At 42.9% G+C, this 497,260-nt stretch overlaps 8 protein-coding genes across 12 annotated transcripts; 4 read left to right on the forward strand and 4 right to left on the reverse strand.

Annotated features, from left to right (window-relative positions):
• Positions 1 to 49,041: 49,041 nt before the first annotated feature.
• Positions 49,042 to 77,461, forward strand: CDK4 (cyclin dependent kinase 4). Its single transcript, XM_069970328.1, has 8 exons — positions 49,042 to 49,146; positions 53,555 to 53,808; positions 64,769 to 64,904; positions 68,524 to 68,691; positions 73,517 to 73,626; positions 73,924 to 73,974; positions 74,698 to 74,833; positions 76,492 to 77,461. The coding sequence occupies exons 2-8, from the start codon at positions 53,579 to 53,581 to the stop codon at positions 76,630 to 76,632; spliced, it is 972 nt and encodes a 323-aa protein (XP_069826429.1). The 5' UTR covers positions 49,042 to 49,146; positions 53,555 to 53,578; the 3' UTR covers positions 76,633 to 77,461.
• Positions 77,462 to 87,219: 9,758 nt separating this feature from the next.
• On the reverse strand, positions 87,220 to 109,632 carry TSPAN31 (tetraspanin 31). The gene is made up of 6 exons (XM_069970329.1): positions 109,445 to 109,632; positions 99,046 to 99,213; positions 97,062 to 97,142; positions 96,641 to 96,781; positions 93,019 to 93,132; positions 87,220 to 87,533 (listed from the first exon to the last, which is right to left on the reverse strand). The coding sequence occupies exons 1-6, from the start codon at positions 109,505 to 109,507 to the stop codon at positions 87,459 to 87,461; spliced, it is 642 nt and encodes a 213-aa protein (XP_069826430.1). The 5' UTR covers positions 109,508 to 109,632; the 3' UTR covers positions 87,220 to 87,458.
• Positions 109,633 to 143,950: 34,318 nt separating this feature from the next.
• On the forward strand, positions 143,951 to 159,398 carry LOC138793609 (uridylate-specific endoribonuclease D-like). Its single transcript, XM_069972256.1, has 7 exons — positions 143,951 to 144,062; positions 147,640 to 147,805; positions 150,086 to 150,288; positions 151,076 to 151,189; positions 156,195 to 156,301; positions 159,008 to 159,150; positions 159,249 to 159,398. Exons 1-7 carry the CDS (start codon positions 143,993 to 143,995, stop codon positions 159,358 to 159,360), a joined length of 915 nt encoding a protein of 304 aa, XP_069828357.1. The 5' UTR covers positions 143,951 to 143,992; the 3' UTR covers positions 159,361 to 159,398.
• Positions 159,399 to 165,669: 6,271 nt separating this feature from the next.
• LOC138793611 (uridylate-specific endoribonuclease D-like) lies at positions 165,670 to 177,093 on the forward strand. Its single transcript, XM_069972257.1, has 7 exons — positions 165,670 to 165,744; positions 168,305 to 168,476; positions 169,773 to 169,975; positions 171,145 to 171,258; positions 171,501 to 171,607; positions 173,897 to 174,039; positions 176,705 to 177,093. Exons 1-7 carry the CDS (start codon positions 165,675 to 165,677, stop codon positions 176,814 to 176,816), a joined length of 921 nt encoding a protein of 306 aa, XP_069828358.1. The 5' UTR covers positions 165,670 to 165,674; the 3' UTR covers positions 176,817 to 177,093.
• A 17,611-nt stretch (positions 177,094 to 194,704) lies between these two features.
• AGAP2 (ArfGAP with GTPase domain, ankyrin repeat and PH domain 2) lies at positions 194,705 to 423,022 on the forward strand. Of its 4 annotated transcripts, none has more exons than XM_069970330.1 (18): positions 194,705 to 195,106; positions 354,873 to 354,931; positions 363,477 to 363,564; positions 384,914 to 384,999; positions 387,148 to 387,289; positions 387,645 to 387,779; positions 388,534 to 388,640; positions 390,090 to 390,242; positions 391,560 to 391,646; positions 400,467 to 400,571; positions 402,850 to 403,033; positions 407,734 to 407,877; positions 409,267 to 409,326; positions 410,445 to 410,593; positions 411,935 to 412,025; positions 414,277 to 414,499; positions 419,200 to 419,455; positions 420,205 to 423,022. In XM_069970330.1, exons 1-18 carry the CDS (start codon positions 194,896 to 194,898, stop codon positions 420,409 to 420,411), a joined length of 2,487 nt encoding a protein of 828 aa, XP_069826431.1. In that variant the 5' UTR covers positions 194,705 to 194,895; the 3' UTR covers positions 420,412 to 423,022. The 4 variants fall into 4 exon arrangements, with proteins under 4 accessions (XP_069826431.1, XP_069826432.1, XP_069826433.1 ...); XM_069970332.1 differs by lacking the exon at positions 194,705 to 195,106 and adding an exon at positions 271,343 to 271,686; XM_069970331.1 differs by lacking the exon at positions 409,267 to 409,326.
• LOC138793305 (uncharacterized) lies at positions 327,402 to 328,959 on the reverse strand. Its single transcript, XM_069971828.1, has 3 exons — positions 328,954 to 328,959; positions 328,001 to 328,645; positions 327,402 to 327,932 (listed from the first exon to the last, which is right to left on the reverse strand). Exons 1-3 carry the CDS (start codon positions 328,957 to 328,959, stop codon positions 327,402 to 327,404), a joined length of 1,182 nt encoding a protein of 393 aa, XP_069827929.1.
• Positions 423,023 to 428,890: 5,868 nt separating the features above from the next.
• LOC138793612 (glycoprotein-N-acetylgalactosamine 3-beta-galactosyltransferase 1-like) lies at positions 428,891 to 430,813 on the reverse strand. Its single transcript, XM_069972258.1, has 3 exons — positions 430,800 to 430,813; positions 429,935 to 430,590; positions 428,891 to 429,152 (listed from the first exon to the last, which is right to left on the reverse strand). The coding sequence occupies exons 1-3, from the start codon at positions 430,810 to 430,812 to the stop codon at positions 428,895 to 428,897; spliced, it is 927 nt and encodes a 308-aa protein (XP_069828359.1). The 5' UTR covers position 430,813; the 3' UTR covers positions 428,891 to 428,894.
• A 47,406-nt stretch (positions 430,814 to 478,219) lies between these two features.
• On the reverse strand, positions 478,220 to 491,805 carry LOC138793613 (glycoprotein-N-acetylgalactosamine 3-beta-galactosyltransferase 1-A-like). 2 transcript variants are annotated; one of them, XM_069972259.1, is made up of 3 exons: positions 491,642 to 491,805; positions 488,276 to 488,934; positions 478,220 to 478,662 (listed from the first exon to the last, which is right to left on the reverse strand). In XM_069972259.1, the coding sequence occupies exons 1-3, from the start codon at positions 491,754 to 491,756 to the stop codon at positions 478,510 to 478,512; spliced, it is 927 nt and encodes a 308-aa protein (XP_069828360.1). In that variant the 5' UTR covers positions 491,757 to 491,805; the 3' UTR covers positions 478,220 to 478,509. The 2 variants fall into 2 exon arrangements, with proteins under 2 accessions (XP_069828360.1, XP_069828362.1); XM_069972261.1 differs by lacking the exon at positions 491,642 to 491,805 and adding an exon at positions 491,073 to 491,162.
• Positions 491,806 to 497,260: the final 5,455 nt, after the last annotated feature.

The following is a 497,260-nucleotide window of genomic DNA, read 5'->3' on the forward strand; positions in this document are numbered from 1 at the left end:
CATAGCTGTAACCCCTCTCTCCCCGGACAGAGAGTGCTGCATGTATGTACCCACATCTGTCCTGCTCATTCCTTCCTGCTCCCTGCAGTCTCTGTCAGCCCTTGTGTTTCCCATCCTCTCCATTACTGTACAGTACAGAATAATAAATATATTTGGGGTGCGGAACCAATTGTCTGCATTTACATGATTTCTTATAGGAAAATTTGCTTTGGTTTAAGAGTGGATTTGGATTACAAGCACGGTCCTGGAACGAATTATGCTCATAATCCAAGGCACCACTGTGTGTGTATATATATATATATATATACACAAACACACACAACAATAGCATCACTTGGTCGTGAAAGGAGGGGGGGGGGGGGCCCAAGTTGGCCTCTCGCACCAGGGCCCAGGAGACATTAGCTACGCCCCTGGCTAGAGCTACACTCTCAGCAAATACAGCAATTGTTCGACATGGTTGACGACGCAGAAAATCGTAACCGTTGGAACAATATCCGAGTCAGGGGGATTCCAGAGGCGGTGAAAGAACTGGACTTAGATCTTTAACATCCTACTGCAAAAACCACCTACAGAACATATTGCAATAGACCGGGCACACAGGACACTAGGACTGGCAAGCACTGACCCAGCTCGTCCTAGGGACGTAGTGTGTAGGATCCATTCCTTTGTCATTAAAGAGGACATCATGAGGTGGGCAAGAGGCACTGGAACCATTGATTTTGATGGCACACATATCCAATTGCTATCCGATCTATCACGCACGACGCTCGCCAAGAGGAGGGCCTTGCGTCCGCTACTAACTGTTCTCAGAGAAAAGAACATTCTATACTCATGGGGCTACCCCTTCTAGCTGCAGATCCGCCATGATAACAGAGTTTATTTCCTGCGCACCCCAGATGATCTGCCTGACCTGCTTACAGCATTGGATCTACCTCCTGTCACCCTAGATGAATAGCCGGCTTTGCCATTAGCACAACCACGGAATGCTCGAGCGGCTCCAATGGCTCCACACACGCAACCTCGCAGGCGCTGTAGACGTACGTCACTACCCTCTCTACCACACAAGCCGAAATGTAAAAGTGGCCTCTACATAACAGACCTGAAGATGCCTAGATAAAGGACCCCTTCGCTGTTGACCCCTGCTTTTCCAGAACGGACTCTCTGTGCCTCAATGTGGTTTAGTTTACGATGCTTCCCCTGTTCCCTGACTTTGGGTTGTTTGTTTATTGTGTTGGGGAGAGAGGTTCACAAGGGTCCAAATCCAGTCAAAGATTTGGGGGTCAGAGGGAAGGCCTCATTTCCCGGGTTCTCCACCTCACCTGATCTATACTACGTCGGCCCATGAGGTGCCGCCCTATGGTCTAGGGCTGGCTCCAGCATGTCATATACACCTGTTGGTGGGAACTTTGGAAATGTACGCAGTACCATTTGCAGTAACATGTCTCCTGCCCTGACCGGTGACCCCTAACAAATGGTATGTTTGCAGAATGTCACTAGCGATGTGTATTCATCTATCACTCACCTCTTTTCTCTCTTAGGAGATCTCCCCTCTCACCATTGATGCCAGCATATGGCTCCCAGTTTGGCTGTTTATCTGTCTATTGGTATTTAAGTACCTGTTTAGTAAGGACAAAGTGCTGGCGAAAAATGTATAATTTTCTGTTCATTTCCAGTCACGACCCATATAGTTCATTTTAGCGTATGGTGTAGTACACGCTTAACTGGAGTTTTTCTCCCCTCCATCCTTAGTAGATTGAGGAGGACAGTTCCTCTATAGAACTGTCCAACGTGATCAGTAGTGTCTGATCTCCTTTCCTTCTCTCCTCCACCTCTGCTGTTGTCAAGTACTTCTGTTCCTCCTTGTTTCTCGTCTCCTTTTCTGTAGCCCCATGCTGACTGGCTCCTCTTTCTTATTCTCCTTTCTTTTCTTTTTCTCATTTCTAATTCGCTTTTTTCTGTTTATTCTTTACTTTATTCCTTTTTAATCATCGGTTGACCTACAATGTCTTTTGGAGTGGGCTCTGAGATGGCCTCCCTAAAGTTAACCTCCCTAAACATTTGAGGCTTTAATAAGCCTGAACAGTGATCCCAACTCCTGTATTGTTTGCATAAACAACGCACACACATATTACTATTGCGGGAGACTCATTTTAAGACTGGACATGTCCCCTCCATGCCCACCAGGTATTACACACAATGGCACCATAGCACTAATCCCGAGGCAAAAACGAAGGGTGTAAGTATTGCACTCCATAAATCCCTGTGCGCAACGGTTCTAAATAAGTTAATAGACCCAGGGGGTGACTATGTGTTTCTGAAATTGCAAATTGCTGCTAAAATATACACAGTGGCTAATGTATATTTACCTAATTATAACCAGGTCCGTGCAGGGACACAATATCTGAGGGCTCTGAAGAAGTTCGCTGAAGGCTTCATTATCACAGCAGGAGACTTCAACCTGGTGCTAGATAAGACCCTGGACTCTTCTTTGGGCAGGCCTTCCCAGTCGTCACGCTCTCTCAAGAAACTTCTATTCGAGCACAAACTGGTCGACGTCTTCGGTGCACAACACTTACAGCAGGATTGATCTGTTCCTGATCAGTCACCACTTTTTGTCCTGGCACCCCCGGACCACCATAGACCCCATGACGTGGGCAGACCACGCCCCTATTACCCTCTCATTGACTCTCCCGGATCCGGCCCCTAAGGAATGGAACTGGAGACTCAATCCAACTCTCCTGAAAGACGTGGCATGCCAGGCCGACATTAAAAAAACCATATCTGACTTCCTCACTACACATTCAGGGGATCACACCTCCCTTCCAATACAGTGGGAGGCACTCAAATGTGTCCTTAGAGGGGTGCTGATTCAACATGGGGCGCGCCTGAAGAAAGACCACGCGGCCAAGATGACACGATACATGAGGCAGAGACATCTCACAAACAGACGCAAGACCCACAGTTATTAGCCACTCTAATAGACCCGAGAGGCCAGTTGCAAAAACTTGTAGATGTTAGGTTTGCCAGGTTTCGTGAAAAACCTCTAATAAATGTGACACAGACATTTGTGCCCTCCATTGTATCCCCTCATAAAGGGACATGTCATACGCCCGCAGATATTGTGAGCAAATTCCGACAATTCTATCACACCTTATACAATTTGAAGGGCCCAATGGCGGATATGGCCCCAGAGGCTTTCCAGGCTAAAGTAGACCAATATATCCGAGCCACACCACTACCGACCGTGCCGACAGAGGCTATCTCAGAGCTAGAGGCTCCATTCACAGATAGGGAACTATCCTTAGTTATTAAAAATAGGCCTACTGGAAAGAGTCCGAGACCCGATGGGTTCACGGCGCAATTTTACAAACTATTTTCCCCACAACTAGCTCAACGGCACTCTATCACAATCCCATGGCCAGAGTAAAAGTCAATGGGGTACACTCTACGCCCTTTATCATTGGGACTCGCCAGGGATGCCCGCTATAACCGATGCTTTATATACTTGTGATGGAGCACCTGGCGGTGGCCCTGAGGTCCTCACCAGATGTATCTGGAATTAAGTTGCCCCATTCACATTACAAACTGGCGTTATATGCAGATGATCTGCTATTGTACATGGCAAACCCGCTGATCTCGTTCCCGACCATCCTGAGAGAATTTGACCTGTTTTGAAGGGTGAGCAATTTCAAAGCCAATTACTCCAAGACAGAGGTCCTCAACATCTCCATGTCCGACACCTTAACCGCACATCTACAGAGCTCCTTTCCCTTCCGCTGGCAAAAAATTGCTATTAAGTATCTGGGTGTCTGGGTACCAACGGACCTGTCCACCCTGGTCAACTAAACTACCTTCCCTTACTGGCTCGCACTAAATCAGACCTCTCCTCATATGATAAATCACAGCTCTCCTGGTTTGGAAGGATTAATGTCATCAAGATGGACATCCTGCCGAGGTTCCTATATCTTTTTCAGGCGCTCCCCATACCTGTCCCTGTTGCCTTCTTCCAACAACTGAAAGGTGTGCTGGGGAAGTTCGTGTGGGGTCTCATTTGGCCGCACATGAAATACAAGACACTCACTCGGAACAGGCTTGCTTGGGGTGCGGGGTTGCCGGACTTTTCCGTATACCATAAAGCTTTTGTCCTGCTGAGGGTGCTGGATTGGTTTCACAACACTGCCAGTAAGCAGTGGGTTACAATCAAAGGTGAATTGTCGCCTATTGCCTTGAAATCTTTACCATGGATTTTTCCAGTCCACCACCCTCGGCTGGATACTTTTGCCTATCTAACCAGAGGTTTTCTGCAACTGTGGGATAGGTTAATACTCTCCCTCACCATCTCACATCGGGTGGGGATTATGAGCCCCCTGTTCGATAACCAGGCGTTCTGGCCAGCATGTGGGAGAGAGCATTTTCTGGGGTGGTCTAGGTCCGGGGGGGATGTCAGGATGTGCCAAGTTCTCGGTGCGGAACAATACTTGCTCCGTTGACTAAGCTACAAGAGACCTGCCCGGAAAAGACCTTATTATGGCTGGAATATGGTCAGCTTAAAAGCCTTTTTGGTGGACAGCTTCCCACAAGGTATTCCCGACAGCTCACCTACAGAGCTAGAATCGCTCCTCTTGGAGTCCTCCCCCCCAACACAAGTGTTATCCCAATTGTATTGCATTCTTTTAGAAGCTGACGCGGACCCGAAGCCTTCATATATTGCTGCCTGCGAAAATTAGCTAAATGTTACGTTCTCAGACCTGGACAAGCAAAAAATTTTATGCTGACACATAAGATGCCGGCAGCTTGTTTAGCACAAGAGAAGAATTTTAAAATCCTCTCTCGGTGGTACAGATACCCACAATATATGCATCAGTGCTACCCTGAAGTTCCTGACATCTGTTGGAGGTGCGAAAGAGAAGTGGGTTCTATGGTGCACATCTGGTGGAGTTGTTCAGTCTTGACACTGTTCTGGGATGCCATCTTTGAAATCTACACCCAAGTGACAGGGAAGACTGTTGCACCCACACCTAGCCTACTAGCCTAGCCTTATTATCCTTGATTCCAGGCCTTTCCTCTGTCGCCAGGAAGGCATTGCTTTGCCATTTTCTCACGGCAGCTCGTATGGCCATACCCAGGCATTGGAAATTGACCTCTCCGCCCCGCAATTCGGAGTGGGTAACCGAGATGGATTTTCTTCATCGTATGGAGACCCTGACGGCAGAATAACATGCTCGAGCAACCAAGGTGGACCAACTTTGGCTACCTTGGACTTCTTATAAAGAGGTTCCCCACTTTGCCCGCTGGTTGGCTGTGTAGACATGACCACCCCCCCCCCAACCTGATGTTCCAACCTAGAAGTCTACTCTAACTCAGATACAGAAGCCCTCACGGGCCTTTCTTCCTGTTCTTCTGTTCTTCTCCTTTTCCTTTTAGTTTTCTTTTTCTACTGTTTTTACTTCTTCTTGATCTTCTAATCCTCTTCTTCACCCGTCAGCACGAGGATGTTTGTCCCTTTTTGTTGTTCTGGCGCCTGACAGATGCCTTAGTTACATTTTCGATTATAGTTATTGTTTTAAGAATAACATCAGATATTTCTCATGATGGAGAGGCCTAGCGAACTATTGGATAGGAAAGCCTGATTACGGTATATTGTGCATACATGCTTTATTCTTGGCCTCTTAAAATGTTAAGCCTCACCTTCTAGAGGGCTGTACCCAATGGACAATGTTGCTAGCACAGTTATTATGACACAAGGCTACTGTTCATTTGTTACTGCATAAGTGTTGTAACTTATTTGTGTGTTCTCATCGTTATGCCGATACTTTTGTGTTATCTCTTTTGTTAAAATTGCAAAACTTAATAAACATAGATTTACAAAAAAAAAAAGAAAAAAACGGACGCTGATTACAATTAAATCAGCGTCCATTCTTTTTTGCAGTGGTGGCATTGCATTGAATTCAATACAATGCCGCCCGCTGTGTTCCCACTTTGTTATTTCAACGTCCATTCTTTAGAACTGACGTTAAAATAGTGAACATGCCTATAAATATCTAATATGCCTTACAATAGCTGTTCACACAATTTAAAGCAAAAAGATAATGTTCCTGCAGCCGATACAGCGGTAACGCCGCCCGGCAGTATAACACCGTCCGTTGCTATGCAACAGACAGTGTTATACATAGTGGGAACATAGCCGAATACTGAAACACCACAAGTAACAGTACTTCCAGCTTAGAATGGAGCAGACCAGCAGAGCTCACCTATCCTAAGGCTGATTGTGGGCTATGTTCGCACAATGTCAAAAAAAGAAAAAAAAGGAATCTGCTTTTTCTATTTAAAAAGATGTCCGTTATTGCCACAGTGTAATTGACTTCAATAGAGTAAAGTTAATGGAATGATGGATGTCCAATGCACAAAGTGTATAAAATGACCAACGTCTGTGCGAACGCCAAAATAATGAACATGACAATTATTTCTGGACATCTTTAGCAAACAGCGGACATTATTTTTTATGCACATGTAGAGGGCAGTGGCACTACAGGTGTGTACTGTGGGTATAGCTACGTTCTGGTCTCAGTCGGGGTGTAGCTATTGACCGGTGGTGCTAACTGAAAAAGTGCATCAACATATGTTAATGAAGTAAACAGACAGTTGCACTCACCAATGTAGCCTTCTCAACCTTTATTCTTGTTATAAAAACATGGACATAGTGCGGACATAGAGTGAGCAGATGCTACGTGAAAGGAGTGGTGACAGTCTGTTTCACACCCACGGCGCTTCTACGGACCTCCTCACTGTTTTTACTATTAAATTCAATGGACTTTTCAATTAAAGACATACCCAAAGGCCAATTAGTTTACCTAAACTAGAATAATGTACTAACAGCCGTCATTGCACTGATGGGCAGCCAAACAGCGAAATGACGGACGTAATTTTAAACTCAAAATGAAGGATGTAATTTTTTTCTTTTCAAAAACACAAAGGAAAAAATGTGTGAACAAAGCCATTGGGAGGAGTAAGAGGAGAAAATACAGGAGATGGCTAGGGAGGAATCTAGTATTCTGCACATTATATCACAAAATATTTGTCTGCAGTGCTTTTTCCCACTCTTTTGCCAGTCACTTGTCATGTGCACCTGTGTCAAATTTATGAAAATGTTACGCGTTCTTGATAAATAGTGTAGATGTAAGTTTTAGGCTATGTTCACAAAATGGTTTTTTTTACAGCTGTTATTTGATACTTAAAATAGCAGCTGTTGTCTTGAGTACCAAACAACGGCCGTTGTTTAGCATGTTCCAACAGCCATCATTACAATAACGGCCATTGGCACATTATTCTAATTGAAAGTCAAAGATGGCCCTTTTGGGTGTGTCTTTAATTAAAAGGTCCATTAATTTTAATACAAAGGAAGGTGAAAGGACAGTGAAAAAAAGTTCTATGTGTGAACAACTTAAAATAATGGCCGTTATTTTATACAGTGTGTGAACCAACAGCCGGTATTTCTATCGACTTCAATAGAAATCATTGAAGAATAAAAGCAATCGTCATTATTTTAAATTGAAATGGCCGTTATTTACCAGCATGTGAACATGGCCTTAAAGTGCGGTCTGGGCTGGAGTGAATTAAAAGTTGTTGCATCCCATAAATTGTTGCATTTGATAAATCACCTACCACTGTAAAAGTGAAAGCAAATTTGAGTTTCATAAAACAACTCAAGTAACTCAAAATTACTGTACAGAAGAAAATGTATAAATATCGTAAATTTTTCCATAGATTTTTTTTCTTTACATTAACATATCAACAATTATATCCAAAGTGGCAAGTCAGCTCGATGTAGAGCAGATTTTCAGGTAAGGATATTCATGTAGGTACACTGTGTTTTTTTCTTGGAAAATGGCAGCAGACTTGTCCTGTGTGAATGCATCCTTACATCCTTATTGTTACATAGAAAAAGCAATAAAAGTATGAAGAAGCTGAAAAACTTGCGCACTGACCGTGTTCATGAATCATTCACAGCCAGCAGATGGCAGCACAGCATGGAAATTATAATGTTCAAGACATATTTCACATGGGATAAAAACAAAACACTTCAAACTCCTAGAAGGAGGATGACCTTTAACCCTTAGAGGACCCTGCCAATTTCAATTTTTGCATTTTCGTTTTTTCCCTCCTTGTGCTTAAAAGGCCATAGCACTTGCATTTTTTCACCTAGAAAACCACATGAGCCTTATTTTTTGCGCCACTAATTGTACTTTGCAATGACAGGCTGAATTTTTTCATAAAGTACACTGCAAAACCAGAAAAAAAAATGTGGTGAAATTGAAAAAAAAAAACCACATTTCTTTGGTTTTTTTTTTTTGGTTTTTACGCCGTTCGCCCTGGGGTAAAAATGACTTGTTACGATTCTTTACAAGTTGTTACAATTGCAACTATATGTAACATGTATAAATTTTATTGTATCTGATGGCCTGTAAAAAATTCAAACCATTGTTAACAAATTTATGTTCCTAAAAATCGCTCCATTCCCAGGCTTATAGCGCTTTTATCCTTTGGTCTATGGGGCTGTGTGAGGTGTCATTTTTTGCGCCATGATATGTTCTTTCTATTGGTACCTTGATTGCGTATATGCGACTTTTTGATCGCTTTTTATTACAATTTTTCGGGATTTGATGCAACCAAAAATGCGCAATTTTGCACTTTGGGATTTTTTGGCGCTTACACCATTTACCGTGCGAGATCAGGAATGTGATTAACCCCTTAAGGACAAAGCCAATTTTCGTTTTTGCACTTTTGCTTTTTCCACTTTATGTTTAAAAGGCCATAGCACTTGCATTTTTTCACCTAGAGACCCACATGAGCCCTTATTTTTTGCGAAACCAATTGTACTTTGCAATGACAGGCATTATTTTCCCATAACATATGCTGCGAAACTGGAAAAAAATCATTTGCGCTGTCAAATTGAAAAAAAAAAGGAATTCATTTTGATTTCGGGGAGTTTTGCATTTACGCCGTTCGCCCTATGGTAAAACTGACTTGTTATGCATGTTCCTCAAGTCGTTACGATTACAACAATATGTAACATGTATAACTTTTGTTTTATCTGATGACTTGTAAAAAATTCAAACCATTGTTAACAAATATATGTTCCTCCAGGCTGGGTTCACACTATGTATATTTCAGTCAGTATTGTGGTCCTCATATTGCAGGAATGTGATTAATAAATAGTTAGGGCGATTACGCACGCGGCGATACTAAATATGTTTACTTATTTGTTTATTTATTTATATTTATAAAATGGGAAAAGGGGGGTGATTTGGACTTTTAATGGGAGAGGGGATTTTTTTTTAATAAAAAAAACATTTTTACTTTTATTTTTACTTTAACTGGAAGTCCCCCTAGAAGTCCCCCTTTAACTAGAGATTAATGCTGTGTATATACACAGCAAAGATCCATCAGATCGTTCATAGATTGCTATGGCCTGCTGCAGGCCATAGCAATCTATTGCTGAGATGCGATCAGCATCATTCCGACGCTGAGGCCCGGCACGGGCAGAAGAACGGATCTCCCCCCCGCGATCACATCGCGGGGGGAGATCCGTCCCACTAGACACCAGGGACAGGGAGAGCACAGCATCTAAGTGCAGCTGTCAGGTTTGTGCAGCTGTCCCGTTGCCGCGCCGGCTAATAGAGGCACTGCACGTCAGCCGGGATCAGCGCAAAACACCCCCCGCGGCACCATGACATATCAGATACGTCATGGGTCGCTAAGGGGTTAATTAATAGTTAGGGCGATTACGCACACAGCGATAGCAAACATCTTTTTTTATTTATTTATTTGTTTATTTTTATTTATAACCTGGGAAAAGGGGGGTGATTCTGACTTTTATTAGGGGAGGGGGCTTTTTACTAATTACCACACTTTTATTTTAACTTTTACACTTATACTAAAAGCCCCCCTGGGGGACTTCTAGTATAAGTGCACTGATCTCTCATTGAGATCTGTGCTGCATAGATATGCAGCACAGATCCATGAGATAGGCACATTGATTGCTTCTGGCTGCTGCACCTGGAAGCAATCGAGTGCCGAGCCGGGATCAGAAACAGCGCTGGCTATTCACAAGGCTGTGCACCTTTTATGTACCAGTCTTTAGTAAAATCCCGCAGCCATAGGATTCGGACAATTCATTGTCACTGCAGCATCTGCCTGTGCGTCCTGTTCAATTTGCAATCTACAGGGAACAAAGCACAAAGTGCCTGTCACCAAATGCTAAAGGGATTTCCAGGATTATGAATTATTATTCCTATGAATCATGTGTACAAGTGTTGTCATGTATCCATGAACTTGTAGTTCTAGAAATCCTGTCCTAATGAACAGTGTCGGACTGAGGTACCTTGGGACCACCAGGGAATTTGATTCTAGGGGCCCACCCTACATACACCAGATATAACCATTGTCAAACCTTTCAGCGCTGTGTATGTGACCGGCAATGCTAGCTTACTGCTAGTAACTTGTCAGTCACTCTATGCTAACAGCATAGCGTGCCACTTAATTTCCTTTAAAGTAGAAGTGTCATGACACTAACAAATCTCAGGCAAATATCTCAGGTGGCACCGATGCCAGCCCTGCAGGGGGCAGCATGAATGGGTAAATAGATTAATTAATTACCCATCCAGATTACGCCCCCTGTTATTGATGAAATCCCTGATTTTTTTATTTCCCTGCAACATATATATGATGCATATTTATGGTGGTGTCCATGTTGCTATGATATGCTATGATTGGTGTGACCCTGTCACTTTTGATAAACCTTGCAGATGTCGGTATAAACCTTGCAATGCATGATTGTGTCCCTTTTAATTTAGGGATACGCACATATATGCAGGAGTTCTACTGTCCACTGCTCCATCCTACTTGCGCTCATTGTGTGTGGTACTCGACCAGTGACGTGCTAAGGTGTTGTGACGCCAGTGCTAGTCCAGCACACAGGTATGGTGGTGGTACCTGCTTTTTATTGGTAGATGGCTGTACTCCCCAAAATAGTAGGTGACCTGCCGAGCTGTAGTGGGTCCCTTGGGCTCTTGTCACGGTAGTCCTGAGTGGCAATTGACCCACCTGGGCTATCTGTACCGCTGTTGTGGAGGAAAAGATGACCCAGTGATGGGAAAATAGAACAGCTTTACTGTACAGTCTCTTGAAAATACAGAACACTTTTGCAGAAAAAGATAATCTTTGTACAGACATTGGTGCTTGTTTGTGCTGATGAGATACTTAAAACGTAGAGTAGAGGTAGTTGCAGCAGTGCTTGAAGAGTTTAGAGAAGAGTAGAGTAGCGTAGAGGAGTTTGTCAAGGAAGTCCTAACCCAATGTAGTACTGTGCTCTGCCGGAACTTGAGAGGATACTTGAGAAATACTTGTGAGTGAGAAGTTTACTTGTGTTTAGACCACCTTACTTGAGTCTGACCACCTTTTGCCCTACAGTGTCGAGGTACTCGTCCTAATAGGGTGATACAAGCCCCAGTCTTGGTTACCTGGGTGAAGCTAAGTGTCCAAGGTTTTCATGTTTCATCTGCACTGTGAGATAGAATATGTCGACCTTCTGGTAGCTTTGTTCTATCCAGGCTAGTTCCTCTTGTGTATCAGAATACTGCCCTGCACTTTGTAGACTGATTCTCAGTGTGGGCTAGGATCATCCCCGACTCTTCTTCCTTGGTAGTGTCTAGCACTGTATAGTAGGTATAGGATAAGTACTGAAAGAACTGAGTGTCTCTGAGTGTACTGAAAGAACTGAGTGTTGCTTCTGCCTACACTTGACCAACTGAACTGGACTTGTCCCGGACAAGGTGTAGCTTTATTCACCAAGCCATGCAACGTTTCGGCTGTATATCAGCCTTTCTCAAGCATAAGTGATTAGTGCCAAAGGCAGTCTTTATATACACACGTGACGTACATACAGTGTAATTGTGTAATCAATCAATAATAAACATGATAGAAATATCCACAGCAATCAGATAACATCATAAGGGATATGCAATCCATAACTCATTAGCAGCGTGATCATCATACAAAATAAACATAATTCATGTGTCATAATGTGAGCATATAACACCAATGGTGAGATATAACATAACGCTGCTAATGAGTTATGGATTGCATATCCCTTATGATGTTATCTGATTGCTGTGAATATTTCTATCATGTTTATTATTGATTGATTACACAATTACACTGTATGTACTTCACGTGTGTATATAAAGACTGCCTTTGGCACTAATCACTTATGCTTGAGAAAGGCTGATATACAGCCGAAACGTTGCATGGCTTGGTGAATAAAGCTACACTTTTTTTCACTATTTTTGGATGCTGTCTCTACACTTATTGAGTATTGCTGTTGGACTTGATCCAGTCTGGTGAGGCGTGCATCTGTTACTTTTTAGTCATATTGATTGACTTATCTACTGAGTGCTGTTGGACCCTTCTTGTTGTTGTCCCGGACAAGGGTCCTGGCAGAGCCAGGCCCTGGCTTGGCTACAGCAGGGACGTCTGCTTTGTGTGTCCTCTCTCTGTTAAAATCTGGATAAGACTGAAGCTACACCTCCTCCCACCAAGTAACTTCTTACAGGGACTATGTAAAGAAAGTGATAGGCTAGAAAGAAAGAGTATCTCCATTGGACAATAAAAGTACATAATACATAAGAAACAGTAACCCTCTGTTAGCTTCAGCTGTGCCATACCTAAGAGCATACATATAAAACACTGACATCTACTGGTGAAACTATAAAATACCTTCATCACCACTCAACTTTGAGTGAGGGGCTTTTGCGACAGGTGTGGAAACACGAAACACCCGTGGTGGGATACCACATGTGAAGGTGATAGATCTGTGTAGCAGGCAGATGTCCAACTTTATGACTCTGCAATATGTGATGTATCCCCAACTCCTAAGCATAATAAGTTAAACCTAAGAATGCAAAATAAAGACACAACACATTGTAATCAGGTGTCAAAGGGTCCCAATTTTATTTAAATTACATGACACTGAAAATGGCAGACCCCCGACTCACGAAGAGTCACCCTCCAGCACTCAGGCGAGGAAAAAAACCCTGTGGGGGAAACCTCAAGGGAGCCATGGCTGGAGAGTTGCCCCTCCCCTGGGCTTAGAGGGTAATAACATTCTATAAATATAATAAACTGGATGTGAGAGAGATCTGGCTGCAACATCTGTCACCTTATTGATGGCTAGGCGAATGTATCTCTTCTCTCTCACAGATCCAGGTCCACTTCTCAAGAAGGTGGAGACTTGATGAAGGGGTAGTCTAAAGCAGACCATCCCTTTTGCTCTGCTAGAACCTCCAAATTATATCAAGGGTGGGGAAGAAGTCAAGCTCAAGGTCCTCTGGCGCATTCAAGATGGCACTGATCAGGGCGCGGTGCATTGCTTTATGTAACCCTCTTCATGACATAAGTGCTTGTCATCACAGTGCAAGGTTGCCACGGTTACTGCAAGTAAACACATCTAAAGCATTAACCCATTAATGACTGGCAATGCGCTTTACTGCAGAGGTCACTCAACACACTTGTGACCAAGCAAACAGCTTATGGTTAGGCCACACTAAGAACACTAAATAATATGGTTTGATGAGGCCCATAGCAACCAATCACAGCTCAGCTTTCGTTTCTCAAATTACTCTAGTAAAATAAATGCTGAACTGTGATTGGTTGCCATGTGCAACTTAGACAGTCTATCTTGCCCATAGCAACCAATCAAAATATGAGAGCTGAGCTGTAATTGGTTGCTATAGGCGAATCAGACCGTGTTTTGTCTCTGGCAGATTGATAAATCTGCTCCATTGCTGTAAAGCTTATAATGATGATGATGACTGAAAACACATGACATCAAGCTCCCCCATAATGCTTTGCAGTCAGCCCTTCCTCCATACCTCCCACCTTTTTGGAGGGACACTTGTGGTTCACAGACATTTCTATACACTACAATTCCCAGCATTTCCAGTCACTCTGTTATACAGTTATATGCATGGATTTGTTAACATGAAGGAGACTGCTCACAATCTGATGTAATTGTATGTTGAAAGGGCGGCCAAAGAGTGTTATTAATGAATCTATTGAAATGAATAGACAAGGAGGGGATCCCTACCTGGAAATATATGATGCAATTTGGTTGGTGAACTCCCAAGTCTCTCAATAAGTTCACCAATCAAAATGCATGTTAAAAACACAACATATACTGTATCCGCATTTTGTGAACAGATCCTTCTCCCAGAAACGGCTCTATTCCTGTCTATAGGGTAGCTCTTCCTTAATTATATCCAATAGCCACCGGCCTCCTGCAGCTCTTCCAGCTGCAACGTCACATACTCGGCTGATGGATCGCCCGCTCAGCCAATCACTGACTGGGGATGGACACCGCTGTAGTCATTGACTGGCTGAGCAAGCAGTCCATCAGCCGAGTATGTGACATACATACACAGAACCCGGTCAAAAACGACTGAAAATGACTTCCAGCAGCTGTGGAAGAGAGAGCAATGCAGGGGCACTGGGACTGGTGTTTATTATTTTCCCGCACTCCCCTGCCTTTCTGTCATTTGTTAGTTTCATGAGACTTCTCCTTTAGGGTGCGTTGACACGTACAGGATCCGCAGCAGATCTGCAGCAGATTCACAGCAGATGGTGCAGATTTGATGCCGTGTTCAGTTATTTAGATGAAATCTGCTGCGGAAAATCCGCTGCGGATCCGGTACGTATGAACGTACCTTAAGGGTACAAACACACACACCGTATACGCAGCAGATCTGCAGCAGATTTGATGGTGCAGATTTGATGCTGTGTTCAGTTATTTAGATCTAATCTGCTGCGTATCTGCTGGGTATAATGCGTGTTCCCAACTGCTGACACTGTTAGGTCAAGAAGACACATGGTACCTTAAATATATTTGTCTGTGCTTCTATAGTATAGAAAATGTTTTTATTCTCTGGTACAAAGAGTCGAAAAGGCTTCTCCATGCTCCTGAATAGCTCCAAGCTAGAAAGTCTCCTCTCTCCTCCCTTCCTGCTTAATTGACACCTGGAAGCTGAGTCCACAGCAGGTTTAGGTGTTGGGGGGGAGTTACAAGTGAGTGCACATTACATGTACAAACATTATATACAAATATGCCAAATACATACACAGATATAAAAAAAAGCCTATACTTATATCCATAAATAGTACACAAAATATGCATACTTTATGACAACACACACAAATTTACCTCCATTACAGGAAAGCACCAGGTACAGCTCACATGCTGTCAGATTTTCAGTCCCAGGGCCACACCGGGCAGGCTGCAGCCCCTCTCTCTCCTCTCCTCCTGTGTCCCAACTGCCAGCAGCAGCACATAGAGCAGATGTAGGCAGCCTAAGAGGAGAAGGTGGCAGAGGGTCCCAGTGGAGAGGGGCTGCCCTAAATCTGCACACTACATGCTGCAACTTTTCACCCCTGTCACTCCTTGCCTCTATATAATATGATAAAACCCCAGGTTACTAGATAGAGGCAGTAAAAAATAATAATAGTAATAATATTTATTTGTATAGCGCCAACAGATGAAAGGCATGTGAAGCAGTGTTGGGGATTATATATCATCCTGGAGCTGCTAGACAGAGAGGCCCACCTACTGTTTAGGGGCCCACCAAAGGGTAGGGCCCACTGGGGGATTCCCCTGCTCCCTTGTGGGCCAGTCTGAGCCTGCTAAGGAATAGGGTTATACTGAAATTACTGACTATGCTATAGCTAGTGCTTATACTCAAACACAAGGCTCCTACATTTAATCACAGAAAATTACATGTAAAATCTCATGGTGTCAGCTAGCGCAGGAGCAGCTATTTGCTGACTATGGAGGTTTTGGGCAAGGTACCAGGCTCTTTGACAGGCTCCTTATCCAAATGAGAATGCACAGTACATATCTGGTCTTAAACACAGCAAAGAGTAGCCGACACTACAGCCTGGAGCTAAAACCTCAAAGGCAGCCAGGTGATAACTGGGGGTACGGCGGTGCTAGTTATTTGTACAGTCTCTGTAGCACACAATAGATCATGAAGAAATGAGAAAACTGCACTCACCGACGTTAGTGCTTTCATCTACCCCCTCCCCAGCCATAGTGAAAAAGGGCCCCCTTCCTGGAGTACCCCTTTAATAGTGCAAAGTGTAAAGAACACACCAGGGGTTAAAGGGTCAATTCACTTTAAAGATTACTAAGACCACCAAAGTGGCCCTTTTTTCCCCAACACCCAGCATAGAAGTTAATTTATTAAGTGTATAGAAACACACTAAATTAAAGACTAGCAAAGTTAGAGATTATTGTGAGTTCAAATGCTAGTAGTAAGAATTGTGTCTTAGGGGGACATTTATCAAACTAATTGCACCTGTTTTTAGTCTAATATATCTAGTTTGCGCTCAAAATAAATCTAATTTGAATTTATGGGGGGGCGTGGCCTGGCAATGGCGGAGTAGAGACGCACACAGGCAGAGCTCCCGCCACGAGGCAGCATTAGCAGCACAGATCCCGGTCCCCCTGCGTGCACACCCGGCCATATGCACGGGAGAAGGAAGCAGACGCAGCCCAGCACTCGTTGCCTCCATTCCGCCCCGCGACAGGGTCGGCTGGACGGATATCTGTGCCCCGTCACGAAACGCCGCACCACACCACAGGAGACAGGCCAGGGCCCGGCAACACTCACCCCAGCAAGCTCCGACTCCTCTGTCGCGCCCTCTGATCCTCACATCGTGCCGACAGTCAGCGGAGTGGCATCAGAGCGTCCTGTCACCCCATCTCAGCAGCGGGTGCCGGAAGGTGAGAGCAGACAATCGGCGCCATTAAGCCCGGAGGAGGCTCCTCCCTGTACCCTGTCAGCACTAGCGTCGCCATTTCTCCCTGCTCACATGGCTGCTAAAGGCACTCCCCGCTCCATGCTCCCTGTGCAAGCACCCTCACCACCTCCTGCAGCCCAAAATTGGGACTGGCAGGAACATATGAAACTGTTACCAACCAGGGCTGAAATGGAGCAATTTGTACAAAGGCTAGAAAATTCATACAAACAGGAGCTGCAGTCTCTTAAAGAGACAGTACAAGCCACAGAAGCTAAAGTGGAGGAAGTAGCAGCTGAACAGGGGGCCTTGTCTGCACAAGTAGAGACAGTCACAGCCACAGTAAAGTCTCATGAATACCACATTACCCAATTGTACAGATTACATGATGACAATAAAAATCGCAGTAGGCGAAATAACATACGAATTAGGGGCCTTCCAGAGGCTACCCAGGCAGCCGACCTAATCCCCACGCTACAGGGGATCTTAAGCTCACTCTTGCAATGCCCTATATCCAAAGACTTGGACATAGACAGAGCGCATAGGGCACTGGGCCCCCGCAATCTTGACCCCAACAAATCGCGGGATGTCATCTGCAGGATGCATTATTATGCAACCAAGGAGGACATTATGAGAAGATGTCATTGACTTTGATGGTGCCTCCATTGTCCTGCTACAAGACCTGTCCCGCCACACATTGGCGCAACGCCGAGCTATGCGACCTTTGCTCTCCTTGTTGCGTGAGAGGGAGATTCCTTACTCTTGGGGGTTCCCCTTCCACCTAGTTGTCCGTCAAGGGGGCAGGCGCCATGCCCTGCGAGACCCAGCTGAATTGCCTGAATTTCTTCGAGCACTGGATCTTCCAGTGGTATCCCTTCCGGAGTGGTCTATGCTCCCGTCATTTCTAGACCAGGGACCCTCTACTTCTGCTCGTCCTGGGGCTGCAGCGGGAACTAATTGATAAATACGCCTCTGTTTTCTTGTGATATGGGCAACGAAGACTATGTTATGTATCTCTTGTCTTTTTATTCACTGGTTTGCCTTGTACTTTTCTTTTGCAGTCCACTCCTTTTGGACCCCGAACTCATCCATGTATACTAGCTAAGTCACTGATTAGAAAACTAGATGTAGTTGTGAAGTTGATGCTACCAACTCTTTATGTGAGCCTGATTGTTCAAAGGTGTGAGTGTGCTCGATCCCACCTATAGTCCGAGCTCACATGGAGCGGCGAGTCTTAGGGTGTGAGATGCTGTTATTTGTATTCAAGGCCGCGCACGTTATGGCCGGGATAAGTGTTACCCAGTTTTCCTATGCAACTCTCATTTTACCTCGTGGGGGAGACTGCTACCGCTATTGGTAGACAAGCTCCCTTATAGTGTCAGAGCGCCTGGAGCGCTCACTTATAATTGGTACTTTTCTGCAGAGTTTAGTTCTCTGTAGTCCCGGAGCCCCCTTGGGTGCTCTTGGTTAGTTGTCTTGGCGTCTGTTGTCCTGTTCCTGTCTGATAGCATTAAATACTTGGGTATACAGATCCCTGCACGCCTAGAACTTCTCTTCCCTTTGAACTATCTCCCACTGCAGCGGAGGACTTTGGACATGCTTCAGGCGTATCACCGAAGATTCCTTTCTTGGTTTGGACGCATGAATGTGCTGAAAATGGATGTCCTGCCACGCTTCTTGTACATCTTTCAAACGATTCCGATAGCTGTCCCTGCCTTCTTCTTTAAGGAGGATTCTCTAAGTACGTGTGGGGAACTGGTAGGGCGAGGACCCGTGCTCATGTCCTTACTCAGCCAAAGTCAAAAGGGGGGACAGGTCTGCCCGACCTGAAACTCTATCATGAAGCAGCAGCACTGACACGGATCATTGACTGGACACGGAGGGGTAGCGATAAACGGTGGGTGGAAGTGGAGACGCTATTGACAAATAATGACCTACGAACTGCACCATGGCTCCTCAGAGAGGATAGAGAATCTATACCTAAATGGGCGTATCTGACTAAACACACACTTAGCATATGGGATAAATGGGTGTCACGCTTTCCTATCTCACATAGACCGGGCCCTATGACACAACTATTTTCCAATCCTGCCTTTGAGCCGGGCCTTACCCAACAACCGTTCCTGATATGGAACAATCTGGACAGTCCCAGACTTTATTACTTGGGTGTAACTATTGCAATCCCTCCACTACATTCCTTGCAAGAGCAGAGCCCAGATCGAGTTCTGTCGTGGTTCACCTATAATCAATTTTGCTCTTTCATACGCGCTTCTCGGATGGGGTCCACCTCGAGTCCTGACCTTACAGAATTTGACCACTGGGTCTTGTCTGACGAGAGGAGTACAGGGACATTGTCACGAATGTATTCACTGCTCATGTCATTGAGCAATACCACTCGAGTTCCCTTTCTCGGTGCCTGGGAAAGGGACCTGGCAGTCACGTTCTCGCCCGAAGATGAGCTCAAAATCTGTACTTTCTCACATGGCTTGTCCCTGGACTCCTACTCAAAAGAGAAGAGCTACAAAATCCTCTCTAGGTGGTATCGATGCCCCACTCTACTCCACCGCATCTACCCTGAGATTTCTGATAGGTGTTGGAGACGTGGAACCGAGGAGGGCACCATTCTACACATTTGGTGGGGATGGATTAAACTGAAGCCATTTTGGGAAGGCGTCCTGAAGGTTTATGAGGCCTATTCAGGAAAGAAAAAGGCAAACACGCCTCAGATTGTATTGCTATCCTTGCTGCCCGGATCCCTGGCGGCACAGAAGAGGGGCATGCTGAGGCACCTGTTGGGAGCAGCGCGTGCGGTGATACCGCGCCACTGGAAGACAGAGCATACTCCTACTTTGCTTGAATGGTACAGGGAGCTTCAAAACATCCAAAGGTTTGAAGAGCTGGTGGCCGAGGCACATGACAGATCGGATAAATTTCTGAAAATCTGGTCACCTTGGATCCTGTTTGTGGAATCTGATAACTTCACTGCTCTGGTACACTGATATGCCCTCGGTGATAACTACGGGGTGGACTGCCCTTTCCAGTGCATCCCGTTTACATGGTTTAGATGAGTCGAAGGTCCTGCTGTCACATTGGTTAAAACCCCAAAGAGCTCTTTTTCTCTCCTACCTGACCCCCCCCCCCTTTTTCTTTCTTTCTTTCTTTCTCTTGCCCTCCCCTTCTCCCCTCCCTATGTTTCGTGTTTCTATATATACACGTGTAAAGTTATCTTATTGTTAGAGCCAGCACTAGATACCAGGCTCGTGTTTACTACTTTTTTGCCTGTTTCATGAACAAATTTCAAGGGACAGGTGGGCTGTGCTAATTTTTCCTCAACATGTTTGGCGCTCACGCGCCTGGCCGTGAGAATTCACATTGATTTGAGGCTATCTGTATACTACTTGTGTACCACATATGCTCTTGCGCACAGAATGTATAATCCGGTTTGTGTTTTTCTTGTCTTCTGTAATAACTTGGAAAAAAAGTTAATAAACTCAGAGTAAACATAATTTGAATTTATGAAGCTTTTTTGGACAAAACTATCCAAATTAGATGCGACTTTTTGAATTAGATTTTTTTTTGTTAATTAGATCAAAAGTGCGCCAGAATTCTTTTTTAGCTAAATTTATTAACTGCGCAATTTTAGAAAAAGTCGCATATATTGGCGCATCGCTACGTCTGCTCCAAACCAGGTGAATTTATTTGACATTACGTGAGCATCCAGCCGCTCCGTGACCCCGTCTCAGCCGGGATCATCCCGGCCGGTACTCAAGTACCAGCCGGGTGATCTTTCCGGCCGTGGAGCTCTGATGCGGGCTCATCAGCGCGCGCCCGCATCAGAGCTTCCTATAGCCCACAGTGAAGCAAGCTGCCGGAGCCGTTTGCTTCACTGTGTGAACTGACAGGTCTTTCTGCGGGTGGAATTCACTGAATTCCGGCCGCAGAAAACTGACCTGTCAGTTTTTTCCAGCGTGGCATGGGATCCCGGCCGGAGCATATTCGATGTGTGTACGCTCCGGCCGGGATCCCATTGAAAATAAGGCTATGTTCCACCCCGCAAAACTACGGCCGTAGTTCTGCGGCGAGAACTACGGCCGTAGTTTTACCTAGTGTGAACATAGCCTTAGACAGTTTACATAAATTTGACTAAACACATTAGATTGGAAATTATGCCAAAACATCTTTGACAAAATCGTGTTTTTAGATTTGTTAGTAAATATCCCCCTTAGTGTTTTCTTTTAGCCTAATGTCCTTTAAGGGTTTATTCACTCAGAATTTTTACATAGATTCAATGTGGATTTTTATGGGATTACACGTTTTATGGCATGTCTAACTTAGACCCTACAACTGACTCCTAGAAATATTTCTAGTGGTTCACAAAAACAATTACTGATTCTAGTGGACGTTGTCTCCATCAGTCTCAGACCTTTGTGTTCTGTTCAGTCATTTGCTCACACTATGGGGGAAATTTATTAAAAAAATAAAATGCCTTTTTGAGGCGCAGATGGGCCGGATCGGCGTAAAAATATTTGCAATTGGTATATTTGTAATTATTTTATTTTATTTAAGGCCGAACTGCGCCTTAATAGTGAAACCTACAGCAGATGGCGTAAGTTTCATTTTATTCGCACCGACAGGCTGTGTGTGCTTGGGATTTCCCGGAGCTGCGGGAACATTTGTAGGAAAATGTCAGACTTAATAAGTGAATTCAGTGAATTGCGGCCGCAGAAAGACCTGTCAGTTCACACAGTCAAGCGAGTGGCTGCGGGAGCGGCTGCATCAGCGCGCACCCGCATCAGAGCTTCCCATAGCACATAGTGAAGAGCTCCGCGTCCGGAAAGATCATCCGGCCGGTACTTAAGGGGTCACGGAACGGCCGGTCTCTTAGGTTGTGTGAACATAGACTAAAACTAGATTTGCATTTCCAGGGAAATACATAGTGCTTGAAAAGAGCGCCCCTTTAACAGGGACTTCCTTTTAAAAAGAACTCTAACCCTGGCAACTGTCCCTTTAAGAGCGGATTGGGTTCCATCCCTTTAAGAGCGACTTGGCTCCTGTCCCTTTAAGAGCGGCATAGGTCCCGTCCCTTTAAGAGTAACTTAGGTCCCTTTAAGAGCTACTTGGGTCCCTTTAAGAGTGACTTGGGTACCTTTAACAGCGACTTGGGTCCCTTTAAGAGCGACATGGGTCCTGTCCTTTAAAGAGCGACTTGGGTCCCTTTAAGAGCGACATGGGTCCTGTCCTTTTAAGAGCGACTTGGGTCCCTTTAAGAGCGACTTGGGTGCTGTCCCTTTAAGAGCGACATGGATCCTGTCCCTTTAAGAGCGACTTGGGTCCCTTTAAGAGCGACTTGGATCCCTTTAAGAGCAACTTGGGTCCCTTTAAGAGCGATTTGGGTCTCTTTAAGAGCGACTTGGGTCCCTTTAAGAGTGACTTGTATCCCTTTAAGAGCGACTTGGGTCCCTTTAAGAATGACTTGGGTGCCTTTAAGAGTGACTTGGGTCCCTTTAAGAACGACATGGGTCATTTCCTTTTAAGAGCAACTTGGGTCCCTTTAAGAGCAACATGGGTCCTGTCCTTTTAAGAGGGACTTGGGTCCCTTTAAGAGCGACATGGGTCCTGTCCCTTTAAGAGCGACTTGGGTCCCTTTAAGAGTGACTTGGGTCTCTTTAAGAGCGACTTAGGTCTCTTTAAGAGCGACTTGGGTCCCTTGAAGAGCGACTTGGATCCCTTTAAGAGCGACTTGGGTCCCTTTAAGAGCGACTTAAGTCCCTTTAAGAGCGACTTGGGTCCCTTATGAGTGACATGGGTTCCTTTAAGAGCGACTTGGGTCCCTTTAAGAGCGACTTGGGTCCCTTTAAGAGCAACTTGGGTCCCTTTAAGAGCAGCTTGGGTCCATTTAAGAGCGGCTTGGGTCCCTTTAAGAGCGACTTGGGTCCCTTTAAGAGCGACTTGGGTCCCGTCCCTTTAAGATCGACATGAGTCCCGTCTAGAGATGAGCGAACCTCGAGTATGCTTGAGTCCATCCGAACCCGATCGTTTGCCATTTGATTAGCGATGGCTGGATAAAGCTCTAAGGTTGTCTGGAAAACATGGATACAGCCAATGACTATATCCATGTTTTCCACATAGCCTTAGGGCTTTATCCAACTTCAGCAGCCACCGCTAATCAAATGCCGAACGATCGGGCTCAGATGGACTCCCTTTGGGCTCAGATGGACTCCCTTTAAGAGCGACATGGGTCCCATAATATGTGTCAAAAAACAGAATTGTGAACTGTCCAAAAGGTAAATTAATAGAATTTATTTGATTACTATTCCATCGCTGGGGTAGTGTATGGCACTACTACTGAAACATGTTCTAAAAAAGATCTTTCTCCGCTTAGTACACATCTTTAGAAGTAAAATACAAACAGTAAATGTAAAATTTTAACTTTTACAGTAAAGGAATCGCGTGTAAACTCTGAGTGATCACCTAATGCAGTTGTAGGGGCCAGCATTAGTAATGTTTGGCCTCCTTTACTGGCAGGGTTAAGATGCAGTGCCTAATGCTCAGTGCATAACTCACTTTAGAAAGAATCTAACCTGTTGCTGCTCCCCGTGGAGCTGTCATTTATCAGCATGCTCACTTCAGTACTCCAAGCTTTAGAGTCTGTCCTATTAAGATGTTTTATGTAGCCCTGGGGCCATTAGGAAAAAGACTGCAATTATTGATGACCTTATAAAACTTCCAATATGGCAAGCATGGTCAAAATCTGCCGTATAAAACTGCAGTGACAATCAGTTATATTCAGTTCTTCACCAATTACAACAGATTTAAGGGAGAGAAGATGTAGAAGTGTGTGGTGAGAGCAAAATATGGATTATGTGTACATCTTGTCAAAGTAGCATACTTAAATTGGGGTATAGATTATTTTAAAGGAGAAGTGCGGCATAAATATTTATTAAAGTATAGTATTGCCCCCCAAAAGTTATACAAATCACCAATATACACTTATCACGGGTAATGCACATAAAGTGCCTTTTTCCTGCACTTACTACTGCATCAAGGCTTCACTTCCTGGATAAAATGGTGATGTCACAACCTGACTCCCAGAGCTGTGCAGGCTGTGGCTGCTCGAGAGGATGATGGCAGAGGGACACTGAGGGACACAGGGCGACACCGTATGGGGCGACCACAAAAAAAAGAAAAAACATTTAACTCACCTAGGGCCTGTTCCCCGCCTCCGGTACCGTTCCTGGCGCAGGCAGTGTGACGTACACTACCTGCACTGGAGATCGCCGAACCTCTCCCCAGCAGCCGAGCATCTCATCGGAGACGCTCGGCTGCCGGGAGAGCTTTAGGAGAATGAGAGAGGCTTCGGGAACTTCCGGCGCCTCTCTCATTCTCCCGAAGCTCTCCTGGCAGCCGAGCGTCTCTGAGCCTCTCCGATGAGACGCTCAGCTGCCGGGGAGAGGTTCAGCAATCTCCGTCTCTGGTGCAGGTAGTGTACGTCACGCGGTACCGGAGGCCGGGAAGGGGCCCTAGGTGAGTTAAATGTTTTTTTTTTATTTAGCTGCAGTTAACCCCTGCCTGACCACAGCAGGGCTGCGGTCAGGCAGGGGTTAACATTTTCCTGCGTAAGGCGAACCCCTGACAATCTGCTTGAATCTGCTTATGGTAAATAAAAAATTTTGCCGCACTTCTTCTTTAAATGTTATCTATTATCTATCTCCTATCTATCTATCCATCCAAAACATAGGCAACACTTAAAAGCAGCTTCATACATCGGGAGAACTGAGAACAATGCAAGTAATACTTCTGTTTAGTGTGTCTGTCATTAGTTTATGGTCCCCTCAGACAGGACAGCATAAACCTAGTGACAAATTCCCTTTAAGGTTTGGACACAATATAACATGCATTCTAATAAAAAGAAATAGATAAAAATATTTTTGAAAGCTATCCCTGGAATGTAGTTTTCCATCTAAAGACTGTACAATGACATTGTGGTTTGTGCAAAAAAATAAATATAATTATTAATTTCCTCAATGGAACATTTCTGTAACACATACAAAAAGAACAATCTATACTATTGTATATAATCTACATAGTATGAGAGCATGCTGACCATTTCCTAAAGAATGTGTGGATGAGATTAGTGTCTGCTTGTCTGTGTGTGCATGAGGTATGCTGGTGTCAGTGGTTGACAGAAGCATGTGAGGAATGTCAGGCCTCTGTTCTGGGAAAGTAGAGAACTGAAAGGCAATAGCCCAGATTTAATAAACCTAAGACCCTGCTATGGCTGCTGACTTGCTGAGCGGGCCTGACATATTACAACCTGGGTAAGGGGTCGGGAACCACAGAGGAGGACAGGAGACCCCAGCACTGGAGCCGGGGAGGTAGGTGCATGTTGTTTTGTTCAGCCACCTTATCCCCGGCCATTTTGAAAAAAAAAATTTGAGCACCACCACCTTGTCCTCATGTTGTGTTTGGTATTACAATTCAGTTCCACTTACTTCAAAGGAACTGAGCTGCAAAACCACACCCAACCTGAGGACAAGAGGTGTGCTGTTTCTGGAGGAAAGCAGCCAAGTTTTGCTAAGCCTGAATAACCCCCTTAAAGCGAATGTACCATCAGGTACATTGCTGTGCCTTTTGCACCTTAATGAATCAGCACCTGTGACGCGGGGATGCAGGTGGCGCGGTCCTTTTTTTTATGTGCCCCCCAGTTCCCGCACTCAGCGCTGGTCTTTTTGGGAGCACCAGAGGCAGGCCCGCCGGCCCCCAGTGTGACGATATACCGTCCCCTCTCTGACGCAGTTCCATTGATTCTAATGGAGCCGCATCACAGAGGGGAGGGAGTTTCGTTAGACAAGAGGCCTGCCCCCTTTGCTCCAGACAAGACAGACGCTGTGCTGATACAAGACGCTTTAATGTTTCCAGGCACTGATGACAAACAATATATAATAGCAGTGTACCTGCAAGGGGTGCAGAGGTAGCAGTCGCACTCTAGGAAGGGAAAATAATGTCTGTGTATGCAGAAAAAATAAGTTTCTTTTTTAAATCTTGCAGGTCTGAATGGTTTTCTGGCCATGTATGTTCTTCTCCTAATCTTGGAATTGGGAAGATGGGTGAAAGTGGGATTCCAGAGAAAAGGCCAGTCAAGAACCACCACTCATATCTTACCCTCTAGAAGCAGAAAAATGGCAGTACTCAAAAGAGGGAAGCCAGAAGAAAATTGAAGTCCAGGTATCTAGGGCTCAAAACACAAGCCTTTTCTTCACACAGGTTCCAGGAAGAGAGTATCTCTCAGCTAGAGGTGGCTCAGGTACTAAAACGAATACTGAGGAAGGGAGCAGGAATTCATTGTGAGGCAGTGGTCCCTAAATCCCTATCGATATGTGCTTTGAGAGAAACCTGGTATACATCCCTGGAGAGTAGTTAAGCAGGGGAGTTGCAGCATTACACTCTACATAATACTGGCACACATCGCCTTGCAGCCTGATGCCACAGCAGTAGCATTGCATATGTCCTGATAGGTACATCAGGTGACCAATAAATTTCTAGTTCTAAACCAGAACCAAACAAGGCTCTTCTGGAGCCCATAATAAACACTTGCCAAGCCGGGACCAGCACCATATGACACTGAGGCCTGACCCAGACAGAATCATGGATTGCACCTCCACGATCGCATCGGAGGGGGGGGGGGGCAATCCGACCACTCATTAGCCAGACGCAACGATCAGCCCATGCAAGCTAATAGCCGCGGTCCCCGGCTGCTGTAGCCAAGAGCAGCGCAGTTTGGAGCAGGTTCACGAGGTAACTCTTCTCTGAACCCCCAGGACATATGGGTACGTTAAGGGACGTGAAGGGAGAATGTATGCAGGGGGAAGGGGCAAAAGAATGAAGAAAAAACATTAATGGGGGCTGTTGTCTCAGCTGTGAGACCTTATGTAGACAAGAGTGTGTCTTTGCAAATCTTGTCCAATCAACTGAGGTAAATATAAGATATAGAAACATCTTAAAGCGACTCTTTACCCACAATCTGGACTCCCCCCCCCCCCCCCCAAACCGATTGTACCGTCGGATAGCTGCTTTTAATCCAAGATCTGTCCTGGGATCCATTTGGCAGGTGATGCAGTTATTGTCCTAAAAAATTAATTTTAAACTTGCAGCCTTGTGTCAAATCGGCGTGGCCTAGAGTGTCTGTGCCCTGCAACTCCTCTCCTTCCCTCCACCCTGCCCTTTTCACCATTAGGAATGCCCCAGGCAAGATTTCTCCTATTTATCACTTCATATGTGTTGGAATATTACGCCACATGTGTGATGTTTAGACAAGTGATGAACAGGAGAAATCCTGCCTGGGGCATTCCTAAAAGTGAAGAGGGCGAGAAGGAGGGACATAGGGGCATTGCAGGCCGAGGGTACGGGTACTCTAGGCCATGCCAATCTGACACAGGGCTGCAAGTTTAAAAGTTGTTTTTAAGGACAATAACTGCATCACCTGCTGAACGGACCCCAGGACAGATCTTTGATTAAAATCTTAGAAAAATATTGCATTAGAAACTTGACTGTACACGCTCAAATGCATAAGTGGATAAGTGGAGGTCAATTTTATTGCATAACAAAATAATTTACTTAAAACATACTGTATATTGGCACACAATGTTATTCTATAATTTCACATTATATATATGAGAGGTACATTTAGACAATGCATTGGTAAATACTTTGTAGCCTTGTAGATATTATCTATTGTTGTAGCTTTCCTTCCTTTTTCCAACGCCCTGTAGAAAGCCTTGATGATCTGAAAGCTTTATAATAAGTAATTACGGTATGAAGTTCTGCACATACACACTGCAGAGGGAGAAGCATGACCTGTAAATCTGATTGTTTTAGACCTAGAAGTTTATTTTTTTACAAATTATTTTGGGAGTTGCAACATATTACAATCACTCTTAACAAAACTGTTGCTAATTATATTCCAGAGTGGAAGAAAAAGTAGGTTCCGATGATGTTTATGGTTTGACTTACAAACTGTGCAATCGGGGGCTCGGTTCAGACGTTGTAACTGTGCGGCTGTATTTGCGGCTGTAATTGTGCGGCGGTATTTTTGGTGGTTCATGCATATGCTGGAAAGTATAGGATATACGACTGCACAGTGCACACTATGTATGAATCTACGGCCCTATCGTAAACGGACCCGTAAAAAATGAACAAGACCATTGTTTGCGGCTGGACATGCGGCCGAGGATTGACAGGCGGTCCGTACGGAGTACTTCAAAAATAGCCGGCAATGATGCCGAATGCCGATGCCTCTAATAGTTAATATATTAAATTACTAAAACACATTTTCTTTGTAATCAAGACACTTTCGTTGTTCAATAATTTATTTCTAACGAATCCATCATTTTGCAATTAAATATACTGTTAAAATAAATAGATATATAAATAAATGTATATTTATCTATATATTTATTTTTTGACAGTATATTTAATTGCACAATGATGGATTCGTTAGAATTAAATTATTGAACACCGAAACTGAATTTATTTCCACGAAAATGTGTTTTATTAATTAAATATTAATTAGTACAGGAAGCTCCATAAGCCGGTAATTCATATGCCGGCAATAGAGCATTCTGTACTAATCATCACTTTACTTTAATGAAAACATCAAATGTTTCTTCTAATTATGTTATGACAATAGCATTATTAGAAGAAACATTTAGAATTATATGTGCGCTCAGCTGATTGGCTGTTCGGCTGAGCGCACATATAATGAGCCGGTCCGCAGTACAGTCACTTCATTGTGCTGCGGACCAGCGAAGAGACAACATCGGGGTGAGTATAGAGCTCTCCCCACCCCCTCCCCAGCACTGCACCCCTCCCAGCAAGGAAGGGGGGGTCACTTAACCCCTTCCTTGCTGGGATGGGTGCAGTCTGACATCAGTCTGGCCCCCAGGGGGTTAAGGGGGATGCAATACATCCTCCCTTAACCCCTTGGGGGTCAGACTGTAAGCAGCGATCTGTAAAGATGCTGCATACTGTAAGGAGCACAACACCGCTCACAATGATGGGTGTTGTGCTCCTGTTTGTGTTTTTTTTGTGTGTTTCTCCCTTTTTGTTTTTCAGATATCGGTATCCTGGGGATTACGTCGGATTCCATGGACTACGTCGATGACCAGCGGTTGTTGTTTTAATTTTTTTAATAAAATGGTCAATGAGGGGTGTGGGGGTGTTTTTATTTGAATAAAAAAAATTTTTTAACTTGTGTGTTGTCTTTATTTCTTTACTTTATAGACTTAGTAGTGGAAGCCGTCTAATAGACGGAATCCATTACTAAATTGGGGCCTAGTGTTAGCCGGTATAAAATGGCTAACACTAACCCCCTATTATTACCCCAGTACCCAATGCCACCAGGGGTACTGGGAAGAGCCGGGTGCCAGTGGTCCCGGAGCATCAAAACTGGCGCTCCTGGACCGGGCGGCAGCAGGCTGGTAAGATTTAGGCTGGGGAGGGCCTAAACCAATGGCTCTTCCCACCCTGGTGTTACCAGGCTGCTGTCGTTTGGTTTTTAACCCGGCTGGTTATAAAAATAGGGGGGACCCTATGCGTGTTTTTTTTTTTTTAAATAAATAAATAATTTAAAAAAAACGCATAGGGTCCCCCCTATTTTTATAACCAGCCGGGTTAAAAACCAAACGACAGCAGCCTGGTAACACCAGGGTGGGAAGAGCCATTGGTTTAGGCCCTCCCCAGCCTAAATCTTACCAGCCTGCTGCCGCCCGGTCCAGGAGCGCCAATATTGACGCTCCAGGACCACTGGCACCTGGCTCTTCCCAGTACCCCTGGTGGCATTGGGTACTGGGGTAATAATGGGGGGTTAGTGTTAGCCATTTTATACCGGCTAACACTAGGCCCCAACTTAGTAATGGATTCCGTCTATTGGACGGCTTCCACTACTAAGTCTATAAAGTAAAGAAATAAAGACAAGACACAAGTTTAAAATTTTTTTTATTCAAATAAAAACACCCCCACACCCCTCATTGACCATTTTATTAAAAAAATTAAAACAACAACCGCTGGTCATCGACGTAGTCCATGGAATCCGACGTAATCCCCAGGATACCGATATCTGAAAAACAAAAAGGGAGAAACACACAAAAAAAACACAAACAGGAGCACAACACCCATCATTGTGAGCGGTGTTGTGCTCCTTACAGTATGCAGCATCTTTACAGATCGCTGCTTACAGTCTGACCCCCAAGGGGTTAAGGGAGGATGTATTGCCAGACTGATGTCAGACTGCACCCATCCCAGCAAGGAAGGGGTTAAGTGACCCCCCTTCCTTGCTGGGAGGGGTGCAGTGCCGGGGAGGGGGTGGGGAGAGCTCTATACTCACCATCCGATGTCCCGATGTTGTCTCTTCGCTGTCCGCAGCACCATGAAGTCACTGTACTGCGGACCGGCTCATTATACGTGCGCTCAGCCGAACAGCCAATCAGCTGAGCGCACATATAATTCTAAATGTTTCTTCTAATAATGCTATTGTCATAACATAATTAGAAGAAACAATTGATGTTTTAATTAAAGTAAAGTGATGATTAGTACAGAATGCTCTATTGCCGGGAATATGAATTAACGGCTTATGGAGCTTCCTGTACTAATTAATATTTAATTAATAAAACACATTTTCGTTGAAATAAATACAGTTTCTTTGTTCAATAATTTAATTCTAATGAATCCATCATTGTGCAATTAAATATACTGTCAAAAAATTATTATATATATAAATATACATTTATTTATATATATATTTATTTTAACAGTATATTTAATTGCAAAATGATGGAATCATTTACATTTAATTACTGAACAATAAAAGGGACTTTATTAGAAAGAAAATGTGTTTTATTAATTCAATATATTAACCATGAGAGACATCGGCTATAGTGCAGAGGATCGCAAACCCCGGTAATAGCAATTCATGTAAACTGTGTTCCCTGCTTTCCCAGATGCATCCAGAGGTGTTTGCATCACTTTCTTAACATTTTATTTGTTATTTTTAGTTGAACCAGATTTCCAAGTAAATGACCGTATGTTTTGAGCCGCATGTCTATTTTTTCCCACGGCCGGAGTTTCACCTGCACATTTACAGCCGCATAAAAAATACAGCCGCACAGTTACATCGTGTGAACCCAGCCCAAAACTGCAACCAAAGTACTGGACTTAATGCTGCGTTTACACGAAACGATAATTGGCCCGATCGTACGATTAACGATGTTGGAGCAACGATTTTTTTTTTCATAACGGTCAGCGTTTAGACGGTACGATATATCGTACGGAAATTCGTTTTGCGATTGCTTAAGCCTATCTCACACATTGGTTAAATCGGTGAACGACAGTTCACACGGAACAATCTGCGAAATTTTTTTGAACGATGATTTTAGAACATGTTGTAAGATCAAAATGAACGATTTCTCGTTCGTCGTTGGATCGTTCGCTGCGTTTACATGTACGATTATCGTTAAAATTCTATCGTTATCGTGCGAATTCCCACTATAATCGTTCCGTGTAAACACAGCATTAGAAAGACAAATTTGAGAAAATGGGGGAGTATTTAAAAAATTAATTAAAAGGGTGGGATAAAACATTAGAAGTGAGCGCTCATTGTCTACTCTCTGGTTGGTAGACGATGAGGACCAATTCCTAGAACTGTTAAGCTTGAGATTCTTAATTAATAATATTTAGAGTTCATTCTAGATTAAATCATTGGGCACGTTCTGTTCAACATACTTACCTGGATGAGACATGACCTTCAGATAGGTTTATTCATTTGAATAAATGATAGCTGATGATCAATATATATCTTGTCCTTAAAGGGGTAGTGCGGCGGTAAACCATTATTCACAGAATAACACACATTACAAAGTTATACAACTTTGTAATGTATGTTATGTCTGTGAATGGCCCCCTTCACGTGTCCCACCACCCCCACCCGTGTACCCGGAAGTGTGGTGCGCTATACATACCTGTCACGTGCTGACTCGTCTCCGATCTTCAGTCTGCGATGTCGTCTTCGGACGGCCCGGCTGAATCCCTCCGAGCGTCCTGAGTGCCGGCCGCCCTCTTCAGCGTCATCAGATGCTCAGCCGCGATTGGCTGAGCACAGTTCGGCACAGTTTGGCCCACAGACGTGTTCAGTTTGGGTGACGATTATGGGTGACAGCCATTGATAAGTTTTATTGCTCTAATTATTGTATTAATGATATATTATTATTATATATAATAATAAGTATATTATAACTATATATTATTATATTTATATGGATTGCACTGTGTGCTGTGTATTACTGTGTAGCAACATGTTATCAGATTTCTGGCAAGAAAAACACCTGCAATGACGCCTGGTAACCACATGGCAAACCCTAGATAGCCAGTTTAAACAAAATTGCAGATCTCACATAATTAATCAGATTATTATTATGCCTATATAAAAAAACTGGAACAAAATGTGGAACACAGCTTCAGTGCAAACTGGGTCAGTAGCTGAAAGGACACAGAGATAGAAAAGCCTGATCCTGTGAATGCTTTTCTATTTGTTAGCTACAGGTAAAGAGACCTGTTGTTCTCTGTAATTTGCGCTAAGTTAGGGCCCTTTTACACGGGCGAATTGTCGCAATGAGCATTCCTAGTATACGCTCTGGCCAGGATCCCATGCGGAACCGCAAACATGTCAGTTTTCTGCGGATGCAATTCAGTGAAAGCTCTGTCGGTGCACACAAAGAGCGGCTCCGGCCGCATGCTTCATTGTGTGCTGCGGAGTGTTCTGATGCTGGCGCGCGCCAATGCGCCCGCATCAGAACACTGCGGCCAGAAAGGTCATCTGGGCGGTACTGTAGTACCAGCCGGGATGATCTTGCCAGAGACGGCCGGTCCAATACGTTGTGTGAACATAGACTAAATGAAGCAAAGCGCTTTGTTAGCTCGGCAGTCGGCTTATCAGCCTGCTGCCTTTGATCTCCGTGCAGCTCCGCTCCAGGTGCCTGGAAAAGCTGTATCCAGTCCTGGGAAACTGGGAGAAGTTTCCCAGGACTGGATACAGCTTTTCCAGGCACCCAAAGTGGAGCAGCATGGAGCGGCACAGAGGCAGCAGGCTGATAAGCCGACTGACGAGCTGATAAAGCGCTTTTCTTCATTTATACTGTAAATTCGCTCATCTCTAGTTCCAGCATTCAGCCGACCAGCAGGCGTTTTGGATCTTTTGTGCAGTGATAAAATTTATCATAACGGTTCTGTGTAAACAGAAGATGTGCAGCCGATAACAATGAATGTTAATGGCCGCACAGAAGATACAGCATTCATTCATGCAACCCAGCTGCTCATTTCTGCTCAATTGCAGCAAGGCATTGTATTTCATTTTATTTAATATGTTAGAAGAATCTAACCTGCTTATATGTCCCTATGGAGCATGGTTCACTGAGCATGAAGGTACATTTCTTGCCTACATCCTCGGTGCCATTTATGTAATATTAGCAGTTTAATTCATATGCTAATTAGCTGTTTTGGTGCATTGTGGGTGAAGCTACTGCCCCAGTGCACCAACCTGCCTTCGACTGGCTCGCTCCTTCAAATCAGCAGACCAGGTCGGCAGAGAGTGGGGAAGATTGGTGCACTGGGGCAGTAGCCCTACCCTAAGTGCCCCAAAACGCCTAATTAGCAAAGGGAATAAACTGCCGATTGCTGGGAAACTGCGCCGAGGATGAAGGTAAGAAACGTACCCGCTGATAGTTTCCCTTTAACATTATTTATTGGTAACGACAGTGCCCATTTAAACCTTTCTAGACAATAGCTTACACATATTTGGTCCTGTCTGGTAAACATAGTGCTGGAAAGCTTTGCGATTGCAGGGATTACACTTTAAATAATAGCTTTTAAATTATGTTGAACAAATTAAAACAATATTCAAATATTTTTCAAACTTCTGAAGGGTTAACACATATTTTGCAGCACATCCTGCTCAGCCCTAGTCCAGCCACTTCCTCATGTCAAGAAAAAACTTTTGTAGTTTGCTCCATCTATTAGTAACACATATGTTACTGCTTCTTTCATGATGTATCACATGTAATGTTATTTTATATTCTTTTTGTTGTACACCTGTTTACCCTATGGTGCTGAAGCAGGTGGGACAGTTTTTTGGTGCTGCCACCAGGCCCAGCGTGCTTAAGGTTAGCTCACTTCTAATTCATCTCACATTCATCCTACTTCCCACACCCTCCCTGTCTTGAGTGAGTTTCCAGCCCTATATGTCAATTAGTCAAAGAAGAGAGAGGTGGGGGAGGAGGTGTGCATGTTGTGGCTCAGCATCACTTCTGTGGCACTTCAGTTTCCAAGAAAAAAATGCAATTCTTTAGCTCTGAAAATGGCCACCAGCAAAGACAAAGGCATCATTTGTTTTATCCCATCTCCCATCATCTATCTGCCTTTGACTGCAGCTCTGTACCTGCTACGGACCTGACAGAGTCCCTTAAATTCCTCCCCCCCCCCTCCTTAGAGAACACGGGAATGCTTGGCTGTGCTGAATGTTCCTGTGCTGCATGGGGAGTGAAGGTAATTGCATCATTGATAAAATGGTAGGGCTGAGGAGACTCAAGACCAGGGATTGAGAGACAGTGAAAGATTAAGGATTGAATACTCATTGACCATTCAACTTCAAGAGACTGGCTGAGTGTTATCATAAAATGACATTATTTAAATAGTATCTTTATTGTAAACATAGTTTTAAAGAATTTTTGGTGATTTTTCTTTTTCCAAGTTTTCCATTTTACAAATTTTTATTGTATTATAAGATAATCCTGAAATCTTGCAATTTTCATTCCCACCACTGGGGCAAAAACTAAACTGAGACTTCCTGTTCTGTCTGTGGTGATAAGAGAAGGCTGTAAAGTGATCTGTGCAGCATTGCAGTGTATTTTAATGTGTGTGTATTAAAGAAGACCTGTCAGCAATAGTGTTGATCTCAAGTGTTCGACTCCATTAAAAACTCCATTAAAATCAATGGAAGACTTGAGCATTTAACCAGGTTCCCCTGCCTGTCACCTCGGCTTCTCTCTCCTTGAAGGGATGTGAACAAAAGTTAGAATGAAAAAATGCAATACGTTCTAAAGTGACTTGTGTCTTTTTCATTCTAATTTTTGTATGTTTAATTTACACATCCCTTTAAGGGATGAAATATACAAAACTTGGAACGAAAAAATTCAATAGGTTACTTGAAGGTGAACCAGACACCCTTGTTGTTTATCCCTTCAAGTACAAAAATTAGAATGAAAGCAGGTGCAGCAGGTGGGAGATATAACTGACGGCCAAACAATCATTCGGCCATCAGTTATTAAAAGTGTATGGCCACCTTTACCCAAGCACAACTATGCAACTCAAGCATACTCGCTTAACATTAGTCAGCAGCTTTTTGTTGACTAAAGTAAAGGCAATGTACAATAGGTCTCCTTACCCTGTATCAGGAGATATGATTCTTATTTTAATGGTGCGTTTACACAGACAGATTTATCTGACAGATCTTTGAAGCCAAAACCAGGAGCAGACTATAAACAGGGATCAGGTCATAAAGGAAAGACTGGGATCTATCCTCTTTTTAAATCCATTTCTGGCTTTGGCTTCCAAAATCTGTCAGATAAATCTTTCTGTGTAAACGCACCCTAAAGCGACTCTGTACCGACAATCTGTCCAACAAAACCACTTGCACCTTTGGAAAGCTGCTTTTAATCCAAGATCTGTCCTGGGGTCCGTTCGGCAGGTGATGCAGTTATTGTCCTAAGAAACAACTTTTAAACTTGCAGCCCCGTGTCCAATGGCCATGGCTTGGAGTATCTGTGCCCTAACTTTGCATCCCCCCCCCCATTTTAGGACAATAACTGCATCACCTGCCGAACGGACCTCAGGACAGATCTTGGATTAAAAACAGCTATCTGATGGTACAAGCAGTTTGGGGGAGTCAGATTGTGGGTACAAAGTCACTTTAATTTTTCGATCCAGTGTTGAGATATAAGCTTGAGTAGTTTTATGCATATTAGGAGTTAAAGCCCACGGGACATTCCTGGGGCTGCACTTTGCTTTTAGAATCAAAGGGGCACACTATTAAATGTGTCCCTGGAGTACACAACAGAAACTACCCAGTTTATGCAAAAATCTGCACAGTTTCTGTAGTGTAAGCACTGCTTGCCTGATGGGCGGGCAGAGGGGTGCGGAGAGTCAGGGAGGAGGCATGGCATCTTCTTGCCCCTGATTTCTCATGGAAAACAGGCATAAACCATGGCTGAAATCTACATGGGCTTCAGAGCTGGTGTAAATGCTGCTGCACAACAGGCACTGGTCCTGCGGGCCTCTTAGTAAATCCAGAAGACTGCCTGGGGACGGCGCTTCAAGACCGGCATACTGGAACATAATAGGCCGGTGTAAAATCTTGATCCCATGAAAGTTACTTCACGACTCCCTTTAGTAATCTGTTTGCAGCAATGCTACCAGTGCTCAGGAGCTAAATCTAGGTAGTTTTCCCATTTATCCATGAAAAGAAGTTTAGTCAGTTAGGGTAGGTTCACAGGACGGATTCCGTAGCTCGTACCTGTTCATGGCTGCGCGCCTTTCCTCCGGCTCCATAGAGGCCATTCTATGGGCAGCCCGATTCCGCTATCCGACAAAAGAATTGACATGTCAATTCTTTCGGCAGAATGCGGAATCCACCCGTGCATAGAATCGTATCTATGGCACAGGTGGAGAAGCGCGCGGCACGAGTACGGAACGGGTGCGAGCTACAAAATCCGTCGGAAATTGTGAACCTACCCTACGGGAGGGGAGATGAATGTGGGTTAGAGCCCAGAAATAATTGGGTCAGAGTAACAGATGAGCTCAAATGGGAAGAAGGTTCTAGTAGTGCGTTGCCAAGGGAATGATTTGAGAAGGTGGTAGATTTGGCAGAGCCTAAAGAGTTCTGAGGGGGTAAAGGATGGTTCAGATGAAATCTGTCAAGGGGCAATCAGGGTAGAGAATCATGTGACTTTCCTGAGGGTAGTCAGGTGGTTTTCTATCCACCAACAGAATTTAGAGAAAAAGAGGCCTGGGGGAACGTGGGGTTGTGGAATAGCTTCACCATCAGGGATAGGTTAAGCTGTAGCTTATATTGGAAGTGTTGGGTTCTCCAAAGAAGTAAGGAATAGTGGGTTGGGGGGGGGGGGGAGATGAGTTTACAGCTCAGAGAGGACCTGTGGTCTACATGATGCCACTAGGGGTGTAGGGTTCTAGCAGCACAGATTTGAGGAACACTTGGCGTGAAGCATTGTGGTGGGTGGAGACAACTGTGAGTTGGGTTATGTGAGCTGCTTGTAGTACCTATAGAGGTGAGGGACAGAGAGGACCCTGTGGAGTTGAGGGTCTATTTTATATGTGTTATTGGGGAGTTGAGAGTCTATTTTATATCTGTTCCTCCATTTTATAGTCTTAAAATGTGTACATGCTGTGTGTAATGCTGTGTAAGCAGCTATGGCGAAAGAGGCCCCCGCTCTGTCTATTTACTATGTTTTATTACTAGGAGAATTTGTTCTTCCACCGCCTTAAAATGGCGGAAGAACTGAATGTGTTGTGAACAAAAAAAATAAAATAAATAAATAACAATTTGTGCAGTGTTTAAACTCATCCGCTTAATTCCCTTCTCTCCCCCCTTTTAACCCCTTAACGACAAAGGGCGTATAGGCACGCCCTATTGCCGGTAAGGGCGTTCAGAGCGGGGCCGCACGGCGACCCCGCTCTGAACCGCGGTGGTCCCGGGTGCCGCTTGTAGCCCGGGACTGTAGGTATTAGCGGGCACGGTCTGATCGCCGTGCCCGCTAATACAGTAATCAGATGCAGCTGTCAAACATGACAGCTGCATCCGATTACCGGATCCAGCGTCTCCCTGGTGTCTAGTGGCGGAGATCGCTCCTCCGGGATGTTATCCCGGAGGAGCGATGTCCGTTTCTGAAGCCGGCCGGGGACCGCTCCTAGATGGCGCCGTCCCTGGCTCGGCACTCATTTACTTCCGGCTGTAGCAGCCGGAAGTAAACGAGTGCCTATCTCATGGATCTCTGCAGCATATCTATGCTGCAGAGATCTCAATGAGAGATCAAAGTGTATATACTAGAAGTCCCCTAGGGGGGCTTCTAGTATATGTGTAAAAAAAAATAATATATAGTGTTGTTGTTAATAAAAAGCCCCCTCCCCTAATAAAAGTCTGAATCACCCCCCTTTTCCCAGGTTATAAATAAAAGTAAACAAATAAATAAATAAATAAACAAACATATTTAGTATCGCCGCACACGTAATGGCCCGAACTATTAATTAATCACATTCCTGATCTCGTACGGTGAACGGCGTAAGCGCCAAAAAATCCCAAAGTGCAAAATTGCGCATTTTTGGTCGCATCAAATCCAGAAAAATTGTAATAAAAAGTGATCAAAAAGTCGTATATGCGCAATCAAGGTACCGATAGAAAGAACACATCATGGCGCAAAAAATTACACCTGACACAGCCCCATAGACCAAAGGATAAAAGCGCTATAAGCATGGGAATGGAGCGGTTTTAAGTGACGTATATTTGTTGACAATGGTTTGAATTTTTTACAGGCCATCCGATACAATATAAGTTATACATGTTATATATTGTTTTAATCGTAACGACTTGAGGAACGTGCATAACAAGTCAATTTTACCCCAGGGCATATGGCGTAAAAACACATTTCCCCCAAATAAACAAAATGCGTTTTTTTTTTTCAATTTCACCACACTTTGAATTTTTTTCTGCTTTTGCAGTGTACTTTATGCATACATTCAGCCTGTCATTGCAAAGTACAATTAGTGACGCAAAAAATAAGGGCTCATGTGGGTTTCTAGGTGGAAAAATGCAAGTGCTATGGCCTTTGATGCACAAGGAGGAAAAAACGAAAACGCAAAAATCGAAATTGGCTCTGTCCTTAAGGGGTTAAACTTGGCCAATAGGGATATAATACCATAGCCAAGTATAACACTATACACCTCTGGGCGTTGTCCAGGATATAGGGGCCATCTTTAACAATCGAATATACAAAATTGTCTTTATTTCCACAACAACCCCAAGTCTTTTATGATAGTACATGATTGGCTTGGCTATTCTGGCTTCTTTCTTGTTCCATATTAACATGAACAGTTTGGATAGAAACTGATGGAGGTCCATGACAATTATAGGTATTGGAAGAGTTCGGAATAAGTACAATTATCAGGTAAGAGATACCATCTGGTAGCATAGATCCCACAATAAGGAGGGGGTGAACCAAAGGGTTAGATTGCTAGCTAACCTGGAATAGAGGAGGCATTATTGCATTTGTAGATTGAGGCAATTGTTGTTGGCATATTTACATCCAGCTATTGATCTCTGAATTTGAAGTCGAATGTGGAAGCAAGATGGTGGCTATCATATTCTCATGCTCCATAATCTATGGCGCTTACAGAGCATATAGCTGTGCAGTGGACTTGTGCAGATGTATTAGTAAAGTCCTGCAACGATTTAAACACTTTAAGCTCTCCTGGCATCATACTGATATATGACACAGGAAGGGCTGCAGGGTCACTGCACAGCTTCATGCTCTGTAAGCTCCATGCGAGTATTGATATGGGGGGCCTCTGATTTGTCCACATTGACTGAGAAGTGCCACCATAATAAAAAAGTCAGGAAGCCAGGGGAGGTGTGGGAAAACAATAAACAAACTATACTTACCTATCCTCGTGCCCCCTTGCTCTCCTAGCTGCCATCTCATGTACCAGGCTAAGCGACTGCCTGCTTAGCCAATCAGCGGCTTGGGCTGGACACCACCCTAATCACTGACTGGCTGAGTGGGCAATCTCCGGGAAGTGACGTTGCAGCTGGCAAAGCTGGGTAATTACATATCCAGCTGAAAACGACTTCCGGCGGCAGTCAGCGGGACCTAGGAGGCACAGGGACAGGTAAGTTTAGGTTATTATTTATTAAATTTTATTATTTTTTGTAAAATACTAAGGAAATCCTCAAAATATGACCTATTGGCAGGCCCGTATCTGCCATGAGGCGAGGTCAGGCCCGCTTCTGCCATGAGGCGGAATGAGCCTTCCGCCTCAGGCGGCAGATTTTGCGGTCCGGCAGGAGGCGGCATTATGTTCCCCCTGCTGTCATTTTTGTTAAGTATCACTTAACAAAAATGACAGCGGCCGCTCACCTGTCCCGTCGCCCGCGCTCTCCACATCCCGTCAGGTCCCGCGATGTCACCCTGCAGCTGTCACGGACCTCCAGGCTGTGGTGAGTGCCCGGGATCGGTGGGGGACGCGCTGGGGTGAGCGGGTCGCGGGGGCCCGCCCCGCGCGACCCGATCACCCCACTCACTCACCACAGCCTGGAGGTCCGTGACAGCTGCAGGGTGACATCACGGGACCTGACGGGATGTGGAGACAGCAGAGATCGCGGGCCGGCTGCGGTGTGGGACAGGTGAGTAGATGGCTGCTGCAGCGGCGGCGGCGGGGGGGGGGTGATGAGGTCCGGGGGGATGCCGGCTATCACTCGGGGCGGCCGCCTGAGGCAAACCCTTGAATCGGCCCTGGGCGAGGTGAAGTGTTTGCCTCAGGCGGCAGATAACACAGCCCTTGAGGGGGGCAGCATCAGCCTCCTGTGTCCTTATCATTACAACTAGTTACGGCTCAGTGCCCAGCCGTGTTTCCTGTCAGTTGCCTCATGAGAAGCGCTGCGGAGACACATGAAGCCTTGTATTCGCAGGTATTCACATCACATAAGACATAGATATAGTGTCTCCTGCTGTTAACCCTTTCAATAATGCAGTTATTATACTCTGCATCACTTACACACTGTAGAAAAGAAAAAGTTAACAGCAGCGGGGACGCTATATTATGTCTTCTCTGCACTGCCGACCTCCGAGCTGACCTCAGCATAGTGCAAGAGCAGGAGAAGAGGCATAAAAGTCATGTTCTGCTCTGCTGTTAACTCTTTCTGTATAGCAGAATGTAAGTGATGCACAGTAATACTCTACATTCTGCAGTACTGAAAGAGTTAACAGAGCAGCCCGTTTTATGGCTCTTCTCCGGCTCCTGAGGTCAGAGGTCAGCAGTTGTAGATTGTAGTTTGTTTTGAAGCTCCCAGGGGGCCCATAGTGGCTCAAACAGTTAAAAAATCTGGTCACCGCACAGAGCACACTGTTATCTATAGTGCTGTCCCATACACACTGCGATGCTGCACTGTGCCTGTCCTGGATCTTCTCTCCCTGACGCTTTGTCAGTTTTCGCCTCAGGCGGCAAAAAAGCTAGAATCGGCCCTGCCTATTGGTGACCATAAGGACTGGAATTGAGAAGCACCTCTCTAGGCCATCCCTCACTCAGGGCCGCTTTAACCAGAGGGCAAAAGGTGCACGTGCATAGGGCCCACTGGTTAAAAGGCCCCCCCGAGCAGGCCGGCCGCACAGGGCTCCGACCACCAGCCTGTCAGGGGGGAGCGCCATAGATGGGTAATCTACTTACCCATCCATGACGCCCCCTGCAGAGCCTCCCCCCCCCCCCCCGCCTCATAACGAGCGCTCATAGCTACCTTCAGCAGCAGCGGTACTGACAGAGAGACATTGGCTCCCTCCCTGTCAGTCACTCTTGTGGCTGCACTTCCTGCGGTCAAAAGAGGCTGTGGTGTCGGCGCTAGGGTAAGGGGAGTGTGGCCTCTTGTGACCGCTGCAGTGCGGTCACAAGAGGAGGAGCACACGGGGTGGGTTATATACTATTGGGGGGGAGCACAGGTGGTCTATATACTATTGGGGGGGGAGCACAGGTGGTCTATATACTATTGAGGGAGCGCACAGGGGGGCTATATACTATTGGGGGCACACAGGGGGTCTATATACTATTGAAGAAGCGCAAAGGGGGTCTATATACTATTGAGGGAGCGCACAGGGGGTCTATATACGATTGGGGGAGAGCACAGGGGGTCTATATACTATTGAGGGAGCACAGTGGGGCTATTTACTATTGGAGGAGCACACAGTTGGGCGCACAGGGGGTCTATATACTATTGAGGGATCGCACAGGGGGTCTATATACTATTGAAGGAGCGCACAGGGGGTCTATATACTATTGAGGGAGCACACAGGGGGTCTATATACTATTGAGTGAGCACACAGGGGGTCTATATACTATTGAGGGAGCACACAGGGGGTCTATATACTATTGAGGGAGCACACAGGGGGTCTATATACTATTAAGGGAGCGCGAAGGGGGGTCTATATTTCTGGCTTTGGCTTCCAAAATCTGTCAGATAAATCTTTCTGTGTAAACGCACCCTAAAGCGACTCTGTACCGACAATCTGTCCAACAAAACCACTTGCACCTTTGGAAAGCTGCTTTTAATCCAAGATCTGTCCTGGGGTCCGTTCGGCAGGTGATGCAGTTATTGTCCTAAGAAACAACTTTTAAACTTGCAGCCCCGTGTCCAATGGCCATGGCTTGGAGTATCTGTGCCCTAACTTTGCATCCCCCCCCCCCATTTTAGGACAATAACTGCATCACCTGCCGAACGGACCTCAGGACAGATCTTGGATTAAAAACAGCTATCTGATGGTACAAGCAGTTTGGGGGAGTCAGATTGTGGGTACAAAGTCACTTTAATTTTTCGATCCAGTGTTGAGATATAAGCTTGAGTAGTTTTATGCATATTAGGAGTTAAAGCCCACGGGACATTCCTGGGGCTGCACTTTGCTTTTAGAATCAAAGGGGCACACTATTAAATGTGTCCCTGGAGTACACAACAGAAACTACCCAGTTTATGCAAAAATCTGCACAGTTTCTGTAGTGTAAGCACTGCTTGCCTGATGGGCGGGCAGAGGGGTGCGGAGAGTCAGGGAGGAGGCATGGCATCTTCTTGCCCCTGATTTCTCATGGAAAACAGGCATAAACCATGGCTGAAATCTACATGGGCTTCAGAGCTGGTGTAAATGCTGCTGCACAACAGGCACTGGTCCTGCGGGCCTCTTAGTAAATCCAGCAGACTGCCTGGGGACGGCGCTTCAAGACCGGCATACTGGAACATAATAGGCCGGTGTAAAATCTTGATCCCATGAAAGTTACTTCACGACTCCCTTTAGTAATCTGTTTGCAGCAATGCTACCAGTGCTCAGGAGCTAAATCTAGGTAGTTTTCCCATTTATCCATGAAAAGAAGTTTAGTCAGTTAGGGTAGGTTCACAGGACGGATTCCGTAGCTCGTACCTGTTCATGGCTGCGCGCCTTTCCTCCGGCTCCATAGAGGCCATTCTATGGGCAGCCCGATTCCGCTATCCGACAAAAGAATTGACATGTCAATTCTTTCGGCAGAATGCGGAATCCACCCGTGCATAGAATCGTATCTATGGCACAGGTGGAGAAGCGCGCGGCACGAGTACGGAACGGGTGCGAGCTACAAAATCCGTCGGAAATTGTGAACCTACCCTACGGGAGGGGAGATGAATGTGGGTTAGAGCCCAGAAATAATTGGGTCAGAGTAACAGATGAGCTCAAATGGGAAGAAGGTTCTAGTAGTGCGTTGCCAAGGGAATGATTTGAGAAGGTGGTAGATTTGGCAGAGCCTAAAGAGTTCTGAGGGGGTAAAGGATGGTTCAGATGAAATCTGTCAAGGGGCAATCAGGGTAGAGAATCATGTGACTTTCCTGAGGGTAGTCAGGTGGTTTTCTATCCACCAACAGAATTTAGAGAAAAAGAGGCCTGGGGGAACGTGGGGTTGTGGAATAGCTTCACCATCAGGGATAGGTTAAGCTGTAGCTTATATTGGAAGTGTTGGGTTCTCCAAAGAAGTAAGGAATAGTGGGTTGGGGGGGGGGGGGGAGATGAGTTTACAGCTCAGAGAGGACCTGTGGTCTACATGATGCCACTAGGGGTGTAGGGTTCTAGCAGCACAGATTTGAGGAACACTTGGCGTGAAGCATTGTGGTGGGTGGAGACAACTGTGAGTTGGGTTATGTGAGCTGCTTGTAGTACCTATAGAGGTGAGGGACAGAGAGGACCCTGTGGAGTTGAGGGTCTATTTTATATGTGTTATTGGGGAGTTGAGAGTCTATTTTATATCTGTTCCTCCATTTTATAGTCTTAAAATGTGTACATGCTGTGTGTAATGCTGTGTAAGCAGCTATGGCGAAAGAGGCCCCCGCTCTGTCTATTTACTATGTTTTATTACTAGGAGAATTTGTTCTTCCACCGCCTTAAAATGGCGGAAGAACTGAATGTGTTGTGAACAAAAAAAATAAAATAAATAAATAACAATGTGTGCAGTGTTTAAACTCATCCGCTTAATTCCCTTCTCTCCCCCCTTTTAACCCCTTAACGACAAAGGGCGTATAGGCACGCCCTATTGCCGGTAAGGGCGTTCAGAGCGGGGCCGCACGGCGACCCCGCTCTGAACCGCGGTGGTCCCGGGTGCCGCTTGTAGCCCGGGACTGTAGGTATTAGCGGGCACGGTCTGATCGCCGTGCCCGCTAATACAGTAATCAGATGCAGCTGTCAAACATGACAGCTGCATCCGATTACCGGATCCAGCGTCTCCCTGGTGTCTAGTGGCGGAGATCGCTCCTCCGGGATGTTATCCCGGAGGAGCGATGTCCGTTTCTGAAGCCGGCCGGGGACCGCTCCTAGATGGCGCCGTCCCTGGCTCGGCACTCATTTACTTCCGGCTGTAGCAGCCGGAAGTAAACGAGTGCCTATCTCATGGATCTCTGCAGCATATCTATGCTGCAGAGATCTCAATGAGAGATCAAAGTGTATATACTAGAAGTCCCCTAGGGGGGCTTCTAGTATATGTGTAAAAAAAAATAATATATAGTGTTGTTGTTAATAAAAAGCCCCCTCCCCTAATAAAAGTCTGAATCACCCCCCTTTTCCCAGGTTATAAATAAAAGTAAACAAATAAATAAATAAACAAACATATTTAGTATCGCCGCACACGTAATGGCCCGAACTATAATTAATCACATTCCTGATCTCGTACGGTGAACGGCGTAAGCGCCAAAAAATCCCAAAGTGCAAAATTGCGCATTTTTGGTCGCATCAAATCCAGAAAAATTGTAATAAAAAGTGATCAAAAAGTCGTATATGCGCAATCAAGGTACCGATAGAAAGAACACATCATGGCGCAAAAAATTACACCTGACACAGCCCCATAGACCAAAGGATAAAAGCGCTATAAGCATGGGAATGGAGCGGTTTTAAGTGACGTATATTTGTTGACAATGGTTTGAATTTTTTACAGGCCATCCGATACAATATAAGTTATACATGTTATATATTGTTTTAATCGTAACGACTTGAGGAACGTGCATAACAAGTCAATTTTACCCCAGGGCATATGGCGTAAAAACACATTTCCCCCAAATAAACAAAATGCGTTTTTTTTTTCAATTTCACCACACTTTGAATTTTTTTCTGCTTTTGCAGTGTACTTTATGCATACATTCAGCCTGTCATTGCAAAGTACAATTAGTGACGCAAAAAATAAGGGCTCATGTGGGTTTCTAGGTGGAAAAATGCAAGTGCTATGGCCTTTGATGCACAAGGAGGAAAAAACGAAAACGCAAAAATCGAAATTGGCTCTGTCCTTAAGGGGTTAAACTTGGCCAATAGGGATATAATACCATAGCCAAGTATAACACTATACACCTCTGGGCGTTGTCCAGGATATAGGGGCCATCTTTAACAATCGAATATACAAAATTGTCTTTATTTCCACAACAACCCCAAGTCTTTTATGATAGTACATGATTGGCTTGGCTATTCTGGCTTCTTTCTTGTTCCATATTAACATGAACAGTTTGGATAGAAACTGATGGAGGTCCATGACAATTATAGGTATTGGAAGAGTTCGGAATAAGTACAATTATCAGGTAAGAGATACCATCTGGTAGCATAGATCCCACAATAAGGAGGGGGTGAACCAAAGGGTTAGATTGCTAGCTAACCTGGAATAGAGGAGGCATTATTGCATTTGTAGATTGAGGCAATTGTTGTTGGCATATTTACATCCAGCTATTGATCTCTGAATTTGAAGTCGAATGTGGAAGCAAGATGGTGGCTATCATATTCTCATGCTCCATAATCTATGGCGCTTACAGAGCATATAGCTGTGCAGTGGACTTGTGCAGATGTATTAGTAAAGTCCTGCAACGATTTAAACACTTTAAGCTCTCCTGGCATCATACTGATATATGACACAGGAAGGGCTGCAGGGTCACTGCACAGCTTCATGCTCTGTAAGCTCCATGCGAGTATTGATATGGGGGGCCTCTGATTTGTCCACATTGACTGAGAAGTGCCACCATAATAAAAAAGTCAGGAAGCCAGGGGAGGTGTGGGAAAACAATAAACAAACTATACTTACCTATCCTCGTGCCCCCTTGCTCTCCTAGCTGCCATCTCATGTACCAGGCTAAGCGACTGCCTGCTTAGCCAATCAGCGGCTTGGGCTGGACACCACCCTAATCACTGACTGGCTGAGTGGGCAATCTCCGGGAAGTGACGTTGCAGCTGGCAAAGCTGGGTAATTACATATCCAGTTACCAGCTGAAAACGACTTCCGGCGGCAGTCAGCGGGACCTAGGAGGCACAGGGACAGGTAAGTTTAGGTTATTATTTATTAAATTTTATTATTTTTTGTAAAATACTAAGGAAATCCTCAAAATATGACCTATTGGCAGGCCCGTATCTGCCATGAGGCGAGGTCAGGCCCGCTTCTGCCATGAGGCGGAATGAGCCTTCCGCCTCAGGCGGCAGATTTTGCGGTCCGGCAGGAGGCGGCATTATGTTCCCCCTGCTGTCATTTTTGTTAAGTATCACTTAACAAAAATGACAGCGGCCGCTCACCTGTCCCGTCGCCCGCGCTCTCCACATCCCGTCAGGTCCCGCGATGTCACCCTGCAGCTGTCACGGACCTCCAGGCTGTGGTGAGTGCCCGGGATCGGTGGGGGACGCGCTGGGGTGATCGGGTCGCGCGGGACCGCCCCGCGCGACCCGATCACCCCACTCACTCACCACAGCCTGGAGGTCCGTGACAGCTGCAGGGTGACATCACGGGACCTGACGGGATGTGGAGACAGCAGAGATCGCGGGCCGGCTGCGGTGTGGGACAGGTGAGTAGATGGCTGCTGCAGCGGCGGCGGCGGGGGGGGGGGTGATGAGGTCCGGGGGGATGCCGGCTATCACTCGGGGCGGCCGCCTGAGGCAAACCCTTGAATCGGCCCTGGGCGAGGTGAAGTGTTTGCCTCAGGCGGCAGATAACACAGCCCTTGAGGGGGGCAGCATCAGCCTCCTGTGTCCTTATCATTACAACTAGTTACGGCTCAGTGCCCAGCCGTGTTTCCTGTCAGTTGCCTCATGAGAAGCGCTGCGGAGACACATGAAGCCTTGTATTCGCAGGTATTCACATCACATAAGACATAGATATAGTGTCTCCTGCTGTTAACCCTTTCAATAATGCAGTTATTATACTCTGCATCACTTACACACTGTAGAAAAGAAAAAGTTAACAGCAGCGGGGACGCTATATTATGTCTTCTCTGCACTGCCGACCTCCGAGCTGACCTCAGCATAGTGCAAGAGCAGGAGAAGAGGCATAAAAGTCATGTTCTGCTCTGCTGTTAACTCTTTCTGTATAGCAGAATGTAAGTGATGCACAGTAATACTCTACATTCTGCAGTACTGAAAGAGTTAACAGAGCAGCCCGTTTTATGGCTCTTCTCCGGCTCCTGAGGTCAGAGGTCAGCAGTTGTAGATTGTAGTTTGTTTTGAAGCTCCCAGGGGGCCCATAGTGGCTCAAACAGTTAAAAAATCTGGTCACCGCACAGAGCACACTGTTATCTATAGTGCTGTCCCATACACACTGCGATGCTGCACTGTGCCTGTCCTGGATCTTCTCTCCCTGACGCTTTGTCAGTTTTCGCCTCAGGCGGCAAAAAAGCTAGAATCGGCCCTGCCTATTGGTGACCATAAGGACTGGAATTGAGAAGCACCTCTCTAGGCCATCCCTCACTCAGGGCCGCTTTAACCAGAGGGCAAAAGGTGCACGTGCATAGGGCCCACTGGTTAAAAGGCCCCCCCGAGCAGGCCGGCCGCACAGGGCTCCGACCACCAGCCTGTCAGGGGGGAGCGCCATAGATGGGCAATCTACTTACCCATCCATGACGCCCCCTGCAGAGCCTCCCCCCCCCCCCCCGCCTCATAACGAGCGCTCATAGCTACCTTCAGCAGCAGCGGTACTGACAGAGAGACATTGGCTCCCTCCCTGTCAGTCACTCTTGTGGCTGCACTTCCTGCGGTCAAAAGAGGCTGTGGTGTCGGCGCTAGGGTAAGGGGAGTGTGGCCTCTTGTGACCGCTGCAGTGCGGTCACAAGAGGAGGAGCACACGGGGTGGGTTATATACTATTGGGGGGGAGCACAGGTGGTCTATATACTATTGGGGGGGAGCACAGGTGGTCTATATACTATTGAGGGAGCGCACAGGGGGGCTATATACTATTGGGGGCACACAGGGGGTCTATATACTATTGAAGAAGCGCAAAGGGGGTCTATATACTATTGAGGGAGCGCACAGGGGGTCTATATACTATTGGGGGAGAGCACAGGGGGTCTATATACTATTGAGGGAGCACAGTGGGGCTATTTACTATTGGAGGAGCACACAGTTGGGCGCACAGGGGGTCTATATACTATTGAGGGATCGCACAGGGGGTCTATATACTATTGAAGGAGCGCACAGGGGGTCTATATACTATTGAGGGAGCACACAGGGGGTCTATATACTATTGAGTGAGCACACAGGGGGTCTATATACTATTGAGGGAGCACACAGGGGGTCTATATACTATTGAGGGAGCACACAGGGGGTCTATATACTATTAAGGGAGCGCGAAGGGGGGTCTATATACTATGGAGGGAGCGCACAGGAGTTGTAGTTTTGCAGCAGGTTGGAGTAGAGCAATGTATAGTATAGTAATGGAATATACAGGAATATAATAGATTATGCTGGTATAGGGGAGTGCAGAGTGTCCAGTGCGGTGCTGGAGGACGGGTGACATGGCCGGTGGGCGGGGAGGTGGCGGGGGAGCCCCGGCCCACGAGTGGGTGTAGTTTGGGGCAGGAAGTGATGCTGATGTGTGGGGACTGAATGGTGAGAGCATGTGAAGGTGCTGCGGATGAGGAGACCCTCGCCATGACTGACCAGCGCTGCTGACGGTACAAGAGCCGGGTAAGGCTTCCTGAGGGGGGCGCTCTCGCTGCCGGCCGCCTTACCGTAGGGACTGTGACCACGTGGTACTAGGTGCGGGGCTGAGGGGACACGCTGGGAGTTGTAGTGCCACCCAGGGTGCAGGTACAGGTGCCCCTCACCGTCCTATGAGGGACCAGTCAGGTTCTCAGAGACGCGAGTTGTAATGGGACAGATGGGACGCCGCACACTCTGACGGAGATTTTGTCAAACTTTGACCTAATAAGAAAGGAAAAAAAGTTATGGCAGGAAGAGGAGGGGAGAGTAACATGGAGGTGGCCGAGCTGCAGAGAGAAGAGGAGGGGAGAGTAACATGGAGGTGGCCGAGCTGCAGAGAGAAGAGGAGGGGAGAGTAACATGGAGGTGGCCGAGCTGCAGAGAGAAGAGGAGGGGAGAGTAACATGGAGGTGGCCGAGCTGCAGAGAGAAGAGGAGGGGAGAGTAACATGGAGGTGGCCGAGCTGCAGAGAGAAGAGGAGGGGAGAGTAACATGGAGGTGGCCGAGCTGCAGAGAGAAGAGGAGGGGAGGGGGCCCTGTGCTGGCCGGCCGCGATAAGAGCCCATGTGCCGGGCACAAAAGAGCCGCACCACGTGGGGACAGGAGCAAGGCACGCCGAGCGGCTCATCAGCTGGGACTGCAGGCTGCTGCTCTCTGGTGTCAGCCGCTTATAGGCTGCTGCTGCTCTCTGGTGTCAGCCGCATATAGGCTGCTGCTGCTCTCTGGTGTCAGCCGCATATAGACTGACTGCTGGTGAGTGCAGGGTTCTGTCATCAGCTGTGAGTGCAGTTTGCTGCTCTCTGTTACTATAGGCTGTTACTTATAGGCTGACTGCAGCTCAATCATCAGCTGGTAAGTGCAGGCTGCTATTCTCTGGTATCAGCCACTTACAGGCTGACCGCAGTTCGCTACTTTATTTGTACTGTGGAAATATTCTTGTCCAGTTGAAAGAATAGATCATGTGATTGTCACTTGCAGGCAGGGTTGTAGGGCACCTGGTCACATGATCCTTTTTGTCCAAATTAAATGTCTTTTACTTTTAGCAGCATCTGTTCAATGTTTATATTTTTATCCCTTTCAGCAGTATAAATCTTCTACATTAGTGACTGTACCACCAGGCCCAGGCTGAAGCACTGGAGGCGGGCCGACCCACCCTTAGGGCCCTATTCCACAGTAACAATAATCCGCCGGATCGGCCCGATTCGGCCGATCGTTCATTTAGGGCCAGACCTAAAATCATCGTTCCCCCACCGCACATCCCTACGGTTGAATAGCGGTGCGTGGCGGGCGACCGACGATTTGACAAGCAGCAGCACCATACATTACCTGTCCAGGCTTCTCCGCGCTGTGTTCATCCTCGGGTCCCGCACGCTCTATCTTCAGGATGGCCGGTCAGCTGACAGGCCACACTCAGCCAATCACAGGCCGGGACCTCCGCGGCCTGTGATTGGCTGAGTGTGGCCTGTCAGCTGACCGGCCATTCTGAAGATAGAGCGCGCGGGACCCGGGGATGAAGACAGCGCAGAGAAGAAGCCTAGACAGGTAATGTATGAGGCTGCAAGAACATCGGTAACGATGTCCTTGCAGCGCTCGCTCAACAATCATAGGCCCAGTAAACGAGCGTCGATCTAGCAGATCGCCGCTCGTTTACATTGTTGATCGGGCCCTCCTCGGCCCGTGGAATAGGACCCTTAGTGGAAGGAAACCCTAGCCCCTCTATGATAGGGTTCCATTGATTCTAATGGAGTCATGTCATGGAGGGGCTGGAGTTTCTTCCCACTAAGGGTGGGTCGGCCACCTCCAGTGCTTCAGCCTGGAGGATGTGTCAGTACAGTAGCGCAATCATTCAAACTGTTTTGAAGCTCCCGGCATCATAATGATACATGATGCGCAGGGCCGTGATTCCCGTCCTTAGCTTATCCTCCGTGTATGGGCCGTTATCAGGGAACATGTGAATGCGCTGTAACTTTAAAATAGTCATTGTGTACTTACTAGACTAGAGTGCTAGGTCAGCACTCGGGTCCAGCCTGGGTCTACCCATCTAAAAGAACCCTAGGACATCCATGAGGGACGGTGCTATGTTCTGGAGCAGCGGTCTTTGATGTATGTGCTTGAGGGGGGTACCTATCTACCAATTCCCCAGATACCCTTTTAGGATACGTCAAAACATGGTATAAATATATGGGGTAAATCCTCTGACTTTCCTGCAGTATTTCAGCTTCTTACATAGAGATGACTGAACTCAGTATATTTTATGGACCACAATGTTTTTTACATGGTCTTACCCACTTTGCTGGTATGTAAATGATTCAGTTAATCTGCACCATTTCTACCACATTTCTGAACATACCCTTAGGACCAGTTCATATGGAGTAAATATCGTCGGAACCCCACCTGCCTCAGTGTGACACTGGTTCTCTATGGGAGGGCACGTGCGCCTCTGCTCTCTGCGGCTGTCCGCTCAAAGAAATGACATGTCATGCGGAGAGTGATGAAAGCAGAGGTGCGTGAGCCCTTCCATAGAGAAGCAGTGTCGCACTGAGGCAGGCGGGGTTCAGCCGATTTTTACTCCATATGAACTGGCCCTGTAGGTTGCCTTCACATTTACAGTATCGCAGTGGATTTTACACTGCGAGTTCCGCAGCTAAATCCAGTGCGATACTCTGTAGTGTCATTGCCTATGGCTCTTCAATTGAAAATCCGCTGCGAGAATGTAGCCCCTGCTCATTTAACCCATCAGCCCCTGGGCTAATACATACGTGTGAAGGCACCCTAAGATCAGTTTTGTCCAGTAGAAGATATTTATACTCATTTATGGGTGCACACATAGCGGCCTGACTGACATGTATGACTTCATATTCTGGTATGTAGGTTCCTGTGGGGCTTTATAGGTTTTCTTCTTCCGAGTGTTTCTTCTGTCTTAGATACGAGCACAGAGATGGGTTTTATATAGTTTATAGAGGGCATTTTTTCTGTTCTAATTTTACTTCCCTTCTTTTATTTCAGTCTAAACAGCATCATTGTGCTTGGGATAACATTTATGCAACAAGTTCTCCTAAGAGGACAGTTCTGTAACAAATCAGCTATGTGGAACTATAACCTAATGGTGTCTCCTGGTATAAAATAGGAAGCACTTAATATTTCGGAGGTGAACATCTGTCTAGTCTCTGGACTCTCCTATAGATATCAGTAAACATATTTTGCCGCCATTGTGAATATGTGGTGATCACTCACTCTCAATTCACTGGTAAAATCTGTCTTGAGAGAGGTGGTGATGAAGAAAGATTCACTGAGAGACCAGGTTACAGGTGAAGAGGAGGGAGAGCAGCTGCACCAAGACAAGCAGAGACAGAGTTTGCCCCAAATATTAGTAGCATGCCACTTATTTCTGTGGATTTTGCACAGAAAAGCCAAGGATTAGCCCCATTTTATAAGTGTGACAAACCCTTGTATTCAACCTGCACATTTGTTATGTGTGAACAAGAGGAACAGGATGTGTGAGCGGCAGTACTGCTGTATAATCTCCTCCTTGTCTGTGTGAGAAACAGAGAAGCAGGATCCCCTCTTCTCTATATTAAAGTGACTCTACCTACAATCTGTCCCCCCTCCAAACCGCTTGTACCTTCGCATAGCTGCTTTTAATCCAAGATCTGTCCTGGGGTCATTTCGACAGGTGATGCAGTTTTTTAATAAAAAAAAAAACACCTTTTAAACTTGCAGCACTGTGTCATATTTGCATGGCCTAGAGTGTGTATGCCCTAGGCTTGCACCGCCTCCCGTTCCCACCCCCTCCCCGCCCTCTTCATCATTAGGAATGCCCCTAGAACAATTTCTCCTATTCATCACCTGTGTGAACACTGCACATGAGCTGGATCATTAAGGCACCTGTGCAGTATTCTGGTGATGAATAGGAAAAATCCTGCCTGGGGGTATTCCTAGTGATGAGGAGGGACGAAGAGGCGGTGCAATCCTAGGGCATACACACTCTAGGCCACGCCAATTTGACACAGGGCTGCAAGTTTAAAAGTTGTTTTTTTAGGACTGCATCTCCTGCCGAAAGGACCCAGGACAGATCTTTGATTAATAGCAGCTATCTGGCGGTACAAGAGGTTGGGGGGGGGGGGTCAGATTGTGGGTGCACAAATTCTGTATGGGAGACATCATAGCCTCTCAGAGAAAACTGCTGATAAATGCATGTGTAAGTCACATATTCCTTATGTACACATATACTCTGAAAACCACCCTTAGACTACAGTTCCATTTTACTGCCTTTTATTCATGTATTCACTAGAGGGTTGTTAAACCCTAAAATATGGTTATTGGAGTGTAATTCAATTGGCAACATAAGTAACTTGTCTGATAAACCATGTGTATGTTATTTTTTTTTCCCCAGGAGGAGAACTAGAGAATAAGTCACATGCTTGGGAATATGGCTAAAGAGATCCGAGGCCAGTATGAACCTGTTGCAGAAATTGGCGTTGGAGCCTATGGAACTGTGTATAAGGCGCGGGATTTACAGAGCGGGAAATTTGTAGCTCTTAAGAATGTGCGGGTGCAGACCAATGAAAATGGGCTGCCTCTTTCTACAGTCAGGGAAGTGGCCCTGCTGAAACGCCTCGAACACTTTGACCATCCAAATATTGTAAAGTGAGTAAACTATATGAAAGAGTTAGCTGTATGAGAAGGCAATGTGTCATCTTCACACCCTCCTGAAAATAGCTGTTTACTTGCAAGGGTGTGCTGAAAAGTAGACTGGATGATTAATGGCAGGTTAAAGGACAATTCCACCCAAACTAATTTATTCTCTATTATTTTCAGTATACAGCGTCTAAACCCCCTAATATGAGCTGTGCTGTAGTTTGCATCTCACATTTCCACCTTACTTAGTTTACAAAATTGAGAATTTTGCACACCATTTTTCTTTTTTTTTTTTTTTTTGTGCCTTGACCGTTTGTCACTTTGTTTCCCATGAACATGGAGATTTTCTGGTCTGGGAGGAGCACCTTGAGCTTTTGCTGAAAAAGCTCAACTTTTTTGCACAAATAAGATGGCCTTATGGGAACTGACTGAATCACTTCTGGGGTGGCATCAAATAATGTCAGACACCTGTTGGAAACCAAAGAGGTAATTCTAGGCAACACTTAAAAGGCCCCACAGTGATTTATGTTCTGCGGAGTTTAGGAGATCAGGAGATGTGAAAATTCAAGGTGTTGTGACACCTCATTGATTTTGTTGGCTGCAGGTTCAGCAGAGTGGTAATGAGCTGAGAGGTTTCCATCAATCCTGCTTACTGTGATAGATGTTGGGATAAATAAAGGGTCTTTGGAGAGAGCTGTTCACCTAGAAATTGCAGAAAGAGGAAACTCCAGGGGGAGATTTATTTAATCTGCCTTAAATTTAGACAGCATAAAACTCGATGAGACTGGCAGAAGCGGTGCCAAATTTATCACAGTGGTGCATGCTGGGTAATATATTTGGATCACAAAGTTAGAGATGTTACACATGTTCTCCTTAGGACAACTCTTGGTTAGCTTACTTTCTGTGGCAAAATAAGGGTGTGTGCCATTAAAGGGGTATTTCCATCAGGATAAGGCTATGCCGATGGAAAAATGAAAGTTACACAGATTGACTGAGTCGACCATGAATAAACTAAAAAAAAAAATAACAAAAAATAGGCATTGAGACCCACAATGTATGCCGGGGAAAGGGGTTAAATAACCACATGAGAAAAAAAACCCATAGCTTACTGACCAGCGTGTACTAGGAAGAAAACAGAAAACTCTGCCTGGTTATTACTGGGAGGAAATGGCCCAGTCTTGAACCGGGTGAAGGGTTTGGTCTGGGTTCCTGTATTATTGAATATTGCTACAGACAGCACTATTCTTGCTATTAAAATACCAGAACACTAGAATGAAATGTAGAGGTGGATTGAGCATGTTCTCCACCCTCCCAGAATCATTTTCTTTGCACAAAAAAGTGCTGTGACAAGTGATCTGAATCTTGCAGAACTTGTTGTTTTTGTCATAGGAAGGTTGATGTTGTATGCAGGGGAGTTCATGAATGACGGTACATGTTGTGAGCTGGCTTTGTGGGTAAAAGGGGCAAATTATAAAAGTTGCAGAAAGTGTTGATTATTTGTTTTAAGGCCAAGATTGATGGTATTTTCTGAAATTGTGTAGTTTGTGATTAGCTCACGTGTTGCTGAGGTGAACGTGTATTGTAAGTGGTCACATGGCTCTGTTGCGAATAAGAAATTAAAAAATTGCAGAGCACCCTGTGCCTTTTGAGATTGAATGGGAATCGAGCAGCTCACTGCCAGAATGACCCAGATATGTGTCTAAAACAATTCAGCAAACCCTCCTGCCTATGGGGCTCCGAAGCAGATGGATGGTCTCACTGCATCTCTGCTGACAAAGTTGCATTGGGAAAAAAAGATGCAAATTTTCAACGCAGTATCGGAATCTGACCTGTACTGATTGCAGAGGGTGCCTTCTCCTATTAGTCAAGATTTCTGCTTCATCATGGATCGGATGGACATTGATGTTTCAGGCGAGAAACCTAAGAGGACAAACACCCTGTAGCTATTGCTGGAAGAACACAAGCTGGTGGTGGCAGTGCTATGGTCTGGGCAATGTCTTCATGGCATTCTCTGGGCTCACTCCATATTGGAGGCATTCTCAGCCGATTTGTGTGTGAATCCATTTAAAAAGATCCACCCAAGATGCACCAAAACATGCAGAATGCTTTCTCTAGGGCAGATGGGATCTTCCAGCAACACAATGCGATGTCATATGGCTAAAAATGTCCAACATTGGTTGGAAAGGCATGATAAGGACTTAGGGCATGATAAGGACTTGACCCCAATTGAGCATCTGTTGGACCACCTTGATCATCACCCCCACGCACCCTCCAGCAGCTGTGTGGTGCACTGCAGTCATTGTGGCTCCACATACCTGTGATTGTAATGGCCCAGAACGGTATTTATTGTCAGGCATCTGGAGATGTATTGTTGCTATTGGCAACCGTAGACAGTCTGTATTAGGGTCTATGTATTTGCTGCTCTTCCTTAGCTCTCTTGTAGTGATATTGTTTTCTGCTATGTATTTATTCAATATGTTGTTGTGTATTAATTGCTAATAATACAAGTGTTGAGCTTGATCAGTGCTCCTCCCCTGCAACCTATCACACTAGTGATTGGCCAGGGGAAAGCTAGCTCCGCCCACCTTTTAACCAGAAGGGCTGTGCGGTCTTGTCAGTGACAGTTGGTAGTCTGGCATTGCCAGAGTCACATCTAACCTCCCTACGTCACCTTAGTAATCCTGTCAGACTCCATCTTCAACCCCCTAATCTGTTTCCAGTCAGCCATAAGGACTAATACGTGTTTTCTAAGTCTGAGCAGGACATCTCTGTATTTATTAGTGCCTGCTGTTGGATTGGTGAAGTGATAGAGGGTCTCCCCTTCACTGTCCACATCTTCCTGGCTTCCAAGTCAGTGTGTCTATGCGTCTTCCTCCTACATGATAGTGAGCGCCGACAGCGTCCAGTCTCTTTACTAACTTCAAGTACCTATTCACACGTACCTTATAAAGGTGGAAAGCTATAAAGTCTCTGGAACAGGTCTGTCTCTTTGAAATCCTATTTATCCACCAAGTCTAAGCTATAGTAACCAAGGTAACCCTCCCCCTGAAGCAAAGGACTCTGATCAAGCCAACAGTTTGCCATCATCAGATGCCCCTGTGTTGGATTGTATATAGTTATCCTTCAAGTAAAATCTTGATATACTTTCACCGCTATTGTGTGAAGACTTTTATTAAAAATGATATGTCCCTGCGTGTATGCTGAAGAAAAGGGCCCAGCACCCTCAGACCCCACCGTGACAGGAAGGTTTCAGAAGGTGAGCCCTAAGGTTGCAATACACCACCCAGCAACACAATACCCTCAGCATATTACCATCAAAGGGACATGATATTTTTTTTGGCGTCACGCATAGGACATTATAATTTTTCTTGGCTTCACGCATAGGACACTATAATTTTTCTAGAAAAATTATAGTGTCCTATGCGTGACGCCAAAAAAAAATTATCATGTGCCATGGTGGTGTTATGGTAATATGCTGAGGGTATTGTGTTGCTGGGTGGTGTATTGCAACCTTAGTGCTCACCTTTTGAAACCTTCCTGTCGCGGTGGGGTCCGAGGGTGCTGGGGCCCTTGTCTTCAGAATACACGCAGGGACATATAATTTTTAATAAAAGTCTTCACACAATAGCGGTGGAAGTATATCAAGATTTTACTTGAAGGATAACTATATACAATCCAATACAGGGGCATCTGATGATGGCAAATAGAGATGAGCAAATTGGGTTCGAGTCGATCCTAACCCGAACGTTCGGTATTTGATTAGCTGGGGCTGCTGAACTTGGATAAAGCTCTAAGGTTGTCTGGAAAACATGAATACAGCCAATGACTATATCCGTTATTTCCACATAGCCTTAGGGCTTTATCCAACTTCAGCAGCCACCACTAATCAAATGCCGAAAGTTCGGGATCGGATCGACTCGAGCATGCTCGAGGTTCGCTCATCTTTAATGGCAAACTGTTAGCTTGATCAGAGTCCTTTGCTTCAGGGGGAGGGTTACCTTGGTTACTATACCTTAGACTTGGTGGATAAATAGGATTTCAAAGAGACAGACCTGTTCCAGAGACTTTATAGCTTTCCACCTTTTATAAGGTACGTGTGAATAGGTGCTTGAAGTTACTGAAGAGACTTGACGCTGTCGACGCTCACTATTATGTAGGAGGAAGACACATGGACACACTGACTTGGAAGCCAGGAAGATGTGGATGGTGAATGGGAGACCCTCTATCACTTCACCAATCCGACAGCAGGCACTAATAAATACAGAGGATGTCCTGCTGAGACTTTGAAGACACGTATTAGTCCTTATGGCTGACTGGAAACAGGTCAGATGGAGTCTGACAGGATTACTGAGGTGACGTAGGGAGGTTAGATGTGACTCTGGCAATGCCAGACTACCAACTGTCACTGACAAGACCGCACAGCCCTTTTGGGTAAAAGGTGGGTGGAGCTAGCTTTCCCCTGGCCAATCACTAGAGTGTGATAGGTTGCAGGGGAGGAGCACTGATCAAGCTCAACACTTGTATTATTACCAATTAATACACAACAACATATTGAATAAATACATAGCAGAAAACAATACCATTACAAGAGAGCTAAGGAAGAGCAGCAAATACATAGGCCATAATAAAGACTGTCTACGGTTGCCAATAGCAACAATACATCTCCAGACGCCTGACAATAAATACTGTTCTGGGCCATTACATGACCACCTAGCAGGACCTTATTGAGTAACTCCCAGCCCATCTAGCTGCTGTCTGTCCAGCACACGATGGTTACACTGGATATTAGTTGCTGGTCATAATAATGTGGCTCGACTATCATTTATGATCATTTTTCTTTTTTACAAGCCATTTTTAGGCCATACTTTAAGAATCTTCAGTATTCTGGCTGTAATTGAAAACAATGACCTTCATACATGACGTGAATTTGTGGTCAGTTTGCTGGTTGAACACTCCTGACTCTGCACAAATCACCAACATAGGGCAGAATTTTACATACTGACTCACTCAGTGAGCGGTCTACAGAACTCGCATAACCGAATAAAAATTTCCAGGCATATTTGCAATGGGCTATGAAGTGGAAAGGCCACAATGGAGCAGAGTTATGCCTGGGTGACCAAAACTATGTATTTTGTGTTATTTCCCACACTCAGTCCTATTTGAGGATGCCAGAATGTCATGTCTCTGCGGTGTGATGAGTACATATAACCAGAATACAGGAGGTAGTCTATGCATTTCTATTTAGACTACCTATGTTCAAAAAAGGCCAAGCTACCACAATTTAAGCAATTGCACAATTACTTTATTGAATCATAAAAACAAAACAAATAAAACCGGAAGAATCAGCACTGAAAACGTGACTTTCAGGGTATCATAATGGATGCTGAATTGCCACACGTGGCGACACGCGTTTCATCATTCACCTTTGTCAAGAGACCACTCCTTGACAAAGGCGAATTCTGAAACGTGGGTCCTGCATGTGGTAATTCCGGGGTCCAATGTGGAACTACTCCTTGGGTAATATATGCACGGCATAGCACTTTATTATCTGTTAGTTATGTTGCACAATGCACTTGGCACTTTATTGCTATAACATATCATTGCCCCATGTGATATGAGTTATGTATGTTTACAGTCATATTATCTTTTATTGAAATATATTATCATATCATAATTTATACCCGGAAAGCCACGTTTTAAATGTATTGTTTTATCAAACGGCATATCAAAAGAACGGCGCTGGCGCTGGGAAACCGGTGCCGCAGTCCTTTTTTTTTTAAATGCAGTTTAGTCCCTGCGCACAACACCAGTCTTATTACCGGGGCTGAAGCACTGGAGGTGGGCTGGCCTGCCCCCAGTAGGGGGAAACCCCCTTCCCTCTATGATGTAGCTCCATTGATTTTAATGGAGCTGCGTTGATGCCTTATGAAGAGGAGGGTGGCCTCCTTGAAATGCGTAGCTGAATCCAAATAAAGAACTTTTTTCACCAATATGGGATCAGGGTCCGGTAACATTGAGGAAACCCAGTGATCCAGACATTAGACTCCTGGTCCAAACGGACTGGGCCAGGAAAGCCACCGTTTTTGTAACTTTTTCTTTATGCTAATCTTGGTGACGGAATTGCTGGCCAAGTTACCGGAAGGTGGCGGGCTGCAATTTCGAGTTTTGAATAGTGTCATGCCTAATTCAGTACGGCCCCATCAGTTGAGTGTGCATACTGTGTACTCATTTTTGTGGCTCCCTCAGAGTTAGTCTTCCAGCACATGCAGTATTGCTTTTTTTCTTTCATATATTTATCAGCCTTTACATGTTACTGTAATAAACAACAGAGGGAACTAAGAATCCTGAAATCTGTGACTTCTCTTTTAAAGTTCTCTTATTCTAGGCATGCCTTTCACCCAGACAGGAGAACTGCATGCCTCTTTTCCGTTGTCCACGGAAACATGTTGTAATGCTGCCTGAGCAAGTGTTGCAGTGTAGCCCTAAGAGTGTTGAACCACCAATGATCCTCAGGTTCTGCTTTACTGATTTAATCTATTGGGGCCTAAAGATGACAGCTGTGAAACACTTCTGCAGCTTCCATGAGTTATGAGGGTATTAGGGAACATTTCCTTATAGGAGTAATACATACCAAGCAGTGATGACACTAGTACGGCACGTAATAGCCAAGACCACTGCACGTCCACACTTTGACTTGGGGATTGGCTTAGTGGGCAATTCCTGTGGGGTTGATGTGTCGGAAGAAGCAGTGGGGACCAAGAGATATCGGATCGGCAGCTGTGGGGGATCAGGCATTGGAGAATTCATTATTTTCTTGTTTTTTTTTATTGCTGTGGGCTAACCTCTTCTTTTTTTTTCTTTTTTTTTTTTATCTGGGGCTGAGCAAGAAGCGCCAAAAACTTTAGGAAACCCCTCAGTATATGTGTCAGGAAATCTGAATAAAAAACAACAAAGGTTACTCCCATCTTGGATTTTTGAGCGGCTTTGTTTGAGAAAAACCTGACGTAAACCCATAAATCTGTCAGAAAAATTTAAAACATGGTAAAAACGTTACAAAAAGTGTTGGATTTCTGGGCCATTGTATTAGTAAGTGTTGGATTTCTAGTAAATCTGGGCCATTGTATTAGTAACCCTTGTTTTTCAAGTGCTATAAAGATGTCTGTGAGCAAAACACTAGGAAAGAATGCCATGCCTAGAGTATACTGCATCATACTGAAAGCAAAAAAAGCACAAATGCCAGCAGGTACACCTGCTTTATTTGCATACAGTCAGAAACTTTTACACAAGCCCCAGTTTGTGCTAACATTTTGTGACTTCTACACTGTTTGAGCCACAATTCAAAATGTAGAGGGGCACAACCTGCCGCACAAGGCAACAACTGGTGCAAGAAGTCCAAAACCACTCTGTGTCACTGTTATGGGCAGTTCCTGTGTCACAGTAGGTGAGTGACTTTTTTTTATGTCACTCTATTTGAGCCTATTTAAATTTTTCTTTTTCAGTGGCTGGACAACCCTTTAATTCCTCCTTCCCCCATTTGTGATGTTTCATATTTCCCCATAAACTTCTTTAATATAAAAACATGTGTAGACACCACTAACTGTACTGCATGATATAAAGATACCAGAAAACATTAGCACTGGCCATTGCTTTTCCCAGTACTGTACCGTACAGTCCTTTTTAAGCTTCGAACACAGTGATTATCACTTCGTCTGTTCAATCATAAAAACAGATCTGTTTGCTCAAATGCCCCTCGTGTAGTAGATTACAGAAATCTTTCTGTTTGTAGTCTCTCTGTGTTGGTTCAATTCCTGCTTTTGTCAAAACGTAGTGACCAAAATAATGTGTGGATCCTGACTCATAAATACACAATAGATGTGATTTTGATGGTACTAGAGTGTATTTATCAGCGTCTCCCGTTTCATGATGGCTACAGGATTACTAGCACCTACGTGATCTGCCTCGCAGTATTACAGATGAAGGTGATCAGGATTGTCTGCACACCCTAGAGTCAGAAAGACCTGAATGATGAAGGTGATATGTTAGCCACTGGCATATAATGATCCATCCTCCATTAACAGAATCCGAGTGTCCAGTATGTTGCTGCTGGATACAGCTTTGTTCTGTTCCCTGGCTTGCTATAAATAATAGCTCCCATAGATATGTGTTGCACCCCAGTCTTACCTCCAGTGCAGCCATTAGGATACAGTCAGTACCATATACAAGCCTTTGCCCCTTTACCCTATTCAGGGAGTTGTTCCTGTGGCAGAGCTTCATTGCATGCGGGGTAGTGCAGTACTCCCCTGTAATTCAAGAATCTTATGGTAATAAATGGCTTCTGTACAGTGTGTAAGTGTGGTCTTTTTGAAGTTCTATACAAAGGATAAGCTTTGCACCCAAGCGTGAAGCAGCCACTATAGATCACATTCATTCTGACTTTCTAAAAGGAAATAAAATCAGGTAGATTTATTTTTGAAACCAGAGGCTGATATATTTCCCTTTGTGTCCTTTTCACATAAGGACTGCTGCACTTTTTTTTTTTTTTTTTTTTTTTTTAAATAATGCCTCTTTGCAATGTTATATGACATTATTTTTCCACTTTCAATGTAATTACACTGTGTAAATGAGGTCAGATGGAAAAGGAAGCGGCTGATCTTATTTCACTGCGTCTTGTATGGTCTCGGTGACATGCTGTTCTTGACGTCTTACTTATGAGACTCCCTACAGTAGTAGTCTACTACCTGTAACCCTTCAGCTGTTTTGCAGCCGCTGGAAGACCACAGGTTGGACTCTACAGTCAGGTTAAAGGGAACCCTGTTCAGACTGCTGCGTCTTTAGAGACTCTTCAAGGGATAATACAAACCATGCAGGCTGGCACCATGCAAAAAATATATAAAGGGGAGTGCAAGTCCTAACAATCTGAACCACATATAGACAAGAAAAAGAGTTTGAAAAAGAATGGACTGCACCTCACTGGTAATCACTGGAAGATCAAAATAATTGAGAATTTTTATTTACATAAATGCAAGGAACAAACAAGGAAGATTAAAAACCATTAAAATACAACATCTTCACCGGCCAGAATATGGCCCAGTGAACCAAAGCCCACCAATATAGTATCTCAAGTGTTCGCCGTGTCACATAAATAATAATGACAAAATAAATAACATATTATGCAAAAATAAATAATGTAAATACCAAGGTAGTAAATAATAGGTTACTAATTCCTACAACTCAATCCCAAAAAGTAAGTGTGGTGCAACAAATACAAAGTCAAGTTTAAAGTGCTAGTGCAAAGGTATTGTGCAAAGAGAAAAGGGTATTAGACGATATGGCGTTCACATGGTGGGCCAGGACAGAACATCCCACGCGTTCCGTCAACCAGACTTCATCAGGGATTCCCTGTTGACGGAACGCATGGGATTCCTTATTTTTGCATAATATGTTATTTATTTTGTCATTATTATTTATGTGACCTGGCAAACACTTGAGATACTATATTGGTGGGCTTTGGTTCACTACGCCATATTCTGGCTGGTGAAGATGTTGTATTTTAATTGTTTTTAATCTTCCTTGTTTGTTCCTTGCATTTATGTAAAGAAAAATTATCAAGTATTTTGATCTTCTGATTACCAGTGAGGTGCAGTCCATTCTTTTTCAATCTTTTTTTTTTTTTTTTTCTTGTCTTCAAAGGATAAAGCATTCCATTCACATGGATGGTGCGTCTTCTGACTTCATAGGAATCTCTGGATCCTTCCTCTTTGCAGTGGCTTCCTAACACCGCTTATAGAGGGTTCCCATTCCCCTCTACACGACAACCAGCGTCTGCAGAAGCGATCTATGGCTATCCTCAATTTCCTCTGCCATTATTTGGATGCTAGGCTGCCGTCATTATAAGGATACAACCATAATGCATTGCAGCAACGTTTATCTATTTGTAGTTTCCATGTATTTTAGCAGCCTCATATGTCAGGTGTTTTCTTCTCCAGTAGATCAGTGATGTGTGTTCCCTTGTGTGAAGCTTGCCGAAATGTCATCTTTTTAAAATGCCGAATTGACATTTTCATTACATAGTCATGTGAGGGAGGATTTTGGGCTGGTTCAGCACACTTTTACTGAAAGAGTTAAACCGAGATAACGCAACCAGAGTAGCTGAGTCTATTTATCTTGTTCATGATGCAGTTACTGCCTGGTGATCCTATCTCATGTGCTTGTGCCTTGTTGAGCTGTAAGCAGATCCCATATTATGGTAATTGTGGCTTTATCTCTGAAGCGCAGTCTGCTGCTTTCCTTTATCTTGAGTGAGGACAAAAATACTAAAAAAAAACAAAACACAAAATGAACAAAAGTAGGTAGAAGCATGATCTGCTTATTTAATGGCCTATAGAAATAGCAGAAATGTGCTGAATTTCTACATTTGCCTCCTTGTGTTACATTTTTTCCCTCCTAAGTTATTGTCACTTGCTTTTGGAAGCAGCAGCCTATGCTGCAGTTGTTATGAAAGGGCCCAATGTGAAGCAGTGTAGATCTGCGCTATGTGAAACGCCCAAATGTACTGCTATATACTCATGTCTCTGAACATCACCCAAGTCCAAGCCTACTAACACTGGTCCGACCATATGAACATCTGTAGTGGGTGGTCAGTAGAGATGAGCGAACCTCAAGCAAGCTCGAGTCGATCCGATCCCGAACTTTCGGCATTTGATTAGTGGTGGCTGCTGAAGTTGGATAAAGCCCTATGGCTATGTGGAAAACATGGATATAGTCATTGGCTGTATCCATGTTTTCCAGACAACCTTAGAGCTTTATCCAAGTTCAGCAGCCCCAGCTAATCAAACACCGAACGTTCGGGTTCGGATCGACTCGAACCCAAACCTGGTTCGCTCATCTCTAGTGGTCAGTGTAACGGGACTGATTACAATAATTTACTATTGTCTGTTTTTTTTTTTTTTTCCCTTTTTTTCTTTTTTAGGCTGATGGATGTTTGCGCTTCTGCACGGACAGACAGAGAAACAAAAGTTACCCTAGTTTTTGAGCATGTGGATCAAGACCTCAAGACTTATTTGAATAAAGTTCCTCCTCCTGGCTTACCACTCGATACCATTAAGGTACACCATGTTATGTCCACCAACATTGAGTTAAAGGGGTTATCCACCTAAGAGCTAGAAAGGAAATGCTAGCTGGTCTTTTTTACAAAGCACCCCTGAGTATTTTGAGTTGTTTCCTATCTTTCTAGCTGCTGCCATTCTTAAGTTACAAGTTTTTCTAAAAGCCGTTTTATGTCCAGGATGGCTCGGGCCAGGAAGCTACATTTTCCATCATGAATCTCCCTGATTGGTCCGTTTGCGTACTTGCACCCTTAGCTTTCTTTCCTGCCCACTGCGGTCATTACTAATGCACAGTAAATACAGGACAGTTTTTTTTTTTTTTTTCCCCCCCTGCTGATCACCCCAGTATGTATTCCATACTAGCTGATGATGTAGCAGAGCTGATGCGTTGCTGTAACTATATGCTGCATAATTGGCATCTTTTTTCAGGGGGGTGTAGTGTAGGTTTAGATCTCTGCTTGCTGACTGTGAATGAAAACATTCTAGTTCCACACAGACTCTAAAAACATACATAACACAGACAGGTACATATGGCTGCATTCACTGACGGCAAGCAGAGTTAGCACTATAACTCTACATATTACAGAAACCTAGGCTCAGGGACACATGTAAGTCTATGGAAGCAGGGGAAAGTCTATGGCGCTGGAAAGCCAGTGCGGTCCATTTTTTTGAACCGCGGCCCAGTTCCTGTGTACAGCGCCATTCTATCCACAGGTACCGGGTCGGGGCCAAAGCACTGGAGGTGGGCCGCGCCGCCCCCCCAGTGGGAGGAATCCCCCGTTCCTCTATGATGCGGCTATATTGATTTTACCGTGCGGCCCGGCCTGCCTCCAGTGCTTCAGCCCCTGCCCGGTACCCGTGGAACCATAGAACGGCGCCATACAAGGGAACCGGGTCACGGTTCAAAAAATGGTCCGCGGCATCACCTTCCCCGCGCCGGCGCCAGTCTATCCGTGGGTCATGCTAAAGCGAATGTACCTGATGGTACATTCACTTTAAAGGTTTTGTCTGGCATTAGCAAATTTTTCCTATGTAGCTTTGGTCATATATAAAATAATAATAAACATCCTATGCTTACCTGTCAGAACTCCTCTGGTGTCCTGCAGGCAATGTCTCCGGAACTCGGTTTTTCAGATTTTTGGATAACCCCCTTTTAGGCACATATGTGCAACCAAATGAGGGTCTGGATCTGTCTGTTATATTTTGGACATCAGGTTCAAGAAGTAGCATCCTCCATACCCCCAAAAGTAGGGAGAGTTGTTACTATGTGAATAGTGCAGCCCAAGAAGATATATATTTTTTTTCTTTAATAAATTTAATGTAAAGTAACAAAGTTTTTTATCCTTCCCCATGAAGACCTCACCCAAGAAAATGTTATAGTTAGAAAGAAATCTGGAATAAGTGATCAGACTAGTCAATGCTGCTTTTGTTGGTATTAAATGTGCGCCCTGAGAATGCGGCTTTGTGTGGCTGTATGTGCGGATGCTGGGATGTGCTCTGTGTGGATGCCTCGGATGATGAGCTTTGATTTCTAAATGAGCGTACACATTCCTTGGACTAGTTGACCTGGAAGTTGTGGAGAAGGTTTAATACACAAGGATCCTGCCTCCTTCCCCTTGATTGAGTTTTCATTAGAACAATGAGCGTGAGTCATGGGCAGATGAGGCCGAGCAGCTGCAGCCACACTGAATGGTGTTTGTTTTACAGTTGACTTGATATTCAGTAACCTCCTATTGCATTTGTCGATGTTCTGCTCCGGAGAAGCCTCCAGGAAAATACTGTAAATGATGTGCACTACAGTTTACCAGTGCTTGTACAAATTGCCAAGTATTTCCTCATTGTAGCATTTGCTTAACACTTGTATGTTTTCCTCTACGTCCGTTTCTTGAAAAAGCCAGTTTAACCAGCAGATGACCAGACACCCTGTAGCATCTATATACACTCGCTGACAAAAACTAAGCCCCCAGATAAAATATTGGATTGCTGCAATACTTGGTTGCAGTTATATCTCAGATGTGTAAATGATGACAGGTGTGGTCTGATCAGACATGAGGTCTTACCAGAAAATGACACAGAATTGCTTTCCTAGCGCTCAGGTGCTACTTTTGGTTAGTGTATGTATTGGTGAGGAGTGGTGACCGCTAGATATGCTTCTATTATGCACTCCAAGAAACTTTGCCCAATTGACAGACTTTTAGGTGACGGGGTGCTTTATTGGACTGAGAAGGTAGGTGGTTACGTGATTGCACACAGGCTTTAGACTGCCCAGACATGCCACCAGTAAAGAGGAAAGCTTGATCTGTCAAGAAGCAGTGTTCACAGTTTCTTTGTCCGACACAGGTGACACCTTTATTATACACCCCTGTGTCTGTCCAGATCATTTTCAGAAGAAGGACTCTGTGTTTTTTTTTTTTTTTTTTTTTTTCGCATGTCCTTCATTTGCAATGTTGTGATGCGCTTGAAAAATGCATTGCAATGGACTAGAACCATATGATTTTTTGTGACATATTCAGGGCCTGTTTGGGATCCAACAACAGCCTCAGGGTGAGTGAGAATTCCCCAGAAATGTCTTGGCCAGATTGCAGCATTTGGCTACGCAGTTGCCAGATTTATTTCTAAAGAAGCATTTCTTGTGAGCCAGTTTTGGCAAACTGAGTGTGAAGCATCTGCAGGGTCAACAGAAACATCTGTGGGCAAATGTGCTGCAAAATGCCATGCAGAACCCATATCCATGCCCAACTGGATGTCATCTCAATGAAGGTGCCCAACTGGGTACCAGAGCCCTTTTTCAGTACAGGTTCGGTTTAGTTCAGTACAATTTTTATTTGATTCTTTGCTTAAAACTTTTTTTGGGTGTGTCAGTCACTCATGAGGGCAGTAGGAGGTGGCACACAGATGTGTTTGGGGTGACTGTATATCTAGTGTATTCTAATATGCTGCCTATTTAGACAACATGTCTACTTAAAATTTTTATTGTATGAAATTATTCTCCATAACTAGTATCGCCATATGCCTAACAATCTGCACAATAAAGTTATTGTTTCAATAACAACATTGTTTTTCCACTATTGTAAAATGATTCATATAACTTAAATGTTACCTGCATGTTCTCAAAACAAACACATCATCTGACATATCAGAAACTTGTATTCGTGGGGGTCTGGGTGCTGAGACCCCCGCCAATTGTTAGCATGAAGGGACAGACGCACCCAGCAGCTCACACTCTGCCCCTTTATCTCCACTCTTAACTGCTATAGCGATCAGTTTATTGTAAGTCTGTGGGACTTCTGGCAAGTCCGTATACTGGGAGTCCCGTAGTCTTACATTATGGCTATACACCACTCACAGTAGCTGTTTAGAGCGGAGATAAAGGGGGACAGTGTACGCTATTGAGTCCTTCTGATCAGCACCCGGTCTGCCACCAATACAAACTTCTAAAATTCGCTGTGACATGTGACATGTTAGTGATGGTTACACTTTATGGGTCCAAAAATTGTTGGTAATTGTAAACTTATTTTGCCTGTATTTTTCCCAGAAATGTTTTTAGTTGAAAACATAATTTCTCAAGGATAAGACTAATATATTAATGTATATATGTTACTTTCTGTGTCTTCTGCAGAACCTGATGAGGCAGTTCCTCTCTGGCTTAGAGTTCCTCCATTTGAACTGCATTGTGCACCGTGACCTGAAGCCTGAAAACATCCTGGTTACCAGCTGTGGACAAGTTAAACTAGCCGACTTTGGCCTTGCACGGATTTACAGCTGTCAGATGGCCCTAACCCCTGTGGTAATTTAAAAATATTAGTTCTTGTGTTCCCTATATGTGAAGGAGTAAACTGGAGCCATACAGATCTGCCGCAAGCTTATGCCTCCAACAACAAAAAGGGGGGGGGGAGGTCTCGCATAAAAAATCCATCATCTGCCCACATTATTTGGTGGAGAGGAGTCCCCCATATGTCATATACTCTTGGTGGAAGCTGGTGGCAGGTTTGGATGACTTTACGTTACTTTGTATAATGTGTTTGGGCACCTTAACTCTACTATGGAAATAAACCCAAACAGCAGTAATTATTTTGCTGGTGGTGGTGGGGTAGCAGTGTCTGTTATCACTACAACCATAATAGTGCCATAAAAACAATGCGCAGACAGTACCTGGGCTTGTGGGGTTAACCGGTGTTGCGAAGGACTTCACTCGAAGGCAGTGATAGGAAAATTATCAAAAGGACACCAAGGTCCGGTAAAATTTCAACTTTATTGATGCAAAAATCTTGTTAAAAATTGATACGTACGCTAACCGTCAATTATCGACTGTGCTATATGTATGTCATATCGGTGTGTGCCGTGGTGTGTGCCGAATTTGACAAATTTTACAGCTGCGTCTCACCAACAAATAGGGGGCGCCTCATTGTGTAAAGTCCAACTGTGTGGAGAGGCCATATGTAGTAATAGTTTTTTCTGCAGTGAGAACAAGGCGGTGAAGTGTCACCATTTACACAGCTGTGAAGGCCTCCTTCTACCTATAATATGATATATAGTATATATTGTTGTTTAGTTACATCACCCAAGTATGGTGTCTGCTCATTCCCTTGTATGACTCTTACAGCTAGTTCTGCAGTTGCTGGGGAATTTTCAGCCAAGTTTGCATGATTTGACATGTTCCACAGAAGCTTTCTAAATGACTTGTGTGTGTGTTCTAATGCCCATCTGTATATTTCCCCTAACCCTTGCTTTAAATGGTTATTGTTGCTGCTTTCTGTTGTGACTACAGAGGCGGGGGTGAGGATGACTCATTTTTAATATTTGAGGTTTGTATCGGTCATTTTGAGGCTGCGGTTGATTCCTTGTGTGCATATTTTACTGAATATATCATGACCCCGGATGTGACAGGCCGGCCTTGTATTCCTATTCATATATGTGTGTGCACATTATGTAATACTTATGTGTGAAATGTTACTTTATTACACTGTACAGGAATATACATTGCCACAAGAGAAATTACATAATGTAGTGTTAATGCTGGAAAATGAAAGCTCAGCCTTTTTATCACCCTCTCGGACCCCTAACAAAGTAAGAAATGGGAGGGGTGGGGGGGTTGTAATATTCACGACTTTACCTGGTGTGAAAAAGTTAACAACATTTGTGCTAAGCACAGATTTGCCAAGACTTCATTGTAGAAAACTGTTCCCATAATGTGGAAATGGGCAACCGTGAACACTTTCTTCCCAAAACAGTGCTACACCTGTCGATAGGTTGTTTATGGTATTGCGGCTTGGCCCTATTAAAAATGAATTGGGGAGTGCTTCATTAGCAAACATAACTGATGGATTGGTGAGAAAAAAAGCGGTCATGCTTGTCTAAAATGGTTCTAGGCATGTCTACACCAAGGGAGGGATTTATCATCAGCATTGTAATGTATCTTATATGTGCGCTCTGTTTGTTGTAGCCTATGTAGGATTGTACATGCACTGAATTTACAGAAACAACACACTTGTTGGTAGGTTTTGCGAGGCTGCTGTGCTGCAGAGAAATTTTTGTTAGTGAGAACTTCCTTATTTAAATTTTCTGCAGTTGTGCAGTTCTTATGATCCATGGGGATCGTTGCTGTTGCACCCTCACCGATCAGACCCTGTGGATAGGTCATAAGTAATAATCTTGAAGATGGCTGTAGCCTAGATGATTTGCCTCCATCCTTAACAACTACACTTATAGGCCAATAGAACAAATGTTAGAGGGGGGAGGATTATATTTTTTGATAACTGTAGATAATATATTTCATAATACATTGATTTTATAAGAAAAAATATAAATAAAAGCTTGTCCAGGGGGATTTTCCTGCAGGCTGTAATGGGGTGTTTTCACACAGTAAGGTTGGATTAACATATTGTTCCCTTATTATTTAGTCATGTCATTCCTAAATCCACCAGACAGGCTAAATCCATGTGTTGCCAGAACTGTCAGATACCTTACCTTTCTATGTTACGCTTATTGGTGTAATACATTGAGAAAATCCTATAGTGTATATTGTGAGCACCAGTCCATACTTGTTTCTTGTCTCACATATTTCCTGTGTAGCTTTCTCCCCTTGAATCCAGTTAGTTTTCTCCCTTCTGGAGCCTCTTGCTGTGTAAATCACTTCTCCCTGACGGTGCCTCTGCCTGCACATACCAGCCACTTGTCCGCTTGTGATATAAAGGCACTTCTGCACTGGGGATGTAGTCGTTCCCATAATACATTATAGACTTCTTAACAAATAATACATATGGCCATTTGAACCTTTCAAGTGCTGGCTGCCCTGAAGCCTGGACAAATGAGTGTAATCTTACTGTGTCTCTGCATTTCTTCTATTCTGCATAGGATCCAGTCTGTCATTTTGTTCCTTCTCTATATCGGAACCATTTCATATCTTTAGTGTTGCAGTGTATTAGGGTCTCTGGGACACTTTTATAACTTTCCTTTTCTTGGGTGGACTCCTCTTCACACTATGTGTCTATATAAATGCTGTATTAGACGGCCTGTCCCGCCATGGAAACTTGCTTACAGCGCCTATTACACTGCTTAATAATCATGTAGCCAGGGCTGCCACAACATCACTACTTGACAGCAGATCAGCAGACAAGCAAGCAGTTGCATATGCTATTAGATGGGGAGATGCCAGCCTGATTTGGCACCTAATCCTTCCATAGAACCTTAAGAGTAGATTGGTGTGGATATCTTAAAGGGGTACTCCGGCCCGGACGTATTTTTCAGATATGGCCGGGGAAGGGGTGGTTATGGATGGCGGAGGTCACTTACCTCCCCGGTTCCAGCTTCGGGTCCTGGATCGCGGCGCCCCATCCCACGGCCGCTTCCTGGTCTGAGTTGCAGCATGAGACGTGACGTCTCAAGGCGGCTCAGCCATTCAGAAGCCGAGGTGGGACCCCGCTACGGCCGCCGAATGGCTGAGCTGCCTTGAGACGTCACGTCTCATGCAGCAGCTCAGACCAGGAAGCGGCCGCGGGACAGGGGTACGGGGCGCCGCGATCCGGGACCCGCCGCTGGAACCGGGGAGGAAAGTGACCTCGGCCATATCTGAAAAATACGGCCAGGCCGGAGTACCCCTCTAATCTATCCAGTCTGTAGTGTTACGATTATTGGCCGTACTAAGCGATTTAACGGCTGTTCCGGTCGATAATTGTTTGGTATAATAGGTCATGTTAAAAGGCAACAATCGTTCAACGTTCACGACAGCAACAGTTTGCTGCCCATCACTCCATGTAATAGGAGCGGTGGCAGAAGACTGCCACATTCTTTTAATGGGCAGCCCGGACAGTTTAAGCCCCTCCGCAGGAGTGACAGCCCACTCAGCCAATCACTGACTGAGACAGGACAGCGCCGCGGCCAGTGATTGGCTGGTCAGGCTGTCACGCCTGAGACGAGCTCATCATGGAAGTAACAGCGGCTATAGACAGCGGGGGAGCACAGAGAGTTAAGCATAACATATTTGTTATGTCTACTAATATGGCAGCCACATGTTAAACATTTTTGAGTGCAGGATAACCCCTTTAAAAGCGATCTATCATCCCTGTCATGTTAAGAATTGCTGACATAGCAGATAGCTCATAAAAGATAGATACAAACGAATGATACTTTAGCTGATAGATGTTTGCAGAGTTATAAAATCATGTTTTACTTCCAAGTTCAATTGTGAAGCAGGCTGTGCTGAGCTGCAGCATGCATGCCTCCTCCCTGACCTGCATGGTTGTACAAGGCTCAGTGCCAGAAGTCAGACCCTGTCTATTAATCAAGCAGGAAAGGGGAGGGGGAAGGCACACGTGCTGCAGCTCAGCATAGCCACCTCGACTCTTAAGCTTATTAGAGAAATATGTTGTTGTTTTTTTGTTTTTTACTTTGTATACAGCCATAATTTAAGAGAAGGTTATCATTTGTTTCATTACCCTGTCAGCTATCTAGCCAATACTAGAAGGGCAGGGGAGGGGAGATCTTGTGGCTGGGCGCTACTCATTCCTGCTCTGTGCACGTGGTGGAAGATGGTCGTTTAGACCGTCAGTAACTGTCATTATAAACCTTTTCATAGGTCACAGAGACATGTCAAAAGTATTGATCGCTCCAGGTCTGAGTGTTCAGCTCGCCAACAATCAGAAGAACAAGCCAGGAGAAGTGCTCACTTACTGTGTTTACTCTCTGCTTTGTGTCAAGTGTGTGTGTGTGTGTGTGGGGGGGGGGGGGGGTTAGGGAGGTGTATGGAGGATATACTTACGAGGTGGGCTAACAAAAGTGGGGGTGGGGCTAACTTCAATGGATGCACACAGGGGGCTAACAGAGAACACCACCTATACTATATGGGGGCACAGAGAACTGCCTGAAAACTATTTTTTTGCCCATATTGCCCAGCCCTCCTTTCAGTAAACCATTTACCTGTATAAGGATATATTATATGTGCTGGTTGTATAATAACTGCCTATTAATCATTGTCCTATACCAAGATAAATCCAGCTGCTTTCTATTGTTTTGTTGCACATATTATACCATATACCACCACTGTAAATAAATGTTTGAGGTTAGGTAGACTGACACTATTCTACTAACTCTTTTTTTTCTGTTTTGGTCTGCAGGTGGTGACTCTGTGGTATCGAGCTCCTGAGGTGTTACTTCAGTCAACATACGCTACACCAGTAGATATTTGGAGTGTAGGATGCATATTTGCAGAGATGTTCAGGAGGAAGTGAGTAGTCTATGGAGTGATATGTAGTGGATATTGAAAGGCACATAGGTGCATATATCAGCCATTGCCTGACATAATGGCCATATTGCCCAGTGTTGCCTTAACACTCCACAATTTTCAAAAAGTGAAAAGCCCTTTAGCACCCAAAGAAAATTTTTTTCTCCTTGCTGGAGCAAGACTGTCAGCACCATCTAGTCATCTAGCCGTCTATAAATGACACACATTGTACCATACTGTAAAATATCCAAAAACATGTTATGTACACCTAAGATGAAAACCCAATTTTTATTCTTTCAGGCCTCTCTTTTGTGGGAATTCAGAAGCTGACCAGCTGTGCAAGATATTTGAGTAAGTTGTGTTATTCAGACTTTATAATTCACAAAGAACATTTTCCATGTTGCATCATTGTGAATTATATACTTGTATCGTATGTATCATGGACCCTCGTGTTTATAAATTGCTCTTGCTCTTAGATGCGTGCACTTAAAGGGTTTTTTAGTGGGAAAAAATGTCTATTTTCCTACATTTTTTTAATTAAGTTATATAATGTAATATAACTTTTATTAAAGGAATTGTTTGTGTGTGTAGTTATGATATATAATGGGGTGGCAGCAGTAAGTGGTGACACGGCTGCCACCAATAGCTGTGTTGTGAACTGCAGGGCTTCTGAAGCCCTGGTCACAGTACATGTTGCTAGCTCTGCTGTATTGCAACGCTAGTGATACAGAGTATCCCTGTTGTCTGTTCTAGTGCATGTTTGCATTAGAATAGACATTACACTTGGGGAAGCGGTCTGTTCTAGTAGCGCTGCCGCCATTGCACCTTGTAGCAGATAATAATCATCACAATGATTACAATCATATTTTTGCAACAGGGTGCCACGGCTACAGCACTACTACCATAGACCGCTTCTCCAAGTGAAATGTCTATTCTGATGTTAACATTGTATTAAATTAAACAGTAAGGAAGGCTCTCTACACTGTCGCCACCAATGGTGTGTCTGAGAGGGCAGTCCGTTTAAGGACTTACAGCTATAGGTACATCCGTCATGTGCTATCTTTTCTTTTACAGTATGATTGGTCTCCCCTCTGAAGAGGAGTGGCCAGAAGACGTCACTTTGCCACGATCAGCCTTCTCACCAAGATGTCAGCAGCCAGTAGAGAAGTTTGTTCCAGAAATTGATGCCACAGGGGCTCAGCTTCTGCTGGTAAGTTTTAATGGATGAACTGCACACAATGTTGCCAGTAATACTGGTGCACTCTGCCATGTATTATCTCATTTTAACTTTTTTACTTTGAAATAAAATGCATCCAATGTTAGAGGTTGGCCACTTTCTTAGGCTGGGTTCACACTGCGTTTATTCTGTCTTTTGATGTACAGTATATATTAAAAGGAAGAAAAAATAATGGGAAAAATGGGTGCTGCGCTATCCGATACTGCAGAATCTGTTTATCACTCATATAATGAAAAAAGGGATTGAAACTGATTCTTTTTTAGGTACGCAAAAATATGGTTGACCACATTTTTTGTACTTTTAAATTAACTGTATGTGAATCTGGCCTTACTGATATACATCAATGCATGTTACTAATATTGACATGCTACTAAATGGGTGTTCCCTGCAGCAGAAAGAGAGGCAGGAGTGGGCGGCTGTTTAAAGTGAATGTGTACTATCGGGCCCGGGCTGAAGCACTGGAGGCGGGCTGACCCATCGCCAGTGGGAGGAAACACCCGATTCTCTATGATACGGCTCCATTGATTCTAATGAAGTCGTGTCATAGAGGGTCTGGGGAAACCCCTCCGCTGCCGGCCCATCACTTGGCAGCCACTGGCGACACCTCCGCAGGCCTGTAGCAGCTCCCGCCACCCTTCTCTACGCCACAGGAGCTGCTGCAAGGAGAGCCAGGAACCGCCGTTGGGAGAGGGAGCGAACGGCTGGCAGGTGAGGGATGCAGGTGGTCATTATGAATTAGGAATCTCCGCTCTGTGTTCCCCGCAGCAGAGAGAGGCAGGTTCAGGCAGCTTTCCTTTCATTTAGCCCTGCATTCTGGCCTGCTTCTGTTCCTGTGCTAGTTTTGTGTGCAGTGTGCCATTATGGAGGAGGCCAGGCGACTTGTATGGTCTCATGTCCCTCCATGGATGGGAGCATGGCTGCCAGGACTTTACAAATATGCATAATGCAGCACAACTCCAGTGTAGTATGTATTAGTAAGTGGCATGTCATCACCAATATCATGATGAGGCGCGACCAAATGTAATTTCTAACAACACCCTTAACTTTAGCATGCATTATATTTTTAAAAAAAATGGATGTAAAAGGCAATTTGAACCCAGTTCTAATTTTTTGAAACACGGAATTAATTTTTTCATCATAATCTGTAGTCCCTACTATGTTCGTGTAGATCTGTCTTTTTCATCAATTTTTATTCTATTTTTTTGTGAAATATGATGGAACCAGAGTCTACACCATGAGGTTTTAATAACCCTATATTTTAATTGTTTGGACATTTCTGCATGGCAATACCAAGTATGTATGTATGTATGTATATATGTTTTTGTTCTTTTTACTGTTTCATTTTATTTGAAAAATTTATACCACAAGACACTTTGAGGAGTCTTGTAGGGCTGTTTTTGTAGCATGAAGAGAGTTTTGTTATGGCTGATCTTGTATACTGTATGAAAAAGTATTTACTTAAAAATAAATTTAGCATTTTCCCAAATAAAGAGTCTCTCCCCTGTTAGCGGAAGCTGATGTAATGGTTTTTTTTTTTTCTTTTTCGTTGTTTTACAATCCGTAACTGTGGACACAAAAAAGCGGAAAGCATACAGAATAGCAAATACTAACAAGGTCTTTTTTGTTTCTAGGAAATGTTAACATTTAACCCCCTGAGACGCATATCTGCATCACAGGCTCTACACCACGCCTTCTTCTCGGAGGAAATAGAGGCCTGCTCCACACCAGAACCATTCCCACACGCACGAGCCACAGCAGATGAAGTGAAATGAATACTGGACATGTCGTTTTTAGATTATGAATAGAAAATTGTTGATTATAATCATGACACTAAGCTAGCCTTGTTCTGTGTAAAACATCTGCCATTGAAAGATTTTTTTTTTTTTTTTATTTCCAAGCAAAAGCTTGTTCACAGAGCCGAGCTAGTGTTGACGGACATTGTTCAATGCAAGGAAAACTGCTTAGAAGACGTGACTTTTCTATTTATCAGGTTTTTTTTACGTCATATGCTGTTTTTTATGGCACCGATGCCATATATTTTCCAAATCCAGTTAGGACATGACAATGTGCCCAGTTTTGAGCCACAGATAGGAAAAAACAAAAACTTTTATACATACTGAAGACATTTTATATAGTCTTTTTTTCCAGACATTTTCTAGATTTTTCATCTTTTTAAATGTTAGTTTTCTTAAATGAATTTCAGCAGCTGTGTGGTAACAGAGGGACCAGATGGGAGATTGGATCAGTTATTGCTGCTCTCTCTAGGTGTCGTACAAATTGCCTGCCGGAGCAGGCTGGGACTTGTAGTGTCACACAGATGAAGTGTACACATTGCCTACTACTTTAGCTCATGTTCTACAATTAAAGACTTGTATTGTTCACATATTTCTATAAACTGTGTAAAGCTATCATGTTTCTATCCGTATGTGTCTAGGACATGCCTGATGTGGATTTTACCTGTGGCATATTTTAATAGTCATTTGATGCATTGTTTGTGAACAGGTATTGTTTTAATAGTGATAGTAGCAGAACTTGTTAGCACTGCAATATCACAGTGTAAATGTGATGGTGAAGGCAAAATAAACAATACAGATAGGTTAACCATTTCAACTGCAGGTATAAGGTAAGGCATGTATTGATGATACAGGGGTGATTTCTACAAATCCAGGCACTCATGTATAGGAATTTAGCTGCATTTGGGTTCTCTGTCATGATTCTGTCTGGATCTGTACATTGCTGGCTTCTGAAATGAACAGCTGTGGATCTGCAATGTAGTGAAACTAAACTCCACTATGGGGATGATAGATTTTGATGAAAGTGCCTGACTAACCATCATTCTATATGAGATGAAAATGGGAGTGGACAGAACCTCTTCCCAACCCAGTGGCGCATTTCAAATATACAGATTAGGCTCTCTGCAGTCCTGTTCTACTTGGTTGGAGCGGCTCCTCAGTTCTTGACATGGTATGTGATGAAGCATGCTACCCCACCCAACCCCAATTCTTTTCTAGCATCTATTAAAAATACATAAACTTGATGTGTTTCTCTGTTAAAACTGAAGGTACCACAAGGACCTGTAAAATGTAGGCTGCATATTCAGGATCACAAATGTATTTGTGCAGATTTTTTTTTTTTTTTTTCCCCCTTCTCTAGAACAGTACATGTTTTATTGTGCAAGTGGGAGACTTTCCTTGCTTCCTCCTCTTGTAATAAAACAAGAGGAGCCCATACTTACCCCTCTCATTCCCCATCTTCTAGTCCTGCATAATTGATTCCTCCTTCTGGAATCCTAGAAGTCAATGGGAAATTGCCTAGCAGTGCACACAGTATAGAATAATGGCTGTAAGTGATTGTTTGTCTAAATAATGAACCAATTTTGTCCAAAATCAATGTAAAGCTGTTAAACGTTGCAAACAATTGCACACACTACCTAAACATTCCCTGTTCCTGCCTGCTGTTCCCCAAAAACATACTATTGTGCACTGTATAAAAAATAAGGGCAAACTAGTCAGAGTCATTGGCATGTCTAGCTTTATAATCTTGCCTCTATGGCCGTGATTATGACAATGTATACTTACTGCTTTGGAGAGGAAGGCCTGGCCACTTGCTCCCACGTCTGTATTTCAGTGGACATGTGCAGTACAGTGTCATCCTATCCCTGCTGTACTGTGCATATCAGAAAATATACAGACGTTGAATCGGTTACCAGCAGCCAGGCCGACCTCCCTCTGATGAAGCATGCATACAGCCCTGTAATCACGCCCAGAGAGGCATGTTTACAGAGCTGGACAAGCCCGGCGACAGTGACTAGTTACGAGAGACTGACTGCCCAAATGACTAGTTTGCCCTAATTTACATGAAGTGCAGGGTATTATTAAAGTATGTCTTCAGGGCACAGCGGACAGGGGGAATAAATATATATTTGAGTAGTATGTGCAATCATGTATTTGCAATGTTACACAGCTTTACTACAGCGATTTTGGATGGGGTTAGTTTCCTTTAAAGTGCAATTTTTTTTTTTTTCTTAACACTTTATTTTAAATTTTTGGGATAGTACAAAAAAAGACACACCAAAGTAACATAGCTCAAACAAGGATGCAGCCTTGCAGTATGTACAGCATATACAAAAAGGTAACTTTTTGCATCATACACTTTACATAATGCTCGAACTTTGGTGCTTTTAGGTAAGGAGTTAAAAGAACCAAACACAATAGGGGGAGGCAAGGGGGAGCAGGAAGTAGGTTAGGGTATGGAAATAGAAAAGGAATTGAAAGTGGGGAAAGGAATCAAAGTACATACAAGTTGTATGTATGAGAATAAACTAACGAGAACAGTCCAGACAAATCTCTGAGCTTTTTCCACAAAACCTAGAGTAAACTTTCCAGTACATCAAGTGAGTTGGGTATTTTGTAGCTCTAAGCAGAACAGGGTTTAGGATGGGAGTGTCGAGCAGTCCGCCCATTTTCTCATAAATTGCTTATAAGAGTTCTGGAGCCTAGCTTTGAGTTCCTCCAAGGTATGGTTCGTTTGTACTGTATTAGGAATTTGTGTTACTGACAGTATGTGTTATGGAGACAAATCACTAGCATTCTTGGCTACCATCCCTTGGGGCTCAGAAGTTGACTTATTGTCATTGAGGTTGGAGAACTTGCCTCTACATCATTTAACTCCGGTTTTCTCTATTCTTACCATCACGCGTATAGCCGTAGCAAATTTTTTGAGACAAAATTGTGGTATGGTATACTGGATGTTTTAACAGAGATATTTTTGCATTACCATATTTGCTATTTATGGAGACATACAGAGGTACATTTGCCCCACTGAACCCCAGGTTACCATGTCTGTAAGACGCAATAAATGCACTAGCAAGATAAGCTTTTTCTATATACTATATTTTCACATTGTTTTTACAGTACATGGCAGTCCTTTTGTACATGATTTCCTGCAAAACTGAATCTCTGTATTTAGAGGATGATCACTTGGCTTTTACTTGTGTAGCAAATACACATCACATATATAATGCAAATCCATGTCTAATATCTGATACCTCCAGGAAATATACTGTGAATTACTGTAATTATTTGCAGGTGTTTTTCCAGATCAAGTGGATTAAAAGGAAATGATGGAATTATAAAAATGTATAACTTTTTCTATGGATATTATGACATCCAGAATGGAGACATGGACTTGACTAATAAGAAATATTCTATTCTGCCTCCATCCCTTTTTTCTTTATATATCTATAATCTGAAAGATCAGCTGTGCAGGATGGATTCTTATCATAAAGAAACTATAAATTACATTTGCATTTCCAGGGAAATACATGCTTGAAAAGAGCGCCCCTTTACCAGTGACTTCCTTTTAAGAGAAACTTTAACCCTGCGTGCCATCCCTTTAAGAACTAAATAGGTTCCTTTAAGAGCGACTTGGGTCCCTTTAGGTGTTAAACGCTCTTAAAGGGACCCAAGTCGCTCTTAAAGGGACTAATTTTGCTCTTAAGATCGACTTTGTTCACTTTAAGAGCGACTTGGGTCCCGTCCTTTTAAGAGCAACTTGGGTGCCTTTAAGAATGACCTGGATCCCTTTAAGAGCGACACGGCACGGGTCCCTTTAAGAGCTGCTTGGGTATCGTCCCTGCTACATGGCTGCCTCAGCTCTGCTATTTTACTGACTGAACTCTGCTACTTATAATGGTAAAGATCATTACTCGGTTACCATGACAATGTTACTCATGTCAGGGAGACAAAATTGTTTAGGACCTTCCATCTTCTACATCTTCTATTGGCCAATAGTGGACATGTGACTGTGTGGATGTTGTGATACATTGCCTGACAAGACCTTAGAATTTCTATTGGCTGCTATATTTCAGTTATTTGCATATGTGCTGTGATTGGCTGTTAGTGTTTAGAGTGTGGCTATTATTTCCAATGGGCCATTATTTTCTGTGGGAAATTCAGGGTCTTTAAACGTAAATTTCTTAAAAACTTCAAATCCGATCGAAACGAAAAATAGATAGCACACCTCCGAAGGCTTCGAAGCGCAGTTTGAACCGAGTCTGTGCACAAAGCGGTTCGGCTGTATTAAAAATGCTGAAAAATGGCTGGAAGAAAAAGAAGAAGAAACGGAAGGAGAAGAATACGGATTACAATATAGTGATTTTTCAAGCACTATAATAAACTGACAGGTAACATTGTATAAAGGCATAAGGAAGCAATATTATTCACCTGTCATGTGGTGCAATATATTAAAGGGGTTATCCAGCGCTACAAAAACATGGCCACTTTTTCCCCTACTCTTGTCTCCAGTTAAGGTGTGGTTTGCAATTAAGCTCCATTTACTTCAATGGAACTGAGTTTGGAACCCCACCCAATCTGGAGACGAGAGGATGAAAGTGGCCATGTTTTTGTAGCGCTGGATAACCCCTTAAAGCTGCAAGCAAGCAGTTCTTGAAGATGATGTGTTGCTCTTGTGTAAAGGTCCCCATGCACTTTATACTTGTCAACAATCCACACCATAAAACACTAAAGATGCCCATATACCTTAGGCAAACATTGCCTTAGGCAGGTTTGATTGACTGTCTAAAGGTCCCCATAGTAACCACCAGTGTAAGGGGGTCTCCCGAGACTACAATGACTCATTACGTCGGTAGAGATAGGAAATGTCCATGATGGAAAATCACCACCCCAACACCTTTGTTCTCCGAGAGAGAGACCACTGCTCGAGCAGTCCCGCTTACCCCTCCCCATAGAGAGCATAGAAGTGCTTTTATGCCAAACGTTTCTGTGTATGGGGAGGACGGGAGAGATAACAGGCAAATTATCTTTCACATGACCAACAGTTATTCAAAGTGTAGGGCCACCTCAAGTGACATTGACAATGGTCAATTTGTGATGGTTAAAGAAGTAGGCCACAGCATCTCCAAAACCAGGCATGTTGAGTATTTCTGATATGCAGTGACTTGTACCTACAAAAAATGGTCTAAGAAAGAACAGCAATAGTGATAGAGACCTGGATACTCAAGACACATTGCTTCAGGTGGGGAGTAAACGCCTGCCCATCCCCACAAAAGAGCTACTCTAACATAGCCAGAATGTTAATAATGGCTACGAAAGAAAGGTGTCGGAACTAGGGATGGTCCGAACAGAGTTTGGTTTGAGTTCGTACGAACCCAAACTCTCGGTAATGATTCCGGCTGTCCGCCCGCTCCGTGCAGCGGGCGGATCCAGCAGGAGGACCGCCTGGAAAACTGGGATAAAGCCACAGCCATAGGCTGTATCCCAGTTTTCCAGCCGGTCCTCCCACTGTATCCACCCGCTCCACGGAGCGGGTAGACAGCGGGAATCTGATGCCGAGCGTTCGGGTTCATACAAACCCGAACCTCAGAGGGTTCGGACCATCCCTAGTCGGAACCCATTATACATTGCAGCTTACTACAGGCAAGTCAGGGTGGACACGCTGAGTATTGTTCACTGCTAAGGTCCAGACTGCCACACATATTTGTTCAAAATATACTGATCGACACTGTACCACACAGTGAGCAGAGTTAGTCTCTGATCACTGTATAGAGGTGACAATGTGTAACTGCAGCTCATGTTCAAGTGAGCAGCAGTTGATGTGGTTACACATCACCACTGCTACACAACAGAGACAATGTTTTATTAGAGCAGCACCAGCCAAAAGTTCTATCATCATCTCCTTTGTCAATGCAGATTATGAAGGAACATAGTTTTTCTCCAATTCTCTACACTCCCAGATTGTTGCTTTTTATCCCCCTACCATTAGTGCACAAGACACTTTTTTCCCAGCACAGTAGTTTTGCTGTGTATTTTCTATTTTTAAAGCATATTGCTTTGAGCTATCTTGATTAGGGATAAGCAAATTTACAGTAGAAAACGAAACAAAGGGCTTCATTAGTATTGGCCTGCAGCTTGTCAGGCTGCTGGCTTTGAAGTCCATGCCACTCCTCCCTGGGTGCCAGAAAAAGCTGGGTCCAGTCTGGGGGCTTTCGCCAGCACCCGTAGCAGCACAGACTTCAAGGTCTGCTGCCTGACAAGCTGCCAGCCAACCCTAAGAAAGCCCTTCTTTCCTCATCCCTTGTCTTGCTTTGACACTAAATGGTTTGTAAAATTAGTGTGAAGCAAAACACTGACCAAAATAAGCATAAACAATGCAAACGTGTGGTATATGTCGGCACACCAGTATACTGATATATACTGCCGTCTACCCACACTAGGTCCATGAAAGTCAGGTGATCAATACTAGTCAGGACATTCAATTTCTAATAGTATTATTTTGTGGGACACAGCCCATTAGCAAATGTGAACACTGTCTTACTTCCATAAAGATTTACAAATCAATTGCATGTTGTGCTTGGCTTTGGCTCATCTGGAACAAGCTCATTTCAGATATCTTTTCTGCCAGTAAATATATTTTAGTACCACTGCCATGTAGCCACAATAAAGAGCCCTAAGTAGTAGTTGGGGTTGTGCTAACCATTGACAATAAAACTGAATCAGCAAGTTATTTGATGATACCATGCAAGTACATCTGAGCCAAACACTAGGCTTGTTACATGCCCAGGCTGAGGTTTTCCATTTTGTATCCATGCTGTGTAAAATAAAAGTAATGATTCATCCATACAGTCATAAGAATGAGTAAGAACATGACTGCATTTCCTATAAAAGTGTACTTTATATCATCCATTTTTATTTTTTTTTTTAGGGAAAAAACACGAACATTAAGGGAAACTAGCAGCGGATTAGAACCTGCTGCTACGTCCCAACAATAAGGATGAAGGTAGTTTCTTTACCTTGATCCTCTGTGAAGTTTTTGTTTAAGTGTACCTGTAGTTATAACTTTCAAAATCTAAATCAACAGTAGATGTGATATAAAGCAAGTTTGCAATATACATGCATTATTTTTTTTGTTGTTATCATGTTGTAAAACAAAGCTGAACTTACCAGAAATCCAGGTCCAGTCTCCTGAAGGCAGATTTTCTGACTTGTGCTGAATTAAACAGACAGACTAAACACAGGAATTCCGGCCAGCACAGAGTCACGGCTCAATGTGTCCATCAATCACATGACTGCCTTCTCTCTGTGAGCGCTCAGATGGCCTGGGATACACAGGACTTCCTGTTTTTAACCTGTCAGAAAACAGGAAGTGCCGTGTTTTCAATGACAACTAAAAAGAAAATAATGAATGTAAATTGCAAATTTACTTTATATCACATCTACTGTTGATTTAGATTTTGAAAGTTATAACAGTGAACAATTAAATTTGTAGTTAAAGGGGTACTCCATACTTACCATCCCTCCGGTGACAATCGCCACTTGAATATCCGCCATCCTCGGATCTCCTTCACTTCCGGGTGGTAGAGCAGTGAATGGGAGAGAAAAGGCTGTTGGTACGCATCACATGGCTTCCAGCTAGCTCAGCCAAATCATATCATATATAACTCTGTAATGTGTGTTAAATAAGCTTAAAAAACAAATCGCCGGAGTACCCCTTTAAGTCCTTATGGAAATGATGCTTCCCTGCACACAGGGACTTACCCTGGCATGCATATCTGATGAACACCTAAAGTAGTGGTGGCATTGTACAACTACAGCTCCGGTCCTGTTCAAGTACATAGAAGCTGAGCTGTAGTTACAGGTTACCAGTGCTATACAGTGAACAGAAAAACTCTATTCAGTGTACTGTGGACTTGGCGTTAACACCCCACCAATCAGTGCAGTTGCACTTGTGCAATTTTGCTTGGAAACTCCTTTAATAAAATATAAAAAGTCTACTGAACAGGCTGTGCCTATAAAAGTCATACTAAATACATGACTAAATGCAACAATAGTGAACAACCTGTGCACCCCTAGCTGTTGCAAAACTATTCCCGTCATGCTCAGATAACCAAAGGCACTCATTGGCATGCAAGGATGGTGGGGGATTGTCCGCAGGTTATCCACTACTGAATTACACACAAACCACCACTGACTTAGGCTACATTCACACGTTCCGTGTTCCTCATGAAACACGGACATGGAATGCTAGTACCAGAGTTTCCCCTGCCCGGGCAGGATCTGTGATTAGATGCTGGAAGCAGGGAAACTATACAGATATGTGCTGCGCTGTAATGAAGCAGCCGCGCAGTGCTGTCATTACAGCGTGGCGCATATCTATACAGTTCCCCCATTCCCAGCATCTAATCACAGGTGCTGCCCGGGCGAGGGAGAGTCCATTACAGGCATTCCATGTCCGTGTGGAACACGGAACGTGTGAATGCAGCCTTAGCATTGCAGTTACTGCTTTTAGGTTGTCCAGTTATTTTAAGAGAAGCTGTCAGAACAAAATAGTGGTAGTGCTGCCTGCAAAATAGAATTTGAAGAAAAACTTTCAATCTGGAGAAAATTAATGTTAACTAGTTATTTTTGGGCATGCACTTTACCACAACTAGTTAACTTTTCATAAATTGAATCACACCTCAGTTGATATGACTGACAAGTCAGACTGTGCCCATGTCACCCATCTCTCACAAAATCTTAAGCATGCCCTGAAGTATCTTCTGTGTCATTGTTCTACAGAAGCCACTGCCAGGACTCTCAGGACTATTGCACATGTCTGAGGAAATGTATGAAATATGGTGAAAGGGGTGGATAAGGGCTTACTACGCCTATTGAGGCATGGTAACAGCCATGATAAGGTGACCGCTTGTAGTGAAGTGCTTGCCCCATGACTAATTCGCCATCATTTACAAACAACACCCACCAAAATTATAGTCTGTCTTCTGCACATGTATGAATCGCATGGCATTTACCAAACATACAGTAGTCATTGTGTGTTACAGGTAGTTCTAGCACAAAGACTTTGATTTTCGATAGCTGTTCACGCAGTGAAATCAGTTCAAGAAAACAAACGTATCAAAGGGGAAATTATACCTTTATTGTATCTTTAAGCAGTTATTTGAATAAATAACCCACATTTTGTACTTTGCTAGGGCTTTACAGGTCCTGCTATGCCAATTTTAGGGAACATTCAACCCTAGTGACAACAGGATTTCTGTTTTCTAAATGCATGAGAAAGAAAATGGAGGAATCATCAGGCAGGGTCCAAGATATTGTTTATACCCAGAGACACTTTGGCTTGACTCAGCATACAATGAAATCAGATCCCATCATCAGAGATTACGGTGCAAGGTTCAACAGTCTGTCTGCCCTTATGCCTTAATACAGCTATACAAAGCATTCTACCTGGCTTTTATAGATATATTGTAAAAGTGATTGTTGTACTGGTGAACTCCTTAGTAAATACAATGTAAGTGTCCTTATGTTTGTTTCAGCAACCTGAGACCGGCTCCTGCAGATTAATACTGTATAAAAATTGTAATGAATAAAAGCTGAATACTGGCTTCCTGAGCCCTACGCTCAATGTAAACTCCAGCATTGTGCCATACTTTTAACACACTTGTCACATAGCAGTTTTAGCACAGGTCCTTGGCCACTAACATGTCCTGTAAATTGTGACCAGTCAGGATTATATAGTTATTAGATCCATACAAAAGTGCCAGAAATAATCTCCAGTTGAATGAACCATCACACTATATATGTGGGGTGTCCACCTCCATAAACACATCCAGTCTACATTAAACTACTTGGCTCATTTATGGAGGGGATATGCAGGGGGATGCATAGAATAGATAAGAAATATAATACCTAAGCTATTCTTATTGAGACCAATGACTCTTGGTGCCATAGCCTAAGCAACAACTGATCACCTTTAACTATAGTTACCGGAACTGTGAAGTGTAGCTATAAACCAGAGAGGGAGGCATGCCTATTCCTTGTATACTACTCCTGTGCGCTATCACGAATTTGCCTTTTTTTTTATTAAACAGACAATAACTAAATGTTTTTATAAGTTACATAAAAAAAAAAAAGATACTTGTCAAAGTATCTGCTTTCTTGACTACCTTCAGGTACAGTCCATGGTTGCTCTCCTGTATCAGAATATCCACATCACTATGTAAAAGATTGCCATTGAATGCTTCAGTGCTTTTATATATATATATATATATATATATATATATATATATATATATATATATATATATATATATATATATATATACATACTTTGCCATGAATATAGGAAAAGCATCATTTCAGGGATGATTGGCATGTATCTTTACATATATGTACACATCAACATACCCTTCATCCAATCCGCTCTGTACAAACATGGCAAGTACAGTATTACCTTTTTTTTTCAAGCAATGTGAGACCTAAGGATACTGTTAAGGTTAAACTGAATTATGCACTGTCTAGAATACAAATATCCATGGATGCTCAGTAGCCCAAAACACACACACAAACATAAGAACCTCTTTATTTGTTACATAAAGCATCTGCTAAAAGTGTGGTCTGATTGCATTCTTGAAAAAAGTCTCCATATCGGGAAGCTTGGTCTGACTTTTGCCTCTGCCACATGGCCCTTTCTCCTAGCTACGTGGAACATGGTGTTGTAGGGTTAGAAATTACCAGCTGAGAGACGGGACTGAAACTGAAATTAAATACATGATTGAAGGGTTGCGACTGGAGCTTCAATAATACTATAGAAAAGCACTGGGATTTGCTCGAGGGTCTTTCTGGTTCCTGTATCGGAAGGCAAGCCATACACCAAGAATCTGAAAAGCAATGAAAAGAACAAAGATGATCACACAGTAAAACAAATTCAGGGTAAGAGGAGTTCAGTCCTTTGCTATAGTCACCCAAGCCCATAGTGTTGATTGGTGCGATAACATGTATATCTAACTGCTGCTCCAATCAAACATGGAGACATTGGACCCCCATGCTCATCCCCAGCATCTCTTGCCAATAGGCAATGGGTGCTCTTTATGGGGGAAAAAACTATAGGATCAAGTATCTCTATTATCCAGCATGTTTTCCATCACACTTGCAGTGTTTTTGAATCTGGTGACACCATGACGGATGCTCCATTTTAGCCTATGGGGCAACGGATAGGATACAAAAAAAAAAAAAAAAAGGGATAAATGAGGTCCCCAATTATTCCCATTAGGGATAGTATCAAATTGCCAGACAAATGTGAACCCAGCTTTTCACTCATCATGGCTGAAATAGAGTACAACTCGAACATGCTGGAGTCCGATCGTTTGGCATTTGAATACCAGTGGCTGAGGCTGTATGCAGCCCTAGGGAGTCCTAAAAAAAAACCTCTCTAGGGCTGTATCCAACTTCTTCAGCCACTGAAAAAAAAAAAAAAAAAATGCGGAGCCATCAGTCTTGTGCATGCTCAAGTTGCGCTCATCTCTAGTCAGAAAAGTTAGGTGCCTATGCCCTGTGACTCCAAACGATCTCTAAACTAAGGCTACATTCACACGTCCGTTGTTCTGTCTGCAATCGCAGGACACAATTGCGGGACAGGACATAGGATCAATGTTATTCAATGGCCCCGTTCACACATCCATTCGTAGTGCACATGTATAGTGCGGTCTGCAGTTGCCTTAAGAAGCTGTAGCTTTCCACTATTCACTATTCCACTATCCACTAACAGCACAATCCCTTTCCTGTGATAACTACCAACATTTTTTTATTACATTTTGAGTCACTAAATGGGGCAATTTCTAGTGGTAAAGACATCCATAGTCACACTATATGAGAGCAGACAATGTTCAGGGTCAGCTGGCTCTGGGTAGTAAGTAAGGATTATGCAAGAGTCATGAGCTATCAATTTGTTCTTGTTACAGAAAATAAGCAAAGAAAATCAAACAGCACTGTGCACATCTGACATGGTAACAGGGACTGCTGAATGGATCTAGTTAGAGCAATCATGTCAGCCAAAAAAAACTAAAGTGATCCATTTACCCACAAAGACACAAAAGTAACATGAGTGCTGACTAAGAAGAACTGAACTATTCTTATAGTTGGACTGTCATTTCAGCCAAGTACAGGATACAGCGACCTTTCTGTAATCTAAAAAGGCACATTCATATATTTGGGCTGTGCCTGCTGAGCAGGGCAGTTTCTAGGCCATTTTGGCAACAGGGCGACTCTGAGAAAAGCTCCCCCCCCACCTCCTATTAATGGGGGGGCCGCTATCAATCACTGCTGAGTGAGGTGCGAGGTCTGGGTGGGACACACACTGCAGAGCGCCCCTATATGGAACATGTGTCCTGGACTCCTGGGAGGGCTGATACTGGGGACACCTACAGAAGGAACCAGTGAGAAGAGACACCACAGCTTCATTAAACAACAACTACAACTCTCAGAATGCCTTACACTTATGAAGCTCTCAGGGTATGCTGGAAGTTATAGCTTGTGAGATGACAACACCTTGAGGTGTCTGTTCATTTTTACTTCAACTTCCAGTATATTCTGAGGGCTGTGGACTGTCAGTACATGCTGGGAGTTGTAGTGTTTGCAGCTGTTGTAGTTGGAGGCGCATTTGTTCCGGAGCAGGCCCCTCTGAATTTACTAAGGCTGGGTTCACACTACTTTTTTGCGATGTTTTTCCAAAAAACGGATAAAAAGTGTATGGAAAAATGGATGCTAGTGTGCATTCGTTCTGATCTATTTTTCCATTGACGTCTGTTTTTTTAACATACACAAAAACACAGTAGACTGAATTTTTGTGTACGTTAAAAAAAAAAGGATGCGTTCTGATATGACCGACAGGAAAAGAGGCTTCTAACCAACCTATTTCCCTGTTAGTCATCCTGCAGAGCTCACGGACAGGCAGAGAGCCATGACTAGTCACAGCCCAGGTGACTAGTTCCTGGCTCTCTGCTTGTTTCATGCGCCAAAATATTAGACCGTTTCAGCACCTAAATTTCTACAGAAGACATAGAACACAGGGTAAGGAAGCATTTTGGCATCTTCCGGGCACCGCTAGTAGCATTACCGGGAAAATCTAAGTTAATGATTTGCTTTATCTTTTACAAGTCTATGGCACTATACATTCTTCCAGAGGAATGAAAATCCGCCTCAGGAATGGAAGAAGGGAAGAATGGAGCGCCATAGACTGTAATAGAAATCAGTATAGCAGCAGATTTCACTGTGATACTCCCAGCGTGAAATTTACTGCAAATGCGGTATGTGTGGATGTGCCCTTATAAACCCATAGTAAGTTTGAACCTGAACCAGAATCGGATGCTGTAGCTGTATCTTTTTTCTTTTCCAGGCTGCGTTATCAACAGCTGCACCATGCGGGTCTGGTTCTGGACCTTACTGTAAGGGTAGCTTCACACTTACCGGATTTCATGCTGCGAGTTGTGGGTATGTAACCCCATTGCAAATCCCACTTCCAAACTCGCAGCATGAGATCTGCTGCGAATCCAGTACGTGTGAAGCTACCCTAAGTTGTCTCATCTCTAGTGTATATACAGACAGATCAATAGATATGTATTTACATACAATTATATATACACACACACACACAAATACATACACACGCTATACTTGTATACTACACAGTATGGACATCACACATACATAGAACACAAACGGCATACTATACATAACATAGGCTATCCCACACAGCACACTATACATTACATAGGATATCACACATACCTTTGTACATTGAACTCTTTACACACACACAAATATAGTGGAGTAGCTTTTTGTAGCTGGGTGCAGTCTAGGAAGGGTTAAATCACCAGGCACAGGTCCTATGCTAATAACCCTCCCCCACCCCCTCCTCCCGACTGAAGCTGCAGAGTCTTGAGAGCTATGGGGAAAGGATGAAAGTTAGAGGGAAGATGAGAAAGTATAGACTGTGGGGTATGAAGCTGCCCCCCCCCACCCAACAATAACATTCACCCCAACACTGCTGATCCCCCACAGTGACCTCCCCTCTCCCCCTCCAGACAGACAGCAGCACTTACATAGATGCTGTGTTCAGGCCGGGTCGGGGGAGGAGACGTTCTCAGACTGGAGCTGCTGCCTGTGCTGGATGCTCTGCAGAGCCACAGGGGGAAACGTGGGGGGAGTCCCTGCTGCCTCCTCTATCCTCTTCCCTCTGGTCAAAGGCCACAAAGGAGCCCCCAGGAGCCAGGTACTGTGTGTGTGGGCGCTCCAAAGTCAGAGCCTGCTGCCCTGTGCAGAACATCACTGATGCTGTGTGGTGAGGGAGGGCGCCCCCTAGCTGTCAGCGCCCAGTGCAGTGGCCCGGCCTGCACGGTGCTAGAAATGGCTCTGCTGCTGAGTATGCTTCTTGGCAAAAACTGGGGCAGATCTCAGAGTAGAGAAGAAAAACCAAGAGTTGTTTTTCTTCATTTCTTACTCCAATTTTTAGGTATACAGGAAAACTATTAAACACCCAAAAAAGGGTTTTATGGACTACAAAACTATTTGCTATGAATTGCTGAAGGGGGAGGGGGGCTATATCCAGCACCACCTAGCAGTTCAGCAAGGATGCCGCAGCCAGATCTGCAATGAGAGGGGCTGGGGGAGGTTAGCTCCATTCCCTGCGTAGTAGCCATGTCTGGTTACTGCAGCTCAGTTCCTTTTTAGACAAACTGCAGACCTGCTGTAGTCTTTATAGCATGGCAGCTCTGTGATTTCCATGAAATGGGTTACCTAGGAGTAGATGAAGCACATCTACTTTCTTTCACCCCTGTCCCCAGGCTGTGTGCGGTATTATACTTCAACTACATTCATTTCAAAGAAATTAAGCTGCACAACCGCACAAACCGAGGACAGGAGGTGTGCTGTTTCTGGGAAAAGCAGAAATGTTCTTGTAAGCCTTGATAACCCATTTAATGAAAGGAGCTGTCTGCATTAATATATATATATATATATATATATATATATATATATATATATATATATATATATATATATATATATATATATAAAATATATATTACAGCCAGGTTTTGGGATAAAATAAATATGCTATACTTGCATTTTATCCTTGTGGTGTCCATTTAGGTCTTCCCTGCCACTTTGGCTTACTTCTCTTCATTTGAGCAGTACCCTAATGACATACCCAGGGATCCTGCAACAGATGACTGACTGGCCTCAGAGTTAGTAGCAAAGGTAGCACTAGACTACGGAAGCCAGTGGGTGGCTGCTGGGTATATGGGTATGTAGCCTGTACATGGAAGTAAACAAAAATGGGAGGAGAAGCAGAGTTGCAGGGAGTATGTTATAAATGGAAACCACAAAGCAGATGACAGAGCCAAATAAGTCTCTGTTAACTGGAAATTGTTCCATGTGAAATAGCAAAAAGGCAAAACAATTCTTATTTTCACAGTTAGTAACATAACTCTTTACAGTAACAACGCGAATCGCTTTATCATCTTGGAAATCTGCTTAGAAGGAAGCAGGCTGATAACTCACTGCCGCTCTGTGCCGCTTCTCCCAGTTTCCTAGGACTGGACCCAGCTTTTCCCAGCACCCGGGGTGGAACGGCACGGAGCAGCAGTGAGTTAGAAGGCAGCCGGCTGATGAGCGGATTGTAGAGATAACGAAGCAATTCGCTTTGTTAATACTGTTAATTTGTTAATCTCTAATCACAAAAGCTTGTGGTGTGGTATGTATTCTACACTAGAGTACTATACACTGCATAATAAGGCCTACCTTTTAGTGTGTACGAGTCCAGGCAAGTATTTTACTACTAATCCAAATGTTAAGGTTTTTTTTTCTGCTGTTTGTGAATTAAATTAAAATTTCCCTTTCACTTGCATTAGCTGCAGAATGTCAGCATATAAATACAGGATCCGCATCAAAGTCTGGACAGGATTCTACAGCAATTGTTTGTATTCCTATTTGCAGCAGTCTGTTAAAGGCAAGTCTCAATTCTGGGACCCGCACCTATGCCAAGATTGAATGCACCACAGCTCTATAGAAGCTTCCGGAGGCGGTCAGAAAGCAAACAGGTGATCTAGGTTGTTTTATGCAACTCCTAAACCATATGGCTTCCATGACTCAGGGGTTTTCTAAACAGCATTGTAGGGAATGTATCACTGCTTAAGTGCATTTTATTCACCAGCTGTCTCTGCTTGCACTTGTTTTTCTTGTTCCACTTATAAAGTAAAATTTACACACACAAGCAAGAAGAGGGGGGAACTTGATCTTCTACTAGTTGCTTATACCATACAGTAATATTCTGTCGGTACTTTACCATTTAGGGAACTAGACTATTACCTCTGTAAAGCTGAAGAAGAGTCCTACTCCCCCAAGGATTTTCAGGGCTTCACCAGCATGGATCAACATTTTGTTGCCACACGTTTCACATTTCTCACTTTTAGTTTTACATTCCTAGAAGTCAATGAAAGAAACAAGGTTGTTAGCAAACATCGACAAAAATATCAGTAACCACTTCAGTGCCAGGACATATGCAATATATCACAGCTTAAAAAAGGGACACAGTTTCCAAAACAAGACTCAAAGCAAAAAAAGAAAAGAAAAAAAACAAACAAAAAACAACCTTTAAGTATCCTACAGACAAGTCGGAAGTTTTGATTGGTCAGGGTCTGGGCGCTCACATCCTGACTGTTCCTAGAACTAGCCGAGAGAAGCCCTCAGCAAGTGCTTTCCCTCCTGGCTCTCATATTTCTATGGGATCCATCTTGCATCACATGCACAGAAAGCAGTAGCACTTAGACATGCGCTTTTTCCTGCTGGTTGTAGCAGTCAGTCAGACCCTGACCAATCAAAACCTTTGACACTCTGTGCTCAGAACATAAAAACTAGAGGTTAGATTATGGAGTCATATCACATTCCACATCAAGGTGGATATGCAATAGGACAAAATGTTTCACCTCCAGGCTGTGTGTAAGGGAGGGGTAAACCTGTAGGTGAAAACAGGAATTTAGTCTTGTCAACTGACTAGTGACTCACAAGCTTACCAGCATGTAGACAGATAAATGACATATGAACTCACACCATGAACAAGTTTTATTAATTTTTTTTTTTTAAAGAAGGTGTACGGTTTGGCTTGGAGTATATATAATTTTTTTCTTCAACTAGCAAGCTTTGGTGCAAAATGGAGAGGCATTTTTAATGTTTCAGGTGTATACTAAAAATATATAAATTAAATGGATAGTGTATTTATTTATATTTAAAGGGGTATTCCGGGGAAAATCAATAAATTGGCAGTGTAAAGGGTTAACCAAGGTTAACCCTTTCCTAATATACTTACCTGTCCTGTATTGGCCCCCCAAGAAGATCTCAGGTCCAGTCACGTGAGCGTCCAGCCTGCGACTCGCGGATCCTCTGTCCTTCCGGTTCGGTGACGTCACCCGGCCGGCGTCTGCTCTCCTTCATTAGCAGCAGAGCACTGAACCCTGACTGGCTGGCTAGCGTGTAGCCAATCAGGGTTTAGTGCTCTGCGTCCCCTGAGGCTCTCGTCCAGGTCCCCTGAAGCTGCTGTACCAGGGGTTGTGGGGGCTCAGTGCCGGTCACCAGTTACATGCACTGCACTATGTGAGGGGTCTCTGCGGCATCCAACAACACCGCCCCCAAAGCGATGCCGACCGTGTCCCGGGAAGGGATGCGGCGGGCGGCATTACTTCATTCCTAACTACCAGACACACGGAGCGGAGCTATGAATGAACTAAGGCCGCCCGCCGCATCCCTTCCCCTCCCGGGACTCATGGTCAGCAACGCTGACACCCGGGAGGGAAGTCCTACAGAGTGGTGCTGTTTCCCCCCCCTCCCCTCCCTGTGTGAACTCAAAGATCGCTCACCCCCACCCCCCAGAGGGTGCTGCCGCGCTGGTCCGGTCTCTGCACCTTTTTCAAGCAGCCGGCCGTACTCATCTGACAGGCGCTGTGCATGTGCAGGAGAGATTTCTTATCGATAAAACAGGCGCTGTGTACGGAGCAAGGAAGAAATCTCTCCTGCACATGCACAGCGCCTGTCAGATGAGTACGGCCGGCTGCTTGAAAAAGGTGCAGAGACCGGACCAGCGCGGCAGCACCCTCCGGGGTGTGGGGGTGAGCGATCTTTGAGTTCACACAGAGGGGGAGGGGGGGCGGCGGAGGAGAAACAGCACTACTCTGCAGGACTTCCCTCCCGGGTGTCAGCGTTGCTGACCATGAGTCCCGGGAGGGGAAGGGATGCGGCGGGCGGCCTTAGTTCATTCATAGCTCCGCTCCGTGTGTCTGGTAGTTAGGAATGAAGTAATGCCACCCGCCGCATCCCTTCCCGGGACACGGTCGGCATCGCTTTGGGGGCGGAGGTGATGTTGGATGCCACAGGGATCCCTCACATAGTGCAGTGCCGGCCCATGGTACAGCAGCCTCAGGGGCCTGGAGCGTGAGCCTCAGGGGACGCAGAGCACTAAACCCCGATTGGCTACACGCTAGCCAGCCACTCAGGGTTCAGACCTCTGCTGCTAATGAAGAAGAGCGGACGCTGGCCGGGTGACGTCACCGAACCGGAAGGACAGAGGATCCGCGAGTCGCAGGCTGGACGCTCACGTGACTGGACCGGAGATCTCCTTGGGGGGTCAATTCAGGACAGGTAAGTATATTAGGAAAGTGTTAACCTTGGTTAACCCTTTCCACTACCAATTTTTTGATTTTCCCCAGAATACCCATTTAAATAAAATTGTCTAGACAGAGAAAAGGTTAAGAATAAAAGGCTTTTTTTTTTCCCCTTGAGCCAAGACCAAAAGGGGATCCAACAGGAAGGAGTTTAACCCACTTTTGGCTTTGACTGAAACAAACAAAAAAAAACCCAAGCCTAAAAACACGGGAGCAAAAACTAAAAAAAAAAAAACCCATTGAATCTATCCACTAATCCATCCATTATAGACTTTTAGGAGCCTGACACGTGACACAGCATCTGGAGAGGATCGCGCTTAGCGTGGTCTTCTCCTGTGGTGGTTTTAGCGATGAGTGTTCAGACCCGAACTGATCAAAACTTTTGACATGTCTGTATAACCACAGTTACACTTTAAAAGGAGTACAAAAACGAGGCCCAAATACTATGTGTGAACCCAGTCTTAATGGGGTTGTCTGAAGAGCAGAAGATGGCTAAAGCCCTCTGCTCCCCCATGCTTCCATGCTTACTACCTGTGAATCCACAGCTCGTAAAATAAGCTATTTTGTGCTGGGGAAACCACACCAATGCCCACCAGCTGCACAATGTCGCCAATGTATAAAATGTTTCTCGGAGTGTTCCTTTAACTTATTGACTTCTAAGTTCTTACAATGAGTTGTCATGCATTATTTACTCCTTAGAACAACAGTGCTGCTCCCTCTGCCAACATATATAGCTGCCTTCACTGAATGCAACCAACTACAGATATCCTCTTTTATTGTACTGTGAGAGATCCCCAGTGACAGAATAATGTCCTGAAAACCCCAGTCACACACAGCAGATTCTATGTAGAATTTAGGGCATATTCATATACACATATTCCTTCTTTTGCATAACCGCTGCACACTTTAACAGCAGACCTTTGCTGGAGCAATGCATAGGGGGAAATCCACTGTAAATTCTCTACGGAACAGACATCTGAACTAACCTTTGGATACACTTAATCCAAAAAAGCTGCAGGCCGCAGGCCCAGGAGAAAGTAATACGCTCAAGACAAAAAGCAGATAAACTGGAAAATTGTGGGCTGCACTCTTTATATAAAAGATATGGGAACTTCCATGATATTTATAGGTCCCATAAAAATAGCAAAGATTAGCCAGGACCTCATCCTAAATAGCCAAATTTCATGGCAACTATGTGAGAGTGCCATTACAGCTGCACTCCAAGTTATACCCCAACACTCCTAATATGAGAAATGGAAACAAATGGGAGGGCTCACCGCAGGGCACTGTGAGTACTCCTCTCTGAAGTGTGCACTTTTCTCTGTAGTGTTCAACCAACCACAACAGTTCAGGTTCTTCTCCATGTCTCTCCTGGTCCCGTTTCCCATACTGTTCCATGCTTCACTCAGAAAACGCTCCTGTGAAAAGAAAATTGTAGTGCTGGAGACTGAGGGCACATAAAATGCATGGTCTCCAACAGACAGCATCAATTGTTATCCTGCAAGGTCACAACAGTTCACACAATTCAATATTATCTATCTCCACACACACAGCAGATGGTGGAGGGGCTCACCATTAAAAAAAAAAATGTCTGCCCCCACCATCAGGACTATCTCCTATTGGCAATTCAGGTCATCTTAAATTTGCACTTGCTTAAGCTGCTCCTTTAGGGAAGGGGAGTTAAGATGTGTCCTTTACCTGTTGGGAGCTATTCATAGCCAAGCAGGAGCAGGAGACCACCAGTTGAAAAATAAAGATGAGTATTAAGACCACCATGTACTAACATACAAGTTAAGGATACTTTAAACTGGTATTTATTATAAAACATGTTTTTTTCACTAGGAATTTCCCACAGCGCACACATGCTATATAAATTCACTTTAAGGGTTGGGTCACATGTAACGGATCCACAGCGGATTTCACAGCAAAATCCACTGTGGATCCTTTCACTTTCAATTAGATAACATACACGCAGCAGGATTGTCATCCAGCTGAGTGTATGTAAAAGTCAGCCCCCATAAACCCCCCTGGCCCGGTACATACATTACCGGGTCCGGCTTGCTTTGGGGTTCCCCACGTCTGGATGTCCCGCTTAGCTAATCAGTATGCTGCGGCGGGGCAGTGCACCGATTGGCTAAGAGGGATGTCCCTTATGATGACCATTAAAGGGTTTTTTAATGAAAACAACCCATGTCTTTATGGTTGGTAACTTTAATTATATTTTAAACAAGTTATAAAGATATATTTGAATATTTTTTTTACACGTTTTTTGATAATGTTTTGAGTTTTGACCAGATGGAAAGTTTTCCCATTAATATTATATCTGTTGATATAAAACAATTTAACTGAATTTAATAGTTCAGAAAAATTCTTTACAAATCTCTGGCACCAGTTGATTTCAATTTACTTTTGTTAAAAAATCTCAAGTCTTCCAGTACTTATCAGCGGCTGTATGTTCTGCAGGAAGTGGTGTTTCCTTTCCAGTCCGACACAGTGCTCTCTGCTGCCACCTCTGACCGTGACAGGAACTGTCCAGAGCAGCAGGAAATCCCTATAGAAAACCTCTCCTGCTCTACAGTCTAGAAATACACCACTTCCTGTTGGACATACAGCAGCTGATAAGTACTGGAAGTTTTTTTTTTTTTTTTTTTACAAATTACAAATCTCTGGCACTTTCTGCCACCATTTGATTTTTTTATGCTAAACTACCCCTTTAAATCGGCATTTGCATTGCTAATCTGTAGTCCAGTATTGCATTCCTTAGAAAAGAAGGAGGGAGTCATCTGCTTACAGACAAGCCCAATGTACACTAGTATGTCCACTGATTATTAAGCGCTGTCACTTTAAAAAACAAACAAACTTTTGATATCTCACAGACATCGGTCAGGGTCTCAGTGCTCAGACTGCTTGATGCGACTTGCAGGAGATGCTGCACAAATTTACAATTCATAACATCTCTTTGCAGCATCTAGCAATTGATGGGGGGGGGGGGGTGCTCTGAGATCCAACAGATCAAAGCTTTTCATATCGCTTTGTGATTTTATAATTTTTTTTTTTTTTAGATGACAGTATATTTATTATATAATTAACTCACAGATGGACAAGCCACTACCGAAATGTCCACAAAAATAATGAGGGTTACCATTTGCAAACAGTGTAAACCACCCCACCACGATAAGGTAGCCTTATGCTCAGGACGGACCCTACACTGTACTATGGCCTCTCCATGGTATGTAATACGCCTATGCTCTGGGCATGCAGGATCCATCTTATACTGGTAAAAATAATTACACCACCTGGGTGGGATGGGTGGATTGCACGACCAAGTAGAGGCAGCCACTCCCCCAACTGGAACGCAGAAAAAAAGAGATTTGGTCAGCTCTCCTAGAACACCATTCACACTAGGCAGGAGCATGTTGCTATGGCTGAAATTGCAAACACACATAAACACAATTTCAGCCATAGCAGCGTGTCCCTGCTTAGTGTGAATGGTGTTCTAGGAGAGCTAACAAATCGATCTTTTTTTCTGTGTTGCAGATGGGAGGGGTAGTTTTGGTCTGTATTTTTGTTCAATCATTTAGTTACATTGATTTGTACAGCAAACACAGTACTTCTGAATGTACCCTCAAAGTGTAGAAATTATAATCCACCTATCTGGATATCAACACAGCTCAAAGGATACGATAAACAGCATCACTTGGTGGTGACTAACTGCTCCGATCAATCCAATGATGGCGATCAGCAGAAGGAAGACTCCGATGGCTATGACTCCCCCGATGATGTGGAGGCTGGAAACTATTCCAAAGCCCTTGCCCCATGCTGCCACACCAATCAACAAGAGGCCCACTAGCTGAAAGAAAAAAGAACAGTATAAAGACCATCGATAGATATACAATAAATATATTAAAGCGACTCTGTACCCACAATCTGCCCCCCCCCCAAACCACTCGTACCTTTGGATAGCTGCTTTTAATCAGAGATCTGTCCTGGGGTCCGTTTGGCAGGTGATGCAGTTATTGTCCTAAAAAACAACTTTAAACTTGCAGCCCCGTGCCCAACGGGCGTGGCTTAGAATATCTGTGTCCTAACTTTGCACCACCCCTCCATCCTCGTTAGGAATGCCACTGGAACATTTTCTCCATGCTGAACATTGCACAGGTCCTTAACGATCCAGCCCATGTGCAGTGCTGACACAGGTGGGGAATAGGAGACAATCTGCCTGGAGCATTCCTAATGATGAAGAGAGCGGGGAGGAGGGACAGAGAGGGTGTGCCAGCCTAATGCATACACAATCTAGGCCACGCCCGTTGGGCACGGGGCTGCAAGTTTAAAAGTTGTTTTTTAGGACAATAACTGCATCACCTGCCGAATGGACTGTAGGACAGATCTTGGATTAAAAGCAGCTATCTGAAGGTACAAGCTGTTTGGGGGGGGGGGCAGATTGTGGGTACAGAGTCGCTTTAAACATTCACATTTCACTATGTAATGCAAAAGAAAGGCAAACTAAAAGTGGGTGTCAGAGTATAATAAATGAAAGTGCCTGCAGGAAGTGGTATAAAATAACAAGTCTATAATTCTCGTGCAGTAATGACGTGCCATCCATCCATGTGACCACCAGAGCCGACATGCTATCTTATATGACGCTTGACAGCTGATACTAGTAATTGGCTGCATCGGTCACAAGGATGTACAGGACATTACATCATTGCTACAGGACAAGGAAACAAAGAATTGCAACAACCACAGAGTATCGGCACTGGATCTGACAGGCAAATAGGAGCTCTTATTTTATGACACTTCCTAAAGGTACTTTACATTTTTATACTCTTGGACAAACTCTTTAATTTTAGGCTGTGTGTCAGACACTCAAAGAAGCATTCCTTTTTTTTTTTTTTGGTATTGTTCCCCTGGCTGCAGGCTGTCACATATACTTACAAATGTTGATTGGCGTCCCACAGCGCAGCTCCTATCACGCTGGCAGTGACGTCACTGCTCTTCTGACCCTCTTCTTTCTACAGGTCTATTAAAGGCCGCAGTCAGGGTCTCGAATGCATCTCTATGAGAGCACTCCAATAGAGATGCAATTTGGCCCTGAGCTGAAGAGGTGAAGAGGTCACGTGGGTGCCAGCGGGATCTGAGCAGAACCGTAGGACTGGAACGAGGCCGCACTGCGGGACACCGATCATGATTGGTAAGTATATGTGACAGCCTGCAGCTGGGGAACAATAAAAAACAAACAAAACAAAACAGAAAAAAAAACACTTAATGCTTCTTTAATATATACAGTGGTGCCATGGATTACGAGCATCATTCGTTCCGGGACCGTGCTTGTAATCCAAATCCACTCTTAAACCAGAGCAAATTTTACCATAAGAAATCATAGAAATGCAAACAATTGGTTCCACACCCCAAAAATAATTTTTTATCATTCTGAACAACATGTAAAACTAATAAAACAAACACTCAGAAACAGCTGAATATGTGATATTATAAGTTACAGTGCAGTAATAGAGAAGATAGGAAACACAAGGGCTGACAGAGACTGCAGGGAGCATGAAGGAATGAGCAGGGCAGATGTGGGCACAGTATAGCAGCACTCTCTGTCCAGGGAGAGAGGGGTTACAGTTATGGAGAGATTACTTCCACAGTCCTGTCCCCTGATGTAAGCCCCAGCCTGAAGTGGATGTGCTATGATTTGGTAGGTGAGGGAGACTTCCTGTGTCAGTGTACAGGGCTGTAGACCCCGCTATGCAGATCATGCCCCTCCTCAACTCGCACTCCCACCCAGTACAGAGAGCTCTTAAACCAAAGCAATGCTCTTAAACCAAGTCACCATTTTGAAAAACTGATCTCTTAAACCAAAACGCTCCTAATCCAAGTTACTCTTAAACCAAGGTACCACTGTAGTTCCATCTGGCAGCATGTGTTATAACATGCCAAAATCAAACTTTTAAACATGTTTTGGGAGTTTTTGGTGATGTATTATCAAATTTTCCACTTGTACTAAATATTTAAAGATAATCCTGTAATCTTGCAGTTTTCACTGAACCTAAAAAGCTGACACTTCATGTTCTGTAAAGATCACTTATCAGCAGTCTTATCACAGGCAAGAATACAGCAAAGCTCACACCAGTATATGGACACAACAGAGTAAGACTATTGATAAGTGATGGTCAGTGCTCAGTCTTCCCCCAGCCTGCACATGCCTAGAAAACTCTCCTAAAAAGTCAACAGGGTTTCCTATTATTATAAGTCCAACAGGTTGCTGTAAAGCATATATCTAACAGCTGTGAAGACGTTCAAGTAAAGGCTTTCTCCAAAATAATAATACAAAAAAAAGGAATAATTACAATCAGGCTCTAAAAACAGTAAAACAGAATGCAGCCAATAGCGAGCATAAACACAAACCCAGGAAATATGAAGTGAATATGCTACCTCAACCAGGGGATGCAACACAATGAACCGGAGTGCCTCACCAACCATACAATGCCAGAACGTTCTTATAAACAGCTGCGGTTTTAATATATTTATTATAAATAATAGTAATGATGATCAGGAATGTTGAAAATTCAAGTGATCCTGTTATTTAGAAATATTTTGACATGTGACCAGACCATGTCAAAAGATTTGATTGGTCAGGGTCCCAGAGCTGAGACTCCCACCGATCATTACAATGAGCAAGAAGAAGCACACTTTTCTTCCCGCTTTGAGGCAATCTCCATGCTCAAGCATCTGGATTAAAACTTTTGACATGTCCGTTTGCCATGTAAAAAGTATTTCTGCATTTCTAAATTACAGGGACACTTAAAGACCCACCCTATCACTTTTGACATTTCATAAGACAGGTCAAGAGTTATTTTTTATGACAGTGGCTATTTAACTTCAGATAAGGCTATGTTCACATCAGCGTTTTTTTTTCTTCTAACGGATCCGTCTATATTAAACTGATGAGCATAAACAGATGAGCAGACTGAAGCAAACTGATTGCAAAATATTCGTTTTTTTTAATGGTCCATTTGTATTCTGACTTTAAAAAACTAACTTTTGTACATCCATTTGCATCAGTCAGCATCCGTTTTTCTATCCGTTTATTTTTCTTCTTTGGTTTCTTGCTGCTTCTGCGCATGCTCAGTGCATAAACGCATGAAACCGGATGTGAACGGAAATACCTTCCGTTTTAGATCCGATGAATTTTCACTTACAGGAAATCTGTCAGCTGTAATTCATGTTCCAAACTGCTGGGACTGTTAGATAGCAAGAAGACATATGGTACCTTTCATATGTCCATCTGTGCTTCCAGAATGCAGAAAAAAAGGTTTTATTCTCTGGTACAAGGTGTCAAGGAGTGCCGAACTTGTGTCCTTGCACTGCCCACATCAGGCCGTGTAAAAGGACCCTTAGTCTAGTGGTTTAAATAAAGCCAGGAACTAGTATTGTTATTTCTTCGGCCTGTAATACAATCCACATGAATATAAGACAAAACCAAGTTTCAAGGAAGGCGCTGTGGCTACCAGACTCCGGGGATAAGTCAGTAGAAAGCTGCCAATCATCCTGCATAGGTGTGGTGACCGCTGCTCTCGCCATCTCACCTAGGAGGCCGATCAGGATTGACGCTGCTTATTATTAGCGCTGCAGAATCTGTTGGCGCTATACAAATATTATTATTATTTAGAACTCCTACTCCAAATGATATTAATCAACATATCACAGAGCACCTCTCCTGTTGTGGCAGCTGGCCATACATATAACAGCTGCCACCCAAATGCTCATTTAGTGGATGGCCATCTTTCCCAATCCCCTTTATATATACACACAACGAAAAATAGTATTCAGCTTCACAGTAAATAAACCCCCCAAAATTATTCACAGATAATTTCTGAAAGGAAAAGATCCACCAAGCTATAACTAAACTATGCTTTTATATTATGTGTAGAGCCAGTATGACACACTGTGCCATGTTTGGGGTGTCTGGAAGGTAGGAGACCTTATAAAGCCACTAAATACAACTGAACTTAAAGTAGGTGGGAAGAAATAAATAAAGTCTAGGTGAGACATTTATTAAGTCCGGCGTTTTCTGTGCCGGACTTAAAAATGTCCTCGCAGCTCCGACAGTACCGAGATTTATGTAGAGGCGCGCAGGAGGAAAATGGCCAGATGCGAATATTTATTCGCAAAATGGCCATTTGCGAATAAATTTATTTGCATCTGGCCATTTTCCAACAAAAAAATATGCATTTTATCAATGATAAATGTCCCCCTATATCTAGATAGCATAGGATCTCACCACTTTCTGGCACAGGAAACATGTGGTGTATGTACTTTGTCTATTGCAAAAAATGGGAAAACAAAATCCAGGGTCACATTCTAGCAGCTGCCAGTTCAGCCGATGCAAAAGAGCCAGCACAAAGGACAAAAGTCACACAAAACAGAAAGCCAGATTAAAGGAAATGTGCACATACTCCTATCTTCAGACCGGTCACAGAAAGCCGTCAGGGAGCGTCTGAACTGAAGACTGGAGATCTGCCCCTTTTTAGTTGCAAACAATCACAACAATGAATGAATGTCAGTCATCTGAGTGACTGGGGCAGCAGCCATGTTTGCTTGACCAGCTTTCTGTTTATTCTCTATGGGACTTCTATGGTACTTGGTTCCTGTTACTAGCAGAAAATGTAAAGTAGTCATTGTCATTTTAAACAATCTACCAAAGGACAGTAAAGGGAAACAGTGTCTGGTAAAATCGCTAGTCCATGTACAGTTTCCATACAGCAAGAACACTGCAATACAGCACAACCATCCCACTACACTCACTTTTTCACTCCAAAATACAACAAAAGATTGGATTATGGTCAATGACCGACTACACGCTATTTTACATGATAAGGAGGAGAACGTCCAAAGGTCTGGCGTCCCTGGATTTCATATTTATCTGATAACCCTTAGGGGTGGTAGTGGTGGTGTGAGACTGTATTATGTATAGGGCATGCTGTGAGGAGGAGCAGGGGACTACATGAGTCTCCCCTTCTCCATTTCCCTCCCTTCCCTTCTTTTCTGGCTGGCTCTCCTTTCTCAACCCTCTTTCCTTCCTTCTTTTTCTTCACTCTTTTCTTTGTTACCTCTGGTCCCACTCAGGTGATGGAACCAGGGGTTTGTTTTGGCTATGTTTGGGCGGAAGTTCTAAACATCCGTAGAGGCCCCAGTTTGGCATTGCGGAGAGTTTTGTGAATTGCATTGTTATGAAGAGTGCCATATGAGTGTTTGTTTTAATTTACCTGAGTTATGTTACATTTACTGTACAGTTATTCTGGGCTATTGTTGTCTGCCTGATTCATTTGCTTATTTGTTGTTCTTTATTTCGAAAATTAATAAAATTTTATGGAAATACAACAAAAGGATCCATACACAATGCAAGGAGTTCTGGTTTCAGAACCAGAAAATTTGCACATTTTTGGGGTGCACAAAAATATGTGACTTTCTATAACTTATTGCTGCGCTCACTAATGGTGTGTTTACACAGAGATTTATCTGACAGATTTTTGAAGCCAAAGCCAGGAACAGACTATAAACAGGGAACAGGTCATAAAGGAAAGACTAAGAGTACTCTTACACGGAATGATAATCGGCCCTATCCGGGCGATTATCGCTCCGTGTAATAAAGACAACGATCGGTTCAGATCTATAATCGCCGGGCGCCGACTGCACACTGCTATTACACGCCGATGCTGACGATATGAAAAGAGGAATACATTACCTATCCAGGCTGCAGGGCTTCTCTTCCTCTGTGCTTCTCCCCGGGTCCCACGCGCTCCAGCTTCACAGCGGCTTGTCTCAGCTGACAGGCCGCTCGGCCAATCACAGGCCAGGACCACCGCGGCCAGCGATTGGCTGAACGGCCTGTCAGCTGAGACAAGCCGCTGTGAAGCTGGAGCGCGCGGGACCCGGGGAGAAGCGAAGAGGAAGAGGAGCCCTGCAGCCTGGATAGGTATGCGTACAGTTTAAACAAGGGCTGCAAGGACAACGGTAACGATGTCCCTGCAGCCCTTGTTAAACGATTATAATAGTCCCAGATCGGCGCTCGTTTACAGGTATTATCGGGCCCTCATCGGCTCGTGTAATACAACCCTAAGATTTCTCCTAATTTCAAATCCATTCCTGAAGGGTTCTATGAAAGCCTTCAAAGTCCTTTATACAGACGGAAATGTAGAATTCTCTAGAAGGGAGATGAGAATCAGCCACACACAAGGTCACTATACCCATTAGTGTGTCCCAGGATACTACTACTCTATAGACATAATGGTGTGTGCATGTTGAAAATGCCAGCACCTGAAGTGGCGTTTATCTTTCTTCTCCATTCTGTCCACATCTGTCACAGGCTTGCAGAGCATTCACCAATACCAGGTATATAGATAAAGGAAAACATGTGATTTATGTGTTATAAATAGAGCAACTTTTCTATCTATACCACCCTCTGGCAGTGGTTTCCTACCTGTGGTCTCCAGCTGTTTCCTACAGGTGTCTGGACATGCTGTAAGCTGGGGGGGGGGGGGGGGGGTCACAGGCTGAGATTTTACTGCATTAATATATTCAGGTGGCTGAATACATTAACTCAGTACAGCAAGAATCTATTCTCTTTAGCAGCTTGTGGTAACATGTAGAGACATAGGAGTGTATGATACCGACACTCATCTAACACAAACAGGGCTCCAGACTAAAAAATTTACCTAGGAGCCATTGGCTCCTAACCTAAAAAATTTAGGCACCAAATAGAATATTTGGTCGCCAACATTTTAAAATATGTAAAATTAATGTTATGTTAAATGGGACTTACTGTGTGCAGAGGCCACGGCAGCCTCCTCCTCCTTTAGATCCTTTCTTTTCTTAGTTTGAAAACGTTCAACATGGAAACTTGCAACTTGACAACCATATACAGTCTGACTCAGTACTTCAGCTTCACTTGGCTAGCCTTTTAATGAGGCTTACTCTTCTGAACTTGAACTTAAAAGCTTGCAACTTGACAACAATATACAGTCCACTAGAATGTGTGAGGTGGTCTACAAGTCAGGTTCTGAGTCAGTGTATACATACACACACACTGAGGGAAGTGGTACTGTGCAGTGTATACATACAGACACTGAGGGAAGTGGTACTGTGCAGTGTATACATACACACACACTGAGGGAAGTGGTACTGTGCAGTGTATACATACACACACACTGAGGGAAGTGGTACTGTGCAGTGTATACATACACACACACTGAGGGAAGTGGTACTGTGCAGTGTATACATACACACACACTGAGGGAAGTGGTACTGTGCAGTGTATACATACACACACACTGAGGGAAGTGGTACTGTGCAGTGTATACATACACACACACTGAGGGAAGTGGTACTGTGCAGTGTATACATACACACACACTGAGGGAAGTGGTACTGTGCAGTGTATACATACACACACACTGAGGGAAGTGGTACTGTGCAGTGTATACATACACACACACTGAGGGAAGTGGTACTGTGCAGTGTATACATACACACACACTGAGGGAAGTGGTACTGTGCAGTGTATACATACACACACACTGAGGGAAGTGGTACTGTGCAGTGTATACATACACACACTGAGGGAAGTGGTACTGTGCAGTGTATACATACACACACACTGAGGGAAGTGGTACTGTGCAGTGTATACATACACACACACTGAGGGAAGTGGTACTGTGCAGTGTATACATACAGACACTAAGGGAAGTGGTACTGTGCAGTGTATACATACAGACACTGAGGGAAGTGGAACTGTGCAGTGTATACATACAGACACTGAGGGAAGTGGTACTGTGCAGTGTATACATACAGACACTGAGGGAAGTGGTACTGTGCAGTGTATACATACAGACACTGAGGGAAGTGGTACTGTGCAGTATATACATACACACACACTGAGGGAAGTGGTACTGTGCAGTGTATACATACACACACACACTGAGGGAAGTGGTACTGTGCAGTGTATACATACACACACACTGAGGGAAGTGGTACTGTGCAGTGTATACATACACACTGAGGGAAGTGGTACTGTGCAGTTTATACATACAGACACTGAGGGAAGTGGTACTGTGCAGTGTATATACATACAGACACTGAGGGAAGTGGTACTGTGCAGTGTATATACAGACACTGAGGGAAGTGGTACTGTGCAGTGTATATACATACACTGAGGGAAGTGGTACTGTGCAGTGTATATACATACACTGAGGGAAGTGGTACTGTGCAGTGTATATACACACACACACACTGAGGGAAGTGGTACTGTGCAGTGTATATACACACACACACACTGAGGGAAGTGGTACTGTGCAGTCTATACATACTGACACTGAGGGAAGTGGTACTGTGCAGTCTATACATACCCCCCCCCCCCCTCAGGCTGCGGCCCCCCCACACAGATTAGTGGCCAGCCGCCACCCCTGCCGTCCCTCCGGTTGTACTCACACTATCCACAAATTGGTGCCGCTGGGGTGCACTTGAAGAACCGCCGGGTGAGGAGAGGCGGGAGAGAGGCGCTGGAGGAGTGTGGCGCCTCTGCGGCCGTCCGTCCAATGAATAACGGACGTGCTGGATGACGTCACTGGAGAAGCGTGTCCCCGCACACGTCATCCAGCACGTCCGTCATTCATTGGACGGACGGCCGCAGAGGCGCCACGTGCTTCGGTGCAGCGTGCGGAAGTCCTTAAAGAGACAGCCGCCGCCGGGGCCAGTCGTAAATGGCCATTTGCAAGATATCAGTCGCATTGGCGACCATTTTGGTCACCATCTGGAGCCCTGACAAAGCGTGTAGATGCAAGCTCCCATACTAGGAATAGTGTCTACAACATAGGAAAGAAAAGTCTATAGAGAATTCACAGCAAAATTCGCTGCGGATCCCTTGCCTGTCATTTTTGAATGATAACCTTAAAGTGTGACCGTCGTTTGTTAAAACTTTTGACATATCATCAGTCCAAGTCTGAATGGGAGAAGACCACACTTAGCATGATTCTCTCCCGGCTCTGTGTCACATGATCGGCCAGGCTCTGTCTGATTGCCTATGTAAGGCGGCTGATATTATGTGACACAGGTCTGAACACTCAGACCAATCAAAACTTTTGACAAGTCAAAAGTTTTACAAACGACAGTGACATTTTAAAGAGAACCTGTCACTCCATGAATGGCTCCTGGTCCCTAGCGATGTGTATGCTGCTGAGAGTTAAAGGGATCTTTCAAGAACTGGAGGATGATGGGCTAACCTAATGCTGCATTTACAAGGAGCGATAATTCGCCCGATTAACCATTTCGAAAGTACAATGTGTTTTTTAGACCGATCAGCGTTTAGACGGAACAATTTATCATATAGAAAAATCGCATTGCGATCATTTTCCGATCGCTTAAGCCTATCTCGCACGTAGGGTGAATCGGTGAAGGACTGTTTACACGGAACGATCTGCGAATTTTTTGTGAACGACGATTTAAGAATATGTTGTAAGATCAAAATGAACGATTTCTCACTCGTCACCTGACCGTTCGCTGCGTTTACACGGAACGTTTATCGCTCAAATGCGATCGTTATCATGCAAATTCGCACGATAATCGTTCCGTGTAAACGCAGCACTAGAATAGGGCATGAATATTATGCCACCCCCCCCAGATCCTCTGACACATGGGGCACAGTAATCCAGTGAGCCCCACCTCCCCGATCTGTCCATTGTGCATATGTGCCATTGCAGCTGCATTACCTGGCACCACCACTACACACGACATAGAGGGCGCTGTGCCTGCTAAACAATAACGGGCCCACGTCCGCACAGCGCCCCCCTCTCAGTCAGGTGATTGATGGGGGTGGCAGGACACGATCTCCACATCTGCTTGCTGTCAGTGAATTGCTGAGGCATTGCACAGGGATCATAGATGTGACAGCTTGTATAGATAGTCCTCTCTGTGGGGGCATTACCCAGCTCCTCACTGCGGGCCGCCCAGGGCACAGCCTCCTCCGCCAGGTAACAGACCCGGTACAGCTGAGAGATCCCGGGCACATAGAGCCTCGTACTCACCATGTAAACCACGTTGAGCGCACATAGCGCGTTCTTCGAGCAGGTAAAGCCGCCGCACACCATCCTCCTCCTCACACCGGCAGATAGCGGGGACCCAGCCAATAACGGGGATGTCTCTTTAAGAGGGAAGACTTCTCTTTCGCCTCTACGCACCGCTAGCCGGTGACGTCAGGACCCGCCCACCGGAAGGCCAGCGTCTGGCGCTTATTGGCGGCATAGTACGCCCCGCCCACTTCCCGGCTTATAGGCATGTCTGGCAAACTATGTGCCTCCGGCGCAGAGATGACGTCAGCGGAAGTCTGTCTAGTGGCGGCCATGTTCCTACACCTGCCACTCCTGTTCACAGAGACAGGAGACAACGACTCCTAAATACGCATAAATAATTACACGAAACCAAAGCCTCTCAGATACCTAAAGGGGAAAAAACTGGATGCTGACCTATAGTGTACAAATCAGAAACTGGCTTTGTTACCCATAGCAACCAGTCACAACTCTGCTTTCATATTACCAGAGTAATTATTTTAGATGCTTTTGACAAATCTGTTTTGAGACGTTTTGAAAAATTAAAAAAAAAAAGGCTTTTGTTGCCCATTGCACCCAAACACAGGTCAGTCTTTACTTTGCCAGTGCATTAAGGGCAACCTACAGGGTTTGGTCACATGGACATAAAACACACTTTTGGGCAAGAGACTGTGCTGAGCTCTGTACACACCGTACTGTTTCACTTAAAGGGAACCTGTCACCCCCCGTCAGCCCGACAGGCTCCCGACCCCCCGCTACAGCCCCCTATACTCACCGGATTCCGCCGGGTCCCGCTTCTGGATCCGGTCGGGTCACTGAGATCTCAGCCGCTGCAGCCCAGCGTGCGCGCTGAGAGATGAGTCCAATGCTCATAGAGAATGATGGGAGAGTCCAGCGCTCCGTCATTCTCTATGAGCGTTGGACTCATCTCTCAGCGCGCGCCGGGCTGCAGCGGCTGAGATCTCCGTGACCCGACCTGATCCAGAAGCGGGACCCTGGCGGGATCAGGTGAGTATAGGGGGCTGTAGCGTGGGGTCGGGAGGCTGTCACCCCGGCACGGGGGGTGACGGGTTCCCTTTAAATAGGAGTGGGGAAAACACTGACATGCCACTTCTTTTGCCGGATAGTGGAATACGCCAGCCCATAGAATGGTGTCTATGGAGCCAGCGGAAAGGTGCGCGGACAGCCAACGGAATTCCGCGGAGTTTATCCGCGAGAATTCCGTAGTGCTAACCCACCCTTAGGGGGTAGTCAGGAACAACTACATTAGGGGTTGGCTTTTATTTTAGAGACTGTTGGGGAGGGCTGGCTACTATATAAGACTACTGGAGAGGGCTGACTACTATAAAAAAAACTATTGGGGAGGGCTGGCTACTATATGAGAGACTATTTTAGGGACTGGCTTCTATATAAGAGACTTGGGGAGGACTGGCTTCTATATAAGAGACTATTGGGGAGGACTAGCTTCTATATAAGAGACTATGGGGGAGGGCTGGCTGCTATATGAGAGACTATTTTAGGGACTGGCTTCTATATAAGACACTATCGGGAGGGCTGGCTACTATATGGGTCACTATTGGGAAGGCTGGCTACTATGTAGGTCTCTAATAGTAGGCCTGGCTAGTATGTGGGGCACTATTTAGGGGGGGCTACTACATGGGGCATAATTATGGGATTACCTACTGCTTGAGGGATATAATGGGTAACTTTCATGTCGGGAAAATTACTTTAGGTTAGGCAGTGCCAGGGATGCCGAACGCTGCATGCAATCTTCATTAAATATCATGGTTGACCCGCAACTTTCTCCAATTTTTTAATTTTGGCCCACTGTGTATTTGAGTTTGACACCGCTGGTCCAGATGATTTGTATAGTTTCTTGCACATGCAGCCTTTTTCAGAGAAGGGAAATGCATGAAGTCGAGTTGTAATAGGAACACACTAGAGTTTCATAGCTGTTAGTGCTTACATTAATACAGATACTGTATGCAGAAGTGTGAAGCATATCTCAATATAATACAAGACAATACACTGTATAAAGCTGAATGCTTTAAATAGTCTACAGATTGCCCCCTTGTGGCTGTAGTGGTAACACACATGTGTTTCAGCCTCTGTAGGTAGTAGGACTAGACCTTTGATTTTTGTGCATATATACTTCGGTTATTCATTGTCAGGTATTTTGCTTGTGCGGCCTCTTCAGCTTGCTGTATAAATCCTATTCTCTTTTTACACTTGTACACAGCCTATAGTATTCTCTCCCGCCGACTGCCTTGTAGCTGCCCTTCTCTGTTTCTTCAGCCTCTCCCCATCTACTGCCTAAACTGCTGCATAACCAATCCCCTGCTTTTATCCCTTAAATCAAGTGAGCAGCAAAATGGTAGGAAATTTCTAATGAAGACTGTTTAGATTGAGCTCTCTCTGCAGTGTGCGGTCTTCGGTTGCTATGTGCAGCTGGGGACCGCATGTATTAGCTGGTGCGGCCGATTGGTGCTCCCGGCTAATTAACTATTTAAATGCAGCTATCAAAGCTGACAGCTGCATTTAAATAGCCTGTGTCCCCTTGTTCCTGGTGTCTACTGATCTCCCCCCCCCTCCCCCCTCCCTCCCCCCTTAATGTGATTACAGAAGGGAGATCCCTTCTACTGACCTGGCCGGGGCTCAGCGTCGGAATTCGGTGTAAATGGTCTGCTGCAGACCAGAATAATAGAGCACTGATCTGATAGATCAGTGCTCTATTACATACACAGCATTGATCTCTATCCCCTTAAGGACAGAGCCTGAAATGGCCTTAATGACAGAGACAAATTTTATGAATATGACCAGTGTCACTTTAGTCATTAATAACTTCGGGATGCTTTTACCTATCCGGCTGATTCTGAGATTGTTTTCTCGTGACATATTGTACTTTACATTTCTGGTAAATTGGAGTCGATACTCATAACAAATCTTTATGAAAAAAACCCAAATAATGTGAAAAAATGTGAAAAAATGCATTTTTCCAACTTTGAAACTTCTTTGCGTATACAGAAAGTGGTTATACCACATAAATTATATATTAAATAGCATTAGCAACATGTCTACTTTATGTTGGCGGCATTTATTAAACTATCTTTCATTTTTTTTAGACGATAGGAAGCTTAAAACATTAGCAGCAAATTTCCAAATTTTCAGTAAAATTTCAAAATCAGATATTTTTAGGGACCTGTTCAGGTTTAAAGTGTATTTGAGGAGCCTGTATGTTAGAAAGCCCCACAAAGCACCCCATTTCAGAAACTTCACCCCCCAAACTCTGCAAAAGCATATCCAGAAAGTGTTTTAACCCTTTAGGGGAGTCACAGAAATAAAAGCTAAGTGTGTAAGGAATTTGAAAATTTTAATTTTCTGTGCAGAGATTTTATTGTAATCCAATATTTTTCATAATTATAAACCTATTACCAGAGAAATGCACCCCAATAATTATTGCCCCGTTTCTGCAGTTTATAGAAATACCCCATATGTGGCCGTATTGCGCTATTTGACGCAACCACAAGCCTCAGATATAAGGGAGCGCCTAGTGAATTTCAACGCCTCCGTTATATTTGGTCATTTTTGACTGTACCACTTCAGGTTGGCAGAGGCTCTGGGGTGCCAAAACCTAAAAAACACCCCTAAAGGGACACCATTTAGAAAACTACACCCCTCAAGGAATGTAACAAGGGGTGCGGTGAGCATTTGGACCCCTAAGGTGCTTCACAGATTTTCTGAACAATATGGCGTGAAAAAAGAAAAATTTATTTTTTACACTAAAACGTTGTTCTAGCCTTCAATTTTTCATTTTCTTAAAGGGATAAGAGGCAAAAAAAGACAAAAAATGTGTAGCGCAGTTTCTCCCGAGTACAGAAATACCCCACATGTGGCGATAGAGTGCCAAGGGGGCGCAGGACGAGCCTCCAAAGGGAAGGAGCGCCAATTGGCTTTTGGAAGCCGAATTTTACTGAAAAGGATTTCAAGGGCCATGTCGCATTTACAGAGCTCTCGTGCTGCCAAGACACTGGAAACCCCCCACAAGTGATTCCATTCTGGAAACTACACCCCTCAAGGAATCTAACAAGGGGTGCAGTGAGCATATGGACCCCACTGGTGACGGGCACAAATGTGGAACAATGTGACGTGAAAGGGAAAATTTTCATTTTTTCACTTTCATGGCACAAATGTGCCCATCATCAAGGGGTCCATATCCTCACTGCACCCCTTGTTAGATTCCTTGAGGGGTGCAGTTTCCAGAATGGGGTCACTTGTGGGGGGTTTCCAGTGTTTTGGCAGCACGAGGGCTCTGTAAATGCAACATGGCGTTCATCATCCATTCTAGCCAAATCCAACCTCCAAAATCCAAATGGTGCTCCTTCCCTTCGAAGGCTTGCCCTGCGCCCACATGGCGCTTTATGTCCACATGTGGGGTATTTACGGACTCGGGGGAAATTGCTCTACACATATTGTGTGTTTTTTTCTCTTTTAACCCCTTGTGAAAATGATAAATTCAAGGCTAAACCAACATTATAGTGTAAAAAATGTAATATTTCATTTTCACGCCACATTGTTCCACATTTGTGCCCGTCACCAGTGGGGTCCATATGCTCACTACACCCCTTGTTACATTCCCTGAGGGGTGTAGTTTCCATAATGGGGTCACTTGTGGGGGGTTTCAACTGTCTTGGCAACACAGAGGCCTTTTGAATGCAACATGGCCCCTCAAAATCCATTCCATCCAAATCCAGCCTTCAAAAACGAAATGGTGCTCCTTCCCTTCGGAGGCTTGCCCTGCGCCCACATGGCGCTTTATGTCCACATGTGGGGTATTTACGGACTCGGGGGAAATTGCGCTACACATTTTGTTTTTTTTCTCCTCTTTTAACCCCTTGTGAAAATGATATATTCAAGGCTAAACCAACATTATAGTGTAAAAAATGTAATATTTCATTTTCACGCCACATTGTTCCACATTTGTGTCCGTCACCAGTGGGGTCCATATGCTCACTACACCCCTTGTTACATTCCTTGAGGGGTGCAGTTTCCATAATGGGGTCACTTGTGGGGGGTTTCAACTGTCTTGGCAACACAGGGGCCTTTTGAATGCAACATGGCCCCTCGAAATCCATTCCATCCAAATCCAGCCTTCAAAAACCAAATGGCGCTTCTTCCCTTCGGAGGCTTACCCTGCACCCGCATGGCGCTTTATGTCCACATGTGGGGTATTTCCGTACTCAGGGGAAATTGCTCTACACATTAAATGTTTTTTTTATCTTTTAACCCCTTGTGAAAATGAAAAAACATGACAAGATTAATGATTTAGAGTAAAAATTTTACAAAAATTACACTAAATGTTGGTCTAGCCTTGATTTTTTTCCATTTCCACAAGGGGTTAAAAAAGAAAATGAACACAAAACGTGTAGGGTAGTGTCCCCTGAGTACGAAAATACCCCACATGTGGGCATAATGTGCCATATGGGCACAGGGCAAGTCACCAAAGGGACAGAGCGCCATTTAGAGGCTGGAATGGAGGATGGAGGCCATGTCGCAATTACAAAGCTCCTGTGCTGCCAGGACAGTAGAAACCCCCGACAAGTGACCCCATTCTGGAAACTACACCCCATAAGGAATCTAACAAGGGGTGCAGTGAGCATATGGACCCCACTGGTGACGGGCACTTACGTAGAACATGTGCCGAGAAAATAAAAAATACAATTTTTTTCATTTTCACGTCCCAAATGTGGCCGTCACCAGGGGGCCATATCCCCGCTGCCCCCCTTCTTAGATTCCTTATGGGGTGTAGTTTCCAGAATGGGGTCACTTGTGGGGGGTTTCTACTGTCCTGGCCGCACAGAGGCTTTGTAATTGCATCATGGCATCCTCTAATGGGAATGGCAGCCATACCTACTTAGCTGGGGAAAAGGGACAATTCTAATTTATTTGGGGGTATTAGGCCAATTATTAGTTTATAAGGTTGAAAATGACAGGAGTCCATCAAATTCAACCTGTGTTGATCCAGAGGAAGGCAAAAAACCCTCGTGAGGCAGACGACAGTAGCCTCATCACAGGGGAAAATTCCTTCCCGACTCCATATTGGCGATCAGAATAATCCCTGGATCAACGTGACCCCTGAAATAGGAATAAGGGACAGAATTTAGATAATGTAGAACCCCAGTGACGTGTAGTGCGCCTTGGAGCGATCCAGTATGCAGAGGCCGGGGTGATCAGGACGGGTGTCACACGGGAAAATGGTGTCCTTCCTGATCCCCCTGTTACGCCACACTCTGCACTTCTTCTGGGGTCTCCTGTTCTCCAGTGTGGGGGACGTCACCTGGAAAATGTTGTCCTGGTGTGATACGGGGTCCTTCATATCCAGAAGTGCTGGGTCCGCTCCATGGCTGCTAAATATTAGGGCTCTATTACTGCTTCTGATATGTTCGGATCGTGCCGCAAGCTACAGGGCAGCGAGGGACCGGAAGAGGGGGTGCTGATATAAAAGTTATCCCCGTACAGGTGGTGACCTTTATCCAGCAGTGGGAAGATCAGTTCCCGGACGATCTTCCCACTATCTCCGAGGATGGGGGGGGGGAGGGGGCATCTGGGGGCTGGATTCGGGTGTCCCTTCCTACATACACTCTAAGGGTACGTGCACACTGCGGAATCGCGACAGATAACCCTTTGTGCATTCCACAGCTGGCACCCACCGGCGGACTGATGCAGGCGCACGTCTCCGTCCGTGTCATAGACTCCATTCTATGCACGGGCGGATTCCGCTCTCCGTCCAACGTATTCATTCTTTGGATGGACGATGGAATCCGCCCGTGCATAGAATGGAGTCTATGACACGGGTAGAGACATGCGCCCGCATCAGTCCGCCGGCGGGTGCCAGCTGCGGAATGCACAAAGGGGTATTCTTCGCCATTCCGCAGTGTGCACGTACCCTAAATCTGTAAGTGTACCCAGAGGTACGCTCACAGAGTTTCTAGAATTTCACTCCATACCGTCATCTCTTATTGGGACGGTACTGGCGGAAAAGACGTGTCTGGGGGGCAGCGTACGCTACGCTACCCCCCAGACATGTCATTGGAGGATGAGGATGAATGGAGGAAAGAACGATCCCCCATTCATCCTCACTGGCTGTTTCGGTGTCGGAGGTAATAATAACGTATCCCTCTGACGCCGAAAACACCCTGGGGGCCATCTTTATACGGGGATTGGTATATGGGGTATGTAGTGGTGTAGTGTAAAACTTTATTCAATGTAATGTAGTGTGGTGTAATGTAGTGTTTTTTACGTGTTTTTTTACAGTAAGTATAAAAAAAAAACCTACGCCAACAAAGGAGTTGGTGATATATTCTACTGCCACGGTCTGCACTTATAAGCAGACCGTGGCAGTAGAATATAGAAAAAAAACACCCTACGCCAAAAAGGAGGAGTTGCTGATTAGCAGCGCACTTTCGTGCGATGCTGATCAACACTCAGCGGCGATAGGGTGCGGAAAATAGAAAAAAAAAAATTTGAAAAAAAAATAAATAAAAATTTCTACATTCTGAACATCCCTATAGTGGCTGATACGTGTATTACACATTATCAGCCGCTAGAGGGCAGCAGAGCGCAAAATACGGAAACAGCCGACGCTGGAGCCGAAAATAGCCGAGAGAAGCCGAACGTGACGTCACGGAAGAAGCCGAAGACCCGAACGAAGACGAGGATGCCGCGAACCCGGAAGACGCCGATCAGGAGCCCGGGACAGGTGAGTAATGTACAAATACCTGCTCTGGACCCCTCGGCTGCCTAGCTGAGGGGTCCAGGGCAGGTATTTACTATTTTGTGGGACTCTGATCGCCGTGCCACCGGCCCGATCGCCGTGAACGGCCGGCCGGCCGTTCACGGCGATCGGGCCGGTGGCACGGCGATCACCATTACTTTTTACAGTAATGGCGGTCGGTGCCGTCCTCGGACAGCACCGACCGCCATTTTTTTCCGGGTCATCGGGTCGCCGATGACCCGGAAAGGTTCCGATCGCCGCTATTGGCTGATCTGAATTGATCAGCCTATAGCGGCGATCGTAAGCACGGGGGGTGTTAACCACCCCCCGTGCCGTGAAGCTAAGATGGCCTGCTATGATTTATAGCAGGCCATCTTCCCCGACCGCTGTGTGTGAACACGCAGCGATCGGGGAAACATCGGGCGTAAATTTACGCCCTGATGCGCCAAGTACCAGGGCGCGAGGGCGTAAGTTTACGCCCGATGTCGTTAAGGGGCTATGCAATATTAGTGCTGTGTATATAGTGTTCTTTGCAAGATCAGTGCTGTGTAATTAAAGTATGAGGGAAAAAAAAGTTTTTTTATTAATAAAAAAAATCCCCTCCCCTAATAAAAGTTTAAATCACCCCCCTTTTACCATTTTATAAATAAAAATAAATAAATAAATTTACATATTTGGTATTGCCACGTGCATAGTCACCCAGACTACTAAATTATCACATTCCTGATCTTGCATGGTAAATGGCGCAAACGTAAAAAACAGCCCAAAAAACAGCCAAAATTGCGCATTTTTGTTTACATCGATCCAGAAAAAAATGTAATAAAAAGTGATCAAAAAGTCGCATATACGCAAACAAGGTGTAAAATACGCATACCCAAAAAGTTGCATATACGCAAACAAGGTGCAAAATACGCATACGCAAAAAGTCGCATATACGCAAACAGATCGTGGTGCAAAAATGACACCTCACACAGCCCCATAGACCAAACAATAAAAGCATTATAAGGATGGGAGTAGAGCAATTTTAAACACATTTTTTTTATTTTTTTTAAAGGTTTACATTTTTTAAAAGCCATCAAATAAAATAAAAGTTATACAAGTTAGATATTGTTGTTATCATACTGACTTGAGAAACATAGATAACATGTTTTACCATAGGGCGAATGGCGTATACACGAATAAAAAGAATTGCACCTTTTTTCTAATTTCGCTGCACATGGCACGCTGGTTTTGCAGCATATTTTGTGGAAAAATTTAGTCTGTAGTTGCAGAGAGTTGTTCCCAGAGGCTGGATGGGTGTGGTAGTGTTGTGCAAATGTCACATGACGAAGTGGTACGGCCAACCCGAAAGCCTTTGTAGGCCCAGCAACATTTTTGATGATGGTCTGCCCTGTTAACAATGTCCTTGGCTGGTGGTATGGGGACACTCCTGATGTTGTGCATGCAAAGTAGACCAAGACTCCAGGACTCAAAGCTAATTGCAGCATAATGGTTAACTTTTATCAAACACCTTTCATACAGTGGAGGTAGAGATCTTAATGGGATTTGACACTTTATAGTAAAATTGTTTAGTGTACAGTTTTAGTAAGTGTACTCACTATGTGCCTCATGGCTGTACTGTCCTGCTCTTATGCTAAGTGTTGATTCTGTACATTAGATGGCCAACATGGAGGAGCATGTGATCATGCCCGGCCCCCAGTGTCCTTCACTGAGAGTTTATATGCCTATAGAGAGCACAGAGGGCGGGGATGGTTAAATGCTCCCACAGAATCACCAAAGAGCAGGGCAGCACAGCCTAGAGGAGGGGAGTCTGATTTTAGCTCTGTGAGAGACACAGGGAGCTTCTGTCAGTAAGGGCCCTATTCCACAGCCCCATTTGGCCCGATTCGGCCGATTATCGTTCGGTGAAATAGAGAGAACGATCAGCCGATGATCGTGTCATCGGCTGATCGTTCATTTAGGGCCAGACCTAAAATCATCGTTCCCCCACCGCGCATCGCTTCGATTGAATAGCGGTGCGCGGCGGGCGACCGACCATTTGACAAACAGCAGCATCATACATTACCTGTCCAGGCTTCTTCTCCGCGCTGTCTTCACCCCCGGGTCCCGCACGGGACAGAGCGCTCAGCCAATCACAGGCCGGGACCCCCGCGGCCTGTGATTGGCTGAGTGTGGCCTGTCAGCTGACCGGTCATTCTAAAGATAGAGCGCGCGGGACCCGGGGATGAAGACAGCGCGGAGAAGAAGCCTGGACAGGTAATGTATGATGCTGCAAGGGCTGCAAGGACATCAGTAACAATGTCCTTGCAGCCCTTGCTCAACGATCATCAGGCCGCTCGTTTACATCGTTGATCGGGCCTTCCTCGACCCGTGGAATAGGACCCTTAGTGCAGTGAGTACACTTACTAATGCTGTAAACTGAATATTTTCAGTGGCCAACCCCTTTAATAATAAATAAGTCCCTAAGGGTCCATTTACACAGAAAGATTATCTGACAGATTATCTGCCAAAGATTTAAAGCCAAAGCCAGGAATGGATTTGAAAAGAGGAGAAATCTCAGGCTTTCCTTTATGACCTGATCTCTGTTTATAGTTTGTTTCTGGCTTTGGCTTCAAATCTTTGGCAGATAATCTGTCAGATAATCTTTCTGTGTAAATGGACCCTTATGCTGGGTTTACACGGAGCGATAATTCGCCCAATCGTACGATTAACGATTTCTAAGTAACGATTTTTCTTTTATAACGATCAGCGTTTAGATGGAACGATATATTTAGATGGAACGATATATACAGAAAATTTTGCGATCGCTTAAGCCTATCTCGCACATAGGAAAAATCAGTGAACGACTGTTTACACGGAACGATCGGCGAATTTTTTGCGAACGATGAACGATGATTTAAGAACCTGTTAAAAGATCAAAATGAACGATTTCTCGCTCGTCGTTCGATCGTTCGCTGCGTTTACTCGTACGATTATCGTTCGAATTTGATCGTTATCGTGTAAATTCGCACGATAATCGTTCCGTGTAAACCCAGCATTACATGGCTCATTGATTGTGCAGCTATGGCCACATGAACAATTGCTGGATCGTTGGTGTGAGTTTTCACTTGCATGATTGTTGGTTGCTAGAGATGAGCGAACCGGGTTCGAGTTGATCCGAATCCGAACGTTCGGTATTTGATTAGCGGGGGCTGCTGAACTTGGATAAAGCTCTAAGGTCTAAGGAAAACATGGATACAGCCAATGACTATATCCATGTCTTCCACATAGCCTTAGGGCTTTATCCAAGTTCAGCAGCCACCGCTATTCAAATGCTGAACGTTCGGGTTCGGATGGACTCGAGCATGCTCAAGGTTCGCTCATCTCTATTGATTGCACATTCTTTGTTTACACGGGGAGATGTGTAGTAAAACTAATAATGTTCTTTTGGTGGTTGATCACTGGGTCTTTTACTAAAATAATGCTAATTATAATTGCCCTATGTAAAAAGCCATAATTCTTGCTGCCTTTGTGCTAGATTGGTATTACAATTCACCATGAGTGCAGGAAGTTTACATTCACCATAGGAAAGGTAATAGAAGTTATTGTGGAAAATAGATTACGGCATGTGATTCAAGGCTTTGTTTGTCAAGGAGATAAGTCTCTATTTTTATATAGTCAATAAGTTCCAGACAGCAATTCTGTCTATACAACTTATCTTGATGGAGCATTAAAGGCTATCTGTCCCATAAAACTGAGATGTTAAAGAGTGCATCTCCACACACCAAATCACAACATAATCCAGTGGTAGACATTCTCGCTGCATGGCATGAAGGTTTTTTTCCCACAAACAACATGTATCAGCCACATGTAGGACCACTGGGAGTCCCAACATTAGGACCGCAAGAGGACTAGGCCCATATATCTATCGCTATACTTGATTCATTGCACAAGCTCAGTAAAGAGTAGTTTGAATGGCTTTGCAATTGAAGGGGTATTTCTATCTCTACTTGTTATCCCTTTTCCATAGGATATAGGATAACAAGCTGATTAAAGGGAGTCTGACTGGCGGGACCCTGCCAAGAATAGGGACTTAATCACCCACAATGAATGGAGAGCTAACTGCACCTGCAGTATGGAGAAAGTAATTGCTTCTGAGTGTTAAAGTAATTTGTCTTTAACCCCTTAACGACATCGGGCGTAAACTTACGCCCTCGCGCCCTGGTACTTGGCGCATCAGGGCGTAAATTTACGCCCGATGTTTCCCCGATCGCTGCGTGTTCACACACAGCGGTCGGGGAAGATGGCCTGCTATAAATCATAGCAGGCCATCTTAGCTTCACGGCACGGGGGGTGGTTAACACCCCCCGTGCTTACGATCGCCGCTATAGGCTGATCAATTCAGATCAGCCAATAGCGGCGATCGGAACCTTTCCGGGTCATCGGCGACCCGATGACCCGGAAAAAAATGGCGGTCGGTGCTGTCCGAGGACGGCACCGACCGCCATTACTGTAAAAAGTAATGGTGATCGCCGTGCCACCAGCCCGATCGCCGTGAACGGCTGGCCGGCCGTTCACGGCGATCGGGCCGGTGGCACGGCGATCAGAGTCCCACAAAATAGTAAATACCTGCCCTGGACCCCTCAGCTAGGTAGCCAAGGGGTCCAGAGCAGGTATTTGTACATTACTCACCTGTCCCGGGCTCCTGATCGGCGTCTTCCGGGTTCGCGGCATCCTCGTCTTCGTTCGGGTCTTCGGCTTCTTCCGTGACGTCACGTTCGGCTTCTCTCGGCTATTTTCGGCTCCAGCGTCGGCTCTTTCCGTATTTTGCGCTCTGCTGCCCTCTAGCGGCTGATATGTGTAATACACTTATCAGCAGCTACAGGGATGTTCAGAGTTTTTTTTTTTCAAATTTTTTTTTTCTATTTTCCGCACCCTATTGCCGCTGAGTGTTGATCAGCATCGCACGAAAGTGCGCTGCTAATCAGCAAGTCCTCCTTTTTGGCGTAGGGTGTTTTTTTTCTATATTCTACTGCCACAGTCTGCTAATAAGTGCCGAACATAAGTGCGGCATTTATCAGCAACTCCTTTGTTGGCGTAGGTTTTTTTTTTTATACTTACTGTAAAAAAACACGTAAAAAACACTACATTACACCACACTACATTGAATAAAGTTTGACACTACACCACTACATACCCCATATACCAATCCCCATATAAAGATGGCCCCCAGGGTGTTTTCGGTGTCGGACGCATACGTTATTATTACCTCCGACACCGAAACAGCCAGTGAGGATGAATGGGGGGATCCTTCTTTCCTCCATTCATCCTCATCATGCAGTGACGTGTCTGGGGGTAGCGTAGCGCACGCTGCCCCCCAGACACGTCTTTTCCGCCAGTACCGTCCCAATAAGAGATGACGGTATGGTGTGAAATTCTACACACTCTGTGAGAGTACCTCATGGTACACTTACAGATTTAGGGTACGTGCACACTGCGGAATGGAGAAGGATAACCCTTTGTGCATTCCGCAGCTGGCACCCACCGGCGGACTGATGGAGGCGCGTGTCTCCACCCGTGTCATAGACTCCATTCTATGCACGGGCGGATTCCATCGTCCATCCAAAGAATGAACACGTTGGACGGAGAGCGGAATCCGCCCGTGCATAGAATGGAGTCTATGACACGTGTGGAGACGCGCGCCTGCATCAGTCCGCCGGAGGGTGCCAACTGCGGAATGCATGAAGGGTTATCTGTCGCGATCTGCCGCAGTGTGCACGTACCCTTAGAGTGTATGTAGGAAGGGACACCCGAATGCAGCCCCCAGATGCCCCCTCCCCCCCCATCCTCGGAGTTAGTGGGGAGATCGTTTGGGAACTGATCTTCCCACTGCTGGATAAAGGTCACCACCTGTACGGGGATAACTTTTATACCAGCACCCCCTCTTCTGGTCCCTCGCTGCCTGAGCTACTGTAGCTTGTGGCACGATCCGTAAATATCAGAAGCAGTAATAGCGCCCTAATATTTAGCAGCCATGGAGCGGACCCAGCGCTTCTGGATATGAAGGACCCCGTTTCGCACCAGGGCAACATTTTCCAGGTGACGTCCCCCACACTGGAGAAAGGGAGACCCCAGAAGAAGTGCAGAGTGTGGCGTAACAGGGGGATCAGGAAGGACACCATTTTCCAGTGTGACACCTGTCCTGATCGCCCCGGCCTCTGCATACTGGATCGCTCCAAGGCGTACCACACGTCACTGGGGTTCTACATTATCTAAATTCTATCCCTTATTCCTATTTCAGGGGTCACGTTGATCCAGGGATTATTCTGATTGCCATTATGGAGTCGGGAAGGAATTTTTTCCCTGTGATGAGGCTACTGTCGTCTGCCTTACGAGGGTTTTTTGCCTTCCTCTGGATCAACACAGGTTGAGTTTGATGGACACCTGTCATTTCCAACCTTATAAACTAATAATTGGCCTAATACCCCCAAATAAATTAGAATTGTCCCTTTTCCCCAGCTAAATAGGTATGGCCGCCATTCCCATTAGAGGATGCCATGATGCAATTACAAAGCCTCTGTGCGGCCAGGACAGTAGAAACCCCCCACAAGTGACCCCATTCTGGAAACTACACCCCAAAAGGAATCTAAGAAGGGGGGCAGCGGGGATATGGCCCCCTGGTGACGGCCACATTTGGGACGTGAAAATGAAAAAAATTGTATTTTTTATTTTCTCGGCACATGTTCTACTTAAGTGCCCATCACCAGTGGGGTCCATATGCTCACTGCACCCCTTGTTAGATTCCTTATGGGGTGTAGTTTCCAGAATGGGGTCACTTGTCGGGGGTTTCTACTGTCCTGGCAGCACAGGAGCTTTGTAATTGCGACATGGCCTCCATCCTCCATTCCAGCCTCTAAATGGCGCTCTGTCCCTTTGGTGACTTGCCCTGTGCCCATATGGCACATTATGCCCACATGTGGGGTATCTTCGTACTCAGGGGACACTACCCTACACGTTTTGTGTTCATTTTCTTTTTTAACCCCTTGTGGAAATGGAAAAAAATCAAGGCTAGACCAACATTTAGTGTAATTTTTGTAAAATTTTTACTCTAAATCATTAATCTTGTCATGTTTTTTCATTTTCACAAGGGGTTAAAAGATAAAAAAAACATTTAATGTGTAGAGCAATTTCCCCTGAGTACGGAAATACCCCACATGTGGACATAAAGCACCATGCGGGTGCAGGGTAAGCCTCCGAAGGGAAGGAGCACCATTTCGTTTTTGAAGGCTGGATTTGGATGGAATGGATTTTGAGGGGCCATGTTGCATTCAAAAGGCCCCTGTGTTGCCAAGACAGTTGAAACCCCCCACAAGTGACCCCATTATGGAAACTACACCCCTCAGGGAATGTAACAAGGGGTGTAGTGAGCATATGGACCCCACTGGTGACGGGCACAAATGTGGAACAATGTGGCGTGAAAATGAAATATTACATTTTTTACACTATAATGTTGGTTTAGCCTTGAATTTATCATTTTCACAAGGGGTTAAAAGAGAAAAAAACACACAATATGTGTAGAGCAATTTCCCCCGAGTCCGTAAATACCCCACATGTGGACATAAAGCGCCATGTGGGCGCAGGACAAGCCTCCAAAGGGAAGGAGCGCCATTTGGATTTTGGAGGTTGGATTTGGCTAGAATGGATGATGAACGCCATGTCGCATTTACAGAGCCCTCGTGCTGCCAAAACACTGGAAACCCCCCACAAGTGACCCCATTCTGGAAACTGCACCCCTCAAGGAATCTAACAAGGGGTGCAATGAGGATATGGACCCCTTGATGACGGGCACATTTGTGCCATGAAAGTGAAAAAATGAAATTTTTCCCTTTCACGTCACATTGTTCCACATTTGTGCCCGTCACCAGTGGGGTCCATATGCTCACTGCACCCCTTGTTAGATTCCTTGAGGGGTGTAGTTTCCAGAATGGGGTCACTTGTGGGGGGTTTCCAGTGTCTTGGCAGCACGAGGGCTCTGTAAATGCGACATGGCCCTTGAAATCCTTTTCAGTGAAATTCAGCTTCCAAAAGCCAATTGGCGCTCCTTCCCTTTGGAGGCTCGTCCTGCGCCCCCTTGGCACTTTATGTCCACATGTGGGGTATTTCCGTACTCGGGAGAAACTGCGCTACACATTTTTTGTCTTTTTTTGCCTCTTATCCCTTTAAGAAAATGAAAAATTGAAGGCTAGAACAACGTTTTAGTGTAAAAAATAAATTTTTCTTTTTTCACGCCATATTGTTCGGAAAATCTGTGAAGCACCTGTGGGGTCCAGATGCTCACCGCACCCCTTGTTACATTCCTTGAGGGGTGTAGTTTTCTAAATGGTGTCCCTTTAGGGGTGTTTTTTAGGTTTTGACACCCCAGAGCCTCTGCAAACCTGAAGTGGTACAGTCAAAAATGACCAAATATAACGGAGGCGTTGAAATTCACTAGGCGCTCCCTTATATCTGAGGCTTGTGGTTGCGTCAAATAGCGCAATAGGGCCACATATGGGGTATTTCTATAAACTGCAGAAACGGGGCAATAATTATTGGGGTGCATTTCTCTGGTAATAGGTTTATAATTATGAAAAATATTGGATTACAATAAAATCTCTGCACAGAAAATTAAAATTTTCAAATTCCTTACACACTTAGCTTTTATTTCTGTGACTCCCCTAAAGGGTTAAAACACTTTCTGGATGTGCTTTTGCAGAGTTTGGGGGGTGCAGTTTCTGAAATGGGGTGCTTTGTGGGGCTTTCTAACATACAGGCCCCTCAAATACACTTTAAATCTGAACAGGTCCCTAAAAATATCTGATTTTGAAATTTTACTGAAAATTTGGAAATTTGCTGCTAATGTTTTAAGCTTCCTATCGTCTAAAAAAAATGAAAGATCGTTTAATAAATGCCGCCAACATAAAGTAGACATGTTGCTAATGCTATTTAATATATAATTTATGTGGTATAACCACTTTCTGTATACGCAAAGAAGTTTCAAAGTTGGAAAAATGCATTTTTTCACATTTTTTCACATTATTTGGTTTTTTTCATAAAGATTTGTTATGAGTATCGACTCCAATTTACCAGAAATGTAAAGTACAATATGTCACGAGAAAACAATCTCAGAATCAGCCGGATAGGTAAAAGCATCCCGAAGTTATTAATGACTAAAGTGACACTGGTCATATTCATAAAATTTGTCTCTGTCATTAAGGCCATTTCAGGCTCTGTCCTTAAGGGGTTAAAGGGGTACTCCAGCGCTACAAAAACATGCCCACTTGCTTCCAGAGACAACACAACTCTTGTCTCCAGGTCAGGTGTGGTTTGCAATTAAGCTCCATTAACTTCAATGGAACTAAGTGGCAAACCCCACCCAAACTGGAGACAAGAGCAGTGCTGTCTCTGGAAGAAAGTAGCCATGTTTTTGTAGCATAAACCCTGCTGCTTTATTCAACGTCAAGAAGACTGATGGACTTCTTGATTATCAGTGGCACTTTTATTGGAGAAACTGACTCTAGTCCTCTGTTAAGGAGGAATGAGGATTTTAGTGGTTGGTGGGGGGTTCACTGGTGAGTCTCTAGCTATCTTACATTCATGACCTGTCCTGTGGATAGCTAATAAATGTCATATGTGGTATAAGCAAATTATAGTATTACTTTACACAGCCAGGAGTAGATGACAGGGCGTTGGCCATAAAGAGAAAGAGAGTGCTAAGTTTCCTGTTGTAGGAGAACACTTTTTAGTATAGGGACTTATCTGAATGAAGTTGCATTGTTGTGGCAGGTAGACTCACACAATTTGATTAAAATGTGCACCGCCCAATTATCTCATTTTTTAGAAGGTGCTGACTAATGGTGCGTTTACACGTAACGATTATCGTGCGAATTTGCGCGATAACGATCGAATTCGAACGTTAATCGTACGTGTAAACACAGCGAACGATCAAACGACAAACAAGAAATTGTTCATTTTGATCTTTCAACATGTTATCAAATCGTCGCTCGCAAAAAATTCGCAGATCGTTCCATGTGAACAGTCGTTTGCCGATTTACCCAATGTGTGAGATAGGCTTAAGGATCGCAAAACAAATTTTCCGTAGGATATATCGTACCGTATAAACGCTGATCGTTATGAAAAAAAAAAATCGTTACTCCGACATCGTTAATCGTACGATCGGGCCAATTATTGTTTCGTGTAAACGCACCATAACTTTTTTCTGTGCATTGTACATGTGGGGGAGTTGAGTAAGGTTGAAAAAAGACAAGACTCCGTTAAGTTTAACCTACAGAAACCCGCTTTGTTCATCCAGAGGAAGGCAAAAATTCTTATGAGGAAGATACCAATTGCCCGTCACAGGGACTAATATTATAGGCTGGGAATATACTATAGAGAATTGTATAGACTAGGCCATATTTGCCACTAAGCCCCAGTGGTCGATGCCTTATGTGGCACCTTGCGGGGGCAGTGCTTGATAACTGGGGGACAGTAGGAAATTATCTGTATACAGTGTCGGACTGGGGTATCTGGGGCCCACCAGGGGAAATGATCCTGGGGGCCCACCAATGAAGAACCAATGAGAAACGACATGTCAGTCAGTGTTAGTGCAGGTTTTAAAGCTGGGGGCCCACCGGAGGATCCTCCGGTCTTCTGGTGGGCCAGTCCAACACTGTATAGATGGTTGCTTGCTGTAGAGGGAGTCTGCACCTAATACTCCCCATTCCTAGTTGTTTCTTCAGCTGTACTGCAGCAACTAGTGAAAGTCACATGATCACTAGAGGATGCAGTGCAGGGGAAGATAAAATACAGTCAGGAGTGGGAAGGAGAAATTATTAGGCTGTGTTCCCACATTGCATTAATGTCATTGTTAAAAATGCAATGTGCAGCCTGAGGCTGGGTTCACACTACGTATATTCCAGTCAGTATTGTGGTCCTCATATTGAAACCAAAACCAGGAGTGGATTAAAAACACAGAAAGGATCTGTTCACACAATGTTGAAATTGAGTGGATGGCCACCATATAATGGCAAATATTTGCTGTTATTTTAAAACAACGGCTGTTATATTGAAATAATGGCAGTTATTTACTGTTATATGGCGGCCATCCACTCAATTTCACCATTGTGTGATCAGAGCCTTTATGTGTTTTTAATCCACTCCTGGTTTTGGTTGCAATATGAGGACCACAATACTGACTGAAATATACGTAGTGTGAACCCAGCCTTACAGTGTATTGTGGGTGCCCTTTCCTACTGCGCTAGCCATGGCTGGTAGCATATTTATCTTTGTACCTTACAAGTCCAGGTACCTGCAGCTTCTGGCACAACAAGGACAAGTGCCCTCCATTTAAAAACATTTCTTGCTCGTTTTGTTCTTTAGGGACTGGTATGCTAAGAACTACAATGGATTTGCTGGATTACGTTGTTTTTTTTTTGTTTTTGTTTCTTTAATAAAATGATCAATTAGATGCATGGGAGTGTTTCTATTTCAGTAAAAACATCTCTGTGGTATGTGTTTTTTTACTTTACAAGCTTACTATTCAAAGCTGTTTGGTTGACAGCATCCATTACTAAGCTGCAGCATAGTGTTTAGCCTGTAAAATGCCTAACACTTACCCCTAACATCATTACCCCAGTACCCACCACCACTGGGGTACTGGGAAGAGTACTGTCCGTCTGGGAACCAGGGCCGTATTTGCCACTAGGCACCCGTGGTCCGGTGCCTAGGGCGGCGCCCTTCGGGGGGCGGCACCCGCAGGAAACAAAAAAATTTTTTTATAAAAAAAAAAAAAAAAAAATCTCCCCTGCCGCCGTAGGCACCGGACCACGGGTGCCTAGTCCGCCACCCGGGGGGGGAGGGGGGATGTTGCTGTGCAGCTTCCAGTGAGCTTCCGGCGGGCACACACTGCCTCTATCACAGGCCGGAAGCTCACAGCTGCAGCCCTGCGGTCCTTCTCTCCCGGTCGGCAGCGACGCACGTGACGTCATCGCGCCGAACAGGAGAGAAGTTCGTACACCGCGGGGCTGCAGCTGTGAGCTTCCGGCCTGTGATAAAGCAGTGTGTGCCCGCCGGAAGCTCACTGGACCCGGCCCCGGCCTACCTCACCTGCCTCTGCTCCCCGGCCGCTCCCTCTTCCCCAGCCTCTCTCCCAGCATCCCCACAGCCTCTCTCCCAGCACCCCCCCAGCCTCTCCCCAGCACCCCCCCAGCCTCTCACCAGCACCCCCCCAGCCTCTCACCAGCACCCCCCCAGCCTCTCTCCCAGCATCCCCACAGCCTCTCACCAGCACCCCCCCAGCCTCTCACCAGCACCCCCCCAGCCTCTCACCAGCACCCCCCCAGCCTCTCTCCCAGCATCCCCACAGCCTCTCTCCCAGCACCCCCCCAGCCTCTCACCAGCACCCCCCCAGCCTCTCACCAGCACCCCCCCAGCCTCTCACCAGCACCCCCCCAGCCTCTCACCAGCACCCCCCCAGCCTCTCTCCCAGCATCCCCACAGCCTCTCACCAGCACCCCCCCAGCCTCTCACCAGCACCCCCCCAGCCTCTCACCAGCACCCCCCCAGCCTCTCACCAGCACCCCCCCAGCCTCTCTCCCAGCATCCCCACAGCCTCTCTCCCAGCACCCCCCCAGCCTCTCACCAGCACCCCCCCAGCCTCTCACCAGCACCCCCCCCAGCCTCTCTCCCAGCACCCCCCCAGCCTCTCTCCCAGCACCCCCCAGTCTCTCACCAGCACCCCCCCAGCCTCTCTCCCAGCACCCCCCAGCCTCTCACCAGCACCCCCCCAGCCTCTCACCAGCACCCCCCCAGCCTCTCACCAGCACCCCCCAGCCTCTCCCTCTGCACCCCCAGCCTCTCCTCTAGCACCCCCCCAGCCTGCCTCTCCCTCTGCACCCCCCAGTCTCTCCCCCAGCACCCCCAGCCTCTTCCTCTGCACCCCCAGCCTCTCCTCCAGCACCCCCCCAGTCTCTCCTCCTACACCCCCCAGCCTCTCCTCCTGCACCCTCAGCACCCCCCAGCGTCTCCCCTAGCAACCCCCAGCACCCCCACAGCCTCTCCCCCAGCACCCCCCCCGCCCTTCCTCCAGCACCCCCCAGCCTGTCCTTCTGCACCCCCTAGCTTCTCCTCCTGCACCCCCCAGCATCTCCCTCTGCACCCCCATCTGCTCTCCCTGCCCCCCAGCTTCTCCCCCTGCCCCCATCTGCTCCTCCGCCTGTTCCACTGCTTCTCCCTTGCCCCCCAGCTGCTGTCCCTTCCCCCCAGCTTCTTGCCCTGCCTATCACCCCATCTTCTCCTGCCCCCTTCTCCTCCGCCTGTCCCCACTTCTGCTCCCCCTGCCACCCCAGCTACTCCCCCTGCCCCCCATCTTCTCCCCCTGCCACCCCAGCTGCCCCATCTTCTCCCAGCCACCCTAGCTTCTCCCTCTGCCTCCCTAGACTCTCCCCCTGCCACCCCTAGCTGCTCCCCCTCACTGTCACCCCAGCTGCCCGCCTGCAGACGAGTTTTGGTCGGAGAAGTCTTCATGATGCTGCGCCAGATGGAGAAGAAAGCAAAAAAGTGAGCGACGCCAATCGGAGAAGACGTCACCTGTGAGTCATTAGTAACTGCACTGTAATCACTTCTATCGTGTGCAGAGCCTGTGTACCATTGGGTCAGTGTATTGTTTGCGGTAGTGTACTGACACAGCCCTGCAGTCACTACAGTACACTAGCGCAAACTTTTAAGCTAGGACCCAACTACAACAGCTGCAGGCACTACAACTCCCAGCATATGCTGAGGGCTGCAGACTGTCAGTACATGCTGGGAGTTGTAGTGCCTGCAGCTGTTGTAGTTGGATCCTAGGTGAATTATACACTGGATGCTTTGTGGGAGATCAGAATACATAGATCTGTGGGGGCTCAGTGCAGGGACGTGACCCCAGAACATCACTAATAGGGGATAGAACAAAAAGTGATGTTCTGGGGTCACTTCCCTGCACTGAGCCCCCACAGATCTATATATTCTTATATGCCACAAAGCATCCAGTGTATAGGACCCAACTACAACTGCTGCAGACACTACAACTCCCAGCATGTACTGACAGTCTGCAGCCCTCAGGATATGCTGGGAGTTGTAGTACAGTGTAGACAGATGTATTGCTGGACCTTCAGGGCTGATGGTTGTCACCCACAGATTGCAGCCACCAGAAGACTCTGCACACAGTGATTTATTACAGGGTTGTCTTCTCAGAGACTAAAACTCCCAGCATACCCTGAGAGCTGTATAAATAGAGGGGGTTCTGAGAGTTTTAGTTCGACCGAAAAAGGGATATGTCACAGATACAGATGAATCCAGGAAAGGACGGGGTCAGCGTGTCGTGTCTCACTGGTTCTATATTGATGGGCCCCAAGGATTATTTCCTCTGGTGGGCCCCAGGTACCCCAGTCCCACACTGGACAGAAGCGGTCCACAAACTAAGACGTCCCCAGCCTCCTTCCTTCCTCCATCACGTCTGTTTGATGAGAATAGCGGGCATCAAGCAGAGCGGCAAAGGGTATATATCATGCATGTAACCAGCCAGTGCCGGGGGGGGGGGGGGGGGGGGGGCGCCTCGGCGTGCAAAGTGCCTAGGGCAGCATGAACTCTAAATACAGGCCTGCTGGGAACATAAAAAAATGGCACTCCTAGTCAGGGGGTGGTGGTAGCAGGCTATTAATAGACTTACCCTGGTGTTTCTAGGCTGTTGCTCTTTGCTTTTTACCTGGCGGCTTACAGAAAAGTTACTTTTTGTTTGTCTTTTTTAATGATAGAAAAATGTTTTTTTTTTGTGACTTGCCATATGGAATAAATAATGTCATTTTTTAAGTATCAGGGAAATACTAGGGAAATTAGGGCCCTATTACACCAACAGATTTTCTGACAGATTTTTTTAAGCAAAAGCCAGGAATGGATTTGAAAAGAGGAGAAATCTTTATTACTTGTTCTCTGTTTATAGTCTGTTCCTGGCTTTGGCAAAAAAATTTTTTTTTCAAATATCTGTTAGTGTAATAGGGCCCTTAAACAAATGATTGTGGCCCAGATTTTCTGACAGATAGATAATATGAAAAGACATAGGGGGCAACTGAAACAATTCTACTTTACACCAGTTTGATAAATCTCCACCATTATGTATACACCATAACAGGGAACATTTAGCATTTGGGAGTCCTGAAAAGCTTGGTGCCAAAAGCTGCAACACTGTGAGGGTACAAACCCACCTGACGTATTTGCTGCGTGAATCAGTCTTAAAAATAAGCAGGCAAAACGCAGGTTGGCTTTATACAATTGTTCTGTGTTAAAATACGCATTTGCGTATTTTTGAAGCATGAAGCTACATGCGTTTTTCGCACAGGTTGTTAACAACTGATGCTTTGCTAACAACAAGCTTCACGCTTCAAAAATACGCAATTGCGTATTTTAACGCAGAACAATCGTATAAAGCCAACCTGCTTTTTGCCTGCTTATTTTTAAGACTGATTCACGCAGCAATTACGTCAAGTGGGTTTGTACCCTCATCCTGTCACTGCCACTTTGCTATAATATCAGAACAATTGAATTTGAGATTTTGGTAAAAAATTTAAGCATTTTGCATAAGATGGACGATTAATAAATAACTTGGTTAACTGCCCAGATCTAATGACATATAACTCTAAAGAATCTAAATAATTTCCAGAACAAAGAGACAGAGGCACTCTGTATTTACCAATCATGAAATTTGACATTTACTATTTCAAGGCTATGTTCACACAGCGTAAATTAACGGCCGTTGTTTTCACCCGGCCGGACACGTACGCCTGAAACTACAGCAGAAAAAATACGAGCATACGGGCTAGTCGTGAAACTACGGCCGTTGTTTAACCCCTTAACGACGTCGGGCGTAAGTATACGCCCGTTTGGGTTAAAGCCCACCCTGCGGGGGCGTATAGTTACGTCCGATGTTTCCCCGATCGCTGTGTGTTCACACATATCGGTCGGGGAAGATGGCCTGCTATAATGTATAGCAGGCCATCTCTTCTCGTCGGCACAGGGGGTGATTAACCCCTCACGTGCCGACGATCGCTGCTATATGCTGATCAATACAGATCAACATATAGCAGCTAAAAACAGCTTTCCGGGTCATCGGTGACCCGGAAAGCAATGGCGATTGGTGCTGTCCGAGATAGCACCAATCGCCATTAGTGTCCTGGGGAAAGATGGCGCCGATGCGACCCCCACGATCGCCGGGATAAGCCTGGCCAGTACCGGCCGGCCCATCACAGCGATCATACTGTAAAAAAACAGTTTTGCTGGGTTCTGCACCCCTCAGCTAGGTAGCTGAGGGGTGCAGAACAGGTGTGTGGGGTGCAGGTGTACCATACTCACCTGATCTGGGCGTCCGGAGCGAAGATCTGCGGTCCGCGCCGTCCTCACGTCTTCGTCGGGTCACTTCCGGGTTTGGTCGTCCAGCGTCGGAAATCTTCGGAAACACTCGGGTTCGGCGGGTCTCGGCAATCTCCGGCAGCGTCGCTCTACTGCCTCCTAGCGGCTGATCAGTGAATATCATTCACTGATCAGTTGCTTTGGGTTAAAAAGATATTTTTTTTTTCCAATTTTTTTTTTCTTTTTTTGCGCCCTAAAGCCGCTGAGTGCTGTTCAGCATCACACGTAAGTGCGCCGCTGATCAGCAACTCCTCCTTTTTGGCGTCGGGGCGTTTCCCCCCCCCCCCCCCTATATCCCACCGCCACTGGCTGCTGATAAGTGCCGCACATAAGTGCGGCATTTATCAGCAGCTCCTTTCTTGGCGTAGGGATATTTTTTCTTACTGTCAAAAAAACACGTAAAAAACACTACACTACACTACATGGAATAAAGTTTTACACTACACCACTACACATTTACATACCCCATATACCAATCCCCGTATAAAGATGTTCCCCAGGGTGTACGTGTACGATAGGCGTACGATGTACAATAGGCATACGTTATTATTGCCTCCGACACCAAAACAGCCAGTGAGGATGAATGGGGGGATCCTTTTTTCCTCCATTCATCCTCATCATCCAGTAATGTGTCTGGAGCGTATGCTGCCCCCCAGACACGTCTTTTCCGCCAGTACCGTCCCAATAAGAGATGACGGTATGGCGTGAAATTCTCCAAACTCTGTGAGAGTACTCAGGGTACCCTTACAGATTTAAGGTACGTGCACACTGCGGAATGGCGAAGGATAACCCTTTGTGCATTCCGCAGCTGGCACCCGCCGGCGGACTGATGGAGGCGCGCGTCTCCGCCCTTGTCATAGAATGGACAACTGAATCCGCCCGTGCATAGAATGGAGTGTGACACGAGAGGAGACGTGCGCCTCCATCAGTCCGCCGGTGGGTGCTAGCTGTGGAATGCACAAAGGGTTATCCTTCGCCATTCCGCAGTGTGCACGTACCCTTAGAGTGTATGAAGGAAGGGACAGCCGAATCCAGCCCCCAGATGCCCCCTCCCCCCCCATCCTCGGAGTTAGTGGGAAGATCGTTTGGGAATTGATCTTCCCACTGCTGGATAAAGGTTACCACCCGTACAGGGATACCTTTATACCAGCACCCCCTCTTCTGGTCCCTCACTGCCTGAGCTACTGTAGCTTGCGGCACGATCCGAAAATATCAGAAGCCGTAATAAAGCCCTAATATTTAGCAGCCATGGAGCGGACCCAGCGCTTCTGGATATGAAGGACCCCGTATCGCACCAGGACAACATTTTCAAGGTGACGTCCCCCACACTGGAAAACAGGAGACCCCAGAAGAAGTGCAGAGTGTGGGGTAATAGGGGAATCAGGAATCAGTGTGCCACCTGTCCTAAACATCCCGGCCTCTGCATACAGGATCGCTTCAAGGCGTACCATACGTCATTGGAGTTCTACATTTTCTAAATTCTGTCCCTTATTCCTATTTCAGGGGTCACGTTGATCCAGGGATTATTCTGATTGCCATTATGGAGTCGGGAAGGAGTTTTTCCCCTGTGATAAGGCTACTGTCGTTTGCCTCAAGAGGGTTTTTTGCCTTCCTCTGGATCAACACAGGTTGAATTTGATGGACACCTGTCATTTTCAACCTTATAAACTAATAATTGGCCTAATACCCCAAATAAATTAGAATTGTCCCTTTTCCCCAGCTAAATAGATATGGCCGCCATTCCCATTAGAGGATACCATTATGCAATTACAAAGCCTCTGTGCGGCCAGGACAGTAGAAACCCCCCACAAGTGACCCCATTCTGGAAACTACACCCCATAAGGAATCTAACGAGGCGAGCAGCGGGGATATGGCCCCCTGGTGACGGGCACATTTGTGGCGTGAAAATGAAAAAATAGTATTTCTTATTTTCACGGCACATGTTCCACATATGTGCCCGTCACCAGTGGGGTTCATAGGCTCACTGCACCCCTTGTTGGTTTCCTTATGGGGTGTAGTTTCCAGAATGGGGTCACTTGTGGGGGGTTTCTACTGTCCTGGCAGCACAGGAGCTTTTTAATTGCGACATGGCCTCCATCCTCCATTCCAGCCTCTAAATGGCGCTCTGTCCCTTTGGTGGCTTGCCCTGTGCCCATATGGCACATTATATCCACATGTGGGGTATTTTCGTACTCAGGGGAAATTACCCTACACGTTTTGTGTTCACTTTCTTTTTTAACCCCTTGTGGAAAAGGAAAAAATCAAGACCAACATTTAGTGTAAAAAATGTTTAATTTTTACACTAAATCATTGATCTTGTCTTGATTTTTTCATTTTCATTTTTAAAAGATAAAAAAAACACTAAATGTGTAGAGCAATTTCCCCTGAGTACGGAAATACCCCACATGTGGACATAAAGCGCCATGCGGGTGCAGGGTAAGCCTCCAAAAGGAAGGAGCGCCATTTGGCTTTTGGAGGCTGGATTTGGCTGGAATAGATTTCGAGGGCCATGTTGCATTTAAAAGGCCCCTGTGTTGCCAAGACAGTTGAACCCCCCCACAAGTGACCCCATTATGGAAACTACACCCCTCAGGGAATGTAACAAGGGGTGTAGTGAGCATATGGACTCCACTGGTGACGGGCACAAATGTGGAACAATATGGCGTGAAAATGAAATATTAAATTTTTTACACTATAAGGCTATGTTCACACTTGAGGCTGTATAGCAACCAAAACAAGCAGCGGATTGAAAACACAGAAAGGCTCTGTTCACATAATGTTGTAATTAAGAGGATGGCCGTCATTTAATGGCAAATATGTGCTGTAATTTTAAAACAACGGCTGTTATATTGAAATAATGGAAGTTATTTACCGTTATATGGCGGCCATCCACTCAATTTCAACATTGTGTGGACAGATCCTTTCTGTGTTTTCAATCCACTCCTGGTTTTGGTTGCTATGAGGACCTGACATGAGGACCAAATACAGCCTCAAATATACATAGTGTGAACCCAGCCTTATGTTGGTTTAGCCTTAAATTTTTCATTTTCACAAGAGGTTAAAAGAGAAACAAACACACAAAATGTGTAGAGCAATTTCCCCCGAGTCCGTAAATACCCCACATGTGGACATAAAGCGCCATGTGGGTGCAGGGCAAGCCTCCGAAGGGAAGGAGCGCCATTTGGATTTTGGAGGCTGGATGTGGCCAGAATGGATGATGAACGCCATGTCGCATTTACAGAGCCCTCGTGCTGCCAAAACACTGGAAACCCCCCACAAGTGACCCCATTCTGGAAACTACACCCCTCAAGGAATCTAACAAGGCGTGCAATGAGGATATGGACCCCTTGATGACGGGCACATTTGTGCCGTGAAAGAGAAAAAATGAAAATTTTCCCTTTCACGTCACATTGTTCCACATTTGTGCCCATCACCAGTGGGGTCCATATGCTCACTGAACCCCTTGTTAGATTCCTTGAGGGGTGTAGTTTCCAGAATGGGGTCACTTGTGGGGGGTTTCCAGTGTCTTGGCAGCACGAGGGCTCTGTAAATGCGACATGGCCCTTGAAATCCATTCCAGTAAAATCCAGCTTGCAAAGGCCATTTGGCGCTCCTTCCCTTTGGAGGCTCGTGCTGCGCCCGCTTGGCACTTTATCGCCACATGTGGGGTATTTCTGTACTCGGGAGAAACTGCGCTACATGTTTTGTGTTTTTTTTTCTTTTATCCCCTTGTAAAAATGAAGGCTAGAACAACATTTTAGTGTAAAAAATAGATTTTTTTCTTTTTTACACCACATTGTTCGGAAAATCTGTGAAGCACCTGTGGGGTCCAAATGCTCACCGCACCCCTTGTTACATTCCTTGAGGGGTGTAGTTTTCTAAATGGTGTCCCTTTAGGGGTGTTTTTTAGATTTTGGCACCCCAGAGCCTCTGCCAACCTGAAGTGGTACAGTCAAAAATGACCAAATATAACGGAGGCGTTGAAATTCACTAGGCGCTCCCTTATATCTGAGGCTTGTGGTTGCGTCAAATAGCGCAATAGGGCCACATATGGGATATTTCTATAAACTACAGAAACTGGGCAATCAATATTGGGGTGCATTTCTCTGCTAATAGGTTTATCATTATGAAAGATATTGGATTACAATAAAATCTCTGCACAGAAAATAAAAATCTTCAAATTTCTTACACACTTAGCTTTTATTTCTGTGATTCCCCTAAAGGGTTAAAAAACTTTCTGGATGTGCTTTTGGAGAGTTTGGGGGATGCAGTTTCTGAAATGGGATGCTTTGTGGGGCTTTCTAACATACAGTTCCCTCAAATACACTTTGGCAAACCTGAACAGGTCCCTAAAAATATATGATTTTGAAATTTTACTTAAAATTTGGAAAATTGCTGCTAATGTTTTAAGCTTCCTATTGTCTAAAAAAAAATGAAATATAGTTTAATAAAAGCTTTCAACATAAAGTAGACATGTTGCTAATGCTATTTAATATATAATTTATGTGGCATAACCATTTTCTGTATAAGCAGAAAGGTTTCAAAGTTGGAAAAATGCATTTTTTCACAATTTTTCATGTTATTTTGGTGTTTTTCATAAAGATTCGTTATAATTATCGACATTTTACCAGAAATGTAAAGTACAATATGTCACGAGAAAACAGTCTCAGAATCGGACGGATAGGTAAAAGCATCCCGAAGTTATTAATGAATAAAGTGACACTGGTCATATTCATAAAATTTGTCTCTGTCCTTAAGGTCATTTCAGGCTCTGTCCTTAAGGGGTTAAATTTGCTTCCTAGCATGTTTCTAAGCCCAGCCCCGAGAAACCACTCAGAACATTTTTTACATTAAAATCAAGTTTAATTCAGCAGATATAAGTTTTACGTTCGCGGCCAGATTGAAATCCACGGCCGTTGTTGGAGCATTACCGGCCGAAAATAATTGACATGTTCATTTTTCATGGGGCCGTATAAACAACGTCCGTTGTCTGATACGTATATACGACCGTAGTTCGTATATATTGTAGTCAAGTTTATAAACCTCAAAACAACGGCCGTAGTTTTGCGGCAACGACTATGGCTGTTGTTTTACGTAGTGTGAACATAGCCCAAAATTGTAATGCCCTACTGTGATCAGGAGATATAGCCAGGGAGATCCAGTCCCAGTGAATGCATATACTAGCAATATTCTTTTTCCATATGACAAAGGAATATGCCTTTGATGATGTTATACATTTATATAGACCAGTCATAGATTTTTATAGACAACGTTTACAGCCATTAATAGAAAGATTTTAAGCTTGTATCACTTACGTCTTCTTTACATTCTGTATGAATATTTGGAGTGAATACAGGTGCCTGTGACACTGTTATCATATAGATTAACAAATGTGACCTATAAATAGCTAAGTACACTGGGATATGTGTAGACATATTCACAAATACCAGACAACAACTTGTTTTACTACATACACCGCTCAGACAGAATAATAAAGCCAATGACATGTGAAGTGAATAACATTGATTATTTTGTGACAATAGAAGCTACCAACTGGTGTAATGTGGTAGTGTGCAAGACCTTTATCCTATGTAAGTGTTTTAGGGTTAGTGCTACCCCCCCCCCCCCCCCCATAGAATAGCACTAACATACTAATTAATGGTCTCCTTTATGTGGACATCTTACCTTTTATATCAGTAATGTTGCTGGATTTTGAAAACACCTTTAGCAGCTTTGGGCTCTGATTCTCATGGAAGTTGGTGTCATGGTTCAGATGGGATTATGTAAAAGTATGTAGCCCGGTGCTAAAAACATTTTTGTTCTGTCCCCTATAGGCTGCTGTCACACACTGGAGTTTTTTTTTCTTTTGGAAAACTGCCTCTGCATATTTTAAAGCCAGAAGTGCATCCATCAGGTTTCAGAGGTCATCCAAACCACCCAGCTTCAGCACCCAGACAAGTGCCGGAGCCCCTGGCTCTTTAATTGTATGCGATCATAATTGACAAAGTGAGCAGCCATATGCTGGAAACGCTACAACATCCCAGAATTTACTGACATGCTGGAGCCCTGACCGCTGGGAGCTGTAGTACATATGAATAGACAATCCTCTGATAACTGCTGGCACTTTAGAGAGAATTATTGACTTGGGTTGATGGTTGTCAACTCAGAGCGTCAAAATTATTGTAGGAAAAGCTTGTTTATTCTTGGAGTTGTGGACACAAATCAATGCAGGATTGAAAAAGTTCATCATGTCGCTTCTCACTGTTTGGTCCTAAGAATCAGATCAAATGGTAGGCCCCAGGTACCCCAGACAGACACTAGATGTATGAAACACAATGTATAGACAGTTGGCACTACAGTCTCTCATATCAATTGTCCCTGCTGGGAGAATAGTCCGGGGGTGCAGGCTTTCAAAAAAGTCTTAGGTAAGCCAATACAGTATATATAAGATAAAAGAAGAACAAGCCACACTCACCATCTGACATTTTTTAGCTCTATATGTCAGACACAGTAAGGACAGTGGGCAGACGACAAGCAGGTAAAGGTAACAGCCATGCTACCTTTGTTTGGCTATGTGCTGCCATGTCAAGCGTGACAAAGGAGGGAGTGGCCTCCGGAACGTTGCGTGGTTACGTCCACAGCTGGCCTCCCGTCTGTAATACACGTCTCTGCCAACTAAGGACACTAGGACTTCAACAGCATCCATGCTGGGCGTGAAGACGGTGCCCCTGTAAAGTGTTCACACTCGTGGGTGTCGGTCTGTTGGACTTTTAAGGTTTGATGGAATGTGTAAAGTGATATTACAAAATAAGAAATTAAATACAACTTAAGAATTATTATTTTATATTTAAGTATATTTATTTAAATTGTGGATATTCAGGATAAGGCGACTCAAGTGATTGACACGCGGCACCCCAAGTACTTACGGTGTGTTCACTAATATTCATTTGTTAATTATTTTTGCCAGTATTAGATGGATCTTGAATGCCCAGAGCATAGGCTTATTATATCCAATGGAGAGGCTAAAGTACAGTGTAGATCTGTCCCGGCATGAGGCCACCTTTTCGTGGTGGGATGGTTTACACTATTATTAAATGGTAACTAAGAGCCTTATTATTTTTATGGAGACATGTCATTGACATGGCGCTCCCATAGACACCATGTATCTGGCGGGATTCTGTGGCGTAGAGTTCCTCTTTTACTCTGTGTGAACTGGCCCTAATAGGACCAGTGACCAGCTGCTCATGGATGTTATGGTCAATTAGAAAATATTCAAACTATGCATATTACATGTTTTTTTTTTTCTCTACTAGATTGTTGGCACCAGAGGATTCCTATTAGGGATGGTCCGAATCTGCCGAGGTTCGGGTTCGTATGAACCCGAAAGCTCGGCATCAGATTCCCGCTGTCTGCCCGCTCCGTGCAGCGGGTGGATACAGCGGGAGGACCGCCTGGAAAACTGAGATACAGCCTATGGTTATGGCTGTATCCCAGTTTTCCAGGCGGTCCTCCCGCTGTATCGACCCTCTCCACGGAGCGGGCAGACAGCGGGAATCATTTTCAAGGGTTCGGGTTCGTACGAACCCGAACCGAACCAGGTTCGGACATCCCTAATTCCTATGCATCCCTGCAATATAGCTTTTGTATATCAAAGAGTATGATATCTGTAAATGTGAAAGAAACATGTCAGGTACTCTGGGAAATTCTTCAGCCGCAATTCCTGCCACAGCCAAACAATCTGATATAGTATCAAGTGTCAGAAAAAATGTATGCCACAGCTCCAAACTGCATCGGTGCCATGGATGGCAAACGTGAGGATTCAAAAACCTCCCTGTACTGGGTCTGTGTTTTACAGTTATATATTAAAAAAATATCATGCTGATGGCAATTTCAGATGCCAATTATAAATTCATTAGCGTTGACATTGGTGGCTATGACTGAAATAATGAGTCCGGACTGTTTAGAGAGTCAGCAATAGGCCAAAGAATTTTTAAAAATAATTTTAACTTACCAAACCCAAGACTATTGCCAGGCACAGAGGGCCCAACATCACCATTTGTTTTGGTTGGCAGTAAAGCCTTTGACCATATGTGAAAATCTCCCAAAGCCCTATTCCAAAAGAAGTTTTTTTAAAAAAAAGGTTCAAAAGGGAGCAGCGCCTTGTAGAATGTGCTTTTGGAATTTTAACTAGAAAACGGCTGGTCCTGACAAAGGCCATTCAACTAGATGTGAAACTATCGTTATAACGTATAACGTCATTAGGGTAAAGTAACATCAGGGTGTGCCAGAGGAGTACATAGCTTCTTATTTAGGAAATGCATCCACACTAGCCTTCTGCACATATTTTATGCTCTGTCAGAGACAGTTTTGCGGAATATTTTGTCGAATACACAGGTAGGTATATCTAGGTAGGCAAGACAGCATGATTTCATTTTCAATTTTCTATCTGATTATCTTGCAACAAAACAATGTTAAGTTCTATGACCAAACCTCCCAACAAATTTTAATAATTTACTAATAATACATATATTTTTTTAAATAAAATACTTTTTAAAAATGCTTACTTTTTGTTTTAAATAAACATGTTTTTTGTATTAAGACAAGTTAACTTTAATGTCCTGAAAAAACTAAAAAATGTTATTATGCAGCCAACCGTCCAGCCCCACGTCCCAACGCATGCCGCTGCATGTCCCGATGCACAACTCTGCATGCCGCCACCTGTTTCACCGGCATGTCCTGATGCACACTGACGCCTGTCTCACCGGCATGTCCCGCTGCACGCCACCACCCGTCCCACAAGGATGTGAGTATTCTGGGGAGGTCCGGGTGGGATGTCTTATTTCTCTCCCCCCAGCCAGGGGAGGGGGGGGGGGAAATAAGACATACCCTGAAAATAAGACATAGTGCCTGTTTTTGAGTAAAAATTAATTAAAGGCACTGTCTTATTGAGTACAGCCAACAGGAAAAAGCCATTGGCCCCACCTTGCCCTGTGGCGTTCAGAGTTAGGTCACATGATATTCATGTGAACATAGCCAAAACGTTTTACCTGTATGAGAGCACTGAACATACTTAGATCAACCAAATGAGATTTGCTCAAACATATAAAAATACAAAATGTTTCCCAAAAAATACACAGTATTCAGATAATTCATATATTTTATTTAGACAAAAACCAATAACCCCATAAAAACATATACACTACAGACAAATTAAAAGTACAGCAGGAGGAGTCAGGACAATGATAATATCTATGGGATGCAGCTGGATCACGTGGGATGTAAATATATCACTAAATACTGTCCACCATGTAAATAAATGACAAATAGTCAATAACCAGCTAAATTAATACATATGCATGAGGTATACAGTATAACTGGTCTAGCAGCACAACAAATATTGCACATATGTAAGATACAGTACCACAACACACAGCAAAGTATATATAACTTCTAAAATGTAAAAATCTTAGTTTATCTGCCATCTGCCTTCTCTTCTCTTATTCTTGGAACAGCAGAGGTACAGTGCATATGTTTGTACACGGCAATGCCTCCGGTGCACTATAGCCTTTAATGGATCCAGCGCCGGATCATCAGGCAGACCATACGGCAGAACTCAACAAGATACGTTCTGACGTCTGGCCATTCCACTGATCCACCAGCACTATTACAACACCAGATGCTTTGAACTGTCTCATCGAAACCAATGGGATCAGTTCAAAGATGCCTTTTCTACTGAATCAGAGGAAAACACAGCTGGATCGCTGGATTAATGTAAACCCGACCTTAGTCTATCTTTCATATTTTCCATTGCTTTTGAATCTACTCTTAGTTTTGGTTCAAAAACTACCATGTGTGATGGCAGCCTTACCCAAGATTAGTGGTGATAATACTACTATATGACTACTTATTACCACCATACGGTGACTAACCAATACCAATATACACTGACCAGTAATCACCACAATAACTAAAAAAAAATCCTACCATACTGAGTTTAAATTTTCAACCTTTCATTTACCTTGCAGCAGCATATGTACGGTATGTATTATATTAATATATACAATTCACAGACTATTCCGAATTTCGTACTTCCATATGTACATATACAACATTAAGTGTGATGACATCATTAAAAGTTCACTTATTTCTTGGATGTGGCACAATTCCCAAAAGACTGTGAGACATACAAGGTTAGCCATGTATATCTGCCGGCCCTGAGAAGTCACTGATAGCACATGCCTATAAAAACACTGGAAGCTACAGTGAAACTTGCAGGATCCAGACTGGATATACTGTACTTAACAATGAAGCACATAGTTGTTCTTCTACTGCTCCTACCATGTGTGATCTATGGAGCCAGCCTGCCAGAACCACGTAAGAATTCTTCCTATATTTCTAATGTGATACTATTATTTTAAATAGGCAGTTATATAATGAGATAAAGGATATGGTACTGTAATACTTTTCTGTATCTATATTTTCTAGTATTATATTTGCTTATTAGTACCCTATGTACCTGATAGTCAATGAAGCTTAATATTGGTATAAGATCTCTGCCAGTAGATGGATTATCCAAGAACCTGTATTATATCCAGAAGCTGAAAATCTGTATATATCTATATATACTGTATAATTTACAGTTCTGTAGATAATATAATTGCATCAAATCTAGACATTCCTCTATAGATGGGAAACACAGGCTGAACTCCGGAATAGTATATTACCTGTGAATAGTTAGAAAATTGTGTAGGGGATGGGAATGGCATAAAATAAAAGTTATACCATAAGGTAGAAGAAAAATCAAGAGGCACTCATCATTCTGCCTTGTGCATTTTCTGGAGAATCGGTATTTAGCATAAAACAGCTGTCACTGGAACATGTGCTATATTTTCTCCATTCACAATAAAGAAAATGGACACAACAGAATGGTGAGTGCCTTATGATTTTCCTTCTACTTTATATTATAACTTTTATGGACTGTGTATCTATGCAAGAGCACCAGTAATTAACCATTGCCTGACAAGTGAAGGTTCCTGTGATACCAGTGTGAACAATGATGATTTCTCTCATGTATTCTGAAAGGAAAAGGGGAGCGTCCCACCACTAATAACTAAGTGTAAAAACCGAGTGCCTCTCAGGTGTGTCACCCTATTCACACTACGTACATTACACAAGAAAAAAAAGGGTATGGGAGTCCTCAAGGAAAATACAAACTGTATCCAATCTTGCTGATTTAATATTGTGAAGAAAATATGACTAAAAAGCATATAAAAATTCACATAAAAATTCATATAAATAGTCAATTAAACAGCAACTGAAACAAAGTCCGCAGGCAATTGAAATAGCTGACACAACTGGTGCTTAATGGTATCTTACCAGTCCGATGTGCATAGATTCACAGTCAGTCCAATGTGTATAGGCTCATGAGCAGTCTACTGTGCATAGATGGAGACGGGATAGATAGATGCAGACAGGATGGCTAAAGACTCGTAGTGCAGGACTGTAGAGGTAACTGTAGAGTTATTCACTCGGGTAGCCGTACAGTGTAACAATGTAGATGTAAAAATGTTACCATCATTAAAATGCTATACGCGATTCAGAACGCACTCTTTCCCTCATTATTTCCCTCATAGTAGCAATTTGCTACTGATGAGGGAAAGAGTGTGTTCCGAATCGCCTATAGCATTTTAATATAAGAATTATTACTATATCCATTATCGTCTGCATCTGGACAACTATGACCTATCATCTCTGCAAACAGACCTTCCGCACTTCTGGATCCCAATGCCATTCACCACTGTCTGTGCGTGCTGGGGCCAGGGTGCGCTATCCTGCTAACAATCCTGCTACTTACAGACTAAGTAATGGTAACATTTTTACATCTACATTGTTACACTGTACGGCTACAAGAGTGAATAACTCTACAGTTACCTCTACAGTCCTGCACCTCAAATCCTCAGCGTTCCAGTCTGCGAATCTATGCACAGTAGACTGCTCATGAGCCTATACACATTGGACTGACTGTGAATCTATGCACATTGGACTGGTAAGATACCATTAAGCACCAGTTGTGTCAGCTATTTCAGTTGCCCGCGGACTTTGTTTCAGTGACTGTTTCATTGACTATCTATGTGAATTTTTATGTGAATTTTTATATGCTTTTTAGTTATACAGTTTTATCCTACTATTAATTTGACAAGATTGGATACAGTTTGTATTTTCCTTGAGAAGTCTCATACCCTCTTTTTCTCTCTTGTATTCATTTGCTTATAAAACAAAAAAAAATTACTTAACGTACTCTTAAGGTGGCAATACACCTTCAATAGCTGATCATTTGCTGTCAATGATCATTTGGCTGTCAGTTATCTCTCCTGACCGGCTTCCCTCCTCCCTGAACAGAGAAACGTTTGGCATGTTCCTGTGTTCTCTATGGGAGCGGCGGGTACGAACAATCAAAATCTAGGGTGTATGGGGACCTTTTTTGTCACGGCTCCAGCCTCCGCAGGGAACACTGGGGGGACAGTGAATTTAAGGGTGCAGAAGTAAGTAACAGCAGCTAAAGAGTTTTCAATACAAATGTGAAAAAGTCCACATGGGCCATCTAGTCTGCCGTTTTAGTATTTACTTTCTTTTTATCTTAGGATAGATAAAATGTTTATACCAGGCATGTTTACATTTACTTACTGTAGATTTACCTACCACATCTGCTGGAAGTTTCTTCCAAGCATCTACTACTCTTTCAGTAAAGTAATATTTTCTTATGTTGCTTTTGATCTTTCCCCCAACTAACCTCAGATTGTGTCCCCTTATTCTTATAGAAATGTTTCCTACACACAAGAATACTTGCATTTTTTTCACACCTACTTGAAAATGCTGGTACTTACTTCTTTATCCAGTTGGGTTCTTTGTCCAGTTGGGTTCTGAGGAACTTTATACAGTGTACAGTGATAGAGACACAGCTGGCTAGCACAAACCAATTAGTGGACTGAGGTAGGAGAGGCTCTAGATATCCCAACAGGAGTAATAAACAATGCTAGTGGTGCTCTGACACAAGAGAGGAAGGCATGCATGGTAGTATGAAAGAAAAAGTACAGAACTCACCAGTAGATACAGCTTGAAATGTCTTTATTCATGTAACATCTTATTGTGCAGGGAGGGGAGGGATTGGGGTGCCGTCTCCTGATGCAAAGGCCGTTTCAGGCAAATTGCCTTTCTTCCAGTCAGGAGCTCCTTGCTGGAAGAAAGGCAATCCACCTGAAACGGCCGGTGGCACCTCAAAATCAAATGTTTATGGACAATCCTGAAGATAGGTCATTAGTTAAAAACTCCCTTTAATGAAATTTAAAAGAGATATCCAGGGTCTGACTTTCTTTGAAAACAGCCAGGGAGGAGGTGGCACTTACCTCCCTGGCTCCAGCGCAAGGGTCCGCTTTCCCCTGCTCCGGCGTGCCCGGGTGCTTCCTGGTCTGAGTGGGGACCTGGGACATGACGTGTCAGGCTTGCTCAGCCAGTCCTGCTTTGGCTGCTGACTGGCTCCGTGGGCCTGATGGACACAGTAAGCTTTTGTAGGCTGTCATGCCCTTTAAAAAATACTAATTATTGACCAAAATATAGAGTCAAAACCTACCACACACATTTAATTAACCCAGACTCACACCTAATGCTTCATATGAAACTTCATAGAGCAATAGACAATGCATCTCATTTTGGTTTATCCTTGTAGACTTATTGCAGTATGTGCAAGTTTCTTCAATTCTTATATGGGAAAACACAACTAAATGCACCTACTAATTCTAATACTAACTAATTAAGGAGTTACTAATACTAATTAAGGAAACAATTAAGGAAACAATAAATTACATTTTTGTAGTGATCTCGATAGCAATGGAAGAATGTTTGTTTTATTAGTTTATATGCCATTACAATTTTTCTTTTTTCTTTTTGACACCAGGCCAAGTGGTTTTTGCTTCTGCCACCAATGCCGAGATTGTAAGTGTAGCTGAACAGTTATATTCTGGAGATGCAAACAAAGCTGCAAATAGTGACGTCACACTGAACCTCCAGTACAAGGCAACCAGTAGCCAGACCAGCTCAGGAACAGACTATGCTAGCCAAAAGTAAGCTGATGATGGTTTCACAAATGTTCTGTCAATCACATATCATACTTATATAAAGATAAATTTATTGTTATTTTTCTAACTAGACACTCGGGTCCCTGTTTTCTAGATTACAGCAGGCCCCAGTGGTCTGAACCCCTGCAATTTAAAAGTTTTCCCCTAATACCAGTTGGGACAACTCCTTTAATTCAGTGACAGTGATCTGGTTATGTAGAGGTGGCTTGCTGTTTTTTTTTTTTTGTTCTTTATTAAGCACGCCACAATGTAATCCTACGGACTTTGTAATCATACTGACTTTAACATAGATAGCATGCCAGTTTTACCATAGAGTGAATGGTCCAAGCACTATGGTCTTTAAAATATAAGGAGAAAAAAACAGAAGTGATTGGTCCTTAAGGAGTTAAACCTCATACACATACATACAGTGACCTTGTAGTGGTCAGATACCAGTTCCATACAATTATGCTGCAGAATATTAACATAATGAAGACAAAACAATTCAGTATTGAGCAGAAAAACCCGCCAGCAAAATACAGATGTACATCCTGTAATTCACAAGTGAAGTTGTCTTTCATCAGAGTTACTTCATTTCCTTTTCTTCTCCATCCAGTCAAAACTGCCATGACCGTATCTCCTCATACCTGCAGGTTTGGCAGCCCAGACATCTTTGGCATCTTCCTGCAACCTATCCTCACTCTGTATTGCAGTGTAAATTCTGACCCAGATCAGATCCTAAATTCAAACCTCATACCAGACCCTTAAAGGAGAAGTCTGGTGGAAATTTTTATTAAAGTATTGTATTGCCCCCCAGAAGTTATACTAATCACCAATAAACACTTATTACAGAAAATGCTTATAAAGTGCTTTTTTTCCCCTGCACTTACTACTGCATCAAGGCTTCACTTCCTGGAAAAAATGGTGATGTCACGACCCGACTCCCAGAGCTGTGCGGGCTGTGGCTGCTGGAGAGGATGATGACAGGGGGACACTGAGGGACACAGGGCACTGGAGGGACACTGAGCATCCCTCTGCCATCATCCTCTCCAGCAGCCACAGCCCGCACAGCTCTGGGAGTCAGGTCGTGACATTTAAGTAATAAGTGTATATTGCTGATTTGTATAACTTTTGGGGGGGCAATACAATACTTTAATAAAAATTTTTGCTGGACTTCTCCTTTAAGTTACCACACTAAAACCTTAAAAAATTAAAGGGTACCAGTCAAGTCACCAGTGTTTTGTAAACTGCCCTCCTTTCCTTGTAACTCTCCAGAGCTAGCTGCAGGGTATGCGGCAGGGTGTCTCTTTTAAAATACATGGGAATTTAATGCAGAGCCTAGCACTTAGGATGCCAATCAAACGTGAGGAGGCTAGAAGGAGAGCGGAGGTGCATATTTACCGGGCGCCAGAAGGAAGGATTAAAGAGCTACATGTCAAAAAACCCAACTAGCCATATACTGCTGTGCACAGCTTCAACAAGGTGCACTGCCAATGTGACCAGTTTCCTTTAAGATCTCAGAACAGACTCCCTAAATTCATTCAGTCCCTAGACTAGAATCCTCATTTCAGACCCTAGCCCACCCCACAAAATTAATCCAATCTCAGACCAGACCCCCAAAAAACACAGGCACCAGATCCTCTAAATTCATTCTGACCCAGACCAGCCTAAATTAGTTGGGCCTCAGACCTTAAACACCAATCAGACCTTAGTCCACTTTACATAGTCTGACCCCAGAACAGACAACTAATTAGACCCTAAATGAGATTCTCTAACTTGTCAGCCTGTAGTTATGGTGAAATGTGATTTGGGAGAGATATGTACATTCTGCGGTGTCTTTAAACTAGATCATATAGAAAAAAAAATCTGACGCCCTGTAGTTGCTAACTCCGTGGTTTCAGCTCTTCAATAACAATGCAGAATTTCTGCTTACCAAAGAATAACTGTGGATTGGAATTAGGATTGTGGATGGGGATCAGGATCAAACCTTAGCTGGGGGTACCCCAGCAGCATGAGCTGCCTTTATGGTAGGGTACAAAAAGACAAAATCAGAACATTTCGAACAATTGACCGCATGGAAAATACATTGCCCCCCGAACCCCCTCAGCCAATGACTGGCATCACTTCTGAAACACCTTCTTTTGGGCGAGGACTAATTAAACACCCTTTATGTAGCTTAGTTCCTAGAAATCATCACTGCTGGCAAATATTCTTTGAGTATGTTTACTTAGGAGTAAATATATTATATAGGGATAGTACTTACTCTTGTCTATTTCTTCCTATCAGGCTTTTCAGCTATGTGAATGAGGCAAAAGTGTTTGCTCGTCCAACCTTTTCCCGCTTGATCTCTCTGCTTGACAATTATGAGAAGACTACAGGGACAGCGGAAACAGTGACCAGCGCAGAAATCACAGAACAAAATACTTTCGTAGATGAGATCTTCAAGACCACCGTGTTCAGCAGACTCTCAAGCTTCTTAATTTCCAAAGGTCCATTTGGCATTGACCTGCACCCGCCGTTCATGCATAGTATTAAAAACACCAATACAACCAGTTATTACTGAGAAATGACAGTAAACCTACAGGGTTGTCTGGTGTTCTAAACAAGGCCATACACTTTCAATAACAGTTGGATGAAAGTTATCACTCCTGACCTCCCCATACACAGAAGGCTCAGCATGTTTCTTCTACGGGAAGATGATGAGGTGTCCAGGGGGCATTTTTTTATGGCATCCAGTCCATGTGCTCTTTATCATCCCTTCTAGGCCTGCTATTTTCCACCTACTCTGCCTGACAGTAATTTGATAAAGAGGACATTGGCTGGGCTTACCTGGGCTCTTCCGGTTTCTTTTGCATAAAAAAGGCTTATATTTGAGTGATAGAGGGAATTATGGAAATAGAAAAGGTATGTCCATAATCATGATAGCCAGCACTATCTAGCAATAGGCTTACTTACACTACTGTTTTCCTGCTGACAGGTTCACTGGTTCACTAGGCCTTCAGGGAGTCCAGTTATTTCATTTAGAGTATAGACACTAAAATGTGGTCATAACATTATTATCAAATGTCCCAAGAAGTGTAAAATAGTTTGCAATGCTCTGCTAAGGTTGCAGAATAACAATAGTGTCATAGATAGGAGCCGAGAGAGTGCACTGTGCTATGCTGTATTCATAACAATATAATTTCCTGCTAGTAGTGTTGCAGATGAAGTAGCAGTAGTTGAAATTATGTCTAGAATAGTTTGGAAAGTGACACCCATCTATGCTGTCATCTGCAGGTTATTACACTTCTACTGACAGCTTTAAGTCTGACTTCAAGGAGATGTGGTTTGGACTGTACACCCGCACAAAAGGACCAATGGATTCATCAGGCTTTGAGCACATTTTCCAGGGTAAGAAAGATATATAATAATATTTATACTAAACCAGGGAGAATTCTCACTGGATAATCATGCAGTAAATAGTAACTACAGTGGTGTGCCATAGGTGCTGCTATGACTATACTGGTATGACTGACGTTGTCTGGCTTTAGGACCATACTTGCTGCTTGACAATGGTATCTTGGTGAGTGTATAGTATGACCCAGTATAACATATTCAACCATACTTCCTAAAACATTTTACAGACAGTTCACACTGTGTTTTAGGAGCCGTAATTTTACAGCTCAAAAAATGTTGGCAGCTATTTTCACTTGGGACGTATTTTGTGCAATTTACATCCATAATAATTATGGCCATCTCATAAGTGGAGGCAGGATCGTTCAGCTAAGAACCCAAAGATGACTTAAGAGGACAACGGGGTAGTATGGAAAGATAAGACTGTGATGTTTGTTATGTTCTCATCAAGGGCAGGAACATATTAAAACTTTAATTTGAGTGGAATACCCCTTTAACCCTTTAAAGACGGAGCAAGTTTTCATTTTTTGCGCTTTCGTTTTTTCCTCCTCATGTTTAAAAGGCCACTGCGCTTGCATATTGTCCCCTACAGACCCACATAAGCCCTTATTTTTTGCAACACCAATTATACTTTGCAAATACAGACTTAATTTTTCTATAAAATATGCTGAAAAAAGATTAAAAATGTATATGTGCAGTGAAATTTGAAAAAAAGTGCAATTCCTTTTATTTCAAGGGGTTTCGTATTTACACCGTTCGCCCTATGGTAAGACTGACATGTTATATATGTTCCTCAAGTCAGTACGATTACAATGATATGTAACTTGTATAACTTTTATATTATTTGATGGCTTTTAAAAAATTAAAACCTTTTAAAAAAATAAATGTGTTTAAAATTGTTCTATTCCCATCCTTATAACGCTTTTATTGTTTGGTCTATGGGGCTGTGTGAGGTGTCATTTTTTTGCGCCACAATCAGTTTTTTCTTTCAGTACCTTGTTTACCGATATGCGACTTTTTGATCACTTTTTAATTAATTTTTTTCTGGATTTAATGTAAACAAAAATGTGCAATTTTGCACTTTGGCGGGTTTATGCACTTACGCCGTTTACCGTGAGAGATCAGGAATGTAATCATTTAATAGTTTAGGCGATTACGCATGCCGCGATACCAAATATGTTTATTTATTTATTTATTTATATTTACAAAATGAGAAAAGGGGGGGGGGGATTTAAACTTTTATTAGGGGAGGGGATTTTTTATTAATAAAAACACTTTTTTTTCACATACAGTAATTAGAAGCTTCCCTGGGGGACTTCTATATACACAGCACTGATCTCCCATTGAGATCAATGCTGTGTATATAATAGAGCAGTGATCGTTAAGGGGTTAAGGACTGATTCATTATTGTGTTTAACACTCAAAATTATGGTCGTATTTAGCTTTAATTTTACTGTGTGTGAACCTAGCCTAAGGGTCCATTACACAGAAAGATTATCTGACAAATTATCTGCTAAAGATTTTAAGCCAAAGCCAGAAATGGATTTGAAAAGAGGAGAAATCTCAGGCTTTCCTTTATGACCTGATCTCTGTTTATAGTCTGTTCCTGGCTTTGGCTTCAAATCTTTGGCAGATAATCTGTCAGATAATCTTTCTGTGTAAATGGACCCTTACTTTGTCTTTCTTTAGTGCACCTGCCATGCAGGACTGTAAAACAACAGGCCACACAAGGGAAGCTTTACCCGTTTCACTCCTATTTACCCAAGTATAACTACTGTATGTGCATCACAGTACAAGATGACTGCAGAAAAATAAACCTACTGTGATTCTCAGTGGTCAGTGTGAAAACTACAAATGTAATATAGATAGGTACTATCTTCTACAAAGATCCCAGCTGCTGTAATAACACAATGTTCACATGAGCCGGTGCATCAAGGTTACAGTGTTTCATCGTGTTATCGTGTATTTGGAGAAGGTAATATTTCCAACCTTGAAAAAAGATGTTTGGTCCTTGGACTCTATTGTGGAAAAATCAGGTTGATGGACATATTTATTCAGTTGTTTTGTTCTCCTCTTTATAATTATGGTTTATTTATTAGTGTGTTGCCATGTTATATTCCATATAGACACATGATGTGAACTAATAACTTACAGTATATGGTTGTCAAGATTTTTCACCTAATCACCTTATTGTTTTACCCGAGCTCGACAGGCAGAATTAAGGCTTTAATACACTCAGTATTATAAAAAATAAAGTTGTTAAAAAAGTATAAAAAAAAAATAAGAAAAAATAATAAAATATATAAAAAGAGTAAAGAAAACACACATATTTGGCATGACCGTGTTTGTAATGACTCCAATATAGTAAAATAATAATCAAATTGCACCTTTAGAAATGCTATTAGAAAAAAAAAAATTGCTCTTTTTCATTCCCATCCTTCCCCCTCATCCCACAAAAAAAGCAAACCATTACAAAGCTATTTTTAAGAAGAAAAAAATACAGTGACACAATATTTTTCCATAGAAATACTGAAAGATATACTAAAATATAAAAAGCCTATACATATCTGATGTCACTGCATTCTTCCCAACCCACAGAATGGCTATGTTCACACAACGTTTTTTTTTTTTTAGCTCCGTTTAAAATGACATCCGTTATTTTGAGTCTAAAATAACGGACATTATTTAGCAACCTGGCCTCCCCTTAGTGCAATGATGGCTGTTTGTACATTATTCTAGTTTGGGATTACTAATTGCCCTTTGGGTGTGTCTTAATTGAAAAGTCCATTGAATTTATAGTAAAAACGGAGAAAGAACGGTGATTAAAGGAAAACTGTGTGTGCACTACTAATAAAAAACGTCCGCTGTTTGGAAAAGATGTCCGAAAATAATGATTATGTTCATTATTTTGACGTCCGCAGCAAAAACATCCGTTATTCAATGCATTGTGTGCATTGGATGTCCTTTTTCCCATTGACTTCAATGCATTGCCATTGCAGTCAGTTAAATCGCGGCAAAAACGGGCGTTATTTTAAATATTAAAATCGTCCGCCTTTTTAATATTTTTGATGTGTGAACATAGCCAATAAGTAGAATTTTATTTTTACTGCATGGTAAAAATTAGTCCTGTCACCAAGAGGTGAAAAATAGACTTAAAGGACAACTCCCACAAAAATTTTTTTTAGCTTATTTAACACACATTACAAAGTTATATAACTTTGTAATGTGGTTAAATACCCGGTCTGGCCCCCTTCCCCCACTTTCGGACCCCCGACCCCCCCGCCCGGAAGTTAAAGAATATATACATTACCTATTACGATCGTCACGGTCCTCTTCTCCCGGGCGGCATCTGGTGACGACGACGTCAGAGCCGGGGGGCGGTCCGGGTCTTCTTCCTCCTCGGCGTCTTCATAGAGAGTGAATGGGACGGAAAAGGCTGCTGGTGCACATGTGCACCAGCAGCCTTTTCATTGGCTGGAGCGCATCACATGGCTTCCAGCTTCGTCAGCCCTGATTGGCTGAGGTTGCTGGAAGCCATGTGATGCGCTCCAGCCAATGAAAAGGCTGCCGGTGCGCAAGCGCACTGGCAGCCTTTTCCATCCCCAGGACCCGGAAATCAGAGACATCGCTGGACGGCAGACGGCGGTGACGGCGAGGCGGACGGCAGGCGAATGGAGTGGCGATCGTCACCGGAGGGATGGTGAGTATGGTGTCTGTGTGTGTCTGTGTTTTTTTTTTTTTGGGGGGGTCCCGCGGGAGTTGTCCTTTAATTCACCTGCTATGTTGTTAGACCACGGAGACAAACGGTACCTTTCATATATTCATCTGTGCTTTCATAATGTAATAAAAAAAATGCTTTCCTAAGTTGCTGAAATGCTGTTCCTTGCCCCCCTCCCATTGCTATCTGTTTCTTGCTGTCGCCAAGGTTCTGGTTGATTTCTGCCCTCCCTGCACTCATAGACTGATGTATTCATTTGAATAAATGAAGTTTGACAGCATAACAGTGAGTGCCGCCACTCTTGTTCTCTTGGATAAATGCCTGTATTTTCTATATATATAGTGTTGTACCACCTAGCTCAGTGCTTCTCAGACTGTGAGGCGGGCCTCACCAGTGAGGCGCCCCCTAGTTGTTGTTGAGGCCCAGCTGAGGGGCCAGTTTTTACAAAGCAACTATGATCTGCACAGTCCTTTTTCTGTTTGCAAAAATCTCCATTTTAGCAACATTATTTATTTATTTAGTATTTACTTTATTAGTAGATAGAGCTTGGGAGATGGGTGAAAGCCAGCCCTGGCATTATTTTCAGCTTTTAAATGGACTTTCACCACAGATAGTGAGGCCCAGGCACCCTCTTGGTCAGTCTGGTGAGGCCCAGGCATTGCCTTGGTGTGTTGGGTGAGGCTCCAGTTGAAAAAGTTTGAGAAGCGCTGACCTAGCTGATGGTGAGCCGGCTCACATTGTCCACAATCAAGCTTGTCTGCGGTGAGTGATTAGGCGTAGTGGCAGTGGTTTTCTCTATTGCCTATGTACTATATTTGATTAATACTGGGGCAAGCACCAAATGGCTCAGTGTATTAAGATCATGGCCCACAAGGCATGTTGGGAATTCTGGTGACCTCTGATGTATAATGTACTAAGGGGCCATGATTACAAAGTGGCATATAGCAAAAGTGGTTATCGGAATTCAGGTATTCCCTTCAGTTGTTCAGTTCAAATAACTAATTTATTTATAATTCTACACAAGTTCCAGTTCTCCACTCTGGTGGCATGTCCTATGGTATATATCCACCATATACCTTGCTAGTAGTGTCACGTACTTACCTGGCAGCACACCAGCGGAGGCAGGCTGACAGCCCCGTACCTGCCTGGCTGATGCTGCAGACAAGCGAGTTGCCAGGCGCACAATGCAGGGTTGGAAGATTTAAATGAGCAGATGATTCTCTATAGCTGCCAGTAATAGTCTTACTTTTGCCTGACTACACCAGTGTTTATTCTGTTTATCAGGTGAAATCCACAGTGGGAAAATATCTGGATTCCACAGCTGGGTACAATTTTACCTGCTTGAAAAAAAAGGAGAGATCAACTATCTGAGTTACAGCGCAGACGGCCCAGTAAGTACTTGATATCTGTTGATATTCATAATCCACATAGTTTTTTTTACTGTATATTTTGGTAAATGCCCTTAAAAAACATGCAAATAGATTTAAAAAAAATACTTTATATCAAAGTGACTATGGCTTTTTTAAAAGCAGCACTTCTCTTGATCATGCACCGCATTATAAATTGCATTGCAACCGTATTGAAGTGAATTGCTTGACTTTACAATTCAGAAGAAAAAAAAAACTATAAGCAGCAGTGCTCTCAGCTTCTAGGTTAAGATCTACACAAATCTGAAGAGCATATTATGATAAAGTTCCCGAAATTAAAATCAAGCAAAATAGTAAAGAAGCTAATTCTTAATGGAGAATTTCGTCCACAGGAGAAATATCTTAAACAGGAGGGGCATGGTGGAAACATACAAAACTATACTAACTCATCTTTCCCCGTGCCTCTTCAGTGATTGATCTCTGCTGGGCTCTAAGATCTGAACCATAGCTGACGTCACTACCCAGCTGATGGACTGGCTGGTCAGCCAGTCAGTGACTGGGTCTGAAAGCCACTCCAGTCACTGATTGGCTGACTGGTCTTTCCATCAGCCGGGACGGGCATTCTCCCTCGAGTCATGATGTCATCACAACTTTGGGGAAAATACCTCCCGGTGGGGGTCCCCAGGCCAGTTTTATACTCTCCCTTACTGGAGAGTCTGTCACCATTCAAAATTGAGGAATATCAACTACACATCAATTGCCATCAATTTTTATGTTTTTATTTATGCACCTAAAAGATTTTTTTAGTTTCAAACACAGGTAGCAAGGATTTAACATAAATTATGGTGTACCATATCACTGGACGTTTCGGTCATTTACAACCTTTGTAAACATGGTATCTGTAGATGATAACAACACTGAATGAGTATTAGTAAATCACACAATTAGTAAAATTGTACTAATTGTGGGATTTACTGTATTCATGATAAACGCTTCAACTGGCACCCCCTACTTTGAGTGTGCAGACATAGCATCAACTACCATCCGAAATTCGTCCATCGTAGGACCCTGCCGCGCGCCGGTCACCATCTTCTGTTCTTCTTCACTTCCTGGTTTGGCGGTTTATCTCCTGCCCCTCCGTTCAGCGGCTTACATGGCTTACAGCTTGCTCAGCTAATCGGAGCTGAGCAAGCTGTCAGCCATCAGGTGACATAACAGATGACCTCATTGACACAAGATGGTGGCGGCCCGAAGAATCTGTGGTTGACACGTAAGTATACGTTTTAACGCTCCCAAGTGGGGGGGGGAACATAAGGAAGGGGGCCAGACCGGTAAAGCACAATACAAGGTTATATAATTTTGCAATGTGTTTCAATTGGCGGAGTTGTCCTTTAACCTCTTAGCGACGCATGACGTACCTGGTACGCGGGAGGTGTTCAGAGCAGGGTCCCACCGGGACCACGCTCTGAACGGCACCGCTCCCGGCTGCAATCTGCAGCCGGGCAGTGCCTCTATTAGCCGGCGCGGGTCCCGTTGCCGCGCCGGCTAATTAAACACTTCAATGCAGCTGGCAAACCTGACAGCTGCATTGAAGTGCTGTACACTTCACATCCCTGGTGTCTAGTGGGTCGGATCTCCCCCCGCGATCGCATCCGTTCTTCTGCTCGTGCCGGGCCTCAGCGTCGCAATGACGCTGATCCCGGCTCGGAAATAGATTGCTGTGACCTGCAGTAGGCCAAAGCAATCTATGACCGATCAAATGGATCTTTGCTGTGTATATACACAGCATTGATCTCTATGAGAGATCAGTGCTATGTATATACAAGCCCCCCAGGGGGACTTCTAGTTTATGTAAAAAAAAAAGTAAAAGAGTGTTTTTATTAATAAAAAGTCCCCTCCCCTAATAAAAGTCAAAATCACCCCCCTTTTCCCATATTATAAATATAAATGAATAAATAAATAAATAAACATATTTGGTATCGCCGCACACGTAATCGCCCAAACTATTAATTAATCACATTCCTGATCTCGCACGGTAAACGGCATCAGCGCAAAAAAATTCCAAAGTGCAAAATTGTGCATTTTTGGTCGCATCAAATCCAGAAAAAAATTAAAAAGTGATCAAAAAGTCGCATATGCCAATCAAGGTACCGATAGAAAGAACACATCATGGCGCAAAAAATGGCATCTCACACAGCCCCATAGACCAAAGGATAAAAGCGTTATAAGCCTGGGAATAGAGCGATTTTAAGGAACGTATATTTGTTAACAACGGTTTGAATTTTTTAAAAGCCATCACATAATATAAAAGTTATATAGTACAAGATCAGGAATGCCATAATTTAAAAGTCAATAATTTGGCAATACCAAATATATTTATTTTTTATATATTTCTTTTTATTTATGAAATAGGAAAATTTGGGTGATTTAAACTTTTAATATGGGATGGGATTTTTTATTGTTAATATAGATGAATGCAGTATATGCAAAACACCCCCACTTACATCTATATTTAACTATCACCTTTAACTTTTTTCGTGATCTGCAAAAAATATGGATTACGGATGCATTACATTTTTTGCGGATTGGGGATGATTCAAGACATCATATACACTTCTAGAAAAAAACGACTGAACGTGTGAATGTTGACTAAGACTTATGCAGAGAATGCATGTACTGGGACAATGTGAACCTGTCACACTTATTATTTTGATGTTTTTTGCTTTTCAGTGGACAAGTTATCCTGATGTATATGGATTCCAGTTCAAGTGGTCTACATACCTAAAAACCATAGGGTCAATGTTTATAGGAACGAGCCCTGAGTTTGAATTTGCAGTGTATACTTTGTGTTACGTTACACGCCCCGATAGTGTGTGAGTACTTTGTGTCGCTATCATATCTATATATATTGATATTATAAAATTGTTTTGTCTTGCTACATTCACTGCATTATCTTTTTTCATTATTTTAGGTGCACACTTACTATGGGTGGACAAACTCTCAAGATACAAACATACACATGGGCCAACTCATCGTATGGAAATGGCAAGAGATATGTGGCATCTGCCTATCCAGTCGTTTAAAGACTTTTAAATTGAAAATAAAATTTTCATGCAGGAAATATTCTGTCTACCTTTTATTTATTTTTTTCATGTAGCACTTAGTTGAATTACTATTAACAGAATAGGGGACATGTATCAAGCAGTGTACCTTGTGCTCTTTAGCATTTTTTGCCGTATGTGTGATGTGCACAGACCTTCGTCAGATTTACAGTGTAGCTCGGGGTATATGTGTAAATATGACAGCTTGCGCCTGTTTTTTTCCCTTCTTGACTTATGTGGGAGTGGTTATTCTTAAGAATTTTCTTAGCTGTGATTTATCATGTGCGCTTTTTGGAATATTCGTATATTTATTTGCATCTGTACTCCAGTCCCAGAGTAGCAGAATTTTCCTAACTGAGGTCAATTCATGAATACCGGCAGTAAAATGTTCAGTGCCAGGGAAGCTATGGCAGGTGATTTATGAACCAACATGCGAATATTCATAAATACTTGACTAGGCTGCAAACATATAAGCCAGTGCACAGTGATGAAAATATTCACAAAAAGGTGCAAATGATAAGTTTAACGTAAGTCTTTAGTTGCCAGGCATCCGACTGTTAAACTAATAAACATCGCTCCAAAAGTTGGTCGCCGATATATCAGGAGGATACATATATACAGGAGACCTACACAGGAGGATACATATATACAGGAGGAGACATACAGAGGAGTATATAGAGGATACATATGTACAGGAGGAGACATACAGAGAAGTATATAGAGGATACATATGTACAGGAGGAGACATATATACAGGGGTACATGGAGGATACATATATACAGGAGGAGACACACACAGCAGTACATAGAGGATACATATATACAGGAGAAGACATACAGAGGAGTACATAGAGGATACATATATACATGAGACCTACGCAGGAGGATACATATATACAGGAGGAGACATACAGAGGAGTATATAGAGGATACATATGTACAGGAGGAGACATACACAGGAGGATACATATATACAGGAGGATACATATATTCAGGAGACCTACACAGGAGGATACATATATACAGGAGGAGACATACAGAGGAGTATATAGAGGATACATATGTACAGGAGGAGACATACACAGGAGTATATAGAGGATACATATGTACAGGAGAAGACATACACAGGAGTATATAGAGGATACATATATACAGGAGGAGACACACACAGCAGTACATAGAGGATACATATATACAGGAGGAGACATACAGAGGAGTACATAGAGGATACATATATACAGGAGACCTACACAGGAGGATACATATATACAGGAGGATACATACAGAGGAGTATATAGAGGATACATATATACAGGAGGATACATATATACAGGGGTACATAGAGGATACATATATACAGGAGGAGACATATATACAGGGGTACATAGAGGATACATATATACAAGAGGAGACATACAGAGGAGTTAGGGCTGGGTGAGTAATCAAATTAATTCGCCCAGAAGGTTAGAATCGATTAGATTTTTTGTGAAAATCTTAAATTCAATTTTCACAAAAAATCATTGCAGGCGCAGCAGCATGGATTGTCAGGTTGGCGGTCGGGCAAGAGGTGCGGGTCAAGGGGGCGGCGCGGAGGTGAGGTGCATGGCGGGCTTATGGCGGTGCGTGGAGTGTCGGGCCGGAGGTGAGGTGCAGGGCGGTCGGGCAGTCCGCCTAACAGAGCCGCGACTGACCTGCCTGAGCTATAAATATCACGTCCTGCTCCCCTCTTGGCCACACGTGCAGGTCCCCGGTCTCTGGAGCAGGCTGCAGGGACTGTAGTGGTGATATCACCACTACAGTCCCTGCGGCCTCCTTCAAAGCCCGGGGACCTGCATGTGTAGCCGGGAGGGGAACTTGTGTGCCAGGGTGAGGGGAAGAGGAGGAGGGCTATGTGCACTCCTGCCCCAATCACCCCCAGCTGCCCCAGTCCCCCTAGAGTCACCCGCAGTCTGCCTCAGTCCCCCTCAGTCACCCCCAGTCTGCCCCAGTCCCCCTCAGTCACCCCCAGTCTTCCCCATTTCCCCTCCGTCATCCCCAGTCTGCCCCAGTCCCCCTTCAGTCAACTCCAACTGTCCCAGTCCCCCTTCAGTCAACTCCAACTGTCCCAGTCCCCCTTCAGTCAACCCCAGTTTGCCCCATACACCCCCAGCTCCCCAGTTTGCCCCATACACCCCCAGCTCTCCCAGTCACCCCCAGCTGCCCCAGTTTCCCCCAGTGACCCCTCAGCTATACCTGTATTACTACTACACCCCTCATCTTTACCTGTACTACTAATCCCCCTCATCTGTACTACTAATACACCCCTCATTTATACCTGTACTACCATACCCCTCATCTTTACCTGTACTACTACTACTACTAATGCCCCTCATCTGTATTACTAATACCCCCCATATCTATACCTGTACTACTACACCCCTTATCCACTATACCTCCACAACTACACTCTACCTAGATGGAAGCACCATGTGTCCCGCTACCCCCCCCCCCCACCCCCTTGCTTATCCCGTAAATGCCCCTGCCTGCATGTGTCCCTGCTAGGAGGCTTACATGGGGGAGAGGGGGGGGGGCTTATTACCAGAGGGGGGCTTACACAGATGGGGACTTTGTATGGATGGTGACGATGGTGACAAGTGCCAAGAGCCTAAAATATGTGTCTGTCAGATCCTGTGGAGATGAAGCATTGCCAGGAGTCTTCATACATAATGTTCGGGCCAGATGGAGAAGAAAAAAAAAAGGAAAGTGAGCTACTCCGATCAGAGAAGACGTCACCTGTAAGTTACGTGATTTAACTGCACTGTAATCACTTATATGGAGTGCAGAACCTTTGTACCATATGTATCTGCCTCCATATGGGTCAGAGTATGGGGGGATATTAGTATTTGTATAGTGGACGTTGTTTAGCAGTGGTATGGGGGTATAAGTAACTATGTGGTGAAGGAGTGGTGATAATATTTGTTACTTATATAATGGTAATAGATGATGTGGCTATGGGGTCATAGAGCACAGTTATGGGCGTGGCTATGTCCCTCTTTCCTCCCAGCAAAAGTTGGGAGGTATGCATATATACAGGAGTACATAGAGAAGACATATATACAGAAGTATATAGATGATACATATATACTGGAGTACATAGAGGATACATCATATATATATATTTATATATCCTCTATGTACTCCTGTATATATGTCTCCTCTATGTACTGCTGTATATATGTCTCCTCTATGTACTCCTGTATATATGCATCCTCTATGTACTGCTGTGTAGGTCTCCTTCCCAGCTTTCCCAGCATCTTGTATTTTAGTCAGTATAATGGAGGTCACCCAGCTTTTCCACCATCTTATACTCAGTATGATGGAGGTCACCCAGCTTTCCAGCATCTTATACTCAGTAGGATGGAGGTCACCCAGCTTTCCAGCAGCTTATACTCAGTATGATGGAGGTCACCCAGCTTTCCACCATCTTATAGTCAGTAGGATGGAGGTCACCCAGCTTTCCCAGCATCTTATACTCAGTAGGATGGAGGTCACCCAGCTTTCCCAGCATCTTATACTCAGTACGATGGAGATCACCCAGCTTTCACAGCATCTCATACTCAGTTTGATGAAGGTCAACCAGCTTTCCAGCATCATATACTCAGTATGATAGAGGTCACCCAGCATTCCTAGCATCTGCCTATGGGTACGTTCTGTGTCATCGGTGAGCCGCCCCATAGACTTATACAGGAAAGTGACTTCTGATCCCTTCACAGGGCACAGTAGGATATTTGGTCACAAATGACAAAGATGTTATAGGTAAGGGCCAGAGTGGTCCTTAAAGGATGGGCCGCCACCCTGCTACTTATGGGCCAGTGCTGTGTGCTTGCCCCCCGGGCTACAATTTGCCAGCCAGCCACTGACTGTGGTTCAGTGTAATGTGACTGTCAACATAAGTAGCTTCTAACATGGCATATGCATGGCAAACCTGAAAGCCTTCAGAAGGCCCTCGATTGCAATGAATACCAATCAGTAGTAAGTGATTGTGTTGCTGGGCCACCAATGCGGGTAAGTAACACCTCTATATATGTAACATGTTGTGATCATAATTTCACTATGGCATGTAATAGATTAAAATACCTGGTTTCTCCGCTCTGGGCAGTTACAGCGGGACTGTCATACTGACAGCCAAGCTCCTACGATCCCAACCACCTTATTCCGTTCCCTCCCTACAAAAAATGTATGTTTTGGAATAAGGCCCCTTAGAGACTGCCATATAAAGGCATTTTGGTGGTCACTAAGGGGTTAAATCAACCCCCATTTTCCAAATTAATTAACTTTCTAAACCAGTGCTTCTCAAACTGTGAGGCGGGCCTCACCAGTGAGGTGCCCCCTAGTTGTTGGTGAGGCCCAGCTGGGGAGTCAGTTTTCACAAAAGTAACTATGATCTGCACAGTCCTTTTTCTGTTTGCAAAAATCTCCATTTTAACAACATTATTAATTTATTTTTTACTTACGTTATTAATATATAGAGCTTGAGAGCCAGGTGAAATAGCCCTAGCATTTTCAGCTTTTAAATGAACTTTCACCACAGATAGTGAGGCCCAGACACCCTTTTGGTCAGTCTGATGAGGCCCAGGCATTGCCTTGGTCTATTGGGTGAGGCTCCAGTAGAAAAAGTTTGAGAAGCACTGCTCTAAACTATTAAAATATAATGTTATTGATCCCATATCAATGTAACATATCAATGATATCATATCAATGTAACATCATATCTTAAAAAAAATAGTGGTCAGAATTTTTTTTTAAAGTAATACAACTTAATGAAAACTGTATAGATTAAATATCACTGGGATTGTACTGACCTGAAAAATATAGACAAAGAACAGAAGCACTCAAAAATGTTGCACAACTGCATTTTGAATTTCACCTCACAATTTATTTTTGGTTTCACAATACATCTTATGGCACAATAAAGGATGGCATTAAAAAGTAGTTACATAAGAAAGTCGTAGGAAACTCCTGTACTCCAGGATGGAAGTCACTAAGTATGTGCCAATGTTTTGTTAGTGCTCTGCCAATCAAATAATAAAGGGGGTGAAATTTATGAACAAACGGGATGTGAGGGGGCTTATCCCCTACATTGGATTTAATTTTTGGTACTTTAGCCTGTTCACGTTTTTTTTTAGCTATCCCCTTGCATCAAATCTAGTCTCCATCTCTGTAAGTCGTGTGTCAAGGATTTCAGGGTCTGTGACGATACCTCTGACCCTTTCAAATTCAGAGTAAGGAATAGTTTTTTTTTGAGGGGATGTGGGTGTCCACAAGACAAATGTAGGACACTATTCCTTTCAGGCCTTTTGGATTTACACACTACCTACATTAGAACCCTATGGCCTAAATAGAGAATATGAAATTACTGACTTGCATATGAACTCCTTATGTCTAACTAGGATTTTCCTTTTATTTCAGACACAAAGACTAAAAAGAAAGACTCATTTATGCATGAGATTAATTTTTTATTTTTATTGTTCATCTTTATTTGTCTATCATGCATAAATACTGCCTATGTACACAGTATTTATTTTGTTTATTGTTTACCATTATGTATACTTTATGGGGGAGATTTATCAAAGGGTGTAAAATTTAGACTGGTGCAAACTACCCACAGCAGCCAATCACAGCTCAGCTTTAGGCAGTGCTGAAAGGAAAGCTGAGCTGTGATTGGTTGCTGTGGGCAGTTTGCACCAGTCTAAATTTTACACCCTTTGATAAATCTCCCCCTATGTGTTACTAATAGTTAATAGCACCTGTTCACATGACTTACTGGCTTCCATGGATGATGTCATCACTAAGCGTTCAGAGGGGGCAGCAGAGAGCACTGTGTCAGACCGGAAAGAAAACACCACTTCCTGCAGGACATACAGCAGCTAATAAGTACTGGAAGACTGGAAAATTTTAAATAGAAGTAATTTGCAAATCTATATAACTTTTTGACATCAGTTGAAATGTAGAGAATCACTGCCTTCATCTTTTTCAAGTGTCTATAGAACATAGACTAAAACCCATGCATATGAAGCAACACAGGAAATCTTGTGAAATATGGGACAAAATCAGGTTTACAAGAATTAGCAGATTCCCCATTTTTTTTTATGTACTATGCTGAATGTTTGTCTACTTTGACATAAACATGCAAAGCTTTCGGGACACACAGGGTTATTTTTGTGTATGTACCAGCCCCATGAGGTCACTGAGACAAGAGGTCTATAAAAGACATGGTTAGAGTGAAGTCTGAAGGATTCAGTGGCGGATTCTACACCATGAAGAGAACTTTTGTTCTGCTGTGGCTCTTACCATGCATCATTTGTGCAGCTAAACTGCCGACACCAAGTGAGAAACCTATTATTTTACTATTTCTTGAAACTATGAAAGCTATATTAGCTATAATGCTGGTGTGCGCTATGTAACCTCTCATATTATGTCTGTAGTAAATAACTGTTCAGGTTTTTACATTTAATAAGGGATGAGAAGGTTAGTAAGACGGAATCAGTAACTATAGAAAAGCACTTCTGAAGTAGTCACGTCTTTACTTGGTATGAGGCCGTGTTTTGCATCTGAATGGTGACTGAATTCCTGTGCAGTACAACCATTAGTGCTCAGGGTATTATGCCCGTGTTATGTATGCTTAAATACATCTGTGTTATGGCGCCCTACTATTGTAAGTCTATTTTTTATGTAAAGGTTGTTGTCTTGCTTTTTTTTTTTTTAAACAATACATTTTTATCAGGATTTTAAAAACATAAGTACAAAAACACCAACCTGTTTGGATGGTGCATCAAAGAAAACAACACAACATATTGTAATCTAATGTACTACTTATAGAATAAAAGAATGCTACAAACAAACGGCATCAAACATAAGAAATCATAGATACGTTTACATCAATCAGTATGATAACAAGCTTGCATTATGAGTAGGTGTGAAAAATGGCTAAAAATTTTGATGAATTAAAAAAAAAAAAAAAAAAAAAATTATACTTACATGTCTTCTAGTGCCATTCTGAAAGTTTTGGGTTCAGCTGCTCACTACTTCCTACTCTCTATCTCAACATAAAGATATGCCCACTCAGCTAATCTTTAACTAAGTCAGGTCACCACTGGTCATTAAAGGGGTGCTCCAAAGGTAAAAAAAAAAAAATTAGATTGATTTAATAAATGCTGGGTTTACACGAAACGATAATCGGCCCTATCGTACGATTAACGATGTCGGAGTAACAATTTTTTTTTCATAACGATCAGCGTTTAGACGGTACGATATATCATACGGGAAAATCGTTTTGCGATCATTTTGCGATTGCACTCCCGCAGCCCGGCCCGCCCGCAGCCCGGCCCCCCGCTCGCAGCCCGGCCCCACGGTCAACCGCAGCCCCCTGCACCGCCCCGATCACCAGCCCCGCCGCTCCGATCGCCACCCCCGCCGCCGCTGCTCCGATCACCACGCCGCCGCTCCGATCGCCCTCCACCCTCCACCGCCGCTCCGATCACCCCGGCCATGAGCATACGTTACCTGCTCCGTGTAGCAGGTCTTCAAAACCCCCGGCTCCCCTCTTCAGTGCATTGATTGGCTGAAGAGGTGCGCCGGGAATTTCAAACGGCTCCTCTTCAGCCAATCAGTGCTCCTCTTCAGCACTGATTGGCCGAAGAGGAGCCGTTTGAAATTCCCGACTCCCCTCTTCAGGCAATCAATGCACGGCAGCAATGATTGGCTAAAGAGGAGCCGTTTGAAATTCCCGACTCCCCTCTTCAGCCAATCAATGCACTGAAGAGGGGAGTCGGGGATTTCGCAGACCTGCTACGCGGAGCAGGTAACGTATGCTCGTGGGCGGCGGTGGCGATCAGAGCGGCGGCGGCGGGGCGATCAGAGCGGCGGCGGGGGTTGCAATCGGGTTTCCGTGTAAACCCAGCAAAAGCTTTATTACTTTATAGTTTGTAAAAAAAACTTTGTAAAAATATGCTGGGGCTTTTTTGTACATGTACTTTTGCTGCCTGGCAACAATAAGGAGTTTCACGGGCCCTCTGCTGCCACCACCATTTGTCTGGCAGCCTCTACACAGTGAGCGCTGATTGCAATCACCACTCACTAAGCTAGAAACAGAGCAAGCAGTGATAGCAGTGTAGCATCAATAAAGCAGCAGTCAAGCACGGTGTCACTCCATTTAGCCTTACTGGAGCAACCATGTACAGGACTGTTTCCATCAGCCCTATTGACTTTGATTGGGACAGTACTGCTCATGTGCAACCTCCACTTCTTTAAAGCAGCTCTTAGTTGTGGGATGTACAATAATGACCAAGGCTTTGCGGTCTGATTTTATCTGTGACTCTACAACTCCTGAGGCTGGGTTCACACTACGTATATTTCAGTCAGTATATGTATATTTCAGTCAGTATTGCAACCAAAACCAGGAGTGGATTAAAAACACAGAAAGGCTCTGTTCACACAATGTTGAAATTGAGTAGATGGCCGCCATTTAATGGCAAATATTTGCTGTTATTTTAGAACAACAGCTGTTATATTGAAATAATGTCAGTTATTTACTGTTATATGGCGGCCATCCACTTCAACATTGTGTGAACAGAGCCTTTCTGTGTTTTCAATCCACTCCTGGTTTTGGTTGCTATGAGGCCTGAAATATACAGCCTCAAATATACATAGTGTGAACCCAGCCTAAAGCTACACCACTGATTCCACCATACAAGTGTATGGGGACTATACCTCTCTATCATTCCATATTGTGCCATACGTACATTAAACACTTCATGGCACGGTACTCAGCCAAGTCTCATAAAGGCTCTGGTCCAGTTCTCCTGTAACTATTCCATTTGGCTCTAGCTGATTACTTTACAGGAGTACTGTGTGAGTTCTGTGTCAGTAACACTTCTTTTGGTGACAGAGAAGTCTCCATCATCACAGTTTGCTGCAAGTAATGATGAGATTCAGGATCTGTCTGAACAGCTGTATGTGGATGATGCAAACAAAGCGGGCAGTGGCGACATTACCCTGAACCTTCAGCAAAATGTATCCAGCTCCCAGACTGGCACAGGAACAGACCTTTCCAGCCAAAAGTAAGTAGACAACCTAGTGACATGTACCATTGCTTTGTATTACACATATAGTACATGCGGCGCAGTAAACTGATCCCAAGATTAATACCTCCTGCCTTATATTGTATCGGACCCCCTTGTGCTGCCAGAACAGCTCTGACCCATCAAGGCAAAAACCCACAAGACCTATGAGGGTGTTCTGTGGTATCTGCCACCAAGAATTTAGCAGCAGATCTTTTAAAAGGGTTATCCAGTGCTACAAAAACATGGCCACTTTCTTTCAGAGACAACACGACTCTTGTCTCCAGCTCAGGTGCGGTTTGCAATTAAGCTCCATTCACTTCAATGGAACTGAGCAACAAAACCCCTGCCCAAGCTGGAGACAAGAGTGGTGCTGTCTCTGGAAGAAAGTGGCCATGTTTTTGTAGTGCTGGATAACCCCTTTAAGTCTTGAGTTGTCATGAGCTGTGAGGTGCGGCCTCCATGGATCAGACTTGTTTTTTCAGCACATCCCACAGATGCGCGATCATATTGAGATCTATGGAGTCAACACCTTGAACTCTTTTTTATGTTCCCTCTGGCATTCCTACTAAAAGAAGTCACTGACATTCAGGGTGTAATAAATGACACCTGGGCCCTGGTGCAAATGGTCAGCTTGGGCCGCAGTGATGCCAGTGAGTGTGGCATCCCTGGTATACTGTGAACAGACTGGTGGGGGAATATGGAAGCATTGGTACTGGAGCAAGCAAGAAAGTTTGAGAGATTTGTTGTTCTACCACATTCAATTGCAAAAAATATTTTCACTTAACAGTTGAAGCAACTGAACATGAACAATAGCTATTTATCATGTGGCCACAGACATTGCGGTTGTAATTGTGTAAATTGCAATTGTATTTTCAGCCAGACAAATTGGCACTTGAATGCAAAAATAATTTATTGGAAAAAATCGTCTATTTTCAAAGCAGTGATTGCTATTACCATTCACTGTGCTAGAGTAACTTGCAGAACCAGTGGTGATAGTAATCACTGCTCGCTGTGGAGAGGCTACAACGCTCTGCCCCCCACCCAGTACTGTAAGAGTATACTTTTTTTATGAAGTTATAATACTTCAAGCAATGTGTTTGCAAAACTAAATAAATAAAACATGAACTTTCCAGAATACCCCTAAAACTTGTGTAGTACTTTAGCACTGAATTCTGCAGTACATCATATACATAATACCTTAATTTTCTGCAAAAGTCATCATTAGAATGAGTGCCTGTCTGTATAAATATGACCAGGATTTTGCCTCACTAATCAAAGCCTTGATTCCTTTAGACTTTTCAGCTACGTCAATGAGGCCAAATTATTCACCCGACCAACCTTTGCCCAACTCATCTCTTTGTTGGACAATTACATTCAGAAAACAGGAACTGTGGAATCTGTCACCAATGAAGAGATCCAAGAGCAAAATGCCTTTATAGATGGAATATTCCAAACTACTGTCATAAAAAAGCTGTCCAGTTTCTTAATCTCAAAAGGTACACCCTCTGCATTTATTCAGTTGTAGCACATGTGTAGCCAAGACACAAGCCTGATAGATCATCTCCTCCATGCCTCTTCTTACCACCTTTCTGTGTAGATGACAGTGTAACATAGTGTTTAGTTACCTAGGGGTGGCAATACATGACATAGGGACAGATACTACTGGCTTCTTGTCTTTCCCTGTGTGATGAGTCAAGATGCATTTTCTTGAGTCATATAGAAGTAAGCACAACCTCACTTATTTGGGGGAAAACTGGTGACAAGCATAGTTTACCCCCCCCCCCTTCTTTTTAAGGGACATCTGCATAATACAACATTCAAAGGTACATGCCTTGATTTGCATGCTGTACATCTGATTTGTATGGGTTCCTTATTATTGCTCTGTGTAAGGGCTCGTTCCCACTGAGCAAAAGCAGCTGAATTTCTGCGCTGAATCAGCGCTGAAATTTCAGCCGTTAAAATAGGTGCAGAGCTAATTTCCATTGTGTTGAATGGAAATTCTGCTCTGCAGTTCACACAGTGGAATTTCCACACTGAACTAATCTGCTTTCCGCCAGAAGAATGAACATGTTCATTCTTCCGCTAGCGGAAGCCTATACAAATCAATGGGGCTCTGATTTTCTGTTTCAGCGCGGATTCAGCGCGGAATACAAGCGTAATACAAGCGGAAATTACTCGCTGAATCAGCGCGGAAATGGGGAAAAGGGGGGGAGGAGGATTCTAGTATATGTTCTGGTATAGTCTAGTTTACTCACCAAATACTCGCTGAATTTCAGCGCTGAATGCATGCGGATTCAGCACGGATTCCTCGAGTATTCCGCGCTGAATTTGTCAAGAGCTGATTACGAGCTGAACACTTTCCTAGCAGAATACGCAGGAATTCTGCTTGCATTCTGCTTATATTCTGCTCGGAATTCAGCGTCAGTTGATTTCAGGCGGAAATATTTCCTTGCGTAATCCGCTCCTTTTGCTCTGTGTGAACGTAGCCTAACTCAACATTCATAATATGGTCAAATGTATAAGGCCTATGTTAACAATCCTGGGTAGCAGACTCCTTTATCCTAGTTATGGGTATGTCTTTGTGCCTGTACTGATGTTATAGAATAACAATGACAATGGAGAGCCTCACGTCATTAAATGTCTGACATACTGTTTTGATTAACAGGTTATTACACATCAGTTGAAAACTTCAAGAATGACCTGCGGGAAATGTGGTTTGGACTATATACACGTGCAAAAGGTTGCTTGGACTCCTCTGGCTTTGAACATGTCTTCCATGGTAAGATACATTTTCTAAGCACATTGAAACTCAGTAGTAGCTACAGATACCAGGAGAATTACAAGATAAAGAAAGCTTGGTAATGAGTAAGGTAGGTATTGGAAGGAATTGTGAAGAATCCAAGCTTTTCTAGCATGGGAAAGAAGTGTGATTTTCCTATTTGTGGGAGGTTGGCTTTACATTTGCACCAATGAATAATTACGAATTATAAATGTTGAGTTGTCTATGTTTTCTGCATTCAGGAGAAATCCATAAAGGGAAGATATCTGGATTTCATAGCTGGGTGCAGCTCTATCTGCTGGAGAAGGTCGGACAGATTAACTATCTCAGCTACAGTTCGGATGGACCGGTGGGTATAACACTAAGAAGTATTCTTTATAGGTTTTAAAGGTTTTGCAGTTTACTTGCTTACTTAAGACAAACTTTACCTATTCTACGTTCTCATAGTGAAAACTTCAGTGTGTGTATAATTGTTTAAAGTGAATGTACCATTAGAATCAATGGAGCCGCTTTACAGAGGGGAGGGGTTTCGTCACAATGGGGGGTGGGCGGCCTACCTCCAGTGCTTCAGGCCAGGCCGGTGCCTGAGAATAGACCACCGCTGTGTGCTGGAACCGGGCAGTGGTTCAAAAAAAGGACCACAGTACCGGCATCCCCGCACTGGTCTATTCATGAAAAAAACGTAAAGCGATTTACCTGATGGTACTTTAGCTTTAACAAGAGTGAAAGCTTAATCTTTGGAAAGTGTTTTGTTCTTTTTTCTATTGGGATCCATTCCATGCAGAAGAGAACATGAACCTTGAAAGTGCTTATGTAAATGAATCTTTAGCAACCATTTGTTCCCTTCATTTATTGGTGCTTATTGTGAATAATTAATAGTAACCAGTCTCATTTGCATTTGAGTGGCTGTATTATTGTTCCTAGACAGCAGTAATGCTCCAGTGTATAAGTAATTCAACATTGTGGGATGTTCGAGAAGTACAGTGAGTCACAACTAGCACAAAAATGTAGTCCCGTAGTCCTGTGCATGTAGTTAGCACAAACACCACTATGTGGCAATATCTGAACATGCTTAATTGAATAGAATCACATTGAATAAAGAATAGGACATTTAAGAATGGCCTGGGTGAGTATTACATAAATTATAAATACAGTACTGTGTCTTGTATGTCAAATCCAATTCTTTATTTACTTCTTACAATAAAAGCACATTATGTCACACCACATATGAGTGACACACTCTGAATCCTACAATAGAATCTTTATAAATATGCATTAGTACATACACTGGATGGATCCTAAAGGCCCTATTACATGGGGGGATTATTGGTCAAATAGGCTGAAATTACCCCGTGTAATAGGGCTAGTTATCAGCCTATGAACATCCAATTGTTTGTTTGTTTGTTGGTTGATTGCTTTGACCTGCTCAAAAATCATTGGTCCTTCACATGGCTCCACGTGGCTGTGTCAGTACATTAGTGCAAACTTTTAAACTGTTTAGCAGCTACCGACATTATAACTAATCATGATGCTGGGAGCCCCAAGGTCCAGTCCGCAGAACTAACTGTCACACAAACATTCATAATCCACTACTCCGTCCCCCCTGAGATCTAACAACATATTATATTACCTATTACCTACATAAGCCATTGCCGACACAGTCATTTAATACAACCAGATTTTATCAAAGTTTTTAAGACAGTTTCTTTTGAGGTACAACACCTTATACAGATTTACTTTAAGGCTATGTTCACATATAGTATTTTCATCAATTGTTTTTCAACCAAAACCAGGGGGGACCGGCAGGGCAAAATTATAATGGAGAGATTTGCACAGTCTTTTCTACCCACTCCTGGTTTTGATTGAAAAAGACTGACTGAAAAACTGACAGAAATACTATGGGGACATTGGTTAAGTCCGGCGTTTTCTGCGCCAGACTTAAAAATGTCCCTGCAGCTCCGGCACTACGGAGATTTATGTAGAGGCGAACTGCCTCTACATAAATCCCTTGCTGGAGTAGGGCTGGAGTAGGTTTTCTGCTTATCTTTCCGAGAAAACAGTGATGAATCGCACAGACTCTGAGTCCGCGCCCTCCGTTCCGCCCCCTCCACACCTCGTCCCCGCCCACCCGGCGGAAAGTGTCAATTTACGGATATTTTATTTGCAAATGGCCGTTTTGCGAATAAAATATTTGCAAATCGGCACTTTCCGCAAAAAAGTACAACTTTTCTACTTGATACATGTCCCCCTATGTGTGAGCATAGCTTAAATCTGAAACTCATGTCCTCATTGGTTGCAAGACAAGAGGGGTAGTACAATGTTTATCCCCTTACACAATAATGTATAGTCGAGCTGGGTTTATGCAATGTGGCAGGTGTCTAATTTTAGCAAATATGGATGCTGGAGGAGGCCACAGCACTAACATTACTAATATCATTATACAAATCTGTAACTACAAGTGACGTCAGTAACATAAGGTGATACCAGAATATGTCTTTTTAATCCTGACTGGGCCCCATGGAACGTTATATAATGAATTTGCACAATGTACCTGATAAAACTTTTGCAAGCAATAAAATAGAACTGAAACAAACAATGCCATGCTGTTATTATGTCATCTTCATGCTTTTCTCTGCAGTGGACCAGTTATCCTGATGTTTTCGCCATCCAGTTTAAATGGTCCAACTATCTGAAAAGTGTCGGCTCTTTCTTTATTGGATCCAGTCCTGAGTTTGATATTGCAATGTACACACTTTGCTATGTCACTCGCCCAAATAGACTGTAAGTATTCCTATATGATAGTATATAATTATATACTTATAAAAGTGAGAACAAATAGCAACCCGTCACAGCTCAGTTTTCAAATATTGAGCTCTGACTGATAGTGATCTTCACTAACATAGGTCGTTCTGTAACCCGGTCGGGTCACAGAACGGTCCATGTTTCAAGCAGTGTGAACCTGGCCTAAGACTGCTTGCTAATGCTCCCTCTGTTTTTATATTTTATAATGTGTATGTATATTATGTAATACATTTTTAAATACTGGTAATACACAGTTTTTATAGGATATAGGGAGAGGTTTATCAAACATGGTGTAAAGTGAAACTGGCTCAGTTGTCCCTAGGAACCAATCAGATTCCACCTTTCATTTTCTAAAGAGTCTGTGAGGAATGAAAAGTGGAATCTGATTGGTTCCTAGGGGCAACTGAGCCAGTTTCACTTTACACCATGTTTGATAAATCTCCCCCATAATGTTTGTATTTTATAGCCTTCAATACCCAGGTAGAATATTTTTATTAGGCAGCTAAAATACAGTGAAGATGAAGTCATTGTTGAGAATATGACCTATTTTATTTGGAGTTCTATAAATATTGGCATGTCTCAACTTTCTAGGCCTAGGGCCCATCCACATGTGTCTGGTGTCCTGCTTAGTTTCTCTTTGCCTTGTTGCTTAAAGAAAATATACCGTCATGAGATTAAAACATTTTTTTCCAGTACCTTATCGGGGATCCCAGTGCCGTGGTCCTTTTTGCCTCTTTTCAAAATGCTGCCTGGTTCCTGTGCTCAGCAGCGTTTTCTTGTTGTGCACCGGCCTGGCTCTATGCACTTGTGGTGTGTCTATGGGACCTCAAGCTACTGGAAGGCTAAACTCCCAGCATGCACTGACAGTTGCAGATTGTCATGGCATGCATTGAAGTTTTAGTCTTGCAACAGCAAGACATCACTTACCTATCTATCTAAGCGATCTGCTGTTGCAAGACTACAATTCTCAGTATGCATTGATACCTGCAGACTATTGGGATGCATTGGAGTAGCAGTCTTGCGACAGCTTGAGCACCACAAGTTAGGGGCCACTGGAGAACACTTTTCCCAAACAGAAAAACATAAACGAACCCCAAACCATATTTGGTATCATTGCATGTGTCCGAACTATTAAAATACTATCCTGATCCGACACGGTCAAAAGTGTAAATGATAAAAGAATACCAGGCTATGTAACATCCCAGAAACAGCAGAATAAAAATCAATAATCAAAAACTTCTCTTTGCAAGTGTGCAACAAAGACACCCCCCCCCCCCCAAAAAAAAAAAAACTCACATCACACCACAGAAAATGAGCAGAAAAAAGACAGACAAATTGAAAGGTTATAAGGGTAAGAACATGGCGACACACTGATAAAAAAAAAAGATATAAAATCACATGATTAGTATAACCACATGCAGAACTGTTGAAATTAAGATATATTGCCATTTATCTGGTTTCTTAAGGGGCAATACAGAGCTGGTGGCTATGTGTGTACGGCTGGCATCAGAGCCAGAAACACATATACCTAACATCTCTGTATTGCTCCTGATGATTGTGGACAACAAGAAACATGTTGAGCACCCGAGAAAACAGCCTAGCTAGAGGTGTTAAAATATGCTGCCATAAAGAACATGTGCTTCTCTATGAATTGGAATGATGTCTATATTAGAGTATAATAGCAGAACATGTATGCTTAGTGTGACAATGTACTTACTTTTTTACAGCTTTGGACATTTTATGCTACACTGTAACTAAATAACACTATTGCATATGACTTTTCGTATCCTCTGCATTTTTCCTGTACTTTATGTAATACAGGGCCACTGCATATTACCCCTCTCTGTTATTACATAGGCAGATTTTACTCTGGCAGACCTGGCTCTACAATGCAAAATTCTGTCACCCATTTATTTAAATTGATGCTCCCTGCTTCTTCATGGCTATAAAAGATAATCATTGGGTATTCTTTTGGCAGCTTTGTTCGGGTAGAAACCCCCTTTAAGGAATTCATTTTTATTTCTATAAAATTTTGAGTACTACCAAAAAATAAATCCGGCACACAATGACATTACATTACAAACCCCCAAAAGGAGACAGGCGGGACCTATGTGTCCTCTAACTCTCCTCCATATTCACTATACAAGCACAAAAGATTTTGCAGAGGATCTTACATGGCAGTGGGGTAATCATTTGATAAGACCTTCATGTAACATTGGCTAAAAGTTCTCATTGACAATGTGTTACATGAACCAAATACTTCAAGGGTCACTAACCTTTATTTTCTAGTGAGTCATAATCACCCGTGAGTGGAAAATATTATATGTGGAAAAACAAGAAATTGGGACACTTAAAACCTTTACAGAGAAATATTTCTGGGTGAAATCTGACACAATGGTATTACAGAAATGCAACTAGAAATGTTCCTGTATGTGGGGGGTATTAGAATAAATTAGCAATATGTCATATTGTAGGCAGTGCATATGGTTATAACACATGTGACTCCTGAGATGGTGGTTGGGCACAACTGATATAGAGTAGGTTTCTAACTGGTAAATGTGTGGGAGTAAACCACAGAATAACAACTGCAGATTGTAGGATGGCTCCATCTAAAACATGTTCACTAGTATCTGTTTTCTTTCAGGTGCACTGTAAAAATGGGTGGAAATACTCTCAAAATCCAAACCTACAGCTGGGACAACTCATCCTATGGAAATGCCAAAAAATATCTAGCATCTTCTTACCCCAACATTTAGAGCAAGTGTTTTAATCTTTGTAAATAACTACATTAGATAACTATATTCTTTAGTAAATGGAGTAGAGCAGATTTTCCAACGATTCCCTTGATTGGTGAAATCGTGTTAGTTTGGCTTTCATAGGATAGAAAGTCTGATAATCCAGTACTTACAGCATCTTACACAGTATTAGTGTATAATGTATGTCACTCATACAGTCTCATCAAAGAAGTACCATGAATAGAACAACAAAGAACATTTAGAATGGGAGAAAGAAAAAGAATTCCATAGCCAACCAATTCAAGATATGTTAGGTATTGCAGTATGTGTAATAAAAGCTTAAAAAATTGTCTTCAGTCTAAAGTATGTCTAAATGTTTGACATTTCTCTTTAATGAATACTCATGTAGCCCAGACAGACACAATCGCAAAAGGCAGAGGTCGCTGACAGTGACTGCGGTAATGAGCCATGCTGGACCTAATAAACTAACAAAGCAAGTCATACAGAAGGATGAAGGGTATCCGCCTGCCATGAACTGACAGCCCCCCGAGACAACTATCCTGAAGTCACAATGCTATGAAACTTTCAAATTGTTCTTTGATAGTAGACAAATGTCTCTAAAAGTTTCCACTCTATTTGCACGGTGCATGGCGTAGTTCATACATAAAGTTGGGGAACCATACTTTAACTTCTTTCTGTAACCACTGATATACTGTAGTCCAGATAGGGTCTTGTACACTGGAGTCATTTACTCTGTGTTCTCTTTGTGGACTTTTATAATGTGTCCCTTTGGTGGTATGTGGTGTGATATGCTGAGGGGTTGTGTTGCTGGGTGGTGTAGTGCAATCTTAGGGCTCACCTTCTGAAACCTTCCTGTCACGGTGGGGTCTGAGGGTGCCGGGGCCCTTGTCTTCTTCAGCATACACACAGGGACATATAATTTTTAATAAAAGTCTTCACACAATAGCGGTAAAAGTATATCAAGACTTTACTTGAAGGATAACTATATACAATCCAATACAGGGGCATCTGATGATGGAAAACTGTTGGCTTGATCAGAGTCCTTTGCTTCAGGGGGAGGGTTACCTTGGTTACTATAGCTTAGACTTGGTGGATAAATAGGGTTTCATGTAGTGTACAGACCTGTTCCAGGGAATTTGCGGTTTTCCAGCCTTTATAAGGTACGTGTGAATAGGTACTTGAAGTTACAGAAGAGACTTGACGCTGTTGACGCTCACTATCATGTAGGAGGAAGACGCATGGACACACTGACTTGGAAGCCAGGAGGATGTGGACGGTGAATGGGAGACCCTCTATCACTTCACCAATCCGACAGCAGGCACTAATAAATACAGAGGATGTCCTGCTGAGACTTTGAAGACACGTATTAGTCCTTATGACTGGAAACAGGTTAGGGGGCTGAAGATGGAGTCTGACAGGATTACTGAGGTGACGTAGGGAGGTTAGATGTGACTCTGGCAATGCCAGACTACCAACTGTCACTGAGGAGACCGCACAGCCCTCTGGGTAGAAGGTGGGCGGAGCTAGCTTTCCCCTGGCCAATCACTAGGATCAAGGATGAAGCTCAACACTTGTCTCATTAGAGATTAATACATAACAACATATTGAATAAATATATGACAAAAAACACTATCTCCATAAGAGAGTTAGGAAAAAGCAGCAAATACATAGGTCCCAATAAAGACTGTCTAGGGTTGCCAATAGCAACAATACATCTCCAGATGCCTGACAATAAATACCGTTCTGGGCCTTTACACTTTGTTCTCTTTTTGTAACCTACCACACTGATTTATTTGATTATATGCAAGCATCATATATTATTGGCAATTTTGATTGCAAGCAATGTATTGTTCCATTGGATGAAATGAAAATAAAGACCATGTGCAGACAGGCTGCAGCAAGTGAGCGCTGAGCTCTGTGATTGATGCCCGTTTGCTGTACCTTGACTAAGCATGATAAGATATGGGGTTGGGCCGCATGAATAATTTCTTGGGCAAAGTGTGGCATGCATTGATGGGCTGCACAGAGGATCCAAGTTTGCTCGTATGTCGCCTAACCTGTTTTGATGTTTTCTGGACACTTTGTGCCAAGCCTCATTCACTTTGCAAAGGCAGCCTAAAGTTGAAAAAGTCAGTATCCTCCTCCACTCCAAGGCGGGTAAAACAGGCGCAGGTCCAAGAGGTAATAGTAATATAAAATATCATAAAATTTATTAAAAGAATTATGCCAGCGACACAACGCGTTTCGAGACCGGTCCGGTCTCTTTATCGAGTGTTTAAAGTTGAAAAAAAGCCTGTTTGTGCAAAAATTCCCATTTAAAAAAAAATGCATAAATTCCCTAATGGGACTATTTTCACACATCAACTTTTTTTACACTATTTTTGAAAAGAAACAAAAAGTGCATAGTTGAGCAAGAGTTGAGCAAATTTAAAGCATGTTGTATCAATGTTTTTCAGGCAGCCTTAGGCTATGTTCACACAACATATTTATTAGGTAAAGAATGGAAGCTGAGTGCAATAGAATGAAGGTCCGTTCTATACTGCAGGGGTGGCAGTGCATTGAAGTCAATGCAATGGTGCCCACTGTGTTCATATATCGTTATGTAAATGCCTGTTCTTTAGAACAGGCGTTAAAATAATGTACATGCCTATTATTTCTGGATGGTGTTTAGTGAACAGTGTCCGCAAATAACAGCTGTTTACACAATGTAAAGTGCTGCACATTACATTGGAGTGAATGGCTAATTGATATCAGCCCATACAGAGGTATCGTGAATGCAGCCCAGCGGCCGGCAGTTTAACAGCGTCCGTTGCTACAGTATGCAATGGACGCTGTTAAATGCTTTGTGAACTTAGCCTGGGGGCTAGGTTCACACTACGTATATTTTCGCGCGTAGTGCGAACCGCAAATATACGCACATAGTTTTAAGGTTGATGCGTTCGCTTGAAAGTATACGATATACGGCCGCACAGTTCACACTTCGTATGAACTTACAATCGCATTGTATACGCCGCCGGGAAAAATGAACAAGACCATTGTTTGAGGACGGAAATATTCGAACTCACGGCCGTGGATTTACATGCGGTCCCGTACGGAGTACTTATTTCAGCCAAATTGAACTTGATTTTTTGATCCAAAAGGTTCTGTGAGTTTTATTGGGCTGGGGGAAGATTTCCAAGTAAATGACCTGCTTCAGATCGCTTCGAAACAAGCTAGGGAAGCATAACTGTACTACGGGCGTATATTCGCAATGCGTACGCATCCGGCCGGTCAAATTTTCACACGCCCGTAGTTTCAGCCGCACATGTACGGTGGCGTGTGAACATAGCCTAAGGTTGTATCCAACTCCAGCAGCTATTGCTATTTAAAGCCTGCTCAAAGTTTGCACAACTCTAGTGGATACAATATGAGATCGAATAGAACTTTTCCTTTTAAATAGCATATATTCCTACAGGGTTTGTTTTCCTTAATGATAAGGCTCTGTTCATCTGTGTCATGGCTCCCCTAAATAACAAAAGCCACAATACTCTCTGAGATCTAATGGTGCCTAATATACTTACAGTGGGTCCATTAAGGGTCCACAGTGTTGTCAATAGACGATAGAGGCTCCAAATAAAGCATCTGATGCAGATTTAAACAGAACCTAAGCAATTTATATAGGTCAAGTAGCATTTGCATTTACGCAGTTTAAGGCATACCTGTCATGAAAAATACACTTTTGATATGTGACAGATAAATATCAAAAATTGTTATTAGTTGGTGTTGTGTTTAGACCTGACTGATCACAATAACAAATACACTTAGCACATTCTCTCCTAGCTATGTGTCATGTGACCAGGATGGACTTCAAATGTAAGGGGCCTATTCCACGGAGCGATTCGGGCGATGCAAACCTAAAATCATCGGGCACCGACCGCGCATCGCTATGTGGAATAGCGGTGCGTGGCGGGCAACCGACGATTTAAAAACATCATACCTCAGGTCTTCTCCTGCGCTCCTTCTCCCAGTCCGGCGTGCAGCAGCAGCTTCGGATCAGCCTGTCTGAGCTGACAGACTGCTCAGCCAATCACTGGCCAGGACCGCCGCGGCCAGTAATTGGCTGAGCGGTCTGTCAGCTCAGACTGGCCGCTCTGAAGCTGCTGCTGCACGCGGGACCAGAAGAAAAGGAGCACAGTAGAAGACCTGCAGCCTGGATAGGTAAAGTCTGATGTTTAAAGGGAATCCGTCAGCTCCCGGGCACTACCTAAGGTGCTTACATTGTGCTGTAGCTGGCAGTCCCCCAGTGAGCATGGTGCCTTTTTGGTAATTTTCAGTGCAGTGGATTATGTACAATCTTATGTCTCCTACTGTCACAGAGCTGTTGTTCGTGCCACACTTGTCATGCATCCTCCTCCCTCTTCATGAATAACCAATGCTGCCCGGCCTCCTGTTCGCTCAGCTGTCAGATTGCAGATCAGTCCTCTGTAGGCAGGTTATCTCTGAAAGAATCTCTCCTCCCTAAGGTGTTGGAGCTGTGGTCTAGGGGTAACTCACCTGTCTAGAGACCTGCCAGCAGTTCCTTCTCTGGTTTGAATCCCCTGATGGAAATTAAATATTTTTTCCCCCCTCATTATTGTATCATTTTTAAGGCTATGTTCACACACAGTATTTTTGCTCAGTATTTTGGTCAGTATTTTGCAACCAAAACCAGGAATGGATTAAGAACACAGAAAGGCTATGTCTTCACACTGTTGAAATTGAGCTGATGGCCATCATTTAATGGCAAATATCGGACTTTGTTTTAAAAAAAACTGTAATTAAATGACAGCCATCCACTCAATTTCAACAGTGTGTGAACATAGCCTTTCAGTGTTTTCAATCCACTTCTGGTTTTGGTTGCAAAATACTGACCAATATACTGAGCAAAAATACTGTGTGTGTGAACATAGCCTTAAAAATGATACAATAATGAGGAAAAAAAAAGACATCTATTTAATTTCCATCAGTGGATCTGAACCAGAGAATGAACAGCTGTCAGGTCTCTAGACAAGTGAGTTACCCCTAGACCACAGCTCCTACACATTAGGGAAGAAAGATTCTTTCAGACATAACCTGCTGTAATGCTAGGTATAAATGGTGGCTATTTGAAGTATATTGGCAGCCATTTTATGTGTCAGTCTCCATTTCACATCTTTAAAGGTCCTTCACTGATGGATGACCCAGATGACTGTATACATGAGACTTCTAGGTCATCCAACAAGTTTGAAGAAGGCTTTTACTGATTCAATGGAGATAGTTTGCAGAACCAACAGAACGTTTGACCAGCCTCAGTGATTCAACAGAATATAGTATAGGGCATAGTATCATCTAAACAAGAAAACCTAATATCATTGCTTTAGGATTAATCTGTGCATTGTTCCATTGTTTGAGTATTGTCCTCTTAAAGCGTAACTGTCATGTTTTTTTTTTATTGCAGAAATCAGTGGTATAAGCGATTTTAAGAAACTCTGTAATAGGTTTCATCAGCCAAAAAAGCCTCCTTCTGTACTCAAGAAGCAATCTCCCAGCCTCCCCCCCCTGACTTCTTATCTGTGCATTATCAGGCAAACACGTCTTCATTACAGAGAAGCCAGTGAAGACGGGTTCTGCTCTCTCCATTGTAAGCCTATGAAGGGGGGAGGGGCTGAGGGAGATGAGGGAGCAGGAAGAGGTGACATGAAGGTCAGCTGTTTGTAGACTCTCTGGGCACCTAAAACGCTAAATTCAGGTGTCAGAAAGGTCAGTGCTTATCTATGAACTTACTGAGAGAAGATTGCAGGGTGTTGTGCTTTGCAGAAATCCTCCGTGCTCAGTCACTCCTAACAGCCCCTCCCCTCTCCATAGCCACATAATGGAGACAGAAATCCTGCTTCATCTGATGTGAGGGGGGAGGCTGGGAGATTGCTTTTACAGTCCAGAAGGAAACTCTTTTAGTACATAAAACCTATTACAGTTTCTTAAAATCGCTTGTACTGTTGATAGTTAATGTTTTCAGAAAAATGACCCTGAAATGACAGTTACGCTTTAAGGATTAGAACTGGTTATTCTATTCTTTAGGTAAATTACTGTACAATTAGGGTGTCCGTCCCAGATAATAGTATCCCTGCAATGAATTAATCAACGAAAAAAAGGGGATAGTGCCTAAAACGTAACTTTTATTTATAATGATTAAGAAACACCAATAATAGTGTACCCATCACCAAGCTACAAATTTTAAAATGATTGGTTGGATGATTGGATAGTCGCATATCCGGAATGCGTCCTCAACCAACATATTATTCAGTATAATAAACAGTATGGAGGCTAGGTGAGCCCCAAATATAATAAGATAACGTTGTATTCCTCCAACGCGTTTCTGCCACTCGTTACCGCGGCGTCATCAGGGGAGCGTGTCAGCACAGGTGCCACAAGTGGTGGAAACAGGTGCTTATAATTAAAGGTACAGGCATACCCAAGAATAGGAATCTGTTGCTAACTATATATTCTGTGTGCCTATTAAATTGCAGGGTATGCAATAGAAGGGCTTAGCAGTGTACATAAGACCATACTTGCCGCTCAGCGGCTACTCACTGGCCCTTGTTTAGAACCATGCAGGGTAGCGGTACACGGGAAGCTCTGCAATAAAGACAATATACAGTTTTACCATCAAGCCTATAGTCATTGTCTTAAAAGAAAGAAGATCCCTAGTGGGTTACTCACTGTGTACTCCCAAGAACTAGAGTGACTGTGCTTAATCGCTGCATTGGCAGCACTACAGCAACAATCTAGAGTGTGAAAACAGGACTAATAAGTTATAATACCAACAACAGAGTGTCCTATCACATCTAGTCACTTCTCTACTTACTTATTCCCCAGCACGGTCTCCGGGGAATAAGTAAGTCAGCGTCTGCAGTGGCAGAGGACTGACTGAGCACGCCGACGCTGACTTTATATGCCGTGTCCGGCCCTCACCCCTACGTCAGAAGCGCGCGCCTCCGAGTAGGAACGCCCCCCGTGTCATGTGACTAGATCGCGTCACTGATTGGGCGGGGAGCACTCCGTACCGCTTCGGTTAAGGAACGCCCCCGCTCGGACATGTGACTAAATCGTCACACGCTCGTTGCGGGACGCCCTGCCCACTGACAGGTCCTACGTGATCCTCAGTAGGAGTGTCAGGTAAGCGGTGGGGCGCCGCTGTCCAGGTGCTGACCGAGGTGCTGTGATGTGACCGGTTCATTGGAACCTGCCGCAGCACTGTATTTACTGGCTATGTGAATGTAATACTGGTATATTAGGAAGGCAATTCATGGGCCTAGGTTGCTGGAGAGGCAAAGGAGAAAACATCATTAAATGTATGTATACATCATGATAGGATAGATATCTACTAAGGCTAGTGGGGCTATATCTCGTTGTAGGTCTATGCTTATGTGGCAGTTTAGAGAAGGAGATGGCAGGACTCTGATGGGGGGGGAGAGGAGAGGAGGGGGGGGAAGAAGGAGGGGGGGGGGGAGGGGGAGGCAAAAAGGAGAGGGATACACAGATACACAGATATGGACCACAGGGCAAGGAAACTTTAGCATTCAAATTCTCTGCATTATGAGGCAACGGGTCTATCTTACCCTAGAAAATACTGTAATAGGCCCTATTCCTAGGTGGGGTGGCTAAGAAGGGCGGTCCCACTCTGGAACCTAGACTATCCGACCCTATTATGAAATCTAACTATCTGATGGACCTAGCTTATTGGTCTACTAAGACCCTCCCTGTCTGCCTAAGGTAGCCATCAGAGGGATTCCCAGCAAGGGGAGAATGGGGGCGGGACGGGAGGACAAGAATGAAGGAAGAGGGTTAGGGGGGGGGGGGGGGGCTCGAAGTGCAGAATTAGTCACTAGATAAAGCAGGAATAGTTTTGATGTTCATTGATACCTTCTGGTGCAATAGTCTGTAAGGTATATATCCATCTACACTCCTTTTGCAGGAGAACCTTATCTATGTCCCCTCCCCGTGCAGACCTCTGCAATAGCTCTATCCCTATAAACATAAGTTGTCCCGTACTTCCTGCCTGACACGAATTAACGTGTTGGGCCAATGGGGTGTCTATATGATTACGGATGTCCCCCAAGTGTTCCAACACTCTCTTACGTAGATCTCTGAGAGTTTTGCCTACATATTGGGCTGTGCATGGACAGGTCACTAGATAGATAACCCCTTTCGAGCTACAATTAATGAATTGTTTGATCTTGTAAGTGTAATTTGTTCTGTTGCTACTAAATGTTGCTGTTTTCATGACGTTTGCACATGCCTTACAGTGTCCACATTTGTAACAACCAACTGTACTCGTGGCGTTCAGCCAGGTACGTGATTGTGGTTCGGGTGATAGGTGACTGTGTGTTACCAGGTCACCGATACTCCGGCCCCTACGATATGTTATTTGGGGGCGATCTCCAACCACATCCTGTAGATCAGGATCCATCCTAAGGATGTTCCAATGTCTCTGAAAGACTTCTTTCACCCTTGTTGATCCACAATCAAACGTACCTATCATCCGGACGATACCGTTCGTAGTGTCCGTGGTCCTAGGGACCAATAATTGTGACCTGGATTTTTTACATGCCTCATCATAGGCGGCCCTGAGGATGTAATCAGGGTAGCTTCGTTCACGAAATCTAGTACGCAAGTCGTTGGCCTGTCTCCTGAAATCCTCCTCATTGGAGCAATTTCTTTTGAGACGCAAATATTGCCCTTTGGGAATACCTCGCTTCAGGGGGGCTGGATGGCAACTCTCGCACCTTAGAAGGCTATTTGTAGCCGTGTCTTTCCTGAAGATAGTTGTCTCCAGTCCCCCCGAGGCGGTTTTGGTAATCCTGACATCCAAGAATGGTAGGCTACAGGAGTTCATTTCATACGTGAAGTGAAGGCCTATCGGATTAACATTCAACAGGTCAACATATTCTACAAAGTCTGAGGAAGAGCCCTCCCACAGGATGAATATGTCGTCTATATATCGTGACCACTGTAGTACCATACTGCCAAAAAATTCCCTCTCGTCCGAGAAGGCTATGGTGGCCTCCCACCAGCCCAGGAGCAAGTTTGCGTATGTGGGGGCACATGGGCTCCCCATAGCGGTGCCCCTGAGCTGGTGGTATATCTTCCCCTCAAATGTGAAGTAGTTCCTTGTCAATGTGAATTCCAGTAGCTTGAGGATCAAGTTGTTGTGTGCCCTAAATTGATTTCCTCTGGTAGAAAGAAAAAATTCCACAGCTCTCAGACCTGCCTCATGTGGAATTGAGGAATATAGGGCCTCTACATCGATACTGGCCAACGTTATGTTACAATCAATAGTAAGACCTTCCACTTTTTGAAGCAGGTCCATCGTATCCCTCGTGTAAGAGGGTAGAGAGTGAACAAACTCTCTAAGGACATAAAATTTGTAGCTTGGTGATGGATACACTATTATTGGTGTTTCTTAATCATTATAAATAAAAGTTACATTCTATTCTTTAACATGAGTTAATACAAGCGGACATCTGTGAATCTTTTACTTGGTACAACCCCAGGTTGTATTGAGAAATAGATTCTGAAAGGGTATAAGAAGCCAAGAGCTGCTGACAATGACAGAGGCCTGGACCCGTGTCTAGTGGACGCTCTACACGTTGTAGCTTTTCCCAGGATATTTTTCTCTGTCTTCGCCGGTAGCCTCTGACGGTTGATGGTCAGACAGATGATGATATGACATTCCTGGTGATGCTTGTTTTCTGTCTTCACCAATTATGGTTGATGCTTTAAGGACAGATGATGCTACTATGCACTAATGATATTGTAAGTACTTAACCTTTGTATTCATATCTATGCAAAAGTGTACGCAATCTCATACTAAGAACACCTGGTTACTGTATTTCTGATATACCATCTGTATATAATCCTTTTTATAGATCTTTTTAATCATTTGTTTAATAAAATTGCATTGTATCTTAATTGGTCGCCTTCTCTAAATACGTATCTGAACCTTTTGCTCAAGAGTTAGCAAAACACCTGCCTACAGAGGACTGATCTGCAATCTGACAGCTGAGCGAACAGGAGGCCGGGCAGCATTGATTATTCATGAAGAGGGAGGAGGATGCATGACAAGTATGGCACGAACAACAGCTCTGTGACAGTAGGAGACATAAGATTGTACATAATCCACTGAACTGAAAATTACCAAAAAGGCACCATGCTTACTGGGGGCTGCCAGCTACAGCACACTGTCAGCACCTTAGGTAGTGCCCGGGAGCTGACAGATTCCCTTTAAACAAGGGCTGCAAGGACATCGGTAACAATGTCCCTGCAGGCCTCGCTAAACTATTATCGGGCCGTGGAACAGGCCCAGTAAATGAGTGCCGATCTAGCAGATTGGCGCTCGTTTACATTGTTGATCGGGCCCTTATCGGCCCGTGGAATAGGACCGACGGCAACAACAAAGTGCAATGTTAGAAGTAAACCTCTGTACAGATTGGTCTTCAGGGTCATGAGTATTTGAACAGTAAATGATTATTTTAGAAAATGTTTCAGAAATACAGTGGTCTTTGGTCACTTTCACAACTTTATTTAGCATTAGTGTATATGTAACATATATATTATATATGTAAGCCAAAACAAAAAGGGTAACAAAGTCTGGACTGTTTATTGTTTTATTTTGTTACTTTCATTGAAAACAAAAGAATGTAGCTGTCAGACAAATGATGGTTCTATCAATAGCTGACGTTCCTCACTCCACAATAAAAATGCCCATTCAACTGGGCCGAATAAACAAGTTATTCCAATAAGGTAAAGCGAGATAAGCTGCCAGGCATCTCTGGTGGCATATATCACCCAAAGAAAAAGAAAGGGTAGGGGTTATGATTCAAACATTGCTAATCTTCTTTCACCCGATGAAAGAAATTGGGCAGAGAAATAAATTAAAGCTCCTGGTCTTATAAGCAAAATCTGTAACATCCGGGCATCCAATCATGGAGGGTGCAGGTACAATAGCCCAATAACAGGTAAACCACACCGGTGAAGATAAAATAAAGATAAGGCAAAAAGAGAAACCAGTCAAGGATTGAGAAAGGTGGCCACTATGCCACTGAAACACGTTGCCTGCATTAAAGTACCCCATTTTGGAATTTGCCCCCTATGAGGCAGATAAAAATTGCCCCATCACAGAGAGAAAATTCCTTCCTGACTTCAATGGCAATTAAAATAAATCCCCAGATCAACGTATTAAGAAATATAGTGCCCATAACTTGTAATATTAAGAGTATATGTAATATGTAAGAGTTTGCAGAAATTTAACAAGCTGTGCACAATACACATTGCATGTAAACAGGACACAGTGCCACCAAGAAGTATGTGAAAAACCAACACGTAGAAACATTATGATCAGATAAAGCAAGTCTAAGTCTACAGAAGAAATACACTATGAGCAAAGAAGTAAGAAAAGACGCAGGAAGAAAGGAAAAAGAAACAGAAGAAGGAAAAAGTGGGGGGGCAGATGGGGGATATAGGGGCTGGGGGTGATGGAAAATCATCGAAGAACCGCTGTGTTCTGGGAAAGATATGCTACAGCTCTATGGCTGTGCCTTAAAGAGGTACTCCGGTGACTAAGGGGATTTTTTTTTGCTAATTCATTGCTTTAGTAAAGTTAAACAATTAAATTTTTTTTTATATTCATATGTACTTTTGTTGACTTGCAGCAGTAATGGACCGCACAGTCCCTCTGCTGCCACCAATGTTTGTGCAGGGTTCCCCTCCCCAGGGGTATAATATGCATAAGCTTAATTTCTAAATCATATTCATCTAGGGTTTGCAGAAATTCAAGTGCTTGTTACTGAAACAACTTAATTTAGATGAATAGAACTGGTTTTCAGTCACCGAAATTTTGGCAACAAATCTGCCGTATGTGTATATACTCTTAAATACAGTGATGCCAACTTATTATATGGAAATGTTTTCAAATTGAATATTTCCTTTGACTGAGAAGTTAATGTGGATGAAATGATTAGTTCAGGGATGTGTCATATATTATGTAACTCTCCATGCTTATATAATCCTGTACATATGGTCAATGATGACAGGAGAGATTCACAGCAATGTAACCAGTAGAACTAGTTTCACCAGACAACCCAATTTGTAGGTTTAATTAGAGAATATAATCTAACATCTCAAAATCCTTGCTGTGGGGTTAATTATATAGGGGAAGGAGGCATGAGAGCAGACAAGGATGGTCTAGGTGAGTTATATCTCTAAGTTTAGTTGCACCAGCATCTAGAGAAGAAGCTTTTCCTGCCCTTCTCTTTTTTCAGGGTTGGTTTGACCTATAATGACACAGTGGTGATTGGAGGAGGAAGTCCTTCGAGGTCAATGGTTAAAAGACTATGAAAGTTATAAGTTCAAGGCCTTACAGACCTGGTATTACCTGTTACTGTAACATGTGAGACTTGGGTTCCTACGAACAGGGTCCCCTGGAAAGGTGATTTCCTGTGCATCACATCGGTGCGGGTGGTGGTGGTCCTCTGGCCAGATGTCAACATTACAGTTTGTAGTGTCTGTGGGTCCCGGCTGTTGTCTGGGTAAGCCGGGCATATCCCTCATCATCCAGTTCACTTGTACTACAAGTCCATATGTGCTTTAGTACTGCATACATGGCTGCATATCTAAACAAGAATCCTGCTTGGAGACCTCCACATGTTCATGTATATTACCTAAATTGGGGAGGTGGGCACCAAACTAATGATAGAAGAATAAAGGTGTTGACTATATGGAATGAGGAGGTAAGCAGATAACTTTATCATGCAGTTTTTACTCCCATATTAAGGCTACGCTTTTGTGGGGTTGGTTTTATTTGTTGGTCAAAAATGTAAATATAAATTGTTAGGTCTTAGGATACAAATTAAAAGTATGTGATATAAATATAATGACAAATATTTCAGACTGAATAATACGTTAATGAGGTAGGCAGGAAAAGAGACTATAAGTGAAAAAAGAGTTTTTTTCTGACAAGATATATTACAAAGTTTCTTGTACTATATCTGGCAGCGCCATTGGCAATACCTTGAGCCGTGGCCATGCTGGTAAAGTCCGCATTATTTATTCCAGGGATGATTATGTTCCAATTCTTGGGATCGTTGGGGGTCTCAGAAGTTGGACCTCCATCAATTTGTTTGTTATCCCCTATCCTGTGGATAAGGGATAACTTGCTAAGATGGGACTATCCCTTTAAGGCCATTCCTGTTGGAAACTTTCAGCTAAAGTAAAGCGTTGCTACATGGCCTCAGCCTCTGAATGGAAATAAAATTTGTGTCACTGGGAGCAAACAGAATCTTGAAAAGATTAAGAAAATCTTTCGCTTATCACAAAATACAACTACTAAAGCCAAAGTGGCAGTCTTCTGTAACTTCTGGCCATGTGAACATGTATGCACTGTACAGCATATTTACTTTGGATTAGTATTGTAACTTACCTAATCCTTTATAGAACTAGGTACCATACACAACACTTCCTTATTCCTGACAATGAATGAGTTAATGCTGCCGTCCAGAGAGCGTCACTCGGTGACATGCTGGAGGCGTTGTTTTTCATTCACTTTGTTCTGGAATAAATCTACAGACGATTTACGCCACATGAAGAATGGGGTGGAGCTGTTTGGAGTTCCTGAGATGCGTAAACCTGCTCGGCTGCTGGGATTGTGTCTGTGCAGGACAGGGAGCACCTGTTACACTGCATTGTGAGCGGCCCGGAACAAACCCTCTATTTATTGCTGTGCAGAGTCTTCTCACTGTAACCTTCCCTCAGGACACTTGCGCAGATTTGTCGTGACAGCAGAGCACTTATGTCCGCCTACCTATCACTATTTTTGCTTCTTTGTAACTCTTAGAGAATATAAATGACTCTCGTATAAAAGCTCTTTGTACCATTCTCTTTGTTAGTATATTTAGTGCCTATATAGCAGGGACAATTGCTCTAAATACGACACAGTAGGCTGGGGCCTGTCGCACAGATAGAGATGACTTTCTGCCCAGATCAGGATTTTTAAAGCCTTCATCTAATTTTAGAAGCTAAGATAAATCAGTTGTAGCAATACTATTTCCATAGTATTCCATTTCTATTGGTTATTGGTTATCAACGTTAACGGAACCAGAACACTTGGCATTTGACTCCCTGCAGGTGGAGAAGCCCTAGGGTGGCCCTAGCCTTTGGGAGTCAAATGATTAGCATCTGGGTTCAGATTGCATTGCCGAATCTGAAGAGTTCAGCAAGTCCGCTCAGCGCTAATTATGAGCAATCCACCCCAAGCAGTGTGTGCAATGGCTCTACCCCCCCAGGAGCCAGTGACAGTGCTCATTCCTCTCCCCCTCTTTACTATCACTGTGCGTAGTAAGCCATCGAGAATACCACTTGAATTGGAAAGCTTACAATGCGTGCGTCGTAATAAGGATGCAGGAGTGAGGCTTTGGCAGGGCTCAGATAGGGCGGTGATAGTAAGCAGGGAGAGGCGTTGCAGCCCAGGGCACTTCAGTGCTCCAGCCACATCTCTTGGACTATTTAGACTTGCAAATAAAAGCATCATTTTATGGATGCTGCAACGGAAATGTAAAATGGAGGTACCAATAGTTTTTTTTTCAGAGCAGTATTACTATGTCAGCATTTGTACATGCGATTTGTAAATGACGGTTTCTCTTTAATACTGTAACTCAGATAACTTTATACTTGGGGGATTACCTCCATGATGAATACTACATACTGGGGGACTTACTACAGGGGATTCCTACCTATCACTATATGCACTATATTAAATTTACTATGCTACATTAACTTTTAGACTAAGGTGCCAATGTTTCAGTGTCAAGTTTTAGGTTTGCCCAACTATGTTTGAACATTGCCCATCTCTCTTGCCATTCCGCTCAGCATTGGCTGAAGCTTAGAGGGAACATTGCCTATGAAGCTCCAAAATTCCACTGAGCACACTGCAATGTGACACCGGTGTTGCCCAGTCCACCAGCCACAATATTGGGACCTCTTCCCAAGGTCACTGTTGCAACCCAGTGCCCCTGAAACCATGGACCCATAGCACCTGATATGTCTGGTATGGTGGTAAGTACACACCTGTTGGGGTCATGTTACCTTTTTGTGTGACTACCCCCCTATTATCATATGCACAACTATGTTAAGCCTTATATAGATATAATTATTTTGTGTGGTATGTTTAGTGTAGCTTTATAGTAGGGCTGTCAATTTTTTTCTGTAGCAGAAAAGATTTATATAGGAATGCATGGCCTTGTTAGTATATCCTCCAGTACTTATTTGAGAAATTACTATTGTGCAATGCTGTACATGATAGTGATTTCTCTAGTGGTTATCTATTTTGAATTTGATACTGGAATAAGTTTCCTAGTGCCCATTCTCATCGCTCCCCACTGCATATAACTATACCTTATGGGACCAGCTTCCTACTTCATCTTCAAATGTAATAAATCTCGTAATATAAGTCAACGTCGCTGGGTCTCGTGCTAGGGATGGAAGATATGGAGTTGCAGTAGGAAGCTGGTCTGAAGGTATGGTTATATACTTCCGGGAGTGGGGAAAATGGCGATCAAAAACCTATTCAGAAAATGGCACAGTACATGATAGCCTTTAAAAAAAGAAAAAAGAAAACTGACCCCCACCACTTTTTTTTGTGTTTTTGCTCATTGGGACCTCAAAATGGTTACTGCTGAAATGAACAGACAGCATGTAGAAGAGACAGTAGAAGACTGTGTAGGGATGTAGGTCCAGTGTCGGACTGGGGTATCTGGGGTCCACCAGAGGAAATGATCCTGGAAGCCCACCAATGAAGAACAAAAGACATGTCTGTCAGTGTTAGTGTCGGTTCTAAAGCTAGGGGCCCATCAGAAGATCCTCCGATCCTCTGGTGGGCCAGTCTGACACTATGTAGGTCTATGAATATTACAGGTAATTGATATAGGCTTTTTTTACATGTTGTGGCTGCATTGTGCATTCTTTATAATACTGAAAAGAAGAGAGAACAGGGTGGGCACCACCCTCCAATAATGACAAATAAAGCACTGGGTGCTGCAGACGACCCTAGAAAAATAACAACATGTAAGGAAAGAAGGACAGGAAAGAACTAGGGTAACTAAGTCACGCGCATACCAAAAAATAAAGTGAAAGAAAAATAAATTTTATTACTGCCAGCTACACAAAACATGTTAAAAACATTTAAAATCCCCAAAAAGGGGGAAGACAAAACTGCAGGACCTATGAATAAGGGTACAACTGCACTGCTACGATGTTCCGGGCAAAATGGGCCCCCAAAAAGATGGGACTCAAGACAGGGAAAAATGGCAATATAATAATACACAATGATCAAGAAAAAAATATTGATATTTGCATGGTTAAGAACCAGATCATACCCTAAAAGTATATCACGTCCCCATGTAGCAGAAGAAATTACCCCACGCGTATCGCCGCTACGTTGCGGCTTCGTCAGGACTTGGTTCTTAACCATGCAAATATCAATATTTTTTTCTTGATCATTGTGTATTATTATATTGCCATTTTTCCCTGTCTTGAGTCCCATCTTTTTGGGGGGCCCATTTTGCCCGGAACATCGTAGCAGTGCAGTTGTACCCTTATTCATAGGTCCTGCAGTTTTGTCTTCCCCTTTTTTGGGGATTTTAAATGTTTTTAACATGTTTTGTGTAGCTGGCACTAATAAAATTTATTTTTCTTTCACTTTATTTTTTGGTGTGCGCGTGACTTAGTTACCCTAGTTCTTTCCTGTCCTTCTTTCCTTACATGTTCTTTATAATACTGTCAGCGTTTATACTGCCACAAGGGTACCACAATGCAACCACATAATTTGTATAGATCCTAAATAGCAGTTCCCTGTCTTATTACTCATATTATTGCAACTGCTACAGGGACTATCCAATATTAACATGCAGGAGTGACAAAAAAAATGTAATCCTGGAGGTTGCTAGGAAAATAAATCACCAGACTGTCTTGGACATGTGTCAGTAGCAGCATTATATTAGGGGAAACATCTACCTCATATTTTCTATTAAATTCATTCTGCAGGTCTCAAGACACTATCATTTAGTCTGGTAAACAAGCCTAAGTCACTACCAGACCCAATTCCTACAGCTATAACTGGTCCCACCTTTTCACCACTCATGACGTCATGTTCTATCCTGTATGAAACCATTCTGTTGTAGACTATGATATACCCTATCATAATTGATTTATTTTTTAATAGTGTAATTATCGCCTACGTCTGTGGTTATCTTATAGACAGAGGGGCCCTGCAGGCATTGGGGTCTGCTGGCAGTCCTACTGCTTTCCCACTGTACATGCATATACCTGTTAGGTTGATGTATATGTGCAAAAAATATAACTTGATAAAAAGTTGAGTTGATGTTTCTACTTTTTCATTTCATGAGTTGAGGTACTGAATAAATCATGAAGCTCCTTACATCTTTAACAATCTATGTTTTTAAGCACAGCGTACGCTGCTGTCTAGGCCTTGTGTAAAAGTGTAACTAGAGATGGTGTGCTAGCAGACCTCATTGTACAATAGGATTCGTTGCTAGGTTTGGTTCGTGGTTATCTACTTCCTGCATGCTATCTTGCAGCTCAGTTTCGGCTAAAATACGTTAGAGCTTCCTCTGTCTTTACGCTTTATTTAATACTTTGTGGAGGAATCTTTCGACAAAAACAAGAACTTGACTAAGGACTTTACATACAGGCCTTGAGGGCAACAAATAAAGCTAAAGCCATCATTCATGTTTAGACTGTGAGTGTAATGTCTGGGAGGGACACTGTCAGCAGCATAGAAGCACATCTGAAACTTTCCTGTCAGTCCAGGAAGTGCACACGTGAGAAGAGGAGATGCAGCGACTGACACAGTGAGAGAAGTCTATCTACAGCACCCAACTCACTACAAGGAGCGCACTATAAAGCAGCTGTATATCCGAGAGGGGAAGAAAAAACGAATGGACAACTTCTCCAAGTGACTTATCTTTAAAGGAGTTATTCATGTGCATATGTCGTGAGAACATAACAGGGGATGAGTGGCGAGCTTGGAAGAAGCAGAGATGGGACACAGGGGAGTTTCAGGACAAGTACTCCAAAGCACCAGAACTCAGTGGCTATTCGTGGGGAGGTAAAGAGACATAATGTGACCAAAGCCCAGCTCAACAAGCTCCGAAAACTGGTGGAAAATGTGAGTGATCAGCAACTAAAAGCCAACCTGCTGGTGTCTCTGAACTGCTTACGAGGTAAGGAGACTGCTTCATCTTTGTACTTTGACAGCCAGCAGTTACATGGGAGGGTTACTCAATGGATTATTTTATTATTATTGTATATGCCATATCCCTTTGCATATCTGTGCTACAGGCACAAAGGATGCCATGGACGTTAAATTCTACACTGGTGAAAGTGTTAGCTATCTACATTTCTCCTTTATTATTTTAGAGGAATTTAGATTGCAGTAAAGCAAGCACCAGAATGTAAACACATGCATTTATATTACATCTGCCCCTTCTTTTGATAATGCACCATCACCATCATGGATGGGACATTGTAGGATTCTGCATATAGACCGCTGCTAAACTATATACATCTTAGGCCCCATTGTACTTCTGGTGTCTGTTACTGGTATACATTGGGATACTGTCAAAGGGGTATTCCAATGTATTCCACAGTATACCCAGGTCATTGGCATAGATATTCACAAGTGGTTTTGTTCTTTTACATTCTCAATTGTTATATACACAATACTTATTGAGCACTGAATATAGAATACTGGAGGCTGTCATGCTACCTCCAGCATTATTCTTGCTATAAGGAGAACATACACACATTATACATCATTATATTAATGTGTACACAGTATTAAAATAAATTAAAGGAGAAGTCCCACCAAAGTTAAAAAATCTAAGGCAGGCAGGGATGTGTGGGAACATAATAAAGAAAGCATTCTTTCTCCATCTCTATGCCCCACAGTGCTGACTTGCCAATCACATATAATGTTTGGTAATAAATAAATAATAATGCTTTAATTTGTATAGCACCAACTGATTCCGCAGCACTTTACATGGTTTGTCAACTTTTGTCCCTGTCCCCATTAGGGCTCACAATATAAACTGACCTATCTGTATGTTTTGGGTGTGGGAGTAAACTGGAGTATCCAGAGGACTCCAGTGCTGCAAGGCCACAGTGCTAACCACTAAGCCACCGTCACATATGGAGACGGACACCACTGCAGTCAATGACTGGCTGAGCAAGCAATCCATCAGCCAGACCGTGACTTTTTAGCTAGAGGAGCTGGTTATGTGATGTGACTAAGATTGACATACAGCGACTGGCAACAGCTTGTGAGAGCAGCGCCAAGGGGGCACGTGGACAGGTAAGTATGCTTTCTTTATTTTGTTCCTGCAACAATGATACGTGATATTTTTACCTTTGGTGTGACTTCTCCTTTAAAGGATGTTTCCTGTAAGCCTCATAATTCTCACAATATGGTTATTTTTTTTTTTTTTTTTAATAAAATGTTATCTGGTACTGTAACTCAGTTCTATTGAATAAATTGGACAGAAGCTGCTTTACCACACATGACCTGTTGCGGCACTTTTTTTGGAATAAAGCGCCAATGTTTTTCTAATCATTTACAAACCTTTCAAACTGACACCATCTAAGTATCTAGTATTTAAAACAACCACAGAGGTTCAAGAACACACAATACATTTACATAGTTTGAGCATCTTAAGCCCATGTTCACATGGCGTATGAGACCGGTCATTCTGTGACCTGGCCGGGTCACGATTCGGCCAGTCCCTAAAAAGATCATCCCGGCCAGTACTGCAGTCTGGATGATGTTTATGGCCGTAGAGTTCTGATGCGGGCGCATCAGCACGCGCCCGCATCAGAACTTCCCAGTGCACAGTATGAAGCAAGCGGCCGGAGCCGCTCGCTCCATTGTGTGCACTGACATGGTTTTCTACGGCCGCTATTTAATGATTAGCGGCCAAAGAAAACTGACATCCGCTTGGGATCCCGGCCGGAGTGTATACTATGTGTATAGAATAATGTGCAGGGTGTCTTGGCGTACAAAGTACGGCCATTGTTGCCGATTGCAACAACAGCCATACTTTTACGCTGTGTAATAGCCTAATGTAGCTGAGCTGGTACTGTATATTTAAGGTGAGAGATGACCATATGCAGACAGGCAGGTTGTCCATCTACCCTACCCTGCTGTTCCAGTCCAGAGGTAGAATTAGCAGATGTATCACCTGGTCAGCTGCACAGGGTCCCAGCAGGTAAGAGGGCTCTCTTACCTGCTGGAGCTTTCTACTATACACTAATGTGTTAAGGCTGCCATACACCTCCAATAACTGTTGGCAAATCTTTTATTAGGCCAACAGTTATTTCTCCTGACCTTCCTATGCATATGAATGTTTGGAATAGCTGCACATTCATCTTTCCTCCATGGGGAGGGGTAGCCGCAGCCGCAGCCAGACTGCTCTGGTGCTGGATTATCCCTCCAAGATCAGAAGGGTAATCTGTCACTGAGTATTTAGGAGACTGCCATACACACTATATTCTTGACTGGGTTTGGCTAATTGTAGTATAAGCTGTATGGGCACCTTAAAAAAATTAGCTGAAAAAAAAAATCTGGTGAATCGGTAAAAAAATGTAAGGAGGAGCTCTGTGGTGAATGGTCGGAAAGCGTATATACTGTTCTTGAATGGAAGCCCTCTGCTTTCTGTATAGTATTCATATTCAATCCTTAGACAGTTTCAATCTGATTCTTGGTATGCTTCCTGAGACTGTGCATGGACAACATTACAAAGATAACCATTGTGCAATGGTGCATGCATTTTCTTTTTTTTGTACTATACTAAGAGTACTGGCAGTTATTTCACTGTTTCAGTGTTTCTTGGTTATTATACTGTTAGTTAGGTGTTCATGATTTACAGTATATACAAAAACTGCAAACCCATTTACCCCTATATCCAGCCCCCACTCTGCTGGGCCTATCCCTGACAGAAAACACAGAATACCTGCTTTGGAAAATATCGGCCACAGCAGCCTTTTATTAACAAAAACAACATAAATTACCTAAATAATGTAAACAGTATACATCAATAATATACATCAATATATACATAGATATAGAAACCCAACTAACATCCTAAATCTTAGCAAACTGATGGGAGAAGGTTCTTAATGCTCCATGATCAGTACTCACCTGTTCACCTAATTTTGTACATCGCCCCTAGCCGCCCACTACTGGCTTAGGAGCCCACAGTAATGGTATCGGTCACCAACCAAACGGGAGCCCAATTATCCGCATTTCAGTGGATTCTTAAGATGAATCTGGGGCTTGCCATCCTATGCACCTCGTCCATTAAATTTCAGACCAACCCCAAATGCTGCTATGACAAAAACCAACCCTCATAATGAAACCAGTTAGGGAGGGATGGCGGGCCTCCTCACGTGTCCTGCGTGATTAGGAAGGGAGGACCTATTTATGTTCTACTAACCCCACTCCTAGCAACTCCCATGTCCGCTAATTCCTTTTCACCAGTTAACCCTCTCCTTGCCATTTCCCCGTCATGGTGGCTTCCCACTCACTTGGGGGTCACGTCCAGCCTTATGTTGCTGACAATTGTAACCCATGTAAAAGAGCCAACCATTAGCCGACAGTGATGCACTGAATGGGCGGCACAGTTTATCATGCTTTGTGAACGTGGAGCAAATAAGTGGCGACTACAGAATTCAGCGCTCACTTTCGGCAGCCTATCAGGCCTATGTAAAAGGGCCTTAACTCTAGTGATCCGCGAATAGATGGAACAGAGGTCATACAACTGTGAGGAGTTTAATTGTACAATGAATAACCTTTTGTGCCAGTACTGTAATATAGTGATATTAGTTAAAAATGTCAACGAAACAAACAAATGAGGCATTTCTGCTCCTTTATACAAAGTATCTAGAGATTCCACAGCAAAGGATTACAGACATTCATTTCAGCTAATAGGATATTGAGGAAGGGTCTCTGCTGCAGAAAGCATATGCCCAGCAGGTGACAAAGCGGCCTAAACCTGCTTTTATTCCAGGCCTATTGTTCATAGTGATACATCAATGGAGGGAAAAAATGCCCCCAAGGATGTAAATAGACTTTAAGTCTTTTTTTAAACCCTCCAGATTGATAAGAATAAGATGAAGAAAGAAGCAGATATAGTAATTAAATGATACTTCGTATATTTCTTTAAAGCGACTGTACCCACAATCTGACCCCCCCCCCCAAACCGCTTGTACCTTCGGATAGCTGCTTTTATTTCAAGATCTGTCCTGGGGTCCGTTTGGCAGGTGATGCAGTTATTGTGCTATAAATTTACTTTTAACCCTTAGAGGACCGGGCCAATTTCAATTTTTGCGTTTTCGTTTTTCCCTACTTATGCTTAACCTCTTAAGGACATAGGACGTACCGGTACGTCCTATGTCCTCATTAGCACTTCAAAGCGGGGCCGCGCGGCGGCCCCGCTTTGAAGTGCCGCGATCCCGGGTGCCGCGTGTAGCCCGGGACCGCCGCTATTAGCGGGCACGGTCCGATCGCCGTGCCCGCTAATTAGCTAATCGGAGGCAGCTGTCAAAGTTGACAGCTGCCTCCGATTACCGGAGGCAACGTTTCCCTGGTGTCTAGTGGGGGAGATCGCTCCTCCGGGACCTTGTCCCGGAGGAGCGATCTCCGTTACTGATGCCGGCCGGGGACGTGTCCAAGATGGCGCCGTCCTCGGCTCGGCACTCGTTTGTTTCCGGCTGCAGCAGCCGAAAGCAAACGAGTGCCGATCTCATGGATCTCTGCAGCATATCTATGCTGCAGAGATCTCTATGAGAGATCAAAGTGTATATACTAGAAGTCCCCCAGGGGGGCTTCTAGTATATGTGTAAAAAAAAAACAAAACGTGTTGTTAATAGTAAAAATCCCCCTCCCCTAATAAAAGTCTGAATCACCCCCCTTTCCCCAGGTTTTAAATAAAAGTAAACAAATAAATAAATAAATAAACATGTTTGGTATCGCCGCGTGCGTAATCGCCCGAACTATTAATTAATCACATTCCTGATCTCGTACGGTAAACGGCGTCAGCGCAAAAAAATCCCAAAGTGCAAAATTGCGCATTTTTGGTCGCATCAAATCCAGAAAAAATGTAATAAAAAGCGATCAAAAAGTCGTATATGCGCAATCAAGGTACCGATAGAAAGATCACATCATGGCGCAAAAAATGACACCTGACACAGCCCCATAGACCAAAGGATAAAAGCGCTATAAGCCTGGGAATGGAGCGATTTTAAGGAATGTATATTGGTTAACAACGGTTTGAATTTTTTACAGGCCATCAGATACAATATAAGTTATACATGTTATATATCGTTTTAATCGTAACGACTTGAGGAACATGCATAACAAGTCAGTTTTACCCCAGGGCGAATGGCGTAAAAACACATTTCCCCCAAATAAAAGAAATGCGTTTTTTTTTTTTTCAATTTCACCACACTTTGAATTTTTTTCTGGTTTCGCAGTGTACTTTATGCAAAAATTCAGCCTGTAATTGCAAAGTACAATTAGTGACGCAAGAAATAAGGGGTCATGTGGGTTTCTAGGTGGAAAAATGCAAGTGCTATGACCTTTTAAACACAAGGAGGAAAAACCGAAAACGTAAAAACGAAAATGGGCCATGTCCTTAAAGGGTTAAAAGGCCATAGCACTTGCATTTTTTCACCTAGAAACCCACATGGGCCCTTATTTTTTGTGCCACTAATTGTACTTTGCAATGACAGGCTGAATTTTTTCATAAAGTACACTGCGAAACCAGAAAAAAATTCAATGTGTTGTAAAATAAAAAAAAAAGGGATTTCTTTTATTTGGGGTTTTTACGCCGTTCGCCCTGGGGTAAAACTGACTTGTTATATATGTTCCTCAAGTTGTTACGATTGCAATGATATGTAACATGTATAAATGTTATTGTATCTGATGGCCTGTAAAAAATTCAACAAAAATATGTTCCTTAAAATCGCTCCATTCCCAGGCTTATAACGCTTTTATCCTTTAGTCTATGGGGCTGTGTCAGGTGTCATTTTTTTGCGTCATGATGTGTTCTTTCTATCGGTACCTTGATTGTGCATATGCAACTTTTTGATTGCTTTTTATTACAATTTTTCTGGATTTGATGCAACCAAAAATGGCCAATTTTGCACTCTGGGATTTTTTTGCGCTTACGCCATTTACCGTGCGAGATCAGTAATGTGATTAATTAATAGTTCGGGCAATTACGCACGCGGCGATAGCAAACATGGTTATTTATTTATTTTTATTTATAACATGGGAAAAGGAGGTTGATTCTGACTTTTCTTAGGGGAGGGGGCTTTTTATTAATAACACCTTTTTTTTTCCACTTATACTAGAAGCCCCCCTGGGGGACTTCTAGTATAAATACACTGATCTCTCATTGAGATCTATGCTGCATAGATATGCAGCATAGTTCGATGAGATAGGCACTTTGATTGCTTCCGGCTGCTGCAGCCGGAAGCAATCGAGTGCTGAGCCCCGGCAAAGAAGGATGTATGGATAGCTCTTCCAGGACAACATCCCGGAGGAGCGATTCACCCCACTAGACACCAGGGAACGGCTGCATCAAGTAATCGGATGCAGCAGTCAACTTTAACAGCTGCATCCGATTACTTTATTAGCGGGCACGGCGATCGGACCATGCCCGCTAATAGCCACGGTCCCGGGCTACGGGCGGCACCCGGGACCGCGGCGGTCCTGCTCTAAACACATGGAGGGTTAAACTGGCAGCCCCGTGCCCTACGGGACTGGCCTGGATTGTGTATGCATTAGGCTGGCACAACCTCTCTGTCCCTCCTCCCCGCCCTCCTCATCATTAGAAATGCTCCAGGCAGATTGCCTCCTATTCCCCACCTGTGGCAGCCCGGCACATGGGCTGCATCGTTAAGGACCTGTGCAATGTTCAGAAAGGAGAAAATGTTCCAGTGGCATTCCTAATGATGAAGAGGGCAGGGAGGAGGGACGGAGGGGTGGTGCAAAGTAAGGGCACAGATACTCCCTTAGGGCACGGGGCTTTAAGTTTAAAAGTTGTTTTTTGGACAATAACTGCATCATCTGCCAAACGGACCACAGGACAGATCTTGAATTAAAGGCAGCTATCCGAAGGTACAAGTGGTTTGGGGGGGTCAGATTATGGGTACAGAGTCGCTTTAACTCTACCATTAGTAATAATGGAGCACAACAGAATAACATGCTCAGCTCTGGAATGCATGTGCATTGCTGAGCTACATCACCACATTATTCACATTTTAGTGTTATGGCTGAGGTTTTCTTGTGATGTTTTTAAGAAGAAATGGATGGGACAAAGCTAATGCATATTTTATGGGCCTTTTATGAAAAGACACTGATGATATTGGAAAGGAGAAGTTAAAATGTTACCCAGCTGTTTGATGACTTGTCCCTGCTATGGCTCTGCATTTCATCTCATATGTCAGTATGCTCGGTTCTGTTGTGAATGATTGGGCAATTGCATAAGTGATGCTTAGATATGCCACCGTGAAGAGATAAGGTAAAGGATTCATAAAAAAACATAAAAAAAACGTAAAAAAAATTACTCACCCCTCAGTTCACCACTACTCCAGCACCGCGCCACCTGGATGTTCCCCACTGTTTTATGGTCATGGACAGTAGATGCAGGAAGAGATCACTGAGGCCACTGATTGGCTGCGGCATCACATGTACAGGATATCATGACAGCATGACCAGTACAGTGGTGGCAAATTGAGGGTTATTGACAGGTTATTTAAATATATGTTTGGCCAGTTTAGAGATATATTTTGATTGGAACAATCTACTCCATCTTCTTTATAGAAATGGAGATTGTGGAGGAACAATAAATATCAAGAAGTATACATAGTAGCTGAGAATTTTTTGTCCAGGTCTATGGTCCAGTATTCCAGAGATCAGAAGAAGGAAACAGTGATGACCTTTTAGAATGAAGAAGTAACATCATGGGCGTAATTCTGTACATCTCTATGTGTTATTACTGTGGCTGCACCTTAAACCAGAATAGAAAATAGAAAAAAAATGTGTCATAGTTTTTATAGAAAGTACATTGTAAGCGCTGCTTCTGGCTTATATTAAAGTTAGTGAAATTGATGGGAACTTCAGGCTGGTGGATTCCTTACTGTGCTGATGACTAAGAGCCTTATGTTTCTGTGCTGATAAAAATGACCTTTATTTAAATCAGAGCCGAGTACTTAAACTTTGCAAAATGCTGACTGCGTTCCTGCCAGGATTGAGGGATTGGGGAGTATTAGTCCTGCTTCCCTGAAAGCCATTTGTATTGAGTGATGGTGGTGAATGTGCATTTTCTTTAACCTTGGGGTAGGCACTGCATTAAAAGACAACTCCGGTAAAAATCTTTTTCCCAGTAATTGAAGCATTGAAGCATATTACTAAGTTATATAACTTTGTAATACGCTTCAATCACCTATCTGCCCCCCTTTCCTATCTCCCCCCCCCTCCTCAACCCCCACCGGGAAGTGAAGTAAACTCATTCTTACCTAATGACTGTTGACCCCAGGCTTTTCTGTGGCAGCCATTTTGTGACAGTGACATCATCAAGATGGAAACTGGTCTTAGCCCTGTTAGGCCAGCCTACCTTTGTCAGATGACTCAGGTTGCTCAGCTCTGATTGGCTGAGCAAGCTGTAAGCCATCTAACAGTTCTACAGAGTCAGTTAGACATCACATGAGACAAAGTGCATCATGGGAAAGCTCAAACCCCGAAGTGAACAAAAAATTAAGACGCCAACTGGAGCTTCAGTTCAGTTTTTTTTTAATCAGCGCCAGAGTTGTCCTTTAAGAACAAAATCATCGAGAAGTGGGATTTTTCTGTAGATCCTCACTGAAATCCCACCTTCCTCTCAAATGATTTAATCCACCATTTTTATGCCAAAGTAGCAAGTAACCAATCAGTAACCAATCAAAAACTAGTTTGAGAGGGGCTATACAGCCTATACAAAAATGATGGCCTATCCTTAGGTGTTGCAGCCTTGCCTATTGAATTTCAATGAGACACCGCTGCCATGCATTACCTTACAGTGCCACTACAAATAATGTAGGACAGCAGTTGCAAGTCTTGTATCCACTTTTTCAAACAGCTGACCTATGTGGGTTAAAGAATTTGTACCCCCACCAACCTATTACACTGGTATACATTAATTTTGCCAACTAAAAGATAACATGTCATCTTTATGTATTTTGGGGTGCTGAATCCAAAAATAACATCCGTTTCCTCCAGTCACGTCTAGTTTTTCCGTAAAAAACTGTTTACTAGTAAACCTTTGCAGTTATAATTATATAACATATATAATTATTTGGAAAAGCTGAGTGTGAAAAAGATAATAGTGTGAAAAATATGCAGTGGATATAACTAAATGGAAGAATACTGAATAAGTAGTTTAAAACTGCTGATGTCGGTATTTTGTGGCTATATATATGGAACATAGATATCAGGGCAGATGGAGCACAAACATGATGGCAGACTACTGCAGGTGTTTACAGTGTGACAACCCTGATAATAACTGTTCCAGGGCATCCAAAAAAAAAGAATTGCGGAGGGGAGATCCCTCCATCTAACCTGGCCGGGCCTCAGGGTTGCACTGACACTGATCCCGGCTCGGCAATCTGTAAATCTGGGCTGCATTATCAATCAATCAGTGCTGTATTATGTATACTGCAGTGATCTCTATGATAGATCAGTGCAGTTGTATTAGAAGTCTCCCAGGGGGAATTTAAATGAATGTATGTTAAAAAAAAGTTTTTTTATTAATAAAAAATCCCATGCAGATTTTTGGTCACATCAAATGCAGAAAAATTGTAATAAAAAGTGATCAAAAAGTCACATATATGCAAGCAAAGTACTGATAGAAAAAAAAAGATCATGGAGTAAAAATTGACACCTCACACAGCCACATACACCAAAAAATAAAAGTGTTATAAGGATGGGAATAGGGCAATTTGAAGAACTTTTAGTTGCGTTTTTTACCATAGGGCAAATGGTGTAAACACGAAACCCCTCAATAAAAAGAATTTTTTTTTCAATTTCAGTGCACAAATATTTTTTTTCTGGTTTCATAGTATATTTTATGGAAAAATTATGTCTGTCATTGAAAAGTATAATTGGTGTCGCAAAAAATAAGGGCTCATGTGGGTCTGTAGGTGAAAAAATGCAAGCCCTATGGCCTTGTAAGCACAAAGAAGACAAAATGAAAGCGCAAAAATTTTAATTGGCTCAATTAATTAAACATTTCTCATTTGTGAAAAATTTGATGTATTTCATATTTTTTTTTACCTTCAAATATGGAATCAGCACCTTTAATTTAGGTAAAATCAGCTAAAATATTTAGGTCAGCAGAATTTTTTTTTTCAAATGTAGACCAGTGTTACTGATGTTAACCCCTCTGCTATGGTAGATAGTTTATATAGTGTTTCAAATGTATTAACATTCATATGGATCAGCACTGTTTAACTTTCACTGCTGGAAAATGAGGACATAATGCCAAACCTGTAAAAGGGGTCCGACCTATCATGTGGCCTTTATATGTCTTCTTATGTAGTATCTCGGGCTCCAGGGCCTAGGAGCCACTTACCACTGCTCCCTTGCTGCTGCTTCATTTATTTAGCCAGGACCTCCTTCATTAAAATAAATAAATAAATAAAATATCTGATCTGTAGGTTGCTGAAGTTTCTGATCATTTGACATATTTTATACAATTCAAGACATCAGTACAAATCAAAGTGTTGTCCAAGACAGGATGACAGGTTTGTTCAATATTTGTTACCCTTGAAAGTATTGGCATATCACTAGGTTATGGCAGCTTTTTATGATCAGTGGAGATTACACTGCTGAGACCCAACTGAGGCTCAGAATGATGGACTACACCAGTGCTTCCCAACCTTTTCCACCTCGGGGCACACCTTGGAAAAAAAAATTTCTTGGGGCACCCCTACTAAATAATGTTCTACAAAATAAGAAAACCGTCATACAGTGACTCACAGGTGACGTCTTCTTTGATCTGAGGAGTCACTTTCCCTTTTTCTCTCCATCCGCCATGATGATTTCTTCCAGCTACTTTTCATCTCTTCAGAACCGGCGAGACAAACAATTTAGGCTCCGCACATTTCTAGCAACTTCCTTTCCTTTCTCCCTCCTGTAGGCTTCCAAAGTAACTGCGCTGTTTGGTGGTATGTGCAGTAAAGCGAGTAGGAATGTGGGATGCCCCCTGTATGTAGGATCCCCTGCTGTAATTAACTAATAATGCCCCCAGAGGTACCCCCATAAACTAATAATGCCCCCAGAGGTGCCCTCATGAACTAATAATGCCCCCAGAGGTGCCCCCATGAACTAATAATGCCCCCAGAGGTGCCCCCATGAACTAATAATGCCCCAGAGGTGCCCCCATTTACTAATAATGCCCCCAGAGGTGCCCCCATATACTAATAATGCCCCCAGAGGTGCCCCCATATACTAATAATGCCCCCAGAGGTGCCCCCATATACTAATAATGCCCCCAGAGGTGCCCCCATATACTAATAATGCCCCCAGAGGTGCCCCTATATACTAATAATGCCCCCAGAGGTGCCCCCCATGAACTAATAATGCCCCCTGCTCTACCCCTAAAAAACAAACAAACATCCTACTCACCTAATCCGCGCTGTGGCTGCAGGAAGCAGCTCTCCTCCTCCTCTTCGGGCTCCATCTTGCGAGCCGCGGGGACGGGACTTCCTGCAGGCGTGATGACGTCACATCATCACGCCTGCCGGAGAGGTAACGTCCCGGCCTCCCATAGGCTGCTGGTATGAAGTACCGGCGGCCTATGGGAGTGAATATAGGAGCAGGACGCTGACACTTCCTGCTCCTATATTCTGCTTACTTCAATGTTCCGCCCACTCATAGTGCACTATAAAATGTTTATATAGTGTGCTCACAGTTTCTCTATAGAATATTGTTTGTCTATTATTGTATAATCGTACTGAGCAGCACTACATACATAAAGTGGTTGACTTATAATGAAATATTCAGACCTTCCTGTCTGATAGCATCTGTGAGTTTGGAGAACGATATTGTGAGTGTGTCTTAAATGAGTACATACAGTGTATTGTCTATACAGAAGTAGACTTTGTTACCATTATATTAAATGGAAACTATCAGCAGGTTAGAAGTATCTAAGCTGCTAATATGTCCCTATAGCACACAGGGCGATGAGGATGAAGGTACACTTCTTACCTTCATCTTCAGCGCCGTTTCCGTGATATTAGAAGTTTATTTCCTATGCTAATAAGTCATGTCAGTGCACTGGGCACAGGACTACCATCCCCAATGCACCAATGCACCCTGGTCGGCCCACTCTGCTGGTATTTATTAGGAGGGGTGGGCCAGTTGGGGGCAGATCTCTGCAGCGGGGGAGGGGGGGGCAGAAATTCTGGTCCCTGTTTACCAAAACAACTTATTAGCATAGAAGAAAGACTCCTAATATCAGGGAAACTGTGCTAAGGATTAAGGTAAGAAATGTTAGAACCTTCTAATCTGCTGATAGTTTCCCTTTAAGTGTAGTAGGAAGGCTGATGCCTGTCATTCTGCAGGGATTTAATCATTAGCACAGCATAATACATACACAAGTGAGATTACTGGGGATTATCTGGTAATCCACATTTAGATAATGCACAAACAGTATGTCATCTATTGTGAAAATTTATGGAAACAAACGTTATTTACAATAATGCAGCCGTACTGTGCATTGTCAACATGTCATGACCCATTTACCTGTACCCTAAGTATTGTAGGTGTTAGTGGAACACTAAGCAGGCAGGCACAGGCAAGCGAGATTTTATAATGTTCCTTTGAAATAATCCATAACCACTTTGTGATAATTACATAGTTCCCCATTCATAACATGGATGAGATCAAACAGAAGTAAGTTTATGTGTAGCATGCAGCACAGTTTACCATCTCCCATAAATTGTGTTAGAGGTGGTGACTCCAATCAAAGAGAATGCACTTGCTTTTTGTGTTTATGTGCTTGTGATTGGGATTATAGTGATAACTTTCGCCTTCAACAGCTGTAGTTGAGCATAATGTACAGAAGGTTTCCCAAAAGTTTTAAAATTGTGTTACTCCTGGTTTTAAAAAAAAAAATCTAAATCTGGGAACCCCTACCGTTTTTTTTTTTCTTAAAGAAAAAATGGGTAGAAACAAGTAATACACAGTTTTATATTTCATTATACCAAAATTATTATTATTATTATTTCTAAGCAGAATAATGTGGTAAATCAATAGTGGACAATGAGAAGGTACAGTAACAGTCAAAGTAACAAAAAAGATGGCTATACATAAACAAGGAACACCAGACTTGTCAGTCCTCACAGTGAATTCAGACCTCAAACTAAATCCACCAATTATCTGGGACCTATGTCCAAACGTCTAATTAATTAGATCCCACACCCTTAAAGGGGTATTCCACTCAAACATAACTTTTGATATGTTGCTGCCGATGGTGAAATTAACAATTCCTTCCATACTTGGTATTATCTATTCAGTCTCCTTCCCTCAGTTCTCAGCTGCTGCTTTCTGCTGAAGACACAAAAATCTGTGTGTGAGCATTTCTCTTTGTCTTATCCTCCTCTACCCTTCCTTCTGCTGTTTACAGCTGATGTAAACAAGTCCCTGGCAGGCTTGTTGCTTCTTTGTAATGTTGGGACGGTTAATCACAGTAAATTCATTAGCAACCTGACCTCAGCATAACCCTCCCAGAATTACAAAGAAACTCACACACAGATTTTTGTGTCTTCAGCAGAAATCAGCAGCTGAGAACTAGGGGAAGGAGACTGAATAGATAATAACAAGTACGGAAGGAATGGTTAATCTCACCATGGGCAGCAACATATGAAACATTATGTTTGAGTGGAATACCCCTTTAAATGAATCAAACCCCAGATTATACCCCTTATTTAATTCAGGACCCCAGCCAGACTCATACGTAATCAAATTAATCTTGTCTTGTCTTCGTGGCTCTGCCTACATGCCCTAAAAACACTCTGGTATCAAGACCTTGTATGATTTGTTTGTATGAATGATTATTTCAGCATTAACTAGGTGCAGGTAATACAAAGTGGAGAAAAGCAGGTGTTTTGGCTTTCATAAGATCTGCCGAGAAAAACACCAAGCTGTTGTTTCTATAATCCTTTATTCCCATGGGTGCCGTGGAGCGCTGTAGGTGTCATCCTTTGTACATGCACCACCTAGTTATCAACCATGGAAGGGGGTAGTTTATAATCCTGCTGATTACTTTCACTGAGTGTTCTATGATGTCTTGGCCATATGAATATCAAAGGTTTTTTTTACACGGTCCGATATTGGGCCGTGCAAGAACACGGACAGGTGCCAATCAGGGAGATCAATTGGCACTTTTCTGTGGCACTTTAGATAGCATTTTTTGTGTTTTTATTGGCAGCTATATGTTATATTAAAGTCTATATTGAAATACTAATTTCACTACATATAATGGCCCCCATTTACTATTGTGTTTCCATCATCAAATTGCAGTTTTTTTTTAACTAGTTTTTCCCTATCGGTTTTTGAAGGAGCCCTAAGGCTGGTCATACACCTGGCATTTCAGATGGTCATGTAAGTTGATTTAGACCACAGCTTCGCATTCCTTGTAGATCTTGTAGAGCCTTAGGCTAGGTTCACACTGCGTTTTCAGCATCCGTTTAACGGATCCGTTTTTTTTAACGTCCAGAAAAATAGGGTCAGCAACGTTTTTTGGTCCGTTTTGGGAAGTCAATGGAAAAACGGATGCACACAAATGAATCCGTTTTTTGCAATCCGTTTTTCATGCGTTTTTTGCAAAAAACGGATGCGTTAAACGGATGCTGAAAACGCAGTGTGAACCTAGCCTTACCAGCCAGAACAATGTGATGCCTTGACCTCACATTTGGTTGGAGCTCGGGGTAAAATATTAAAGAATTAAATTTAGACAACAACTTGATGTTCTAATAAGCACTGGTCTAGACCATTCACTATAGGCCCCATTGTAGTTTTGCATTGCACATTTTATGAGGTTTTGACACCATGTAAAAACATTTAGATACACAATAATTTCGAGATTTTTATTAACAGCTTCATTATAAGAGCCACAATAGTGCTGCACCATCATCGCTTGTAGAATATAGAGAGATATTATACCAGGTGAATATCTAATTAGATGTATAAATAGGTACTTTGTCATGCATTATTTCAGTGTCTACATCTTTTCATCTACATTTTTTATTGTCGTGTATAGCATACATATCTTTCATACATATTCACTGCAAGTACAGTATGTAAGAAATTATCCTGGGAGTAATAAAGAAAAAGATCACGGATATAATGGTAAAATAAGCAACTATACTGCATGAAAGGGAAATATTTTTAAAGAAAGTTCAAAGAAATATTTTGCACGCAAAAAAAACCCCAACCTATAGCGCCGGCACTTAGTAAGTATATGAATATGCAATTATGTTTTTCTTATTTTTTTTTTAATTATTGGTTTCCTTTAAAGACGCCCATGCAAGAAGGTAATGGATTTCACATGGCATTAGAGCGATTCCTCTCTGAGAGGCATCTTAGCTTCATGCTGTGTTATTTTATGCGGGTACATTGTGTAATGCTGCTATCTTAATGAAATGTGTTTTTATAGATGACTAATTAGGGGCGGCACAGATGGCGTTTCCTCAGCTAAGTGCACTGTGCCCATAACATCTACTTGTTACATTTTCTGTCATCACGTCTCTTTTTCCGTCTTTGTAGGACAAAACACCATGTTTTGATCTTGTGGCTAGATAGAACAGAGCTGAGGATTACTGTACAGTACCTCAGACTAAAGGCCCTTTTCCACTGAACTTTTTCGAACGATTATCGTTCATAAAATCGTTCAAACGACCGCTCGTTAACGATATTCGTTCTGTGAAATAGCTGTAAACGAATGAACGACAACAGCGAAATTGTCGTTGAGTCGTTCACAATTTTTTTTCAACATGTCGGAAAAAAAAGGTCTTTCAACAATAATTCGCTAATCTTTTCGTTGAATAAAAAATCTTTCAGTTGTTCTTGAAATGTCTACCTACATTTCCCTAAGTTTTAAACGACCATGTAACGATCGCAAAAAAATCGTTACACTACAGATATCGTTCATGTTCCCACACGTATTATGTGTTATCGGTCGCTTAAAAAAATCGTTAAGTGCTCGTTAACGAGCGGTCGTTGGAGCGAGTCTATGAACGATAATCGTACCGTGAAATAGGGCTATTCTAACAGGAATAGGGACAAGCACACAGTTTGTACATGAGCATGTCCAGTGTCCAGCCTTTGGGTTGATTATGATATCACATGCAATGTTAGTTTATACTGTGTTCGGTATTTACATTGGCAACACACATCGGAATTCTGGCAAAAAGTTATGCCGACATATACCTGGCATCGGTCTATTTAATTTGAAAGCAGTCTGTCAGCTTATTTTTACTTAATGAGATACAGGTGGATACAGGTGACCCATTGGCACCTCAGATGAACGCCTATGAATTCTATTTATGAACTATATGGTCATTGGTGGAGATTTATCAAACATGGTGTAAAGTGAATCTGGCTCAGATGCCCCTAGCAACCAATCAGATTCCACCTTTCATTCCTCACAGACTCTTTGAAAAATGAAAGGTGGAATCTGATTGGTTGCTAGGGGCATCTGAGTCAGTTTCACTTTATACTATGTTTGATAAATCTCCCTCAATGTCTATATCTATCAGGGGCACCTCTAGGAGGTTTGAGTTTTATTTGAGATCTTAATTGTTCAGGTGTTAATGACTGGCCCTTCTGGTATGGTACACTTGGATTCTATTTTGTTTCTTTCAACCTATCTGAATTAGATTTTTGACATATGACCATTGTGTATAGTGGACTGGGAATAAGTGGCTATTGGGCATTTTGACCCCAAGGGTGATCCCTAGTGAGACATAATCGTTGATCCATTTCCATCTACTCACCTAATATCAACTTGCTAGAGGTTTATTTATGTGTTTGCGTAAAAGTATAATAAATTATCAACCAAATAAAGGGATTATTCAGGATTAGAAAAAGCACAGCTTTTTTTTTTTTTTTTTTTGCAAAAAGTGTGTCTGTCCTCATATTGTATGTAGTATCACAATTTAGCTCCATTCACTTCAATGGAACTGAGCTGCAAAACACACCCAAACTAAGGACAGGAAAGGTTCTGTTTCTGGAAGAAAGCGAACCAAAAACCAATCAGAAACATAGTTTATATACTTATCATCCCTCCTGCGCTGTTCCTGTTTGAATTTCCCACCGTCTGCATACAGCCTGAGCTTCATTCTCAGTCTTCATTTCTCCCTTACTTCCTGGTTTCAGCTTCCCATGATGTACTTTGGCTGCTGTGAGGTTGCAAGTGCCTGCCCCTCCATTCACTTCAACTCCCATCATACACTAAACATGACCCCTCTCTCTCTTTCTCTCTCTCTTCAGTCAGGCTGCTGTATAATCACACAGGTTGTCAGCCCCTGCACTGAAGCTGCACACACATACTTTCACTTTGCAATGTAGTGTACATAGCAAAGTGACATCTGCACAATGGCCGTCCCTAATCAGCTCAGCTCCGGAGCGGAGCGCGCTTCACAGCAGGTGGGGGCCGGCTGCAATCAGCAGCCGGGACCTCACCGGCAATGACACGCTGCAGCGATCGCGCTGCCGCGTGTCATTAACTCCTTAAACGCCGCGATCGCGGCGCGACCGCGGCGTTTAAGTGTAAGTGACAGGGGGAGTCCCCTGTCACTTACCGATCGGGACCCCCGCAGTGTGACTGCGGGGGTCCCGAACGGTAAAACGGGCCACCGGAGGTCTCTCACCTGCCTCCGTGCGGTCCGATCGGCGATCTGCTACACTAAGCCTGCACAGGCAGGCTCAATGAGCAGATCGCCGATAACACTGATCAATGCTATGCCTATGGCATAGCATTCATCAGTGTAGAAATCAAACTAATCTATGTACAAGTCCCCCAAAGGGACTTCAAATGTGTAAAAAAAAAAAAAGTTATAAACACTAACACACTACCCCAAAACCCCTCCCCCAATAAAAGTTGAAATCACCCCCCTTTCCCATTATATAAATAAAACATATAAAAATAAATAAATAGATAAACATATAATATACCGTAGCGTGCGTAATTGTCCGATCTATGAAAATATAACAAGCGTCATTGCGAACGGTAAACGGCATACACGAAAAGAGGGAAAAAAGTGCGCGGATTACCGATTTTATGTTACATTATATATTAAAAAAAATTAATAAAAAGTGATCAAAACGTCCGATCTTCACACATATGGTATTAATAAAAACTAGAGATCATGGCGGAAAAAATGACACCCCATACAGCCCCGTAGGTGAAAAAATAAAACCGTTATAAGAGTCACAATAGGCCCATTTTATTTATAATTAATTGCCAAAAAAAAGGATTTCATTTAAAAAAAATATATAACATTAGAGAATCTGTGTAAACCTGCATATGGTTGTGTTCGGGCTGACCTATAGAATAATAGTATCATGTCGCTGTTACCATATAGTGCATTACGTAGACACAGGAACCCCCCAAACGTTACCATATTGCATTCTTTTTTGCGATTTCACCAATTTATATCTTCATAAATAATATATTTGGAATTGCATCATACATGTTATGGTAAAATGAAAGACGCCATTACACAGTACAACTATTCCTGTAACAAATAAGCCCTTACATGGCCTTGTAAATAAAAAACTGAAAGTGCTAGAGCTCTTAGAAGGGAAGGAGGGAAAAATGGAAACACTAAGATCAAAATTTGCGCGGTCCACTGGGTCATTTTGGGCCTGGTCCTCAAAGGGTTAATATAATACAAAAAATGGATTTGTTAACCGCATACAGGCAACTGTACAGGATGCTGACTGTGAAATATAGAGTTGGCATACAGCCACATCCCTCTTTGGCAATATACAAAAATGTGCATAAAACTATATAGAGATAGAGGCTGTTTCATAAACATGCTGCATGTTTTGAAGTTCGCAAACTTCTTTATGCCACAGACAGATTTATTTTTGGAATTCGTTCAAACAAAGAAATCCACAGTTGAAACTGTGACTAAATAGATCAGATTCTGATGAGCCATTCTACAGTAGCATCCTACATTGTATATTAACAAATCCTAATTTTACCCCAGACTCTTTAGCTAAGATATACTGTATGTGAACAAGGCTCTACAGAACATACACAGCATAAAGGATATATATGTGATTGAGAAACTTACAGACTAGTAATACACAATAAATGTTATATGCAATCATCAGTATTAGTTAGAAAAGCGAAGTGTTCAAAACACTTCCTCAGAAGTGTCGTGCCAGTGTTGGATGTGTTATTTGGAGGACTGTACATTTACCCGTATGTCACCACTAGAGGGCTCTGATCACAATACATAAAAACCTCCCTCCTTCAAACCAACCTCAAACTGGGAGATGCTATACACAGTCATATATAAGGAGTGTGTGGAAAAAAATAGTAAGTTACATAATTTGCACCCCAGTTATTATGTGTTGTAGGCACTTTTAGTCTTAGCTTCGACTAAACAGTCCAAGAGTGCAACAGATTTATCAAACAACGTGATACACCTTGATAAATCTCTCACATTCTCAGACTTAGAAGGTTTAGACTGTTTTAGTAACTTCCCCACTAGACACCTCAGAATATCACCTTATAAACTTACGCTGAATAGTTCTATATTGACCACCTCTAGTTGCTCTAGTTCCTGGCTGGGGTGGTCGGAGCTGTATAACAGTACAGACAATGCTATGTGCTATGGAATTACAGTTTTTAGCAAACAGAAGAGGTAAAGCTTTACCACCAAGCCTAGATACTATAAGCCAGATAGATGTCAATTACTAAAGTCATAGGGGGTAAAGAGCTCATATGCTTTATATCTAATGGACTCCCCTCAGCTGCCCCCTGTAAAAAAAAGTTCTTTACCAGGAGAAAAAGAGAAAATCTGATTTAAAAAAAAATCTAGCTAAAAGATACAAAGTCAGCAACAACAAATGATTATGTTCAAAACCAGGAAATGAGCGACATCCGACCATCAGCACTAAAATATGATTCATTTCTGATGTCTGGAGGCCGCTGCTAGAGCGGAGGGCACATCTGCTGGAAAGCCCCCCCCCCTCCCCATCACATGGTGCTTGGCAATGCTGGAAGTAAATGAGAAGGACCAATCTCTGATGTAACTAATTGGTTGTCAGACACCACAATCCTACATGTACAACACACACATGACGGCCATTTCGCGGGCATGTGCCCTCGGCTTTCATTTACTTACTTTAATTGCTAAGAGGGTCTGATTTTTTGTGAACTAGTAAAAGTAGATTTCCACATAGAGGAGGCATAGCTCAGTCATAGATCAATTCTATTGGATTGATCCACTAATACCAGAGAATTGTACAGGAACAGGAAGTCTGTTCAGAGTAAGTGAAGTGTGTCTTTTTGCAAGTAACTTTCTGTTGGTGGTGGAGGAAGCATCAGCTGGGGAAAGGGTTAAGCGTAGAATGTATGGGCTGCTAGAAGGCACCCACTGATGTCAAATGGTCACGTGGGGGGAGTGAAAAAGTCATTGTCTGCTCACACTCTGGTTTACTACCAGCAAAAAAAAAAACAAAAACAGTGCCTCATGCAGCCAACCTCAACCTTTGGGGTAAAGCACAAAATTACCACCTGTCTAACAACGAACCCTTACACTTTGGGTTAGCTTTAGTATTAGTAACCCTAACTCCTAACCCTAAAGGGTTGACACTGAGGCAAACACTTATTTTGTGCTGGTAGTGAGCCCAGACTGTGAGCAGCCAATGACTTTGTCGCTCTGCTCATGTACTGCATGATGGCAGGGTGTGCCTCCTGTCAGATTATATATTCTAGCATCTATTAATGGAAGAAAAGATAGATTATCTTTATAGATTTTACATTATTTTAACATGGCTATAACGTATCATATCACAGATAGAACAACCACTCAGGCCACATGTTGTTGATGCCACCATTTTCCATTTGGCCATAAAGCTGTGATGGCGTGAAATTAGTGTACAGTGACTGTACTGTAAGCTAACATGCGTGGCCGCCATGTTTAGCAAACTCTGTTAACGAATCGCTATGAATTTACTTTGCAAAATGAAACGAATTGACAGCACGATTTGCAGCGAATTTTGCTCCGCTGGATTCGCTTTGCTCATCTCTAATCTTGAGGACTAAACTTCCAGTCTGATGATAATTAAGTCTAAAAATTGCAATATGTGCAGGTTACCCACACTATGATGTATAACATATAGGAAAGTGCACCAAAAATACTGAGGTGGGTGGTAAAAGGTTTTCTAAACCCTTAAATAAATCTGGGAGATTTATCACACATGGCGTAAAGTGAAACTGGCTCAGTTGCCCCTAGCAACCAATCAGATTCCACCTTTAATTTTCCAAAGAGTCTGTGAGGAATGAAAAGTGGAATCTGATTGGTTGCTAGGGGCAACTGAGCCAGTTTCACTTTACACCAGGTTTGGTAAATCTCCCCTTATATGTTTCTCTATTTCATAGGGAATGTGAGACCAATTAGCATAATTTTTTTTTCATGTTACAAAATATATTGTATATATTTTTCCTTTTATATGATGAAATTCATAATTATTTCCTAATTACATTGTTCATAAGGTTGAAAACAGATGAGTTCATAATGTTCAACCTACAAACAGACTGTGTGGAGCCAGATGATAATTTTTTTCCATACTAAATAACCCTAACTTTGATATCTTAGTTCTTGGTTCTATTAATTACTATGGCTGCCATCCTCTGCATCTGCTGCAGGTAAGACATGTAACCTCTTGTATACAGGTCCACAGACGTGTACACAGTATTCAAATAGCCATCCATTTATTAGTTTTTATTTGCCATTAAAAATCTTACATTGGGCATAGTAGGTATTCTTAGACTGATCATTGCGTCTGTGGTTTTTCTTGTAGCTCACTTGACAGCTGTGGGTTAGTCTCCTTCTATTTTTTTTATTCTTAAAATGACAGATTTCCATTTGTCTACCTTTCAAGACACCCACATGCTGTCACTATCACTTGTTATTGATATTTAAGTGAATATACAGCATTTAGTGGCCATGAATTTCTTGAAAGTAGGTGTGCGGTGGAAGAACATTGGGTCAGAGCGCTCCTGTAATGCAATCTGTTCTAGTAGAATTTATCAAGGAAATTAAAATTTTGTTGTTTTGAGTATTGATAGACTATAAAGTAATTTATGTTTTTTATAGAGGGGGATTTTAAAAAAAATTCTAACATGTTACATGCTACTAACCTAGGACACAAGTATCAACATATTAAAAGAATTTATTATAAAATGATGACCGTTACAAATATAATCACGGTTTCAGGTTATTTTACCCAACTGGTATGTTGCTACAAATAGGACCTATACAAAAAAATGATAGCATGGAGGGTAGGTGGTGCAGGTGGGTACTCCCTACAGGCTTGTGATGGTGTAGCATGGGGCCTATTGGTGACCACCTCATTGGAATAGATGGCACAGCAATCCATGGACAGATACAGCTCTTTTAATGCAGAACCATCTCTGCCTTTACTTGCTGGAGAAAAAAAAAAAAAAAAGCGATTCTCACAAAAAGACAAAAGCCTAGGTTGGACCGGGTTCACACAGTCCACTTAATGGATCCGTTTTTAAATGGTTACATTTAATGTACAGAAAACATTTTTGTGTGCACTAAAAGAAAGAAAAAAACAGATCCATTTCGATCCCCTTTTTTCTTGATGGAAATCAGTGAAAAAACGGGTTTAAACAGATGCACGCAATTGCATCCATTTTTGCACTAGTTTGTGAATCCATTTTTCCCCCATAAAACAGATACATTTGCAATTTGCAACAACAGCCGAGATTTATACAAAACATATGTTGTATTGGAATGAATGGAATCCATTGTGTGCAGCAGTGAATTGAGATCCAGGCGCACACAGGTACGCCCGCATCCGAATTCACCAGAAATGAAAATCATCTGCCCGGTACTGCAGTATTGGACGGGATGATCCTCAGTAGCACCGGCCGTTGTGTGATCCAGCCTGGTCACAGAATGGCCGGTGTTATACGTAGTGAGAACCTGGCCTTACACAGTAAACTTTATTAAAAATGTATATTTACTACTTTTAGTCCCTTTTTGTAGCTTACTCATTTGTGCAAAAGGAATCAAATTGTCTTGTGATAATTGATGAATTATTATAATTTTATCAATGCAATTTTTTGACACGTGGTTTGTGCCGCACCTATTGAGTGCAGAATGTGCTAGTGACTTTGAGACTTCAAACTCTCTACACGTGAACCACGCCTCTATTCATATTGGAGGCAATGCTCTCAGGCACACAGCAGTACTCCCCAACAGCTCCTCACAGGCTCCGGCAGTCTAGGGAGTTAAAGAAACTCTATCATCACATTCATGCTGCCTGAACCATAAGTCTTCTGGGTGTAAATGTTTTACATTGAGAGATGTAACTCAAGAACAAGAGGGCACAGTGAGAGGTTAGTCGGGGGAAAGGTCAGAAGCAACGTGAAAAAATATTATTTTACTGAAGAAGTAGTAGATACCTGGAACAAACTTCAAGCAGAGGTGGTTGGTAAATCTTCAATAACAGAATTTAAACCTGCCCGGGGTAAACATATATCTATCCTAAGATAATAAGAATGGAAATACTAAAAGGCCAGACTAGATGGACCGAGAGGTCTTTTTCTGTCGACAATCTTCTTTGTTTCTATATGTTTAAGGGCCCGTTTGCACTATGGAAAACAGGTGGAGATTCCAACCAGAACCCCGCCTGCTCTCCGCACCTCTCCGCTCAAAAAATTGACATGTCAATTCTCTGAGCGGAGAGGTGCTGAGAGCAGAGGCGCGCAAGGCATCCCATTGAAACAGATAGCAGGCGGAATCTCCGCCTGATTTCCGTAGTGTGAACGGGCCCTAATACAAACCACCTGACCGTATAATCACCTGGTATTCATTTACATTACTAAAATTAGGTTCACACCCATCTGACTATTACCTGAAGTGTCAGGCAAGCTGAACACCTACATATCTTGAAAATGGAAGGGTGTGTGAAGAAAGTGCAAACAAGTTATGCTATTGGGGCAGGCTAGGGTATTCAATGAATGTTACATCTAATTTTTGGGGTCGACTACAGCTCCTCTTTAAGACTTGATTCTGAACTTTACCTCTATAGGGAATATATGTACTTTAGTCAAAGTTTTATAACCACAACCTGAATGGTGGGTGACAACACGCCACTCACCTTTTGGGGTTTATAGTAAATGCCTTCCTAGTTTCTTCACTAATAGGGTCCAAGGTCTCTGACATGTAGTTTTCTTGCGGCTGAATCTTGTGTCATCTTTCCCTCACATTATTTTAATTAGTTGTTTCCCACTTTAAATGAAGAGAGCATCAATGGTCTATTGTCCCTAGATGCAAACTGCTCCCCATTTTAACCCTTGAGTGTATGGCATATTTGTAGTATATAACTATTTGCATGCTGACCTGCATGATTTTCTTTTACTTTGATCTGTATTGACATTGTCACTATAGAACGTCTCTAAGAATTTAGAATATTCTGTTAAATATATTCTTTCTCCGATTTCTCAGCTGCCACCTCCACACTTTCTTTCCTGTCAGTCAGTCTCATAATTACACAGTGCAGACGCTGCTGATTGTGGCTTCTGCTGGTATTGTGTTGCTCTAAGCTAGCCCCCGCACCTCTGACTCACTCAACACACCGGCACTGCTGGAGTTGTGTTGCTATCAGGGGAAGCGTACTAATAGACTGAAATGATGGGAAGCTGTTATCTCGGATTCTCTAAGCCTGACCTAGCAGATATATGGAGATAATTCAAATGATAATCCAACTATGCAGGAAACATTAAACCACTGAATATGGTGTCTTAGAGAACATATTGACTGCATTCTCTTTATATGTATTATTCTCCAATCTATATTTTGTGTTACTACTGTAATTACTTTTGCTGCAGTATTATATTTGAAGATGAAATAGCGGTGTATAAAAATGCATCCATTCTCTTGGTTCAGGTAGAGGATACAGAGAAGCCACTATAAGGCTATGTTCACACGTTGTAAGACACCGGCCGCTCCCGATGATTGTCGCTACCATAAATTCGGATCCGCATGCGCCCGCATCCTAATTCCCCTCTGCTCACAATGGAGCGTGCGGGCGTAGCAATGTGTGAACTGACAGGGTTTTCTGCTGCCGCTATTCAGTGAATAGCAGCCGCAGAAAACTGACATGTCACTTCTTTTGGCGGATAGGGGAATACGCCGGTCCATAGAATGGTGTCTATGGAGCCGGCAGAAAGGCGCGTGGCCATGTGCGCGGACAGACAGCGGAATTCTGCGGACATTATCTGCGAGAATTCCTCAGTATGAACCCACCCTTATGGTGTTTACACAGAGAGATTTATCTGACAGATTTTTTTAAGCCAAAGCCAGGAATCGACTACAAGCACAGAACAGGTCATAAAGGAAAGATTGGCATTTCTCCTCTTTTCAAATCCATTCCTGGCTTTGGCTTCCAAAATTGGTCAAATAAATCTCTCTCTGTAAACGCACCATAAATGGTACCAATTGAAGATCCTAATGGTGCGTTTACACAGGCAGATTTATCTGACAGATTTTTGAAGCCAAAGCCAGGAACAGACTATAAACAGGGGACAGGTCATACAGGAAAGACTGAGATTTCTCCTCTTTTCAATTCCATTCCTGGCTTTGGCTTCCAGAATCTGTCAGATAAATCTGCCTGTGTAAACGCACCATTAGGGTGGGACCCCTCTCTGAACTCCCCTGGTACGTCATGGGACGCTAAGGGGTTAAGATAAAAAAAGCATGTCTGTTTTCTTTCAGAAACAGCACCATTCTTGTTCTCAGTTTAAGTTTGGTATTGCAGCTCAGTTTATTGAAGTAAATTGTGATGAGTTGTAATACCGCACACAAACTGAGGACAGGAGTGGTGCTGTTTTTAAAAGAAAGCAGCTGTGTTCTTCTAATCCTAGAAAAAGCGCATTAATGATTTGTTATAAGCGACAGCTGTCTATGCACCATGCTCTGAAATCTATGCTAGCACCAGTGAAATAAATTTTTGGTGTGGTTAGGCTATGACCTAGTTTGCTCACTTAAAAAACAATGGTACGGCTATTGTAAAAGGGCAAAAGGTTGCAAATTTTTGTGTAACCAGGGGCTTGCATAAAAGTTCCAACTTTAATGCCAAAATGCCAGCGTAGGGAGGGGGGGGGGGTTGGCTACATTATAGAACAGTGGTGTCAAACTCAAATACACAGTGGGCCAAAATTAAAATATTGGACAAAGTTGCGGGCCAACCTTGATAACTATTGAGGTGCTAATCGCGCGAGCCTGGCACTGTCAGAGTAGCGTGCGATAGTCCTGGCACTGTCAGTGGTGTGAGTCTCCCAGCGCTGTGCACTATGATAAATGACATGATAAATTGCTATGATATTATTAAACCCCAACCCATGTAATAGCCCTCCCCATATTGCCCCATGTAGTAGTTAACCAAACCAAAATTGCCTGACATATTAGCCAGCCCTTCCAGGAGTGTCCAAATAGTAGCCAGCCCTACCCCATAGTCTCTTTTATGGTAGCCAGCCCTCCCCAATAGTCTCATATAGTAGCCAGCCCTCCCATATAGTCTATTATATTGTAGCCATGGAGGGCCAGATGTAATTCAAACTCTGAATTGCCTGGCGGGCCAAAAATAATGGCACCACGGGCCAGAGTTTGACATGACTGTTATAGGAAAATTGTTCAGTGTGCAGTATTAGTAAATGTACGCACTGCATATACTGACAGCAACACCCTGTGTGCCTTACACATTGAGTAAAAGTGGCCTCATGGTGTCAATGGAATGCTGTGACATAAACTTCTACACTCCCAAGTGACTGTGACTGTAGATTAGGGGCCAATATCTGTAAAATACTTGATTTACGGACTGCTGATGTGTAATGATAGTAGCCATGTATTCAGGTATGTATCGTCATGTCCTTAGCTTTCATGTCTGTTCTTATTTTTCATGTCTGTTCAGTTTACCACATTGGTTATTGTAACTTCCTGTATAGAGAATGTATCTCTAACAAATACATAAATAGCAACAAGTTTTTTTTACGTTTGCACTGTGGTTACATAAAGTGGGGGGGTACACTCCCTGTGGGCTCCCTGTGCGTGACAGTAATGCCGAAACCACATTTACAAAACATAGTCCACAGGAAAATTGTGGTGGCCCCTGTAACAACCTATGAAATATTGGACTATTCAATTTTAAGGGAAGGTATGACCTTTTTTTTTTTTAAACAAATTTTTTTAAACCATACACTGTTACTTGTTCTTTTCTTCTTAACTTTTATTTCCTGATTGTAGATTTAAAAAAAAAACAACTCTATATTTTGTCCTGTATTATGGAGGCAGTTATCTTGACCGAGATCCTTTTAGCAGCACACAGACAAAAGGAGGCAATAGAGTTTTGTAGGCATGCTCAGCGGCCTGTGAGAAACCCCGGGGTGGAGGGTTTGGCAGCGATTGGCACTTTTTGTGAATAGTGGATGCAGTGCTAACCTTATACAGGTGTCACCTTTCATTGTAATTGTTTCTGATACTGAAAAGTGGTATTTACTAAATTGTCAGTTTATTTTTAGGCTTACTGGTTGGACTAAAAACTACGTAATTTTAGGATTAAAGATTCAAAAACTTGATTCAGAAATATCTTGTATGATGTGCAACCAGATTAAACTGATTGAGGCTGCAGATCTGGCATCTGATCAATGTATAGTATTGTTGCTGTATGGTGGAATTATTGTTATACTGGTGCTTGTAAAGTGGTAGTGTATACCTGCCCCCGACTGAAAAAGTGACACTTTCCTAATGATGTTAAAGGAGAAGTCTGGGCAGGGAGATTCTTTTCAAAAGTGACGGGGAGGATGAAAAAAAATACATGCACTTACCTCCCTGCACTGCTCTGGTTCCCAGACGAGTCCTGGTTTGAGAGGGGACCTGGGGCGTGACTTTCAAGGCCCACTCAGCCAGTCAGCGGCTGTAGCGAGTCCCGCTTTTAACCCAAGTTTTAATTCTGAATCCAGCCTTGACTGGTCAGAACATCTCTGCTTTTGAGGGGTTTTAGTATGCATTGGCTAGAATCTACCAAAAGCATTCCAAATAACTACTACCATGACCCTGGAAGAGGGTCATGGGCACCCTAGGTTCATAATGTGGGGACTAAAGGGTAAACTATCTATTCCTGCAGAAAAGCTATTATAGCATAAATAGCTGGAATAGTTACTACTGGCTATTATAGAAAGGTGTCAGAACACACAGTGCACCACAGTTTGCAAGGTATGGAGCTGCATCACTCCTGGCTGGTTATAGTGCCCATGGTGGCTTCCTGTTCTTAATCAGAACAAGCTTTGACAAGTGTTTTGACAGGGATCTTACTCCACTTCTCTGTATCCTATATAGAAGAAATACTTGAGTAAGTAGTGCTAGTGTTTTAGTAGTCCCACGCCATTGAGGGATTGGACCATATCAGTTTAGTGCAGAGCAATCCTAGGCCTGAAGATACATCATTATGCCTATGCTAGCCCATTTTGTTCTGCTCCAATACATCAACTTCATTAGTCACTTGCTGCATATATGCTGTATATATGAACAAACAACATTTTTGAAAGAATATGTTGGGTTTCAATAAAAAGCAATTCTGCCTAAAATATTTTTAACTGTGCTATGAGGTCAACCAATAATACTTGCTGATGGCTACTTGATCCCAGAACAAGCACATTGCTATACACAGTGACCGAGGACGACATGACCCTCCAGATGGCTGATTACATTCAGAATGACAGTCATTATCAGACGTAGCTGGTAATCAGCATTTGTACGATACAGTAAGGCTCAGTTTTCGTCTGCCAGTGATGGTATGGCCGCAAGCTTCACCACTGCCATATGTGGAATCCACTGCAAAATACCTTTGTTAACCCCTTAGCGTCCCATGACGTACCTAGTACGTCATGGTGGCGCAGGGGGAGTTCAGAGAGGGGTCCCGCCGGGACCCCGCTCTGAATGGCACCGCTCCCGGCTGCAATCTGCAGCCGGGCAGTGCCTCTATTAGCCGGCACGGGTCCCGTTGCCGCGCCGGCTAATTAAGCACTTCAATGCAGCTGTCAAACCTGACAGCTGCATTGAAGCGCTTTGTACTGAACGTCCCTGGTGTCTAGTGGGTCGGATCTCGGTCTTCTGGACCGGAGATTCGGTCTTCTGGCCGGGCCGGCACTCAGCGTCGCAATGACGCTGATTCCGGCTCGGCAATAGATTGCTGTGGCCTGCAGCAGGCCACAGCAATCTATCACCGAGTACAATGATCTTTGCTGTGTATATACAAGTCCCCCAGGGGGACTTTAAGTTACAGTAAAAATAAAAGTAAAAAAGTGTTTTTATAAAAAAAAAAATACCCTCCCCTAATAAAAGTCCAAATCACCCCCTTTTCCCATTTTATAAATATAAATAAATAAATAAACAAATAAATAAACATGTTTGCTATCGCCACGCGCATACTCGCCCGAACTATTAAATTATCACATTCCTGATCTCGTAAACGGCGTAAGCGCAAAAAAATCCCAAAGTGCAAAATTGCGCATTTTTGGTCGCATCAAATCCAGAAAAAATGTAATAAGTGATCAAAAAGTCGCATATGCGCAATCAAGGTACCGATAGAAAGTAAACATCATGGCACAAAAAATTACACCTTACACAGCCCCACAGACCAAAGGATAAAAGCGTGGAAAAAGAGCGATTTTAAGAAACATATATTTGTTAACAATGGTTTGAATTTTTTACAGGTCATCAGATAAAAGAAAAGTTATACATGTTATATATCGTTTTAATCGTAACGACTTGAGGAACATGCATAACAAGTTACGGCGTAGAAACAAATACCCTCCAAATAAAAGAAATGCATTTTTTTTTCAATTTCACCACACATTGAATTTTTTTCTGGTTTCGCAGTGTACTTTATGCAAAAATTCTGCCTGTCATTGCAAAGTACAATTAGTGACGCAAAAAATAAGGGCTCATGTGGGTTTCTAGGTGCTATGGCCTTTTAAACATAAAGTGGAAAAAGCAAAAGCGCAAAAACGAAAATTGGCATTGACCTTAAGGGGTTAATACATAGAACTTTTCTAGAACCAGTGACAATTGATACCTCTTTGCAGTATAAGGTCCATGATTGCAGCATGATTAATTATGATTGGCTGCAGTGGGAAGTATAGAGAACGGGTCCTATTAGACGCGCCAATGCAGGCCTGATCAGTTTGGTAAATGAGTGCCAATCTGCTAGATTGGCGCTTGTTTACTGGGCCTATTTCATGGCGCAATAATTGTTTAGCAAGGGCTGCATGGACATTGTTAATGATATCCGTGCAGCTCTTGCCCACAGTAAACACTTCACCCGTCCACACTCCTGGTCTTCCCCTGTGCTGACAGACTGCTCAGCCAATCACTGGCCTCAGCGGTCCCGGCCAGTGATTGGCTGAGCGACCGCACATCCCTATTATACGTAGCGATGCACGGTCAGTGCCCAATGATTTTAGGTCCGGACTTAAAGTAATGATCAGCTGATGATCATTTTATAGGCTGATCATTGTCTCTATTACACAGAGCAATATTTGTCCGAATTATCCCAATTCGGTCGATTATCGCTCTGTGTAATAGGGCCCTTAGGATGTGTTAGAATGGCAGTGGTGGGGTGAGTGTGATTTATTTAATTTAACACCATTCTTCATCATTTCTAAAACTTAAAAAAAAAATTGAGTTGCCAACAACCCCATTAAAGTTAAAAGGAAGAAAGTGCTTTATAGGGTTCCTGATCAGTGTGTGTCCAGTCCAGAAACCTCCAACCATACATATAGCATTTCATGTTGTCGGATTGAGATCCTGTTTTGTTGAATAATAGTAGATAGGTCTGCTACCAGGTTCCAACAAAGATGATTGCTGATTATTGGAGTCTCGGGGGGGATCAGCAGTGTGCCCTATACTAGCGCTATTATAGAGAATACTTAAATCTATTGTAGGTAATTAAGATGCATCTTTTGCAGCTAAAAGTTAATTTTTCATTGCACATCACACATCATTGTGAATGAATCTGATGTGGAGAGGCAAAGACCTTAGAATTATTTAAACAAACATTATAACCCAACATACTGTTTCGAAAATGTATCATAGATATAGCAGTGCTTTCTGTTCACTTATACATATGCTCCTATCAAAAATAGACCCGTTTCCATGGCATCCGGGTACAGTACTGTGCACTTAGAATGAGTCACACACAATGTTTCGTGCATCCATTACAGTATAAGGCAAGAGGTTTCAGTATTCTGATATACATAGAACACAGCTACCTAAGGTCCTAAATCAATACAATAATTCCAACAGTGTTTTGCCTGGGCTGCATGTATCTCAAAGAAGTTAAAATACACGTGAAAGACTGCCAGCTATTACCCGACTTCTTGTTTTGTATCAACTCACCCCCCACCTGCAATGTCTGTCCAGCACCATCCCACACTTTCTAAAAATCACGTCCAAAATCTCATGAAGCGGGTGCTGTATGAAGTCAGTCCCCCGGCTTGGGGATCCCCAATAGTATGCACAGATATTCCGCAGCACACCAGCATAGGTGGAAAAGGTGAAATATTTATTACAAAGGATGTAAAAAATACAGAGATGCGACGTTTCGACCCTCTCACAGGCTTGATAATGACCCTGTGAGAGGGTCGAAACGTCGCATCTCTGTATTTTTTACATCCTTTGTAATAAATATTTCACCTTTTCCACCTATGCTGGTGTGCTGCGGAATATCTGTGCATATCTATCTATCTATCTATCTACCTATCTCCGATCTACCTATCTCCGATCTATCTATCTATCTATCTATCTATCATCTATGTATATTTCTGCACATACTTGCAGTACACAAAGTGCATTTCAGGATATGCTAGCTATTGTCTTCCTGTTGTGTGGGGAGTAATAAAATATAAAGTTATTATACTGTATATTGATATATATAAATATATATATATTTAACACATCCACTCTAAGGCTATGTTCACACTACGTTGTTTGCGCAATTACGGCCGTTGTTATGAAATACGGCCGTGTTTTTTACGTAGTACGAACCCGGCCTAATAGTAGACAATACATCCAGCCTTGTTGCTTAATAGCTTTGCTGCTTCAAATCCAGTTCTTGTAGCCACAAGGTGAAAACTGAAAACATGATCCATTATATGTTACCAAGTTTATGTTTTGATAAAGTAGTGCTACTTTTTAAAACTTGACTTTTTACATTGTAGTGGTCAGGTAAAGTAACTAGTGTCCATGTAATTTGCTGTTAGTCTGATTTGGTCAGATTTCTTAATTTTGTTGTGTGTCAAATTGGTTGTGGATGCTGTTCAAAATGCCTGAATCTACTTAAAAACATTGAGCATTTAACCATCATATCTCTACTTCTTTATATCCCTATGTAGTAGTGACCCCAGAGAGACAACAATACAGTGTATTAGCTGAACATGGCCAGTAAATAATGCTGAATGTTTCTTTCAGTTCTAGATCTTTATCTAAGAGAGTCCCTGGTGTAAATCACTGGCACTTGTGCTGAGTAAAGATGAGCGAATCAGATTTGTTTTGTTTCATACGAATCAAAACTGATCTTCGCTTATCTGCCTACGGCTGGTGGAAGGAAGGATATTGCCTGGAAAACGTGGATACAGCCATAGCTTTATCCCTGTTTTCCAGCCATTTTCTATGCGGTCCCCGGGCAGTATTCTCCCTCTGTACGGAGCAGCCAGCCTAAGGGAGATGAGTGCAGATCAGTTTTGATTCGTACGAAGCAAAACAAATCTGATTCGCCAATCTCTAGTGCTGAGTGCTTTGATCTAGTCAGTTTGTACGAGTTAAAGGGAACACATCATGATAAAATGTCCTATTGTTTAAATCAAGTTTTTTAAGACATATTTGTTTAAAACATATTTTAAAGAACTTTTACAGATTTTTTTTTTAAATTTTCTAGTCTCCTATATATTTTTAAATAATTCTGAAATCTTGTTATATTCAGTTACTTTTTGTTCTTTACAGATCATTTCCCAGAAGTGCCCTTCTTAAGGCCTTATTACACGGAGCGATTATCTGCCAGATATCTCTCTGTGTAAAAGAGACAGCAATATGACAGCAAGTTTTGGCTGATCATTGTCTTTAAAGAAAATCTATTATTCAAGTCTCTGCAACAGCAGATACCCCGCGCGTTGGGGGCCTTCTAATACGGCCTTTATTAACACAGACAGAATACTGTAAAATGCGACACCAATATATAAATAACAGAGGTACACACAGTAACTGTTACCCACAACACATTGTCCCCTCCCTGAAGAATGACTTCTATAAAGCACAGAGCATGCACCAAAGTCTTTCTTATTCATGTGAATGGGACAAGGTCTTGTCTATTGTGTCCCATCGTCCATCAGCTTGCTGTAAAGCATATCTATAAATGCTGTTAAAATAGCTCAGACATGATGACAGCCCCCATAATAATGTAAAAAATAAATATTTATATATATATATATATATATATATATATATATATATATATATATTTCAATTAGAAAACAGAAACACATTAAAAAACATGTTTGAAAAAAATGTAGGTGATGCATTACCTTTAGGGTATGTTCACACTGAACAAATGGGGCAAAATTCGGCGGCGGAACTCTCTGCCACGGAACCCAGCCTGCTTTAGTGTCAAACGGTGTCTCTATGGGAAGGCTCGCGCCTCCACTCTTCTCCACTCTTAAAGAATTGACCTAGGCCTGTCAATTCTTTGGGCAGAGAGTAGAGGCACGCGAGCCCTCCCATAGACATGCTGTTTGACACTGAAGCAAGCGTGATTACGCAGCGTAGAGTTCCACCCCTGAATTCCGCCCCATTGGCTCAGTATGAGCATACCCTTAAAGGAAATGTGTCATCAGAAAATAACTTATTGCATAAATGTTTTTATATTAATCATATTGTTTAAGAATTGTCAGTGGTTTTTTTTATAATTTTCCATGTTTCTATCTATATTATAAAATAATATATAAATAATAATAATAAAAGATCTTGCAGTTTTCATTTTCATCAATGGGGCTTAAACTAAGCTGATTCTTTATATTGTGTCTGTGGTGATCAGAGGAGGCTGCTGTAAAGTGATCTCTTCAGCATTGCAATGACATGTGACTAGAGATGAGCGAACCGGGTTCGGGTTCGAGTCGATCCGAACCCGAACGTTCAGTATTTGATTAGCTGGGGCTGCTGAACTTGGATAAAGCTCTAAGGTTGTCGGGAAAACATGGACACAGCCAATGACTATATCCATGATTTCCACATAGCCTTAGGGCTTTATCCAAGTTCAGCAGCCACCGCTAATCAAATGCTGAAAGTTCGGGTTCGGATCGACTCGAGCATGCTCGAGGTTCGCTCATCTCTACGTGTGACACCAGTAGAGGAGACAATAGCAGCTCCCTGTGGAATGACCTTTTCACAGGTCACAGAGCATGTTCAGTAATGTTTTGTATTCAACGCCGTCTATGTCCATGAGTTTTGCTGTAAACCATGTCACTAAATGCTGTTAAAATAGAAACAGATTAGAATAAAAGATAAAAAATTTTTTTAGTATGTGACTAATCTGCAAAAGAAAATTTAGATGAACCTTTCCCTTTAAGCCACTCTGAAACATGATTTCATCTCATTTGAGCTGTTGAGCATTCCATGTAGCATCTAAAGTTATGCAGACTTATTATATGGATTCCTATACCTGTGATCACACAGTCTGTATTCGCCTGTAAGCTCAACCAAACTTTTAGCAATAATTATGATAAAACCATTGGATGAAAAATTAAATTACCATTCACTGTACAAGGATACTTTGACCCTGTTTGTATGATGTACAATACTGGATCTTCATAGAATTTTGAAGTACATCATCTATATGTAGGAATAAAGTCACTTTTTTCTCTGTGCTAATATCTCTTTTTAACCCCTTGACGATCCTGGACGTACCCGTACGTCCAGGATCGTCTACTGGTGTTCAAAGCGGGGCCGCGTGGCGGGCCCGCTCTGAACCGCCACGGTTTCGGGTGCCGCGTGTAGCCGTGCCCGCTAATCAAGTAATCAGATGCAGCTGTCAAAGTTGACAGCTGCATCTGATTGCTTGCTGTCAGCCATTCCTGGTGTCTAGTGGGGTGGATCGCCCCCCCGGGACGTTGTCCCAGAGGAGCGATCCACACATCCGGCACCGGCCGTGGTCTGCGCCGTAATGGCGCTTATCCCGGCTCGGCACTCGATTGCTTTCGGCTGCAGCATAGATTTCATTGATTTATGCAGTATAACTATACTGCAGAGATCTCAATGAGAGATCAGTGTGCTTATACTAGAAGTCCCCCAGGGGGGCTTCTAGTATAAGTGTAAAAAAAAAAGTGTTATTAATAAAAAAAAAAACCTCCCCTAATAAAAGTTTGAATCACCCCCTTTTAAAATGTTATAAATAAATAAACATGTTTGGTAACGCCGCGTGCGTAATCGCCCAAATTATTATTTAATTCATTCCTGATCTCGCATGGTATATGGCGCAAGCGCAAAAAAGTCCTATAGTGCAAAGTTGCACATTTTTGGTCGCATCAAATCCAATGTAATAAAAAGCGATCAAAAAGTCGCATATGCGCAATCAAGGTACCGATAGAAAGAACACATCATGGCCCCATAGACCAAAGGGCTATAACAGGGCTATAAGCCTGGGAATAGAGCGATTTTAAGGAACGTATATTTGTTAACAATGGTTTGAATTTTTACAAGCCGTCAAATAAAATAAAAGTTATACATGTTACATATCGTTGTAATCGTAATGACTTGAGTAACATATATAACAAGTCGGTTTTACTCCAGGGCAAACGACATAAAAGCAAATTTGATATAGAAGAAATTAAAACAATTCGGGGAGGTTGAAGGTTGGTTTCATATTTTCACTCTTTACCAAATGTAATAAACCATCCTTAGCGTGTGAAGCACGACTACATTTGCCATTAATGACATTAAACTAGGGGTTAATCAGAGTCTTTAAACTGCAAATATTAACCTTGAAATGTTGTATATTTATGTCTTTATTACTTCGTGCTGTGTTCGTCACACATTAGCAGCAGGATCGGATGAGTAAACATTACTCGAGTGAATCACTGTACTGCAAGCAAAGCTCTACTAACTCTATGGAACTGTCATCTTAGATCAAGGTCAACTTCTATTACTTGTAACACAATGACTGACATTTCTATACCAGTATTTGAAAGAGACCTATACAAATAAACCCTTTTATTATGATTTTTTTTTGGCTACATCTATTCTTTTTGTGTCCCTCCATTATAACCTGGACACTAGAGATGAGCAAATCAAGCCTGAGCATTCGACATTTGGATCCAGCCCTAGGAAGACCTGGAAAACATGGATACAGCCATTGGCTGTAGCGTAGGCCAGTTTTACATATGATAATGAGGCATCTTTGGTGCAATTTTGATTCTCTTGTGCGGTGAATCGCAGTAAAATATGGCCTTTGCCCAAGTCTGGGGCATTTGACTCTGGCTGCCTGGAAAATTTGGATGCAGTCCTAGGGAGACCTGGCTGTATCCATGTTTTCCTGGCAGCCAGAGGTTTCCTAAGCAGAATTCATTAGAAATATCCAAACATTTAGACTATGTTAACACAAACAGTAAAATAATACTAAAATGCAGCCATAATGCAATAATGCGCTCCATTGATGTCAGTTTGAAATTGACTGGCTGTGAACACAGTAGAGAATAATGCTAAAATTGATTATGATCATCAAAATATCAAACAAGCTCATTATTTATTACCTGCTTTTGCAAAAAAAGGTCTGCTGTTTTTCAACTGTAGACACATTGGGGGGAATTTATCAAGGGCTTTGCATCTATTTTTAGGTGAATAATTGGATTTTTTTCACATTTTTGGTCTAAGTTCTATTTATGAACCAGTATCCGACAGGTGAATATTTTTAAGATGCAACTTTTTTTTAATCTGCCTGTGTTGAGTATTCACCCAAAAGTTTGCATAACCTGGGATTAGCGCCCAATTTATCTTTTTAAAAAGTTGCACAAACAGGTGCAGGCTTAGTGTCTGGTCAGTACCAGGTGAATATGCTTGCACAATGTGTTCATTTTTGCGACTTTTTACTTAGATACATTTACTATGGCAGTGCTACATGTTAATAAATCAGTCACAAGATATTGGAACAAAATACACACCAATCCCCATTAGAATAGTTGCACATGATTAGACTTCTTAGTAAATGTCCCCCATTGTTTTCTTTTTGATTAAAATTATGTCCGTATTTTGTTATTTTTTTAAATTTACTTTTATGCTTTTGGCATAATAAAAAGGAATATCCTGTATTTTACCAGCAATAGCCACCATGGCTCACTGGATCTATTTATGGGCAGCTCTTCTTTTTTGAGTAGACCTTCACTTGTAAATAATGTGCACTCTCACATAATTATATTGTGTTTGCTGTGTAATTTTCTAGTATTTATTTTAATTTTGTAGAAATGATAAGGCAGCTTTACCTGACTGAACACTGCAACCAGAACGGAGGTTTATAATTAGTCTTATTCAAAAAGTAGACATATATAATGTACAGTAGGAAATTATATGAATTTTCAGAATACTCTGCAATTTTGTTTCACGGCACATCTTCAAGAATGGCTTAACAATTTTAATGAAATGTTGGTCAAATCTGTTAACAACAAATTTAAAAGTCTTGGTCAGTACATTCTCTAACTCTAAAGTGTACCTGCTGTTTCATGTCCTTTCAGGATAAGCTTTCCTGTGTGTACATGAGTATTAGCAGAATTTATGGCCATTCCATTACTGATATATGCAATTGTTCACCACATTTCAGCTTTACAGGCTTCATCTCTAATTTCTAGTTGTTCTTGAACTGGTGGGTAGAGCCTAATCTCTATGATGTCTTCCATGAACTGAACTGAAAACACAGAGGAGGGGATCCTGCTTTCATGTGTTTGTATAGCACAACCTCAGAAGCAGCATGGAGGACATTATAGAGCACCATTAAACAGTGTAAGATGTGTATCCAGCATTGGGATGAAAACTAACACTGACTACAAATTCCTGCACATTGGCATACGTGTCTGCTTTAGTCACTCTCCAGCCAACACCCCTTTTCCCCTTTCAAGACAGGTCTATGGATAGCTATAGTTTGGCTCTTCAGTGAGTTGATTTATCTAGAGCAGGGCTGGCTTCAGTTTTTTTGTCGGCCCTTGAGTGACAGAGCCTCAGCAGGCCCCTCATCCATTCATCCATTATGCACCCATTATCCACACTATATGCACAATCACTTGAGACACCACTAACATACACAAACACACATTACTGACATACAGACACACATACTTACCTACACACACACTTACCGAAACACATTACTGACACAGATACTTACTGACACAGACACATTACTGACACAGACACTGAATAACTGACTGACACACACATGCACACACACACACACAGAGCACTTACAGCTCATGCTTCTCCCACTTCCTTTCTGTAGAGGACCTGCAGGTCATATGATCACATCCTTCACCCCCTTTCTCTCTGTGTGCAGAATGCTCACAGGGCCTCCTCCTTCTTCTGTTGTTCAGCCCACTCACCCTGCACTACAGTGAGCGGGCTGAATATTAGAGCACCGGGCCCCTCTCTCTCTGGGCCACTAGAGACACTGTGGGTCCCAACACTTTCCCAGGTAAAGCGGACGCCTGATGCCAGCCCTGATCGAGAGTGGTTCCCAAAGAAAAAAGGGAGGGTGGATCAGAAAGAGGTATTTCTCTAATAAAATATATTACAAAGTTTCTTATATTTGCTTTTTTTTTTTTTAACAATAACCATTTTAATTTAGCATACTCTAATATCTAATATGTGGATTCAATTAAAACTAGAATGTAATGCCTGGCACCTAACAAACTTTGTTTTAGGGTGGCTTCACATGTACCGGATCCACAGCGCATTTCACGCTGCGATTTGAATTTTCATTTCGCTGCATATGGGACCCGGCCCCTTTAACCCCCCGCCGTCCACCGCCCACAGCCCCGGCCCGAAGCATACATTATCTGCTCGGTGCCACGGCTGCAGTGAAGCTCCCGGCTCCCCTCGCTCCCTATAAGCCAATCAGTGTTGCCGTGCAATGATTGGCTGATGGGGAGCAAGGGGAGCCGGGAGCCTCACACACAGCCGCGGCGCCAAGCAGGTAATGTATGCTCCGGGCCGGGGGCAGCCCTGGAGCATACATCACCTGCTCCAGGCTCCTGCTTGCTTCGGCATCTGCAGGCGGTCAGCCAATCAGTGCGCTGCCACTGGGAGATGCTGGGAGGCCCGAAGCAAGCAGGAGCCTGGAGCAGGGGATGTATACTCCGGGGAAGCGGGAGGCGGGAGTAAAAGGGGACGGGTTATATATCCGCAGCGGAATGAAAATTCAGCTGCCGATATGTAACCCATAGACCTTCTCACTACATGGATCCGCAGAAAACCGCTGCGGATCCGGGACATGTGAAGGCACCCTTAAAGGGTATTCCTAGCTCATATTGTGAGCATATCATATAGGATGTGTTATCACTTTATGATCATGGGTGGGTCCGACCTCTGGGTCCCCCAACTTATTGTTAGAAATAAGAATACATAGATGTAGCACTGCATTACCTTACGGGTTTATCCTAGCACACTGTGTAGGTGAAAACAGGCAGAGGTTCTGCACATCTGTGCTGTGTCCCCTTCATAATCAGTGAGAATGGCATATCTACGCTAGATGTAATACTTTTATAACATGGGAATACCCCTTTAGCTTTCTATTTTTAATTCTTCTTTGCCACCCAAATTAACTAGTAAAATAAATTTATCAAGCTAGCAGTATGACTAATCTGTCCATCATCAGCTTACTAAAAGTTGGCTATGCATACCAGGTGGGACAGAATCGGCAAGTAGTCCAATGGGAAGGCTGCCTAATATCTCCATAATGAAATAAACTTTTAGTTTCATGCAGCAGAGCTGAGATAGTAGTTTAACAGCACTCACGGTACATTAGCTATGATTGCTCTGCAGTATTCTATGTAAAACAACTTAGCCAAGTTTTCATAGTGCACAAAGAAAATTGTTGCGTGACAAACTAAACCCTGCCATTTGTGAATAAACTAGAACAACTGTATTAAGTGCAACATGAAGTAACTTAAATACAGTTTGATGGAATTACTTGTAATAGTTTATTGAATTAATCCAACAAAGTACATAGAATATCAGAAGAAAATCCTACCCTAAATTGACATATAGAATGTCACTAGATTCACATGTCTAGTGTTTTTCTCTGGTACGTATATTCTGTCACTAGACATCCTCATTCACAAGTCCAGAGTTTTTTATTATGTCCACTATTCTCTTCCCCAATCTGCTAAAAAAATCAGTATAGTGCATCAGTAGTGCATTCACAATCTGTATTATTTGCTAAATTTGTACAGTGCTGATTAATAAAGTTGAACCAATTGTAACAGATGTAACCAGTCGGTCCAACCCTTAAAATACTTCCTGCTTGTGTTTGCTTAGAGATTCGACCTTTCAACCTGTGGTGAAATGCAAATCCAGTATTTTTTGTGGACGCCATGGATGCAAAAATGTTACTAGCGGATCCTATAGACTACAATTGGTGAATCCATAGAAAAAATGGGTCTGTATGTCCTTTTCCTTGTGTGACAAATTGCATACTCTAAACTATGAATCGTGTTAATAGCCCAATAGAAATCAATGAGCACTAACTTAACTACGTAATTGGGAATCCACTGTTACAGACATGATTATGTGATGTGTGAATTAGGCCTAAGGGCAACTTGCAATAAGAAGCCATAAGTTTACACATGAAATTTTGGATGAGATAGATAAGTAAAAGTTATATTTGAGACCACATGTTTTAATAGGAATCTTAAGGGTGCCTTCGCACGTTACGGATCTGCAGCGGATTTCATGCTGCGAATTTGCAGCGAAATCCGCTGCGGATCCAGTGTCTTTCATCCCTATAAGAACACATACTCGCAGCAGGATTGACATCCCGCTGTATGTGAGTTAACCCCCCCCCCCCCCCCCCCCGCAGCCCGCCACCGAGAGCATACATTACCTGCCAGAGCCGGGAGCCTCACGTGCAGCCGCACCGCTGAGCAGGTGATGTGGGGGGGTTAACTCACATACAGTGGGATGTCAATCCCACTGCGAGTATTTGTTCTCATAGGGATGAATGGCACTGGATCTGCAGCGAATTTCACTGCAAATTTGCAGCATGAAATCCGCTGCAGATCCGGTAGGTGTAAATGCACCCTTAAGTGTCACTATTGTTATAACTTTCAAAATCTAAATCAACAGTGGATGTGATATAAAACAAGTTTCCAATCTACATCCATTATTTTTGTGTTGTTATCATGCTGTAAAACAAAGATGAACTTACCAGAAATCCAGGTCCAGTCTCCTGAAGGCAGATTTTCTGACTTGTGCTGGTTGTAAAAAAGAGACTGAACACAGGAATTTCAGCCAGTACACAGTACATTTCGGCTCAATGTGTCCATCAGTCACATGACTGCCTTCTCTCTGTGACCACTCAGATGGCCTGGGATACGCAGGACTTCCTGTTTTCTTACTCTTGCAAACTTGCTTTATATCACATCTTATGTTGATTTAGATTTTGAAAGTTATAACGACAGGTACACTTTAAGGCAAACTTCTTTACCATTCCTGCAGTAGAACATATACACAGCTGCACAATATATTTGCCTATTTGAAAATGCTGTCTTTACGGTCACACAAAACCATTCTTTATGCAACTTGTTTCTTTGTTATTTTCTTATGCAATTACAAATTTGTATAAATGCAAAAGTAGATACAAAATTATTTCACCACAGTGCCCAGGAAAAGGAGTATCTGATGTTCACGTTGTAGTGCTGGCAAGCTCCATTAGTCTCATGAGACTCTCACTCTCATCAGACGGTAGGATGGTGACGTCTGAACGTGATACGTTTCTGGGTCCGCCCCCTTTGTCAAGCATAATTAGATTGTGTACCCTCCACCACATTCATACCACCCTTTCCCCAGGCACTGTGGTGATATAATTTGCATTTATACAAATTTGTAATTGCATGAGAAAATAACAAAGAAACAAGTTGCATAAAGAATGGTTTTGTGTCCTGCCTTTTTTCGTATATGCTGATATGTCCAAGTGAAGCGGCTTGGTTCAGGACGAAATTCCCACAGTGTGATTAGGCACATTATTACTAGACTTTGTGTCCTTACGGTCACAGCCTGATGTTCTCTTTTTGCAAGGTTCAGTGCAGGTGCAGTAAAGGGGTTTTCTGAATCTAAATATTGGAAAATAACCCTTTTAAATGGTATAATTTTAAGTCAGTTAGACCTGGTTTCAGTAAAAGTGTGAAACAAATGACACTGTAGTGATGGTGAATGTGCATGACACAGGCCAAGAATAAGTGATGACAAATTTGGAGGACTGGAGGAAAGTTGTTTGAAACGACAGTGAGAAATGCCTAGGCATTGTGACATGACAATGGAGTTCAGCCATGGATATATGTGTAGAAGAGCATATTTGAGCACATAAAATGAGCCATGGCTTACAGGTCACATGCTGGATGACTTATTTACCAAGCAAAAATGTCACTTTTCTGCATGAAAAGCTGTCAGTGCTATGCAGGTCACCATGTCTATCTATCTATCTAGTAAAAACATTGGTATTTTGACATTTAAAATTGACAATCTTCTACATTATATTTTGTATGGGCTTTTAGAAACAATAAAATCCTTACACAAAATGAGGTTTTTAATCTGAGTGTGTGTGTGGGCGAATTGCTATGGAAATGATTCCCTGGCTCACTAGATTTCAGGAAACGAGAAGACAGGGTGCTTCAAGTACGCCTGCCAATTGATGTCCAGAATTATTCAGTCCCCAAAGCTGCAGCTGCTCTCTAGGTCTGAAATGGGATTTACACAGTAAAAACCTGCTAATTATAATAGGAAAGTTACTGGATGGCCAAAAATATACAGAAATGAGTTTGAAGGTTCCTTTCAAATACAGATAATTCATAATGAACATTTTGTACAATAATATTCTGTAAACACCTTAATCAAATACTCAATACAATGAATGATTTTCACCTTTTTTTAAGATTCTATCTCCTATCTATCTATCTATCTATCTATCTATCTATCTATCTATCTATCTATCTATCCATGCCATGTGCTATTTCAGAATGTGATCATTTTTATTTATTCTAGCTTCATTTAGACTTATTGAATCCTGTATGGCCAGGCTGTATTGAGTTATGACTCCATATAATGTTGGTTCTTCACTAGAGATGAGCGAACCGGGTTCGGGTTCGAGTTGATCCGAACCCGAACGTTCGGCATTTGATTAGTTGGGGCTGCTGAACTTGGATAAAGCTCTAAGGTTGTCTGGAAAACATGGATACAGCCAATGACTATATCCATGTTTTCCACATAGCCTTAGGGCTTTATCCAACTTCAGCAGCTAATCAAATACCGAACGTTCGGATTCAGATCGACTCGAGCATGCTCGAGGTTCGCTCATCTCTATTCTTCACGTGACACCACATATGCTTAGCATATAAGAGAGCCTTGGAAATGGTAAGAATTAGAGATGATCGAAGCGCTTTGTTTGGTCAGCAAGCGGCTTATTAGACGTCTGGCTTCAACTCTGTTCCCATCCCTAATGTTCCTCCCTGGATGCCGGAAAAAAGCTGGATCCAGTTTTGCTTCGCTCATCTTTAGTAAGAATGCATAAGGTGAGAAAAGGAAAAAAAAGATAGCAGCAGGATAAGAAAGAGGTAAAAAAAAAAAGGGGGGGGGGAAGGAATGGATTGTCAGATAGAGCAGTCCTTTGCCAAAGGTACCAGGTAAACCACAGGACCACCAGACCAACATATAACATCCCCAAAATCAGATGACTTGATGGTGGAACGGGAATGGCCATAGGGAGAGCTGAGGACTCCTGCGTCTTGAGCAGCAAGTCCTGTGTTGTGACTGCTCCTACCCCAGACAGGTGTGAGCTTATGTGTGTTGGACATAAAATAAGATGCTGATGTTTTTGAAGACAGACATATTGTAATTCATTAAAGGAATCTGTTACCCAGGACAGAAGATGGTTGACAATGATGCCTTTATATTTAGTGGCCAATGCAGCATAATATTGAAATGTGCCAATGCCCTAGCGTCAAGTTTTTATGTCATGGGACTGTAGACCAACTTGACCATTATTGTTATAATTGATTTATATGTATACAATCTAGAATTAATTAGGGTTTAGTCATTCAATACTGTTACTTATTCAAAGTCTTGGGCTACAATTGGTTGATTTTAACTCCACCACATGACGAGCATGTTATTTCCGCATTTCTCCTTCGTTACAAGCTTTTACGTAGCCCATACATACAATTAGCATGTACTATGAACACACATGTATTCTCTAGCTTGATTAAATGATGAATGGACTCTGATTATAGTCGTCATTGACATTATTGCACTGCTGTGCATCATACACTATATCTGGTGAGTCATTTATTTGTACTATGAGTTCCACAAGAGAAAGATTATCTTAGTTACCAAGGACAGCTGCTGATCACAATGTACTGCATCCACTATCTTACTGTTAATAATGAATGTGCACAATATATCCCAGATTACGTTCCTCATAGCTATAACAGGAATAGATTCAAAGCAACAATGAACATCCTCAAACTTGTTTTTGTTGGGAAATTTTATTTGCTTAGAGGTCATTATGCTGGGGAGATGTGCGGCATTTATAATGCCATTTATATGTCTATAAGTGCCCGTTTGGAGCCACTTTGTTTTGGATGAATAAACAATGCTGATGTGATTTGAAGATTGCAGAGTGCTGCCTTTTTCTTGGATGGACTTAGTATATAGGATTCCTGGAGCCAGATTTCTTGGCTCTGCACCCACTTGAATTACTTTTTGATTACTTTTTGCTGTTCCTTATTATCTCTTTTTAGAACACATATCAGATGTTAAAAGGGAAACAATTTACTATGTCATGAAAAAAAAATATTTAGAACTTGGGATGGAAGCAACACATGTCAAAAAAGTTTAGACCTGGGCAACAAAAGGCTGAAAAAATAAGCTTTACTAGTAAAACACAGCTAGAGGGGCAATCTACAACTGGGTATAATCATTTAAGAGTTTTGGAATGGTTTCAGAAATATATTCCTCAATGCAAAATTGCAAATACTTTGAATATTCCATTATCTGCACTACATAATAACATCAAAAGGAGAAAAATGTGTGCACAAGGGACAAGGCCAGTGATCAGTATTGGATGTTCATGACCTATGGGCCCTCAGGCGGGATTGCATTAAAATCAGGCATTGGAAATCACTCAAAAGAAAGGAAAAATGATCCAGTTTGTTCAGTAAAATCAGTAATTGCTCTTTATTTGGATTCTTTTAAAATACAGGACAATACACACCATCGTGCCACACGCTTCTTAGTCTCTGATGACGCATTTCGGACGCATGTGCCCTTGCTCACAGACATCAGCCCAGGATTCCTACTAGGTATAAATTCACTTGTATCAGGTGTCTTCAACTAATCACTAGTATGCAATACCATTCAGAATTCCCTTAACTCCTGGGTTCTAAGAATCCCTATACAAAGACATGCAATATAATATGATACATATAAAATTAAATAAAGGCTAAAAACACATGTATGCTACTACTGACAATGATGTTAGAAATTGACATGATTATACATAAATGTGAAATACAATGGTTGTGTAACAAACGCATTGAAAACGCAGTATGTCTGAAGAGGCTAGTCTGAACACTTTATTATATTTTATATGTATCATATTATATTGCATGTCTTGGTATAGGGATTATTAGAACCCAGGAGTTAATGGAGCCGCTCGCTTCACTGTGTGAACTGAGAGGTCTTTCTGCGGCCAGAATTCACTGAATTCCGGCCGCAGAAAACTGACATGTCAGTTTTTCCCGGCGCAGCATGGGATCCCGGCCGGAGCGCATACAATGTGTGTACGCTCCGGCCGGGATCCCATTAAAAATAAAGCTATGTCCCACCTCGCAAAACTACGGCCGAAGTTCTGCGGCGAGAACTACGGCCGTAGTTTTACTTAGTGTGAACATAGCCTAAAGGTGTATGGCCAATTTATAGTGGGCTCAATGTCTTCCAATCTAAACCCAGGAACCGGACCCAAGACCTTAATGGTCATGTCCCCGAGTGCCATTATAATAATACCATTAGTGTGTATGTGACTTTGCTTTGCTCACAAAGGGGTCGATGTAGAAGCAGAACATCTGGAGAGACAAGCTTTTTTTGATTTTTTTTTCATTGAAATCTCTGTAAATGCTGTATTTATACAAGGACACTACTTCAATCCCTGTGCAAATCCTCATTGCCCGGAAAATCTCTGTAACAGACTGGGAAGCAGAACAGAAGCTGTTAGCACAATATGTGCAGGAAGAAATTATATATGTTGCATTTTTATATGTAACAATTAAGGGCTCCCAGCACCAAACTCCCACATTCATCTTATTTTTATCTTTGATCAAAACTGAGTGGGTGTTTTCAGTTTCTCAGTGGAACAACTCCTTCATGGATCCTTTTGCAGGACATAGACAGCAAGCCAACACAATAGAGCAGAGGTGTGAAGCTTCACATAGGTTTATCAGAATATCACAAAACATTTCTATGAAAGTCTGTGCCTGGATTCCTGCATGCTAGCTATGGCGCCACCTGTAGATGTGCCACCACATTATCTAAAGAGTGCAACCAATACCATGTGTAACTATTAGGTAACCCCCCCAAAATGGAAAGCTAACCCGGACTAGGCTCACAAGGAGAAAATTCCTCTATGGATGAAAGTGCAACCAGCAAAAAAACGCATGTACAGTATGACAATGAGAACAACTCGTAACAATGGGTAACAATGGGTTTATATAAAAAAAAATGCATTTGGGCTCTTACAAATTTAATCACAATCTCAGACCTGATGAAGGCTCCATGAGATTGTGAGAGCAGAAAGGCGTTGTTTTTATAATAAGAGTCATTGTTCTTTATGCATTGTTACAAGCTGTTCTCATTGAGCGGCATTCATGTGTTTTGTTTTTTTTTTGCTGGTTGCACTTTACTCCAAAGATGAATTTTTTCCTTACGAGCCTGGTATGGGTTAGCTTTTCATTTTTGTGTTTTTGTGGCATATGGGCAAAGGCATAGCTAGCTAACTTAGGGGGGCATAGCGTATTATAATATATTATATCCCCCATGAGGTATAATGTCCTGTGATGTCGCTCTGGTTTCTAGTTTTGGATGGAGGCAGCTGATTATTAGCTATAGGCTCCTTAAAATGCTGACTGTGACAGGAGCTGTGTGTACTGGGCTCTGTATGCACAGCACCTCTGTCAGAATAGAGCTATTGACAGAGGCACTGTGTATCAGGGGAGCAGTGGCGTAGCCACCGTGGTCGCGGGGGTCGCCGCCGCGACCGGGCCCGCCACAAAGGGGGGCCCTCAGGGCCCCGCAAGGCCCTCCCTTTCAATCACTCTTGTGACCGCAAGCATTGTTTTGCTTGCAGTCACAAGAGTCCGACTCCGTCTTCCCCCGGCTGCTGCGCAGCTGCCGGGGATGTCGCGTCTTATCCCCAGCAGCGCACGCATCCCAGAGCTCTGGGATGCGTGCGCTGCCGGGGATAAGACGCGACACCCCCGGCAGCCGCGCAGCAGCCGGGGACAGACCGAAGGTGTGAGGATCAACGTGGGAGCGCGTTGTCAGGTGAGTTAAGTTTTGTTTTTTATCAGCCTGTACGAGTGGGGGGAAAGAGGGGGGCATCTATGAGGGTGGGGGGAAAGGGGACCATCTATAAGGGAGGAGGGGGGGGGTGAAGGGGACCATCTATAAGGGAGGAGGGGGGGGTGAAGGGGACCATCTATAAGGGAGGAGGGGGGGGGGTGAAGGGGACCATCTATAAGGGAGGAGGGGGGGTGAAGGGGACCATCTATAAGGGAGGAGGGGGGGTGAAGGGGGCCATCTATAAGGGAGGAGGGGGGGTGAAGGGGACCATCTATAAGGGAGGAGGGGGGGTGAAGGGGACCATCTATAAGGGAGGAGGGGGGGTGAAGGGGACCATCTATAAGGGAGGAGGGGGGGTGAAGGGGACCATCTATAAGGGAGGAGGGGGGTTGTGAAGGGGACCATCTATAAAGGAGGAGGGGGGGGGTGAAGGGGACCATCTATAAGGGAGGAGGGGGGGTGAAGGGGACCATCTATAAGGGAGGAGGGGGGGGTGAAGGGGACCATCTATAAGGGAGGGGGGGTGAAGGGGACCATCTATAAGGGAGGGGGGTGAAGGGGACCATCTATAAGGCAGGGGGGGTGAAGGGGACCATCTATAAGGGAGGGGGGGTGAAGGGGACCATCTATAAGGGAGGGGGGGGGGAAGGGGACCATCTATAAGGGAGGGGGGGGGAGAGGGGGCCATCTATAAGGGAGGGTGGGGGGAGAGGGGGCCATCCATAAGGGAGGGTGAGGAGAGAGGGGGCCATCTATAAGGGAGGGGGTAAAGGGGGCCATCTATATGGAGGGGGGAGAGGAGGCCATCTATAAGGGAGGGTGGGGGGAGAGGGGGCCATCTATAAGGAGGGCAACATGGGGGGAGAGGGGCCATCTATTTGGGGGGGGCAACATAGGGGGAGAGGGAATACACAGAGGGGGGCATATATTAGGGGGTCACATAGAGTCAGGGCTACCCACTAAAGGAGTGTGTAAAGGGGACAATACAGATGTGCAGTGTGTATATAGATGAGGATGGTGCCAGAGTGAGGAGACTAATATGTCTGTCTGGCAGATTCTGTGGATTCATGGCTCGGAGAAGTTCTCATAACGGCCCAGGGCAAATGGAGAAGAAGATGAAAAGGGAAGAACTCCGATCAGAGAAGACGTCCCCCTGTGAGTCACCTGATATAACTGCACTGTAATGTATATGGTGTATAGAGCCTGTGTAGAGCTGGGGCCACCTCTATATGACTGGATGAGGTGATTTAGTGTACTGGATTTGGTCAGTAACAATATGGTGGTGATGGTAGTGGTGTGGCAGTAATGTTTCCTTCCTATATACTGGTATTACTGGTAATATAGGTCTCAGTATACAGGATTTGGTCGGTAACAGTATGGCAGTAATATGTACGGTGATAATACTTTCTCTTCCAATATGCTGGTGTTAGTGGTAATATCTGTCTTGGTGTGTGTGTATATATATATATATATATATATATATATATATATATATATATATACACACACCAATAGCATCACTTGGTCGTGAAAGGAGGGGGGGGGGCAAGTTGGCCTCTCGCACCAGGGCCCAGGAGACATTAGCTACGCCCCTGCAGGGGAGGCTGGCTTCCCCCCCCCCCAGCCTTGCATATATATGGATGTGTGTATTGTATGGGCTATGCATTCTCTTCAATGAATGACAGGTGCGTAAAAGATTGACCTGTGGAATGGAATGGGGATATATGACTTTATATATATATGCAAATCCTGGTAAAGTGCCAATGCAATAACACTTATATGTACTGCCAAAGGATACTGCCAATATCACCTAATTGGCTCGTAACAACTTTAAGCGACTCTGTACCCACAATCTGTCCCCCCCAAACCGCTTTTAATCCAAGATCTGTCCTGGGGCCCGTTCAGCAGGTGATACAGCTATTGTCCTAAAAAACAACTTTTAAACTTGAAGCCCTGTGCCAAATGGCCGTGGCCTAGATTATCTGTGCACCACCCCTTTGTCCCTCCTTCCCACCCTCCTCATCATTAGGAATGCCACTGGCAGGATTTTTCCTATTCCTCTGCAATGAACACTGCACAGGTGCCTTAACAGTTTAGCCCATGTGCCGTGCTAACACAGGTGATGAATAGGAGAAAATCTGCCTGGGGCATTCCTAATGATGAAGAGGGAAGGGAGGAGGGATGGAGAGGTGGTGCCAGCCTAATGCACACACACTCTAGGCCATTTGGCACAGGGCTGCAAGTTTAAAAGTTGTTTTTTTAGGACAATAACTGCATCACCTGCCGAAGGGACCCCAGGACAGATCTTGGATTAAAAGCAGCTATCTGAAGGTACAAGCGGTTTGGGGTGGGCAGATTGTGTTTACAGAGTCACTTTAACTACACAATGTATCCCAGCTCCACATCGATACAACTCATAAGTGTAAATGTATAAAAAAGTCCACTCACTTTTGTAGTCTCCACATCAACTTTGTCTTTATTTTCAAGTAGTTTTACATATTTGACTGTGTGTGAACAGAGCACTTCAGTCATGGCCAAAAGTTTTGAGAATGATACAAATATTAATTTTTACAGTCTACTGCTTCAGTTTTTAAAATGGCAATTTCCATATACTCCAGAATGTTATAAAGAGTGATCAGCTTAACAGCAATTACTTGCAAAGTCAATATTTGCCTAGAAAATGAACTTTGTCCCCCAAAACACATTTCACCATCATTGCAGCCCTGCCTTAAAAGGACCACCTAACATCGTTTCAGTGATCGCTCCATTAACACAGGTGTGGGTGTTGATGAGGACAGGGCTGGAGATCAATCTGTCATGATTAAGTAAGAATGACACCACTGGACACTTTAAAAGGAGGCTGGTGCTTGGCATCATTGTTTGTCTTCTGTTAACCATGGTTATCTCTAAAGAAACACGTGCAGTCATCATTGCACTGCACAAAAGTGGCCTAACAGGAAAGAGTATTGCAGCTAGAAAGATTGCACCTTAGTCAACAAACTATCGCATCATCAAGAACTTCAAGGAGAGAGGTTCCATTGTTGCCAAAAAGGCTCCAGGGTGCCCAAGAAAGACCAGCAAGCACCAGGACGGTCTCTTAATAGTGTTTCAGTTGCGGGATCAGGCTACCAGCAGTGCAGAGCTTGCTCAGGAATGGCAGCAGGCAGGTGTGAGTGCATCTGCATGCACTGTGAGGCGGAGACTCTAGGAGCAAGGCCTGGTCTCAAGGAGGTCAGCAAAGAAGCCACTTCTCTCCAGAAAAAACATCAGGGACAGACTGATATTCTGCAAAAGGTACAGGTAGTGGACTGCTGAGGACTGAAGTAAAGTCATTTTATCTGATAAATCCCCTTTCCGATTGTTTGGGACATCTGGAAAACAGCTTATTCGGAGAAGACGAGGTGAGCGCTACCACCAGTCTTGTCTCATGCCAACTGTAAAGCATCCTGAAACCATTCATGTGTGGGGTTGCTTCTCAGCCAAGGGAAACGGCTCTCTCACAGTCTTGCCTAAAAACACAGCCATAAATAAAGAATGGTACCAGAATGTCCTCTAAGAGCAATTTCTCCCAACCGTTCAAGAGCAGTTTGGCGATCAATAATGCCTTTTCCAGCATGATGGAGCACCTTGCCATAAAGCAAAGGTGATAACTAAATGGCTCAGGGAACAAAACAGAGATTTTGGGTCCGTGGCCTGGAAACTCCCCAGATCTTAATCCCATTGAGAACTTGTGGTCAATCATCAAGAGACGGGTGGACAAAGAAAAACCAACAAATTCTGACAAAATGCAAGCATTGATTGTGCAAGAATGGGCTGCTATCAGTCAGGATTTGGTCCAGAAGTTGATTGAGAGCATGCCAGGGAGAATTGCAGAGGTCCTGAAGAAGAAGGGTCGACACTGCAAATATTGACTTGCTGCATTAACTCATTCTAACTATCAATATAAGCTTTTGTTACTTATAATATGATTGCAATTATATTTCTGTATGTGATAAAAACATCTGACAAACACACATAAAAACCAGAGGGCAGCAGATCATGTGAAAATATATTTGTGTCATTCTCAACACTTTTGGCCATGACTGTAGAGATGGCTGGAGGCTAGGCGTCCTCTCCCCTGTTGCGCGGTGTTTCGGAAGGAGGGACTTCCTTACTCATGCGATATATGACTTTTTTTTATATAACCATTGCACCAGGAGCATTCTTTTGGGACCTCTTTGTGTCCTCTGTGTTTTATTACTCACATAGCACTGTTCGCTCATTTCCATGGAACGATAATCGTTACTTATGATCGTAATTGTGATAGTTTTTTCTTTGCTATTTATTCGCTATTGTGTTCGTATCTATTGCGAACGACCGAACAACGTCTTATTCAATGCGAACGATTTGCGAACGAGCAACGATAAAAATAGGTCCAGGTCTTATAAAGCGATCAACGATTTCTCGATCGGTCGTTAATCGTTAACTTCATTTCAACCGAACGATTATCGTTTAGATTTGAACGATTTAACGATAATCTGAACGATAATCGTCCGGTGGAATAGGGCCCTTAATCTAAACTTTGACAATCTGCTTTTGTGCCATTACTAATTGCACATACAGAGTTAGTTAACAGTAAGAACATCACACGTCTGACTTCTCCCTTGTATATAAAGCTGCAACAAAGAGCAAGGAAAACAAAACATGGAGCTCATACAGGATTTGAACAAAAGGATAATTTATTTATTCATTTGTTCAATATCTTTTATTAACAATAGGGTTAAGAAGAAAGCAAAATTAAAGCACTTCACAGGCAGAAATTATCCGTCATTACAGTAATTATTGCCCATTTATCCCAAGCCCCATTCATCTCCTTCGGAAACATGAAAGGATGATCAGACCTTTGTTGAGGAGTTGAACCACTAGCATCAGGTCACAGATTTACTGGCGAAGAACCACCTCTCAGGATAGATGGGCTTTATCATTCTCTCTGCAGCAGAATTAAAATATAATTATGTGAAACATATTTATAGATTCCCATGAACTGAGGGTATAGTCACTAAGCTATAATGAGCTCATGCTAATCACTGTATGTTCTATGGCGAATCTCAGTCCAAATTTTGCAAGGTGACTTTCTTTCAAACACTGCAAATGAATCATTGCATTCCCTTATTATCCGTTTATCTCTGGAAAGCTTTTAATTACCTGCTTGATTAGTCATAGATTCTTAGTCATCTTCTGAGTAGCTTTCCGCCATTTTCTAGCCTAGTTGGTAAACCTTTGTACTAAAAGTTTTTTATCTATCTATCTATCTATCTATCTATCTATCTATCTATCTATCTATCTATCTATCTATCTATCTATCTATCTAATGCCCCATACAAGTGCAGGATACCCTTAAAGGGGTTGTCTGGGGATCTGAAAAATCTTTACTGTTCTGCATCCAGGTGCTCCCTTCCAGGCCCTGCACATCTTGGAAGTATACTTTCCGAAATGGGGGGGGGGGGGGGGGGGGAGGTGCCAGCATGCAATGACCATTACGTTACATTGCTAATGTAGCATTGACAGTCTGCACCTATTGGTCATCACATGTAGGAATAGTTTTGCTGACATGCATCTTGTCACTAGGGAGCCGAAGAAGTAAGACCTTTCTGCTTCCTGAACAACCACTTTAAGGCTATGTTCCCACACAGTATTTTTGCTCAGCATTTTGGTCAGTTTTGCAGTTTTTAAAACACAGAAAGGCTATGTTAACACATTGTTGAGATTGAGTGTATGGCCGCCATTTAATGGCAAATAGTGGCTGTTTTTCAAAATAAGGACAATTATTTGCCATTAAATAACGGCCATCCACTCAATTTTAACTGTGTGTGAATATAGCCTTTCTGCGTTTTCAATCCACTCCTGGTTTTGGTTGCAAAATACTAACCAAAATACTGAGCAAATATATTGTGTGCGAATATAACCTAAAGGTGTTTAAGCTATCCACAGTATAGATCATCAGTCACCGGTCAGCTTTTCAGTGCCCGCACTACACAGTGAATAAGGCCGGAACTGTGTAGTGGTGGTGATGCATCAGCTCCTGTTCAAGTGAATGGCAATACACTGTACTACAGTTCCTCAGTTGCCACTCATTTTTTCTACTAGATGTTAAAGGGGTAGTGCGGCAATGTACTTTTTCTGCTTAATTAACACACATTACAAAGTTATATAACTATGTGTTAATAAGCTGTTTGGTCCTGTTGCCCCCCTGTCCTCTTCTCCCACCCCTCCCCGCCTCTGGATACCACATTTATATTGTACCTCACCCCCAAATCTATGAATCAAATCTGTAACTAAACACTATAATCTGTAGTATCTGGAATGAGAAAAACAGGTCAGAGTAATACAGGTGGTACAGAGAAGATGCCACTCTGCTAGCTGCTGTCATTCCTGTGATCTGCCTCCCGCTGATGTTGCTCTAAGCTTTAGCAGCTAAAGAAATTTCATTTAATTCTGGCTGGCTGTTAACCTCTGCTTACCTGGACAGCACATGATGCATTAGGATCCATGTAGGCAAATGTAAAGGTACCATTTTAGCAGCATTATTTGTAAGACTACCTATACTAACTGGATTTCAGCAAGAGGGACCAATACATTTTAATGCTGCGTTCACACTATGTATATTTCAGTCAGTATATTTCAGTCTGTATTGCAACCAAAACCAGGAGTGGATTAAAAACACAGAAAGGCTCTGTTCACACAATGTTGAAATTGAGTGGATGGCCGCCATATAACAGTAAATAACGGACATTATTTCAATACAACAGCCGTTATTCTAAAATAGCAGCAAATATTTGCCATTAAATGACGGCCATCCACTCAATTTCAACATTGTGTGAACAGATCCTTTCTGTGTTTTTAATCCACTCCTGGTTTTGGTTGCAATACTGACTGAAATATACTGACTGAAATATACATATACTGACTGAAATATACGTTGTGTGAACGCAGCCTAAAGCTATATTCACACATAATATTTCCGTCAGTCTTTTGATCCCTCTTGCTTGGTAGAAAAAAGACTGACCAAAAGACTGACAAAAATACTATGTGTGAGCATAGCCTAAAGCTGCAACAGCGTGTTACCTGAAGACACAGTACTACCCAGCTGCTGGTATTCCTAATACTTCAGATTAGGGGTACATACGGGTTTGTAGGTTATTCACCCAGTAAGTGGTGCTCAGTTCTTGGATGTTTTTCATTGATTTTAAGTGTATGATTTCACTGTACGTTCTTTGTGGCCATGTGGCCTTGTCTGGAGATTTTCATTTATAATAAAATAATATAGTTATTTCTCTGTACTACTAGCATTGTGTGGAAGTGCATTCCTATAGCACACAGCTTTTTTCTCTGTCTGTTAGTAGTACCACCTGGCTGTTATTGCTGAAACAGAAACCTAGCTATTGTTACCTAGCTGGCTATGTTGTTTCCTACTTAGACTTTAAAGGACAACTCCGGCGAAAAAATTTTTTTGGCTTATTTAACACACATTACAAAGTTATATAACTTTGTAATGTGGTTAAATACCCGGTCTGGCCCCCTTCCCCCACTTTCCGACCCCCGACCCCCCACCCCGGAAGTTAAAAAATGTATACATTACCTATTACAGTCGTCACGGTCCTCTTCTCCCGGGCGGCATCTGGTGACGGGTGACGTCAGAGCTGGGGGGCGGTCCGGGTCTTCTTCCTCCTCGGTGTCTTCATAGAGAGTGAATGGGACGGAAAAGGCTGCTGGTGCACATGCGCACCAGCAGCCTTTTCATTGGCTGGAGCGCATCACATGGCTTCCAGCTTGCTCAGCCCTGATTGGCTGAGCTTGCTGGAAGCCATGTGATGCGCTCCAGCCAATGAAAAGGCTGCCGGTGCGCAAGCGCACTGGCAGCCTTTTCTCTCTCATGGACCCGGAAGCAAGAGACATCGCTGGACGGCGGACGCAGGTGACGGTGAGGCGGATGGCGGGCGAATGGAGTGGCGATCGTCACCGGAGGGATGGTGAGTATGGTGTCTGTGTGTGTCTGTGTTTTTTTTTGGGGGGGGGGTCCCGCCGGAGTTGTCCTTTAAGATGGATACTGTTCCAGAATATTTATGTATCTAAAACCTATTAAGAATTGAGAAGTCAGTTAGACAAAGAAACTCTACTGATTATGGACTTTTCCAAACAGATACATTAGCATTTTTACTAGGGATGGACTAAAGGGGCTACAATGCCATCACCTTCTGTAATTCTAAAGGGATTTCTTCAGAATTTTTAAAGCATGTATATATATATATATATATATATATATATATACATATATCTTCTCTGCATGTGAAGGAGGAGAACATTAAAGGGGTTACCCAGTGCTACAAAAATATGGCCACTTTCTTCCAGAGACAACGTGACTCTTGTCTCCAGTTCAAGTGCGGTTTGCAATTAAGCTCCATTGACTTCAATAGAATAAAGCGCTGCAGAATCTGTTGGCGCTATACAAATAAATATTATTATTATTAATTGAGTTACAAAACTCCACCCACACTGAAAACAAGAGTGGTGCGATGTTTTTGTAACGCTGAATAACATTTTACTTTAGGTTGTTAAAAAAAGAGAACAATGTTTAATCAATTTGGCATCTGGGCAGGAAAATGTAAGTTCTGCAGGTGGTGGTTTCATTCTGGGTATATGCATGGTTGACCTTGAACTCTTTGGGGCTAAATTCCCATGAAGTGCTGACCTTTTTGTGCTTACTTCACTTTGTAACTTTCTTAACAACAATAATTATTATTAAAATCATCATCATCATCTAGCTCCAACATATACTGCAGCACCTTATAATGCAGAGGGGACATATACAATCACAAACCTGAACTAACAAATAAACAAGAGGGATGAGGGCCCTGCTCCCAAGAGCATACAATCTATGAGGAAATAGGGATGATACAAAAGGCTTGATTTGTATAGAGGCCCAGCCATCTGTAATATAATAGCATAGTGCACATACAAACTGCTTGAGCAAGACACTAGCTAGTATCAATATGAACAGATACAAAGTACATATGAGTGCCATGGAGTGGGAGAATACTGTAGAATACTATTGAACAGCACTGTAGAGAACTTTCTGGGTGAGAAGGATCCTGCAGGGCCTTCTAGCTCAGAGGATTGGGTGAAAGTTTTAAAGGGGCTTTTTTTTGTAATTGTCTGCATGCTTGTGCACATTTTTGTATAGTGTGTTGCATTTTGTGGCACTCAACCTGTAAAAAATGTAATGGTGTAGCACACTCTGCCTGTAAACCTTATAGGACACTATGGACAATATTGTATAGGGTCGTGTGGTTGGGAATGTAAAGACTGTCTATGTGGTTGTTAATGTTATTTGTAAATGCATAGATCACTTATGGATTTCTAAACTTACTAGTCGGGCTGACCACTCCAGCTCTTAAACCTCTGTATGCGGGTGCCTGCTGTCATAAGAAATTAGTGCACTGCTTGTGTTTTCTTTTTCAGAAAAGTGCTCCTAAAACTTATAATCAAAATGCTTTTAAACGCGTCAATTTGTGAATCATTTCTAAATATCATGATGTGAAACAGGTTTATTTTCTTCTATATATTATGTACTTTATGGGAACACTGCAGTCTATAATGTACGGTACAATCTGTTCATAACACAGATCAGGGCTGGTAGGAATACTTATTTTTAATAAATGCTGGTAAAGTTCATATCTAGTATAACCAACAGCAAGGGCCAGTTCACTGAAATAGCCTGATGGTTTTCTAAAATGTCACAGATAGATAAGATTGCAGGGAGATTGCAGGGATGAAGCCTGTACTCTTGTGCCCTCACTGACTGTCACAATAACAGGGTCTAGAAGATTTCTTTTTCTAAGCAAAAATTGCAGCCCTGTGTCAAATTGGCCTAGAGTGTGTGTGCCCTAGGATTGCAATGCCCCTCCATCCCTCCTCCCTGTGCTCTTCATCATTAGGCATTCCCCAGGCAGGATTTCTTCTATTCAGCACTGTGCACATGTGCCTCAAGTATCCAGCACATGTGCAGTGTTCAGACAAGTGGTGATTAGGAGAAATCCTTCCTCTAGGCCATGTCAATTTGACACAGGGCTGCAAGTTTAAAAGCAGTTTTTTAGGACAATAACTGCATCACCTGCTGAACGGACCGTGGGACAGATCTTGGATTAAAAGCAGCTATCCGAAGGTACAAGTGGTTTAGGAGGGCAGATTGTGGCTACAGAGTCGTTTTAAAGTCACTGTGGAAATCAGTGGATGTCTGAGATAACAGCTTTCCCAATTAAAACAATGTTGGCTTGTTTTTTAGGTTTATAACCAGTAACACAGAAATTTAGATATACTTTAACAATCAAGAACAAGCTTACTAGTCTACTAAGTCCAGACTACTTTATAGGCACCCACCTTTGATTTCTAGGTTAAGGAACACATGTAGGAATACAGTAATTAAAAGAAAACATATGGCGCCATTCACTACTTGATGTGTCTTCTTATTTAATATTTTAGTTAAGGCTGAGATTGGATGAGCTAAGGCTGAGAAGAGCTAAGTTAGGCTAGCATGAATAGGAAACCCCTTTAACCTGGGCTTATTAGTTTTTTTTATAGTATTTTTCAAAGTAAAAATATTTTTTTAAGTAACTGCTCCTTTATGTTCTTGTTGCCCTCTCCTCTTTCTACCTTGGCTACATTCATTTTGTTAGACATTAGGAGGGACATGTACTAGCCCATTCCAAAAATTCACATTGTAGCCTTCTTTCCGTTATTCTCTTGTGTTTTGTACCTCGCTAATTTTAGATATTCATATGTTTATCATCTGCAAAACAAAACCTGCAAGCTGGAGGAAACACTTCAGATCTGTGGATCAAAGAGCGACTTTTTGACTTCTATACTCGATACTATTCTCTTTGAATGTCTGCATTGTAAATGTGCTTGTGTTTCGGAGTGATGAGTGACATGTGCAATAAATAAGTAAGCACTGGAAGCCACTTGGTTTCACATAGCATCCTGGGAAATAGGTTTGATGAATAGCTTCAGAATCAGGGCTTAGGTACACAAACTGCCTGCAAAGGTGGCACATTTATATGGTATACTAGATAGAATTCTACATGAACACATTCATAAGGATATCGTCTAGACTTAGGGTACTATTACAGAAAGCGATTATCGGCCGTACCCAGTCGATTACTGGCCGTTCTGGCCCATAATCATTTTGTGTAATAGGTCATGCACAATGTCAGCTAATCGTGATAATCCTGATAATGATAGTGATGGTCTGCTGGCTGTCAGTGTAATAGGAGTGGTGGCAGCAGACCGCTACTATCCTCTATGGGCCACTATCTAAAGATCGTCTGGGCAGCCCCTCTCACCGAGCCCCACTGCTCCTCCCCGCTCGATGTCTGTGCGTGTAATAGCACCAACAGCAAGGAGGGAAGGAGGAGCAAGCAAGCACTGATCTGACAGTTCGATACTCACTTGCTTTGAAATATTGGGCCATCTAATATGGCCCTTGGGGATCACTGATGTCTGATTTTATTACCTGTTTAGAGTACTGGAAAGCTATAGAAAATAGGGACAGATTTTATTTTGGTCTTTAGCTGAAGCATGTTGACTTCAAGTTACTCTGTACCCACAATCTGTCCCCCCCAAACCACTTGTACCTTCGGATAGCTGCTTTTAATCTGTCCTGGGGTCCGTTCGGCAGGTGATGCAGTTATTGTCCTAAAAAACAACTTTTAAACTTTCAGCCCTGTGCCAAATGGCCATGGCTTAGAGTATCTGTGCCCTAACTTTGTACCACCCTTCCGTCCCTCCTCCCCGCCCTCTTCATCATTAGGAATGCCACTGCAAGGATTTTTCCTATTCCTCTGCAGTGAACACTGCCTAGGTGCCTTAATGATCCAGCCCATCCAGCTGATGAATAGTAGACAATCTGCCTGGAGCATTCCTAATGATGAAGAGGGCAGGGAGGAGGGACGGAGAGGTTGTGCCAGCCTATTGCATACACAATCTAGGCCACACCAATTTGACATAGGGCTGCAAGTTTAAAAGTTGTTCTTTAGGACAATAACTGCCTCACCTGCCGAACGGACCCCAGGACACATCTTGGATTAAAAGCAGCTGTCCGAAGGTACAAGCGGTTTGGGGTGGGCAGATTGTGGGTACAGAGTCACTTTAAATTGCTACAATGTCTTTTAATAAATTTGTTTTAAATACAGTCTGTCAGCCACAATTTACATAAAATATTATAAATGTGACGGGCCATGGGAGGCCAAATGTTTGTGTAGATAATCTTTGAGCACAAATCTGTATGCTAAGATAGTGGCAAACAAGCCATAATACATTCCCTTCATAGTCTGCACTCAGGGATACATAGGCTGTGGGATTCGTGATCATTACACATTTTTCACAGTAAATTATTTACATATATGACGATAGTTTTCCAAACTGTATAAGTCATCTGTTACCTGTGCACCTTGCAGGTATCTTTGTCATATATATTATTAGAGAGAAGCATCAGTTCCTTAGCCTCCTGCATCTTTCCTGGCCTGTAGCCTTTTTTGTGAATGTTCAGAACACAAAGTAAATACAGTATTTGAAGGAGGGGGATGCAGCTGCAGTGATGGGAAAAGGGAAGCAGCATAAAGGAGATGGATGATCAGCAAGCGATAAGAGAAAGAAATGTACATTTATAGAACAACAAGTTACATACAACTTGATGAATCACATCTTATGAATAGTAATACAGTAATTTATATTTTATAATATATTATGTAACAATGGGTGATAATCATGTTAAATTTGAACTATTATTGCAAATGACAAAAAAGCCTATTATGTAAAGAGTTGTAATGTGCCTTGCAGAAACCAAATGCATTTTTTTCATTCTAATTTTAGTATTTTTTGTTTAAACATCCCTTTAAGGGGCACAATATACAAAAATATAGAACAACAAAATGAAATAGGTTAACCAAGCAGTCTTCACTCTGCCAAGCAGGGAGCACCTGGTTAAATGCTCAAGCCTCTCATTGATTTCAGTGAGGTTTGTTAGCCGGGGTTTACATATATAAGTTTGCATCAGTTGCAGTTTTTATCTAAAAACTGACCACGACTGATGCCACAACTGATGCCAAAAATGCATCAGTTGTCATCAGTTTTTCTATCCTTTTTTTTCATGAAAACCATCATTTTCCATCAGTTGGCATCAGTTGTCACAATTAGATCTCATCAGTTGACTTTTTTTCCCCTATACGTTTTCCTGTAATTTTTAATGGGATTTTAAGGTCCTAATTGGGGGAGCTCACGGGGGCTAATTGGGAGGGGGAGTGCGCACAGGGGGGCTAATTGGGAGGGGGAGAGCGCACGGGGGGGGGGGGGGCTATATATTACTGGGGGAGAGTACACAGCAGGGCTATATACTAGGGGGGGAGAGCGCACATGGGAGCTATATACTAATGTGGGGAGCTCATAGGGGGGCTATATTGGAGGCGGAGAGTGCACAGGGGGGCTAATTGGGAGGGGGAGAGCACACAGGGGGGCTATATACTACTGGGGGAGAGCACACAGGGGGGGCTATATACTACTGGGGGAGAGCACACAGAAGGGCTATATACTACTGGGTGAGCAACAGGGGGGGCGATATACTACTGTGGGAGCAACAGGGGGGGCTAAATATTACTGGGAGAGCAACAGGGGGGGCTATATAATACTGGGGGAGAGCGCACTTGGGAAGAGATATGTTTATTGTATAGGGTGGGCTTTGAAAGGTCCCCCTGGGCGCTGGCAGGGCACTCCTGGCTGAATGCCGGATGGCATGCGTCCTGCCATATGGCATGCGTCCTGCCCGGCGAGGCATCCGGAGCTCTATTTGTTTAAATGGGTTAGGCGCCGGAGCGGCGGTCCGTCAGGACGCTGCAAGATACGTCCTGACACACCGGCGGTCCGGCGATGCGGCGGACACTATTTCCCATTGGCATTGGCTGTATCCCAGTTTTCTAGGCGTTCCTTACGCTGTATCCACCCGCTGCACGGAGTGAGCAGACAGTGGGAATCAGAAGCCGAGATTTCTGGTTCATACGAACCAGAAATCCGGCAAGTTCACTAATCTCTGGAGGGAGGGGGCTCTCCAGATGGAAAAATAGCCACTTTATAGGTAAGTGCCCTTTTAAAGGGGTTGTGCCATCTCTCCCATTTCAGCTCATCCCCACTGTGTTCTGCAGAATTACTTTCAACAGAAAAATTTCAGATACAATTAGTCACAAATTACAAGCTCAACTCTGCTACATCTGTATATTACAATTTTGATAACTCAGAATGGCATTACTTATGAAAAGGTGTAAAGACAACTAAGAAAACAGAAAAGAAGAGAGAGAGAGAGATTGGAAAGAGGGGGAAAAGAGAGACTGTTACAAAGAGAGGAGATGATTCTTTAGTGTACTAGCTCTTAATTTTCATAATAGAATGTAATACCTGTTATATGAAGATGTATGTATTAAGAACTGGATTTCAATACTGTTAATAAGACGTTTGTGGGTTATTAAATTACAAGGTTTGTATTGTCACATTGAAGCAGTAACACAAAACATCAGAGCTGGTGTGTGCATCCTCTCATACTCTGAACATGTGTCAGCCAGGCTTTCTTTACCTTGCCAGCTGCTCACCAGCTGTTCTCTTACAGGCATTGTTTCTAGACTCAACCTTAATGCACCTTTATCTAAAATACTCTGTATTTTCCTCTTCCCAGTTTACATAAAGTTAATTAACATATCAAATATTAAAGCTATTCTCTTCAACAACAATAATAGGCACCTTTGCTAGACCTAAACCACCCTATTCCAGAAAGGGCACACAGGATAGAACTTGATGAAGGTAACCAGCTTAGAAATATAGTAACTTCCCTACCTCAGCCAGCAGGTGGCATAGTTGGTTACTTTTCCTTCAGAAGATGAGACAAGCATAAGGAGATTATGTGGGTTTAGATTTTTTGGGGGAAACACTGTTTTGGTTAATTTTTTTTTTTTTTAAATAGTCAGTCTGGAGCAAATAGCTTGTGATATCAGATATCTAACTAGTTGCACAGATTTAACTTTGCTAGCCAGTTAGCCATGGTGGCTTGTACGTATGGGGAAGGTTGAAAAATCGGTTCCTTCTTCATAGATGGTATAAACCTAAGAAACACATCCTCTCTATCAACACAGCAACTGAGAAAGGAAGAAATAGACTTCTTTTCTCCTACAAGAGATGGCAGGTAGTCCAACAAATACTCACCTTGCCTGTCCTGTGGAGATAGGTGGAGAAGAAGTAATGCTGACCAACCACTAGGGGTCCCATTTTAACAGCTCTAAAGATTGTCTCTCTTGCATGGATCAATGAATTATGCTATTTGTAAGTAATACCACTGTAGTTCTGGCAATATTCACCAGGACAATTTTCAAGGAATAAAAAATATACGAAACCATTTCCTTTTAGTGGTCAAAGCTCTAAATTTTCATAATAAGGCTGGGTTTACACTGCGTTTTTGCGATCCTTTTTTTTTCATCCGTTTTTTGGAAAAAAAAACAAAAAAAACAGATGAAAAACGGATTGCAAAAACGGATGCATTTGTGTGCATCCGTTTTGATCCGTTTTTCCATTGACTTCCATTATAAAAAAAACCGATCAAAACGTATCAGTTTTTTTTTGACGGACGCAAAAACGTTGCTGACACTATTTTTTTTTGTCCGTTAAAAAAAATGGATCCGTTAAATGGATTGCAAAAACGCGGTGTGAACCCACCCTAATACTTAACACTTTAGCACTTAAAACTTTTCCCTCCTAGGAGGCAGGAGGTAAAAATGTACTTAGTCCAGGGATAGCTATACTGTGAGTAATCATGACAGGGTCTGATTGCCTCCTTGTATAAATTTGAACAGAGCTACCATTTGAAACACCTCCAAAAGAAAGAGGAAATATCATACCAGTAGTGATTTACATATTGGTTCATAGAGAACAGTGGAACTACAGCATGGCTGCAGAGCCAGTGAAGCCTTCTGGGTATTGCCCTCAGCACCACCTAATTGTTACCTGATGTCACACGGTAAATGGCGTAAGCACAAAAACCCGTCAAAGTGCAAAATTGCTTATTTTTTTGTCACATAAAATCCTGAAAAATTATAATAAAAAGTGATCAAAAAGTCACATATACGCAAACAAGGTAGCGATAGAAAATACAGATCATGGCGCAAAGAATGACTTCTCACACAACCCCATAGACCAAAGGATAAAAGCGCTTTGAGCATGGGAATAGAGCGATTTTAAGGAGCATTTAGATTTTTAAAAAGGTTTTAATTTTTAAAAAAACAATAAAATAAAATAAAAGTTATATAAGTTACATATCGTAATTTTACTTGAGGAACATTTATAACATGTGAGTTTTACCATACAGCAATTGATTTCAATTTCACTGCGCAAATATTTTTTTCCCGGTTTCGCAGCCTATTTTATAGAAAAATTAAGTTTGTCATTGCAAATTATAAATAGTGGCCTTTCTTTTTTTATGGTACAGGTATTTAATCTGAAGCCCTCCCGCTGTTGTAAAACTACAACTCCCATCATACCTGAGCTTTGATTGTCTAGGCATGATGGGAATTTTAGTTTTGCAATAGATGAAGGGTTGACATCTGTCCTGTGAGGTAATGGTATGAAAGCAGTAAACCAATCAGTACGATATAATAGTGGAAATCTCCAAAGATTTTGGCCGTCCATTAGTATTTCTCTGTTCCTACTTAGGGGGTATTCAAGACAGAATTCCTTAACATTAATGTATTCAAAATGGTGTCAATATTGGATATTATTTATTGAATAAAGGAAATATTTGCCACTGCAGGTAACTAAAAAAAAAGTAACAATATATTTTTTTAATATTTTGCATAAAAGTATGTCTTATACCTATACTAATTCTTGTTCTGTTAGAATTCCCTATATATAGACATGGGTAATTCATGGCTACAGAAGGCCTTGTGCGTTACATTAAGGGCTATAAAAGTACCCTACGGAAGTGCTGAAAGCTGCCCGGCTCCTTGCATGGTTGGCTTTGTGAGTATAATGTGCTTTTATCCTCCTTGTAAGCCGTGTGACAGTAGCCATGCCATCAGCAACCACTGACAATATGACCATCACAACCAGCCTCTGGCAAAATCCTAAAATATATTGATTTTAAACTATTTTCTGTGTGGAAATAACATGCTCTGTGATCCTCCTGTTTCCAGGGAGGGGGCTCCCATTATCCAGTAGACTGCTCACTGAGTTCTCAACTGCTAGAGATTATTTTGTTTTGTTGAATAGAGGAAATAGATGACACAACCCATTAATAGCCTAAGAAATTGCAGTTCTGAATTCTCAGCCTTTGTTCGAACCATCCTCTTTACACAGTGCGACTTCTTAGTCCCGTTTTAGCAGACCTGCTACGTATCCCCTCCATTAGAGTGTGTAACACCACTCCGTTTAATTATTCCTGCTGTTTTGGAACACTTTCGGCACTCTGGTTGTCATGACGACTGAATAAAGAGGTAAAATTAAGAAAACAGAAAAGTCTGTCAGGTTTCAGCATCACTTCCTCAATTTTCATTAATTTTCAGGAGGCACAATTTTTAACTCTTTCCTTTAGTCACATGTTGCCATTTGCTTTTAGAATATGCTAGAAAGATATTTGGTTACAACATTGGAAGGACTGTGCATTACAAAAATTACAAGAGCAGAAATGTAAAATATACAGGTGGTTACTAGTGGTATTCTGTAAGATTATGGCTATGTTCACACACAGTATTTTGCTCAGTATTTTGGTCAACATTTTTTCAACCGAAACCAGGAGTGGGTTGAAAACACAGAAACTGTACAAATTTTTCCATTACCAAAGCTGATTTTGGCTGCAAATACTGACCAAAGATACTGACATAAATACTGATCAAACTACTGTGTGGACATACCTGTCAGCAGCTTTTTCAGGCCATGTTCACACTCTGTAAAATAATGACCCCCATTTGAATTTAAAGGGGTTCTCCAGTGAAAATTATTTTCTTTCAGCTGCTGTATGCCCTGCAGGAAGTGGTGTATTCTTTCCAGTCTGACAAGGTGCTCTCTGCTGCCATCTCTGTCTATGACAGGAACTGTCCAGAGCAGTAGCAAATCACCATAGAAAACCTCTCCAGCTCTGGTCAGTTCCTGACATGGACAGAGGTGGCAGCAGGGAGCACTTTGGCAGACTGGAAAGTATACATCACCTCCTGCAGGACATTCAGAAGCTGAAGGACTGGAGATTTTTAAATAGAACTAAATTAGAAATCTGTCTAACTTTCTGACACCAGTCTATTTGAAAGAAAAACAATTAATTGGATAACCCCTTTAAAATAATGGCAGCTGTTTTCATTCTTCAATGATTTCCATCATGAACATAGACTAAAGGATATAAAACACAACCCTATCCTATAACCTATTCTACATTACAGTCTATGGCTAAGTTCACACAACGATTTTCAACGACCGTTTTTGAATACCAAATTTAAAGGGGTATTCCAGGAAAAATCAATAATTTAGCAATGGAAAGGGTTAACCAAGGTTAACCCTTTCCTAATATACTTACCTGTCCGTTTTTGGCCCCCCAAGGAGATCTCCCGTCCGGTCACGTGATGGTCCAAGCTGTGACTCGCGGATCCTCTTCTTCCGGTTCGGTGACGTCACCACCCGGCCGGCGACTGACTCTTTCTTATTAGCAGCAGAGCACTGAACCCTGACTGACTTGTAGTGTGTAGCCAATCAGGGTTTAGTGCTCCTGCTGTACGAAGTTAGCCGGGTTCTGATCCCCCCGGCCCCCTCCTTCTCTATCATTACAGCGATCCCCCCGGCCCCCTCCCTGTGCTATAAGCCCGATCCTCCTGGCCTTCTCCTTCCTATGTAATCTGTCCTGATCAAAGATAGCTCACCCGCATCCCCCAGTGTGCTGCGGCGCCGGCCCCCGTATCGGCACTTATTGTAAGCAGCTGTTCTCAGCTGACAGGCGCTGTGTGTGTGTGTGTGAGGCAGGAGAGAGTTCATGCTTGCGCTGTGTACGGAGAAAGCATGAACTCTCTCCTGCCTCACAAACACACACACAGCGCCTGTCAGCTGAGAACAGCTGCTTAGAATAAGTGCCGATACGGGGGCCGGCGCCGCAGCACACTGGGGGGTGCGGGTGAGCTATCTTTGATCAGGACAGATTACATAGGAAGGAGAAGGCCAGGAGGATCGGGCTTATAGCACAGGGAGGGGGTCGGGGGGATCGCTGTAATGATAGAGAAGGAGGGGGCCGGGGGGATCAGAACCCGGCTAACTTCGTACAGCAGGAGCACTAAACCCTGATTGGCTACACACTACAAGTCAGTCAGGGTTCAGTGCTCTGCTGCTAATAAGAAAGAGTCAGTTGCCGGCCGTGTGGTGACGTCACCGAACCGGAAGAAGAGGATCCGCGAGTCACAGCTTGGACCATCACGTGACCGGACGGGAGATCTCCTTGGGGGGCCAAAAACGGACAGGTAAGTATATTAGGAAAGGGTTAACCTTGGTTAACCCTTTCCATTGCTAAATTATTGATTTTCCCTGGAATACCCCTTTAATTTATTTAAGAAAACTTTGCTGCCATTATTGCAATGACGTCCGTTGGTACATTATTTAAGTTTGGGTTGCATGATAGCCGTGTTCATCACCCTTTTGGGTGTGGCTATTTTTAAAGATCTATTGAATTTTGTTAAAAAGCTAGTAAAAGGGCGGCCCAAAAAAACAACTTAAAATGAAGGATGTTTTCCCTAAATAATGGCCACCAATAAATGTTGTGAACATTAATTTGACATAAGAGAAACAGATAGCTGATCTCAGGGAGACCAGCCAAATGATAACACTGCCAGCTGCTAGTGAAAGCGCACAATGCAGTGAAGTCCTAGGTGCATTGCCCCCTGGGAAACATGAACATGCAAAGGAAGAGACCGTGGAGCCTCATTGAAGAGTCTCAAAACACAGGACTAGCCAGATATCCCTCCGGGAAGAACCCAGCCAAGGGGTGGCTCCTGTAAATAAACCACCATATTAAGTGGCCCTATAAGTCAATGTAATGACAAGGGAAAAACCAAGGCTAGGTATCCATTCACATACAGCTGTTTCGGGGTGTTGCCCCTCATCAGTGTGGAGCAGGATTCTGGCTAGGTGGGGGCAATGTCTAGTAGACCCATAAGAGAAACAGATCGCTGATCTCAGGGAGACCAGCCAAACGATAGTAAAAGGGCGGCCCAAAAAACAACTTAAAATGACGGATGTTTTCCCTAAATAACAGCCGCTAATAAATGTTGTGAACATTAATTTGACGACCGCTGCAAATAACGGCTGTTATTCTATGCATTGTGTGAACTAACGACGGACGTTCTTTGAGATCATTGAAGACTCAGTATAACGGCCATTATTTTGAGTATCAAATAACGGTAATAAGTGTACTAAAAAAGACAGTGTGTGAATATAGCCTATGGGAAATGTCAGCCTGTGCACCCATTGTAAAAAATGATATATTATTTTTACAATGCTTGCACAAATGGGTGTGGTTTAGGTGATTTATTACATATTCTATAGATGTGATATGTGTACCTGTACCTAATATATTTTTAGACAGTAAACTTTGCTGCCTGTGCCATATGAAAATGAAATATCTGGAGTCATGGAGAGCATTACACAGCAGCAGAGTCAAGGAGTCATCTGTCAGTGTTTATCTGTCCCCTTGCTGCAAGCACACCTCCTGCCTGATGATTGACAGCCCTGCCTGCTGTGACAACAGCACAAGCGCATCTAAAATCAGCTGTCAATCATCAGGCAGGAGGCATGCTTGCAGCAGGGGAAAAAATAATGCAGAAAGATGACTCCTTTACTCAAAGCTGCTGTTTAATGCCCCAATTACTCCAGGTACTTCACTTACATACAGCAAAGCCAACAAACAAAATATACTATCTAAAACCTTTTACAGGCAACAAAGTTTATGCACATATCACACACATGTATAGAACGGCTATTAAATTGCCTCACAATTACCAGTTTAAAAGTTGTTTTTTAGGACAATAACTGCATCACCTGCCGAACAGACCCCAGGACAGATCTTGGATTAAAAGCAGCTATCCGAAGTTACAAGTGGTTTGGGGAGGCAGATTGTGGGTACAGAGTCACTTTAACATAATAATGTCAGCATCTTTACTTCAAAAAAGCTGCTGTCATATTCCCTTGTTATGTGTCATCCAGCCTTTAAAAAATGAATAGGCAATCTGTATCTGACCTACTATACCACTGCCAATCAGTTTTTAAAGTGGCTATTGTGCTGGCATTGAACAGTGCTGCAGTATCTTGCACTGTGGCTACTAACAATAAGGGTCCTATTAGACAAAGCGATTTTTTGTTTCTGACGATTACCGATAAACTATTGCAAACTAGCACTTCTGGGAATGCCCTGAAATCTTTTACCATAATACATGGAATGATAGTCGTTAGTTACTCTAGTATACAATCGATTGTCATTAGGAAGAAGCGATGTGTACTTCGGAAGATTTGCGAATGATAAGTGAACGATTAACAATGATTTTATGGTCAACTCAGAAGATGCGATCAACGACATATGAACGAATTTTCGTTAGTTGTTTGATCGTTGCCTGCATATACACACAGAAAGATTATTGCTTAAAGGACAACTCCGTCCGGATTTTAAAAAAAAACAAAAAGCACAGACACTCATACACTTCATACTCACCACTAGAGATGATCAAACAGGGCCGAGGTTCAGGTTCATACAAACCCGAACCATTGGCATTTGACTCCCGCTGCCTTGCTGTTCTCGAGTCCCGAGTACCACCTGGAAAACAGGGATACAGCTCAGGTAATAGGCTGTATCCCTGTTTTCCAGGCGGTACTCGGGCTGTCTCCACCTTCCCCATGGAACGGGAAGGCAGCAGGAATCAAATGCCAATGGTTCTGGAACCTGAACCTCGGCCCTGTTTAACATTGAAGAGGCTGCAGTGTTCACTGGTTAAGATAATATTAATGGCCTATTCTAAGGGTGGATATCCCCTTTAAATATGAGAATGAGTACTGTTTATAGTAGACACTTACATTTTCAGTTTTCCCTATGGCTTTATATCATCTTATTTCTAAAATTATCTAGAGGGAAGTTGTGAATTTGTGAAACTCCCATGGCCTGAAAGGTAATATAGAATAGAAATACACCACATATGGAGGTCTGTTCCCCCATAGTCTTTTTAAGATAAAGGGTATTAAATTGTGCTTTATGTTTTTTGAAGGAATATTTTCCTGTATTATAGAGGAGAAGTCCTTTTTTTTTGTTATCTAAAACGACTTATGGGAGAACCCAAGTGTACATGGTTGCATACTGCCTTTTGCAGAATGCATGCATTTTACTGTGAATCGCTTTGGTTTAGCCATGTAGCTATCATTAAACATAGCAAAAAATGTGTTTCACATGTGAAAACCACACCGTTAATAACCACATTGCACACTGTGACACTTCACCTGCAATAATTTATGTACTTAAGGCTATGTTCACACTACGTAAAAGTACGGCCGTTGTTGTCGATGGCAACAATGGCCGTACTTTTGGCGCGGTGGAACAATGCCTTACTTTCAATGGGATCCCAGTCGGAGCGTATACACATCGTATGCGCTCCGGCCGGGATCCCGTACAGGGCCGCAAATAACTGACATGCAATGAATACCGGCCGTAGGTAATTCTGTCAGATCACACTATGAAGCGAGCGGCTTCGGCTCTGCGGCCGGACAGATCATCCGGCCGGTACTTAAATACCGGCCGCGATGATCCGGGCAGAGACGTCACGGAACGGCCGGTCTAATACATTGTGTGAACATAGCCTAAAATGTAAAGGGCAAAATTATGCGCTTTTATCATGTTTTTTTCCAGTGCAAGTCATGTGATTCCAGGTTTTCTAATGAAGAACTGTGGAAAAAAAATGTCAGAAAAAAATGTCAATATGCATACAGACATGAACCCCCTACATATATAAGTCTATGGGGAAAAGGCCAACGTTTCTGGGAAAAATGGCAAACGCAAGGCCTGCTGCAATTCCAAAAAACACACTTAACCTCTTAAGGACGGAGCCAATTTTCGTTTTTGCGTGTTAGTTTTTTCCTCCTTGTGTTTAAAAGGCCATAGCACTTGCATTTTTTCACCTAGAAACCCACATTAGCCCTTATTTTTTGCGTCACTTATTGTTCTTTGTAGTGGCAGATGTAATTTTTGCATAAAATATGCTGCGAAACCAGAAAAAATTATATGCGTGGTGTTTTCTTTGGGAGGTTAGTTTTTATGCCGTTTGTCCTATGGAAAAACTGACTTGTTATATATGTTCCTCAAGTCAGTACGATTAAAACGATATGTAACTTGCACAACTTTTATATTATTTGATGGCTTTTAAAAAAATCAAACCTTCTACAGAAAAAAAACGTTCTTTAAAATTTCTCTATTCCCATGCCTATAACGCTTTTATCCTTTGGTCTATGGGGCTGATTGAGGTGTCATTCTTTGCGCCATGATGTGTTCTTTCTATCGGTATCTTGATTGCGTATTTGTGACTTTTTGATTGCTTTTATTACAATTTTTCTGAATTTGATGCGGCAAAAAATTCGCAATTTTTGCACTTTGGCAAATCTTTGCGCTCATACTGTTTACCATGCGAAATCAGGAATATAAAAAATTAATAGTTCACGCGATTACACATGCGGCGATACCAAACATGTTTATTTATTTGTTTATTTTTATTTATAAAATGGGAAAAGGGGGTGATTCATACTTTTATTAGGGGAGGGGGCTTTTTAATTAATGAAAACACTTTTTTTTTTTACACTTATAAAGTAATCAGAATTCTAATACAACTACTCTGATCTCCCATAGAGATCAGTGTACTTGTATTACACAGCACCGATCCATGAGATCAGTGCTCTATTGCTTTGGCCTGCTGTAGACCATTGCAATAGCATCATTCCGATGCTGAAGAACACATCACGCTGAGGCCCGGCCCGGTAAGATGAAGGGATCCCCCCCTCCGCTATCGCATCGTGGTGGGGGGTTCCCGCAACTAGACACCTGGGAAGTCTGCATATAAGACTATTAAATGCAGCTGTCATGTTTGAGAGCTGCATCTAACGGTCTTAATCATCAGGAACGGCAATCGGCCGCTCCTGCTAATAGCCGTGGTCCCGTGCTGCAGATAGCAGTCGGGATTGCGGCAGTTCAGAGCAGGGTTGCAACGCGGCCCCCCTCTGAACTCCTCTTTCGGAGGTATGCCGTAAGAACTATAGCAAAAAAATGGCCTGTAGATAGTTAATATTAAAGTCTTCCCCGTTGACTCTCAGCTAACATTTAGATGCATCGTTTTTAATCTCCCCCCCCAAAATCCAAATTTGTCCTTTCTAGTGGCATTTTTTAAGAAAAAAAAGATTTTAAAGATTTTTCATGATGCTGACAGTTGTTGATGTTATGTAAAATTAAAATAGTGCCTTTATTTTGGCCATCCGTTGCCCCAAATCGCAAAAATAAACCCACAAAAAAACATTTTCATATCTGCTAAATAATCGAAGAAGCAGTGCTATGCCCGAAGCAACCGTGGCCTGGCATGCCTCCCTGCTGTGTATGTGTATGTAGTGTCCAGGAAATGACAAATAGGGTTAAGTACTGTAATATTCGCATGTAACTAAAATGTGGGCCCCAGATTCAATCGCCCCGGTGGTCACTAGGAACTCAAGTCCAACACTGTTGAAAATCCACAGGTTGCAATTTAAAGCTCTTTCATTTTTATAATATGCCTGAATATGTTCCAACCAGTAATCCAGACAAAGAAGCAGGAGAACCTCTCCGGCTGCAGATAGACATTGAATGCATTTCATACATGAGCATAAATCTTTTTCCTAGTTGGATGTCACATTCACCCTTTAACATTCAGCATTGAGCTGCCAGGTTGTGGTGTGGGTGTAGAACAGTGATCACAGCTCCTCCTATTCCTATAGCATGAATAGTGAGCCCTGCTAGTCTTCAGAACACGCTTGGGTGGCTTATTATTCTGCGATTACACCATTTCCTAGCCCCCTCCTTTGCAAACTCTTCCTATGAGATGCAAAATTGAAGTGTTCGGTAAAGTGCAGCCCTGACACTGGAGAGAAGGCAGCAGAATACTGTAGCTGCTGGGTCTCTGTGAATGGAAATCAGTGACAAGCCTGTGTCTAGTCACGGTGGAACCTGCACAGAATCCAGGAGTCTGCTGCTGATGCTACTGATGCTGCTGCTGCTGCTGCTACTGCAATGAGGAATCTACAAGGAGCCTGAGAAAACACAAGACTATGGTGTCACCTGCTTACCTCTCATTGCACCTGGTAGACAATGGAGCTGGATTTCAAGGGAACTATCAGCAGTGCCTTCTGCAGTACTGAGGCAGTACAGTGATGCTTCTAAACAATGAGGTCTTACCTCTGAAGGGTTGCTCTCTCCCTGTTATTGTGCATTATTTGCAGATAGCTATTGACTGACATTCCTGGGCGTGTGATTTCTGTCTGGCGATCGGATCTATGCTGCAGGGACACCTGTGTGGAGAGGAGGTGGTACATCAGATGATGGATGTGCTGAGCTGATTGCAGACCAGCAGTGAGGTTGATCAGGCAGACTACTCTGCAGCCCTTGCTATCCTTGCAAGCTGCTCACTCAGGGGACCCATGAGCAGAGGAGCCACCCTCCAGCGCAGGACCACCTACCACATCTCTTTGACCCTAGTCAAACTAGAGGCTGTGGGAGACGAAAAAAAGGCTGACAGCACTGAAGTATTCCGGAAACATGACACCCCTTCTCTTGGCAGCACACCTGGACTGGCCCATTGCCTCTCACTGGATAGAGATTTTTCTGATGTCTGGGCTTGGGCAGGGCCCGCTCCTTGTTCCGGGGTGAGTGAAGCAAAAGAAAAGTCTATCACTGAAACAAGTGCACTACTGAATAATACTGGGACAGTTGTTGATTCGAAGAGGGTGCATGATACCAATGATTCACCTTTGCCAGTTTCCTTTAATGCAAAACAATCCAAAACATCTGTTCCAGACCGAGAAAAGTGTGAAATCCCCATCAGTCCCACGCCGGTGGTGAAGCAGAATGACTCTGCAATATCCAGCTCTTCAGCTTTAACACCAGTAAGTAACATAACAAGTACTTTTTCAACAGTCGGAGCAGCTGAAAGCCAAGTGTCTACAAATGGAGCTACAGAAAAAGATGGGTTCTCAGAAGCGGAAAACACTGCGGAACTTTTGTCAGGAGCAGGAGGTACATGCACATCCACCAGATCCACTCCATCACCTACAGATAAAGGGTCATCAACAAAGTCAACAAAGTCTTGGGAAGTAAATGCTGCTATCATTGCGCCAAAACAAGAAGACACCATGACATCCAGTTCTTCATTACCAGCACCATCTGTGAAGGGCTCTGTGTCATCAAACAGCACAACTTCTTCTACCCCGACACAGGAAACTAAGAAGTCTGAACCAACTAGTCATAGCACTTCTGCACATGGAGATAAACAAACAGGTGTAGCTAGCCCTGGAGGCTCATCAGTCCAGAATACAAAAACATCCAGTGCTTCAGGGCCACCAGGAGGAATGAAGGACACAAGAACTGCCAGTGCTCCAGTGCCTTTCAGTCAAAAGGATTTTCCCTTTGGTGGAGTGCGAGTAATCCGAGGTTCCCTTATTAGGCGGCCTGCACTTGATACTGAAAGTTCCAGGGACATAGTATCTGGTCCTGCAATTCCAGTGCATGGTTCAAAAATTTCTGAAGGTGTCAGTCCACAAGTATCGGTCTCTGAATCTAGAATCACCCGTCGGAGTTTAAAGGCTATAAAGGTACCAGCTGTATGTTCAGATTCACCATCACACATCCGTTCTACTTCATTTTTTGGAGAAAACCATAATAAAACAGTAGAACTTGCAGACAAACCATGCCAAATACCATCCAGTGCACCCCGAATAACTGCTCCCCCAATAAGTGCTGCTCGTACTGCATCAGCATTGTTTTCTGCATCTCGTTCAGTAGGAGCTCCAGTGATTGCAGCAAAACCTAGTGAGGCTAAAATAATTGCAGCTAGAAGTGCAGCAAGGGGAGTTAGGGCTGCATCTGTAGTGGTGACAACTGAAGAGCCTATAGGAAACAAAGCTCCACTAGCAGGAACAATGATTGAGAAAACTAAGACTGGAGATACTGGCACATATCCTGGAGCCAAACCACCTGTTACTACATCTAAAACTTTAACATCTGGGGCACCACCAATTACTGCGATAAAAGCTCCAAGCATAAGCGCCAAACCTACAATCTCATCTGGGGATGCTGCACCAGCTCCCACTGCTCGGACTAAAGCCTCTACTGGAATAAAAGCACCAGTGACTGGTATGGGAACATATCCAGGAGCTAGGGCTGGAACAGCTAAATCTCCTGGTCCAAAGACAACCAGTGATAGACCTGTTACTTTAATAGAAAAGAAAACTCCTGATATAGGTGAGGTAACATCTCCTAGAGATAAGAGTCCAGAGCCTTCTCTTTTGTTATCTCTTTCACCATATAAAGACATAGAAACCACTATACCAGTGAAAGTAGATGAGCTAACACTAGACAGCGATGACCCTGGAAAGACCAAACGGCTGGAAAGACTTTTCCATCGGCAGGATGCTATGTGGATCAGTACTAGCGCCACCTCGGATTATTTTCTTCAAAATTCTCCTAATCGGCTCTGCAATAGTCCACGACAACATTCAAGTCCTACTTTTTTTTCTGGGCCTAGATACTCATTTAGCTCTCCAGCCAGTCCATTGCTTCCTGTACCATGTCAGCCAGGAACACCATATCGTGAAGCCCCAGTAACTGTAACTCTCTCTGTGAGCCCAGATAAGGCTGGAGAATCACAGAAGAATACATTACAAGTAGAAACCAAGACAAGACCTCCATATACTTCTAGTATCAGTGTTTCAGGCCTACCTAGTCTTGTAGATCCAGCAAAGATCCCTCCAGTTCTCCTTACGCCATGTAAAGAAAAAGGAAGTAGACTGCTGAAACTTAGTAAGGCCAAAAGTCAAGACAACCGTGACAAAAATCAAAAAAGTGGTTCAAATCGACTGTCTTGGCCTGAAAATGAAGGTGGTAAAAGTCGTTCAAAATCCTCCACCAAGAGCAGCCCTAGAGCTGAGACTCCAAAAGCTTCTGCGGGAGGTAAAAATCTGCTGTCTCCTTCCTCATGTGACCCCAAAGGTTTTAGAAAGGGGGGCAAAAGCAAAACTGTGGACAACAGTGACTTTGACCTACCTGAAGAGTTTAAAAAGGGACGCGAGGGATCATCTCCAACTGGGGACAAGGGCAAGTCTTCAGCCGCTAGGGATAGGAAGATGTTAAAGTTTATTAGCGGAATCTTCACTAAATCTACTGTGGCCTCTTCTGTCTCACCGACCGGATTAAGTCCTGGAGATGAGAGGGATTTCGCTCAAAGTAAGTGTATAAGTATCATATTCTCTATAGAAATTATAGCAGAATAATATGTTTCTTTAGCGGAATATTCAGTGCTGCCATCGAAAACGCCATTTCTTCATCTACCAATCAAAACTTAACAGCTATGATGTGTGGGAGTATGTAATGATTTTCATGCTACCTGATCCACAAATCATGGGAGGGGGGGGGGGGGGTCTGCGCCTCTATCAGGGTTGGAGGGATGGAGAGAGTACACTGGGGACCTCCCTGATGACTTGGTGGTTCAGGCAGTATGAAAATTGTGACAGGTTCCAGTTAAGACCAGCATCTCCTTGGTTGACAAACAGTTGTCATTTTTCTAATGCATGTTAAAAGACTGAGCAGACATTGAATTCTCATTTATTGACAACTTCTCTATGTATACATATGTCTTGAGAGTCGTGCCCACCTACTGTAGTTTTGGCACTTTTTATGGCTTCAAGCACACAAGCATAATATAGTCCTGTACAAATATCTCAATAGTACAGAGCCATTATAAAATACCCGTAGACCTCTGTCAGGCCCAACTGCAACTCCAGTATTGAATTCTCCATTAATCATGACTTTTTCCATTGGATGTGCTATGACGGGGGCTGTTTTTTCCCTAGAAACATTGGAGTAGTATAGCTCAGTTTTGGCCATATGATATCATACATACAGCAGTAAAATATTACACCTGCCCTGCAATGTGTGGACAAGGCCTTGTTGTTCCTGCCACTTTGCATTGGCCTTTTGAAAGCTTAATCCCAGTCCTAAAAGGTGAGCAAGCCCTCCCTGAGCTATTGTTACGATTCAGATATCCTAGATAATGATTGATAATTTTTCTTTTCGCTATGGCTCATGACTCCCATTGTGCCTTTGATGCTGATGCTTTTGACCTTGCTGAATGTTGTTCATTCAGATGCCAGTTTAGTATGTATGTAAAATCTTCATGTACAATATGATTAACATTACAATCTCACCCTCTTCTGAAGATCTGTCAGCACTGAATAATTTAAAATGTACCGCTGGGGTTGTAATGAATCCAAGTCAGTGGAAATATATCTCAACAAACATGATGACATCTCAGCTCAAAGCTCCAGAAAACAATCAGTATGAGCGAGAACAGGAAAACTGCACAGACGGCAAGAGGCAGAGATTTATTGGTGTTTTTTCATCTAGCTACAGAACTGTAGACTAACAGCATGACATCACCTATTATACATTACAGGGGGAGCAACGTTCTCGTTATTTTAGTGGTAACCATAATATTCAATTAACTGTAATCACCAGTAATCTTACAAGGAATCTGTAACCAGACACACCCCTAATAATAACTCTATTAAAGAGAATCTGTAAGACCATCCTTATATATACCTTTGTTCTTGTGCTTTTTTTATATTACTGCATTGACTGATTCTTTGTATTTTTTATTCCATTACTTTTTTTTTACATGTGTCCCCAAAATGCTACAAAATACCATCAAAAGGCACAAAGAAAAATGCATTGTTTATACAGCTTTTAAAGAGATCATATGGCATTGAAAATACAGTCCAAGCTGCAGGCATTATGTTTAAGAACAAGAGGAGCCGAGCAGACTGACATATAGTGTTGTGGCAAAACTTCCAGGGTAACTTTATTCATGTAAAGTTAAGTAGACAAGTGGGTGGACCTAATTAGTGATTGACAGTTAACTGTGTATGTGTGCATATAGAAAGCTGTCAGTCACTCAGTCGGACTGTCCACTTTACTAGTGAGCCTGCTCAGATCCTCCTGCTCTATAAAAAGTTGCCTGCAGATTGGACTTCTTTTTCAGTGTGACAGATTCCCTTTAAAGGGGTACTCCGGCATGAGAAAACTTTTGATATAGTGCTACAATTATATAGAAAATATCCTAGAAGCTATTCTTACCTCCCTATGCTCTCCGGGTCCCTGTTGAACGATCCCCGCCTCGGCAGAGAAAACCCACTCAGCCAGTGATTGGCTGAGTGAGCTGTCACTGGATGGGACTTGTAGAAGTCCATGCACATACTATTCATTCTGATGGATATGATGGATATTTAGCCTCAGACATTTCTGACAGGGTTGAATATACATTACTGTTTGGGGCTGCGTTCACACTACGTATATTTCAGTCAGTATTGCAACCAAAACCAGAAGTGGATTAAAAACACAGAAAGGCTCTGTTCACAGAATGGTGAAATTGAGTGGATGGCCGCCATATAACAGTAAATAACTGCCATTATTTCAATATACCAGCCGTTGTTCTAAAATAACAGCAAATATTTGCCATTAAATGGCGGCCATCCACTCAATTACATCATTGTGTGAGCAGATCCTTTCTGTGTTTTTAATCCACTCCTGGTTTTGGTTGCAATACTGACTGAAATATACTGACTGAAATATACATATACTGACTGAAATATACGTAGTGTGAACGAAGCCTCAAAGTGTACTCAGCTGTTACTACCTTACTTACCGTACTTTAATGTTACTACCAGTCGCGTAGCTACCATAGAGGCAGGGTAGGCGGTTGCTATGGGGCCCGTGCAGGAGGGGGGCCCGGGGGAGAAGATAAGAGCCTTCTGTGTCCTTCTGCTTAACCCCGTATGTACTGCAGTGTGTAAGTAACCCAATGATTACTTACATGCTGCAACACAAAAAAGGGTTAACAGGCAAAAGACAAAAAAAACTTTGGTTCCCTGCACTGATAACCCCTAACCTCTGTTCTCACTGCCTGCTGTGCAGAGGTCATCAGTGCACCAGCAGTAGAGCAAAGATTTTTTTGTCTTCTGAACATTGGGTCACTTAAAGAGAACCAATCATGGGCGAAAATTTTAAAATTTTTATTTGATAATTAGATTAAAATTGTTATTTTATTAATATTTGTAATTTGAATTAATTACTTTTAGGGCCGCGTTTTCGCAATATACTTATTTTCTTTTCCTGTCTCGCGCCGGCTCTTTTGAAAAGAGTCGGCGCGACAGGAAGCTCCCGGCATGCCGAGCGGCGGGAAGGGCTCCCATTTGCCACCCATCTGTAAATACACAGTGATCCCACGCTATACAGCGCGAGATCGATGTGTATGAATGTCCTAACTGGGCCTATTAGTCTATTCCTGAAGATACAGTCTGCCTGTGCAGTCTGTATCTTATGCTTTTACCTAATCCTGTAAAGCGGAGCAGTAAGGCCAGGTGCGGCCATCTTGATGACGTCAGTGGTGCGTTCCAGCGCTGGAACGCAAGGAACGTAATCAAGATGGCGCCCGGCTTTACTGCACCGCTACAGAGGAGTGGGTAAAGTATAAGATACAGACTGCACAGGCAGTCTGTATCTTCAGAAATAAACTTCATGAAGATACAGACTGCCTTTGCAGTCTGTATCTTATACTTTACCTACTCCTCTGTAGCGGTGCAGTAAAGCCGGGCGCCATCTTGATTACGTCCCTTGCGTTCCAGCGCTGGAACGCACGACTGTGACGTCATCAAGATGGCCGCCCCCGGCCTTACTTCTCCGCTATACTGGATTAGGTAAAAGCATAAGATACAGACTGCACAGGCAGTCTGTATCTTCAGGAATAGACTTAGGGACAGAGAATCTTTTATTATAGGGACAGTTAATTTCAGGTGATTGGTTCTCTTTAAGGCCCTATACCGACAGAGAGAAGCAAATGAGCTATTCCACGCGGCAGCAGTGAGCGGCTGAGTCCGGGATGGGCCGCGGTCAGCTGCGGGGGGCCTGCCCGGGTGATCGCTGATCGTCCGGGCAGCCCATAGAGGATAGCGGCGGTCTGCTGCTGCTGCTCCTATTCCACGGAGCGATGACAGCAGATTGAAAAATGAGCGATGCAATGATCAGCCGACATGAACGAAGTTGGCTGATCATTGCCCTCTATTCCACAGTACGATTATCGTCCGTAACGGCTGATAATCGTTCTGTGAAATAGGGCCTTTACACACTGCAGTACATGAGGAGTTAAGCAGAAGGTAGTCAGCTCCTGCACCTAAGTATTTATCCATAAGGGCTCCTAATGGACCCTTATAGTTAAATATAGTGGACTGACAGAGCAAGCCGCCATTGGTTCTCTGCTCTGCCTGTCAATTTTGTGGCTGCATGCAGGATTCTGCCTCTGGCCACAGGAGATTTTATCTTTTGGCCACATCACGGAATATATATATATATATATATATATATATATATATATATATATATACAACGAAGAGGAGAACCACAGCACTCCGATCAGCTGTGATCAAACGGTGACTTTTATTTCTCCCACAAAATGCATAGACACTATTTCAGCTCCATCCATATGAGCCTTTGGCTATGTTCACACTACGTAAAACTACGGCCGTAGTTCTCGCCGCAGGACTACGGCCGTAGTTTTGAGGGGTGGAACATAGCTTTACTTTCAATGGGATCCTGGCCGGAGCGTACACACATTGTATGCGCTCCGGCCGGGATCCCGTGCGGCGCCGAAAAAAATTGACGGGTCAGTTTTCTGCGGCAGAAAGACCTGTTAGTTCACACAGTGAAGCGAGCAGCTTAAGTACCGGCCGCGATGATCCGGGCACAGACCGGCCGTTCCGTGACCCGGCTGGAGTCACGGAAAAGCCGGTCTGATACGTAATGTGAACATAGCCTTTCTCTGCATATATATATATATATATATATATATATATATATATATATATGCGCAGTGCTTTGTCTTGTATGTAGGGGAGGAGTGGGGGCTATTACAGTTTTTTGCTATCTATTTATCTATCATAATGTACACAAATTCACTGCAACTTGAACATAGCCAAGTAATTCCCCTCAGTCCTTAGTCCTTAAGCCTTGTTCACAAAGAACAGATTTATGATAGATTTTAATACATACATCTAAGCATCTAACCTGCCCATATGTCCCTATAGTGCACTGGGCGCTGAGGATGAAGGTAACTTTCTTACATTGATCCTCGCGACATCTTTTGGGATATTCATATTTTATTTTGTATGCTAATTATGTGTTTTGGTGCTCTGGGGGCAGGGGTGCCCTCCTTAGTGCACTGATCCAATTATTTGTTCTTATCTAGGCAAAGTTTGTTGAAACAACAGTTCATATTTAAAAGGTTTTTCCGATGAGCAGAAGATGGTAATGCCTTCTGCTCTCTGTTTTTTGAGATTCCGCACCTTGGAAGTACACCTTCTAGAAGGCGGGGGGTAGGGCTTAGTTCAATTGCATGCTGGCAAAACTATGTCCACACACAATGTCAAATAGCTGAACAGTCCTCAGAAAATAGCTCCAGAGACAGCACCTCAGGTGAAAAAACGTGATACTTTATTCACATCCCACTACGTGACTTCATATACTTACCGTGTTAAATAGCTTGCATTGATAGATACCATCCTGGTTGTTGTAAAATTGCAATTGTTTGAAAAAGTCTGCAGTATAGCAATCCAATGCACTCAGCAGCTATATTGGAAAGCTGGAAATATTTGTATAACAATTTTCTTAGTTGTCATGTTTAATACTAGTTGGATAAGTGAAGACTTTAAGAGTACTGCAACATGCTGGGGGAATTATTGTTGAAAAAATTGACTTTTTTTTGTAGGTTTCAATAATAAATCTGTAGGATTTTGATAGAAACCCATGGCTACATCCACTTTATTGGGTTAAATATCCAACATGTGTTTTTTTTTTGGGGGGGGGGGGGGGGGGTTTGCGAAGGTCCCGTCCCCGCCAGATGTACAGGATGGGAGGGGGAGGTGAAAGAGAGGCGCCCCATAGAGATGAATGGGAAAATATCCTCACTGCAAACACAGGTGATATAATTAGCTGCAGCAGACACGGCAGTTGGAGCCTTAGCAACCAATAGGATTACTGCTTTCATTTTCACAGGGAGCAATGGTTGCTAGGGAAGCTGCCTCACAACATCCACAGTAATAACTGGTAGACCCCCTACTCCATCTATACAGTACATGTATATACAGGACCCCCTACTCCATCTATACAGTACATGTATATACAGGACCCCCTACTCCATCTATACAGGACATGTATATACAGGACCCCCTACTCCATCTATACTGTACATGTATATACAGGACCCCCTACTCCATCTATACAGTATATGTATATACAGGACCCCCTACTCCATCTATACAGTACATGGATATACAGGACCCCCTACTCCATCTATACATTACATGTATATACAGGACCCCCTACTCCATCCATACAGTACATGTATATACAGGACCCCCTACTCCATCTATACAGTACATGTATATACAGGGCCCCCTACTCCATCTATACAGTACATGTATATACAGGACCCCCTACTCCATCTATACAGTACATATATATACAGGACCCCCTACTCCATCTATACAGTACATATATATATACAGGGCCCCCTACTCCATCCATACAGTACATGTATATACAGGATCCCCTACTCCATCCATACAGTACATGTATATACAGGACCCCCTACTCCATCTATACAGTACATGTATATACAGGGCCCCCTACTCCATCTATACAGTACATGTATATACAGGACCCCCTACTCCATCTATACAGTACATGTATATACAGGGCACAACAGGTATACCAAACTGTGACTGGGTAACACTGCTACACCAGACCTGACCAATACCGCCATACTGTGCTGGATAACACTGTCATACCAGACCTGACCAATACCGCCATACTGTGACTGGATAACACTGCCAGACCTGACCAATACCGCCATACTGTGACTGGATAACACCTCCATACCAGACCTGACCAATACCGCCATACTGTGACTGGATAACACCTCCATACCAGACCTGACCAATACCACCATACTGTGGCTGGATAACACCTCCATACCAGACCTGACCAATACCGCCATACTGTGACTGGATAACACTGCCATACCACACCTGACCAATACCGCCATACTGTGACTGGATAACACTGTCATACCAGACCTGACCAATACGGCCATACTGTGACTGGATAACACTGCCAGACCTGACCAATACCGCCATACTGTGACTGGATAACACCTCCATACCAGACCTGACCAATACCGCCATACTGTGACTGGATGACACCTCCATACCAGAACTGACCAATACCGCCATACTGTGACTGGGTAACACCGCCACACCAGACCTGACCAATACCGCCATACTGTGACTGGATAACACTGCCACACCAGACCTGACCAATACCGCCATACTGTGACTGGATAACACTACCACACCAGACCTGACCAATACCGCCATACTGTGACTGGATAACACTGTCATACCAGACCTGACCAATACCGCCATACTGTGACTGGATAACACTGCCATACCAGACCTGAACAATACCGCCATACTGTGCTGGATAACACTGTCATACCAAACCTGACCAATACCGCCATACTGTGACTGGATAACACTGCCAGACCTAACCAATACCGGCAAACTGTGACTGGGTAACACCGCCACACCAGACCTGACCAATACCGCCATACTGTGACTGGATAACACCATCATATCAGACCTGACCAATACTGCCATACTGTGACTGGATAACACCGCTATACCAGACCTGACCAATACCACCATACCGTGACTGGATAACACCGCCACACCAGACCTGACCAATACTGCCATACTGTGACTGGATAACACCCCCATACCAGACATGACCAATACCGACACACTGTGACTGAATAACACTGCCATACGGGTAAATACAACCCTGCAGGTATACAGGACACTACAGGTATACAGGACCCCAAAACTATACACTACAGGTGCACGGGACCTCCACAAAACTTTACACTACAGGTATACAGGACCCCAAAACTATATATTACAGGTATACAGGACCTCCACCAACTATATACTTCAGGTATACAGGACCTCCACCAACTATATACTACAGGTATACAGGACCCCAAACTATACACTACAGGTATACAGGACCCCAAAACTATACACTACAGGTATACAGGAACTCCACCAACTATATACTACAGGTATATAGGACCCCAAACTATACACTACAGGTATACAGGACCTCAAAACCATACACTACAGGTATACAGGACCTAAACCAACTCTATAATACAGGTATACAGCACCTTCACCAACTCTATACTAGAAGTATACAGGACCCCAAACATACTACAGGTATACAGGAACTCCACCAGCTATATACTACAGGTATATAGGACCCCAAACTATACACTACAGGTATACAGGACCTCCACCAACTCTATACTATAGTTATACAGGACCCTCAAACTATTTACTACAGGTATACAGGGCCCCGGAACTATATACTACAGGTATACAAGACCTCCACCAATTATACACTACAGGTATCCAGGACCCTCAAACTATAAACTACAGGTATACAAGACCTCCACCAACTATACATTACAGGTATACAGCACCAACTATATACTACAGGTATACAGGACCCCCGAACTATACAGTACAGGTATACAGGACCTTCACCAACTGTACACTGCAGGTATACAGGACCTCCCTCAACTATACACTATAGGTATACAGCCCCCCCAACTATGCACTACAGATATGCGAGACCCCTAAAAACTATACATTGTGGGTATACAGAACCCCTCCAACTATGCACTACAGGTATACACTAATTCCACTGATTAACTCAGATGAAACAATACCTTTAGCTTGGCCTCCTGGGCACCTTAGAACAAATCTAATTAACACACTGACACTTTATACCCGGGCAGCGCCGGGTACATTTTCTAGTTATCTTCTATACAGAAGCCATGGATTCGCCTTATGCAATCAATGACTGAAATAAATTCCTTCCTTCCTCATCAAAAAGAGGTTCTGCAGCAGCTCCTATATGTAACATAGGAGCTTATATATACCATAATATCATTTACTAAGAATTTTACAATACATTGACAGTTGCAAAAGAAGTGGGAAGGGAAGCAGGTAAATCTGGGATAATCTAGCTAAGCATTTGGGGACTTAGGCCTTTTGGGAGCAGTTATCCTGTGAAAGTTATGTTGAATTTCGACTTCCCTGTGGCTGAAGATTAAAGGGTGCTATAGGGAACATATCTGAGGATTAAATTACACTGGAGGTTTAAGCGTTCCTTTAGATGGCTTTGCAGGTGTTTTAGTCTGATAGTTCTCCAGGGTAAAGTTGATCGGTGGTGGAGATGGGGGGGGAAGGGGGGTACTGGGAAGCCCTACAGTTTTCAGTGTATTTGGAGGGAAAAAAGGACCTTGAAATCAGTATGTGTCCAGTGCCTTTGGGGTCCTGTGTCCATTCAGTACATTTTTTAGCTCTAATAATAGGGTTTATTATATTATTACCTTCCCAGGTATTGGCCATTTCCCAGGTATCAGCCACATACATATCTTTATATTCACCTTCTGTCTGTACATTTTGGTAGCGTGACTGTAAATAACAGACCATTATTTAATCCTCTAGTCTCGTCTCTCACAGTTCACAATAGTCAATTGAGCCTTGTGCTGCTTTCTGCGTCTGTTTTGTGTGACCGCATGCTGGGAAGAGATGCAACTGAGGGATTAAAGAGTGTGTTGGTTTTCTTCCTTTTCCATGGTTTATTGTTTATGAACAGGAAACATTTAATGTACATTTTAAAGAAGACATTGAAGCCTGAGTTTTTATATGACTATTGATCTCTTGCACATAATGCTGTTCATATGCACCTATTAAACAGATATTGCCCTTTTTATGATAGCACTGTAGATCATTTACAGTAGTCTATTAGGAATGAGCTCAATCCGAAGGAATGGCATGGACATCTATCTTCTTTTTCAATGGGGGAGTCCTAAAAAGTTGTATAGTACAAATAATGTGAATTGAAATAAAAATGGTTTGTCATATACGGGCAGAAAGTGCTGCCCTCTGTCGGTGGTATAATTGTAACACATATCCAGTGACATGTACAATGGAGGTGGCATCTGTAGCTGCTGTGGGACCCTTGGACAGAGGGGATCCATTCCATTTTTTTCTTATTCCCATGGGCAGTGAGAGACTGCACAGGGATGTGGTTTCTATAGATGCTGCTGTAGAAGTAAATAGGTGTCGGTGCCCCCATACAGTCTGTGGTTAGGAGTTTGCTGCTTAGCTTAATTATCCAGTTTTTATTTATTCTGTTTTTCAGATAGAATAAACTAACATTCATTTTGCCTGTTCATGACTTTCTGTCACAAGAAACTATAAGCCTATTTAGGTTTTGTAACGTTTTATGGAATATATTACTCATTTCTGCAATCGTTTGCTATTTGTGTAGCAGCTCAGTCCCATTGAAGTGAATGGAGCAGTGTTGCAATACCACACACAATCAGAGGTGGTGGTGTTTTTTTTTTTTTTTTTTAAAAGTAGCTGTACTTTTTCTAATCCTAGATAAATCCTTTAAAAAGCATGAGATAAATGCTGGCCAAAATCATTGTTTCATGGTATGTGCATAAATAAGTTTCTGCTAGCAAAATACACGTCATAGGTTAAAAATTCAAATGTTGACTTGTTTGACTTTGTGTTTTGTTATTGTGTTGCATGTAGAGTAACCTTCTAGAAATTTAACTTGCTTTTTAACAGTTAAAAAAGTGCATGTTCAAAAACCTTAGTTTGAACTGACCTCTATCTTCATGAATTAAAGGGGAACTATCAGCAGGTTAGACTAATCTAACCTGCTGATAGCCCCCTATAGCGCCCAGGATGCTGAGGAGAAAGGTATGTGTCTAACCTTCCTCCTTGGCACCGGTCCTGGCTCCTTCAGCCCAGAGCACTGCCCCGCCCCCTCAGCGTGAGCCCGCCCACTCCATTTATAATCAATTCTTGCAACATGCACTTACTCCCCCCCCCCCCCCCATCTCGGAACCCCTTTTAGGAGAAGGAACCTTAGTACCTTAGCTTTATACAAACTCTTAATAGAAAAACACAGAATTTGCTAAAAGCCCTTTTAGAGGAACTGATGTTTAGTGAAAGGATATTGTTAATCTGAGAGATTCTCTAAAGCTAGTACGATTCAATTGAGGGATATTACTTCCAAGTGTAAAGTAGTGTGGAAACAGCTGTTCCCTTACGCCATCTGGCAATAGATTAGATTCCTCAAGAGAGCATACTGCATGAGAATTGTGCAAATGAGAATGGCTTCTTACTCAAGTGGGTAATAATATTTGTTGTTCCTGTTTATTGTGGAAAACTTGTATTTTTACTTCTAAATATAAGCCGTGTGTTTATATAAGGTTTGATCTTCCTATCTGAATAATGAAGATTAGAGGAAGGTTAGCAGAAGGACCCCTGAGGACCATCAGTGACTGCTGACTGTGCAAGCAAACTCATTACATCCAACAAAGTGTACTTATGCATAATTGGAACATTTTTACATTTACTTTGCTAACAAGGATAAAATAATGAATGAAATATCCCTTTAAATAACTGATTCCTTTATTATATGAAGTGGATGCAGCTATTGCTAAGATCTAGTGCAATGAGCAGTGTCTGCCACAATGGGTGTCAGTCAGAGCTTTATACTGGCTCTCTATATGCCATTCTGTAAGAGTAACGTGCTCTCACTCCTGGCGATACCTAAGGCAATGTAACATTACAAGGTCATCATTAGCCTCGACTGCTTATTCGCAACTCATAGTTATCATGCCAAGCTAAAATTAACAAGTAGATGGAACAAAGCAAGGATATCATAACAGATTGGTTTAGGCCATATAAATAATTCATGTACATTGACACCCTTGTACACTCTGTCTCTGCTCTGTTTGACCTATTTTGTTAGATAAACTTGTACATAGTAGAATTCCTTATGCAATTTTGATGCCATTTGTACTTTGTTTTTTAAAGAAGTACTTGGTAAACACTGAAGCTGGGGTGGGTTATGCAGATATAGAACATAAGTCTGCACATAGGATTGTTGTATATAGACCTACTAAGGCCATATTTTGTTTGGAGATCTATGAAAGCATTGTTCTGGTCTAGAAAACCGTCCTCTACAAGGAGGAGAGGGGTAAGCTGCAGCTAGAAAGCTCTGGTGTCGGCAACCAAAACAAAAGAGTTGGGTGGTAAAATACACAAGGATGCTCAGCATGGGAGAGGGAGAGGAGGAGAAAGAGGAGGTAAGCTGCAGCCAAACTGCTCTGGTGCTGGCTTATCTCTCCTAGAACAAAGGGGACAGTCAGATATTTTCTATCCCGCTCGACCCCTATCTCCACTGTTATCATTTGTTTGTGGAGTCTTGCCGGCGTATGCTGTGGAAAAGGTAAGAATCTGCGCCTCTTCCACGGCGAGAACCACAGAGATCATACAACCAGACGTTTTTTTTATTCTTGTTGAAGAGGAATAAAGTCAGCAGTCCTCAATGGCTGCTTATGTGGAATATAGGCCTGTATCCATCTGTGCAGTGGAAAATATATAGGTTGAGGATTCCTTTACAGGTGAAATTAGATATGCAGGGTGCTACTAGCAATCTGTCCGCTTGTGTCATTTCTTAGAATTACCTTGCCACTTCTGTAATGCAAAATTGGAGCTGCAGACTGAAAGTTGACCACGACTGAATAACAACTAAGGCTGCAAACAGCTGTTCTTTTATATTTCAGATTTTGGTTGCCTGCAGCAGCTGTCCATGGCCATATCGTAAATTATTCTACAAACAGGAAAGCTCATATGAAAAAAAAAAATGCAGAAGAAGGAATAAACTGCTGTTGACTGGTCACAGCTTGCAGTCCACTGCACTCATTTCTTCCGCACAGACAAAAGCCGTGGCCAATATTACCCGTAGCCATGTTCCATCACAATAGAAATTCTGAGTTTGTTTTTAACGGAAAAAAAAAAATTTTTAAAAAATAAAAATAAAAACATGATTACTGGAGTAACTCAGGAAATAGAATTAATCCTATTATTTTTTTTTTATCATTGTAATGTGTTCATCTCCTGACTTTCCAGCAATGTGTATAATTACTAACCACTGGATACTGGAAACATCCTACAAAACATATTGTTTTAGAGGTGTCTGACTTATCTAAGCCATTTAGCCACATTTGTTTGTATAGTGTCAAAGTAATTTAGATTGTTAAGGTCCCCATATACTATATACTCTTGTTGGCAAAACCCTCTGTTCAGTGGAGATAGGCCGTTTGTTCACAGATAGGTAAGCCTCTGCCAGAGCAGTCTGGCTGTGGCTTACACCTCCCCATAGAGAAAAGAGGAATACTTGGTGATGCCGAATGTTTTTGTATATGTTTCCGACAGTTATTGAAGGTGTATGCCCACATTTACACTTGCCCATTTTTCTGCTATCAACTCATCGACTTCAAGAACTGGCTGTGCACTTGCTGCCTAAAATCTTGGCCCATAATATAGTCACAAGGGAATCAATGTTATTCACTTCACCTATCAATGGTTTGATGTTATGAGTGATTGGTGTGTACGTGTGTTAACTTCAGGCTGAACAAAAAGTTTGACTATGTCTGGACCCCAAACAATGTTTTTTTTTAAGACATAAGGGGAGATTTATCGAACATGGTGTAAAGTGAAACTGGCTCAGTTGCCCCTAGCAACCAATCAGATTCCACCTTTCTTTACTCACAGACTCTTTGGAAAATGAAAGGTGGACTCTGATTGGTTGCTAGGGGCAACTGAGCCAGTTCTATTTTACCCCATGTTTGATAAATCTCCCCCACAGTAATGTAATTCAACTGGTTTGTTAGAAATGAATGAAAGAATGAGAGACAACAACTAGTACATAAGTAGAAAGGAGCCCATAGGCCTTTACCCTTAGTATTAACATATGTACCGGGAAATATAAATATACTTCATGGCTACATGGAAAAACACAGCCATGTATCTCAGAAGTGTATTTTTTCTCCTTGTCTAGGAGAATTCACAATAGATGCCATTGTGTGGTGAAGCTTGGTACTGAGTGCAGGGACACACCAGTCTTCTGGTGCCAAATGCTATCTAAACAAGGAAAGTGATGAATGAGCTTGTGAATAAATGTTCCTAAAAGGTGCTAAGGAATAATAAGCCATTTAGTAACAAGATAATACTAATTTGTATTAGTATTGCGTATGCATCTTTACACATTTTCACATGTAACTCACTCATATATACAGTAGATGTGTGTATACTAATAAAGTACACTCATAGGCCTTGTTATGGACATAGCAGAGAGCTTTCTGTTGGTTCAGCCATTCAGTTCTGGAAATTACAGACATATATAGCGCTATTCTTACAGTATAACCACCATGGAGATAACTACAATGTTATCTCACCCTCTTTCTGTTGATATTAAAAAGTGTTAGGATCATTACAAAGTGGTTGAATTTATCACCAAGCAATATTAGGAACACAAAGGGATGAGGAAACATCTCCAAATATATGGTAAATGCTAGGATTTATAGCTAAAGGGAACCAGTCTGGGATTTTTATACCCCCAAATGCCACCAACCTATCATATGGGATGGTAGTTTGTTAAAAATGACAATGGCCCTATTTTATTAGAAAAATTAAATCTCAAGTAATATATCTAAAATAACATAGGTCAACTTCTTCTCATAGTGACCTCTGTCACGGAGCATGCCCACACCTCTCAAAGAAGCCATTTTTGTTTTTTCCTATATTAAAATGCCTAAACCTATATACAGTAACTGCTGTTTATAGATCAGTCACGATGGCTGCTCCCATGCAAACAAAAAAGAATATTTAATTATTAAATCAGCTGTTTTCTGCCCTTTGCTTTTATAATGCTTATATAGGCATATCTTATTAAACTTTGGTACAAGGCTGTTTTTTAAGTCTTTCCTTTATATAATAATGGGAAATGTACCCTGTACAAGATTATGCTCTTGTGGGAAAGATATACATTTTTAGGCCATGTTCACACAATGTAAGTAAAGTATTAATCACGGCTGTTGCCGCTGATTTGCAACACGGCCATGATTTATATTTTACTTACATTGTGCTGCAGCTTCGCATAGTATACACTCCGGCTGGGATCGGTAGCGACCCCGCAAAAAAACTGACATGTGAGTGCACACAAGACATGTAGGTGCACACAATGGAGCGCGCAGCTGCAGCTGGTAATTCAGATGCGGGTGCACACAGGAAGGGAAGTACTGCAGTACCGGCCGGGATGACCTTCACAGAACGGCCGGTGTCTTACGCCATGTAAACATGGCCTTAGGGTCAGTGGCGGATTAAATGTACCCCGGGCCCCGGGCTGTCCACCCAACCTGGGCCCCCCCCCCCCCAGTCAATTCGCCCACATTATAATCTGCTACTGCGTCCCCCCCACCCACCCCCCACTGTCCCCAATAAACACTGCCTGCCTGCCTCCCCTCCCTGCTGGCCCCAATAAACATAATGTTTGGTCCCTTGCTGCTACCCCCAGTAAGCATTGCCCACCCCACCTCCACTGCCCCCAATAAACATATCGCCACCTCACCTGGTCCCCTGATGTTGCCCCCCCCCAAGGTCACAGCAGCACAGAGGATGTCAGGAGAGGAGGGTGCTGATCTTATAGGAGAGGACCGAGCAGCACAGAGGATGTCAGGAGAGGAGGGTGTTGATCTATAGGGGAGGTCCCAGCAGCACAGAGGATGTCAGGAGAGGAGGGTGCTGATCTATAGGGGAGGTCCCAGCAGCACAGAGGATGTCAGGAGAGGAGGGTGCTAATCCTATAGGAGATAGTCCCCCTTTATAGATGTCTCCCTCTTTCCCCCCTCTTATAGATGGTCCCCCTCTTTCCCCCTTATAGATGGTCTCCCGCTTTCCCCCTCTATAGCCGGTCCCCCTCTTTCCCCCCTTATAGATGGTCCCCCTCTTTCCCCCTCTATAGCCGGTCCCCCTCTTTCCCCCCTTATAGATGGTCCCCCTCTTCCCCCCTTATAGATGGTCCCCCTCTTCCCCCCTTATAGATGGTCCCCCTCTTTCCCCCCTTATAGATGGTCCCCCTCTTCCCCCCTTATAGATGGTCCCCCTCTTTCCCCCTCTATAGATGGTCCCCCTCTTTCCCCCCTTATAGATGGTCCCCCTCTTTCCCCCTCTATAGCCGGTCCCCCTCTTTCCCCCCTTATAGATGGTCCCCCTCTTTCCCCCTCTATAGATGGTCCCCCTCTTTCCCCTTTATAGATGGTCCCCCTCTTTCCCTCTTTATAGCTGGTCCCCCTCTTTCCCCCTCTATAGATGGTCCCCCTCTTCCCTCTCCCCCCTTATAGATGGTCCCCCTCTTTCCCTCTTTATAGCTGGTCCCCCTCTTCCCTCTCCCCCCTTATAGCTGGTCCCCCTCTTCCCTCTCCCCCCTTATAGCTGGTCCCCCTCTTCCCTCTCCCCCCTTATAGCTGGTCCTCCTTTTCCCCCTTATAGATGGTCCCCCTCTTCCCCCCTTATAGCTGGTCCTCCTTTCCCCCCTTATAGATGGTCCCCCTCTTCCCCCCTTATAGATGGTCCCCCTCTTTCCCCCCTTATAGATAGTCCCCCTCTCCCTTTATAGATGGCCCCCCTCTTTCCCCCCCTTTATAGCTGCCCCCCTTTCCCCCCCCCCTTTATAGATGGTCCCCCTCTTTCCCCCTTTATAGATGTCCCCCTCCCCCCCCCCTTATAGCTGGTCCCCCTCTTTCCCCCTTTATAGATGTCCCCCTCCCTTATAGATGGTCCCCCTCTTCCCCCCCCCCCTTTATAGATGGTCCCCCTCTTCCCTCTCCCCCCTTATAGATGGTCCCCCTCTTTCCCTCTTTATAGCTGGTCCCCCTCTTCCCTCTCCCCCCTTATAGCTGGTCCCCCTCTTCCCTCTCCCCCCTTATAGCTGGTCCCCCTCTTCCCTCTCCCCCCTTATAGCTGGTCCTCCTTTTCCCCCTTATAGATGGTCCCCCTCTTCCCCCCTTATAGCTGGTCCTCCTTTCCCCCCTTATAGATGGTCCCCCTCTTCCCCCCTTATAGATGGTCCCCCTCTTTCCCCCCTTATAGATAGTCCCCCTCTCCCTTTATAGATGGCCCCCCTCTTTCCCCCCCTTTATAGCTGCCCCCCTTCCCCCCCCCCCTTTATAGATGGTCCCCCTCTTTCCCCCTTTATAGATGTCCCCCCCCCCCCCCCTTATAGCTGGTCCCCCTCTTTCCCCCTTTATAGATGTCCCCCTCCCTTATAGATGGTCCCCCTCTTCCCCCCCCCCTTTATAGATGGTCCCCCTCTTTCCCCCTTTATAGATGTCCCCCTCTTTCCCCCTTTATAGATGTCCCCCTCCCTTATAGATGGTCCCCCTCTTCCCCCCCCCCTTTATAGATGGTCCCCCTCTTCCCCCCCCCCTTTATAGATGGTCCCCCTCTTTCCCCCTTTATAGATGTCCCCCCCCCCCCCCCTTATAGCTGGTCCCCCTCTTTCCCCCTTTATAGATGTCCCCCTCCCTTATAGATGGTCCCCCTCTTCCCCCCCCCCCTTTATAGATGGTCCCCCTCTTTCCCCCTTTATAGATGTCCCCCTCTTTCCCCCTTTATAGATGTCCCCCTCCCTTATAGATGGTCCCCCTCCCCCCCCCCCCCCCCCTTTATAGATGGTCCCCCTCTTTCCCCCTTTATAGATGTCCCCCCCCCCCCCAGTGAGTAAATAACACAAAAATAACAAAATATAACTCACCTACCCTGCGTTCCCCCGTCGATCCTCTCTCAGGCTGCCTCTGTCTGATGCGTGGCTGCTGGGGGTGTCCGGTCCTCTCCCCGGCAGCGCGCGCATCACACAGCTCCTAGTGCCGCCTGGGCCCTGACTTCCGGTACGTGCGCTCCCAGTACCGGAAGTCAGGGCCCCAGGCGGCACTAGGAGCTGTGAGATGCGCGCGCTGCCGGGGAGAGGACCGGACACCCCCGGCAGCCGCGCATCAGATGGAGGCAGCCGGAGACTCTTGTGACCGCAAGCGAAACAATGCTTGCGGTCACAAGAGTGCAGTGGCGAGGGGGCCTCCCGGGCGGCATTATAATGTGGGCGGCAAGGCATGGGCCCCCCCGGAGCCTCGGGCCCCGGGCGGCCGCCCAAACCGCCTACATTATAATCCGCCATTGCTTAGGGTGTATTCACATGTACAGGATCTGCAACAGATTTAGAGGGCATTCAAAAGTTCCAAGATTACAGTTAGATTTTAGTTAGATTTGCAAACTAAACCTGCAATTCAACCAGTCTTGTTCTGCTTTACAATTAGTTTACAATACCAGTAACTAGAAGAGACCTTTTTTTTTTTTTTTTTTTTACATTTTTTTAAGGGCTAGCAATAGAAAAACAGTATAAGGCTAGGTTCCTATCACGATTTTGCAATCCGTCTTACTGTATCCGTTTTGCAAAACGTAAAGAAAGAGGTGGTGAACCATATTTTTGTGTACATTTCAAAATGTAAAAAAATTGATCCGTTTTGATCCATTTTTTTATAATGTAAGTTAATGGAAAACGGATCAAAACGGATGGCATACAACAGCATCTGTTTTAACCATCCGTTTTTTTTTCATAGAGCGGATACATTAAACAGATAGCAAAATCATGATGTGAACCCAGCCTTATTTTGTAAGGTAACATTACTAAATTTTGTTCTGAAAACTTTAGGAAAAATTAAAGGCAAATACTGTTGATGACTTATCCACAGGATGGGTTCTGCCATGTGGTTAGTTGCCGCCACTACAAACAATGTATGGAGTAGAGGCTTCCAGCCCCTGTACAGTGCTTAATTCCTGTGTTGTGGCTGTACCAATCAGCTGATCAGTGAAGATGCTGGGTGTCGCCACCCCACTGATCATTATTGATGTCTTTAGTCTTTAAGTCAGTCATTCTTGTTTTTCTCTTATAATTGAAAGGTAGACTTTTTTTTCACCTTGGGGGAGGGATAAAAGCTGAAATCCCAAGGTCAGGAGAATTACTGCCCATTTTAACTGCATAGGCAGAGTTATCCATGGTTTCCTAGTGGTCCAAGCCTACCTTACACCGTACTGTTTTAGTTTTACTATGACGAGAAGGTTAAATTTGCCACTTGCACTTTAGATGCAATACCAAGTGTTTCAGACAAGCATGTGCTTAATGTAGTTCTAGGTTACATGATCCTTCATCATCAAAAGTAGAAGCCTCATTGTTAGTAAGGTTCCTGTGTCTCTATTAGCACTCTTAGGAGACCCTCTGATAACCTGCTTGTACCTATCAATGTGGCATTTTTTGCATTATTTTTTTTTATCTAAATGAGTAATAAGACAGGCGCAGGCTATGCATTGCCTGGATGACAGGGCCCTATTACAGCTCTTTGTGAACCTGCCTGTGTTCTCCTGGTCCGTGTATAAACAGATTGCACGACTCAGAAGCCGCGCGGCCCACAATGCCATATATCTGACAAAGAGAGTAGATCAGGGAGGCTCTGTGCTCAACAAAAAAGGAAACTAGTTCACTTCAGTTGTGGAGCAGTAAGTTAAATCATATACTTTGTCCAAGTGGGTGGTAGCAAGACTGACAATTAACTAGTGACACCAAGTATAAAATTATACCCTTGCCTTTACCACGATCACATTCTTTCTGAACGTGTTATTTTAAAGCACATTGGGGCAGTTCCTGCAACTCATATTTGCTTTTGTGGCTCTTGCAGACCAATGAATCATGAACTAAAATGTGATGTTAAATGGTTTCTCCGAGGCAGAAACCATGACAGTTGAGTGGGTGGATTGCTTGAGTGTTTACCCCAATTACTTGTTTATAGTCCATTTAAAGTCAAACATTCATTATATTTACTGGCTGGCTTCTGTTCCAGCTCCTGTAGAGTCTGTTAGCTGCACAAGGATATTGCCTCTATTCTTAGGCAACATTACATGTGGTTGACATGATGCAAAACTTTAAATACCCCCATGGACTTACTTGGTGGAGAAAGCCAAGTTGCCAAAATATCATGGTGACTGCCAACTCATGTCTTGTATCTAAAGTATGTTGGGCTATGTACGAGACCTATAAGTGTAGTGATGAGAGTAGTTTCTGAGCAGTGATCGCATCGTGAAAGCATGGTTAGGCACTCCCAAGGTGGTGAAATATGAATGGCAACAGTCAATAGAAAGCAATATCAACTGCATTCATATTTCAGATGCGCTTTAGGCCATTAGGTTTTATTCACATAAGTATTCACAATTCTATAATACGACAAATTGGCAGTTTCATGAAAGGGGGGGGGGGGGAGATTTATCAAACTGGTGTAAAGTAGAATTGTCTTAGTTGCCCCTAGCAACCAATCAGATTCCACTTTTCATTCCTCACAGATTCTTTGAAAAATGAAAGGGGGAAATAAGCCAATTCTACTTTACTTCAGTTTGATAATTCTCACTCTATACCTTCATTCGGAGGTTTTGGTCCTTTTCAGACCCTTAAGACAGTATAGATGCAGAGGTGTAGGGAAAAAGCAAAAGAATGATGCCAATCAGTGTATAGGAATGAGCTTGCTGGTCGAAGGCCTAAAATATGAGTGCAGTTAATATATATTTTTATTGGCATCTTAAAAGTGGCATTTAGCTGCTTCTATGACAAAGATAAGAGAAATATGTCCGACTATCTGCTCTCCAGGTCTTAGAGATAACAGCAGGGAGTGGGTAAGATTATATGTCAGCTTAAATTATAGACAAGAGGGAGAGAAACTAAGGTGGACAACTTACACAGGTTGGAGAGAGAGGGAGGGCAGATACAAGTCAACCTGCAGGAGAGAACAAGGATAAATAGAAATATAGAGCTGAAGAAGCAAAAGTAAGCCACCATTTTAATAAAAACATATGGTGAAAATGTTTTTGCTCCATAAAAAGTACAAAGCAAGATTTATAAAAATAAAAATGAGTCTATGAGGTGCTCATAGACTTTAACATTGTGCAAAGCAATGATAATTTAGTACAATGCACCAGGTATTTTATCATATACTTTATTATTTTCACAAACCTCACTATTTAGCGTTCAGTTTCTTCTCCAATGTAATGCATCTTCTCCGCCAAATTTACGTTAATCCGTTATTATATTATCTCCTGGAGCCATGTTTTTCCATCCTAATGTTGCTGTATCTCTTTTATAGTTAGTAAAATATTCTGTCTACCTATCACATACTATTACATAACTATCCTTTAGATCTATAGCACAGTATCATTGTTTCGACAATGGCTTTTATATTTATAATCTTGTTACACGGTTCTTTATTTTCCTTGCTTTATTCTAGGTCTTTGATTTTGTTTCAGTCTCTTTGCTTCTCACTGTCTTCTTTCTTCTATAGTCTTCTGGCCGCTTGCCTCAGCATTACATTAATTCATGCTGGACGTGTTTCCAGCTAACACTTACTGTGGGACAGTATGTATTACAATATATGAGCTAGGCAGAGCACTCTGAGTGTGGGTGGGAAGGTATGTATTGAAGTGGCTTGTTTAGATTTTTTTTTTAGAAGTATTTACAAGACCACCATAAAATCACAAAAGTTGTGTTTTTGGTACAGTTTTCATTAAAACGAATGTCTATGGGGTAAAAGGGTTAATAAAAAAAAAGAAAAAGTTACACCACAATGCCCATTTTCACATCATTGCTAAGATGCATACATTTTTATGTTTTTTTATCTTTATCTATGTGTGAGGATAATCTGTGGCCCCCCTTCACATGTCCGTATCAGTTTTTACTGTTAAGAAATCCTGATCAGGAGGGCATTAGGAGGCTTCAGGAAACTATCAGTATTTCATGACAGTAATCATTATTTAAAAGAGAAGTCCCATGACATTAAAAAAGCAGGGGGTGCGGGAACATAATAAACAAAGTATGCTTACCTATCCTTGTGCCCCGTAGCACCACTTCTGGGTCTAACTGACAGACAGTGGCCTCCCGCAGATCCTCCAGCTGCAACGTCACATACTTGGCACAGCAACGTCACATAGCTGCTAAGACAATCAGTGACTGGGGCAGGACACAGTCACTGACTGGCTGAGTAGGCATTCGCTCAGAGTAGAACTTTATTCATTTACAGAACTGGAAGTTACTATAGGGGGAGATAGCTTTTATGTCATCTGTTCTTATTCATGTGTGGGTGTGAACATATCCACAATTATTAGTATGGGTAGCTTTACTCTTATAGAAACTGGACTATTTGTATTTTTAGTTTTGCAAAGTAGCTATCTTCAATAAAGAATTGTCTCTATAGTGCCACCTATGGGAGGTTGTTTCTCTGTAAATCAATATTCAACACCGAAAAGGCTTTCAAACATGATTATGTATTCCAAACTAGAATCTCTTCCAGAAGGGTAAGTTCTTGCCCTTTTTCAGTAGAAAGAAGGGTGCTGACTGGCTAGTGAGAGGCTTTCAAAGTGGGGCTGAGGGGATAGCGTGTCTTCTTGAGAAGACCGCCAAATTAGGGTATGGAGTCTTACAAGCCATACAATGCTCTATGGCAGTGTTTCTCAACTCCAGTCCTCAAGAACCACCAACAGGTCATGTTTTGTGGATATCCCATACAATGAACAGCTGTGGCAGTTACTGGTGCACTGACTATAATTATATCACCTGTGAAATCCTCAAAACATGACCTCCCCCTTCCTCCGAGCAGATATGTACTTGTCAGCAGCCACTTTAGCCATTCTGCATCAATCTGTATGAGAAGTAGTGGTTGCTGCTTTAAACAAATTATGACCATGTTATCCTGGGTCACAACAAACCTCTTAGAGCAGAAGCTCTTCTATCTAGTGGCTCTACATGCTAGATGTTAGGGAATATTTGTCCAACATAAAAAGCCTCTTCAACTGCAATTTACATTGCGGACACCACAATGCTTTTCACTGACAAAGGAGACACTCTAAATAATCTGTGCCCCCTTAGCTATGCTTGTTCTGCTAGAGTAAACTGTGAAGTGGTTACCCATGTGCCCTATGTTTTAGAAGGTTGTTATAAAATAAATAAATACATAAAATGGACATTACACCAGGTAATTTAATAGATTTTATGTAAAAACTTTCTATACTTTACGGCCAAATCTGCACTTGGCATGAGTATTCCAGTGAAGTACATAAAGAGATTTATATTAAGAAACATAAAACTGCATAGTCTGCAAGAATTTGTTTCTATTGAAATCTAGTTCTCAGGTGCAGAAGTCAAGTCGGATGATGGCTGAGCAGCATTTATTATATAGGGAACAAACATTTATAAATGCAGCTTTAAAAAAAAACTATTTTACTTTTTTATTAAAGGAGAAGTCCAGCATTTACTAAAAGCCATCAGCCTGCAGGGAGGGGAAAATTGATTTCAAGTTAGAACTTACTTCTACCCCTGATTGCGGTGAGCAGCTGTGGGACCCCGACGGGAGTAATTTTCTCCCGAGTTGTGATGATGTCACGAATCGGGGGGAAATGCCTGTCCCGGCTGATGGGCTGGCGCTCAGCCAATCAGTGACTGGAACGGCGTCCTGCCCAGGTCACTGACTGGCTGAGCAGCCAGTCCATCAGCCATGTTGTGACGTGGACACCCCGGAGATCCCGGAGCCCGGCCGGGGTCCGACGGCCACTCCCAACACTCACTGCAGGCTCTCCCTGTAGGCTGCCAGCTTTTAGAAAATGCCAGACTTCTCCTTTAACTACTTGGTCTTCTGGGAACCTAGGGAGGAGATGTCACATAAGCCTAATCCAGTAAGATGCTCCTGACCATCCTTTTGTAATTGCAGTTGTTCATTTGGCCTGTCAGGAGGAACTGTGAGCAGCTAAACAATGGTGTAAATACACCCATGGCTAAGTAGGACTCTTTTTTTTATCTCCAGCGCGGTTAATCACGGTTTATCTCCAGCACAGTTAAGCACGGTTTTTGTAAATATATAAAGCTCTGGTGTGTTCCCCAGCATGGCAAGATCCCAGATAAGCCCAGCCTTTTTATCTAGTAGTTGTCAGTCAGATGGGTATATGGATGGAAATGTGTACATAGGAGATGAATAGGAAGACATAGGCTGGACTTACCTGGGCTCTTGCCATGTTGGAAAACACCCCCTCGACTTTGAACCTTGTTTCCAAATTAACAAAACAGCTTATATCTCAGCCCTGGAAAGACATACGCTGATAAAAAAGGATATGCCCAGAATCATAATAAGAAGCCCTATCTAGCCATAGGCAGTCTATTTGAAGCTGCACTTCATATAGTTTTTTTTGGAAGCTCTACATAGTCCCTCCTTAAAGTGTAGGACTATGTAGGCAAAATTTGGGGTCATTTCACAAAAACACGGTATGCTAAGCAGAATTTTGTTTGGCCAAGAAAGACCTGATACAGTATAGGAACAGTTTTAAGAATGGTGTATAAGGCATCTCACACTCAGTGTGCCCTTTTTTAAGATAACCCAGACACATAGGATACCTACAGAGCCCTGGCTGCCCATGCAAGAAAGTAATTATAGATTTACTAGATTTACAACAGGCTCATCATGCTCAAAGCTGCAGACATGGACAGACACATAACTAACACAGAGATAGAACCAATGATATTTGTTTTTTTGATGATGCTTGTTAACAAAGTTATAAATTTTTTTTTTATAAACTTATATGTCATAGAAGCTGTGCTGAGCTGCAGCATGTGTGCCCCCTCCCTCCCCACACCTTCCTGCTCTGCATTACTATTGTACAAGGCTCAAGGCTGGAAACCAGTTCTGATACAATCCCGTTGCACCCTGTTATGGTTGACTTCCGTGTTCCATCAAATATGATCAGTCTTGATCCTAGGTTTTAAAAAGGACAAAAACCAAGAACCAGTGTCCTTCTGCTTCTTAATTTAGTGGTAAATGTGCCCAACAAAACGGTGCTATTTATAGTATATATTAATAGCACTGGGAATTTTGCTGCATATTGACTTATCTTGTTCTATTACCTCTGTATTTGTCCTTTTCCTTATCTTATTAGGACCATGCTATATTATGTGACTATTTACATATGGAGAAGTTTTTTCTAGCAGTTTTTATTCCTTTGGCAGGCATGAACATACTTGGGAGGTTTTTGTTTAATTATAAAAGTGTTCATAATTGCTGATATTGTATAAATGTTTAATAATAGTTTATGGTATTAAAAGTATTCGGTCACAATAGGGGTTAATATGTTTAATTATACACCTATACTGGGTGGAATAGTTTATTTAAATACCCAGTTCTTTCCCTTCACCAGCAGCCATGACTTAGAAGTCTGTGGGAGGTGCTTGAAACGCATAGACTCAGATTAGCCAAGTTTCAGTATCTATGGTGATTTTACCTTTTAGAATTTGTGATGGATCTAGTAAAGTCTTGAAGAATTAAATTTGTCTTTGGCGTGTGTAGTTTATTTTAATTGTGTAGCTGTCTAACTGGGCATTTGTATGTGCACCACATGTGAAGATGGGTGCTATGTGAACTGTGGGATATGAGGAATTACATGAGCTGGCTATGGTTACAAGGATCCTGAAAAGTGCCAGGTTCTCCTGTGCCAAGTTGTTTACTTACCAGCAGTACAAGGGAGCCCCATTTCATCTTGGCAATGGGGCCTGCTCACCACCATGTACACTCCTGATTATTAAACAATGTTACATGGTGGCAAATATATAGAACACATATATAGAACAGAAGAGATGGGTGTTTTCTACAACATAAACTAAAAACAACATAAACAAAACAGCAATATGTAGACTAGTGGTTTAGTTGCGTCAGTGTAAGTTTTTCCTGTATCAATTACATTTTTCTAGGAATTGGATAAAACCCAGTGTTCTGATTATATTACATTTTTTCTCCCCAAAAGACCCAGCAGAACTGCTGCACCAAGAGATTTACATTGTAAATATGTGTGATCAGCCATCCACATCACTCTGCCGGAGAAGAGTAGCAGTAAGTGCCAACACAGATAATAACACAAGATTGCTGAACATTTTATCCAGCAATCATTTCCATTTATTGTAACATAAAAGGAAAAAAATGGGAAGATGCAAAAAAGACAAGAAGGTGATAATTACCTATTTACTTATAGTAACCCATATTAACATATCTTTGGCAGGCAAGCTGCTGGGGATGTCAGCGTCGGAGAAAATAAAAATGCAGAGTCTTTCCAGACATTTACATATCCCGACACACTAATATGGAAAACTAAGTGGGAGGTTTCGTCAGGCCTCCCTTCCCGCTCTGTGCCAAGCTGCAACAAGATATTAATAACATCAGGAAGGTGGTGCTGGCAATTTTTCGTTCTAAGGGTTGTAGTCTTGACTACATTTTTATTATTGCTACCACAACCAGAATGTGGCACTGTTGATGTCAATAGTCTGTACTATAGCTTGAAGAAGGTACTCCTACCATGCACATGCTTTGAATGTAATGAAAATATTTATAAATATGTATAAAATTAAATATATCGAATTATTTAATATACTAAGGCTATGTTCACACTATGTAAAAACAATGGTTGTATTTCATACCAATGGCCGTTGTTTTACATATGTAGTGTGAACGTAGCCTAAAGGTAAATTATCAGTAGGTTTGGACAAACAAAGTTACTCATAGGTACCTGTGCCGGCTGAGCTGGTGATTTCTGTATCGTTCTTCTTTCTTCCCTCGGAGGTGCTGTTTTCCAGTAGTTTAATCTGATATGTAAATTACTGCGTTCATTACGCTGCGAGTTGTCTAGGTACTGGCAGATCACTTTTTTACTACATACACGCAGCAGTCTGAACGACCGCTGCGTGTGTGTAATTCTGTTGGCCCCTTAACCCCTTCAGCTTCCGCCCGCCTCCCGCTCCCACTCCACTGTATACATTACCTGTCCTCGCTGCACGGGGTCCCGGCGTACTGCTCTCCCGCCAGACCAATCAGTGTGTTGCCCAGCCGCAGCCACTGATTTGCCGGGCGGGAGAGCAGTACACCGGGACCCTGCGCAGCGAGGAGAGGTATGTATACAGAGCGGGAGCGGAGCAGGAGGCAGACGGAAGCTGAAGGGGTTAAGGGGCCGGCAGAATTACTTACACGCAACGGTCGTTCAGCGATCTGCCAGGACCTAGCCGACTCGCAGCGTAATTTACGCTGCTAGTCGCTAGGTGTGAAGGCACCCTTAAAGAGGATGTACCACCCGGTACATCCTCTTTAACCTGAACCCACGGATTGATCGGCGCCGGCACGGGGAAGTCGGTGCCGCGGTCCGTTTTTCGGACCGCCGCCCGGTTTCCATGCACGGCGCCGTTCAATCCAGCAGTATCGGCCAGTGCTGAAGCACTGGAGGTCGGGCGGGCTGCCCCCAGTGGGGGGGAATTCCCTCCCATGTATGACGCGGTTTGCTTAGAATGAATGGAGCCGCGTCATAGAGGGCTGGCCGACCTCCAGTGCTTGAGCACCGGCCAGTACCGCTGGATCAAACGGCGCCATGCACGTGAACCGGGCGGCGGTCCGAAAAACGGACCACGGCACCGCCTTCCCCTTGCCGGCGCCGATCGATCCGTGGGTTCAGGTTAAAGAGGATGTACATCCTCTTTAAGTGCACTGTCCCAGCCACCTGCCCACTCATTTGTTCCCTACTCTCGCTCTTTTAAAAGACTTGGCTACTTATGCATATATACTTAAGTAGGAGGGGATATAGAAGTTGCCAGGAGGGCGGGACTGAGGGGCCGAGGAACGCCCCGCAGTGCACCAAACTGTTTCCCTTTAGGGGTACAAACACACACAATATACGCAGCAGATACGCAGCAAATACGCAGCAGATCTGCAGCAGATTTGATGGTGCAGGTTTGATGCTGTGTTCAGTTATTTAGATCTAATCTGCTGCGTATTTGTTGCGTATTTGCTGCAGATTTGCTGCGTATCGCAGCAGTAAATACGCTGCGTATACGGTGTGTGTGTTTATACCCTAGATTTTCTATTTCCTCAACAAAAATTGTATAATACAACTGGTTTGTGTTAAACATTGCAGTAAAGTCTTGAAAGTGATACATGTAACATCATGTCATGTATAGTAAAGAGTTTTCCATTGGCATATGGCATGTTAGGCAGATAGTGATAATAACATTTCCTAAAGTTGTGAATGAAGGAAAATGTGGAGCAGATGACATTTTTTGACCAACAACCACCCTTTCAGCTCAAATACCCCACCCCCACCCCCACCCCTGTTCATGGTTATTAATCTATGTATTTTTATTCTGGGGTAGTGATGTTTATAAAATGCATGCCAATTGCTAAATAGTTTCTCAGTGCCACTCTTCAATCTCAATGCTGTCTAGGAGTAGGAGGCGTTTCAGAATATCTTCTATAGTAAAAATAGTGAGGTTTACAGCTAGTGGCACAGTAAGCAAATATGAACCCATGTGAATAATCTTTCTGGGTTCTCTATGGAGGTCAAGATCTGGTGTGTCTGGAGTACGATTGTGGTAGATCAGACATTGTGGCAGTATAGGAATTGTACAACACAATAGGTATGGAGGAAGTAAATGGTTATCTCACCAGTCAGTGGATTCATTCAGTCCGGTATGAACCTTCATGCTCTGAGACTCCAGAACACAAAATAATTACAATTGTCTCCTTGACATACAGTATATTTCTTTTATTTTCCATATTCACATTACATGCTAAAGCTCACAGCCGATGTATCCATCAGACACGGACGCCCAGGTACGTCCTCACCGCAGACCTTTCAGAGGACATAGACTCCTCCTTCCTCATGGAGTCTATGTCCTCCGAAACGTCCGCGGTGAGGACGTACCTGGGCGTCCGTGTCTGATGGATACATCGGCTGTGAGCTTTAGCATGTAATGTGAATATGGAAAATAAAAGGAACATATGTCAAGGAGACAATCGTGAGTATTTTGTGTTCTGAAGTCTCAGAGCATGAAGGTTCATACCGAACCGAATGAATCCACTGACTGGTGAGATAACCATTTACTTCCTCCATACCTATTGTGTTGTACATATTGGAGTTTACGGGACCTGTGGAGTCCGGTTGTGTGGAGGCTACTTCTAGTACGTGTTTATGCGGGACTATTCTTTGTAAGTGTGAGTATAGGAATTGTGGCTCTTCATATATTTACAGTAGATTTACTAAGGAGCAGGACCATCAGCCATGGAGCACATCAGCCTTTATATTTATTTTTTTACCTTCACCCCGGTACCTGGCCTCACTTGTAACAGTCTATCTCCAAACCTCACATTTACACGTCTGACCCAACTGCAGTCCTGTATTTGAAAGTAAAGATTAATGCATGGCAGTGGTTCAGACAGAACTGTAATCGAGGAAAGGTTATCATCTGGTCATGTCAGAGGAGAGGATTTACAGTGAAGAATTGTAATCATTTTTTTTAAAGCTTGAATTTGAGAAATATATAATGCATAGTATATTAAACATACATTTTGCAAGAATAAAGCAAGACCTGGACAGCTGATAAAAGACTTTTGTGCCATTTTCTCTTGAGTAAAGGCCGTATTACACGTAGCGATTATCGTTCAAAGATTGGCTACAACGATCGTTCAATAGCGATAACTAGCAATTTTTTAGCAAATGATTCTGAGGTTATCACATTCACTGATTTCTGTTATGAACGATCGTTTTTACGTCGTTATATGGTCGCTAATAGTTCCCCAGGACGACCCACACAACATGTATTATTGGCGAACGACTTATTACATGAACAAAACTGCGAATGATCAGCAAACTACCAACAATAATTTTTCAACATGGTGAAAGACCAAAATGAACGACTTTTCATTCGTCGCTTCATCGTTGGGTGTTATTATACGGACAGATAATCGTTCATTTTGATCGTTTTAGCTAATTTTTAACTGATAATCGTTCCGTGTAATAGGGCCTTAATAAAGAATTACTATGGTTTAGCTTATTGTGTCTGACCATTTAGAAATGTTTCACTTGTTTGGCCAACAGCTATCTCTCCTGAGCCTACTTTACACATGCATACTCGGCTGAGTGTCCATTATGCCCCTGAAAGCAAAAGGGTTGAGGTGTTAAAATCCAACATGCCCAATGCTTCTCTACCCTGAGAAGAAATGGGAAGCCACCATATGCATTAGATGGTTGTTACCCTGAAATTGGCGGGTTCAGCTGACATCTATCTAATGTGTATGGCCAGCTTAAAGGCGCAGTTCAGCAAAAAAAAAAAAATCTTTTAAATCAGCTGGTGCGAGAAAGTACCAAAGATTAATTTACATTTATTGAAAAATCTCAAATCTTCCAGTACTTATCAGCTGCTGTAAGTCCTGCAGTAAAGGGTGTACTTTTTCCAGTCTGACCCAGTGCTCTCTGCTGACACCTCTGTCTGTGATAGGAACTGTTCAGAGCAGTAGCAAATCCCCATAGAAAACCTCTTCTGCTCTCCAAACTGGAAAGAATACAACACTTCCTGCAGGACATACAGCAGCTGATAAGAACTGGAAGACTTGAGATTTTTTTTTAATAGGAGTAAATTACAAATTTCTGGCAGTTTCTGGCACCAGTGGATTTGAAAGAATTTTCTTTTTTGTTAAACTACCCCATTAACCTTGAACAGAAATAGAAATCAGCCTGGGAAAACATAGAACATGTTCACTCTTTGAGCGAAGAGCAGACGTGCAAGAGAAATCCCTTTGAAGCAATAGGACAGGCAGAATGACAAGTGGAATCCGCCGTGCGGACTCCGCCTGTAAATTATGCCTCTTTTACTCAGTGTGCAAGTGCCCTTCCGTTTGGCACTGGAAAACAAAGCCGACCAGACAGCTGCATGATGGACACGAATGGAGCTTAACAGACGGGTCTGCCATTATTTATGGTTTTCTGTTATTTTGCATGATTCTAATGGGACAGAAAAATACAACATGCAAAGTCCTGTTGTATAAACATATTCTGAGACAAAGGCTCCAGAGTCCCCAATATAGATGTGCATGAAGCTACTGCCTTTATGATCTTAACTTATTATCAAAGCAAAGTAACTTTCATTGCTTTCATTGTACTGTATATAGATCTGTCTTCATCATGCTCACATACAATAAATACTCCTAAGGGTCCATTTACACAGAAAGATTATCTGACAGATTATCTGCCAAAGATTTGAAGCCAAAGCCAGGAATGAATTTGAAAAGAGGAGAAATCTCAGGCTTTATGACCTGATCTCTGTTTATAGTCTGTTTCTGGCTTTGGCTTCAAATTTTTGGCAGATAATCTGTCAGATAATCCTTCTGTGTATTCCACAGAGCAATTATTAACCGTTGTGGCCGATAATCGTCCCTTAATAGAAGGCAACGATCAGCCTTAGCTAGTGGGGAACGAGGAGCAAACAAGCGCTAATGGCCTTTGTTTGCTCTTCATGATCGCCCCGAATAGGGGCTTAAGTTAAGCACCTGTGTAAGCATAGTTTTACCAAGACAGTTTTTAACCCCATTCAGTTGTCTTGAGATCCACAAGGAAATGATACACAAACTATATAAGAAGTCTGTACACAACTGGCTGTGATAGAGAAGTGAATGAGCATACAAATCGTTGTTTTATGTTTGTATCTTATTTTATGGCTATACAGTATTAATTGACGTGCGTGCCTAAAGGTAAATCATATCATAATTAGGACATTGTGCGCTCTGTCATATCACATTCATGGTTACAACAGCAACATGTGAGCGATCAGTGAAAACTTTCCTTGGCTCCACTAATAGTCTCCTTCTAGGTCACTGAATCACAACTGCCAGCGGGGGTTCTAATCAAATATAGTGCGCACTAGTAGGTGTTCTCCCTGGGAAGTCTCTTCTCTGGCCCAATTCATTTACACCTAGGAGCTGTTAGAAGCGAAGCTTAGGTTTAATTTCCTGTTTAAATATGTACCTTGCAGCATTTTAAGTAGAGCGCTTAATAAAACTGATTCATGATTTATCTACTGCACTGGTTTGACATACTGCATTTTTGATGTACAGTATATTAAAAGTCTAGGTTAGCAAATAGGTAGAGAAGCAACAACTGCATTCCTCCTTTTTTTTTCTTGTGCAATTCTTACTAAGATTGAAAATAGTGAACTTATTAGGCCATGTTCACACACAGTATTTTTGCCGATTTTTTTTTTTTTAAGCCTGTTAAACAACATTCTTATTACTCAAACATTGGGTGTTTTTTTTCAGTGCTGTCATTTATTACAGTAAATTTTTCAACACAATGGACATTTTTTTTATGGCCAGTATCTACCTACTAAATTAACAAACTGCACATTTTTTTTTTTTTTGTCAACTTTTCACACATCTATGTCTAAAACTCTTCAGACTGGCAAAAACAATTAGCAGATTTAATACAATATAAGTATTTGTGAAAAGTGGTACACCAATTAGCTATATGGCTATGTTCACACAACGTATATTTTCATAAAAGTCATCGGCAACAACGGCCGTACTTTTTTCGAAAATATATGTTACTTTGCCTTCTATGGAATCCCGGCCGGAACGTATACATATAGTATACGTTCCGGCTGGGATCTCTCGCGGTGCCGTAGAAAACCGACATGTCAGTTTTCTGCAGCCGCTATTCAGTGAATAGCGGCCACAGAAAACCCTGTCAGTGTACACTGTGGAGCAAGCGGCTCCGGCTGCACGCTCCATAGTGAGCAGTAGGGAGTTCTGATGCGGGCGCATGCGGATGCACCTGCATCAGAACTCTGCAGCCCTAAAGATCATCCGGTTGGTACTGGATGATTTTTTCAGAGACTGGCCGTTCCGTGACCCAGCCGGGTCACGGAACGGCCAGTCTCAAAACGCAGTATGAACATGGCCTATATCTGTATATACCAAATACTGTGTAATATAGAAGTGGTGGTATGGGGGGGCTGATGTTATTATACCTTTAAATGTATCCCTGTGTGAGAAAGTGACTTGATATGTAAAATCCAGGCCACTGTCTGCACTGATGTTCCCAGGGCATTTTCTTTGATCCCCCCCCCCCTATAAGAGTTCCTAAGCTTATTGCAATCATTACACTTATATGAGTAGCTTACAGTAATCCTCTCTACCATATCCATGGCAGCTTCTTTGCGCACATCTTCACCCTGTCCTTTCCAGCCTATTTGCTTTTTTTCCCCGGTTCCTTAGATCTAAGCGCATTCTGCAGAGCTCCCTGATTACTTGTCATGCGTTACAGAATCTTCATACAATTACACCGTGAGGGTCACATTGTGTTCCTCTGCCATCACGTATTCTTGCTGAGGCTTTCGTATTACTTGCTCTTGCTCCCCAGTGACTTGTCTAGGTAGATGTTGCAGGGTTGTGAGCATACTGTGTCAATCCCATAAAGCTGCTATCTACATTAGCACTTCAGTTTAGTTGGGGACCTCTCTCTTTTGGATCCCACTTGTGTCAATGAACAGAAAGCCATGTGATAGCCTCTTTGACATCTGTGTGAAAGCTGCTTACAGAAGATGTGTTAAGCGGTGCTCCATTTACACTGAACTTACAATTTCTTCACACTTTAGTTAGGGCCTTAAAGTTATATTTAGAAATCTCCTGTTTTGATATAGTGTATTACTAGTTTAAAAAACAGGATCAAATGCATTCTCTCTCTTTTTTTTTTGCTTTGAACAGAGTTTCCAGGAATAACACTTAGAAACATGTTACATAGTTATCTTTGCTTTATGGGGAAATTGCAGGAGGGTACAGCAGTAGCATATAGAGATAGCTGTTGCTATAGGGCCTGGAGGGGGCTCACTAAGGTGCATTAACACAGAAAGATTATCTGACAGATTATCTGCCAAAGATTTGAGGTCAAAGCTAGAAACAGACTGTAAACAGAGATCAGGTCATAAAGGAAAACCTGAGATTTTTCCTCTTTTCAAATCCATTCCTGGCTATGGCATCAAATCTTTGGCAGATAATCTGCCAGATAATCTGTCTGTGTAAATAAACCCTAAGGTGCATCAACACAGAAAGTTAACGCACAGCTATTATATCACTTATTCAATGTGTTGCCCATGGTGCTGAACATAAAGCAACTTTCTATCTAGATAACTTTGCAAATATGACACGTCTGATTACAGCAATTGATTTTTGACAACCTCCTCCTTGGAAAAACTTACCTTTAAACCAATATGGCAACTTTCAAGATGGCGGCCAGTTTCCAGACATAGCCTTAAAGAGACGCTCCCTCATTCATTTCATGCTTGGGTATTCAGATATGCCATTTTTCCTTTCCCTTTTGGGGTACAAACCCACTTGACGTATTTGCTGCGTGAATCAGTCTTAAAAATAAGCAGGCAAAACGCAGGTTGGCTTTATACGATTGTTCTGCATTAAAATACGCAATTGCGTATTTTTGAAGCGTGAAGCTACATGCGTTTTTCCCACAGGTTGTTAACAACTGATGCTTTGCTAACAACAAGCTTCACGCTTCAAAAATACGCAATTGCGTATTTTAATGCAGAACAATCTTATAAAGCCAACCTGTGTTTTGCCTGCTTATTTTTAAGACTAATTCACGCAGTAAATACGTCAAGTGGGTTTGTACCCTTGAAATAAAAGTGCCCTGAGACTTATGATTCACCCCGTATTATGCATCCACTGGTATGACATGATAGGGTTATTGTCATCATCAATACTGCTTTAACCACTTTTATAGTTAGATAGGCAGATGGATTATCATGCCTGTTACCACCTACAGTAACAATGTCTTATATTTCCATGCTTGATATCCAAACCACGGACCTCCACGAAAAGCTAATGTTAATTGAGTAAACGATGATCTTGTGGAATTCCATATAGGCTACTGTATTAAATCCCATGCATTTGTCAGCGCTGACAAACAGATTTCATCTTTGCTGGTGTTTCTATAATAATTTCTTTTTGTCTATGGCGGTATATCAGCATAAGTGTCATTCATCCTGACAGCAAGAGAATAGGAGAGACAGATTTACATAGAAGGACAGCTAGATTGAAAACAAAGCTCCAGGGTAGAATAGAAAAGACCTTGTTTATGCGTTAATGCTTCAGTACAGCAGTGCTCACCCTGATTCTTGCTAGATTCTAAGTGTCAGGGTGCTATTTCTGCAGGGAGCAAAACAGAGTCAGTGTCTAAAAGAATTTTCAGGCGGCGAACCCCACGACTACAATGTGAAAACAGCTTTAGGTCTCACTCTTAAGGTTCCTTAGCAGTATAGTGTGCTTTAACTATCATCCTTAGATATACAGCAAAGAGGTAATATATACCTAATCTGTACAAGATTTAAAGGAGACTTTTGTTTGGTGAGCAATAAGTAGGGATTTTTATAGTGCTTGAAAAGCACTATATTGTAATCCGTATTTTCTTCCGTTTCTTCTTCTTCTTCTTCTTCTTCCAGCCATTTTTCTGCGCGTAATACAGCCCCAATCGCTTTGTGCACACACTCCATTCAAACTGCGTTTTGAAGCCCTCGGCGGTGTGTGGTGTGCTATCTATTTTTCGTTTCAATCGGATTTGTTGTTTTTAAGAAATTTACGTTTAAAGACCCCGTATTTCCCATAGAAAATAATGGCCCATTGCAAATAATGGCCACACTCTAACCGCTAACAGCCAATCACAGCACATATGCAAATAGCTGAAATATAGCAGCCAATAGGAACTCTAAGGTCTTGTCATGCAATGTATCACACCATCCACAGTCACATGTCCACTATTGGCCAATAGAAGATGTAATATATGGAAGGTCCTTAACGATTTTGTCTCACTGACATGAGTAAGATTGTCATGGTAACCGAGCAATGATCTTTACCAGATCGCTCTTAAAGGGACCCAGGTCGCCCTTAAAGGAACGCAAGTCGCTCTTAAAGGGACCCAAGTCTCTCTTAAAGGGACGGGAGCCATGTCGCTCTTAAAGGGACCCAAGTCATTCTTAAAGGTACCCAAGTCGCTCTTAAAGTGGCGAGACCCAAGTCGCTCTTAAAGGGACGGGACCCAAGTCGCTCTTAAAAAGTCCTATGTAGCTCTTAAAGGGATCCAAGTCGCTCTTAAAGAAACGGGACCCAAGTTGCTCTTAAACGGACGGGACGCATGTTGCTCTTAAAAGGGACCCATGTTGCTAGGGTGATCTGGGTCCCTTTAAGAGCGGCCCAGGTCCCTTTAAGAGCGACCTGGGTCCCTTTTAAGAGGGACCTGGGTCCTTTTAAGAGCAAAATAAGTCCCTTCAAGAGCAAAATATGTCCCTTTAAGAGCGACCTGGGTCCCTTTAAGAGCGAAATATGTCCCTTTAAGAGCAAAATTGGTCCCTTTAAGAGCAAAATTGGTCCCTTTAGGAGTGAAATTGGTCCCTTTAAGAGCGACCTGGGTCCCTTAGAGCGAAATATGTCCCTTTAAGAGCGACCTTGGTCCCTTTAAGAGCGAAATATGTCCCTTTAAGAGCAAAATGGGTCCTTTTAAGAGCAACCTGGGTCCCTTTAAGAGCAACCTGGGTCCCTTTAAGAGCGAAATGGGTCCCTTTAAGAGCAAAATGGGTCCCTTTAAGAGCGACCTGGGTCCCTTTAAGAGCGACCTGGGTCCCTTTAAGAGCGAAATGGGTCCCTTTTAGAGCGACCTGGGTCCCTTTAAGAGTAAAATATGTCCCTTTAAGAGTGAAATATATCCCTTTAAGAGCAAAATGCGTCCCTTTAAGAGTGACCTGGGTCCCTTTAAGAGCAAAATGGGTCCCTTTAAGCGTGAAATTGGTCCCTTTAAGAGAGAAATTAGTCCCTTTAAGAGCGACCTGGGTCCCTTTAAGAGCGACCTGGGTCCCTTTAAGAGCGAAATATGTCCCTTTAAGAGCGAAATTGGTCCCTTTAAGAGTGAAATATGTCCCTTCAAGAGCGACCTGGGTCCCTTTTAAGAGCGAAATATGTCCCTTTAAGAGCAAAATATGTCCCTTTAAGAGCAAAATGGGTCCCTTTAAGAGCGACCTGGGTCCCTTTAAGAGTGAAATTGGTCCCTATAAGAGCAACCTGGGTCCCTTTAAGAGCGAAATGGGTCCCTTTAAGAGCGACCTGGGTCCCTTTAAGAGCGACCTGGGTCCCTTTAAGAGCGAAATATGTCCCTTTAAGAGCGAAATATGTCCCTTTAAGAGCAAAATGGGTCCTTTTAAAAGCGACCTGGGTCCCTTTAAGAGCAAAATGGTTCCCTTTAAGCGTGAAATTGGTCCCTTTAAGAGCGACCTGGGTCCCTTTAAGAGCGAAATATTTCCCTTTAAGAGCGAAATGGGTCCCTTTAAGAGCGACCTGGGTCCCTTTAAGAGCGAAATGGGTCCCTTTAAGAGCGAAATGGGTCCCTTTTAGAGCGACCTGGGTCCCTTTAAGAGCGAAATATGTCCCTTTAAGAGCAAAATGGGTCCTTTTAAAAGCGACCTGGGTCCCTTTAAGAGCGAAATATGTCCCTTTAAGAGCAAAATGGGTCCTTTTAAGAGCGACCTGGGTCCCTTTAAGAGCGAAATGGGTCCCTTTAAGAGCGAAATTGGTCCCTTTAAGAGCAAAATGGGTCCCTTTAAAAGTGACCTGGGTCCCTTTAAGAGCAAAATATGTCCCTTTAGGAGCAAAATGGGTCCTTTTAAGAGCGAAATTGGTCCCTTTAAGAGCGACCTTGGTCCCTTTAAGAGCGACCTGGGTCCCTTTAAGAGCGAAATATGTCCCTTCAAGAGCGAAATATGTCCCTTTAAGAGCGACCTGGGTCCCTTTAATAGCGACTTGGGTCCCTTTAAGAGCGAAATTGGTCCCTTTAAGAGCGACCTGGGTCCCTTTAAGAGCAAAATATGTCCCTTTAAGAGTGAAATATGTCCCTTTAATTGCAAAATATGTCCTTTTAAGAGCGAAATATGTCCCTTTAAGAGCAAAATGGGTCCTTTTAAGAGCGACCTGGGTCCCTTTAAGAGTGAAATGGGTCCCTTTAAATGTGAAATTGGTCCTTTCAAGAGTGAAATTGGTCCCTTTAAGAGCGACCTGGGTCCCTTTAAGAGCGAAATGGGTCCCTTTAAGAGTGAAATGGGTCCCTTTAAGCGTGAAATTGGTCCTTTCAAGAGTGAAATTGGTCCCTTTAAGAGCTAAATGGGTCCCTTTAAGAGCGAAATAGGTCCCTTTAAGAGCGAAATAAGTCCCTTTAAGAGCGAAATAAGTCCCTTTAAGAGCGACTTGGGGCCCTTTAAGAGAGACCTGGGTCCCTCTAAGAGCGAACTGGGGCCCTTTAAGAGCGAAATATGTCCCTTTAAGAGTGACCTGGGTCCTCTTAGAGCGACCTGGGGCTCTTTAAGAGCGAATTATGTACCTTTAAGAGCAAAATGGGTCCCTTTAAGTGCGACCTGGGTCCCTTTAAGTGCGACCTGGGTCCCTTTAAGAGCCACCTGGTTCCCTTTAAGAGCCACTTGGGTCCCTTTAAATGCAACGGGGGCCCTTTAAGAGCGACCTGGGTCCCTTTTAGAGTGAAATGGGTCTCATTAAGAGCGACTTGGGTCCCTTTAAGAGCGACCTGGGTACCTTTAAGAGCGACCTGGGTCCCTTTAAGAGCGACCTGGGTACCTTTAAGAGTGACCTAGGTACCTTTAAGAGCGACCTAGGTACCTTTAACAGCGACCTGGGTCCCTTTAAGAGCGACCTGGGTTCCGTTAAGAGTGACCTGGGTCGCTTTAAGAGCGAAGGGACCCACGTTGCTCTTAAAGCGACCCAGGTCGCTCCTAAAGGGACCCATGTCGCTCTTAAAGGGATGGGAGCCAAGTTGCTCTTAAAGGGATGGGACCCAAGTAGCTCTTAAAGGGACGGCACCCAGGATTAAAGTTAAATGGAAGTCACTGGTAAAGGGGCGCTCTTTTCAAACACTATGTATTTCCCTGGAAATGCAAATCTAGTTCTATTTGATTCTTGCCCTTTCTGCCTCTTATAATCCTTTTTGGAACAAAGCTCCACCCATCTGGCTCTTCAGGCAAACAAATAGTAAAATCCTTATTTATTGGGACAAAGTCATTTTAGAAGTTCAGTGGACTCAGGGGGCTGCATTGTTCTTTGGGGAATGATTTACACAATACAGTACTACCGATGGCACGTGGAGGGAGAAAGAGTAATGATGCATTGACATTACATAGTACTATGTGAGCAGAAATGAAAGAAACAGAGCCTTGAAGGAAGCCTTGATATACCTTTCATGTACAGTATAGCTCCTCTGATGGAGTGGGAAACTTTAGCTTGCATGCACACAGACCTGGGTCACTTTCTTTCTCATTCCACTGGCACGTACCTCTTCCCTGGCGGCAGCCGGGCTCATTCCCCCAGCTGCACATGTCCCGGACGTCCCCAGTCTTCTCCTCCTCCCGCATGGTCCGGTGTGTGCATCCCCATGTCCTAGGGAGCGTGCTCTGCTTAAACTTAAAGAAACAGTGCATCCCTAATTGGCTGTGCACATAATCACCTCTCTATAAAACTGTGCTCACATTCCCTGTTGGAGCCTTTGCATGCTTTCCATAGTGTGTGGTCCCAGCTCACCATGTTTCCTGTTCATTTTTCCTGCTTGTGTTTCCTGCCCGTGTTTTCTGCCCTTTGGCTCCAGCCATTCGTGATTTCAGCTACCTGTCTGCTGTTCTGGTTCCTGCCGAGAGATCCTGCTGAGCCCCACCCTGCCTGTCTCCTGCTCCACCTCACCGGCCGCCACTAGCAGCCAAGCCTGGGGGTCGCCTGCCGCAGCAAGTCCATCCCAATCACGGCGGGTCCTGGTGAAGACCAGCCGTCCCTTAGACTCCGCTCCCTGGTGCGGCTTACTTCATCGCTAGTGGTGGTACAGCGGATCTGCGACTCCAGTTGTTACACATTCTTTGAATAGTACGTGCTAATCCCATGTCCCACCTCTTGTGGTCCATCTTGGTCTCTCTGTTACTAGAGACTGAGGCTAACAAAAGCAGGTAACAGCACATTCAGAGAAGTGAGAACTCTAGTGGCCAATAGTTTAGAGCTGTTTTTTTGAGTAAGGAGTCATCATTTTTGGTAAATAAAGTGATTAACAAGTAGGTTACAGATCACAGGTTGTTTGAAATAACAGTGACCATTTAAGCCATTACTAATCTGAAAGTAATACCCAGTTAGGTTACCCTCTCCAATAGTACACAGAAGTATTCTCTATATATCAGTGGATGCCGAAGTTTTTTTTCTTTTACCCCCAAGGAACAATTTTGGCAAAAGGAATACGATGTATAATACAAAGAGTCATCTCTAGAGATTCTCTTTGTTAGACACTGCCCCCTCAGGACCTACTCTAGGCATAATGCTGTACAATATATTAGGTTTGCCTAAGGGGGTTTCTTTAACAACATTGCATTGTGAAGAATAAATCTACATGGTGCTTTGTCTACACAGTACTTAAATAATTATTATAGGTTTAGTAAAATTATAGGTAATTTATTGCATCATTATACAATTTTCTAATATACCTTCTGCAACATTTTCTTAGAATTTATGTGTAGCTGTACCAGATGTTCAGGAGATCCAGGGCTCCATGTGAGGGAAGTTTCAGATCCTAGCAAATATGGTATAAACGGGATTCTTTCAAAACTTGAAAAGTTTATGTCAAATAAATAGAGAGAAGATAGAGAGAGAGCGCATCAGTAACAGCCTGCTACTGACAGTACTCAACTGTACGTGGTCTGTAGGAGAGGATGACCGAACCATTCCTCCAATGTGGATTTGGTTGTTCCCAATGCTTGCGCTCTCTATCTCTAAATGGTTTTACCTCATGCTGCCTCTGGCATCGGTGTTCAGACCATCACTGAGTTGGGAGATAAATATGGCTGAGTACTTTACTCCCCCACTTGTGGGTAATCATATGTAAATGATATGTATATGTATGTTAATGAGACGAACAGCGTGCTATGTGAATAACAAAAGGACGACATCCAGGAAGGTATAAGAGTCTCGGACGCCCATCTATGCCTAAAGGCCTCTTAGATATAAAGGTGGTGCAGTGTATACAACAAAGTTTAAAAAGCCATTCATATTAACAGACATTGGTGTGATAGGTTATTGTTGAAATATTTCAATAGAAAGCTTGTGTTCTGTAGAATCTAATAATTAATAGTTAACAGAAGATAATTACTGTGCACATGAAGTATAATTCCCTTTCAGGAGAATTTACGGCTCTATTGGGATGAAATTTACAATCTCTATAAACAATTGTGATTCTACTGTTAGAGGTTTAGTCGCCTTCAATATATCCAGAGATGATTCATTGCCTTTTGTATTGCAACACTTACAGTACAATTCAGATTGTATAAGTGGGCGTCAGGACAGTTAACATGTTAATAAAATACTGATAATAATGTGGGCTGGTAGACTATAAAGTGACAGCTCTGTAGGCCTGCCATGTAATATCTGATAGGGAGCTTACACTTTAGTTGCTGCATGCACTGCATCCCTGCTATGGGCCACTGCTCCAGGGCTCCAGTATATTTTATAATAGTAGTGCCATCATATGTCTTCATATGTGGCAGAGGGTCCATTGGGCTTTCTCAGACACAAGGTGATATGTAGGGCTGCTGCGACTTACTTGTAGGGCTGCTGCTACTTACCCTTATTACTACACCCCTGATCTCTGCCCCGACCTCCCACATTTCCTTTCTACAGTATTTGACGTGTTAGAAGATCAGAAGAAAAAAAGAGAAAGACGAACAGAGGTGCAAATAATTGTATCTTTCTGATTCACTTTACCTTCCCCCACCATATCCTCTTCCAAAACTCTCCAAATTGTTTGGTGGGGCAGTAAGAATAAATCATTGTCAGTCTATAAAGACTTGAATTCTGTGACAACCAAACCTGAATACAACTACGTAGAGACATCCCCCCTTTCTTGTCTTCTTTCTCTCCTCTATATATCTCTCTAAAGGCCCTATTACAAGGAGCGATTATCGTTTGAAAATTCGCTATAAAGATTGAAAATGAGTGATTATCTGTCCCTGTAATAACACCAAATGATTAAATGACAAACAAAAAAATCGTTCATTTTTGTCTTTCAACATGTTGAAAAATTATTGTTGGTAGTTCGCCGATCGTTTGCATATCTGTTTGTGTAATAAGTCATTGGCCAATAAAACATGTTGTGTGGGCTGTCCTGAGAAACAATTAGTGAAAATATAATAACGTAAAAACGATAGTTCATAACAGTAATCAGTGAATGTAATAACCCAGAATTGTTCGCTATAAAATCGCTAGTTTTCACTAGCACTCGTCCGTTATAGCGAATCTTTAAAAAATAATCGCTATTAAAGATGAGCAAACCGGGTTCGGGTTCGATTCGATCCGATCCGAACCCGAACAGTCGGCATTTGATTAGCGGGGGCTGCTGAACTTGGATAAAGCTCTAAGGTTGTCTGGAAAACATGGATACAGCCAATGACTATATCCATGTTTTCCACATAGCCTTAGGGCTTTATCCAACTTCAGCAGCCACCGCTAATCAAATGCCGAAAGTTCGGGTTCGGATCGACTCGAGCATGCTCAAGGTTCGCTCATCTCTAATCGCTATGTGTAATAGGGCCTTAATTTTGTACATGTCACTCCCTCAGTCTTCCTGTCTCCAGATACTATTTGTATTAGTACAAGTCCTGATCATTGTGTGCAGGTAAAAACCTCACAATGTCCAACAGCTGCACAGTATGGCCGCAACATCAGAGACACTGTGCACTTATTGGACGTGGTTTTGCCTACACGCAATGGTTGGAACTTAGACCTGCTCTCTGTTTTTGGAAAGGATACTTCCAAGATATGGCATGGCGTGAAACTAAGTGCCAGGGAGCAGCCCTTTAAAGGGGTTATCCAGCGCTACAAAAACATGGCCACTTTTGCTCCACTCTTGTCTCCAGTTCAGGTGCAGTTTGCAATTAAGCTCCATTTACTTCAATGAAACTGAGTTTCAAACCCCACCCAATCTAGTTGCCCCTCGTCAGTGTGGAGTAGGATTCTGGCTAACAGGGGCAATAAAAAATAGACCAACAAAACACAGCAATCGCTGAGCTCAGGGAGACCAGCAACAAAAAAATCAAGAGGAGTACTCACTGAAGAGTCTCCACTGATGCATTGCCCCCTATAAATCGTATCAGGGTGGTTTGGTGATCTCCCCACTGGGAGGCACCCCCTTGGTAATAGGCTTCCCTCCCCTGGAGGGATATCTGGCTATTCCCGTGTTTTGAGACTCGTAACTGAGGCTCCACGGACCCTTCTTTTGAGTACCCACCCAATCTGTAGACAAGAGTGGTGCAAAAGTGGCCATGTTTCTTTTAGCACTGGATAACCCCTTTAAGCTGGGAACATTCAGCAGACAGCCTCCACACATCATGGGCACAAGTAATGAAAAGCCCAGTTTTATTATCATTTGAACGGCACTTTATGTGAGACATTTTAAACAAAAATCTTTGCTTTTCACTTGGAGATATAGGGTTAAAATTGTAAGTTTCATTAAAAAAAAAGCCAAATGCAAGTTTATCACCAGGCATTTGTGTAAATGTATAATTTTTCTCAAATGATGAGGAGCTCTTATTGCTGTACTGACCTACAATCTTGTGGCAGTCTCCAGCAGTGATGCTACTGAAATGGCTGTGAAATTACTTTGCAATCATCGCTTTGCAGAACATAAGTAAAGCTGATTCTGGAGACTAAAGGCTTCAACATTCAGACTGTACTGGATAAGGATTAAAGCTGTGGCCACTAGCAATGTAACAAGGTGACAATTCTAAAGCAAGTCATATTTCACCTGTCAAAGTTAGAGGAAGAGCAATGTGTGTATCTTTACATTACATCAAATGAGATTGTTGTGGACATTAGTGTCTATCTAAGTGCAAAATACACCACAACACTCCCAGATAAAGTGAGACAATAAAACTGTGGTTTATTCCATCAAATGCCAAACAAGGGGCAACATTTCTGCTGCCTCACGCCTTTTACAAGCAGGGAATACAAGTGATATTATATATGCACACGTGTTCTAATGTCTTTTTACACTGAACAATCTTCGTGGCTGCAAATAAGTGCTGATCTATTTAACCCTTTGCTGCAAAATGATGTGTTGGCTCGTTGTGAAAAGCAGTTAGTTTGCGCATCATGACAAGCCAGCACGTCATAATGTGCAGGGGCTCTATAAAGCGAACTCAGGAGCTGAGGTTGCATCATAGAGAGTGAGGACCGGTGCTATCAGCAGCCAACTGCTCAACGCTAATGACAGGCCGGAGCGATCATGCTGCTGCCTGCCATTACCCTTTAAACGCTCCTGTCACTATCTGATCAGAATCGGGATCCCAATAATTTTCCTTGACTGCCAGAAGAGTTATACTTACCTCTGTGCAGTCCGATCAACGATCTTCTAATAGAATCTGCCTCAGGGTACATGGGTAGATCATCCATAATACTGATCAATGCTATGCACTGGCATAGCATTTGCTAGTATATGCAATCCAATGATAGTATGTAATAGTCCCCTAGGGGGGCTTAGAAAGTGCAAAAAAAAGCTTTTAACAATATGAACTACCCCATAATAAAAGTTTAAAGGAGAAGTCTGGTGAAAATTTTTATTAAAGTATTGTATTGCCCCCCAAAAGTTATACAAATCACCAATATACCAATATTACGGGAAATGCACATAAAGTGCTTTTTCCCCAGCACTTACTACTGCATCAAGGCTTCACTTGCTGGATAAAATGGTGATGTCACGACCCGACTCCCAGAGCTGTGCGGGCTGTGGCTGCTGGAGAGGATGATGGCAGGGGGACACTGAGGGACAAAGGGCACTGGGGGGACACTGAGCATCCCTCTGCCATCATCCTCTCCAGCAGCCACAGCCCGCACAGCTCTGGGAGTCAGGTAGTGACATCACCATTTTATCCAGGAAGTGAAGCCTTGATGCAGTAGTAAGTGCCCTTACACCAGGAAGCGGCCGCGGGACGGGTGTACGGGGCGGCGCGATCCGGCCATAGCTCAAAAATACCCCTGGGCCGGAGTACCCCTTTAAAACACATAAAATTACATTAAAAAATATTATATATATCATAGCTGACATAATTGTCTTATCTAGTAAAATAAAGGCGTAAACAAATTTAAAATTCCCATCTACACAAATATGATACTAATACAAACTAGAGATTGTAGCGCAAAAAATTACATTCCAACCAGCCCTGTAGGTGAAAAAATAAAAGCCTTATGGCTCTTAGAAGGCGAGGAAGAAAAAACAAAAACGCAAAAATGAAAATGGCCTGGTCTTTAAGGCCAAAATTGGCGGCAGGGGCAAGGGCTGGTAAATATTGCTGTAATCCGATCAGCCAATGATGCAGCCACAATGCAATCAGCCAGTGATTGCTGACACTTTTACCTGGGCTGTGTCTAGCAATGTATGATTGTGCTGATATGCCTCCCAGCTGCATCCTGCAGATCTAGGATGCTGCTCCCCTAGCATAGGAGTGCCGTGACTAGTGATGATTGACAGGCAGAGACCCGTTAGTTGCCTCTCTGCTTGTCAATCATCCCTGCAGAGTGCGCTGACAGGCAGAGAGCCATGACTAGTCACAGGTGGCTCCCCGCCCAAATGACTAGTTGCCACCCCTCTCCCGGCATTGCTCCCCGCAGTAACACCCTTTTTTCTGTGATATCAAGACACCCCAGCAGACGCTGCTTGTATGCTAGGGGAGCTGCATCCTAGATCTGTAGGATGCAGGTGGGAACCATATCACCACAATTGTGCTGATTGGTACTATTTAACTGAGTAGTAATGGACAGCTGTGGGCTAACAATGGCTTCTGAGTATCAGACTCCCAGCGTTTGTTTTCAGTTTCTTTAACATCCCACAGGGAGTTCAGAACACTCCTCTCTTTCATGTATGCAGTGTTGCTGCAATGAGTAAGCACAGTACTGACGGACCATGCTGGCAATAATGTATTGCAGATTGTGAGCTATGCAATCTCTGCTTCCTATTATAGTTCTTCTTTATTTGCAATGTATCTTTGCACTTTTAGGCTATGTTCACACACAGTAAAATAAATGCAAAATTTGACAATAAAAAAAAGGTATAAAACACTTTTGTATTTTAAATGTAATAATGTACTACATTAAAGTCTATGGAAAAACAGATGTCTGTGTAGACATTGTAAAAATATATATGTATCCACACAGGCTGACATTTCTCCTTAGACTTTTATGTGGGAACATAGTGAAGAAAGGCGCCATCTTGTTATACAATTACTAATAATTATCATGATCATTATATTACAAAACAGCAGCCTTTTCCTGCTATGTTCCGAAGTGGGAACACAGCTTTAGGCCAGGTTCATACAGTGTTTGACAATGACCACTGTCTGTGAAGTTAACACCGATAAGATAAACTTTACTTCTTTTGATTTTGAATGTGGGTGCATTCAGGTATGCCCACATTCCAAATCACCATAGCAGACAATGTACAGTGCGGCCGGAGCTGCACTTTACATTATCTGCACTGTCAGTTTTGTGTGGCCGCTATTCAGTGAACAGCGGCCTCACAAAACTCACACATCAGTTTTCTATGCTACCGTATACACTCTCTGGCTAGGATTCCATAGGACACAATGTTATATTAATTTTCAATAAATAGCAGCTGCTGTTGCAATGGCCGTTATTTATTGAAAATTTATGTTGTGTGAACTTATGCCTAAATGTGATGGAAGTTTAGATAAGATGACACTGACGCTCTGTATAGAAATGTTGGACACAGATTGTATATGAGACATGTTTGCACTCATAATTGACTTATACACTTGTGTGTGTATTTATATAACACGTCACTTTGTTGTACAGTATTTACTGCTTAAAATAACCCACAATTTGATTGTTTCACTTTATCTAGGAGTGCTGCTGTCAGGGTTGTATCTTTGTGGAGAGTGATGCGCCCCTCGGCTCGTGCTGTGCGGCAGAGAAGGCGCTGATTTTATTGTATTGTTCTGTTTCTGTTTTGTTTTGCAGTGTCTGAACACTGGTTTATCTGCTCTCTTGGTTTGGTGGACACAACCGACTTCACCTGCTGAATTCTGTCTGGCCATGTCATGCTTAATCTTTGTTTTGGTTCTGCTGTGACTGACAGGTTTCCCTGCAAGTGGATGTGTTTGTTCTCAGGTGTCTGTGCTTGGAGATCAGGGGATGGTCCAATTGTGTTCTGGACCAGAGCCCTGGCCTCCTATATAACTAACCACAGTCTGTGTTCTCATTGCTGGTTACTGACTTTGTCTCTGCCTGCTCGTGTCTTCTGTCTATTTGCATCTCCTGATCTTTGCCTTGTATCTTTGACCTTCCTTGCTTGCCGCCTGCCCCTGACCATATTGCCTGTACTTTGACTTCGCCTATTGGATTCTGATTTTCTACTTTTGCTGCCCGATTGTTGTGACCTAGACTGTTTACTATTCTTTATTGTTTTGTTAGTCTGTCTTGTTCTGTGTGCACCTATACTAGTGCAGGGTCCGCCTTCGTGGTTGTCCGCAGCCGCCTAGGGTCATTTGAGGCAAGTAGGTAGGGACAGTTGGTGGGTTCAGCTCAGGGCTCACTGTCTTGTCTTGTCCCTGCCGTCTGGTGCCTGACAGCTGCAGTGTATTTTACACTTAGGTTGAGAATGGTCCGCGATCAAGGTCCCAAGCCTGTGTGTACCCATATCCTTGGATTTAAACCTTTTTCTTTTTGTGTATACAAGAAGGCACTATGGGCAAAAATGTACTATTTTATTAACATGATTAATCAATGTTAATAATCAATAGACATGACAAAATACAAAAAAACTGACTACAAGAATGTTAGAAAATGACCACGAATTATAAACAAATCATAGAATCCGTGCACAAATGTAATAGTGTCAGATCAAACTCTTTAATAAGGTAAAATAAATACTGCCGCACCAAATTTTAATTACTCAGCTGAAAGGATAAGCTTATCAATAATAGTGCACGGAGCCCACACATCCCAACGCACGTTTCGCTCTAAGAACTCCAACCTGAGTTGAGTTTGCCTATGGAAGTGTTTAGAGCTCTGACACTTACATTTGTACATGGATGCTATAATTTGTTTATTTTTTTACCATTCTTGTAGTCAGTTTTATTGTATTTTATTATGTCTAATGAGTAATCATGTTAATAAAATAGTACATTTAAAAAAAAAAAATATGCTCATAGTGCCTTTGTGTATATATATATATATTTATATATATACAGTATATATATATATATATATATATATATATATATTGTAGTGGGTGTTTTCTCTATTATTATTATTATTATTATTATTATTATTATTATTATTATTATGTAATAGGTAAACAGTGACGGTTGTTGATTTAGTGGCTTATCATTTTTGGATTATTTTATTATTGGGAATAGGCTTACCTCGAGCCTTTCTTGTTTAATCATTCTTTTCCTTTTTGTGTTGTGCTGCTGACATTGGACATTATCTACCTATCTATTTATCCATCCACCATTTCATCTCTTTATCTATATATTATCGATCTAATGGCGTTTGCAATTCCCTAATGTAGATGTTCTCTGAGTCTGTTTTTTTTCTGCACAGCTTTAGCTGCAATTGAAATGCATGATTGTTTTTTCTATTTTCTTTTGAGTCATCCTGAAAAATTATATAGACCAAGATTCGCAAAGAACAACAATGCGTATATTAGTTATCTATTTTTTGTCTTTTTTTCAGCAGTTAATTAGGAATAGTATAAAAGAGCCTGCTGTGTCTACAGAGGGATTCCTAATATGTTATGACACACCTCAGGCGGGATGCCAAGGATTGCAATGTACCAAGGCAAAAATACAGCAAGAGTGAGGACGTGAATTCATAGTATGGATAGTCCGCTGGTACTGACTTACAGCTCGGTCAGCTGTGAAATAGTTCCCCCTAAGCTTTTTCAGTCCTTTCACTCACAGTATAAACCGGAGAAGCTGTGTGCAGCATTAACCCACTTACAAACACACAAAAGATACAGGAATCCGACACTGTCCAGCAAAAATGAGGTCTTATAACATCACCATGAACACCAGATTATCCAAGAGCTTATAGAAAACCGCTCTGCACTAGCTATTTTACAGTAGCCATATATTGGGCATTGCTGAAAGCTTGCTGCAGCCATATGGGTGCATTTATGTAGGAAGCTGAACATTAGCGATGAATGGAACATTTACTTTTTATAGGTTCCTTGGTTTTTGACCAAGCATAGCTAAGCAGATGTCCCCTTTATAAAAAATCTGTTAGCTATTAATCATGGTCAGAGTTGAAGTGTCAGAGAGGCCTGACTGATTGATATGCTTGGTTCACTGTTGGAATAGGAGCTCTGTACATCAAAAAATTAAAGGGTTTATCCAGCGACAGACAATTTTTATGTAATGTTGCCCTATTAGAAAACATAATAAGCATGTTATGCTTAATGGACAGCTATCCCCTGGTGTCCTGCAGAGGTGTTTCCGTTGTCCCCCGCTGCCTAATAGGGCATAGTATAACACCATATACAAAACTGTCTACTGGGTGAGGGAAGGAGGTATGCACCCTGAGGCTTAACACAGCCTCATTGACACTTTAAGGCTATGTTCACACTACGTAAAAGAACGGCCGTTGTTGCCATCAGCAACAACGGCCGTACTTTGTGAGGTGTGGACATAGCCTAATCTTCTGTGGGATCCCGGCCGGAGCGTATACACATCGTATATGCTCTTGCCGGGATTCTCGTACGGGGCTGCAAATAACTGACATGTCAGTTTTCTGCGGCCGCAATTCAGTGAATTGCGGCCTCAGAAAGACCTGTCAGTTCACACAATAAAGTGAGCGGCTCCGGCCGCTTGCTTCATTGTGTGCTGTGGGAGGTTCTGATGCAGGCGCGCGGATGCGCCTGCATCAGAACCCTTCAGCCGGAAAGATAATCCGGATGGTACTTAGGTACCAGCCGGGATGATCCGGACAGAGACCGGCCGTTCCATGACTCGGCCGGGGTCATGGAACGGCCGGTCTCTTACGTTGTGTGAACATAGCCTAAAGCTGACAAATCCCCTTAAAGCCTGCTCTGGGTATATGTTGAATCTAGCTATCCTTTACTCTGATTAAAACAACCATGAGTCAGATAGATTAGAAGAAGGTAGACACTCCCCTGTGCAAAAAATACAAAACAAAAAAAAACTTTTATGGTGCACTTTAAGTAGTACATGGCTATCAGACCAACCAAAGCTATTCACTAGAGGAGGTCTCAAGCTATATACTATAGGAGGATTCAAGCTGGCAATGATAGTATGAATAGAAAGGGAACCTGTCATTTATTTCATGCAGTCTAATGTACGGCCCCAAGTGTCTTTTACATGTCGCACCAGCCTTAACTTATAGATCTATCCCTATCAGGAACTCATCTATCAATTAAGACAGGCAGGGTGGGGATAAGCTTCTGTAGACCGCATGGTTACAACCACATGAAAGTGATGGCATGTGGCATGTGGCTGGTATTGAATGGCAAATGGAGGTTGTAGTGCACCTACTAAAGTCTATGTGGTCACAGTACCTTGGTAGTCCGGTTGAACCCTATACCTTCTCTTGTCATTTATTTAACTGGAGGTCTACAATTAGGAAAGTCCTTGACCCCAGAGTACATAGGAGGAGATTTATTAAACTGGTGTAAAGTAGAATTGTCTTAGTTGCCCCTAGCAACCAATCAGATTCCACTTTTTTTTCTCCTCACAGATTCTTTGAAAAATAAAAGGTGGAATCTGATTGGTTGCTAGAGGCATCTACGACAATTCTACTTTACACCAGTTTGATAAATCTCCCCCATAGTGTTGTGTGGTTCCTGCTGCTTGTGTACCCATGATGCTATGTACAAATACCTTGCTTTAGGCTCAAGGGTAAACTTGAAAACAGGAATAATCTTTATTCAAAAGGTCACTGCTCATGCTGATACAATTCAACTTTCTTACAGCACAGATAGTAGTAGTGTTTTATACACTCTTATGAGGTTTAAATGCATGCATGAGGTTTAAATACAATTCCCTTGTGTAGCGTTAGTAGCCAAAATACTGTAGGAAAGTCTCTGGGAACACACTAAGCGCTTTAAGCGTTGCCATTAGAAGAATTTGTTAACCTGAATGTAGGTTTGCTATGACATGTGACAACTTAGTAAGTCTCTTGCAGTCCACCTTGCAGGCAGCATGTTATACAGCAGGAAGAGCTGAGCAAATTGATATATAATTTAATAGAAAAAAGTCTATTTATTCATTAAGTAGATGTGGTGGTCCTGCTCTCCCTATATATACACCTGGGGCTAGGTTCACACTACGTATATTTTAGTCAGTATTGTGGTCCTCATATTGCAACCAAAACCAGGAGTGGATTGAAAACACAGAAAGGCTCTGTTCACACAATGTTGAAATTGAGTGGATGGCCACCATATAACAGTAAATAACGGCCATTATTTCAATATAACAGCCATTGTTCTAAAATAATAGCAAATATTTGCCATTAAATGGCGGCCATCCACTCAATTTCAACATTGTGTGAACAGAGCCTTTCTGTGTTTTTAATCCACTCCTGGTTTTCTTTGCAATACTGACTGAAATATACTGTTTGAAATATACGTAGTGTGAACCCAGCCTATGATAGCTGTAAGTCACTGAGCACGACCGCCCATGCATTTGCCCTTACACATAAGATGTCTGACTGTCCTGCATCTACAACAATTGATTGTTTATTACCCTATAGTCACAGGTTAGTCAGTTGCTAGATGTCATATAAATTGGCAGAATCTGGCAGCTAATGTGAATGGTCAGTTTTTGCAATGTCTGGAGTGTTCCATGTCTTCCATGTACAGTAAATTAGACTAGGCCTATAAGGATGCATTTGACTAAAATTTAGTAGTAGTAGTTACAATCTATAGTTCTGTTTTAGATGCCAAAAGGAGGAAGATTCTGTAAGTTCTAATTGCAGAATTGTTCTGTTGTTTATTGACTCTGTATGGAAATGTGTCTGTATAGGATAAATAGGGATAGAGCAGGAAGGTTAAGTACAAAATGTGCTGCTAATTGTATTGCACTAGGTTCATTGTACCCTGCCTGTATTACCTGAGGTGCAAGGAGAGGCTTGTTCTATGCTCCTGTGTCTATGCCGCCATCCTCTAGTTGCCAGGCAACCACTCTCAATGTCTCCGCAAAACACGGCAAAGGAGTGAAGGTGCCAAAAATAAATTGTATTTTGCACCTGTTTCAAAGAGAGACAAAGACTATCTGATGGCTGTAGCACCTAGTCACATAGACAGGCAGAGACGCTGTATAATTACATGGATCCTTTTAAATGGACAAATACAACTGCAGATTAGCAAATTCTTTTCTTTACTGATTTAGCAAAATGCTAATTATTCACTGCGAATCTTCAACCTAGAGAATCGAATCTACCATCCTAATAACAAGATCATTAAATGCAAACTTGCACATCCACAACATATTTTCCATGTACCCGGGTTTAGTTTACCCATGTAATGCAGCATGACCCAGGCAGCGGGATATCGCGATCCTTGGCCACCTGACCCATGTCAAAGCCAATGTTGTTGTGTAGTCCTGGCCTTACAGGTGTTGTCCCATGATTACATAATTATAACTAATCATGGAGGGTTGCAGGAAAGGATTAACCTCGAAACAACCTTTTAAAGAATTTTAGCCCAGGGGTATCTTTTTCTTTAGTATAAATGCTTACACCTCTTGGCTATGTTCACACAACAAGTTTTGTATTAATCATGGCTGTTGTTGCTGATTTGCAACAATGGCTGTGATTAATACAAAACTTACGTTGTACTGCAGTCTACGGAATCCTGGACGAAGTGTATACATATCTCTAGCAGCCACACGAAAAACTGACATGTTGGTTTTGTGCGGCCGCTATTCATTGAATAGCAGCTGCACAAGCCTGACAGGCCACACAGTGGAGAGTGCGCCTGCATCCCAGTTCAATAGAATTGAAGTTTATCCAGCTGGTACTGAGATAAACTTCACTCACACCCGGCCATTGTCAAATAGCCGGGTCACAGAACGGCCATTTTTTTTATATAGTGTGAACCTGGCCCTATGGTGCACAGCTATTTCCCATTGCTGGGGGATGATTTACAGTCCACTAATAAAGATGGCAAGGGGGGAGGGGATTGGGTTATTGATGCACTGGGTTTGCAAGGTGCAACAGTATATAGCCAGAAAAGAAAACACCAGCAGCACAGCAAAGAAAGGGTTACATCACAAAAGCAGCCCTGGTCTGAAAGGGCTATGGCTATATGCAACAGATGCCACATGTTTGTTAATCATGTAAGTTCATATGGTGGCTGCTAAGATCCCATTGAACTCTGTGGAGCAGATTTAGCAAAACTTTTGAAGACAAATTGGCCGTAACAGCCTATTAGATTATTAAAATTTTCAATATAGCATTTAAATTTGATTGCTGTGGTAACTGCCCCCTTTCCCCCCAAATACATTATCAATACTTTGATAGTTACTGTTTTTCCCAACTTATTTCCATGGTAATATCCATTAGTTGAAGGCTATGCATGTACCTTATATAAAGACTAGTCTCCAACAATGTGTTTATATCACCTCTGCTAAACAGGAGCGCTCTTAACGCCCTAGATCATAGCTGCTTTGTGCAGTGATAAATGATTTGCATCGCTAGAGCAAACAGAGTTCTGGTTTTGTACAGCAGATTAATTAGTCTTCATCTCTAGAGTAAATGAAAACATCGTTCACCATGTCCTTTGTGATTTTACAATGATACTTGAAAGGGATTTACTCCACGAGAGTGAGGAGTTAAGAACAGTCATCCATCTTACTTCTGCATGTGAAGAGTACATCAAGTACTAGAAGTATATTAGGGTATTGCTGACTTTACAGTCCCTTAGTATACAGGCAAAGGTTCTACTAAGGTCATCATAGATCTTACAGAAGTCATTTTTAGGAGTACAAATCTAACTCTAACTTTTTTTTAGAAAGAAACATGAAGCAGCTACCCAAGAGGAGTGCATCAGTCAATGGAGGTTCTAGCGAGAATGGTGAGGGTTTTATTCCACTGTCCTTCATCGTCAGGGTCACAGTGGTCATTGTAGCAGGAGTATATCCACCAGGACTTCCACATGCCTAGAACTAGCACAGTGATGAGGGAGTTGCACTTTGGTAGTTTGACATCAGTAGTCTAAAGCACTCATCGTGTGTGTCCTTGTTGGGGTGCCCTTAATGACACTGTGCAAAAAAAGCCAGACACAAGTGGTAACTAGACATGAGCAAACCCTGAGCTCGCTTGGGTTCGTTTAAACCTGAGCGTGCAGCAATTGATTACCAGTGGCTGAAGAAGTTGAGTACAGCCCTAGGGAGTCCTGAAAAACATCCATGTTTTCCAGGCAACCTTAGGGCTGCATCCAACTTCTTCAGCCAATCATCTCTAGTAACCTATAAAAGTAATGACTCACAGTTCTCTTTGCTGAAGATCCTTAAACAAATCTAAGATGGGGGACAATACTTTAACAAGGGTTTAGGCGGGCTTAGCTTTTATGCAGGTGGCAAAGTAGTAAAGTTTTGTAGTTTCTTTTACAGGAGAACTTAGAGGTAGATGGTTTTAGCCTGCTTGTTTTTTTGTGTGGCTCAGAGGCAAAGGGTTCTAACCTGGATGTCAATTGGTGTAGCTTAGAGTAAGATGGTTCTAGACTGCTTGTCTATTGGTGTAGCTAATGCTGCGTTTACACGGAGCGATAATTCACCCGATCGTACAATTAACGATTTCGAAGTAACAATTTTTTTAAATAACAATCAGCATTTAGACGGAACAATATATTGTACAGAAAAATTGTTTTGCGATCGCTTAAGCCTATCTCGCACATAGGTTAACGATCTGCGAATTTTTTGCAAACGACGATTTAAAAACATGTTGTGAGATCAAAATGAACGATTTCTCGCTCATTGTTTGATCATTCGCTGCGTTTACACGTACGATTATCATTCGAATTCGATCGTTATTGTGCAAATTCGAACGATAATCGTTCCGTGTAAAGCATAAGAGGCAGAGGGTTCTAGCCTGTTTGTCTCTTAGTGTGGCTCAGAGGCAGAGGGTTCTAGCCTGTTTGTCTCTTAGTGTGGCTCAGAGGCAGAGGGTTCTAGCCTGTTTGTCTCTTAGTGTGGCTCAGAGGCAGAGGGTTCTAGCCTGTTTGTCTCTTAGTGTGGCTCAGAGGCAGAGGGTTCTAGCCTGTTTGTCTCTTAGTGTGGCTCAGAGGCAGAGGGTTCTAGCCTGCTTGTCTCTTTATGTAGCTCAGAGGCAGAGGGTTCCAAGTTGCTCGTCTTTTGGTCTAGTTACATAGTTGATACGGTTGAAAAAAGAAATGTCCATCAAGTTCAACCAAGGAGGGGATAGATGCAGGGGAGGGGGATATACAAGGAGGGGATGGATACAGGGAAGGGGAACGGATGATGGGAAGGTTCTATACATATGCATTAATGTTATTTTGCTCTAAGAACTTATCTAGGCCTGTTTTGAAGCACTCCACTGTTTTTGCTATGACCAGATCCTGGGGTAGACAGTTCCACAGATTCACAGTTCTCATGGTAAAGAAGGCTTGTTGCCTCTGGAGACTGAACCTTTTTTCTCCAGGCGGAGGCAGTGCCCCCTTGTCCTTTGAGGGAGTTTTACCTGGAAGATCTTTTCCCCATATTTCTTGTAGGGGACATTTATATATTTAAATATATAGCGCAGAGGGTTCTAGCCTGCTTGTCTTTTGATGTAGCTCAGAGGCAGAGGGTTCTAGGCTGCTTGTCTCTTGATGTAGCTCAGAGACAGAGCGTTATAGGCTGCTTGTCTCTTGATGTAGCTCAGAGGCAGAGGGTTCTAGGCTGCTTGTCTCTTGATGAAGCTCAGAGGCAGAGGGTTCTAGGCGTCTTGTATCTTGATGTAGCTCAGAGGCAGAGGGTTCTAGGCTGCTTGTCTCTTGATGTAGCTCAGAGGCAGAGGGTTCTAGGCTGCTTGTCTCTTGATGTAGCTCAGAGGCAGAGGGTTCTAGGCTGCTTGTCTCTTCATGTAGCTCAGAGGCAGAGGGTTCTAGGCTGCTTGTCTCTTGATGTAGCTTAGAGGCAGAGGGTTCTAGGCTGCTTGTCTCTTGATGTAGCTCAGAGGTAGAGGGTTCTATGCTGCTTGTCTCTTGATGTAGCTCACAGGCAGAGGGTTCTAGCCTGCTTGTCTCTTGATGTAGCTCAGAGGCAGAGGGTTCTAGCCTGCTTGTCTCTTGATATAGCTCAGAGGCAGAGGGTTCTAGGCTGCTTGTCTCTTGATGTAGCTCAGAGGCAGAGGGTTCTAGGCTGCGTGTCTCTTGATGTAGCTCAGAGGCAGAGGGTTCTAGGCTGCTTGTCTCTTGATGTAGCTCAGAGGCAGAGGGTTCTAGGCTGCTTGTCTCTTGATGTCTCTTGAGGCAGAGTGTTCTAGGCTGCTTGTCTCTTGATGTAGCTCAGAGGCAGAGGGTTCTAGGCTGCTTGTCTCTTGATGAAGCTCAGAGGCAGAGGGTTCTAGGCGTCTTGTATCTTGATGTAGCTCAGAGGCAGAGGGTTCTAGGCTGCTTGTCTCTTGATGTAGCTCAGAGGCAGAGGGTTCTAGGCTGCTTGTCTCTTGATGTAGCTCAGAGGCAGAGGGTTCTAGGCTGCTTGTCTCTTCATGTAGCTCAGAGGCAGAGGGTTCTAGGCTGCTTGTCTCTTGATGTAGCTTAGAGGCAGAGGGTTCTAGGCTGCTTGTCTCTTGATGTAGCTCAGAGGTAGAGGGTTCTATGCTGCTTGTCTCTTGATGTAGCTCACAGGCAGAGGGTTCTAGCCTGCTTGTCTCTTGATGTAGCTCAGAGGCAGAGGGTTCTAGCCTGCTTGTCTCTTGATATAGCTCAGAGGCAGAGGGTTCTAGGCTGCTTGTCTCTTGATGTAGCTCAGAGGCAGAGGGTTCTAGGCTGCGTGTCTCTTGATGTAGCTCAGAGGCAGAGGGTTCTAGGCTGCTTGTCTCTTGATGTAGCTCAGAGGCAGAGGGTTCTAGGCTGCTTGTCTCTTGATGTCTCTTGAGGCAGAGTGTTCTAGGCTGCTTGTCTCTTGATGTAGCTCAGAGGCAGAGGGTTCTAGGCTGCGTGTCTCTTGATGTAGCTCAGAGGCAGAGGGTTCTAGGCTGCTTGTCTCTTGATGTAGCTCAGAGGCAGAGGGTTCTAGCCCGCTTGTCTCTTGATGTAGCTCAGAGGCAGGGACACCCATGTATTTTCCTACTGATACAGCAATTCCCATTAGTGGGATGCAGTTCTATACAGTCTGCAGAAGACGTGCTGCTCTGGGCCAGAGTCCTAGTATAAAGAAATGAATTATTCTTCATCTTACCTCCATATTTCCTACTTCACACAAACTTACAACTAGACAAGGGAGAGAGAAAAAAGCCAGGCAGCAGCGCCTCGTGTGATACCGTACAAACAAGTCAGTTAAAAATGCAAGGTGCTGATGGGGTGCTCACCTTCAAGCCCCTTGGGCTTTATGCATATCACCCAAATGGGTACCAGGTCTTCAGAAGATGCCAGGATATGGTGCTTCGGTGGAGAGTGCAGGGCTGCAGGCCAACTAGGATAGCCCAAACGGGATGCTCCCAAGTGGGGGCCCGTGGGAATAAGGCTAGTCTAGGTACAAAAATGGTGCGTGGCTAATCCATAAATGTTAGCGCTGCCCAAAAGACTCCAAATAGAGGCTGAATAAAGTAAAAATATTTATTAAAAGTGCACAATATTTACGCGTTTCGAGGAACAGAGGTCCTCTTCATCAGAATAGCAGTGCATCACTATGCACTGCTATTCTGATGAAGAGGACCTCTGTTCCTCGAAACGCGTAAATATTGTGCACTTTTAATAAATATTTTTACTTTATTCAGCCTCTATTTGGAGTCTTTTGGGCAGCGCTAACATTTATGGATTAGCCACGCACCATTTTTGTACCTAGACTAAACTTACAACTAGGCATGAACGTCTTTGAACTTAGTAGCAGTAGTTCCTCACCCTGTGTTGTCCTGGACTACGCACTGTGCTGAACTGACTTCCTTTCTATAGAGATGCTGGACTAGTGTAAGTTCTTCCTCTGCTTCCACTGGAAGCATCCTACTGTGTGAGTGTGTTTGTGTGTGCGTTGGTGGATTAACCTTTTCACAGCTCTCAGCTATGTCTATAAATAAATGCAAACATTAGCCACTCTAAATATTAACAGTACATATAAAACTCATCCACAGTCACACAAAGTCTCTGATTTCTAAAGGGACACAAAAAAAGGTAGAGGCCTTTTAAAGATTTTGCATTAGCGCCAGAAAAATCACATGCCTTATTGTGTTATACATATAGCTTGTCACAGAACAGTTTTTCAATATGTTCAGAATTTTTTTTAGAAATAGCAATGATCAATTGTTCAATGAAAGTGAATGTATAATAAGATTTCTAATCCTTAGGAAAAAAAAAGAAAACTGGTACTGAAGCACATTTTTAGGGGACTGCGCTTTCTTGCCACATGCTTAAAATAAAATGAAGATTTTACTATGACAAACTTTATTAATAGTCTTAACTGGGTAATTGTGATACTGAAAATTATAAATATAAGATAGGTTCATATTATGATGGAAGTTCAGGTCACTTCATGCATCAGGAATATTTTATGAGGATAATATTTGTGATGCCTTTTTAATGTCTACAATATTAAAATGTTAAACAACTAATTGCTCATAGACATCTGAACAGGTCTGAGACATCTTAACCCTGTCTGATAATATACTGTACACTCACCCATCATCAAACTGGCAAATGAAGTTTTATAAGCCATGCAATGCTCTCTGGGGAAAAAATATGTAAATTAGCTCTCCTCTAAAACAGAAAAAGCTTGCTTCTCACTGTCACCTATTGTAGTAACATCCATTCAACTTAAAGGGGTTATCCAGCGCTACAAAAACATGGCCACTTTCTTCCAGAGACAGCCCCACTCCAGTTTGGGTGGGGTTTTGTTTCTCAGTTCCATTGAAGTAAATGGAGCTTAATTGCAAACCACACCTGACCTGGAGACAAAAGTCGTGTTGTCTCTGAAGCTAAGCTAACTACAAATGTTATAGAATGTCAGTGGAGGAGAAATGGAATCTCATTGTTCCTGGTATAGAGATCAGTTGTGCTTCATGCACTTTTCTAGAACTGAAAAAAAAGTAGAAAAATGACATGTATTGACTTAATTTTGTGTTCATCCTTGTATATTTATCACAACAGGAAAATAGTTGTGTTTTTGCTTATTTCAGCCGATAACAATCTAAAGTGACTGCGGTGAAGCATTGATAGGAACACACATATGGATTTTCTGAACATTATGAGTCAGAACTCTCTTTCAAAGAAAGCATAGTTTTGCCATGAAACTTCATAAATAACAGAAGGTTAGACAAACTGATTCATCGTAAAGATTCTTACATTGTTTACTTCATTATTGGAAAATTCCTCCGTGGAGGATGGTAAAGTACATGCTATACAAAAAATAAAGTGAAGAGCTGCAGGATACTGCATATTGTATCTTTATCATATCATATTGTTGCAGAAAATACCCTTAGTTACAACAGGGCAACCTAAACCACTGGCGCTCCACAAGGTTGGGACACAGTATTTTGGTGCCCTAGGCATGTAGGGCAAATGACCCCCCCCCCCCCACCAGCAAAAAACACATACAAATCTCCAAAACAACATAGCTATACAGCATTTTCTTTATGTTTGCTAGTACTGTATACCTCTAATAGCTTCTAAATAACAGTATACAAGGAACAAATATTATTAGCATACATATCACCTGTCAGGACTGGGTGGAGCTCTGTGCTCCCCTCTGTTTGTGCTGTACGACCGAGAAGGTGCTGATTTCATTTATTTGGGGTTTACTGTGCAATGTCCTGAACCGTGTCTGAACACAGGTCTATCTTTTTTTAGGTTTGGTCAGCCCCACTGGGCTTCTGATCCTGGACTTTTGATCCTATATAAATACCACCCATAGTCCTCAATTTTACTGCTGGTTGTTGAGTTTATCTCTGCTTCAGCTTGTACCTCTACAATCTGTCTGTAAATCTCTGACCTGTGGCTTTGTTCTTTGACTTTCCTGTCTGCCGCCTGCCTAGACCTTTCTTCCTGACTTAACAACTACCCGACTGCCTCAGATTTTGTACTTTTGCTGCCCGCTGTTGTTGATCTGTATTGTCCACTTTGAATTATTGTGTTTGTTTGTCTTTCTGTGTTGGATGTACCACATATATATCAGTGCACTGACCGTCCTCTTGGTTGTCCACACCTGAATAGGGCTGTCAGTGGCAAGTAGGCAGGGTCAGTGGGCAGGAACAGTGCAGGACTCACTGTCCGTGTCCTTGTCTTTCCCACTGGTAGTCACTGACCGAGCTAACATCATTTTCATATTGCTTAACCTTACCCAGTAAACTGAGACCAACCAATGATATCAGTATACAATGGGCACATAATCAAGGCATACCATGATCGCCTTTCAGTGACTGAATAATACCACCATACTGTTACTGAATAAAAACCAGTATATGAAGACCGACCTTTTTCCAATTATACAGGGGGAAAGTAAAGCTACCAGAACATAACATAACAACATAGAGTCTGAATATTCATAATCTCTGTACTGTTTGTCCTACCCCAATACCTATCATATTTTAATTCAAAGATCCAATCACACATACAGGATCTGCTGCAGATTGATGCATTTAGTTACATTGATATCTGCAAATCTGCAGCAGATCCTGTATGTGTGACTGCATCCTTAGGTCCCATTCACACATCAGTTACCCTGTCGGTAATTGCGGACCTGCAACCGCGGACAGGATAAGGAATGTCTTTCAGTAACTGTCCGCATTTGCAGGGACCCACTGTCAATAGGTGACACAAATGTACGCACAATGGCTTCATCATTGTTTTGTGGCACGGATCATGTCCCCAAAATAGATCTGTAACGCATACAGATATGTGTATGGGGCAATATGAACTGCATGTATGATATGTCACATGATTCATCTGAATATAATGAATATATGAAAGAAAAAAGCAATAGGTGCTTCATATGCAGAAAAATAAACTCTGAGGGAGCCACAAACACAAGTGCACAATAGGCACGCTCATCTGATGTGGTTGTACTAAATTAGGCATGACACTATTCAGAGCTTGAAATTTCAGTGGGATTGCAGCCCGCCACCTTCCCGTAACAGTAGTTCCCTCACACTTTTAAGATCCAACTTGGATCACACGGTAGAATAATATGCAAGTTTGTGTCTATTATACATCAAGGTGAAGTCTGGCGAAAGCAGCCACAGCCCGCACAGCTCTGCGAGTCAGGTCGTGATATCACCATGTTATCCAGGAAGTGAAGCCTTGATGCAGTAGTAAGTGCAGGGAAAAAAGAACTTTATAAGCATTTCCCGTAATAAGTGTATATTGGTGATTTGTATAACTTTTTTTTTGGGGGGGGCAATACAATATTTTAATAAAAAATGTTGTCGGACTTCTTTAAGAAACCAGGCACTTTCTACAGCAACATAAAAAGTTTATTCATTTCAAATCTAATTCCAAGTCAAAAAGAGGGACATGTAAGGGGCAAAGAGGGATTTGGCTAAATAGTAGGGACTGTCCCTGCAAAAGAGGGACACTTGGGAGGTATGCACTTGACATACCCCCAGGGTCTATGTGGAGTTTTACAGGCACTTAAACACCTTCCTGCTTACCAAGAAAAGAGATTGGGTAGAGGTCCTTTGCTTTATTAACTGGACATAGGATTAAAGGGGAACACATTTTACACTATTACACTATAGCATTAAATAGAACATAGATGCAATATATATATATATATATATATATATATATATATATATATATATATATACAGGTAAAGTACAAGTATAAATAACACACAGTAGGCTAACATGTCTGAAACCCTGCTGAATACAATATAAATTGTACATGACAATATGTGTTACGGCCAAGCAGCACATTTACACAAACACAGATATTACAACTCCATATAATAAAGTCAGTCCTGTTCTAACAGTGACTTAACTTGCTAAAAGCAGAATGTTATAGAGAAATATCAACAAAAAAGATTTGGCTTTTTTCGGAATGTAGTCAAGTAAAAAATAGAGTAGACTTTAAGGGGTTAATCTTTATAACAGGGTGGAAAGCACTGACAATTCAAACAGAATGAAGAAGCAGCTTAGCAAATAGTCTTGATTGAAAATATCCCTCCAATTTGTGTATACAGGTTTTTGTGTTTCCTTGATTACACGCTCCAAGCAATCTGATCCCGCAGTGATGTGTTACATCCTGAGATATGTGGCGTCTTCTACTGTCTGTATAAACGACTGCAGGCTTTATTCATGGTGCATGTACTCATGTGTTTGGGCTGTGTTTACATGTAGTATTTTATTTCAGCCCATATTTTGGTGAGCAGTTTTAGGCTATGTTGCCACAATGTCTTTTTAGGCAAAATAACCATGGTTATTTTATAATTTTATAAGCGCAAATAAATAAATCACTTTTTTTTTCACCTAAAAAAAAAAGAGTTGTATAAACATAGCATTACCAAAACCAGGAGTGGTTCAAAAGTACAGAAAATGTACAAATCTTCCCATTGTAATAAGGCTATGTGTCCTGCAGGAAGTGGTGTATTCTTTTCAGTCTTACACAGTGCTCTCTGCTGCCACCTCTGTAAGTGACAAGAACTCTCCAGAGCAGTAGGAGCAAACCTTTCCTACTCTAGACAGTTCCTAACATGAACAGAGGTGGCAGCAGGGGCGTTGCTAGGGTCCTGAAACATCCAGGGAACAGGCCCTCTTTTGATAATCTGACCCACAGTCCAGCCAGGTATTGTCGCCAAAAGGCTATGTTAACAGAACGTAAAAAAAAATAATCATGGATGTCAAAATAATGATCATGGCAATTATTTTCGGACGTCTTTTGCAAACATCGGGCGTTATTCTTTAGTTGTTCACACACAATATTTCTTTTTTCACCGTCCTTTCCATTTTTACTATTAAATTCAATGGACCTTTTAATTAAAGACACACCCAAAGGCCAACCAGTCCACCTGAACTAGAATAATGTACCAACAGTTGTTATTGCGCTGACTGCTGGGGTCGCTGTATAGTATACAGTGCTGGGGGTGCAGTATGGTATACAGTGCTGGGGGTGCAGTATGGTATACAGCATACCTCCCAACTTTTGCTGAGAGGAAAGAGGGACAGTCACGGCAATGCACCGCACCCCCTATAGCCACACCCTCCCCATAACCACGCCCCCATAGCCACACCCTCATATCCACGTCACCTATTACCATTATATAAAAAACAAATATCACCACATGATGACTTATACCCCCCATACCATTACTACATAACATCCACTATATAAGGACCAGAATCTCCAATACACTGACCCATATGGAGGTAGATACAAATGCTGCACAGGCTCTTTACACCATATACGTGATTACAGTACAGCTACATTCAGTGACTCACGGGGGCATCTTCTCTGATCGGAATTGCTCACTTTTTCTCTTCTTCTCCATCTGGTACAGTCCATCATGAAAACCACTCCTGGCAATGCCTCGTCGATGAAGAATCTGGCAGACAAATATTTTAGGCTTTTTGCTTTTGCACCATCCTCACCATCTATACTAAGTCCCCATCTATATTGCTCTGCACTGTAACAGTGCTCACTTTATGCCACCCTGTAGTGTTTAGGCCTACTGTGGACCCTCAAATAGTACTTAGGCCCCTCTGTGCCCTCATATAGTAGATACACCACCTCTGTGTCCTCTTATAGTAGTAAGACCCCTCTGTGCCCTCATATAGTAGATACCCCACCTCTGTGCCCTCATATAGTATATACGCCACCTCTGTGCCCTCATATAGTAGATACACCACCTCTGTGCCCTCATATAGTATATACACCCCCTCTGTGCCCTCATATAGTATATACACCCCCTCTGTGCCCTCATATAGTAGATACACCACCTCTGTGCCCTCATATAGTAGATAACCCACCTCTGTGTCCTCATATAGTAGATAAACCACCTCTGTGCCCTCATATAGTTGATAAACCACCTCTGTGCCCCCATATAGTAGATAAGCCACCTCTGTGCCCTCATATAGTAGATACACCACCTCTGTGCCCTCATATAGTAGATAAACCACCTCTGTGCCCTCATATAGTAGATACACCACCTCTGTGCCCTCATATAGTAGATACACCACCTCTGTGCCCTCATATAGTAGATAAACCACCTCTGTGTCCTCATATAGTAGATACCCCACCTCTATGCCCTCATATAGTATATACACCCCCTCTGTGCCCTCATATAGTAGATACCCCACCTCTGTGCCCTCATATAGTAGATAACCCACCTCTGTGTCCTCATATAGTAGATAAACCACCTCTGTGCCCCCATATAGTAGATAAGCCACCTCTGTGCCCTGATATAGTAGATACACCACCTCTGTGCCCTCATATAGTAGATAAACCACCTCTGTGCCCTCATATAGTAGATACTCCAATACACTGACCCATATGGAGGCAGATACAAATGCTGCACAGGCTCTTTACACCATATACGTGATTACAGTACAGCTACATTCAGTGACTCACGGGGGCATCTTCTCTGATCGGAATTGCTCACTTTTTCTCTTCTTCTCCATCTGGTACAGTCCATCATGAAAACCACTCCTGGCAATGCCTCGTCCCTGAAGAATCTGGCAGACAAATATTTTAGGCTTTTTGCTTTTGCACCATCCTCACCATCTATACTAAGTCCCCATCTATATTGCTCTGCACTGTAACAGTGCTCACTCTATGCCACCCTGTAGTGTTTAGGCCTACTGTGGACCCTCAAATAGTACTTAGGCCCCTCTGTGCCCTCATATAGTAGTTACACCACCTCTGTGCCCTCTTATAGTAGCAAGACCCCTCTGTGCCCTCATATAGTAGATACCCCACCTCTGTGCCCTCATATAGTATATACGCCACCTCTGTGCCCTCATATAGTAGATACACCACCTCTGTGCCCTCATATAGTATATACACCCCCTCTGTGCCCTCATATAGTATATACACCCCCTCTGTGCCCTCATATAGTAGATACCCCACCTCTGTGCCCCCCATAAGGAGATAAGCACAGGGGCACAGAGCTGGTGGAGATAAGCACAGGGGCACAGAGCTGGTGGAGATAAGCACAGGGGCACAGAGCTGGTGGAGATAGGCACAGGGGCACTGAGAGCTGGTGGAGATAAGCACAGGGGCACAGAGCTGGTGGAGATAAGCACAGGGGGCAATGAGAGCTGGTGGAGATAGGCACAGGGGCACTGAGAGCTGGTGGAGATAAGCACAGGGGCACAGAGCTGGTGGAGATAAGCACAGGGGGCACTGAGAGCTGGTGGAGATAAGCACAGGGGCACAGAGCTGGTGGAGATAAGCACAGGGGGCACTGAGAGCTGGTGGAGATAGGCACAGGGGCACTGAGAGCTGGTGGAGATAAGCACAGGGGCACAGAGCTGGTGGAGATAAGCACAGGGGGCACTGAGAGCTGGTGGAGATATACACAGGGGGCACTGAGAGCTGGTGGAGATAAGCACAGGGGGCACTGAGAGCTGGTGGAGATAAGCACAGGGGCACTGAGAGCTGCTGGAGATAAGCACAGGGGCACAGAGCTAGTGGAGATAAGCACAGGGGCACAGAGCTGGTGGAGATAAGCACAGGGGCACAGAGCTGGTGGAGATAAGCACAGGGGCACTGAGCTGGTGGAGATAAGCACAGGGGCACAGAGCTGGTGGAGATAAGCACAGGGGCACAGAGCTGGTGGAGATAAGCACAGGGGCACAGAGCTGGTGGAGATAAGCACAGGGGCACTGAGAGCTGGTGGAGATAAGCACAGGGGCACAGAGCTGGTGGAGATAAGCACAGGGGCACTGAGAGCTGGTGGAGATAAGCACAGGGGCACAGAGCTGGTGGAGATAAGCACAGGGGCACAGAGCTGGTGGAGATAAGCACAGGGACACTGAGAGCTGGTGGAGATAAGCACAGGGGCACAGAGCTGGTGGAGATAAGCACAGGGGCACAGAGCTGGTGGAGATAAGCACAGGGGCACAGAGCTGGTGGAGATAAGCACAGGGGCACAGAGCTGGTGGAGATAAGCACAGGGGCACTGAGCTGGTGGAGATAAGCACAGGGGCACTGAGCTGGTGGAGATAAGCACAGGGGCACTAAGAGCTGGTGGAGATAAGCACAGGGACACTGAGAGCTGGTGGAGATAAGCACAGGGGCACAGAGCTGGTGGAGATAAGCACAGGGGCACAGAGCTGGTGGAGATAAGCACAGGGGCACAGAGCTGGTGGAGATAAGCACAGGGGCACTGAGCTGGTGGAGATAAGCACAGGGGCACTGAGAGCTGGTGGAGATATACACAGGGGGCACTGAGAGCTGGTGGAGATAAGCACAGGGGGCACTGAGAGCTGGTGGAGATAAGCACAGGGGCACTGAGAGCTGCTGGAGATAAGCACAGGGGCACAGAGCTAGTGGAGATAAGCACAGGGGCACAGAGCTGGTGGAGATAAGCACAGGGGCACAGAGCTGGTGGAGATAAGCACAGGGGCACTGAGCTGGTGGAGATAAGCACAGGGGCACAGAGCTGGTGGAGATAAGCACAGGGGCACAGAGCTGGTGGAGATAAGCACAGGGGCACAGAGCTGGTGGAGATAAGCACAGGGGCACTGAGAGCAGGTGGAGATAAGCACAGGGGCACAGAGCTGGTGGAGATAAGCACAGGGGCACTGAGAGCTGGTGGAGATAAGCACAGGGGCACAGAGCTGGTGGAGATAAGCACAGGGGCACAGAGCTGGTGGAGATAAGCACAGGGACACTGAGAGCTGGTGGAGATAAGCACAGGGGCACAGAGCTGGTGGAGATAAGCACAGGGGCACAGAGCTGGTGGAGATAAGCACAGGGGCACAGAGCTGGTGGAGATAAGCACAGGGGCACTGAGCTGGTGGAGATAAGCACAGGGGCACTGAGCTGGTGGAGATAAGCACAGGGGCACAGAGCTGGTGGAGATACTGGGACAGCGGGACGTGACCCCAAAATCGGGACTGTCCCGCTGAATCCGGGACAGTTGGGAGGTATGTACAGTGCTGAAGGGGCAGTATGGTATACAGTGCTGGAGGTGCAGTATGGTATACAGTGCTGGAGGTGCAGTATGGTATACAGTGCTGGAGGTGCTGTATGGTATACAGTGCTGGAGGTGCAGTATGGTATACAGTGCTGAAGGTGAGGTATAGTATACAGTGCTGGGGGTGCAATATAGTATACAGTGCTGGGGGTGCTGTATGGTATACAGTGCTGGTGGTGCAGTATGGTATACTGTGCTGGAAATGTAGTATGGTATACAGTGTTGGGGGTGCAGTATGGTATACAGTACTGGGGGTGCAGTATGGTATAAGGTGCTGGAGGGGCAGTATGGTATACAGTGCTGGGGGTGCATTATAGTATACAGTGCTGGGGGTGCAGTATAGTATACAGTGCTGGGGGTGCAGTATGGTATACAGTGCTGGGGGTGCAGTATGGTGTACAGTGCTGGAGGGGCAGTAGGGTATACAGTGCTGGGGGTGCATTATAGTATACAGTGCTGGGGGTGCAGTATAGTATACAGTGCTGGGGGTGCAGTATGGTATACAGTGCTGGGGGTGCAGTATGGTATACAGTGCTGGAGGGGCAGTAGGGTATACAGTGCTGAGGTGCAGTATGGTAAACAGTGCTGGGGGTGCAGTATAGTATAACGTGCTGAGGGTGCAGTATAGTATAATGTGCTGGAGGTGAGGTATAGTATACAGTGCTGGGGGTGCATTATAGTATACAGTGCTGGGGGTGCTGTATGGTATACAGTGCTGGAGGGGTAGTATGGTGTACAGTGCTGGAGGGGCAGTATGGTGTACAGTGCTGGAGGGGTAGTATGGTGTACAGTGCTGGAGGGGCAGTATGGTGTACAGTGCTGGGGGTGCTGTATAGTATACAGTGCTGGAGGGGCAGTATGTTATACAGTGCTGGGGGTGCTGTATAGTATACAGTGCTGGAGGTGCAGTATGTTATACAGTGCTGGGGGTGCAGTATGGTATACAGTGCTGGGGGTGCAGTATGGTATAACGTGCTGGAGGTGAGGTATTGTATACAGTGCTGGGGGTGCATTATAGTATACAGTGCTGGGGGTGCATTATAGTATACAGTGCTGGGGGTGCTGTATGGTATACAGTGCTGGAGGGGCAGTATGGTATACAGTGCTGGAGGGGCAGTATGGTATACAGTGCTGGGGGTGCTGTATAGTATACCGTGCTGGAGGGGCAGTATGGTGTACAGTGCTGGGGGTGCAGTATGGTATGCAGTGCTGGGGGTGCTGTATGGTATACAGTGCTGGGGGTGCAGTATGGTATACAGTGCTGGGGGTGCAGTATGGTATACAGTGCTGGGGGGGCAGTATGATATACAGTGCTGGGGGGCAGTATTGTATACAGTGCTGGGGGTGCAGTATGGTGTACAGTGCTGGGGGTGCAGTATGGTATACAGTGCTGGGGGTGCAGTATGGTGTACAGTGCTGGGGGTGCAGTATGGTGTACAGTGCTGGGGGTGCAGTATGGTGTACAGTGCTGGGGGTGCAGTATGGTGTACAGTGCTGGGGGTGCAGTATGGTATACAGTTCTAAGGGTGCAGTATATTATACAGTGCTGAGGGTGCAGTATGGTATGCAGTGCTAGGGTTACAGTATGGTATACAGTGCTGGGGGTGCAGTATGGTATACAGTGCTGGAGGGGCAGTATGGTGTACAGTGCTGGGGGTGCAGTATGGTGTACAGTGCTGGAGGGGCAGTTTGGTGTACAGTGCTGGGGGGCAGTATGGTATACAGTGCTGGGGGTGCTGTATAGTATACAGTGCTAGAGGGGCAGTATGGTGTACAGTGCTGGAGGGGCAGTATGGTGTACAGTGCTGGGGGTGCAGTATGATATACAGTGCTGGAGGGGCAGTATGGTGTACAGTGCTGGGGGTGCAGTATGGTATACAGTGCTGGAGGGGCAGTATGGTGTACAGTGCTGGGGGTGCAGTATGGTATACAGTGCTGGAGGGGCAGTATGGTGTACAGTGCTGGAGGGGCAGTATGGTGTACAGTGCTGGAGGGGCAGTATGGTATACAGTGCTGGAAGGGCAGTATGGTATACAGTGCTGGGGGTGCAGTATAGTATAACGTGCTGGAGGTGAGGTATAGTATACAGTGCTGGGAGTGCATTATAGTATACAGTGCTGGGGGTGCAGTATGGTATGCAGTGCTGGGGGTGCAGTATGGTATACAGTGCTGGGAGGGCAGTATGGTATACATTGCTGAGGGTGCTGTATGGTATACAGTGCTGGAGGGGCAGTATGGGGTACAGTGCTGGAGGGGCAGTATGGTATACAGTGCTGGGGGGCAGTATGGTATACAGTGCTGGAGGGGCAGTATGGTATACAGTGCTGGGGGTGCAGTATGGTATACGATGCTGGGGGGCAGTATTGTATACAGTGCTGGGGGGCAGTATGGTATACAGTGCTGGGGGTGCAGTATGGTATACAGTGCTGGGGGGGCAGTATGACATACAGTGCTGGGGGGCAGTATTGTATACAGTGCTGGGGGTGCAGTATGGTGTACAGTGCTGGGGGTGCAGTATGGTATACAGTGCTGGGGTGCTGTATGGTATACAGTGCTAGGGGTGCAGTATGGTGTACAGTGCTGGGGGTGCAGTATGGTGTACAGTGCTGGGGGTGCAGTATGGTATACAGTTCTAAGGGTGCAGTATATTATACAGTGCTGAGGGTGCAGTATGGTATGCAGTGCTAGGGTTACAGTATGGTATACAGTGCTGGGGGTGCAGTATGGTATACAGTGCTGGAGGGGCAGTATGGTGTACAGTGCTGGGGGTGCAGTATGATATACAGTGCTGGGGGCGCAGTATGATATACAGTGCTTTTGGGCAGTATGGTATACAGTGCTGGAGGGGCAGTATGGTATACAGTGCTGGAGGGGCAGTATGGTGTACAGTGCTGGAGGGGCAGTATGGTGTACAGTGCTGGAGGGGCAGTTTCGTGTACAGTGCTGGGGGTTAGTGTGGTATACAGTGCTGGGGGTGCTGTATGGTATACAGTGCTGGAGGGGCAGTATGGTGTACAGTGCTGGAGGGGCAGTATGGTGTACAGTGCTGGAGGGGCAGTATGGTGTGCAGTGCTGGGGGCAGTATGGTGTGCAGTGCTGGGGGCAGTATGGTGTACAGTGCTGGGGGTGCCGTATGGTATACAGTGCTGGGGGTGCAGTATGGTATACAGTGCTGGGGGGCAGTATGATATACAGTGCTGGGGGGCAGTATTGTATACAGTGCTGGGGGTGCAGTATGGTGTACAGTGCTGGGGGTGCAGTATGGTATACAGTGCTGGGGGTGCTGTATGGTATACAGTGCTGGGGGTGCAGTATGGTGTACAGTGCTGGGGGTGCAGTATGGTATACAGTTCTAAGGGTGCAGTATATTATACAGTGCTGAGGGTGCAGTATGGTATGCAGTGCTAGGGTTACAGTATGTTATACAGTGCTGGGGGGTGCAGTATGGTATACAGTGCTGGAGGGGCAGTATGGTGTACAGTGCTGGGGGTGCAGTATGGTGTACAGTGCTGGAGGGGCAGTTTGGTGTACAGTGCTGGGAAGCAGTATGGTATACAGTGCTGGGGGTGCTGTATGGTATACAGTGCTAGAGGGGCAGTATGGTGTACAGTGCTGGAGGGGCAGTATGGTGTACAGTGCTGGGGGTGCAGTATGATATACAGTGCTGGAGGGGCAGTATGGTATACAGTGCTGGAGGGGCAGTATGGTGAACAGTGCTGGGGGTGCAGTATGGTATACAGTGCTGGAGGGGCAGTATGGTGTACAGTGCTGGGGGTGCAGTATGGTATACAGTGCTGGAGGGGCAGTATGGTGTACAGTGCTGGAGGGGCAGTATGGTGTACAGTGCTGGGGGTGCAGTATGATATACAGTGCTGGGGGCGCAGTATGATATACAGTGCTGGGGGGCAGTATGGTATACAGTGCTGGAGGGGCAGTATGGTATACAGTGCTGGAGGGGCAGTATGGTGTACAGTGCTGGAGGGGCAGTATGGTGTACAGTGCTGGAGGGGCAGTTTGGTGTACAGTGCTGGGGGGCAGTGTGGTATACAGTGCTGGGGGTGCTGTATGGTATACAGTGCTGGAGGGGCAGTATGGTGTACAGTGCTGGAGGGGCAGTATGGTGTACAGTGCTGGAGGGGCAGTATGGTGTGCAGTGCTGGGGGCAGTATGGTGTGCAGTGCTGGGGGCAGTATGGTGTACAGTGCTGGGGGTGCCGTATGGTATACAGTGCTGGGGGTGCAGTATGGTATACAGTGCTGGGGGGCAGTATGATATACAGTGCTGGGGGGCAGTATTGTATACAGTGCTGGGGGTGCAGTATGGTGTACAGTGCTGGGGGTGCAGTATGGTATACAGTGCTGGGGGTGCTGTATGGTATACAGTGCTGGGGGTGCAGTATGGTGTACAGTGCTGGGGGTGCAGTATGGTATACAGTTCTAAGGGTGCAGTATATTATACAGTGCTGAGGGTGCAGTATGGTATGCAGTGCTAGGGTTACAGTATGTTATACAGTGCTGGGGGGTGCAGTATGGTATACAGTGCTGGAGGGGCAGTATGGTGTACAGTGCTGGGGTGCAGTATGGTGTACAGTGCTGGAGGGGCAGTTTGGTGTACAGTGCTGGGAAGCAGTATGGTATACAGTGCTGGGGGTGCTGTATGGTATACAGTGCTAGAGGGGCAGTATGGTGTACAGTGCTGGAGGGGCAGTATGGTGTACAGTGCTGGGGGTGCAGTATGATATACAGTGCTGGAGGGGCAGTATGGTATACAGTGCTGGAGGGGCAGTATGGTGTACAGTGCTGGGGGTGCAGTATGGTATACAGTGCTGGAGGGGCAGTATGGTGTACAGTGCTGGGGGTGCAGTATGGTATACAGTGCTGGAGGGGCAGTATGGTGTACAGTGCTGGGGGTGCAGTATGGTATACAGTGCTGGAGGGGCAGTATGGTATACAGTGCTGGAGGGGCAGTATGTTATACAGTGCTGGGGGTGAAGTATGGTATACAGTGCTGGGGGTGCAGTATGGTAAACAGTGCTGGGGGTGCAGTATAGTATAACGTGCTGGAGGTGAGGTATAGTATACAGTACTGAGGGTGCATTATAGTATACAGTGCTGAGGGTGCTGTATGGTATACAGTGCTGGAGGGGCAGTATGGTGTACAGTGCTGGAGGGGCAGTATGGTATACAGTGCTGGAGGGGCAGTATGGTATACAGTGCTGGGGGTGCAGTATGGTATAACGTGCTGGAGGTGAGGTATAGTATACAGTGCTGGGAGTGCATTATAGTATACAGTGCTGGGGGTGCAGTATAGTATACGATGCTGGGGGGCAGTATGGTATACAGTGCTGGGGGTGCAGTATGGTATGCAGTGCTGGGGGTGCTGTATGGTATACAGTGCTGGGAGGGCAGTATGGTATACAGTGCTGGGGGTGCTGTATGGTATACAGTGCTGGAGGGGCAGTATGGGGTACAGTGCTGGAGGGGCAGTATGGTATACAGTGCTGGAGGGGCAGTATGGTATACAGTGCTGGGGGTGCAGTATGGTATACGATGCTGGGGGGCAGTATTGTATACAGTGCTGGGGGGCAGTATGGTATACAGTGCTGGGGGTGCAGTATGGTATACAGTGCTGGGGGGGCAGTATGATATACAGTGCTGGGGGGCAGTATTGTATACAGTGCTGGTGGTGCAGTATGGTGTACAGTGCTGGGGGTGCAGTATGGTATACAGTGCTGGGGTGCTGTATGGTATACAGTGCTGGGGGTGCAGTATGGTGTACAGTGCTGGGGGTGCAGTATGGTATACAGTTCTAAGGGTGCAGTATATTATACAGTGCTAGGGTTACAGTATGGTATACAGTGCTGGGGGTGCAGTATGGTATACAGTGCTGGAGGGGCAGTATGGTGTACAGTGCTGGGGGTTCAGTATGATATACAGTGCTGGGGGGGGCAGTATGATATACAGTGCTGGGGGGCAGTATGGTATACAGTGCTGGGGGTGCTGTATGGTATACAGTGCTGGAGGGGCAGTATGGTGTACAGTGCTGGAGGGGCAGTATGGTGTACAGTGCTGGGGGCAGTATGGTGTACAGTGCTGGGGGTGCCGTATGGTATACAGTGCTGGGGGTGCAGTATGGTATACAGTGCTGGGGGGCAGTATGATATACAGTGCTGGGGGGCAGTATTGTATACAGTGCTGGGGGTGCAGTATGGGGTACAGTGCTGGGGGTGCAGTATGGTATACAGTGCTGGGGGTGCTGTATGGTATACAGTACTGGGGGTGCAGTATGGTGTACAGTGCTGGGGGTGCAGTATGGTATACAGTTCTAAGGGTGCAGTATGGTATACAGTGCTGGGGGTGCAGTATGGTATACAGTGCTGGGGTGCAGTATGATATACAGTGCTGGGGGCAGTATTGTATACAGTGCTGGGGGTGCAGTATGGTATACAGTGCTGGGGGTGCTGTATGGTATACAGTACTGGGGGTGCAGTATGGTGTACAGTGCTGGGGGTGCAGTATGGTGTACAGTGCTGGGGGTGCAGTATGGTATGCAGTACTAGTGTTACAGTATGGTATACAGTTCTAAGGGTGCAGTATGGTATACAGTGCTGGGGGTGCAGTATGGTATACAGTGCTGGGGTGCAGTATGATATACAGTGCTGGGGGGCAGTATTGTATACAGTGCTGGGGGTGCAGTATGGTATACAGTGCTGGGGGTGCAGTATGGTATACAGTGCTGGGGGTGCTGTATGGTATACAGTGCTGGAGGGGCAGTATGGTGTACAGTGCTGGGGGTGCCGTATGGTATACAGTGCTGGGGGTGCAGTATGGTATACAGTGCTGGGGGGCAGTATGATATACAGTGCTTGGGGGCAGTATTGTATACAGTGCTGGGGGTGCAGTATGGGGTACAGTGCTGGGGGTGCAGTATGGTATACAGTGCTGGGGGTGCTGTATGGTATACAGTACTGGGGGTGCAGTATGGTGTACAGTGCTGGGGGTGCAGTATGGTGTACAGTGCTGGGGGTGCAGTATGGTGTACAGTGCTGGGGGTGCAGTATGGTATACAGTGCTAGAGGGGCAGTATGGTATACAGTGCTGGGGTGCAGTATGGTATACAGTGCTGGAGGGGCAGTATGGTGTACAGTGCTGGAGGGGCAGTATGGTGTACAGTGCTGGAGGGGCAGTATGGTGTACAGTGCTGGAGGGGCAGTATGGTGTGCAGTGCTGGAGGGGCAGTATGGTGTACAGTGCTGGGGGTGCAGTAGGGTATACAGTGCTGGGGTGCAGTATAGTATACAGTGCTGGAGTATCAGTATGGTATACAGTGCTGGAGGTGTAGTATGGTATACAGTGCTGGGGGTGCAGTCTGGAATACAGTGCTGGAGGCGAAGTACAGTATACAGTCCTGTACCCACAATCAGCACATGAGATGTTGGAGCTGTACATTACGGGGTGCTGCAGATTGGGGACAGAGGAAAAGAGGGCAGCTGCAGCACCATGCTCTGTGGAGTATCTGGGCATCACAGTCAAACCGTCTTTTATCACAGAACATTGGGAGGACTGGAGGACTGGAGCAGGACAGCATGCAGAAAGTAACTAGTAAGGAGGGGGGCAGGGCCTCATACTGCAGGGGATGCAGCTTCAGGGTTTCTTCAGGAACAGGAAGACCACAGAATAGGTGCAGGTGATCTGGAGGAAGCTGTGGGAGCCGCTCCTGAGCTGCTGAATGTTGGTTTTCTGTACAGACAGCAGCTACAGCACCAGGCTCTCCTCATTGCTCTGTGTCCTGCCTGTGTAGCATCTGCTTCCCCTGTGGTCTGCATCCTTACTTCCTCCACACAAACTACATGGCAGTGAGGAGGAGGGGGACACTGTGCTTGTGGCCTTGCTCTCTATACACACAGACTTGAACACGCAGCTTTAGGCTATGTTCACACTGCGTATGAGTCCGGCCGTAGTGCGAACCGCGAATATACGCACGTAGTTTTGAGGTTGATGCGCTCGCTTGAAAGTATACGATATACGCCCGCACAATGCACACTACGTATGAGCTTACGGCCGGATCGTATACGGCGCCATGAAAAATGAACAAGACCATTGTTTAAGGACGGAAATGTTGAAACTCACGGCCGTGGATTTCCACGCGGTCCCGTATGAAGTACTTATTTCAGCCAAATTGAACTTGATTTTTCGATCCAAAAGGTTCTGTGAGTTTTATTGGGCTGGGCGAAGATTTCCAAGTAAATGACCTGCCCCAGATCGCTTCGAAACAAGCTAGGGAAGCATAACTCTACTACGGGCGTATGTTCGCGGTTCGTACGCATCCGTCCGCATGTCGATTTTTCCCACGCCCGTATTTTCAGCCGCACATGTACGGCGGCGTACGAAATGCGGCCGGTCTCATACGCAGTGTGAACATAGCCCTAAGTAGCTTTTGAACTCACAGCAAAAAACTTGGGGCAGTGACCGTCTCATCTGGAGCACTGGGCCCAAATCTTAATTTTTTATAATATTTATCATCTGTGTTACAATGCGTAACACATATTTTTTTCTTCCATTCGAGAAACTTGGCATAATGGAAGTTCAGTTGTCATAAGGCAAAAGAAATCTATCTCCAGCTGTCAGCGTTTCTTAACCAGCAGCAGCCTAGAATCAGTATTGTGTGCCGTAAAAAACCCTTCTCTGTGGTTAACAGCTCCCTGCGTCCAGTCCTTTGTCCCCGGTCAGTGATGAAGAGAGGTGGTATCCACTCAGGTTTTTCCTGGCAACCTTTCTGAAATGATATCAGAGTATTGTGACAGAACAAACACAGTGACAAGGCAGGATAGGGAACCATTATGCACGGACATGGAGGTTAATAAACTCTACGCCAGAAACAGTTAACATAATTGCTACTGGCCTCAACACTGTCTTCTGCGGGCTCTGAAGGGAAGTATATTAAATCCTCCCCTACCAGCACCGTCTTCACTTTCCAGATTTTGGAGCTATTCTTGGCCGTGAGCACGGGGCTGCCCACACAGCCATCCATGCATGTGTCAAACACACTCATCTTTATGGACCAATTCCTCCCTATCTTTCAAGGGAGAAAGCCATTATTCTCTGCCTTCAGGGTCACTAGACACATATTTTATCTGTCTATATGGTCTGCTATCCTTCTTAATATTCCATAAGAAGGATCAGCAAGGTGTCAGAGAGAAAATTCACCTTCTCTTAATTGAATCATAATTTTTAGAGATGTCGGAAGCATTACTTCATTGGGTTCCAATGTAAATTTTCAAAGCTTATGAAGAAACATGATGTATATATCATTGATATTCATCGGTAAGCTGCTGTGTTTCTGTGCTCATTCATCTGTTTCCTTGCACTCTTTGCTATAATGGTTTTCTCAAATGTGTACAAACCAGTTACAAACCGTACAAGAGTTGACTAAGCCCTCGGATTTCGGCATGATCAACCACCAATATGTATGGGGACCTCAACTGTCTCTTTAAGTGCCATAGAGTTAATATCTACTGATTATTATTATTATTTTTATTTTATTATTAACCGCCTTTATTACTTTAATAGAGCTGTGTCTGTAATTTTGCAGAAATCAATAGTCCAGGTGATTTTAAGAAACTTTGTAAGGGTGCCTTCACACCTACTGGATCCACAGCGGATCTCACTTCTGGGAATTCGGAGCGAGATCCACTGCGGATCCGGTACCAATCACCCTAATGATAGCACATACCCGCAGCGAGATTGACATCCCGCTGTATGAGCCTTAACCCCCTGATGCCCGCAGCCCGCCGCATCCCTGCCTCCTGCAGCTCCACCGCTCACTGGCCGCCGGCATCCCCCATCATCTGTCATCATCTCTGCAGCCCATCCGCATTCCCGATCATCCCCGCAGCAGGCACGCATCCCCGATCGCCGCCCGCAGCCCCCCCGCATACATTACCTGCTCCTCGGCGCAGCTGCTGGGATGATGCGGGCAGGCTGCGGGGATGATGGGGGATGCGTGCGGGCTGCAGGGATGATGGGTGATGCGGACGGGCTGCAGGGATGATGGGGGATGCGGGCGGGCGGCGATCGGGGATGCGTGCTGGCTGCGGGGATGATCGGGCATGCGGGCAGCGATTGGGGATGCGTGCCGCCGGGGCTGATGGGGGCAGCGGCGGAGCTGCAGGAGGCGGGGAAGCGGCGGGGCTGCGGGCATCAGGGGGTTAAAGCTCATACTCACAACGGGATGTCAATCCCGCTGCGGGTATGTACTATCATTAGGGTGCATGGTACCGGATCCGCAGTGGATCTCGCTCCGAATTCGCAGAAGTGAGATCTGCTGTGGATCCGGTAGGTGTGAAGGCACCCTAATTGGGTTTATTAGGCAAATATGAATTATCTGCATTTAAAAAGACTTTCCCCAGGTCCCCCCTCCTTTCCTTTCTGTCATCCACTGCTCAGAATCAGGAAATCTCGACTGTTTTTTTATCATTTGACTATTGATTTCTGCAAAAAAAAAAATTAACAACAGTGACACTTTAAGATTGGAGTGGCAAATGCATTCCCAGGCATCACTTCTCCCATTATATATTGATGTCCTGCCCAAAAAAACTCCCTTTAAAATGTTTAAATATTTTTCAAAATAAACTTTTGCACCAATTTTTGTAAATATATAATTGTATATTGTTTGTAAGATGGACCTTAAGTGAATGTACCATCAAGTTTTCCCATGTACAGAATGGTGCCTGAGAGGGGAAGCTGATGCTGCGGTCCTTTTTTTTGAACTGCAGGTCAGTTCCCGTGCACGGCGCCATTCTATTTACGGGTACCGGGCCGGGGATGAAGCACTGGAGGCGGGCCGGCCTGCCCCCAGTGGGAGAAAACCCCCATCCCTCTATGACGCAGCTCCATTGATTCTAATGGAGCTGCATCATAGAGGGGCGGGGTTTCACAGAGCTTGTAAGGGGTTTGGTTTTTATTTGTAGCATTGCAGAGTCAATGAGCCTTTTTGAGTAATTTTTAATCCCTATCATCTATGATGCAAGGTGACCAAAATTCTATTCTAGCACTTGGTATTTCTTTTCTATTTACAGCATTTACTGTGCAGGAGAAATAGTGTTAAATATTAAGCATTTGGACATTTTTTCACACAGTAGTAAACCAATTTTTTATTTTAACATCTGGAGGGTGGCACATGGCATCTAGGCATGTCGGCTGGTTAACATTGCAGAATCTAGGTGGTTAAATTATGAGGATTGATACTACATTTACACGGAACGATTATCGTTCGAATTTTCACTATAACGATCGCATTTGAGCGAAAAACGTTCCGTGTAAACACAGCAAATGATCAAGCGACGAGCGAAAAATCTTTCATTTTGATCTTTCAACATGTTCACAAATCGTCGTTCATAGTTCGCTAAAAATTTGCAGATCGCTTCGTGTAAACAGTCTTTCAAAGATTCACCCTATGTGAAAGATGGGCTTAAGCGATCTTAAAAACTATCGCAATAACGATTTTTCTTACGATTATTATAACGATTTATTCGTCTAAACGCTAATCATTATAAAAACCAAATCGTTGCTTCGAAATCGTTAAACAATCGATTGGGCGAATTATCGCTCCGTGTAAACACAGCATAGAAACATAAAAGATTGTCGGCAGAAAAAGACCACTGGGTCCATCTAGTCTGCCCTTTTAGTATTTTCTTTCTTATTATCTTAGGATAGATATATGTCTATCCCAGGCGTGTTTAAATTCTGTTATTGTAGATTTACCAACCACCTCTGCTGGAAGTTTGTTCCAGGTATCTACTACTCTTTCAGTAAAAAAATATTTTCTTACATTGCTTCTGATCTTTCCCCCAACTAACCTCTCACTGTGTCCTCTTGTTCTTGAGCTCAGTTTTGTACTAAAAACATTTCCCTCTTGAACCTTATTTAGTCCCTTAACATACTTAAAGGCTCCAATCATGTCCCCCCTTTCCCTTCTTTCCTCCAGACTATACAGATTCAAATCTTTAAGTCTTTCCTGATATGGTTTATGCCTCACACCCTCCACCATTTTTGTAGCCCGTTTATGGACCCGTTCTATTTTATCAATGTCCTTTTTTAGGTGAGGTCTCCAGAACTGGACACAGTATTCCAGATGTGGCCTCACCAGAGCTCTATACAGCGGGATCACAATCTCCCTCTTCCTACTGGTTATACCTCTAGCTATACACCCCAGCATACGATTTGCTTTCCCCACCGCCTGGTTGCACTGGTGACTCATTTTAAGGCTGTCAGAAATCATTACCCCTAAATCCTTCTCTTCTGAAGTCTTTTCCAACACAGTACTGCCGATGTGATACTCGGATAGAGGATTCCTCCTCCCCAAGTGCATTATTTTACATTTGGAAACGTTCAACTTCACTTTCCACTGTTTGGACCACTTATCTAGCTAAGCTAAATCATTTTCCATATTACTGACACCTCCAGGAATATCAACCCTATTGCACACTTTTGTTTCGTCAGCAAACAGACAAACTTTACCTACCAAACCTTCTCCTATGTCACTTACAAACATATTAAAAAGAATAGGACCCAGAACAGACCCTTGTGGCACACCACTTGTAACTCTGCTCAGAATATACACCATTAACAACAACCCTCTGATATCTATCCTTCAGCCAACCACAAAACCACTGAACTATCCAGGGATTAAGTCCAATTTTCTCCAACTTCTCTATCAGCTCTTTATGGGAAACTGTATCAAAAGCTTTGCTGAAGTCCAGATAGGCAATATCCACAGCACCACCTTGATCCAGCACTTTTGTGGCATAATCAAAGAAATCAATGAGATTAGTCTGACATGATCGGCCCTCAGTAAAGCCATGCTGGTTTGGATCCATCAAGCATGGGGTAAGGTGATCCCAGAAGCTGATTGCAGGTGTCACCCATTACAAATGGACTGAGCTCAACTCTTGAACCTGCAACATACGTCCCCTGTGCACATTGGACGTACATATCTGCTTGATGATACAGAGTGGTAATGACCATACCTCTTTTAGTTGTTGTTAGATCAAGTTTTTAGTAGTTTTGCATATCCTTGGGATTTAATAAAGACTACAAATCACTTGTGGATATTTCTTGCAGACAGATCTCTTATCTCTCATGTCTCTCTCTTTATGAGGTTGCTATAAATCGATTCTTGTGATAATTACAAGAGGAAAAATAAAAGTGCTTTCATTCTTAGTCTTTTTAATAAGCCATGTGATGGATGGGCACAAAGGATTGTAAGACAGCTACTTTCAGCAGAGGATGTCTTCTGGCAACATATACTGTAAGATTTTGTTGGAAAAGTTGATTTTTATTTGAAAACTAAACAGCCCATTCATTGCTTTCTTTTATATTGCTATTATTGCTTGAAAGGTGTAGGATGATAATAGAGCCTTGGGTCATATGTGTGGGGTACTCGCACGGAGAACATTACAAGTTTAGGGATGTTCTACCAATTCCTGTGCAGTCACCAGGGGCGTAACTAGAAATGGCTGGGCCCCATAGCAAAATTTGATTGCCCCCCCCCCCCGACTGACCACTAAACGGTCAAGTGAAGTCATAACTACATAACTGCTAGCTCTGGTCAGGAGTGCTTGCAGTTAAAGGGACATTTGCAATACCCAGGAGACCAGCAGGGCCACCCGGTGCTGCAAATGATGACGGCTCAGGGGGCCCAGTGTATTGCAGGAGCAGGCGATGGGGCCCCCTGATGCGGCGGGCCCCATAGCAGCCGCTATGGCTGCTATAGTGGTAGTTACGCCCCTGGCAGTCACGTCGGTGAAAGAGAAAAGCTGATTCCTTGTTGTGTATGTGTTTATTTAGGATGATTGCTGGCACATACTAATATGCTGTCCTAGTCATACACAGGAACCTTTAATAATGGCCTATGCTCAGGGTGGTATTAACAGCTGCTGCTGCCCTAGGTACTAAACCTGAAGACGCCCCATCTTGGGGAGCGTGGAGGAGAGTGGTTTTGGCCACATGCATTTCTCTATGTAGAAACATTGTCTAAATCACGTTTTTTATGTTTTTTATCCACAATTATCCACATTGAATCAATCATTAGAGCAGTCTGCATATTATCTGACAGATTTCTCACCACAGGATTGGTAGATAGGTAGGTAATAGCTCCGGGCGTCACATTTACCACTGCCACACCAGACCTGACCAATACCACCATACTGTGACTGGATAACACCGCTATACCAGACCTGACCAACACAGCCATACTGTGACTGGATAACACCACCATACCAGACCTAAACAATTCCACCATTAACACCCCCCCCCCCCCCCCAAAAAAAAAAAAAAAAAAAGACACCAGATTTACTCACAAGTCTGAACGGGAGGTGGGAGACTAAAAAAAAAAAAAAATTGTTTCCTTCCCCCTGCACCCTGGTGCTGCCCTAGGCACCGGACCATGGGTGCCTAGTGGAAAATTCGGCCCTGCCTATGCTGCAATATAAAAGCAAGAAAGGATATAGGAGAGTTTCTTTAACGTTTGGGTAAATCACAGTGGGTCAAGTTTGTAGGTCTGTGATAAAAATAAAGGGAAACAGATCTGAGGAATACTGGCTTCCTTGATGTCAGTAAAATCCTATGCACGACACTTCATCTGCTGTATAGGGAAGCATAAGAAACACTTATATGGGCTGAGTGTGTAGATCTATCATAAAATAAGGGAAACAACACTGAGCAATAAAATATTTTTGCAACATAAATACACAGAAGGTCATAGAGTCATTACTTTTATAACTTTATTAAACCCTCAGGGGGCACAACTGAATGTTAATAAAGTAAAAATAAAACTGAATATCTAAACCCCCTTTTCCTTTTCTGCTTTTCTGTTCCCTTGAAGTATACCTGTCATTTATTTTTTATGCTAACATTACAAGTTATGGTTGTTATGGATTTGCGTCAGTAGGATATTAATCTGGGGATTTACTGTGATTGCTGGAGTTTTGACTTTAGAATGGGGCATCTGCCTCATAAGGATTTTTTGGCTTTCACTGCATCAACACAGTGGGGTTGTAGGTCGACCTTGATGAATATTTGTCAGTTTTCAATGACGTAACTATGTAACGTTTTGCATTGGTATTTGAACACCTTTGGCTATATTCACACCACATATCGGCTATCAATTAGCACCAAATGATGCTCATCTATCAGTAACGACAGCTGCAAATAATGTTCATAAACATTATTTGTGTCCATCATTACCAATAGATGGTCGTCATTTGGCACTAAAATGGAGACTGTGTGGAAAGATGGTTGTCATTTTTATGTAGGGGAACATAGTTTTAGGTTGTGTATTCTACCGGCTTGAAGTTATATCTCTGAGACTGAGTATCACATGTCTATTATGGGAAAACTGGATGAGCTCTGAAAGAGATCATTAGAATGTATTTCTAACAGGACAGTGTATATGGTACTTTAGTAAACTTTTGACATGCCAGAAGTTTTAATTGGTCAGGATCTGAGTGTTCAGACCCCGACGGATATAATAATAAACAATCATACTCATCTACCTTGATTGTCTGCTCTTCCCAGTCCCCCACATGTCATAACTTGCTGCTATTTTGCTCACAAGCAGCTCACAGCTAGCTGCTATCTTCTCACCCCACTTAGCATAAGTAGATGAGTATTAATTTTAATTTCTAAAATTTACTAAATGCATGTCTGTATATATGATCTTAGCTTACACAGGCACTGTCACTTAAAAAAAAAAAAACCTTTGACGTGTCTTAGAGAGATGTTAAAAGTTTTGATAAGTAAGGATCTGCGCAGTCTTTCCCAGCTCTGTGCCGTGTGACTCCCATAGTGAGCCTAAGGGATGTCTTGGTCGGGCGACACTCGGTATAACATGGTATAAAAGTTTTTCTTTAAGTGGCAGGTAGATTTTAAGTTATAGCAGATGCTTAACAATGCTAAGGAACCATAAGTCTTTGTTGTATCCATTGTGCCACATGAATTGTAAAATGTTGACACATTTTCTTCTCTTTGCAGAATGTGTTATGAACAGCCAGGAATGGACTCTCAGTCGTGCAACACCTGAAATACGAGTGGTAGGTTATATGTTTATTATTTCACCTAATGTGCACTATTCACGATTTTTTAGATGCAATGAAAGCTTGATTGAAATATATGTTCAGCTTATTCCAGCGATTGGCTGAGTGGGCATTTTCTGCATGTGTAGATAGGGCCAGGAAGTGCAGATCAGCAGTGGGGCCCGCTAATCACTGGATTGGCAGAAGCCAGGGATTTGTAGAGTGAGGAAAGCTTATTTTTAGCCAGCTCTATAATAAAAAAAATTCCTACAACCCCTTTAATTGCTTAGGTACATTGCTGTTAGAGATGAGCGAAGCAGCTGGAAATTAGTTTCGCAAGCTTCACAAATTTTCGGTCAAACTCATATTTTATCCTCTTCTCTCCTCTTTGTCCCTAAATCACTCTGTTAGCTTCTCCCTGCTCTGCTTTAACTGCCTGCTGCCATCCTTCTCCCTCCTCACACAGCTGACTGGCCATCCTGCTCTCTCCTCCACACAGCCGACTGGCCATCCTGCTCTCTCCTCACACAGCTGACTGGCCATCCTGCTCTCTCCTCCATACACAGCCGACTGGCCATCCTACTCTCTCCTCACACAGCTGACTTTCCACCGCCTTTAACAAACCACCTTATATAGAAGGTGAGGGGGAGGTGCTGACATCACAGAGGGGCCTGCAGCTGATTGGACAGGCGCTAGGGATTATGGTTAATAACTTTCTCCTGCACAGTGATGCTCCAGACAGCATGTGCGGCCGCCATTTTGTTGTTTTGAAAATTTCTTTAGGGTGCAATTACACATACAGGATCCGCTGCCGATTTGATGCTGTGTTCAGGTATTTAGATCAAATCTGCTGCGGATCTGCAGCATAAAATCTGCTGTGATACGGTGTGTGTGAAGCTACCCTTAATGAATCAGGGTGAATTTGCTTTGCAGAACGAAACGAGGTGACAGCACATTTCGCAGCGAATCTTGATTTGCCAGATTCACTTTGCCCATCTCTGTGTTACTACTTTATGTAACCTTTCAGCAGTACAGATCTGTAATACAGTGCCCATACAAGTGTATAGGGCTGGGTTCACACTACGTTTTTGCGTTTTTTGGAATAAACGGATGAAAAACGGAAGGAAAAAATGGATGCATGTGTGTGCATCCTTTTCTTCATTAAATTCCATTATAGAAAAAAAACGGATCCGTTTTTTTTATGGGCACAAAAATAAGGTCAACTACATTTTTGTGTACTGTACGTTAAAAAAGGGATCAGTTTTTATGCATTTTTTTTTATAATGGAATTCAATGGAAAAACGGATCAAAATGGATGCACACACATGCATCAGTTTTTTCCATCCATTTTTTTAATCTGTTTTTTTTGCAGTATATGGCTGGGTTCACACTCTGTATCTGTACGGCTGTATTGCGGGCGGTAAATCATCGGCCGGATTTTTCCGGTTCATGCGTACGCTGGAAAGTATACGATATGCGGCTGCACAGTGCACACTATGTATGAATCTACGGCCCGATCGTAAACGGACCCGTAAAAAATGAACAAGACCATTGTTTGCGGCTGGAAATGCGGCCGTGGATTGACAGGCGGTCCGTACGGAGTACTTCAAAAATAGCCGGCAATGATGCCGAATGCCGATGCCTCTAATAGTTAATATATTAAATTAATAAAACACATTTTCTTTGTAATAAAGTCACTTTCGTTGTTCAATATTTTAATTCTAACGAATCCATCATTGTGCAATTAAATATACTGTTAAAATAAATATATATATATAAATAAATGTATATTTATATATATATTTATTTTTTGACAGTATATTTAATTGCACAATGATGGATTTGTTTAAATTAAATTATTGAACAACGAAACTGATTTTATTTCAACGAAAATGTGTTTTATTAATTAAATATTAATTAGTACAGCAAGCTCCATAAGCCGTTAATTCATATTGCCGGCAATAGAGCATTCTGTACTAATCATCACTTTACTTTAATTAAAACATCAAATGTTTCTTCTAATTATGTTATCACAATAGCATTATTGGAAGAAACATTTAGAATTATATGTGCGCTTAGCTGATTGGCTGATCGGCTGAGCGCACATATAATTAGCGGGTCCACAGCACAGTGACTTCATTGTGCTGCGGACCAGCGAAGAGGCAACATCGGGGTGAGTATAGAGCTCTCCCCACCCCCTCCCCAGCACTGCACCCCTCCCAGCAAGGAAGGGGGGTCACTTAACCCCTTCCTTGCTGGGATGGGTGCAGTCTGACATCAGTCTGGCCCCCAAGGGGTTAAGGGGGATGCAATACATCCTCCCTTAACCCCTTGGGGGCCAGACTGTAAGCAGCGATCTGTAAAGATGCTGCATACTGTAAGGAGCACAACACCGCTCACAATGATGGGTGTTGTGCTCCTGTTTGTGTGTTTTTTGTGTGTTTCTCCCTTTTTGTTTTTCAAATATCGGTATCCTGTGGATTATGTCGGATTCCGTGGACTACTTCGATGACCAGCGGTTCTTTGTTGTTGTTTTTTTATAAAATGGTCAATGAAGGGTGTGGGGGTGTTTTTATTTGAATAAAATTTTTTTTTAACTTGTGTGTTGTCTTTATTTCTTTACTTTATAGACTTAGTAGTGGAAGCCGTCTAATAGACGAAATCCATTACTAAGTTGGGGCCTAGTGTTAGCCGGTACAAAATGGCTAACACTAACCCCCCATTATTACCCCAGTACCCAATGCCACCAGGGGTACTGGGAAGAACCGGGTGCCAGTAGTCCCGGAGCGTCAAAATTGGCGCTCCTGGACCGGGCGGCAGCAGGCTGGTAAGATTTAGGCTGGGGAGGGCCTAAACCAATGGCTCCTCCCACCCTGGTGTTACCAGGCTGCTGTCGTTTTGGTTTTTAACCCGGCTGCTTATAAAAATAGGGGGGACCCTATGCGTTTTTTTTAATTATTTATTTATTTAAAAAAAAACGCATAGGGTCCCCCCTATTTTTATAACCAGCCAGGTTAAAAACCAAACGACAGCAGCCTGGTAACACCAGGGTGGGAAGAGCCATTGGTTTAGGCCCTCCCCAGCCTAAATCTTACCAGCCTGCTGCCGCCCGGTCCAGGAGCGCCAATTTTGACGCTCCGGGACCACTGGCACCCGGCTCTTCCCAGTACCCCTGGTGGCATTTGGTGCTGGGGTAATAATGGGGGGTTAGTGTTAGCCATTTTATACCGGCTAACACTAGGCCCCGACTTAGTAATGGATTCCGTCTATTAGACGGCTTCCACTACTAAGTCTATAAAGTAAAGAAATAAAGACAACACACAAGTGAAATTTTTTTTTTATTCAAATAAAAAACACCCCCACACCCCTCATTGACCATTTTATTAAAAAAAAAACACCAAACCGCTGGTCATCGACGTAGTCCACGGAATCCGACGTAATCCACAGGATACCGATATCTGAAAAACAAAAAGGGAGAAACACACAAAAAACACACAAACAGGAGCACAACACCCATCATTGTGAGCGGTGTTGTGCTCCTTACAGTATGCAGCATCTTTACAGATCGCTGCTTACAGTCTGGCCCCCAAGGGGTTAAGGGAGGATGTATTGCATCCCCCTTAACCCCTTGGGGGCCAGACTGATGTCAGACTGCACCCATCCCAGCAAGGAAGGGGTTAAGTGACCCCCCTTCCTTGCTGGGAGGGGTGCAGTGCTGGGGAGGGGGTGGGGAGAGCTCTATACTCACCCCGATGTTGCCTCTTCGCTGGTCCGCAGCACAATGAAGTCACTGTGCTGTGGACCCTCTAATTATATGTGCGCTGAGCCGATCAGCCAATCAGCTGAGCGCACATATAATTCTAAATGTTTCTTCTAATAATGCTATTGTGATAACATAATTAGAAGAAACATTTGATGTTTTAATTAAAGTAAAGTGATGATTAGTAGAGAATGCTCTATTGCCGGCAATATGAATTAACGGCTTAATGGAGCTTCCTGTACTAATTAATATTTAATTAATAAAACACATTTTCGTTGTAATAAAATCAGTTTCGTTGTTCAATAATTTAATTTAAACGAATCCATTATTGTGCAATTAAATATACTGTCAAAAAATAAATATATATATAAATATACATTTATATATAGATATATATATTTATTTTAACAGTATATTTAATTGCAAAATGATGGAATCGTTTACATTTAATTATTGAACAATGAAAGGGACTTTATTACAACGAAAATGTGTTTTATTAATTAAATATATTAACTATTAGAGGCATCGGCATTACTGCAGAGGATCGCAAACCCCGGTAATAGCAATTCATGTAAACTGTGTTCCCTGCTTTCCCAGATGCATTCCAGAGGTGTTTGCATCACTTTCTAAAGATTTTATTTGTTATTTTTAGTTGAACCAGATTTCCAAGTAAATGACCGTATGTTTTCAGCCGCATGTCTATTTTTTCCCACGGGCGTAGTTTCAGCCGCACATTTCCAGCTGCATAAAAAATACAGCCGCACACATACATAGTGTGAACATAGCCTATCTCAGTATATTTCTGATTTAGCAAGAGACATACATAGGATTTTGCACACTGCTTAGCTATGTGCATTAGGCAAATGTGGTGTTGCATCAACAGCTTGTCTTTGAAATTATGTCTCAAAGCTGTGGTTGTCATCTAATTTACCATCCATAAAGGAGTATTTGTGCTGATATTTGTGAATATTACATTAAAAATGTATTTATACTCTAGGCTAAATTATTAGGTTCATAGATACTGCCTAGCATACAGAATATAGAAATTCTTCTGATCTTGGCCAGGTCATAGTACTTCAATTACTAGTCAGTATCCTTACATACTGTAGATCCTTCTAAATTACTATGTTCTGCTGCCTGATCACAAGCAATATTACTAACTGACATGAAAGTCTTGAAAGTAAATCTTGTGCATTAGAACACAATAACCGCTATTGTGATATGATTATTACTGTCTGCAGAAAAGGGCGGAACCTAAACATTAATTTATTTTTTCTTAAAAAAATCTTTTGCAGTCAGGAACCATTAATGTTAATTTAAATGTTCATCTTTTTAACAACATAGAAATAATTTACCTATTTTCATAATGTAATACTATGCAGCTAAGATTATGTAAAGGAGATGTTAAAGCCCTCATAGCGTTAATGCTGGTTTGGAAACGCAATATACTTGGAAAGATTCTTAAAGGGTAATTATACTTATATGCAAAATTAGATCTTGATGGCATAACCAGTTGTTATGTAAGTGTATTTCTAAGTAAGGTTTAGAGATTATTATAAGATCTTGGTTATGAGATAATATAAAAAATTAGATAATGAAATTACATTCAATTTGAACTCTAGAGGTTTCAGTTCATTTATAAGATATTCCGATATTCCTTGGCTAACATATGATACACAATATTAGAAGTAACATACAAAGTGGAATAACCCACAGACCAGTGTGTGGTGACAATATATAGAGATAAAAATGACTGAAAGCAAGGTCTTCTCTGTCTGTTTTCAGTGTAGTGCTATGTGCCCACTAAGTTACAACATTGGTGAAAGGCGGTTGTTTCGTGAAATACAGTAATCATGATCATTATTAATGGCAGTCTGTGTTACAAGATGGCCGCCTTCCTGAAGTGGGAACATAGCCTATGGCTGGGTCCACAGGTAGAATTTTTATCAGTATTTTTAGCCAAAACCAGGAATAGGTCCAAAATGCAGAAAATAAAGCAAATCTTTCCATTATAGTTTTTCTCTGTGTTGGTTTCACTCGCGATGGTGCTTACAAATATTGACCAAAATATTATAAATTATCCCAAAGACACAACAATATTCAAAAGGATCACCAGCATAAAAGTAGTTGCAGTAGAAATAAATAAAAGCCTAGACATGTTGCAAACTTCTTTTGCACTAATTGCCTTATGGACGACAGAAGGGGAGTCCTATAGCTTTTTGACTTTTCTAAAACCTTTTCAGGTAACAGAGATACCAGCTGATGACCTTTGACTTTACGGATGGGATACTTTCTAGATAAAGGGAAAGAATTTCTTATAAATAATAAGCCAAGGATGTCATTATCTTACCAACTACCAGTGGTGCATAAAGACATATCCGGTGCCCTGTAGTAAATAGAGATGAGCGAACCGGGTTCGGGTTCAAGTCGATCTGAACCCGAACGTTTGGTATTTGATTAGCTGGGGCTGCTGTACTTGGATAAAGCTCTAAGGTTGTCTGGAAAACATGGATACAGCCAATGACTATATCCATGTTTTCTACATAGCCTTAGGGCTTTATCCAACTTCAGCAGCCACCGCTAATCAAATGCCGAAAGTTCGGGTTCGGATCGACTCGAGCATGCTCCAGGTTCGCTCATCTCTAGTAGTAAACTATTATTACTGACTGATAAATTCTATTAAGGGTACAAACCCACTTGATGTATTTGCTGCGTGAATCAGTCTTAAAAATAAGCAGGCAAAACGCAGGTTGGCTTTATACGATTGTTCTGCGTTAAAATACGCAATTGCGTATTTTTGAAGCGTGAAGCTTGTTGTTAGCAAAGCATCAGTTGTTAACAACCTGTGCGAAAAACGCATGCAGCTTCACGCTTCAAAAATACGCAATTGCGTATTTTAACAACTGATGCTTTGCTAACAACAAGCTTCACGCTTCAAAAATACGCAATTGCGTATTTTAACGCAGAACTATCGTATAAAGCCAACCTGTGTTTTGCCTGCTAATTTTTAAGACTGATTCACGCAGCAAATACGTCAAGTGGGTTTGTACCCTAAGGGTATAAACCCACACACCGTATACGCAGCGTATTTACTGCTGCGATACGCAGCAAATACGCAGCAGATTAGATCTAAATAACTGAACACAGCATCAAATCTGTACCAACAAATCTGCTGCGTATTTGCTGCGGATTTGTTGCGTATCTGCTGTGTATACGGTGTGTGGGTTTGTACCCTAAAAGTAATTTATCTCAATACATTCACATCCTGCTTCAAACATTCCTGATTACACTTGAAGCATTACTAAAAGGTTCTCCATTACTCACCAGTCTCCTCTGGGGGCCGATATGGTGGCCCTCCTATAAATAAGTTACTCTGGACATTACATCTGTCTATTGAAACCTTAACCCTTTTATGACCAATCCCAAAATGGCGTAAATGACCGTAACAGTTTGCATTTTCAGTTTTTTCCTCCTTGCCTTCTAAGGGATATAGCGCTTTTATTTTTCTGTCTACAGGGCCATGTAATGGCTTTGTGTTTTTTTCAGGGACAAGTGTACTTTGTAATGTCGCCTTTCAATCTACCATAATCTTACCATGTAAGATTTAAGCCCAAAAATATTATTTATGGGGTGAAATTGAGATAAAAATACATATTGTAACTTTGGGGGCTTCCCGTGTCTATGTAATGCACTATACTATAAAACTGACTTGATATCTTTATTCTATATGTCAGTCTGAACACAACGAAATGCATGTTTTCATAGCTTTTCTAGTGTTTTTTTTTTTAATTTTAGTTACAGAAACCTTCTTTTTTCTTCAAATAATTATTATTAACCCCCTGACGTCAGCTATACGGCTATATAGGTTCCTGCTGCACATACCCCATGCAGCAGAAACATATATAAATGTTCCTGGCTGTGAAGGGGTATTAATCTGTGCAGGGCCATTTCAATGCGATCAGCCCTGCACACATTACAGTTCACAGACCAGGGTATGACAGGCAGCTGAGGTTGGGGGAGGGGCTGTGGGATATTTTTAAAAACATTTTTTACTTTTTAAATTCTTTTATAGTCCCCATGGGGGACTTTGATGTGCAATCGTTGAACTGCATGCAATGGTCAATGCTGTTCCATAGCATAGCATTGATCATTGTTATCAGTGTTCTGCACATAGAGCCTGCCAATGGCAGACTCTACAAGCAAAACACCCGACCAATCATGAGAACGAATCGGGAGAAGTCTGTGCTCAGTGCAGTCCTCTCCCAGCTCTGTGTCATGTGATGAGATGGCCTCATAAAGAAAGTCTATGGGGCACATCTTTTCTCACAGATACATAATGGGAAAATGATGTCTTTTTGGACGGCTATCATTTAAGTGCCAAAAGACGAGTGACTATTGGTAATAAATAATAATGATCATGAAGCAATTGTCTATACCAATAAGCGGTCATCTTTTGTCGCTAAAATGACAGAAAGACGGGCATCATTTTCCTGTTGTGGGGAAATAGCCTAAATGTTTCTATTTTTTTATTAAATATGGCGGCCCACACGTTATATAGCTAGACATTTGCTCATAATGGAAGCTTCATAACATTTTCTGGTTAAAAGATCCCCACAAAGAACTATAATATAGCTTTATAATATCATGTGGGTCTCCTGGAAGTACTTGTATCTCCTATAATAATGGGTTGATTTACTTTAGATATTTAGGTTCACTTTAGAAATTAAAGAATGTTTAAGCAACAAGATCCATAGAATTGGACATATGTAATTTGTCATTAATACTATTTTTTGTCTCTTATAGGGTGTTGTGGGTAACATTAAAAGTGCTAAATCTGCCCTTGTTCACCGATTTGTTACGGGATCCTATCTGGCAATAGAAGCACCAGAAAGTAAGTTGTACTTGCTGTATATATATTTAGTATATCTGCTGTCTACATACCTTTTGGTCCATGCACTATAGATCCATGGACCTTTCATATTTGTACCATATGCTGTGTATTACATGGAAAGTATCTATACAAAAGCTGAAAATGTGGAAAATCTGGGACTGTGGTTGCTTAGATGTTATGCACATTGTGCACTGCAATGAGGCTGGAATGAAAAGGGTATGGTCTCTGATTAGGGTATGGCCTCTGATTATTAGGGTATGGTCTCTGATTATAGGGTATGGTCTCTGATTATTAGGGTATGTTCTCTGATTATTAGGGTATGGTCTCTGATTATAGGGTATGGTCTCTGATTATGAGGGTATGGTCTCTGATTATTAGGGTATGGTCTCTGATTATAGGGTATGGTCTCTGATTATTTGTCAGATTGTGGCACTGGGATGAAGCTGGAATGAATAGGGCATGGTCTCTGATTGTCGGAGTAAAAGCTTGTACACATGGGTGTATTACTTACAGAGTTGTAATATGGTCCCCATTGTGGTCTATGGCTCACATTGTACCTCTATTTGCCTTGGATTTTGTTAAGAAGCATATAGAGGTTTCTTTCTATTGAATTTCATATGATATCAAATGTAGTATTAGAGCTACTCTACAGGCACTGCATCAAGGGAAGGCTATCTCTGCAATACAGTACAGTAGGGTGTTACCATATAGTGGTACACAAAGTGCCAACTGCTCTGCACCACCAAAGGGGCTCGGCTGTAGCCATAATAGATTGTGTTTCACTACTATTCAAAAATTTATTTATATCAACAATCCCATTGTTCTTCCCATTTTGTCAGTTAAGAAAAAGGGGGAGATTTATCAAACTGGTGTACAGTAGTACCTGGGTGCACGTCCCGCTCAGCCAATCATTGTGCTGCGTCGGGGCCTGGGGTTAACGGGGCGGCCTCTTGACATACTCGCAGCAGGATGTCCATCACGCTGCGAGTATGTCTGCCCATAGACTTTACAGGAAGGGATCTGCAGCGAGAAATCCGCTGCAGATCCGTCATGTGTGAAGGCACCCTAAAGCGAAACGGTCAGCTAGAAAAGATGTTCAATCTACACCTTTATTGTAGTTGTCTGAGGCTGCAATCACCTGAAAAAAATGCTTTAAATTGCAGCTCTGAAGTGTCATGGAGGCGTGGCCAAGGCATTTCAAGGCACTTCAGTGCCCTGCTACACCTTTATGATATTTCATAGTGGGAAAAAAAGGACTTTTAGGTTATGGCAGCCTCAGACAACTACAATAAGGGTATAGATAGAGTCACTGCTAGTTAACTATGTCGCAGCATAAGCAGTTTGGAAAGTTTTTTCTATTTTAAACAGTACAAAAATCCCTATGGCTTTCATCATGCAGTGCCTTTTGAAAGCATAGGATTAGTACAGTATAAGTAGACATGGCAAGAACCACCTGGTAGGTTATCAAGGCTGCATAGAAGTATGGTGAAAGGGTTAATATGACAAATTGTGGCGTACATTCCAACCTATGCTGGATAAGCCAGCTTTTTCGATGCGCATAAACTTGTACTATCTAGTTCAATAATTTCCCACTTTCCATATAAGCCACCCACTCACACACTCTGCTGGGTTCTTTGTTGCTTAAACTAGCAAAATGCATTGTGTTTTGTCAGCATGAAAAAAAATTGCTTTTGCAAAGCCATAAAAGAACATCTCTTACTCAGAACATTAGAAAAGAAGGAAATCAGAAAAGTAAAATTAATTACTTCTGTGTAGGCTCCCAGCTTGAGAAATTCTATACTTCTGCTGAGGAATATATAGGAGCTTTACATGTTTGTTGCTTTCTATTGGCTCCTCATTAAGTGTAACTGTGAAATACCCCTGAACAACCACTTACAGATTAGCGTTCATTATGTTTGAACCTGAAGATTGGTTGTTTTGCTCATACGCATGCATCATGGTAGAGTTACCCACAAAACCTGTATCGAGCGATGAAGCATAACCTCTCCAGTGTTGGCTTAAAGGGAACCATTCACTCCGTGGCCCCAGGCAGAAACTGACATACAGTGACATAAAGGTCAATATACTTACCACATCGCTCCCGGTCCCGTCCCGGATTCCCGTTGTTGACACAGAGAAATCTCCGATTCTTCTTCTTGCGCCCATTATGGTAATGAGCGCCGCCGGGCCCGAAGTCCAGCCTTCTCCCCGCCTCCCACACTTGATTGACGCCGGGTCTTCTTCCTCCTCGTCTTCTTTCTTCTCGCTGGATCCCATGCAGGGGCCATGACAGTCGTTTTCGGCGCATTCGCAGTTCACAATTGAAGCCGCTCCACAGCTTCACTGTTTACTGCGCTTGCGCCGATTGTCTCGAGCACGTGTCCTGTTTACCGCGCAGGCGCAGAAGAGGTGACGAGACCATCGCAACGGCGCCTGCGCGGGAATTCGTCAGAAGACTGAAGACTGAAGACATCAATCAAGTTCCAGGAGGCGTGGATGGGCGGCGACGAGAAGAGGACCTCATGAATAAGTTGGACTCGTCCGTCGTTTCCTATGGACGTTGGACTCATCTCGGCTCATTACCATAATGGGCGCGAGAAGAAGAATCGGAGATTTCTCCGTGTCAACAACGGGATCCGGGACGGGACCGGAAGCGATGTGGTAAGTATATTGACCTTTATGTCGCTGTATGTCAGTTTCTGCCTGGGGCCACGGGGTAAATGGTTCCCTTTAAGTCCAGAAACTGTATATGCACATGACTGTGTTTTCCATAGACTAAACTTTGCACACCTTGTAGTATGTATGCAGAGGTGTCATATTAAATAAGTAATACTTCCATCAGAATGTGTTACGTGTTATCTGATACTGTGGGGAAAAAAAACAAATTTGTACACGAAAACAGGAAAAATATTAAAATACATAATATAATGAGAGTGTCCCCACACAGTATTTTTGCTCAGTATTTTGCAACCAAAACCAGGAGTGGATTGAAAGCATAGAAAGGCTATGTTTACACACTGTAAAAATTTAGTGGATGGCCTTCATTTAATGGCAAATAATGGCTGTTATTTCAAGATAATGGGCGTTTTCTTAAAATAACGGTAATTATTTTTTAGTAAATGGCGGCCATCCACTCAATTACAACAGTTTGTGAACATAGAAAGTCTGTTTCAAATCCACTTATGGTTTTGGTTGTAAAATACTGACCAAATTACTGAGCAAAAATACTATGTGAGAACACAGCCTTAAGATATGTTCCCACAATGTTTTTCCCTGATTGTTTATAATTTTTAAAATGTCCGTCATTTTGAGTCTGTTATTTTGCAGTTTGACCACCCATAACATAGCTTTAGTGTCAATGGGATTTAGAGTTCCATGGTAAAGTGAAGTCCATATGAGAATGAAGTTCTGTGTGGCGTGGACTAGGTATCTAAGAATCAATCTTGGACATATATATTATTATATAATAGTGATCCCATGGAATTCATTAGAGGTCTATAAAACCAAAAATAGATCAAAGGGTAATTTGGAAGTTATATATCAAAGGGTAGAAGAACTATGAATGATACCATGTAACGAATAGTCAATGATAAGATTGGTATACACAATGAAAAAATATAATGGAGCATAGTTAAACCAATCATGCTCATTGTGCCTGTCTGTGTATGAGTAATACAGTATGTCAGGGCAGTGTCTGGTGTTTGGACCATAATGTTACACATTCTAATTCTAATTATACATATAACAAGTTGTCTGATGGTCTCTTTAAAGTGATACTGTGGAGAAAAAACATGTTTTAAAATTAACTGGTCTTAGGAAAATATACAGTACTTCTATTTAAAAATATTGTCTTCCAGTACTTGTCAACTGATATATGCCCTACAGAAAGTGCTGTACTCCTTCCAGTCTGACACAATGCTCTCTGCTGCCACCTCTGTTGGTGTTAGGAACTGTTCATAGCAGTAGCAAATCCCTATAAAAAACCTCTCCTGCTCTGGACACTTCCTGTCACAGACAGAGGTGGCAGCAGAAAGCACTGTATCAAGACTGGAAAGAAAGGTTGGGGAGGCATGTCCTCCTCCCATGCCTGATTTATTATAATTATACCTGGAAACAGGAGCAGTTGTAGATTTGTGCGCAGAGAAGCAATTTCAATTTTGTTTAAAAAATTTTTGGAACAAACATACATTCAAAACCACAAATAATGTTTAAAGGATAAATTGAGAAGGTCAGCATGTTCACAACAGAGAAAACAAAATGTTCAAAACATAGCTTACAAAACTAAAATGAAAAAAAAAAACAACCCTAAGATAAATATACAACAATCAAGAAAAAAGCAAAAAAAAAAAAAATATATTGATAATACACTCCTAATTTTGCACTGCAAAACCTTACCCGTTTAGACCAACTTTTTTGGTGGGTTCTAAAAACCCTAAGTCTATGTTCCCCCAATGGGAAACTATGGATCCATTAATATAGCTAGTGTCATCATTTTGATCATTCCTCCTTTTTTTTACGAGTATTTTCCACTTTTACTGATCCACAGAAAAATGCAGTTGAATACCGTATATACAGTCTGCAAAAAAAGCATGGAATGTAACCTTATACCAGACAGTAGCGGATTACAATAGGTCCGTTTTGGGCGGTAGCCAGCGGCCCTGAGCTTCTGGGGGGCCCATGGCCACCAAATCAGACTTATACTTTCAGTGGTGTATTGTGTCCTGGCTACAGTTCTGCCATGATTTGCAAACAGTCGCTACTTTTTTTACCTCAATTTTGCACAAATCAGGGCATCATGACATTATCCCGTACTATGTGCTGCCAGTGGGGTTGAGGGGCCCAGGCTTGGTAAACAGCCCGGGGCCTATGGGAAAGTTAATCCGCCCCCAATACCAGATATCCTCAAACATGCACACACCACTAGATTCAGTCACTGCTCTCATAATAAACTGCTAAAATAACACTGACATAGAATACAAATAATATATTTACTAGCATTGCTAATACACACTGATATATTTTATGCATACATAGTACAGCTACTCTGTTTACTTAAATGGTGCTTCCAACTTTACACTTAAAGGGGAACTCCGGATAAGAAAAACTTGTTTTTTATTAAAAGTACATTAAAAGTTAAATATATGTGTCTATACAATGTATTACTGTATCTGTACGGTTCTGCCACACTGGTAGCTGATAGAAATCCAGGAAATGAAAAAAAAAAATGGCCCCTGTGCAAATCCACATTGTCTCCTGCTCCTTCTACTATCCCCCCTTAGGAGACAAATCTTCCATGCCTCTGTCTCACATTGTGTGTGTTTGCTGAGCACAGGCTGATGATGCAGACAGGGGGCAGGGCGTGATGTCCCAGGAGGCTTGGCTGGATCCCCCAATCCCCTGAGTGATTCACCATCTCTGACTGGCCAGAAGCAGGTGTTGCACTAATTTCTCTGATTGTGCAGAAGTGTGCAGTGAAATTAGGGCTGTGTGCACACATGTTGGAGTGTCATTGCAGTACTGCAGCGTATTCACAAAAATGATGCAGTAACACAAGTAAATCATGCTAAACGGCAGAGAGGATCAGAGCCTTATTGTGGGGCTCAACTTCGAAGATAACAGATGCTTGATCATAATATGTGTGTGGAAATGAAAAGAAAAAAAAATTCAAAGAGATCTTTACTTTACTTTATTATTCCAATATCAGAGTTACAAGAAGAGAATACAGCGTGCTGTGCGGTGTAACAGGTAGAGAATACAGTGTGCTGTGTGGTGTTACAGGTAGAGAATACAACGTGCTGTGTGGTGTAACAGGTAGAGAATACAGTGTGCTGTTTGGTGTTACAGGTAGAGAATACAGCGTGCTGTGTGGTGTTACAGGTAGAGAATACAGTGTGCTGTGTGGTGTTAAAGGTAGAGAATACAGCTTGCTGTGTGGTGTTACAGGTAGAGAATACAGTGTGCTGTGTGGTGTTACAGGTAGAGAATACAGTGTGCTGTGTGGTGTTACAGGTAGAGAATACAGCGTGCTGTGTGGTGTTACAGGTAGAGAATACAGCATGCTGTGTGGTGTTACAGGTAGAGAATACAGTGCTGTGTGGTGTTACAGGTAGAGAATACAGTGAGCTGTGTGGTGTTACAGGTAGAGAATACAGCATGCTGTGTGGTGTTACAGGTAGAGAATACAGTGGGCTGTGTGGTGTTACAGGTAGAGAATTCAGCATGCTGTGCGGTGTTACAGGTAGAGAATACAGTGTGCTGTGTGGTGCTACAGGTAGAGAACACAGTGAGCTGTGTGGTGTTACAGGTAGAGAATACAGCGTGCTGTGTGGTGTTACAGGTAGAGAATACAGCATGCTGTGAGGTGTTACAGGTAGAGAATACAGCATGCTGTGAGGTGTTACAGGTAGAGAATACAGCGTGCTGTGTGGTGTTACAGGTAGAGAATACAGCGTGCTGTGTGGTGTTACAGGTAGAGAATACAGAGTGGTGTGTAGTATTACAGGTAGAGAATACAGCGTCCTGTGTGGTGTTACAGGTAGAGAATACAGCGTGCTGTGTGGTGTTACAGGTAAAGAATACAGCGTGCTGTGTGGTGTTACAGGTAAAGAATACAGCTTGCTGTGTGGTGTTACAGCTAGAGAATACAGTGAGCTGTGTGGTGTTACAGGTAAAGAATACAGCGTGCTGTGTAGTGTTACAGGTAGAGAATACAGCGTGCTGTGTGGTGTTACAGCTAGAGAATACAGTGAGCTGTGTGGTGTTACAGGTAAAGAATACAGCGTGCTGTGTAGTGTTACAGGTAGAGAATACAGTGTGCTGTGTGGTGTCACAGGTAGAGAATACAGTGTGCTGTGTGGGTGGGACAACAATGAAATGATAAAATACTGCAAATAATTCAGAAACACAATGGAACTGCAACGTGTGAACACAGCCTAGATGTTCCGCAACAGATTTGGGCGGGGAATGTGCAGGGTGGGGGACTGTGATGAACAGCTGAGGGAAAGCATTGCATTCTGGAACCTGTAGTACTGTGTACAACTGATAAACCAGGAAGTGCAGAAACACAAAACAGAACAAAACCCCCCAAAACAAATGGATATTTGGTAGTTTCAAAACCGGAATAGATAGGTAAGTAATGCTTTATGCTTCTGCAGAAGTTTCATTTTTTTTAACCTCTACCTGGAGTTCCAGGCTAATATGTTTTATAGACTCAGGATAGAGATACTTTGCACATCCTTTTTTGCAAAATTTCCAGTGGAGCATGAATGACCCACAAGTCACCTTTTAGTGCTCTCCTCAAAGAGAAGCTATACCCTTAATAGTCTACCAGTTCATTCATATACAGCTGTTACAGTACCTCACTATGCAAACAAAGACAACATGAATAAAGTACATGTAGTTTTTGCTGCATATTTAAGATATCTGAAATTGCATCCACTACTGCCTTATATGAAGATAACCTATGTGCAACTTTAGCCTAACACAACATTTACTATTCTAGCCTAAAGGTTTCCTGAATAACTCTAGTAACTCTCCACCAATATCCATTCATGAACATGATTCATTGTATACAAACTTCATCATATACCATATGCTGTCCCATAAGTTATCTTACTTTTATCACAATTCATATCATGCATTTCTTTGTTAACATACAGTATGGTGCCACCTTCTTCTAGGTTAAATGCCTCCCCTACTTTACTGTCCTTGAAGATGATAAAAGCTCGCAATGGGCCATCCTCTGAGGGAGGAATAAAGACGGACTGATAATTACAATTAATTTTCTACTTTATGAGCTGCCTATTAGTCCATGGTGTAAGACGCCATCTCGGTCCTTGACTATTAGGCTGTCAGCTCTGTCACTCCATTGTCACAATGTCTTCACACTCTCGTCTCATTAAAGGATAATTATAACAAGAAGCTACTTGACAGCATTAATTGTATATCCCTGCTTTGCTCTCGGAGAGACAATGTCTCTTCAATAAACTATGTGACTCATTTAGACTATTAAAAGATATTTCTGAACAAAGGTTCAAAGCTCCATTTATTAAATATGACTCTCCAATAGCTGGCTAATGCCCTACTACAGGGATAATGCACAATAGAATCTACCATAGACATTGCACTGCGTGATAGGATCAATAGTTTTCTCCGATGAAAGGAACTGTATCTACACTTGTTTACGGGGTGCAGTGGACTAACATATTGTACCCTATGAAATAGTAAAGATGGAAGACATCTTTATCTAGAGAAGGAATAGGTTAAAATCCGATTTGTCGATCCTTGGGATTAGTTTAGATAAGTCACTGGTTTTACTCTCTAGCTGGGCTTTCTGAACTATGTGGGGTCAAAATTGAAATGAAGCTGAATCCATTAGCTCTGTTAATGTTTATTCTCTCTACTTAAAAACCATAGTATACGCTGGCACTTTTGTGAAAATGGATGAGAAAATTTACATATTTCATTCACTAAAGCCAACCTTGCATACACTTTTCCCATGCAACCTTTTTAGTATGGTCAGATCGGCATCATGCCGCTTAAAGGGGTTGTCCAGCGCTACAAAAACATGGCCACTTTTGCCCCACTCTTGTCTCCAGTTCAGGTGTGGTTTGCAATTAAGCTCCATTTACTTCAATGGAACTGAGTTTCAAACCCTACCCAATCTGGAGACAAGAGAGGTGCAAAAGTGGCCATGTTTTTGTAGCGCTGGACAACCCCTTTAACCCAACAATGTGTCCCTCTTGTTAATCCAAGGTGCAGTTCCTGTGATATTAGCTAAATTCTTTTTAAGTGACTGAGGTGTTTAGGGCATATTTAGGAAGTAGCATCATCAGCGGGCAGGGAAAAGGTGCACTGGGGACACTGAGACTACCTTGGTTTAGGACATATCTCTGTCCAAGTGTACAGAACAGAAATTAGAATTCATTTCCCTGGGTTGAAGTAGAAAGTCCACCTGTGTATCCTGGGTCAGGACAACGTTGCCCTGTTATAATGGGTGCTTCAGGCTTGAAAGAGAACAGATGGAATGGTACAATAGACTCTAATGTAAACAGCTCCAGCACACGTGTTCAACAAAAACATGCCTATATACCCAATGGATGGCAAAAGAGTACCCCTTTGGCATCCACTAGACAGGTACATATCAGGTATATTATATATTTATATATAAGGTAAACTTTTTTTTTACTGCTTTGAAAAGCATATGCTTTTGAGTGTACCTTTAAAGTAGGCCACAATAAATAACCTATGTTGTGTAGGTCACCAAGTGGTGCTTGGATAACTTCCTTGTTTACGTTCTTGTTTACATGATGAGCATCCATTTGGACATTTTCCCAAACATTTACATTGAAGGTCGTGTGGAAATACCTTAAAAGACTCTGATTTAGTTAGATATTTTATTTTGCAGCTAGTCACCAATACATATAAATCAGCTACTATTATTTCTTCAGATGAGCAAAGTGAATCCAGCGCAGCGTATTTAGCAAAAATTAGATTTGCTGAACGAAGCAAATTTAGCTAAATTCGTTAAAAAAAAATTTACTCACCTGTCTGCAATTACTGACTTGGTCCTTTTACACGGAAAGATTAATCGCTCGTTTTTGCACGATAATGATCGAATTCGAACGATAATCGTACGTGTAAACGCAGTGAACGAGCGAGAAATCGTTCATTTTGTTCTTTCAACATGTTCTCAAATCGTCATTGATCATTCGCAAAAAATTCGCAGATCGTTCCGTGTAAACATTCTTTCAACGATTTCACCTATGTGTGAGATAGGCTTAAGCGATCGCATAACGATTTTTCCGTACGATGTATCGTTCCGACTAAACGCTGATTGTTATAAAAAAAACATTGTTCATTCAAAATCGTTGATCGGGCGAATTATCGCTCCGTGTAAAAGTACCATAAGGGACAGCACCATGGCCAGTGATTTGCTGAGTGGGCTGAGATAAGAATTACAGCCTGCTCAGCCAATTACTGGCAACGGTGCTGTCATTCTTCTTGATAGCCAGGCTGGTGAACAGATATAGAACAAAAGGAAAAGAAACTCCAATCAGAAAAGACGCCCCCTGTGAGTCACTGGATGTAACTGCAGTGTAATCACTTAGATTGTGTCCTGGGGCTGGTAATAGGGAAAGTGTTGGGGGGGGATTGGCTAAGAAGAGGAGTTATACCAACAGGTACCCTTAAAAATCTGAAAGTCAAGATATTGGCTGATCAGAGATGACATGACCCAGATGCAATAATGAAATGTATGGATGCAGCAGAGCTGGGTTGAAAGAAATGGCACTGCAGGAATAGTGATGGAGCGTTTGCATTACATGAGCAAATCTGTATTTCACCCCATGTGTTCTCAGACCATAGCCAACATCATATAATTTTATTACCATCTCAATTTGTGTATGTCACTTTGTCTAAATTTAAAATAGGCTAAGAAAACTAATGATTCCCATTATAAGAGTGCTGGTGGTGGACCCTGAGCGGATTCCAGTGGAGCTTCACACATTTTCCTCTGCGGTGCCTAATTGACTTTGTGATTACAGTTGTGAGAATTTTTTAATTGAAAGATTTAAAGGTGATTAATAAATATCCGCTCAGACCAGCCACCAGAAAGGTAATGTAGATCTATATACAGTGCAGCTCATCTATATACTGGCTCCGTTGGGCTTATTATCATGATTTGTTCCTGATGACTTGGCTCACATCTATCTCTTGTATCAAACACATGTAATTAATCCAGTTTTTATTGTTTTAACTCTGAATTTATTTGTATTGATGGTCTTTACAACTTCATCTGTAAATATTATCTATACTATCAGTTAATACTTGTGTATCTAGCTGGCTGTTGATTTTAGATATGATTTCTATTTATAGTGTTCTGGTGCCTCACACACATGGCTGTATTGCAGCTCCACACAACCTGTGAGGTATTTTACAACACTTGTATTCATTTATGGTGTCAGATTTAGAGATGAGCGAACTTACCGGATTTCTGGTTCGTATGAACCAGAAATCTTAGCGTTTGATTCCCGCTGTCTGCTCTCTCTGTGGAGAGGGTGGATACAGCGTAAGGAACTCCTGGAAAACTGGGATACAGCCATTGGCATTGGCTGTATCCCAGATTTCTAGGCGTTCCTCGCACTGTATCCACCCGCTGCACGGAGAGAGCAGACAGCGGGAATCAGACGCAGAGATTTCTCGTTCATACGAACCAGAAATCTGGCAAGTTCGCTCATCTCTAGTCAGATTGTATGCCACAGATTTAAAGGGGTTGGCCACTTTATAGTAAAATAGGTCAGTACAAAGTATTAGTAAGTGTGCTCAATGTATATACTGACAGAAGCTCCCTCTGTACCTCATAGAGCTGAAATCAGACTATCCTTCACCAGGCTGGGCTGCCCTGCTCTGTTTTGTTTCAGTCCATAAAATGGCCGACATGGAGGAGCATGTGACCATGCCCTGTCCCCTGTGTTCTCCATAGACATATACAGGCTGTGTGGTGGACACTGGGGGGCGGGGCCTGGTCACATGCTCCTCCATGGAAGCAATCTTATGGACCAAAACATCACAGAGCAGGACAGCCCAGCCTGGAGGAGGGGAGTCTGATATTAGCTCTATGAGGTACACAGGGAGCTGCTGTCAGTATATACAGTGAGTACACTTACTAATACTGTACACGGAACAATTTTACTATAAAGTGGCCAACCCCTTTAAAGGGGTACTCTAAAGAAAATAAAAATTAAATCAAATAAATGAATTCTGTTTAAGGATATTAAGTCTTCCAGTTCTTGAGCTTTGGCTGCAGCTGCTGTATGTCCTACAGCATTGCTTCTCAAACTGTGAGGCGGGCCTCACCATTGAGGCGCCCCCTAGTTGTTGGTGAGGCCCAGCTGGGGAGCCAGTTTTCACAAAAGTAACTATGATCTGCACAGTCCTCCAAAATCTCCATTTTAGCAACATTAATAATGTATTTCATACTTGCTTTATTATTATCTACAGCTTGGGAGACAGTTGAAAGGTAGTCCTAGCATTATTTTCAGCTTTTAAATTGACTTTCACCACAGATGGTGAGGCCCAGCATCCTCTTGGTCAGTCTGGTGAGGCCCAGGCATTGCCTTGGTCTGTTGGGTGAGGCTCCAGTAGAAATAGTTTGAGAAGCACTGTCCTACAGGAAGTGGTGTATTCTTTTCAGTCTGACACAGTGCTCTCTGCTGCCATCTCTGCCCATGACAGGAACTGTCCAGAGCAGTAGCAAATCCCCATAGAAAACCTTTCCTGCTTTGGACAGTTGCTGTCATGGACAGAGGTGGTAGCAGAGAGCAAATGGAAGTAGATTTATTAGAAGGTGAAAGTGCATAGTTTTTCATGTAATTTTCTGTCACTAGTTTATGCTGCCCTTATTTAAGGAGGCAAGAACCTAGTGGCAGATTCCCTTTAAGCAAAAAAGTTTCCTTCTGTACTCAAAAAAGCTGTTTCCTACCTCCCCCCCTCACTTCAGAAGAAGCAGGATTTCTGTGTCCAGTATGCTTTATAGAGAAAAGGCAGCCCTGCGAAACACAACATTCTGCAATCTTATCTCACCAAGCTCCCAGATAAGCACTGACCTTTCTGACCTCGGACTCCAGCATTTTATGTTCCCAAACAGTCTCCAAACGGCTGGCCTGCTTCTCTGCTCTCCCTGCTTACTTATCCCCCTCAACCCCTCCCCTCTCCATAGGCTATAATGGACTCAGAAAACCTTCCATTTGCTCCTCTGTAATGAAGACAGCTTTGTCTGATTATGCACAAATAACAAGTGAGGGAGGAGTCTGGGAAACTGCTTTTTGAGTACAGAAGGAGGCCTAATAAAACCTAATAAAAATTTTAAATGACAGTTACACTTAAAGCATGTTTATTTACACCACATAGACAGCAACCAATAGTTTGTTCCATTGTTACAGCCGTCTATCCAAATTGGTACTAGCATCTTCCGCCTTCGTGTTGGCTTCTCAACAGCTTGTAATTTAGTAGTAAACAGTATAAGCGTTTGCGTTTTAACTGCACTAAATATGCTTCAGGCTTACTATACAGAATACTGTCACACTGGTGGAAATAAATAAAAACTATACAAAAAAAATGGTTTTGCCCATAACAACCAATCCAAACCAAAGAAGAGTAGCAAATCTTTCTATTATACTTATGAAGCATTCCTGATATTAGCCAAGGCTCTTATTACACCACCATCATGGCTTATGTAACAACGGAAACCATAACAGCGGTGCCTTATATTGGGTTCCATTGGGTTCCCTTATGGTGTATAGTGAATAGTCCTGCATTCTTTTTGTTTCCATCAAATCTGATGGAAGCTCAGAATGGAGCCTTTGAGAGTAGTGTGAATGGAGTCTTACAAATGCTGATGTAAAATACTGACCCAATACTACAGTCTACAATTGATAATGACATACTACCAGAAATACGGTATGCAGGAAGCTAAAGGCTAGGCTGATCCCAGTGGAGGAGCCCTGTGTTTGCCCATTTGTTGTCATTCTTACAAAGCTGTACTTCATAATGCGCATGAAAAAGACTGGTTGCTGGAAATGAAAGTGTGATTCCCCCATTGATACTAAATGAGTCTGCTCATTGTAAGGATTCCAGACAGGTAACCATAGACTACTGAGATACATTTTATGTAGTGTTTTATGTTTGGTTGCTGTTTGCCTTCTTTGAACATTGTCTTTGCAGTGTGTTCTTCAGTGAACGCTCTGATCTGACAGAAGAGACACAACTAGTAAGCAGCCTCATTAACTTAAATCCCGTCCTTGGTGATTCTGCGGGTCGTATAAAAGAGAATAGGTCTAATGTTTGTCGAGGTAGTTTGGGATGTCAGATAGTAGCTATGCACATCTTCCCACAAGAGAACTTGCTGTAACATGGCTTATACAACTGACCTTGGAGAAAGAATATTGTGCCTGTGCGTGATTGATTATATGTGTAGGAGTGAGTGTTCTCATTCATACATATAGGAAAATCACTCGGCATAGATGTATTTTTTAAGGCCTTGCAAACTTTTAGTCCTTATGTTTGATTGTTTATGTTTTTTAGTGGCAGTACTCTTCAATACAAAGGCATTCATCAGTAAAACTTGTATATCAACCTTTTTTTTTTTTTTTTTTTTTTTTATAAAGAGAATCAATAGGTTAAATATGTGACATAGGCACGTTTATGGCATATACAGTAAGTGAATATATGAGTTATTTGTTTGGGATATATTAGGTTCACACAACATTTTTTTCCTCCCTGTTTTTTATTTTTTTTAAATGATGTCAGTCATTTCGCCTTTTTGAACACTTTTGCATGAAAGAGAGTGCTACAGAGTCTTGTATTACAGTCTATTGGGGTGAAAATCCGTATGTGAAAAGCATCTACACCCATCTACACCCATTGTGCACCCATATCTCTTCCTATGTAAAAAATTATGTCCGTTGTTTCAAAAGACATCTGAAAATTGTCACAATCATTATTATGATGTCCGCACAAACAACATCCGTCATGTAATAGTCTGTGCGCATTGGGCTGCCGTCATTCCACTGACTTCAATTAAAAAGCTGTAATAACAGACATCATTTTAAAAAGAAAAACTGGACACCTTTTTTTGTTTTTTTAAATTTACATAGCCAATCATTGGAAGGTTGACATGAATGTCCAGATGTCCTTTGTGCCACGTAAAGAGAGCCATATACATACCTCATGCTTCAGTGTATAGTTTAAAAAATAAAGGCGCCGCAGAATCTGTTAGCGCTATACAAATAAATATTATTATTATTAACAATAATAATAGTTGTATTATAATGATATTATAATGATAACGATATAATAAATAGAGCAGCAGGTCACATGACCCAAGGCTCTATTCATGATACAGAAGCCAGGGGCCCGATACAGAGATTGGCGGGGGGTACACCGTCCCTTCCCCCTCCTCTGACACCCCCCCCCCCCCCCCCATCTCGTGATTTCTCACCTCTCTTTTTCGGAGAAAAGTTGATTTTCCCTGGAATACCTCTTTAAGTCATTAACCCATTAGCTAAAATGCAACACGGTTTCAAAGCACAATCCCCGTTATATACAGGATTCTCTTCAGACCTGGAACTAATAGCTGTCTTAAATCCTCATCTGCTTTTTCCCACAGTGCAGTACACAACAAAGAATGTCATATTCCCTCACGCCTCCAATGGGAGCTGTCCCTTCAGCTTAGTGCTAAAGCCTCGGAACGGTCACATGGATATATTGCTGCTTCACGTGAATTTATTGCAGACTTCTTTAAAACATGCAAACCTACACAGTTAAAGATTAATTTAACCTTTAGGCTATGTTCCCACAATGGGGTAATGATGGCGGCCTTTCCGGACGGCCAAAAGACAGCCATCTATCAGTACTGACAGCCACAAACAACGTTCATGATCATATATGCACAATATATATCCCTCTTTCTTTCCCTTGTGTTATCAAGCTCCTTATATATTTATCTACAAGCTACTGCTTCTAGTTAAAAAGGGTGGATCTACAGTAAAACAGCATTTTTCAGTACCCTAATTTAACCCTTAATTGATCAGGGGTCGCACAGGGGTTATTTCACCTTTTGGAATCCTGCATTCTGAGGCCATGTCCCCATTACATAACAATTAGGGATGTTTATCAGTAATATTGGCGGCAAATAATATTCATGAACGTTATCTGCGGTTGTCATTAACAATAGATGCTAAAATTTGTCGCTAAAAGAACTTCCGTTCAGAAAGACAAACATAGCTAAATGTGTTTTTTTGTGGTCTCCCCAAATTTAACCCAATCCGGCCCCATTACATACCCATACATCTGAAAACGCGCCACTCCTGACCGCTGGGAACAGCAGCATTTAAAAGGCTATAAAACGCCATCACCCGGGGTCTAGTGGTGGATCACCCATCACACAAAAACAATGGGTTACGTTCCGAAAAGACATGAAGGATTTAGTTGTATTTCTTACTGCTAAAACCTATGCTGATAGCTTGATCAGCTTGGTAGCGACCTTTATATTAAAAAGGGGTTTCCAAGTAGAAGTTGAAGAGGGCAGTTATTGTACTTTACAATATTGTACTTTACAGTATAATATCAATGACATTGGTGCCATCCTAGAGAAACAAGCTACGGACCAAGGCAGGGAGAGGGGAACTCAATGGCCGAGAAACCTTGCTTCAGTAACACTGTCATCCCAGGGGCAACGCTGATTAAAAGCATTTTTACATGAGAAAGATTATACAGACAGCATTTACAAATGTACCTTTACAACATGCAGCACCCATGCTGTGGCTGAGATTGTCACATCCACCAACAGGGATCACTTTAATGGCTGTCAGTAGAAAACAATCAAAATTCTTAAATACTTGTCCATTGAACAATTTTTCTGTGCATAACTGGATAAATTCAAAACTTAATGCTACTTTTGCCAAAACATTTTTTTTTAGGGCACAGATATATTAATCTCTCATACACTTCAATATGAATGTCCCTGGGTTTATTAAAGTTTAAAAAATGTATGTGTCTCATTTTTATGTACAGGTAATATATTATATCATTAGGTATAAAACATCTGTTAGAACCTTTCCCTTGTACCATGAGAGTATCTGCTGGCAAAATCCAGTTCCTATCCTTTCATGGCTGACTATGGCCTTAAAGGGGTTGTCCGGCGATAAAAAATTATTCACAGAATAACACACATTACAAAGTTATACAACTTTGTAATGTATGTTATGTCTGTGAATGGCCCCCTTCCCCGTGTTTCCCCCCACCCACGCTAGACCCGGAAGTGTGGTGCATTATACTCACCGCATCTCGTGTCGTCCACGGTCTCCGATCCTCCGATTGGCTAAGCATACCTGTGCTCAGCCAATCGCGGCTGAGCAGCTGATGACGTGGCCGCGTCATCAGCCGCTCAGCCGCGATTGGCTGAGCACAGTTATGCTCAGCCAATCGCGGCTGAGCTTCGGATGACGCTGCAGAGGGCGGCCGGCACTCGGGAAGATCCGCCGGCCTCCCGAAGAAGACGTCACTGCTGAGGATCGGAGACCGTGGTCGGCACGTGACAGGTAATGTATAGCGCACCACACTTCCGGGTACACGGGTGGGGGTGGTGGGACACGGGGAAGGGGGCCATTCACAGACATAACATACATTACAAAGTTGTATAACTTTGTAATGTGTGTTATTCTGTGAATAATTTTTTAGCGCCGGACAACCCCTTTAATCTTCGTCAAATAACAGTCTATCATTGTTGTTAGACATGTTCTGCTTTTAGAGGATGGCTTGAGAACAGAAAAAAAAATGCAATTTAGAAGAGCAGTTTAGTGTCTTAGAACTAATTATATGTTTGCAGTTTGGCTGCCCAAAGAAACTTATACTTCAGTAGTGTATTGTCTCCTGGCTACTGCCATGATTTGCCAAAAAATGCTGCCTTTTTAATGCAATTTTGCTCAAATCAGGGCATCACGACATTACTTAGGGTGGGTTCACTCTGCGTTTTTGCAATCCATTTAACGGATCTGTTTTATTTAACGGTCAAAAAAGTAGTGTCAACAGTACTTTATTGTGCGTAAAAAAACCCATCCGTTTTGATCCTTTTTTTTATAATGGAAGTCAATGGAAAAACGGATCAAAAACAGATGCACACAAATACATCCATTTTTTGCAATCCATTTTTTGCAAAAAAAAAAGGATCCGTTAAAAGGATGCTGAAAACGCAGTGTGAACCTAGCCCTATCCTGTACTATGAACACCAGGCTAGTGCTGCCATAGTTACAGTGAGATGGGGGCCCAGGCTTGGTGAACAGCCCGGGGCCTATGTTAAAGTTAATCCGCCCCTGTATGTTTGATAGTATTGTGTACCTTCACATAGTTACATAGTTTGTAAAGCCAAAAAAGGTATACACCCACTTAGAGTTCACTCTGACCACTTCCTTCGGCAGAGAGTTCCATAACCTCACTTCTCTTACAGTAAAGAATCCCTTGTGCTGTTGTAGAAGCATGGTAGGGAAAATGGTAAGTATTAGACAAGGTGCAATATGAACAAAAGGTAAGGCAGACCAAATATACTTCTTCATGACAGCAGTGTTTCCCAATGACAGTGGCCTCATTCAGGAGGAGAATATGTTCTGCAAAAACTGTTTAGGAGTGGTTTGAGGATCATGATGAAGAATTCATGTTGTTGACTTGGCCTCCAGATTCTTCAGATCTTACTCAGATCAAGCATATAAAGGCTGTGCTGGTAAGAAAAGTATAAGCCATAGAGACCCCACCTCACAACTTATAGGACCTAAAGCTGCTAATGTCTTCATGTCAGATCTTGTGGAGTCAGTTCCTCGACAGGTCAGAGCAGCATGAGGGGGATCTATACTAGGAAGCATTATAATCAGCACTGCTCCAAATAAAGAAGAATATTGTCATATTCCATGAAAGGACTATATTCATGCTAAACAAAAAAAGAAAAGTTATTGTTTAAGCAGCATGAGTACATAAAAAATAGGTAAGTAAAATAAAAAAAAAAACTGATGGGCTAGGTGATACACTGGGTTTGTGTATCAGGTTTAGTAGGTTACAGAAAAAACGTGGTCAACCATAACCATACCTTTGTGTACTATAAAAAAAGATCAATTTTGAGATTTTTTTGTTTGTTTTTTCATAATGGAAGTCAATGTAAAGCAGATCCTGCTGTATGGCATACAACACCATCAGTTTTTCTATCCATTTTTACATCCATTTCTTTTTCCCTTTAAGCGTATATGTTAAACGGACATAGAGGAGCATGTGACCATGCCCCGCTCCCAGGAATGGACATAACTAAGAGATTGGGCTGATCGCTAGGCTATTCCCCTTATTGTAACTTCTGCAAAGCTCCTCATTTTTAGAAAAGTAACATTTGTGTTATTGCTGTATTAAAGGAGAAGTCTTGGGGTGGGACCTTTTTTTTCTTCAAAAGAGCCAGGGAGAAGGTGGCTGAATATAATAACATGCACCTACCTCCCCGACTCCAGCGCTGGGGTCCATTGTCCTCTGCTCGCTCTGGTTCAAAGTACCCCGGAAGCTTCCAGGTCTGAGCGGAGACCCAGGTCAGGACGTGTAAGGCCTGCTTAGCCAGTCAGCGGCCGAGGTGGGACCCCTCTACAGCCGCTAACTGGCTAAGTGTGCCTGACACATCAAGACCCGGGTCCCCGCTAAGATCAGGAACCAGCCGGGGGGCAGAAACCGGAGTGGAGGACTGCGGACCCCAACGCAGCAGACCCGGCTCTTTTGGGAAAAAAAGTCCAACCCTGGACTTCTCCTTTAACTCTTTACCTGTATTTGACATGAAATAAATGTCTATAGTAAAATGGACATATTCCATGATATTTTAAGTATTTGGATAATATTCCATTTGCCTTTTGCATATTAAATGTTTAGCATAAAGATATATATATGTGTCTTCAGCATATGCTTCTGTACATGTACAGGTAAATAGTGGTGGGAAATAATGGGGTAAAACACAATAACCACAACTTCAAACGACTGGAGTCTTATAGAAAAGTAAATTGAAATGGAAATGTAAGCCATTTCTAAACCTCTAACCTTAAAGAAATGGAAATGGCCATAAGCTTTATCACAGCCCTCCTGATACAAAGCCTCCAAATCTGGCGGCCTGCACTCATCCACGTATTGCTTCCTTCCTTTTCCCCCTCTGTTCTTGTCAGTTTCCATGGTTACTGAATAGTGGACGCAGTCTTTTGTTCCAGTATCCATGGAGACTCGGAAGTGCTCTGGAGTTGGGCGGTAACCAGTCATGGATGGAGAGTGACAAAAAGGAATGAAGTCACCACAGACACTGACAATCATAGAAGACGGGAGGAAACACATTAATTCTGCCACCTCATCCATTGCGGCATTCTTACTATTTAACCTGAGCTATTTCCCCAAATAATCATTTGGAACTAATGTATTTAATATTTGGTGAAAGGGAAGCTCCTATCCCAGATATATATATATATATATATATATATATATATATATATATATATATATATACAGTCCTATAATTTAGAAGAAATATTTGATACTTCTATGAAGAGACTTTGTGGTTCATAATAAAGTTTTATTCATATATTGTTTTGCTTCCTGTTGATGTACAATAGCAATATACCATTTAATGCAAGGCTTCAGTGTATGCTATCGCATAGGCATGCAGTAAGATATATATATTTTTATATATATATTTTTATAATGTAGGCTTATGTATAGACAAACACAGCAGATTATGCTTTCTTATACAGTAAAAAATCTATGACAACACAGACAGGCCACAAAGACACTTTATTTTCATACACAGGTGCATAGGCAGGTGTATGTGCTTTCCCAGTTCATACAATCAATGAAGTTAAAAACTATATGTGAACATAGTTTTAAAGTCTTGTCTTTGCTTGTGTTCAATCAACATAACAGCAACAGTTGTGGATCCGCTGTTCTACCCAACAGGTAGTTTGGAGTAAACATAATGGGGTTATCCAGCGTTAAAAAATCATTGCCATTCTCTTCCAGAGAAAGCACAACCTTTGTCTCCAGTTTGGATGTTTGTTTTTTTTTAACTCAGTTCCATTGAAGTGAATAGAGCTTAACTGCAACCCACACATGAACTGGAGACAATGTGCTGTCTCTGGAAAAAGTGGATGTGTTTTTCTAATGCTAGATGACCCCTTTAAAAGTAGAATGGAAGCACTCTCTAGGCTTCTACCATTATTCTACTCCTGGATATGGAAGCTGGATTTAGCTACTAGGAGGTACCAGGAGGTTTCCCAAGAGTTTCTCTGGTGTGGGTAGCAGCAGGACCAGTAGACATTGATGCAAGGCACCAAGCAGGCAGGCTAAGGCAAATCAGAGTGCAGCTATAGGTAATCCCCTGTAATGTCTCACCTGATGTTCTATTCCCCGACAGCATTGCCAAAGGAAAAAGTAGTACACAGTCAGGAAAAGTAGTACACAGTTGAAAACAATATGCTGCCCATGTAATGTCTCATTGGGTCCTCCAAAGAAAGATGTACAGTAGTTCATATTAACCCTCTATTAACTCAGAATTCCTTAGGGAAGTATAGGTGTTTCTCATTGACTTGTCACACTATCATCATGGCTTCTGTTTGTGATTAACATTCCAAGTGGTCCATGTTCCTTTATTTTGTAGGGCAATAATCACCGACTGGACTTATATTGTAATGGTAGACCTATGCAGGCTCTTAATGTACATGTGAGCAATGTTTTACCTAGCGCCTAGTCCTCTTGTATATAGTTTACAATACATATTGTTTTGTTCATTTTATAGGTGATCAATTTAAGAAGGAGATCAGTGTGGAAGGGCAGAGCTACCTTCTGTTGATCAGAGAAGAAGCTGGAGCCCCGGATGCAAAGGTAATTTGTCATGCCTATAAATGTATCGTACACACTACATAAACAAACTTCATGGCATAGATGTCTTCTTTCCATGGAAATGTCAGTCAAATATTTTAAACCATCATTAGGGTATTAATGATAAAAGCAAAAAAAGCAAAAAAATTGAGTCTACTATGTATACGGTGCTTGTATGGCAAATTTTAGCTCACTGCTATGGATGTTGGTTGGGGAAAGACCCATGCTTCCCAAAATAAGGATTATTCTCAGTATTACATATACATCCAGCGCCTCTACCTGAACTATGGTGTAGTCAGTGTGATCGTAGTATAGAAACACTTACTGCAATCCGCGAGTAGAGGTGCACTTCCATTCGTTAGTTCAGTTACTTGCTATATGATGAAAAAAATGTGAAGGAAAGAAAGAGGTTAAACTCTCACCAGTCTGCTGACATCTTCGGGTGATTAGACTCACTGTGCACTGTACTTGCAGTGCACCAAATACTCACTTAGCCCGCATGAGGAAGGAGGAGTCTTGTGCCACCGAAACGTCCGCGAGGAGGACGTGCCTGGGCGTCTGTATGCTGAGTTCACATCAGCTGTGAGCAAACTATCTTTTGTATGCTGCATCCAAAGTTACAATTAAAGAACTTATAAGTCTACTGGACTAAGTGAGTATTTGGTGCACTGCAAGTACAGTGCACAGTGGGTCTAATCACCCGCAGACTGGTTAGAGTTTAACCTCTTTCTTTCCTTCACATTTTTTTTATCATATTGCATGTTGAAGCTGGACTGGTGGAGTCTGGTAGTGTGGAGGCTGTAATTAACCTACAAGTGTGTACTGACTTTTGTTTGAACAGTTCAGTTAGTTGAGTATAGTGGTTGTTCGAGCTGGGAGCGCGCCCTGGCTGGTGGCGTAGCTTCTACCAGCTTCGGCGTTCTGTTAGTGTTTAGTTTGAGGTCACAGGATTCCACTACAGAGTCTCTGGGGAGCCAAAATCATCCAACGTTTCAGCCTAACCTTACGTCTTCATCAGGGATATGGACCCCTTTTATTGCTACTTCTTTTGGGAACACCTCCAATTACCATACTGCCTATCTATTTCAACGTTGCAGGTACATTGCAGTGTCTTGTTTCACGCCACTGTTTCTGCTGCAGGTTTGTTACAATGTTATGTTTTCCACCGTTGTCTCTGCCACTGTTTCACCACTGCTGCGGGTTTGTTACAATGTCATGTGTTTCACCATTGTCTCTATTGCAGGTTTGTTACAATTTCATGTGTCTTTTCATTGCTACCAATTTATTATTATTATTTGTTATGTCTATTTTCATTGTTACTTAACTGTTCATTGTGGTGTGTTTAGTGGTGCTGAAGTTTTGTCACAATTTCATCAGTATTATCATTTTTCGTCAGTTTAAAAATGCAAATAACTCCATATTGGTATTTAATCCATTGGTGATAAGTGTGTTAAAATGAAATATCATCTTGGTCTCTGCTCTAGATAGTTGCTCAATGAAGTTTCCTCCCCTCCAATGGCGATTAATTATTATTATTATTTTTTTACATGCATCATGCATCATGCTTGAGAACGGGCTCGTGATGAGACAGAAACGTTGCATGTAATCTTTTACCTGTTGTGGAATAACAACACTTTGAAGTTTTTCACACTAAAGGACATGCTGCGGAATTCTTGGATTATCTATCTATCTATCCATCTATCTATCTATCTATCTATCTATCTATCTATCTATCTATCTATCTATCCATCCTTACTTATCTATACTTACAGAATTATATATGTTCTTTCCCTTGTAATAGTGACATATGGTTTGAACTGTCCCTTAGATACCCCATTACTAACTTATTAGATTTCCTTAGAAGTACTCGTATTACAGTGCTGGGAATGGCTAATGTTTGGGATGTTCTCTATTAAGTTTCTCTTTCTTCACTTACAGAACAGCATTGGGATGACCGTGCTAAATCTGAATTAACTTCAGAAGAGACTTTAGATATTGAGTGATTTTAAAAGCATTTTACTCTTAGACGCAGGCACAGGGGTTATTTAGATAAATCCCCAGGGACGGGGGGGAGGCATAAACTAGTGCCTGTAATTCCCAATGACAGATTGTCTATTGATTTAACCTCTCTCTCTGGACTGTGTCTTTTAGTTTGCCAACTGGGTGGATGGCGTCATCTTTGTGTTCAGCCTGGAGAATGAGGCAAGTTTTCAAGACATGTTCCAGTACTATGCTCTATTGGCAAACTACCGCAGTGTCACGGACATTGCTGTGGCTTTGGTGGGGACTCAAGGTAAGTTTTTTCAGCTGCCTTTTTTTGTATTGGTAACTGCTATGGTAGCAGCATCTGCTATGAGGTCTTCTTGACATCAAGGGGGGCAGCCTATAGCTAAATGTGTGGTACATTACTGGAAGAGTGTAAACTTTTTGTGCTAGTAGTAAAGTGGAGCCCCCCTTAGGGTCCCATAGTCATCTCTTACACCTCTGCTTGTATAAAATCTGTTAACACTCTGTTAAAACAGAATCACATAACCTGAATAATACAGTTACAGTGTAACATTATAGTGTACACAGTACAGTATGTGTGTAACTGTAGAACATACATACTATATATGGTTTCTGACTTATAGAAATCCTTTTTCTTTCAGATAAAATTAGCTCAAGCAATCCAAGGGTTATTGAAGATGTGCGTGCCAGGGGTCTGTGTAACGACATGAAACGGTGTATGTACTACGAAACCTGTGCCACTTATGGGTTAAATGTGGATCGAGTGTTCAGCGAAGGTAAGGACCTTTATGTCATACCATGATGGATAGTATAATAACGTGGAAGAGTTTACAAAAATATCCTCCTATTATACTATATGTACTATTATATACACGTGGTTTCCCATAAAACCTATTCTGGGAAATCAGCTTACAGTAAAATCACATCCAGAGCATATGAAAAGCTTGTGCTGGCTATGGTGATCGCAGTTATCTATAGTATTCTTTTACAGTTTACAGTAAATGAGGCCAATAATATCTGAGTAGCTCTGTAAAAACATTGCATTACTGTCCTGTCTTGTATCCTATCCTGTCTTGTATTCTCCAGAGCTGCATTCACAGTTCTGCAGACTTCAAGACTGAAATTCCTGAATTTCCTTGCTGGCTCACTGTCTGTACAGAATATTTGGTTTGGCGATTTGCATTCTTGGAAGCACTGGCATTTATTTTAATTAGTTTGCACATCGTTGTCATATATATTTAATGTTTATAGAAAAATTACTAAAGTTTGTAGTGAAAGACCACAACAATTTATGGGGAATTTAACAAACTTTTAAACAAGCATTTGTGGCATTTTTTTTGTGTGACTTTATGCCTTTACTGTTTGTCCTAAAAAGGGCAAAAGTGGCACATTATTATAGGCAACTTTTTGAAAAGTGACAATTTTTGTCACTTTCCAAGCAAGTTTATTAATATGCTAGAAAGAAACATGTAAAAAAATGTTTAAGATTAACTATGTTTTTCTATATGTTGTTTCCTTGTTCATTTTTAGTGGCCCAGAAGATACTAGCTCTAAAGCGGCAGCAACAACTACTGTCATGCAAATCATTACCCAGTTCTCCAAGTCACTCTGGAGGCTCCACTCCATTATCAGTACAGGTAATACGGGGAAGTGTGGTATTTATTTTGTGGCGATCCAGGGGTGCAAGGTGTTAAAGGTTTTTTTTAGTGCTACAAAAACATGGCCACTTTCTTCAAGAGACAGCATCATTCAGTACCACTATGGCACTTGTCACAGGGCTCAGAGTGGTAGTAGCTCTCTCCCCTGGTACCAATACATACCCATTTAGGTACATCTGGAAGAATCAGGGTAGCCCCTTCAGCATGGATAGGTATTTTTCCTCTATAGGCAGTAGCCACACCTAAGGTTTAGTATCTCGACATGGCTAGTGAACAGGAACACAGAAAAACAAGTAGTAATCTGCTGGTCACATGTCCCTCCACTTCTACTTAAATATTTTGGGCAACTTTTGGTGGAGAGGAACCTGGAAAGACAGAAAAGTATATTTTTGTGAGGTGATCTTTGCAGAGATTGCTTGACAAGCCATCTCTCAGACAGGATACATGTGTTTAGTAAAATACACCATTAACCATTTATATTATTAATTGTCATAAAAGGGACTCTGTCACCACCAACACACCCGCTAAACTTAAGTTATCAGTAGATAATACATCAGTAGAGTATACAACGCCGATTCTATATCTGTAATTTTTATCTTTCTATGTTCTTGCTTTCCATTGCTATAAGCCACAAATAAAGGAGTCTGAGTAGTCGTCTCCATTATATTAGAGCTACAGAGGTACAGTAAGAGCTACTAGAGCTACAGTAAGTAGTCCTCTCTATGCAGCAACATGGCCAGTTTGTAGGCTTACAATGGGGAAATACAAAGAAGTAGAGAGATACAAATTACAGATTTGGAATCAGCATCCTTTATCCTACTTACAGATGACTTTAGTTTAGGGTTTTGAGGAGTGTGGGTTGGAGATGACCCTTTAAGCATGCGCTTACAGTGAGACAACAGCATATAGTGACATCTAGAGGTCAAAATGCAGTGAGACATCTTCCTTCATCAAAATAGCCTGTAATACATACAACATCAGTGCCGACCTACATATGTACACATATATACTTAGCAGTGGCACATAGGTTCTAGGACACTACATTTTTGCACATATATTTTGTGTCTTTCCCCTGATCTGTGCAGTCTTCATGAAGTAGGCATGGGATCTATTGCAATTTACACTTGCACAGAGAAATAAGTTGTGGTTAAGAGATATGCCAACTCTGAGAGGTGTGCGTCTATCAATAAATATAGTGGAACAGACATGGGAGAAATTTCAGATAAGTGCAGCATATGAAATGGCTGTCTTAATAAATTCTACCTGTAATGTACATAATGTCGCCTTTGGAAATCATTTTCACTTTCTGCTCACTAGATTTTTTGTCATTTAAGGCGTTTTGTCATTTTAAAAAACTAAATGACATAAATTAGTAAATGAAATTAAATGAAAATTAAGTAAAATAAAATGTTTTTGTTTTGTTTTTAGACAAGCAATGGAGGACCAGGCAATGACTACTCATCTTCCTTACCATCTACTCCAAACATCAGTCACAGAGAGCTGCGTAGTGAGGTGTCAATTGGAGTCAGCACACCAGGGTCACTCCACCGGGGAGCTAAGCGCCGCACAAGTCTATTCCCAGTGAGTAATAACAATAAAAGTTCATGCCACCCTTAGCCATCTTTTTCTATATTGTGTCTTTTCTGCTGTCCCATAATTTGAACAATAAAAGGAAAAATAAAAGGTTAAAGAGTTATCCAGGATTAGAAAAGCATAGCTCTTTTTCCTCCAAAGGCTATGTTCCCACTATGTAAAAATAAGAGCAAATATCAGCCGTTGTTGCAAAATGGTCATGACCATTAATAACGTCCGTGGTTGCAAAACAACGTCCATTATTAATGTTCATGACCATCTTGCAACAACGGCCGTTATTTCCCCTTATTTTTACCTAGTGGGAACATAGCCAAAAACAAATCTACTCTTGTCCACAGTTTGTGTGCTGTATTGCAGCATGGTACTATTAGACTATGTTCCCACACAGTAAAATAATACTAAAATACGGCCATAATTTTGAGTAAAAATAAAACTTTGTGTAAATAGAAGGAAAAAATGCAATATCTACTGTATCTTATCAACTAAGGATTACGTATAACCATCAATATAAATGGGAGTCTAAAAGTGATATAGAAAAAAATATATAATAGAATGTGGAGGAGTGAATCTAAAGAATGGATGGTGATGACCCTGTCTTGTTCTTAATTTTGTTTCCTTTCTTCTTGTGCTCTGGTAGATAAAAATGGGCATTCGTTGACAGTTAAAGTAGGATATGTCAAGGAGTAGGGTATCAGAATTAAAGTGGGTATAGAGTCCAGTAATATATTAAAGGGTGTGTGAGACCGGTGAAACCAGGCCTGCCTTCTGGGAACTGATGAATTTATATAGTTGGATAACCTTTCTTAGGATATCAAATTAATATACTGAAAGGAGGTAGCTTCAGCTAGTGAAGGTGTGGGATGGAAGTGTATGTTACTACCTCTGATTTTTCTTTTTTTTAATGCGTTAATGTATTTGTCAGTGTTATTTGTCAATGAAATTATATGAGCAATGTACTTTCTACATCTGTTACTTTGGACGTCCAATCTTGTAAGTCATGAAATTGAAGAGCTTCTTTTAGCCACAACCTGTTTCAACCTCAGTGAGCTCTTACAGTGTGGTCTGTGCAGCAGAATATGAATTATGTGTCCAATAACAGGCAAGGGTTCAGCTCTACCGCTCTGGTGGACATATTGAATATACAGAGTGATTGAAAGGTAGCCCTGTCAAATCAGTCACTGCTGAGCTAAACCAATCCCGAATGAATGAACTCTAGTATGGTCCTGAGCACTGATACTTTGCTATCTATCTCATGTTTGTCATGTTGGGCCAGTGAGTAAGAAATGAATACTCTATTTATTGCAGCACCGAAGAGGAAGTGACATGGACAAGAGGAGTTTTGACAGTCGTGGTGAAGTCAGTGGCACGGGCCGAGCTCTGCCTATTAAACAGGTATCTAAAGATCAGCATGTACAAGCATGTATTGGAATTACAGTTTACTTACCACATGACGTGGGATAGTAGTAGAACATGGATCTCTATTTCTGTTTCTCTATCTGGATCATATTTTATATACAGTATTGGCAGCTTATAACCTCCATCTGTATGTCATGCAAATGAGAGTGTTTAAGCACATATAGACTTTTGCAATGATCGTAAATACGATCGCAACTAATGACTTTGTTCTGTTATGGTGAACGATTTCAGGTTGTTCCCAAAAAACGCTTGTTTGTGATCATTTGTCGTTAATCAGCGAATATGAAAAATCGCTTTGTCTAATAGCACTGTAAGCTGGTGACCCTTTAGGCACTGCTATCACTGATTTGTTTCTTCAATTTGTGTCAAAGTTTTTTGGGAAGAAATATAATTCTCTATATGGTTGACAGTAGACTATTTATAACAATGTATTATGCATAAAGTTGTTATGTGATGCATAATGTAATGTCAGGCACATCTGTTTTTGGCTTTAATAGATCATGCCATAGCAAAGTGGGGCACTGAGTATAATTAACAAGGGACTTGCCAACCTGCATAAGACTTTTTAACACAGTGAATTCTATAATAAAACAAAATGAAAATGCCTTATCTAACTGTAAAGGAGTCTTACATGACCAGTAGAACCACAAAGCCCCTATCTGCTTGATGTTGGCTAGACCAATGTACAGTTTGTAGGGTATTTCCTTTAATCCCTATACAGAGATATTGACTTAAAAATCCCCAGGTACCAAGTAACCAAAACAAGCCGAGCCAAGGTTTTATAAAATGAACAAGACAAGGAATAAACTTACATAGACAGATGACATCTGTAAATAAGGGTCCTTGACAATTTCTTGCAAACAGGCCTCTGCAATTGAGCGCCAATCAGTGATATTGTTGTTCGTTTGCAGTACCTTTAGATTTAAAGAGCAATATCAGGTAACCAGGCTGCACAAACAATCCATGTATTGTTCGTGCAGCCATTGAAAATAACAGCACAGGTAAATATGCAACTTCTGTGTGATCTGCAAACATACTCAACAACAAACTGGGGGTGTAAAAGCTGGATAAACCAACAAACGCTATATAAGGGCTGAAAGCTCAAATTCACAGCCTTTTATACCCCACTAACATAAAATGTAACTTTTATTGGCTTTTGCTAAAATAGTAATGAAGAAGGTGAAAAAATGCACTCTAAGCACTTGCTCTTCTATTGGACACTCGTCTGATCTAGAATTCAAAGAATTCCTCAGGAGGATAGTAAACACTCACCTGTATCAACTAGATGGTTATTTCCGGGTCCCGGGTCCCAATCGGTCAATAGTGACGCACTGTTGAGTGACGCTCAGCTGCATGTTTTGCACTTATTCCAGCAGTGTTCGCTGGTGTGTGATATTTTGTAATATTAGGGACGTAATGCACTGGATCTCTGAGGACATTTAATACACCTATTATATGTAGGGGACATAATACATTAGGTCTTTGAGGGCATTAAATACACTTAATATGTCTGCAATAGGTCTGTGCCACACACACACTACATAACATGGGGACAGCTAGCAATGGTCCACATCAAGATACAATAAACTACCCAGAGGATGTCCAGCAGGAATAAAAGGGTACATTAGTAGTCAACCATATCTATGATGATGACTACTAGTAAATATTCTCTCATACGAAACCTCAGTTTATATTTAAATCAACAGATGGGTCACCAAAGTCACCTGCTAGGAATAGCCTTCATTAAGGCCCAATGGGCTCATAATCTGCATATCCATCTTGCTTCTTCACGCAGTAACAGACTGTCCAAGTTGCCTTTTCTTGGGCCATTTTATGTTGTCTAATGCCCTAGAAAGTTATGGCTTCTCATTTCCCTTCATGGAACGCTTGTGCATGTCTTGAAAGTGGTGTCTCATCAGTCTTTCTTATTGTGCTAAGATGTTTGGAGATGAGTCTCCACAATTCTTGCACAGTTTTGTCCACATAGATTTTAGGGCAAGTGCATGTGGCTGCATTGAACACGATCTGCAGTTGATGAATTGATGTATTTTGTAGGTTTTGGAATCAGCAGGATTCATTGCTATTGGCTAGACCAATGTACAGATTCATTAGTCAAAGGTCTTCCTAGTGGATAAATATCTACAAAATTGACACCTACCACAGGGATTGGAACCAATCACTGTGGATCATAGCCATATAGCCTTGGAGCTCATTTGAAAATGGCTATGCACCAAAATATCTTGGAGATTCTTACCTCTCCTGTTTGTTATACTTGGTCTCAGGCCCACTACTCCTCTAAGGTCTTGCATCACCCAACAAAATTTTCCAATGTATATGTAGAATGCCCATGATACGTTGTGTCCACGCATCTTAGGTCCCCAATAAGTTCCTAATTTCTTTACTACAATATGTACTCACACACATTTATTTTGTTTGATCACCAATTTTATCACCAAATTAAAGGTCCAGCCATAGGGAGAACATATGTAGCCACTAATTGATTTTTAGGGTGATGAGAAGCTTTTCTTTATAATTCACATTTTATTTTTGGGTAGTTTTATAGATGGTGTTTCGATTTTGTGGGATGAAAAAAGGGCAACCTTTGAGGCCTTTGTGGAGTTTCTGAATGCTAGCCAGCTTGGAATGTACTTTGCACATGAATTTCAGGATCATGAGATGCATTTCCTGAGCCCTAAGGAGGGGATACCAGTGGGACAGTTTTTAAGGTGAATTTATTTAGACCAAACTCTGTGAGAATGTAAGAATCTGACAGATTTGCTGAGGGGGGTAACCCGTTGTAAGCCAATAAAGAAGGCTTTTGTGAGGGCAATACATTCTAACCTAGAAACACTGTTGGAGAATGTACAAAAACTAGAGATGAGCGAACCTCGAGCATGCTTGAGTCCATCCGAACCCAAACTTTCGGCATTTGATTAGCGGTGGCTGCTGAAGTTGGATAAAGCCCTAAGGCTATGTGGAAAACATGGATATAGTCATTGGCTATATCCATGTTTTCCAGACAACCTTAGAGCTTTATCCAAGTTCAGAAGCCACTGCTATTCAAATGCCGATCGTTCGGGTTCAGATGGACTCGAACCCGAACCCCGTTCGCTCATCTCTAACAAACACCTATACAGAATCCAGAGAAAATCATCAGAATCCAGAGAAAATCATTGTCCATTCGAACCCGAACGTTCGGCATTTGATTAGCGTTGGCTGCTGAACTTGGATAAAGCTCTAAGATTGTCTGGAAAACATGGATATAGCCAATGACTATATCCATGTTTTCCACATAGCCTTAGGGCTGTATCCAACTTCAGCAGCCACTGCTAATCAAATGCCGAAATTACGGGTACGGATTAACTTGAGCATGCTCGAGGTTCGCTCATCTCTAATTAGGTGCATCAAATGGACTGATCGGGACTCGGAAGAAATCCTCTAGTGGATAAAGCTAAGTGTTCACCATGCTCCCAAGGAATTCTCTGATTCTAGTTGAGATCCCAAACTAGGGCAATGCAGTGCTTATTTTAAACTATTACTCTATCACTAATAAACTATATGTGAGTCAGTAGTCTTCAGCTAATCTGACTTTGTTACATGCCAACATGGAGGATTTAACACATGATGTTAATTAGGACCAGTGCTGAGAGTACATTTTTAACATTTCACTTTCTTCATTACTATTTTAGCAAGAGTCAATAAAGGTAAAATTTTATGTTAGTGGGGGTGTAAAAGGCTGTGTATTTGGGCATTCGGCACTTATATAGTGTTAGGCTATGTTCACACAACGTCAAAAATAGAGAAAAGGTGTCCAATTTTGATATTTAAAATAACGTCCATTTTTGCCGCGATTTAACCGAACTCAATGGCAATGCTTTGAAGTCAATGGGAAGACAGACATCCAATGCACACAATGCATTGAATAACGCACATCTTTGCCGCGGACGTCAAAATAATAAACATGATCAATATTTTCAGATGTCTTTTGCAAACAGCGGACGTTTTTTATTAGTTGTTTACACACAGTTTTTCTTTTGTCACTGTTCTTTCTCTTTTTTGACTATTAAATTCAATGGACTTTTCAATATAGACCCAATTGCCCAAAGGCCAATTATAAAACCCAAAGTACCAACTCCTGTCATTGCACTAAGGGGAGGCCAGACCGCTACTGTAAATGACGTCCATTATTGTAGACTCAAAATAACAGACGTCATTTTTAATGGAGCTGAAAAAACGTTGTGTGAACATAGCCTTTATCTGTAAACTGATAGCACAGATACATGTATATCCTTGCTGTCAGTTTGTCTTTATGGTTATCGACCTCACATTCCCTGTTTACTTAAAAACATGTGTGGCCGATGACAAGAAATTTTGAAGCTCGCTTTAAATTCAAGATCCCCTGAGGATTGGGTGTTTTCCTTGTCCTCAGTTGATCATTGTCCCTTTTACATGGGCCAGTTATTGGCCACAGGAGCATTTCTAGCAACAATTCTGGCCAATAATTATAATCAGCCCCTGTAAAAGGCCCTTTAGGCTGTGGTCTGACCCCAATCAAAAGCACCAGTCTCCTTGTTAGTCCAAAAGGATCATATGGAAGTGAGATCTACAACCTGGAACCATCAACACTCTGCCATGTAGGAATAAAGTAGAATCAGGTTGTATGTCAAGCCGATGTTAAAAACAAACAAATGCAAGTCTATAACCAGATGAGCCATCTCACCTCAGTTCTTCGTGTCTATTGACACTTAGCTCTAGTATGGTTTCTCAGTCTCAATCAAAACCCATACATAGTGCAGTTAAAGAAGCAGGTCCCGCAAGCTTAGGAGCATAAAACTTCATAATCCTTTATAATCAGGCACAGGGCAGTTTCTAGGTCATTTTGGCAAAAGGGCAAATCTTGATAAAAGCTCCAACCCCCCCCCCCCCCCCCCCACACACACACAGTTCAGCCCTAGGGAAGGAAGGGTGGCTTTTATCAGGATTCAGGTTATTAGGAAGAAGTAGTGTGTATTGTGGCATAAAGCTGTGTTGCACCGCTACTAAATATGGTTCTACAGGTGACGTCTTCTTTGATCTGAGGTGTCACTTTCCTGTTTCCTCTCCATCTGGCCCAGACCACCGTGACGATTTCTTGCAGCTTTAATTCGTCTCTTCAGAACCTGCGAGACGAACATCTTAGGCTCCGCACTTTTCTAGCAACTTCCTTCCCCTTTTCCTCTTCTATAGGCTCCCAACTGTAGTAATTCTGCACCAACATATAGAAAATGAAATTGCGGCACTCACCCAGTCCTTTCTTCAATCTTTATTGTAGTCCACTGTACTTAAAAGTCCACTGGGACACAAGACAGGTGAGGGAGGACGGACAATGGTGCATACAGCTGTATGTAGTAATTCTGCTGTTTGGTTCAGTAAAGTTCAGCATCCGCTCTGCTGCCTGAGGGGGGTTTGAATGAGCGATGAGTGGGAGGGGCAGACCAGGCCGCCGCCGGGCGCCCTGTAGCTGTCGGCGCCCCATGCGGTGGCCCGGCCCGCCCGGTCCTAGCAACGGCCCTGATCAGGCATAAAATCGCATGGAATATGAAGGCATAAAGTTGCTTGTATAGAATAGCTTTTTTTAGTCTAGCACATAGAGCTCAATAGAAAATTTCCCCCTATGGTGTCCTGTAACAGCCAATGTTTCAGGCGGGGGCTACATGTCAGTATTGGCTGTGACAAGGTTTGCATGACCAAAAATTGTGATCAACTGTTGCATTGCGTGGATCACACTTCATAGCACTGAAGTTAAGTAAACCCTTTACAAAGCGAACCACAAGAGACCACAGCTGTGACCCAGCAGTAACATCTATCTATCTGTATACGTATACTTATAGAAAGAGCTGTCAAGCTGGGGGAACTTAGCCCATAAAACTGTATATGAGCGTGTTCAGCTCCACCTGCTGTATAACAGGATGCTTGCCACTTGGACTGTATTTTCAATGTGACAGGTTTAGGCCTTAAATAGACCCAGCAGCAATTGCCTGCAGCACCTCTACAGGGTGAATTTAGTATTACAGAATAAGAATTTATTTTCACTGAAATCACTGGGCAGCCATGTAATTCATAGATATGCCGGGTCCCCTAGAATGAGTGAGACACTCTCCACTAATTTCCACTGTGCTTTATAGATGAGGGTATAAAACAAGGGACACCTCCCCCCTATTAGATCTAAATTCCCTAATTGGGTATTTGAATATGGCTTCTCTAAATGAAAGAACCCTTTTGATTATTGTTGCTTTTCTAATTGCATGTAATGCTTTTCATTTCTTCCTTCTGATCGCTGATTTCTGATCTATATGATTTCTGTAACTATATTATGTACTAGGTATTGTCCACAGCCCACACATGTAGACAATGCTTCATGTAAGGGGTTAATGTATGCCCGCTGTGCTGGGATTAATGTCCCTCCTGGTACATGCTAATTTGTTACCATTTGATTAGCTAATGTACTGGCACAATTCAGCAGCGAATGACAAACACCCACACAGCCTCTCTCAAGTGAACACCTTAATTGTTACAGTTCCCTTCTGCAAAGAACGTTAAATGGAAAGAGAATGCTAGGACATAGAAGAAAGCTGTATTTTATTCTTTTATTGAGAAGTTCCCTGCTGGTTCTTGTGGGTAGAGCTACCGAGAGGAAAACCCACACATTCCAATTGAATCCTTCCACAAAGAGAGCGGCAAGTCATTGTGGCTGGGATAGCAATGTGCAGTTGCCTTTTACAGAGCCCTAGAAAGAATCAGACTTGCTGGGTTGTTGTGTGGGCGAGGGATTTTGTGCGAAGGGACAGGATGCATTGGAAATGTGTTCACTTTTGCAAAACCAATGAGGAGATAGGGAAATCTGATAACAGAGGACACATAGAATGTCAGGACATGGCGGTTATTGGAACATCACAACCTGCAAGCTGATCCACCGCTATTTATGGTGCTCTGAAGTCTACAGATCTGAAGGACAATTTTAGGTTGTAAAGATTTGTAGATTTTAAGATAAAAGCACGGCACCTTTCTGTCAGATTCTATGCTGTAAGATATATATATATATGTATGTATATATATATATATATATATATATATATATATATATATATATTGTAATTAATATATATATTATTATTTTTTTTAATTCTTTTTTTCTGCATATAAGATAAGATAATTTTTTAACTATTCTCAAAAGTCAGGGGTCGCCTTATACACCGGGTGTCGTGTTATAGGGCGGGTGCTGAAAAATTTTGGAACCTGAATGGAGAATCTGCAGTTGCTGCATATGGTGGGGGAAGCTAAATAAATGGTCGCATCCCTGCAGCGACCAAATGAGAGGAAGAAAAGGCTGCAGGCGTCCAGGGTATGGAGAAAAGAGATACGGTTGAGTGACGCTGTGCCCAGAAAAACTCACCTTTTTTACCCGGCTGTATCCTACCGGTATTACTGTACCTCCTTCTCTGCCTCTCAGATCTCGCTGCTGTCTGATGTTTTTTATTAATATTTATTTAGTGTGCATTAGAAGAGGGCTCGTCTTATACGCCCGAAAATACGATGTGTGCATATATATTATTTGCCATTATGGATTATCTAAATTATCTGAAAAGAAAACAGATTTGGGGGAGATTTATCTGTGAAACTGGACCTGTAAAACTGGCTCAGTTGCCCCTGGCAACCAATCAGATTCCACCTTTCATTTTCCAAAGAGTCTGTGAGGAATGAAAAGTGGAATCTGATTGGTTGCTAGGGGCGACTGAGCCAGTTTCACTTTACACCACGTTTGATAAATCTCCCCCTTCATAACCTTTATTACACATACTGTCCACCTACTTTTGAACCACTATTTATATGCAATGTGACAAACATTTGCCAATGGAAATTTCATTATAGGAAAGAGCGCATAGATAGAATGTCTCCATCTTACGTCCAGAGTATTTATCTTTTCCTAACAGATTATATTGATAAGGGGAAACCTTATGCCTGAAAGGCATAGAAATAATAATAAACAGCTTCCATTTAGAAAACTTTTAAAGCTCAGTATATGGACATGTTACCTGTATAACTTATAGGGAGACTACACAGGAGGCCATCTACTATAGGAGACTACACAGGGGGCCATCTACTATAGGAGACTACACAGGGGGCCAACTACTATATAGAGAATGCACAGAGGGCACACTGATTCCTACATTTAATCCGCCAGTGCCCATACATTCAAGTGTCTCTCCTTGCCTTTGGAGATACATAGATCTGCATATACAGTACGCTGCATACAGAAAACAGTTGCATATTTCAAACAAGAATTGCACCCCTACAATAACACACACATTGCCAGCACCAATAACCCAACGCAATATTCTAACTGAGGGCCAAGGTTGCCAAACGATTTTTTCCCTTTTTGGGGGCAATGTATCCAACAATTACAGACAACGAACATTTATAGCCACGTTAGAAAATTCTTATGAATTAAAATACAGCCATCAGGACATCAGCGGCATTTACTGAGAACTGTAAAATTACTATAAGAGTTCCAATGACCTGCACCAGATCTTCAAGCTGGCTCATTTATGCCGGTGGGAAATAAAAGCTAGCCTTTCTGGTGTGATCCCACAGACAAGCTACTGTGGCACAATTGCTGAAAGTGCAGTGCTGTGCCGCTTGTTCTGCATGGGGCTGCATAGCCTTGTACAACACAGTGTTGGGCTGGTGGTTTTAACACTTGGCTGATTGTTGCATACTTTGTATCTTTTAACACTACACTTGTTGGTTACTTTTCAGAGCTTCCTACTGAAACGTAGTGGAAATTCTTTGAACAAGGAGTGGAAGAAGAAGTATGTGACTCTTACAAGTAACGGGATGCTGCTCTACCATCCTAGCATTAATGTAAGTACTTAGATTCTTAAATGAGTATTCCAATTTCAGTGAGTTATCCCCTATATTCAGAATAGGGGATAACAAGCAGTTCTGTGGGAACCCACCCCTAGGATATATTCGCCTCCAAATGAATAGTGCAGACTACACCTGAGTGGCCATTGCATGGTTTGCTTGTGGGCAACAGTAAGTGTTTTCATATAGCTTTCATATATTATTCTGCCTATATGTACTATTAGCACTGGCTGCCATGTATAGGTTTATCCAGTAGGTATGTGAATTGTTAATGTGTAGGAAGTTTTTTAAGCCATTGGATAGAGCTGATTTTATACAGGTGTTGTATGGCAGCAAGTTTTCACCTGACTGAGGGTCTGATGACCCAAACTGACAGCTGTCAGCTTAGGTCTTCAGAAGGTCCGTCATGCCAGGAATTGTGTAGAGGATATAGGAGTCCTGGGGGCCCGATCAGCGCTGTGATCCGGGGGAGGGTGTTGCCGGGGGCAGGTGAAAGGGGTCGGGTGGCGGGCAGGGCAGCGGTGGGGTCCCAGGGGGGGGGGGATCCAGTGCTGCCAGGGATCGGGGCAGCTGAGGTCCAGCATGCCAATCCGGAACTCCGGCCGCTTTCCTGATGTGCATCAGGAAAGCGCCCAGTCTTCCGGTGCTCCCATAGAGTTCTATGGAGGTGTCCTTTCCAGATTTCCAGACAAAAATAGGACAGGATCTAAAAAATCCTGACCTATTTTGCATAACGGACACCCTTCAGGAAAAATCCTGAAGGGTGTCAGTGAATAATGCACCTCTATGGGTCCGGAAATCCTTCTGAATTTTCTGATAAGAAAGCCGGGTGGATTTTCCGGACGTGTAAATGGGGGCCTCAGGCTACACGACAATAGTAGTCGCACAACAGCAAGTCTCCCATTTAAAAAACCAAAATATTTTGTGCAGGCAAAAGCAAGTCACACGCGCATGCAAATTGTATTTAAATCCACAGTAGACCTGCAACCAAAAATCCAGCAAGGAGGAATTTTCCTTGACTGTCGCAGCCATGCTTTATTGCTGTTGCAGTGCAACACCATTGGCTAACATTAGTGTGTGGGTACAACATCACATGACTTATGTCACACGAGCAAAGTCACCATATCGCCACAGGGCTGCCATAAGACACAGGGTTGCATTGCATATAATTCTGCAGAAATGTTTCTAAATATCTCTGCAGAGTTTGCAGATTTGCAGAAATGGCTTTCCTAAATGACAGACAATTTTATTGTTACCTTGGATTTGGATCATAGCCAAAATTAAAACAATACAGTAGTTGCGCTACCAGTATACATTTATTACAGTTTTTTTTTTATATACAGTACTCTTTATTTCTGTTATTTTTGTTATTCATTTTGCACATTAAAAGATGTTGGAAGATGGATCAAAAATAGAGATAAAGATTTTCTATGGGAATTTGGACAGTTCCTGTCATAGACAGAGATGTCAGCAGAGAGCACTGTGTCAGACTGGATAGAATACACCAATAATGACCAATAATAAACCAATAATTTAAAACAAATCAAGCCAAATTCACTGAGGAAATGTGATAATTTAAAGTATAACTTTTAATGATCGTTATTAAAATCGTCTCCTGATAGCCTAATCCAAACAAAACGAAAAACCCACAAACATGAACCATATCAATAGATTTATGTATAAAAAACAGCAGTCTTATCAAAATAACCAAAGACAGCTGACAGGGGAGGTTGTGTTTCTTTGGCTCGACTTGTAGTTATCATTTTCTTTGAGCCTTGGGGTACTATTGAGATAGATAATGGACATGATTTTTTTTATTTATTTAATGATTTTATGGGTATTAGAATTAAGATTAAAATAAATCATAGGAGATGCAACTTCTCCAACCTTTGACTTGACTGGAAACACTGTGGATCACAGGACTTGACTGAAGACTTTAGAGAATGACCTCCTAAGTGTGGACAGGCTTGATCCCTCTGGCAGTAGTCGCACTTCTGGTGACCTAGCAATCAATGCTAAGCAGACTCAGGAGCTTAGGAACTGGAACAGTCAGTAGCATACACTCCTCCGCTACACTCTGACTAAAAAGACAAAGAACCAAACACATGGCCCTCTCCACCCTTATTTATAGACTCCAAGGCTTGCTCTCTATTGGCTAGGCCCTGATTAGCTAGTTTTTTCTTTAATACTTTACAATGTCTGTTTTTGTCTTTTTAAGATGTTTTTGTTAACTAAAAATTACAATTCTTATTTTTTTCCTTATCTGTATTTAAAGGACTATTTGCACAGCACACATGGAAAAGAGATGGACCTGCTAAGAACAACAGTAAAGGTGCCAGGCAAGCGACCACCAAGAGCTATCTCTGCGTGTGGCCCATCAGCCAGCATCAATGGCTTATTAAAAGACGTGAGCAGTCCATCCGTGATAGATGCCCCCAGTACTAAGCCTCCGACAACAAGTGAGTGCGGTAGATGGCCTCATTACTGTACATTGTATTATGTAGGGTTCACTAAAATGATCCGCCTAAAGAGATCATCCTAGTGACTCTGCCTGCTAGGAGCTGGGAGATTTTGTATGTAGCAATTTTGTGTAATTTTTCATCCAGTAACCGTCACTATTATGTTACTCTATCAATTTCTGAACCTATTTTTTAAAGTTTTTATACGTTGTATTCCATTTTACTACTTAAAGTGTCACTGTCATTATAACTTTCAAAATTTACATCAACAGTAGATGTGATAAAAAGCAAGTTTGTAATTTACATTCATTATTTTTTTGCTGTTGTTATCATGCTATGAAACAAAGCTGAAAGCAGAAATCCAGGTTCAGTTTCCTGAAGGCAGATTTTCTGACTTGTGCTGGTTAAAAAAAAACAGACTAAATACAGAAATTCTGGCCAGTACAGAGAGTCACAGCTCAATGTGTCCATCAATCACATGACTGCCTGCTCTGTTAGTGCTCAAATGGCCTGGGATACAAAGGACTTCCTGTTTTAAGGAAGTGCCGTGTTTTCCATGATAACTAAAAAAAAATATTGGATGTATATTGCAAATTTGCCTTATAACACATCTACTGTGGATTTAGATCTTGAAAGTTATAATGACAGTGACAGTTTAAGTAAATTGAAAGGTTTTGTTGTGTGTCACTATATTCTGACACCTGTAACTTTTTCTTACTACTTTGGGGTACATTTTTCCCTAGAGTTACTTGAGCATACAATTGCTTATACAATACCCTGCAATATTTCTGTAATGCAGTGTATTCTGCTGTGTTTGCTACCCTATATGTACTAGAGGAACCACCAAGGCAGTCCTGAAGGCCCCCCGCCCCCATGTCAACCTTTCAGCAAATTTTAAATTGCATTGATGGAAATGGCTTAGATTCCACAGTCACTACCAACTATGGCATCTATGTGGTTAAATGGCTAGGTTGAAAGTTAACAATTCATTGTCAGGGGGATACTTAGTTTTCTGTACATAAAGTTTAATCACTGTATAAATAAATAAAAAATCTACAACTTTACATAGTTCATGGGACTTCTGAAGATAGTCCCTTTGTACTTTGCATGGCTATCTTTGGAAGTCCCATGGTGAGTTAAAGTAACAGCACACAGGCGTACATGCTTCCACTTCATTCAGCCAAGAGACAAGGGAGCCCTCTCATGATGGGTGGGGTGCCAGCCCTTAGACTCCTATATTCAGTTATTGACCACCTATCCTGTGGGTAGGGGATAACTTTTAATTTTAGCATAACCCTATTAAAGATTAGCACACAGTGTTCTTTCATCTGACTTCACTGTATATGTATACTATAACATAAGTACACACTGCCACCTAGCGCCCAAAGCTGTTCACCCTAGTGGCTTCAACAGTTGTTGGGAATCTATTACACATTAGATTGAACTTTCAAGAGAATACAACAGGCAGCTGCCATCTGAAGATCAAATTGAAGCGTGTCTTAAAGTATGTTAATGCTTGACTGCAACTTAACGTCCCCAATAATTTATGAGTGAATAGCTTCTAAAATGACTACTTTATCTTGCATAGCCTTTTTAGCAGGGCTGCCCCATCTGGATTAGCAGCGTATGAAAGGTTATCATCTCTGCTGGAATGCATGTTTTAATTATCTCTTTTCACAACAGTCACCGTAATTGCGTCTTATAGCGGAGTTTAATTGTTATGTTCGGTCTCAGCTGAGTAATTTCTTTGTACTCTCTTGTTCCAACTATAATCTTATCGTTCTTTTTTGTTTGTTGGGCTTGTCTAAAATCTTTAATAAAAAAAGAACAGATAAACAGGTGGGAAATTAACTGTTGCTTTAAGCTTAAGGTGACACTGTCACCTCCTTTGTGCATTCTGACATCTCTACACAGATGTAAAGGGTAAATTTAGCGGTTTTCATACCTTATTTTATATCATATGTCATGGTGCTTGTTCAAGTAAAAAGTGATCTTTTATGAACTGCAGATTGTGTTAAGTGGGTGGGGCCTTGTGTCATTAGCGCCACTTAGCCCCGCCAATAATGCCATCACCTTGGCGGCCATTGGTGGGCCGACCAAGAGGGGGTGGGACCTAGACCTTTAGGCCAGCCAGTTCCAATGGCTGCTGAGGGGGCGTGGCTAAGTGGCACTGATGCAGTGAGGCCCCGCCTACTTAACATAATCTGCAGTTGATAAAAGATGACTTTTTACTTGAACAAACACCATGACGTATGATATAAAATAAGGTAGTAAAACTGCTAAATTTACCCTTTACACCTGTGTAGAGATGTCAGAATGCACAAAGGGGGTGACAGTGTCACTTTAAGAGCTCGTGCACACTGGTAGAGAGCCTGTAGTGCACCGTATGGTCCTTCTATGGAATCTTTAGTCTGGAGCTGTACTGCTTCCATACTGTATGAGCTTCATTGGTAATATTCTCTCGCAGGAGCAATGCTCCCATAAAAGAAACCCTACTTATATATAAAGTCTGGAAGGTCATGCTCAATTATATATATATATATATATATATATATATATATATACTCCAAGAACTCTGCAGCACAACCGTATAGTGAAAAATTGAAAATGTGATTTTATTCCATATCAGTGAAAAATTCCATGCAACGTTTCTGTCTCTTCCCGAGACCTTTCTCAAGCACCCTCTTCACCTTTCTGACCAGATTGCACTCCATACTGGACGTTTATATATATATATATATATATATATATATATATATATATATTTTTTTTTTTTTTTGCAATAGTTTGCAATGAATGCAGCGCTTAGTGTGCCGCCACAGTCACAACAGCCATCACTCTGTTTATTCTCTATAGGTGCGCCAAATGCTTCCAAGTTCAGTATTTGTAATCGTTAACCCCCATAAGAAAAAAAAATGGACAGCTCACCATAGTTGGCCACGCAGGCATACCGAGCACTCAATTCATTGCAGGGTGATTGGGTCCCTATTCCCGGGAATACCCAAACTGCCAATAAGTGTGCCCCATTTCAGTCCCGATAACAGTGCAGTTATAAGAATGCTATTCATATTGCCGTCCCTTTGTAAATACCCATGGAACTAATATATCAGCTTTAGCTATTGTGTAGTTTACCACATAAGGGTATGCTCACACTGAGTAAAACAGGTGGAATTCTACGGCAGAACTTTCCACCGCAAAATCCCGCCTGTCTCAGTGTCCCATAGCCCGTCTCTGGAGAGCGCATGTCACTTCTTTGAGTGGAGAGCAGCGGCAATGGGGGAGCGCGCTCTTTCTTATAGAAGGGACACACTGAGACAGGCGGGATTCAATACCGTCTGTTTTACTCAGTGTGAACATACTCTAACACAATGTTACGCTGTTTGTCTATTAAAGATTGTGAGAAATTTGTTAAAAAATGAAACACACAGAGAAATAACACTACATAATGAGTTTACAAACATTTTTGCTTACCTGGTGTTTGATGCACCCGAAAGAGGAATACACCAGTGTCAGTGTCTAGTTGCCTTGAAGTATAATCAGTATAGCTAGTAGGTTATCGTAGATTTCAAAATGGTGTCATTCTTGATGGGCCTGCAATGCATTTTTACTAGGTATCCTATCTTTCTTTGTCTTTGAGACAGCTGGGACACTCAAGCAGGCAGGCACTATGACAGGCAGGACTGCCCACAGGGGACAGAGTTCTCTGTGTAATGTACAGTGGAAGTCACGTATGGAACCCTGCAAGGTTCTGATGCCACCACCACACTCAAGTTAGGGTTTATAAAAAACAACTTTTCACAGCTGCTTTCAGGTACCTTGAAGATATTTTCTCAAGCTGTCTGAAGCAAAGGCCAAAGCTGGTGTCTTCGTCGGACCACACATCAAGAAGAACATGGAGTGCAGCAAATTTCCCAAGAAGCTAATTAGGAAGCAGAAGGTGGCTTGCAACAGTTTTGTTGCAGTGGTTCATTGCGTCCTAGGAAATCATAGGCTGAAAATTGCACACTGTAATAAAGAACTATGCTGCAATGGGCTGCAGGATGTCACTCAAAGTCTATATCCTTGATGCCCATCTTATTAAATTCAAAGAAAACATGGGATCTTATTCAGAGGAGCAAGGCGAGCACTTTCACCAGGATATAATAAACTTTCAACACCATTACCAAGGACAATATAATGAGAACATAATGGGAGACTATATTTGGGGGCTGATTCGTGACAATGATTTTCACTACAATCATAAATCCAGGAAATATACTCATTTTTGAGCTGTTATTCACAACATTTATTGAATTTCATAACAGTTGCATGTTTGTAGTAAAATTGATCGTATCTATGATAAAACACAGACACAAGCCAAGATTAAATGTTACATCTTAATAAATACAAAACTAACCTAGGCCATTGTCACAAACTCAAAGTTCTATTAGAAATATTGGTGTTTTTATCACTTTTATACATAAGCAGTTGAAATATAAGTTAGAACCCGAGAACAAAAATTGTGTTACATAGTGTAATAGATGCTGGTTCTAATGTTCATTTATCTATACACTTGATTTGTTTGCTATTACTATATGAACATATTATAAATGCTTTGAGCACTTTTAGTTTCTAGTGAATTGATTTTAGCTCTGATGAACTGACCTCTGACTGAACTGGCCTATATGCATTAATGGAATATCCTATTTCTCTTAAAACAGAGAGCAGTTCTACAGGAGATGTGATTTCTAGCCCATCCAGCAACAAGGAGCCCCCACCCTCTCCAATGAGTGATAAGAAGAAGAATAGGAAGAAGAAGAATATAACCCCATCAAAAACAGAGGGATCAGCAGGCCAGGCAGATGGTGAGTTCTCTACAGTCTTAGGGTATATTCACACGAACGGGCTCGCAGCAAGATTCTCGCTGCGAGCCCGGCAGGTCCTGGCAGTTCCCATACACTACATACTTGCTGCAGTCTAAACGACCGCAGCGAGTATGTAATTCTGCCGCCCTTAACCCCTTCTGCTCCCGGCCGGCTCCCCCGCTGTAAGCATACTTTACCTGTCCTTGCAGCACGGGTCCGGCGTCCTGCTCTCCCGTCCAGCCAATCAGTGGCTGCAGCTGGGCAACACACTGATTGGCCGGATGGGAGAGCAGGACGCCGGACCCGTGCAGCAAGGACAGGTAAAGTATGCTTACAGCGGGGGAGCCGGCCGGGAGCAGAAGGGGTTAAGGGCGGCAGAATTACATACTCGCTGCGGTCGTTTAGACCGCAGCAAGTATGTAGTGTATGGGAACTGCCAGGACCTGCCGGGCTCGCAGCGAGAATCTCGCTGCGAGCCCGTTCGTGTGAATATACCCTTATAAGTGCTTATATCATGAAGGCAGTTTACAGAAACACTTTTTACATTGTTTATTGGTAATAAAAAGAATAGATCCTAAGTTCTTCCTTTACCTCAAATAATCTTACCTCCCATACCTCAATACTTAGCTTTTTTAGTTTTTAAATCATATTATTATTATTATTATTATTATTATTATTGTTATTATTATTATCATCATCATCCTGTTGAAGATTCCTGGCCAATATTCATAGAATAGAATAGAATACTAACATCCTTGAAAAATAATAATAAATAAAAAAACCTTCATAAAAACTGTATAAAACGCACTACAGCTGCCAAAGAACCTACATGTATTTATAACCTTTTGTGTTTATTATAAGTCATTGATATTTGATTACCTTTGTGTATCATGTGTTTACTTAAGATTTATTACTGACAATGTATATGTTTATTGTGACCTGTATCACATTGAGCTACGTTCTCACTGCAGGATTTTAGCTTGAAAAGACGGCTGCAAAAAAGTGTTCATGATCATTATTTGCGGCCATCATTATCAATAGAAATCCATCTTTTCCCACTAAATGACTACCCGTTCCCGTAGTAGTACAGTAGCCTTACTATACTTTTACCCTGAGATGTCATTTTCCCTTTATTTTTGTCTGTGTATGTGTGTCGCTGTCCAGTGCTGAAATGCTTAGCCTTTAAAACTCCTTTATTGTCCATCCAGTAGTGCCATCATAGTCCTTGCTTTCTCCTGTACTCACAGTAGTTTGTATCAGCTCCTCTTTATAAGAACATGCATCTAGTGTGTGACCTCTTGCCTTCCTGTATGCTTTAATTCTGTCATTTTCTTCTCTTTTCTTCTGCTCTTTGTCCTTCCCGCTTCGCTCTCTGGAACCACCCGCCAGCCAAGCGCAAAATGTGGAAATTAAAAACATTTGGTAGTTTAAGAAATATTTATAAAACAGGTAAAAAAACATATAATAGCTACTTCTATGTTTAATCCTGGGCTAAGTGGTGTGTAGAGAAGATAGTTCTGGTGTCTGGATTATTTAAAAGGAATATCCAATCTAATATGTCATAGGTACATGTGAGAAGATCAGATTGGTGAAGGGTGAGTGTTCTGATCATCACTGATTTCCAGAATAAAAGGGTTATATACAAAGTATACTTCTGGTGAAAACTAAGAACTAAGAGGTGTTAGATCAAGCTTTCTTTTTTAAGCTTAGATTGTACTGTACATCTTTTATGAAAGTGTTGTTGTGCCTTTAAATGGATATTCCGAAGGAAAGAAAATGTTTATAAAACAACTGGTGTCAGAAAGTTAAACAGATTTGTAAATTACTTCTATTAAAAAAACAAACAAAGTATTCCATTACTTTTCAGCTGATGTATGCCCTGCAGAAAGTGGTGTATTCTTTCCAGTCTGACATGGTGCTCTCTGCTGCCATCTCTGTCTGTGTCAGGAACTGACCAGAACAAAAGCAAATCCTCATAGAAACCCTCTCCTGCTTTGGACAGTTCCTGTCACTGACAGAGGTGGCAGCAGAGAACACCATGTCAGACTTGAAAGAAAATACAATTTCCTGAAGGACATACTGCAGCTGATAAGTATTGGAAGGCTTACTTTTTTGTAATAGAAGTAATTTACAAATCTGTATAACTTTCTGAAACCAATTGATTTTATTAAATTTTTCCTCTGGAGGACCGCTTTAATCATGATACTGTTGAATGTATGATCCTGTATTGCAATGTTTATGCATTTGTAGTCACATTTTCTGGAAAAATGCCAATGGCGGTTTTATGTGCAGCTTTTTTAGCCAAATGCAGATGTGGGGTCAAAATACTGTAAATGGGGAAATATAAAGGAAGGATTTAAACTTTCCCTTTTGCTGGATCTACTACTGGCTTTGGCCCAAAAACTGCACCAAAAACCACAGTGGGATTTTAAAAAACAAAACATAAAAGGGTGTGCAAAACCACCCGGAAATTACTATGAAGAAAAAGTGACATGAAGGAAAAGTTTAAATGTTAATATGTACAGTCCTAGTGGATAGTGCGTAATCATTTCCATTTCATTCCAAAGAGGAAAACTTTGAATTCATCATTGTATCCAGCACCGGTCAAACATGGCATTTTGAGACCAGCAGTTTTGAGGAAAGGGATTCTTGGGTTCAAGCTATAGAAAGCCAGATTCTTGCAAGTCTTCAGTGCTGTGAAAGCAGCAAGAATAAGGTAAGCCTTCAAGAGTGTGACATGTAGCAATTTTAAAGGGCCTATATCAGCAACTTTGTCCCCACTAACCCTAATGGTGTCCTCTGATAGCCCAAGTGGCACTTGGTCAGCTGCACAATGTATAGTAATATGTTATTTAGTCTGTTTGGTGCACTGAGGGTGTTCCCATGCCCCTTGTGTATGTCATGTATGGGAGCCATCATACAGGCTACTGTATCCACTTTGCAGGTTAACTCTTAAGCTGGCACAGATTTGGAGAAGGCGTAACGGAGGGAAAATGCTATATTGTATAATAAAGAAGAGTTGTGGCTGGGGCTGTATTGCCTCTTCCTGTTCCCTTGGACCTCCCTCTTCGATTCCTCCATCTATAATGGTTTGGCAAGTCCTGCTGAAATCCTGTGAAAGCGCTGTTTATCGGGATTGAAATGGGTTGAGTCAGTGAAGCTGTGCTGCAGTAATGATCTGCTCAAGATTTCAGCAGGTTTAGAGAGCTCTGCCTGTCAATCATAAATGGAGGAGGCTGAAAAGGCGATACAAGTAAATGGGGAGAGGTGATGCAGCTGGGGCTCTTCAGTGCCGTGGCGCTCCTCTTTGACTCTTCAAACGCCTGGATTTTTAAAAAGTTTTAGAGATACAGACCTACAAAGTAAAGGAAGCATTACTCTTTTTGGCTATGTTCACACTATGTTATGCAACAAACGCTGTTAAACTTCCGGCTGCTGGGCTGCATTCAGGACATTCCTCTGTATCGGCTTCAAGAACTTTATTTTTTTAACATTGACTTGCGGACACCGTTAGGTGTGCCCGCAGATAAATTAGCCATTGACTTCAATGTAATGAGCGGCCGCTGCCACACTTTACATTGTGTGAACAGCTATTATTTAATAATAGGCAGGTACATTATTTTAATGCCCGTTCTAAAGAATGGACGTTAACATAACGCTGTGTGAGCACAACGGGTGGTATTGCATTGACTGCAATGCTTTCCCGCCCCTGCAGTAAAGAACGGAAGCTGATTCCATTGCAATCAGCGTCCGTTCTTTACCTAAAAAGAATGATGTGTGAAAATAGCCTTTATCAGCAGTTTCATAGCAATGTCCCAGGTTATAAGATTCCGCATGTCACAATGTATTCTGCACACACTGTATAATAACAAAGGTTCTAATAAACAAATGCAATTTTCTTCTTTTACGATTGAGTATATATAAATAGTATTAATTAGATAAAAGGTATTATAATCGTTGCCCCTTCTGGAGTGGGGAGCATTGCACAGGGAAAAGGAGAAAAATATTGCAACTTCCAACTGAAAAATTCTAACGTGTTACTTGTTTGTGATTTCAGGCTCGCATGGACAGCCAAAGTGAAGCGGTAGCTATTCAAGCTATCCGGAATGCGAAAGGAAATAACCAATGTGTAGACTGTAATGCTCCAAGTATGTTGCTTTTTTATTTGTTTAAAAGATTAACAACTTCTGTACAACCCTTTTTCTGAATGCAAAGCTTACAAAAAGGTGCTAGACTAAGTATGCAAACTCATTGTAGTGGGTTACTATTACAGAGGGAGTCACTGTGTAATTGACATCTAGGGCATCATGTAGGGAAATGCAACTAACATGAAAGGGAATCTGTCAGCACCCAGAACCTACCTGAGGTGCTGACAGTGTACTGTAGCTGGCAGTCCCCTAGTGACCATGTTACCTTTTGGTAATTTATCTGTGGAGTGGATTATGCACAATCTCAGGTCTCCTACTATAATGACGAGTCATAGAGGAGGTGTGCCTCAACGTTTGTGCTGCACTCCATCACTCTTCACCACCCCTTCCTCCTCTCCCTTCTACATGAATAATCCTGGTCTGTGTTGGAGCTGTGGTCTAGGGGTAAATCACTTGTCTAGAGACCAGTAAAAGTTTGTTTTCTTTGGTTCAATTCCCCTGATGGAAATTAAATTAAGTTATTTATTTATTTTTTCTCATTATTGCATAATTTTTAAAATTTACCCCTAGACCACAGCGTCAAAGGAGGAGGTTAGGAGATTCAACTATATCTGATTGCAGATCAGTCCTCTGTTGGCAGATATTGACTGACAGCTACAGCTGAGGTAACATGCTCACAAGGGGACTGCCAGCTACAGCACACTGTCAGCTCCTCAGGTAGAGCCCGGGTGCTGACAGATTCCCTTTATGGGGCATGTATCATCTGTGCTATTTTTTTGGACCTTCTGCAAAATTTTTCATTCCATGCACAGGTCTTGATGAATCTTATGAAATTTCTGTTCTAATGTTTGGCTAAAACAGAATGGCTAGGGTGGGAATGGAGTGCTGCTGCACAATTTTTTGTGCAAAAAACTGAAAGACCGCACATGATCCGACTATAAAAGTAACTAATATAAAACCGCACCCCTTCCAAGCAAAAAAAAAAAAAAAAGAGAATTATAGATGGTGCCGCTATGTGATGCATCACATAGCGGTGCCATCTATGATTCTCTCCTGCTGTTATGGTCCCGGAGAGTCTCTTTATCTTCTGGTGACCTGTGGAATGGGATGTATGTATTTTTTCCCCTTAGATTATTCCAAATCCGGATGCCATGATTAAGAGCCAGGTAGGCTCGAAACGTGTCGGCTATTGTTTTAAAGATTTGCTACAATAAAATTGGAACTTTTAATGTGAGCTGAAAGAATCCAGTTTCTTTCTTTGTTATGAACACCCCGGTATCCAGGGGCCCTACCTTCATGCTCAAAAGCCATATATGATGCAAGGAAGCATAACTCTTTATACTGGGTGCTGACCACCCTTGTCGTCTTTGTCTTTCCCAAAATAAATAATTAACCTTCATATAATTTTGAATTGCAATGTTATTAAAGTAACAAATGTAAAATTATGAAAATGTAAAAAAAAGTTTATATATATTTTTTCTACATTGACTGGGAACTGCAGCCTGCAAAAGCCCTAGACCTGACACAGACATGTATCGCTAGCATTATCGCTAGCATTATCGAGCCTCCCCTATTGTCCATTCTATAGAATAGATAATGTCTTTTCTATAGACAGATACTCTGTAGCTATAAGTATACGGGCCAGAAATACCCCTTTTACTTCTGTACACGTAACTTACATGCCCTGTGAGTAATGTTTAGGGGCTGCCTAGAGAATTATTTTTATTTTTGCCCAGGATAAAAATTAAATAGTTTATAAAATGTACTCAACTGCTGCTGATCCCCTCTGGTGTTATTCTCTGCTGCCCTCCTCTGAACACATGGAAAAATGCCCACTCGGCCAATCTCTTGCCGAAACTGTAACCAGCTTCAGCCATAATCATCTACCATAATCACCAACCATAATCAGAGTGAAGCAGTGGGGATTGGTGTCAGTTGAATACAGTTTAAAAAAAAAATAAATTCCACCCCTAACATGATTAAAAATAAAACAGTTTTTCTGGACAATCACTTTAAATGCAAAAAGGGTTTGCTCACACGTACAGGATCTGCTGCAGATCCCATACGTGTAAATGTACCCTCAAAATGTTGTTAAAGACACCACTTTCCCTCCTTCTTGTCTACTTGTCTTCTCTCCTGTGTCACAATCCTTAATATGATAACTAGTAGACGTGAATGAACTATGACAGCATTATACAACTACTGTACATGTAATGACACATCTTATATTGTGAATGTTTTTATCTACTAGATCCCACCTGGGCTAGCTTAAATCTTGGAGCTCTGATCTGCATTGAATGTTCAGGAATCCATCGGAACCTTGGTACACACCTGTCTCGTGTGCGCTCTCTGGACCTGGATGATTGGCCTCTTGAGTTGACGCTTGTTCTGAACTCCATTGGCAATGAGATGGCCAACAGCATCTGGGAGACGACAACTCAAGGTCGAACCAAGCCAAACCCAGACTCCCCAAGGTAGGTAGAGTTTTTGTGATAGGTACAATATTATATGTGTAATGTATGCAGGTCAACCCAAATTTAGAATTTGTTTGGGAGGAGTCTATTATTTAATAATCACAACTCAAAATTGAGAAAAAAAACTGTATTTATATTTGTAATGAGCAGGGAGAGGGGCTTACTATTTACTAGAGAACAAAATATTCTTAAGAAGGCAATATTTTATGACCTGACATTGAGCTAAGGTTGAGGCAGAAATCTAATTAAAATTGATTCAAATTTGATTCCAATTTGATTAACCCTCTCCTGCCACTGCACAGTAAATTAACGTCGCTGCAGCCTATGCCTGGTGCTGCAGTGACGTTAATTTACTGCAGAGGATGACACAGGCATAGGAGCTACGCCTGTGTCACCCGTGGCGGGTCCCGGCTATCAGTGATAGCCAGGGACCTGCCGGAACTCTCAGCACCGGAGCCGCGCTCCGGTGCTGAGAGTTAACCCTATGGATACTGCGGTCAGCAAGACCGCAGTATCTATAGGGCTCTGGAGAGACATTTCCCCCTCTACAGAGGGAGAATTGTCTCTCCGGTGTCCATCGGGGCTCTGCGATCTGATTACAGAGCTCCGATGGTAGCCATAGAAACCAGAAGCCTCAGGCTTCCGATTTCTAGCTACGGAGGCCGGCAAGAGACAGAAGGGAAGGCAGGACACGCGCCGTGCATGCGGCTGTGCACTCTGCCCCCTCCCCTCTGTCCTCTGCCACTGTCAAAAGATTATGAAAGCGACAGGGGCCAGCGGAGAGGGGGCAGACATAGGGGACATAAGCTATGGGATCATTATGATCCCATAAGCTGATGTCAAATCACGACCTGGGCATTGAGGAATCAATGATCCCAGGTCGTGAAAGGGTTAAAGGATAAAGTCATAAAGCTTGAGTGGAGTCCTGGACTGACAACCTCTTTAAAAGGGTGCTTCAGGGATTTTTTTTTCTTTCAAATCAACTAGTTTTAGAAAATTATACAGATTTGTGATTTACTTCTATTTAAAAATTACAAGCCTTCCACTACTTAGCAAAAAAGGTTTTCTATGGGGATTTGCTAATGCTCGGAACAGTTCCTGTCACGGACAGAGGTGGCAGCAGAGAGCACTGTGTCAGACTAGAAAGAAAACACCACTTCCTGCAGGGTATATGTAGTATATCAGAGGGCAATTCCTTAATCTGGACCTAGGATGGTATCTGTTCTCCAACTGTATATGTAGGTTATGCTATGTAATCTTTGTACCAGTGTAACTGACAGTCAGAGAATGTGTTACTTGCCGTACATTCACACTACACAAACTGACACCTGTAGTCTATATTGGGTACTGCTTTAGGTAGTATAGAAAGTTTCCAGCTTGTTCTAGAATTTACTAGAAGGTAGGTGGAGTGTGCTAATATACTCCTTATAAAAGATCTGCAGATGTAGGGTAAAGCTGAGACAAGTTGAGTAGCTGTCCAGGAAACAACTTGAGACAAAAACAAGCATAGAAAGCTGTTAGGATATCAGACAGGAGAGAAAAAGCTGCTGAAAGAGGGAAACAAGAGACTATTGGATTACAAGCTGAGCAGCAGGAGGAGAACAGCTGGAGATGAGATTAATGCTGCGTTTACACGTAACGACTATCGTGTGAATTTGCGCGATAACGATCGAATTCGAATGATAATCGTATGTGTAAACGCAGCGAATGATCAAAAAAATTCGCCGATCATTCCGTGTAAACAGTCTGGTCGTCCGCAGCCCTGACGGCCGCCTGGCCCCCCGCTCGCAGCCCGGCCCCCTGCTCATCCGCAGCCCCCTGCACCAGCTCGATTGCTGCCGCCGCTCTGATCGCCACCCCCGCCGCCGATCTGATCGCCACCCCCGCCGCTCCGTTGGCCCCCCTGCCGCCGCTCCGGTCGCCCCCCGCCGCCACTCTGATCGCCACCCCGCCGCCGCTCTGATCGCCACCCCCGCAGCCGCTCTGATCGCCACCCCCGCAACCGCTCTGGTTGCCACCCCCGCGGCTCCGATCGCCCCCCCCCTCTGCTGCCGCCGCTCTGGTCGCCCCCACCGCAACCATACATTACCTGCTCCGCGTAGCAGGTCTTCGACATCTGCGGCTCCCCTCTTCAGTGCACTGATTGGCTGAAGAGGGGAGCCGGTAATTTCAAACGGCTCCTCCTCAGCCAATCGGTGCTCCTCTTCAGATTGGAGCGGGGGGGGGTGGCGATCGAAGCGGCAGCAGGGGTGGCGATCGGAGCTGCGTCGGCGGCGGGGGGGGTGGAGATCGGAGCGGCGGCGGTGGGGTGGCGATCGTAGCAGCCGCAGGGGTGGCGATCGGAGCGGCGGAGGCGGTGGGGTGGCTATCGGAGCGGCAGTGGGGGTGGCGATCGGAGCGGCGGCGGGGGTGGCGTTCAGAGCGGCGGCGGAGGTGGCGATCGGGGCGGCGCAGGGGGCTGCGGTTGACCGTTGAGCCAGGCTGTGGATGAGCGAGGGACCGGGCTGCGAGCGGAGGGCCGGGCTGCGAGCGGGGGGCTGGGCTGCGGGCGCGCAATTGCAAAACGATTTTTCCGTACGATATATCGTACCATCTAAACGCTGATCGTTATGAAAAAAAATCGTTACTGCGACATCGTTAATCATACGATCGTGCCAATTATCGTTTCGTGTAAACGCAGCATAAGAGAGAGTTTGTCAGGTGCACTTTCCACAGCCAGTAAAGGGCCTTCTACTTCTACAGAGTGGGAATCATCAGTTCAGGAACCAAAGTGGATAAACTTGATTATTTTGGGTGGCAGAGTTAACTTAGGCCTTTGTACCTTTGTCTCTTTCTGAATTTGGGGGTAAGATGTACAAGACCCCTGGATACTTTTAGGAACCGAAAGTAGTGGCTTATGCCACTAAAGAGCCATTGGGGAAAAGGAATTATTGTTACACCGCCTCCCTACTTGTCTCCCTGTTGTCTTGTTCACACCACCAACCACCTTACACACTGATGCAGTTCCTGCTATGGAAGCCCTCGTGCCTACCTGAGGCCATGAAAAGTTCATAAGAAAGGCTGCCGTGCATCACAAGGCCCAGCCATCCTGCAGTTACTCACTGTAGCTCTTAGTGTATCCTCTAATTCCAGAGCTCAGTGCTATATACAGGAGAGGCCCAGCCATCTACAGGCTTTACAATTACCACTACTACTATCATCCCTTCCTCAAACCCTCTCACTCTTTTCCACACCCTTGCTCACTGCACATACAGCAGCTGATAAGTAGTGGAAGGCGTGTGATTTTTAAGTAGAAGTAAATTACAAATCTGTATAACTTTCTGACATTAATTGATTTAAAAGAAAATAAAGTTTACTGAAGTACTCCTTTAAAGAAAATCTGTCAGCTCCCGGGCCCTACCTGAGGTGCTGACAGTGTGCTGTAGCTGGCAGTCCCCTTAGTGAGCATGGTGACTTTTAGTAATTTTTAGTGCAGTGGATTATGTACAATCTCAGGTCTCCTACTGTACTGAAGAGGCAAAGAGAAGTTGTTTGTGTCACACTCTGTCACACCTCACCACTCCTTCCCCTCCCTCTTCTTCGTGAATAATCAATGCTGTCTGGCCTCCTGCTCACTCAGCTGTCAGCCAGTGTCTCAGATTGCAGATCAATCCTCTGTAGGCAGGTTATGTCTGAAAGAAACACTCAGGTATGTGTTGAAGCTGTGCTCTAGTGGTAACTCACCTGTCTAGTGACCTGCCAGCAGTTCATTCTCTGGTTCAAATCCCCTGATGGAAATGAAACTGAGGTCTTTATTTAATTTTCTCATTATTGTATCATTTTTAAGTTTATGTTCACACACAGTAATTTGCTCAGTATTTTGCAACCCAAACCAGGAGTGGATTGAAAACATAGAAAGACTATAGAAACACTCTTAAAATTAAGCAGATGGCCATCGTTTAAAGGCAAATCACGGCCATTGTTTTAAAATAACAGTAATTATTTGCCATTAAGTGGCTGCCATCCACTCAATTTCAACAGTGTTTGAACATAGCATTTCTGTTTTTTCAATCCACTCCTGGTTTGGTTGCAAAATACTGACCAAAATACTGAGCGAAGATACTGTGTGTACATAGTCTTAACAATGATACAATAATGAGAAGAAAAAAAAAGTCCTATTTTCCATCAGGGGATTTGAACCAGAGAATGAACTGCTGTGAGGTCACTAGAAAGATGAGCTACCCCTAGACTACAGAGATTCAACTATAGCTGTGTGTTTATTTCAGATTAAAACTGCCTACAGAGGACTGATCTGCAATCAGAGACTTTGGCTCACAGCTGAGCGAACAGGAGGCCGGGCAGCATTGATGTTTCATGAAGAAGAGGCAGGAGGAAGGAGTGGTGAGGTGTGCCAGAGTGTGGCACAAACAACTCCTTTTTGCCTCTTCAGTACAGTAGGAGATGAGAGATTGTGCATAATCCACTGCACATAAAATTACCAAAAGTCACCATGCTCACTAGGGGACTGTCAGCTACAGCACACTGTCAGCACCTCAGGTTGGGCCTAAGAGCTGACAGATTCCCTTTAAGTATGGCCTGGATTAGTGCCGCTTGTGTAGTCAGTTGCCCAAGAGCATTCTCTAGAAACTCATAGCAGCTCACCTGTTATGAATCTTCCCTTGTATTTCTTATTTCCTTCTTCTTTTGTTCTATGTATTAAGGGAGGAGAGAGAGTCATGGATAAGAGCAAAGTATGAGCAACGGTTGTTTTTGGCTCCATTAAAAAGCCCTGGTATCTCATTGGTGAAGCAACTCTTCAAAGCAGTTCAAGAAAAAAATCTTGCCAGTGTCTTACTCCTTCTTGCACACAGCAACAAGGAACAGATCAACAGTGCCACAGGGGATCGAGAAAGGCGTACTGCTCTTCATTTGGCTTGTGAACTACCACACGTGGTCATCACACAGTTGCTTGTCTGGGTGAGGCATTATATTACAGTCGTAGACTATGTTCACACAATGTCATAAAAAGAAAAAAGGTGGACGAAAGATGTTCGTTTTTGCCGCAATGTGATTTACTTTACTGCAATGCACTAAAAGTCAGTGGAATGACGGACGTTCAATGCACACGGTGTATAAAATGAAGGACGTTGTCTGTGCGGATGTCAAAATAATGATCATGACAATTATTTTTGGACGTCTTTTTCCACCATCCTTTCACAGTTTTTACTATTAAATTCAATAGACTTTTCAATTAAAGACACATTCAAAGGCCAATCAGTCCACCTAAACTAAAATAATATACCAACAGCCGTCGTTGCACTGACAGTCGGCCAAACAGTGAAATGATGGACGTAATTTTAAACTCAAAATGACGGGCGTCATTTTTCTTTTCAAAAACTAAGAGAAAATAAATTGGTGGGAGATTTTTTAAACTGGTATAAAGTAGAATTGGCTCAGTTCCCCTAGCAACCAATCAGATTCCACCTTTCATTTTTCAAAGAATCTTTTAAGAATTAAGAAATTAATTAAGAGTTAAGAAAAGTGGAATCTAATTGGTTGCTAGGGGCAACTGAGCCAATTCTACTTTACACCAGTTTGATAAATCTCCCCCTTTGTGTGAACATAGCCATAATATTCTATATACTTTTCACTTTTCATCTATGTATGTAATATTGAGTTAGCCACATAACCTTCCCTTTGGCTTACTGTATCCTTTCCCCTTACAGTACGGTGTGGATGTGAAGGCCAAGGACATTAATGGTCACACTGCCCTCTTCTACGCCAGGAGAGCTGGAAGTCAAGAGTGTGTGGACATCCTTCTTCAACATGGGTGTCCCAATGAGCCATCAAGTTCTATGAGCACCCCTATCCTGAGGAGAAAAAGCAGTTGTACCAGCATTATAAGAACTGATTCCCGGACTGCTCTTGTATAGCCAGCTCTTATCATTCACTGGCATGAGAAAGCTGGCATTACATCATTGACTGTTGCCAGTGGAAGCTTGTCTGGTTGCTCTTCCGTGCTAATGTGTAATTTGTCATATAAAAGAAAAAAAAAGTCCAATGTATATACTGATGGTGTGTGTATATTTTGAAAGAAGATGCATTTGGATTAATGCCAGCCATCTCAATGATATGTCCCCATTGTAACATTTTTCAGTTTACCACCCCTTGTTGCTGTGATCCAGCATAGTAGTATTTAATGCCTTAATTCTTTCATAACTGAAAGAACAGTAAAACTGAACAGTCCCCTTCCGTCAATGTTTACAGCAGGCAATTCTATCTCACCATATCTACAATTCACCAGTGGAACAATGGGATCCAGTAGTCGAGGTGGGGATTTTATACATTGTAGATTATTGCTATCTCTGAGATTATATGAATAGGTGTGGCCAATAGAGATGCCAGGGTATTCGCTATTAAATTCTTACATTCCTAAAGGGCACCGCTTTTACAGAAGAAACAAAAAGAAACTGATACAATGTTATACTGTGTATAGGCATTGAAGTTAAAGATGTAGACAAATCTCAGTAATATTTCCCACATATTAGAGCAACTGATCTGTTTTTCACTGTCACAGTGGTTATGGGACTCATGGTCATATAATTACATTGTCTCAATGTGACAGATGGTAATTTTATTGCCCCACATGACTGTATATTGATGTATTTATTTGTATCCGTTTTATGAAAGGCACTCGCACCATCTAACAAGACTGTGCTCACATGGTAAAGTACACAGAGCCTGCCCAGTGGCACATAGAGGCCCTCTGGGTGCAATCCTATGGCAGGGAGCTTACTATGCTTTTTTTATCCTCACGGATTCCATGTGAATTATGTGTCTCCTATTATAATATAGAAAGCAAGTAATACCCCCCATTTTATTTGTAAAGTAATAAAAAAGCAATACAATGCCCAATAACATGACATGCCCATGACGATAAATGGCAGAATATATTTATAATCACTACAACTAAGAACCACTCAAGCCAAAAGGTTTTTCTCCTCCCGGCATAAGGAGGGGGAGGGTAAACAGCCACCTTTTTCCCCTATCTACAGACTACTAGTCCCTGCTGCTCTCCAGGGTGACCAGCTATATCACACTGGGCTTTGGATGTGGACTGAAGGTTGTTTTTTCAATGTAAGTCTATGAGACTCGCTGAGCATCTAATTAATCTGGGAGCGGCAGGACTGCGGCGAGTGTTTTATCAGGGAGTTGGAGCTGCTGAAAAAAAGGGGAAATAGATGTCAATCTACTTAGACCATGCTGATGGCGGTAGGGAAGAAGGTTGGCATATTTTTATGTAGTCCCAGCAATTAGCTGTTATCACCCTGGGACATCATCTTTGGCCATATGTTATGGTACATGCAGTATAACATGGTGGACATTTAAAGGAATGAATATGTAATACACTGAAGGGCCCAGTCTAATACAGTGGAAGTCGCCGTTTCATAGGGCATATGGGCAGCTGATGTGAAAAAATGATTTTTAGACAAATAAACTATAGGTATAATTTTGTTGACTTCTTTGCTTTATATTTCTTTAGTAACATACTAACTTCATATCCCCTATTTCTTTGATAAAAGCGCCACTTAAAAAATTGATATCATTACAGGACAGGAATTAGATCAATTCTGTAAAAATGAGCATACAGTACAGTACAGTATATTTTTAAATGAACCCTCAAGCCTTCACCGCTGTGGGTGCTTTGCACTCGAATGTATGAGTAAAGAGTGATGTTTTTTAATGCAAACCTGTTTCTATGTAAAATTTTTGAAGAAAATAATTATATAGTATTTAAAAATAGACAGTTGGTTCCCAGGAACAGTCGTGAACTTGTTTTTGCCGTGCACATGGTTAACGGTATCTTTTGTGATCTTCTGGGATAGCTGTTTAATTTATTGGTTTATTAGAACTATAGGGTATTGGTTGGATGTTTTTACATTTTGCGTGCAGTATGGCAGCTTCACAATGCAATCTTTACAAATCCTATATATTGTTCTGTGTAAGGCAGTTGTAAATGTTTGAAAAGTGGAGATGAAGACTCTATTGAACATTACTATTGTGTTTTTACATTTATGTCATTTACCTGCAATCTAGCTCAATTCACTATTCATAGTGTTGTTTAATTTACAATTTTATATTTTACTCCTGTTTTGGTGTATTGTTTATAAATATATATTTGGGGTTCATACAAAAAAGCTGTGTTTTCTTCCAGTGACTAAATTTGAACTTAGATGTGGCTATTCGGATATCAGGATAATAATTTTTATCAAATGGTTTATTCCATTTCGCCTATGTAGAAGATGGGCTATTTCGTCATTACTTGAGAAAAACTTAAAATGCAGTAAAATTTCACATAACAATGGAAGTTAAATTGTTGTAATGGGTTTTTATTCAGGGTCTGTTAATATTCAGTTGGTCCGTTAATATTGAGTTGGTCTATAGTTGAACTTTAATGACCCTATTTAAACAGTGACCATGTTTTGCATCTTGACCCATAGGTAAGAAATGATTTAGGTCAGGGATGGGGAACCTTTAGCCCTCCAGCTGTTGCAAAACTACAATTCTCATCATGCTTGGACAGCTAAAGTTTTGCTTTAGCTGTCCAGGAATAGTGGGAATTGTAGCTTTGCAACAGCTGGAGGGCTAAAGGTTCCCCATCCCTGCTCTAGGTCATCTGAAATGCAAACATGTCATGAACATGTTAGAAAATATGAACCAGCATACTATCCATAGTTTATTAACTACATTGTTGTTTGTGCTAAGTTATTAGCTTGTTACTAACCAAAATATTTCAAAAGGTAGCCATCAGAGTGAATGATCAGCTGAAACATTTGTTTCACAGACACATTTAGTTAATTTCGGCTGTTACAGTCACACTCGTCATATGTTATCAATGACACTGGGTCCTCTTAATATAATGTAGAACCCAATTTATTAAAGAAAATGGTATTCAGGAGATAACGCTCCCTTTAAGACTAAATTAATATTAACATTGTCAGTATGAACAGTGGGAATACAGTGCCAATATACCATGTGAACAGGCTGAAAATTACTGGTACCACATCATTTTTTTCTAATAATTAAAAAAGCCACACTGTTTACTTGATCTGCCTTATACAGTCGTGTATATGTATTTATTACAGATGTGTTGTGGGTGATACTTTATGTCTCTTTACCCCATGTCCACCATCCAAACATGAATTACTGCCTATTTATGCCACCAAAATGTAAAATGAATACAAAAAAAAGGAAAAAAAAAAAAAAGAAAAGCAAAACAAAGAAAAAAAAACTTACTGAAAGAGTCAGCATTATTGTACATTTATATAGGTTTGCTTTTCTGGCTTCTTCACTTTCCAGTCGTACCTGTGACATTTGTAGAAGCTGTGATTGTGCCTGACTTCTTGCAATCCATTCCTCAGTGCTAAACATGTATTATAAGAAACTGCCTACAGATTAAACCAACACTGCCTGTTGTCTTGCTGGAAGGAATAATGGGGGAGATTTATCAAACTGGTGTAAAGTAGAATTGTCTTAGTTGCCCCTAGCAACCAATCAGATTCCGCCTTTCCTTTTTCAAAGAATCTGTGAGAAATGAAGGTGGAATCTGATTGGTTGCTAGGGGCAACTAATACAATTCTACTTTACACCAGTTTGATAAATTTCCCCCAATCTGTATTATGAAGAAATTGGTATATAATAGCAATAAACACACAGGGGGTGGGGCAGATAAAACTGCGACACAAAGTTAAGTTGCCTAAACAGATCTGCATGGGTAGAATTAAAAAAAAAACACCTTAACGTATTTTACATATTAAGAGTCCGGGAGACTGGATGAGTCTTTTCTAAGACAATAGTTATTATAGATGTCGGAATTCTCACTTTTAGGCTCACAACAGCCATTCCGCCATGAACAGCCGTTGTTTAACACTACCTACTGCCAGAATTAAAGATCATGATCCTTAATTCCAGCCATAGCTAGTGTTCTGCGTGAACGGCTATTGTTCATACAGCATGGGAACATAGCCTTAAAGTCAGTTAAATGTTTTTCATATGTATATTTCTAATGCTAAGGCTATGTTCACACTACGTATATTTGAGGCTATATGTTTGAGGCTGTATAGCAACCAAAACAAGGAGTGGATTGAAAACACAGAAAGGCTCTGTTCACATAATGTTGTAATTGAGTGGATGGCCATCATTTAATGGCAAATATTTGCTGTTATTTTAAAACAACGGCTGTGGTATTGAAATAATGGCCGTTATTTACTGTTATATGGCGGCCATCCACTCAATTTCAACATTGTGTGAACAGATCCTTTCTGTGTTTTCAATCCACTCCTGGTTTTGGTTGCTATGAGGACCTGACATGAGGACCAAATACAGCCTCAAATATACATAGTGTGAACCCAGCCCAAAGGTGTACTTCAAAATGCACCTTGGCATTTGAGTTCATATGGATGTCAAAGAGGATGGCCGCACTCTTACGGAATCCTTTCCATCGGTCATAGTAGGGAACACCACACTCTGGTGAACCCACCCTGACCACTTACAGTATTACATGGCCACCCATTCATATAAATAGGAATCATATAATCCAGTAACTAATCTAGAAGGTGTGGCGTTTACACAGTTCATTCATCAGAGCAATAAAATATGGTTGTTAAGCTGAACCTTCTCTCCAAGGATTCATTCTTTTAAGAAAAAAGAGCAGCTTTATAACCAAACCCCAAAAGGACCCCAAGACTACTCTACAGTGGGTTTATAATCCTGATGTCCAGAGCCCTGGACTGCAGTCTCTACACACCTGATATTTAGACCCCTGTTAGTGTTTATACAGAATAAAGTGTTTCTATTTGACTTGTGTTGCTGGTATATTCCTTTAGTAAACAGGCAGTTAACAGGCAGTTTTGGATTAAATGTCCTACCCCCAAACCTCCACAAAATGAACAGATACAAAAATACTAAAAAGTTGTGTATGTGTTTTATTGCCAGGTTTATTTTGCAAATACAAAAATGATGTAATATAAGATTTATAAAATAAAGTGTCAAACAGTTTATTGCACTAAGACTGTGTTTTTTTTTACATAAACTTGTGTAAATGTGGATAAGCAAGGCCTACTACATTTTAACGATCGCTAGGGATGAGCATAACTCGACCATGCTCGAGTCCAATCGTACAGGATTCGAGTCATCCCTAGGGAATCTGGGAAGACATGGATACAGCCTATGGCAACGTCTGTGTCTCTAAGGCTAGGATCACATGTACGTCACAGGCTCCATCCTGGACCTCCACAATCCATTTAAATAACAGGATAAAAAGTGTGATCAACACAATTTATTTGTCTGGTTAATTCAGTAAAATCACAGACACCAGCGGAAAATCTGATAGACCCAAGTAAAGTTAAAGAGGTAGTGCGGCACTAAACATTTATTCACAAAATAACACACATTACAAAGTTATACAACTTTGGCTATTCACTTACAAAACACACATTACAAAGTTGTATAACTTTGTAATGTGTGGTATTTTGTGAATAAATATTTAGCACCGCACTACCCCTTTAATGCGGGTCTGTCGGACTTAATTGTTATCCATTGTGCAGTGGACCGGCTATATGCCATTAGTTACTATTACCGAAGAAAAAGATTTTGAACCCCTGGTGCGGCCTGTGGACCTCCTGTGTGCATCGGGTGCTGCAAATAATACATTGACTGCAGCAGCTGCCTGTCATGTCTGCCAGCTCCTGTAAGCCTAGGCAGAGCACATCTTTCTCCTGTGGACCACATGCAACAACAGTGGGATGTTAACTATTTTACTGTATTTAGTACAGACTACCAGGGGAATCACTGGGAGTTAACTAAAACTACCAGGATCCTTATTAGATGTTAACTACAATAACCAGGGGCATGATTGGGGGTTAACTACAACTACCAGGGGGGGTTTAACAAAGGCTACCAGGGGCATCACTGGAGGTTAACAGTGGCTACGCTGGGGGTTAACAAGGACTAGCAGGACATCACTGGGGGTTAACAAGGACTAGCAGGACATCACTGGGGGTTAATTACAACTGCCAGGGGCATCACTCTGGGTTAACAACAGCTACAAGGGGCATCGGGGGAGGGGAGTTAACTACAAAACCAGGGGCATCAATGGGGAATAACTACAATACTTCCACACACACAGTATAATGTGGCCCAGGGTAAGTTTGACTGTTACTGTAAAGGGTTAATTAATTACTTCTGTCTGGCAGTTGGGGAGTGCCAGTGGTGCCAGCACACAACATTGGTAGTTGTCCAGCAGTGAAGGAGTTAACAGGCAGATGTGTGCATGCTGGGAAAGAGAGTAGGGACACAGAAGGATCTCGTGTGAAGAGCCAGTCAGTATGTGAGGTAACAAGCAGGATTCTGTTATGTGAGACAGAAAGAAAGGAACAAGATCCTGTTGTGTTGTGAGGTAAAAACACTGACAGAGAAAGTCAGATTTATATGAATGCCAGAAATAACAGTACAGACCAAGATTTACCTCAGGGAGAGAGACCAGGATTTACCACAGGGAGGGAGACCAAGATTTACGACAGGGGGAGAGACTCCAGCCCAGTGGGAAGCAGCAGAGGATTTACAAGATAGGACTGGTGAGACTCAGGTACCTGAAACTTTCTCTCCCTATGTGAAGAAGCCAGACTGTGTGGGGAAGCATTTCAACATTGTTCTCACTGATGTTTTATTGCTGAGTTTTACTTTATTGACAATGTACCAAAATAAATCCTGGTAAACTTCACAACAATGGAGCCTGCTTTACTTCATTAAGGCTTCTATAGAGAAGATACATTTGAGAGACCTGACACAGCACCCCCTTCAATTCCCTCAGAATCTCAAAGAACTCACAACACCCCATGTTGCCATACCATAAGAGTGGCTTGTGAATAACAATAACATTGAGTATGGTGGTTGTGTAGTGTATGGCCCTTGAATGACTTTATGGGTACCTTCACACGTACTGGATTCACAGCGGATTTCACGCTGCGAGTTTGCATCCGCTGCGAATCCGGTATGTGTTAAGCTACCCTATAAAGGCCCAACTGGCCCTTGACAGGAAAAAGTTTTCCCACCCCTAACTTATGGGGATCAATGGTCATTCATTTTGTAGCCTCCTTGTGACTCAAGTCTCTGTGAAGGATAAAGAAAGTTCCTTTGCAGTAATAGTCTATGAGAAGGATCCTTTCTTCTAGGTCATGATTATTTTAGAGATGTAATATGTATGTGTATAACTTGTCTTGGTTGTACTTCAGAAGATCAGTCCCGCCTGCGGATTAACGGTTATCTTCAAGTGATATTGTCACCCCGTCTCCATATAAAGGGAGTTCTCAGCACCAGTCTTAAGCTTATATTGTGGACATTTTATATCTTACCGTATAAAGGATTTCTTTGTGGTCTCTCCCCTCAAAAATGCATGTTATTGTTGGTGGACAGTGCCGTAAGGGCGAGGCTTAATGGTCACCCACCATATGTCCGCCCACATCAGCCCCACAGGCCCCACCACTATGTGACGCCATTGCCATCTAGGCCCTGCACCCTCCACAGCCATTGGAATCAGCCATAAGGGAATACTGGCTAAAGCGCTCAATGCAGTGAAATCCTAGGTGCATTGCTCCCTGGGAAACATGAATATGCAAAAAAAGAGCCTGTGGAGCCTCATTTAAGAGTCTCGAAACACAGGACTAGCCAGATATCCCTCCAGGAAGGACCCAGCCAGGGGGTGGCTCCTGTAGGGAAACCACCAAAACCATATTATCTGGCTATCTGGCTAGTCCTAGGATTTTACTGCATTGAGCGCTTTAGCCAGCAGACGGCAGTGTTATCTTTGGCTGTTTCTCTTATGGCTCTACTAGGCATTGCTCCCACCTAGCCTGTCTGTGGATGGACACCTGGCCTTGTTTTTTCTCTTGTCATTACATTGACTTATAGGGCCACTTAATATGGTGCTTTGGTGGTTTCTCTACAGGAGCCACCCCTTGGCTGGGTCGTTCCCAGAGGAATATCTGGCTAGCCCTGTGTTTCGAGACTCTTAAATGAGGCTCCACAGGCTCTTTTTCTTTGCATATTGGAATGTGCCGACCTAGAGGCATAGGCTCCACCTCCTCTAGGCCAGGGTCTATGGTGATGTAGGGCGGATATATGGGGGTTCCATGGCACTTAAGCGCCACCCCTATGGCACGGTCCACCAATAATAACATGCATTTTTGAGGGGAGAGACCACAAAGAAATCCATTATACGGTAAAATATGAAATGAACACACTATAAGCTTAAAAATGGTGCTGCACACTTCTTATATGGAAAGTGACATATTCACTTTAAACAGTCATTACGCAAACATACTAAACAAGTAACAGCAACAGGCAGCAATGGTAACATTCAGCCTGGAGTCTGTGATGTTTTAGGCCAAAACCCGTATGTAGCAGATGATGCATTTATATTAGAGTTCCATGTTGTTTTTCTTTTTCTTTTAATACTTGGGAACAGCAAGTGGTTGGTGAGATTTGACAGTTGTGGCTGATACCTATGCTGGTATCCATATGCTCTAAGGTGATAGGTAAAATACTCCAATGTGTGCATAAGTTCTGCATCCACATAGTGGAAGGATATAGCAAGGTCTGAGCAGCACTGGGAACCCTGGTGAACACAAAAACACACAATTATTAGTGTTGTTTCAAGACACTGAAATACACAATACATATATATATGTCAATTCTTAAATTTTAGCTTAACCATTGCATTGGTTTAAAAGCTAAGATGTTTCAATGGCCTCACCTGGAAAGTTGCACTGTATATTGCCTAAACTAGTCAACAACCATTATCTAATCTCTCTAGTAAAACTAATACCATTCGTAAAGATATTATAAAATTAGCACATTATCCAAGTATTAAAAACTAAATAGGCAGATACAGCCCCACAGACTGCACATGTGCCCCACTAGACTATTACACAAGGAGAAAATCTGCAGCAAATCCTCAGGAAAATCCATGCAGATTTTGTTGGGGATTGGTGCAGAAATGCTGCAGGTTTCCAAAAATCACATTCACTTTGCTTTAATTACATTGTACTGTGGATTTGCATTTCGGCCAGGAGCCGTACTTTACATTGTATGCAGTCTATTTTGTGCGGCCGCTGTTCACTGAATAGTCAGTTTTCGGTGCGGCCATATGGAATCCCGGCTGTATTGTATACAGTATGGCCGTGGTTCCATAGGCTATAATGTAATCGTCCGCTGTCATTTGACAACGGTCGTTATTGCAAACATGCAACAGCGGCCGTTGTTTAATGTAAAATACACTGTATGAACGAGGCCTAAATCTGCATTTAATCCTCATAGTTTGCCCATCGCCAGCAATGAAGACTGTAACTTAACATACTGTAAGACTGTAACATAATGCTTTTACATTCAAAATCTTACCTCAACAGCAGGATAGTAACAATAATTGAAATACTCTTGTGAATAAGTACTTGTTAAATGATACTCTGGAGTAAATGGATTGAAGGTCTCCCTATTTTTATTGTCGCGAGTGTCACCAGGCACAACTCCCATTGTTTCCATACATTGTCCAAGCTCTAGGTCTTCCACCTCAGACCTGTGTGTGCAGTTACCTGCACGAAATCCCTCCACAAATCGTCGAAGGGATTCTTTACTCAGTACATACCCAGCTCCACCGCTCATGTATCCTTGCTTGACAAATAGCTTAAAGAGCTTGCCAAAATAGATAGGCTGATCAGTTGTATAATTAGAAAGCATGAGTCGCAGGTTCTCCATCACTACATAAGTATCATCATCAGCTTTTAAGAACCAGTCAGCTTGATCCAAGTAATGCTCATATATATAATTAAAAGCTTGAATGGTTTTCCTGTACAGCTGTTTTCTGCCTTCTTTGGTGCCCAGTCCAATGGTAGGAAAGTCTTTACCAGTGACAGAACTCATAAATAAAGTAATATTGCAGTGACGTGCCCAGGAGTATTTTACATGACGTGCTTTAGCCTTTAAATTTTGAGGTGCTGTCATTATCCAGCATAGCACTCGAACTTTGCTTACCAGTTCTTCACTTATGCTACTGTCATCTAAAATATTAAAATATATAGAGAATTAATTAGAATGAAGAACGTCAAGGTGGAAATCTTTTAGCTAATTCCCCTTCCCTACTCCAGGCTAGGGTGGGCACCAAAATATTAATGCAAGTCCTTTACACGATTGATAAGTGACAGTGGATTTGAATGTCCAGATGTCTGTAAATGTTTACTAGTTTGGATATGGATTAACGGAGTGGTACCTGGTTTCGGCATTGGCTTTACGTTTTTTCTTATCCTGTTCAGTGACAGGTTCTGTTCCATTTGAACTATACTTCTGAAAAGGAAGAACGTGGCAAGAAATCCAGTAAGGAATCCAAATGTAAATTTTTTCCATTTTGTCCGAGTACAGTAAAATGTCATAGTTTATTTTCTCTCTAAAATAAAAAATAAGAACAAAAGAAAACTATTATTTTACAATAAACTATCATGAATGTTTGGGTAGCTATCTTGTCTTTAGATCAGGGATGGGGAACCTTCGGCCCTCCATCTGTAACAAACTTACAGCTAAGGGTATGTTCATATCTCGTTTTTAGCCGCACGTCGGGCTACACGGCAGAAATCAGTGAAAAAAGGATGGTGCCGTGCAGGACCCAAAAGCGTAGTCGACCACGCTTTTGAGTCCTGCACAAAAGCCTTGTACGTCCCGCAAATGAGCAGAACACAGTCACATAATGACTCCGTCCTGCTCATTAAAGTCAATGTGGCCGTCATGTGGCCGTCGGCCGCACGTCGGGCTGCACGGCACCATCCTTTTTTCACTGATTTCTGCCGTGTAGCCCGACGTGCGGCTAAACATACCCTAAACTAAAGGCCCTATTCCACCAACAGATCTGACGACAGATTATCTGCCAAAGATTTGAAGCCAAACCCAGGAATGGATTTGAAAAGAGGAGAAATCCAGTCTTTCCTATATGACCTGTTCTCTGATTATAGTCTGTTCCTGGGTTTGGCTTCAAATCTTTGGCAGATAATCTGTCGTCAGATCTGTTGGTGGAATAGGGCCTTTAAGCTGTTGCTTTGGCTGTCCAAGCTCGATGGGAATTGTAATTTTGCACCAGCACAAGGGCTGCAGGTCCCCCATCCCTCCTTCAGATGATTGCAAGTGCAACACTATGACAAATATTGCACTATTTAAGGGGTATTATGTGTATATTTATTTAGTCCTTCTTACCCCATACAGAAACATTACAATTGGCATCATTAAATTTGTCACTATTTCAGCCTGGAGATGCAGTTGATGCTAAATGAGCGAGTTGCTTTGGTAACTATTTAAACTGGGTGAATTTGCTGGGCATGGGACATTTCCCTGGCAACCCGATATTCTGGCATCAGCTTTAAAAAGCATATGCTGAATCCTACAGCTGTGGGATTTTGCTAAAGGCTGGCATGTAAAACACTGGTATATTTCAGCTACAATATATGCTAGAGCTCTAGCATGGTGTCTACCATGGGATGAAGCCATGGTACCTTGGCACCTGTCTACGCCCACTTGCTTTGATGTGGCATAGAATGCTAAATCACAGATGTGCTGTCAAAATCCTGCCGCAGAGCTCCCTGTGCAGGGGCACGCCAGAGACAGAATTCTAAGGCTGGGTTTACATATATAAGTTTGCATCAGTTGCATTTTTTTTCCAAAAACTGACCACAACTGATGTCACAACTGATGCCAAAAATGCATCAGTTGTCATCAGTTTTTCTAACCTTCTTTTCATTAAAAACCATCATTTTCCATCAGTTGTCATCAGTTGTCACAAGTTGCTCTCATCAGTTGACATTTTTTCCCCTATATGTTTTCTTGTCATTTTCAATGGGGGTAGCTCACAGGGGGGCTATATGGGAGGGGTAGAGCGCACAGGGGCACTATATGGGAGGGGGAGAGGACACAGGGGGGCTATATACTACTGGGGGAGAGCACACGGGTGGGCTATATACTACTGGGGAGAGCGCACAGGGAGGCTATATACTACAGGGGGAGAGCACACAGGTGGGCTATATACTACTGGGGAGAGCGCACAGGGAGGCTATATACTACAGGGGGAGAGCGCACATGGGGCTCTATACTACTGGGGGAGCAACAGGGGGGCTATATATTACTGGGGAAGCAACGGGGGGCTATATATTACTGGGGGAGCAACGGGGGGCTATATATTACTGGGGTAGCAACAGGGGGGCTATATATTACTGGGGGGCTCTATACTACTGGGGGAGCAACAGGGGGGCTATATATTACTGGGGAAGCAACGGGGGGCTATATATTACTGGGGGAGCAACGGGGGGGCTATATATTACTGGGGGAGCAACAGGGGGGCTATATATTACTGGGGGGCTATATATTACTGGGGGAGCAACAGGGGGGCTATATATTACTGGGGGAGCAACAGGCAGATAGGGATTTATTGCTGTATAGGGGGGCAGATAGGGGTGCATTACTATACAGGGAGGTGCATGCTGGGACCTGTAGTGCCCTCAGTAACAGTACAGTGCTGTAACATAGGAAGAATGGATGTTCTGCAGCAGGCAGGATGCCATACACAGCAATACCTTATCCTGCCTGCTGCAGCACATCCATACAGCACTGTGGACTACAGGTCAGCTGCTCCTCCAGCTGTGACATGCCGGCGTCCCTGCACACACAGTACATAACATGTGCAGAGCTTGCCGGTCGTGTGTGTGTGTGTGTGTGTGGGGGGGGGGGGGAAGCTCGAACAGAACTGGTGCCGGGGAGGGGGACAGGCACCAGTCCAGTCCGAGCGCCCCCCCACTCAGCCGGCGAGAGCGGCACATGTCAATGTGCTGTGTGTGCAGGGACGGCTGGATAGGGCCTTGGACCGGACGGGTGTGAAGGGAAGGGGTGAGAGGGGGGGCGACTGGACGGCTGCGGGGGGCATTCCCCCTGGGCGCTGCAGGGCACTCCTCTTCAGCTGAGTGCCGGATGCCAGAGCCGAACAGCATGCGTCCTGCGTGGCCAGGCGTCCGGCGCTCTATTTGTTTCAATGAGTGCGGCGCCGCATCGCCGGAGTGGTGGTCTGTCAGGACGCTGCAAGATGCGTCCTGACGCACCGACGGTCCGGCGATGCGGCGCCCATTATTTCTCTCCGCATGTTTTGAACGATCCCATTGAAAACAATGGGATTAGCTCAATGATGCGTTTCCCTCCGGCGCTTTTCTCCTGCACCGCCGGACGTATGTAAACCCGGCCTTAAATGCGCTGTATAAAATGGCACGACTGGAAGAATTTTGTCACTGGTGCATGCCTGCACAGGGAGCACGGCGGCAGGATTTTGATAGCTTTTCCAGTGAAAGATGATAGTTACACTGTAATGGGGGAGTTGCTAGTGATGAGCGAATAGTGAGATATTCGAATATTCGATATTCGTACGAATATCCCGCGAAAGTTCGAATATTCGATCGAATATTCAATGCCATTAAAGTCTATGGGAACAAGTATTCGATTAGTGAAAAACATCTATTTGACCATTTGGAGGGTAAAACCGGAAGCTGGGGGATTTGAACGCTTATCGAATATTTATCGAACATGCGCGGGATATTCATACGAATATAGAATATTCGAATATCTCACTATTCGATCGAATATCTATTCGATCAAACAGTATTCGCTCATCACTAGTTGCCCAAACGATGTAAAAAAAAAAGGAAATTCCCATAGAAAACCTCTCCTGCTCTCCAGACTAAAAAGAATATCACCTTCTGTAGAACATGCAGCAGCTGATAAGTCACGGAAACGAGGTGTTTTAATAGAAGTAAATTACAAATATGTGGCATCAGTTGATTTGAAAGAATTTTTTTCTCCCTAAACTACCCCTTTAACCCCTAGACGACCTAGGACGTACTTGTACGCCCTGGCCGCCTGTCACCAGACGACCCTGGGCGTACAGGTACGTTCTGGGTTATGATACATCCTGGGTAATAGCAGGTGGGGGCCGGCTGCAATTAGTTGCTGGGCCCTCACCGTTAATGACAGGCTGCAGCGATCCCTTAAACGCTGCGGCAAGATCGCGACGTCACTTACCAATCGGGGCGCCCGCAATGTAATTGCGGGGGTCCCGATCACTGTGTCGGACCGCCGGAGGTCTCTTTACTGCCTCCGTGTGGTCCGATCAGCGCTCTGTTCATTGAGTCTGCCACAGGCAGGTTCAATAAGCAGAGCACCTATTACACTGATCAATGCTATGCCTATGGCATAGCATTGTACAGTGTATGCAATCTGTTGATTGCACGTAAAAGTTCCCCAGGGGGACTTAAATTGTGTAAAAAAAAAAAAAAAAGTAATAATGTTTTTAAAAATACCCCAAAGCCCCTCCCCCAATAAAAGTTAAAATCACCCCCCTTTCCCATAATATAAATAAAACATATAAATATAAATAAATAAACATATTATATACCGTAGCGTGTGTACTGTAATTGTCTGATCTATTAAAATATAACAATCGCCATCCTGTACGGTGAACGGCATAAACGAAAAGAGGGAAAAAAGCAGCAGGATCACAGATTTTTTGTTACATCACATATAAAAAAAATTAATAAAAAGAGATCAAAATATCCGATGTAGACAAATATGGTATTAATAAAAACTAGAGATCATGGCGCAAAAAATGACACCCCACACAGCCCCGTAGGTGAAAAACTAAAACTGTTGTAAGAGTCACAATAGGGCCATCTTATTACTAATTAATTTAAAAAAAAAAGGATTCAATAAAAAAAAAATTAGGAAATTTGTGTAAACCTACGTATGGTTGTGTTCAGGCTGAATAATGGTATCATGTTGCTCAAACCGTATAGTGCATTACTTAGACACAGGAAACCTAAAAGTTACCATATTGTATTCTTTTTTCCAATTTCACCAATTTATATTTCCATAAATAATAATTTTGGGGTTCCACATACATCTTATGAGAGAATGAAAGACGACATTACAAAGTACACCTGTTCCTGAAAAAAACAGGCCCTGTAGATAGAAAAATGAAAATGCTAGAGCGCTTAGAAGGGGAGGAGGAAAAAACTAAAGTGCAAAAATGAATATTGCCGTGGTCCACTGGGTCATTTTGGGCTTGGTCCTCAAAGGGTTAAGGCTAGGTTCACACTATATAAAAATGATATACGTCTTTCATAACAAAGGCCAGCATTGTGCAAATAAGGTCGGTTATTTAAAAAATAACAGAAGTTATATGCATGATGACGACCGTTATAGAAGGCGTCCGGCATTTTTACATAGTGTGAATGTAGCCTAAATATCTCTAGTGCTGTTGCATGCAAACTTAGCAACAGCAGCATTAGAATAGACATTAAACCTGAGGGAGCAGCCTGTCACTAGCCCTGCAGCCATGTACAGTATAGCAGAGGGGACTGTGATTGACAGTTATCCACGGTCGCTCAGTTACAGGCTGCCGCGCATGCATAGTTACAGTCATTAACTTTTCATATGTCTGAGGACATGTAAAAAGTTAATGGAAATTACAGTTATGCTTTAAGGCAGGGCTTACCGGTAGTACTTTGTCTAATAATTTGCACTGTGGTTTTTTTTGTTTGTTTGTTGTTTTTTTTTTGGTTTTTCACAATGTGGGGTTGAGATTGGGAAATTTCACTTTGTTGCTGCTGTAAATGTTCCAAATGATCCTCACAGAAATTCCCCGCAGAAATCCTGCAGCACATTGACTCTGTGTTTCTGTATCTATACTGTCCCTGCACACTGGATGGAAATCCTAAAGGTTTAGATTTAGGCTACAAACCCACTTGGAGGGTCTGCAGCGAGTCTCCTTGCTGCGTTTTTGCAGCGAGACTCGCTGCAGATCCCAGCCCTATACTTTCATTAGCAGAGAAACTCGCAGCAGGGATGTACATCCCTGCTGCGATTTTGTCTGCAGCCCGCCCCATTAACCCCCTAGCCGCCGGACATTATACATTACTGGGTCCCCGTTCCTGCTTGCTTCGGGGCTCCCGGTGTCTTCACGGCCCGCCCTGCCAATCAGTGCGCTGTGGCGGGGCAGCGCACTGATTGGCCGGGCGGAACGTGCCGGGAGCCGCCGAAGCAAGCAGGAGCGGGGACCTGATAATGTATATCTTGCCCGCCCCCCCTGCAGCCCCGATCGCCCCCAGCCCCCGGCTGCATGATCGCCCCCCCCCCCGCACCCCCGGCCACATGATCGCCCCCCGCACCCCCGGCCGTGCGATCCCCCTTCGCACCCCCCCGGCTGCATGATCGCCCCCCACACCCCCCGGGCGTACGATCGCCCCCCCCCCCCAAGTCCCCGGCGGCAAGATCGCCCCCCGCACCCCCGGCCACATGATCGCCCCCCGCACCCCCGGCCGTGCGATCCCCCTTCGCACCCCCCCGGCTGCATGATCGCCCCCCACACCCCCCGGGCGTACGATCGCCCCCCCCCCAAGTCCCCGGCGGCAAGATCGCCCCCCGCAGCCCCCGGCCGCACAATCGCCCCCCGCAGCCCGTGCGGCCGGGGGGTGCGGGGGGGCGATCTTGCGGCCGGGGGCTGCGGGGGGGCGATCGTACGGGCGGGGGGTGCGGGGGGCGATCATATGGCCGGGGGGTGCGGGGGGCGATCATGCGGCCGGGGGCTGCGGGGGGGGGGCGATCGTACGGCCAGGGGGTGCGGGGGGCGATCATGCGGCCGGGGGGTGCGGGGGGCGGGCAGGATATACATTACCAGGTCCCCGCTCCTGCTTGCTTCGGCAGCTCCCGGCACGTTCTGCCCGGCCAATCAGTGCGCTGCCCTGCCGCAGCGCACTGATTGGACGGGCGGGCCGTGAAGACATCGGGAGCCCCGAAGCAAGCAGGAACGGGGACCCGGTAATGTATAATGTCCGGCGGCTAGGGGGTTAATGGGGAGGGCTGCAGACAAAATCGCAGCAGGGATGTACATCCCTGCTGCAAGTTTCTCTGCTAATGAAAGTATAGGGCTGGGATCTGCAGCGAGTCTCACTTTAAAAACGCAGCAAGGAGACTCGCTGCAGATCCGGCAAGTGGGTTTGTAGCCTTAGGGTACAAACACACACACCGTATACGCAGCGTATTTACTGCTGCGATACGCAGCAAATACGCAGCAGATACGCAGCAAATACGCAGCAGATTAGATCTAAATAACTGAACACAGCATCAAATCTTCACCATCACATCTGCTGCGTATTTGCTGCGTTTTTGCTGCATATACAGTGTGTGGGTTTATACCCTTAAAATCTCTTCCACTTTCTTTATACTGTATTATGCTGCAGATTTTCCATATAGAAACATGCTATGGAAAATCTGCACAGCACCTGTCCTGTGTACACAGACCCTTAAAGGCACCCACTTAGGTCCCACACAAAAATAATTGAGAGAGGGACAATATCAATGTGTTGTGCACTACGTGGCATCAAAGTATGCGGATAAACATTATGGAAAAGTTTTCAAAGGCAACAGAGTTAACTAGTGACTGTTTTGTCCATTTTATGAGCATATAACATTTTTGGGACTCATTGGCGTGGTCTGCTACATGTATATGTTTTTTTAGGTTGCCTTTACACAGAGAGATTTATCTGACAGATTTTTGAAGCTAAAGCCAGGAATGGACTATAAAAAGAAAACAGGTCATAAAGGAAAGACTGAGATTTCTTCTCTTTTCAAATCCATTCCTGGCTTTGGCTTCCAAAATCTGTCAGATAAATCTCTCTGTGTAAACAAACCATAAATTCTATGGATCCTTTAGGAATATGCTGCTGTAGATGCCGGCGTATGCTGCAGGCATAGCCATGAAAAATAATGTGAACATAGCCTAATGGTAACATGTTTACTATGCTGGATAATTCCTAAGTAAAGGCAAACTTTCTATAATAACAGTTTCAAGCCTTTGTACTGATGCAACACTCTGCTCCTATATACAGCTATACCATGGTATAAATAACCTATATGCTTACCTTATGTTCAGGACCAGGCTTTGGCTGATTGTATTCATTCAGGTGATCCCAGCAGATGCAGCAGGTATGTGTTCACCTGCTATTCTGATGAGAAGTAAAGACAAGTGACACTAAGCAATTACTGTCAATTCTTTAAGAAGCGTGGAGTAATTAACCTGTCTAGTGACAGTTACTGTTATTGGCTACTACAAATATGGGCTAGCAAAGACAATAGAGAAGCCATGGCTTATTAGCATTCCAAATAATAAAATACTGTTTTGCCACTGTTCCTAGGGAGATGGTTGTTATACACAAAAGCTTACTACCTCTATGTAGGACCTGACGGGTGTCACTTTTGGAGACATATGAACTGACTAAAGTGAAAAACCCAAAACTTGAAAATATCTGTTTTAGCAGAGTTCTGAGATTTCTTGGTATAATTATTAGCCAATACCAACAGTAGATTCAACGGGAATGTGGACTATAAAGAAAGGACCTATACTTCTAGCTTCTGGGAGAAGTTGGGAGTAAAATTCAGAGGGTTGCAGCAAGAAAATTGAGATCTAAATTTCTTGTTAAGGGTACAAACCCACACACCATATACGCAGCAGATACGCAACAAATACGCAGCAGATTTGATGGTTTTGATTTGATGCTGTGTTCAGTTATTTAGATCTAATCTGCTGCGTATTTGTTGCGTATTTGCTGCGTATCGCAGCAGTAAATACGCTGCATATACGGTGTGTGGGTTTATACCCTAAGGGTACAAACCCACACACCGTATACACAGCAGATACGCAACAAAAACGCAGCAAATACGCAGCAGATTTGTTGGTACAGATTTGATGCTGTGTTCAGTTATTTAGATATAATCTGCTGCGTTTTTGATGCGTTTTTGCTGCGTGTTTGCTGCGTATTTGCTGCGTATCGCAGCAGTAAATACGCTGCTTATACGGTGTGTGGGTTTATACACTAAAACTTGTGGATTGTGGCTGTGGTCATTCACACATGTTGCAGTTTCATTGTAGTACTGTGGCAGTATTGCAGGGTTTTCCATGAAATTACACAGTACTGCTATGTGTGAACACAGCCCTAAAAGATTATTTTTTACAAATCTTACATTTTTATGCAGTTTTAACCCTTCTTTATGTGTTGTATTTTGGTGCAGATCTTCACAGTTCTATTGATGGCAGTAAGATAAGCCACATTAAGAACTGACATGTCAACTCTTGAGGCAGACTTATAGTGCGTTTACACGTAACAATTATCGTGGGAATTTGCGCGATAACAATCGAATTCGAACGATAATCGTACGTGTAAACGCAGCAAATGATCAAACGACGAATGAGAAATCGTTCATTTTGATCTTACAACATGTTCTCAAATCGTCGTTCGCAAAAAATTGGCAGATCGTTCTGTGTAAACAGTCGTTCACCGATTTAACTAATGTGTGAGATAGGCTTAAGCGATCGCAAAACGATCTTCCGTACGATATAATGTACTGTCTAAATGCTCATCGTTATGAAAAGAAAATCTTTACTCCGACATCGTTAATGGTATGATCGGGCCAATTATTGTTTTGTGTAAACGCAGCATTAAAATTGCCCATTAAAATCAATTTAAAAGGGCTATCAGATTTTGATCCTGAGGGGCATGGCCTGCATCGTAAAACTCCCACTCCACAGCTCCTTTTTCCTAATACCCTGGACCGAACTTATATCCCTCCAAACCGTCTGAGTTTGCCAGAGCAGATTTACACCAGAATTACACACAAAGATAATTGCGCAAAAAAATTGTTACCGGTATATTGTTTAAATTTAAGCTATAAAGCTTTCCGTGTATATGCAGGCAACAATCAAACGACTAATGAAAATTTGTTCATATGTCATTGATCGCATCTTTTGAGCAGACCATAAAATCACTGTTAATCGTTCACAAAATTTTGGTCATTATTACGATTGTTCGTTTACTAGATCGAATGGTTGTGTACGAAGAAAGTAATTATATTCATGTTAAATGCACCATTTTATTGCATTTTATAGTTTGTACTGATCTGAACTCGAACGCTCATCATTTGACTCCCATTGGCTAGAGAAGTCGGATGTAGCCCTAGGGCTGCCTTTAAAACATGGATACAACCTATGGCTGTATCCGTGTTTTCCAGGACTCCATAGGGCTGCATCCATTTTTGGTAAAAGTTCTGTGTCTTAGGGATATATGTGATATATATGTGTCCAATGAGCCTAGGATTGATGATCAAAGTATACGTATAATATTTTTCATATTTTGTGACGGTTGTAAATATAGGGTGGTGATTATCCCAGTGTGAATTGTACATGAGAAGTAATTGTGTCTAAAAAAAAGGCCCCTGAAGCCTGACCACAGACTGAGAAAACGGTAAGAGCATGTAGCTCCCCCATGCCACTGCTGTATACCACCATTTTTAACTTTCTTAGGACCTACAAAATGGGCAAGATCAGAAGAGATCTCTTCAGATAATCCTCTGGCACCACCAAAAAATCCTTTTGGACCTGCCAATATTCCTTAGGTGAAAAAAGAGTGTGCTCTATCTATCCAGGCCATTCAAGATGGCACTGAATGCAGCCTCCATCTCGGAAATGGCTGACTATTGAGACCAGGAAAGCACTGCAGACAGTGAACAAGCAGAGTCTCTACCTCATTTCTGTCATTCAGGAACATCAAGACAGGACTACAGCATGCTGGGCACCAAATTGAGACTTTAGAAAACCTCATTGTAGATTTTGCCACCTTCTCTGGATTTGTTTCAAACCAGACTGTGGCCAGTGAGGTCAAGACACTGATCAGGAGAATAGAAGTTGCTTACACAATGTTAAATTTAAAGCCCTGCCCAAATCCTCAGCGGTGGAGGGACCTCTTAACCCCTTAAGGTCAAAGCCAATTTTCGTTTTTGCACTTTTGCTTTTTCCACTTTATGTTCAAAAGGTCGTAGCACTTGCATTTTTTCACCTAGAGACCCTTATTTTTTGTGAAACCAATTGTACTTTGCAATGACAGGCATTATTTTTCCATAAAATATGCTGCGAAACCAGAAAAAAAAATCATTTGCGCTGTCAAATTAAAAAAAAAAGGAATTTGTTTTGATTTCAGGGAGTTTTGCGTTTACGCCATTCGCCCTATGGTAAAACTGACATGTGTTCTTCACATCAGTACGATTACAACGATATGTAACTTGCATAACTTTTATATTATTTGATGGCTTTTAAAAAATTTTAATCTTTTAAAAAGAACTAAATGTGTTTAAAATTGCTCTATTCCTATCCTTATAATGCTTTCTATAACGCTTTTGGTCTGTGGGGCTGTTTGAGGTGTAATTTTTTGCGCCTTGATCTGTACTTTCAATCGGTACCTTGTTTGCAGATATGCAACTTTTTGATCACTTTTTATTCCATTTTTTATGATGCAACCAAAAATGCACAGTTTTGCACTTTGGAATTTTTTTGCGCTTACGCCGTTTACCGTGCGAGATCAGGAATGTGATAAATAAATAGTTCGGGCGATTACGCACGCGCCGATACAAAATATGTTTATTTATTTATATTTATAAAAGGGGAGAAGGGGGGTGATTTGGACTTTTATTAGGGGAGGGAATTTTTTATTAATTAAAACACTTTTTAACTTTTTTTTTACATTAACTAGTAGTCCCCCTGGGGGACTTGTATATACACAGCACTGATCTCTCATAGAGATCAATGCTGTGTATATACACAGCGAAGACCCAGGGCAGAGCAATGTATTGCTGAGCCGGGATCACCGTCATTGAAATGCTTAATTGCTTAATGCTTAATTAGCCGGCACGACCGCTGCGTGTATGTAATTCTGCCGGCCACTTAACCCCTTCAGCTGCCGCCCGGCTCCCGCCCTGTATACATTACCTCTCCTCACTGCACGGGGTCCCGGCGTACTGCTCTCCCGCCCGGCCAATCAGTGTGTTGCCCTGCCGCAGCCACTGAATGGCCGGGCGGGAGAGCAGTACGCCGACACCCGTGCAGCGAGGAGAGGTAATGTATACAGAGCGGGAGCAGGAGCCGGGCGGTAGCTGAAGGGGTTAAGCGGCCGGCAGAATTACATACACGCAGCGGTCGTTCAGACCGCTGCGTGTATGTAGTGAAAGTGATCTGCCAGGACCTAGCCGACTCGCAGCGTTATTAACCCTGCGAGTCGGTACGTGTGAAGCTACCCTTACTGTGTTTTCAGGCTTAGTGACCACTCTGCCTGTGATTTCTTCACTTCCTGTGATGTCCTGTTCCCTTTTTGTTTCCTGTTCCTGCCAGTGAGGGAACAGTGAGTCAACAGGTGGGTGGAATTATGCATCCATATTTCTTTAGCCACACCCCTGTAGGAGGAGCTAACATCTTAGCCCAGTAGAGACTGCAGCAGTAAGGGAAGCCTGACATGGAGGAGTCCAGGAGCTGATAGCCAAGTTGTGGGTGGCACAGAGGTTAGCCATGTTGTGGATGGCACAGAGGTTAGCCATGTTGTGGATGGCACAGAGGTTAGCCATGTTGTGGATGGCACAGAGGTTAGCCATGTTGTGGATGGCACAGAGGTTAGCCATGTTGTGGATGGCACAGAGGTTAGCCATGTTGTGGATGGCACAGAGGTTAGCCATGTTGTGGATGGCACAGAGGTTAGCCATGTTGTGGTGGCACAGAGGTTAGCCATGTTGTGGATGGCACAGAGGTTAGCCATGTTGTGGTGGCACAGAGGTTAGCCATGTTGTGGATGGCACAGAGGTTAGCCATGTTGTGGTGGCACAGAGGTTAGCCATGTTGTGGATGGCACAGAGGTTAGCCATGTTGTGGGGGGCACAGAGGTTAGCCATGTTGCTTTGTAGTGTTCGGGTCCTGGGATAACAGCTGCATGTATGCCCCTCAATGTCTGCATGGATTTTATCACTCTCTCCAAACCATTATGAGCACCACTGGGGACAGGGATCAATATGAGACTACAATCTCTGTACAGCGCTGCAGAATAGGCTGGAGCTATATAAAGGAACTATGGGGGTGATTTATCAAAACTTGTGCAGAGGAACAGGGAAACAGTTGCCCATAACAACCAGTCAGATTTTAGGTTTTATTGTTAGAGGCCATTTTCAAAATGAAAAGAGCAATCTGGTTGCTATGGGCAACTGCTCCATGTTGCTCTGCACAGGCTGTGATAAATCTCCCCCTATATTGTTATTATTGTCTCGATTCCGAATTGCCATGACGTACTTGTTTATGTTTTTTCTGACATATTGGACTCTACCTTTCAAGATCCACATTCCTGCATTTGAACTCCTAAGGCCTGGTTTGATCTTTGAACTTTCATAACTCCCTATATATAATATTGGGATGTGGTATGGACTCCATTTTGAGAGAAAAACTTACCACTGTGACAGTGAGATTCACTTCACCACATGACATTGATTGACATATGGATCCGTACGACCTATACGTTTCAGGCCTTGTCCTGGTATCCATATATATAAGATTATTATATATAAGTCTATTATGACTTGCAAATACTTTGTCTGTATTCCTCATATTTGTGAGTTACTAATGGCTTCCATACACTTATTATTTATCTTGTTTCTTTTTTCATATTACTTATCATATATTGTTTATTTCTGTCTCCTCTGATCCCGCTTGCATCCCAAATTATTTTCATACTGCGCCGACCCCTGTTGGGTATTATGTGTTGTCTCATTTTTGGCTTAATATATTTGTTTACATACTGTCCATGGTGTTTCGCTCATGATCTACCGCAGTCCAGTTGGGACATATTATTGCCGGAATGAGCTATAGGATGATAGAGCCTAGTGGTTGCTGTACAATACTACTTCTTGGGTAGGTGATCTATTTGAATGCTTCCCTTCTATGGTGTGGGGCACCTTAGTACTGTGACCAAGATTAGATATGCACTGAGGGACATGTTCTAACCACAATGCTCTTATCATACGTTGGTATGGACTGTGTTTTGACTGTTTTTTGCCTATTTATGTATTCATAGATTCCGTATTAATATCTTTTTGGGAGATTATTTATATTTTTCTGTGTTCTAGGTCAGAGTCGTTTTATTATATTATTATATTTTTTAATATGGTCCTCATATTCTTTTATGTATATACATATGTTTTTTTGTGTTTATATAGTATTTATAACTATCTATAATACGTAATCACTTAAATATATTTATATATTCAGTTTTATTTGTTCACGATATTCTTTACAGTATCCTAATTGTATATGGATATGGTTGGTACGAGATATTCACATTCACACTCACTTTAGGGCGGCCTTCTTTGCACGCATGCGCGATGGACGGCCCGGCATGCCGCGGCCATGTTTGGTGATGCAAGCGGGGATCATACATGAGGAGTATGATTACACAGGTATGGAAGCCCATAACGCTAATTACAAGTGCTATATACTGTATATATATGTATCATTATTGTAGATCAGTACCCTTGAGAAAGTCTCATGTCAAGAGACGGAACTCGTGGGGTTCTTGGACCTCGGCATGGACTCCCTCCAATGGTGATATCTATCCTTACCTTGTTTGGCCATGTTTGATTTTCCCTTATGCTTTGCCACTTCTAGTCTTGTTTTCATATACATACAGGTTACACTAATATCAGATGTTATATAACACATTTTTTAGGTACACATATATATTTACACATCGTTACTGCATGACTAGTTTGGGCCATTAGGAGGGGGTATTGCATTGCCACCTGTCGGTGGGTCCTGGTATCGTGCTCACCTGCACGATCCTTTGTTTGTATTTAAGGTTTTAAATGATTTTAAGTAGGGATGGTCTGAACCGAATTCGGTTCGGGTTTGTACGAACCCGAACCCTCGGTAATGATTCCTGCTGTCTGCCTGCTCCGTGGAGCGGGCGGATCCAGCAGGAGGACCGCCTGGAAAACTGGGATACAGCCATAGACATAATCCCAGTTTTCCAGGCGTTACTCCCGCTGGATCCGCCCGCTCCACGGAGCAGGCAGACAGCGTGAATCTGCTGCCATCCCTAATTTTAAGTGTTTGTGTTTGCACTTGTGTTTTATGTACTAATAAAGATATTCTGTACACAGTATTGAGGATGTTAACTTTTATTTTGGATGTGCCACCCATATATATGACACACTCTTTCTTGTGGATCAGGGATTTCTGGATTATTTGTGTCATGTTGGGTTGAGCACCCTCTGCTTATTGTGGACATATTTTAGTAGTGCCTTGTCTTTAATTGGTATTTTATTATTGTACTGTAATATCTACAGTGTTAGGGCAGAGCTGCTGTGTGTAATATTAAGAGGAGAGATGATACTTCACCTCATGTCACTCACCATTCTATCTATTGCTGAGGTACCAGAATCCTGCCTCATTGAAACCCCACCCACCTGTAGGATGGCTACTGCATTGTGTATGTAATCCAGGACTACAACTCCTAACATGTATATGTGTGCTGGGCTTTGGAGTCCTACAACAGATAAAAGATTCAAATAACTAGTTTATTTGATAATATAAGTAATTGGCAGACACAAAATGCCCTATTACACATGGCTGCATTTACACACAAAGATAATTGACCAATTTATCTGAAAGATTTTTGAATGGATTTGAAAAGAGGAGAAATCTCAGTCTTTCCTTCATGACCTGTTCCTTGTTTATAGTCTGTTCCTAGTTTTGGCTTCTGTCAGATAAATTGGTCATTTATCTGTGTGTGTAAATATAATGTCCTATTACGTGACGCCAAGAAAAATTACAATGTCCTTTTAGTGGTATTATTGTAATATGCTGAGAGTATTGTGTTGCTGGGTGGTGTAGTGCAACCTTAGGGCTCACCTTCTGAAACCTTCCTGTCATGGTGGGGTCCGAGGGTGCTGGGGCCCTTGTCTTCTTCAGCATACATGCAGGGACATATAATTTTTAATAAAAGTCTTCACACAATAGCGGTTAAAGTATATCAAGATTTTACTTGAGGAATAACTATGTACAATTCAATACAGGGGCATCGGATGCTGGCAAACTGTTGGCTTGATCAGAGTCTTTAGCTTCAGGGGGAGGGTTACCTTGGTTACTATAGCTTAGACTTGGTGGATAAATAGGATTTCAAAGAGACAGACCTGTTCCAGAGACTTTATAGCTTTCCGCCTTTATAAGGTACGTGTGAATAGGTACTTGAAGTTACTGAAGAGACTTGACGCTGTTGACGCTCACTATCATGTAGGAGGAAGACACATGGACACACTGACTTGGAAGCCAGGAAGATGTGGACGGTGAATGGGAGACCCTCTATCACTTCACCAATCCGACAGCAGGCACTAATAAATACAGAGGATGTCCTGCTGAGACTTTGAAGACACGTATTAGTCCTTATGGATGACTGGAAACAGGTCAGATGGAGTCTGACAGGATTACTGAGGTGACGTAGGGAGGTTAGATGTGACTCTGGCAATGCCAGACTACCAACTGTCAACTGAACAGACCACACAGCCCTTCTGGGTAAAAGGTGGGCGGAGCTAGCTTTCCCCTGGCCAATCACTAGAGTGTGATAGGTTGCAGGGGAGGAGCACTGATCAAGCTCAACACTTGTATTATTATTATTATTATTATTATTATTATTATTATTGAATAAATACATAGCAGAAAACAATACCACTACAAGAGAGTTAAGGAAGAGCAGCAAATACATAGGCCCTAATACAGACTGTCTAAGGTTGCCAATAGCAACAATACATTTCCAGACACCTGACAATAAATACCGTTCTGGGCCATTACCTAAACACAGACTAAGCCACCATGCTGCTCAAAAGACACTTGTAGTAATACAGACATTTCCCTGCCTATGGATAGAGTGGGTGGGGCTAGGTTCAGAGAGGAGGGGGTGAAGCTAAAGGCACGCAGAGCTGTGATGTCACTGTTTACCCCTGTGACCTGAAAGTTCTTCATGTAAACAAACACAAATCCAAAAAGCAGCAATAGAAAATGCCCAGGGACACGGGTGAAAAAAGGTTACAGGAAGCAACTAAAGGAAAGAAACCGATTACAAATTACAATATTTTCCGGCATATAAGACGACTTTTTAACCACGAAAAATCTTGTCAGAAATCGGGGGTCGCCTTATACGCCGGGTATGGTCGCCCCATACGTTGGGGGGGGGGCTCAAAAATGGCTCGCATCCCCACCGTATGGGGCGACCATTTGAAAAAAACAAACAGTTAACTCACCCGGGCCCGTTCCTGGCCTCCGCGCGTCTTCTCCTCCGCTCATGTTGCCGGTGCAGCTAGTGTGACGTTCACTGACTGCGCCGGGGAGCTGAGCATCTAATCGGAGACGCTCGGCTGCTCGGGAGAGCTTCGAAAGAATAACAGAGACTTCAGGAAGCTCCGGAAGTACCCAAAGCATCTGTCATTCTTCTGAAGCTCTCCCGAGCAGCCGATCATCTCCGATTAGACGCTCGGCTGCTGGGGAGAGCTTTGGGCATCCCCAGCGCAGTCAGTGTACGTCACACTGGCTGCGCCGGCAACAGAAGCGGAGGAGAAGACGCACGGAGGCCAGGAACGAGATCGGGTGACTTAACTGTTTGTTTTCATTAGTTTAGCTGTGTATAAGGCGAACCCCTGACAATCTGATTAAAAGTCAGAGGTTGTCTTATACGCTTAGTTGCCTTATACACTTTGGACAACCTCTTTAACCCCTTCAGAACCGGGAACATTTTTTTGGGCGCTTTTTTTTCCTCCTCGTGTTTGAAAGGCGTTTCGCATTTTTTCACCTACAGACTCACATGAGCCCTTATTTTTTGCGCAACTAATTGTACTTTGCAAGCCCCCAGAAGGGCTTCTAGTATAAGTGTAAAAGTAAAAAAAAAAGTGATGTTTTCAATCAAAAGCCCCCTCCCCTAATAAAAGTCTGAATCACCCCCTTTTTCCCATGTAATAAATAAATGTAAACAAATAAATAAATAAACATGTTTGCTATCGCCGCGTGCGTAATTGCCCATACTATTAATTTATCACATTCCTGTTCTCACACGGTAAACGATGTAAGCACAAAAAAATCCCAAAGTGCAAAATTGTGCATTTTTAGTCGCATCAAATCCAGAAAAATTGTAATAAAAAGCGATCAAAAAGTTGCATATGCACAATCAAGGTACCGATAGAAAGAACACATCATGGCGCAAAAAATGACACCGCACACAGCCCCATAGACCCAAGGATAAAAGCGCTATAAGCCTGGTAATGGAGCAATTTTACATATATTTGTTAACAATGGTTTGAATTTTTACAGGCCATGACATAATATAAAAGTTATACATGTTACATATCGTTTTAATCGTAACGACTTGGGGAACATATATAACAAGTCATTTTTACCCAAGTTTTTCCAGTGTACTTTATGAAAAAATTCAGACTGTCATTGTGAAGTACAATTAGTGGCGCAAAAAATAAGGTTTCTAGGTGGAAAAATGCAAGTGCTATGGCCTTTTAAGCACAAGGAGGAAAAATCAAAAACGCAAAAGTCGAAATTGGCTCTGTCCTTAAGGGGTTATCGTTCTATCACCATGAGGTGAGGTGTCATTTTTTGCGCCATGATCTGTACTTTCTAAAAGTACCTTGACTGCGCAAATGCGACTTTTTGATCGCTTTTTATTACAATTTTTCTGGATTTGATGCGACCAAAAAAAGCGCAATTTTGCACTTTTTTACGCTTACGCCATTTACAGTGAGAGATCGGGAATGTGATAATTTATTAATTTGTAATGCGGCGATACCAAACATGTTTATTTATTTATTTATTTTTATTAAAAAAATGGGGAAAGGGGGGTGATTTAAACTTTTATTAGGGGAGGGGGTTATTTATTAATTTAAAAAAAACACATTTATTTACTTTTTTACACACATACTAGAAGTCCCCCTGGGGGACTTCTAGTATGCCTGCTCTGATCTCTCATAGAGATCTATGCAGGATGGATATACTGCATAGATCCAAGAGATAGGCACTCTATAGCTTTTGGCTGCTGCAGCCGAAAGCAGTAGAATGCCGAGCTAGGATTAGCTCCATTACGGTGCAGACCCTGGCCGGACTTACAAGCAGGGATCGCTCCTCCGCGACGACGTCGTGGGGGGGCGATCCCCCCCACTACACACCAGGGAAGGGGCCAAGCAGCATTTTAAATGCAGCTGTCAGCTTTGACAGCTGCATTTAAAATGCTAATTAGCGGGCACGGCGATCGGACCGTGCCTGCTAATTGCCGCGGTAAGGTAATTATTAAGTTATTAAGGTAAACACATGGCCTCCTAATAGGGAACAACGATTACCTTCTGTGTACGCAGATACCGGGAGAACTGGGCACAGGCGCCCTTCCGACCTGGACTCTCGAGTCTGCTGTGCGCATGCCCGTCTGCATTCCACCGTCGGGCGTGCGTTCCAGTGACGTAGGCCGAGGGGAAGTGGCATGATTCCTGGCCCCTCCTGGGACTTGCGTCCCTGGAAGGAATCATCTTCTGCAACATAAATAGTGCGAGAGACTGGAGTTAGACACGCCCCTTGAGAAAGCAACCTAACGCGAAACGGGTTACGGACGCCAGATACCACGATGGGTAAGCGGTCTCTATGATCTTGTTAGATACTAATGGGATGATGCAGCTTTGCATGTAGTAAACCTAGGAGGCCATGTGGATACACTGCATGGGTATACGTAATGATTGAGACACTTACATAATATATGTTGTGATGATCATGTGATTTTTACATTATGGTTTCTTGGCTGTCATAGATTTCTTATGGGGTGTAGTTTCCTGAATGGGGTCACTTGTGGGGGGTTTCCACTGTCCTGGCAGCACAGCGGCTTTATAAATGCAACATGGCAAGCCTCTAATGGTAATGGGGGCCATGCCTATTTAGTTGGGGAAAAGGGACAATTTTAATTTATTTTTGGGTATTATGCCAATTATTTGTTTATAAGGTTGAAAAGGACAGGGGTCCATCAAATTCAACCTGTGTTGATCCAAAGGAAGGCAAAAAACCCTCATGAGGCAGACGACAGTAGCCTCATCACAGGGCAAAAATTCCTTCCCGACTCCATAATGGCAATCAGAATAATCCCTGGATCAACGTGACCCTTGAAATAGGAATAAGGGACAGAATTTAGAAAATTTAGAACTCCAATGACGCATGGTACGCCTTGAAGCAATCCTTTATGCAGAAGCCGGGGCGATCAGGACAGGTGTCACACTGGAAAATGGTGTCATTCCTGATCCCCCTGTTACGGAACCCTCTGCACTTCTTCTGGGGTCTCCTGTTTTCCAGTGTGCGGGACGTCACCTGGAAAATATTGTCCTAGTACGATACAGGGTCCTTCACATTCAGAAGCGCTGGGTCCACTCCATGCCTGCTAAATATTAAGACTCTAATTACTGCTTCAGATTTTTTCGGATTGTGCCACAAGCTACAGTAGCTTGGGCAGCGAGGGACCGATAGAGGGGGTGCTGGTATAAAAGTTATCCCCGTACAGGTGGTAACCTTTATCCAGCAGTGGGAAGATAGAGAAGTGGGGGGGCATTCCTTCATACACTCTAAGGGTACGTACACACTGCGGAATGGCTGATAACCCTTTGCGCATTCCGCAGCTGGAACCCGCCGATGGACTAATGCGGGCACGGGCGTCTCCGCACGTGTCTATAACACGGGTGGAGGTGGGTGCCCGCACCAGTCTGCCGGCGGGTGCCATCTGCGGAATGCGGAAAGGGTTATCAGCCATTCCGCAGTGTGCACGTACCCTAAATCTGTAAGTGTACCCTGGGGTACTCTCACAGAGTTTGTACAATTTCACACCATACCGTGATCTCTTATTGGGAAAGTACTGGCCGAAAAGACGTCTCTGGGGGGCAGCCTAAGGCATCCTCCTTGGACGCCTAGGTGGATAGTCATCATCACTGGATGATGATGAGGAGGATGAATGGAGGAAAGAAGGATCCCCCCATTCATCCTCACTGGCTTTTTTGGTGTCGGGGGCAATAATAGCGCATGCCTCCACCACCGAAAACATCCAGTGGAGAATTTTTATATGGGGATTGGTATATGGGGTATGTAAATCTGTAGCAATGTAATTTAAAACTTTATTTTATGTAGTGCAATGTAGTGGTTTTTACGTTTTTTTAACATTAAGAAAAAATAATGGAGGACTCTCAGCTTTCCTAGCATCTTGTATAATGGAGGTCATCCAGCTTTCCAAGTGTCTTGTATAGTAGGCAGTATAATGGCAGTCACCCATCTTTCCTAGCATCCTGTATAGTAGTCAGTATAATGGCGGTCACCCAGCTTTTCTAGCATCTTGTATAATGGCAGTCACCCAGCTTTCCTAGCATCCTGTATAGTAGTCAGTGTAATGGCGGTCACCCATCTTTCCTAGCATCTTGTATAGTAGGCAGTATAATGGCAGTCACCCAGCTTTACCAGCATCTTGTATAGTAGTATTATGGAGGTCATCCAGCTTTCCTAGCATCTTGTATAGTAGTCAGTATAATGGTGGTCACCCAGCTTTCTCAGCATCTTGTATAGTAGTCAGAATAATGGAGGTCACCCAGCTTTCCCAGCATCTTGTATAATGGCAGTCACCCATCTTTCCTAGCATCTTGTATAATGGCAGTCACCCAGCTTTCATAGCATCTTGTATAGCAGTCAGTATAATGGCGGTAACCCATCTTTCCCAACATTTTGTATAGTAGTTTTGCTGTTCCCAGGTGTCCTCACAACATCACTTCCCATCTGCTAATCAGTGCAATTTCTGCAATTTCTATGGTTAAAACTTGTGGGACTAGGTGGTCTTGAGGTAAGTGGCTGAACTCTGGCATATAAGAGCTGCCACCACCCTGTGTTCTCATCCCCTGAGCTCCATAAAAATGTTTTTTCTAATTTCTATACTAAAATCTTCCTAAAAGCTTATATTAATAAGAGAAGATACAAAAGCTGATTATAAGAAAGATATACAAATAGTTGTAAAAGAAGGTAACCCCTTCCCTCCTGGGCATATTTTAGTTTTTGCGGTTTCGTTTTTTCCTCCTCGGGTTTAAAAGGCCATAGCACTTGCCTTTTTTCACCTACAGACCCACATGAGCCCTTATTTTTTGTGCAACTAATTGTACTTTGTAATAGCAGACTTAGTTTTTGCATAAAATATATTGCAAAACCAGAAAAAAATTATATGCACAGTGAAATTGAAAATAAAATGCAATATTTAGTTGTTACAATTACAACGATATGTAACATGTATAACTTTTATATTATTTGATAGCTTATAAAAAATCTAAACCTTTCAAAATAACTAAATGTTCTTTAAACTCGCTCCATATCCAGGCTTATAGCGCTTTTATCCTTTGGTCTATGGGGCCGTGTGAGGGGTCATTTTTTGCGCCATGATGTGTTCTTTCTATCGGTACCTTGATTGTGAATATGCGACTTTTTGATCTCTTTTTATTAAAATTTTTCTGAATTTGATGCGACCAAAAATGCACAATTTTGCACTTTGGGATGTTTTTGCGCTTACAACATTTATCGTGTGAGATCAGGAATGTAATAATTTAATATTTTGAGCGATAGAGCACATGGCGATGTCAAATATGTTTATTTATTTTTATTTATAAAATGGGAAAAGGGGGTGATTTAAACTTTTATTAGGGGAGGGGTCTTTTTATTATCAAAAACAGGTTTTTTTTCACGTACAGTAATATGAAGCCCCCTGGGGACCTTCTATATACACAGCACTGATCTCCCATTGAGATCAATGCTGTGTACATAATAGAGCTTTGATCCATCAGATCGGTGCTCTATTATTATGATGGTCTGCTGCAGACCATCTACATGGATTGCCGAGCCGGGATCAGCGTCATTCTGATGCTGAGCCCCAGCCGGCTCAGTACACCGGATCTCCCCCCCACGCGATCGCATCGAGGGGGGGGAGATCCGTCCACTAGACACCAGGGAGAGGGGGACACAGGACTGTTAAAGGCAGCTGTCATGTTTGACAGCTGCATCTAACTGGCCTAATTAGCGGGCGTGGGCGATCGGCGGCACCCGCTAATAGCCGCTGTCCCGTGCTGCAGTAAGCAGCCAGGATCTCGGCGGTTCAGAGCGGAGCCGCGGCGCAGCCCCTCTCTGAACCTCCCCCCCCGCAAGACATGCCAGTACGTCCTGCGGAGGGAAGGGGTTAAAATTATTCTTATCACAAAATGATTGGGTTGTTATTACTATAAGGTACCAACACCATTACTGCAAGATATTAGTATATGATCTCTGCTTGAGTTCTATGGTGACTATAGCTGTGGGTATAGGTATATGGAAATCTTTCCCATTGAACAGTGTAAGGCTGTGGCTCCTCACATAGGAGGACACTGTTCGGGAACCAGGTACATGTGTTCAATTCCCGCTATGGACATGACAAGTCAACACTTCTCCCTAAGTCCCTAAGCTTGTCCCTACGCTTGCTAAACACCCCACTAACTAATTAACTAAGCTAAATAGCAGCATATAAGCAGACAGACAGAGAGCAGTTTGTACAGCACAGTGAGTGAGCAGAAATTGGCGCCCAGAACACATCACAGTGATATACATATATATGAGATGGTCATGTGATTTTAGCAACCAATACACCTACAAAACCCCTACACCTCAGCAATGACATTTCTGACACTTCTATGTGCTCTGCACTGATTGGCTGGCAAAAAGGTACTCGAACACTAATTCGAATAAACAGTAAAAAGTTCGGTTTGGTTCGAGTTCGAGAAAATTTAGATGTTCGACTCGAACCTAACTTTTCTCGAACAGTTCAACCAACACTACTCAGGAAGCCCTTCCACCTCTGCTCTGGCAGGACGTTTTCCATTCTGAACAGAACAAGACAAAGAAGACGCCAACAAAAGCACCACAGCCACTCATCTGAACCCAGTGGATGGTTTTTCTCTTGTCATCACATTGACTTATAGGGCCACTTAATATGGTGGTTTTGGTGGTTTCCTTACAGGAGCCACCCCTTGGCTGGGTCCTTCCCGGAGGGATATATGGCTAGTCCTGTGTTTCGAGACTCTTTAATGAGGCTCCACGGGCTCTTCTTTTGCATATTTATGTTTCCCAGGGGGCAATGCACCTAGGATTTCACTGCATTGAGCGCTTTCACAAGCAGCCGGCAGTGTTATCGTTTGCCTGGGTCTCCCTGAGATCAGCGATCTGTTTCTCTTATGGCTTTACTAGGCATTGCTTCCACCAAGCCAGAATCCTGCTCCACATTGATGAGGGGTAACACTCTGAAACAGCTGTTTGAGGATGGTTACCTGGCCTTGGTTTTCCCCTTGTCATTACATTGACTTATAGGGCCACTTAATTTGGTGGTTTTGGCTGGGTCCTTCCTGGAGGCATATCTGGCTAGTCCTGTGTTTCGAGACTCTTCAATGAAGCTCCACAGGCTCTTCTTTTGAACTCAGTAAAGCAGCACCCTTACTGTCAGTGAACGACCTGCCCCCCTACTACTGCCTTAACGTCTAACTGACATGAGTTCTGCTCTTTGGAAAATATGGTGTTACAAATTGTAAATCATCTGGACACGACTTGACATTATTTAGGGTGGAGGCATCATTTAAAGGGGCACTCCAGAGGAAAACATTAATTTAGAGAAATCTCAAGCCTTCCAGTGCTTATGAGCTGCTGTATGTCCTACATTAAGTGGTGTATGCTTTCTAGTTTGACACAGTGCTCTCTGCTGCCACCTCTGTCCATGACAGGAACTGTCCATGCAGGATAGGTTTTCTATGGAAACTTGTTACTGCCCTGGAGAGTTTCTGATAGGGACATTGATGGCAACAGAGAGCCCTATTGAAATCAATTGGAGACTCGAGTATTCAACCAGATGCCCCTGAGGCGGCACTGCAGCCACTGACCACCATTCTCTTGAATGCAGATGCTGATTGGCTGAAATGCAATAATGAAGACAGCAATAGACCACTCCGGTAAGTATACTTTCGCCACTCCCCCCCCCCCCCCCATGTGGTTTAAAGTGTACCAAGTGTACCTTTCACAATCCGTCTTTCTGGATCAATGTAGAAATCCTCTGATAATCTGGAGGGGTCTCCATGGATACAGAAAAGTAGTCAAGAAAAAAATGCATTATTGTCCATGGAAACCCGACCTTCTGGATTAGCAGAGGATCTCTCCATTGATTCCGAAGGTCCGATCGTGACAGGTACACTTTATTAAGGCTGTGGGAATGCATTATGCAGTTTCACAGCCTTAAAGCTTGTTTAGCAGTCTTCCAACAGGGTTTTTGTACACAAACAGCCTAGCAGCATTCAGTACTCGCTTGCGTATTGAATACTTGTAGCTCGATACACAAGAGAACAGTATACTCAATAGAGCATGCTCGTTCATCTCTATTCATTTTAAATTTATAGATTTCTTGTGTTGAAGTGACATCTATTGGTAACAATGGGTATTGATGCTCCTAACTAGAGTAGTTCTATTTTAAAAAATGATGGGTAGTATATTGAGTTTAATGCACAATTCTAGAAATTAGAATATCAATGTTTTTTTGCTGCAGAAATTAATATACAGGGTTTCTGTTAGATGATCTAATAATATGATGATCACCCTCAGTTATAATTATATAACTGAGGATCTGTGGTCTTTTGCAAAACTAGGCAAATCTGACTGGTCAAGGAAAAGTATTACTGCCTACCAAGAAAGGTTATTGAAAGCTGGATGGCTATACTTTTTGATTCTCCTTGATTGTCCAGCTGTTTTTTTTTTAAGGGAAAAAATGGGTATAATACAAATATCCCCTTCACATTCCCTAATCCATAATTTTTATCCTTTGTTGTTTTCGAACAGTTTGATCCTTGTCTCAGTTACTCTGATTCTTTTCCTTGGCTATTTTGGCATGCTTATATTTTATGAACTTCAAGAACTAACAGGCTTGGCTAAAGGTTGCAGCAAGACCCAGTGGCCAGGTGAATACTAGTCAGGCTGGTACTATGGAATGGATTCTTCAAATTCCCAGCTCCACGGTAGTCAGTAGTCAATCCTGGAGCCAGCAATCATCTAAAGGGTCCTCATTGTGCTAGGTTTGTCCGAAGCTTTCTGGCTGATGGTCCACCAAAGGGGACCTTTGGGCAAGACACGACAGGAGAAAGGGCCAAGGAAACTCCCCCCGGACCCCAGCCACTATACCCAGATGATCTTTTTGAAGAATGGGAGCACAGTTATCATTTGGAAACTATAGGAGTTGCTAGGCCCGAGAGCAGTCAAGAGAGCCAGGCAGGGGAATCATCTTACAAATCAATGGAATCAGAAGGCATGCCACTGGAGAAAGACAGCCTTGAGGAAGAAACCTTCATCCCTGACTATGACTAAGTAATTTTAGATTTCACCTCAGGCAGCAGAAAAATGGAGATTCGGCCTTGCATGCTGTAGTAGTATAGTAGGTATAGTAGTATGGTAATGCTCTAGTGTTTGTTTGTTTGTTTTTTTGTTAAGAATTTTTATACATGTTTATACATTATATGAGTTCATTTGACAGACAAAATGCCTTTATGGATGGTGATCACCTTCTCAGGCGAGAGGCTTGACTTGCCTGCCTCATAGACAGCACCATAACCAGCATGAAGGACATGAGAAAAGTCAAATAAGATAATATATAATATTGAACAGAGGTAATGATTACCTTTGTAGATCAGGACACCTTTCTACAGACCCACATTTCTTTTCTTTCCAACAGGGTGAAGATAGAAGAATGCAATTGCACATATTTGCATATTAAGAAAAATGTAGATTATGTGGTTAACAAGTGGATGATTACCAATTAGTAACCATGTGTACCTTTTCCTTTTTAGGTTTTTGATGAGTTTCATTTCTTAGATCATAGTTTAAATTGTTCACCATCAGGATGCAATAGTGCTAACCTTTTTAATCAGTTTTTTTTTTTTTTATTTTGCAGGAATTTTACACTCATATCGATTGTACTATGAGCTCTTGTGCAATCAGTTGTTTAAGGTGAACCATCAAGAACAACAGCCTGCGTCCCAAATAAGTTAGGAGGATCCTGGGCAATCAACAACAATGACTGCTAGTGGAGGCATGAGCTGCAGCAGTAGCCACGGTAGCAGGTCCAACCTCCAGTTACTCATGAGCAACTTTCTCAAACCAGCAGAGGAAGAAACCAGTCAGCCCCATACTGTCAGCAGCAGCTGAAATTACAGGTAAAGTCATACTTGAAGTCACCCTTGCCCCTAAATATTTCTAAACAGGTGCAGTTCTGTGCAGAGAAGCTCCATATCTGGGTTTTAATAATTGTGTTGCAGTGTCTTCTATGTAGAGAAATACAAGCTGTGACTTATCCTTCCACATCAAAAGAAAATTATTTCTCGTACGGGTACTTAGGACGTATGGGTACGTCCTGGCCGCCTGTAACCAAATGACCCTGGACATACCCGTACATCTTGAGTTGCTGATGTGCTATGTGGGGGGCCCTCACCATTAATGACAGGCTGCGCCGATCATGCTGCAGCCTGGCATTAAACCCTTAAACACCGTTTAAGTGTAAGTGACAGGAGCAGCTCCTATCACTTACTGATCGAGACCCCTGCAGTGTGACTGCCGGGGTCCTGATCGCCGTGCCAGACCGCCAGAGGTCTTTTACCATGCTCCATGCGGTCTGATCGGCGCTCTGCTCATTCTTTCTGCCACAGGCAGGCTCAATGAGCAGAGTGCCGATAACACTGATCAATGCTATGCCTATGGCATAGTGTTGAACAGTGTATGCAATCTAATGATTGCATTTAAAAGTCCCCCAGAGGTAAAAAAAAAAGTTTTCTAAATACCCCAAAGCCCCTCCCCCAATAAAACTTAAAATCACCCTCCCTATAATAATATAATAATTTATTATATAAATTATTTATTATATATTATATAATAATAAAACATATAATAATAATAAATAAATGAACATATTATTAACCGTAGCATGCGTAATTGTCCAATCTATTAAAATATAACACGTCATCCTACATGGGCAACGACGTAATGAAAAAAAAGGGAAATAGTGCCAGAATAGTTACATTATATAAAATAGTGCCATTATATAAAAAAATAATAATAAAAAGTGTTCAAAATGTCCAATCTACACAAATATGGTATTAACAAAAACTAGAGATCATGGCGCAAAAAATTACGCCCCATACAGCCCGGTAGGTGAAAAACTAAAACCGTTAAAAGAATCACAATAGGGTCATTTTATTAATAATTTTAATTGCCAAAAAAAAGGATTTTATAAAAAAAAAATAACTGTGTAAATGGTATCATGTCGCTTTGACCATATAGTGCATTACGTAGTCACCAAGGGTTGAAGGTAGTGCCTGAACAGGGTAATCTGTGTAAATGATATCATGTCGCTTCTACCATATAGCGCATTACGTAGGCGCAGGAACCTCCCACAAGTTACCATATTGCATTCTTTTTTTCCAATTTCACCAAGTTTTATTTTTATAAACGATATATTTGGGGTTGCATCATACATGTTATGGTAGACTGAAAGGCGCCATTACAAAGTACTCTTGTTCCTGAAAAAAACAAGACTTACCTGGTCCTCTAGATAGAAAACTTATAGTGCTATAACTCTTAGAAGGGGAGGAAGAAAAAATGTAAATGCAAAAATGAAAATTGGCAAGGTCATTTGGGTCATTTTGGGCTGGGTCTTAAAGGGGTTAATGTTGTTCACCTTCAGGACCCCATAGTGCTAAACCTTCTAATCTGTTCTTTATTTATTTTGCTGCGATTTGCCACTCATATAGGAAGAAATCAATCTGGTTACACGTGATACTAGGCCAGACGTAGATAATTAAGTGCTCAGTTTGACGCCATTGAAAGGAGAAGGCAGCCAGGCATAGTAAGTGGCACATCTGTGGGCTTACTCTGCCTCCCTAATTAGATTGTAGACGTAGAGTGACCTGGTGTGAGCTGCAGTCTGGTAAAAGTTCAAACGGCCTGATCTTTAACGGCCTACAGAAGCGACTTAGCTCATCCACCAGTTAGATTTCTGGGGCTGGTGAGTGTGCTCAACATTGGATGTTGCCGGGTTTTACCACTCACATGGGAAGGAATTGGAACACAGGGTCTTGGTAGTGGCCATCCTAACAGGCCTGTATAAGGTTGCAGCTCCCAGTAAGACCCAGTGGTTAGGTCAATACTAGTCAGGCTGGTATTGTGGAAAAGATACTTTAAATTTCCTGCTCCATGGCAGTCAGTAGTCAATCCCAGAGTCATCAATCATCAGAAGGGTCCTCACGAAGCAATGCCAATACCAATCCCTGCCAAGGGAAGGACGTTTCCTCTGCCCCATCTCCTGTTGGGTCTCAGCCGCAGGTCAGCTTTAATGGACTATCAGCAAGAGATATTCTGTCAAGCCTAGCACTCCCCCCAGAGTCTCAGCTACTGTACTCTGAAGATCTTTTGGAGGAATGTCAGGACAGTCAGTAGAGAGTCAGGAGAGAATAACTTTCTATGATGATGATAGCAGACCCTACGTGAAATCTCAGTCCCCAAATGTCATTATTATCATCATCATCATCAGGGGATGAAGATGTATTTGTTCCACCGAGCCTGCATCAGGTCCCATAAACAGCTTGTCGTTACAGAGGCCAAAAGGATCCAGCGCCAGCTAGTCGCCAGACTTGTGTTCAGGAAGGCACAGGCACTCGAGTGGTACCCCAAGGCAGCGGCAGGACTCAACAACAGTTTAGCAGTGTGTCTGCTACAAATAACAACCCACTGCGATCAGTAGTGTGGCAATTTTTCCTTTTCGGTGGCAGTAAAGACCATGATGCTATTTGTAGCATCTGAAACCATAAAGTGGGTCAGGTTTGGGATCAAACCCAGGTACTACATCTGTGCGTTAGCACATGGAATGCCAACACCCCATTGTCTGGAAGAACCGGGATCCCCAAGCCACTTCTTGCCCCTAAACAGCTGCAGCTACCATCGGGCAGCCCCATCTCTGCAAGTCAGGATTATGCAACCTCAATTGAAAGCAGTAGGTCCCTCACATCTACCTCTGCCTCCTAAATCTGAACCAGGAGGAAAACAGCACCACTGTTGTAACAACAGTCGCTGTCTGAAGCCATCATCAGGAGAGAGCACTATTCCAACAACTCACCTATGGCAATGCTGATAAATGGAAAACTGGCTAAGTTGATTGCCCTGTATTTCTTTTATAAAAGTTTTATATATAAAAATAACTAAATATAAACATACTATATCTTAACTGAACAAAATAATAAAAATTAACAAAACATAGTTAAAGGAGTAGTGTGGCAAAAAATGTTTCCCCCATTCCCTCCCCACATGAAAAGTTCTATAACTTCATAATATACCTTTGGTAGGCAATTCCAGCATCTTACCCCACTTCCAGGTTCGTCAGGACCATCTTACAGCCCCGGGCGCCATCTTCGGTCGGGATGTAGGCCAACATGTTACAATCTGTGGCGTTCCTCTGAGCTCCTGGGCACTCCCGGGCACTTTCATGTGGTAAGGGAATGGGCGAAAACATTTTTCGCCACACTACTCCTTTAACCACACTATAAGATAAGGATAAACCAGGTTCATCCCTGCACTCTCTATCTATCTTGCTGGATAACAGCCCGTCCGGGAGAGCTGCTGCTGCAGCAACAACAGGAAATGGAGGTCACATCACTCTCCCCTCCTAGATTTCTGCGTTGACATCATCTGGAGACCTCATCTGCCTCCACCACCTCATCCGGTCATCATGCCGAAACACATCCTGTCCCTGTGGCATACCAACACTGTCAAGCTCAGCACTCTCAGATTGTCCTTCCCAGGACTGAAGGATTTCCTGAAGATGGCAAGGAAACTCTGTACCCACTTCAGACACACGTACATGGCACATAACACCTTCTACCACACCCAATGCAATCGTGGACTGAAACAACATCAGGTCACTTGTGATATACCTTTGCGGCGGAACTTGTCCCTACATATGTTGGAATGGCCAGCAGAGGTACTAAATCAGAATCCACAGAAAAGTCAGATCATGATAGCCAAAGGTCAGGGGAGCCAGATAACAAGTATAGTCAGGGTACAAAAGCCGGGGTCAGAAGAGCTAAACGATAACAGAAGAAACCAGTCAGCCACACACTCAAGTCTCCCTTCAGCAGCAGCTGAAACGCCAGTTAAGTCATACTTTGAGTTACCCTAAATATTTTTGACTCGGTGCAATTCTGGGCAGAGAAGGTCCATATCTGGCTGCATGTGGTAGAGTTCGCTCTCACCCTGATGTCCTGCCCAGCCAGCAGTGTGGCATCTGAGAGGGTATTTAGTTTGGCAGGGGCCATTGGTAAACCCAGAAGTATGAGTCTGTCTTGCCCCAGTGTGAAGAGGCTGACATCAAATTAAACCAAGCCTAGAAAGGAACAGATTTTACCACCCCCATGCCCGATATTAAAGACTGAAATAACAACCAGCAGTCAGCTACCAGGCATGGTCTGTGTCTTTCCAAGACCCCCATGAAAATCCTTGCCTACCATAGGTATTTGCATTTTTTTTTATATCAAGTAATGTTTCCCCTTTACACCCCCAATAATATGATAACCACCTAGGAAATACACAGGCAATTTACATGCATTTAAAGAACCACATCTTCAGATTTCTTGCCCATGGTGTAGAGCAATTAAACTATTTTCAACACAGGCATATATTTTCCACAACAGCTCAATGCCTCAACAAAGTGCACCATGCAAGTCATAACCCCAAAACAGTATTATCCAGGCACAAATCCCCATGACAAAGAGGACATTTCTCTTCTTGTTACCATAGCCATAAGGTTTTTATTCACTGGCACTTGGCAAGGAATAGCCGCTTTATGTCCTACTTTTAAGGACACGCATGGTGACCAGCTAATAAATGTTCTTGGAGTTTTTACAATATCACCATGGTAGTTAGTAGGGATGAGTGAACTTTTGAAAAGTTTGGTTCGGTTCGATCTGACAAACTTTCGTGAAGTTCGGATTCGGACGAACTGAACCTAAAACGAACCTTGCAATAACGGCTGAATAATTGCACCTACAATAGAGTGGGAGTCTGATAGGGTATAGTTTTGTTTAGTTGCAGTTGCTATTACAATAAAAAAAAGTGGAAAAAAATCAAAGTGCAAAAATAGTGGGAAAAAATTAGCCAAGGTGTAAGTGATTACACGGGACATAGGACACAAAGTTCCTTGGACCCAGTAGGGTGGAAAACAGACATTTGACAGTGGAACCAGCAGCAGTAATAGTACTGTATTGGACCCAGTGTGGAGGAGGGGGAGGAGGAGGCAGTAGCACTTGATTGCAAACAGCCCAGAATGGTTGAAAAGAGACTATTGGAGGAGGCGGCACCACTTGATTGTACCAAGCCCAGTATGATTGGGAACAGACTATTTGAGGAGAAGGTGGAGGAGGCAGTACCTGATTGCACCCAGGCCAGTATGATTGCGAACAGACTGTTCATGGAGGAGGATGTTCAGCCTTGGAGTGGTGGCCTGGGATTCCTTGCTGATGATGTTGTTCATTGCACTTTTAAGAACACGGACGAGTGGGATGATGTCGTTGATGCCTGCTCACAGAGTCGCGTCCACAAAGGGATCAACAATTGGCACAACATGTTCGAAGAAACCTGTGCACTATGAGGTTTATCACATGTGCCATACAAAGTGTATGACTCCCTGCTGCACTGCATTAACCGCGAGAATTCCTCAGTATGAACCCACCTTTGGCTATTTTACTTCTCATTCCTTCTGTTTAAAATTTGGGCTTGTACCTATTGTTTGCTGGGCAAATTAGTGGGTTTATTTTGTTCCACTACATACACTTGTTTCTCCCCTATGTGTTGGCCGTGCACATACAGGAGGTTATCTAATCTATATATATAGCTGTGCCTTACATGGGGTGTTCCCCTTAATACTGTTTACTCATTATTTGTCCTTAGTTCAATATACCTCACTGACATCTATTCCCCTCTCCAGTTTTGTACTTCTGAGCATCTCATGGTGATACAGATGTAGCCAGGCTTACCATGAGTTGTAGAATTCGAACGATAATCGTACGTGTAAACGCAGCGAACGATTAAATGACAAACGAACAATCGTTCATTTTGATCTTACAACATGTTTTCAAATCGTCGTTCGTCGTTAGCAAAAAAATCGCAGATCGTTCCGTGTAAACAGTCGTTCACCAATTTAACCAATGTGTGAGATAGGCTTAAGTGATCGCAAAACGAATTTTCCGTACGATGTATCGTTCCGTCTAAACGCTGATAGTAATGAAAAAAAATGTTACTCCGACATCGTTAATCGTACGATCGGGCCAATTATCGTTTTGTGTAAACGCAGGATAACGCATTTAACTCAACTTTCTAATTCACTTAACATAGCTCCCTGACACAATTGTTGCGTCAGGGATCAAGTTAACCCTGGCTACAACTCATGGTAAGCCTGGCTACATCTGTAATTATGTAATTTATTATTGATTTAAATAAAGAAATATGTTTTATTCACGTATTAGTTCTGCAATTTTTTCTTTGGTGGATATTTAATAGTTGAATTGCAAACGTATTATTTTGTGGCAGACTTTTTTGTTTTTTTTTGTGTGAGGTTTAACTCCTCACGAAGCTCCACTCCAGAGATACGGCTTCCAAACTTCCTCCCACAGGTTTTATGCCACAGTTACAGACACCTAGGTACCATGGCTTACATTAGGAATTGTAAGAAATAGAGATTTAACTCTTGCCCAGTCAGTGGGGCAAACTGAAGACTGTCAAGATTTTTCTGCTTTTATTGCAGTTTTTTTTTGTGATTTTATTGTTTGTATCTGTCTCTTTGTTTCTATGTTTTGTATTGTATTGTCTGATCACACTTGTCTGCTTTTGATTTAATAAAAATGGGTGTGCAGCCTTTATGACACACAGCTTTCCTTCTTCGTTTTGTCTATTGTATTTTTTATGTGTTGTGCTGCACCCATGAGCATTTGTTTAAGTGGTGCCCACCAATTAAAATCTGTATATTGTGTGAGGTTTAATGGTTCTTGAGTGGTATAAGGCTATAGGGAGGGTTTGTGATGGGTTATTTATCATGGAGGGTGATGTCTTCTAACTGTGATATAACAACCTTCTGAAGCTACTACCAGAAGCAATCTGTTGCTGAAACGCAGGTTACCCTGCCCTATTTAGTATGTATTCACACTCACACGTAAATGGTTTTTTTTGGGGGGGGGAATAATTTATTTATATGATTTATTTATTATATTTATATATTTATTTATATGGGATAGTGCCATCACTGGTGCCTTAATAGATGGGACAGGCCATGGATGTAATCTAATAGGGGGGCGGTCACTGGGAATGGAAGGGGTTGAATACTGTATTGCACATGGTTTGGAAGAGATTTGATGAGGATTTGGATGTTTTGTAATATTTTTGTTACATGTGTTTTACAGTACAGTAAACATGTACAGTACAGTACATGAACCAACTATCCAGTAAACGACTAAGTAGGAACTCTACTGGGTTAACGTCAACCACAGCACCTACAGACTGTATTAAATAGACACTGGGTTCACAGCACCCATAGACTGGTTTGAATGGACACTGGCTTCACGGAACCCACAGACTGGTTTGAATAGACACTGGCTTAACAGAACCCACAAACTGGTTTGAATGGACCCTGGCTTCACAACAACCACAGTCTGATTTGAATGGACACTGGCTTAACAGCACCCACAGAGAAGTAAAATGGACAATGCCTTAGCAGCACCCACAGAGTAGTTTGAATGGACACTGGCTTCACAGCACCCACAAACTGGTTTCAATGGACCCTGGCTTCATAGTACCAACAATGTACTCTCCTATTGTCTCCATCCCTATCTCTCTTTCTTTTTCTCTCCCTGCCTTGCACTTAATGCCTGTTGCAACCATTGAGGGGGAGGTGCTGACATTACAGTGGGGCTTGCAGGTGAATGGACAGCAGCATGGGATTATGGATAATCCTTTGCTCCTGCCAAGTGACAGTACTGTAACTAAACATGTACATTCATCATCGCGGCCACCATATTTAGAAAATTTTTTTATGAATCATGCGAAATTCGCTAGACAAAACAAAGCAAACTAACTAACTAGCTATCTGACTTGTAGCACATTGATGATTGAGTGGCCCCTGGGAAATTTGTTGAGGCACTAGTTACAATAGACAGGTATCTAGAAACAAACAGTTCAGGTGGAGGATGAAACCCCTTGCAAAACGTTCAATTTAAATTTTCTAAATTTTTGTCCTAAATATGTCAAGGTCTATACATTACACTAGTAGAACTGCATATAAATATTATAATATAGACGCAAAGCATGCAATATAGCAAGTTAAAAGCTTATACTGTACATAAAAAGCAGGGAAGCTACATACAGTATTGTGCACCATCTTACACATATACATAGCAGGAGGTTGTATCATTGGTGGTGTTATCAAAAGGAGGTAGTTACCAGGTAATAATGGTCACTGTCGAGCAACTTCAAGCCCTGCAGACAGTTGAACCAATTAAGGGCTGTATCAGACGTCCAAATCCATGCGTATCTGAGTTCCGATTTTCGTTATCAGTGCTTGTTCACAGAGTCTTTATGCTGGCCACATTTCATAGACTGAACACCTTCATGTGAATGGGACTCACTACATCACAGAGTACACAGCTTTGTCAGTTTAATAACCAGAGTACACAGCTTTGTCAGTTTAATAAGGGCAAGGCCCTGGCCATTTAAAAGCTCACTTCATTAACCATTCATTAACCTGCAGTGAGTCCCATTCACAGGGAGGTGGTTCAGTCCCTAAAATGCTGCCGGCGTACAGACCATGTTTTATGGACATGACAGTGTGCTAGGGACCTGAACGATGTTTGTGGCTTAGGACCACAAACATGTGAAGGAAGCATAAAGCACAACTCTAACCTGTAAGAGGAGCCCGAATCTGAAAGAGGGCTTTGTTGTGAACTATATTGAAATAAGAAAACCTTAGCCCCCAATTACATGGCAGCAATCAGTTCAGTATTTTACACACATATATATGTAGAAGCGTTTTCATTATTTTTACTGCTAAAGATGTTAACTAGCCTGTAGTTACTAGGCTCTTATCTACTACCCTTCTTGTGGATAGGTATAATATTGGCCATTCTCCAATCATCAGGAACATCTCCTTTTAGGAGGGATTGGTTATACAGATCTGTCAGAGGAGCAGCAATCAAAGGTCCAAGTTCTTTAACCTGTTAAGGACCAATGGCGTACTGGTTTGTCATGGGAGCTTCTCACTTAAAGGGGAAGTCCGGGCAAAAGAATGTTATTGCCCAACAAAAGTTAGGAAAATTACTAATAGACACTTATTATGAAAAATGCACCTATAGTGCATTTTCTCTGCACCTACTACAGCATGGAGTGTTCAGTTTTCTGTAAAGTTGGTGATGTCACGTCACATAAACTGCCAACTCCTGCTGAAGTGGTGAGACAGACAGGAGTATCACGTGTTGGCAGTTTATGTGACGATAGTTAAAATGTCACTGTCGTGAAATTTTTTTTGCAGAAATCAATAGTCCAGGCGATTTTAAGAAACTTTGTAATTGGGTTTATTAGCCGAAAAATGCAGTTTGAAGCTCTCCCCCCTGTCTTCATTGTTCTCCTATGGAGAGAGCTAAATAAAAGACCAAAACAGAACAACATAGAGTTAATCTACAAATACCCCACCCTTTATCTCCTTTGACAGTCACCACTGACCTCTCTGAGCTCTGATTACAGAGTTCACCCAGCTAGGTGCTGTTATCTGCTTTCTGCTGTCGGCTAACTTCCTCCTCCCCCCTCCCCTCTCCCTAGAACAGACAGAGTGTGACTCATGCAACAAGTCACAATTTTCAGATTTTTTTTGCAGTGGACGGAAAAGAGGAAGGAGGGGGACCTGGGAAAAGGCTTTCTAAATGCAGATAATGGCATATTTGGCTAAAAAACCCAATTACAAAGTTTTTTTAAATCGCCTGGACTATTGATTTCTGCAAAAAAAAAAAAAAATACGACAGTGACTCTTTAAGATAAGATAATCCTTTAATAGTCCCACCATGGGGAAATTCAGTATGTTACAGCAGCAAATATATTACACATACAAAAAGGTATTAAGTAAAGGCATTACGGTTACAGTAGACACAGAAAAAAAAGGTAAAAAGATACAATAAAAACATTAAAATATGTCACCAACTTTACAGAGACTTCAACACGCCATGCTGTAGTAAGTGCAGAGAAAATGCACTGAAGGTGCATTTTCCATAATAAGTGTCTATTAGTCAATTTTTATAACTTTTGTTGGGCAATATCATATCTTAGAATTAGTTTGCCCGAACTTTCCCTTTAAGGACCCATGACATATTGGTATGCCAGTGGGTCCGGCGCCGCTGTGAAGTGATCTCAGGAGCTAAACAAACTTCATATCAGCCCCCCCTCAATAAAAGTTTTAATCACCCCTTTCCCATTTTATGAATAATAAACATATTATATACTGTAGTGTGCGTAATTGTCTGATTGTCACAATAGGGTTATTGTAATCACGCCTATTTGCAAAAAAGTTTTACTGGTAATAGTAAAACATTGGAAAAGCTATATAAACTTCATATCGCTGTAATCAGTCTGACCAGTAGAATAAAGCTAGCATGTCAGTTTTACCGTTAAGTCCCTTACGTAAACATGGAACCCCCCAAATACTGCAGAATTGTATTTTTTTCCCCCAATTTTACCCCATAAATGATATTTTGGGGGTTCCATCATACATGGTATGGTAGATAAAAAAAAAAAGCCCTTACATGACCCTGTAGCTGGAAAAATAAAAGAATAAAAATAGCTCTTAGAACGTGAGGAGGAAAAAAGGAAAATGCAAAATTGAAAATTGTTGCGTCCTTAAGGCCATTTTGGGCTCTGTCCTTAAGCCCTAGACGACATTTGACATACCGGTACACCATGGGTGCCTGTCCCCAGACGACCCTAGGCGTACCAGTATGTCTTGTGTTATGAAGCCCACTCTGGAGCACGCTTCATAGGAGGTGGGAGCTGGCTGCATTCTTTCAAATTTAGTTTACTGGAGTACTGTTCTCTTTATGTTATCTTCACTTATACATCCAAAAGAATTTGACTCACGTTTTGTCGTTTTCACTGGTTTATTTCCTTTTATATCTTTACATGGTATATTCACATAAGGTAGCTGCGGGCTTGTCTCGGGGGTGCATAAACAGAGTGGGCGTTCCTTTCTGCCGTGAAGCGACATTTCGGGGTAAGCCCCCTTACGCATGAGTATAAATATTTATCTTCATGAATAATATTTTGGGGGTTCCATCACACACGTTATGGTAGAATGAAAGATGCCATTACAAATTACAACTATTCTTGTAAAAAACAAGCCCTTACATGGCCCTGTAGATAGAAAACTAAAAAAGTGCTAGAGCTCTTACAAGGGGAGGAGGAAAAAACAAAAACACAAAAATGAAAATTTGCGAGGTCCACTGGGTCATTTTGGGCTTGGTCCTCAAAGGGTTAAGGGGTTAAGAAACCTGGGGTGGATGTCATCTGAACCCATTGCCTTATTCAACTTTAAACGGGCCAGTTCCTCTGCAACTTCAGCCTGTGACAACACTGGAGCCGATGCTGTGTCCAACCATCCTGTGTTTGTGAAGGCCTCCTTCTAAAAACACTGAGCAGAAGAAGCTATTCAAATAGTCAGTGACCACCTTATCTTCGCCAATAAACGTATTCTCCCCATTATTTATTTCAGGGCAGTTTCTAGATAATTTTGACTACAGGGCGAATCTTGATAAAAGCGCGCCCCCCCCCCCCTTTTCCCAAGTGATTTATTTGGGTTGTTGCTAGAAAGAAGCAGTGTGTGTATTATGGCATAGTTACCCAACCTTTTAAAAGTCATTCAGTGACTCACAGGCGACGTCTTCCTTGATCTGATGCATCACTTACCCTTTTCCTCTTTATCAGGCCCTGGCCTCCATGACGGTTTCTTGCAGCTACAATTCATCTCTTCTGAACCTGCCAGACAAACATCTTAGGCTCCGCACTTTTACAACTTCCACTTTTTTTGTGTCATGTGCAGTAAAATCAGTAGGTACGTGGGATGCCCCCTGTATACAGGATCCCCTGCAGTGTTGTGCCCCATAGTAATAGTGCCTCCTGCTGTATTGCCCTACATTGTAAAATGTCCTCTACTGTGCACCCTCATATAGTTGTAATGTCCCCTGCTGTGCACAACCATAGTAATAATGTCCCCTGCTGTTCCCCCTATATAGTAATAATGTCCCCTGCTGTGTCCTGATATACAGTAGTAATAATGTCCCCTGCTGTGTCCCGATATTGTAATATTGCTCCCTATGCTGTGCCCCATATAGTAATAATGTCTCCTCTGCTGTGCCTCCTAAATAGTAACAATGCGCCTGCTGTACCCACCATAGTAATAAAGTTCCTCTCCTGTCTGCAATTAACCTGACCGCCATCCCCACAACACTACCCCACCTGACCCCCTCCACACACAAACTACCCCATCTGACCCCCCCACACACAACCCCACCTGAACCCCATCCCCCACATACACTACCCCACCTGACACCCCACACATACACACTACGCCATTTGACCCCCAAACACACACACATACACACTTCCCCATCTACCCCCCCCCCACACTACCCCACCTGACCCCCCCTCCACACACATACACAATACCCCACCAGACCCCCCCACACACACAATCCCCCCTGCCCACCTCCACACACTATCCCCTCTGACCCCCCCACACACTATTCCCTCTGACCCCCCTCCACACACTATCCCCTCTGACCCTCCTCCCCTTCACACACTATCCCCTCTGGCCCCCCCTCCATACACTATCCCCTCTTACCCCCCCCTCCACACACTGTCCCCTCTGCCCTTCCCTCCACACACACACTTCCCCACCTGATCACATACACATACCACCTCACTTGATCTTACAGAGGTCGCTGCCGTCGATGCCTTCTCACCTCGACTGGCACCTCACCTAGTGCCTGCGCGACATATTGATGTGTTCTTCCAATCAGCGCAGAGCAGGAGCATGGAGCCGCTGCGGCCAGCCGTGGTGCACGCAGCCAACCCCACGCTCCCGCTCTGCGTTGATTGGTTTGGAGGAACACGTGCCTGCAAAGAGGTCCACACAGTGTGGTGGTGGGCGGTGGCAGCCAGGGCGGTTGCGGCAGCTGTGGGCGGATGGTTTGAGGGCGCGTGATGTGTTAACCAACCCACGCTGTGTGACGTCCCAGGAGTGCCACCAGCGCCCCCTAAATGTCAGCGCCCTGTGACATCACCCGGACCGCCTGGTGCAAGAGACGGTCCTGACTTATTTTAGTATTGCTGCAGCTATTCTTCTTCTTCTTCCTGTCACTTATATATCTGAAGAAGGCTTTATTCCCCTTCTTAACAGATTTTGCCATTTCTTCTTCTTTTGAGGCTTTAGTAGCATTTATAATCCTTCTGTATAATTTATAGGTCTCTCTGTCAGCTACACTTCCAGTCTCTTTATACCTCCTATAGGCTACCTTTTTTCCTTTACAATAGCCTTAAAGGACAACTCTGGCCAAAAGCATTTTTTAATATGTTATTTGTTAGGGAAAGTTAGACAAATTCCTAATATACATTAATTATGGGAAATGCACATATACTGCTATTTCCCTTAACTTAGTAGATCACAGAGACTTCAAAATCTCTGAAATTTGGTGATGTCACAAACTGGGGTGTAATTCCAATGGAGTGTCCAGCAGGGGGCGCACTATATATAAAAGTCAATGAGTACCATTGACTTCTATATATTGGAATTACACCCTGATTCATCTATAGAACAGGTGAGTCTGCACACTGTACTACTCCCCCATCATCTATCTACTCATAGTATGAGCAGATAGATGATGGGGGAGTAGTACCAGGGCCATCCCCAATCCGCCCTCCCATCACCGCCGCTGCCACCCCTGCTCGTCCGGCGGGTCCGGTAATGTAATTGAGGCCCTGGTCTCAGGGGGGAAGTAGGCCTCCTCCCCTGAGACCGAGGCCTCAATTACAGTGTCGGACCCGTCCAGGCCCCCTGTCGCCGCCGCTGATGCCGCTTCTGCTCATCCGGCAGGTCTGCTGATGTAATTGAGGTCTCGGTCTCGGGGGGGGGGGGGGGCTGAATAGGCCTCAGACCGGGGCCTACTTCCCCCCTCAGACCAGGGCCTCAATTACAGCAGCTGATGGGGAAGTAGTACCAGGGCATATGTGACGGCAGCAGGGGGAGGGGCGGATTGGGGATGGCCCTGGTACTACTCCCCCATCATCTATCTGCTTATACTATGCGTAGTACAGTGCATAAAGATGCAGAGAGAGGAGGTGCACGAGCCTCCTATAGACTGTCATTATTCCGCCTGTTTTGCTCTGTGGGAACGGAGCCTAAGGATCCATACTTTATCCGTCCAGTTGTTGCCAAACATCATGTAGTAGTGTTTACACATTGAATCATTTTAACATTGGTCACGGTTAGGTCATACAAAGAGGAAGGTCTCACAGTGATCACAGTGGGGTGGAGGCTTCTTTGTACAAAGTTCAACACATGATGGCTGTGCAAAGAATGTCTTGATCCTTACTAAAGAGAAGACAAAGGATTGTGCAATTGAATTTTCATTACTGGATGAAAGCCTGAGAAAATATTTATCTAAGTCAGGTTTTGAACTTTGAATATAGGTGGTAATATGTATATTTAGACATGTATATTAAGATGTATATATTTAGACACATCACGAGTCAGGTCTATTAATTTTTGCAGAAACTGTTGTTATCCGTGTGACTCTGCCGCCTTTCCTTATCTAAATGCCAGAATAGACCCTTAAGAAATCAAATGGTGGCTTCTCATCCTGAGACAGTATACACATATTATTGGGCTGATCATCTCAGCATAAGGGTGTAATGCTAGTGAAAATGTGTGACTATTTGAAGTCTATAATGTGGAATCCATTTTGTATTTGAAGAGTATTATGGTCTCCATTTTGTATCTACTCCATTTTGTTTTTCATGCAAGATCCTTCAGCATTGTATGAACTCTTTACAAGAATACTATATTTCATCTTTTGCATGTGTCTCTTGTCCGTGTTTTGTGTTGTACTTTACCCAGGTCAGGGACGGACGCCCAGTTGCTCGCTGCTTCCTAGGGCAGGCCATGGCAAGTAGGCAGGGACAGTGGGTAGGGATAGGCGTAGGGTCCACCGTCCGTGTCTTCCTTGTTCCTCCCCTGATTGGTCTGTACTCAGAGTCCTAACACTTATAAAATAGTAGGTTGTATAAGCTATTTTGTTCCTTAATGGTTATAAAAATCTCATAGGGGCCTCTCTTTTAACCAGCGCTTTCATAACTGATGTTTCTGGACAGATGATGATTAACCTCCAGGTGATGATTAGAGATGAGCGAACCCGCCGGATTTCTAGTGATGATGTGACTTCTTATCTTTCCTATGTAGTGTTATATATTTGTTTACGCTATGTCTTATAGTCAATTTGTTATTTTACTGATTATACTATTTTCTTATAATTCATCTGTTATTATACTATTTTAAATAAAATGGCGTTGCACCCTAATTTTAGTCTTCTTCAAAGATGTGTCTGAGCCTGTTCAATAAAACTCGACAAAACAATGGGTGAACTTGGTTTTCCACAAATCTTCCCCTACAACGACATTAACATATTGAAAAAAAAACTTTACTTGCTCATTGAACAATGCCATTTAGCCTCCTCCCTGCTTCATTTCTTGTCCGTTCAGTATTACAATGTTTTACATCTTAAACCCCCTTCATCGACCATTGTATGTATTAGACTTTTCTTCGACTTTCCCTATAAGAGATGAACAAGTACTAAATTCCCTGAATGCTTGTTACTTGTGTTGAGCATTTTCAAATCTCTGGCCATTTTTTAGCTTTTATATGACATTTTTTAGCAAGTTGTCTTTTAGTCACCGGTCTGCACTGTCTGGACGCTTCCTTGTCTCTGCAGGGGGTTGAGAAGTGACAGTTCAAGTCCGCTCAGCCAGTCAGTGACAGAGGTGGGATCCCGCCACTGCCACTGACTGGCTGAGCGGACTTGAAACGTCACGTCTCGAGCCTGCGTCAGAGACCAGGAAGCGGCTGGACAGCACAGACTGGTGCAATGCAATCCGGGACCCGGCGCTGGAACTGGGGAGGTAAGGGGACGTCGTTGCCCTTATTCACCTCCTCCCCGGTCATAGCCGAAAAAGCCCTGCAGCCCGGAGTACCCCTTTAAGTATTATAGATATAGCTCAGGTGCCAGCCTTCTGTGGTCATCTAAGGAACTGGTCAAGAACTGAGCCTCTCTGTAATAAAAAAAAAAACCTGCAATAAGTGTACAAGTTGTTTGCATGAGTAAAGTTCTTCTGCTTGCATCAGTTAATTTGTCTGTAGTCTGATTCATCATGGCTGGTGGAGGACCTCTGGCAGAGTGGTACTCAGTAATCCTGCCCAATGCCAGGGGCTGCTGACCATCCTCTGCCTTACAAGCTGAGGCTATGTTCACATTACGTATAAGACCAGCAGTTCTGTGACCCAGCTGGGTCATGGAACGGCCGGTCTCTGAAAAGATAATCCCGGCCGGTACTGCAGTAACGGCCAGATGATCTTTAGGGCCTAAGAGTTCTGATGCGGGCGCATCCATGCGAGCCTGCATCAGAACTCTCCACTGCATACTATGGAGCATGTGGCCGGAGCCGCTCGCTCCATAGTGTGCACTGACAGGGTTTTCTGTGGCCGCTATTCACTGAATAGCGGCCGCAGAAAACTGACATGTCAGTTTTCTACGGTGCCACGAGAGATCTTGGCTGGAGCATATACTATGTGTATACACTTCGGCGGGGGTTCCATAGAAGGCAAAGCAATATATATTTTCATAAAAAGTACGGCCATTGTTGCCGATTGCAACAACGGCCGTACTTTTAGGAAAATAAACGTTGTGTGAACATGGCCTGAATCTGTAAACTTTTTAATTCCCTGCCTTTATGACCCATACCAGCATGGAAATAGGTACTCCGCACTGAGTTGCAATTTAAGTCATTTTTATTTGGTTGGTAAAGCAGATATAAAATAATTTTTCGGTCCATATGACTTTTATCAGGCTCATCATGAATTGGATATAAACGGTGAGGAGTCCTGGTAGAACAGCTTGTGGAACAGCTGCAGTGCTGGAAGTGGAAGTCTTGGTATAGGCACAGACTGATAAGTCCTGGTATCAGTAGGAGAGCTGTGCTGGCTGTCAGCGTGATGGTGCCAGGAGCCGTGCCTGAACTGGGAGACACAGGTATGACCCATACCAGAGCTTGGCTTCAGATATTGCATAACATTTTATATAGTGAAATTAAATAGATCTCCCATAGATGCAATGAGAAGATCTGTACATATGGCAGTTAATGGAGCCTGCATGGCAACACATAAAGCTGGTGCAGCTCAAAACTACAGGCTCTGTGCAGTGTGTGCATGAGCCCAACTCTATAGAGGATCAATGGTTTTAAACATTTATCATATACAACTCTACTCCACTATGGTATACAAACCACACATAAAAAAGTGCATTGAAAAATGCAAAAATTCATCATTTATTGCAAGAGAATTTGAGACATTTTGCAGAATTGAAACTGACATAAAAAGGGCAGGCTTGCAAAAAGTTGTAAAAAAAAAAAGTTGCAAATGATAATTCTAACCCCCTCACTAAATATTCTGTATGTTGCATTATTGTAGGGAGACATTTTTCATCTACCCAGTCCCTATTGTTATTTTTGTTTTGTTTTTCTTTTTGAGCATATTACAGATTATGTTACGCCTAGTTTACATATACACTACCGTTCAAAAGTTTAGGATCACCCAAACAATTTTGTGTTTTCCATGAAAAGTCACACTTATTCACCACCATACGTTGTGAAATGAATAAAAAATAGAGTCAAGACATTGACAAGGTTAGAAATAATGATTTGTATTTGAAATAACATTGTTTTTACATCAAACTTTTCTTTCGTCAAAGAATCCTCCTTTTGCAGCAATTACAGGTAAGTTGAGCTTTGTTTTACAGCATGATAACAACACAAAAAAAATGTACAGTGGTAGCTCGGTTCTCGAACTTAATTGGTTCTGGAAGGCAGTTTGAGAACCAAGCTGTTTGAAAACCGAGCAGTGTCTTCCCATAGGAAATAATGTAAATGTGATTAATTGGTTCCAGCAGCCACCAATAATTACCTACAGTACTCATTTATTACACTGATAAGTGCTCAGTATAATCACTACAGTACAGTACAGAACAGCACTATACTGTACAGGACATTAAACATAAGAAATGTTCATCAGAACCAGCAATTATAGTACATTAGTCACCAACTCCTCACCCATCCTTTACTGTATAGCATCCCCCCCATCCAAGCACTGTAATGTATGGGAGATGGTGGTGCACTGCCAGTACTACTACTGCACTGTATATGCACTCCAGCAGTCTTATACAGTACTGTACTGTATGTGAAGCCTCACCACTCCTTAACTCGCCAGGTACAACCCACCATCCACGCTCGCAAAAACGTTCGAAAACCGAGCAAAGTTCGAATTCCAACCACTACTTCTGGGTAAATTTTCATTTGAATACCAAGCAGTTCAAATTCCAAAGCGTTCGAAAACCGAGGTATTACTGTAAATTGCAAACTTGCTTAATATCACATCTGCTGTTGATTTAGATTTTGAAAGTTATAAGGACAGTGACACTTTAAGGTCCCCATTCGGTCGACCATACGGGGGTGTATGGGGCTCTCCTGATTGACCACCGAAAGATGATGTTGGTGGAGATAGGGTTCAGGTGTGATAGAAAATCACAGTCTGACCCTTTTGTTCTGGAAGAGATATGCCACATCCAGAGCTCTCTGGCTGCTCCTTAAACCAGGAACACCCTCCAACTACATGCAAATATTGCTTGCTTTTTTTTAAAATTGCTTTTCTGTTTTAATATTTTATTAAAATGTTTACAAATAACAATCATGAAAAAGATATGCAATCTATAAACACAGCAAAGCACAAAATCAATGAGTCACAATTGATTTACATTTTTGCTACATTTTGTGCACATTTCTATGTATGTACTTTTTTTTATTTTTTATTTTTTTACAATATTGCTTGCTTAAGTACATGTGTTGCACCCGATTGCTGTTTTGTTTTGTACAGTGGTGCCAGCTTTCTCTATACTGCGCTGGTGTTTTTTTAGAATGTGATCAAAGGATATGTGTGAATGTAGATCGGCAATGTCTGCAGCAGAGGTTTGAGGCTATGTTCCCAATACGGCTATCAGCAGCCGGCTCCTCACAGTTAATTATGGGAAGCAACGATCGCACTACCACCCACCGTTAGCCCCTAAAATGCTGCGATCACAGTGCTTAAGTGTCAGTAACAGGAGCTCCTGTCACTGTCCATTCGGGATCCCTGCAGTGTGACTCTTCTCATAGAGTCTGCTTTATGCAATGGCATAGCATTGACCAGGGTTAGCAATCTCATGATTGCATGTAATAGTCCCTAGAGAGACTGTAAAAGTATGAAAAAGACCCTCCCCTAATTAACCCCCCTTTTTTACCATTTTACAAGTAAAACATGTAAAAATAATAGAGATCGTGGCCCAAAAAATGATGCCCCAAGTAACCTTGTAGGTGGAAAAATAAAAGCACTATGGCTCTTAGAAGACGAGGGGGAAAAACAAAAAAGCAAAAATGACCTGGTACTTAGGGCCAAAATAGGCTGTGCCATTAAGGGGTTAAGAGGAGGCTGAGATATGAGCTTCATCGATTATCTTCTCTATGTACTGGTGTCACCTTTTGCTTAAATTCTTTACGGATCACTTTGTAGCAGCCTCCAGTTTATCATCAGAACTAGAAGTTTCAGTTAAGCTTTAGGCTTAATTGTGAAAATGCAAGATTGTGCAAGATTTCAGGACTATCTTATAGGCTGGGTTCACACTATGTATATTTGAGGCTGTATTTGGTCCTCATGTCAGGTCCTCATAGCAACCAAAACCAGGAGTGGATTGAAAACACAGAAAGGATCTGTTCACACAATGTTGAAATTGAGTGGATGGCCGCCATATAACAGTAAATAACGGCCATTATTTCAATACCACAGCCGTTGTTTTAAAATAACAGCAAATATTTGCCATTAAATGATGGCCATCCACTCAATTACAACATTATGTGAACAGAGCCTTTCTGTGTTTTCAATCCACTCCTGGTTTTGGTTGCTATACAGCCTCACAAATACAGCCTCAAATATACATAGTGTGAACCCAGTTAATATAGATAGTAAAATGTAAAATTTGACAAAATTCCTAAAAAAATAATTTTAACATAAAAACTCGATTTAATTAATAAATCATTTTCTGATGTCACATTCCCTTAAATATTTTTTTTAGTAATTTAGATCCAGAAGAGTAAGATCCAGAAAATTAGTGCACAGATCTCTTTCAGCTAATATATGTGTTTAAACTCGCAATACATTATTAAATATTTGCCACACGGAATCGTTTAGGATGTAATTTTATGTATTATACATATAAGAATATTTTGAACTAAGAAAGCAAACATTACCACACCCATATATCTTGTAAAAAGTAAATGATAAACCAACGTCGAAACCAAGGCCAAAAACCTTCTATAATTAGCTGCCTATTGTCTAAGAACAATATAGGGGCATTACTGCTTTCCTTTGAACAGAAAACTGACTGGTTGAAATGGACAAGTAATTCACATTTTGCCTTTGCTGGTTGACTTTTCCGTGTTCTACACATGTTCACTGTGTTCGATCTGCACTGGATTAGTAGTTAGAAGACATTTGCTGGTAATGGGGTTGGAAACGGTACTGATATCCATATGCCCTCAGATAGTAAGTAAAATACTCCAAGGTGTGCATGAGCTCAGCATCAACGTAGTGATAAGATATGGCCAGGTCTGAACAGCACTGAGGACCCTGTGAAGGAAAACATGGAAGTTACATGGAATGATAAGAGGTACAGAAAATTTTTTTGTAGACAAAACCATTCTGACAAAACATATTTAATACTTTGGTAAGTAGTTGCTGTGGTCAAAAAAGACAAATGTTCCAGCTGGAAGCAGCTATCACTTATCCACTTGATCTGTAATTTCAAGCTGCAGACATGGGCAGATGATAGCAGTCTACAAAGTTATAAAATTATATTTTCCTTCTATTTTTAAGAGTCACAGAGGCTGTGCTGAGTTTCAGCATGCACACCTCCTCCCTTAACCCCTCTTATCCTGCATGACTGATGAACAAGTTTCGGCTACCAGCACAGAACCCTGTATATAAATCATGTAGGGAAGGAAGAAAGCATGCATGCTGCAGCTCAGCACGGCTTCTATGACTCTTGAGCTTGGAACTAAGACGTGATTTTATAACTTTGCAAACAGCTATGGGACTTTCTGCTGGCATAGCAGGATACGTTGTCAAAGCGAGCGATTGAAGGAACTGCCAGGAGCACAGTAGACTGCATTGTAAGCAATCTATGGTGCTTCCATCGATCGCTCACTGAGTTTTGACAACATATCCTGCAGAATTATAGGTATGCTTTAAATACATTTGGACATAATATTTGACGAGAAAAACAGGTTTTTATTAGGGATGCGCAAAGTGTTGCAAAGTTTGCAAAAATTTGCTTAGTGGACGACACAAATTTTTGCAAATTTCATCATTGCTCAGCCAATTACTGCTCAGCTCAGTAAAGCCCCGTCAGCCCATTACTGACCATGGCACTGTCCCATCTACATCATTAACTGGCTGAGAGGCCTGGAGGCATGGGGACACAAAAGAGGACATCCGGGAAGATGGAAAAGGTACGGTAAGTAGTTTACCCAAATTTTTTTTAGCTATTTTAATGTGGTTCGATAAAGTTCAGTGCTCAAATTTTACGCCAAAAACATGCGAACCTGGCAAAAAAAAATTAAAAAACTTTGCTCATCTCTAGCTTTTACCTTTGCTGCATGTGTTATGGATAATAAAGCTAAACATATTTTTAATTTAAAGTCACAAGGTCTGTTGGAACATCCAAAGACCATGTGGACTTGCTGTGACAACCATTAGTTAATGACATCTTTCCTAAGGAAAACTGTAGTTTCAGGGTAGCTTACATTCATGTATAATTCATTGTTTTTAAGATCCAACCACAATTACAAACAGTTTGGACATCATAATACAAGAAGCAAAGAGCATATACAAATAACAACTGTGTTGTCAGAACATTTTTTGACATTAGCACTGATAAGTAACCACTAATAAAAAATGCACATTTTCCAAACCTTGTCTCCTTAGTTTGGCTACAGTCAGTATAAAGGGCAACCAGGCCAGGGGAAGGAAAGGAAGAAAGAAAAGGAAGGAAGGTCTACATAAGCGACTAAGATGGCATAAGGGTACAGCACCTCCTTTAACTCCAGTAGCTTGCTCGTACTCCAGTCAGAGCACTCTGAGTGGGTGTCAAGGTAGCTTACATTTAAATAAATAATAAGTTTAATGCATTGGATCATCAATCTGACTTAGAGGAGTCACAAGCATATCATAGTTTTTTACTATATAACTATAACTATATAATATAGGGATGAGCGAACCGAACAGTAACGAACCAGATTCGTTACGAACTTTGCAAAAAGTTCGGTTCGTCACCGAACCGAACTTTGAGAAAGTTCGTAACGAATCTGGTTAAAATAACAATAACAAAGAAAATCAAAGACATCTTTAAAAAGTGATGCAAACACCTCTGGAATGCATCTGGGAAAGCAGGGAAAAAGTATTAAAGCAATCTGCATTACGGGGTTAGCGATCCTCTGCATAATGCCGATGCATCTAATGGTTAATATATTTCATTAATAGAACAAATTTTCATTGTAATAAAGTCACTTTCGTTGTTCAATAATTTAATTAAAACGATTCCATCATTGTGCAATTAAATATACTGTAAGGGTACAAACCCACTTGACGTATTTGCTGCGTGAATCAGTCTTAAAAATAAGCAGGCAAAACGCAGGTTGGCTTTATACGATTATTCTGCGTTAAAATACGCAATTGCGTATTTTTGAAGCAAGCAGCTTGTTGTTAGCAAAGCATCAGTTGTTAACAACCTGTGTGAAAAACGCATGTAGCTTCACGCTTCAAAAATACGCAATTGCGTATTTTAACACAGAACAATTGTATAAAGCCAACCTGCGTTTTGCCTGCTTATTTTTAAGACTGATTCACGCAGCAAATACGTCAAGTGGGTTTGTACCCTTAAAATAAATATATATATAAATAAATGTATATTTATATATATATATTTATTTTTTTACAGTATATTTAATTGCACAAGTATGGATTCGTTTAAATTAAATTATTGAACAACAAAATTAATTTGATTACAACGGAAATGTGTTTTATTAATTAAATGTTAATTTTTACAGGAAACTCTATTAAAGCCGTTAATTCATATTGCCGACAATAGAGTTTTCTGTCATAATTAATACTTTATTTTAATTAAAACATCAAATGTTTCTTCTAATTATGTTATCACAATAGCATTATTAGAAGAAACATTTTGAATTATATGTGCGCTCAGCTGATTGTCTGAGCGCACATATAATTAGCGGGTCTGCAGCACAGTGACTTCATTGTGCTGCGGACCAGCGAAGAGGACACATGGGGGTGAGTATACAGATCTCCCCACCCCCTCCCCAGCACTGCACCCCTCCCAGCAAGGAAGGGGGGTCACTTAACCCCTTCCTTGCTGGGATGGGTGCAGTCAGTCTGGCCCCCAAGGGGTTAAAGGGGATGCAGTGCATCCTCCCTTAACCCCTTGAGGGCCAAACTGTAAGCAGCGATCTGTAAAGATGCTGCATACTGTAAGGAGCACAACAACGCTCACAATGATGGGTGTTGTGCTCCTGTTTGTGTGTTTTTTTTGTGTTTCTCCCTTTTTGTTTTTCAGATATCGGTATCCTGGGGATTACGTCGGATTCGATGGACTACGATGATGACCAGCGGTTGTTTGGATTTTTTTTTTTAAATAAAATGGTCAATGAGGGGTGTGGGGGTGTTTTTATTTGAATAAAAAAAAATTTTCACTTGTGTCTTGTCTTTATTTCTTTACTTTATAGACTTAGTAGTGAAAGCCGTCTAATAGACGGAATCCATTACTAAGTCGGGGCCTAGTGTTAGCCGATATGAAATGGCTAACACTAACCCCCCATTATTACCCCAGTACCCAATGCCACCAGGGGTACTGGGAAGAGCTGGGTGCCAATGGTCCCGGAGCGTCAAAATTGGCGCTCCTGGACCGGGAGGCAGCAGGCTGGTAAGATTTAGGCTGGGGAGGGCCTAAACCAATGGCTCTTCCCACCCTGGTGTTACCAGGCTGCTGTCGCTTGGTTTTTAACCCGGCTGGTTATGAAAATAGGGGGAACCCTACTCAGGTTTTTTTTTAAAATAAATAAATAATAAAAAAAACGCATAGGGTTCCCCCTATTTTCATAACCAGCCGGGTTAAAAACCAAGCGACAGCAGCCTGGTAACACCAGGGTGGGAAGAGCCATTGGTTTAGGCCCTCCCCAGCCTAAATATTACCAGCCTGCTGCCGTCCCAGTCCAGGAGCGCCAATTTTGACGCTCCGGGACCACTGGCACCTGGCTCTTCCCAGTACCCCTGGTGGCATTGGGTACTGGGGTAATAATGGGGGGGTTAGTGTTAGCCATTTTATACCAGCTAACACTAGGCCCCGACTTAGTAATGGATTCCGTCTATTAGACGGCTTCCACTACTAAGTCTATAAAGTAAAGAAATAAAGACAAGACACAAGTGAAAATTTTTTTTATTCAAATAAAAACACCCCCACACCCCTCATAGACCATTTTATTTTAAAAATTCCAAACAACCGCTGGTCATCGACGTAGTCCACCGAATCCGACGTAATCCACAGGATACCGATATCTGAAAAACAAAAAGGGAGAAACACACAAGAAACACACAAACAGGAGCACAACACCCATCATTGTGAGCGGTGTTGTGCACCTTACAGTATGCAGCATCTTTACAGATTGCTGCTTACAGTGTGGCACCCAAGGGGTTAAGGGAAGATGCATTGCATCCCCCTTAACCCCTTGGGTGCCATACAGAACAATCTGGCTCCCAGGGGGTTGAGTAAGGGTCCCCACTTAACCCCTTGGGGGCCAGACTGTTGTCAGACTGCACCCATACCAGCAAGGAAGGGGTTAAGTGACCCCCCTTCCTTGCTGGGAGGGGTGCAGTGCAGGGGAGGGGGGGGGGGGTACTCACGCTCCCAGGTCTTCTTTCTTCTTTGCCTTTCTTCTATCTTCTTTCTTCTATCTTCTTTGCCAGAGCCGACACACTGAGCTCAGTGTGCCGGCGAAGAAGATAGAAGATAGGCAAAGAAGACCTGGGAGTGTGAGTAACCGCCCCCTGCACTGCACCCCAATACTGCTCCCACTACCATTCCTACTATTACCCCCACTCCTGATACTACTACTACTCCCAAAACTGCTACTTCCCTTATCTACTACTACACCCCCTCACCTTCTATGCTTCTACTGTTACTACACCCCTTATCCACTATGCCTCTACTACTACACCCATCATAGTTAGCAAAAAATAAATTTAAAAAAAATCTAGATTTAAATCTAGAATTGAGAAAAAAAATTGAAAAAAAAAATTGAGATTTAATGTTTTGCCCATATTGCCTACCCCTAGTTCCAGCCATGAGGTAAGGATGGGAGTTGGAGTTCCAGCTGTCAGGACAGGAGTTGTAGTTCCAGATATGAGGTCAGGATGGGAGTTGTAGCTGCAGTTATGAGGTCAGGATAGGAGTTGTAGTTCCAGCTGTGAGGTCAGGGTGGGAGTTGGAGTTCCAGCTGTGAGAGTTTGCTACAACTGGGGGCACACAGATTGGGGAACATATGACATAATGACACCATAAATGTCTATAACACAGAGCGACTCTCTGCCTAATCAGATATCGCCCCATGTTACATGACCAGCAATCAGCTCACTTGTCGGCTCATTGTGCACTTTAAGGCCGGGTTCACACACAGGGTAAGACACCGACCGTTCTGTGACCCAGCCGTGTGCACCCCCATCCCAATTCAACATTGCACACAATGGAGAGTGTGGCCAGGCCGCTATTCAATAAATAGCAGCAAAACAAAACTGACGTGTCAGTTTTCGTTGCAGCCGCTTGCAATCCCAGACAGAGTGTATATGTGTATACACTCCGGCCAGGATTCCGTTGTCTGCAGCACAATGTAAATTATCAATTAATCATAGCCATAGATGCAAATTGCAACAACAGCCTTAATTAATTGATAATTTACGTTGTGTGAACATAGACTAAACCTGTCCACCTGCATCCACCATTGGCTATGCATTTCTCTGTGTAATGGGGGCAAAGAGGGTTTAACTATTATATGGAGACACAGAGAGGGGTTTAATTACTATATCTGATTGGTTAGGCACAGAGAGGGTCTATCCTCTATATATGGAGGCACAATGGGGGGCTTATCCGCTATATGAGGGTACAGATTGGGGGTGTCTTTCTATTATATGAGGACCAGGGTCGCATTAAGGGTACCACAGGACCCGGGCAGTTTAGAAATTGGGGGTTGTAGTTTTGTACAGTAATATAGACACATATATACAGACATATATGACCCATATTGCCCCTGGCACCTGACAGTCTCACCATAAGAAGCAGCAGAGACAGACAGGTAGTCTGTCATCACCAGCAGCTGCAACATCTCTCCCGGTTGCCCCTTTTATCCTCCCTGGCATGTCCTCCTTGGTAGGCACACTTTGACACCGCCGCTCCTGACCCTTGGCGACAAGGGTGCACCACATGACCCGGACGTCCAACACGGACGCTACTCTGTTTGGGGGTAGCTGTGGAGATCGGGGGCTAGCAATCAAAAGGGAGACTAGACGGCATCAATCAGTGTGGTGCATTCCGGCGGAGGATATTTTCCAGCCATGAGCAGTGGTGTGTGTGGCTGTGTTATAATGGGGGCAATCTCCCTTGGTCCGCCGGAGCCCAGGGCCCTGGGCGGTAGCACAGATTGCCCTCATTATAATCCGCCTATGATGAGGACATAGAGTGAGCCTGCCAGCCTGGATCTAAATACTATGGGGGGCATAAAGTGGGCACTGTTATAGTGTGGAGCAATAGAGATGGGGAGTGTATAGAGGTGAGGATGGTGCTGGAGCCAAGAGTCTAACATGTTTCTCTGGTTAATTCTGCATAGACTATTCATGGACTGGAGTAGTCTTTGTGATGGCCGGGCCACATGGAGATGGAAAGCGAAACAACTTTGCTTAACAACACATCACCTGCAGCTCACACAGAGAAGACGCCTTGGATGTAACTGCACTAGTATATCCTGGTATGATTAGTAATATTTGTTTATATAGTGGATTCTATCCGTCACCATACAGAACACAGGTGTCAGCTGTAGCCCTCCAGCTGTTACCATCATGATGTAGTTTTGCAGCAGCTGGAGGGCAGCGAGTTTGACCCTCCGGTATAGTGGTATCAGTTGCTATGTTGTGAGTAGAGATGAGCTAATCTACAGTAGGAATGGAGCGAAGCACTTCCTATCTGTATTCAGCTTATCAGGCTGCAGGCTTTGCAGTCCCCTCTGCTTGCTGCCGCTTCTCCCCAAGTGCTGGGATCCAGTTTCCCAGGACTGGATCCATCTTTTTCCAGCACTCGGGGAGGAGTGACACAGAGTAGAATAGCCCACAGTCTGATAAGCTGAATGCAGATAGGAATGAGGTGCTTCACTTCATTTGTACTGTAGATTCACTCATCTCTAATTGTAATGATGGCGGTGGTCATGGTGCTGAGGTATTATCTGTTATACTGGTATTATTGGTAGTAACAGTCTCTATATATAATTGTAATGATGGCGGTGGTCATGGTGCTGAGGTATTATCTGTTATACTGGTACTATTGTTAGTAATAGTCTCTATATAATTGTAATGATGGCGGTGGTCATGGTGCTGAGGGATTATCTGTTATACTGGTATTATTAGTAGTAACAATCTCTATATACTAGATGGGTCGGTAATATTATGGTGGTAACTTGTATAATAATAATATTTGCTTCTTGTATACCAGTGTTATTTGGTAACTAATGGCTATTTAGACATGTACAGTATTAGGCATAGAAAAATGTTTTATTTTAATTTTATATATGTGTTTTTGGTTATTCTTTATAAATCCTAAAATTTGCTGTAGCCTCTAGCTAAAATATGTGCCCCATGCTAGGCCCATCAGCTACAGCACAATCCTCATACTGCCTGATAGATATTAGATAGACATGTGATAGATAGATAGATAGATAGATAGATAGATAGATAGATAGATAGATAGATAGACTCTTCAAAAAAGTGCGGCACTCAGTAATGAATGAATGCTGGGTGCCAGAGGTATCACCCTGATCCAAGGGTGTATGTTAAATAGCAGAAACGATATAACTGCAGCACGCCAGTCTTGTGGTGAAAAAAACGTGAATAATTTATTCCATGAAGAAAAACACTCGGAACAGTGGTAGCGACGTTTCAGTCCTTCAATGTGGACTTTTCTCGCTTGAGAAAAGTCCACATTGAAGGACTGAAATGTCGCTACTGTTTTCTTCATGGAATAAATTATTCATGTTTTTTTCACCACAAGACTGGCGTGCTGCAGTTATATTGTTTCTGCTAGATAGATAGATAGATAGATAGATAGATACTTAGATAGATGATAGATAGATAGATAGATAGATAGATAGATAGGTAAATAGATAGATAGGTAAATAGATAGATAAATAGATAGATAGAGGAGATAGATAGATTTAATAATAGGCAAGGGCCAGAGTTGTCCTTGAAGGATGGGCCGCTGGCCTGCTACTCATGGGCCACTGCTCTGTGGCTGCACCCCAGGCTAAAATTTGCCAGCCAGCCCCTGCTTATATAGTACCCAGAAAGAGGCTGTCCATCACTACAGCACAGCATGGCAGCTTTTTCAAAGGGAGCGATAATAGTGGGCCATGGCCCCCACAGAGGTTCCAGACACAAATATTGATGGCAGCAGAGGGGCCTGTGTCGTCTCTTACTGTTGTTACTCAATTCTATGACAAAGTAAAATAACTTAATTAAAACAATATACAGTGGTACCTTGGTTTAAAAGTAACTTGGATTAAGAGCGCTTTGGTTTAAGAGCTCACAGTTCTTCAAAATTGTAACTTGGTTAAGGAGCATTGGTTTGGTCTAAGAGCTCCCTGTACTGGGTGAGAGGGTGAGTGGAGGAGGGGCATGGTCTGCATAGTGTGGTCTACAGCACTGTACTCTGACCTAGGAAGTCCCCCTCACCTTCCAAATCATGGAAGATCCACTTCAGGCTGGGGCTTACATCAGGGGACAGGACTGTGGAGGTAATCTCTTCATAGCTGTTATCCCCCTCTCCCCGGACAGAGAGTGCTGCATGTATGTGCCCACATCTGTCCTGCTCATTCCTTCATGCTCCCTGCAGTCTCTGTCCGCCCTTGTGTTTACCATCCTCGCCATTATGGGGATCTGCTGTTTTGTCAGGTTTATGTTCTTACTACACATTATACTTCACATGCTGATTGCTATACTGTACAGTTACTTATAATATGACATATTCAGCTGTTTCTAAATCTTTGTTTCCTTTGTTATTCAGAATAAAAAAAAAAATCATTATTTTGGAGGTGGGGAACCAATGGTCTACATTTCAATGATTTCTTATGGCAACATTTGCTTTGGTTTAAGAGTGGATTTGGATTACAAGCACTTTCCCAGAACGAATTATGCTCGTAATCCAAGGCACCACTGTATTGACAAAAAAAACTAAGGTCTCTATGGAAAGAATACAGAGTCATTATACAGGTACTAGTCAGGATAGACACACATACAGTATGCATGGCTATTCTATAGAGATATATATACCAGACTTATTTCATGTGCAAAATATAAAAAACAAACTAAAACTACTTGAAAGGAGTATGTCACTAGTTTTATGCCGCCTTAAATGAGGGCAGCATAAACTACTCACAGAAATGCTGAACAGATCGGTGGTGTTCTCCTAATATGCAGGAAAATAGGATTCTTTCTGCACGCCTCCCCCTGCCCTATAGCTGCTGATTGACAACTGACTGCATATACACGGCATGGATAGATAACTGCCAATCACCAGCTGGTTGACGGAGTTTTCTGCTTCTCATGAATAATGAACACTATCAGGCTCATAATGGAGAGGACTTATTGTCCATGATGTTCAGGAGGATATCACTGAATCAGCTGCACAGAACAATGTAAGTCATACATCATTCTGTTCAGCTTCCGTCTCTATTTTATGCTACTCTTAGATAGGACACCATAAACCTGCTGACAGAGTCCTCTTTAAGCACTAGAATTTGTTGTCTAGTCTAAGCTTTCTTTGTGTTTCCACTGTATAAATTTCATGGTTCATCCCATATGGGTTGGGTCAAACTGATGAATTCTAAATTCCAAAAACCACGTTGGTTACACTTACCTCTATGATAGGGTAGAAACAGTATTCATAATAAGTGGACCCTACGGGGAAATGTCTAACCATGTGATATTCTGGATAGAATGGATGAAAGCGTTCTCTTTTATCACTGTCCCTTGTATCACCAGGTATTACTCCCATCTGCTCCATACAGTAACCCAGCTCTAAATCTTCAACAGGTGATCTGTGAGTACAAACCCCTGTTCTTAAGCCTTCTATAAAGCGAAGCAATGATTCTTTGCTGAGTACATAACCAGCCCCGCCACTCATATAACCTTGCTTGACAAAAAGTTTAAACCGCTTGCCAAAGTATACTGGCTGGTCTGGTGTGTAGCTGGATAGCATCAATCGTAAGTTGTCCACCACAACATAGGTGTCATCATCAGCCTTTAAGAACCAGTCAGCTTCATGAAAGTGATGCTTGTGTATATACTGGAATGCCTGTATAGTCTTCCAGTAGAGTTCATCTCTGCCTTCCTTAGTGTTTAGTCCAATGGTTGGGAAAGTCTCGCTTGCTTCGGAACTCATGAATAAAACCTTATTGCAGTGACGAGTCCATGTGTTTTTTACGTGAATAGTTCTAGACTGTAAGTGAGCTGGTGCTGTCATAACCCAGCACAATACTCTGATTTTTCTTGAAAGCTCTTCACTTACATGATTGTCTGAAACATCAAAATACACAATCATCAGAAGTAGAATCAGTCATTTTCTCTTCTGTAAATTAGCTACAGTTTTAGGCTATGTTCACACTATGTATGAGACCAGCCGTTCCGTGACCCCGGCCGGATCGCATCAGCACTTCCCATAGCACACAGTGAAGCAAGCAGCCGGAGCCGCTTGCTTCACTGTGTGAACTGACAGGTCTTTCTGCGGCCGGAATTCACTGGATTCTGGCCGCAGAAAACTGACATGTCAGTTGTTTGCAGCGGCGTATGGGATCCCGGCCGGAGCGTATACAATGTGTGTACTGTTAGAGTTCAGTCTGTGTGTGTGAACTCGGCTGGAAGAATCAGCCGACGCCCGATTTCTCTCTGACCTGTTCACACTTCTTGCTCTGCTGCCAGGGAGCCTACACCTGGCTTCATGCTTCTCCTGATTCCTCTCTGGTGCTCGTGGGGTTAAGCCTTCAGGGGTTGCATTCTCCTGAGGCTTGCTCCTGTCTGAGTACAGGGGAGGGCTCCCTGGCTGCTATTGGTATCTCATGCTGCTGTCAGACTCCTTGCTCCTATCAGGGGCTGGGGCGGGAGCTCTGGTAGCATTTAAGTTGGTGAATTACACCTTGTAGTTGCCAGTGTATGTTTTGTCTCCAGCTACACCAGTGAATCCTATTGTTCTGCTAGATATTTTGACACTTGGACTTCGCTTTTGCCTCATCCTCTGTACTGCGTTACCTCTCGTGTTTGACCTAGGACCGGACTCTGTTTACCCCTTGTTTGCTGATTCGGATTTTGACGTGACCTCCTGTTGCTGACTCGGACTGCCTGACCTGTTTGTATATACCTGTCTGTGTGTTCTGTCTACCTCCCCATATCCCTAGGTAAGTTAGGGACTATCGCCCAGTTGCTGCCCTAGGGGTTAGCCTAGGGGGGCAAGCAGGTAGGGACAGGGGTTGCCGGTCTAGACAAGGTACTTCCATCAGGAGTCCCTGACAGGTACGCTCCGGCCGTGATCCCATAGAATAACAGGCATTGTTCCACCGCTGTAAAAGTACGGCCGTTGTTGCAATCGGCAACAACAACCGTACTTTTACGTATTGTGAACATAGCCTCAATGTTGATGTGTTGCTTGAAAAAGGCTTTATTGAGAAACTGAACCATTGTATTGCACATGATGGGTGAATAAATTCACTGCTTTATTCTTTATCTCCTGGAGTGCCACCTTATCTCTTTTGTTTGTGGATCTACGTGGAGTCGGGGTCTGACTTCGTGGAGGTAGTGCACCCACTTGAGCTATTGCCGCACAGTGCCGTCTACACACCATTATTTGCTGTAAATGTTCCATTTATGTATTACATTAAAGTGACTTTGTACCCACAATCTGACCCTCCAAACCGCTTGTACCGTCATATAGCTGCTTTAAATCCAAGATCTGTCCTGGGGTCCGTTCAGCAGGTGATGCAGTTATTGTCCTAAAAAACAACTTTAAAACTTGCGGCCCTGTGTCAAATTGGTGTGGCCAAGAGTGTCTGTGCCCTAGGCTTCTACCACCACTGCTTCCCTCCTCCCCACCCTCTCCATCGCCAGGAACGCCCCTGGGCAGGATTTCTCCTATTCCTCACCTGTCTTAACACTGCACATGGGCCTTAATGATCCAACACATGTTTGGTGTTCAGACAAGTGGTGAGAAATCCTGCCTGGGGCATTCATAATAGGGAAGAGGGCGGGTAGGAGGGATGGAGAGGCAGTGCAAGCCTACAGCACAGATACTCTAGGCCACGCCAATTTGACACAGGGCTGCAACTTTAAAACTTGTTTTTTAGGACAATAACTGCATCACCTGCTGAACGGACCCCAGAACAGATCTTGAATTAAAAGCAGCTATCAGAAGGTACAAGCTGTTTAGGGAGGGCAGATTGTGGGTACAGTGTCACTTTAAGACAATAAACTTGCAAGGTCCAGAATGTTGCTTCCGATTCAACAATGAGACAATAATACTGTACCTCTTTTGATATAATGATGCAAATCTAAGTGGGAAGAAGAAAGTCAAGACAAAGGTTTTTTTTTAAAATCTGATCTGAAATTTTATTTTATTTATTTTTTATTTTGTGGCAATTCTATTAACCCTATATAATACCACTTACAGGCGGGTTTGACTATCAGTATAAGGTGTATAGGGCTCTCCCGAATGATGTCAGTGATGATAGAGGTCAGGCAGAATGGGAAAATAATATCCAACACCTTTGTCCTGGGAGAGATAAGCCGCAGTGAGAGAGAGAGAATACAGGAATGCTTGGCCGTCAGTTATTAAAGATGTATGGCTACCCTCAGTGTATCTAAATGCCATTTGGCAGCAATGTGAATTTTGGCACCTGTGGTAATTTTTATTGAGAATGTGAATTAGGCATTCAGTAATCCAGAACATTTTTCTCTGAGAAGACAAAATACAAACCATTTATGGAAAGTAATTCTTAAAATTTCATATATAACAACATATTCAGGACTAAAAAGGGCTCATAATTATGTAGGACCACCAAGTCTGACAGATGGTACTTTCCATATAATATGCTCTGAAACGTGACACTAGGTCACATGAATAAATTAATTCATTTTCGCTTGTGTGCTACTACACTGCTACTGTTACTCCATGCAATTTTAACAAACCACTACAAATATATTACCATTTTTGTAGAGTATGGAGGAAATACTGCACCTTGAATTATGGCCACACCTTTTTCCCACCTCCAGGGGGCTTTATGGTTTTTTTTCAGAAAATGATTAATCTGCACTTTATCTGCAGCCCAGAATGATGTGAAGAAAATAACCATAACAAAACCACAACTGAATGGCAGCCATGATACCTTTCCACCAGGTAACATCATGATTCAATTCTGCAAGAAAGATACACAATTTTAAATGTAGACTAACCCTTACTACAAGTAAGTCTCTGTGCCATTATCGCCACAAACCCTGGCTTGACCATGGGCCTTACCACCTGATCTAAAAGCATTATACAATAGTTTTTTGTGATATTGTTAGTTGACGTAGCGGGCCACCATTAATGATTGCTGTATTGTTTAAGTGTCCATTAACATTCATTGTTATTGGCCGCACATCTCCTATTTACACAGAGAAATGTGCAGCCACTAGCAATAAATTTTAGTGCTGCAGAAAAAAAAGCGATCAGCCAATAAGGGGGCTTTCTCTCCTCACCTTCACGACGGCACCACAGGAGTTAACTCTTGCCCTAGGGACAGGAAAAGCACACAGCGAGAGGTTAAAAGCCCCTCCCCTTCCCCTAGACACCAGTGCTTTTCCTGTCCCTGAAGGGCAGGCACGAGAGGTGTGGGGGATCCGTCGAAGGTGAGGAGATCCCCTGGAAGAAAATTCCCCCTTACCAGAGGGATCGATCGGGTTTATCCCCTTCCTTCCCTGGAGGCGGCTGGTGGGGGTAGGGGGAGGCCCGCTCGCGCGCCATCCTCCGGTGACAGGACGAGCGGGGATTGCGGGGCTGCGGTCTTCAGCTCTCCCCGTCGGCGACTCGTCCAGATCGGGCTCCGGTGTGTGCGGCCTTCTCTGCGTACGCCGCGGCCTACTTCCGGTTACGACTAGCTCCACCGGAAGTGAGGCACGGAGTCCGACGTGCGTCCCCACGTGACGTAACGTGGCGCGCTGACGTCACACGCCGGAAGCGGATGCTCCGGCCGCCGAGAAACGCCGGGCGGTGCATTTAAAAGACAGGCTTCTCTCTGCGGGTCGCCCGTCCTGAGGTCTGCGTTCATGATGGATTCAGCGGCTTCATCTGCAGACATGCCTTCGCACCCGCCAGCGGCGGTAAGTGTGCCAATTTATGCTACACTGGGGGGTTGCGGTGCAAATCTATTTTCCACCCATATCAACCCTCTCTCTCTCTGGGTGCACACCTGCTGATTCACTAGGTGTGGGGCTTCCTCCTTTTCTCCTGCCATGATTCTAAATGTACTCTGTTCATGCCTAGGAGAAGGAAGCCACTCAGAAAGAGAAGGAGAAATCTAGACCTCCTCCCCCACCTGCAAGGAGATGTCTTAATTGCAACACAAGATTACCATCATCATTTAAACGAAATATCTGCACATCTTGTATAAATGAATTTATAAAGGAGGATAGATCATCTTTTCTGTCTGATATAAGGCAAATGATAAAAGATGAGATCAAAGGTTCTAATCCAGTCGCTCAGCCAGTGGCTATAGCTCCTGCCCCAGAACCAATAATAAATCCTCTCCCTCCTCCGCGGGTTGACCCTCCTGCTCCCCCGGCTGAAAGCTCTCCTGCATTGGTGGTTCCAGGATGTTCGGGGTCCTCAGTGTCTTCTATTACATCCAAGAGACACAGGTCTCCCTCTTCCTCCTCAATATCCGAAGTGGAATCAGGGCAGGTTTCTGATTCTGGGGCTAGGTCTGAGGCGTCAGACACCCAGGTATCAGGGAAAAAATATTTTTTTCCCTCTGAAAGGATTTCCCCGTTACTAAAGGCAGTCAGAACTGCGTTGAGTATCGAGGAAAAGGAGGAGGAGATCTCTGCCGCAGATAAATTATTTGCGGGTCTTAAAGCAAAAAAGAAATTGGGTTTCCCCATTCATAAGACAATAAAGGAACTAATTTCAGAGGAATGGAGAAAACCTGAGAAGAGGATGTCAGTTCCCTCAGATATTAGGCGCCGTCTTCCCTTTGATTCTGAGGAAACTGAGGAATGGGAGGTCCCCCTGGTGGATGCCCAGGTGGCTAAGGTCTCAAAGAAGACTATTATTTCCTTTGAAGATTCTACACAACTTCGCGATCCTATGGATCGGAAAGCAGAGAGCTTATTGAAAAAGTCATGGGAAACGGTGACCTTTTCAATCAAGAACAATATAGCCGCTACTTGTGTGGCGAGAGCTTCGCACGTTTGGGTCAATCAGTTAGAAGAACACCTGAGGGATAATACCTCAAGAGATAAAATTATTGACTCCCTCCCTCTCCTAAAGGATGCCATTGGCTTCTTAGCAGATTCCTCAGCTGAAGCTATTCGGGTCGCTGCAAAAGATGGAGCCCTAATTAACTCGGCCCGAAGGGCCTTATGGCTAAAAGACTGGAAGGGAGATAATATCTCCAAATCCAAGCTTTGCGGATTACCCTTTGAGGGTAAATATGTGTTTGGGTCAGCCTTAGATAAACTTCTAGAGAAATCATCTGACAAGAAAAAGGCTCTCCCAGAGGAAAAAACACAAAAGAAACAGGAGCAGACACAACGTCCTAGATATCAGGACAAATATAAAGAGAAACCAAAAAGAGGCCGTTGGAGCTATTCCAAAGGGGGCAAGAATTCAAATATTTTTTTCAAGCCCCGTGACGGAAAGGACAAACAATGACATAGCTCCAGTCGGGGGGAGATTGTCCAAGTTTTGGGAGTCTTGGACAAAGATCACAAAAAATCAGTGGATTATAGATGTAATCCGAGAAGGATACAGAATAGAATTTTGCCATTCTCCTCCCGAAAAGTTCAGAATCTCCCAACAGTCCTCTCCATTCCTTCAGTTGGAACTTACGCAAAGTGTGAGGAACTTGGTAAGCTCCAATGTAGTGATCCCGGTCCCAGTGAAGCAACTGGGGAGGGGACACTACTCGAATCTATTTTTAGTTACCAAACCCGACGGGACTTACAGGCTCATCATCAACCTAAAACCTGTAAACAAATATGTGAGATACAGGAGGTTCAAGATGGAGTCAATAAAGAGTACAACTCCTCTAATCCCAACAGGCGCCATGATGGCGTCAATCGACTTAAAAGACGCGTACTACCATGTCCCGATACATCCATCCTCCCAAAAATATCTGAGGTTTGCCATCAAGATGGACGGGAGAGTACAACACTTTCAGTTCTGTGCCCTCCCTTTCGGGATCTCGTCAGCTCCACGGATATTCACCTGCATCATGAGCGAGATAATTTCCTATCTACATCTGCAGGGTATCAACGTGATTGCCTACCTAGACGATCTTCTTCTAGTGGCAAACTCTTCACGGAAACTTCTAGAAGACCTATCCCTTACCAGGGACCTCCTTCTCTCGCTGGGATGGTTCCTGAACGACAAAAAATCAGACCTCAACCCAGGTACAGAAAAGATCTTCCTGGGAATCCTGCTAAACTCAGAGGAACAGATGTCTTTTCTCCCATCAGAAAAAGAAGTCGCCATCAGGGAAAAGATGAGATTATTCCGCAGGAAAAGAGCATGTCGCATCAGGGAAGCCATGTCAATTCTAGGGTCAATGACCGCATGCATTCCAGCAGTACCATGGTCCCAGGCACACTCCAGACCTCTGCAGTTCCAGATTCTCTCATCTTGGAACAAACAGAAGTGGGGATTAGACAAGATAATGAGAATTCCGCTATCAGTCCGTCAGTCTCTGAACTGGTGGTTAGACCCAGTCAATCTGAGGAAGGGGGTTCATTGGAACCCTGTTCCAAAGAAGATTCTCACCACAGACGCAAGCATGTCAGGGTGGGGTGCGAAGGTGGACTCCTTTCTATACCAGGGCACTTGGTCTCAGGGAACAGCCGAAAGATCATCCAACTACAGGGAACTCCTGGCGGTATGGATGTCTTTGCAACAGGCAAAAGATACCTTGCAGAAATCTCACCTTCATGTCCTCTCGGACAATATAACAGTAGTTGCGCACCTCAGACACCAAGGGAGCGCGAAACAAAACTCCCTCCGATATATCTCGGACAAGATATTTCGGTGGGCAGAAAACAACCTCCTCTCAATTACAGCTACTCATCTCCGGGGAATAGAAAATTCCCAAGCAGATTATTTGAGCAGGCATGTCCTATTGCCAGGGGAATGGACGCTGAAGGATTCAGTCTTCAAAATGATTACGGAGGAGTGGGGCTCACCACAGGTGGACCTCTTTGCGAACCACAGGAACAAGAAGACAAAGAACTTTTTCTCCCTTCAACCAATTGGGGAACCATTGGGGATAGATGCATTGGCTCACCCCTGGACATTCAACCTGGCCTATGGGTTCCCACCTGTTCCCTTGATACCCAAGGTACTACAGAAAATCTTAAAGGAAGAGGTGACAGTAATGTTAATAGTCCCATTCTGGCCGAAAAGAGCCTGGTTTGGGATGCTGAAGAAGATGGCCCTGGAACCTCCTCTGCTTCTGCCTTCAGATCCGGACCTCCTTCATCAGGGTCCACTTCTCCACCCAGGTCTTGCGAATCTAAAACTATCAGCATGGATCCTGAACGGGAGATGCTTAGAAGCAAGGGCTTTCAGATTCAGTAATTTCTACCATCCAGAATAGCAGGAAACCAGTGACCTCAAAAATCTATTTGAAGGTTTGGAAAGTCTTTAACTCCTGGTGCCCGACTAAGCCACCTTTTCCTGCTGATCCCAACATTCCGCTTATTCTGGATTTCCTTCAGGCAGGCCTAAACAAAGGCTTAAGACCAGCCACCCTCAAGGTGCAGATTTCTGCTCTTTCGGCAGTCTACGACTCCAACATTGCTGACAATAGATGGGTGAAAAGGTTTATGAGGAGTGCAGTCAGACAGAATCCTCCCATAAAAAATTTACTTCCCCCCTGGGACTTAAATATTGTACTTGAAGGTCTAACTCTACGTCCCTTCGAGCCACTATCAGAGTGTGATCTAAAATTTCTATCATACAAGGTCGCTTTTCTTGTAGCAATTGTGTCAGCAAGACGAGTAGGAGAGATGCAGGCGTTTACTATAAGAGAGCCCTACTGCCTGATCCAGGAAGACAGAATTGTCTTAAAAACAGATCCAAATTTTTTACCAAAGGTAGTAACATCCTTTCACAGATCTCAAGACGTTGTTCTTCCCTCCTTTTGTCCTTCTCCAAAAACTGATCTGGAACAAAAGTTCCATTCCCTTGATGTAAGAAGAGCAGTCTTACATTACCTCAAAGTATGCGAACCTTGGAGGAAAGATCAATCACTCTTTATTCAGTTCCAGGGAAAAAACAAAGGCAAAAAAGTGTCAAAAAGCGTTTTAGGCCACTGGATAAGGAACGCTATAAGTGAAGCCTATAGTCTTCAGAATTTACCATCCCCATTGCTGATTAAAGCCCATTCCACCAGGGCTATAGCAACAACATGGGCAGAGAAGGCATGTGTATCTATTGAACAGATCTGCAGAGCAGCCACCTGGTCTACTCCACATACCTTCACAAGACACTACCGACTACAGCTACAACGCAACGAAGACCTTGCGTTTGGTAGGAAAGTTCTACAAGCTGTGGTCCCTCCCTAAGGTAATTGTTGGTATTACTCCTGTGGTGCCGTCGTGAAGG

This window comes from Dendropsophus ebraccatus, chromosome 5 (assembly GCF_027789765.1).
Source record: "Dendropsophus ebraccatus isolate aDenEbr1 chromosome 5, aDenEbr1.pat, whole genome shotgun sequence".
NCBI classification, from domain to species: Eukaryota; Metazoa; Chordata; class Amphibia; order Anura; family Hylidae; genus Dendropsophus; species Dendropsophus ebraccatus.

What these genes read in the sequence shown, in the direction of transcription:
- CDK4 (XM_069970328.1), top strand. Translation starts at nt 53,579, where the DNA reads ATGCTTGGGAATATGGCTAAAGAGATCCGAGGCCAGTATGAACCTGTT. An exon ending in GACCATCCAAATATTGTAAA is followed by an intron (nt 53,809 to 64,768) that starts GTGAGTAAACTA and finishes TTTCTTTTTTAG; the next exon opens with GCTGATGGATGTTTGCGCTT. An exon ending in CAGGGGCTCAGCTTCTGCTG is followed by an intron (nt 74,834 to 76,491) that starts GTAAGTTTTAAT and finishes TTTTGTTTCTAG; the next exon opens with GAAATGTTAACATTTAACCC.
- TSPAN31 (XM_069970329.1), bottom strand. Translation starts at nt 109,507, where the DNA reads ATGGTGTGCGGCGGCTTTACCTGCTCGAAGAACGCGCTATGTGCGCTC. An exon ending in CTATGAATAGCTCCCAACAG is followed by an intron (nt 96,782 to 97,061) that starts GTAAAGGACACA and finishes TTCTTTTCACAG; the next exon opens with GAGCGTTTTCTGAGTGAAGC. An exon ending in TCTTCTTCAGCTTTACAGAG is followed by an intron (nt 87,534 to 93,018) that starts GTAATAGTCTAG and finishes ATTGCTTTTCAG; the next exon opens with ATTCTTGGTGTATGGCTTGC.
- LOC138793609 (XM_069972256.1), top strand. Translation starts at nt 143,993, where the DNA reads ATGAAGCACATAGTTGTTCTTCTACTGCTCCTACCATGTGTGATCTAT. An exon ending in AAGCTTCTTAATTTCCAAAG is followed by an intron (nt 150,289 to 151,075) that starts GTCCATTTGGCA and finishes TGTCATCTGCAG; the next exon opens with GTTATTACACTTCTACTGAC. An exon ending in GTTACAGCGCAGACGGCCCA is followed by an intron (nt 156,302 to 159,007) that starts GTAAGTACTTGA and finishes TTTGCTTTTCAG; the next exon opens with TGGACAAGTTATCCTGATGT.
- LOC138793611 (XM_069972257.1), top strand. Translation starts at nt 165,675, where the DNA reads ATGAAGAGAACTTTTGTTCTGCTGTGGCTCTTACCATGCATCATTTGT. An exon ending in AGCTAAACTGCCGACACCAA is followed by an intron (nt 165,745 to 168,304) that starts GTGAGAAACCTA and finishes TTTTGGTGACAG; the next exon opens with AGAAGTCTCCATCATCACAG. An exon ending in GCTACAGTTCGGATGGACCG is followed by an intron (nt 171,608 to 173,896) that starts GTGGGTATAACA and finishes TTTTCTCTGCAG; the next exon opens with TGGACCAGTTATCCTGATGT.
- AGAP2 (XM_069970330.1), top strand. Translation starts at nt 194,896, where the DNA reads ATGAGTGGCGAGCTTGGAAGAAGCAGAGATGGGACACAGGGGAGTTTC. An exon ending in GTCTCTGAACTGCTTACGAG is followed by an intron (nt 195,107 to 354,872) that starts GTAAGGAGACTG and finishes TTCTCTTTGCAG; the next exon opens with AATGTGTTATGAACAGCCAG. An exon ending in AAGAAATATTTATAAAACAG is followed by an intron (nt 409,327 to 410,444) that starts GTAAAAAAACAT and finishes TTCATTCCAAAG; the next exon opens with AGGAAAACTTTGAATTCATC.
- LOC138793305 (XM_069971828.1), bottom strand. An exon ending in CAAGAGACATCAAGAGACAA is followed by an intron (nt 327,933 to 328,000) that starts GCAGCCTAGAAC and finishes TCTGCCTCTGAG; the next exon opens with CTACATCAAGAGACACGCAG.
- LOC138793612 (XM_069972258.1), bottom strand. An exon ending in GTTACTATCCTGCTGTTGAG is followed by an intron (nt 429,153 to 429,934) that starts GTAAGATTTTGA and finishes TGTGTTCACCAG; the next exon opens with GGTTCCCAGTGCTGCTCAGA.
- LOC138793613 (XM_069972259.1), bottom strand. Translation starts at nt 491,756, where the DNA reads ATGGTTATTTTCTTCACATCATTCTGGGCTGCAGATAAAGTGCAGATT. An exon ending in AGGTGTGGCCATAATTCAAG is followed by an intron (nt 488,935 to 491,641) that starts GTGCAGTATTTC and finishes TTGATGTTTCAG; the next exon opens with ACAATCATGTAAGTGAAGAG. An exon ending in GTTTCTACCCTATCATAGAG is followed by an intron (nt 478,663 to 488,275) that starts GTAAGTGTAACC and finishes TTTCCTTCACAG; the next exon opens with GGTCCTCAGTGCTGTTCAGA.